Raw genomic sequence first — 576716 nt, 5'->3', positions numbered from 1 at the left:
AGGAATGCGGGGGGGGGGGGTCGGAGTCTTCGATGTCGGTCGGGGGGGGGCCCATGTCAAACGTTCGCCACACGGCCCCGCCATTCCTAGCTACGCCACTGCTTGCATGTCATAATCAATAACAATTACAAAATCCAGGGATTCCGGGGGCAATGGGTTACAAACTACCTTGTGTCTTTAAGGGGTAAAAAGATGATCCAGAATTGTTATTTTATAGGAAAGGTACTTACTAAAACAGACATGTACAGAGTGCTGACGGACCCTCAGTAATACACCTTTAATGATGGGGGTCACGTTACATAATATTCAGCGGTCGCTGTAACTTTTTATTTCGCGTATAATGAGACCTTAATCTAATAATGTGTCATTACCTAAATGTGGCCGCGATGCTTTAGCTCATTCCTGGCTCCTTCTCATGGTTACTACAAATGTTATGCCTCCTTGTAATTATACACCATGTCTTATCTCAGAATATCAAGGAGTAGATCTACCTTAATCACAATATTAATATGTGGGCCGGCAGGAATATATCAGTCACACAATAATCAGACAACATTCACACTCATCAGGAGATTAGACTCACAATCCTGATTACATTGCATAACTAATCCCGCCAGCCCATGTCCACGTTATGTTACTAAGAAATCTACATTTTCTTTTATCCTTTTTCAGATTCTCAGTCTGTTAATAAGTTTTTTTTAGTTTACTTGTACACTTTGCAAAAAATACTTCACAACAGCATTTCCCTATGTCAATGAGGAGCTGGTCTGCCGACCATTGACCTAGGGCTTAAAGGGAAAGTGTCCATGGTACCTGATCCGTAGACAATAGCCCATAGAGAAGATGTCGAACAATATATATAGTGTGGGGAACCGCTCAGGTAGATGCTCGGTAGCAGTGCAGGAAACAGGGACAGACACTGGATTGCACACGAGTTCAGGCTTTATTCACATGTAACACATACACTGCTTTTGCAAAGCCACAGGATAAACAAAACCCTTCTCAGCTGAGAAACTAACTTAAACGTAAGGAAACATTTCTCTGACTATACAAGAACCTGGCTACCAGTCTCCCACCTTGGCAACAGCAACGGGTGGCACAGTACCTGCTTTGGAGGTCCGGTCTGGACAGGTCAGCTCTGCCAGTGTGCTGCCACCCTGCTAGTCCTCACACACAGACTATATCAGGCCTTGATTAGTCAGCTGACCTCCCTTAGGGAGAGACCACCTTTTCAGGTTTGTGGAGACTTATACAGCCATAGTTGCTCCACTGCAAGGGAACATGGGTGCTTCCCATAGAGGGCAGCATAACAGAGGCACTGTCTCCCTGTTTACATCTTGGGAGACAGATTTGCATATTCTTCCCATGCTCCCTTGCAGTGGAGCAACTATGGCTGTATAAGTCTCCACACACCTGAGAAGGTGGTCTCTCCCTAAGGATGGACATTATCCCCAAAATTAGGTTTAACTAGACAGTGAATTTGTATTCACTACAGTGAATACTAATGGAGTGGTTGCCCAGAAAGCCTCTATCAAGTTAAAGCTTAACTTTATTCATTTTGTGCAAGCTAGAATTTGAGCCGAAGAAACAGAACATGCAAGGCTGTTACCCTACTGACTGAGCAACAAGCTCTATTATAATCAATGGGCGAGATTTCTTTATATATCATACAAATAACATAACATAACATACAAATGCAATTTGCCTTAGCAAGGAGGATCAGAAGGAAATGGCCAGCATGTGAGTTAAATATGAGTGTCACAGCAAAGGGTCTGAATAATTATGTCTATGTAATATTTCAGTTTTTATTTTTTAAATACATTTGTAAAAATATCCACATTTCTGGTTTTTTATATGACAAGATAAGATAAGATAATCCTTTAATAGTCCCACAGTGGGGAAATTTCAGCATGTTACAGCAGCATAGTAATACAGATACAGGATAATACACAGTAATATAATATAGACGTAGACACACATATGCTGAGTAGAGAAGATATACTAGGAGTCCATAGCAGTTAAGGAACAGAAGAGAAAGAAGGGAGACCTCATAGTCAAAATCATTAGTTCTCTGTGCGGAGTGATCTTCGCTTGGTCTGATGTAGATTATACAGCCTGGTCGCGGTTGGAAGGAAGGAAAGACTTGCGATAGCTCCTTCTCACACTTGGGGTGAAGCAGACGGTCACTTACGGTGCTGCCAAGTCCCATCAAGGTCGCATACATGGGGTGGGATTTGTTCTCCCACATGGAGCTCACCACGGACAGTATCCTTCTGTCACCCACCACCTGTACTGGGTCCAGGGGGCTCCCCAGGACAGAGCTGGCCCTTCTGAGCAGCCTGTCAAGTCTATTTCTGTCCCTGGTTGATATACTGCTCCCCCAGCAGGCCACACCGAAAAAGATGGCTGAAGCAACCACAGGGTTGAAAAAGGCCCTAAGAAGTGGCCCCTGGACTCCGAAGGCCCTCAGCCTCCTGAGCAGGTAGAGTCTGCTGTGGCCCTTTCTGTGCAGCGCGCTTCAGGTGATCAGCCCAGTCTAGTTTATTATTGAGGAGCACACCCAGATACTTATAAGTCCTGACTATCTCAATGTTTATCCCTTGGATCTCCACCGGGGTCGGAACACTTCTCCGTTTACTAAAGTCCACCACCATCTCCTTGGTCTTCCCAGCATTAATCCTGAGCTGGTTCTGCTGGCACCATTCAACAAAATCCCGGTTTAAGTCTCTGTATTCCCTATCGTCGCCATCAGTGATAAGGCCGACTATAGCAGAGTCATCGGAGTACTTCTGTAAGTAACAGCTGGATGAGTTGTGCCTGAAGTCAGCAGTGTACAGTGTGAAGAGGAATGGGGCAAGAACTGTACCTTGTGGTGCCCCCGTACTACAGATCACAGTGTCAGACACACAGTCCTGGGCTCTCACATACTGAGGTCGGTTTGTCAGGTAGTCTAGGATCCAGTTGGACAGGTGATGGTCCACTCCACCAAGGTTCAGCTTCTCCCTCAGTAGCCCTGGCTGAATGGTGGTAAAAGCACTGGAGAAGTCAAAGAACATTATTCTCACAGTGTTCCCGGGTTTCTCCAAGTGAGAGAGAGTTCTGTGAAGAAGGTAGATGATGGCGTCTTCTACCCCAATGCTGATAGGAAAACTGGAGGGGGTCCAGAGCGGAGCTCACTAGGGGGCGTAGGTGTGTCAGGGCCAGTCTCTAGGACCTTCATCAGGTGGGATTTCAGTGCTACAGGTCGGTAGTCATTGTAGCCCATCGGTTAAGATGGGGCTGAGTGTACATTAATCCTACTAATATTATCAGTGTGAAAGTTTGGATGTTTGTGTGTTTGTGTGTTTGGATGTTTGTTCCTAATTCACGCAAAATCGGCTGAAAGGATTTGAATGAAATTCAGCACATAGATAGATTGTAACCTCCATTAAAACATAGGCTACTTTTTATCCTGGTAAATGACATGGTTTCACGACTGTTATGAATTTATGTTCACATACTATATTACACTACTCCTGCAGCAGCCTTATCTCAGCAAGGGCTGTTATCTCTCTGTGTAAACACTCAGCTAACCCTCAGTGTACATGCATTTGCATATTATCTGATCTGCTCCAGGCACTGCTGACACACTGATATAGGCAATCACCTTTAATCCAAATTGGCAGTTTGTCAATTTTAAATACGCTGGGAAAAAGAAAATCTAATTTGTCACAAACAACGAGAGCTATGAGGGAAGCCAGAAGTCACAGAGTTCTCCTCAAGTGGAGCTGAGCGAGATCATCGATGCCAACAACACGCTCATTATATGGCATCGCAGTGAACTGCTGAGATACCGGAACACTTACAGGCATGGTGCGAAGAACAACTTCAGTGCCAGGCCAACTTGAGAGCAGCTGAAACGCCGGAGCAGTCGGATCATCAACACCAACAACACTTTCATTATATGGCATCCCAACAAGCTGCTGAGATGTCAGAACAATCCCAGGCACAGAGCAAGGAACGCATTCAGCGACAGCCCAGCGTGACAGCTGTCGAAACGTCAGAGCAGGCGGATCATCAACACTAACAACACGATCATTATATGGCGTCCTAGCGAGATGCTGAGATGCTGGCACAATCACAGGCACAGCGTGAGGAACAAGTTCAGCACCAGGACAGCTTAAGAGCTGCCAAAACACCGGAGCAGGCAAACCATCGGTGGCAGCAATTTGCTGAATATAGGCGGATAATAGACACCAACAACCCGCAGACGAAGTCGCGGGCAGAGGCTAGTGAGAAATAAAATGAACTTTTTGATTTTAACAAATGGCCACAATGAAACAAAGAGTGAAAAATTTAAAGGGGTCTGAATACTTTCCGTATCCACTGTATATAAAGCATGTTCCCATAAAGAATGGTCCAATTATAATCTTTGCACCAGGGTCTAGGAGCATCAACCAATTTCTCAATATGAAAATGCAACATAAAAAATATAAAAAATGTATATATATATCACACTTCAAAATATACCAAAAATTCCAAGCGACTTTCACACCATCCCGACTATATCTGTTAACACCAACTGCTTTGCAATGAAAAATGTGATGTGGATAATGACTGCTGGAAGAGCTAATGAAATCCATAAACAATTGAATGTAATATTTGGAATAATTCCACTTCATTAGAATGCAGCACATTAACAGATAAACAAAAAAGCAAAAAAAAAAAAAAAAAAAAACAGATCCTAATCTCCGTTCCAGCTACGAAGGCCGGGTTCTTATCACGCGAACGTTGAAAGGCATTGTCTTGTGAAATATATTTCAGCCTGAATTACCAAAGTTTGAAGATTATTTGACTTTGTCTTCTCTTTGTGAGAAGGAAAAAAAAAAAAAAATTATTTGTTCACAGGCTTGACAGACGTTGGATGCGGTAAAAAGGTTTATGACAGAAATCCATTCCAGGGGAGATGCAAGGTTTCTGTGATGTGATTTAGATCTGGTTTACACATGGCAGGATGCTCTCAATCTTTTTAACCTATGTGATGAAAATGATAATTGCCGTGGAGAACGAGGACTATGTGTTTGTATCTCGTAGAAGTCGCATGCAGGTGGAGTACGGCGCCCGTCAAATATGCATGAGCTGGCATGATGAGGACAAACATGAAAGATTTACAAAAACTCAGTCCGTGACAGGGGAAGTCATACAACAAAGATAGTTTATGGGGGAAACGGAACAGCCAGAAATAGATAGATAGCAGGGGCGGACATACAATGTGTGCAACACAGGCCCAGTGGGTGCGGAGGGCCACTGCCAACTTCGAGTCAAGCTATCATGTTGAAAATGTCGAACTAGTTGTAAGCAACATGAGCTAAGTAAATTGATATGCATATTTTTTGGGGGAAGAAAAAATCAACATAACTAGTAATTTTGTCACTCAGAGCTTATAGGAGACCAGTGATTAACTCCTACAAGGAAGGCGGCCAATCACTGATAGTACCGCACTATACAAATCTAAGGATGAGCAAAGGTTTAAAGAGGACCTGTAAAAGGCACAATGACATATGTCATCTGATCCGCGCTGTCACCCTGAGCATTTTGGTGTTCTGTTCATCCAGTTCCATCCAGCCACTCCAAAGATATAAGCCCTTTTAATACTGATTCATATTATGATATGTTAACCAAGTGGACAGTAGCACTGTGTTTTATTGGAGGTGGGGTCTGTGTGCTGTACAGTGTTCCTGCCCACTAGGCTAGCATACCGTAATTTCAGTGAACATTAAAAGGGCTTATATCTTTGGAATAGCTGAACAGGTTTGGATAAACAAAAATGCCATGATGAAAGTGTTGATCAGATGATGTAAGATATAGATAGATGATAGATAGATAGATAGATATATAGATAGATAGATAGATAGATATGATAGATGATTGATTGATTGATAGATAGATAGATAGATAGATAGATAGATAGATAGATAGATGATAGATAGATAGATAGATAGATAGAGTATGAGATAGATAGGAGATAGATAGATAGATAGATAGATAGATAGATAGATGATAGATACATAGATAGATAGATAGATAGATAGATAGATAGATAGATAGATAGATAGATACTTAAGGCAGATGAGATAAATATTAGATAGATAGATAGATAGATAGATAGATAGATAGATAGATAGAAGATAAGATAGATAGATAGATAGAAGATAAGATAGATAGATAGATAGATAGATAGATAGATAGATAGATGATAGATACATAGATAGATAGATAGATAGATAGATAGATAGATAGATAGATAGATAGATAGATACTTAAGGCAGATGAGATAAATATTAGATAGATAGATAGATAGATAGATAGATAGATAGATAGATAGATGGTTTCTTACTACTGTCAATCAGATTGCATGTAATGAACTGAACTATTGAATGTCATTGATAGAGATGTAAGTTAGCATGCCAACAATTTATTTTATTCTGTAGTCCATTAGAAAGGTACATGATACATTGTAATGAAGGTAATCTTCTTATTTAGGAATTCTCCTCTCCCTCCTGTTTCTCAGCTGTGTCATATGGCAAGTGAATTAGACTTAACAACAGGCACAAAGGTGGAAATTTACTAAGTGAAAAATCTAAGTAGGTAAAATTTTTAATTAAATTTGATAACATGTCTTTTTAGGTGGCCATTCCCATTGGATAAAATTGGTAAAACATATTAGATAAAAGTCAACCAAAAAACACTAATTTTGTGCATATTGGAATTTTTTCTCTAGTCTCCACCAAGCCTGAACAATTGGCGTTATGAATGTCTGCACCCAATATGGCAGTTACGGTCTCCACTGTCAGATGGGTGGTCCTCAACTGAAGTAGATAGCCAAGGACTGCCCACCTAACAGTAGAGAAGCTAATTAGCATATAGGGTGATGAAACTAACAGCAACAATTGCTCAGGAATAGTCCAGGCTACAGAAAAAATTTAAAGTGCATTGAAATCAGTGGACCTGATGAAGGACACAAAGAGGTGGAGTTGGTGGAAGGTCCTTTAAAAGGTGGCTCGCAGTAGGAAAAAAGGACCCATTTCCCCACCATGCAATTTTGTCCAGGATTTGCGTTCTTATATTATTGTAGGTAGACCAAAATGGATAAAACCTTGTAACGTAGATAATTAAAACCAGATTGGGGGGGGGGGGGGTAATTGTAGATTCCCTTGTAAATATCTACTTTATATGGCTGGTATCTATTAAAAGGAAAATGTACTCGCTTTAAACCCAATTCCCTCTTAATGAGTGAACATCCAAATGTTATTTCTGAATAATTTTGCATAACATGTTTTTATATACTCCTCACTGAGCGAGGAATAAAACTAATGGAAATTCCCAACCTTAATTAAAACCTAATGCAGAAATTTTACCAATCTGCTTGTGGGCTCATTTTATGTTTGGGCAACGCAGTCCAAGTTTTTGAATGTTCCGAGCCCTATATATTTCAGCCCACGTCCTGGTAAGTCATAGCCTATAATAACATGAAGTAATAGAATAGCGTAATGTCAACAGCTCTAGACCTGACTGGTGGCTGTCCAAGAGCCTGTCGTGGACGGTGATCAGTCAGGGCCTGCTTCGCTTTACTAATATTTCATATCAAGGGTCTTAATGTGGAGCAGGTTTAAATAAGGAGATATCAGGTTTTTACATTTTTGTTGTAGACATGACAAATTTCTTAAGAGACAAATGAACTTTTTGATTTTTTTTTTTCCTGTCTTCGGTTTTAAGATTTAACCAGTTCAAATTACTGTAAAACACGCATTCAACTGGCAAATATACTGAATTTGCTTCTGAAGAATATGTAAATCATTGAAGTGACCTCTGTTCTCCAGGTTTCCCAAAGTCTAAGAAAAACTAAAGAGGATTTTGAAGAATTCCTTATTGTTAGAAGATTCTTCCGATGATAAGTCAACCAGGGAGTGTCCCACTATTTGTACCCCAGTCGAATTCAAATCTGGCAACAAGTGCATGATTTTCCAGCAGCGCCTTCGCAGGATAAATGAAGAATTACACCTTTTGCATTGAATTGAAGAACAGACATTCATAGCAAGGAAGAGTCTAATTAAAAAAAAACACATTTCATGGAGGGAAAACTTAAGGAAATGGGGATAAGTTGACAATGACTAAATACTCAATGGAGGGCAACAAGGATGTGTGATTACATTGCAACGGTGTAAACCAGTTCATAGATTTTTGTTGGGTGGGTTCACCACCCATCCATCATAATTATATTCTGGGGGTCTCTTTATCCCCCAGAGTATAACAATCAGGGGCCCCTGATTGCTCCTCATCGGTCTTGCGAGACACCTCGATGCTCTGAAAGAAGCCTCAAAATGTCGATATCTCCTATGTGACCACGGGAGCAGGTGAACCTCACAAATATTCATGAAACTAATCTCATAATGTCCACCCATCCCTAAAAACAGAATCCATATATAGCAGGCATGTCAAACTCAGGGTACCCCGAGGGCCACATGAGTAACAAGAAGTTGTTGCGAGGGCCGCATACAGCAGCTAATGGCTAGGGCCTAGGGGACTGATAACTAATGCCATGCATCACAAAAATCCGGCATTTCTATTGCAGGTTACATAGAGTAGCCTACAATAGAAAGTATAGAATGATAGGCTGGAGCCTCACAAGGCTCCCGGCTGCCATAAAAAATGTACGCAGGCCTCGAATCTTGCTCCAGGTGCCTGCGATTGCCGGTAAAATGGCACCTCAGTTAAAGCTGGCAGAAACCATTATTGTGTTGGAGTGCTGGGGGGGTGGGGCTGGGGGAGGGGGGGCTTCTGGATGTCTGGCCCTTCCTTGGGCGTGAGGACTGTTTTTTCCCACCCACTTGCAATTCTTGCACTTGGGGGTTAATAGGAGCACTACAGACTGTAATGCTCCAATTAACCCCCAAGTGAAAGAATTACAAGGTGGGTGGGAAAAAAAAACAGTCCTCAAGCCCAAGGAAGGGCCAGGCAGACATCAAAAAGCCCCCCTCCCCCAGCACCCCAACCCTTCCTCAGCACTCCAACCCCCCCATCATCATAAATCTAGTATTTATCCCCTATCCGTAGGATAGGGGTTAAATACTTGAAAAATCACAATTTCTTGTGCAGAAGCTTACCTGCTTCTGCTCTTCAGCCTGCGCAGCGGTCTTGTGAGACCGCATAGGAGCGCAGGCACACGTCGGGTGCGGGCCTGATTACGTGGCCACATCGACCGGCGTGTGGGGAGGAGGGGGCGGAGCGGAGCAGGCAGAGACTTTTGTACGGGCCGCATGTTTGACATGCCTGATATATAGGGTAAAATTCCAAGTTTTGCAAGTGAGATATAGCCCTTTTTAGGATGTGACACTTTACATTGGGTAACCTTATGCTTATGGGGCTATATTTTAAAGTACATGACACCCAAAAACTGCAGTAGATTTCTTCTTATATTTTTCACATTTTAGTGTAATATGAGACCAAATGGGATCAACCAAAAAAATTAGCTATAATGGGAGGAAGGACTTGGATATTTTTATTATTTACATTTTGTTCGTTCTCTATGTTTAGAGTTCCATTAGGAACATAAAAGAGTAAAACGGAGCATTATAATTATATTAATGGTTTTCCACGGCAATAACAGTTTAATAATGATAAAGGAAATAGTTTTTTATTACATTGTACATGGGAATATTTTTAATAAATATTACTAAAATTCTCAGTCTGCTCCTTTCTAATCACCCTGTGTAAGTGTTTGGCGCTTCGTCTTTAACGGCTAATTTTATAGAAGGTCATGTAGAGCCCCAGCAGGTCACGGCTCATATTAGTGCTGTAATGTACTGATGATTACCTGTTTCTTGTAGAGAAGGTATAAGTCTGAATTCAGGCTAAAAAAGGAATAAACAGACCAAAAATATAATATATCAGACCAATGGTTTCCCAGAATTAAAGGGAATGTATTTAATGAATTAGATGTGAGGCCTGGTTTATATCTGCGTATGGGTTTCCACTTGGGGACCCTCCAAATGGAAACCTAATCCGCATAAAAAAGTGATCACCTAAGGAAACCCACAGTCTCCATAGGCTATAATGGGGTCCATGTGGTTTCCGCAGAAAAAAGTGGAGAGAAAAGTGCTGCTTGCATGACTTTTCTCTCCACATTTTTCATGCAGATAGGGGAACGGATTGGCCCAAACGCAGATGTGAACCAGGCCTAAGTCTATAAAAGAGACATCGTATGGCAGAGTTACTAATCTAGTTTTTAGGCAGTACAATATTTCTACGTTTTATGGAGTGTTGTCCTATGAAGAATTGGAATTTTAATTAAATTGTCATGAAACTTTTTATTCCCATAAACATTGAGTTTGTATGTAAGTTGCAGCTCATGGATAACCCCAGGGAGCTTTAAAGGGGTTGGCCAGGAATTGTTAATGTATGGCCTATCCTTACATAAACGTCTGATTGGTGGGAGGCCGACAGGTGGTCCCTGCACAGGTCAGCGCTACGGGGCCCACTTCTGATACCAATTCTTCACAATCCACACAGTTTAAAGTAGTTGCTGCAGTTGGCTCTGTGCCCTGTACAGTGATCAAGCATCTCTGTCCTCGCTGGGGGAGCATTATGAAGACTGGCATAGTCTTTGGCAGAGGATGCCTCTAATTTATGACAAGATGCATGCCTCTTTATAACAAAGTTGCACCCTCTAAGGAGCCCTGCACTTGCCTACTTTATTCTATTAGTATAAAGGATGACGAATGTAATTAATCACCCACAAGGATGCATCCTGCCCGACATGTATCCGTGATTTGTGCACTTGAAAAAGGGTGTTTTACCACCCGAAACGCGTTGTGCTGTACTCTATTTCATTCCATTAAAGCTGGTCTTAACAACACGTTTGTTTCCTGCTTCCTGCTTCTCATGTACGACCTCGGAGCGCAGATCCTTGTCTTCATTTTTTTCTTCTGCCATTGACTTCAATGGGAGGAGAGTTGTAGTACCAACACTGGACCACCATACGCGGCATGGACCTAAATTCTCCAGGCTCCGTGTATAGCACAAGCATACTGGTAGCCCCATACAGATGATCCATGTGGGGGCCACCTTTTAACCCTTCACCATTCAGATATTGATTACCTATGCTGTAGATTGGTAATAAATTAAAAATTCCTGGCCAACCCCTTTAGCCTAAACCCAGTTTCTAAAATGTAACACATTTGCTGATAAAGATTGCGTAATTAATATTCAATTCTACCTCATTTTTCCTTCTAACATGAAGACGAGGATTCATTTGTCTATATTTATATTTTACTTACAATTAATTATCTCTCTTAATTACATTTGTTTGATTTTTTTCCCCCCATGTTAAATGGATTTCTGGCAAAAAGTACATGGAAGTAATGGAAAGTTAATGCACTGCAATAATTAAAGTATACAATATAGATTATAAAATCTAATTTTTATCTACCCTGGTACTATTGGCATGCGACGACTCACAGCTCCGCGAGAGGTAATTCAATTATTGTCTCCCTATCCTCTACCATGTCCATTAAGATAGGTAAACAACAAAGAAAACTTGATGAATAATTCCTTTTCTTTGGTGCCTTGCGCCACTCAACAAAGCCTTGGAGCTTCTGAATAGGCTATTTCAAGTGCTAATGGACACTAGGCTTTGAAGAAAGCCTCAAAGAGGATTTACATCTGAATACAAGACATTGCCATATTTATTAGGAAAAAACAAAATTATCCAATTTTTATGTAAATCGCGTTCCATTAAAATGCCACTAAGTTTACCTTTCCTTGCATAGCCATGCCACGGGTGAGATGTAAGTTTTTGTCTTTCGATTTTTTTGCAAAACAGCTGTTTGCAAAATCAGGCTTTGCCATCAGTATGCGCGAACCTAATCCAATTTATTTCAGTGGATAATGGTACGAGGAATACGTAAAAAAAATATATATATTCGGGTAGATCATGCGCAGTGGTTTCCTGTCTGGAAATTATTGTAATAATTGTAGGTATCAGTAGGGTTGTGTTTACTTTATGTGAGTGTCTGGATTCAGGTTCAGACTGGATTTGAATACAAATTCTCCTAAGAAAGGTAATGAAAGGCAGACAAGGGCATCCGTCATTGCCTTCCCTCTCGGGAATCCGACAGATAGGCCTGAACTTTTATAATAGAATATTGTGTAAGTGACAGGCTAGTGCCCGGTTAATGAACTCAAGGCCGGGGTGAGATGTTCTAGTTTGGAAAGTGCCATAACCAACTTCACTACTAAGTGATTGGAGAAGAAATCAGAAAATGCATCTTTTGGCTTAGAAATATAATCATTTTATTATATAGTATAGTGAAGGTATATTTGCAACCATTAACATATTGGAGGAGACTTACTAAATTGTTGAATCTTTGTCATTCAGGACCATCGGGGGATCCGAATGATGGAGAGCCAGACTGTTACATCAGCAGTTACACACAGAGCCCAGAGGACCCTATTGACTATAATGGGATCCACCATTTCCTGCACGGAGAACTTTTTTCCACCGATTTTTGGAGGTCTGTGCAACGGAGTCTCCGATGCAGATGTGAACCCAAGGCAACCAATCACTGCATAGATTTTACCTATTTACAATCTTTGCAGTTGGTAAATAGGGACACATAAGCCCTACCCCAGGGCCTCCCTTGACCAGGCTAATTTTGCTACACAGATCAGCTGTTCTGGTCCACTGCATGTGCAGGAATCTGCAGCAGTGGGCAGGGAATGCATGCCGGATGCTCTTATTCTTTGCATCCCAGTCCATCTATTAATTGAATAAAAGGAGACTGCACGAGATTCCCATCCACTTAGAGGCAGTCCTATTTTAACACTTTGGTGGGCCCAGTGCAAAGGTTTCATAAGTTGGCCCACCCATCACCACCACTGAGACATACATGACCCACACACATTATAATGCTCAGATTAGAAGCCCTCCCCAAGTATAATGCCTCCTTTGAGGCCCCATACAATATAATGAACTATTGCAAAAGAAAAAAAATTATTTCAGCACTCGAAAAATGTAATAATTTAATAAAACATAACTTTTAATGGAAAAATATACAAAAAAAAACCACAAGAACCACTGGTAACTGGTTGCCTACGCGTTTCAGGGCTGAAGCCCCTTACTCATGGCAGTCATGCCCCAAAACGCGTAGGTAACCAGCTACCAATCGTGTCTTGTGTCACTTGTCATTACATGTCGTAAGTGCGTCTTTCTATTACTTTTTTGGTTCTTGTGTTTTTTTTGTATTTTTTGTATACTTTTCTATTAAAAGTTATGTTTTATTAAATTATTACATTTTTCGAGTGCTGAAATAATTTTTTCTTTTGCAATAGTTCATTTGACCTAGACCGGGAGGATTATTATTTTCGTGCACTGAGGTTTTTGTATATTTTTTGATTCTCAGTATTTTTGGCTGTGAGGCTTTTTTTTCTTGCTTTTTATACAATATAATGACCCTCATATACATCATGTTCTCTAGTCAACATGAACACTAATGACAAGGGTTCCCTTTAAGATGGGCAATCCAGAAAGAAAGTGTTAAAACAATTAGGTCAACAAGCCCGATTCTAGATATCCCTGTCTACATGGTGTGGTATGTTTTATCATCTCCAGACGTTATTCACACATCCATATATCATGTAAGTATTTTTCACAGATTCTATACATACTCATTCATTTTAATGTGCTTACTCAGATGTCCATTTTTTTTTTCTTGGATGCAGATACATCCCATAGATAAAAGTCTTCTTTTTTATGTAGATTGTGAGCCCCATATAGGGATCTCAATGTATATATTTTTTTCCTTATCTGTATGTCTTTGGAGTATGGGAGGACATCCACACAAACACCGGGTAGAACATACAAACTCTTTGCAGATGTTGTCCTTGGCAGGATTCAAACCCAGGACTCCAGTGCTGAAAGGCTGCAGTGCTAACCACTGAGCCACCATGTTGCCCCAACCCCACTGTTAAAAGTCTATGGACAACAAACCTGGAGATATTAAAATATGGAACAAAAAAAGTTGATCCATTCTTCACAAGTTCTGGGGATAATATCACTCACTAAGGAGAGATCACCTTCTCAGGTGTGTGGAGTCTTACAAAAAGCCTCCCAGAACCTGGTCTAGAAGTCTCCCATCTCTGCCAAATCAATTTTCTCTACACTGTGCTGAAGAGATTCATCCAACCAGATCGAAACAGCACTGTCTATAGTTGGGATATTGATTTGGCTTAAAGGGGTTGTCCCATCACAAGGATCCTATCTATACTGCTTGTTAATGTGGATGTAAGACTTTTCCTAAATACACTGCTTCAGCAAAACTGCTTTGTTTGTCCACTATCTTACTTTATTCAATTTTTTGTGGCCACAGCCCTTGAATTATCTGCTCATGAGTCAAGTGACGTATCTGCTGCTCTCAGGGGAGAGGGAGGAGGGGCTAAGTGCAGGGAGCGAGCCTGTGTATCTAGCTATTCCTGTGTCTACACCATGTGACCTAGCTCCCTGCTCTCAGATAGAGGAGAGGAGCTGCTTTCATTTCTTCTGTTCTCCCAGTTATCAGGCTAGCTAATACAATTGTGTTCATTATGACAGAGACAGGCAGTCTCTGTATGTAACACAGAATGGAGTTGCTGCTGCCTGTACTTCATAGTCCAATGTGGGTGGGCGGAGCTACATGTGGATTGGGGGCGGAGCTAAACGGCAGGTTGCATGTGAAACCCCGCCCACCAAATGATGCAAGAAACCAGGAAGAAAGAAGATTTTACAGCAGTAAAGACTGATGAGTATGTGAGGTGGGAATACCCCTTTAATCCCGCATCATAGCAACAAAGGCTTGTTAAAAAGTTGGGCACGATGTTCAAGGGAGCTACCCATAGAGGGCAGCAAACAGAGGCACTGTTTTCCTATTTACGTCTTGGAAAACAGATTTGCATATATTTCGCACTCTTCACATACATAAAGAGATGATGGGGATGGGGTACTGTCCGTGAAAAGTGCAGACTTCACGTATCCACATATACAGACGCATGAATGAGGATCATTCGTATTTAGAAAATCCCGAACCCCCAACCTGACTGATCAAAGCTCTTACCCCTTGGCCGTAGAATGGCCCTACTATATCGTATTAGACCTCCTAACCCTGGTTCTCCATCTGTGGCTTTCCAGCTTTTCCCAAATGACCGCACAACTCCCAGCCAAGAGCATCATAGCCAGTCCATTTACGCAAATTTTGGTACATGGAATGAATCTGCCTTACATCACAAAAAAGAGGCAGAAGTTCAAAAAACATCAGGACAGATCCCGCCTGCATTTCCTGTATTTATAAAGTTAATATTTTATTTACATCCGTCAGAAATTAATTGGATAAATGCCTTCCATTCTACTCCCCGGGGGACTCCATTTGATTTGTCAATGCAACAAACCTACCCAAGCAACCCAAAATTTTGTTCTCTTCTGCAGACTAAGAACAAATGTTCTTGGCAGGGAATAGAGAACTAGGAAAGAGATTCTTAATCAAACAACTATTTTTCTGAGAAAAAGGGATCCACGGAGTGCCAAATTCTACACTCATTTGCATGGCTGAGTTTGCAGAGCACACATTGTAAATCATAAGTTTTGCTCATTATCAGATGATAATAGAGACGCACATCTGTTAAACTAGAAGGAACATCTTTTCTCCATGCAAAGTAATTATTTAGTGTACAGCTATTCATGCTTTTAAGTGACAAACAAAACCGAAATAACAATTGCATCAAGCTGGAATTCACAACCAATCCTCCGTCTACAGCCCAAAAAATAATGTCCTATCAGAGCAAGCTGTGATTTATAGACCATCCGGCAGCTGGGGGAACAAAGAGACATCCACACTAAACCCGATATTTGTATGGCAAGACAGCAATTCCAACACTATAGCACTGACACACAGACTAAAGAGGTTCCTTACAAGAACTTGTTGTGTGCTGGTCCTTACAATGTACGACTGTAATGATATAAAGGATGATAGGTAGATAGATAGATAGATAGATAGATAGATAGATAGATAGATAGATAGATAGATAGATAGATAGATAATAGATAGGAGATATAGATAGATGATAGATAGATAGATAGATAGATAGATAGATAGATAGATAGATAGATAGATAGATAGATAGATAGATAGATAGATTTATAGATAGATAGATAGATAGATAGATAGATAGATAGATAGATTTATAGATAGATAGATAGATAGATAGATAGATAGATAGATAGATAGATAGATAGATAGATAGATAGATATCATTGAACATCTGTGGGATGATTTGAAGCGGGCTGTCCATGCTCGGCGACCATCTAACTTAACTGAACTTGAATTGTTTGTCCAAAATACCTTTATCCAGGATCCAGGAACTGATTAAAAGCTACAGGAAGCGACTAGAGGCTGTTATCTTTGCAAAAGGAGGATCTACTAAATATTAATGTCACTTTTCTGTTGAGGTGCCCATACTTTTGCACCGGTCAAATTTTGGTTTAATGCATATTGCACATTTTCTGTTAGTACAATAAACCTCATTTCAATCCTGAAATATTACTGTGTCCATCAGTTATTAGATATATCAAACTGAAATGGCTGCTGCAAACACCAAAATATTTAGAACAAAAAATAATTAAGATTAATAGGGGTGCCCAAACTTTTTCATAGGACTGTAATAGATAGGAGATATAGATAGATGATAGATAGAGAGAGAGAGAGAGAGATATAGATAGGAGATAGATAAGATAGATAGATAGATAGATAGATAGATAGATAGGAGATGGATCGATAGATAGATAGATAGATAGATAGATAGATAGATAGATAGATAGGAGAGAGATAGATAGAGAATAGATAGGAGATAGATAGATGATAGATAGATAGATAGATAGATAGATAGATAGGAGATAGATAGATAGATAGATAGATAGATAGATAGATAGATAGATAGGAGATAGATAGATAGATAGATAGATAGATAGATAGATAGATAGATAGATAGATAGGAGAGAGATAGATAGAGAATAGATAGGAGATAGATAGACAGACAGACAGACAGACAGACAGACAGACAGACAGATAGATAGATAGATAGATAGATAGATAGATAGATAGATAGATAGATAGGAGATAGATAGATAGATAGATAGATAGAATTGCAATAAAAAATAGATACATAATTAATAGACAAATAGATAGATAATAGATAGACTTGAAATAAATGATAGATAATTAAATATATATATATATTTAATAGAAAATATACTATGTATTTATGGATATACATGAGACAGACACTAGATATAGGTAGATGGAGCCAGTGTCAGGCAGCTGCTGCCAAGGCAAATAAGATTATGGGATGCATCAAAAGAGGTCTAGATTCTCATGACAAGGACATAGTTATGTCTCTATACAAATCACTGGTACGGCCACACTTAGAATATTGTGCACAGTTTTGAGCCCCGATATACAAGAAAGACATAAGTGAACTTGAAAAACTGCAAAGACGGGCAACCAAAATGATTAGGGGAATGAGTGGACTAGAGGACAACGAGAGATTAACAAACTTGGGGTTATTCAGTTTAGAGAAAAGACGTCTACGGGGAGATCTAATAACAATGTACAAATACATGAAGGGACAATACAAAGAACTTTCTAAGGATCTATTTACTCCTAGGCCAGTGACAGTGAGAAGAGGACATCCTCTACGTCTGGAGGAGAGAAGGTTTCACCAGAAACATAGAAGGGGATTCTTCACAGTAAGAACAGCGAGGCCATGGAACTTTCTGCCCCGGGAAGTGGTGATGGCGGATTCATTAAACAAGTTCAAAGAGGGTCTGGATGCCTTTCTTGAAGAGAACAATATTACGGGTTATGGATTCTAGATTATAAGGACACGTTGATCCAGGGTTTTATACTGACTGCCCGATTGGAGTCGGGAAGGAATTTTTTCCCCTGAAATAGGGCAATTGGCATGAGCCTCATGGGGTTTTTTGCCTTCCCCTGGATCAATAGTGTAGGGGACTGTAGGGTTATAGGTTGGACATGATGGACTGATGTCTTTATCCAACCTCATCTACTATGTAACTATGTAACTATGATTGAGGTAGATTGATATCCTTGGTTAGATACCAATGAATTCCAATTATATTTAGTAGGAAGTTCCCATTCTGTCACTGTTACAGTATCCTGATTATAATATAGATAATGTAGATAACTTGTAGCGTTATTATATCACATGATTGACTATCCAGCTGGGGAAATCTTCTAATTTGTTGTGATGAAAAATATATTAGAAATAAGTGATGACACATAATCTGTATAATATATACAGGTGACTATAAACTTGTCATGTTGGAGGTGCCGTCTAGTCTGCCGGCCGCATGTTATAGAGCAGGAGGAGCAGTTTAGTATAATCTGTGCAGGAAGATTCAGCCTGATGTTGTGGCCTTCAGTGCGGTATCCTGACATGACCCCCTATGACCCCCGCTATATACACTCTAGTCATCTAATTTCATACTACTAACCAATAACTATCAGTTTGTACAGACTGTATGCACTAGGGATCTTCCCAATGATCTGCACTCTACTTACATATATATATATATATATATATATATATATATATATATATATATATGTCTACAGACTTCCTCAAGAAGAATATTTTTCATTCCAGATCATGGAGTTTACTACAGCCAATAAATATGGATGCTTTCCTATCAGACTCACAGTTTTGGTATGTTAAAAGCCATGACAGATTTATTCTGCAGATGGAGCCAGGTCTATTTTACTCAAAGTAAATGTATATTGCTCAGTATTTGAGTTTCTTATCCGCAGATATAAATGTCATCCTGGAGACTCAGCGCGGCAGATGCAAAGTAAATATATTGCGGCCCTTATTGATGTAAACATGGCTGCCTCCCGTCTTTATTAATATTTAAGGGTAGTAAATGGGTTTGATGGCTTCTATAATCACATTGTGATATTTGTTCTATAGCTATGTGTAAGATACGATTCATGTCCCAATATATAATGTTCTGCTTCAAAGTCTGAGAATGGAGCTGACAAGAGTCTAGGGGGGTGCAGCAAATGCAAAGGGCTCAGCAGTCACCACTGGTAAAGTAGACATCTGAGGAGCACCTTAGAGGGAACTCTGAGATAACCAGCCATGATGTCCTCATAGTGGACAGGTTATCAGGCAGGGACAATACATGTATGAGAGAATAACCTGGACACAATAAGGACATCATGGCTGGTTATCAGGAGGACACTATATGTATGAGAAGATAACCCGGACACAATAAGGACATCATGGCTGGTTATCAGGAGGACACTACAAGTATGAGAAGATAACCTGACCACAATAAGGACATCAAGGCTGGTTATCAGGAGGACACTACATGTATGAGAAAGTAACCCGACCACAATAAGGACATCATAGCTGGTTATCAGGAGGACACTACATGTATAAGAAGATAACCTGGACACAATAAGGACATCATGGCTGGTTATCAGGAGGACACTATATGTATGAGAAGATAACTCGGCCACAATAACGACATCATGGCTGGTTATCAGAAGCACACTACATGTATGAGAAGATAAACTGACCACAATAAGGACATCATGGCTGGTTATCAGGAGGACACTACATGTATGAGATTACCCAGACCCGATAAGGACATCATGGCTGGGTTCTAATGAATCTCAGACCATAGAAAGTTCATGGTTGTATCCATTGGTAACTGATCAAGACAACAGATGTCACCACTGAAGCTACAGTCACACCTGAGTACATTGACCGTTCTCCATTGCATCCTGGGATTTGGGGTTCTATCTTCCATTTCGATTGAAAAAAGCTGAGACAAAAGTTCTGCAAGCAGGACTTTTCTCTCCGCATTTCCTGGGCGGAAACAGGGTGGAAACCTAGTGGACCCCATTAGAAACCCAGCGGACCCCTTATAAACCTAGAAGAACCCATTACAGTCTATGGGGTCCACAGGTTTCCGTGGGTGACCACTCTATAAGCAGATTGGTTTTCCTTTTATCAGGACCCCAAGCAGACCCAAGGAAAGGAAACCCCGCCACCGGTGTGAACCTAGCGTAAGATGGTTAGAGAAAATCTGTAAAACTGCAAAATTTGTATTCACTTATATTTGTAAAAATGTTTAACCCCCTATTGTCTACAAAGTTAAATACGGTTATATTAATGGAAAAATACTTTTAGTATTTAATAATATTTATATATATATATATATATATATATATATATATATATATATATATAATTTTACGTGGATCCCAACCTAGGCATCTCCGTGTTAAGCTCTGATTTTGCACCATGAGAAATGCTCAGATCCCATATATCATACATGTCACATATATCATACAGTAGGATAAATCATCATTTACTGTACATAACGCTCAGATCCCATATATCATACCGTAAGATAAATCATCACTCACTGTAGATAACGCTCAGATACTATATATCATATATGTCATACAGTAAGATAAATCTCTGCTCACTGTACATAAAGCTCAGATACCATATATCATATATGTCATATGTCTCATACACTTACTGTCCATGCAAATAAAGCATATAGAAGAAAACAACATGTAATTCATTACAAGTAAAAAGCATAGACGGTTTCATCTGCAAGGCAGAGGACCAACGTTGCAGAAATGCAGCCATAACGCCCGTGGGGCTCCAGCCTCAAGTGGTTTTCCAAGAATTCAATATACTGTATGGAGCCAGAATAGAATATCCATAAATGTGCATGGATCCTTAAAGTGTTTCTACATTTTTAAATAACTTTTAATTTTCTGGCAGCATTTATGCCATTAATACAGATTTTGGCCCCTTTCCATGAAATTTTGCATTGAAATTTATTTTCTGTCCTGTTTCTCTGTTAACATTAGAAATCCTCAATGCTTCTGACTTAGTACAGAGTAGTGCGGGTGTAATCCAGTGAAGGTTAGGCGGGGGGGGGGGGGTTCATTTCAAATACTTATAATTCAGACATTATAAAATGAAGAACTGTCGTCCTGGTGTCATATGAAAGAGAAGATTCTAAACTTTCCACCTGTCTTATTTTCAGAGATATCAGCTCCTATTTATTACACCTATGTGTACCTCCTGGGGATTCCTTTAAAGAAGGCTTTTACCAACATCTGCTCCTCTGATTCTGACACAGTTGTATTATTTTCTCTAGCCCCACCATTCCTGAGCAATCAATGCTGTTTTGGTACCTGATACCTTAGGCTTTGTACTGTCAGGAAGGCAGTGTTAGACAGGAGCAGACAAGGTATGTGATTCTGAGCTCTAACATTGGCTGCTTCTGATTGGAACTCTGAGTCACACCCCCTGTTTGACACCGCCCTTCTGACATTACAGAGCTTACATAGCACATCAGGCACCAAAACTACCTGCACTTGTGGAACAGTGGGACTAGAGAGAAAATTCCAACTGTGCTGGAATCAGTAGAGTGGCGCCTATTAACAGATTAGAAGAAATAGAATTGGTGGAGGTGGTCAAAGGTCCTCTTCAATAAAGTATATTATAAAAATGTATTCATGAAAGAGTTGCTGCCAGAAAATCATTGTCTGAAAGTTTATGTAACATTTTAACTAAACATCCATAAGCCTCAATTTTTTTTCCCAAAGTTTGTAAAAGGAAATTTGCCAATTGGATGCCATAGAAACCAAAATGTTGTCCTCTACAAGTATTCCTTTTGATGGATATGGTCAGTGGCATAACTAAAGTCTTGTGGGCCCCGGTGCAATCTTATGTCCGGGGCCCCCTACTTTATACCTATAGTGAATTCTTGATAGTGATAGTTACAGGTGCTAAGGAGTTTAATCCACCTTAGTGTGGTTCGGGGAATCTGTGGGTCTCCTTGGCTTATGGGCCAGATGGAAGCTGCAATCTCAATACTGATGCCAATGCATATGGGCCCTCCTAAGGCTCCTGGGCCCTGCTGCAACTGCACCCTCTGCACCCCCTCAAGCTACACCCCTGGATATGGTTTCCTACATACTGAACTGAATACATCATTACATGGTCGCCCATACAAACCCATAGATGTAGGATAGCATAGCTTCATTGCTTGACTATGTTTGGGGGCCGTACTAAAGTGAATGGAGACACACATGGATAGCTTACTTATTTGGGGTTTAGAGATCTCCATTGGGTCCCAGAAGTTGGACTTGCATCTATGGGACATTTATGGAATATTCTATGGAGGTGCCATAAATATCCTACATGAGAATATACTTTTATGGCCAAAAATGTCTAGGTCCTTATGGGGTTAAATTTATATCCCGCTCAAGGCATCGATATTACCTACATATAAGATATAGCAGAAAACCTACAACAACTGCTGCGTTGTAAATACATTTATCTGTTTTACTTCATAAAGAATAATTGGCGCTGATGAGATTCTTCTATGCCAGTATCGGTATATGAAATTGTTTTGCACATAGTAAATGCTTTATACACTTGCTGGATTTCTGTGCCAAACTGTTTAATTGGATTGACACGCGTTGAACCGACTGATGAATAACATCCCTGTAAACAAAACAGATATTTACATGGTGATAATAACAAGCCGATACCTGCGGAGAATACTTAGGATATTGTTACTATTGTCTTCTGGAACTCCTAAGACGCCCCGTCTATGAAATCAGAGCCCAACAATATATTTATGGCTTCTGTTCATATTTCTATGTATAAAGCGGGCAATTAATCCAAAAATATTATTCATTATGGGGAGTTATATTATATATTTTATAATTGGGGTAGCAGCAGGATGGGGGTTTTGTGTAGGTGAGGACAACGTGGGTCAGGTGCCTAGAGCGGTGCAGAGCCAAAGATGTCACAGCTGGGCTAAGTGGTCATGGTGGTCCAAGGGGAAGAGATTTAGTAAATGCTGTTGCTAGGGGGAACAGAACTTAAGCCGTCTCCTCTTAGAACCAGTACAGGAATTGGTAATATACCCTGACAGCAGGATTCTTGGTGGGTCTTGTAGCTTATACTGTGGGCCGCCCAGTGTCAGGGCAGATATGTCCGCACACACATGACAGCTACAAGGTCCTGCTGCCTTAACAATCCCTATGAAGGTTCCCGGCACATCTGAAATGTGGACGTTTGCATTTCAGGCCTTTGTTAACCCTGTTCCAACGTATTATTTTATGTGCTGTTGCCATTGATTGAATGGAAAAATGTCATTCACCTTCTGATCTATGTTCTATTGTGAACAAAACATGGTTATATAAGATTCCCAACTCATTGTATTCTTGTTTCCCTTACATTTTATACAGTGTCCTAACGTTGCTGAAGTTGTAATAATAACACATTTTATTTCTATAGCGCCAACATATTCTGCAGCGCTGTACAATTTGTAGGGGTCAAGTACAGACAGAAAGATACATTACAAAGTCACTTCACACAATGGGACTGAGGGCCCTGCTCGCAAGAGCTTACAGTCTATGAGGTAGAGGGGGTGACACAAGAGGTAGCAGGGGCGGCATTGCTTATACAGGGGTCAGACACTTTTGTAATAGAGGTGACTGTCATTACACAAACATAAAACTGTATGAGCCGTCACCAGTCGTGTCCTTTAACATGTGGATGGAGCTTGGACATATAAAGTTAGCCTGAAATGGCATCATATCATGTGGGGTAATGTGGGAGCGGGGACAGAGGAGGGTTTGTTTTAGGGATTCTAATTACAGAATGGAAGGGTTTACATTAGGAATTGTGATAGGCCTGTCTGAAAAGATGTGTCTTTAGTTTGCGTTTGAAACTGTAGAAATTGGGAGTTAATCTGATTGTCCGGGGTAGAGCATTCCAGAGAAGTGGTGCAGCTCGGGAGAAGTCTTGTATACGAGCGTGGGAGGTTCTGATAATAGAGGATGTAAGTGTTAGGTCATTGAGTGAACGGAGAGCACGGGTTGGGCGGTAGACAGAGATGAGGGAGGAAATGTATGGAGGTGCGGCATTATGGATGTAATATACTAATGTAATATATTTATATTTTTGTGTGATGTGTATCAGTGGCATAACTACCAGGGTAGCAGGGGCAGGGGCAGGGGCAGCGGCTGCCACAGGGCCCGGGACATTAGGGGCCCAGCGACAGCCTCTACCGCTGCAGTTTGTTTTTTTGTTTTTTTTAATAGGCCGCGAGTTACTCCAACCGGTAACAGGCCCTATTTACTTACCACTCCACTATGGGACATAACACTGTGTACTGGGGCCACTATGGGGCATAATACTGAGTGTAGGGGCCACTATGGAGGATAATACTGTGTGCAGGGGCCACTATGGGACATAATACTGTGTACAGGGGCCACTGTCGAATATAATACTATGTGCAGGGGCCACTATGGGACATAATACTGTGTACAGGGGCCACCGTCGAATATAATACTGTGTACAGGGGCCACTGTGGGATATAATACTGTGTACAGGGGCCACTGTGAGATATAATACTGTGTGCAGGGGCAACTATGAGGTATAATACTGTGTACTGGGGCCACTATGGGACATAATACTGTGTGCAGGGGCCACTATGGGACATAATACTGTGTACAGGGGCCACTGTGAGATATAATACTGTGTGCAGGGGCCACTATGGGGTATAATACTGTGTACTGGGGCCACTATGGGACATAATACTGTGTGCAGGGGCCACTGTGGGACATAATACTGTGTGCAGGGGCCACTATGGGACATAATACTGTGTACAGGGGCCACTGTGGGATATAATACTGTGTGCAGAAGCCACTATGGGACATAATACTGTGTACTGGGGCCACTATGGGACATAATACTGTGTGCAGGGGCCACTATGGGACATAATACTGTGTGCAGGGGCCACTATGGGACATAATACTGTGTGCATGGGCCACTATGGGGCATAATACTGTGTGCAGGGGCCACTGTGGGATATAATACTGTGTGCAGGGGCCACTATAGGACAAAATACTGTGTGCAGGGGCCACTATGGGACATAATACTGTGTACTGGGGCCACTATGGGACATAATACTGTGTGCAGGGGCCACTATGGGACATAATACTGTGTGCAGGGGCCACTATGGGACATAATACTGTGTGCATGGGCCACTATGGGGCATAATACTGTGTGCAGGGGCCACTGTGGGATATAATACTGTGTACAGGGGCTACTAAGGGACATAATAGAGCGCACAGAAATGTGAGGGGGGGGTCGGTCGAGGTCTTCGGCGTCCGTGTCGGTCAGGTGGGGGACCCCATGTCAAAAGTTCGCCACGAGGCCCTGCCATTCCTAGCTACGCCACTGATGTGTATACTATTATGTGTCTGGAATAAATTCAATTCATTGTCGTACATGCAGTTTTTAGAGCTACAAAAAAAATTTCTTTCGGGTTATTCAAATAATTTTTGCATCTTTTTTCAGTCATCAATGGGGGGGGGGTATCTTTATGTTATTTTTTCATGTTTCGAGCCATTCTGCTGCCGCCAGTCCATTTGTATGATTCACAAACAAGTCTCACCCATTCCATTGTGAGCTTGAGTTTTTATCACACTCCAGAATTGAATAAAAATGACCATATTTAATGGACGTAACACTATTACCAGGTCCCAAGTGCGACTGCAACCTCTGCCCCTCCAGTAGCTACGCCTGTCAATACTGTCTTCCTTTAAAGCAGTCTTGAGAACAGCTTGTACCGTTACATAAAATAATACAAGCTCTTGAGTCTAAGAGCAATGCCGATAGCAAATATTGAATGGTAGAAGACATTTAATAGGAATAGGAAAGCTATGAGTTTGACAAACCTCATACAAATCGCTATATAAGAGTGAATAATAAAATTCTAAAGAACAATAGAATTTTCTAACTCTATAAAAATGAAATCATTCTTGGTACGGAGTAAGGGCTTTAAACCTGTACACGACGCACCTCACATCCAATATTTCACCCTTTTTTTTTCTAAAGGATGTGTCTAAGTATGAAATTAGATCACAGCATGAAGCCCCTACAAAGATAGATAATCGATACACGGCCTTCTCAGATTTTTCTTATGACAGGAGCGACCTGCTGTTTTATGAAACCCTACAAAAATCATTGGTCCATTAGATAATCTAGCAGCCATTCCAATTAAATCACCGTCTCTGCAAACTGCTGATGTAATACAGCGTGACAAGTTGTCAATATCACGGGTGACTGTCATGGTTAACTATGAAATATAGAATAGTAAGGACGTAATAAAGGGAGAGAATACAGCAAAGGCTTAACTATTACTATCTACGAGCATGGAGGAAGGATTCTGCTCAATTGGGTAATGCACTAATATTAGAAAATAATCAATTGATAATTAAGAGGATTGTTCCAAGATTGACGTTGAGAAGACCACTGACCACCAAGATTGGATGGACGATTCTTCGGTACTGCTGCTTTCATTCCGCTTAAAGGAAACCTGTCAGCTCCTGTTTGCCCCATCCGTATCTCATAGTACCTTATATGTTGTCTACTGGTATCCTAAAATAACTATAATTCCTTATGAAAATTAAGTCTCTCAAGTCAAGGGGGGTGGAGAACTATCTGAAGGCATCAAGCTCTCCATACCCCACCCAACCTAGATTGAATCCCATACAGTGGCATAACTAGGAATGGCGTAGCTCCGTGGTGAGCTTTTGACATGCCCCCTCCCCTCCGGCGAAGACCCGACCGACCCCAGAATATAATAATCAGAGACCTAGGGGAGGATACAAACATAAAAATACTTACCTCTCCCTGGCTACAGTGCAGTCCTTGCTGATGTTGGCCATCTTCAATGACGTATGGGACGTCACGTGAGCAGGGGCTTGCGTTGCGATGCATAAGGACGCAAGCCAGGCCCATGTAACTTCAGGGACATCATCTAAGTAGGCCTGAAGCCTGCCTGGGTAAGTAACATTGTTTTTTATGTCCCCTCACCTCTCCTGGGCCTCTGATCATTATACTCAGGGGGTCTGAAAAGACCCCTGAGTATAATAATAGTGTTTGTGGGGCCCAGGGCCTCACTTACCAATCCTGGCTCCTACTCACAGCTGCCTCCACAGTAGGAGAAGCGATGGCGGCCGTGAGCATGAGCCAGGATCAGTAAGTAATAGGGCCCGTTACCTACTGGAGTTAATGACCTGTTAAAAAAACACACAGTGGTAGAGGCTGTCGCCAAGCTCCCTAGTGTCCCAGGCCCTGTGGCAGCCACTACCGCTGCTACCCCAGTAGTTACACCCCTGATCCCACACCATGGCCCATGAGAATTCAACAGGAATACAGCTGGGTGATGTTATGAGACTGCAATTCCACAAGTGGTGACTAGAAGGACATACATGGTTTAGGTTGGATATGTCAACAGGGACTGAGATGGGAGTACTTTTAGGGGGTAGTGCACATGCGTGGCCAATGCCCCAATCACTTCTATGGTGGTGGTGAAAACCTTCAACCCAACAGCTCCATAGTGGGTGTCCCATTCTCCTGGTCACTGGTGATCCCATAAATCTCATAATTTCCCCATATCCTTTGGATGGGTATAAGTGTCATTAGTGGACAACCCCTTTAATATCTCTTTCCCAACCCTTTAACACAGGAGTTACATCTTTTCAATTCTACTACTCCATAATGAAGGCAAAAATTAAAATTATCAAAGGATAAATCATTTATTTCATTAAACTGAAAACAATAATTTTTCTAAAATCAAGCAAAATGCCTTGTGTAATTCCCGGCAGTCATAGATTTATATCAGCAGCAGCAGATGTTCCCCGTCATTAATAACACAATAATCATCCGACATCTACATAGAAATGAAATCCTATCCTGGGCACATCCACAATACAATGCAGGTGTTTATAGGTTTAATTAAATGGGAAATCTCCAACTCAACTAGCTGGTAATAAATGCTGGATGTTAGTGCAGAGATGGGGCCGTATACAAGTATATTACTATATAGCCCAATACCCAAATCATATCCCATAGCGGTGGTGCAGGGTCCTGCCGGGCAGCGCCGCACCTCCCATGACGCGACCTGAAGCGAGCTCTTCAGGCGGCGCTATGCCAGGGCCCCAGGGAGGGCAGCATTTTTGCTTACCTAAGCCAGTCTAGGACAAGCTGTCCTGGACTGGCTTAGCACCGAGCGGTGGATTGGGGAGGCCACTGGAGCAGCACTGCTCCAGCGGCCTCCCCTCATGCTCAGGCAGAGAGCAGGTCCTCTCCCTGCCTGCTCTCTGCCTGCGAACGCCACTAAGCCACACACCCTCACTTTGCCCCACCCCCTTCGCTCCGCCACACACCCTCCACTCCGCCCCCTCCTCCGGGGGAGGGGGGCGGCTTTCTGTCGTCTGCCTCGGGCGGCGAAAAGGGCAGGTTCACCCCTGCTGCCAGGCATAGCACTCAACTGGCTGGTAAGAAATGGTGGCTTCTAGTGTAGAGCTGGGGCCATATACATGTATATCGTGAAATTTCGGGACTTAGTATAGGTCTGAAGAGGCATGATCCCATTACCAGGATATCATTGTACACATTGGGTCAGATTTACTAATATAGTTTAATAGACATTGTAAATTTAGACAAGACACTCCAAATTTATTACAGTGACAGACGCTGGATGAGAGATCTGACTCATCTGTAGGTATCATTGTCTAACTTTATACCACCTACCTGTCCATTTACCTTTTTCCAGAAATTTCTCCTTAAATCACACCCATTTCCAATAAGCCATGCCCGATTCTCCTAGACCCCCGCTCTTCATCAGAAGAATTTTTTAAAAATTTGTGAATATGCTGCAATTTCTTGATATTTTCAGCCATAAATTTGCCCCTTTTACCTTAGTTTTGACTTCATTGGGCATAACATCTTAACATGTGACATCACTGTGTTTACAGTCGCTGGAATGTGACAGCACTGCATGAACTGTGACATCACTGCATGTACTGTGACATCATTGTATGCATTATTCCTATAGTGTGACATCACTCATTCATTAAGGAAACCAAAAATATAAGATTTTCAAGCTCAGAATTTGCTAATTGAGATGGGGCAACACAGTGGCTCAGTGGTTAGTACTATAGCCTTGCAGTGCTGAGGTCCTGGGTTGGAATCCCGCCAGGACCAACACCTGCAAGGAGCTTGTATGTTCTCCTCGTGTTTGCGTGGATTTTCTCCCAATCTATAAAGACATACTGATAGGAAAAAAAATGTACACTATGTACATAGTGATCCCTGTATGGGGCTCACATTCTACATAGAAAAAAAAAATTCTACTCGAAGAGATAATGGTAGAGGGGGCTCAATCCATGGTTTACATACATTTATATATAGATGTATCCTCCCTTACCTTTCCCTTTTGCTGAACTTGTCCATATACTGTATGTTTATCACCAGATGAGCAGATTTTCAGGACAACATGATATTCTATATGTGTCGGTGAGCATCACCCAGTGGTTGTATTGTGTACTGCAGCCTGTTTTGGTTTTGTATTGAGAAATTTAATGAAAAACTAGAATCCTTAACCAAATTTGAGCCAAGTTAATAGAGGAAATATTTGTCTTGAAAAGTAAGACTAAAAACGTTTCGGATGTTTTCAAAATTTGACTTTCAGACTCCTTGACTATATGTAACTATTTTACATGCTAAAAAAAAAAAAGTCCAAATTCCTCCCATCCTCTCTTATCCACATATCAATTAATCCAACTCTAGAAGTTGAAAGACCCAGCCGACCTTGCCTGGCTGTAAAATGTGCATCCTTTCATGGCGCGATAAAGGAGCCGATCTTAATTAAAGACAAAACCTCGGTGTCATGATCATATTGTTCATCTGAACTGAAGCTTGACTTCTACAATGAAACATCTATAATCTAGAGGTTAATTTTAATGAATAATATGAAAAATAGCAAAATGTAAGATCTCTGCTCATGAAACTGAAAAAGCCTCACGGACTGGCACAATGAAAGCCAAGGTTAGGCAAAAGCCAGTCATCTCTACAATGAAAACGTGATGAATGGGTGGCAGCCATGTTTATTTTCGTTGTCTTTAACACTAAGGTCATAAATCTAATAAGTTATGTGCAATGATACATCCTATCACAGAAGTTTAGTGTCAACCACTGTGGAGACTATCGTGCTGTGCAAATGTCTTAGTCAGGAGTGGAGAAAATGTTGCAAACAAAATGAAGTAAATGAAGAAAAGAGAAATGTAAATCCCATCAAGATTTGGAATGACCTTTACCTTTAGTCCTGAAAGTGATGATCCAGCCCTGATAGAGCCCTGATCTCAACATTATCCAGTCTGTCTGGGATGACATGAAGAGACAGACGGATTGGAGCAAGCCTATGTAAGCCGTGTACCGAGGTGGGCTCCCCAGGATACAGCGAAGTCACGAACAAAGGAAGTGAGTCCAATTCAATTTAACCAAGATAGGACTTTACTTAGTTTAGATAACCTCTTTTGTCCAAAAGAACACTCCCAGGTATTACATTTACACAGCCTAGAGGCTGGGACCCTGGTGTTATACAGCACGGTGCCCACTAGTGTGGCCTTCAATATACTCCAAGCTTTTACCTACATGCAAGCTGCGCCTATGCAGCTGCCTGTTACCTGTTATTACCCTATTACACAGGAACAATTCAGTGTGTGTGACACAGGCATCCGGCGGTGTAACACCAGGGTTTACAATCTTATCACAATACTACTAAATTCCCCCCAAACCAAGTACAACTAAGCAAGTATAATGGTTAGTTAGCTTGCAAGCCAAACAGTGTAAAGTTAAACTAAATGTTGCTCCCAGACTTCCTTACAAGTCCCTCTCTGGGAGATATAACTCTGTAGAAATCCTCTGTGACTTAGTCCTTTTACCAGACAGGTAGATAGTTCACCAGTATTGCAGCCTGGGGTGATGATTATACCTAACTAACTAACTACAGGCTTTTTACTCAGTCCCAGCAATATGGTGCAAAACTTGCAGTGTGGTGCGTGCACGCTTACTTCTGTTGGGTACCTTTTAGTCTCTGTTAGCATCAGGGTGAAGAGGAGCTCCTCGGACAGCATGCGGTCTCACTGACAGTCTCACTTCTCAGCCAAGTCTCTGACAGTAATCTTCTCCTTAGGATGGTGTCTGGACAGACTCTGAAAGTCTCAAATGCACAGCTATTCTTGCTGTGGCTTCTCCCTCCAAGGACCCTCTCTGCACAGAGATGTCTCCACAGCTCTCTCTTCTCTAGAGTCCAGCACACTCTGACTCAAAATGGCTCCTAGAACCTTCCTACAACGATCAGGGTTTCCACATCAATCTTCCAGGGGCATACAGCCTTTTTCCTTTTACTTGTTATCTTGCAACAGCGACCTCTCGTGGTCAAACAACAAAATGTCAGGTTATGAAAACACCAACTCAATTACACATTGCACATTCACTACACAGGGGCTGTTTCACCCTCTTACATGCCACCCCACTAGAGGTTGACGTCCCTGGCAACCTTTCCCATATAAACTCATCTTGCGCATAGCGCTGTGGGGGTACCCCAGCATTGGACCTGGCTGTCCTACGCAGAGTCACAGAATCAGGGGCACCCGGCACACCCAATGATGGCTGTTCTGCAGGTTGTACAACTCCCTCCCTGGGCGGCAAACTAGACTCGACTTGGTTCCCTGGATCGGCTGGGGCAGGGACAACCCACCACTCATCGTCTAAGGGGGTTTCCCTGGTAGCAATGCTAGGAGCCTGTACCACCTCGTCGGCCACCGAGTGTTCAAAATTGCAGCGTCTTAACATGTTACGGTGAAGGTTCCTTGAGGGTCCTCCAGTCCCTACTGGCTGTACCTCATACACTGGAATATCAGGGTCTACCTTTTGCTTCACAACATATGGTACCGCCTCCCACCGCCCATCCAATTTTCCCTTTGGCCTCTTGGCCCTGACAATCACACGATCACCTGGGGCGTACTCATCCCTCTGCACCGGCCCTGGGTTGGGGTGTACTATTTGTCTCATGCGTTCACCCACAACCTTATGTACTGCTCTCAGTCGGCGACGGTGTTCTTGCGCCCATGCGGTAGTGCTCCTTGGAGGAGGCTGCATTGGATCTGGCATGTGGAGATCCTCAATCTCTTGACCTGCCCTCCCAAACATCAACATGTGTGGAGAGTAACCAGTGGTGTTGTGTACTCTATTGTTATAGGCCCACATCAGTTCAGGTAGATACTCTGGCCACCGAGCTTTTTGACTATCCTCTAGCGTCCGCAACATCTGTATCAAGGTGCGGTTGAACCGCTCGCATGCCCCGTTCCCCTGTGGATGATATGGGGTCGTGCGAGAACGTTCGATCCCATAGAGTTGATACAATTCACTCATCAAAGCCCCCTGAAAGCACGCCCCCTGATCTGAATGGATTTTCTGTGGACACCCAAACACTTGTATAAAGTGTTTGCAGACCGCTTCGGCAGCAGATTCAGCCGTCTGATCTCTGGTGGGTACAGCTACTGCATACTTTGTAAAATGGTCCGTCATAACCAAACAGTAAGAATGTCCTGAGGTAGAGTACCCAATCTGTACATAATCAATCATTAGAATTTGCAGGGGGGCAGATGTTTGAATAGTTTGTACAGGGGCACGTTGTTCGGGACTTTTACTCAGCCCGCAGGACCGACATTGAAGACATGCCTTGGTCACCATCTTTCCCAAATCTGGACAATACACAAATCGTTGGAGCCATTGGTACGTTTTGGCACTCCCAAAATGGGCCCCACTCTCATGGGCTTCCTGAGCGGCTACTGGTCCCAATGACATCGGGATGACAATCTGTTGCCGGTGTTGCAGCTCTGACTGTATGTATATGGTCCGACATAGGAGTCCTTGGATGACAACCAGCTTATCCCACTGTCTCAGTAACTTCTGACCCTCTTGGGTTAAGCTAGCCCGCTCATTCGGCCGTGGCCAGATCTTAGTCCGGATCCACTCTTTCACTTTACATAGGTCCGGACAACTATTTTGAACCCTTTCCCAATCTTCCAATGTCTTCCCCAGCACCATCGGCATCCCTGAAGCCACCCCACTTGAATGGGTTATGTTCTGGAATGGCGGTATTCTGCCGACGTGTGGGATTTCACTGTCTTCTAGCCCTTCCTCTCCACTCTTGGTTGGCAACCCCACAGGGACTCGGGAGAGGGCATCAGCGTTGCCATTCTCTCTCCCTGATCGGAACTGGATACGGTATTGATACTTGGAAAGGCGGGACATCCACCTCTGCTCAAGGGCACCTAACTTAGCGTTCTCTAAGTGTGCTAAAGGGTTATTGTCTGTCATCACAATCACTTCTGCACCCGTCAGATACTCTGTGAATCTTTCAGTCATGGCCCATACAAGTGCCAAAAGCTCCAACTTAAAGGAGCTGTAGTTGTCGGGGTTACGCTCTGACTCCCTTAAGGACCGGCTGCCATAGGCACTCACCCTCTCACGTCCATCTTGAACTTGAGATAGCACAGCTCCCAAACCATGTAGACTTCCATCGGTGTACAACAGGAATGGCTTATCAAACTGTGCATAGGCCAGGATCGGGGTACTGGTCAGAGCTTTCTTTAACCCCTTAAAGGCTTCTTGCTGTCGTGGCCCCCACTCAATGGGGCGATTCTTGGGTCCACCAGCTGTGCCTCTCAGTAGTTCATTTAGGGGGCCAGCCCGATGAGAGAACTTGGGTATGAATCTCCTGTAATAACCGGCCAACCCTAGAAAGGCTTGTACTTCACGCAGGGTTCTTGGTTGGGGCCACTTCTGGACAGCCTCCACCTTGCTGGGCGCAGGTTGTACCCCTTCCGGAGTGACTACATGTCCCAAGTACTCTATTCGCTGCTGGAATAGTTGACACTTCTTGGGCTTGATTTTTAGCCCATGATCACGCATTCGCCCTAGGACCTGCCGCAGCTTTTCGAGATGATCTTCAAATGAGGACCCAAACACTACAACGTCATCCAAATATATCAATACCGACTCAAAGTTTAGGTCACCCAAACAGAGTTCCATCAACCGCTGAAATGTCCCTGGGGCATTGGACAGACCGAAAGGCATTCTGTTAAACTCATAGAGTCCCATGGGTAAGATAAACGCTGTCTTGGCCTTGTCCTTTTCGGTCACTGGCACTTGCCAATATCCACTGGCCAAGTCAAGCGTTGAGAAATACTTGGCATGACCGAGGGAGGATAGTGACTCTTCAATCCGTGGAAGGGGGTATGCATCACGGACGGTCTTAGCATTTAGTTTCCGGTAATCTATGCAGAAACGGAGACTTCCGTCTTTCTTCCGCACCAAGACCACCGGAGCAGCCCATGGGCTCTTACTCTCCTGGATCACTTGATTCTCCAGCATGCTAGCCACCATTTCTTTCACCTCCTGATACATCTTGGGGGGAATCTGCCTATACCGCTCCCGAATAGGCGCAGCGTCGCCAGTGGGGATTTCGTGTTCAATGGCGGTAGCACACCCGAAGTCTTCATCGTGTCTTGAAAACGCCTCCTGGAATTCCCACAGAGTGTCCTCCAGAAGCTTCTGTTGTCCCGGGGTCAGAGACCGGCGATCTACTCCCATCAGAGACATGATCACTTGGCCATTCCACTCTGCCGTTGGAGCCTGCCTTTGCTGGACCTTCACAGCATAGGTCCAAGACGACCTCCCATCAGGCTGCAACGTGAAGCTCTTCCGGCGAAGGATGTCACCCCCGGGCACGTGAACTTCAGCCAGCAGGGTATTCCCAGGCACGAACAACTCACTGTCCAGAACGTTGAGACAGCGTATAGGCACACACCCATCCTTCACAGTGGCAAGTGCTCGGGCTACCAGAGGGCGGGTCTGCGTTTCTCCCTGCAGGGCAGGCTCTATCAAGACCTCTAGTCCATTTAATGGTCGTCCAGCCCCCACCGGAAGCATCACAATATTTTCCTGTCGCGGTGGAATCTTCATTGGGGCACTCAGCGGCACCTTCACGTATCCAATGGAGCGCCCTGCCATGGTGCTCTTCTGCAAACTACAGCTCCTCACCATCTGCTGTAGGACCTTCTGAGTCGGCCGGTGTGTGGTGGCCCGCTGCCAGTATTTAGGTCCTTCCTTTGCATAAAGGTGATGATCTAGGTCTCTCAGCACGTTCATGCCCAGCGTCACATCGAGTCCTCTCCTGGACGGATGGTCTATCAGCACGATCCCCTTTTTGCCAATGTCTTGCCCAAACAGCCGGACCCGCATCCAGACGATCCCTTGTACGTCCATCGCACCATTGTTGGCAGCTATCAACCGGATGACACTTCCATCCTCTGGCTCCATCATATGTCCGAAGTGTCTCTCAAAGAACTCCAGGGGCATCAGGGTGCACTCCGATCCAGTATCAACTAAGCAGCGTACCTTCTGGCCCTCCAGCTCAGCTTCCATAACGGGGCTGCTAGCATATAGATCGCATTCATCACATACGGGGCTTGATTGTTGGTGAACCGCCACAGGACGCCCCGTTACTGCGGCGGTCGGGAGTTTAAAGCCGGCTCGGGTTCCACCTCCCCCTTACACTCTCTGGCGATATGGCCATACTGTCTGCAACTCCAGCAGAGGGGTCCCCTTGATCCCTGTCCAGCTGATGAGCCTCAGTTGGTGGGTCCTCGGCCACGGTGTACTCTCAGCGGGGGAGAGTAGGACGATGCGGTCATTTCTGGAACCATGGATTGACCTGCTCGCATCTGGGACACCTCCAGTCGGAGTTCTCTCATTTCTGCCCGTAGAGCCTGGACTACATCCTTTAAGGACCCTGGGTCTTCAGGACCTCCACGGGTCCCTGTCACTTGGGTGCTACTCACAGCCTTCACATTCACAGCCACAGGCGCTTCTTCCCTCTCTACAGCAGCCAGGTAAACATTATAGAATGTCAGGTTGGCATCTGCCTGGATCATCTCTTGCAGTTTATCCTGTAACAACTTATTGGATAACCCTAGGATGAATTGATCTCGTAGCAGCCGGTCCACTTCTTTGAAGGCTCCCATAGCCTCTGAGTCTCGTCGCTGCACTTCATTCAGCATCTCTTGTAAGGCGTTAGAGTATTGCGTTAAAGTCTCACCCTCCCTCTGTGACCGATTGAAGAAGTTGCTCCGCAACTGCGCTACCTTGGCACGCCCTCCCTGAGCTCCCTCTAGCAGAGAAAATATTTTTTCTAAAGTGTCTCTTTCCGATTCGGGCCGTACCATCACTGTCCGTCTAGCGTCACCTTCTAGGGCCCCTAATGCTATCTCTGCACGCAGTTCCGGTATCAGGTTGCTCAGTCTAACTATACTTCGTACCCTTTCAGTCCAGTCCTGCAACGTCATATTATTACCGTCAAACTTTGGCAGATGCTGCATTAGTGCCCCGGCCGATAAGTACCCCACTTGGGCCGGCATCCCCAGCGCTGGGGCTTGCTGTGCAGGGGCACCCTGGACCACCACAGCTGGTGCCAGGGGATTCTCTCCCGCCACATTCCCGTCCATGAGGGTCGCTGTATCCTGCCGACTACGCCAAGTTGTAAGCCGTGTACCGAGGTGGGCTCCCCAGGATACAGCGAAGTCACGAACAAAGGAAGTGAGTCCAATTCAATTTAACCAAGATAGGACTTTACTTAGTTTAGATAACCTCTTTTGTCCAAAAGAACACTCCCAAGTATTACATTTACACAGCCTAGAGGCTGGGACCCTGGTGTTATACAGCACGGTGCCCACTAGTGTGGCCTTCAATATACTCCAAGCTTTTACCTACCTGCAAGCTGCGCCTATGCAGCTGCCTGTTACCTGTTATTACCCTATTACACAGGAACAATTCAGTGTGTGTGACACAGGCATCCGGCGGTGTAACACCAGGGTTTACAATCTTATCACAATACTACTAAATTCCCCCCAAACCAAGTACAACTAAGCAAGTATAATGGTTAGTTAGCTTGCAAGCCAAACAGTGTAAAGTTAAACTAAATGTTGCTCCCAGACTTCCTTACAAGTCCCTCTCTGGGAGATATAACTCTGTAGAAATCCTCTGTGACTTAGTCCTTTTACCAGACAGGTAGATAGTTCACCAGTATTGCAGCCTGGGGTGATGATTATACCTAACTAACTAACTACAGGCTTTTTACTCAGTCCCAGCAATATGGTGCAAAACTTGCAGTGTGGTGCGTGCACGCTTACTTCTGTTGGGTACCTTTTAGTCTCTGTTAGCATCAGGGTGAAGAGGAGCTCCTCGGACAGCATGCGGTCTCACTGGCAGTCTCACTTCTCAGCCAAGTCTCTGACAGTAATCTTCTCCTTAGGATGGTGTCTGGACAGACTCTGAAAGTCTCAAATCCTCAGCTATTCTTGCTGTGGCTTCTCCCTCCAAGGACCCTCTCTGCACAGTGATGTCTCCACAGCTCTCTCTTCTCCTCTAGAGTCCAGCACACTCTGACTCAAAATGGCTCCTAGAACCTTCCTACAACGATCAGGGTTTCCACATCAATCTTCCAGGGGCATACAGCCTTTTTCCTTTTACTTGTTATCTTGCAACAGCGACCTCTCGTGGTCAAACAACAAAATGTCAGGTTATGAAAACAACTCAATTACACATTGCACATTCACTACACAGGGGCTGTTTCACCCTCTTACACCTACATCTACAGAAGATCTGGGCTTAGTTCTCCAAGATGGCGGGAACAACCTCCCTGCCAAGTTCCTTCAAAAACTGTCTGCAAGTACCGAGAAGAACTGATGGAAGGCAAAGGGCAAAGGTCACACCGAATATTAATGGAATTTACATTTCTCATTTGTTCATTCACTTCTATTTTTGAAATCATTCCTAATTTGTAGCTTTTTTCACCAGCTCGATAAATTGTTTGCCCAGTACTGTACTGTATATTACACTTAGAGATGAGCGAACAGTAAAATGTTCGAGGTTCGATATTAGTTTTGAGTAGCCCCTCAATATTCGACTACTCGAATCGAATATCAAATCCTATTATAGTCTATGGGGGGAAAATGCTCGTTTCAGGGGTAGGCAACATTCGATCAAATTATATTTACCAAGTCCACGAGTGGGGGTCGGGCTGGATCCTCCGAGAAGTCTTCTCCTTGCAGAATCCCTGCGGCGTCTTCCGGCTCGTCATTCACTCTGCCAGGCATCGGGCCTGGGCAGAGCCGACTGCACATGCCCGCACTACAAGCAGACATGTGCAGTCGGCTCTGCCCAGGCCCGATGCCTGGCAGAGTGAATTCAGAGCCGGAAGACGCCGCGGGGAAGCTGCACGGAGAAGACTTCTAAAGGTAGGAGAAGAACCAGCGTTGATTGGCCGACTGTATAGCATTCGGCCAATCAATGCTGGTTCTGCATCGAACTTTTACATTCGAACAGCGAGTGGTACTCGATCGAGTACGAGTATTTCAAATACCGTAGTATTCGATCGAATACCTACTCGATCGAGTACTACTCGCTCATCTCTAGTTACCACCATATTGGTTATCAGCCAGATTTTACAAATACAGGTATAACCTAGGGGCTACACAGCATAGCAGTATGGACAGACCCTATATAAGCTGCACCTGGAGTTCCGAGACACAAAGTGTGCCATTGTATTGTGGCAACCTGAGCTAAGGAATCATTTTAGAGGTTGTAGCTGTGCAGGGGCCATGGGGCCCGAGGTGACTCAACAGTAGCACTGCAAGATACGAAAATATCAGAGCTAGTGCATTAACTTTTTACTTTATCACATTTAACATCGCTGTGTGTATTATCTCTGTACTGTGACATCACTGTGTGTATTATCCCTGTACTCTGACATCACTGTGTGTATTATCTCTGTACTGTGACATCACTGTGTGTATTATCTCTGTACTGTGACATCACTGTGTGTATTATCCCTGTACTGTGACATCACTGTGTGTATTATCTCTGTACTGTGACATCACTGTGTGTATTATCTCTGTACTGTGACATCACAGTGTGTATTATCCTTGTACTCTGACATCACTGTGTGTATTATCTCTGTACTGTGACATCACTGTGTGTATTATCTCTGTACTGTGACATCACTGTGTGTATTATCCCTGTACTGTGACATCACTGTGTGTATTATCCCTGTACTGTGACATCACTGTGTGTATTATCCCTGTACTGTGACATCACTGTGTGTATTATCCCTGTACTGTGACATCACTGTGTGTATTATCCCTGTACTGTGACATCACTGTGTGTATTATCTCTGTACTGTGACATCACTGTGTGTATTATCCCTGTACTGTGACATCACTGTGTGTATTATCTCTGTACTGTGACATCACTGTGTGTATTATCCTGTACTGTGACATCACTGTGTGTATTATCTCTGTACTGTGACATCACTGTGTGTATTATCCCTGTACTGTGACATCACTGTGTGTATTATCTCTGTACTGTGACATCACTGTGTATATCATCCCTGTACTGTGACATCACTGTGTGTATTATCTCTGTACTGTGACATCACTGTGTGTATTATCTCTGTACTGTGACATCACTGTGTGTATTATCCCTGTACTGTGACATCACTGTGTGTATTATTCCTGTACTTTGATATCACTGTGAGTAGTTCCTTTATACTCTCACATCACTTTGTTCACTACTTTGTTCAAGTCCTCTATTTACTGGTCTGAGATATGAGCTCTGGGATGAGATGTTCGGTCTAACTTTTTACATTTTATACAGTGGATATTTTCTCATCGCTTCGATGCAAAAGTTATGAGAAGACGCTCCATGATTACCGAACCGTTATCTTAAGTGGCAGGAAAATCCGATACTCATTTTTTTTTACTATATAAAATGTAAGTAATGAAAGTGTGATGGATGAATGGCTTTTGGATAGATTTTTGAATGTACCGTTGTTCGTCTTTTTTTACGTTAAATCAAGACACCATTTTGGCAGCTCACCACGATGTGTTAAGAAATACCGAGAAGTCTATTTTAATGAAGTGCAGGTGAGACAGGTTAAAGACTGCCTTTAAAGTGTCAAACAGCATTAAGTAACTCAGTCTTTAAGCAAATCAAGAATGAGCGGCGTAATGGCATTTCCAATAATAATAATGGAGTTGATTGTCTTGAAACATCTCATCGATTTTCTATGATACTCTAAATCTATATTGCAAACAGAAAACGTGCGGGACGGATTTTTTATCTCATTTCAATGTAGACGATTAAGCACAACAAAAGATGAAAAACTACTTATATATTGGAATTCCTCCAAGGAAATCATTAACCCAACCTTGATTCTTGTATTTGCACACAGGTGGCTACACTCACATGCATACAAGGACATTCTCATGTATTAGGCAAACATATACACTCACCGGCCACTTTATTAGGTACACCATGCTAGTAACGGGTTGGACCCCCTTTTGCCTTCAGAACTGCTTCAATTCTTCGTGGCATAGATTCAACAAGGTGCTGGAAGCATTCCTCAGAGATTTTGGTCCATATTGACATGATGGCATCACACAGTTGCCGCAGATTTGTCGGCTGCACATCCATGATGCGAATCTCCCGTTCCACCACATCCCAAAGGTGCTCTATTGGATTGAGATCTGGTGACTGTGGAGGCCATTGAAGTACAGTGAACTCATTGTCATGTTCAAGAAACCAGTCTGAGATGATTCCAGCTTTATGACATGGCATTGCATTATCCTGCTGAAAGTAGCCATCAGATGTTGGGTACATTGTGGTCATAAAGGGATGGACATGGTCAGCAACAATACTCAGGTAGGCTTTGGCGTTGCAACGATGCTCAATTGGTACCAAGGGGCCCAAAGAGTGCCAAGAAAATATTCCCCACACCATGACACCACCACCACCAGCCTGAACCGTTGATACAAGGCAGGATGGATCCATGCTTTCATGTTGTTGACGCCAAATTCTGACCCTACCATCCGAATGTCGCAGCAGAAATCGAGACTCATCAGACCAGGCAACGTTTTTCCAATCTTCAATTGTCCAATTTCGATGAGCTTGTGCAAATTGTAGCCTCAGTTTCCTGTTCTTAGCTGAAAGGAGTGGCACCCGGTGTGGTCTTCTGCTGCTGTAGCCCATCTGCCTCAAAGTTCGACGTACTGTGCGTTCAGAGATGTTCTTCTGGCTACCTTGGTTGTAACGGGTGGCTATTTGAGTCACTGTTGCCTTTCTATCAGCTCAAACCAGTCTGGCCATTCTCCTCTGACCTCTGGCATCAACAACGCATTTCCGCCCACAGAACTGCCGCTCACTGGATGTTTTTTCTTTTTCGGACCATTCTCTGTAAACCCTAAAGATGGTTGTGCGTGAAAATCCCAGTAGATCAGCAGTTTCTGAAAAACTCAGACCAGCCCTTCTGGCACCAACAACCATGCCACGTTCAAAGGCACTCAAATCACCTTTCTTCCCCATACTGATGCTCGGTTTGAACTGCAGGAGATTGTCTTGACCATGTCTACATGCCTAAATGCACTGAGTTGCCGCCATGTGATTGGCTGATTAGAAATTAAGTGTTAACGAGCAGTTGGAAAGGTGTACCTAATAAAGTGGCCGGTGAGTGTATGTTGACCAATGTCAGCACTGTAAGGTGTCCACCTGTCACTGACTATCTGCTGAGAAGCTCTCAGGTGACACCAGAATGTCATTGTGACTCACAAGTGTATTTTCACTGTGCAGTGCATGTCACGATGGTCATTCACCCGAGATGAATCGCCATTTGGTTGGTTTTGTTAAAACCCAACAGTTTGGAATACTTGGCTCGGAATGAATCAGTTTTCCCATCTCTACCTGTAACCATGACAAGTGGGCATCCTCTGTGTCTTGAGGAAAAATGCAGGAGACTATGGAACGCGCAGCCTTGGGATGTTGTGGTGACAAGTTCAAAAGGGGCCAAGGTGCCTTTGACAGTAAAAATTCTACATGTTTACGGGGCCGTAAATTGTTCAGATAGGAAGTTAATCCAGAGATTTAGTCCAATTGTCATATTTGGAGTTGGGAAGGAATTTTTCGTTCAATATGGGGCAACTGGCATCCACCACATGGAGGTTTTCTGCCTTCCTTTAGATTACCATGGTAAGGTTGGACTTGCTGGACTTGTATCTTTATCCAATATTCTCAGCCATGTTATTTATATAAGGTCTAGAAGTTTGTCTGTAGGTTGGAATTTCTAAGTTTGCAGGATACCTGCCCACTGCCATAGAAGAGGTTATGTATGAACAGTGCCCATATTAGTGTTCCCTATATTAAACATCACACTAATGATATTAAAAAACATTCTCAACTAATACCTGACTCGTGTCCAGGTCAGGTTCCAGTGTCAGGGTTCAGGCTAACTTTAGGCTCACCCCTGCCCTTGGGTTTCCGTTCTTCGGATGCAATGGCGAACCTGAAAAATGGAAACCCAATCTGCTTAAAAAGCGGTTATCCATGTAAAACCTGGTGACCCCGTAGACTATAATGGGTTCCACTGGATTTCCTCTGAATATTGCTGCTTTCAGGTCTTTTTTATCTGCATTTTTCTAGCGGATTCAGGGACGGAATCCCCAAAAGGAAACCGTGTGCTGGTGTGAACCTAGCCGGAGTCGTCAGGGTGATACATTTGACTCAAAATGACATTACTATGGTTGACTAATAAGCTAATACCAAAGTGTCTGCCTATTGAAAAGGTTCACATACTATTGCACCTCACAGATATATGGTATTGAGCCATTTTCTTCCATAAATAAATGACTCGGTCGGATATTTTTGACTCATTTGTTTTAGTTGGATCTCCTTATCCACTTGTGGTACTTTAGTACTCTCACAAACTTACATACACAAACTGTATGTGCATTTATTGTGTTATATTCTACCAATGTATCATTGACTCTGCAGGTGGAGGTGACAACATTTGGCACATGTCAGTAAGGCGATTTTGGAAAGCCATATTCATTACACAGTGCTAAGTCTTACTGCCCATTAACCTTTTTCCCACAAACAGATCCTTACAAAGTGCTGAAGCTTTTCACCCAGGTGTTAATCTTGGTGAAAGTCTTTTTGGCTGAAATTGATTGAAATCCCCATGATGAAGTAAAAGAAAAAAAACAAAACATTGAGTAATGTATATCTATACTATGTGGTCTAGAATGAGACCTGGCTAAAGATTGACTTTAAACCATCTCGATACCTCCAGATCTTCCTTTCAAGTAGAATATCGGCCTCTAAATGTAAAGACAAATTGTTCTCATTTGCTACAATGTATCAGTTTGGATTCCAGGCCGTTGAGCTCACAGAGCATTGCCGAGACTGGATAAAGGGGAGTTAACACTTGCACCCGTGTCTGCATGTCCGACTTTGTGAGAGGCTGCACAAAGACACCAGTGGTTTTGCTTTAAAAACCCATTCAAATGAAGGGAAGCCGTCCCCTATCCAGTTTCCCCAGCCACTACTGCTACGTTGTTTTTTGGTTTTTCTAATAGGCCGTTACCTACTGGAGCAACCCCAGCAGGTAACGGGCCCTATTTACATATCGATCCTGGTTCTTGCTCTTGGCCACTGTCGCTTCCTCGTCTGCAGAGGAGGCTGTGAGCAGGAGTCGGGATCGGTAAGTGAGACCGCGAGCCCCACACACACTATTATTATGCCCTGGGGATTATTCAGATCCCCAAGTATAATGATCAGAGGCCCAGAAGAGGTGAGGAAACATAAAAAATAGTGTTGCTTACCTCTCCTGGCTCCAGGCAGGCTTCAGCCCTACTTGTGTGATGTCCCTGAAGTCACATAGACCAGGATGGCGTCCTTAGGCATCGCGACGCAAGCCCCGGCTCAAGAGACGTCCCGTACATCATTGAAGATGGCCGACATCAGCAGGGACTGCACCCGAACTAGAGAGAGGCAAGTAATAGTGTTTTTTATGTTTGTATCCTCCCCTGGGTCTCCAAGAATTATACTCCAGGGTCAGAAAAGATGGACAAGGGGCATAATAATGGCGGCCATTATGGGGCATCATACTGTGTGCAGGTGCCACTATGGGGCATACTGGTCTTACTAGTGTCCTATTACAGACTAGACAGAAAGAAGAGCCTCCTGCCACAGCCAATTGTCTTAGGGATAGACACATGGGCCACTATGAGGCATAATACTGTGTGTAGGGACCACTATGGGGCATAATACTGTGTACAGGGGCCACTATGGGGCATAATACTGTGTACAGGGGCCACTATGGGGCATAATACTGTGTACAGGGGCCACTATGGGGCATAATACTGTGTACAGGGGCCACTATGGGGCATAATACTGTGTACAGGGGCCACTATGGGGCATAATACTGTGTACAGGGGCCACTATGGGGCATAATACTGTGCAGGGACCACTATGGGGCATAATACTGTGTGCAGGAATGTGGGGGGGGGTTGATCAGTTGGTGTCTTCAGGGGGAAGGAGGGGTCACTCGGTTGGGGCCTTTGGCGGTGGACAGTCGGGTGGGTGGAGGGCCCATGTCAAAAGTTCGCCATGGGGCCCCGCCATTTCTAGTTACATAACTCTATGGCTTCTATAAGGTCAACACGAAGAAAAAAGCCCAACTTGAATTGGCCCATTCCTTTCACAATAGGCAGTGTATACCTCAGGTATGATAGTCTTCTGCTCATTATTGTATAAGTGTCTGATCTTCCAATACTATAGTGGGCAGGCGGCGCACAACTTTACCAGCAATTGACACAATTGTGTAGTTTTTGGCTGCACGGCTCATATATGAGAAACAAATGGATTGAGTGTACAAGAGGCAGCTAAAATGGGACAAATATGTGACAATTATTTTTGGGTGCTCTAACAACATAGACCAAACAGGCACAAGATGACCTCAAGGAACCATGAAGACCAGGGACCAGATATGTAATATCCATATTCCAGAACTGACAGACGTACATACGGCTTCTGTTAAATTTCCACATGGTGCTGACAATCTCCATTCCGGTCACTCTAGATAAACTAGTATTTACAGACTAAATGAGAACTAAACACTACAGACAACCTTGAGCAGAGAACAAGACTTGTGATTTAGATTCGGAGGAGGGGAATGTGCTTACGCCTCTAATATGGCCCAGATGTTGTTGATTTCACTTTAATCAGCACTTGAGGTATGTTGGGAAAAAGTATCTGGAAACCAGCAGGGGATTGTATATGGATCACAACGTCTCCGCAATCCCATAATAAAGGCAGTAGAACCCGAGCCACATTTACCATAATGTACAAAAATAAGACTGCACGGCAATAAAAATATCAATGTCGGATAAGATTACCAAGACTCTAACTAGATATTTGCTTCATATGTCTCCAGCTCTGCGACCTATAAATTAAAACATCACTTTTATTCTATCAATTAAAATCTATGGGGTACAGTGAAAGGCCGATTACGCATTTCGAGGCCCCTTAGTCATACCTTGGCCATCCACTTTACTCCATGGATTTGTGCAGGACATATGTTGAGTTTTTGTATTTGTCAGCGCTGGGGTCCAAGGGATTGTCCATACACTGCCTTGTTGTGTCGTAGGAACCTATTACAAGTTTCATCCTATTGGGTGCGCAATATTGATTTTTGTCTTTCTTGCAGATATTTGGATACTACTGACCCATGTCAGAATTTTCATTATGAACTCTGGTGTCAGTGGGAACGTCCACCAGCAGGACGTCACATAGGTGGGTCGTGAGATAGGCACAGATACAGCTCTATCCCTACATATGTCCCTGCATCTAGATCTGTCAATACAAGGTGCTACTATAAATTGAGGTAGGCCAAAAAGATCAAGATGCTAAGAGCATTGAACCTACATTGATGCTCTTGCCCACTTTCCGTGCATTTCTGAGCAGATCAGGAGTGTGAGTGCAGGGACAGGATCAACTGATGATTTCATGCTTGGACACAGAGGGCAGCGTCGTGGACTTGTAGGAGAACGTCATCCTGTAGTGTAAAACATACTGTCAACCAGTGCTGGAACATGGACGTGTGAAGACCCCGTTCCTGAAGAAGATGGAGGCGGCGCTGGAGAGTTCTCTCGCAGCATTGGGGATGCCCTAAGTGCTGTTTGAGCGCTGGGGCCCGCCCCCAGTGCTGCATGAGAACTCATTTGCATACCAGCCGAAAACGGGATTTTTACTGATCGGCGGGATGTAGAAGACATCTAAAGTTAGGAGAAGAATAGCCTTTCTTAAGGCTATTCCGTCGTGTCAACCAGAAAAAAAAGGTTATTAATGGTAGAATCCCTTTAATGCAGAGGAGAAAATTAAGGGTTTATCTGATGGTAATAACCGGTGGAGGGAATGCACTACTAAGTTTTAATTTTTATTACACCTCTCTCCCCCAATCATTATTTGTGGAGGGCTGCGGGAGAGGCCGGAGATCTGGTTCCTCATTCTCCCCTGCAGCTGCACAGAGTATGTGATGTCACCTACTATCCACATACTTGGGACACATCTCTATTCAGTACAACGGAGTTGGTCATTTGGACTAAAATTTCGGCCTCCTCCACAGCCCTCCACAAAAGTAATAAATAGGACCCAGGTATACGTTAATAAAGAAGTTTAACCAGTGCAGGGAATGAACTGATAAGCTTTATTACTCCCTGGACAACTCCTTTAAGACCAGCGCAGGAAACCCCAGTCTTAATAAATGTGCCCCATAGTGTGCTTTAAGAACTCTATGACTGGGGGTGTAGAGATGAAGCCCTTAGTAGGTATCATCACCTCTTCTAACACTATAGGGGCATCTGATACTTGCCCTAAATCTTGTCTCTGATACATTTTCTCTGCACATTATTAAATCTAATAACTCAGTAAATACTAATAATCGAGACTTTATTATAATAAGCCCTAATTTATTCTTCCCTTTTATGTTGGTGTCAATCACGATGGCTGCCTCCGGTATTATTACCTGAACTTTTGTGGGGTTTTTTCTCCAGGTTGTACTTAGACATATAAAGGGCAGAATTTCCACAATGAATAAATCATCTACAACAATGATAAAAATACAAATGTAATAACACAATAAATGAAGTTAAAAAAAAAAAATCCAATCCTACCATAAAGCGCGACGTGGAAGCGAGGAAGAAACAAAGGTTATGTCAGTCTCCTCTCCGCACTCATCTTCTACTGTCAAGCAGCAAAAAATATTAAGAAAAATAAGAGATTTATGGCGGATAAGTAAGGAGTAGATAAGCGCTAATCTTAAGTCATGGAAATCTAATGATTAATGAGGAACTCCGCTCATGTTTTCAGATGGGACAGCTGTTTAAAGATCAATTAACATTTCTTTAATAAGCTTAGTGAATTACAGATTTGCATTAATGTGAAGTTAACATTGCATTAACGGCCCCGATCAGCCTTGTGAATATGGTCTACTGTACAAAATATTACATTTTAACAATTGATGATTTGTAAATGGGAAGTAGCAGCTGGAACAATTAGAACGGGCTTAACAAACTTGCCTGGATATTATTCGCAATACTATAAACCAAATTTATTTTGCATAGTTTAGGAAGGAAATTATCGTTAGTTCGGGCAATTTTGGAAAATGAATCTGAAGAATCTGGTGACGGGGACCTTGGGTTGCGATGCAGATACTGTCAGAGGGATAATAACGGGAGTTATTGTGCACTGCTGAATATTACTAGGATATTACTATTATTACTAGGCCTGATGTAATCATTAGAGATGAGCGAGTAGTACTCAATCGAGTAGGTATTCAATCGAATACTACTGTATTCAAAATACTCGTACTCGCTCGAGTTCGATGCAGAACCAGTGTTGATTGGCCGAATGCTATACAGTCGGCCAATCAACGCTGGTTCTTTTTCTACCTTTAGAAGTCTTCTCCGTGCAGCTTCCCCGCGCGCACTACATGCGCAGTCGGCTCTGCCCAGGCCCGATGCCTGGCAGAGTGAATTCAGAGCCGGAAGACGCCGCGGGGACGCTGCAAGGAGAAGACTTCTCGGAGGATCCAGCCCGACTGTCACTCGTGGACTTGGTAAGTATAATTTGATTGAACATTGCCTACCCCTGAAACGAGCATTTTCCCCCCATAGACTATAATAGGGTTCGATATTCGATTTGAGTAGTCGAATATTGCGGGGCTACTCGAAACGAATATCGAACCTCGAACATTTTACTGTTCGCTCATCTCTAGTAATCATTGATGGGGTATTGGGGGGAGGCAGGAAAGCAACTTTAACCTTTTTATTTAACATTATTCACTTTTAGGCTGTGTTGTTTTGTATGTTTTATACCAGGGGTCGGCAACCCCTGGCACGCGTGCCAAGACTGGCACGCGAGGCATATTTTGCTGGCACGGCAGCCAGCCTGAGACTTCACACTAAATTTAGAGAGAGAGCGTCCTTTCAGTGCTCTGGTAGAGCTGCGGTGTAGGACACGCCCCCTTCTCTCCCTGCCCACCAATCAGAGGTGAGCCTCTCACTGCACAGGATAAGGGCTCCCTGGACCTGCTGCTGCAAGTGAGGAGGAGCTTCTGCCGTCTGCAGCCCTGAATAGGAGAGGAAGCAAAGTGAAAGTAAAAACACCAGGTACGTGTGTTACTAACTATTCTCATTAATGTCAGGCATTTGGTTTTATTAATTTAGTGTTAATAACTCCATGTGCCTCACATTAATAGCAGTTAACCCCATCATGTCCCTCACATTAACCCTGTGTGGCTCACATAAGGGTTACTGATGTGTGAGACATATGGGGGTACTAATAAAAGACCTCAGTAATGAAGATGTTCACTTATTACCTCCATATGTCTCACATATCAGTGTCACCTTATGTAAAGCACACAGGGGGTTAATGTGAGGGACATGATGGGGTTAATTGCTATTAATATGAGGCACATTGAGTTGTAACCTGCAATGCACATGACCAGACTCTTTATCTACAACTGTGGATAAAGTACAGACCTATATATTTCAATTGACCCATATATACTGCCATTCTTTCTGTGGCTGTGTATCTGGGCCAAATTGAAGAGCTGAAAACTATTGAGCAGGTCATATATGTGTCCTATACATGTCCTATACATCCCCTATATCTGTCTTCATTTGCGGCCCTGTGAATTCATTTTTAACATATAGGTCAGTGAAAACCACATCCATGCCATTTGTGTGCAGGAGGCGTAAGGCTGAGGCCCCACGTTGCAGAAGTGCGGCATTTTTGTTGCAGATTTTGATGCGGTTTATTTCAACCAAAGCTAAAAATGGCTACAGAAGGAATGGGAAATATATAGGAAGCTTCTTATACGTTTCCCTTCTACTCAATCCACTCCTGGCTTAGGCTTAGAAAAACACAGCAAAATATGTAACAAAAAAGCTGTGTTTCAACAACGTGGGGGCCTTAGGCTAAAGCCCCACGTTGCAGAAACAGCTTTTTTTCGTTGCAGATTTTGCTGTTTTTTTTGAGCCGAAGCCAGGAGTAGATTGAGCAGGAGGGAGACATATAAGAAGCTTCCTATATATTTCCCATTCGTTTTCTAGCCATTCTTGGCTTTGACGGAAAAAAAAAACGCAGCCAAATCTGCAATAAAAAAGCTGCATTTATGTAATGTGGGGCCTCGGCCTTAGTGTGATTCTATTGGGTGGTGACACTGTAACTAGATGCAATTATAGCCAAATCCAGTTCCTGGGCACCAGTGCATTCACTTTGTTGAAAGTGTGACACCCATTAATTCCTGGCTGGGGTTTTGTTGTTACTGCACTGCCAGGAACTAAAAGTGACTGAAATTAATCTGCGTTTCACTTAGGGAGCGTTCACACTACCGTTGGTGTCCAACAGCTAGTGTCCGCTGCTAATGTCTGTTCAAAATCTTGTGCGGATATTAGTATCGGACACTAGCTGTGTCTGTGACATTTTGCATTGATTTAAATGGACATCGGGTGCGTTCGTTTACTGTCTGTGGGTGTCCTTAACTGTCCGTTCCCAAAGATGTCCGACTTTTCAAGCGGACAGAAAAACCTACATATCGGGTTTTGCTGTCCGCTTGAAAAGTCGGACATCTTTGTGAACGGACAGTTAAGGACAGGCACGGACAGTAAAAGCACGCACCCGGTGTCCGTTTAAATCAATGCAAAATGTCACCGACACAGCTAGTGTCCGATACTAATATCCGCACAAGATTTTGAACGGACATTAGCAGCGGACACTAGCTGTTGGACACAGACGGTAGTGTGAACGCTCCCTTACAGAAAACTGAAGTTACTAACGGCCGAGGACTGGATGGAGCATACAGGTACATTGTGTGTCAGCGCTCTACAGGTATGACCTCACTCTGCTCCCAGTCACATACATTACCACTAATTGTGGGTTACGCATGTACTTACATTGCTTCTAAAGGAAAAGAACATGTGTATCCAGGCAAATAGCGGTAAGTGCATGTGGCTGGGAGCGCAGTATGACAGCACCCCTATGTTGCGGTTTGTGCTATATGACTTTAGTGTAGGTGTCGTCAGCTTTACAATTATTGACCGGCACTCCGAGGACCTCATCTTTGATTTTTTAATTTAAATCGGCACGCCGAACAGAAAAGGTTGCCTACCCCTGTTTTATACTAACATTCAAGTGCAGTCAGCATTAGGCTAAACGGAAATCACTCCCCACAGAGAAATAAATGATCCTGAGTCTTTATTTTCTTTTTAGTTGCTATGACTCCTAGTATCTTTTCTATTTTTTATTTGCAGGGAGGGTGAAGGGTGAACCTTGAGTTTCCTGTTCTCCTGATCGCTGGAGAATGAAGCAGTTGTACCCCCAGTGATGTGAAATGTATCCTCTATCATGTGGAATAAGGACAAGGGTCTGCAATGCAACACCCCTTCAATGGCTGTGCCATGTACATATTATGCTCATTTGGCCAATTACTATTCCATCTAACTCTTCCATACCCATTCTTATATGACCGTTTTAATGCATTGGGGGTCCCTGTACAAACTTTTGGAAAGTGGCTCCGAATCCCCTCCATAATTTTATTTCCCCTGATCTCCTCAACCACCAATGTTACATTTTAAAAAAAATATATAGAGTGCTCACCGAACCGTGTTCCCATGGACCTGCAGGCTCCGAGTGTAATGTCTCCGTCTCAGCACTCTTTGCGTTTCCCTGCCGCAGACATTATCAGCTGTGTCCTAAGGACACAGATACAGGTGAAATGAATGCTTGCTGCCCGAAACAGCGGGACAGCACCTAAAATGTGGAACTGTCCCGCTCAATCTGAGGCGACTGATGGGGCCCCCTCAACCATAGGGCCCGGTGTGACTGCACGGTTGCACCTATGGTTAAAGTGGTCCTGCATGCTCAGTTTAACATTCGAATGTGCATGTGCAGTCAATGGGAAAAGTAAGGAATATGTTATTTTTGTACCGTGTTAGCCAGTGGGTAGGAAATATAAAAAAACAAAAAAACTTGAGAGTCTTCAGTAGGTGATACCTTTTTTAATGGCTAACTAATAATGATGACAGATTATAACGTTTCGAAGCTCTCGGCTTCTTCTTCAGATATAACTAAAAACCATTTCTGAAGGCTGCATATTTATCCACAACAGGACACATAGGGATAGGATTTTAGGAGGGATACTGTCAGATTCCTCTAATGATACCTTCCCACCCCTGAAAACAATAGAACGGGGAACATTCTACCATTCATTTTAGGAGGAGAGCCAAGACATTCCTATACATAGAGGAAAGTCGGCAGGTCCAAAATGGACATTTCTATATGGACCCTCTAGGTCATAGCTAAAGGCCTATGGCCGATCTAATCAACAGAGGATTGTGAATGAACGACCCCTCTATAAGTCTGAATTTTATAATAGGGTATTTGGGAATGGATCTTTAACCATTTAATGCCTGCCTTTTCCCCTAGTATTTGAGCTATGGTGGAAACCGAGAAGGTTTAAAATCAATGTTGATAGTAGAAAAGACTGGCGGAGTTCACCGGCTCTAGGATAATAATCCATCTCTAAATCACGGGGAGTGAGAATATGTCAACATCCTCAAGAAAATGAAAATGTATCTAAGACAAACAGAATATAACAATTATTTCAACATAATGTTAACTTTGGGATTTGTTTTGTGTCAGGTTAAATTTATTCAGTATAAATATTAAAATCCATTATGTGCAGGATAAATGACCCCCGAGTTCCAGGGATGTGATCCTAAATAAATTAGGCAAACATCAGGATTAGGATAATTTGTATAACCAGGCCGAACGTTGATGGAAATGAAATACATGTTACAGATTATCTTTTAACTAGGTTTTTTTTTTCCATTCATTTTTGTCTCAAGATTTCCGCTGGTAGCTAATCCTTCAGAATGAAACTTCAATGGATGAATACAAATGTGACAAGAAGATCATGTCTCTGAATTCTGAGATCTGCTCAGGCTGATGGTCCAATGATAAACCAACCCGTCATAGAAAGTGATGTCAGTACTAGAGATGAGCGAGTAGTGTTCGATCGAGTAGATGTTCGATCGAATACTACGGTATTCGAAATACTCGTACTCGATCGAACACTACCAGCTGTTCGAAGTTTAAGGTTCGATGCAGAACCAGCATTGATTGGCCGAATGCTATACATTGCCAATCAACGCTGGTTCTTCTCTTACCTTTAGAAGTCTTCTCCGTGCAGCGTCCCCGCGGCGTCTTCCGGCTGGAATTGACTCTGCCTAGGCATCCGTCCTAGGCAGAGCCAACTGCACATGCGCGGGCATGCCCTCGCATGTGCAGTCGGCTCTGCTCAGGCGCCGGGCAGAGCCGACCGCGCATGCGCAGTTGGCTCTGCCTAGGCCCCGATGCCTAGGCAGAGTGAATTCCAGCCGGAAGACGCCGCGCGGACGCTGCACCGGGAGAAGACTTCAAGGGGAATCCAGCCCGACCGTCACTCGTGGACTTGGTAAGTATAATTTTATCGAATTTTGCCTACTCCTGAAACGAGTATTTCCCCCCATAGACTATAATGGGGTTCGAAATCCGTTCAAACAGCCGAACAGTGTGCGACTGTTCGAATCGGATTTCAAGCCTCGGACATTTTAGTGTTCACTCATCTCTAGTCACTACAACTAAATATAGCCGCTGTTCTACTGCATGGTACTGGCTCAGTGCTATGCGCCTGAACTCATGTTGGTACCAGGACTTTGTTTTCAACTTAAGATAGTGCCCAACTTTAATGCCCTAGATTATAGATGCCACATGAGTTCAACGTCTCAGCTCCCTCAATAACAAAGAATAGGAATGATTCTCTGTGACCAATTACTACTCTGCTATGTTTTGATATATGACCTTATATTTCCTCTTTGGCTCACTTGGTACCATGTGTAAGGGGGTACCAAAAAAATTCTAAGGCGAGCAGGTTAGCACTCCCCTTCACGAGGATAGAAGAGGCCATGTAGCCTACAACACACATACGGTTAAGGTGTACTGAGCTAGGCTTACAGCCAAATATTCCAAATTCTAAGAAATCAAATAAATGGAGATTCATCTCAGGCAAACTAAAATGACCACCATGCATAATAAGAGGAGGCCAATGGGATGTAAAAAAAAACAAAAAAAACATTCATACTCACCTTCCGTTACCTCTTTTGGGCCTCCTCGCAGTTTCTAGCACCTTCTTGGAGAAGTACTTCTAGTTCATATTACTATATTCCCATAGCTCCCAACTGTCCCGCATCCTGCGGAAGAGTACCAATTTTAGACTGCTATCCCGTGGTCCCACACGGCTTATCGCATGTCCTGCTCTGCGCCTGAAGTGTTTTACTTATTAATAAACTTTCCACTGATGTCCATCCACCCTTATAACAGTTAAAAGGTTGTAACTGGGATAAGAGCGGGTGATGATTGGGGAAAGTTTGACTACTGTACTCAGAAGGACCTGTGTGACATCAGACGGTCACATAACTAGGTAGGCGTGTCTTTGTATCCCGTGTAGTGCAGGAAGAGGTGGAGAGATGTGTGGTCTAAGGTACTGGGGGGAATGTGAGATGCAGGGTGGACTGTGTGTGGGGGAGAGATATGGGGTGCAGGGTGTAATGTGTGTGAGTGGGAGATGTGGGGTGCAGAGTATTGTGGAGGGGGCAAGGTTGACTGTGGGTGGGGGAGAGATGTGGGGTGCATGGGTGTACTGTGGGGTGCTTGGGTGTACTGTGCGGGGGGAGATGTAGGGTGCAAGGTGTACCCAATAAGAAATGGATGGGAATGGGCAGAGTCAATTTAGAAGTGGTTGGAGCTAAATTTGCCACAGCCCGCCCACATTTTGTCCCTCTTTCTGTCCTTTAAAAGTTGGGAGGTAGGTATATACCTGCCAGGACCTTATACTTGTATAGTTTTACTAACTGCTGCTGAAAACACAGGGGAGGGTAAAGGAGGTATGACGACGTGACTGAGGGTAGTGCGTGAGAGAGGGGAGCAGATTAGAGACATTGGAGAAGAAGGGCTGAGACGTTGATGATTCTGTTTGCAGATAGCAGAGAGAGACTTCCTGTTTGCACAGCAACCCATGCCCGAAAAAAAAACAGGTCACACTGTAATCATGGGAAGTATTGAAGAATTTGAAGACACTGTGAGTGGACAACTATTATTACTTTCAGATAATATAATGGGTCAAAGAAAAAATTCACCGACATGTCCCTTTTATAAAAGGAATGTAAATCATGTATGACAGTATTTTGTCACAAATTGCACCTGATTTATGGCACATTTGTAATAGTAAATCTACCCTGTTGTGTTTCACTCCTAGAACATCAGCAATGATCTTTAATATGTGGGGAGGAGCATGCTACATGTGTTCAATTTCTCTGTAGCACCACCACAGGAGAAAAGAAGTATTGCACAATCGTTATTGAAATCAATAGGTGTGGGGTCCTCCAGACCAAGATATGTTTTTAGTACCCACTTTTTGATCTGGTTTATGAGTGAGGGTCCTAAATGGGTGACCCTATCTATTCATTTAGTAATCCCTTATAGGATATCTGAAAAAACCTTTTTAATACCAAATTTCCTCCATATTCACATCTGCGTCTTGTAAGAAATATCTTATATAAAATGGAGACTTACGTGAAAATTTAATTCTCATAAAATAAGCAGAGTACAGAATTTAATTGGAATAATACCTTTATTCTCCTGGCCACGTTGTTGTTTGAGCAGCTATGCAGAGCGACACACAGCGTAATGAAATGGCAAAGAGCTAAAAGGTAAAAAGAATCAGCGTGATAACACTTGCCACCACAAATGTTAAAATGACCCTGCTGGGCAATAAAAATAATGTAATCCAAAATGTTACCAGTAGAGAGAAGTGATTAAGAGAAGGCTTTGGGAAAGGTGAAAAAATAAGAGAATGTTTTCATCATGAGGAGGAAAAAAAAAGAAGGAAATGGTGCCAGATAATTTACAGGCTGATTGAATGCGACTCCCAAAGACATCAGGGAAAAGAAACGGCGCAGGACTGATGAAAAATGTGAACAAAATTTATATATATTAAAAATGTAATTGCATAAAACTTGTATGATTGCTCAGCATTCAGATTGTAGGATTGAAGTGACTATTACATTACAGAACATGAAAAACTCCGATCAGAAGAGGAAATAGACAGAAAAATTTAATAGACTGAAGGGTATGAGTAAGTGGCCAGAGACTGGAGGGTATGAGTAAGCGGCCAGAGACTGGAGGGCATGAGTAAGTGGCCAGAGGCTGGAGGGTATGCGTAAGTGGCCAGAGACTGGAGGGTATGAGTAAGTGGCCAGAGACTGGAGGGTTGTGTGGACCAGTGATATGGTCTGGGATTTATTTACTTAAAGAAAATACATCTTGTTATTCAGCCCCACAACATAACATCTCACTATAGTCAAGACCAGGGTAAAGGACAAACAAAACGAGCACCAGCAGTCTCAGACTGGTCAACTGACTCATCAGGAGGTATTCATGAGCCAGAGCAAAAAGGGAACAGGTCAATCCCCAATGAGCCCCTGAGCTAGAGTGGGACCCACACCCAACATGAGGCACAGGCATTTCACAACACAATACACCCTCTGTATTACAAGCAGATCAACCAGCTATGAGGCTGGCCAGTATCCTTCCCCTAAGGACTTCTTGACACCAAAGTGGGAGAACCAGTCGCAAATCATCTTGCAGTGTCTTGCAGCTGTATGAGCATGTTTCCCCAGCTATGAGGGCCAATGCTCAAGGCAAGAGACAATAGGCTATTGAAAGGGCCCCCCCAGGACTCAAATAGTGCAAGGACTTGACAGCAAGCTACTATTGAAGAACAATTGAGTGTCTTCACTGTTTTAGGTATTTGCAAATGAGGATCAGGTAATATTTGGATATAGCTATACAGCGGACCCCCAGGAAGAAATTTACTGGCGAGTTCTAAATACCCCAGTCTAACATTGGGCACCAGATTAAGATGGGCATTCAGCTTCAATAGATGTTGGTCAAATGAGTATACTGTATAGTCCCCAAAGAGTATAATGCCGCCTTATTGGCCACAACACAGTATAATGTCCATCAATGATTCCACACATAATTAAAGCTTCCTCAGTGGCCCCAAACACAGTATAATGCCCTTTCGTGATCCCACACACAGTAGAAGCCCCCTGAATGGTCCCACACACAGTATAATGCCACCTTATCGACCACCTACACATTATAATGCCCATTGGTGATCCCACACACAGTAGAAGCCCCCTGATTGGTACCACACACAGTATAATGCCACCTTATCGACCACCTACACATTATAATGCCCATCGGTGATCCTGCACACAGTAGAAGCCCCGTCAATGGCCCCTACAAATGGTATAATTCCTCTTCAATACTCCTCCAACCCAGTATAATGCCCTTTTGTGATCCCACATAAAGTAGAACCCCCTAAGTGGTCCCACACACAGTATAATGTCACCTTATCGATCACCAACACAGTATAATGCCCATCGGTGATTTTACACACAACAAAAGCCCACTCTGTTGCCCCACACACAGTATAATGTGCCTTCAGTGCCAATCTAACACAGTATAATGCCCATTTGTGAACCCACATACAGTAGAAGCCCCCTCATTGGCCCTACACACAGTAGAAGCCCCCTCAGTGGCCCCATACGCAGTATAATTCCCTTTCAGTGGTCCACACCCAGTAAAATGTCCTCTCAGAAGTCACAGATACTGTATAATGTCCCTCAGTGCCCACCTACATATTATATAAATACAAGTGCTTTACTTCCATTCCCATCTGTGATGCAGAGCCGGCCTCAGACTTCTCTGGGTTTTTGTCTATCTTTTTCCGGCCCAGGCCTGCACCAATGATCCATTCCCTTATATTCAATCAACCTAAAGTGGCGTGTTGTGTATAACAGAGAACAATTGGACAGAAATCCATAGAGTCTTGTGCCCCACTGCAGTAATGAACTGTATTGGCGGATAAGATAAGATAATCCTTTAATAGTCCCACAGTGGGGAAATTTCAGTATGTTACAGCTGCAAAGTAATACAGATACAGGATAATACACAGTAATATATTACAGAAGGAGACACTGATATGGTTGATAATGAGGATGGGGGACATTCAGGGCACTGGATATAAGATCCTGGGAATAAGCAATACTCCTACCAATGATAAAGCCAGATCAATTCTGTATAACTGCTGACCCCATGCATAGATGATGACCACAGAATCCTAATATTTGCATGTTTTGCTTTCAGACAGTGGCTCTATGGCTCTAGTCTTACATATTATAGTTGCAAGATCTGGACCCCCCGTGGTTCCTCTTAACTGAACCTCAGTACCATGGCATTCTATGGCAATCTCACTTTGGTTTTGCAGGGGGTCTGTGGGCTGTAGACATAATATAGATGTTAAAATGTAGCCGTATTACCCCGTCAGAAAGTGACCTTACTCTAACACAATGGTTTCAGTAAAGCTATAGTCAGAATCTCTGCATGCGGTAAAATAGAACAATGCCTTTTCCCCCCGCGCGTCCACTTAATGCATGTAATAGGTATATTATTATTATTTTCTGTGTACGGGTAACCATGCTGTCCATTATGTGCCTGTGCCGAGACCACAAGCTGTCTGCACTGGGCTAGATAAAATCAAATAAAAATAGAGATGAACTATAGATCATTTGTATTCCTAACATGGCAGCAGAATTCCTGGAGAAACAGCTTATCTTTGAAGCAAGACATCACAGTGCTTACGATTTGTCCGGGACTTTTACATTTTAACCCCAAGCCTTTTTGGTTACATTTACATTTTTATTAACATTCGGTGCTAAGTGCTTTGGCTTCTGTTTCAGCCGCTCATTAGCTATTATTAGTTGTTATTCACATTTCTGTGATGATGTCTTTGTGTTGCCGGGAGGCTATATGGCATATAGTAATTAAAAGTGATAAAAATATTGACTCAGGCGAAGAGTAAAATAAAGCGGAACGCATAAAACCCGGCGCCATAGCTAACCTGTTACTGAGAATGAGCGGTGGGTTATAGGTAATGAGGAGGTTTGGGAATGTATATTCCTATAGCAAATACTAAGATATTTTATAGTAAATGCAACATTTTTAGTAGTCATAGTGTGGCTGTGCAAAAAATATTGATTCAATGCTATAGTGTTTCGAGGGATGTCTTAGGAAGCTATGGGCGAGTCTAGGAGTAGTAGTCGCATCAGTGCATTGTCAAGGTGGCTACAGAGTGTCTAATGGTGGTAGGAGCGTTTCTACCAGGGCACATGCTAATGGTTATATGCTTCCCTGAGCTTGATGGTGGATGGAGTGCCCATGATGGTCGTGGAAGAGGTAGAACACCATAAATTAATCAGTATCCAGATATCGAAGGTACAGTTCCTTACAGAGCATCCACTGCAGAATGGGGCTGAGCTTGTAGATAGTACTTCTCGATGGCAATATGCATCTCTCTTGCTGTGGAAGTCTTCCTCTTTAACAGTGTGCTACTGGGCTTATATCTTTGGCAGGGGGGTAACTACTGGGGTAGCAGTGTTAGTGGCTGCCACAGAGCCCAGGACATTAGGGGGCTCGGTGGCAACCACTACCACTGCAGATTTTTTTTTTAATAGGCCCATTACCTGCTGGAGTAACTCCAGTGGGTAACGGGCCCTATTTACTTACCAATCCTTGATCTTGCTCACGACCGCCTGCGCTTCCCCTTCCGCGGATGCGGCTATGAATAGGAGCCGGGATCGGTAAGTAAGGCCATGGGCCCACGAACCCCACAACCACTGTTATCCAGTGGCGTAACTACCGCCATAGCAGCGGAGGCAGCTGCCAAAGGGCCCGGGACATTGGGGGCCCAGTGACAGCCACTACTGCTCCTATCATTATACTCGGGGGTCTTTTCGGATCCCTGAGTATAATGATTGGCGGACCGGGAGAGGTAAGAAACATAAAAAACATGTTACTTACCTCTCCACGATCCTGCCAGGCCTCCTCCCTGACGTCTCTGACGTCACATGAACCCGGCCTGCGTCCCAGGTCATTTGATGTCCGACATCATTGAACAAGGACAGCAGCGCAGAAGGCAGCGGAGAAGACCGCGTAGGAGCCGGGGGACAGGTAAGTAACAGTGTTTTTTTATGTTTTTATTCCCCCGGGTCTCCGATTATTATACTCTGGGGTCTGAAAAGACCCCAGAGTATAATAATTGTTTATGGGTGTCCACAGTGGGACATAATACTGTGTGCAGGGGCAACTATGGGACATAATACTGTGTGCAGGGGCAACCATGGGGCATAATACTGTGTACAGGGGCCACTATGGGGCATAATACTGTGTACAGGGGCCACTATGGGGCATAATACTGTGTGCAGGGGCCACTATGGGGCATAATACTGTGTGCAGGGGCCTCTATGGGACATAATACTGTGTGCAGGGGCCACTATGTGACATAATAGAACGTGCAGAAATGCGTAGGAGGGGGTCGGTTGAGGTCGGTCGGGGCCATGTCAAAAGTTCGCCACGGGGCCTCGCCATTCCTAGTTACATCACTGCTGCTATCATTATTCTGGGGGGACTTTTCAGGGCCGATCAGGGGGGAAGCCCCATGTCAAATGTTCGCCTTGGGTCTCCACCATTCCTAGTTACACCACTGATCTTTGAAATGGCTAAACAGGTTTGGCTAAACAAAACACGAAAATGCTCAGGGTGACAGCGCCAATCAGGTGATGTATGTCATTGGATTTTTAAGGCCTGGTGACTGGTCCTCTTCTAACCCTTAAAGGTATCACATCACAACAGGAGCTCCATGATGAGAGCCATATACCTTATGGTTGTTAGTCCAATGCTGGCTCTGTATGACAGTTCTATTGTTTCTATCAGCAGAGTTCTCAATGGTGAGACAGTAATTTTAATTTTAAATTTGATTTTTATTGAGAAAGAAATTTTTCATTACAAAAGGATAATCATATCACAAAACATTGAATACAAGGGGAAGGTAACAATGCCCACAAACATTGGATCAAAGGTAATTGGCATGAAACAACCGTCTTAATGTCCATCACAAATCAGTAGGAAAAGGGAAAACCATGTGAGCAAAGGGTAGGGAGGAGGGGAATAAGGGAATAGGGACGCGGGACAGGGCACAAGGGAAAACCTTTGGTAGAAAAAACAAAAAATAATAACTGTAAGGGCAAAAGTAAAACAACAAAACTATAGCATAAAACATTTCCGCAGATCCTAGAGCAAACCGGCACATGTCCTACAGAGGTCACAAATCATGTATAAGCAAGTGAGCGTAATGACTATCGGCCCCGGCCCAAGTCAATGGATCGCGGCAGGAGGAGAAAAGGCCTGAGTGGGGGAGCCCGTTCTATTCTCCATGAAAGAAAACCACAATGCCCACCTAGAACGAAAACGGGGGAAGGTGTGATTCTTTGAAGCCAGCATCCGCTCCAGGGTGAATGCCAAATCAACATGACGAATTAGTTCTCCTATTGTCAGGCAGGGCGCAGATTTCCACTGTCTCACAATCATTAACCTGGCAGCTAAAATTATTTGTCCCAATACTACTTGCATATCTGAGGGAAAGGAGCCTGTATCCAAAAAACAAAGGCCAAGACTTGGGGAGGGTGGGATAGGAAGACCGGCCAGCATAGAAAGAAATTGAAACACAGCTACCCAGAAAGTCTGGATTGAAGGGCACTCCCACTACATGTGTAGAAGAGTTCCTATGTGACCGCATCCCCGCCAGCACAGTCTCGGATACGAAGGATTCATATGCGCCAACTGATTAGGTGTTCTATACCAACGCAACATAATCTTCTGCGCCGTTTCCCAATGGGTCACACCCTTACACATCCGTCTGACAAACCCGCAGGCCTCATGCCACTCCGTCAAAGATATGGTTCTTGCAAGGTCAGCTTCCCACTGAGAAAGACAGAGGGGTTTGACCTGGCTAGAAGGGGTGGAGAGAAAGGAGTAAAAGGCTGAAGTACCACCTTTAGTAGACTCAGTCCGGTTCCACAGACGTAAAGCAAGTCTGAGAAAAACAAGACTAGAGGCTCCTTGGGTCTGCAGAAGATGTCTGATTTGCAGGTATTTTAAAAAAAAAATTAAAAAAAAAAAAAATGGTGAGACGGTAATAAGCTATTGACAGACTGTCAGTGGTCTATCTCCAGATTAAACAAAGGATTAGGTACGTTCATCCAACATGTCCAATCTTTCTATTCCTAGACTCTACCCGGTAGCTGAGATATCCCCATACACATTAACTGGTCGGCCAGTCCCGAGAACTCAGCAGACTTGTCAGACATTCTTCTAATGTGTATGGGAATCTTAACTCTTTACAGGTCCATGTCTTGCATGGGAGAGTTCACATTTCTAATAAATATTAACAAATAAGGAATCTTCTTCTTCAAATAAGTCCTCTGCAATTGACATAGAGCGGTGGTTTCCCCATCATGTGTTGCTTCTTGGATCCTGGTTAGGGATTCCTTGGAAAACAATAGCAATGGTTTCAATGGTTCACTCCAAGGGGAGAGTGTTTAGGAGTTCCTTCATGGTATTGTCACCTCCAGATGTTGTGTATATACTGTACATGAGACTTAGTATGTTATGTCGTAGGTATATATAACATGTCACTTCCATGTTCCTTGCACATGGCTATAGAGAGTTACTCTTCTCTTTGCTATAATATGATTATGTGCAGATTCAATCTCATTTCTAAACCTTTTGATGATCTTCTGTGTAAAATGCAGCACAATATACATATAATGACATTTTCATCTTACAATGCAATATGCAATTCAAGAGAATGAATCTGGATTGATTTCTCTTTGGAACGAGAGATTTGTTATCAGCAGGTGCTACCACTTTAGTATCGATCCCCTTAGATCTCAATAGAGATTGTTTGGCTTTGCTTTTCCTTTTTATTCTAAAACACATTGTCCCAGATTTACTATTGTAGACACGGGCACATCCTTGGCACTGTGAGACTCATTTCGTTTTGGCTAAAACTTTTTGATGTGCTAGACATGTGGGTGTGGGATCTCAGAAAAAAGGGATCAAATTAGTGTCAAAAAATTCTGTCTCATAGGAAGCCAACTAAGGCTAAGGCCCCATATATCGGCCATGATGATAAACTGGTATAGTTTCAGACTGACTGCCTACATTTAGACCAAAAGAGGTGCAAAACAGCTGTGAAAAACATCCATTTTTAATGGCCATCTTGCACCCAAGAGCAGGGCCGGCTCCAGGTTTTTATGGTCCCTTGGGCGACGGAGCCTCAGTGGGCCCCGTTGTAAAGGAGGCGGGGGAGTCGAGACACTGTGCGTCGCAGATGAAGCGAGTGATGTCAAGCAGGAGTGTGGCGTCACCAATGCCATACCTCCCAATTTTTAAGGAGTAGAAAGAGGGGCAAAATGTTGACTCCACCCATTCTCATTCATTTATCATGTGCTCCCACACAGTATAATCCTCCTACAGTCACCCGTAAATTATATGCCCCCCCTCCATCTCTCCCCCAGTTTCATATACACCCTTCTTCTGCCCCCAGTTTCATGTCCCCTCCTCCATCTCTGTCCCCAGTTTCATCACGTTCTCCACCTTCATCTGCCCACAGTTTCATGTCCCCCGTCTCTGCCCCAGTGTCATGCTGTTCCACCCCCCATCTGCCCCAGTGTCATTCCATTCCCCCCTCCCCTTCATTTGCCCCCCAGTTTCATTGGGCCCCCTCCATCTCTGTCCCCAGTTTCATGCCGTTCTCTCCCCACCCCCTTCATCTTCCCCAGTTTCATGCCGTTCCCCCCCTCCCCTTCATAAAGCTGCGGCCCTGCTTGCGTGTGTAGGCGCGATGTGAAGACATCATCGCGCCTACACACGCAAGCCGGGCCGCAGCTTTAAAGCAGGAGCTGAGCTCACAGCTCCTGCTTTAATCGCCTATGTATTCAGCTCATCGGCGTTCGTCGGACGCCGATGAGCTGAAATCGGGACAGGCAAGTGCTGGGGCGGGCAAGTGCCGGGGGGCCCCCAGAGGCTCTGTGGACCCCGGCACTTGCCCAACTATGCCGTGCGCTGACGCCGGCCCTGCCCAAGGGGCACCCGTTTCTATAGATCCCCAATACATATCCATAGAGGGATCTGTGAAAATGCCCAAAAATAGGACATGACCTAAATCTTTTTCGGTCTGTGATAACGGTCATGTGGGTATCCCCCATTCATCACTGACAATGAAATTAATGCTGCTATATGATGTCCAATAAAAAAAAACATCATCACACCGCTATTATTCACTGTCATGAGAATGTCGCCTAACTCAGTCTAACTATTAGTAAATCTGGGCCGTTGTATGTTGGTTTCTGAAGATATCTGTCATTTTTACTCTCAGTGTTAACCATTTTTATTTCTGTGGAGTAATTTTGCACAATTTTACCAAAATCCCTATTTTACGTTGCAGGTGGACTGAGAGTATAATGCCAATTGCAAAACAATCAGAACAATCAGTTGAGATCTCTAACTGCCTTTCCTCTCCATACAAGTCTCATCATATCCCCCCATATAAAAAATGTGACTGACTGTGGTGACAGAAGGGGCCCAGGAGAAACCATACATTAAAGGATTATCAAAAGCACCATTTTATGGAGAAATAAATGTATGTTACCAGGGGTGAACCTATTTTGCCGCCCGAGGGGGCGGGGTGAAGCAGAGGGGGTGGGGCGAAGGGGGCGTGGTGGAGCAGGCAGGGAGAGGACTTGCTCTCTGCTTGAGCATGAGGGGAGGCCGCTGGAGCAGCACTGCGTCCACAGGGCCTCCCCAATCCACCGCTTGTTTCCCGTGCAGGGCTGCTGAGACGGTGACGCTAAGCCAGTCCAGGACAGCTTGTCCTGGACTGGCTTAGGTAAGCAAAAAGCCAGTCCAGGCATAGCGCCGCCTGAAGCGGTCGCTTCAGGTCACCTCATGGGAGGATGTGGCGCTGTATGTTACCTATGTTCACTTGTGTATGTTCCATTTCCAATCATGGATATCACTGGAGCTCTTCATTGTGGTTACTGAGCTAAATCAATATGGCCAAATAGTCAGACACGTCAGGGCCGCCACCAGGAATTTTGGGGCCCCATACGTCCTAAGTGTCTGCGCGCCGCAACAAATTTAGCTCCGCCCACTTTTCTGTTGACTCCACCCATTCTCATTCATTTTCACGTGCTCCCACACAGTATAATCCTCCTACAGTCACCTGTAAATTATATGCCTCCCCTCCATCTCTCCCCCAGTTTCATATACACGCTTCCTCTGCCCCCAGTTTCATGTCCTCCCCCTCCATCTCTGTCCCCAGTTTCATGCTGTTTTCCCCCTTTCAACTGCCCACAGTTTCATGTCCCCCCATCTCTGCCCCAGTGTCATGCCGTTCCCCCCTCATCTGCCCCAGTGTCATGTCATTCCCCCCTTCATCTGCCCCAGTGTCATGTCATTCCCCCCTTCATCTGCCCCAGTGTCATGTCATTCCCCCTTTCATCTGCCCCAGTGTCATGCCATTTCCCCCCTTCATCTGCCCCAGTGTCCATGCCATTCTCTCCCCACACCCTTCATCTGCCCCAGTGTCATGCCATTCTCCCCCCTTCATCTGCCCCAGTGTCATGCCGTTCTCCCACTTCATCTGCCCCAGTGTAATGCCATTCTCCCCCCTCATCTGCCCCAGTGTAATTCCATTCTCCCCCCTTCATCTGCCTCAGTGTAATGCCATTCTCCCCCCCTCATCTGCCCCAGTGTAATGTCATTCTCCCCCCCCTTCATCTGCCCCAGTGTCATGCCATTCTCTGCCCACCCCCTTCATCTTCCACAGTGTCATGCCGTTCCCCCCCTCCCCTTCATATGCCCCCCAGTTTCATGGGCCCCCTTCATTATGTTAAACACAAAACAAACACTTATTTACACTCACCCTTCCTTCCATCGCTCCCTCGCCGCTCCTCTCTCTGACGCTCCTCTCACTCCACTGACAGGTGTAAGCGCGATGTGACGTCATCACATCGCGCCTACACACGCCGAAGCCGGCCGAATCGCCTGTGTATTCAGCTCATCACTTGTACGGAACTGAACTGTGTACAGACCATGTCACCCATGAACGTGATGTCACATGGCCTGGGAAGTAAAAGTGGTGCGACTACAAATACCTGATCCAAGCCAAGACGTCATACCCCATTCCAGTCATTAATACAGTATGTCAAAAAACAATCTAAATGTCTTGGGTTTTTGGAGGGGAGTAGTAATAATTAGAGATGAGCGAACAGTAAAATGTTCGAGATTCGATGTTCGTTTCGAGTAGCCCCTCAATATTCGACTACTCGAGTCGAATATCAAACCCTATTATAGTCTATGGGGGGAAAATGCTCGTTTCAGGGGTAGGCAACATTTGATCAAATTACACTTACCAAGTCCACGAGTGAGGGTCGGGCTGGATCCTCCAAGAAGTCTTCTCCGTGCAGCATGCCCGCGGCATCTTCCGACTCTGAATTCACTCTGCCAGGCATTGGGCCTGGGCAGAGCCCACTGCACATGTCCGCACTACAAGCAGACATGCACAGTTGGCTCTGCCCAGGCCCGATGCCTGGCAAAGTGAATGAAGAGCCGGAAGATGCCGCGGGGATGCTGCACGGAGAAGACTTCTAAAGGTAGGAGAAGAACCAGCGTTGATTGGCCGACTGTATAGCATTCGGCCAATCAATGCTGGTTCTGCATCGAACTTTTCAATTCGAATAGCGAGTGGTACTCAATCGAGTACGAGTATTTCGAATACCGTAGTATTCGATCGAATACCTACTCGATCGAATACTACTCGCTCATCTCTAGTAATAATGCATGGCCTGGGATCACTTACTTATGGATCTGGATTCCAATATGTGCAAATATTATTTTTAAAACCTAAACCTGCCGTGAGCCTTGAAAATAAAACCTTCACAAGTGACAAGTCTTGCAGTTTGGTCATGGTCCCTGTGAGATTGGAGGTATGTGCCCTGTGTTTATGAGCTGAAGAGTTTTGAAGGTCAGGTCTGAATTAGAACCTTTACTTATTGTCTGCTTTCCGTCCTATCATCATTACTGTTGCATATAGCATTTTGAAGCCGGCTATCTCCTGAAGGTAATATTTTCACAATCCACTTTCATCTCCCCCTCTGGTGTAGTATTTATCAGCTTGTGTTTACATCTGCAGGTACAGATAAGGTGGAAAATGCTACCTGACTTACATTATTAAGACGCCTTTCTTTTTTCCTCCTTTTAAGCCGAGCTACTTTCACATGATTATCGCCTGCGGGCATTTAATAGTTATGAGCTATAAGATAGTGTTAATTTTCTCATGCTTCCTCCATCACTTTGAAGCCCTGAAATTGCTAAGCTGACATATATTTTGTCAGTGTGACAAAGAAATACACTGTGCAGGAGCGGAAAGAAAGGAACACAGTGAAATTATATTCCAGGGATCTCTGAATTCTATTTTATATTAAGCAATTACGTTGAGTGAATGTGACATTGTGCAAAACACGAGCTCAACAATGGAACTTCCCAAATCCAATATATCGGCATGTAATGTATAGAAGCAATAGTTTATCTTCTTGGGCTGATATTTCCTATCCTAATATTAAACTATGTATTGAGGAAGAAATAAATGAAGAAGGGAACCATATGGAAAATTGTTTAGTCTGACAATACATTAACTAGCTGCTACCTATTAGAGATGGGCCGAAACCACCAGCCGGCTCTGACCCCAACATGCCAAACTGTTATAGGAAATCGAACAAATGGAGATTATACTCTGGGGTCTCCTCAGGGCAGGAGTATAATAGGTTGAGGCTCATAGGAAATGGGGAAAAAAAGATTCTGTTACCTTTTTGGGGCCTCCTCACAGTGTCCAACACTCTTCTTGTGATGCCTTAGAGAGCTAGAAATTAGATAGATAGATTGCTAGGAGCCCTGACAGTATCCTACACTATGCTTTATAGATGGTTCCTAGGAGCCCTGACAGTGTTCTACACTATGTTTTATGGATAGATTTCTAGGAGTCCTGACAGTGTTCTACACTATGTTTTATAGATAGGTTCCTAGGAGCCCTGACAGTGTTCTACACTATGTTTTATAGATAGGTTCCTAGGAGTCCTGACAGTGTTCTACACTATGTTTTATAGATAGGTTCCTAGGAGCCCTGACAGTGTTATACGCTATGTTTTATACATAGGTTCCTAGGAGCCCTGACAGTGTTATACACTATGTTTTATAGATAGGTTCCTAGGAGCCCTGACAGTGTTCTACACTATGTTTTATGGATAGCGTCCTAGGAGCCCTGACAGTGTTCTACACTATGTTTTATAGATAGGTTCCTAGGAGCCCTGACAGTATTCTACACTATGTTTTATAGATAGATTCCTAGGAGCCCTGACAGTGTTATACACTATGTTTTATAGATAGGTTCCTAGGAGCCCTGACAGTGTTCTACACTATGTTTTATGGATAGCGTCCTAGGAGCCCTGACAGTGTTCTACACTATGTTTTATAGATATGTTCCTAGGAGCCCTGACAGTGTTCTACACTATGTGTTATAGATAGATTCCTAGGAGCCCTGACAGTGTTATACACTATGTTTTATAGATAGGTTCCTAGGAGCCCTTTGAGTATTCTACATTGTATTTTATAAATAGGTTCCTAGGAGCGCTAATAGTGTTCTACACTATGTATGATGCGGGCAGCTAGAGCAAACATTATTGACAAGAGTAAGGTTGGGTCAAGTATTCAGAAATCAATTAGAGAAATCATGACATGCACTAGAAACACCAATTTGAATCCTTGTAGAACCAAGCAAGTAGAATAGGTTGGATTGGCAGTTTTGGCTTTCGCAATGACATCACAGGAGACCTCAAGCCACCTCCAGTGAGACTTCTCCTACATCTCAGCCACAAGTTCTCTCGCAGTTCAGTAAGTGTTGGAAGGATAATAGATGAGTATTACGACAGATCTGAAATACCTGATACATGATATTTTGTAGGATGTGCTGCTTCCCAATAAGAAACATCTAAAATATTCTGAGTACACAAAAGCATGTTGACATTTGCAGAAAGTTGGTGCAGATTATTTGCCTTCTAAGGTGATTTCTTCTTCAATATTGCTTGAAAACCTTGGGTGAACTTTCCTGTAAGCAGCATTTCACCTCATTGCTCTCTTGCTCTTTGGAAGCAAATATCAAACTAAATGTAAAGATTTACTCCTCTTGTTTGTTTGGGAACAAGTGTATCCCAGTGACAAGAAACGGTGGCTTCACTCCGTCTCGCACAGCTTCGATTCGAGACGTTACTCGTCTGACTCACTGGCTTTTATGTGTAATTTCTTCCTAAGGAAACAATAAGATGCGACTAATTAATAGATTATTATTTCCTTGTGATAAAGTATTTAGAACGGGGCATCAAGCAGCTGTTCTGTAATTATGGAGTGTCAAAAAACAGCATGTTCTGAAAGATATGCGGCGTCCTGTAAATCTCACTGACATCTTCTCCCTCATAAATTTATTCATGCATAATAAACAATAAAACAACTACAGCAACAAAAATGCTATGACAGCATAGCAAACCACCTGTTCTCCGGCCCTGGAGCGGGACATCTCTATGGAAACTTGCTATGATGTTGAGGAACATGATCAAAAAAGAAGTGTCCTGCTGCATCTTGTCGCGGATTTCACAGCAAACCCTGAGTCACGAAACCCACACTGATCAGCCCCATTGGGAGAGATGTATCAAGCAAAATGAACCAACAATCTAACAAGGCAGCCTCATCATTATCAAGTGTTTTAGACACTTTTTAGACACTATTACAATTTCCCTGAAAAAGAGTTGTGGCGCCATGCACCAAAAATAATATATATACTAGAAATAGTAATTAACCCCTTCCCGCCGATGGCATTTTTTGATTTTCGTTTTTCGTTTTTGACTCCCCTCCTTCTAAACCCCATAACTTTTCTATTTCTCCGCTCCCAGAGTCATATGAGGTCTTAATTTTTGCGGGACAATTTTTTCTTCATGATGCCACCATTAATTATTCTATATAATGTACTGGGAAGCAGGAAAAAAATTCAGAATGGGGTGGATTTGAAGAAAAAATGCATTTCTGCAACTTTCTTACGGGCTTTGGTTTTACGGCGTTCACTGTGCAGCCAAAATGACATGTCCCCTATATTCTGTGTTTCGGTACGGTTCCAGGGATACCAAATTTATATGGTTTTATTTACATTTTGACCCCTAAAAAAAATTCCAAAACGGTGTTAAAAATTTTTTTTTCTAAAAGTCGCCATATTCCGACGGCCATAACTTTTTTATACGTCCGTGTATGGGGATGCATAGGGCGTCTTTTTTTGCGGGGCCGGGTGTACTTTTTAGTTCTACCATTTTCGGGAAATGTTATTGCTTTGATCACTTTTTATTCAAATTTTTATCAGAATTAAAACAGTGAAAAAACGGCGGTTTGGCACTTTTGACTATTTTTCCTGCTACGGCGTTTACCGAACAGGAAAAATATTTTTATAGATTTGTAGAGCGGGCGATTTCGGACGCGGGGATACCTAACATGTATATGTTTCACAGTTTTTAACTACTTTTATATTTGTTCTAGGGAAAGGGGGGTGATTTGAACTTTTAATACTTTTCATATTTTTTTATATTTTTTTTACTTTTTTTTTATTTTTTTTTTGCATTTATTAGACCCCCTAGGGGTGTTGAACCCCAGGGGGTCTGATCACTAATGCAATGCATTACAATGCTAATGCATTGCAATGCATTGCAAAAAATCATCATCTCTTTTGCAGGCTGTATACACCAGCCTGCAAAAGAGAGAATTTGCAGACCGGCTGGGAGCCTTTAACAAGGCTCCCGGCTGTCACTGCAACATGACGTCGGCCCTGGAGCATGCTCCAGGAGCCGTCGATCCTTGCCAAAATGGCGGCGCCCATGCGCCGCCGGGAAAATGGCGCCTCCGGCGCCTTTGACAGCAGCGCCGGAGGGGTTAATGCCTCCGATCGGTCCGGGGACCGATCGGAGGCATGAGAGCCGGTTGTCTACTGCTTAAAGCAGTAGACACCCGGCGGCTATGACGGCCGCCCGGCTCCCGGGCGGTCGCCATAGTTACAGACCCGACACGCGCCGTACTATTACGGCGCATGTCGGGAAGGGGTTAATGGAAGTGTAATTGTAACGTCTCTGCCTGTTCGGGTCACTGCGCCACCCTCTGCTCGCATGCTGCGGTGCAGGAGGTGTGTAAGGTTTAATTCCTTGCTTAGAGTTTTTGCTTGCAATGTGTGAAGACAACTCTAGTTCTGTAATTTAATTTGCACCACAACCGTCTTCTGCCCTTGTTTGCCTCTCTTCATTAAGTGGTTAATTTTAGCTTTGCATTGTAATTGACAGCCTATCTGCCTATCAACTCCAGGGTGGTTCCTCCTCCCTATTTATTCTTGGCTCTCATTCACATTGGTGCTTGCTATTTCCTTGTGCGTGCTGGCTTTTCTCTTGCTGTTTATTCTTGACCTCTGGCTTTCCCTATTGACTAATCTTTTGGATATCGATTTTGACACTGCATTGCTCGACTGTTACTGGACCCTCGGCTAGGTGATCTCCCTTGTTGCTGTTTGTCTTGTCCGCATTTTGTATGTCACGTATTTAGGAAGGGTTTTGTCATCCAGTTGTCGCCTATTACATAGGTTAGGACCGGCAAACAGGAAGGGACAGTGGGGGGTTTCAGACCAGGGCTCACTGTCTCTTGTGTCCCTTCCTCCACGGTTTCCAGCAGCTACTGGGGAATTGCTCCTATTGCCATTCCCTAACAGTAATGTTAGAGTAGACAGTCTAAGAACAGGACAGTTATATCAAACAGCATTGGGGGAGCAGGACTGGCCAGGGACGTCTTGGTCTGACATATTCTTTATAACGTACACCAGTTTTTTGGGAAGTTATAATGGAAATGTACACCAGTATCTAACTGGTATAGACCTCCATTCTGGCACACAGAAGTGTACCTGATTAAGGAAGAGGTCGGAGTTTAAAACACCAGGAATAAATCTGCCCCATTGTGCCAGAGGCTAATCCGTGAACAAACCCACGTCAGATAGCCAAAGCGTTTGACTTTCCACCATGGGTTCCACAGGGATGCAATTTTGAGAGGAGTTCCTGGTGGGATTTCTCAGTGTGAAGTCTACCCTTCCTTTGAATGAACCTACCTAAAGTCAGTTAATTCAGCATTGTTGGAACGCAACAGATGGCAGATTATGGTGTCCATACACTTTCATTGGCTGTTGGTCAAGGTATTCCTATATGTGTTATCTTTGGGAAGAAGAGGGTCACCACTACAAGACACTTCAGGCATGATAAAAATTTAACATGAATTAACCTTCTTTCCCCAACAGATAATGTCAGATTTTGGTATGTTAAATTTTATCATGGTTAATCCTTTGTTTTCTGGGAAATAAATTGGGAGACTCCCTTATATATATATAAGAGCGGGTCACAGATCCCTGTCACTACTTCCAAGTCTCACTGTTCTCCAGTCCAGATTCCTTGAGATGCAAGAAATAGCTGGGAATGCCTTCTAAGCCTACAGTCCATTTCAGCAATTTTAGTATCTCATGTGCTGGCGGGCACGGTGGCTCAGTGGTTAGCACTGCAGCCTTGCAGCGCTGGAGTCCTAGGTTCAAATCCTGCCATGGAGTCCTAGGTTCAAAACATCTGCAAGGAGTTTGCGTGGGTTTCCTCTGGGTACTCCGGTTTCCTCCCACACACCAAAGACATACTGATAGGGATTGTAGATTGTGAGCCCTATATGGGACAGTGACTGACAATATCTGCAAAATCACAGCCGCAAAATAACATGGTGTATATGATCCTAACTCCCATTGAAATCAATGGGAGTGTTTACGGCGCGCAAACTCTCACACGCCGTATACGTGCCAGATCACGCGGCACGTTACATCGTGTGAACTCCCCCTTAGGTAACAGTCACTTTGCCAAGTGCCATCCATTCAAATGAATGTCCAGTCACATAAAATATAATTGAGCTGGGTCCAGTATAGTTTCCTGATATGTTGTCCAACTGTCCGCACACCCTAATAATATGTCATAGAAAACCTTAATGACGTCAAGTAAGTTCAATCCCCCATAATGACATAACATTCATTGTCAATATTCCATATTCGCAGTATCTTTGCTGTAAATTGCGATGATATCGCTGCTTTTTGTCAACATGCCAATTCCACACAAAAAAAATGAACAATGACTTTGTGGTATCTAAAGTGGGAGTAAAATTATAGAAAATGCTGGGTTTAATTTCCGGTGTGTATTTCCCATGAATACAACATATCGTAAAGCCATCCTCATTTTCTGTAATTAACCATAGTAATTTTCCTATAGAGAGTAATGAATAGCACCTGGTCAAAGCCAGTTAACTCCTAGGGAACAAAATGGTCGGTAATGTTGCATTTAGGTCACAATTCAGCTTTTGTGCTCAGTTCCCCAGATAACATGTTGGATTTGGAAAAGGTTACTTAAAATATTCTTGTTTTTTTAGCTAATGACAGAGAGAATGATTTAACATATGTATAAGGGTAGGTGGCAGAGTCGTTGCAGGAATTTCAGGGCTTGCAGAAATCTATACGTATGTTATAGACTCACATATAGGGAACCTGATTTTCAGTGTCAGGAATTTCTGCAACAAATCTACTGCATGTCCTTAAAGTGTAACTCAAATTATAATAAGAATAGTACAGGTGAATATAAGAGACTTTGTAATACATCTTATTAAAGAAATCAGTTTCCTACTTCATGTATCAGGTTGAGTGCAGAGGTTGATGTCTTGGTGGCAGCTCCGAGAAGGCTTGCTGGTATAGCCATATATCAATCGTAGAGCAGATCGGTGCCAGCCACATTGAACACCATACATCCGTGAACCCAGTGCCTTTGACAGACTGATGGCACTTTACAAAATACGGATAAAAGATGGAAGGTTCCAAAGAAAAGTATAAAAAGCTGTAAGGTCTATATCAAAGTAATAAAATGAACTAGTCCTCATACAGACAACCGAGTTTGCAGGCCAAAGGGGTTCGAATTATAACAGAAAGTGTTCAGATGACATCCTAGTGTCAACCAATTGGTTTCCATTAATTTCAAAGGGGATTCCATTCTGTTCCATTCCATTGTCACGAGGCTGGATTGGGCATTCTTCATATCTAACTGAATGGAGCATCGGAATCCCCTTGAACTGCACACTCGGCCATGTGCATGGGACATATATTATATCAAAATGAACAATTTGCAACAAGAACAGACAGATGTGGATATGGAATATATTCCATACACTCCAAATAACCCTGCCATAACAAAACAAAAGGAGATCTGGCCCCCAGAGCAGAACTCTTCTATTGTTCAATATCTGCAGAATAAAATGTTAATATTTCCAATAAAATAGCATATCAGATAAAGCATTCTGAAAACAAAACTACGTGTGGTCCTCGAAAAGGTCCTTTAGTGTGGATGAAAAATGTGAAAACCATTTTGTTCTGAAATATGATTACTTCAAGTTACAGGCCCAAGGCCTGAGGCTGCACTACTGAGAAAATTAAGGACAACACAACTGCTTCACCAACATCTGCATATGTCTGAACATACATACCAGCTGGGATGTAGACATTAGAGTGGCATCACTATTGTATAATTGTTACGGTTCTGTGTATATATATATAATAATTTATTTATTATTTTTTTTTAAACTACAGAACCTCTTAGCTTTAGAACACTACAGAGAGGTCCACAGGCCCAATGGTGGGCAGCTGAATGTGTGAACTCAATGTGAACTACTGCAAAGACACTGCAGTGTGAAAATCAATGTGAACTACTGAAAGACACTGCAGCCTGGACTAAATGTGAACAGTGTGTACTGTGCGACACTCCATGTGAACAAGGTGCAACTAAAATCCTGCCAGTTTAGCTCACTGGCCAGGTGCACCAGTACAAGTGAAACACACATGGCTGCCAAGGGTTAACACTCACCCCAGGCCAGCAAACACACACACACTTACCCCTGTGAAAGCTAGGGGCCACCACGGAAGGTTAGAACATTCTCCTGCACACAGCTTGGAGCCCCCAGGGGAGTTTGCATGCTCCTGCACACAGCTTGGAGCCATCAAACAGTCCATGCTCCCGCATACAGCTAGGAGCCATACATGAAGTCAGACAGTACACATAGGCTATCTCAGAGACCAAGCCTTCTGCAGCTCCACAAGCTGGAACAGTGTCTACCGCTTCTAGCCCTGGTGTAGAGCTGACAGTTCAGGGCTTACAGGTCCTAACTAACAGCACCCAGATTGAAGCAGAGGAATCCCACACAGAGGCCTAGTCTGAAACCTGCCTGAGTACTGGAGCCTATCCCTGACTACTGTCATTGAGGAAATTTTAGACAAAGTGTGAGCACCCGGCGGGCGTCGGCTCACACTATTTAAAGGGAAGTCCCCGCCCAAAAGGGGCGGTGGTGATGACCTCAACCGCTCATGCTCAATAGGGGAGAAATGGCACTTAGCTTGTGAGCAGCTCCAATATGTCTGAGCATGCTCAGTAAGGTGAAAGCTGGATGGTTAGACTGACCTGCAGGTGGCGCTGTGCGCTATGATAGCAATCTGCGGGACCCAATCCTAACAATAAGGCCAGGTCCACACGGAGTATTGTGGTTCATCATTTGGTACGTACATGCCGCGGGATCTTTTGCGGGCCGTATACGCTCCCATTGTTTTCAAAATCACGGCCGCAAAATAGAAAGTTATGGCATAAACATAGAATATGACATAATAATATTCTGGTTGGTATGGAACAACTGCAACAATTGCTCCATTCAAGCTAACAGGATAGTTCTGTATTTCCATACACAGCCGGCAGCCAGGAATGGTGTGTAAGGAATCTGTGAAGGAGCTACAGAGTTAGTTAAGCCTCTTATTTTGAGGATCAATGGGGGTCCCAGCAGTCAGACCACCATGAAGAGAAAATGATGGCATATGCTTACTATGGCGGTAAAATCCCAGTCATGTGGAGGGTCAGTTAAATCCATACATAGCCCTTATTACAAGTGAGAGAAATAGAAGTAGACATGTTGTCATCTCGGCCTAGTATAGGAAAGCGGAAACAGAGAATTATTTTTGGCATGAAAAAAATTTAGAATTAAAAAATTTATAACCTCTCATCAGAAATCCAAAGGAGAAGAAGAAGAAAAAATAGAGGAAGAATGGCTGATTTATCATCTCCATAACTAAGGCCCCAATCCTGTATCTGCGGCCTACACAGGAGTCTTCTCTGTTGGGGGTTACTCCGACTCATCAGGATAAATATTCCATGTATATTATCTTAGTAACATGACCGATTGTTTTGTATGAATATTTTAGCTCATGAATATATAAGATATTAGCCAGTAAGAGACGAAAATAGACAAAAATTCTGATGTGTCCTTGATATGTGCATAGAAAAACAGAGATTCGCAAAAGCCGAGCGGCGTCCTCGCTTGTATGGAAGAAGATGAAAGATGTTTCTGATTAGCAGAGATAAAATAATCATGAGGAGGGAAGTTAAAATGCATGTCAGATTTCTGGAACATCAGAATAAAAGCCAGAAAGGAATAATCCTCTGGTACTGAGTTTGGCCAAATGAGGTCGGACATGTTTCAGTTCTGTATGTGCTGAGCAGAGCATGAGAAAATCAATTTGATCCAAGAAAAGTCTGGGAAAAACAAGAAATAATGCAGTGCCGAAAAGCAGCAACCGAGTGGGATAAACAATAGAGTTAAGGGTGATGGCTGGGCCTGCTTGTATAGCATTACAATCTTAAAGGGATTCTGTCACCAGAACCCAAAATATCAACCAAGCTGGTGTTTTCCGCCTCTCTCAAGATATCCCAGTTTTGTCAATTTATCAACGCGCTCGTTGGAGCAATGAGGACTTTGTTGCCTACCTGCTTGGTGCAATGACAACACCTTCATTGCTCCAAAGAGGTCATTTTCATATTGACAAAAACAGTAATATCTCAGCAACAAAGGCAGCAATTCACAAGGAGAAACACCATTTGGTTCAGGTGACCCTGACCTATTTATCTGCAGGGTTGGATTGATATGCTGGGTTCTTATGACAGACTCACTTTAAGGAACTGCCCCAACTTAGTAATATTTTCAGACCCCACAGTATAATAATTGAAGACCCAGGGAGGATACAAACATAAAAAAACACTGTTACTTACCAATCCTGGGCTCCAGCGCACTCCTCACTGATGTCGGCCATCTTCAATAAGAAGAGACATCACTTGCGACAGCCCCGGCTCAAGTGACGTCTCTTCTTATTGGAGAGGTAAGTAATAGTGTTTTTATGTTCTCTCACCTCTCCTAGCCCTCTGAAAAGACCCCCCCCCCCCATGTATAATGATAGTGTTTGTGGGATTTGCGGGCCCACGGCCTTATTTACCGATCCTGGCTCCTGCTGATAGCCTCTGCAGAAGGGGAAGTGTAGGTGGCCGTAAGCAGGAGCTGGGATCCTTAAGTAAATAGGGCCCGTTACTTACTGGAAAAAATCTGCAGCGGTAGCAGCTGCCGCCGGACCCCCTAATGTCCCGGGCCTTGTGGCAGCCGCTACTGCTAATACCCCGGTAGTTGCGCCCCCACCTTGCTATACATTTTTCCAGTGATTTTAGATGGGCACTACAACAGAGTCTCCAATGCAGATGTTATCCTAGATATGGCAGTCAGATAAAAAAGCGAACTCTAATCATCAGTGTTTATTTATGTTAAATGTGGGCATGAGGAGCAAGGGTGGCGCACACGGGCACATTTACTGTAACCTGGCATAGATTTCTATTCTGCTGCCGGAATCTTTGACAGATTTATGAAGAGACTCTTTATAAATCCCTTGGTCCCTACACCAATTGAGCCATTTAGTAAGACTGGCATATGATACTCCAGTCTTAGTACATTTGACTCACTTGAGGACCCCGTGTGATGCAGCGCTGCTACTGTACTCCTTGAGCCACGATACTATTACCTTTATACAGGAATACAAAGTTTTCACTTAAACCATTTGCTCTTTCACTACAAAGAGAACAGCTTGAATAACAGGATATATTATCTGGATGTTCGCACTTCATGCTGGGCCCCATTCTGTTCTCTTCCATTCTGTGCACTCTCTCTGTTGGAAACGCTCTCGGCTCGGTTGGTTTTCTAAGCTGATGACACCCAACTGTACATCTCCTCTCAAGAAATGTCTCTTGCTCTCCAGAGAGTACCTGTCACTGCTGTCATGTCCTCTCTACATCACGCACGTAACCTTCCCAAAAACTTAGTTTTTTTTATTTCTTGGTTTTCTGCTAAACCTGATATTTCTAATCCTTTGTGCAATGCCGCCATCCTTACCTGAACTCCTGCCTATTGTCTTGGAGGTTCTGTACATTTGACTCATACATAACCTTTATTCTTGAAGTTCATTGTATCGAGAGCCGACGTCATCTTCACGCTACAAGAATCTTCCACATCCAGCATTATCTTACATCTCATACTGTGAAAATACTAAACTCTAAAACCTAAAATGATTGTCAGCCACAGTTACTACAACCTAATACACATATTACTCTTTAAACTGCAACTCCTTAAAGGGATTCTATCATTAGAGTCCCTTTTTGAGATAATATCACATCAGAATAGCCTTAAAAATGGCTATTCATCCCCTACCTTTATATTTCTGCTCTGCGCCGCCATTTCATTGATATACCGTTTTTTCGTGGTATGCAAATGAGTTTCCAGACAGCACAGGGGGTGCCCTCTGTGCTGTCTGAAGACTCTCCAGTGACGCATCCATCTTCTTCAGCTGAACATCTCCATTGCGTCATCCTTGACATCATCTCCTGGCTGTAGCTGCATTCAGAACCAGATCCCTGCAAGTCTCTACTTCTTGGTCCAATACATAGGAAATGCCTAATCAGTCAATCCATGGCTGCAGAAGTAGCCGGCCCATTGTTGCTCTGATTCATTCTCGCCTTGACTACTGTAACTCCTTACTAATCGGTCTTCCCCTCACTAAACTCTCCCCTCTACAATCTATTCTGAATGCAGCGGCCAGGCTCATCTATCAGGCTAGACACTACAGCGAGGCCTTTGGTCTGTGCCAGTCGCTACATTGGCTGCCTATTCATTATAGAATAAAATATAAACTTATCCCCCTCATCCACAAGGCTCTCCATAATGCTGCACCTCCCTACATCTCCTCCCTCATCTCTGTCTACCGCCCAACCCGTGTTCTCCGTTCACTCAATGACCTAACACTTACATCCTCTATTATCAGAACCTCCCACGCTCGTATACAAGACTTCTCCCGAGCTGCACCACTTCTCTGGAATGCTCTACCCCGGACAATCAGATTAACTCCCAATTTCTACAGCTTCAAATGCAAACTAAAGGAACAGCTCTTCAGACAGACCTGTCACAATTCCTAATGTAATCCTTTCGGCTCCCTAAAACTAACCCTCCTGTGTTCATTCTCCCGCATTATCCATAATTGGACTGTAACCTTATATGTCCAGGCACCATCTGCACATAAAAGGACCCTGGTTGGTGACGGCTCATTCAGCTTTATTTATATGGACCACTATATAAGCATTGCTACCATTTATGTCCCCTCTGCTACCTCTTGTGCCACCCGTATATTTCATAGATTGTAAGCTCTTTTGACCTCAGTCCCATTGTATGAATTGAGTATTACTCTGTAAAGTCTCATTTTAATATTATTTCCTGTCCTGATAAGAGACCAACAGGCAATATAATAGGAACTACATGGGTCTGCTTCAAAACCATCCCCTTCTAGGGATTCGGAGCAATATCATGACCTGCTAAAAAAAATTTCAATTAATGTGACTAATTAATTTCTAATTATGGATCCTCTTAATAATACTAATGGAAATATTTACTGTACATTTTATAGGTAAACACCATATGACGGGACAGTCTGCCGGGCCTGGTACGGATTATTTATGGAACGATTCATTATTGATGCTTCATTAACAAGACGTCTGCCGGGGTCTGTTTTCTTTAAAGTTTAGGGGGTCTATAAGGAGAAATGAATGAATATTCCTCGCTCATAAATTTCAACATGAAACTTTATTGTTTCTTCCTCCCTCACATCTGTGTTGTGTCTTATATCATAATGTAGCTCGGTAGAAGAAAAGGGCCTGGTCTCAAAAGAGACGTTTCGAATTATATGGTCCTAGTGGAGCCCATGAAACACAATTCTATCATCAGCCCTGCACGCGGGACCTATTGAACTGTAACTTTGCACATGCTAAATTGGCTGAAAAATGGGATGTATTTTATACCGTAAAAATCTGTTTTTGTTCTCTGGGAAGGTCAGGACAAACAGAAACGTCTGGCCTTATCACGTTACAAAAACTTCATCAAGGGGAAATTAGCCCAATGGTATTACATTTCTTATATATAGGATAAATGATGTCATCGCCTTCTAGATAGATATATCAGAACAATAGTGTATTATTACTCATGATCATTTCTTCTTGGTCACAGAAACATGCAGTTACTCGGTGGTATAAAGGGAATTTGTCCAGGGTTTCAACCTTCTTGGTGGCCCCCAAGAGCAAAAAGATGTTGCAGTAGTTGGGAAAACTCTCCGGTCTACACCAAGGTCTAAAAATACCAAAAAGTATCAAGGATTTGTCCATGTGCACGAGTGTCTATGGGCAAAATGTGTTCCAGTAGATGTTTTGGATCTTCTGTGGGCTCAATAGTTAGCGCTGGGGTCCTGGATCAAAGCTGATCCACGTCTACATGGATATTGTATGTTCTCCTTGTGGTTACATGGTTTCCAGTACTGATCGGTGAATTTAGAGTGTGAACCTTGCTTGGAATAGTGAACGATGACAATGGCATGTCCCACCACCAGAATGGAAATCTTAGGAACCGGCGTAGATGGCCATTCGAACTGGCATGAGTTACCCTCCCCGTTCTAGCCAAAATTTGGTGAGAGTGGCCTGGAATGGGGATTGTGGCATCCATTTGATGCAAGAGAAGACCATGCCCAAATGTGCCCTGCAATATCATCCTTCTACACCAGAAAACAAATTGATAAATCACCCCGTAGTAAAGGTCTATAGAATATGTTGGTGCTATCTTGGCTATAAGAGTGAAATTAGCCATAATATAATATCACATTACTGACCTATGTCTATCATGAGCTGTGATAGTAAACATATGTAATTAGCGTGTCACTGACCCGATGACGTCACCCGCTCACAGATGATGGAAAGTTAAATGAAAGGAAGGCAGATTCATCTCACAAACAAATGTAATGTTCCACAGGCCATTAAGACGTTAGTCGACTCTTTACGGTCTCAATGAATGAGTCATTCTCATAAAAGGAACGAAAAGTCAATTATAAGTCAAGACCAAAATTATTTCTAAAACGTTACAGAATTCAGTAAATGAGTAAGCAGAAATTCCATCGCAAATATAAATGAGCGAACAATCCGACTTTATTCTCATGACTTTATGGAAGTTGTAAAGCAATTTGGAATCTTAAAGGGGGTTGTCCAGCTTATAAAAATGTACAACCAGCTGAAAATTTCCTAAAATAATGAAAAGAATCAGTACTCTATTCTCCGTTCCACCGGTGATCCAGCACTGGCTCCACGGTGGTCCTCCCTGTCTCCGTTTGCAACCAGACAGTCAGTGCCAGCTGTGGTCAGACACTTTATACTGGCATTGTGGCTCAATGGTGGGCGCCATGATGCCATGTCCCATGATGTCCACTAATAAACAGAGACAGGAAGGACCACAGAAGAGCAAGCACTGGATCGCCAGAGGAATGGAGAATAGAGTACTGATTCTGACACAGTTAGAATTTTTTTCTCTAGCCCCTACCACTGCAGAGTAATTACTTCCGTAAGTTTCAGCACTAGTAAGCTAACTAGGCTCTCTACTGTCAAGTGGGAGGTCCCTTTCAGGACAATATAGAGCCTAATTAGTATATTAGATGTTAAAACTAAAAAAACTGATTACAGGGGAGTGGTAGACAGCATATTGCCATAGCCAGTCGGTGCCGGCTGTGGTCAGGTGCTGTATTACTGGTATTATGGCTCAGTGATGGGCACTAGAGATGAGCGAGTAGTATTCGATCGAGTAGGTATTCGATTGAATACTACGATATTCGAAATACTCATACTCGATCGAGTACCACTCACTATTCGAATGGAAAAATTTGATGCAGAACCAGCGTTGATTGGCCGAATGCTATACAATCAGCCAATCAACGCTGGCATGCCCGCGTTACAAGAAAATGGCCGCTTTGACTGTAAGCGGCCATTTTCTTGTAGTGCGGGCATGCGCAGTCGTCTATGCCCAGGCCCGATGCCTAGCAGAGTGAATTCATTGCCTGATGACGCCACAGGGACGCTTCACGGAGAAGACTTCTCAGAGAATCCAGCCCGACCCTCACTCGTGGACTTGGTAAGTTCAGTTTGATCGAACGTTGCCTACCCCTGAAACGAGCATTTTTCCCCCATAGACTATAATACGATTTGATATTCGATTCTAGTAGTCGAATATTGAGGGGCTACTCGAAACGAATATCAGAATATCAAATATTTAACTACTCACTCATCTCTAATGGGCACCATGATGCCATGTCACATGCTGTCCACTAGTAAACAAAGACAAGAAGGACCACAGAAGAGCAAGCGCTGTATCACCGGGGGAATGGAGAAGGGAGTACTGATTCCGACACAGTTGGAATTTTTTCTCTAGTCCCTACCACTGCCGAGTAATCACTTCTGTGAGTTTTAGCACCCAGTATGCTAATTAGGCTCTCTACTGTCAAGTGGGAGGTCCATGTCATGACAGTAAAGAGCCGAGTGATTACTCGGCAGTGGTAGGGGCTAGAGAAAAAATTCCAACTGTGCTGGAATCAGTGGAGCGGAGCCTATTGAAGGCTTCACAGAGCTGGGTGGATAAAAGATCCTCTTTAAGTCTAATAATTACACCTTGATATTCACATATACATGTTATGTCCGACACTGAAGGTTGCTTTTTTAGGGGTAATTTCAACTCATTTGACTTTTTTTTTTTGCATCTTTTGAAAATGGATCAGCGACTTTTGTAGAATACTGGATGACTACATCATGCCGCTCCATTAGACTACATTTTGAGTGGCCCCGTAAGATAAAACAGTGACCATAGCGAGCGAGATATTAATGCAATCTTTGGCTGGCAGCACAGCCTGTATTATGTATGCCACTTAAGAAACTTTCAAAGTACTTGAGAATCTGAAGAAGACGTATATAAATGGCGTCTTCTATCTTACCAGTGGTTATGATTTTATGAACGCCGCTCTCATATGTCAAGTGTCACGCTACCAGCGCTGCGTTTCCCAGAAATATTACTTTATATTCAAGTAAGTAAAGTTTGTGCTGTTGCATTAACCAAAATAATGCTATTTTTCTTCCAGGAGTCAGGGCGAGTACTCTCGCGACGTTCTGTCCTTAGAGCGCCTCGTCTTTATTCCATTTTTTTTCATTTGATGTATTGGGCTTCTGGCCTATTAAACAGGAGAGTGATGACAAACAATAGGTCATATATAGATATTGTTCTGATGAAAGCCTCGGTTTTCGTGGATGCAGAGAATTCTCCACCTGAAACATGCAATATGAGCCTCTCAGTGGTAATAACCCCCGCGCAAGACACCTTAATGAAAATTTATCACCGTTTTACCATGACCTGGAGTGCATTCAGCAATATATATTCTGTCGATTGTCCAATATCAAGCACTTTCCAGACACCACATCAATACAACAGGACTGTTAAAGATGATCCCCCAAACCTTGCATTGCTCATAGCCTAAGGAGCTTCAACTTTTCTTATTGTGAGATCTCCCTCTGTTAAGGCAGACGCACAAGACTGTCGACGGAATGTTCCACCAGACGCCATCAGTCCTATACACATGCATACTTGTCTGAGCGTGCATGTGTTCTCAGTAGGGAGAAGGGAGTAGCTTAAAGGGAATGTGGCACCAAAAAAATCACCTACTTTGTAAACCAAATTTTTATGTTTAACATATTTTTAGATATTATGATGGCTTAAAAAAAATTCCATGTCACTATCTGTTTTTAAAGGGATTCTATCATTAGAATCCCTTTAACTAATACCATGTAGCAATAGCCTTAAGAAAGACTATTCTTCCAATACCTTTAGAAATTCTCTGCTCCGCCGTTTTGTAGATATCCCAGTTTTTCTCAGTATGCTAATGTGCTGCTTGAAAACACTCCAGTGCTGCCTCCATCTTCTACAGCCGCACCTCTCCGCCGCATCCTCTACGTTGTCTTCTTCCAGCGATCATGCCTTCCGGATGTAAATCCAGCACATGCGCAGTCGGCTCTGTCATCAGGCTTCGGGAACAGTATTCTTGTAACATTAAATTGGCTGAACAGACATGCTCAGTTGGCTCTGCCCGAAGCCCGATGGCAGAGCCAACTGCGCATGCGCCAGACTTACAGGAAGACAGGATCGCCGGAAGAAGACAACAAAGAGGACACGGCGGAAAGGCACGGCTGTAGAACATGGAAGCAGTGCTGGAGAGTTATGAAGCAGCACAGGGGACGCCCCCTGTGCTGTCTGGAGACTCATTAGCATACCAAGAAAAACTGGGACACCTATGGAACGGCGGCGCCGAGAAAAATTCTAAAGGTGCGGGAAGAATAGCCTTTCTTAAGGCTATTCCTACGTGGTGTTAGTTAAAAAAAGGGATTCTAATGATAAAATCCCTTTAAAAGTAAGTACCAAACTCTACAATATTCACTCTGTCCACTAAGCCAAATAATAGCCAGTTCTGTAGGGAATTTACATCACAGACAGTATTACAATAGAAGTTAACACATCCAATGGCCAATTTTTCATGATTTTCCTTCCACATGTCAAAAACATACTGGTTAATTGGCTTTAGTGTGTAAAAGATATGTTTTGGAACAATCTCCCTGATAACCCCGCTAGGATGGAGTCACATGTGAGCGGCTGATGGTGACTATTGTACATGGACTCCATGTATATATGTCTCCCGGACCTTACCCATGGGGCCCTAATGCCGGACCCTATGAATCTACCGCTGTTATCACTACTATTCCTGGCAGAGACTAAAGCCTTGATGTTAACTCTAATTAACAAGTAAGGTCGGAGTGCCTGATATTCGCAGCTATTGAAGAGCTGTAATGCTTCTCTTGAAAACTTTTAGCATTCAGAGAAATAGTGTTGATAATGGAACGGACTCATTTGCGCTTGCGGTTGTATAATGATGTGTAATGCACTGCTTATATAATCCTACCTATAGAAATCTCCGCTCTCATGTAATAATGGAGCACACGGCTATTCTTCCGTCAGTTTTGGCCTATAATTTCCTATCGTGATGTTAAAATGCTGAAGACTGTGGTTAGATGTAAAGGTTGTGCTGCTTGTGTATGGATCTGGTTGTTTATCAGCACATACAGAAGTGATTCAGCTCCTCTGTGTATTGTATGTGAGTCACAGCTAAGGAGCAGGTGAGTAATAGGGGATGTTATATGACGCTTATTGTATTGTCCGCTTTACATATGGAGATCGTGGTAAAAGCTTATAGGCCTACATATCATCACATCTAGTGGCATCGGGATTACTGAAAACTCAGATCTGTGTTTCAAGGTGATCGGTCAATGTTTTTGCTTAACATAGTCTCAATTTCCCTTGAGGGGTGAAGGTCGTCCAGTTAATAACCGTAAGTGAGTGACCATATATTGCACTCCCAACCAAGACTCCTGTTTGATAATGTGCAAGTACAGTCTGTCTGGGACAACATGAAGAGACGGATTGGAGCAAACCTACATCCACAGAAGTTCTGGGCTTAGTTCTCCAAGATGGCGGGAACAACCTCCCTGCTGAGGTCCTTCAAAAACTGTCTGCGAGTACCGAGAAGAATTGATGGAAGGCAAAGAGCAAAGGTCACACCAAATATTGACGGGATTTAGATTTAGGTTTTGTTCACTTGAAATTCCTGGGCCCCAAATGCATAATGGGTAATGGGGCCGCTACGTATCATGTGTTATTTATGAAACATGTATCTTCTTAGGTCGTAAAGGGGCCTTTGAGCCCCCTGAGGCTCCTGGGCCTGTCACCGATTTCTACCTCTTCGCCACCCCTATAGCTACAGAAATATGTTATCAGTGGTGGGGACTGACTGCTGTTCAGATGTCCATCTGGTCTGTATACCATACACTACATGGAGCCAGAAGCTCCCCAACCAGTCCGGGGGCAGGGGGGCTCGGGAGGAGGGCGGGGGTAGGGGTGGCCTGGGGGGTGATAGGGGGCACAGGGGTGGGGGAGAGCGCGCGGAGGACGCCAGAGATGGGGAGGGGAAGGCCGGAGGTGCGGGGGTAGGGGGGGCGCAAGGGGGCCGGGTGAGGGGGCCCGGGGCATGCCAGAGATGGGACGGGGTAGGCGAAGGTCAGGGCTGCGCTGGAGGTGGGTCGCGGGAGGGGGGGGTGGCCGCGGACAAAGTCGCAGAAAATGCTAGTAGGCCATAAATAAACAAAAAAATCATAGACAATCCCTATAGAGTCAACATCAAGACTATATATCGGACTGATTTGTCAAGCAGCCATATTGGTTAACCCATGAAGAAATAACTTGTGCAATAATGGATTATTGTTCTCTGCCTGAGTCTGAGACGTCTTCAGAATGACACATTAATAGGGGATAAAGTCGAACAATGGACAACTTCAGTCATGGGTATCTGAAAGTAAAGGTTTGAAAGGGATCAGTGCTGGTGAAGCTGTTATTGTATGGCGGCACGTCCTGTGATTAAGAAAGATTACATGGATTACGCTGATGAAGGCCGGAGGGTCAGGCATAGATGGTCTTCTACAAATCAGCCATAATTGCCCCTCCATATATAACGTAGAGTCAGGTCCCCATTATCCAAGTCCTGGAAAGGGCTTTAATGAAGCTCTCGTGTATGTTCTGTACATTCAGGTCTCGGAGGATTAGATGCAAGCATTTCATCCAGAAATCCGGGAAGGTTTGTCACACTATTTCATTAGTATGAGAAGACCCTAAAATATTTCCAGTCTAAGACATGGATTTGTTAAGTCCAAAGTGGCTTCAGAAGATAAACGATGGGAAACCAATTTATTTTAGCCGTAATATTCAGATTATCCCTCAGTACAACCACATTACATTTCTAGGCGATTATGGAGACAGAGAATTCTTCTGTCTTTCGGTTCTTCCATCCTAAAATTAACATTCTCATTACTAGAGGCCAGTAAGGTTGTATGCAGGAAATTCCTCATGTCGTGTTATTATCAGGGGGTCTGATAGCCTGCAGAGCTGCAGAGTATTTCAGGTTTCCTTCACTTGCAAAATATTTCTGCAGATCACAGTGGGTATGCTGATGGCGACCATATCCACTGTAGTGAGAATATACAAGGTCTAATTTGCTACAGTCCTATCCTAATGGTAGGGCACAAATATGTTATTGGAGGGGCTGACAGCTGGCCCCCACACGGATCAGCTATTCATAACTTCAACCAGTCTGTGTACTATACAGTGCATGGAGTCGGAAGCAGTTGTGTCCATGCACTGTATAGTGGCTGGGCACCGGTACTGCAGGTCATCTCCCTCTAAAAATAGACCATAAATAAAAGGAAATTGTGGACATCCCCTTTAATAATTCTCCCTTTTTCCTTGAGAAATTATTCACTGCTACACCCAGACCTTACTGGTTTGCTATGCAGACTAACAATACACTTGCAGACCTTCCTTTTTTAGCTGCTCTGTGTAGGTTCTACTCAGTACAAATACTGATGCAAAATACTGACCGGTGTATTCAGTTGTGATCCTTTGCACCTGTTGTTGTAGCACAGCTGAGGATCCATTGTTATGTGGCAGTCCAGCCAGTGCTTTGGTTCCTTTGCCTACTAGGGAGTTAACTTAGTGCTTTTGATTGACTTTCCTCCTGGCCAATCCAGTTTAGGGCAGATTCCTTTAACTATCTTTCCAGTCCACTCCTTAATGCCTGCTATTGCCTTGTGTGTGCTGGCTGTATACCCTTTGTTGTATTTATATTTCTGACTATTGGCTTTTCTTCTGACCACTCTCTTGGATTATGACTCTGTACCTTGCTGCTTGACTGGTTCCGAACCCTTGAGTAGCTGTTCATCTTGTCTGTGTTCAATGTTATCATTATTATCATAGGAAGGGACTGTCGCCCAGTTGTCCTCTAACTCCTAGGGTAGGTGAGGCAAATAGGCAGGGACAGGCAACAGGTTTGGTTTTAGATCTCACTCTAAAACTTTAGATCTCACCTCCCAGGTTTCACCAGCAGCTACTCAGGAATTGCTCATCCAGCAATTCCCATACAATACCTCTGTGCATTTTTACATTTGACACAGAGAGAGGACATCACAGTAAAAATAAAATGCATGACCCACGCAGAGTCTTGTACACAAACACAATTGGATTGAGCAGGCTTGTAGCCACTGGTTGGGAAATAGACTGTTTTTGTTAAAGGGTATCCATGGTATAAATCAGCAGTGTCTGACCACAGGAATCTGACACCTGAACCCTGCACAGATCAGCTTTTCCAGCAGCCTCTGGAGATGGATGTGCCAGTTGGGAATTTGTTAAGACTGGCATAGGAAATGCCAGTGTTCATAAATCCCCCCCCCCCCTAATATCTGGTTGGTTTTACTTGATATAGATATTATACAGTGATCTGTTAGATTTGAAGAAAGGCTGAAACCTTTACATAACTATATCTGGAGTGACCTTGTAAATTTCAACCAAATCCTCCCATTGCTAAAGACTAGTGATAGGATTATAATGTATTCTAGCAATCTTCTAGAATATACTAAAAAGTTCGCTAAATACACCTTGGTACTAGATGTTACATTTGCACATAAAATTCTGTTTAAGACTCATTTGCCTCTGTCATTCTGCACAGAAATCCAATTTTTCCATTTATTAAAACAATTTGGAAACCGCCAGGCAAGGAAAGATGAAGCAAGGCTAAAGCCCAGCACACTGTGGCAACGCAAATGGACTCAGCAATGTGGAAGGAACATGTGTAGAGTGACAGACTCAGAAAGTTGTTTCATGCAAGATAGGTAATGCAAAGTACACTGTGACATCCCAATCAGGAGCCAACGCCGACCAAGTCATGTATAAAATTGTACACTTTCTTCAGCATACTGCTTCATTAGCTGGGAGCGAGGACGCAGAGTACTGCACGGCACAGGCATCAGCAAGGCAAAATGCAATACAACTCCCAGGCTCTGCACTACGGTGATATCAGCGGCTATGTTAGAAGACATTTTCCAGAATATTAGAAAAATAACATAAAATAATCTAACATTATATTGTACTGTACATGGAATCCATTCAGGTGGGTCACCGCCACTATAGCACATCCATGAGGATTAGTATGGAAAATAAAAAATATAGCATTTTTGCATGTGCAATGGCAAATGTAACCTATGGCCCAAGAAATCCTTGACAGAAACACATTCAGCATCTACAGTATATGTTTAGCATCCATCACCTATCCAACTGGATCCTAGACTACCTGACAAACCGACCTCAATATGTGAGAGCCCGGAACTGTGTGTCTGACACCCTGATCTGTAGTACGGGGGGCCCCTTTCCTCTTCGCACTGTACACTGCTGACTTTAGGTGCAACTCATCTATCTGCTACTGACAGAAGTACTCCGATGACTCTGCAACAGTAGGCCCAGTGGTGAACCTAGCCTCACGGCTGCCTGAGGCGATTGAAAGACGCCCCTCCCTACCCTGGACTGAATACCAGGGGTGGGGGGGGAGTGCTAGTGGTAACATTACAGTGATTATAGTGCAGTAATATTTTGTTACTTACAGGAGACATCTGCTCACATTTCCCATCTCTTCCCTTTGGACCGCCATGACCGTTTCTTCCAGCTGTGACTTGTCTCTGTCAAGTTTGCAACACAGACATCTTTGGCTCCACACTTCTCCACGCACCTTCTTGCATGCTTCTTCACCTTCACCTCCCCTGGTTCTCTGATTATTATACTCGGAGGTCCTATAGCAGAAGGGGAAGTGGGGGCGGCCATGAGCAGGACCAGGGAGGTATGGAAATAGGCCGCTACCTGCTGGGAATACTCCATCAGGTAGTGGCCTATTAAAAAAAAAAAAAGTATCCTTACTCACCTAACCTGCAATGCCATGATGGAGTTGGAGTCGCTGCCACTGCTGAGACGCAGAGGTCTAAGCAAGCCCAGGACAGGTCTGCTCAGTTTTGTTTTCAGAGCCCATCTTGGGCTAATTTAGAAAAAAAAGTTAAAAAAAAAAGGAAAAAAAAGGTCAAATTGTCACCCCTTTGAAAGTGCCACCTGAGGCAGCCACCTCCCCTCGCCTCATTAGCAGTGCGCCCCTGAGTAGGCCTCATCACAGACGGAGATGACAGGGAGTACAGAGACTTAAACCAGGATTTTGTGGACTGGTGCCAGCGAAACCACCTCAGGATTATTGCTGGGAAGACCAAGGAGATGGTGGTGGACTTTAGTAAGCGGAGATATGCATCAAAACCAGTGGACATCTAGGGGACAGGCATTGAGATCGTCAAGACCTATAAGTACTTGGGTGTGCTCCTCAATAATAAGCTGGACTGGACTGATCACCTGGAGGCGCTGCACAGAAAGGGCCACAGCAGGCTCTACCTGCTCAGGAGGCTGAGGGCCTTCAGAGTCCAGGGGCCACTTCTTAGGGCCTTTCAACTCTGTGGTGGCATCAGCCATCTTCTTCAGAGTGGCCTACTGGGGAGTAGCAGATCAACCAGTGATAAGCATAGACTCACTCCACACAGAGAACTATTTGAGTCTTTCTTTTTTTCTTCCTAGTTGCTCTGACTCCTAGTATCTTTTCTATCTGCTATGAGCTTGTATGTTTTATTTCTTGTAATATATTACTGTATTATCTATACTGCTGTAACACACTGAATTTCCCCATGGTGGGACTATTAAAGGATTATCTTATCTTATCTCATCTTTTTCTTATCAGAACAATATCTGTGGTGCTACTGCACCAAGGTGGAACCAGATCACATTCTTTCCTTTATTCTGTATATACTGAGGTTTTCCATTGTCTGTGTTTATCAGGACATCACTGGACAATCCCTTTAAATGGTTCATATAGCATAGTAAACAATACCTATATAAACTGGGTGACAGACAAAGTATTCTCCAAACACAAAACTGACAATGTGTGGAAATGACCTCTAATCACCATCTTGTCTCTTTCACAAAGACCACAGGATAATGGGGACAATTTATTGCATTGTTATGAAAAGTTAACACATCCAGTCTGTTCTCAGACTGTATACGCCTTCATATAAGGTGTCCTGTCAGTTTTTGTCTTGCTAATAGCCCCATTATGACTTATTACTTCTTGTTGTTTCTTTACATGTAATTCTGCCAGGAGTAACTGTAAAATAGCAAACAAATACCTGAAAAAAGTTCAAGTAAGCATTATATAGAGCACCCAGGGACACTGGACTGCAAATACAAGACATGACACAGCTAAAAAGGTACCTGACACAAAAAGAGAAATCTGAACACAATAATAAAAACTGATTTTTATCTAACATCCCATCAACAATAAAGCAAACAGTTCACATTCACAAATATATAGCAGTACCTTGTAAACTCTCCTTATGTAGAAGCTGCATAAGGGTGGGTTCACACCTGTGCCTCGTCTCCATTTTTGGGTTTCCATCTTCTGCTGAGAGAAACTGGACAGGAGATGGAAACCCAGCGGTCAGTTTTCAAAGTGTCCGCCCGTGAGAGTCGTGCCTCTCTGTGGCGAAACTGTTTTTTTTTAACCCGACACAAAGTCCGACATGCGGACTTTGTGTCCAGTTAAAAAAAAAAAATGGTTTCACCACGGGCAGGCACAAGACGCTCACAGGAAGTCACTTTGCAAACTCATTCAAGTGAATGGGTTTGAAAACTGACCACCGGGTTTCCGTCTCCTGTCCAGTTTCTCTTGGCAGAAGACGGAAACCCGAAAGTGGAGACCGGGCGTGGGTGTGAACCCGCCCTGATCCTCTCAGTACCTGCTGTGTGCAGACAAGTACAATCTGTCCCTTCCCTCTGCATTCACTATATAAAGAAAAATAGCTCCTCCCCCCTCTACTTGCTATGTACCCATCTTGATGATAACGGAAGGACGGAACTTCCCTAGTAACAAGGAGTGAACATAAAATTAGCTAGAAGGCAGACACCAGCCGCTTTAGAGGGGTTTTCAGGCAGAAAACAGTAAAATTTTAAATGAAGTGCATTACATTTTGGTCCAAAAACACATTATTATTAATATAAAGTTAATGACAATTTAAAGAGGATCTTTTATTACCTCCACCAACTTCAACTCTTTGCATCCTTCAGTAGATGCTGATCCACTTGATTCTAGAGCAGTTGGAATTTTTTCTCTAGCCCCTACCATTCCTGAGCAATCATTTCTGGTAGTTTCAACACAATCAGGCTGTCTATTGTCAGGTAGGCGGTCCTTGACTGTCTGTTCCAGCCAAGCACCGCCTACCTGAGAGTAGAGATTATGATTGTGCTTAAACTAAGAGAAGTGATTACTTGAGAATGGTGAGGGCTAGAGAAAAAAATCCAACTGTGTCGGAATCAGTAGAGCAGCGACTATTGAAGGATAACATTAATTGGAGGTGGTGAGAGGTCCCCTTTAACACCACTGCTGTCATATTAGACATAATAAGCCCCATTGAGTCAGGGCCTTGTAATTCTGGCTAGGTATATACATTCACTGTACACAACTATTTTTTATTATTGGGGCTGTCACATATCAGATACAGATCAGTACAATAACAAATATGACCATTTTCTTTGGAATAATCTGCCCTTATGAAGAAATAAAACAGTGATACCAGCTAGAATAGAATGAGCTGGAAGCAAACACGTGGCTCTCCAATATTCTCCTATTCCTATATAATTGCCTGCAGTCACCCTTGTGTGAAAGCCCCCGCTGGATTACAGGATTTGTTGTATGTAAATTGAGGACTAAATGCATGGTAGCACCTTTCAGCTCTGCAATGCTGGAAATGAGTTTTTTAATAGGAAATTAGATTAGTAATATTTTAGTCAACAAAAAAAAAAATTCGGCATGAAGATGAGAAAATTATTCAAGCAATCAGGCTTCTAAATCCACGAATGAGCAATTGTCGAAATCCTTGTCATCCACTTTCTACAGAGTCAGGCGTTTTATAGAGAGATGAGAGATAGATGTGCGGAGCTGCCGCTAACATCTCCAGCTACAGGCCTGGAAACAGTATCAATAGCTCAAGCGGTATCAGCAGAACTCATTAGAAGATCCTACAGGGACACAAGAACAGACTGGATTCTGCAATGTCTGCTGACATCGTAACCACAAAGAGCACGATTGAAGCTAAAAAAGAGGAATACAATAGCGGGCAGTGCTGTACAAGAAAGTACTCAGGGTTAAAAGCAACAGAAATGCACATAGTCTCCGAAACAAGTAACTTCTTCTGGGCCCCTATGCAAAATCGGTAACAAGGACCGCCAAGTACCATGCGTAATTGGGCTCCCCATATGGGCGGAGGGACGTTTTAGACCCTGTATACTCAAGGGCCACGGTGTGTCCACTGTATAACATGTATTTGGCTAATTTAACCCTCTGCGGGGAAAAATAGGACTTGGAATGCCACTTTATCTTAAAATTAGGTTAATGATACATTAAAATTAGTTTTGAGCGAATAGTAGATACGAATACCTCGCTCCCATAGGAATGCATGCTAGCGTCCGGCAAATCTTCACAGCGCTTAACCCCTTGGTGTTCGGCCGCTTCCACACATTCCTATGGGAGCAAGGTATTCGACGAATAGTTTCGATTACTATTCGCTTCTCTCTAATTAAAATGTATTTTTTTATAACTGGGAGGTTTTCCGATTTCCCAAAATGGACAACCCTGTAAGAGGCTGAGATGGGAATAAATACTAACCAACATTTAGGTACATGGGAAGAATATGCAAATCTGACTTCCATGATGTAATTAGGAAGTCAGTGCCTCGAGAATGCACACCAATAGAGGGCGCTCACTGAAAATGTGCAAGTCTATCTTCCATGATGTAATTAGGAAGACAGAGTTTCAGTCAAGCAAACCAATAGAATGTGCTCCCTTTCTGCCAGGTCAGTCCTCTCTGCGCCAAGCTGATGAGATGCAACACATCGTAACAGCTGTCCTTGGCTGAGAGACTGTATCTGGTATAATCCCAACATCATTGCAAACAAAGGCCTCTGAGAAGGTCGGCATGATGTTAAAGGAAGCACTCTCTATTGGTTGACATGTTCCTTTGCACAGTGGAGCGCTCATGGCTTAATAAGACTCCACACACCTAAATAGTGGTTCTCTCCCTATGGAGTGACGATATTCCCCCAACATTTAGGTAGTGAGTTTAATTCCTGTCCTGAACAGTCCAGGCGACTCCCTCAAACCTAGACGGACAATCCACTTTTGGGTGAAGGTTTTTGTAGACCAAGACTCCTCTCAAGATGGGATAGGATTGAATTTGACAGTATTGTTTATAAAAATTCAGGATGGTCTTGGCAAATTTAGGACAGTTGGCAACTATAGAACTCCATATACCTTGGCCAGAGGTGGGCAGAATTATGGAAACAATCAAGCTGTACTACACTGTTTCCATACTTCACCACAGTCCATGTGACCACCCTCAGACTTAAGGGGACTACCAAATTTTGGAAGGAAGTTTTTGTAGACCAAAACCCCTCTCAAGACGGGACATGATTGCATTTGACAATATTGTTTATAAAAATTCAGGATGGTCTTGGCCAATTCAGGACAGTTGGGAACTATAGAAATCCATATACTATAGCCAGAGGTGGGCAGAATTATGGAAATATCCAAGTTGGCTGAGCTACACTGTTTCCATACTTCACATCAAAGTGATTAAGAGTAACGGAAACAACATTGCCCCGCCAACTCATCTGTTGCTGTAGTCTTGCCTATCTTTGGCTACTACATATATTATAGATGGGCATGACCATAACAGCTTAAAGGTCTAATGGTTCCCGTAAAAAATAATGGAAACAAATATTAATCTTAATATTAATATTTTTTCAGAAGTTTAGGAGTTTCAGGAGATGGTCGCGTTCGATCTTGCCGCATATTCCGTAGCTCGAGACTCCCCATTCATTGGGGCCTAATCAGCAGTGGAAAACCGCAATGCACTGCTGAGGATCTGCTTCGGCATCCATTCATGGTTAGACCACAGTCAAAAATGGCGGAAAAAAACATATTGTCAAAATGAATGGTTACCCAACTAATAGATGGATAGGCCAAGTATTTCTGTTATTGTTATCAGTTCTTCACATTGGCTAGTGGAGGCTCCATCACATCACATACCCCATATATGCCCAAATAGGACATACAAATATTTCTCAGCATGAAAATTAAGCTCAAAAATATTTGTAACCAGGTAGTTTAGAAAAACTAAAAGGTGCATAGTGGAATCTGCAGTCTGTGGGTCGCGCCCCTACTATATTTTATGAAGAATGAGCTTTCTCTAGGCCCATAATGGCAATAAGGAGAAATATTTCCTTCTCTCCATTTTTCTATTAAGTACTTTTCAGATAAGCTATTGGCTTAGTACAAAAATATCAAAAATATCTGCCCCCCCCCCCCCCCCCCCCTTGTACCGTAAGGTAATACCGTAGCATGGAGAATTACTGACTTCATTATCGGAGACCTGTCACTCTTAAGTAAAACATCACCGTCTTGCTATCCACTCAACTTATACGTTGTATGACTGCAATCACAAAAGATTTGTCTGGAAAAAAAAAAATTATTGTTAAGAAAAATTAAATTGTTATAATTACCTTTCTTATGACACCGGGCTGACAGCTGGAGCCGCTTCACTCCTGTAGAGAAAGCCAATGGCAATAAAGTTCATCCTTCTCCGAGGCTAATGTGTCTATTATAGTCGCTACTCTAAGTCGGCGTTCACAAAACTTCACATTATAATTTAGATTATTGTTCTGTATTATAATATATATATATATATATATATATATATATATATATATACTGTAAATTACCATTTTGATAAATTATAGAAGTAACTTTCTCATATAACATTTTTCTATACTGTACATTCAGTTCTCTCACATGAACCAACAAATTCACTGGGATTTTTCCATTATCGTGGGCGTGATTCTGTCCAGTGATATTTATACAGGAAAGTCCTTGCTGTAGTAGTATGAGGGTGAGTCAAAAATTTCATCCAAATTGTTTGCTTTTTACAAAACTAAAAAGTAGAGGATTTGTCTCGGGCAAAACTAAAGTGGCCAACGTATTATTCTTTGTAGTCTCTTTAGACCCCAGAGTATAAAAGTTGGAGTCCTTAGGGAAGGTGACAACGATAAAATAATATTCATACTCCCCCTCCGTTACCTCAAGACCTCGCATGACGTTTGGCCTATTTCACCACTGAGGCCCAATTACAGGTAACTGAAGAGACCCCAGAGTATAATAATGTCACTTTTCACATTGACATTTATAGATAGGTTCCTAGGAGCCCTGACAGTGTTCTACACTATGTTTTATAGATAGGTTCCTAGGAGCCCTGACAGTATTCTACACTATGTTTTATAGATAGGTTCCTAGGAGCCCTGACAGTGTTCTACACTATCTTTTATAGATAGGTTCCTAGGAGCCCTGACAGTGTCATACACTATGTTTTATAGATAGGTTCCTAAGAGCCCTGACAGTGTCATACACTATGTTTTATAGATAGGTTCCTAGGAGCCCTGACAGTGTTATACACTATGTTTTATAGATAGGTTCCTAGGAGCCCTGACAGTATTCTACACTATGTTTTATAGATAGGTTCCTAGGAGCCCTGACAGTGTTCTACACTATGTTTTATAGATAGGTTCCTAGGAGTCCTGACAGTGTCATACACTATGTTTTATAGATAGGTTCCTAGGAGCCCTGACAGTATTCTACACTATGTTTTATAGATAGGTTCCTAGGAGCCCTGACAGTGTTCTACACTATCTTTTATAGATAGGTTCCTAGGGGCCCTGACAGTGTTCTACACTATGTTTTATAGATAGGTTCCTAAGAGCCCTGACAGTGTCATACACTATGTTTTATAGATAGGTTCCTAGGAGCCCTGACAGTGTCATACACTATGTTTTATAGATAGGTTCCTAGGAGCCCTGACAGTGTTCTACACTATGTTTTATAGATAGGTTCTTAGGAGCCCTGACAGTGTTCTACACTATGTTTTATAGATAGGTTCCTAGGAGCCCTGACAGTGTTCTACACTATGTTTTATAGATAGGTTCCTAGGAGTCCTGACAGTGTTCTACACTATGTTTTATAGATAGGTTCCTAGGAGTCCTTATAGATATAATTCACATGCTGTGATTTCCAAAAACATAACAGTTTTGGAAATTGCAGCATTTACACTGTACATACTTTTCTGCAATATGTGGCTGGGATTCACCAGAGTCCAAACCACTTTGCAGGGACTGTGAAACTGTGTTTTTTGCTGCAGTGTTTCCACCGCTGCATTTACACCATAAGTGTCCCTCTTCCAAAAATTTGGGAGGTACTTCAGGAACGTGTTTTCATAGTAAAGCAAACTCTCTTCTCATCTATCTCCAGAATGGGATCACCCAACCTATCCTACTTGGCGTTGTTGCCACTATGAACTTGGTATTGGCCGCACCTTTACATCTCACTCTCCATTTACTTCTATAAACTTTTTGGATACAGCCAAGCCAGTGTAAACAAACACATTTCTATAGTGAAGCTTCCATATTACAGGAGGATGCCCTTTTAAGTGCTGTAAATTGTGCTTTTCCATGATATGACTTGCGTTGCATTGTGCTTTTATGTCGTCTCATTCCACTTATGATTCCGATCTAATGCGGCGCGTTTACCCATTACTACATAGCACAAAGGCTATTATAAGGACTGGCCATTTATTTTCCGGAAATCTTCCCTTTTACACTGAGCAGATCCTCCGTTCTCTGTTATCTGCCATTAATACAGAACTTCTTCCCTGACCTTGCTGATAAGATTGTACAGAGACTTATGTCTGTGCGGCCAAGAACACGAGACCACACAACAAGGGCAATATGTGACTGTCTTCCTACAGACACATGGGGAGTCCGCGTGCCCCAACGCACGTCCTATTAATAATAAAACGCCGAAGATTTTCCGTAGCGTGATGATGTCACCACCACGGAGCGCTTTCTAGAACATTGTGGCGCTTTATTACAGTCATTTCATATTCATTGGAGGAACTTTTCAATTACATGCACCTGCTGTGCCTCCGAATGGGTCCTGTTGTATTTGGATAAATATTATTGCTACATTTCATTTCAATTGTAATGTAAATTATACGCACTTCAAGGGAAATGTGGAAAACGGCAAAAAAATCTTAAGGGGAGCAATAAAACAAATGTAGTTGGGAGCCATAAATCCAGAAATTGCATTCAACAAGCGCAGCAAACCACAGCTTTATTTGGCATTAAAGCCACAGATCCATTACACGTAATTTAAGCAAATTTAGACGCGGACGAAGTACGAAAATCCAGACCGGGCGGAACTGATTTATTTTTTAATTTAAGTAGTTAATTCAGAACAGACGAGAAATGAATGTCAAAGAGTTAATTCACTCTTAGGTTTTATTTCCCTCTGGGAGAATATTCCTTATGTCGTCTCAGACTGCAGCGAGCGCCCTGATCGCCAGGATTTAGTCATATTACATGTATACGGGACATAGAAATTGTGTTATATTAAACCGGATATTATAGAACCAGCAAAAAGATAAATTATTAATTTCTCATTGTTTTTAAGATCTCTGCTTGCTGTCATTCAAGAAGAAATCTCCATGATACTGAGAACAACATTTACCGTAAGTCCTTGTTCACATGTGCATCACAGTCCTACATGCAAGTATTTTTACTCCTGCAAAATAATGGACACCATAGTGGCTCTTCAATGGATCCCATTGACTAATGGTTTTATCATATCACAGATTCAAGCCCATCAGGATTTCTGTTTTTGGAAAATGTGAACATAGACTAACCCTAATACCAGTGGCGTAATTTAAGTCTTGTGGGCTCCGGTACAAACTTTGACCAGGGCCCCCAATTCCCTCTCTACAGAGTATTCTTGATACCTTATAGGTATACAACTTTAATACCCACAATTGCAGTGGTCCGAACAGTCGATGAAATCTATGGGGTTGAGTTGAGTAGCTGTTTGAAGGAGCCATGTTGATTTTGCAAGTGCCATGACCCCTTCACTATTTACATTGCACAGTATCTATGTTATAATGGCCATGCAATGGCTACTATAAAACAAATGGGGGTGATTGATTAAATAGTGACAGTCCCCCCACGGTATAATATCCTCCCCAGTATAATGCTCCCCAATGGGCCTATACAATATAATACACTCCCCAGTATAATGCTCCACAATGGCCCTATACAGTATAATATCCTCCCCAGTAGAATGCTCCCCAATGGGCCTATACAATATAATACACTCCCCAGTATAATGCTCCACAATCGCCCTATACAGTATAATATCCTCCACAGTATAATCCTCCACAATGGCCCTATACAGTATAATCTGCTCCCCAGAGCTCCTCCACAGTATAATGCTCCACAATGGCCCTATACAGTATAATATACTCCACAGTATAATGCTCCACAATGGCCCTATACAGTATAATATACTCCACAGTATAATGCTCCATAATGGCCCTATACAGTATAATATACTCCCCAGTATAATGCTCCACAATGGCCCTATACAGTATAATATACTCCACAGTATAATGCTCCACAATGGCCCTATACAGTATAATATACTCCACAGTATAATGCTCCACAATGGCCCTATACAGTATAATATACTCCACAGTATAATGCTCCACAACGGCCCTATACAGTATAATATACTCCACAGTATAATGCTCCACAATGGCCCTATGCAGTATAATATACTCCACAGTATAATGCTCCACAATGACCCTATACAGTATAATATACTCCACAGTATAATGCTCCACAATGGCCCTATACAGTATAATGCTCCACAATGGACCTATACAGTATAACATACTCCGCAGTATCATGCTCCACAATGGCCCTATACATTATAATACGCTCCCCAGAGCTCGTCCAGAGTAGAATGCTCCACAATGGCCCTATACAGTATAACATACTCCCCAGTATAATGCTCCACAATGGACCTATACATTATAATACGCTCCCCAGAGCTCCTCCACAGTAGAATGCTCCACAATGGCCCTATACAGTATAATATACTCCCCAGTATAATGCTCCACAATGGACCTATACAGTATAACATACTCCACAGTATAATGCTCCACAATGGCCCTATGCAGTATAATATACTCCACAGTATAATGCTCCACAATGGCCCTATACAGTATAATATACTCCACAGTATAATGCTCCACAATGGCCCTATGCAGTATAATCTACTCCTCAGAACTCCTCCACAATATAATGCCCCACTCAGTATAATATGCTCCCCAGTGCCCCCCACCAAAGTATAATGCTCCACAGTTGCCCTACACAGTATAATAGTTCCCAAGAGACTCCTCATCTCAGTATAATATGTTTTGAAAGACTTGAGCCACTTCAGATGAACCACAGAATTTGTTTTGGTGAATATTCGTGATGTTTGTCCCTCCGGTTCGTTCTGGTATTTCGAATTATACACTGGGGTCTACTGAGCAGTGACTATTGGGGTGTGTTATGTCAGTTGCAGGCTGGAAGAGGAGGATGCTGGTTACCAGTGAAAGCCCAGGAGAGGTGAGTATAAGTGTTTGGTCTTTTTACTCCCCTCCTTGGGCGGATACTATTTGTATATACATCATGCTGGGCCACTTTCCATTTAGGTAGACAGCAGCCATATTTTTAATTAAAATCTATTACATTTTCATCCAGAATGACAAGCTCCATTCGACTAAGTTATCTGAAAAGTCAGTGACCATTTAAGAAACATTTGAGAGAATGTGATATGAGAAAGTGGATATGTGCCTACAAATAAGTCTAGGATGAGACTGAAGACCTCTATAATAACCTCCTATACAGGTTCTGGTCAGACCTGAGCATTCATCATTCAGGAATTATCAGGGAAGATCCTGCCTGGAGAAGAGAATCAGAAATCTGTAATCCTGGGTGACGTCTCTTGTGCACGGGGGACATATTGCAATCTGGTAAATCCAATGGGTTAGGAGATGATTAGACATTCTGGGCAGGACATTGAGGAGTTGCTATAAATAAGGTTTCCATTCAGCCCTTACTGTATGGGGCCTATCATTCACGTGTGACAAATTCCTCAGCATTTGATCTTGGCACGGCTCTACAATGCCACCGTGCCCTAGCAGCTATTTGTTACGCACTACGAGGTGCCCTGCGCTATGAGGTCGTGTTTGTTTAGCAGGCTGGATACGTGTTAGTGGCTGCCAACTGTTAGCAGCGGATTCTGCATAATAAGCGCCACTTCTCCATCTGTGAGTCTTGGACATGGGCAGAGACTTCACAAACTGACTGAGGGAGAAATACTACTGACAAAGGAGAAAACAATGCAGGCACAAATGGAGGCAAAACAAGCAGGCTCCATGCTAGCAGCTAATGGGGCTCCTGTATGAACAGGGCTCAATAAACGTGCACCATCGGGAGGTCCAAGCCTGGAACATCTGTTATCTTGTGACCTCATCGATGGGGCAAATTCTGTTTTATATCAATGCAGAAGACATAAATGCAAGGAATGGAAACCATGCAGAAAGAAACAGAAGGAATTCATCAACGATGCATTGACTTTCACCTTTCCAAGCAGTAATTTGTGGCCTATTTATTACAGGGTGTCCATCATGTCCAAAATATCATCCAGACCAAAAATAGTGCCATGTAGGGGCCTTTAATAGGAGCAGAAATATACTTCTGAGGTCACAAACCAATGCAGCAATGCAGAAATCATCATCTTATTAAGGGCATGCAATTTAACCAGCAAGTGCACCAGGGGCGGGGCCTGACAAGCCAAATTTACTAACAGATAGTTGCAAGTGCGCTGGAATCGAAGCCTAATGACGCTCATGTAGCTGTGAATGATATATTTGGCTTCTGCCTGTGTCATAGCCGTCTAAAGACAAATCTCCCAAATCAGGCCCCGCCCACAATGCACTTGCTGGTTAATTTATGAAAAGATGATTATTTCTGTATTGCTGTATTAGTTTTTTGGCCATATATACCGTATCTATTTCTGATCCTAATAAGGAATCTTATTATTGGTTTAGGAGGCATTTTGGACCCGACAGTCTCCCTCTAACTGGGAAAATAATTTTTACTGATGATCAATGACAATGACCAATGGTTATTTAATCTAAGTGCACCCATTGAGGTGTGTGACTAGTGTGGGGTCACCCATTGAGGTGTTTGACTTTTGCGGGGTCACAAGATGTAGCAATTGACAACCCTAAAGGAGACATCATTGGCCTTAATGGCTTTGGTTCTTGAAGCCAATTTTCTGCAGCGTGATATCTTATCACACAAGAAAAAAAAAAGTAATTGAAAAAAAATAAAAAAATAAAATAAAAGAGTTAACCCCTTCCCACCACAGCCATTTTGTGTCTTTTTTTTGCATTTTAATTGTTTACCCAACACCTTCCAAAAAACATGTTTTTTTTATTTTTCTACTCACGGAGCCTCATAGGGGCTTATTTTTTGCTGGATAAATTGTACTTCTTAATAGTACCATCTAATATTCATACTAAGCCCTGAGGAGTTGGAAAAGCTTACAGATGTATTTTATATTTTTAAAAACTTAGATATATATATATTTTTTAATGTTTAGAAATCCTTGGGGATTTGAACCCTGTTAAGCCTTATCTCTTATTCTATATATTGAATACTAATGTATTGCAGTCTATTGTAAAATTCCTATGCTTTAATTACATGCTGCCTCTGTTGCCAGGCCTGGGAACTTTCAATGGGCTCCTGGCTGTCATAGTAATGGAGCACTGCCCCCTAATGACATTCCAGGGAACATCAATCCCATCCGGTATGGAGGCGCCCCTGTACTTACACTTAGTCGGTCACAATTGACCAAGGTATCTAAAGGGTTCAATGCCCACGATATGATCACAGGCATTGCCGTCAGTTCTCCACTAGAGCGATATGTGTCAAGATAAACTTTGCTATATCTGTACAAAAAATTGAGATCCAGCTACGTACCTAGTTTAGCACGTGGTGTAGTTTGTAGCTTTATCTGTGCACTATATGACTGTATTATCGGTCACAATATTGGGTATTATAAAGGGGGGTATCAATAGAAGGTTCTGCACAGGGTAACACTGTGCACAATACTGCAAGGTAATTCATTATGCTCGCATTAAACCACCATTGTGTAATATTAGACATGCATGAGACAAGTATTAAGTAAAGTTCACACGTGACAAACTTTGTTGCAGAAATCCAAGCCCATGGAAGCGAGACACCGCACAGCAGGACGTCTTATCGTAAGCTCGGCCACCAGGGAGATAAGACAGGATATGTAAGTTTAGGCCCCATGTCAGACAGAAGCTGATGTGTGGTGGAAAGTAACGAATGGGTTAATAAAGGTCTGACTGACTGATAAATGACTGAGGCCTCCATAATGATGAATGTCCTGAAGGCCGAGAAGGCTCTGTCTTAAAACCTGACAGCCATGTCACATCAAGTTCCAAAGTCCAGGGCTGGAAAACTCAATCAGATATGGCCTGGAGGAAATATCTGTCAAGCTTCCAGTTCTTAAACAAAACCTGACATATCTCATGAAGACCCCTTACTGAGCCGCCCCTCACTCCTGCCCTAATGGGCAATGAATGTATGGAGATAATGAACACGGATTGCTCGTGGGCTGGTGAGAACATCATTACGACTATCAAAGGTAATGTACAAAGACAAAGCGAGGCCTCTGCAGACACTTGTCTCCTTTAGGTGGATTTCCCAGACAGTGGGCTACAGTACCGACCACACAAAGGGGCGAGCGCTGAGTAAGTCTCTTGTCTTGGGGGGAAAACTTCAAAAACTGCAGAAGACATAAAGACTGATGAGACCCTGGAATAGTAACCACTTAATATGGCTGCGCCCGGATTCCGTAGTATGAAAAGTTCCAAAATGTAAGAATTTTACTGACTTGGTGAATCTTATATCGCCGTCCTCAGCAGTCCTGGTATCTATCATGGTATATTCTGTATATCTCTATATACATCACCGTACTTAGCACTGGCATAAGAATGGCTACAAAAGGAATGGGAAATATATAGGAAGCTTCTTATACTTCTCCCTTCTGCTCAATCCACTCCTGGCTTTGGCTCAAAAAAAATGCTGAAAAAAAACAAAAAAAGCTGTGTTTATGCCTAAGGCCCCACTGGGCGGAAACGCAGCGGAAAAAAAGCAGTGTCTTACAGTACCAGCATAGTGAATGCAATTTTGTCTAATCCTAGCCCCACTGTGGAAAAAAAAGCTGTGTTTTTGAAAAACGCAGCATGGCGATTATAGTTGCGGAAACGCTGAGTGTTTCCCTTCATAGATGTCTATAGAGAGTGTGAAAGCCTCAGCAAAAACGCAGCATGATAAATGTGTTGCGGAAACTCTGCAGAAACGCTGCAGAAAAGCATCAAAATCTGCAGACAAAAATTCACTGTTCTGCTTGGTTGAGGCCAAGGCCCCACAGCCAAATAGCGGTGTTTGCTAAATAGCAGAGGACCATAATTTCTTAGAATTTTCAACATAGTCTTTAAATTACCTTTATTGCACATGAGAAACTCGAGCAAAGACATTATAAAAAACTCAACAGAAAACTCATATGAATTTCTGTAGCACAAAACTCAAAAACGCGATGAAAAACACATGTACATGCGCATTTTTTTCCTCGACAGAAAACACAGCGTTTTCTCTGTGTGTTTTTGCTGCGTTTCTGCCCTGTGGGGCCTTAGCCTAAAGGGGTTATCCAAAACTACTTTGTCTGTTATTGCATCTCGTACAAGTGAATAAAGTTGAACTGCATTACCACACATAGACCATAAACAGAAGAGGCGCTATTTCTAGTCCTAGACACCCCCATTAAAGGGGATGTACCAGATCTAAAAAAAAATCTCCCTGGTGTTACAGGACAGCCTCAGTGATATCCACCTTCTATGGACAAGAATGGCTTTGTTTTTGGAAAATAGGAGACCCTCTATCTAATCGGGACTATCCACAAATTTTGTAAAATGAGTACACTAACCCTCCTGATGATCCGATATATAGGTAACCGCCCCTAGATCTATATATAGCAGCCAAGCTCCCTGCAGTGTGAATATGAAGCTAATAAATGACACTTTTGGGTGGCCGCATACACACCGCCACGTAGTCAGAGCAGGATTTCCTCTACTACATCAACATGTTCACACATTGTAAGGTATCTAAACATTTATTTACCACCCCCACAATCGCCCTACACATACTCCGAATTTCCTTTTTTAGGTTTCCCTTGATATTTCCCACACTTTAAGATAAGACATAGAGGCCATTGTCCTGGAGGCCGGAGGAAATGTCACTTCCAGTGTTTATCTCCCCATCTTGTCCGCACTTCCAGTAACACCTACACTAATAGGACAAGTGCGGCCTACTATGTAGGGTTGTTGTAAGTAGATGGGAATATACATTAGTAATCTGTGCTGTATAATCCTTCTATGAAGATCCGCTCTCTATACAGTCCACAGACTTCCTGCTGAGCCTGTGATAGACTTATACACAGCAGCCAATCAGAGCTAGAGGGAAGGAGAGAGCAGCAGCCTGGACCAATGAGGAGTTAGGAGGTGTGTCTCAGACTACCAGAGTCTCCCTGTATACACTGTAGATAGAATGTAGTCCACAGATCACTACTCTGCACTGATAAAGCAGAAGAAACGCAGCCAAGGGGCAAGATCTCAAGAAAATAAATAGCAGGTGATCTCCCCCATGTAACTACTGATTTGTATAACAGTGTTAACCACCTGACTGGACACTCACTTAAAGAAAAAAATTGCAATCACTGTGTTAAAAGACAACCTCCCCTCTGCTACATCTGAGTGTGGCCGCTCCTGAATAAACTACAAGAGGATACGTCGAATATTTGATCATTTTAATGTGAAAGTGGTTTTCCCCTTGTAATGTCAGGGCTGTGGTTTCCTTGCAGCTCGGAGCCACTTCCTTCACACTATAGTCAATGGATACTAATGCAGAATAACCACAAAGAGCACTTTACAATGATCAGTGTGGTGAAAACGTCTGAAAAAAAAAAAAAAAAAAAATGGAATCCACCCGACTGAAGCGCGTTCAGCTCCCCTCCAAGGCTATTCATTTCTGCTTTTGTTCTCGGGCTCTCTCCTCCATTGACACATTCCAAATGCGGCTATATACCTGTGAAAATCCATTTTATCTCTTCTTCCCAAGCTGCTCTTTCGCTGCCTTGAAGCCTGAACCTCTTTTCCCTGGAACGTTTCAGCGCCGGCGGTAGACTCCTCCACATCCAGCCACTTATTTTGTGTGCAGTAAGGTGAGACAAAGCCTCTCTCTGAATAATCGCCATTGTGTCTGGAGGATATTAGGTGACAGGTTTAGTACCGTCTTCTCGCTATCGGGAAGAATATATGCATTTGGTAATGTTTTGCCATGACGGATATGTAATGAGGAGCGCGGGCGCCATGTTATCTTCATGTTCTATGCTTATGTTCTTACATTTACACTTTAAAGTGAATCTGCTCCTTTTATCAAAGTCATTTTAGGTCCAGGATTCTGTGCTCAATAATTCTTTAACATATCCTTATGGCAGTCACAGCTTTGATACGGAGCTCCGAATGTCCACGGAGTTAAATTATAAAATTTGGACTACCAGCAGCCACCACTAGTGGGAGCCGAGGAGCTTGTGAATTCCATGTATAGTTATTGGAGTTCGGTATAAGAAAATAGAGCTCTGGCCCATAGCAAGAGTTATTAAAAAAGATTTCTGCTCAGAATTTTGGACCCATTTAGATTTAGGCAGGATAAAGGGGTTTTCATATTATTATGGCCAGATTACAAATATTGCAGATTTGTAATTTTCTCCAAAAATCTTAGTGGTGACATCTTTTGTCTTGATCGGTTGCCAATGGATAGGACCAGGAATTCAGGAACTTTCTATGATCTGGGACTTGTCAGATACCCAGCCATGATGTCCTTATTGTGGACAGGTTATCAGGACAGGACATCATGGCTGGGTTTCTGACAAGTCCCAGATCATAGAAGGTTCCTGCATTCCTGGTCCTATCCATTTGCAACCGATCAAGACAACACCAGGAAGAGGGTTAGAGAAAAACTTTAAAATTGCAAAACCTTTAATTATTTATATTTACAAAAATTTTGAATTTTCATTTTTCTATAAAATTAAATAAGGTTTTGTGTAAGGGAAACCCCTTTAAATGTGGAGGGGGTGTTCAACTCGCACATGGTAAATGAAGCAGACACGGTGCCTTGTAGGTGAATTAAGCATACGCACAACCATATCTTTGCTTTATAATTCAATGGTCACAATGCTACAAATTCTGTCTTTTAGTCTTTATGTAAATGATGTGCCATGAGGACAGGTGGGTTATAGGTTCCCTACCTGAGCACTATCACTCTGTCATTCAGTCCCACCACTTACACTGAATGCAAGCTCACATTATTGGCAGCATTCAACAGGCTCAATTTCAGAATTACAAGATGAACAGGTATTAGGCAGCACATGTTTAGAAACGCGTGGGTGGGTGCTTGTTCCTAGGGGGCCGGACCTCTCTCCTACTTAGTGTCCAATGTAAACAAGAAATAGAACAGTGACCCAGGGAAAAGGGTCTGTATTTTATTTCTCACTTTGCAAAATCCATAAAAGACCCTTAGGGAGCCTAGAGATTTATAATGCAATGTATCTGGTGACACCCTTCATCAGGATAAAAAACTAAAGAGTGTAATAACATACAAACAAAGATGACCATTGTAGGAATTACATTCTTCACCAAATATGTAATTGCTCCCATAGCTGTTCCTTTCCACTCTATATCTATCATATTGATGTAATAGTGCCCCTAGAGGTGAAGTTTCAGTAGGGAGTGATTACAAACAAGGGGTAAGGAATATGAAAAGGGGTTTTCAACTTGTTTTTGATACCCTGGAGAGGCTTAAAATGACCATCACTATATTCTTACCCCTCCATTTGTCCAGCAGAAAGTCTCCGTTTGGTTTCTCAGTCATTGTTGACATTCTGCCCTCAGGTGACCAATACAGCCGATCAGTGACTGAGTTGGGATGGTCCATTGTAACAGAGCTGCCACTGACTGGTTGTATCAGGTATAGGCCAAAGGTCAGGAACCTTTGGGACCCGAACAGACCTCATCCACTTGATCACCGGCCAAATTAAGAGGCAAGTATATAGTGACTATTTTAGGGTCTCCAGGGTGTAAAAATAAGTTGGAACACCCCTTTAAATGCTATTTCATAAAACTTTTGCCATATCATAAGTATAATTGTTGGAGGGTCTGGGTATTGAGATGGGGGATCAATCACTGAAATTAACGGGTGGAAGCCCTTATACCAGTCTGGCTGTGATCTGGGAAAGCCCAAACTATACTGCATATGCTCAGCTCCTCCTGCTCTATAATGTGCCGCCTACAGATGCCCACTTGCATAGTGACTAGAGATGAGCGAGTAGTATTCGATTGAGTAGGTATTCGATCGAATACTACGGTATTCGAAATACTCGTACTCGATCGAGTACCACTCGCTATTCGAATTGAAAAGTTCGATGCAGAACCAGCATTGATTGGCCAAATGCTATACAGTCGGCCAATCAACGCTGGTTCTTCTCCTACCTTTAGAAGTCTTCTCCGTGCAGCTTCCCCGCGGCATCTTCCGGCTCTGAATTCACTCTGCCAGGCATTGGGCCTGGGCAGAGCCGACTGCGCATTCACACTTGTAGTGCTGGCATGCACAGTCGGCTCTGCCCAGGCCTGATGCCTGGCAGAGTGAATTCAAAGCCGGAAGACACAGCGGGAATGCTGCACGGAGAAGACTTCTTGGAGGATCCAGCCCGACCCTCACTCGTGGACTTGGTAAGTATAATTTGATCGAATGTTGCCTACCCCTGAAATGAGCATTTTCCCCTCATAGACTCTAATAGGGTTCGATATTCGATTCGAGTAGTCGAATATTGAGGGGCTACTCGAAACGAATATCGAACCTCGAACATTTTACTGTTCGCCCATCATATTGACAGATTCCCTTTAGATATAACCCGATCATAAACCAACACAGTGATAGAAAAAAATGACGTAAAGAGAAATCCAAACTAGGACAAGAAATGAATTTTATTCTAATGATTTATATACAAGTATAAGGCGAATTTCGCTCTTTTCCTTTAACCCAGTAAAAAATAAGAGCGGTAGTCATCCCGTATCACTGTGCTTACATTAGTCATCATTAAACACTGTAGTACAATAACAAAAACCTCTTTGATACAGTTACATGTGCTTCAGATTTAATTTTTTTTTCCTTTATTTTATTTTTTTTTTATTAAAACAAGCTCGTGTGACAATGAAAGTGTCAGTAACCAAATGTTATTAGGTCTATTTTATTATTATGTAGGATTTTTATTTTTTCATATTTTTTTTTCCTTTATCCCCTCCCCCACCCAATCTTTCCCAACATGTAATATTCCGCTTGGTTTCCATGTTCTGAAGAGGATTTATAGGCACTTTCTCAAGTGGTTTACATAAGAGGACATTTTATGTAACAGATTGCTTGTCGAGCAGATTGACAGACTTGATTCCCTTAGAAAGTTCCCGTAGAAATCAGAAAAAAAATGGGATACAACATAAGAAATAATATGACGGGGGGATCTTATAAAAACGAGTGCAGAGAAATCGTCCATAGACATAATCAGATTCCGACTGATATCTAGTGCCGATGTCTGGTCACAGCGAGGTCTCCTGGGCACTTGGGGGCCACAGAGGTCTTAGTAATGATAGAGCGTTGTCTCTTCTTGATCATATATACCCGTCTTTATACACATTCACTGGTATCCACAATGATATTAGATCCATCCAGCCTGTACCATTGGATTCCTAGCACATGAAATAGTCACAGTGTGTCTGGAAGGATAATTTGTGGCGATATCGTGACCTGAACTCTGTTCACATCTCACAGTTTGTGCATCCAATGTAGAATGGCCGCAGGCTAAATATCTCCAAGTGAAGCATTGGCAGAGCTACCGAACCACATAAAGCCTTTCCCCTCTATGGCACAGGACGTAATGTACAATCAGTATGGAGACGACGGACAATAGAACCATGGCAAGATGAGGAATGGATGTTATTATAAGAAGAAAAGAAATCAATATTTGTAATTCCTTAAAATGATAAGAAATCACTTAGAATGGGGAGGTCTATTAGGCAGAAATGGGGGCGATATCGGAAAGTACATAGCCATAGGGAGGGTCTATCGTAAGAAGGTGATGGAAAGGGCACAGAGATACCTACGAGATGGGGAAGGAAAAATACAAAGATCTGGTTAAAAGGGTGTTTGTTATTTCATAAAAACCGATCACAAGAATGGGGGTCTCTTGTACCCCCAAATAAACACGGAGGCTGGTTGTGCATAGGCCACTCCATTCACTTCTATAGGAGTGCCTGAGATAGCCGAGTATAGGGCCTGGCCATCTCCAATAGTCCTACAGAGATGAATGGAGCAGTAACATGCACGCTTGACCAGAATGGGACTCCACTATTGCGATTGGTGCGGATTGCGGGTAACTCTTAATAACAGTCAGGCCATTCGCTAAGAAAAGATGGTGACCGACATCTCCTTAAGGCCAATGGTTTCTCCTCCTGTCTCCCTTGTAAACATGCATGTTATATTCTTCTAAGGATATATGTGAATCCAGTGTGGAAAGGGAACAGCCTTATGTCTAGGTGGAGATGTCAAGGGAGAGTTGCAAGGCTCCCTATATAAGTGAGATTGTTGATCCTTCCTATAATAATTGGTGGGTTTGGCTGCCATTTGTCTAATGTGTATGGCAATGGCCGTTGAGCCATATGTGTACTCTAAGATCCCACAATGTCTTCCACAAATAGGGAAGAAGCTGGTTAATCACAAAATATATTTTAGGCTATGTTCACACTACAGTAATGTAATGTTTGTTGCTCTCATTCATCACAGGATGAGGGCAACGGACATAAAAGACATGGAAATGGAGCCACCTAAACTGGGTGTCCATCTGCACTCACCCCCATGTAAAAAAACATCAGCTTTCTTCTGTTATGTATTTTACGGAAGTGAAACGCCCATCATGGTGTGTACATTACAGTCAATGGGAACAGACGTAGATGGAGGGTCTCTGTCTGTGTTCGTTACTTCACTACCATTTATGTCCATTGCTCTAATCCGATGATGACTGTGATAATGGTAGTGTGAACATAGACTTAGCTCTCATATCTTTCATGTGAAGCCTGATGATAAGTGCCAGCTTACCATCCACAAACAATGAGCTATCATGGACGCTGTTCTTGACCAATCATATTTTGGGACATGGGGCTTTCACAGAGACATTCCCCTCTACCACATAATGGGACTCCTATTAAAGAATACTTAAGATTTTAATAAGATCTTCCACTTTTTAATAGGCTCTGATCTACTGATTCCAGCACAGTTGGAATTTTTTCTCTGTAGCCTTCACCCTTCCTGAACAATCGGTGCAGTTAGTTTTGTTACCTCAAATGTCAAGTGGGTGGTGTCAGGCAAGGGGGCGTGACTAATCTAATCAGAAGTGGACAGTGTCATAGCTCAGGATCACACCATCTTGTTTGCTTCTGCCTAACACTACCCACTGGACAACAGAGACTCTAGTTAGCATTTCAGGCACTGACTGAATGGCACCAGAACCAGTGGAGAAGGACCTGCTGAAGGATGAAAAGAGCTCAAGTTGGTGAAAGGTTCCCTTTTATAAAGGTCTCAAAAATTTCCCAGTGTTTTTGGAGGAGAAACTATAAGTTGGAGCTTTGGCAGTTCCAGGATGACTGTACGGGGCCGGGTATCGGGTACATGAGCAGTAACTCCCTATATCGAGGGAATTCATTGTTTAATTCTTTAGTATTTCTAAGAAACAAACATCTGTGCTTTTCTAAGTATTATTCTAAGTATATTCAGCAAGACTTCCAAGCTTCATTCTGTTTTTCTGGCAAGCTTCATAACACTGTGTAACAGTTTTCTCCATTTTCCTTTCATTCGCACATTGTCAACACATTATTTCGGGCATATGGAAGCACAGGACAGCATTATCTACATACCCTTGGTGCAACATCACACTATTAACAGGATTTTTCTTCTTTTTTTCCCCCTTTGTTCTTATTTAAACCTTTCCTTTGATCTGTTTGGGCTGTAAATATCATCTAGTAGATACCTACACCTGGTAGATACCTACAGCAAGGGGCGGCCATTTTCTAGTCTTAAAGACAGGGTAGAAAATAAGTAGATAACTGGTAAAAACTATTTTGTTATGGTTGACATTGATCCCAAATTCATATCTTGCTTTAACCATGTAGGTATCTTGAGGACTTTCTAGTCTTGCTTAAGGTATTAGGCTAATGTTGGCTGCTAAACTTTGGTAGGGTGACCATCTAATATTCATGGGAGTATTCTGACTTGGTCTCATTGGGGAAAGAATGTTGAATTTCAACAAGATCATTCCTTTCACGTCAAGAAAGCTGGAAGGAACCGTTGTTGGATGAATGAATATTCATCCGACAGCTATTGAAGTCACCTTGACCCTCAAAGATGACTACTTGGGGACCTACATGGAGTATGGCCATAATCCACTTCATCATATGTATGAAATTTCCTCCAGCAAGAAAGAATAATTTTATTAAAGATGGGAAGAACGCACAAGTCCCACCGAAATCGTGCCAGGAGAACACCTAATAGACTCCACATCGAAAAGTTCCAGGTAAGATCTTGAATTAGAAAAACGAACAAAACTTGGAAGAGTTACTTTGACATCTGTGATCGGATCTAAATGGATGACCAGGATGTATACTTTTTAAAAGCAAAAAACAAAAAATTTGTGGCTACAAAGTGCCCATCGAACCAGCTCTACCTTATGATAAATGGACCTTCTTATAATCCGATTGCGAATCGGGAGTAACGGTCTTGGAATTGGGATTGCGTCTTCAGTGGAAAGGAACAATTCTTATTACGGACAAGACGGTCATTTTTTCCCCCCACAAATGTCTCTGAGATGAAAGGCGTTAAAAGACAGTGAAAATACCACATACATTAAATAAATCAAAAACAGAACAGTATTGGGTTTATCCATGATTAAAAACAAGAACAAAAAGCAACGTAAGCCTCGTCGATGAGTACATGACCAATGAGGGGTTGTCTGATAACACGGAAATAATACTTTAGTAAACCATCCAAAATAAAGTATAAAAAAAGTAAAAGAAAACATCGAGTACAAAGCGATTCATTCCGCTCCCGCAATATATTATGTCGGTAAAAAAAAAATGCATAGCAAAATAAAAGAAGCGAGCGCAGCATGGCAGACTCCTGACATTTCATGAAATTTAACTGAACGATATGATTCTTGGGGGAGGGGTCAACGTAATGTCACACGTGATTGTCTTATCGTGAAATATCCTTCTGTGTACTTATCGCTTCCGTCCAAGAGAACGAGGGCAGAGAAGAGGTCCACCGATACGTTGCCCAAAATGCAAAAGGCACTGAAACAAACAGGATATGCACCGTAGTACCGTCCGATTAAAAAATAATACAAAGTCTTTCATGAAAATATCTGTTATTGCCTTTTTTTTTTTTACTTAGTGTTCATTGTCCCTCAGGAGTAGAATGGTCTTCCCTGTTCTGGTGGTAATCTATTGAGCCGCGCTACCTGAGACGGAGATGGTGGTACGTCCTGGCGGAAAGGACCTTTAGCTTGGGCGTAGTTAGGATCAGAGACCTTCTTGTAAGAGTCATAGTTATTTGATGCATCTGAGGGCACTTTCTTTTTGAGCTGCTGCTCCTTACGTCTCTGCTCCTGCCTGAGAAGTTCTTGAGCTTCCATCATAACCCTGGCATTGAAGCCATGTCCGCCCATGTAACCGTTCCGTGATCCCTGATAACTGGAATACCTGGGATTCTCCTTGGCACTCTGGAAACCTTCTCCAGGAGCATACGCTTGTTCCCATGAATCTTGAGACACTGAACTAGGATTCTTTCTACTTTGCCTGGGCAAATACAAAAAACTTTGATTAATGTGCTGAATTCACCAAGATGTCGGTATACATAAACCCAACACAAGACTATGGGGAAGAACACAAGCACAACATATACAGGACAGAAGCTCGACAGGTGAGTGACACAAAACAGGGACAACACAACACGTAGCACAAAGAATACAAACACAACATACAACCTATACAACACAAGGACAATATAAGGAGAACTCAAGAAATCTGTTCATTATAGTGAAGCTTAGGACCAAAATAATCCCATCAAAGAGGTCACCGTACCAATGTGCCCCTCTGATATTTCCTCTTGGTTGGACATATCTTAAGTTGACTGGAAGAGATGACTAGCTTTAAAAAATAACATACAAAAGATTTTTTTTTTTTTTTTTTCCCCCCAAGCTGGTCATCTTGGGATATCTTAAACGTAGAAGAAAGCTAAAGCTAAGGAAGGACACATGTTATAGGTTGGACTTGATGGACTAATGTCTTTATCCAACCTCATCTACTATGTAACTATGTATCTGTAGGACATCTAGGCTCAATGAAATAAACTAGCAGATAGAAGAATGGTTGTAGAAATATAAAAGATGGAGAATTCCACCTTTTGAGTTCCTCCTGATTCAGTGGCCTGGTAAGTACGTAGCATACCTAGGAGCATATATACAGTCCAGTCATATTAATGTGACCACCGCCTACTTTTGATGACAACGTTAAATAACCAATCGCAGAAGGCACGTGTCATCAGCCATCTGGGTGCACTCATCATTGTGGAAGGCACGATGGACCAACACAAGTATGCATCTATCCTTGCAGACCATGTTCACCCTACATGCAAATTGTTTTTCCTCAGGATGATGGCATCTACCAGCAGGACAATGCGACGTGTCATAAAGCTCGCAGTGTACGTGCGTGGTTCGAGGAGAACCAGGATGAGTTTACCGTACTCCCTTGGCCAGCAAATTCCCTGGATTGGAACCCAATCGAGAATCTGTGGGACCACTTCGATCGGGTTGTTCGTGCCATGGATGCTCAACCGCGTAACCTAGCGCAGCTGGCCACGGCACTGGAGTCGGCATGGCTCAATATCCCAGTGATCATCATCACAACATCCCCTCTCTTCCTGCACGTCTCGCAGCGGTTCGCTCTGCCAAAGGGGGTTATTCTGGATTTTAACAGGTGGCCACATTAATGTGACTGGACTGTGTAATATGTATAAGAACTTTACAGGGTACATGCATTAATCTATGCGGGTCTGTCCTAGTTACAGGTTCCTTTTAATATTGAGTAGAATTTCGGAGTGGCTTTGACAAAAGTGATCGAGCATCTTCGCTGTCAAGGTGACATACTTCAAAGAGGCATCACTGACAACTAATGCGCTGCTTGCCTCTTGTTTCCTGTCCTTCATCATTTCTGATGGATTACTTTACATTTGTCCACTTCCAGAAGCCAGACGCACTCCCTTGTTGCTGGCATTTCCCTCACAAGTGGTATTCCTGACAGTCGTGTCTGGGCTGCCTCTCTATACTGTGCCAAGCTACATTAAGTTTCAGTAGTGTAGGAAGCGGAGCTGCTTGAGAACTCCCGTAGACACGAGGTCATTGAAGTGACTGCCTCAAGGTATGCAAAGCACAGCGTACGCCAAAAACCTTTCCGTTCTATGAAGGTCAGTCTATGAAACAACCGCGGCTCTCACTGGTAGTTAAAAGAGAACACCGGGCTGCTGTATGTTGTCAAAGTTATTCTGAAATCGCACGCCTGGCTGAACCAGGTGCCCGAGAGTGACTCCTGGTCATACAATCCACAAGCCTGGGTGACTAGATTTTCTAAAGGAAGTTTTTTTTATTTAAAAAAAGTAAATAAAAATACAATGAAGATGTGGCAATGTAGAAAAAAAATTCCTTCAATTTTCCTTTTCATAGGACATTGTCTAATAATAAAGTCGGTTGTTTCATAGTGTCCTTGTTTTTTTTTACATTGGCTAGGCTAAGTTCACATCTGTGCCTATTTATTACAAACCTCGGTCACAGATTCCATTGAGAAGAATGGACTAAAAAGTCCTGCATGCAGAAAAAAAATTACGGACGCCAGAAGCCCAATGGATCCAATTCTAGCCAATGGGGCTGATTTATCCAGGCCAACGTGTTCCATGCATGGCAGTCTTGATATGTCCTGGCAGATTTTGCACCTGATTTATCATAAGGTGCATCCTCTGGGGTCATAAACGATGGTAAATTTGAAAAAGCCAATGGCCAAACCCCAATTGCACACTCAGCCACATCCCCCTTGTGCACAAAAAGTTTGCGTCTTTCATGACTTGTGCACCAGTTTTCCGGTGCACAAACCATGATAAACCAGCCCCGATGAGATCTTCTGGGCTTCATTGGTGTCCATCATCCTAAACATCCAACAATACAGCAGAACAATGGAAGCCGAGTGCTGATGAGAACATAGCCTAACAGAACCACCACGGGCAATGTAATGTTTGCCAACAGAAATGGTCACCAAGCTATCTTATGAGGGTTAAGATCATGGGAAGGATGGGAAGATACTGCCTACACACAGATGACTACCTGCCCAGAAATCCAAGAGCAAACTTCCAAACAGGGCAAGGACACCTAATAAAATAATTGCAGGTGTAAGATTAGAAGGTGGCTGCCATACCATATCTAACTATTACTTATTACCAGGCATGTGGATAGAATATAACAATTATATGACAGTATTCCATACACGTGAGGCTGGCGATAGAGGATTCTAGAGTGCATTCACACACAGCTGATGAGTTGCAGAAATTTTTGCTACTGAGAATTGAGTTCTGCTTATCTTAATGGGCTTGTTTCTGCGGCATGTGCATGATCTTCTTCAGGCTTCATTCAGATGGACTGGATACATTTCTAAAACGAATCTGCCATGTGTGAATACAATCTTACAGACCACTTTGACCTGCAGGAATAGTGAGGAGGCGCCACACTCCATGGACATGCATTACACTGGAAAATATCTGCATATTAGAGTCTATGGTCAATGGGTAGAGTTGACAGAAACCTGTGTGATCCTTCACAACCGTTCTTTCCCACTAGGGTCCTGGCAGCATTCCTCCAAGAGAGCTACATGGCAGATATAATGCAAAATCCAGTTGTACAGATACTATGCTGGAAGTCTATTCTGCAAAGAAGATGTCACTGACCAACCTTACTCCACCGCCGTCACTAAAACCCGATTCACACGTCAGTTTTTTTTCCCCTTGATGTCTGTAACCAACAACCAGTAGAGAAGACTACATAAACTGCAAAGATTTGCTCCTGTGTTTTCGCCCCGCTCCTGGTTTTGGCTTACAAACACTGATGCCAAACTCTAACGTGAGAATAAGGCCCAAGTCTATAAATCCTTGATTCCAAGGATCAGCCATTTTCATGAATCCCTCACAGACTTCAGTCTACTGATGGATCCGTAAAAACTGATAATAGGACATCCACTTTTTGACAGTCCATTACAACGGGACTTGAAAAAAAACGGACATGTGAACCGCCTCATTGCAATTAGAGATGAGCGAGTAGTATTCGATGGAATACCTCGCCGGCATAGGAATGCGTGTAAGCGGCAGAACACCAAGGGGTTAAACGCTTGGAATATTCGATGCAGCCGATTACACGCATTCCTATGCCGGCGAAGTATTTGATCGAATACTACTCGCTCATCACTAACTGCAATCATTGTCACATGGCTGTGTTTTACGTTCGTGTGGATGAGGCCTAAGATTTCTGATGGGAGAGAGATACTGCCAATATACTGTAATGGGATGTAGATTTGAAGCTTTACCAATCTCCGTGGCTTCCTTTGTCAGGATTTATATATTACCCAATATTCATGAACCTAGGGAGTTGCAGGGCTATACGTAACCCACAAAGTATTCCCATTAAATGTTGCCGTATCATAAAAATTCAGCCTTAATATTCCATTTATTTCTGCTTAAGCCACATATACATATAAAACATCATTGCGTGCGGTTTAACACCCAGCAAGGCCCAATGCCCGGCATGTTCCAGCCACGGCAAAGTGGTTAAAATGATTTTAATAGTGAAGAAGCAAAGTTCTAGCTCTCATTGCATTCCCATTGATATCCTTTAATTTAATTTGGGATCACAAAGCATTACTGAATTTTCATTAAAGCCAGAGCCCTTCGATCATCATATTGCTAATTGGAATCGGATCAGCCGCTCATCTCATCCAAGTATAATATCAATATATTTTCATTACTGTACGTGAAATAAGAAAACAGCTTCGCGGCCGGACCGGGCTGTAATGAGCGGCATAATCTAGTGCCCGTCTGCCTTCACATTTACAGATTTAGTGTTCTCTCCTCCCGGCCGCTAGAAATGCTTCATATACAACTTATACGTTTCGTTGGCATAAATAGCAATGTATATATAAAAAAAAAAGGAGAAAAACGGACATGGCGAGATCTGCCAGTGCCGGGGTCATTAATCACATCGCATTAATGGAATTATTGGGAAATAAATGTTCTGTGTCTGATGCCAAGTTTGCCTGGAAAGCAAGACGCAAACCCACAAATATTGCCTAATATGTAATATAGAACAAATGTGGAACAGAATGAATTGCAGTGTCTGGTGGGGAAGTAGCTTAACCACTTATAGACTTCATGTGGGGTTTACCAGGACCTATCGTTAGGCTAGGGTGGCAATGTATGGACAAAAACTATTACTGTGCATAGGGAGAAGGCAGTCAATCAGAGGTGGGGGGGAGCAGGCAGTGTATGAATAATGCTATACTCTAGGCTCATAGCATACAGCAACTAGTAAAGTGTACATTTAGCCAAGTAGAATAAAGGAGGTGACAGGTCCTCTGTAAACATTGGTGAGCTATGCTTAGGAAGCTCTACGGTCAGCAGATCAAGTATGGCAGGGTCTGGTACTAAACCCTATTCAAGTGAATGGGACTGAGATGCAGTATGCTACAAAACCACCCATACCTATGCCACTGTCCCTATGTAAATAATGAAGGCTAAGTAGAACTCTGCTGATCAACCAGGGTCAGGTCCCCACCAAACACTGAAGATGTATCTCAAAAAGGACCTTTCACCTCCTCAATCAACTCCTACTCTTTCAATTCTTCAATAGTCCCCTCTCCAGTGATTCTAGAATTTGTTTCTCTAGTCCCCACCATTCCTGAGCAAACAGTGCTGTTAATTTCAGCTCCAACATACTAATTAGGCTCTCTACAGTCAGGTCCTAGGGTTTTACCAGATAGTCTGGAGCCACCCACCTAAAAGTAGAAGGTCTAATTAGAATATTGCTGAAAGTAACACCACTGACTGTTCAGGAATAGTGGGTACTAGAGAAAAAAATCCAACTGGGGCAACACGGTGGCTCAGTGGTTAGCACTGTAGTCTTGTAGTGTTGGAGTCCTGAGTTCGAATCCCTCCAGGAACAACATCTGCAAGGAGTTTGTATGTTCTCCCCGTGTTTGCGTGGATTTCCCCCCATTCTACAAAGACAAACTGATAGGGGAAAAAAACAAAAACAAATGTACATTGTGATCTCTATATCCCTATATGGGGCGCACAATCTACATTAAAAAAAATTAAAAATCCAACCGTGACAGACTTAGTGGAGCGGGGCCTATTGTACAATGTAAAGAGTTGGAGGCGTTCACGTAAGGTCCTCTTTTACTAAAGGTCTGTGATTTCTGAAAACACAGCTTTTCCATTGATTTTTTTCTACAATGTGGAAATGAAAAAAAGATTCTTCAGAATTGTTATTTGACGGGTAATACAAATATTTCCTAAAACTGACCTGCCAGGAGACGTGACCACTTAAAATTATGGCATTCGTGTCACTTCTCACAATGTTTACACCAGCGTTACATCTCTGTTATTTGGGTCCGTCGTGGGAAGTCTATGGAAGAGTACTGTTGATGACGCTGAGCTGTAAGGCCCGCCCTCCTGACAGTGGGGAGATATCGGTGCCAAAATGAATGGCCCCGTGGGCACATACCGGGTAAGTCTTCAGACGCTGTTTTAGTGGTCCAGCTCTAGTGTGTACCTAGCCTAACAATGTCTTCCCGTTATCACAGCGCCCTGTAATCCAGTTCCCTCTGCAATGAGGTTTTCCTATAACTGCTTCTAATGCAGAAAGCCTTAATCTACATGGAGATGGAAAAGCAGAATAATGTATTCCAGCTAATTCTGCAGTAATATGCGTAATGTGTGACAGAGTGCATTCCTTGCAGAAGTCATGTTCTTTCTGCTTGCCTTAAACCTTAAGGAACAGCTGTTCCTGGATCTCCTTCAGGAAGCCGCCGCCACCTCCAGCATATAATGGGTCAGCACAATGCCCAGATTTATGTTACCTTCTTTCTTGTCCTCTGAGTGGCTGCTAGGAAAACTTTATCGTAATTGTACAACTTTTCGGATCAAAGGCTTGCTGGCAGTGACGAATCGCAATGTAATGCTGCTTTAAACGGGAAATGTAAGCTCCAGAAATATTACGATTTTTTAAAAATAAACTTTCTCTGGCTTCTTTTAGCAAGGAAGATACTTATTTTCTTTTAATGAAACCTGGCTGAATCCCTCTTTCTATGCAGACGCATGCAGTTTCCAGCGACAGATCAGAGTCTCTCGTCAAATAGTCGTCTTTGTGACCTTTGCACGTTTGGCTTTGAGAAGTAAAGCTTTAAGTTTAATAAAAGAAATCCTCGGATCACCGACTTGCAAAGCTCTGAATGTGACTTAGGGTCACACAGTCCGATGCAAAGGAGATTCAGATTCTGTCTTGTCATGAATATGCACTATGGGCAGGGGGGGGGGGTGTTATAATGCTAGCACTTCGATAGATTGATGCTGGTTACAACACCTTTGTGCAAAAGTATTAGGCACATAGGCATGTATTAGGTAAGTAAGGATGCTTTTAAGGTAGCTTATTTTTATCAATGAACAAAATGAAATGACTGAACGAGCAAAAGCGAAATGAAATCCCATCAATATTTGGAGTGACCTTTGCCCTTTGTCTTCCATCAGTTCTGGTTACACTTGCAGACAGATTTGGAAGGAACTTGGCAGGGAGGTCGAGAACTAAGCACAGATCTTCTGTGGATGTAGGCTTGCTCCAATCCTTCTCTCTCTTCATGTCATCCCAGACAGATTGGATGATGATGAGATCAGGGCTCCGCGGGGGCCGTATCATCACTTCCAGGTCTCCTCCTCCAAAGAGCAAAGGTCACACCAAATATTGATAGGGTGTAGATCTTTTCTTTCGCATCATTTTTCATATATTCTATTTCTGAAAGCATTCTTTGCCCCATCTGCCTAAAACCTTTGCACAGTATTGTACATGCAAGCCAAGTCCTAGTCAGGATTCCCTTCATCAGGGGGTTTGGCTAATAAACATAAAAGTCACTGCTGTTAACCCACTAACATCAAGGGCCAATGGCCCACCAAACCATCCCAAACTAGGCCCTGACATCCCAGCCATGGGTAAAACATGAATATTTAAGTGCAATACATTTCTTATGGTTGTCAAAGAAATTGTGAGATAGTTACTGAGGCCGAGTAGTCTTTGACTTTATGTTTTTACGGATCCAACTCTGCATTCAAGTCCATAGAGTGTGGGAGGGAAGGTGGAGGTTCCCATAGATTTATCGGGACTGGTTCACCGGCTGAATACAATCCATTGTTCTACCATGAATGATGGAGGTAATGGAGCCATGTTACCTGGGTAATGAACTGTACTGGCGTTGGGCTTGCTGGAAGCTCTCCCGCTCCTCCTGTCTTTGCCTTTGCATCTGCACTTCCACAGACACTGAATGCCGTCCGCTCTGATTATATGTTGTGTTGTTTGGCTGGGGAAAAACAAGGAGTGTGAAAAGTGATTTTCGAGTAAAACACAAGGACGTGGGCAAGTTGTGTTAGTAAGTAGCTCATGCGGTTACATGGAGGGATGTTTGCTCGGTGGAGGACATTTACACATTATGTTTGACAAGAGATGTCAAACAGTTTGACAAGAACGTGATGGCTGCTCTGGCAAGGCGTGCGCCGTGCTCTTGTTTAGGTTGGCTCAGGAAAGTAGGGTGGATTGTAAACAATACAGAAGTTCAGACGTTCCAGGATGCTTCATGTAATCAGAGTCATATGAGACTTTCTGAAGACCTCGGACATGTTTGTTGGAGCAGGCGCGCAAAAATATAACAGGATGAAAGTCGTTGACTAGTGTCCCTTATCTGAACCAAACCATCACAACAGAAAGCATTTACGCATGTCAACCTGTCATACTTAATATAACCGGTAAAGCATACTGGACAATTTCCTCCACCAGACATCACAAATATAAGGGAAGCATGGTATATTAGTATTAAAAAAAAAACAAAAAAACAGAAAAACAGAAAAAAACTCAAACAAACCTCAAAACAATAAAAGCAGTACATAGATGAGCCCTCCGTTACCCGTCCTCTAGACTGGATACGTCCCGATATCATAATCACAAATTTCTACAAACAACATGATTTTATGATATGTCGTCACAAAGTGATATGCTAACAACTTATTAATGTCTATGTATAACCACCTGGTATGGGGAGGGGATCTGCAGTTTTTCAAGGCCTTTTGGTAGCAAGTTGTGATATTATATTCAATTGGTTTTATGAGAACCTTATTACAGTCCTTAAAGGGGTTGTTTAGGGATCCATCGCACTGCCTAAACATGGTTACTGTATAGATGATGGTCCCTCAGCATCACAATTATTAGTAAGTATTGCAATTTGTGGACAACCCCTTTAAGTACTACTAGTATCATGAATATATTCAGGTGTCCAAGGTTGTATTGACACTGGTGGACTCTTGTACTTTGCATAGGGCTGATGGGACAGAATGTAGACAGGTGACCACAATATCACAATACTCCATATCACGGCACCTTAATACAGTACATGACACACAGAGGTTGATGATTGTTTCTTCCAGTGTAGCAGTGTTACAGATGGAGGATATAGACATTGTTGTAGTGTTTAGCACAATAAATCCCTGTAGTATTGCACATGACATTATCTCTCGATTTGGTCTTTTGCTTTCCTATAATTGCTTCACGGTATATTCAAGTGGAAAAATGAAAGCGTTGCGTTAAACAACCATCGTAACGTAGGCCCTATGCGCAGGATATCCAGGCACCTGTGCAAACAGCACATAACAGGGCTAGGTGTAATTACAATATGGAAGCTGTCAACCCATTACGATGGCTCTTAACTGCGCAGGTCTCATCTGGTTGTGATTGTAGAACTGAAAACTACTAGGGAAAGAAGAAAGCCATAAAATTGTTCCCATGCCTGACTAGTAAGCTTATCCTACAGGACGCCTATCTGAAGTCATTATCAGTAATGGAAAGAAGATGGCTCGGGAAATTATATGTGGTGGCAAGAAGAACGGTGGACGTAGATGGGAAGATATCTGTTCATCGTACAAAGCTGAAAAAATCTGGTGCATATATAGCTAGCTTAGAGAGGTCCTTTCATGTCCTCTAACATGTGCCATGTCATATACCATTACAAAGCTGGGTGACTTCACTCCACTGTGCCCTGATACCAGAGATCGGTGTCCTCAGCTCTTGTGCTGTAAATATATGGGTGCCGAAACAAACCCATCTCTGGTACCGGGGCACATAGCAGCCAAACTGGACAAGGGGCTGAATTTTGTCAACTCTATGTGGCAGGTAACATGAAAAGTCCTCTTTAAGAGTACTTGGCTTGCTTGGTTCCAGGGGTAAAATTGAGTGCCAGACATGGGTTCCTTGGATCACAACAAATCCCGATCTACCTGCTCTGTGAATCAACTCAATCTTTATGGCACATAGTTGACTGAAAAGGCAACTCCAATTTGGGTTGTCTTCTTCTGGACCATTGAGGTCCATTAATGTTTCACGTACTGCGTCCACTGGATGCCGCCTTTGGTGCTCAGGTGGGCTAGTCCAACCATAGTTGGAGGCAATGCTCAAAAAGTTGTGAGGGAAGGGAGAAGACCTTACAACTAGTAGTTATAACACTTGCCAAGGCTCTTCCAAATTTCTGTCACTTGAAGCGGACCTTTCACCTCCTCTGGCACCCACGGTATTATATACCACTAGAAAGCTTATAGTGCACTGAATTCAGCGGACTGTCCGCTTCCACAACGTGCGCCCGGGTGCAGGAGATATATCGGTGCCGTCAGTTCTGACACGGACATGCCTTCACTGTCAGTAGGGCGGGCCTTAATGTTCAGCGTCATTGCTGGGAAGTAAGGAACAGCACCCGCATAGCATTGTACTGTCAGAGGCGGCGTTCCTTACCGCCCAGTGAAGACACGGAGTATGTAGGCCTGTCCTTTTGACAGTGAAGGGATATTGGTGCCGAAACTAACAGTACTGATATCTCCTACACCCGGGCGCGCACTGTCATCTTTCCAGCGATATATAAAACTGCGGGTGCCAGAGGACGTGAAGGGTCCTCTTTAAAGGGAGTGTCACCAGAACCCAGCCTCGCAGATAGATAGGTTAGGGTCACCTGATCCAGTGTTTTCCCCCATCAGTGCCTCCGAGATATCACAGTTTTTGTCGATATGGATATGTGCTCTTTGGAGCAACAAGGGCATCGTCATAGCTCCAATAGAGGCAATTATGCACAGGGAGAAAACATGGCTGGATTTAGGTGACCATAACCTATCTATCTGCATGACTCGGGTCACAGAACCCCTTTAACTCAGACATGACACCTTGGGCCATCAAAATCGAGTGACAAATGGCGCAAATTTCATGCACAAGGTGAAAAAAGCAGCAATTTGTCCTTTAATACCTAATACTTCTCTAAAACACCAGGCTTTGCTTACTTGGTTACTGCCATTGAAAGTTTCTTCATAAACACAGGCTATATAAATCTTAGCAAGCGCACAATGTCAGCAGAGCATTTACAAAGCAGCACCGGGACTAATTGGAAATATATAATTATATGATATATTCAGTACATGGAATTGAATTCCAGCCATTGTGCATCAAAATTACAACCCTGTAATTCAATAGCTCAGGAGATGTCCTTGAATATGTTTCCATCTTACATTTTAAGGTTGCTAAGGGGAACATGCAACATTTTTTTTTTTTTTATTAAAAGCAAGCCGCTATTGGTAGCAGATGTATTAATTCAGACAGAATGCAAGACTTTTGTGCACCCCCTGTGCAGTACACAAGCTGAAATTGAAAGCAATTCTCTGAAGGGCATTATGACTCTCGGCTAATGTACTGTAGGAAGCCGAGCAATGAATGACTGCCCGGGTAACTGCTGCCACAAAGTGAGAATGTCAAAGAACGCCTGCCCCCCAAAATGCAACAAAGCCATTTCAATCCGGGAACAATATTCTTTTTTTTTTTTTTTTAAAGTTACTGAACTCTCCGGAAATTGTTCAAACTCATTTTATAAATGGCAATGGAAATAATAAAAATGTCTCAAAAAAGGTTTCAATTCCATTGCAAGTAAAAAATGACTAAACCACGTGCATCCTCTATATCCTGATAAACGTGAGATCACTAGTCCGTACCTGATGCAGGAATTAATGGAGATTTCTAGAATCTATGGTTAATATGAGTTGTCCACCATACTGTGGGATCATTGCACCGCTGGCCAGCTAAAGCTCAGGACAAGAAACCCTGTAATCTTAATGGTGCCCTAAAAAGCTTCCTGGTCCATCGTATCTCTTACATGCTCAGGATGTTGAAACCTGTTGAAACCTTCACTTACATTCTTGGTATCGCATATAACCCTGCATTTCACCCATGGAATCACAAAGAATTTTCCACCTAGATCCATGAAATGACATATAACCAAGCATCTAGATCCTTGGAATCATGTAGAACCCTGTATAGTCTTGGAATCCTGCACAATCCTACATCTAGATCCTTAGAATTCGGTACAAATCTGCATCTAGAGCTACTGAGTCATACATAGCCCTGCATCTAGAGCCTTGGACAATGTAAATTCCTGCATCTAGTGGAACCAACGATAACCTTGCAAATATATACTTTAAAATATATACTGTAGATGCTTCATGTAGAGCCTTCAAATTAGGTAGAGCCCTGAATCTAAATCTTTGGAATCATATATAAAGGCCGGTCATTCATGTAAAATTTTAGATGGCTGTGATGCAGTCATCCAATCGACTAGTCAACTAAGACTGCTTTCTTCTACAAACAGAACAGCGCCTCTCTTGTCCATTGGCTTTATCTGGTATTAGAGCTTAGGCTATTTTAAAGGAGGTGGGTTGAAAGGCCAAATTCAGCCCATGTACAAGGGTGTTGTTCTTTATCATCATGTAGAACCCTCCAATCATATCCTAAAAATCTTGTAAAACCCTTTATCTACAGTGCTGCATAGTCTTACATTGGCTGGCTCACCTGAAAGATGGTGATGCGGACTGCTTATGCAGGGGTTACACACAGAGCCCATAGACTATAATGGGGTCTGCCGGGTGTCCATCATTTTGAAACAAAGCAGTTCTCCATGCAGAACGTTTCTCTCCACCGATTTTCGCCGGACTCCGCGACAAAGTCTCCAAGGAGATGTGAACCCAGCTTTAGGAAGTGGCAATATATTTTGTATATCCTTGAGCTATCCCTTCACTGATATCCTGGGGGTCATGGTAATTCTACGTGCAGGGGCACATACATGTAGCCATCGGTGGTTCTTCGCCCATCATGTAGCACATACATATCTCGTACGAGTGCACGGGTGACAACCCTCTATAGAAATCCTCTCTTCAGGTGTAACCATAGGGAAAGTTATACAGTTTGCTTTGGTTAGATCATCATAAAGCTGTTCCCCAGCAGCAGGGCTTTCTATTGCACATGGTGGAGATGAATCACTCTCCGAAGCAAACGCCAGGGTATAAATCTATCGAGAGGAATGCTACCACCTGTTCTTACTATCACATCTGAGCTGCAGCTTACCTTCGTATGCAAACTATTTCATTACCATTATGTTTGTTTGGTGGTTTTATTCATCTGGCAGCAAAGCGGTTAAAAATAACAAAGATAATATCAGTTTTAAAGTTCCCCTTCAGAAGGACGGCCATCTGCTCTGCAAAAGTATTATTTGAAGTCTGAATGTTAAGTATGTAAATGATATTGCTCGCATTCTCCAACACGGTACTGGAAAACAGACATCTGCTCAACAAGTATATGAGTCGAGAGCTGCGCTGCCACTTATACAAAGGCTTTAACTATTAGTGAGCCAAATACATCCCCGTCATTGAAAAAGTTGGATTTTTGTTGAGTAATGGGTGGTTTATTACCTGTGTGGAGGGCAGAGGGGGAGGCCAGAACTCTTCTTCCTATGTCTCCCTTGTAGTTGCTCCAACTCTTGGTCAAGTGACCAACTCAACTCTACTCAAAGGGCCTGCAGCCTGAGTAGTGGGGAGGGCAGAGGGGAGCTGGAGCTGCAGAGGAACAAGAGTTCTGGCCTCCCCTTCTGCCCTCCACACAGGATGAACCAGGGCATTGGCTTTAAACATATAGCTTTGGATTATACTCTAATGTAGCAATGGTCTTAAAGTGGTTTTCCAGGATTGGAAACAAAAAACCATAGTTCACCTTATAAATTCCTCACTGCCCTAGCACCACTGTGCCGGTGGACTGATTTTTCTGCATTGGTCATGTTATGTCTACCCACCTCATGCAGCAAATCATTGGCTGAAATATATGGTAGAAGATTACTAAGTCAAGTGGGTAGACTGCACATCACCGATGCAGGAAACCCAACAATGACCAGTATGGAAAACCAAAGCAGAGGCACTCAAGTTGTGGAGGTTATCAGGAGTCAGGAGAACACAAGTAATAACATTATGGTCTAGTTTTAGTTTTTGGACAACATGGCAGGTCTGTCATGGCAAACTATTATAGATGGCTCCTTCATGATCTTTCCTGTTGCCTCAACTTCTCCTAAGACACGAGCCATGAGATGACCTGCTATTCAAAACAACATGATTTTGTGGTATTTTATCATGAGATATCTATACATATTGCTACCCAGTGGCCGTGATGTGAGCCTGTCAAGGTTTAGCTAGCATGTCCTAATAGGGTATTTTATCTGTTTCATGAGAAATTGAAGTCCTTAACCAAATTTGGGCAACGGTAAGGATGGACATACCGAGAAATTAAAAGACACGTTTGATTAAGAAGCTATTGTAAGCCGAGGACATTCTAATACCGGCTCCACTGATGTGACGCTCTGTTTACAAAGATATTACCAGGCACCAGGAGATATAATAAACCTTATCGTGTCAGACATTAAACTGACTCTGGTTTTTAATACCAGACTATATGTTCAGCGCCCCCCCCCCCCCCCCCCCCGTATTTATAATTTTTAGTATCAAGTCCATCCTTGCTTCTCTGCCTACATTAGATGTATCTGTAGTATCTAAGAGAAGAAAGCGAAGATAAAGGTCAAGGAATAATCTAATGTAAGGTGATCAATAATAACAGGCAAGTTTTATTGGCTCTTTAACTCTGCAAACTTACAATACATTCACTTTGTGGATGAGATGACTTTTATAGACTACATTACTCTGATGACACCATAGAACAGCACGGATATAGGGATTGACATTTTCTATGAACATCCGTCAGTCAGGGTAGAGAAGACGTTCCGAATATATAATGCATAATACAATGTTATGGTGACTTGTACACAAGATCTGCAGTATAGCTATAACTATTTATGGGGCCATAAGTCAGTCAATATTCGAGAACAAGCTCTTGTGCCATCACTGCGAAACTCATTTTCAGAAGAAAGTAACCTTCTCCATCCAGAAGAAGAAACTTGTCTCTCTTATACCACTCATTGGAGGTAGCTAATAGGCAAGACAATGTCCGACCCTTTAGTAGGCCATACAACATGACTAGGGATATTTGACACACCAGTCTTCTCCAAAAAAAAGAAAGAGCCATCTGTAGACAGATGCTTTGGAGGTTCTTAGTCCCGAAAACACTAACAAATGTTATTGTCCTCCTGGAAGACTGATAATGTGCATATCTCTTCTTATAGGGAGCATAGCAAGACTCTACATCATCTAGCAGTCTCCAGATGGAAAAACAGTATCCCAAAGACTTATGTTGCCTAGTACACGACTGACTGGGGCAAGAATCATATAAAGAGCTACCTACATTTGACTCTTTTCCTTTCGGAGGTGGCCCTTGGTCATGTTAAAGGGCTGAATATCGACTGACAGTGGCTTCAATTGGTGGCACCAGATAGACAACTTTCGTCCTTGTAGAGGAGAGCTAATCTGTACTTCATTATTCCTGGGAGTTATTTTCTGTCCTATAAGATGGTCTATGTCAACTGGTGGTCTCCACAAGGAGAATGAAAACTACTCCTAACACCAGAAGAAAGCAAGTGACCCATATTCATCTACTACTTAGATGTTAATGGTCAGTCTCTATTTACTCCATGATAAATAAATATAGATTTGTGGTCGGAAATGTTTATGGTACAAATCTTTTAGGATGTTAGGCACTCCTTGTAGGGTGCATGTGGAGGGTGTCTACCACAAATCCATTCCAGCATTGTCTTATATTCTCTTCCCCTATATGGCTTGAACACTATTGATCAAGGGATTGACCAAAAACCTACCACCATATTATGGAGTACTAAGCTTCTAACTACATTTGTGCCGATGCTGCATAGCTGTTGGTACAGACTACTACTAGATATTGAATCCATCTCTGTACATACTAATGAGTGATGTGAATTAATTTACCTGTACAACATACCGTATATACTCGAGTATAAGCCGAATTTTTCAGCCCAGTTTTTGTGCTGAAAAAGCCCCCCTCGGCTTATACTCGAGGGGGGCTTTTTTAGGAGGGGGGGTCTATGACCAGCCACAATATTAATGTATAGAATCTCCCATAAAATAGTGCAAAAAAAAAAAAGATTTAATAAAAAAATTAAAGTTCTAAATCCCTCCTTTCCCTAGAATACATATAAAAGTAGAAAATGACTGAAACACATACACATTAGGTATCCCTGTGTCTGACAGTGCCCGGTCTACTGAATATAGGGGATCTGCAGTGCTCCTGTTCCATAGGGAAGGGGTTAATAGGAGCACTGCAGATCCCCTATATTCAGCCAGACTGAATTCCAAGTGGGGGAAAGAAAAAAACAGTCCTCAAGCTCAGGGAAGGGGCAGACAGACAACCAAAACACGCCCTCCCCTTCCCCATCACCCAGCATCTACTGCACCCAAAAACTCCGATCATTTTAATTTTTGAAATTTTCCAGTAGCTGCTGCATTTCCCCCCCCCGGCTTATACTCGAGTCAATAAGTTTTCCCAATTTTTTGTGGTAAAATTAGGGGGTCGGCTTATACTCGGGTCGGCTTATACTCGAGTATATACGGTAACTATAAGCTGAATAAAACTCCAACATGGCACATCAAAATTTTGACAGATTCTCTATCAGTTCTTGGATGTTGCCAAAAATGATATATCTGGAAAACCAGCCAAAAATGCCTATGGGTGTTATGTCTATGGGCTACTTAAGACTCAGGGAACCAAAATGTCACACAGTAAAGATTTTCATTCATTAGTAACTCACAAAGGGATTGTTACCATAAGCCATTAACAATAGTCTTCCCAAGTCTTTTGAAAGCAGCCTTGTCAATCACAAGTGAGTGACCACATTAAATGAGGGCCGGAGTAGGTCGTAGGAAGGCCACATTCAGGCCTCAAACACATACATCTTAAAGTGCAGACAAATGGATGACAGCAGATCCCAATGTGCCCAATTTAGAAGACGACAGGTATTAAACTATTATAAATCTAATCCACCGATGGGGAAAACAAAATCAAAATTTTTAAAAATTGCCAAAAAAATACTTAAAAATGTAACAAAAAATAAAAAAATCTCATACATTACCTAGTGCTGTTTGCATTGCTCAGTAGCATGCAATTTTTTGAACATTTTCCTGGACAATTGAAATTCTTGGTGCTCATTACCTTCGCACTTCCGTGACTTTTGGACTTGCTCCATTGCAAAATAAACACAATTTGATACGGCAAGAAACAAGGCAATCCGATATGGCTAAAATAACTGGGCAGATGGTGAGGCCAGATATAAAATTAAATTATCCATAATGGACACATGCTGTGAGAATAAGGACATGGGTTGAAAGGTCAAGAGTTGGTTGTATGGCACCTTCAGGACTAATACATCCTGGAGAGGGGCTCTTATTGATGAATCCTCCATCTATACCGATACTTAATGGATGTATTAAAGCACTCACCCAAGGTTGTTCAAAACTATATGTACGCCTGCGTTCATCCACATCATCTTCATGCCTGGCTTGCTGGAATTCCTGACGAAGACGTTGTATCCGGTCGTGGTTGCTTGGAGTTGATCGATTGCTGAAATAAATATAGAAACTTCATTAGTGTCTTTTTGTATCATTCTTGTCCACGTCTTGGATTCATAGTAGAGAAATGCATAAATACAACTGGTGTATCCATCAACATGGTTAACCTAAACTCCTACAGAAACGGGTTTCCGAGATTTAAACACCTTAAAATAGGTCATCAATATCAGACTGGTGTTGGTCAATCTCCCAGGACCCCACCGATTAGCTGACTGAAGGGACTAAGCAAATGTGGCCATTGATGGAGGCCAATGAAAGTCGAAGAGGAGGCCACAGCACTCATCCAAACACCATGGTCCCTTCAATAAGCTGTTTGGTGATCTGAAATTGAAGACCTACTATAAGGATAGGTCATCACCATTAAAATATTGGAATACCCCTTTAATGGACTGGGAAAGAGTTATCATCCGAAGTAGAGAATCCCTTCCATGCCTTGATATTCCAATGATTAAACATCTCATTATGTAATGCTTAACGTCGATATCTGATGCAGTCCATATGAAGATATTGAAGGTACCCACTCAGTCAACTGCAGTATCCAACCAATAGAGTCTCCCGGCAGTCACTGTAGTGGAGATCTTCATTTGTCTTATGTTGGAGTAATACAAATGTCATCGAGAATACAACAATAACTAGAAATAACCATTTTTATGTCAAGGAATTAATGTAAACGATATGTGAACGAAGCGGTTTTATATCCTGACATTGAATTAATACTGCAATGAAATTAATAGCCGTAAAAATTTAGAAGAGTGTTTTAAATATGCATCAAAGGTGAAAGTTGCTGGCCATGGCCGGGCGTATATTTTCGGCTACTTTATTACCACTGAAGAGGAGCGTCGCTCAATGTACTTTCTCTAATCAATGAGATAATGTCATCCATTACTTCCCCTCTGACTACTACATTAATCCTGTACATTGCACGCCATGTTATTCATATTCCCTACTGTATATAGGAAACACAATGTTCTATTCTATCCCATTATACAATTAATAATTTCACTGATAATTTCTGTAAATGGAAAAAAAATTCTAGTAACAGAGACCAATGAAACATTAAGACTAGAGATAAGCGAACACTGTTCGGATCAGCCGATCCGAACAGCACGCACCCATAGAAATGAATGGAAGCACCTGTGACGCTGACTTTGCCGGCGGCTGGCCGGCGGTCACAGGTGCTTCCATTCACTTCTATGGGTGCGTGCTGTTCGGATCGGCTGATCCGAACAGTGTTCGCTCATCTCTAATTAAGACTAGACGGAGGTTCTGCTATGATATCTATCATTACAAGACATCTGTAGAGAACGAGGCTCATCGCCCCCTCAGATTCAAGGGGTTCGTAAGGGCCAGATATTGATTGTCAAAAATGGGAAGGTATAGGCCCACCTTGGGGAGGCAGCCACCACCTCCAGGTGCGGAAAGAATGAAGCGGTGACCATGCATGTACTCTCTGTTATCTTCTAATATAGAAACATCCAAGGAAGCGTGATGGTCCGTCTTATTGTCTACTATAGAAGAAAACCACAGACATCGCCGGCCCCTCTCCATTAAATTTCTGCCTGGATGAGGCAGGGATAGGTGCTGGGAGACCTCTGTACTGGAGATAAATTCAGGTCCCATGGGTAGTACCCATATAAAATCAGACATGGCCAGAGATGTATTATGAAGCTTTTGGGCCCCAGTGCAAAATCTGTACTGGGCCCCTAACTATTCTGTAGCATAATACTTGTTTCCTCATATTTGGAAGAGACACCTTATAGGCCCTTCTTAATGGTCATAGTCTGGGCTGCTTTTGGGTTAGGGACCGTAGAGAGTCGCGAGTTGCGGCATCCATGGCAGGATTTTTGGCTTATTTTTTCAGCATTTGGCTGCGATCATGACCCCCCTAGGTAAAAACACAAAAAGCCAAAACCCACTATAGAATGTCTTCTCTTCTACAATTTCCAGAATGAAGAGATCATTTTTCATCTCTGGGACAATCCTACCATCCATCGTTGCTTCTACGACCAAATTATTGACTAGGATTAAGGTAAGATCCGCGACATGAAACCTACTAGTTCAGCTTATCCTGGTGCAAGAATAGGAATGAGATACAGGGTAGAGGGGCCAGGTTGGGTGTTGTCCTTCTCCCTATTGTGGAGGCCATCGCTTGTGCAGATTTTCGTTCTACTCCATTAGGAGAGGGACAGCAGGCTGATACGGTAGCAAATGTTGGTGTCTGAGCTTTAGATGTTAAATCCATTTGCGTGCCACAATAGGGGAGATTGATAATGAAATAAGTGGAGGACATCGCTAAGTGAAATGCTCGGTACGCATTCTCGCTGTATTGAAGAGTTTTATTTTCCACACGTTCCGAGAACAGACTTGTTTACGTGAATGTTTCGCTGTGCTAGGTCAAGGTAAATATAAACCATTGACATTTCTTAGTAATATGATTTCAACAGAAACCTCATACATATTATGCGCAACACAAAACACCGTAGAAAACTGTGTTTTGTTCACAGCAGTTGATGTACACCTAGTGGCACGTGAACCTTGCTCGGGGCTGACAGACTAGACTCGTGATGTCATCACATCTGGTGTGGTGATGTAGGGGTTTGGCTGATCAACAAGCGGAAAGTTCTCGATTATCAACAGAGCAAAGAGTAGCCCGTTCTACTGCTGGTCTGTGATGTATGGATAGGAAAAGTATGGTGACTGGGGTCTCCTTGACTTGCTGCTTGCTGACCACTCAATACTAAATCTCCAGAAATTCATGATCGGCCATTTCTTACTGACAGCTGTAGCCTGAATTTATATGTAATACTAGAATTGCACCGTATAACAATCGACTGCAAATCTGCCGTGACTATGGCGTCCAATGGTGCAGTTCCATAAAGCTGAATGGGGACTAAAGTAACAATCGAACCATTTATGTTCACGGGAAAGGCAACCCAATATGGAAACCACCAGACATCTCAAATGGTGCAAATGTTGCGTCATATCTTTTGGGTTTCATAACAAGCCCTGTCAAAGGGTTTACCGAGAACTTGTCTTAAAGACATTGTATAGGATAAACATGGCTGCTTTTAAAGAAAAAGCTCCACACTCGTTTATCGGTTATGATTGGAATTGCTCAGAAGGAAAGACTGATACGGCCAATTCCTGATTCTAAATGGAGATATAACACTGAGCCAAGATGGCAATGCAATAAGCCGGTTTGCGCACAATGTACTTTACCAATCCTTCAGGTTACAAGGCTAAAGAAAGCATGTTCACCGCAAAGTGATCCACTCCTTTGAAGTAGCCGGTATCTTACTGCCAATAACGGAACGCAGGATGGCTCCACTGAAGTGAATGGGGCCAAGCTGCGATATACCGACCTTTGGACAGATGTGGTGCTGTTGGAAAATTCAGCTATATTTTTCTATTTCTAGAAACCACTTAAGGGTATGTTCACACAGCAGAAAGCGAAGGGGAACTGGAGGCACTTATGGCTCGCTGGATTTTGACCATGATTTTCGCTCGCTTATTATCTTCAGATGAATGCATTTATACTTACCTGCACTTCCCTAAATGTATGCGCTGCCCACAGCGGTCTGCTGCTCTGTAGTGGCTGTGGGGGTGATGCCAAACACCGCTCTCGGCTGTATACTACTAGGAATGGTTTGGCTGCCGTGGTCCCGTTGGCGTGACATAACCGCCGCAGCCATTCTCTATATAAACAGAACAACAGAACTGACCCGCGGCCTGACGCAGGAAGGGACGGAGGGGCGTTGGTTGCATTCAAATTTCTGATCTGGGACAACCTGTTTAACCTTCTATTGAAGAATTTCACAAGTCTGTTTTAGGAACATGCAGAAAATGCTACAAACTGAAAAACTGTTGGGTTAAAAATCGAAGTGTTTTAGATTTATTCCTTTTCACCTATCCATAGGGCGTATCATATGTTATTCAAGCACCGTTAGGGACAGAAACAAAAGCAAGTGAAGTGTAAGCCGCCAGAACTGCACTGCTGCGCTCAGTGTTGTGGCCAACGCACGGATTAGACCATATTATACAGAAAATATTTCTTTGTTACATTGTCTCTCTACTGGAGGCAGCCATTCATTTACTGGAATTATATACAATCACACAGATTCCAGGGTTCCGCACACATACATCAGAGACTACATAAGAGCAAGGGAAAACAAGGTCAGCCCCAGCGCCTGCTCCTCCGTCCTGCCATTAAATTCTTCTACGTTCACCAGTTCATTTACACTTCAAAGCCGCACCGCACGACACTTCTTTCCTTCTTTTCGAGATGACTAAACTGCTCTTTGCAATGCCCTCTAAACCCAGGAGATATATGGGCATTTTCGCACCTCTGGCGAAAGAGGAACGGCACAAATACAGAGCGTTTTCCAAGCAAACAGCGCATTGATCACTATAATAAGCCTGATATTTCCGAGGCCGGGTGCTGTAAAGCGTAAACCATTCCATTTACCTGCCAGTCTATAGTAAGTTAAGACCAATCTTAGTTAACATTAAAAGAAATTAGAATTAAATTTTCATGCCGGCTAATTGGGATTGTAAGAAAACACTCGGCGCGGTTATTCTGTAGAGATGACAGGCGGTAAATACTGCTTAGATTGGATATTTACCCTATTAGCAAGGGCAAGCGAAGAGAACTTCAATCCATATTTAATGTAACAACACCGTATTACCTATGTGAGCTGTGTCCTATCATAGAGGTGGAAAAGTATTGGATGTATGGTAAGACGATCTCGTTGACATATACTATTTCATAAAAATGGAGGATCCTCAGTACTCAACTATAGAAGGACTACAAGAAAAGAGGCACTCGATGGGGAAGCCAAATACCGGACCTGTGTTATGGCTAGGAAAGGTTCAATTTTGTTATGTACCCGAACCCCAAGAAGGAGATAAGTTGCCAATGGAGGTGTCTAGCACCAACTGGATTCCTTCTACCCCTTCAAAACCATTGCAAACCAGGTCGAGCAGAGCATGACTGTGTATGGGAGAAAACGAGATCGGTCGGCCAACAGAAGAATCACTTCTCCAACACTTTCTACTCAAAGTGGATAACCAATTCTGAAAATCCCAAATCTTGTACTCAAGAGATCCCTCTGCCTTGGTCACTGACCATAAGTGTAGTCGAGACATTTCTCAAAAGCTCGTAGGCCAAACCACCGACTCCTCTATAGTTCCATAACCTGACTCCCTCACATATGGCTGCCATAATCAGTAAAGTTCCTTGAATTCTCTAAAAAAAATTCCTATAAAAAAGTCAAAATATAACAAACTAGGGGCAAGATGGTGGCTCAGTGGTTAGCACTGCAGCCTTGCAACGCTGGAGCTCTGGGTTCGAATCCCGCCAGGAGCAACATTTGCAAGGAGTTTGTATGTTCAGGAGAAGGGTTATAAAGAACATGTCTTCACTGGAGGACCTGACCTGTCCTGTAGTACATAAACAGCCCACTGATTTGAATGAACATTCTGTAATATTTAATTTCTCCTGTGGTGGCGCTGCAGAGAAACTGATTAATTACTACCAAGTTTCCAAACAGATTAGCTGATCACTCGGGGGAGTCATCAGGGAGACACTTTGTGCTTAGCTTATTAAATGACTGGCCAAAGATGATGAATATCTTCAGTAATTTAGGTAATTGCTAATTTGTTTGACTAAATATTATGACCGAAGAAAAGTTCAAAAATTTCCATAGCCCTTAAGACTATTGAGCGAATATATTTAAAGTATACATTATCTGGAACTAAGGGAATAGTAACCACCTTTATATTTTCTTTTGTATACAAAAATTTTCAAAAAGTTCTAAAACAATCTTTTAAACAATTCTGTAATTCTAAAAACAAAAAAAAAAATCGCTGAAAGATACATTCCAAAGACAAATTTTAATATCAAAATTTAATTGAATCATTGAAAAATTTATTATTTTACCTTTGCGTGAACTGGTAATTGAATGAAATACAAACATTCTAGCACAACCAGCAATTAATTTAACGAAGTAAAAAAAAAAAAAATAAAAAAAAAATAAAAAATATATATATATATATATATATATATATATATATATATATATATATATATACACACACTCACTGGCCACTTTATTAGGTACACCTGTCCAACTGCTCGTTATCACTTAATTTCTAATCAGCCAATCACATGACGGCAACTCAGTGCATTTAGGCATGTAGACATGGTCAAGACAATCTCCTGCAGTTCAAACCGAGCATCAGTATGGGGAAGAAAGGTGATTTGAGTGCCTTTGAACGTGGCATGGTTGTTGGTGCCAGAAGGGCTGGTCTGAGTATTTCAGAAACTGCTGATCTACTGGGATTTTCACGCACAACCATTTCTAGGGTTTACAGAGAATGGTCCGAAAAAGAAAAAACATCCAGTGAGCGGCAGTTCTGTGGGCGGAAATGCGTTGTTGATGCTAGAGGTCAGAGGAGAATGGCCAGACTGGTTCGAGCTGATAGAAAGGCAACAGTGACTCAAATAGCCACCCGTTACAACCAAGGTAGCCAGAAGAACATCTCTGAACGCACAGTACGTCGAACTTTGAGGCAGATGGGCTACAGCAGCAGAAGACCACACCGGGTGCCACTACTTTCAGCTAAGAACAGGAAACTGAGGCTACAATTTGCACAAGCTCATCGAAATTGGACAATTGAAGATTGGAAAAACGTTGCCTGGTCTGATGAGTCTCGATTTCTGCTGCGACATTCGGATGGTAGGGTCAGAATTTGGCGTCAACAACATGAAAGCATGGATCCATCCTGCCTTGTATCGGTAACGGTTCAGGCTGGTGGTGGTGGTGTCATGGTGTGGGGAATATTTTCTTGGCACTCTTTGGGCCCCTTGGTACCAATTGAGCATCGTTGCAACGCCAAAGCCTACCTGAGTATTGTTGCTGACCATGTCCATCCCTTTATGACCACAATGTACCCAACATCTGATGGCTACTTTCAGCAGGATAATGCAATGCCATGTCATAAAGCTGGAATCATCTCAGACTGGTTTCTTGAACATGACAATGAGTTCACTGTACTCCAATGGCCTCCACAGTCACCAGATCTCAATCCAATAGAGCATCTTTGGGATGTGGTGGAACGGGAGATTCGCATCATGGATGTGCAGCCGACAAATCTGCGGCAACTGTGTGATGCCATCATGTCAATATGGACCAAAATCTCTGAGGAATGCTTCCAGCACCTTGTTGAATCTATGCCACGAAGAATTGAGGCAGTTCTGAAGGCAAAAGGGGGTCCAACCCGTTACTAGCATGGTGTACCTAATAAAGTGGCCGGTGAGTGTGTGTGTGTGTGTATATATATATATATATATATATATATATATATATATATATCTATATATATAAATTTTTTTTAAAATCCCAGTAATTTAATGAAATGATCAAGCGGCGTTATCTGGAAGTAAGATGCGAACACAAACATGATTATTGATATGATAATAGCGGCAGTAAGTCGGCATCTTAAAAGTGTTTTATTATTTTCTTTGCCGATCCTTTGAAGCAGAAGATTACGATCATAATTTTTATTTTAATTACCATAAAAGCCAAAGCAAATTGTTTAATGTAAAAACATAAAGATGGTTTATACCGTCACTTGAAGGCGGGGGATGGGAGTCGTAACGTTATAATATTCATACATATAAATTAAGACAATAATTAATGCTACAGCTGGGAATTTTTTATTTTTTGGGTAGAACGTATTAGACCATTTTTTTTTCGGGTGACCAATTTTAATCTAATTTTCGATGAAGCATGTACACAATTTTAAACCTTTCGACAGATCCACCCCCGCCCCCAAGGTGGTTTTATTTGAGTGTAACATTATGTGCAATCATGGGAAGAAAGAAGAAAAAAAAATAATCTAACCCTAAAATTGCTGGATAGGCTACTTTACTTGGAATAATACCTCCCAGTGGGAGCGTGCCGCAGAGAAAAGTGCCAATTTTTGTTTCTGTGCAAGTCAACCTTGTAGGGGGTGCGACAGCACAACAATTTCGTGTGAATTTTCCTCGCCTATCCAAACAAAGATAAGACAAGCCTCTTTATCCACGGCACTAAAAATCCTTGTAAAAAAAGAAAAAGGGAAAAAATTGAAAAACAAAAAACTGGCAGACATTTTATCGCTCGCTGTGGGAATCGAGAATTGTACTGGAAGGAACGCAGATAGGAGAGAGGGTGGGGGGGGGGGGGGAGGCAATTTCGGCATTTGGAAATTAGGTATAACAAGGTATATAATTGCAAAGCAAGACACTACGTTTTACCCACTGTGTGCTTTTATTGAAGTGGATACCGAGATTGCCTTCAGAAAGGTATAATCTTCTGTAATCATTTTGGTGTTCAAAGCAATTACGAATCGACAGGGAAAGCAGGAAGAGGAACAATGTGGCCCAGTCCTGGAGGTCTGACCTTCCTAGAATGCTATATTTGGCCAGGTGGGTAGTAGGTGGAGCGCTGGCTGGTAAGTGCTTCCAACGCAGAGTAGGTCAACAGGAAGATATGACATAGATGTCCACGTACAGCGAGGCTCAAAGCCATTTTTGGAGGGCGGAAAAGAAGGTGTCATTTACAAAGAGCCTTAAAACCATAGAGCTCAGTCTAAGATGACAAGAAATGAAAGGCACTTGACTTCAGCTGACACTCTGTATGGGAAGGAGTCTTTACGCAGGGCGAAATTTACAGCAATTGTTTAAAGATTTACACGTCTCGGCATGGACTTGGACATGGTTACTAGAATTTAAGCTTCGATAGGCTTTTCTTCCTGTTATGCTATACATATATACACACGTATGCAGACAGATGGACAGGTATAGCAGAGCTGGGTGTGTAATGACTTAGGATATTATCTGTGGTTCTGGATAGGAACGCACGGAAATTTAGTGGAATAGCCAAAATCACTGCGCTGTAAAAGGAACACTGTCTGGGATTAGAAATATAGGTTAATGTTATCCCCAGTTACTTGAAGGAGGACGAATGGCAGTACCAGAAACAGCCTATAGACAAGAGAGGCGCTGTTTTTGTTTTTTTTTTAAGCTAGGGTATAAAAATAAACTTTTACAGAAGTCTTCCTTTATAGAGATGTCCACATGGACCATGATCAGACTGTACAGAAGTCATGCATCAATGGAAGGAAGGATAGAGTACCCCAGAAATATCTATATCATGTAACCAGGCCAGGATGGAGTACCCAGAGCTATCTATAGTTTTAGACAAGAGTTAGATGGAGAATCACAGAGATTTCTATATTATGAGTCAGGGTAGGATGGAGTACCTCCAGAAACATCTATATTGAGGAACCAGGGTAAGGCGGAGTACCTCCAGAGATAACTATCTACATCATATGACCAGAGATATCTGTATTATGAGACCAGGGTAGGATGGAGTATACCAGAGATATCTACATTGCAGGACCAGGGTAGGATGGAGTATCCCATAGATATCCACATTGCGGGACCAGGGCAGGATGGAGTATCCCAGAGGTATTTATATCATGGGACCAGAGGAGAATGGAGAACACCAGGTATATTTAAATCATAAAACCTGGGTAATAAAATAATACATGGCAGAAAATGGCTCCTAACTTTGGGGGTGGAAGAGCGGAAAGGGGGGCATGGTTTTTTCATATAGAAGGGGCATCTCGACTTCAGGATGATCTGGGATATATCACATTTAGGCTAAGGCCCCATGGGACGATACGCAGCGCTATACCAGAGTATTCCTCCGTAGACTTTCTGTTACCATTATATCTAAGGGGAAGCTGCCGGCGTTTCCGTAGATATAATTGACATGCTGCGATTTCCAAAACCACATCGGTTATGGAAATTGAGGCGTGTCCGCGCTGAGGTTTTTACTACAAAGTGGGCATGGGATTCGCATAAACTCTATCCACTTTGCAGTTACTGTATAATGCTGCGATTTTTCCCGTGGCATTTCTGGCCCATGGAAGAGTGTCTTTTTAAGACACTCTTTTAGCATTGGCAGTGTGCATGGTGGCCAATGGAATACCATAGACGCACAACTCGGATGTGTACGAAAACAAGACATGAACAAACGGTATAAACAGACAATTTCCACAGTCATTCCGCTGCTCTCTAATGTTTAGCTGAAATGATCTCTAAACCCTTCATTTGCTTCAATTACAATTATATACGATGGCATGAAAATAAAATCCGAGGCAGATATCTCCTGCTTGGATGCACAACTTGTGACTTTTTTGGCAGGAGAATCGCAACACAATCCGGGTTATGGCGCATAAAGTGTCTGGATTAATAGGAGACATCGTCCTTTGAATAAATCATTCCAAATACTCGCAGATAAATGGCGGTCGTCGTCTTTGGGTTTCGTCAGGCTACGCCTCGTGGAGAAGAAGAACTGGCATCGAGGGAGTTTTATCAGACACTTCACAGGTACTTGGAGAATATCATTTACACCAAGACAATGCGGCATCTGAAGCCGTGTGCGGAGGGGGTTCATTTCAGAGGCTATTGTACAAAATACCAATGTATTGCGAACGCCAATGTCAAAACCTCACCAGGCACTAAATCATTGGTAAATTATTAACATCCTCCTCTAATGAAGACGCTTCCCTTATTAAATATTTACCAGCCATGTTTTAGGATGTTTGCCAGCACAGAAGAAGGTGTATAGGATAAATATAGCTCCCCCCCAATGCTTTATGGCAGGATATACTCTGGTATCCTACTGTAAGGGTGACCTCAAGAGACCAGGCCGGGTCAAAGGGTTGTCCCCTGTTAATGGTAACACATGGCCATGTAACGCGAGGCTCCGGCCATGTTTCAATTATCTTTCTCAATTAGCTCCAAGGATCAATGATTGCAGTAAAAAGCCTTGAGGAAGCCGATCAGTGTAGACAAGGTTTACACGTGTAACAGCTGTCTCACCAAAGAGTCCACAGGCAGCTATCATTCACCAGAGTCTTAAATATTTCACAAATATTCCCCCACTGACTGCTCTAAGGCTTGTTACCGATCCCTTGTAGGAAAGCAAATGGTTGGACGTGTAACAATCCCATCATAACATTTACTGGAGGGTCAGGAGGGGTCACTCAGCTGTGAGAAGACAGAAGTCTACAGATGACCCCCGCCCAACCCCAGTGATAGGGGTGACAGTGAAAGTCAGGGGGAAGAACGGACCTAAATCCTTATCCTACCATAGGCGCAGAGAACACACTAAACTTTCAGAAATAATAATAATAGTAATGAAAAAAGAAGATAAAAAAATAAGGATTTAATAATATAATAATAACATTGATTAGTTATAATAAAGAATAAAAATAATTAGTATTTATTTTGTTTACTTATATAGTGTCGTCATAATCTGCAGCACAGAGATAAAGAATAATAATGATCATTAATTAAGGATTATTAATAAAAAATAATAATAATAAAAATCAATCCAAAAATAATGATTAATAATAAACACTAATATATAATACTAAAAATAATCCAAAAATAATAATGATCAATAATAAGCACTAATAAATCATAAAAATTAAAAAAAGGATAGTGGTCAATAACAAATATTGATGTTTAATAATAATAATAATATTTAGTAGGATTCAAAAAGACAACTATTCTAGATTATTGGATGGTTTATTGTAATCAAAGAATCTTCAATCTGATGCTACAATTTAGTAATTTACTCATTAGGAATTATTTTCCTAAATGACGACCCCACATTGTAGAAACGCAGCTTTTTTTTTTGTTGCAGATTTTGTTGTGTTTTTTGAGCCATATCCTGGAGTGGATTCAGCAGAAGGGAGAAGTATAAGAAATTCCGATATATTTTCCATTCTTGACTTTGGCTCAAAAAACTGCAACAAAAATAGCTGCGTTTCCGCAACATGGGGCCTCAGCCTAAAGGGGTTTTCCGGAACTTGATGACTGATCCTTACGATAGGCCATCAGTTCAAGATCAGTGGAGGTTTGACACCCAGGACCCCCCCATGGATCGGCTGTTTGAAGTGGTGGCAGTGGTCACTAAGAACTGCCTCTGCTGCACAGAACATGTGACATGATGTCCATTACACTGTGTGCAGAATTATTAGGCAGGTTGGATTTGAGAGGATTGTTATACTGTATACAGTTCGGCAATAAAAATAACTCCTGGATTATCAGATTCCAGATTAAAGGAATTTCACCTGGTGCACATAAACTAATACACAAAAATAACTTGAGAAGCTTTGTTCACACTGGTGTAATGGCTTCCATACCATGTATCCAAACAATGGCCGACAGACCCCAATCACTTATCATAGGAGCCAATACGCTTTGGCCAATGGTTTCCACCATTAAGAAGCCAAGCACTGGACTGCATGGTATAGTATTACAGTCAAAATGGACGGAACCCCTGGAGGAGGCTCAACGCTAATGTGAAGAGTGTCTTAAGGGTACTATCTGCACCTCCAAGTTCTTGAGATGTTAATCTGGTACTGATCTTCATCTATAAAAGGTGAAGTCATCTGGAACTAAGTACAAGTTCTGAGACCGTGTTCATCTGCATGACGGTGACATGTCTACTTTAATGGCCGCTTGCTTTAACATTTATAAATATGGACAGCGGAAACAAAAAGTTGGTTCCTAAAAACTGTTATGAACAGAAGTTTGCAGTAATTTTTTTGCAACGAGGCTTCCTTGGGGAGCGCAGAAGAGGAACGCTTGAGGCTAGGAAGCTTTGCTTTGAAGCAACTGGGTCAGCTCTTGATGGGTTGGGAAGGGAATTCTGCTGTTAATTCTGCAGTCGGATACCGAAATGTCAAATCATGTCTTCATGAGAATAGAAGCAATGGGAATCTCTGTAACACTGCAAATATATTCAGTAACACATCTCAATAATACATCTTTTCCTTTGCACAAAAGTTTGAGCATCCAAGGAGAACTCAGTGGAATGAACAGAAGGAGAGAATCACATATTTTGTAAGGCGGATAATGAAGTCCCATGTCACCGAAATTAAACAGACGGAGTTTCACTTGTGGAAGACGGCTGTGGAGAAAACTTAATCTAACCCGCTCCCCAAATAATACAGACTGGAAATATAACTCTACCGCTTCAGAGTTTTTTTCTATGTTGAGTGCATGACTGATAGTCGCATCACTGTTAATCAATACCATAGATACTGTGCAGAATAACGCCATAGCTCAGGGGTAGGGAACCTTCGGCTCTCCAGCTGCTGTGAAACTACAACTCCCATCATGCTCCATTCACTTCCATGGGAGTTCCAAGAACAGAAGAGCAAGTATGCATGCTGGGAGTTGTAGTTTTGCAACAGCTGGAGAGCCGTACGTTCCCTACCCCTGCCATAGCTCATTGGTCTTTGATGTCCACATTTTAGGCATATTTGGCTACGATCGGTATGGCCTAGGGATGCCAGAAAAGATCGGAATTCCGATCTTGAAATTTACTAGAATCCGAACTTTTCCGATCCAATCCCTCAACCCCACCTATAAGTCAATGTCCAATGCTTAACAGACTTTGTACATGACTTAGAACCTAAGCTAATCCAGAGTCCTCTTCATATGGGTGTTCTAGATCTCCTAAATCATGCTACAAGACCTGCTAAAAACTTCAACATGGATTTCTAGGAGAGTGAACTCCAATAGATGGAACTGAAAAGGCAACTTGTCTTACCTTGCCTGCAATAAAGAGGATTAGAAATTGTTGGGGGGGGGGGGGGAGTCTAAGCTCCAGTTCTTAAAAGGGACTGACCAGGATATGGAATTTTAGGGCACATATATTGACCACATAGAAACAAGTATAAAACTAAGAAGTCAAGATGCCGAAAAATAAAGACTACAACAATGAAGATCATTTCAAAAGTAAACTATAAATGTGTTTATTAATAAGAGAATATTCCATCGGCCACATTCCCGTACACTACGTATATACGCTGTCGAGATGGCAGCCTGTTCTATAGTTAAACTCCATCATTGAGTTTCTGCCATGTTTGTAACAAAGCTCAAAAGCTACCGGTTCTGTGGAAGTCAATTTTGTGCATCGATTATTACATCTAAATAGCATTATAATGATATTGGATATGACACAGCAGTATACACAAACTAATGTGGTATGAAATTAATGATCTGAAAAGATGCTTCCAGATTTTATATTTGCACAGACAATATAAGTCATATGGGACATGGAGGGCTCTAAGCATTAGAGAAAATACCAGTGTGTACGGAGGCGAAAGCCAAGAGAAGTTCTGTAATAGAAGAAAATACCATTTTAATATCGGACCCGTCCCTCACTGACTGGTATAGCGTTGGCTTCTATGGTCAGATATTTCTGAACTACTTCTAATTATATGACCTCCATCTGACACAAGATATGAAACACCAGTATTGGGTAAAAGTGAGCCTTAAAGGGGCCTGTCCTGCGGACACGGTTATCCCAATGTACAGGATAGGGGATAAGTTGTAGATTGGAGATGGTCTGACTGCTGGCAACCCCAATGATCATAACAGGGGTCCAATGGATGAATGGAGTGATGAGCGTGTAGGCGTATTGCATGTCCATTCAATTTTATGGGACTACTGATAGCCGAGTGCTATTGATATCAGTGCCATAGAAATAAACAAAGCAGCCACCCAGGTGTTCCGGGCTAGTTTTGACATCAGAGCCAGAGCTCCGGAATCGTTCCGCCTCCTCCCTACTCTTTTGATGTCATCTGTACTATGGGGGTAGCTGAATACAACACTATAATAATACGTGTCCACATGCCACCAAATGAGGGGAAGAGGAGACCCCAAGGACTACTATACCGCAAATCACCCACCCATCCACCTCATGCACGCCCCACTCCCCCAAACCACTCCCAACCCCCCCACCCATACCCACTCTCTTGGTTTGGCAAGGTCAAAAGTCTATATAGATGTGCCAATAAAGCCTCTTTGATTTGAATAAAGCCATTCCCTGTAACACCGGTAACTACCTTGGAACATGGAAGGAGGAGGAACGATTCTGATCACATGACCATTTAAAAGCCCCAGAGGAAGAGCTCACAGATTCCCTGGGGAACCCCTTTAAGCCTTTCAAAAATTCCTACATGCGAACCAGAACCATTAACACACATCAGGGTAGATTTTCCATTATCCTTGATAGTTGTGAAGCTTATGTATATGAATCCTCCGCTCGCGGGATACAGGACATGTAGATATATTACCTAAACAGGCTGCCATCCTAAACGGAATGTGTCCACCCATAAGTTTACGAGGACGATAAGTGTTTTATTGGGACGTATGCTCCTATCAAACGGCAGATTTAAGTCTCGGGGAAGTCAAATATTTGATTTAACTCCTCGTCGACACAACCTTGGTTGGCAATAAGAACGCCTTTCATAGAAATACATTTCTAAATGCATGAAAATGAAGCAATACATCAGCATGGCTGGCAAGTCTTCAATAGTTCATACATTATTTAATAGTATAACAAATCACTTCCTTTACACTCTTATTTAATAACAATTCTCAACTGGAAATTAAATCTCTCCGTCTAATATAATATAAAACAAATGCTAATATACGTAAAACCTCTCAAAGATATCTCCATCTGCCTTAAAACACTAAGGAACAAACGGTTCTGTCAGAGCAAGGCCAACTATCAGGCGGAGGACCAACCTGCCATTAACCGTTCCTTAAGGCTTCGGAAATTACATTTCTCAAAAGTATAGAAAATAAAATTATAGAGGCGAATACACACAAGTTCTGCAAAAGTCAACAACAATAACTCAGGGTATGTGGCTTGTCATTAGAGAACAAGGGATATCGGTATTCATTCCTCCCCGAGATTATTCAATGATTGCTTTCTACTTAGAGGGAACACTTTTCCAGACTAAGTTTGCTTGCAACGAGTTGTTTGCCTGCAAATAGAAAAAACTGAGATGCCAAAATGCTTCTTAAAGGGGCTCTATCAGCAAAATCATGCGGCTAGAGCCCCACATATGCGTGAATAGCCTTTAAAAAGGCTATTCAGGCACCGTAAAAGTTATATTAAACTACCCCCCCACCCCCGTTTTAAAATAATACCCTAAAACAGAATGTGCTCTACTTACCGAACGTGCACGCTGGGCGGGCATTCAGGGTGTGTCTTCATCTTCATCCCCGCCTCTTCTTCCTCCGATGTACTCCGGTCCCGTCTTCCTCCAGCACTCGCGAATAGCCAGTGATAGCCAGGGCGCATGCGCAGTAGCCGTAGTAGAAGCCGCATGCTACTGCGCATGCGCCCAGGCCGTTTTTTCATATCAGTGTCCGCGAGCGAGCGCTGGAAGAAGACGGGACCGGAGGACATCAGAGGAAGAAGAGGCGGGGATGAAGATGAAGACACACCCTGAATGCCCGCCCAGCATGCACATTCGGTAAGTAGAGCACATTCTTTTTTAGGTTATTTTTTTTTTAAAACGGGGGTGGGGGGTGGGGGGGGTGTGTAGTTTAATATAACATTACCGATGCCTGAATAGCCTTTTTAAAGGCTATTCACGCATATGTGGGGCTCTAGCAGCATGATTTTGCTGATAGAGCCCCTTTAAGAAATTTTGAGAGTATGACCACATGTACCGCAGCAGATTTTGCAATGAATCTGCAGCAAAATCTGTACGTGTTATAGAGTGAATCCCCTTTGAGATGACCACCCCAAAATTCACCCCAAAAGAATTAAACTCCATGGCTGAGAATAAGATCTGTTGGTCCCAAGACCGTTTGCTGCTGGTGGGCCTAAATACGTAATCAATCTGTATGGCCGTGGGCTCTGATAGGAACCATTCATAACCCTTCTTGTTCTGCTCGTGGTTTACAATCACTAAACCAGTCTGGAAGACCATCAACAGAAAACGGCAGATGCAAGGAGGAAATAAAATGGGAAACATCTTATGAAGATTGATCAGGCCACTCCTGGTCATTGGATTTAGAGTGCTCTTTCTCCACAAACATTACAGCAGTCAGAAGGACCAAGAGTATGGAAGGTATCCATCAATATAAAAATATTGGTGCAGTAGGACAATCAGAAAACATCTCAAAGATTGAGACCACTCCTAGTCATTACATCTGGAACATCGATATGTGACTCTTGGTCCACAAACACTATAGCAGCCTAGAGGACCAGGAACATGTTAGATACTAATAAATAGAAGAAAGTGCAGTAGGAAGATAGGATAATCAAGAAACATCTTGTGAAGATTGAGGAGATCACTCTTGGTCAGTACAACTGGACCATCAATGATCTCCTTAACAGGGCACTTGTACCATAAAGATTATATAAGACTGGAGGACCAGAAGCATTAGAACTACTAAGTAGATGGAACACTAGAAAATGTCTCCTAAAGGCTGATCGGACTACTTTTGTCCATTAGACTTGGAAGATCCATGACCCTTTTCGTTCTTCTCTTGCCCCACAATCACTACCTAATGGCAGAAAGACCAGGAACAGCATAGATGCCCTTTGATGGAGAACTACTATTGTGGTAAGAAGAAAGGATCATCAGGAAACATCTCATGAAGATTGATCAAACCACTCCAGGTCACTTCTGGGACAGCACTATGTATTATAAGAAAGATCTAGAGAATGACTCCCTATTAAATGAACAAAGTGATGAAGCTAGTACCAATGTCTTCTGTATTGACTGAAATCTGCATTCTGATTGATCTGAATCCTTTTACCAGTCTAATTGATGTAAATGGATCTGAACAAACATTAGCTCATCCTATGGAGGCCGCCGTCCATCTCCAGGCTGACCAGTGAGAAGCTCTGCATTAGCATCAATGACGGCTCCGAGAAGTTTTCCCAACGTCGATGATATCAAATAAATTAGAGAATGATGAGATGACATTCGGGAAACTGGAAGCTTCTACAACGTGTAGATCAGATATGTGCTAGAATGAATATATCTGGTCCTGTATCTGTCACGTGCATAGCTACATGAGACTTGTATATGCAACTGATGTCTTCATGTGCAGCCATGCATAGAGAGGAAGAATGGAGCAACTTGGATATTTTTCTTGTCTAATCCCATCTGCTTCTTGGTGTCAAATATATCGGCCTTCCAGGGAGTCTACAAGTATGAGCATTTACAGATTAGAGTCAGGTATGTCCTAGAAGAGTAACGGGATAGCAGTCACTTGCTCTGTGTCGCTGTCAGGACGTTCCTTGCTATCTAATAGCGAATGTTGAGTGGACTGGATGGGAAGACTAGATGTTGCTCGCTAAGCTCTTACCAAGATGTTCCAAATCGGTAGACTATGGAGGTCCTAGATATGCGATGAGCTATAAACAGTTTAGCCTAAAGCACTTTGACTAAACTTGGTGCAAGTGCATTTTTTATGCTCCAGTACCAATCCAAAACGGAGTATGGCGAGGTTGTCGTGTGGGTGGAGCAATTGGCTGTGCCGAATTCCCGGAAGTCTGGTGTGAATGATGCCAAATTTCAGTTAGGCATATGCCTCGGTGGAAGATGCACCCGATTTATTAATCATACTAATTTTCCAATGACACAGGGATCATCAATAGAGATGAGCGAGTACTGTTCGGCTCAGCCAATCCGAACAGAACGCTCCATAGAAAAGAATGGATGCACCTGGTACTTCCGCTTTGTCGTCGGCCGGCCGCTTAACCCCCCGCGTGCCGGCTACGTCCATTCATTTCTATGCAAGCGGCTGATCCGAACAGTACTCGCTCATCTCTAATCATCAAGAGTGGCGTACAATACACTAGTCTTGGTGAGCCCTCCGAATCTGCCATCCTTGGGAGTACTTGGACATATCAGCCAAGAAGAGGTGGAGCGTCTTAGGGCTCATTTACGCGGTGCAAGAGGGAGCAGATTTTGACGCTGAATCCCCCCCCCCCACAATAGAGGTCTATGCTGATTCAGCCCCAGCACCCACCTAGCAACAGCACCGTCCAGACTAGGCCCATTCATTTGGGCCTACTCCAGAGCGGGAAGCCGCGACAGTCGCATTTTGGTCATATTCTGACTCTGCTTCCTGCATCAAAATCAGGACCAAAATACGTGGTCCCGTGCCCCGTGTGAACTAGCCCTTAGACTACCTAAGCACAATATGTATATAGTAGTGTGAAAAGTTGGTGAAAAATAATACAAAAGTGATGAAGGGCCTGGGAATTGCCTGCCGTTATTATAAAATTTTTATTGTAAACTGGAAAAAAAAATAGCTTGAAACAAATTCTGTTACCTCCTGTACTCTCTAAGATCCCAACGCATGAACCTTGGTGCCAGTAGGTCAGAGTTGTCATCTTATAGTCCCCAGACCGGGACTTCTGGGGGTCACTTAGTGGATGTAACACACAAGTCAAACAAAAAAGTCCTAACCAACTAAAAGTGGAGGCTGTCCTGGTGAGAGAACCTTCGAGAGGGTCCCAATTTGTTACAGTGCCCCCAATTATCACAAAAGCTATTTAATGAACTACTTCCCTCTTATACGTACCCAAAATCTCCATATCATCACGGACAATAAACAATGTTCAGATACTATTTTTGAAACCATGTATTTTTGTTTTCCGCTCACAACGTGAGAGATTAATCCTGCTGCTATAGTTTTACAGCCTTTAGGAACATCTGCATCCAATAGCACTTATGTGCACCATGTGGAGGCTTAAAAACAACAAAAAATTAGTGAAAAAAAAAATCAAAAGACTCTTAATGATGACTTATTTGCCACCAACTTGCAGTCTACAGGGCAATTAGATGAGCTCAGATGTAGCGAAGTCTCAGTGTCATTTTGGCAGGTTGATGTGATCAAGGTAAAGCGCCATGACACTGCAGGGGTTCGGAGAGTTCTAAGCGAACATCACAGATGCTTTAATGTGGGAGCAGAGAGAGGGGAGCTCCAGTCCTCCCCTCCCCCCCCAGAGCCTGACAGGAGGGGCGCACCGAGCTGTCAGACACTGTCGCTATACACTGATCACTGAATATATCTGCCAGAGCCATGGCGAGGCCCCTCCAAGACTGAGCCGCTGATGAGGATCATTGTAAAGCACATAGACTAGTCCTATAGGAGGCTAAGTAACAGCAGCCAGGGCTACGCAACTGCAATCCTAATAAGAACCTGAACAGCGCCACCACCAGGTACAAAAAGTATACTCACCATATCATCAAAATATGAAATGTTTATTGTCTAGAAACTATAACAAAAAAAAATCATTTATTTCTATACAAAGCTATGAATATCTACATCTATGTATCTATTCCTGTATCTATCACATCTCATATCAATCCTTATATCTATCTATTGTATTCCACCTATCTATCTATCTATCTATCTATCTATCTATCTATCTATCTATCTATCTATCTATCCTCATATTTCTCTTGTTGTATACCTAACATCCATCTATCTTCATGTCTATGTCTCTTGATATCTATGTATCTTCATATCTATCTACCTATCTATCCACCTTCCTTAACAATGGTTCGGACATTGTCCAAAACGTTGAACTGGAATAAAGTGATTCACTTGTTTTATCAAAATTTGGAGAGCCTCGTTTGGATTTTTTCTATCCAAATCTATCTATCTATCTATCTATCTATCTATCTATCTATCTATCTATCTATCTATCTATCTATCTATCTCTAATAGTATCTCAAGTCTATCTATATTCTTAACTATTTATTGTATCTCAAATCTACCTAACCTAATTTATCGAATCCTATACATACAGTATATATCTCATCTATTGTATCCTATATCTATTGTGTCACATGAACTGTATATCAATGTAATATCTATTAATCTCTCATATCTCACTTCTTATTCATTTCCATACTTGCCAAATTTGATCAGTCTGTCCCAAATCTTCCTAAAAACACCTGTCTCTATTGTTATCTATATACAGCATATAGTAATACTTATATTACATATAAATCTAACTAATTTAACCCTTCAATACCACAATTCCAGCAAGCCCCGATATCTCCTGCCCCCCTCCCATTTCACAGGGGTCCAGTTTGTTTTGTGGGGTTTTCACTCTGGAGTTGTAACCCACGTACTGAGTCCCAATATGTCAAAATATACAAGACTATAAAGTTTTATGAATCTTTGGGGTAGGAAAGTCTCCCTCTTCCATGCTGGGAGTCGTACATTTCCGATCTACGACGCATTTAATCACAAAAGTTTTAAGGACATTTGTTTTATTCCTGCAGCGATTCTGTAAATGATAACCTTTGTGAAAATTGGGCTCTGCATTTCCTATAATGCTGTAAGTCTCCTCCATAATATCAATTACTGATGCAAGCGGCTACATCCAGTACTTGTCATAATACAGAATGAGTCTACCTGCTGACAAATGATCCTCTTATAATGGAAAGTACACAGGGAAAAAAAAAAATCAATCCCGCGGCAATAAAACAAAATGAACTTTTAGTTTAAGGTCAATCACCGGCTTCACTTTTATCCCACAAATGCATCGAGTCAATGTAAAGATAAAAAGTTATGAACTGCTTTCCTGGACGCCGGCCGAGCACGGGCCGTAAACTGATCCACAGCCACCACGGAAACCATGTAGGGGCCGATGGAAAGTTCTGATGGTCGAAGATGATGTATCATAGGTGAAGTGTCTGGACTCCAATGCAAAATCTGTACTAGAACTACTAATAGTCTAGTCATGTTGGAAAAGACACTTATGGGCACCTTGAGGCTCCTGGGTTGGGTATAACATATGGGTGACATACAAAAACACTCTGTAGTAACCGACTGTCAAGGGGGTCTCGGGAACAGCTGGCCGAACACAATACTGTTGGTCAAACCCACCCATTTATATGAGCCAACCGTATAGGGTGTATGTGACCTCCTAACTCTACCCTAGTAATGATGGGTGGGAGAAGGATCGGGGTATTGGGCTTCAGAGATGTCTGGTGGCAGCTTACTACCCGCTCTCCATGTAGAAGAGGTGGACAATGGCCAAATAGAGCCATGCAATAGTATGGGAGTGTATATGTCATGTGTGTGCCAGCCCAATGATGGAGTCATGTCTGTACAGATATATAGTCCCTACTGCTTCATACTAAGGGCTCGTTCACATCTGCGCCCGGTCTCCGTTCATGCAGGTTTCCGTTTCCTGCACAAAACAGAGGCAGGAGACGGAAACCTGCAGGACTCTTTCATACCTATTCATTTGAATGGGTTTGAAAGATGTCCGGCTGTGAACGGTGGTGAGCGTTTTATGCTCTCCGCCGCAAAACCGTTTTGTTTTAAATCGGACACAGAGTCGGATATGCAGTACTCTGTGTCCGGTTTTAAAAAAAACGGTTTCGTGGCGGAGAGCATAAAACGCTCCCCGGCGCACATGGCCGGACCCGGTCTGACAGCTTTCCGTCTTCTGCATGTAGAAGACGGAAAGCTCAGAATGGACTCCAGGCGATAGTGTGAACCTAGCGTAAGCTGTACTTCGTACCAAGTACCGAAGACATCTACAATAGCCATATTAGACTCCATACTACCTGAACGTACATGATTCCACATTCTTTATATACTATGAGAAAACTTTAATCATGTCACATAGACAAGAAAACCACTTGAAATCGCAACACCGACCCCCACAGGTAACAGCATGCATTGCATCCTTTAAATAAAATCGTAACCTTCAATATTGCGTGTGCATAGGGTTTGAAAAGTGTAAAATGTGAACAACTGATCATGATGTCGGGCAATGAATTTCGTTCATGTGTACAGAACACAAATGGCGTCTATCCTCTCAGGGTGTTTCGTGATCTTTTTCTTGTGTACATATAATCCGTTTCCAGCCAGTTTATTTCTATGAAAGCAAAGGGGAACGCGTTGCAAATGTAGAAAAGTTTAACTTGTCACTGATAACTTGCTGCAGTGAGATATTTTAGCACAAAACACAACAAAAGGCCGAAATAAAAGTTCACACTTTGCTAGGTCTGTATGTGCTATGGAAATAATGATCTTCACGTATTAAACCGCAGAGTAGTTTACTCGCTCAATATGGCGATCCGTCCATACATAACATAAAGCAGCAGCGAGATGTTATCAACAGTAAAATTACAATCATCTGTGTTTATTCATCTGTGACACTTGTGAATTTTAAGCACAATGAGCGGAGGTTACCGGGTCAATGATTCCTACACGGAGGAAAATAAACCTTCATTACGCCACAGCTAGTTACGTATTTACCACGCTAGACTAAAGGTGCACGGCCGATCTCCTCCATGTCCTCTCACCATGACTATGGGCCACCCAATGCTCATGTCTACCAGGAGACCATCAGAGGACACAGGGTTATATTACATAGGGCCTGTATATACCGCTCTATAGTGACATTGATTTATACAATCTGTAGCAAAGGAAAAGTCATTAGATGTGGCCACCAGTAAAGTACAGCGGAGGGATTACCTGACACAGGCGAGCAGCGTGACACAAATGGTCAATGAAAACAATTCAGGATTTCCTCTTGACCTTCCTTTAATCAATCTGTAAATAAATCAGGATTTACCTGATAACTTTCCCAGTCCTTCAACAAGCTAGAACAACACAAACGCAGCCAGACAAAGGGCAGAAATGACTGTGGCTGAACAAACTAAAGTCTTCATCATCATGGAGGCCGAGTAGTTGTTTACTACCTATACGATTGCCAAGGAGTGGCGTAACTAAGGTCTTGTGGGCCCGGTGCCATCTTTTGTCCGGGACCCTCTACCTCATCTATACAATGAATTCTTGATAGTGATGGTTACAGGTGCTGAGGAGTTTAATCCACCTTAGTGTGGTTCGGGGAATCTGTGGGTCTCCTTGGTTTATGGGCCAGATGGAAGCTGCAATCTCAATACTGACGCCAGTGCTTATGGCCCCCTAAGGCTCCTTGGCCTGGTGTGACGCACCCCCTCAAAAGTCCATTATGTACCAGCGCTTACTAAAATTTGCAATAAGATTGTCCTAAAGCCAACGAAGCTTCAAGAACCAAAGCCCTAGGATAAAATGGTGCCAAGCCCATCTACAGAGAGGATCTGGTTTTAGGTCAATAAAGGATCATCTATGGACAAAAAAGTTCTTCCCCCATGTCCAAAGTTATTAGCAGAAGGGTACATGTAGTACGGCGATGGACAAACTGCAACGTCACACATTATTATGGACCTGACGATGTAAAGTACAACCACCAAGCCCCAATGGCAGAATAATTTTGCAGGACAGGGTATACAGCTATGAAGCAGGATACCATTTGGAGTGCCCATTTGGCACATTATTGCCAATAGGGAGACCTTTTCTTAGAAGACTCCGCAATGATGATAGTGAAGTATATTGTGATTAACAACGATACAGAATATAAGGGTTAAAAGTAAGAACAGGGAGACTGTAAGCGCCTCCTGTTCTTATTTACGACACCCATCTGTTCAGGCCTTCTCTATTTTAACTGTTTTCTCGATGTCAATTAACCTTCCTCATTGATTTCCTTCTAGACTGTTGTCCGTGTGTTCGCAGATGACACTGTGACAAGACGTCCTTTGTTTTCAAATGGCAAAACTGTGTTCTCCTGCTACTGAGTCTCGCTGTGTGGCGGTGTGCCGATGGGAGCGAGGACTACTTTATGTGCTCCATAACCCTGACAATCTGCGAAGCCATTCAGGGAAATGTGAAAACTGCAACACACAAGGAATGGAACATATGTAGTCTAATTTATTACCAGCGCCCAATGACAACTTCATACTAGACTCCCAGAAAAGGGAGCAGGTGGGATCCTTTCTATTTGCTAAAAATTAGTTTGCACCATATTTCCATGTTCCGAGCGGAGCGTTACAGATATATGCTCGATTTTGGTCTATTTTTTAGTATCCAACTTTGCCAACATACAATGAGGTTGGTATCCGACAAGAAAACTGCAAATATTAGAACCCCTAGCCTTTCCGTGGGTCTACTAGCCCAAATTGAGAGCTCCCATTTGGATCTATATGGCTGTTCTGATCATCAGACTTGTGGCCTAAAAAAGTATCAGGCCACGTTCACGAGTTGGAGTCTCCATCCTAAAAATCGGACAAAAATGTCTGTTTCAGTTTTAAAGAACGAACACTCGAACGACCCCACTATAGTTAATGGGGTCACATGGACTCTATACGTGACTGCTGTTATAGTGGTCCACCGATGGACCAGAACGTAAGAAAAGCCAACACTAGTGTGAACCTACCATAAGGGCCATTTCAGATTAATAATCCGAGTGACCCAATATAGTGACGGACCCTGTCCATACACACATGCAGCATGGCCATGTGACCAACGTACATGATGTCACTTCCTAAGAGGAAGAAATCCGCCATGTTTCCCAATCCTACACAACCCCTTTAAGCAGTCGAGTCCTGCAGATAACTGTAGCTACGGTAATGTTATTTTCAGGGACGAGCGCCAATGACAAGTCGTACGGCGCCAGGACAGCTGTTTACATTCTTTAATTCCCCATCACATATTTTTGGGTGATAAACGGCCCTTTAATTATCTCTTCTCTACAGTGAATCACCTAAATACTAAGGCAAACAGAAAAGCAAATCCTCCGTGAAAGAAAGTCTCTTCTGCATTTTTATTTTATTGACATTACAAAGTGCAGCCATTTTACATGCCAGTTTATTTATTGCTGACATTACCCTGGGAAGCTGCAAATTGAGAGAATTCACAGCAAGGAAATTAACAGAATACTAGAAGCCATTACAGCCGAGAGAAAACACTAAAGAATGGCAATTGTTATATGGTACGGCTCTAGAATTCGGGGATGATGACATTTATAGAGATATTTTTATAGGAAGATGAGAATATACTCCGCTTCCTTGATAGATGACGTGTACATTGCAGACAAAATATGTCAAAGGGGAGGAGCCCTTTGACACAAGATAATCCCCAAAAAGGCAGAGGCTTAGGGGACATCCACAGCCAATCATTAGCCTCAGTGGTCACATGCTGATGATGTGATGTATCAGTAGTGACATCACCAGTACTCAACATGTGACCGACTGGCCAAAGCTGTCACCTAAGCCTGTGCGTTTCCATCCAGGCCATTGCCAGCAATGGAGGAAACGAAAGATGAAGAGCCCAAATGACGGACCGGGAGTAGGTAAGTATAACTATTCATTTTTTTTGTAAATCCAACTTGGCCCCCTCTGGTTTTTCCAGTTATCCTGGAAATCCCCTTTAAGTTTGACAACCTTACGGCTAGTTTACACAGGGCACAGGACTGGGTATTTTGGTCCTGATTTTGATGCGGGAAGCCACGTCAGAATAGGACCAAAATGCATCTGCTGCGACTATCGCAGATTCCGACAGTCGCGGCTTCCCGCTCCGGAGTAGGCCCAAATGAATGGGCCTAGTCTGGATGATGCTGTCGCGATACGGATGCCGAGGCTGAATCGGCTGCAGAATCCGCCTGAAGAAAGGGCAGCTCACTTCTTTTTTCCGTGAGCGGGAACATACCGATCATAGAAAAAAGTAGACTAGTGGTCTACATAGACCTCTATTGTGAGGGGGCGGATTCTGAGGTGGATTCAGCGTCAAAATTTGCCCCTTCTTGCCCCGTGTGAACAAGCCCTTAGGCTAGGTTCACATCTGTGTTATAGTCTCCATAGGAGTCTCCTCCGAAAATCAGCTGAGAGAAAAGTCCAGCACGGAGGACTTTTCTCTCCGATGGTTTTAGTATAAAAATATTAAAATCTATGGGTCCTCGGGTGTCCGCAGGTAACCGCTGTGTTAGCGGACAGGCTCTCCCGTTGTAGGCCAAACCAATGACTCTGACCCCTTTATATTTCCACAGTCCATCTCTTACTCCGACATAAACAGCGTTTGTTTTATTTTTCAGTGTTAGTAACTTTTTTCCGACTGCACCCAAAACTGGCCCTGCCTCCGAATCTGACTTCAACTCTTGCACAGTGGAGTGCTTAATAAGTCTCCACACACCTAAATGGTGGTCTCTCCCCAAGAAGTGACGATATCCCCTTAACCCTGTCTAAGCCTCTCACCTCTAACAGGTTAGTCTTCTCTACACCGGGCTGACGAGATGCAATAACATCGAAACGGCCGTCCTCGGTTGAGAGACTATACCTGGTAATAATCCCAGCATCACTGCAAAACAAAGGCCTCTTGGAAGGTCGAGCATGATGTTAAAGGGAGCAGCCTCTATTGGGCTATGTCACTGAGATTCTGTCTTCCTAATTACATCAGGGAAGACAGGCTTGCACATTCCAGTGAGCGCCCTCTATTGGTTTGCAACACTGAGGCACCTGACTTCCTAATTACATCATGGAAGACAGATTTGCATATTTTTCCCATGGTCCAACTCTACAGTCATGTTTTTTTGCTATGTAAACCAGTGCGCCATGATGACATCACTGGATGCTCAGTGTGGATTGGAGCAGAGAGGTCTGCGGGAAGGACGTACTGTAGTTGTCTGTCCGCGGAGCCATCTTTTATGTTATTAGCAGCCAATTCTAAACCATTGAGTGTACATAGAGGAATGCAGAGACGCCGATTGGTGCTATTTTTGCCAATCGAACAAGAAAAATATCATTTAAAAAATCCCTTTTTATTTGTTTAAGACCTAAATGCTACTGGACATCAAAGAGTTAAGTCTTCAAGCCTAAGAAATACTTAAGCACATCTTGAAAAAAGAAATAGATGGGAAGGTCTTTTGAACAAGGAGGCGACGGTGTGGAAGACTGCTGACAATAGCACCAAATAAAACATGTCAGGGGTTTTATCTCCGACCTCTGGTAAGTGCCTGGGATCACGATTCCTACGGCTGGGTCACTACAATGAGATGCACTTACTGGGGCACTATCCTGGCGCCATTTGTCTTCTGCTCAGGTGACGGCCTTCTAGGATTTATTGCAAAGCCTAAGTAATCCGCCATGTAATATACTGTATACAGGGAACCCACGTGGCAACTACTGAAGAAAACTATAACTAATGGTTAACGTATCATGACTGACCACTGAAGACCATTCTAGAAAGCAAAGCTCCAGCTTCTGTACAAAAATAGATTTTGAAGTGAAATTCCTTTTGGCCTCTGATAATCCAGAAATTATTATAATTTAGTGTTATTTTCAATCCAAGATGGCTAAAAGTAAAATTTCACAAGAACAGAAGAGTGAGGCAACCAGAAAGAAACTTTTGTAAGCTTTTCTTTTTAAAGGAATTCTACCATTAAAACACATTTTTTTCTCATTGACACGTAGGAATAGCCTTAAGAAAGGTTATTCTTCTCCTACCTTTAGAGGTCTTCTCTGCGCCGCCGTTCCGTAGAAATCCCGTTTTTTGTTGGTATGTAAATGAGTTCTCTCGCAGCACTGGGGGCGGTCCCCAGCGCTCAAATAGCACTGGGGGCGTCCACGATGCTGCGAGAGAACTCTCCAGCGTCGCCTCCATCTTCTTCAGGAACGTCCTCTCTCTGCATCTTCTTCCGACGCAGGCGGTCAAACGTGAAGGCCTAAGGCAGCCGACTGCGTATGCCCACAGGCCACAAGAAAATGTCCACTTACTGTGTAAACGGACATTTTTCTTGCAGCAGCAGGCATGTGCAGTCGGCTCTGCTCGAGGCCTACAAGTTTGAACGCCTGTGCCGGAAGAAGAAGCGTGAAGAGCTCGTTCCTGAAGAAGATGGAGGCGGTGCTGGAGAGTTCTCTCACAGCACTGGGCCTGCCCCCAGTGCTGTGAAAGAACTCATTTACATACCGACGAAAACTGGGATTTCTAAGAAACGGCGGCGCGGTGAAGACATCTAAAGGTAGGAGAATAATAACCTTTCTTACGGCTATTCTTACGTGTCAACGAGAAAAAAATGTGTTTTAATGGTAGAATTGCTTTAAGGTTCTGTATCCATCACACACTTCTTGGAAGTTATTACACTAAAATCCCAAGTCAAAATTTTTATAATGAACCTAATTTTTAATAATTTTTGTTTATATCTTAAAGAGTTTTACATGTAGAGTGCATTTTTCACTCAGGCCACTAAACTAAAGACTTTCAACCTCAACAGGGTTTTTTTGTTTTTTTTTACAGAGAGGATTACAATAGGTGATAATACCTCTATTGATAACACTGGCCCAATGAATCAGCTCCAGACTATTACTGCCAATAGCCATGACTGTGCTGTAAAGCATAACTATTGTTCACAAAGCAGAGGAGAAGCTTAGGCAAGATGGCTGCCGCCATAACCATGTACAGAAAATAGAATTTAAAAAAATCTACAATCAGGAAAGAAAAACAATTTAGAAAAAGGTGAAGCATTTTAAAGAAATTTATAAAAATTGGTGATGGATTCCCTTGAAGACTCTAGAATGTGAGCAATAAATAATGTGAGCAATAGTGTGTCACTGAAATTTATTTTCAGAAAAATATGTTTAATAATTCACGTTGACATTATCTATGGTGAAAGGGCTTATGTCAAAGATTATAGTAATCAGATTTTTCTAAAAATAGATTTGGTGGCAGATTTAGAGTGTGAGATATATATAATTAATATATATATATATATATATATATATATATATATATATATATATATATATATATATATATGTATATATATATATACACACACACACACTATGTTCTTATATTACACGCAGTATTCACTCCAGTTCCTTACATAATATTCTATACATACGGTAATTCCAGAGGTGTTTGCTTTATATAACTATATAACAATCACTTTGGTGAATGAATGGGTTAAAAATGACACAAAAAGCGACCCCAGCAAGAAATAGACCCGCACCTCAATGGCATCATTAAAGCAATTTAACAAACTGATCTTGAAGAATTTGTATTATGTGTCAGCGATTAATGGAGCAGGCCCAGAATCCAGCCGGCAAACCTATTGTTAGCGGATATAGAACTAAAAAGAGTTGATTAATCTGAGATTGGCACCACACACACACATATATATATTACATACACACACTTCGTGAAACGTACAAGAATCAAAATGGCTTTTTTCCGATGAGAGTGACTGTTTACAAACATACTGAGAATAGCGAGTCCTCGACCCCCTGTAAAGGGTCTCATTGACAGCCCAGGGAATCGATGTCTCCAGTGCACATGCTTTATTACAAGGAGCGAGCTGTAAATGACTCCGGCATCCTGGAAATGAGCGTGTTGTACTGTCTAGTAATGCGGCTCGTATGTACACATTCATTAGGAGGTAACACACCTACATGACATAATGGGGGGCCGCTCTCTACAGCGATTCCTTCCCGGCGCTCATTACCGAGCTGCGCTTGTGACCTGAGATCGCTCACAGACAACTTGTAGATTTGCTGCATAATCTGTTTACTGGCTGTCATATATAACAAGCAAAGCAGCTGTCAGGACGTATCTTCATGTGTATGGGCGAGGAGTGACTGGACCATTAAGTGTGCTTATTGTATACGGATGACACTGGCGGTATCAATGATGGAGACGAGCGATATAAGCAATAATACAATAATAATACAACAAAGTGGCCTAGGGCCTCATTCACATGGACATTGTTAAAAACAGATGAAACAGTCCGATTTCCACCAGCACGTCATGTATTTTTCATTCATTTTCAGGCCATGAGATCTTAATAATAATAATAATAATAATAATAATAATAATAATAATAAATAATATTATATACCAAAATAATAAAAAAAAAGGTTAAACTTCGTCTTTAATTTTATTTTTTAACCCAATCCATTGATCCGGATACCACGTCTGTAAAACAGACGCATCATTTGACAAATGGACGTTAAAAAGAGATCCATGGGTTCATGGGTGGGGTCCATCGAGCTCCTTACATACCCGCTATTGTAATGTTTGGCCAGCTCATTGTTCTGGTTCTGATGGACCAGAATAATAGACACCCCAGCGCAGATGTGAACTTGATCTAAAATCATTATCATCTTAGTTGTCCTCAGCAACCAATCACAGAATTGATTTCATTTTGTTTTCTGATCCTGAAACTAAGGCCCAGTTCACATCTGCGTTCAAGTTTCTGTTCAAGAAGTCCGCTTGGGAACCCCCGAATGGAAACCTATTCGCATAAAAAAGTGGTTACTTTAGGAAGCCCGTGGACCCCATAGACTATAATGGGTCCATGAGGTTTCCGCACAAAAATGCAGAGAGAAATGTGCTGCTTGCAGGACTTTTCTCTCCACATATCACATGTGGAAAGGGGAACGGAATAGCCCGAACGCAGATGTGAACCGGGCCTAAGACAATTTGGCTCTCTCACATGATACTGCAGCAGCTCAGTCCCACTCAAGTAATATCAAGCTCAGCCCCTATGCAATGTACAGCACTGTGCTTGTTATTCAGTGAAGAGGCTGGGTGCGACCATCTGAAAGCTGCGTGCTCTTCAACCATCGGGATTGGTGGAGTCCCAGATGTCAGAAGCAATCAGGTGGAGTATAAGGTGTCAGACCTGATCAGGTGGAGTATAAGGTGTCGGAAGCGATCAGGTGGAGTATAAGGTGTCAGACCCGTTCAGGTGGAGTATAAGGTGTCAGAACCGATCAGGTGCAGTATAAGGTGTCAGAACCGATCAGGTGGAGTATAAGGCGTCAGACCCGATCAGGTGGAGTATAAGGCGTCAGACCCGATCAGGTGGAGTATAAGGTGTCAGACCCGATCAGGTGGAGTATAAGGTGTCAGACCCGATCAGGTGGAGTATAAGGTGTCAGAACCGATCAGGTGCAGTATAAGGTGTCAGAACCGATCAGGTGGAGTATAAGGCGTCAGACCCGATCAGGTGGAGTATAAGGTGTCAGACCCGATCAGGTGGAGTATAAGGCGTCAGACCCGATCAGGTGGAGTATAAGGTGTCAGACCCGATCAGGTGGAGTATAAGGTGTCAGACCTGATCAGGTGGAGTATAAGGTGTCAGACCCAATCAGGCGGAGTATAAGGTGTCAGACCCGATCAGGTGGAGTATAAGGTGTCAGACCCAATCGGGTGGAGTATAAGGTGTCAGACCCGATCAGGTGCAGTATAAGGTGTCAGAACCGATCAGGTGCAGTATAAGGTGTCGGAAGCGATCAGGTGGAGTATAAGGTGTCAGACCTGATCAGGTGGAGTATAAGGTGTCAGACCCAATCGGGTGGAGTATAAGGTGTCAGACCTGATCAGGTGGAGTATAAGGTGTCAGACCCCTCCCGGTCACATATTAAATTCTATAATATGAAGGCTAGAATCTGGTTACTATAGGCCACTGCTGCGCTTTTCCTCTGCACCAGTTTAGACAAAACTTTATTAAATTATCACAAGACATCAGGAAAAAAAAAACACGGAACGACAACTTTAGCTCTGCTAAGCCTGTACATGCAGCATCGCATATAAAAACTACCATAAACTGTACACAGGTTAGAAATCTGTAAGTATTATAGTCTGCACTGCAGTAAAATGTAAAGTAATACAACTACAAAGACTGATCTCAAAGTATAAAACATGTATTCACGTCATTTACGGCGGTGCGGTTAGCGAGTCCCCCCGGTTTATACAGAACAGCTAAATGTTTAACCAAAAATAATGTCAATGTTCTGCTCAAATAACCTGAAGGCAAAAACAGCAGAAGGGTAAGAGAAACATTATATATACAGTGGAAATCTGAGGCACGCGGCCCGGAATGAATGAGTTCCATGTGGACGAGATCTTGGAGATGTCTCTCAGCAACATCATAAATCTCAATAATACTCCAATGAGGCTGGATCTCTACCAGGGAGAGGATTCTTAACCTAAAAAATCCTCCGATATGAAAGGGGGCCGGTATGTAATCTATATAGGCAGCGCCGGCCTTAAATCATCCCTGCGATTTATCCATAAGCCTCTCCCGGGAGGTTGGTCTATAGCCGGGAATAGATGCCAGTATATACTGTTGCGGCTAGTATTAGTATACACGACTACACGACAAATTAGCGCCGGTCCCTGTCGACTGGTAATTTTGCATGGATCAAGATTTTACTCTTTGGAAAATAAAAAAGTGACAGCTTAGAAGGTTTGATCATGACAAGCAGACACAAGGGGGGAAATCTTGGAGGAATATGTCGTCACGATGAAAACAATTGACCCGATTATGTCATGGAGATTAATAAAAGTACGGAGGAGAGATGGCGACAGCTGCTTCATAATGGATCCCGGGCTTTAGAGCAAGCGGGACAGGAGAGGAGGCAAACAAACGAAATACAGAAAACAAAACCAAGATGGAAAAAATTCTACAAAAAGTTTATTTGGACGACCTTGGAGTTTGCTCCTGAAAAATGGTTAATTAAAAGGGTTTTTGGGCTGTGTGAAGATAAAAAGAAAGTCCTTTGTTAGGGAGACGTGACGGAAATTTCCAATATAGTTTGGCTTAGATTTCTATTTTACGCCAGTTTCTGGTGTATAATGTAGGACAAAAATAGCAAATCTGTGACCGTTTCTACACCAAAATTTGCAATTTTTTGGCAAACTGATTGCTCAATATCAGCATTGGCCGGAACCTGTATATAGAAGACTGGGGCTGCTGGAAAAAAGAGGACCAGAGACAGAGGCACAGTTCTCTCTGGTACTGCACTTGTATCAGCAGAAATATGGAGCACGTCAACAGGTAGGGTTGGTCCACACTACTGTATAAAGTCTAAGGTTAGGGGACTCCAGTGCAGATTTCGCCGAGAGAAAAAAGTCCTGCACAGAAAGTGGCAAACCCCATCGTAGTCTATAGGGCCTGCGGATATCCACAGGTAACCGCTGTTTTAGCGGATGGGCTCTGCATTGTTAGGGTACCCAGGTGAATCCGAAGGACAAAGAGTACGGCGCAAGTGTGAACCTAGTCTAATTTGGGAGAGGCGATTTGTTAACGTAACGTGTAACATTTTGGCTACCATTAATGAAAGTACAGGTGCTGCAGAGGAAGCATTCACTACCAGGCCTCGGACCCTCTGACACACATAATATACCAATAATCTAAGTTGCACAAGATAAGTAAAGGACCCATTAGAGAATCTGCACTGGAACCTAGCACTTTTAAACTACACCTCTGGTCTTGCAAATCCGATAATACGGAGGTATAGTATTGCTATAGTATACATACACTAACACACAGAAAGCCTTAGGGATGGGTAGCAGCTGTAGGGACACCATAAAAGCTCCGCGCACCATTATTGGACCCCAGCCGACTTCACATCCAATTACAGTACATTAGATGTTGGCTGCAGTAACTGCCCCATGATGGTATAGATAGGTTTATAGATGTGCATAAACTCTATAAAATCGCCCATAGAGTCACTCAATACCAGTAAGTTTACTTGTGAAGACCCTCGATGACCTGACACTCAGCAAGGCTGCACATACAAGATACCATCATAGTCTAATGACTTACATGTGTCCATAGAGCAAACCCAGCTCCAGCCTAAGCCCCTAATCATACTGACACAGACTGACTAAGTCTGCACCGCCGGGTGCTCTGCATGGTCAGCGAAATCACAAGTTCCTGATATTAGTTTAACTTTTTTTTTTTTTAAATAATTTTTTGAAGGTTTTTTGAGTCCTTTTTGAATGAATCACTGGTTACAGATATGGATTCCCACTCAACAAAGACTATGGGAATAACAAAGAAAGTATACTCAGCTACCTCCAACAGTCACCATAGTGCAGACGTGTGCCCTACATAACCACATGTGGACAGGGGCCTGTTCTCATCCCCTGCGATCATATACGTGAGTGAGGGTCGGGCTGGATCCTCCGAGAAGTCTCCTCCGTGCAGCGTTCCCGCGGCATCTTCCGGCTCTGAATTCACTCTGCCAGGCATCGGGCCTGGGCAGAGCCGACTGCGCATGTCCGCACTATAAGAAAATGTAGTGCGGCATGCGCAGTCGGCTCTGGCCAGGCCCGATGCCTGGCAGAGTGAATTCAGAGCCGGATGCCTCCGCGGGGAAGCTGCACGGAGGAGACTTCTAAAGGTAGGAGAAGAACCAGCGTTGATTGGCCGACTGTATAGCATTCGGCCAATCAATGCTGGTTCTGCATCGACCATTTTTACATTCGAATAGCGAGTGGTACTTGATCGAGTACGAGTATTTCGTATACCGTAGTATTCGATCGAATACTACTCACTCATCTCTAGTGAGAAATTATATCCCTGTATAGGTATATCCAGGATTGTTATAAAGATGACCTATCCTTAGGATCACCAATATCGCCGTATACTGTATAGTGGCTGCACTTGGTATTGCAACTCAGGCCCATTCAGGAAAGTAGACAGCACTGATTGGTGAAGTGGGGGGCCCAGGTATTGGTCCCCAAGTGATCAGCTATTGATAACGTAGAACAACATTTCCCTGGGGCGCTCCTACAAGATAAATTTTTACCAAAAGACAAAAAAAACGTCTTAAGGACGCAGATAAAGTTAGAAGAAGGCGTGCGGCCATCCTCTCAACAAGAGTGACATGGGCTCCCTGAAGGATTTCCAAGGCACCCCTGTTGGGAATTATTAACCTAGTCCATCAATATATAACTCCCAGGGGACCCCTTTAACAAATACATGGAGACAAGATCTCTCCGCTGTCACGGACATTGGCCGGGTGGTAAACGTGACTATTCTGTAGCCCCCCCGGGCCTGTATAAACTACAGAATCAACAGACTAGTATCAATTTAGACATTGTAAACCATCCACTCCGCAAACGTGTCAATGCGCGGTGTTAAATATGGAGGAAATTACACTAAGACTTATTCCCGGGATCCCAAGGGTGCTTTACTTTGCGCAGTTGATAAAATTCATTTCCAGGTTCTGTCATAGTGATTTGTTGTCCGTTTCTCGCCATCTCTACGCAATAAATCACCACAAATTAAAAGCAGACAGGAATAATATCTGCTTTAGAACATGCGGCTTATTAGCAACTAATGGGGGGGGGGGGTCTTTGATGTGATTTCTGTAGTGATGAGGATGTCTGGAAGCAGCAATGGAGGTCACCTCACTTTTAAGAAGTCTTTCAACTCCTTAGCCCAGATGTGGCTTCCTGCTGCCCTCAGTGGTCCTTTCTGAAGAAGACACCGCTTTACAGCCAGTGAAATCTGAGGAATGTACCCCAGACCCATTTTATTATCCTCATCCGTCTTCATGATTCGCCTGTCACTGGGCACACGGACACAAAGGGACAGTCCTCTGTACATACCAAGGGAATTCCTGCCAGTGGGGAGGTGACGGGACTGTCAATAAGCAAACAGACTGTCAGGAGGATAGAGACATTGCACTGGGGTCTCGTCCTAGCAATATATATATATATATATATATATATATATATATATATATATATATATATATATATATATATATATATATATATATATTACAGAATGTATACACCATCAGGCAGCAGTGTGTATACAGACCTGTCAATCACCGAGCAGGACCGCCCACTGGACTCCTTACACAGAAAGAGCGGGGATTTTAATAAATAATTCCCATAGATATATACATTTATCTGATCAGTTCCTCCAGCTCTACACAACATACCGAAGATGGGACCCTATGTTAAACATTACAGGATCCCTTTCAAAAACCGTCTGAACCCTGCAACAATTCATGGTAGTATTTAGGAAAATGCCCCGATTGCTCAGGAATGGTGGGTGCCAGATTTTGGCACAGACTGTTGCGGTAGCGGCTTCCCCCTCTGGAGTCGGCTCAAATGAATGGGCCGACTCCGGAGGTTGCTCCCGCCAGGCGGACACCGCGGCTCAACGAGCTGCGGAGTCCGCCTGAAGAAAGGGCAGCTCGCTTATTTTTTTTTTTCTCCATAGACCACCATTGTGAGGGGGCGGATTATGACATGGATTGCGTGCCATAATCCGCGCCCTCTGTGTCCACATGAACAGGTCCTAAGACAGTTATCACTAGTATTCCTTTTCTCTAGTTATATGGGAAAGCTGGGTGACAATGATATCTACTGCCATCACAGCTTCCAACCATTAAAACCACTTTTGTCTTCAGCTAGTACTGAAAACCTCATTAATATCCATGTACCAGGCACCTAGAAGTAATCTTGTCTGGAATAGTTGGCCGAAAGTCAAAGTTTACACAGAAGTTTCCCAGGTCAGATTTACTACAGAGCTGCAGTACTGACAAGTTTTTACTTTGTACTTATGTCTAAAAGTTCCTTAAAGGGATCCGTCAGCCCTCCTTAGCCATCTGTTTTAGTTATTATTTGTATTCTTCCTGATATATCTATTTTTATAACTAGGGTTGTGCTGGACCTCTGTTACTCCTCCTGGAACCATTTGGGGAGGATTCAGAAAATTCTCTACATCCTCTGTCAATGTGGATAGAGTCCATTCTGGTCCGATGTGATGACGATTATAGATCAGGTCCTATTCTATCGGAACTGAATGAATCAGAAGCCCCATAGATGTGAATGTATACATGAATAAGTGTCATCTGACTGCATGGGGTCTGACACTATGCACACCGATAAGACAAATACAGCTCAGCTACATCTGTAGTCACTTTACAGCTTAGGCTTCATATACATGAGCAGGTGTAAAGATCCCAGATTATATTTACTATACACCTATATTATATGAGTGAGTATTTATAGAGTCTATAGGTAGGTTTATAGGATGGGATATGTGGTGACCCCGGCTGTATTAACCATGCCTCCGATGCTTCAATCATTAAAGACAAGGAAGGGGGAATACGACTTCTAGACAATGAATCCCCCATTGTCTGTCCCCAGCCTTGCCAGCTGCTGGCCCTGAAGACAGATGTAGGGCCCAAGGGGATTTTATCCAGTCCCAAAGCTCCAGAAATAAATCAGACGTGGCAGTCAAGGAAACCAGTGGGAACAATGTACAACAGATGGAAAGTCAATAGATGACTCGGGGCAAGTGCAAGGCGCAGGCGAAGAACGAAAAAGGATCGAAAGCGGTGGATAGGAATAGTAGAGACATTACTCAAGAGACATGAAAGAGGGAGAAATGGCTCTGACCTCGGGGAGGGGGATGACAATAGGGTTATAGGGGTGAGAACCCCCCAGCGCTTAACAAGTTCATCAAAACTTCATCAAAAAGTCGCACTGGTAATAACCCCAAGTGACACCGGACAATTAACCCCGTCATGGCCGATCTCTAAGGAAATAATAAGTAAAACAGAATAAAGAGAGCGTCTTAGAAAACCTCAGCTAGACGACCCGAAACTGCAGGAACAAAAGGGTCTGGCCCTTCATTTCCAAAAACTGTAGAAAGAATCTGGGTCACTTTTGAATGTGTCATATTTTTTTTAATGGTCTGAGTGCCCCATCCTATTTCTCCTGAATATCAGATCATATCCTATAAGTATTACATGTGATAGAACGGTTCTATAGAGAGCATTCCCTGCATATATTCATCATCCCAATGGCTCCTAAACATTGTACAAATACAATTAGATACTTCTAATTTGCTTTTCGCAATAAAATTGCGTGTATCTTAGTGGGAATGTGTTGGGACTTACGAGGACCTTTTAGCACCTCCACCTTCCACCCATCGATAGCTTTTGCTCCAAAATTTTTCTTGAGCCCCACCATTAGTACTATTATCCTCTTTGCTGTACGGTGGGCAGTCCCTGGCTTTCTGCTCAAGCTCAGGACCGCCCACCTGACTCTAGAGGACATGGATTATGCGGAATCTAACAACACCGAGTGCTAAGAAATGATGGAAAAAAATTCCAACTGCATCAGAATCAGTGGAGGGGCACCTATAGAATAATGAGTTAGAGTTGGTGCATATGCTACAAAATGGTACCTATATTTTGGCCTCTCTTCAGATTACTTGGTCTTAGTTTACACAGTCTTTATCCTTAGTGGCTGAGTAAGGATTGAATAAGTAAATGTGCCCAGTTCACTAAAATTGGTAGAGAAAAAGTGATGGAAGTGATAACAATAAGTCTGCAACTAAAAAAGGCCAAAAAAACCCCAAAACAAAGCCCGAGCCTTGGTAGCGGTGATGCACAGTAGCCTGGAAGTGTCACAGCACATGATGGAGATGTTAACCGACTCAACTCTCAATGGTGACAATATGATAAGGTCAGCGAAACAGGCAAGTAAGGGATTTGGATAACATGCTACCTCCGGCCTTGCCCTTCAATCTCAGCCTCCTAATGGATGTACGTACAAGGCAGATGTTTTTGATCCGAGAGAGTCTGAATCCCAGGCTCTGAAGACAGCAGGCAAGAGACTGGGAGGAAGTGTGTTGTCTTGCTGGGAAAGTTGCCAAATGTATTCGTCTGTTTGATCTCTTACGCAAAGCGAGTGGATTTTCCTGTGTTTGCCGGGTCCTCCGTGGTCATCTCCATTGGCTACGAGGCTGGGTGGAAGTTCCGTTACGGTATTATTACAGACGGCGAGCCTTTGTTCTAAACTTAGAAGGGGAGGATGCTGATCTTTATGAGGGGCTTCCTGTGAGTTCTTAGGCACATTATTTTTCCAGTCCCAACCACTGTGCGGGTGTAGTAAAGACATTATTAGCGCCTTTTTGAAAATTCAGAAGTCCAGTCGTAGCTATACGGATAGTCGCTGGTTTAATAAATGGATGTTGTGGATGACGAGTGGTGTTTATTCTAAACTGGACAAATGTGTGTACAACTAAGAGACTAATGGCCGTGAACCTGCCCCGGGATCATTAGTACCATGACGGAGAGGGAAAATATTTGTTTATACTCGGCAGAGCTAAATGTCCTATATCGAACAGCATCAATTACTGTGATTATACAAAGCTAATGCTGCAGCGTAAAATATACCGTATATATCGTCTCATCTCACTCCCGGGCAGCCGACTACCTCCCACTGACTTAAATATACATGCTGACAAGTCTAAGCACCGCAAGAGAGCCTATGTATAATGCACTTATAGTCAAGAGGCAAGAAAAGTGAGAGAAATCAAGAAAAACATAAGTAGTAATAGTAATATATGCTGATAAATACAGGATATCAAAAGCACTATACTACTTCTATAACCTACTATATACTGTATAGAATTCAGAACTCATATCATAGGAAGAGAGAAGCTGAGCTCTGTGATATATAGGGTTATATGATAGAGGAGAGAAGCTGAGCTCTGCGATATATATGGTTATATGATAGAGGAGAGAAGCTGAGCTCTGTGATATATAGGGTTATATGGTAGAGGAGAGAAGCTGAGCTCTGTGATATATAGAGTTATATGATAGAGGAGAGAAGCTGAGCTCTGTGATATATATGGTTATATGATAGAGGAGAGAAGCTGAGCTCTGTGATATATAGGGTTATATGGTAGAGGAGAGAAGCTGAGCTCTGTGATATATAGAGTTATATGATAGAGGAGAGAAGCTGAGCTCTGTGATATATAGGGTTATATGATAGAGGAGAGAAGCTGAGCTCTGTGATATATAGGGTTATATGGTAGAGGAGAGAAGCTGAGCTCTGTGATATATAGGGTTATATGGTAGAGGAGAGAAGCTGAGCTCTGTGATATATAGAGTTATATGATAGAGGAGAGAAGCTGAGCTCTGTGATATATAGGATTATATTATAGAGGAGAGAAGCTGAGCTCTGTGATATATAGGGTTATATGATAGAGGAGAGAAGCTGAGCTCTGTGATATATAGGGTTATATGATAGAGGAGAGAAGCTGAGCTCTGTGATATATAGGGTTATATGATAGAGGAGAGAAGCTGAGCTCTGTGATATATAGGGTTATATGATAGAGGAGAGAAGCTGAGCTCTGTGATATATAGGGTTATATGATAGAGGAGAGAAGCTGAGCTCTGTGATATATAGGGTTATATGATAGATGAGAGAAGCTGAGCTCTGTGATATATAGGGTTATATGATAGATGAGAGAAGCTGAGCTCTGTGATATATAGGGTTATATGATAGAGGAGAGAAGCTGAGCTCTGTAATATATAGGGTTATATGATAGAGGAGAGAAGCTGAGCTCTGTGATATATAGGGTTATATGGTAGAGGAGAGAAGCTGAGCTCTGTGATATATAGGATTATATGGTAGAGGAGAGAAGCTGAGCTCTGTGATATATAGGGTTATATGATAGAGGAGAGAAGCTGAGCTCTGTGATATATAGGATTATATGGTAGAGGAGAGAAGCTGAGCTCTGTGATATATAGGGTTATATGATAGAGGAGAGAAGCTGAGCTCTGTGATATATAGGGTTATATGATAGAGGAGAGAAGCTGAGCTCTGTGATATATAGGATTATATGGTAGAGGAGAGAAGCTGAGCTCTGTGATATATAGGGTTATATGATAGATGGAGAAAAGCTGAATTCTGTTATACGTTCCACCTGTGAGAAACCAGTTTAATGTTTCTGGATATATCTGTAGATGGTATAATAGGGAAACGGTCAGGCAGTCCATGTAGAATATTTTTGCCAGATGAAGTTGCGATACATATGACCGCATACAATAACCATTCTATATGACTATCACAGACACAGTCTCTCCAGTCTGGTTACTTCCTATACACAGACACTTGCTCTTACTCTGGCTCCCACTATTGGACATTATAGAGGGTTGTTCGATATGGTCCAAGCAGAATAGGTAATAACGCCCGAGAGAGAATTTTTCTTACTGGACATGACTTTTTGGGAAGGTTTCCCCTTTAAGAATATAAACGCTGTATCTGTCCACGCCAATACATATAAATAGGCTAAAAAAAACACGTAAACAAGTAAAAATCCGTAAAAGAAATGCTGCTCTTTAGCTAATTAAAGTACCATAGGCCACTAACCAATTGATTGTCTTCCTTGTAAAGGTAGCGGAATAGAAATGTCTGGAATAAATCATGCATTAAGATGATCCCTCCAAGCCGATGCTGAGTGCGTATTGATTAATAATTATTTGCACTAACAGACTCAAGTAAAGCAATATCATCAATTACGGAAAAATTCCGCAGCATCAATCACCGTGCGGACGCCGCGTGAGTGAAAAGCTTCAGCACTCTGACATTTTGAAAAGTTTCATTACGGATTCAGCATCTTTTTCGCTGAAAGCACCGGGAAGACGCGAGACGTGTGCATGTCAGTGCATCTCCATAAGGGGTGTGGAGGGCGAAGAAGGAAGGAGTTCAAGTGAAAGTTCACAGTTTATTGGCTTCTTCGTGATAACACCACAAGGGACAGGAAAAGGGGGAAGAAGCCGTGTGAACATGTACAGTAACCTCACAGATACAGGGGGAGCTGTCCGGCGACCACGGGGTTAAAAGCTTGAAATGTGGGAATCTGGCAAATCTACGAGGAAATCTTCCCATATGTGAAGGAGGATTTTTCACGTCACTTTTTGATCCAACCACTGAACAGAAGACGTTACCCATGGATTTTAATAAAATGCACATTTCTATTGTTTAGCACAGTCACAAATTCAATATGGAAGGCTCATATAAGGGCCGACAACCCGTAGAACTAACGTCCGCGTGTTGTCAGCTGCTGCGTACGGTGCGCCACTTTGTGCAGTGTTAGATTTCACAATCCTAAACTGTACAGAGTTTATATTTGCCCCTTAGAGAGTTTTTTTTTCCTCTAGGAATTTAACATTGCTGAGCTGTCCTTTAGGGATTCTACTATTAAAATGGAATATTTTCTCGCTAACACATAGGAATAGACTTAAGAAAGGCTATTCGTCTCCTACCTTTAGATGTCTTCTCAGTGCCGCCGTTCCGTAGAAATCCTGTTTTTCGCCGGTATGCAAATGAATTCTCTCGCAGCACTGGGGACGTCCGCAATGCTGCAAGAGAACTCTCCAGCGCCGCCTCCATCTTCTTCAGGAACGGGCTCTTCACGCGTCTTCTTCCGGGGCTGGGGATCAAACTTCTAGGCCTAGGACAAAGCCGACTACTCATGCCCACTGGCCACAAGAAAATGGCCGCTTGCACAGTATTGTAAGCGGCCATTTTCTTGTGGCCAGAGGGCATGCACAGTCGGCTTTTCCCAAGGCCTAGAAGTTTGAAGACAACCCCCAGAAGAAGACGAGTAAAAAGCCCGTTCCTGAAGAAGATGGAGGCGGTGCTCGAGAGTTCTCTTGCAGCATTGGGGACACCCCCAGTGCTGCAAGAGAACTCATTTGCCGGCGAAAAACGGAATTTATACAGAACGGCGGCACTGAGAAGACATCTAAAGGTAGGAGACGAATAGCCTTTCTTAAGGCTATTCCTATGTGTTAGCGAGAAAATATTCAACTTTAATGGTAGACTCCCTTTAGGACAGGTCATCATTAGCTGATCAGTGGGTGTCCAACAGTCAGGACCCCCGCAGATCAGCTGTCTGAAGTCGCGCAGTGTACGGGGGCCCCAGGTATGATCAGACACTGACAACCCATCCTAAGGATAGGACATCAAAATGTATTTCATAGAAATCCCCTTTTAATAAAATTCTATACAGGACGGAGACGTGCCGAACAGGAAGTGAGAGTACAGCCAAAAGCTACAGGAAGTGAGGTCAGAAAACGGGTGTAGTTCTGGAAACTTCTGCTGTACAGTAACATGCGGCGGTAGTTGTTATAGACTTATAGTGTATACAGAATCTTGGAATCTCACATAAGAGTGGAAGAAATATTGCCCCGGTGTGTAAAATGAACCCGATACTTCTAATTATGGAAATTTCCCAGGGTGAAGGTATTCTATGGGAATCTTACTCAGAAACTAAACTTCAAATTAGTCAGCAAGGCAATGGTTAAATATATTCATACTGATCAGTGGGGATCCGATAACTAGACCTCACACCCCATTGCCCCTGTGCACCAGAAGATACTGTGATATACAGGGCCGAGGGCAGCTTTGCTGTTATTCAAGTACGCCGATAGAGTCTGACATTCTTGTCCTAGTACTTGTCTATTACAGTAGCTTCTGGCAACTGAACATAGCCTGATCAGCTGATCGGTGTAGGTCCTGGGACCTTAAAGGGACAGGAGAAAAGGTCCTCCATTCAGGATTTTTCGGCAGAGACAGTGACGGGGTGTCCATTGGAGACTCTGATGCAGATGTGAATGCAACCTGAGCTGTGAACAGGTCACGCAACGACACACAGCCTGTGACATTCAGGACTGATTCGAGGGGGTCCTGAGTGTTGGACCCCTGAATCTTCAGTTGATGACCTATGCTAAGGAAAGGTCATCAAGTCCTGGAAAATCCCATCTTAGACAACCCCTTCTACTACTATGCAGTTATTGCTTTCCGCCACTCCAACTCTTGATCATATTACACAGTGGGGGGCGACAATGAGCAGAGCAGAAACTTTAAATTTGAGATTTTTAGTGCAAGACGTGACGGGAGTAAAGAAACAGAATAAAAAAGAGAAAATGAACCAATCCTATGTTGTAAAATGTTAATTCTCGAACGCTAACTACACAATTAATGTTAATATCGGATGAGACTGCGCTTTAAATCTGCTGCACTAAATAGGAGATGGTCTCGCGGCGAGCTACGTTGGAATGCTTCTCTCCTGTTTGCACACACATTAAACTTATGTTACATTCAGAGAGATACCAGGAACCTGTGCCAACAAGGAACTAATGGTTGGGGAATCGTCGCCAGCCTCTGACAGTGGGTTCTCTAATTACCGAGCAGATGTAACGCTCAAGTGTTCCGCCGCGTTCCCCGCACAGACTGTATATCAAAAGCCCAATCCTACAAACAATAAAGTACAACTAACATATTGGGACAGCACATAATGAAGCCATTTTATAATCCCTCTATTCATTTTTCCGGAGCTGTCAGAAAAGATTGATGCTCTCGGCTTTCGACATCTTTATTTGCATGTTCTGCGGTCTCAGCAAGTGACCTGTGTAAAACAGCAGCGCGCGGCATTGTGATTCTGAGCGTGATGGAGACGGCACAATATGGTTTCAGTTCTCCATAGAGGAGCCGACTTGTAGAAGTGCTGATTTATCTCCTACATGAACGGTCGCCCAGAGAACATCGGGAACGTTGGCTTCACATTTGTTTGATCGGGTGACACTTTCAACAGAACAGCAGATTCGAGAGCGGCCATGACAGCTGCCACAGGACGATGCAAGTCAGCAATTACATATTAGCACGCTATGGAGATGATGCACTTAGTCAATATGGAGATTAGCGCTTTAATATATTCAGGCGTAATGCCACAGCCCTGGGACTGCGATGGTTGCTGGATCAGAGCATGCAGTAAGGTGCAAAAGTTTTAGCCAGGTGGAAAAAAAATGTTGCAACGTAATAATGCTTGCAGAAATAGAAGGGTTAATAGTTTGTGTCAATTATTAAAATGAAGTAAATGAAGAAAAGAGAAATCTAAATCCCATCAATATTTGGTGTGACCTTTGCCTTCAATCAATTCTTATATGGAGACTTGCAGACAGTTTTTTGGCAGAACTCACCATCTTGGAGAACTAAGCACAGATCTTCTGTAGATGTAGGCTTGTCCAATCCTTCTATCTCTTCATGTCATCCCAGACAGACTGGATGATGATTGAGATCAAGGCTATATCATCACTTCCAGGACTCCTTCGCCAAAGGGCAAAGGTCACAAAGGTCAAATAGTGTATTTAAGGAGCAAGGGTCCGCGCTCACTGGTAAGACTTAAATGACAGCCAGAAAAATGAATAGAGTAGTAAATGGTGGGTTTATTGAAGATAAAAGGCACGACGCGTTTCGGACCACTACTGGTCCTTTCTCAAGTGCAAATTCTGTTAAAAAAAACATACATACAGAAAATGATAAAATGTAGTTATAAAATGTACATTTGGTTAAAAAGCGAAAAGCTAAGCCCCACAGGCCCAAAAAAACCATTGCAAGCGTTGCTTGCAGCTATAGAAAAAACAATAATAATAAAAAATGTACAGGTGCACATAAATCCTGTATTGCAATTTTTACTATATACCTTAAGGGGAGAATGGTGTTAACCCCTTTAAAGAGTGAATACAAATGCAAATAAGTGTGGCAACCAAATACCAACAAAGAATAAAGCAGTAGATGTTAATCATGGTACTGGCATTGCTAGGGGATAGTAGCAGCACATCAGTCAGTAGTGTGTTGTGGGATACAATTCAAACCACACTTCATTAGAATAACACATTTTGTTTTCACATAACCTCAATTTTGTATGTGTGTTGTTTGCTCATAACAGTCTCACAATGGAGGATGAAAAACAAAGTAAATCTGATGTTGATCACATTTGTTTATCAAATGTCTCTTACAATGGTAACATATTGCAATAGGTATCAATTTACTGCCTCCCTGGGGGTTCTTAAGGACATGAACTAATATGTGAGAGTTCTCTCACACAGAGAGCCAGGCGCCCATATTAAGGCAATAAAATTGAAATTTAAGAAACAAAGAAACAAAGTATCTTACCTGAGTCAGCCGGGCTGAGTACATGTTTCCCCGGCTGATGCTCAGCTTATTTAAACTCTTCCCTGTGTGTGTAATTGCGTGCGGGCAGTGTACTGCGCCTGCGCCGGTCATGGCGTCCATACGCGCTTGTACGTAACTGCCCCGGGAAAGAGATGAAACGTGTGCGCATGCGCCGCCTGTACAAAGGTTGCGCATGCGCAGTTAATTCAGAAAAGAAATGTTCTGTATGCGCGTGCGTGCCTGACCGGACGAACGCGCATACAAGCGCTGACTTCATATAGAGTGCATGTACCACCTTGGAGGAAATCAATCATGATATGCATATGAGCAGCACGTGAGCTGTTTGGCTATGATTATTACTCTGATGTAGTGATATTAATGATCCAGATATATATTTTAGGGGAATCATACTTATGGCTGCATGTGATAAAAATGAATACATGGATAAATATGGTAACAAAGGGGGGTGGTGGGGTGGGAGGAAGGGGGGGGAGGGAAGGGAATCGGACCTTCAGTTGGTTTTGGATAAGAGTGTGTGTACTCTAATAGAGGGGTGGGGGGGGGGACCTAAATATACTGGAAGAACTATGGAAGAACTGTGGATTAGTATGGGAATACTACTTGATGGATTAGTGATGGGATTTAGAGGTCTCTCTTCTTCATTCACTTCATTTTGTTCATTGACAAAGATAAATTATTAACCCTTCCATTTCTGAAAGCATTCTTATTTTGCAGCAGTCCCCCCTGCCTAAAACTTTTGCACAACACTGTATACGGATGAAGGATACTATAGGAAAGATAACAGTCAGCAGGTATGGAGAAGGGTTCAGCAGATCTCTGCAATACATTATACCCTATCATGTATGACAAGGTAACGTATGGAATCTGGAATTATTGCACATAACGGTGCCCATATAGCTTTCATAGCGCCTGGCCAAATAAGCAACTACCCCAAATACATGCATGCTAGGAACGGCTGGGATTGCATGCTCTGCTAAGAACAAAAGGTTGGGAAAGTGAACTTTATCATGGTAAGTAACAGCACTGCATTAAAGGGGTTTGCGGTACTTATGTAGTATATTTAGGATAGGTCATTGATATGTGATTGGTGGTGGTGGGGCTCTGACACACAGGACCCCTACCGATCAGCTGTTTGAAGAAGCTGCAGTGTTGGGGTTCTTCTCTGTTCTGATGACGTCATGACCTTTGATCACATGGTACAGTGGCAGCAGTGCAGTCCCTTTCAAGCGAATGGGGCTGAGATACAATATCAAGCACAGCCCCCTACACAATGTATATAACTGTGCTGGGTATTCAGCGAAGAAGCTGCATCGATCACCTGAGTGCTGGAGCTTCTTCAACCAACTGAAGAGTCCTGAATATCAGACCCCTACCAATGTCTTATTGATAACCTATCCAAAAGATAATCAATGTCAGTCCCTTTTACGGGTATCTATTCGTGTAATAACTGGGAATATCAACTAGGTCTTAGAAGGTGCAGAAGTACTTTGTCACTTTAAGACGACTTACTAGCTCATAAGCCTCAATGCAGAACTGGTAAGAGGGTCCCTCATCTACCATATGTGCATCAGTGGGGTCATAGGGCCACCTACGACCCCAGATAACAGATGGGACCGCCACATCTGTGCCCCTTATTGTTACATCATAAACTAGATCACCATTTCCAAGGCGGATGGGGGACAAATAACCCTCTTCTATTCATAACTTGTCAAATATCAAACACATCGAATGCCCCAAGGAGATGCCAATCTCGTGCGTTTCACAGACCCCTTTGAAGTTAACTTGAGTCCAATTTTTATCACTTGCAAGATGAAAAAACACAAGGGCCTCCAAGTTTATGTAAAAAAAAAAAAAAATTAAAAAAATACAGGCCTGACCACAAAGCCTAACAACGCGTGGCCTACGTCACTGACCCCAGGTCTATACAGCACACTACGGTGTCCATGACCACAACGTACAGACATTACATAATGTAAGGCACGGGCGGAGCGGCTGTCTAGACCCCCTTCATACTTGATCGGAGGCCGTGGATTTTTTTTTAGGAACCTGATAAGATTTCTCTTAAGGCGCCATTGTTCACTCCTCTGGTATTCAGCGCATTTTGCCAATAAGATCTGTTATCTCGGTGGGTAATTGCGCTTTCCGTTCTTTGCAATTCAGCAAGTGCTTCCAATCTTTTTCCACTTCATACATATCAGCCGGCACGCAGACTTATGAGGAGATGTAGCAGACTAATTTAATGTAGACAAGCCGAGCTGTCTACACGAGGGAGAGCCGTGCCCTGCAGTAAGTAGTTAATAGCATTTCCAATTGTGCATGGAGAACGCGGACACTCTCGCAGCTGCCGCATACCTGCTCCATTAATACATGTTATAGGTCACTGCGCACCCTGATAGCACCAAACCCAGCAAGGAGGGAAGACGCAAGATAAAGACGCTGGCATTTTAAGAGGTGAAATTCAGTTATTCTCGCACGGTACTACTGTCACCTCCAGGAGCTGATACATGACAAAGTGCAACGCCAATCAAAAACTCCCATCTCAGCCCCCAACCCGCAAAAATGTTACTCCTCTTGATAGGACGTGATGCTACGAGAGAAGATTGCATAGATGGACTGAAAGATAAAGCAACCAAGGCTGTCCATACACCTGCCATACAGCTGGCGCAGCCGCAGATATTCCTTCCCACCCATCCATACACATGTAATCTAAGACAAGCATGCATGTGTTCTTAAAGGGTAGAGGAGAACACATTTTTGCCAGACACCAGAAATCCAACTGACTGATTCTTATCTTTCCCTACATCCACCATACAGGTTGGGAGGTCCTGATGATATTTATATGTGTATGGCCAACTTAAAGAGGAACTTTCACCACCTACAACAAGTCAAACTGTTTACATCATTTAATAGCCACCCCTTCACAGATTGGATTCCGACAAAGTTGAAATTTCTCCTCTAGCCCTCACCGTTCCTGAGCAATCAATGCTGTACCTGATGTGTTATTTAGGCACTGTACTGTCAGGAGGGCGGAATTAGGCAGGAGCAGACAAGGGGTGTGATTCTGAGCTCTGCCACTGGCTGCCTCTGATTGGTGCTCTGAGTCACGCCCCCCCGTCTGACCTGCCCGTCTGATATTACAGAGCTTAACTAGCACAACAGACACCAAAACTACTTGCGCTGGTTACTCAGGAATGGTGGGGGCTGGAGAGAAAATTCCAACTGTGCTGGAATCAGTGGATCAGTGTCTATGAGCAGACGCTAAGTACTAGAATAGGTGGAGTTGGTGAAAGGCCCTCTTTAAAGTGGTTTTACGAGAATAAGTGTTTTTATTTGTATTTTTTTTAAACTCTTTAGTAAAATTATTTCTATTTAATTTATTCTGAGTATCAATTTTTTGCGGAGGTAATTACTGTAGATTTCTATTGTTAGGAAAGGTCTGCAATATGTGATTGGTGGGATCCCAAGATCGCCCCCAAGATCAGCAGTTTGAAGAGGCCACGGTGCACATGAGCCCTACAGCCTCTTCCCTCTGCCAAAGGCACCAAGTTCAATAGTCACATGGTAAAATACAGATATTTTCCTCGTTGGAAATGGTCGCTTTCAGACGATAAATGACCATCAATGAGCCATGTAGAAGTTGCCAACATTTGTTCGACCAAGTTTAACTAATGACCAAAACCAGATTGTTCACGCTGCGTAGTCAGTCCTCCATTGATTTCTTTTATTGCTAACCTACAATGTCCTGAGAATAGGTCATCGATAAAACGGGGCTGAGATACCCTTTAATGTGGATGGTGGGATGTCCGTCTTCAGGCTACGTTGGATCTTGTAAATTGTAAGCAAAAGCACAAAAAGAAGAGTCATCCATTAAGACTGAACAGAAACTACCTATATAGAGCATGCGGTGTACGTAGGGGCTACTAAGGAGTTAAATGAATCTTCTGACTACAGAACATCAGGATATGACACAAGTGAACCTACACGGTAATGCTGCCATGTTTCTTTCATTTGCAGAGGAATTTGTAGTAAGGAGTGTCAGGGAGGAGAATAAATTGTCTGGACTGTAATGATATTTCAGAGGATTGGCTTCACCAAGGGGATCTTAAATCGAAGGGTGAAGAAGACCTCCCGTCTGACCACACACACTGAAATATGACCGCTGAATATTTTCAATAAAATATAAAATATTTCTGGCTGTGAAGAGCGCTGCTCTGCCAAGAGGGTCAGGATCCTCTAAGACCCAAGGCTGAGGAGTACGTGAAATCCTACAAAACATACGTTAACCTCAGTTTCCACATAAAAGGGATGAGAAATTAAAGGGATATTCCAGTTAGAATTAGTCATTTCCTTATCCTTAGCTTGCCGATTGATAGATGGTCCCACCACTGGGATCCACAATAACTTTGAGAACCAACCGCCCCTCCACCGATCAGCAAGTTACCCTTTTTCAAGATAAGCTAGTTTGTGTGCATAGGTGAAGGGTAACACTATACTCTGCAGTTTTTAACAGTTTCTCCCTCTGCATGCTATATCTCACCGAGCTGATGGAGGACTATGCAGGACATATATACAGAAATACTGACCTGTACCGATGTGGGTAAAGTCCTTTGGTTGCTACTGACATCCCCTATTCTTTCTTCTCTTCCGTCTTGTACTTCCTGCTAATCCTAATAAAGTTATATAGACGTGTGAGGCTTGGATCAAACTTCTACTGGTGCAATGGAGTACCAGACCACTAAAAACAGCGGTTACCTGCAGTTCCCATAGAGTATAATGTGGTCCACTGGATACCCGTTGGGATTCGCCATTTTGATACTGAAACCGACGGAGAGTATAGTCCTAAATTTTTGGCAGTTTCTGCGGTGGATTCTCCAACGGAGACATGAATCTAGCCAGACCTGCAGTCCATCTCAAGATGGATGAAACTGAGATTTTCAGAGTGAAAGTCAGTTTAGTTCAGGGCAGGAGTCGTAGAAACAGTCCAGTAAGAGCAGAAAGATGTTTAGGAGAATGTTTTTCCGTCTATACTTTTTTTGCCCCTAAGAACAGCTCCATACCGGACTATGGGTTGTGTGCGATATGCCATGGAGATATGCCACAATAAAAGACACAGCCAGACAGGCATGGTGCTCCTCTAGATACAAGATGTTAAAAAACATTCCTTTAGTATTATCATTTTCTGAGTCAATGTTTTTAGGAACAGTGAATGTAACGCCCTCGATGATGCATTACTGCCCGGGTGTGAACTTTTTATCCCCCTTCCCCCCCGACAAGGTCTCCAAATAGCAAAAATCAATTTAAAAGCTTACTTTCAGGAAACCAGCAGCAAAAACAAGCTCTTAATCTTCAAGACGGATATTGTTTACAGCACATTGAAACAAATTACTGAACTCACCAGCGAACAGATAGAGGAATGGGGAACTGTTAAGCAATGGGATATGAGCGTGCCAAATAAGATAACGCTGATCGCCTGCTCTTTCAAGGAACATAAGGTCAGGAGAAACTTAAACCCATTCCCAAACTTCTGCTACTTTTTAGATAGTCAACCACTTCACCAATTCTTCGGGTAATACACTGGGTGATGCAATGCAATTAGGCCCATAACAATAAGCATTTAGCAATTCGGCGTGGCAGTGGTCATCGCCTACACTCCCCCCTCCCCATAACTTCACAAATTTATAGAAGATAAATTGAAGTCACATTTGGAGCTGTAAATGTGTTGCCTGGGTTCCAGCAGAAGCTTAACCTTATCTCCCCGTGCCACAGTCTTCCTGAAGTAATTGATGCTCAGAGTCCCCGATTCGACATAAACGGAGGCACAATGTTATTGTATACGGCAATCAGACGGCTCGCAGACAGGAAACGGCGCTGAACCCAGATCAATAGACATGTCAACAGTAAGCAGCTTAATCTAATTCTGCCTATCTCATCTTGGGAGCGCGCAGTTGGCAATTTGGCTGCTACGTCCCTCTGGCTGGAAATGGTTTAAAAAGTTTAGTCTTAAGAAGTCTATGGATCGGCCCGGAATATGGTTTCCACTAAGGAATACGATACGATGGGTTCTTCCCCTATTGTGTCTAATAAACACAACACTCTAAAAATGAGACTCTATATAACACAGAAGACTCCAATGAGAGCAGATACTTACCAAAGGATGATTTAGGCGTGAAAAAAACCCCATATGTTAAAAAAGGACTACCACCACACAATAAACAAGAGACTGTCTATCTTGAGATGATCATAAAATTACTTAGAGATCGTTTCATCATCTTCACCTCTTAATCCTTAAAAATGCACTGTTCCATCAATTTCAGCGTAGATGGAATTTTTTCTCTAGTCCCCACCGTTCTTGAGCAATTAGTGCAGTTAGTTTTGATGCCTGTTATCTTAATGAGACTCCTTAATGTCAAGTGGGTGGTGTCAAGAAGAAGCAAACAAGGGGGCGTGACTAAGCTATGACACTCTCTACCTCTGATTGGAGTTCTGCGCACACCCCCTTTCCTGCTCCTGACAACATTCACTTGACATTATAGAATCTCGTTAGCATAACAGGCAACAAAACTAACTGCACTGATTTCTCAGGAACCATGTGGACTAGAGTAAAAATTCCAACTGAACCAGAATCAGTAGAGGGGCACCTATTAATAAAAAAAAGAACAGGAGTTTGGTGGAGGTAGAAAAGCTTAGAAGCAAAGCAGTCCTCGTGTTTATAGTAAATATGGTTGACATCTTCTAGGATAACATGGCAATGTCCAAACTAGACCAAGGGCAGAAAGTTAAAGAATCAAACTAGACATGGACATTAACTCATCCTCAACTAGAGGCTTAGATATAAGGGTTGCAGGAGCAGTTGCCAGGCACTAGACAGTGAGGGGACCCTCTGCCCCATAACATATACCACTATTCTAAAGGGCAAACGGTAAGAAGAGGCCCCATTATAGATCTTGCATTGGATCTCAGGAGTTTTAAGATAGTCTCTGTCTAAGACCATTCCCATCCTAGCAAGAAAGGGAGAACTTCAATCATTACATATCTCGAGAAGAAGGCGAGAGAAGTTGTCCCCTGCCCAAGAGGACAAGTCATGCTAATACTAGCCTCTACCTAGTAGACCATATAATAAAGTTGCAATAATAGATTTCCTCATGGACTAATCCTTCAAGAGAAATATTTTTGTTAAAAAACCTTTACAGGTGGGCTTCACTTTTTGGGTGATCTGTAGAATATTTTTGTTCCACAGCGGAGGAAGTAAAATCACGGCCGTGTCTTAAGAGAAGTACGTCTGCCTGTGAAATTCGAGGAAGGCTGCGGCGTATACACTTTAAGATTATGTTTACATCTGTCATGTCTTACAGCTTTCAGAAAAATAAATCTAAGTGAAAGATTAAGTCTTGGCACATGGAAGGCATTTGTCAGTGATGTGGCAGCAGGAAAACAAACAAACTTTATAGCGTGATTGTTATTGTTCGAGGTTGGCGCCACTTAAAGCGCCAGCAAACTAAGGTGCCAGCTCAGTGGGATTGCTGTATATATGCCACACGCTGAACACGTGTTCCTCTGGATATTCAATATGGAAGGTAATGATTGATAGGCGTGTGCCATAAATGATTCCGCATGGATAACACTGCATTGCAAGAATTTTTGAATTTTTAAGGCTATGTTCACATCTGCATTCCAGGTTCTCTAAGAAGGTTTCATTGCAGAGTCCTTTAAAGATACCTACAGATCTGCAGCTAATCTGATGTCTGTCATGGTCACACATAAGATTAATGGCAGATTTTACTAAAACAGGCGTGATCTGTCAATGATCTGCAGACAAATATCTCAGGTATATGGCTAGGTTTGTCAAGGATCAAATCTTAAAGCAGGGGTAGGGAACGTACGGCTCTCCAGCTGTTGCAAAACTACAACTCCCAGCATGCATACTGGCTCTGCTGTTCTGGGAACTCCCATGGAAGTGAATGGAGCATGCTGGGAGTTGTAGTTTCACAGCAACTGGAGAGCCAAAGGTTCCCTACCCCTGTCTTAAAGTGTGAATCTGGCCATAACCTGGAAATTTCAGAAGCACCAATCATCTAATGTGCACTGTTGCCTTTGGGCTTGGGCTGTAAGATTTACACATGCCAACTTCAATTGTTCTCCAGGTAGATAAACTGCTGTCAGAGATACATGGAAGTGGCTTATTCCCTGATCTCCATTCAATATACATGTATGCTTGGCCAAGCATGGAAAGGGGAGACCATTCAACTGACAACTGTGCATAGAGACCAATACGAAGAGGACCTTTCACAATCTTCACCTATGCCAACTCTTGCATCCCGAAACACGTGCCTCTCCACCGATTCCAGAGCAGTTGGAATTTTCTTTCTAGCCCCAACCGTTCCCAGGCAATCATTACTATTAGCTTCAGCACCTAGTAGACTGTGAGGGGGCGGTCCCTGACTACCTCACCTCACAGTGGAGCGGCCATATTTGGTGCTGGGAATAATAGCACCAATTACTCAGGAACGGTAGGAGCTAGAGAAAAAATTCCAACTGCCCCAGAATCAGTGGAAAAATGCCTTTCCAAGGAGGTAAAGAGGTTGAGTTGGTGAAGGTGGTGAAAGTTTCCCTTTAAAAATTATATATTGAAAATAAGAATTAACCAGATCCATAAATCCGACCGAGATTAAGTTTTTGTCATGTCCTGACGCTGTAGTAGGAGTAAACTACTTAATAAATGACCGCATCTCCCCATGTACCCGCAGGTGTTAATCTTTAAAGAATAAGATCTCCAATATTTCAGTAAATATATAAAATGGACAGTTTGGGGGTTTAAAGCTTCTTCCTAATCCGTTTCATCTTGTCTAATCCTTTAATGTAAATGACTGTTTTCTTGATTTCTTATGATGCGGATCCTGAGATGTTGGAAAATTGTCACTTTCAGCCGAAAGTTTCAGACTTTGTGAAAGTGCAGAACAAACAGAGCCACTTACAATGTCTTCAATGTCTCAGCAACGTCTTCCCTTTCATCTGAAGTAAGAGGCTTAATGATCCAGACTGAAATGCGGGGAGCGAATGGAGAAGATCAACAACCGACGCCTCAATGGTGATGGATGTAAAGCTTTACTACACACCCGTAATGGCGCTTTACTGTAACAACCTTATTTACAGCTCGTGCATACTGGACTATATAGGTCCACGTGACATGGAGGCAGCCATACTGCTGCTATGATAGATGCACACAGGTTTATAGCATCAAAGTCTAAGATAGGAAAGAAATCTCAAACTGTAATCTTTTGAGCAGACTAAATTCTCAATTTGCAAGTCTATACAGACTGGTTGGTTCTCCTGACTTGTCTGTGAATACATGCATTCCCCTGGTCAAGCTAATTCTGCAGCACCTTTTCTCAGTACTCTGCATTGTGCTGTCCCTCTGTTATTCCTCTTGAAAATACAGGAATAAACTGACAACTGGGTAAAAAGGATAGGTCTCTAGGAAGTCTGACATGGTCACAACTTAAAGGGAAGACATGGTGTCCTTGGAAAAGTTGCAAAAAATTCATTTATTTCCAGGAGGAATAACAGAGTACCACCTGGATATTGAGTCCCAAAATAGAAGGCTACAGAATTATTATTTCGGTATTTATTGAAGCACAAAACCAAAAGATGTCCCATCCATTTTTGCGCTTCAAAATCATATTCAATTGTATGTTTGCTGTTGGCATATGTACCCATTCTTTTCAATGTATTTATATAGACACCAGCATTTCCTGCGACTTCGTCTGTGGCCCCCCCACCCGAGCGCAACCAACCTCCAGCGTAGACCCCGCCCCTTCCCTTGCGCCCCCCGCTGGCCCCTCCTACACCATCGCGCCCGTGTGCCTAGTGTATATTTGATTATATGGTGGGCATACTGTGCTGCGCAGCATCTTTGGCCATGCACGGCGCGTCACAGGTAGACTGATGTTTGCCGAACTTTAGCCCAGTTCCCCCTACTCCTTCCCACCCCCGTGCCCCCGGCAGACTCACCAATCCACGCTGCAAATGGGGCTCCATTGATGGCGGCATGTTCGGCACTCACCTGCCTGCACAAGCGACATTTTCTTCCTTTCGCTTTGTGCCCAGGGCTTGAGCCTTTATAGCTCCGCCCACTGTTTCGTGCAATGCAATCGGAGCACGGCTCAAGGACCTGAGATGACGTCATCTCAGGTCCTTCAGCCTACACCGAATGTGATTTTGGTGCTCGCGGTCGCCAAGCACAGTAATATAGGGGGATAGTAAGGTGCCTATGTTCGATTCCGGGTGCCATTATAGGTATGTGTGAAATTTCCGTGTAATCCGTTTGGCGTGATTGAGGAACAAACATCCAAACTTTCACATTTGTAATATTAGTAGGATCCATTTTCTATCACAAACTGTTGGTACATGAAAAAAAAAAACAAACAAAAAAAAAACCAGTATAGATGATAAATACCTGATCGGCAGGGGTCTGACTACTGAGATATCACTAATTTTGATAAGGAGGGGTATTTTACCCCCGTTGCGAATTCAGCTTGACCTATTGTATGGTGCTGTACTTTGGCCCCCTTCCAACACTTCCACTGAAGTGAATGGGAACGCAGGTTCGTCCATCCACCAAGAGACGCGCCTACATTTAGCCTGAACTTGAAATGAGGGGGTAAAATATCCCCCGATTCTCAGGATCGGGTGAGGTCTCAGTGGTCAGACCGATCAAGTATTTATCCTCTATCTTTAGGATACTAACCCCTTTTAACGAATAAGTTATAATGAGGTCCCCAAGGTATTTGTGACAGCTAGAATGGCGCTGCAGACGACCAACCCTATTCTTACTGTTAAGAACGCCAGTAGAATGGAAATGCCTAGATAAATATAGTCTAAGATTAATGCCACTACTGTAACCGAAAAATATACAAAAATATTCCAATCCTCTGACACGTGCACCTTCATCTAATCACATCATTACACCGGGGACAAGAGGAGCAAGAACAACGAAGAGCAGGACGGGAAAGTATGGGTTAATACGAAAAAAAATAATTGTCAGAATTGTATGATATTAGAATTTTTTACATAATGACCCCGATACTCCCCTCGTGTCGTATTGTCGGCGCCTCCCGCAATCATTGTGTGCTTGATTTCTACGCCCGCTCTTGTGGCCCATTAAATCCAATACGCAATCTGCCTAAGAGAGCGGCGCTGTCCATGGAAATCACGCCACGCCGCCGATGACTGACACCTCATCTCGCTATAGCAAAATATTACAGCAGTTAAATTGCGCTGTAAAGGGCTTGCTGAAGAGAAGATTGGCATGTCAGAGCGGGTATGACAATATGCTCGGCAGAATGAACACAGATTTAAAACATTTATTCCTGTCGCTATTAGTATGTCAGGGTTTCGCACTTAAAGGTTCAAATGCCAGTGCGGAGCGTGCCATCTAGGATCTTGATGGCTCTGAAAAGCCTCATTATGTTGATTGATTTAAAGAAAATCAGCATATTTACATCCCAAAAACAAAAAGTCCCTGATTTGGGTAATCTCTATTAAGCGATGAATAAGTGCGCTCTTACATATGCAAAGCCCTTATCAAGGAACAACTCGAAGAGATCTACATAAATCATAAAAGAATTAGAAAAAAAAAAAAAAGTTTCTCGTAATTAAGACGCCGTCGGAATATGATGCAAGCTGAGACACCTCGGCAAGTTTAATTCACGCTTCCCGTGACCTCCCCCGGCAAATGGATCCTTTGTCTTGGCTGGACTCGCATAAATGACTTGCAAATGCAAAGAAACATTTTTATGATTCAATGCCGCTGCCTGCGTTCCGAATGCGAGGTTAAAAGTGCCGGGTGAACCTTTTAAGGTTATTGAAACTAAATTATTAACGCTACATTTCACCTTCCTTTTGTCCTCCTTGTGGTGGTGGAGCTTATTATTTGCTGCAAGTTCATTCTAAAAAGTTGTAAATCAAATTGTAAGTCTGTCCGAAGCAATAATACTTAGAAATAAAAGATGGCATTTCTTTTTTGTTCGGTACGCCACCATGATCAAATCGGAAGTGATGTTCTGGAGACCTCGGCTGCGGTAAGAATTGCTAAACTTGGCCATCTGTTGGACCGATCGCTACCTTGCCCGACTCACCTTCATCCATGTGCAGGTTTGGCTTAGCCAAGTGGTGGATGTTTACAGAAATGCTAGAGGGCAGAAGGAAACCACCGCACAACCAAGGATTGGCCAAGGGGGAATCCAAATTTCCAAGTATCTTCCATAACATCTGCCATCTGGGACAAGTTGGGACGTCCGCAAACACAATAGATGGTAGTCTTGTACCATTCAAATGGGTCAGTCTACCGATAAACATCTGATGTTGATCATCGATACAGGAGGGTCTACATGGAATTTACATGAGACTTCTGAAAAAATGGAGAACCCTTTCTACACATCGGAAAAATATTCTCGACTCCTGGTGCAACAACCAACAAACACATCAATGGTCGGTTGTGACATCATGGCGGATCACACACAGCAGGAACAAGGAAAGGTAAGGCAGAGTTCACAACTGTGCTCACCGTTTGCCATTTTCTGATGTGTCAAAGTGAAAATTTTGGCAAGCCAGATGTGTCATATGATGGACACCAACAGTGCCCAACAGACCCCACTGATTTATAATGGGGTCCATCGAGTTTCTGCCATTGTGTCGGTTGTTTTATCAACATAAATAGTGCTGCATGCTACGCAATATTCGGAGCAGGCCTACATACATGGTCCGGACATGTTAATTTTTGGGAGGCATTATTACACCCCTTTTTGCAATCTTCTTAAAAGTAGGCAAGAAGTAAACCTTAGACCTATGTTCAAGTGTCCCATCCATAGTGTCACCTAACCTGAAATGTAATTGTAAGTTGTGTGACCCAGTCAATGCTCGACCCCTCTCTTAGACGTCGCCACCTAACATACGTTAATAAATCCCTTCTTCATGTACAGTAGTCAGCTTTCCTATTCCCTCCGCTCGACTACATCTCAGCTTTTTACGCCTCAGCTCTGTTCTGAGGTAAAGATCCCTCACGTCGCCATGCTCTGACCTTGACATTTTAACTTTATTGAAAGCTAATGTGATAAACACAGACAATGGAGACCATTGGTGAGGAATGATAAAGCTGTGAGAGAGGTCACTGGATTTAATGGCCGCACAACAGAAACATTACAGGTTACCTTACACGACGGATCACACACGGGGTTACTGGGGACGCCTATCTTTATACGGAGCTGAAGTTTACCTTCTTCCGATGGGGTTGAGTGTATAAGACGACACAGCTTACGATAGGAAAAGCAAAAAAGTGAATTGTACTATATTTTGGGGTACTTTCCAGTCACATATTACTGATACTTGGATACAGTATGACAATGCTGGTTCAGTTGGCTCCAAATTACAATACTGAACTTAAAGGGAACCTGTCATGTATGTTTGAGCACTAAACAACCACCAGATCCTTAAGGATCGATAATTTAGGGTCCAAATATCTGTTCCTTTACTGCGCATGTACCAGATGGTGGGCGCATGCGCAGTGAAGCACCTGAGAAGATTTTGATGATACTTATTGAACTCAGCTCTAGGTAGGTATAAAGGCATTTCCCCTATAAGACTTACTCTAGGTAGGTATATGAACAACACAGAGATTAGAACATAATGGATCCAATATAGAAAGCGCCAAACAAAGTAACTCTCGTACAATGGTAATAAAAGGGAATTAAGCTTGCCGGGACAATGTACTATATAGACAAGAGATGATTATGATGAATTCTTGCCCACCTAATACATGGACGGTCTGGTACACAATCCTCGCCTTGGCGTCCTCTTCAGCAGCTGTGTAACAGCACGGTGGGAATTATCACAATGGTAGGTTGGTGTTTCGACACCTGTTGGAAGTGTGCGGCTCATTTTTCTTGTTCCATAGGATGTCAGATGGGATTTACAAGGATTTAATTCATATTTAATACAGCTTTCATGCTTAATATGCGGCATTTAAGCAGGAGAATTAGTGATGCTTCTGTTTGCTGTATCTGCCAGGACCCACGGGCGAGCGCAGTGTCCCAGATATCGCAGACTTAACCATGCGGCTCTGGCGACACTTCTAAACAAGAATCCACAACAATCAGTTGTCAGAGGTCTTTGGAACAGAATAGACGACGGCTCATGTGTGGCTCTAGATGACGCATCTATATAGGCTGATATTGTATTTTAAACTGCTATAATCATTTCGGCACCCTTTTACTTGTATTGAATACTACACACAGGGTGTTGTAAAAAAAACCCCTGACTTTGGCTTCAAAGTAAAATGATTGAGGGGTTCCCTGGCCCCAAATCGAATTTTCATAGTGATGACCTATCTACAGGATATGTGATCTGCAAGGGTCTGACACCTGGAACCTGCACAGATCAGCTATTTTTAGCAGGGGTGCCGGAAGTTGTTACAGGGCAGGCAGCATGTCTAGCACCAGTATTATAGAATTAATAGGAGCGGTGTTGCAGTTCACTGTAATCACCACTATGCAGTGGATGGAGCTGCTGCATCACCTATCCACTAACAGCTTTGGACACCCAGAGGCTGCCAGAACAGGGGATCTGTGTGGGGTCCACGTGTCGATTCCCCCCACAAATTACATGTGAGCAAAGTCTTAATAAAGAGCAGTGATCGCTACCCATGAAATAACAATTCTGGAAATCCACATTGTGCCGTCCCTCTGTTATTCCTCCTGAATAAAGACCGCTGGGGGTTACCATTCCCTTTGCCAAAAGAAAGTTCCCCTACACAGTGTCTACCCTTACTGGAGAGTCATCGGAAGTAGGGAAATACAAGACTGAAGGTGAACAGAAATGTCCAGTAGACAATGTATTCATCATTTCCAAGAGGAACAACAGAGGAACGAAAAAGTACCAAAATTCTTATTTCGGTCCTTTTTAACCAAAGTTTAACTAAATTCAGTATTCCCATGAGGTCCAATTGAAAATCTCAAAAGGTATTTTTGCCATGGATGCAAAAACTAAACTTCAAAAATGTTGAAAGCTCTACATAAACCCATCTGCTTCCACAACCACTAGCACATGCTACCAAGTCCACCCCCAGACCCCCTATACCCAGCGCATTTCATGTTCTCTGCTCCGTACTGTAGGTATTTCCTCATATAACCGGATTTTTGCACACATTATAGTCAGATCAAAAGACTGTTTTATGTGTATCTTGCTAAATTTGTTTTCTGCTTTTATAACTCCGGCTTTGATGTTTTCGCTGCTAAAAGCTATCGGGATACAAAAGTGAAATGGAAAATACAATATACAGCATTAGGATAAATACAGGCTGTCAGATCCGGTGATGTTTTCTGCAGACGCCGCTTATCTCGCCATTTAATTTCCAATTAGATCAATTCATAAGTAACGTTTAATCTGGTTTTATAGCCGGTATTTAGGAAAATGCAACCAAAATAGGGAAAAAATAGGAAGATGCACCTCAACAAAAAATACCTTTCTATATAATTCCAGGTGTTTTCAATGTACATTAGGTTATTAATACAGACTGTATACACTTTACTGGAAAATGACCGAAATCGTCTAAGAATCCGTAATCGGTTATTAAAATATTCGCAAGCTTTTACGTGCTTATATAATCTGGGGTCTCTTCAGACCTTTCAATAGTGGTGCAGCCTAATGGACTAACCATTAGGGTAAAATGCCCAATTAATTTTGATTTTGGTCATAGTCACCCAGTTCTGCTCTTTACTATGTAAAATCTGGGTGACCAGCAATAAAGCCATCATTACGGCTCCAACATGGTCATCAACCGCTGCCATGGCGGCCATATTACTCATCACTAAGATTGACCCACCAGTCTGTAGATCAAAAACGATAGGCAAGAGATGATCGCTGCTACATATTTGTTGCCGTACCATAACCCGTCTTTGGGTATACGTCAAAAGTGTGTCCAATCCATTGGTTTCCCCTTCATTCTATCTTCTGAGCATGTGCACAGGAGAATTAAGATGGAAAAATGGAATGCAAAACGGATGCAAACAGATTACCATCCGTTGGTAATATATTTGTGACCGTCTTCCATAGATTTCAATGCTACCCCCCCTGAATACACTGCAATCTGTCGTGTATCCTTTTTAGGATGGCGCCAAAGTGCTGCAAGTCCAACTTTGGTCTCCTTCCAAAAGAGCGGATACCTGATGGAAAGGCTCCAAACACCCTGGTGGATGGTTTCATAAACCCATTGACATCAATGGGATTTTAAAAGGACCCGTTATTAGTTTTTATGACCCTTTGATGGATCACAGGAACTGATCAGGTACATGTGAACACGTAGATGTGAACTCAAGAGAAACCAATAAACAACTATTTTTGTTTATGCAGGACAATACGTAAAATCAGTCACTGACCGCCATTGTTACCCCATAGGGTGGTTACCCAATATCCCATGACTCCACGAGGGAAATGGGTGGGGAGAGGCGGGTCGATAACATCGCCACCCAATCCATTCACTAAGAACAGGTTACCATCTTACAACAGGTGTTCATCGAGTCCCCGACTACCCTGCAGGAAAGCGATACCAGAGCGTCACAGCGACATTTGAAGATCCTATTAAAGAGAAGATGTCACCGCAGAAGATTTCTACTGTATTGAGGCTTAATATTGCATCCCTAACAGTTATTTTAAGGTCACTATCTAAATATCTTCAACTTTGCAAAGCGCAAAAAACCCGTCACAAATTTGCTCAATGCGTCAAAACTCTTTAAAAAAAGGAGGGAAAGTGTAAAAGAAATGTCAGAGTCTGGTGGTATTTTCCATGATCCTGTGTGTTGACAGCCGGCTGACATGTAGAAATGCCAACACGGAAATACCACTTGACTAGGACTAAAATTTTTAATATGACAAATTGAGAAATGTGCGGGTCATATCTGTCAATGAGACGGCCTAAAGAAAACATAAACAGGCAAAAAAACCACTTTCATTAATCACGGATTATTTCTGCAAGGAAATGACTTCAATAACTTCAAGGGGATTACGGGATGACATTTAACCATATGCTTGATGGGATTCAGAGTCTCGAAAACCGTCCCTTTAAACTAACAGTTCCATGCGGTAGACGCGGGAGTTCGCTATTTACAGGGGTGACAAATGGCGAAAAATATCAAAACAACAAAGAAACGAAAGTACATTCGCGACTAACAAAGAAATCTGCAGAATTCGGGAAACGGAGATAAAATGTGTAACATGAACAGTGTTGGACTGGGCCATCAATGTATCTGAGGATCCTCCGGTGGGCCCAGACCCCACATACTAGTCCAGCAAAAGACGCCCAGACTTGTACGGTACGAAGAACCATTTCCTAGAGGTTGTTGTAGGGGGAACTTCTGTATCATTTTATCTGGTGGGCCCAAAGAACCTCAGACTGACAATGAACAGGAACATATGAAAATGGCTTCCTCAAAGTCCCAAATGACTAAGATGGAGAAGACTATGGGGACCAATTATTATTATTATATTTGATTCAGTTATTGTATTAGAATAGAGTGTAGTGGCTATAAAAAGAGTGTCTCTCTATCTGATGATCGGCACTTCTGACTACACATTTCTTCTACAGTGGCCTCTGCAGGGGGAAAGGAGTATTACATGCCAGCCATTTATATACCATAAATGGCCCTTTAGGTAGTCTATGGAGTCAGAGTGGCAGCAGTGGCTCTTTGTCGTGTGCATGAGGTCTTACAGAAAGAAAACAGGTGATGGTTTGGAACGTAAATCTGCATTTATGTGCTATTCAGGTTCTGTGCCAAATTGGCAGAGCGTAATGGATAAGTATCTCTAATGTTATGGGTTTGTTGCCCAAATGCCGTCTCCTCTCTGTGCGGTTACCGTAGTATTGGTGGGAAAGTAGACTCCTATCCTATTTATTAAAAAAAATATCCTGTAGGCTTTCTTATCAGAGTTTAATAAAGCAGTGTAAAGTATGGAATCCATAAACGCTTTCCCAGAGCAATAAAACTGTAAAACACATGTGGTACAACACCAAATCAATGGCGTGGCGGCTCATATCTTAAGGGGTCTCTGGGGAGTGTTATTTATGAGCGTTATAGGTGTATTGTCTGACAGGAACGCTCACATGCTTGTTCATATTAATCTTCAAAAGAAAACAACCCCACAATGGAGTATAATAGTCCAGAACAAGCAATCGGGGTCTGATCTCAGACATGGGCTTCTGAATAGTGATAACCATATTTTCAGGGATTATTATTCCCCCCCCCCCCCCATACATTTTGCTAATTGATGTATGCAGCTTTATTAGTAAGGTGTTGTAGTGCAGGGGTGTAATGTATAGTATAGGATCTCTGCCTTTACTGTATGTTGCGGTACTTTGTATACTTGTGTTATTTATTGTGCTGTGATTCAGTCTGAGTTGGTCATAGTCCCATATATGTTTGCAATTCACATCAGACTATAAATAAAGCAGCCTAGACCGTCAACCATTATTCAGAATATATAATCTGTGTAACTAAGTAACGTCACAATCCAATATACAACAAACAGAATCACAATAATAAGGGTCCAACATCCTGTTCTGTGCAGAGAATGGAGCAGGAAGCAGACAGCTCCGTTCTCTGTGTAAAGGCCAGAACAGGTATTGCATATCGGATCCCATTAACTTTTGTAGTGACTTCGTTCCGCCACTGCAAAGAAAACAGCGATGTCTGCTTCCTGCTCCATTCTCTGTATCGGCTTCTGAGAACGGCTAATCGATGAGGTTGACGATTTCCACAGATCTGACACTTTTAGCCTGGAAAACCCCTTTAATAGTAGGATATAACAATAGTAATACTGCAGATGATGAGCAGCAAAATCCAGATGGAAAACTAGCCATGTGTAGAACCTGCAACGCCACTGACGTAGTCACTGCAACCACACAGTAGACATGGCTGCCTGGCAGGGGCTCTTTAATCGCCCAAATCACATTAGCCTCATAATTCACTTGTTATAATAGGAAGCAATAAAAAAAAGAAGCATTTGCATCTCCAACACGATAATTATATTTCCAGTGATCTTGGTGCTAATAAACACGATATAAAATATTTAGTGCTTTTATTACAGAACGCCACAATTATAGTCCTAGAAAGTGGGGGAAAAAAAACCTGCACGAGTCGTCTCTAAGAATAGTCTGCTAAATGATTCAAAACACAGCGTTGATAGTACTACGCCGAAATATTGTACTACAAGAGTCAGTAGCATCGCTATAGCGGTATTATATTATACAACTTACAGTGATGATAAAGGGAGTCTGTCAACAGAACCCTGAAAAATAGAAAATAGGGGGTTGGGGTACAGAATCAAATCTGGTTCCTCCTAGTGAATTGGTGTCCCGTTTGACGAGATATCACTGTTTTTTGTCAATATGCAAATGAGCTCTTGCGAAACAATGGCAACATCCTTATTGCGCCAAAGAGGTAAGCAACAATACCCTCATTGCTCCAAGAAAGTTCATTTGCATATTGGCAAAAGAGGAACCAATTCACAAGGAGGAACCTGATTCGGTTCTGGTACCCCAACTTACTTATTTTCAGAACTGGGTTCTGCGCAGTGCACTAGAGTCTCCACTGGAGACTTCGCCACCGAAACGAACAAAAATCGGCAGAGAGAAAAGTCCTGCATGGAGGACACATCTCTCTGACACGGTGGACACGTAGAGGACATTATAGCCTTTGGGGTCCGCGAGTAACCAATGCTCTAGTGGTGCGGCTCTCTGTCATCCGTGTACCCCAATGCGAACAACGGAGACCCGTGCTCAGATGTGAACCTACTCAAACCTATCTATCTGTGGGGGTTGGGTTGATACGCTCGGTTCTGGTGACAGACTCCCTTTATAACACCAACACAACCAGATATACCCCAATGACTGTACACACAAACTGAATGTCCAATTCCCCGCAGATCTGATTGTATTATACATACAGATGTAGCAGAGCTGGTTTCTCTTATTTCTGGTTCCTATAGGATAGATGCATTATCTTCGCTCATTAACACGTGCAGCTCTGCTCTATCTAAATTAACTTTGCAATCTTATGTATTAGAGCCTACACTTTTGCATGTTAAGACTTATGAAAATAAAATCCAGAACTGTTCCCAGGTGTGATCAGAGTCAAAGAACTTCAAAGACATAGTTGTCTAATACGAACCAGTGAACCAATAGAAGTTTGCAAAAATGATGAGTGCCCCAATAATGCACACGTGGCCCATTACAAAAACCAAGGCGGAAAATAACACTGATAAGATGAGTAAATGATAGAAATCCTATACGAGGTCCTCTCTGCAATACATGCCTTGCACAGCTGTAACAACACCCATACGACCACTGAACGCTCCGCGATGTGATCTGGGGCTACGATGGAAGAAACCGATCACCTTTGATCTATCAATACCTCGTGAGTCTGTAGGAAAGGTCAGAAATGTACGTTGGAGAAATACACTGACTGTAGGGGTGCAGGATGACGCTGTGTAAGTAATATACCGTTCAGTGATTCTATAACATGGCACATATAGTTATGGAAATAAAATACTATAAAATAAAAGCATTATATGGCAAAACGCTACGTAAAGGAGGTCAGTTACCCCTCCTGACATGTTCGTTACGAGAAAATAATTCCGAAAATCGGAGAATTAAAATTGAATTTTTTTATTATTTTATTAAAATAAATATTATTCTAAAAATCTGATCTTAGGGTTCCGTCATGTTGTGTTGTTCCTTTGCATTCCGTACTAGAAATTTATAAAATCAACTGACCTCTGAGAGTTACCAATTGGGGGAAAGGGGTGTCGGTACACAGACTGGGTTTTCAATACAAAGCAGTGCAGGAACACACCCTTTTGACAAAGGGAATGGTCTATTCTATTCAAAAATATTCATCATAAACCAGAATCAGATCAGAAAGGTGCTTTGAATATCTTCCTCCCCTTACAAACGTCGTTGACTATACTTTCCTCCCTGTCTATAGACTATGTGATCTGCCTTTCCTGAAGACTTGGGTGTTGTCAGCCCTATTCATTCTCTGATACATACAAGCTTATTACGGTACATGCTGCTATCTATCTGAAATTTCCCCACTGCCTGAAATTTCCCCACTGTGGGACTATTAAAGGATTATCTTATCTTATAACAGTATACGGTCATATATAGGAGAGTTTCCGCAGTGTAGCCAGTAACATGGGAACATAGGAAATGAAGGATATTTGAAAAGTTGCTAAATTCTGCATTTAGGAAGCAAATGGAAAAAAAAAAAAAATAGCACAAAAGCTTTCAATTAACTAATTAACATAATGAAATTAAACCTGATCTGGCTTCAGATATACACATAGGTATCAGCTGAACATGTGAGCCATACAGACACACACAGAAACCTAACAATCCCACATAAGATGAAATGCACAGTATGATATCATAGGTTGCAGTGAGATGTTTCATGAAGTCCCCGGAGTCTGAGCCGCCTTTAACTCGCTGTCAAATTACATTGAAGGTGTTTCATTTCAGTAAACAACGCGCTGCCTTGTGCTTGCTTTAAAAATGAATGAAGCAGGCAGCGGAGCTGTGCCTTTAAATCTACAGCTCACTTGGTTTGCAGCCCGAAAAATTAATATTTATGATCCAGTGGAAGATGTGAATTTCCATCTATAGCTATAATAGAGTGTCTAAGCCGTTCCTTGAATATGTAGGATGAGGCTGGGATGGGAACGCGCACTATTTCAGCATTCTATTAAAAGCTAATGCAGTGCAGCTCCAGAACTCGGAAAAGGACATTACACGGGTTGTAAGCCAAGAGGCATCATCTGAAAAGACAAATCTGGAAAGATGGGCTGGAATCCCTAAATGGCGTCTACACGGGGCCCAGTCACTTTTATTTACTGTAATATTGGGGATAAATCCTCCCTTAAATCCTGTTGGGATCTATTATGTGTTATCCTGAGACCTGCAATTGGTTGTGTATCATAATACCAGCCTAGTGCTATAGTTGAAGACCAGCTCGGGACACACACTGTATGATCAGATTTAGCAGCATCAAGCTTACATTGTCGCTAACCCTTCACACAGCTTAGTTTTGTTTCATAGAGCATGTGATTCTGGACCAAAATGTTGATGTTTTCTTCCTGGAAAACCTCTCTAAAGTTTCTGCCACTAGGTGTCTCCCTCCTTGATAACTTGCTGTTCACTCCCTGATACTAAGGATAGTATGTCTTTAGAAACCAGCAGGCTCGAGACCAAGCATGCGAAGTGGAAGGGCAGGTCTCCGTTCACAGCGTCCATGTGTATGCTGCTCTGTGCTCCCTGCCTGTGCACTGTTCAGAGAGGAGTGTGCAGCTTCTCACCGCTCACAGTGAGCTGAAGAAGAGTCTATTTACTTCTGACTAGCTGCTTGTATGGGATGTTAGTCATAGACAGCAAGCAGCTTACCTTATGCTCATAAATCTCTTTTTGGTGGGTCAGAAATCTTTTTAGCTGCATCATGACCGGAATTTGGAGTTCAGCATTCCTGGGTCTCCTATATTATAATCACTTGGGATTTTCTTAGGTATTTGTTTGCCATGTTACAGTTACTTTTGGTAGAATTACATGTTAAGAAACCAGTAGTAGTAATAATGGATGGGGAGAGGAGAACAGACAATGTACTATACATGCTCCCTGCCTCAGAGATGAATGCAAAATGTGCAGCACCCATAATGGGGCTATTTTCAGCAGCAAAACTGATTGGATTGCCCAGTACAACTCTGAAGATATGTCCCAGCTTGATAAAAACTCAGGTACCAGGTATAATATATATTTATATACTTACTGGAGCTTTGTATTTCTGATAGCTAACTACAAATTCCCTGCTTACATGTAGATTAAAAATATAACATTCCGGCTTCCACCAACCACCACTAGAGGGAGCTTATTGCATACTGCGTTCATTTTTAGCTCCCTCTAGTGGCGGTTGCAGGTACTTGGGATGCTTGGCTATAAAATAATGACTATATAGAGAATTTTGGGCTCTGTGTGAAAAATAACAGTAGAATTTTTTCTCAGTGTAGAGGACCAGATGGAGGTCACGAGTATGAACAGTAAGTCAGTAACTTTGATAACCTCCGGGAAGGTATGGAAGTAATTATTGACTGAAGTAAGCATGCTCAGTTCACACATTAAAAATATAAGTTTTTGACATTCACGAGACCACAACCATTCACCATGAAACAGATTCTTGAGAGTTTATAGGTTATGTATCATGGAGGCGGCTCGGTTTTAGTACATTATACCTCTTTGATGTCAGTTAATGTATTACAATCATATGACTCCTTCCCTGACCCATAGAAGAACTTTACTGAGGCCTGCATTTACTATGTGGAGACTGTTAAATTTTTAAACAGCCCTGTCTCATCGGGTGGGTGCCCATTCTAGAAGTGAAACGCGTTGGGCGGTCTTGTAGCAGGCACATAGCAAAAGTCGATGGATGTCTATGGCAAATGGTTGGAGGCAGATTGGCATAAGCAAATAGAAAGAGAGGGGATGTTAGCAAGGGGGTAACAAAGGGGTGCAAACAAAATGAAGCAGGACACTTGCATGGCGTTTCCTCCCGTATAGTACATGCTTGCACGGCTGTAAAAAGCACGTGATGACATATCCGGGCCCCACAGAATGATCTACATACGCACCTAATCACATTACACTTCAGCCTCACGAGAACACTCCGGGGTGATTTTTCTTCTTTTTCTAATTCTCCTGCAGAATGAGAATCCATGCTATGTACAGCAATTTGCATTATTTCTCTCTGAAATTACAATTTGCACTGCCTGTGACCCAGCGCCGATCCTGCAGCTGCTAGTAACATGCATATCCAGTCTCCTAGCAACAAAAGCAACGTGTCTGCTTATTACTTGGGTGACACCAGAACTTCATTGCATTTTAATATAGAAAGTTCCGTGACAGCCGCCTAAAAATAGACACCCCTCCAACCCAAACAGATCATCAGCTCGCAAAGGAAAAAAACTTTTAGGAACGGAAACTTCTTACCCTTCATCCTGAACATCTCCTGACAGGTAGGCAGAGGACCAGGATAAGTGGCCAATGGTAATTTTAGGAGTTGTTATAGTGTCTTATGATGATGACGTCATACATTGTGCTAGGAGGATGATGTCATGCATAGTCATATTCAATGACTTCATGTGATGCCTTATGCTGATGATGTAATGAACAGTCACGTTTTATAATTTTAGGTCTTATGGTGATGACACATTGTGTTATGATGATGTCATACTCAATGATTTCATACATTGTCTTATGTTGATGATAAGGGGATATCGTCATGCCTTAGGGAGAGACCACCATATAGGTGTGTGGAGACTTGTTAAGCCTTTAGCACTCCACTTTGCAAGGGACCATGGGAAGAATATGCAAATCTGTCTTCCATGATGTAATTAGGAAGTCAGGTGCCTCAGTGTTGCAAACCAATAGAGGGCGCTCACTGGAATGTGCAAACCTGTCTTCCCTGGTGTAATTAGGAAGACAGAATCTCAGTGATATGTCCCAATAAAGGCTGCTCCCTTTAACATCATGCTCGACCTTCCCTCCTTTGTTTTTGCAATGATGCCGGGATTATTACCAGGTATAGTCTCTCAACCGAGGACGGCCGTTTCGATGTTATTGCATCTCGTCAGCCCGGTGTAGAGAAGACTAACCTGGTAGAGGTGAGAGGCTTAGACAGGCTTTAATGGGCCATATCACTGAGATTCTCTCTTCCTAATTACATCAGGGAAGACAGGCTTGCACATTCCAGTGAGCGCCCTCTATTGATTTGCAACACTGAGGCACCTGAATTCCTAATTACATCATGGAAGACAGATTTGCATATTCTTCCCATGGTTATGTTGATGATGTCATACTCAATGATTTCATGTCACATCTTGTATGGTAATGCCAAAGTATGTCACATGATAAGCCTTACCTCCTGCACACCTTTACCTGGGCCGCTGCAATGTATAGTCTACGCACTTCATACCATCCATTACAATTAGAGTAAACCCAAACCAAAAATAATTTCTTATGTAAAAAAAACCTCAATATTATTTAAGGTCAGGTGAGTATATAGGACTGTGTGCACGCTGCAGCGGTAATTCATGTCAATATGACGCCGGTCGCTCCGGTCTGCATGCACCATGCTGCTGCTTAATGCCAGTCACACCGCACATAATCCTGCCGCTCGCAATGAGCTCTGGGCAGCATGTCGTCTTCTGCCATTACATAGGCCTGTTAGTAAGGCTGCAGATAACCGCGCTGACAGACCGGCAGCCAAGAGGCCCAGCATGGATCTAGTTCATTTTGAGCAGATTAAGGACAGGGTTTACTTCTGGGACCAGACACGTGTTGCATTTGTCTATGTTTAATACCGAAAAACGTAAAAGGGCTTTTAAAATACGACTCGTAATTTGGGACTTCTATTTCCTGCTACTGTTTATATTTACAGATCCTCAAAATCTACACCAGAAGATGGTGACTCCAGTGACAGCTTAAAGACGTCCCCCACCTCCAACTCTCTGCGTCCTTCTAATAGTCGCTACTTCATTGCTTCCTATGAAGTTGGAATTTTTTCTCTGCTCCTTACGACGCCTGAGCGGTCATTCTTGTCTATTTCAGCACTTAGTAAGTTCAATAGGCTCTCTACTGTCAAGTGGGCGGGTCAGAGTCTGGGAACTCCTACCTGATTATGGAGAGTCTAATTAGCATGTTGGGTGATAAAATAACTGCGCCGATAGCTCAGCAAAGGTGAGAGAGAGATCATAATTCCAACTGCGCCAGAATTATCAGAGTGGCGACTATTGCTGGGATGCCAAAGTCTAAATCTTGGAACCGTTGAAAGAGGCAGGTAAAATGATACATATATGTTATGGCGCCCCCTACTGTTCTTCAGGTTCCCTTCTCAGTGGTATGAACTAGAGGGAAAAAGCCACTTCTAGTGTGCACAATAGCAGGAATCACTCACAGCTAGCGATGAGCGAGTACTGCTCGGATCAGCCGATCCGAACAGCAAGCTCGCATAGAAATGAATGGACGTAGCCGGCACGCGGGGGGGTTAAGCGGCCGGCCGCCGTCAAAGCGGAAGTACCAGGTGCATCCATTCATTTCTATGGAGCGTGCTGTTTGGATCGGCTGATCAGAACAGTACTCGCTCATCTCTACTCACAGCTAAAAGGACCTGGCAGGTGGGACTAAGCTACTGAGCATGTGCGACCACCAGAACTGAACACAAGGTGGACATTCTTTATAGGAAATTTAAAATAAACCAATAGGTGGTGCTACAGCAATTCCCAGACACTGGAGAACTTGTATTGTTTTGCATGACCTACCAGTAAAATATTAAATCTGGGACAACCCCTTTATAGGACTTCCTAGCAGATCAAGTATTGGACCAAAGAAGTGTCTGCCGTAGACCAAAACAACCCGGCAAAGTACTAGTCGTATCATTATATACGGTAGATGGTGCATCAAGAGGTAAAGGAGTTCTCTAGGTTCCACTAATAAGTGCACTTATTCCCAGCTAGAACTTTCCAGTCCTCACATTTGCGCAGTATTCGTTCACCCCGCTAAGTGCTGTTAATATGATACACTAAACAGCTACAGGCCGGATTAGTGCACTGGGGAGAAAACGCACGCACAGTAATTGGTCAACTAACGTCAATCAGCTGTCCGGCAGATCATTGACATGGAATGAAGCAAAAGGCAAATGTGCAATTTCAGACGTATCTGGTGGAAGCGTAGACAAGAAAATGGCAGAAAACACATTTTTGAGAAGTGTCCTTCAGCTCGAATTATTGTTGGCTGCTTATTAACTGAAAACGCTCTCAATGGCCGCGGCCGGGAGGAGATGTGAGACGATGTGTCAAGTTCTTTGTATCCGCGAACGTAAAGTAATGAAAATATTTTAATCAATGCGTTACCGTATAAAGCCTTTTATCAGGGGCAACTAGGGTCACCGCTATACGGCAATCTGAAAGCGTTGTATAGCATGGCCACCCATACTAAATATTACCGTCCATAGCCTTCTAGAAAGAAGGGCCAAGACAAGTCCATCATGGTTTTAGAAAATTTCGGAGATTTTCTAGAAGATGAGGATAGCTAAGTGCAGTCAGTTCCCCTCTATGGTGGTACAGAGATTTCCTATAGGTCCATAAATCAGATCTGTAGGTATTTTCTGGGCCATTGTGTGGTGCCCTATACCTTGGGTCATCCAAGCTTGGGTTGCCGCCAAGATCCCTGGACACTTGCCTGCTAATGAAATTCCCTTCAGACACTTGGAGATTAATGGGCATGATGTGGCACAGGAGTTGTAAGAAGAGTTTTTGCTAAGGCATGCCTAGGGCACACATGGATATATGTTCAGAAAGGTCTCCCTTGTCCCTTTAAAGGGGTCATGGCGGAATCGGGGAGATCAAAAACACTTCCAGGTTTCCTTCCAAATCAAAATGCACAGCATCCAATACAATTGTGCAGATGAAGGGTAAAAAGTGGCGAGATAAAGAGATGACGTGCATGTCCATGAGCATAACCATATGGGTGCAGGGATTCCTGGAGACTAAAGCGGCCCATGGGATCCCTCTGCCTCAGGACATGATCAGATTAATACTACAAATGACACATTATAGTTAGGGTGACCAAGACTGTGGTGTTAAAGTTGTGAAGTTGGAGTCTGGACCCATTTTGGGTAGAGTAGGAAAAAGTTACCAACTCCAACAACAAAATGATAAATTATGTTCCCTCTATTATACAATCATTATATGATGAATTACATTTCCCGGGGACGTCCTTACTAGAAATGAGCGAACAGTAAAATGTTCGAGGTTCGATATTCATTTCGAGTAGCCCCTCAATATTTGACTACTCGAATCGAATATCGAACCCTATTATACTCTATGGGGGGAAATGCTCGTTTCAGAGGTAGGCAACGTTCGATCAAATTATACTTACCAAGTCCACGAGTGAGGGTCGGGCTGGATCCTCCGAGAAGTCTTCTCCGCACAGCGTCCCCGCGGCATCTTCCGGCTCTGAATTCACTCTGCCAGGCATCGGGCCTGGGCAGAGCAGACTGCACATGCTCGCACTACAAGCGGACATGCGCAGTCGGCTCTGCCCAGGCCCGATGCCTGGCAGAGTGAATTCAGAGCCGGAAGACGCCGCGGGAAAGCTGCACGGAGAAGACTTCTAAAGGTAGGAGAAGAACCAGCGTTGATTGGCCGACTGTATAGCATTCGGCCAATCAATGCTGGTTCTGCATCGAACTTTTCCATTTGAACAGCGAGTGGTACTCGATCGAGTACGAGTATTTCGAATACCGTAGTATTCAATCGAATACCTACTCGATCGAGTACTACTCGCTCATCTCTAGTCCTTACTACAGATTTTTTCATTGCATCCAAGAGCTCCCGGTTACCCACCCCTAAGAATATCAATACACAAATTTTTGCCCTCATATTGATATTCTACCTCAATGTCCAAGTGGGGGAACCCAAAGCTTTAATTATTAAAGTCAATGCAGAATCTGAAGATGTGGCGCTCACATCCTATATCTCTTCTGTCATGAGGAATAAATTTCATTTGGGGGAAAAAAATAAATAAAGATACGAAAACACCTGCCAATTACCTGAAAGCAAATCCTGATAAAAAAAATGTGTAAAGTGCTGGCTTGAATTTCGAACATATATAATGTAATGACTGTTTAGAAATGATAAAAACCCCATCAAGAACGCTATTTATTCTGCAAATTCCCCGCACATAAATAGAATGTTATTTGAGAAAGGTGAGCTTACTCCTTGATATGGCGCATCAATGTCAGGAGCGGAATGGAAATCTGAAATAAGCATGAAAAATATGTATTTTATGGAAATTTTGTGCACCTAGAACCCAGCGCCTCAGCAAAACTGCCAATAGAAATAGTACATAAACAGCAAATTATCATATGGCAAGGTGCTTATGATGAAGCCTTTTGTTTAGGTAATTCTTAACATCAGATAGAAGAAATGTCAGCTAAAGAGAACCGAAAACTAATAAAAGTGCATTATACAGCCAGAAGGATTTCTCCAGCACATAGTCGATCAGGGGAAACTTTTGGAGTCCCATTTTCCAAAGTATGTCCAAAAATCTAAAAACTTTAAAAAAAAAAAAAACACAACTGATTGGAATGCTATAAAACCGTAGAAGCACCAATACTTATCTAGTCAAATCCCTTTCAACTCCCATTCAGACACTTCCTGTGTCCCCTGCTGGTCTCTATTTTCATGTTCCAGTGACAATGTGTCCATATAGCAAATACATGTCCAACAATCTCTGGCTGAAGCAGCAATGGGTCACCACAAACTCGGAGGATGGTGAATGGTTGTAGTGGTCACAATGTCCAAGTCAAAATGTTATAGCTGGACCAGGAAGAACTGGGACCAGCAGGGGAACCATGGAGGCGAAGGAATGGGAGTGGTGGGAGATGTGTATTTTATTATTATTAAAAATGTATTTATTTAACTTTACGTGGATGGAAAAGCCCTTAGAGTATGTTCACACGGTGGAAAATGGCTTCCACGTCTGAACATACCGCGTGGCAGTGCACCGGCATTCCGCGCCTGAATGGATGGACCTAATTGGGAGGGAGTCTCGCGCCGCGGAATCCGTGGCAAAATAGGGCAGCTCGCTTTTCTTTTCCACTACTAGCTAGCGTAAAAAAGAAGCGAGCGGCTCCCATTGAAGTCAATGGGTGCCATTTTTGGCAGTGGATTTTGAGGCCGATTCCGCATCAAAATCTGCTGACAAAACCCCCCCGTGTGAACAGACCCTTAGGAGTAAGTTCATACTGGGTTTTTTGGTCAGGATTTTGAGGCCGTATCCGCCTCAAAATCTTGACCAAAAAGATGTCTCCCATTGAAATCAATAGGAGCCGGTTAGTCCTTTTTTCCGGGAGCAGTTTCTTCCGGCTCCCGGGAAAAAAGAAGCAACATGCTCATTCTTTCAAGCAGATTTGCCTCGTGACAATCACCTGAAGACACTCCCTCCCGACTAGGCCCATTCATTTGGGCCTAACCCGGAGTGGAGTGCGCGACTGGATGCCGGTGCACTCAACCAACACCCTGTCGCAGCTACCCTCTACCTCAGGTTCCGGACCAAAAAACCCAGTGTGAACGTACCCTTAGAAAGGACATTTCATGTCCTTGGAGATCAGTGGTATTATATTTAGCTGAATGCCAGCTTCGCAGATATGCGCCCAGTGCCAGAGATACCACTGCCCTTAGTTTCAGACAAACCCTTTCAGATTGAGGCCATCATGGCAGGCAAATTGACAATTTCAACAAATAAAGTTGTGGCCAACCAACCCTGCAGTGTAAGGCAGTAAGATATGGCAGCCATCCAGATGATAGGGTAACCATGTAAAGGCTTGCGTCCTTCAGGACAGCTATCTCCTATGGCTCATGTATAGACGTAGGTCAGCTGAAGAAGTCGAAATCATGTCTATGGGGTCGCCCAACTCTCCCGTAGCGTCAGAAGTCAGAGAACATGCGCGTTGGGCATGTTGGATTTTAGCTGCCATAGTCTGGTGGCCTGTTCACAACATATGCACACTTGGCCAGGCGCACATGTGAATGTAGGAGTCAGATGGGATAGCGGATGTATCCATGTTCATGGCCAGCTTTACCATCTTTTCCCTGCCTAACCTCCATTTCTATTTCACGGTATTAATAGCTCTGTCCTCCATTTCAGCAGTGTAGCATGACGCGGACTTGGCCGACTCTGGAAGTGAACAGCATCCATAGCAAATGTTCTGTCAGTGAGCAGCTTAAAAGCCCACGACTGACTCATGAGACCAAATTCGGCTGATAATCAGTTTCATAGACTTATTCATCATTCTGTTTCGAGGGCCATTATCTAAGCAGACTTCTCATACGGGAATACAAGTGAAAATTCCACTTAAAATGAAATAATCCTTGACTGCTATTATTTCACTAACATAAATGATTAGTGTCCGCGGAAAGATAAGCTGATTAATAATGGATTGTATGCACATTAGCAGCCCTGTCTGCTGCCGGAAAGAAATCCTAACCGAGGTTCTGCCGCAACTGGGGCTGATACTTTTATTTTAGGGAAACCGTTTCCATTCGAGGGTTTATCCCAATAGTTAGAGAACATGTCTGATTTGTGATAGTCCTGAACTCTTACCAAAAACAGGTCAATCTCTAACCCTTAAAAACAACCTGTCACCATCTCCACCATCTGCGAATAGCTGCCGCTCCACTGATTCCAGCACAGTTGGAGTTTTCTCTTTAGCCCCACCATTCCTGAGCAACAATCACGGGTGGTTTTGGTGTTAATTTTTTTTCCATCGACTGTGGATATGTCTTTTAAAGGGTCCCACAGATAGATAGCTTAGGGTCACTTAAACTGCTGAAACATTGCTGTTTTTGTCAATATGCAAATGAGCTATTTGGAAGACATTGCCATTGCTGCAAAGAGTCACATTTACATAATGACAAAATCAGCAATATCTCAGAGGCAGCGATTCACAAGAGGAAAAATACCCTTTGATTCAGGTGATCCTATGCCCATCTGTGGGGCTGGGTTGATATACAGAGGTCTGGCGACACACTCCCTTTAAGGAAAACAATCTGTTGTACAATCTGGCTATGATCAGGCAAGTCCAGGGACTCGCTGCCTTTTCTTGCACACAAATTAGAAGATTACATGGCATTTGCACTTTGCCACTTCTGCTTCTTCATTTGCTCGGAGACCTTGGCACACATTTTACCCTGACAGCTATGGGAATTTTGCTTTTTGTGAAACTGCCAGATCTGGAGCATATGGAATAATCCCTCCGTGTATTTCGGCTGCTACTTTCCCGCTCGTGTCTGAACATAAGTTATTTGGTATATAGTGTGTATATCGCAGGCCTACAGGACGTACGCCAGAGACGGAGCCGTGGCATCACACAGTTAATTGCCGCGTCCTTCCAGGTTCATAAAATCTACCCCGGACAATAAAGAGAAATGAACAAATCTGAGGATACAAAAATCTTATTATTCATTCTAAATTGAAAAATCTGTGATTTTGTGCCCTCTGTAATACTCGGGGCCAGGGCTGGAGGCTTTGCATAAGCCTTTAATTAACGGTACCGAGGGAGCTTACCGCCGATAGAGACGAAAGTGAAGGAAATATTAATGAGCGCTAGAACATCAAGAAAGGGGCCGCAACCCAACCCTTAGGGTGCCGCTCGCTTTAAAGCAAAAATGCCCCTAATAGACAAACCATTAATATCCAAGGGCAAGAAGATGTCAAATGAAAACTGCTCCACCCGCTATACATAAGAGGTACTGCTACCGAGCGTGTACGGACAACTAGTGACCTTATTAATATGCACGGGGGGTATTTATGGTTATCGCCAATGGACACCTATAACACTGTGATTTTCTGAGGTTAGAAATAAAATTGGACAGGTTAAAATCCAAACTTTGTTTTCCATCTGAAGCAAATAATGGAGGACACAAACACCCAGCGGCGCCCTTAATATCCGATAAATTATAACAGAGCGCCCAGTTATCTAACACTCCATAGCATTGAGAGCCCTGAAATTCAAAACGTAACACCCTACCTGCAATTCAATGGATAACATTAAACTTCCGTTAAGATGGTAGTCTTTAGCTATTGGACCTGCGATCATACATATGTTATGACCGTTAAAGGGGTGTCCCATTGACAAATTTATCCCTTGTTGACATGGACGGCCTGTTGTCTATAGGAGTGCAATTCTGTCAACTGAACCTGAACATTTTTAGGCAACTGCTTGACCCGCTAAGGACGCGGTTGTGTCTTTTCTTATGATCTAACACAGGTCCAGAAGGGCAGACATACATTCCATCATAGAATGGACAACGACGACTTCCAAATGAATCCATTGACTATAATGGGATTTGTTGGGTGTCTTATGTTTCCCGTGACATAGCTGGATAAAAAAAGTTGGGCACGCAGACTTTTTCATCCAGTATGTCTGACAGACTATGCCACGGATGGACACCCATGGCCTCATGTGTTGGGGGCCTCCCAACTATCCCGACAGCAGATATTTGGTATCGGACATATTTTAAGTACTTGAATGACAGCTATATAATACTGTATGTATAGCTTAGAGTCTATGGCTTACTACCACAGATTGGGCTCGTTTCCTTCTTTAAGTGTTCACCTTCCATTTAACGCTCAAAGGATCCATTCACACAGAGGAAAATGGTTAGGAATTTGGTGTGGAATATCAGCGCTGAAAAAAGGCCTCCCATTGACTTTAATGGGTTCCTTTTTCTGCAAGGAATCCATTGAAGTCAATGGGAGGTTTTTTTTTCAGTGCTGAAACTCCACACCAAATTCCTCCGTATGAATGGACCCATAGCTGAGAAGATTTTCAGTGTAAGTAGTGATACAGTATAGGCAAAGGGCTGTATTGGTCTTTGGGGTCAATACACCATATAGATGGCCATATTAAAGCAAGCGTGTCTTGTTCAAGAAACAGCGCCACCCTAGTATATGGGCTGCGTCAGGTATTGCAGCACCAGAGACTTCTCTCCATTTTTGGTCACTTCTATACATTAGCTGCAGTGGGGCACATCTCTACTTGCATACATAGTACTTAGAGGGTCTTCTATACTACGCACTTATGGAAATAGCACAAGAACACAATGCTGACCATTATAAAAACACTGGCGATTGTAATGTGATTATCAATGGCAAATATACATCTGAAAGGTCCGCGATCAATTAGCGAGCGCATTAAGAGCGCGGATCCTGCAATTGTCTCTGGTATAAAAGATACACATCACCGGGTGGGAGAAAGAAATATGAGATGATGTCAGCTGCCATAATGAATCAGAGCCCAGAAGGTGGTCGGGAGGAACCAGCGGGTTGTGATGAAATATTAAAACCAGTGATTATTGATGAAAAATGAATTAGCCTTTTTGATTTCCGCAACCTTTAAATCACATCCACAGTTCTGGAGCTAATTAAAACGGCTGCGACACATTTGGCTCGCTCCGAGCAGCCATTTACAGATCTGCCTAACAAAAGGCTTTTAAGGTCATATTTCCATATGTGCGGGTGTATGTATGTGTTGGAGGGGAGGGGGGTAAACCAATTCCATTTATACATCAGGGTATTTGATTTGGGACATCCTGGAGTAGACTTCTCAGCTAATCGTATGACGGATGAACCCAATTCCTTCAAGGCCACAAATGTAGCCATTGTGAGTCCTGCATCGGTGTGTGGTCGATCAATATATTAAGTTATCTGTGACAATAATGAGAGGAATGGCTAAGAATAGCTTCAGACAAGGCAACAGAACCGCTTAGACAGCTGCGGAGTAGGATAGGAGAGCATCAGGTTAGAGGTGGAGGGGAAACCACGGTAAAAGCAATCACTATGGGTCTGACACCAAGCCATCCTGAAACTTCTGGCTGCTCAAGGGACATTTAGGTGAGCCCCTACTCCTTCAAGGCTAAAAATGTAGATCTGTTTTAAGGATGGATCAGCGACATCAGATTTGTGGTGGCCAACACCCCTACCGATAAGCTGCTCTCAAACTGATTCACAGAGAATGGAGCAGGAAGCAGACAGCACTGTTCTCCGTATAGCGATCAGACCAGGCTACTGCAGATCAACTCCCATTCACTTGAAAAAGAAGCCAAGTTGCAATGTCACCATTCAATCACTACACAGAGAACAGAGCTGTCTGCTTACTGCTCTATTCTCTGCTGAAAACAGCTGATCCATGGGGGTGCTGTGTATCGGACTGGAATTTCTTTGTTGCAAGTTTTTAAAAAGTCGTAAACCCAAAGTTTTCCAACTTTTTAATGCTACTTTTCTGGCATAGGGCATTACAACATGGGCTCCAAAGTCCATCTTGGGTACAAAACCATATAAACGCATATCAATGTCACATGTAGCTATATGGGAGGAGATTCCAGAACTCACTCAGCTCAAATGAGTTGATTATTCATTAATTTATTTTTGTTAATAGAAGGGCCCATCCCTTCCTGACTACAAGAAGATCACGTTGTCAACAACAATCAGTTGTAACTTTTTAACTTATGAGGGATTCTTATTGCTTCATTTTCCTGCAGTGCCACCACAGGAGAAATTAGGTATTACACCGATTTTAGTGAAATCAATAGACTGTTCATGTAATGTATGGCCACAATGAGAAAGCTCTTGGTAGCCAATCTCTACGGGCCTAGATGAGGAACACTTCTCTAACTCAGAATAGGTTTCATTATCCAGACAACCCCTTTAAGCCAAGAGCTGTATATGGGTGTGCGGAGTGGTCACTATAACCTATATACAACCCACGGCTTCTCATACAGCTGGATTTATTTACAGATTGTAGTCTGAATAATGAGCTGTCACCATGAGGCCGAATCCACACACTGGGGACAAATTGGGTTTTTTGCCCCAAGTTACCACCAACAATGCAAGAGAAGATTTACCTTATGGTGATCAGCCTCAGTAAATAATTGGGTCTTTCTCCTCCTTCCGCTCCTTATACAGTATTATTCTAGTTTATTATGGAAAAGACCATGAAAACCCGCAAAATAACACCAAATGGAAATATTGTACAGCTGAAGGACGCCGCAGGGAAATGACTGACTGTGGTGTGAACACGGCCGCTGATCTGACACTGCCAATCCTATGCTTAATTTAATTAAACCTCTAATTGTTATGAGGCGTGTAATATCCAATGTCAGAAATATTAATTAGGACGATAACCTTCAAGGTGTAATGCCTGCCATCACTAGAAGCACATCCAGGAGAGCGTGCAATACTTACATGAAAGTCAATAGCGTGATCACAGTGATCCAGCTGATCAGGGACTAGACAGTCACCAGCCGCCTAGAGGTGGCAGCACGGAGCAAGCCCTGGAAAATGTCTGGACGTCTATTCAGAAAAAAGTCCGTTTTGTGTCTGCAAAAAAACACTGCTTCCGTTTTATGCAGCTCTGCCAATACTTTCTGCTTCGACAACTCTATAAAATTCAGCATATCCTGGCAGTGCAAAAACAGACAACACATAGATGATATCCTTAGACCCCATGCACAAGAATGTATTTTTGTTCCATGTGCTATCCTTTAATTCCATGGCACCAAGCACCTGACCATAGGATTGAGACACAAAATGGAGTCAATGCCATTTGTGTCCGTTTGTTTTATATGGGTGCATTCACACTACGGAACGCCAGCGTGTATCACAGCCGTACACGTCGGCGTTACAGCAGGGCTGCCGGACACTTCCCATTCATTTCTATGGGAGCCGGCATGCGAGCGCTCCCCATAGAAATGAATGGACTGCTTTTTTCCATTCATTTCTATGGGGAGCGCTCGCATGCCAGCTCCCATAGAAATGAATGGGAAGTGTCCGGCAGCCCTGCTGTAACGCCGGCGTGTATGGCTGTGATACACGCTGGCGTTCCGTAGTGTGAATGCACCCTTAGATTGGAAAACACAGACTGCACTTGGATCTAATACATAACATTTACACAGATCCACCAATGACTATAGTCACATCCATGGGGCCCCATGTCGAACTTTCTGAATTCTGCATGGACCAACAATCTGTGTGAATAGCCTCATTGACTTTAATGGGTTCATGCGAAGTCCACTGGACACATGAACAGCCCATGGACGTGAAATACACTTGTCTAAGTAAGCTAATTTATTTTATCACTAAGGCTGGGTTCATACAGGGTTTTCTGGTCTGGGATCTGAGACGGAGCCGGCCTCAAGTCCCGGTCCAAAATATGGGCAGCTGCGACTGGATGTCAGTGCAGTGTACCGGCATCCAGTCACGCACTCTGCTCCGGATTAGGCCCAAATGAATGGGCCTAGTTGGGAGGAGGGAGTGTCTTCAGACGGATTCGCGAGTTGACTCCGCCTGAAGAATGAGCATGTCCGTTCTTTTTTTCTGGGAGCCGAAACAAACAGCTCCCGGAAAAAAGAACTGACCGGTTCCCATTTATTTCAATGGGAGCCGTCTTTTTGGTCAGGATTTTGAGGCAGATACGGTCTCAAAATCCTGACCAAAATACCCCATGTAAACTCAGTCTTAAAGGGGTTGTCCAGAGTTTCAAAAAAATCCGATTAATGTGGAGACTCTTTTCCTAGTTCACTGCAACACAACCCCACCCATACGGTCCAGCATCCAAAACTCACTGTAAGACAAAGGGCTCACGTTGCAGAAAAGCTGTTTATTCTGTTGGATTTTTCTGCAGTTTTTGGGTTAGGTACAGGGGAGAAGTATAAGAGCGTCCTATATATTTCCCATTACTTGGGCAGCCTCAAAAATGCAGCAAAATCTGCAACAAAAAAAATCAGCTTGGGGTCTAACCCTAAAAACTCGACATCCATAAATGTCCTGATCCACCAGCTGTTCCTCTCGGACTTTTCGCTGTCATTGAGGCGGCCATAGAGGATGGAAGGCAGTGCCATAATAAAGATCAGATGGGTCTCGTCCTCCCCTCGGCAGCTGCATGGGTTATTTCCGAACAGATGAAATATACTTAATACAGTGACTCAATGAATACACAATGCCAATATGATCCAGGTAAAGCTTTTAAGTCATTTATAATAAGCCATCTCTTCAGGTCTAATTTCACCTCTCATCGGATATTTCCCTCTAGGACAGTACCACGGGCAATTGAACTCATGTATCTTATTAAAGGCGATTGGTCTTGGGATACCTTAAGCCGTCATTTCCCCTTTACAATGGGTTATACCTAATATGAGCTTTCCATGGGATAGCTGGATTATGGTTTCTATGACTGTAAATAGAAAAGGATGTGAGCACCTGCCATGTTGCTCCAGGCCAATATCTGGATTTCATTACCAACCTCTAAGAACTATATGAGCAATGGCCGCCGACTGTCACGGACAATGCTTTCTAATTATCTGTCCGAGTAATATTAATTAGAGGACGGAGGTAACGGAGGGAGAGGCTCCTTTAATCCTGCTTTTATCTTTCTTAGATGGAACAAGCTGATCTTTTTCTTCTCTTGACTTCCAGGAAGAGCATTTGCTTTAGGTTAAGTATGAGGCCTGCTCTTCTTGTAAGACGTGCTGCGCAGAGTGTTTCATCAACACGCGAGGCTCTGCTATTCCTACATTTCCTGGAGGGAAAATCACTATTTGTTGCAGACCGTGACTGGCTTTTGTTTCCCTTTCATATGCCAGCTCCATCTAAAGCATTATTATTTTATACGCACTGCCTCACATTGAAAACACAAGTTCCATATTTTTATAGAAAGGTAAGAGAAAACACACGATTGCGGAAGAGACAATGGACTGCGGTAATTGGAGGATGGGCCGGCATGTCGTGGTGTAAATATTACCAGACTGGTATAATGAGTCAAGGGGCCCGATTGTGGGCGCATCCCTCAAGAGGACGCACGCCACAGGAAACGTAGTGTTTAACACATTATATTCTACTGACACACCACTGCTTGTAGTGTATCACACAGTACCTTCTACTGACACACCAACGCTTGTAGTGTATCACACAGTACCTTCTACTGCTGCACCAGCCCTCGTAATGTACCATACAGTACCTTCTACTGCTGCACCACCCCTGGTAGTGTATCATACAGTACCTTCTACTGACACACCAACGCTTGTAGTGTATCGCACAGTACCTTCTACTGACACACCAACGCTTGTAGTGTATCGCACAGTACCTTCTACTGCTGCACCAGCCCTCGTAATGTACCATACAGTACGTTCTACTGCTGCACCACCCCTGGTAGTGTACCATACAGTACCTTCTACTGCTGCACCACCCCTTGTAGTGTATCACATAGTACCTTCTACTGCTGCACCACCCCTTGTAGTGTATCATACAGTACCTTCTACTGACACACCAACGCTTGTAGTGTATCATACAGTACCTTCTACTGCTGCACCACCCCTGGTAGTGTACCATACAGTACCTTCTACTGCTGCACCACCCCTGGTAGTGTACCATACAGTACCTTCTACTGCTGCACCACCCCTTGTAGTGTATCATACAGTACCTTCTACTGCTGCACCACCCCTTGTAGTGTATCATACAGTACCTTCTACTGCTGCACCACCCCTCGTAGTGTATCATACAGTACCTTCTACTGCTGCACCACCCCTGGTAGTGTACCATACAGTACCTTCTACTGCTGCACCACCCCTTGTAGTGTATCATACAGTACCTTCTACTGCTGCACCACCCCTCGTAGTGTATCATACAGTACCTTCTACTGACACACCAACGCTTGTAGTGTATCATACAGTACCTTCTACTGCTGCACCACCCCTGGTAGTGTACCATACAGTACCTTCTACTGCTGCACCACCCCTTGTAGTATATCATACAGTACCTTCTACTGCTGCACCACCCCTTGTAGTGTATCATACAGTACCTTCTACTGACACACCAACGCTTGTAGTGTATCGCACAGTACCTTCTACTGCTGCACCAGCCCTCGTAATGTACCATACAGTACCTTCTACTGCTGCACCACCCCTGGTAGTGTATCGCACAGTACCTTCTACTGCTGCACCACCCCTCGTAGTGTATCATACAGTACCTTCTACTGCTGCACCACCCCTGGTAGTGTATAGCACAGTACCTTATACTGCTGCACCACCCCTCGTAGTGTACCATACAGTACCTTCTACTGCTGCACCACCCCTCGTAGTGTATCATACAGTACCTTCTACTGCTGCACCACCCCTCGTAGTGTATCATACAGTACCTTCTACTGCTGCACCATCCCTTGTAATGTATCATACAGTACCTTCTACTGCTGCACCACCCCTCGTAGTGTATCATACAGTACCTTCTACTGCTGCACCATCCCTCGTAGTGTATCATACAGTACCTTCTACTGCTGCACCATCCCTTGTAGTGTATCACATAGTACCTTCTGCTGCACCACCCCTCGTAGTGTATCATACAGTACCTTCTACTGCTGCACCACCCCTCGTAATGTATCATACAGTACCTTCTACTGCTGCACCACCCCTCGTAGTGTACCATACAGTACCTTCTACTGCTGCACCATCCCTCGTAATGTATCATACAGTACCTTCTACTGCTGCACCACCCCTCGTAGTGTATCATACAGTACCTTCTACTGCTGCACCATCCCTTGTAGTGTATCATACAGTACCTTCTACTGCTGCACCATCCCTCGTAGTGTATCACATAGTACCTTCTGCTGCTGCACCACCCCTCGTAGTGTATCACATAGTACCTTCTACTGCTGCACCATCCCTCGTAATGTATCATACAGTACCTTCTACTGCTGCACCACCCCTCGTAGTGTATTATACAGTACCTTCTACTGCTGCACCACCCCTCGTAGTGTACCATACAGTACCTTCTACTGCTGCACCACCCCTTGTAGTGTCTCACACAGTACCTTCTACTGCTGCACCACCCCTTGTAGTGTCTCACACAGTACCTTCTACTGCTGCACCACCCCTCGTAGTGTACCATACAGTACCTTCTACTGCTGCACCATCCCTCGTAATTTATCATACAGTACCTTCTACTGCTGCACCACCCCTCGTAGTGTCTCACACAGTACCTTCTACTGCTGCACCACCCCTCGTAGTGTCTCACACAGTACCTTCTACTGCTGCACCACCCCTTGTAGTGTATCATACAGTACCTTCTACTGCTGCACCATCCCTCGTAATGTATCATACAGTACCTTCTACTGCTGCACCATCCCTCGTAATGTATCATACAGTACCTTCTACTGCTGCACCACCCCTCGTAGTGTACCATACAGTACCTTCTACTGCTGCACCACCCCTCGTAGTGTATCATACAGTACCTTCTACTGCTGCACCATCCCTCGTAGTGTATCATACAGTACCTTCTACTGCTGCACCATCCCTCGTAGTGTATCATACAGTACCTTCTACTGCTGCACCATCCCTTGTAGTGTATCACATAGTACCTTCTGCTGCTGCACCACTCCTCGTAGTGTATCACATAGTACCTTCTACTGCTGCACCATCCCTCGTAATGTATCATACAGTACCTTCTACTGCTGCACCACCCCTCGTAGTGTATTATACAGTACCTTCTACTGCTGCACCACCCCTCGTAGTGTACCATACAGTACCTTCTACTGCTGCACCACCCCTTGTAGTGTCTCACACAGTACCTTCTACTGCTGCACCACCCCTCGTAGTGTCTCACACAGTACCTTCTACTGCTGCACCACCCCTCGTAGTGTACCATACAGTACCTTCTACTGCTGCACCATCCCTCGTAATTTATCATACAGTACCTTCTACTGCTGCACCACCCCTCGTAGTGTATCATACAGTACCTTCTACTGCTGCACCACCCCTTGTAGTGTACCATACAGTACCTTCTACTGCTGCACCATCCCTCGTAGTGTATCATACAGTACCTTCTACTGCTGCACCACCCCTCGTAGTGTATCATACAGTACCTTCTACTGCTGCACCACCCCTCGTAATGTATCATACAGTACCTTCTACTGCTGCACCATCCCTCGTAATGTATCATACAGTACCTTCTACTGCTGCACCACCCCTTGTAGTATATCATACAGTACCTTCTACTGCTGCACCATCCCTCGTAGTGTATCATACAGTACCTTCTACTGCTGCACCACCCCTTGTAGTGTACCATACAGTACCTTCTACTGCTGCACCATCCCTCGTAGTGTATCATACAGTACCTTATACTGCTGCACCACCCCTTGTAGTGTATCATACAGTACCTTCTACTGCTGCACCATCCCTCGTAATGTATCATACAGTACCTTCTACTGCTGCACCATCCCTTGTAGTGTATCACATAGTACCTTCTGCTGCACCACCCCTCGTAGTGTATCATACAGTACCTTCTACTGCTGCACCACCCCTTGTAGTGTATCATACAGTACCTTCTACTGCTGCACCATCCCTCGTAATGTATCATACAGTACCTTCTACTGCTGCACCATCCCTCGTAATGTATCATACAGTACCTTCTACTGCTGCACCATCCCTCGTAATGTATCATACAGTACCTTCTACTGCTGCACCACCCCTCGTAGTGTACCATACAGTACCTTCTACTGCTGCACCACCCCTCGTAGTGTATCATACAGTACCTTCTACTGCTGCACCATCCCTCGTAGTGTATCATACAGTACCTTCTACTGCTGCACCATCCCTTGTAGTGTATCACATAGTACCTTCTGCTGCACCACCCCTCGTAGTGTATCATACAGTACCTTCTACTGCTGCACCACCCCTCGTAATGTATCATACAGTACCTTCTACTGCTGCACCACCCCTCGTAGTGTACCATACAGTACCTTCTACTGCTGCACCATCCCTCGTAATGTATCATACAGTACCTTCTACTGCTGCACCACCCCTCGTAGTGTATCATACAGTACCTTCTACTGCTGCACCATCCCTCGTAGTGTATCATACAGTACCTTCTACTGCTGCACCATCCCTTGTAGTGTATCACATAGTACCTTCTGCTGCTGCACCACCCCTCGTAGTGTATCACATAGTACCTTCTACTGCTGCACCATCCCTCGTAATGTATCATACAGTACCTTCTACTGCTGCACCACCCCTCGTAGTGTATCATACAGTACCTTCTACTGCTGCACCACCCCTCGTAGTGTATCATACAGTACCTTATACTGCTGCACCACCCCTTGTAGTGTATCATACAGTACCTTCTACTGCTGCACCATCCCTCGTAATGTATCATACAGTACCTTCTACTGCTGCACCACCCCTCGTAGTGTCTCACACAGTACCTTCTACTGCTGTACCATCCCTCGTAGTGTATCATACAGTACCTTCTACTGCTGCACCACCCCTCGTAGTGTCTCACACAGTACCTTCTACTGCTGCACCACCCCTTGTAGTGTATCATACAGTACCTTCTACTGCTGCACCATCCCTCGTAATGTATCATACAGTACCTTCTACTGCTGCACCATCCCTCGTAATGTATCATACAGTACCTTCTACTGCTGCACCACCCCTGGTAGTGTACCATACAGTACCTTCTACTGCTGCACCACCCCTCGTAGTGTATCATACAGTACCTTCTACTGCTGCACCATCCCTCGTAGTGTATCATACAGTACCTTCTACTGCTGCACCATCCCTTGTAGTGTATCACATAGTACCTTCTGCTGCACCACCCCTCGTAGTGTATCATACAGTACCTTCTACTGCTGCACCACCCCTCGTAATGTATCATACAGTACCTTCTACTGCTGCACCACCCCTCGTAGTGTACCATACAGTACCTTCTACTGCTGCACCATCCCTCGTAATGTATCATACAGTACCTTCTACTGCTGCACCACCCCTCGTAGTGTATCATACAGTACCTTCTACTGCTGCACCATCCCTCGTAGTGTATCATACAGTACCTTCTACTGCTGCACCATCCCTTGTAGTGTATCACATAGTACCTTCTGCTGCTGCACCACCCCTCGTAGTGTATCACATAGTACCTTCTACTGCTGCACCATCCCTCGTAATGTATCATACAGTACCTTCTACTGCTGCACCACCCCTCGTAGTGTATCATACAGTACCTTCTACTGCTGCACCACCCCTCGTAGTGTATCACATAGTACCTTCCACTGCTGCACCACCCCTCGTAGTGTATCATACAGTACCTTCTACTGCTGCACCACCCCTGGTAGTGTATCGCACAGTACCTTATACTGCTGCACCACCCCTCGTAGTGTATCATACAGTACCTTCTACTGCTGCACCACCCCTCGTAGTGTATCATACAGTACCTTCTACTGCTGCACCACCCCTCGTAGTGTCTCACACAGTACCTTCTACTGCTGCACCACCCCTCGTAGTGTACCATACAGTACCTTCTACTGCTGCACCATCCCTCGTAATTTATCATACAGTACCTTCTACTGCTGCACCACCCCTCGTAGTGTATCATACAGTACCTTCTACTGCTGCACCACCCCTTGTAGTGTATCATACAGTACCTTCTACTGCTGCACCATCCCTCGTAGTGTATCATACAGTACCTTCTACTGCTGCACCACCCCTCGTAATGTATCATACAGTACCTTCTACTGCTGCACCACCCCTCGTAGTATATCATACAGTACCTTCTACTGTTGCACCATCCCTCGTAATGTATCATACAGTACCTTCTACTGCTGCACCACCCCTTGTAGTATATCATACAGTACCTTCTACTGCTGCACCATCCCTCGTAGTGTATCATACAGTACCTTCTACTGCTGCACCACCCCTTGTAGTGTACCATACAGTACCTTCTACTGCTGCACCATCCCTCGTAGTGTATCATACAGTACCTTATACTGCTGCACCACCCCTTGTAGTGTATCATACAGTACCTTCTACTGCTGCACCATCCCTCGTAATGTATCATACAGTACCTTCTACTGCTGTACCACCCCTCGTAGTGTCTCACACAGTACCTTCTACTGCTGTACCATCCCTCGTAGTGTATCATACAGTACCTTCTACTGCTGCACCACCCCTCGTAGTGTCTCACACAGTACCTTCTACTGCTGCACCACCCCTCGTAGTGTACCATACAGTACCTTCTACTGCTGCACCATCCCTCGTAGTGTATCATACAGTACCTTCTACTGCTGCACCACCCCTCGTAATGTATCATACAGTACCTTCTACTGCTGCACCATCCCTCGTAATGTATCATACAGTACCTTCTACTGCTGCACCACCCCTCGTAGTGTATCATACAGTACCTTCTACTGCTGCACCATCCCTCGTAGTGTATCATACAGTATCTTCTACTGCTGCACCATCCCTCGTAATGTATCATACAGTACCTTCTACTGCTGCACCATCCCTTGTAGTGTATCACATAGTACCTTCTGCTGCACCACCCCTCGTAGTGTATCATACAGTACCTTCTACTGCTGCACCATCCCTCGTAATGTATCATACAGTACCTTCTACTGCTGCACCACCCCTCGTAGTGTATCATACAGTACCTTCTACTGCTGCACCATCCCTCGTAGTGTATCATACAGTACCTTCTACTGCTGCACCATCCCTTGTAGTGTATCACATAGTACCTTCTGCTGCACCATCCCTCGTAATGTATCACACAGTACCTTCTACTGCTGCACCAAAACTTGTAGTATATTACACAGTACCTTCTATTAACACAGCACCTCTCATAGTGTATCACGCAGTACCTTCTATTGATGCACCACCTTCATACAGTGCATCATACGGCATCTTCTACCGATGCACCATATCTTGCCGTGTATCATGTTATACCTTCTATTGCCACACCACCACTTGCAGTGTACCACATAGTGCCCAAATAATATCGTCCCAAGTTTCCCATATATACCGTATATATTTTAGTCAATACATTTTTCACTATAGGGCATTAACACATGAAGCTCTGGAAACAGCACGTCTTCAAGGAAAGAGGTGTCCTTTTGGTAGGGACAATTGACGCATATTGGGAGACTGCAGAAATCAAACACCTAAGGCGGCTCATGCCTGATAATATTTCTATATACAGGGGACTGGGTGAATGGTGACACGAGGCAGGAAATGAGGATATCAAGTATATGGAGCAATGGGGCACAAATATGTGAGCGTGCGCTCCAGTCCGAATCATAGATAACCCCATCTATTAGGGTGTAGTGGTTGCTGCAGGCAAAATGAGCTGTTGACGGCACCTGTGACAACCAGCTGTCACGGTGGCTTTCATATTAAAGGGATTGTCTGTGATAAAACACCGGTATACGACGCATCATGCCAATATATAGCCCTATAAGCCTTCTCCAGTCTTATTACAATCCCAAATTCCAATTAGAGCTGGAGATATGAAAGATGACCTGAAAGAACACTGAGACGAAGCTTTTCTGAAACACGTGATCCCGACCCGGACATCTACACATCCGCTATAATCCGCGCTTCCACCATAGTTAGCAGGCAGAAGGATCTAATAATCGATGCTCCGTAAATATCACAACTTCTCATTAACCCTTTCACATACGAGAAAGGGAATTTAAATACTTAAGGAAACAAACAAAGGCAGCGAGTGACTTACTAGCCGCCTTTCTTTCCCCTTCTGTAGACAATCTCCTGTTGTCATGTCTGAATGGCGCTCAAACAATGAATACAGTACACAGATCACTAAAGGTCTCGTCTGAAATGGACATTTTTCCAACAGTGGTAAAATGCGTACAGTAAAACATATGATTACGGTATTTATGTGTCCATTAAAGCGTCCGCAGAAAGCAGAGTGTGGCTAGCCGACCATTTGCAGGCTATTTAGATTTGCGCCAATTTCATGTCAATCATAACCACAGGACAATGGAGTCGGGAACAGCAGAAAACAAGGTTTCGTACACGTTGTGTATCTTTCTGGAGGGGGTGCGGAGGAGAAAACATGTACGCCGCTACTCATGGACAGCACAAGCTGGGCCGCTATATACGCTCTTGTTTATGATGCGTTATGTTACTATATTCTGCCTGGAGGCAATGAAACAAGCAAACACCATCTTATAAACCAATCACCGTGTACCTCGGTCATGCCCAATGAACAGCCATCTCCATGGGCCGCGGGGTGCAAGCGTCAATGGTTAAATAAAGGAAAGCCATAGAAGAAATCCAGAAAATTATTGGGAAATGGGAATTCTTTGGGCACCGCCAATCTTAAAAAGAACTATCAAGTTGATTTGAGACACTACCCATGCACAGGTCCTTATAGACTAAGGGTTTAATGTCCCAAAATACCACATTTTAAAACCATTCTTGCCTGCATTTAAAAAAAACCGAACAAACCTTTATGCTTGCCTAGCGCGGAGTCTCAGTGGACTCCTATTGGGTTCTCCTGGCACCTGCACAATTTTCTGGTGAAGCTGGGAAAATAGGCCCCAGCTCTGCTGCGCATGTGCATAAGGTCCGGCTCATGCGCATTGAAGCAGAGTTAAATTCCCCAGTTCGCTTTGCAACACTAAACCCCCCCAGTCCGTAAGGAATTAGTTATCAATTTATTCATGCTTTTCCAAGAGTAATAATAGAGGTACAAAGCAAAGGTGTATCTTAAAATTGGTATGTAATAAGGAATACAGCCAATTACTGAGGGACAGTTCACACAGCCATGTCCGGGTCAGGTAAGAGAGTCCAGGAATTTTAGGTGAAACAAACCTAAAACAGACATTTCACTTCTCAAACTGAAGCGGGCCACAATGGCTGGTGAGGCGCAGGTCCCTGTTAGTTTGCAACAAAGGACATTAGAACAGAAACTGCACTGATCACGCCAGCCTTGCATTGTCCGTGTAGTTTCCGTGGCTAGAAAAACTGAAGGACCTGTAATGAGTAGTGCGGCATTTGGTTGGCACTCCATGCCGGTGAGGCCCCGGTGTGACAACAGATTGACTGGTGAGGCCAGAGTCAAAAAAGTTTGAGCAACCCTTCTCTATTACGTCTGCGTCTGCCTTTACTGAACACTTCAAAAAGAAGTTAAAAAAAAAAACAAAAGACGACCGCACAACACTTTGACATATCACAATATTTCACTTTTATGGGAGAAACCTGACAGATTCGTGTCTAATCTACCCATGGAGGATGAAGCTGAAGCTTTGAGAAGTTGCCTCTCAGGTTAACCCAGGGGCTTGACTTAACATTTTGCAACTTCCCAATTAAACATAGCTAAGAGCAAACAAATTGCCGAGGTTTTTATTTTTCAGATTGTGTTTCAGACCATGTTTAGTAAGAAGGATCCCCCGACGCCCTGTCTGAGATCTGGTGGTGAAACTTAAGACAAACTGGAAGATTACAAAGCAGAATTTCTCCGCGGCTCCTAATTAGGACAACTAGAAAGACTTGTAGGGAAGTCAATTACTGCCGAGAGAAGGAAGAAAAAGGCTACAAGTGAAATCCCCCTTTTTCAGCAGGAATTAATTTGGGGCCGGCAAACATGGCCACGAAATTTCTTTGTAGTTTATAAAAAACAAATCAGCACCAAAGGGCCAAGAAAAGAAATCTACACACAATCTTACAGTCCAACAAGACAACACACATTGCAATGCCATTATAACACGAAAAACCGGTGGCACAATTAAAGATATTCTTACCTGCGAGGACATACAGAATTATCCTACAATAAAGGCTAAATTCCTATTATATTCCATGCCCAGATTTGTGGATGGGCCATGAAAGGTCATCATCGTGAAATAACATTATTTAAGGGACTCTGTCAGGTCCATCCAAAATACCTCCCAAACCATCTCCTCCACCAACTCAAGCTCTTTAAGTAGCCTCCTCTGCACGGATTCCGAAAAAGTTGAAATTTTTTCTCTAGTCCCCACCGTTCCTGAGTAAACAGTGCTGTTAGTTTTGGTGCCCGATATGTTATCTAGACTCTAAAGTCAAGTGGGTGGTGCCAGGCAGGAGCAGGCAAGGGGGCGTGACTCAGGGCTTCTCCACTGTCTGATTATGATTGGAGTTCTGAGTCACAACCCCTACCTGACACCACCCACTTAGTATTAGACAGTCTGGTTAGCATATCAGGCATTGAAAAAAACTGCACTTATTGCTTGGGAATGGTAGAGGGTAGATAAAAATCTGCAACAGCAACAGAATCAGTGGATGCAAAAAACTGAAGTTGGTAGAGGTGAGGAAAGGTCCGCTTTAAAGATTGCAAAGATATGGCATCAAACCAATGAAGCAATGCAGAGATAACCAATACACAGACAGAGGGTAAACATGTCCATAATGGCTGATTCCAGAGGAGAGGCAACTGTCTGTAGTCATATCTGGTAAACTATGCTTGGCCTCAATGCACTTGCAGGTTGATTTACATATCCTTCCTGCATTGCTTCATTGGTTTGTGGCCACAATTGTATGTTTCTACTCCAATTAAGGGCCTCTACATGGCGCACTTACTGGTTTGGAAGGAGTTTTAGTGTGGTGACATTTCCCGACAGCTTTGCTGTGTAGACTGGGACAGTGTTAGCAGAGGCAGGTGATTTTCACAATGATAGAATCCCTTTAATGACAGCTCTGCTGTACTGCTGAAGACCTGATAAGCCAGGATACTAAAGGTGGACATACACATAAGTGTTAAGTTGATCAAATTAAATAAAATGATGACCTGATGTGCAAAAATTATCACTGATGATTGTAACGCTTACCATGGACTAAAACATATACATGGTCGCTTCGGTGGAGCGACCGTTTACCAGATGATAGTTACTTAACAATTGCTCCTTAATCTAATCATGCAAAGAGTAGTTTGTCCACAGCCACTGCAATCAATTATTTTTGTGTGTATCGATGCAAGAATCCGCCCTCCGGACAGGGCATTAAGACAGTATTCACAATAAGAAAGCCTATCTAATGTGCATTGCCTGCTTTACACTAGAGCCAGAAATAAGGCTTCCCTTTATAGGGAGATAAAACTGCCATAAAGCCACACACACTCTGCTGTATGGTTACAACACTAATGTAAATGTGCTGAACTATCCTATACAGTACATAAGTAAGCTGAGGACAACCAACATAAAGACTTTCATATATAAAATACTTTATTTTATCTCCATTAAAAATTCTGTATACCAGTTCCCTAGTTACAAAAATTACATTGCACGACCCATAACATAATTTGGAAAACTATCAAGATATCGATGACGGACAACACAAAGTTAAAATTTGAAACCTTAAGATTTCATTGTAAAGGACGCATTGATTCTTGTCTGGTGCCTACCTGTCTACAGGTGGAGGCTTGGAGTTCCTCGGTTTCTTTACTTGGGCATATAATGCTTCCATTTGCTTGCTGTCTCGTGGACTTTGGGGTCGGCTGTTCATATTTAGGGTACCACTGCTTGCAACTGTGTCGTAATGGCCTGTGCTGGCATAAGAGGGATCTTCTGGACCTCCGTAGTTCTTGGAGTATTCTTGGATCTCAGCATAGTCCTTTTCTCTGGCTTGTCTCTCGCGAAGCTCACGTGTCTTTGCCTGAATCCTGTAGAGAGAGAGAACAAAAATACTGGGAACTTTGCATAGAAATCATATTTGGTGTAGAAATAAGGCAGAAAAGGTGACATAGGGAGTAAAGCTGGCCATAAACTTTACATTGATGTTAGCCAAGCCTACCGATTGTGGTGTCACTAGCTGACTACAGTGTGGGTTTGTGTGTGACTCTGTATAACTTCAGTGTGAGTAGACGTATGCCTATTACTACAGTGTGGGTTCAAGTATGACACTATTACTACAGCGTGGGTATTACTACAGCATGGGTAGATGTATGACACTGTATTACTACAGCGTGGGTTCATGTATAACAGTGTATTACTACAGCATGGGTAGATGTATGACACTGTTTTACTACAGCGTGGGTTCAAGTATGACACTGTATTACCACAGTATGGGTAGATGTATGACACTTATTACAGCGTGGGTACATGTAGAATACTGTATTATTGCAGCGTGGGTTCAAGTATGAGTGTATTACAACAGCATGGGTTCAAATATGACACTATTACTACATAGTGAGTTCATGAATAACACCATTACTACAACATGGGTTCATGTATGTCACTGAATTACTACAGAGTGGGTATTACTACAGCGTGGGTTTATGTATGACACTATTACTACAACATGGGTTCATGTATGACACTATTACTACAACATAGGTTCATGTATGACAGTATAACTACAACATGGGTTCATGTATGTCACTGTATTACTACAGTGTGGGTAGATGTATGACACTATTACTACAGCGTGGGTTCATGTATGACAGTATAACTACAACATGGGTTCATGTATGACACTGTATTACTACAGTGTGGGTAGATGTATGACACTATTACTACAGCGTGGGTTCATGTATGACAGTATAACTACAACATGGGTTCATGTATGTCACTGTATTACTACAGTGTGGGTAGATGTATGACACTATTACTACAGTGTGGGATCATGTATGACTCTTACCGCAGCATTGGTTCATGCATGACTGTATTACTACATCGTGGGTTCATGTATAACATTGTATTACTACAGCGTTGGATCACGTAGGACTCTGTATTACTACAGTGTTGGATCACGTAGGACTCTGTATTGCAGATGATCCATCACCAAAGATGTTCTAAATGTCATCTTATACAGTAACCTGAACATAATACCGTCTCAAAATTGTAGCAAAATTGTAACAAATTTTAATTAACCAGTCATTCATGAGAGGGAAACTTGTCCTATGCAGCTTTTTTGGAAATCTTTCATAGAATGACGAAGTGTCCCCTGAAGTGGGCTACGGGAACAGTATGAAGGCTTTGGGCACATTTTCCCATCATGTATTTGTGGCTGAAGAAATGAGCAGGAGAAAAAGGTTTCTTGCGCTCCTGCTAAGCCGCTGTTCCAGACACACTACTTACTGTAAGCTATGCATTTTAAATGCACACATACGCCTTCAAAAGAAAGTTGAGAAATGTCAAGCCTGACGGATAGTGATTACACAATATACACAGGTGCCAGTCTGATGGACCATTACAGTGTGCTGCAGGGCTGCCGCCTCTCCAGAAAGCCCTGACAATTAGGTAGAGCTGCTGAGGAAGCAGGCTCACATATTCAGCGCGCCACTCCGAGCAGACGATATTTTGACAGCCTTCTCTCTGCACTTCCACATCTCACTGCACATTTCAATCCACCGCAAAACTATAAGGCAACATTTACATTGGTGGGAGGAGGGAGCTTATAAAAAAAGAGAAAGATCCAATTCAATAGTAATAAGAACTGCAAAGCTAGAAAATAATGTATTTATCTCAAACTAAACTGTGGTGACAGACCCATCATGTACGAAAACAAGACTGATGAGGCATGGGGCGAGCAATACAATGAAAGACTCCCCACTGGAAGGTCTACGCTGGATCTGGGTCTTGGCTCACATCTATTCACTGAACATAGAAATTATAATGCGGGGCGTTTTTATTAACTCCTGGTAGAATATTAAAACGGAGCAGACAAAGTAAACCTTTCCGTTCTACAAGACTCCCAACTAATACTGGGCGCTACTCAACTCCCAATTTATATTGGGCATTACACCATTCCCACCTGATATTGGGCGCTACATGGCTTCCAACTTGCCACACTGGATATTGAGACTGTCCATTAATAAAGCTGGTGATACACTCGAGAAGACTTTTACCTGAACACTAGTTTGGCCAACAGCTATCTCACCTGACCACCTCAAACACATGCACACTAAGGGTGTACACCATGCATACATGCAACTGCCTTGACCCTCATCGCTTTAGACATCTGCTGCCAAGGAAGATTTGGGAGACCCCCCTACACACTGGGTGACCAGAAACAATTGAAATCAGCAGCTTTGGCTGATGATCACCTTTCAAATCTGAATGTCCTCATCCATGTCGCTAGGTCAGGATCCATACAACTTCCATATTATATGAAATTATATAGAGAGATACTCAAAATTCCATGGCAGCGGCAACCACAAATGGACAGAAAATATATCACAACATTCTCCAGGTGGATATTATTTAAGGTAAGAATATGTCCGTCACATGGTGCAAGCACTGGAAACCATAGAATGGCAAATGGATTCTTTAAACCTCAATAATACAGAATTACGGGAAGATTCCCGCACCCTACAACCTCCTACACACATCTCAAAGAAGACAAAACTGCTGCTGGAGAGAGGCCCTCACCTCAAGATAGTAACCCAGCCTAGATACTGGTAATAGAAAGCAACCTCTCCAATGTCGGGCGGAGATTCCCTGGGCCCATCCACCAACAATCCGTAGGAAACAATACTCTATAAATGTGGTCTTCTGCTAGAACATTATTGTGTTAGAACCCAGGCCCAAGAAAAGGTCCTCTGGTACTATGGTGGGCTAGTCATACACTGGACCTCTCCATGGAGGACACACAGAAACTGGCTGAGAACTTCTTCCCTATTGTTTTAGGAATTGATAGGGATGTCAGCACCAGGACCCTTCAAATGAAAACTTCTTATAAAACACTAACATGCCAAACGTTTTCTGAAACTGGAGTTACATTTTAAGGTGAACAATCAAAACTGGTGAACAATTTCCTTCCAATACCATCAAATTCTGAAAGATTCAGAGAAGACATCAAATTACGGAAATCTAATGCCCTCCAACATACGGGGAAGGTTCACAATGCGACAGTACATACAATGAGAAGATCCATGTGTCATCCTTTTGCAAGCGCCATCTGCACCAAATACTTTTTATTACCAAGGTTTTATAGTCACTTTGAAAAAGTAAAATCCTCTTAGCTGACTGATCTAATGCAGTAAAACCGGGGCGAAAGTGCACTCTCAGGCCTTCCAAGACAGAGCTGGGCCAAAGGGTCAAGAGGCTGACATAATGGGGAAGACAAGAGTATCAGATAAGGGAATACGGGCTTCAGAATTAGCACCGCTATATACTGGAAGGGTAGGTTTAGTATTGTACAGGACACACGGCAGCTGGCATCTGCCACTCCGAGGGATACAAAAACAGCAGACAATAGTGAATTTCTGGAACATTCACAGTAAAGAAGAAGCCATAGACCTTAAATTACTATTACATTGGATTCTTGTAATTTACAATGTCCAACTCTCCCATTAAAGGGGTTTTCAAGCCATATAAAATTGGGATCAATTGGTTGCAAATGGGCTAAAAATAAATAAAATTGCTTATTTCATCTCAAGTATCCAATTCAACGTCAACCCCCACCCCACTAACAGTAATACAGACCATGTACCCCCATATGGTGCCCCTGGAGGACCTAGGATTCTCTTCTAGATGTCTAGATACTTCATGTGCTATGACATGCCAAGATTGGATACATGCAAAAACAGATAGAGTGCAGGACCGTGGCATATATAGAACAACTTTTTGAGACCACATCCTCTATCCAGACTTGATTTCATTGGAACAGTTTTCGGTTCTACCTACATTATGTAATATAAATGATACCTATATTGTGCATATTAGACAACTTCTTTGAGAAGACCACCCACTAGAAAGCCACTTCCAATTTTGGGTGTTTTTTTTTTTTTTTAAAGAGGGATCACTGTAGGGTCACATTTGTGTACCAAAGGCCAGATGCACACAGTCGAGTTTGCAGTTCGAGGCAGAGGGAACCCCGATGCCATATTGATAACAGAGCATTTTGTATCCTCTTCTGCAACATCGGAATGGAATCCCCCATTGAAGACAATGGGGGACAGAAGCCACACAGATGTCATCCAAGTGCAAATCGCTATCCCCCTCGTGTCCATGCAGCCTAACAGAGTTCTTAGTTAAGCAGATTTGGGCCACCCAAAGTTTTCACTCCCTTTTGCATGCACTTTATATGCGTTCCTCAGATTTCCAGTATGTTTAGATTTCCTAAAACAGTCCAAAACCCCGCTGGCAGGTTACCTGGCTCCTCCTAAAGCCGCCATACGTTACACATCTCTGGGATATAAATCAGTTTGCAAAATCCCCAAGTGATTGAAATAATCTGGTTGAATACCTAGAGCTGTGTAATGTGTCAGACTGTAGATAAATCATTATAATAGCTGGTTATATACTTGTATAGTATGATCCCAATATCCATATAAAAGAGTGCAGGCTCTGCAAGACTGAACAGGTTAAGACTTATAGGAGGACACGAGAGTCCTGATGTAAGGGACCATGTTCTTCATCAGTACAAAACATACTGCAAAGTAGTCACAGTGCTGGACATCTCACAAAATTGTATAAATTGTTACTCAAAAGAGGAGCTTTCCGTAAAGTCAAAGAGTAGGCAATACATTTGGATTCTGAGAAAACCCCTTTAAGGAATGTAAGGAAGAAAAACGAGGAACTCCAAACTTCGAGATAAAGTTTGTTCTCAAATGGAGGAGATTCACTCATCAAAATGTATTGGAATTATGATGACGAAAATCTGTCGCACATGCTGTGTGTTTCACTTATTGTGTATTTGTCTTGATTTTGAGGGTGGCTAAGGAGAAGGGGTGTAGCTTGCAGTGAAAGGGGGCTTGGCTTAAAACGTGGTATGGTGGCCCCGAGTTGGGCACAAAACTCTGGTGTTAAGTAAAGCAACTAATAGGTGGAATGGACTTGTACCAGCCCGAAACATTTATTATAATTTGTATCAAAAATCTACTATGACCGACTACTGCTGCATGGACCACAAAAATGAACGCCAACTTCAATGAATCAGCCCAAAAGAGTCTGCAATCTTTATTTTCAATTCCAATTGTATTCTGAAGCCGCTTCCACTTCCTCAATGGTCCAAAAGAATTACCGTATACACACGAGCATAAGCCGAATTTTATCAGAACAGTTTTTGTGCTTAAAAAGCCCCCCTCAGCTTATACTCGAGTCAAGCAAAAAAAAAAAAACCAATATGTATATGTATATATATATATATATATATATATATATATATATATATATATATATATATTTTTTTTTTTTGGGGGGGGGGGGGTCTATGACCAGTCGCAACAGTAATGTATAGAATCTCCCATAAAATAGTAAGAAAAGAAAAAGATTTAAAAGAATATAATACAAAATAAGATAAATAAAAGTTGTAAATCCCTCCTTTCCCTAGAATACATATAAAAGTAGAAAATGACTGTGAAACACAAACACATTAGGTATCCCTGTGTCTGACAGTGCCCGGTCTACTGAATATAGGGGATCTGCAGTGCTCCTGTTCCGTCGGGAAGGGGTTAATAGGAGCACTGCAGATCCCCTATATTCAGCCAGGCTGAATTCCAAGTGGGGGGAGGGGGCACCCAAAAACTCCGACCATTTTAATTTTTGAAATTTTCCAATAGCTGCTGCATTTCCCCCCTCGGCTTATACTAGAGTCAATAAGTTTTTGGTTGTAAAAATAGGGGCCTCGGCTTATATTCGGATCGGCTTATAGTCGAGTATATACGGTACATGCTTCACCCATACAGAAATATAAAAGTAAGCAGGTGCAAAAATAATAAAACCTAAACATGCCATATATATATATATATATATATATATATATATATATATATATACACAGTCCTATGAAAAAGTTTGGGCACCCCTATTAATCTTAATCATTTTTAGTTCTAAATATTTTGGTGTTTATAACAGCCATTTCAGTTTGATATATCTAATAACTGATGGACACAGTAATATTTCAGGATTGAAATGAGGTTTATTGTACTAACAGAAAATGTGCAATATGCATTAAACCAAAATTTGACCGGTGCAAAAGTATGGGCACCTCAACAGAAAAGTGACATTAATATTTAGTACATCCTCCTTTTGCAAAGATAACAGCCTCTAGTCGCTTCCTGTAGCTTTTAATCAGTTCCTGGATCCTGGATAAAGGTATTTTGGACAAACAATTCAAGTTCAGTTAAGTTAGATGGTGGCCGAGCATGGACAGCCCGCTTCAAATCATCCCACAGATGTTCAATGATATTCAGGTCTGGGGACTGGGATGGCCATTCCAGAACATTGTCATTGTTCCTCTGCATGAATGCCTGAGGATTTGGAACGGTGTTTTGGATCATTGTCTTGCTGAAATATCCATCCCCGGCGTAACTTCAACTTCGTCACTGATTCTTGAACATTATTCTCAAGAATCTGCTGATACTGAGTGGAATCCATGCGACTCTCAACTTTAACAAGATTCCCGATGCCGGCATTGGCCACACAGCCCCAAAGCATGATGGAACCTCCACCAAATTTTACAGTGGGTAGCAAGTGTTTTTCTTGGAATGCTGTTTCTTTTTGGACGCCATGCATAACGCCTTTTTTTTTTATAACCAAACAACTCAATTTTTGTTTCCAAATGAAGCTGCCTTGTCCAAATGTGCTTTTTCATACCTCAGGCAACTCTATTTGTGGCGTACGTGCAGAAACGGCTTCTTTCTCATCACTCTCCCATACAGCTTCTATTTGTGCAAAGTGCGCTGTATAGTTGACCGATGCACAGTGACACCATCTGCAGCAAGATGATGCTGCAGCTCTTTGGAGGTAGTCTGTGGATTGTCCTTGACTGTTCTCACCATTCTTCTTCTCTGCCTTTCTGATATTTTTCTTGGCCTGCCACTTCTGGGCTTAACAAGAACTGTCCCTGTGGTCTTCCATTTCCTTACTATGTTCCTCACAGTGGAAACTGACAGGTTAAATCTCTGAGACAACTTTTTGTATCCTTCCCCTGAACAACTATGTTGAACAATCTTTGTTTTCAGATCATTTGAGAGTTGTTTTGAGTAGCCCATGATGCCACTCTTCAGAGGAGATTCAAATAGGAGATCAACTTGCAATTGGCCACCTTAAATACCTTTTCTTATGATTGGATACATCTGGCTATGAAGTTCAAAGCTCACTGAGGTTACAAAACCAATTTTGTGCTTCAGTAAGTCAGTAAAAAGTAGTTAGGGGAATTCAAATCAATAAAATGATAAGGGTGCCCATACTTTTGCACCGGTCAAATTTTGGTTTAATGCATATTGCACATTTTCTGTTAGTACAATAAACCTCATTTCAATCCTGAAATATTACTGTGTCCATCAGTTATTAGATATATCAAACTGAAATGGCTGTTGCAAACACCAAAATATTTAGAACAAAAAATGATTAAGATTAATAGGGGTGCCCAAACTTTTTCATAGGACTGTAATATATATATATATATATATATATATATATATATATATATACACACACACACACACGTGTTGATAGGTAACAGAGTATCTTTGTAATACAGATCTGATCTTCATAGAGAGGAAACTAAAAATTTTCCGACCTTCTGTGGGGTCCATAAAAACGATCCCATTACCTCTTCCACTGGACACTTGAGAAATAAAGCGTTTAGGAAAATATTTAGGTCAAAAAAATGAAACATTTGCTTTCCGGTATAAAAATATTATGGTCTTATGGGGAGCTTTATATATACACCAAAAAGAGTGCCCTGCTGTTCAACTCTCCTGTAGCTGATGGTTTAAGCGTTCCAGATGGCTGCTGCAGAAAGATGACACCGCTGTATTCTCCGGTGGTGACCGGCGCGCCGTCAAGTGGCTTTTTTTTCAGGAGCTAAAAAAAGGGAAAAGGCTAAAATCCTGAAAACTTAGATTTAATGGTGACCGATTATTTGTGGAAAAAATAAAAACAGGGATCACGTATGAAAAAGGTTTTGGATGCCATATCTCTTTGGAGAAAGATTCCAAAAATTTTTTCGCAGCAGTGTGTTTATTTTACATGACTGCGCCCGGAGTCCGTTTGGACATTCCGTCCCCGAATCAGCTTGAAAAATGCAGGTAACCGCAGGTAAGCGGATTGTATTTCCATTTTTCAGGTCCAAAATGTGGGTGAACATAGCGTTATACTGTATATCCCAAAAGTATTAGAATACTAGAATCAGTTCATGAATTTTTTGTTTGTTTGTTTTTGCAGGAGAAAAAAAAAAAAACGGTCACTTTTAGCTCCAGCTATTAGAAGGCTGTAATCCTTAGGCCAAGGTCATACATAGCGGAAATGCAGCTTTTTTTTTTTTTTTTTTTTTTGCAGATTTTGTTGCGGCTTCATCGATGAGGTTATAGTCACGTGGAATGTACATAAATTTGCAATGGAATAAAAAAAAAAAAAAATCAGATACAGATTTGCTGAGAACTCTTTCACAAGATTTTTTTTTTTTAAAAGGTTTGCGTCACGTTTTGCAACACACAGGATGAAATCTGTATTATCAGCTCACAACAGAAAATGAACTGCAAGTCAATTTATGTTTAGAATTTTTTGGGCTGTACATGCAGTGAGCTATACTACATTCACGTCCTTTGAGTCTGCACAGGGAACCGAAAGATGGAAACCCTGTACTCTTAAAAAGAGGCTACATGTGGATATCCGCAGATCCCATAGAGTAGAGGTAAGGAACCTTCGGCGCTCCAGCTGCTGTGAAACTACAACTCCCATCATGCTCCATTCACTTCCATGGGAGTTTCAAGAACAGCAAAGCAAGTATGAATGCTGGGAGTTGTAGTTTTGCAACAGCTGGAGAGCCGTAGGTTCCCGACCTCTGCCATAGACTGTTCGTATGAGACGTTAAGCTGACCACAATAAGACACAGACCATAGAAAGTTCCTGCAGTCACCACTGAGGTCACCACTAAAGAAAATCTAGAAAACTCTAATAAATTTGTATCTATAATTTACAAAATTGTTTAACTTTTGTCTGAAAATTTGAAATATTGAAACCCCGGCCTACTGAATCACTTTTATATTATAGTCAGAAACCTCCTTTAAAATTAAAATAAAATGCTCAGAGGTCATTTATCTGAAAGTACTAAACTCTGCCCGAAAAAAATCAAGAACTAAGGGAAAAAAGCCAATGATAACCAGCCCGTCAACCTCTGATAAAAGTGGAAATCTTGTTAGTATAAACATGACCCGCACCGCAGGCGTTGGCATGCAGCATTTTTGTTGTGGCCAAAAGAAAAAAAAAAAAAAAAATTTTTTTTTCTCTCATCCCAAACAAAAAGATCCGACCGCGAAAAAGGTAAAAAAAAAAAAAAAAAAAAAAAAAAAGACAAAAATGTAAAAGTCATAAATATGATGGGATGCCATAATAGGGCTAATTCCTTCCCCGCTGTCACTAAACCCACATTAGCGGTCTCTTTTCGGCTTGACACAAATTAATGATTTTAATTCTAGACACTTGTCACCGCGCTCACTAGCCTTTCTTCTAATTAAAATGGATGAAGCTCCGCCATCAAGAAACGGCACAGTTCATTTTTTTTCCAGCGCTGCTTGTTACATTTCTATTCATTAGAGAACAGCTCCTAGCACCCACGGAGCAGGACACGACGAGGAAACGCGCGCTGCCAGCTGACATATGGGGAAAGTCGTCTTTCCCCAGGGGTGTTGTACAATGGAGGCCCCTGGGAATGTTCAGCGCTAGATCATTTTAATTACTGCGTCGTACAAATGGATTCATTACAACACACTGTGATTAGGAATTGGCCTCTTCTCGTCTCAGTGCCAGAGGCCAGGAAGACATTTCGCAGCAACGTCGAACACACCCCTTTAATAACTACGTCTCACATTAGTCCTGAATGGAAATAACAATAGACTGTCACCGTGCAATCGCAGCGAGACAACCTGGATAAAGGGCAAATGGTTAAATGCTATTTTGCTGTACAGCTGGGAGCGGCGATAAGAACGTACATGTGGGGACCCCGTGTCCCCCTCTTCCTATATAACCTCTGTCTGCAGATGTAAAACCACAACCTACCTTGCCAAAACAAATAGCCATTGTTAAATTTAGTCTTGTGAAAGCCAAATATCATACAAGTACTAGCGACGACCTAGACTACACTGGGCCTGTAAGACAATAGGGACGGCTAGTGTTGGGATATTAGTGGGATTTTGTATCTTGTATCTGCTAAACTGGTGTCAGTCAAACTGCTAGGACAGGGAGCAAACGTGCTGGGCCTATACTGTAGCTGGAGACAGGCTTTATACCATCTGTTCATGTTGGAAATATAAAGCTGAGACTTGTAGAGAACTCGCTGCAATCCCTGGAAACATACACGTCATACAAGGTCAGCTGATGGATCCTGATGGGAAAGCTAAGGCGTTGGGATACATATGGGAAGAATGAAGACAGAGTCTCTTCGCGAGTTCACATATACAAGCGGCATCAAGTTTAATGCCGTTTTCTTGTGCGACTTTAATAACAATGTGGAAACCCTCCTGCAACTTTTACAGAAACAGACATCTGTTTATTAGCCGTTTTCATACCATTATATCCAGTACATACTGAACAGCGGGCTGACACATGGGGATATGAACACATAAGCATAGAGCCTGATAAATGTATGGTACGATATCATAGCAGAAACAACGAGGGACCAATGTATCCGAGTCACATGGCAAAGTGCAGAGGAGCAGGTTTTCCAGAACTTTAATAATGAAGACCTAAACTTAGAATAGAACATCAATATCAGGTCAGTGGGGTCCGACACAGATCAGCTGTTTGAAAACCTAGACACTCCATACTGTCCAGTCTCTAGTGGCTGTGCATGGTACTACAGGTAGCATTAACAGGAAAGAACTGCAGTGAAGTTTACAGAGATTTGTACGCTGCAGCGGTGGCGCTGGGAAATGTGGCCTCTTTCCCATTCACTTGAATAGGAGCAGGGCTGTTCCCGGCCGTATACTATGGCTTCTGGCAGTTCCATCAGCTGACCGATCGGTCATGGATGTTGGACCCTGACTGATCTGATACCGATAATCTATCACGTGGAATGAAAAAGGCTTAGATCTTGGACAAATTGACTCAAAACACTGTTTTAATGCTGCCTACAATGCAAGTGATGATGCGTTCATGAGACTGGATGCTACTTGATAATAAAAAGCACAAATCACTAGACAATGCAGCCTAAATGTTTTCATATTAGGAACAGTCCTATAAAGATTTAAGGGGGTGGTGCACAAGTCTGGGACTGATGTCCTAGCCCAGAGGTTAGGTTCTCAGCTCTCCCATGGGGCATAACCTCTGAGGATGAGATGGGGCAAGTATGCCAGGCAGTGTACCAAACAGCCCAAGACCAGGACTGGAGTCTTCAATCTTTAAAGGAGAACTTTTATTACCTCCATCAAGTCCAACTCTCTGCATCCTTAAATAAACACTGCTCTGCTGATTCTTGCACAGTTGGAATTTTTATTCTATCCCTCACCATCCCTGAGCAATCCTTTCTGTTAGTTTCAGCACATCTATGCTCTGTAATATAGAGTAGGCGGGGCTGGTCTGGAGCAGGTAGTCTGGGACCGCCTACCTGAGAGTACAAAGCATGACAGTACTTAAACTAACAGTAATGATTGCTCAGGAACGATGGAAGATAGAAGAAAAATTCCAACTGTGCCAGAATCAGTGAAAGGATGTAAAGAGTAAGAGGCGGTGAGAGGTGCTTTTTAAAAGTAGAGAACTCCTTTAAGAGTTCTGGACGATCTGAGACTATCAGTGCTGAGATTTCGCTCCATTTAGAGCCTCCCTGGCTCTAAATAATAAATACGGCTACATGAACAAGCCCTTTTATCCAATCAATGCTAGCCAGCACTATCATGAATCTGTTTGCCCTGTCTTGACTCAATAAGAGCTGATATTAAGGGCGTGTAGGCCGAAGCCACTTGTAAGAATGTCATTATTACGACGAGGAGGGGGCTTTCTTGATAAAATTTTTTAGACTTAATTGATTTCCATTCTAATGGACCATATGCTTTTTCTGCGGCCCCCACAGGATTTTTGTTTGATGCGGCTGCACACTGTAAATTCATTATTGCCAGCCCGTTTCCCAGAAGTATTACATCATTAAAGAAATAAGGCTTGGCGGAGAAGGAAAATATGTATTAAATGGACAATCCTAAATGAACTTCATAACAGCAGGAACCAAGTAACCCATGGACAATAGATGAGGGGGGCTTTTCACGGTGTAAATGAAGCAGTAAGATGGAGGGGTCTACAAGCCGGGGGACACAGAATGGCTTTTTTCTCCGCAATTAAAATCAAATTAAATATAACTTTACTTTGGCAACGATACACCCCGGACGTCGCACAAGGCCGGTACGGCTAATTGAGCAGGAATACCAGTGGGTTTATTAACACTTCCTGATTTCAATGAGCTTCGGCCCCACTTGGCAGGGACGGTGTTAACACAAAGCCGGTTTTACAGGGGCTGCTTGACTGTAATCTGTATGGAGTTATTTATGGCAGCAAAGCCGGAGGATTGTCATCAGGATACCAATCTATCCGTGCAGAGATCCCTCCCCGAGAGTCTAAAACTATGTAATGGGAAAACAAAAAATCTTATTACAATATAACGGAGTTCTCGGAATACAGAACATTCCGACCCCGGCGCATTCAACAAGTGCTAATAAGTATGAAGTCTTATTACATGGGCTTATAAGGGGGGGCATCACATGACACGAGACTGAGCGCCATGTACAGTATTGTATGAGGTTCCATGAAATTGTCAGTCGCCCCATGGAGTTTCCAAAACTACTAAATAAGGATTTGCTGGCACGTAGTGGGGGTGGGGGGTATGTAGACATGACAGGTTGTATCTAATCCTGTACAATTATGTATAATAATGTCCAGCAACAAAATAAAATGACCATTGATACAGTAACTATGTGTTTTTTAGGCTTAATAATCAATGACCTATCCTTAGAATAGGTGATCAATTACAGATTGGCAGGGGTCCGACATCTGGGCTGATCAGCTGGTAGTGTTCAGATGAGCTCTGCAGCCTCTTCACTACTTAGCAAGCACAGCGCCTTACATTGCATAGTGGTTGTGCTTGGTATCACAGCTCAGACCATTCACAATAATGAGACTAAGCTGCAAACAGGCCAAGGGACCGCTAAATTTGATCTGCGGAGGTCCTGGATATTACAAAAGGAGTTGAGCAGATTGGGTTACATATGCTCATCCCAGGCATAGGAGTCCAGTGGGCGGTGTTACTGATGACTTGTAGTTTGTGTCCGCCCACTGGACTCCTAACCTCAGAATGTGCAGAGATTTCTATATACATAGGACAAGTTCTACTGAATCTTTTTCCACAAACCTATATATCGATCTGCTCAGCTCCTCCTGCTCGATTATATGTTGTCCATACATTTTATACTACATTTTCATGGTGACGGGTTCACTTTAAGAGTTACGACATGTAACCTACTTCCCATTGCTATACCCGTAGCAGGATCCACATAGAATTTCTACATTTGCCTCTAGAGTTTAGACATCCAGGTAAGTATTGGGCACCAAAAGGTAAAGGTCAGCCAAACCAGATCAATTTGCCCAACAGATGAGAGAAAACGTTAAGATTCAGCATTCCTAATCCTTTGTATTCATGGGAGATCCATTCACCATTCAGACAACTTGCATGCTCACCCGAGCATGCGTATGTGTATAGGAGATCGGGAGGAATAGCTGTCATATATATATATATGAAGGGGTCTGGTTACCTAAATTAGTGCTTAAAGAGCACATAAAATAAGCAAAAAAAAAAAAAAAAATACTTACAAGTTCAAAAATGTTAATACTTTTGTTTACATGCAACAATACCAGTGACGTGAGAATGCAGGACATGTCTATTGTTAATATATACTGTACCATGCTTACATTTACACTACAGTTCTATCAGCTCTCATGCAGCCATATACAGACAGTGTAATATCGCAGCGAGAATTAGTATATAATCCATACAAAAACATGGTGGGGCTCTCTACTCCCATCTGCTGCTCACACGTGGTACTGCAGTCTACCAGACGGTCACTGCTCCTGAGACTAACCATGAAAGTGCTGAGGCATGCACAGGCTAGGCTTGTAAATGGGACAAAATGCAGAAATGGTTAAAATATACAAATAAGGGGAAAAACAAGTCTGCGGCAAACACGGTGATATTTTAAAAGTCGTGTAGGGTTATTCTATAAAGGTTATGTCAATAGCTTTCGGTGTGACACAAGGCGGGCATGCTGCCTGGTTAGAGAAGATGCTCATTAAGCAGCGCGTGGAGTCTACCTCTCCTGTTCTTGCCTCATTCGCATCCTGTCATCTTCTGATGGGTGGGCTTCTTGCATTTTCATTTTCCATGATCCCCTGTGTTCAATCTTGTCATCTTTTCGATGTTTGCCAAACCTGTCAAGAAGAAGCGGAATTCTAACACTGGTCTGCGCAATGAGAAAGTGACAACAAGTGTCTGCTGCGTGCGTCTGGATCGCCAACCCGCATGTTATCTATAGGGGATCAGCCCTGCCATAGGGTAATAGCGGAGGATACAGATGAGGAGTTCTGCTGCTCGTACATACTATGGGCTTACTGCTCCAGTAATAGGGGGTATGTTTATGGAGGCACATACAGAAAAATACCGCCTAACACTGCAAACTAAATTGTGCTGCACAATACAAGGAGCAAGCAAGGTGCAGATAAGTAACTGCCAAATACTGCATGAATCTGCCATGCTGGCATTATACACTGTATAGCAGTAAGTACTGCTTTGTTACCATGCAATATAAAAGTGGCATATAGTGGTTTGCCGCCAAGGAGCCTCTAACACATTCATTAAAGGGAACCTGTCACATGAAAAATCTGCAGGTAGCATGTTATAGAGCAGGAGGAGCTGAGCAGATTGATATATAGTGTTATGGGAAAAGATTCTGTATAACCTGTCATTCATCTAATGAAATCTCTGCGCTGTGCTAAGAAATCTAGGAGGCGGAGCAATCAGTGATCGACCGATGTGCATACACAGATAGCTCCGCCTCCTAGAGTTATAAACGTAGAAAGAGCAGAGATTTCAATGGATAAATGACAAGTTCTCCTGAATCATTTCCCACAATAATATATATCATTCTGCTCAGCTCCTCCTGCTCTATAACATGCTGCCTGAAGATTAGTCATGTGGTGAGTTCCCTTGAAATCTCCGTATGGATCTCTCAGTAAATTGGACCCTACACTGCACAACTACATTAGCTATCAGAAAACGCCATACCTGATATTTAAGGGGGGTGTCCTAGAGGCAGCGAACATAGACATTGTTTTCCTATTTACACCGTGGAAAACAGATTTGCATGTTCCCCAGAATTCCTCAGTGGAGCAAAAATGGCTTGTAAGTTTCCATACGCCTGCAAAGGCACTCTGCTGAAGGATTTTTCTTAGTACCCGGAACCCAATGTACCCCTGTGAGCCAAATCTCAATCCTCCTCTATGAGCGACTATGAGTAAGGGACTGTCTATACAAGTACTATACTGTGATGCTGCTGGGGACAAGACCATATGAGTCTGCCTTCCAGCTGCCATATTACCTGAATTGTTTGTGACTGAACATATAAAAATGTAGGTAGAGGCTAAATATTAGAGAATTGCTCACAATGCTGTTCCCTATCACACAGGTGGATCTACCCTCACACACCCTATATGTGACCTTCCTACAATGGAAGCGGCTCAATGCTGAGCATATTCCGAGTCCATCAGGAAGACATCTGATATTCATAAAATAAAAGGGTTATTCCAATATGCAAAATGATCCTCACCCCTGAAATGAAGAGCACTACTTTGGTCTTGTGCCCCCTTCACTGTGTGAATAGCAGCGCCCCGACCCAGCCGATTGTAGAAAGGTCACTTGGATGAAGCCGTGCTGCCTCTCCCTTCACAATGGGGGGGGGCACTAATATAGCTCTGCACCCTATTCCTTCTCAGGATTGGTGAGATCCCCAATATTGGACTCTGGTTATAAAGTGATGGAATATTCTAAGTCAGACCCTTTTTAAGGATGTCTATCTGTATAATGTAAAAGTGTGTATTCCATCCACTGCTATAACCTGGTCCTGCTGATCTGCGCAGGATCCCGCTGTTGGACCCCCACAGATCACATACTGCTAACCTATCCTGCAGGGGCCAGACAAAATAAAAGTATTCAAGCATAAAAGTACCCAAAAAAGTGAATATTTTTGCACATTAACATAAGATCCTACATCTGCTGTAGGTCCAGCAAAGTATATGGATATATATATAAGAATATAACGGGAGGCAGAGAAGTTTGTCAGTCATCTACTGTACGGTAGTAGTGGCTACATGGGTGCCGATCATATTAGGCGGTATAGTTTATGGCACCAAACAGGTTAAAGACTCTCCCTTTCCAAATGTGCTGAATTTCCAGCACAACAAAACCAAATAAAATCCCAATTTAATCTGTTAAATGGGCTAAACTTGCTGCGTTACTGATGAGATCATTGTAGCCTGCCAAATTACCTACGGATTTCATTAGGACGCCGCGCTATTGAAGAAACATCCATTAGTTGATTAATGAAGAAAAACAAAAACTGATTAAGACATAAAAAGTCCCATAGTGTTAAATTGGTTATGAATGGAAGAAATGGGAGAAAAGGCGAGCGTAATTTATTAGCCGGCCTGAGTATTTTATTGGAATTTCACAGCTGCTGTTTTAATAACCGGAATCTCTCAAGCAGAGGAGCGAGTCACCACGACCGGGGGGAGGGGCCTCCAGCAGCGGAGGGGTTAAACGTCCGTCACTCGCTGCAATGTAATCCAATAAAATGTCTCTGATGCAATTACATGAAATATGGAGACCACTAGACCTGCGAGGATATTTGTATCTCCGTCTGACATCCCCCTCCCCCAGATTTCATGTATATACCTTCCCTCCTAATGCTCTGCCAGAGTGCAACTAACTCTTATTATCTTAAAAGGGACGCTAACCTCAATTTTCCCCTCTCCATATTTGTGTGCGATCCGTACCAGACGTGGAAATGCTTATTCAATCATTTTATCTTGCAGGAGGTAAAAGTGACTTCATTCAATAACATGGACCCAGGGGACAAAGCTGCAATACACAACCCTCTACCTGCATGTATACTGCCGGGATGGGGATTCATCTATATATACTGTATATATGTAGAATATGACAATATTATGGCTATTGCTATACAAATCTAGAATATTGTGATCTATTGGATAACATTCAAAACTTGTTAGCATGATGATATTAAAGGGGTTTTATGGGCTAATATTGATTGTTGGGGGTCTGAGACTTGATCAGTGGGGGTCTGAGACTTGTCACCCCTCATCACTTAGCTGTTCTCAGCAGAGGATGGAACAGGAAGCAGACAGCGCTGTTCTCTGTGTAGTGGCAAGATCAGGTACTGCAGATCAACTCCCATTTGCTTGACTAGGAGCTTAGCTGCAATGACACCGTTCAACCACTACACAGAGAACGGAGCCGTCTGCTTCCTGCTCCATTCTCTGTGTGCTCTGTTTAGATGCAGGGGCGGTCACTGCTGCTCCATTCAAAGTCTAAGGGAATGCTGAGCACAGCCAAATACACAGTTATTTCCATCAGTCCAATAGAGGATGAATAGGGGTGCAGAAAACGTGCAATTGCTGCTCTATTCCAAACAGGGAATATGGGACCCCCACCGATTATCAGGACCCCCAGAGATCTGACACTTATTGCACATAGATGTAAGCCCTGGTGACATACAAATAAATGGAAGGAGATACACTAAACATGGAGCAACTATAGGAGGTGCAGAAGCTGCATCTGCTACGAGGCCCTGGTGGATGAGGGGGGGGGGGGGGGGGGGCTAAATAAGAAAAGATGACAATTGGGGAGTCAAGGCGCAGATTCTTCATTAAGACCCAAGAGCTCCCAGCTATGGCCATAACGCTATCCGACATAACATCTGTTGGTACAAAGTTATAACCAAATATAAAATATGTCTCCACCCTTGAAAACACTATACAAATAAATGGGAGAAGTCGCTGGGGGAACCCGTGTAAGGTGAGATTAGGCAGAGGCCATGATATAAGGAGATGCAGAAGAAAGTGATAATATGGTAGTAGACTCCTTGGAGCAGTGAAACACATACAAAGCAGAATAAATAAGACGCTTTCCACTAACAACCATAGATCACGCCACTGTAAATGGCCGAGCAGGGACCCTTAGTAGCGCTGCGCCCGGGCCCTCGATCCTACATGTGCACCTCAGCAGTCTCTGAACGTCACATTATAGCAAAACCGCAAACAGCACAAAACTGAGCGGAGCATTAACACGTAAAATAATACAGAGAGGATGATGATGGTGCAGATATCCGGCCCTACCACTCACCCATGCAAATCTAATAAGACATTTGGGAACAAAAACTTGAGATTTAACGGTAAGTGAAAAAAGAAAAAAAAAATTGTTCAAAGGCTGGAAAATAACAGGAGTTCATTGTCCTGTGGGAAAGGAACGGACTGACTCTGCATACTGCATATAGGGGCAGATTTATTAGCAAGTCCCCTGTTTTTTGCCCCTCCTTTGCTGTTTTTTTTGTCACTTCTGTATTCTTTATTATCAAGATTTTTTTTTTTCCAGAAAAATCTTGAAACTGGGAACATTAAGTAAGATGGCATAGGGCAGCACAAGAACCAATATTCCCAATTTATATTGAGCTACGGTATAGCATTATATCACGTTATGGCATTATACCGTGCTATGGTATTATATCATGTATGAGACTAGAAAGATAAAACCTCTTAAATTCTGGAAACAGCGCCGCCCCTGACCATAGGCTGTGTCTGATATTAGAGAAAGGAGATGAATTGCAATACTGAATGCAGCCTGTGGACACGAGTGGTGCTGTTTCAATGTAAAACCAGCTGATTTTTTTTATTTTTTTCTCATCTCGCACTTCTGCAAATATTTCTTCCTCTTCCCAGGTGCAGTAAACCGTGGCCTACATTTTATTTCCATCTAAATTGGATATACTTTCGCCGACATAAGCACCATCTCTATTATTTGCTGGAGGCTTTAGTCATTTCTAAAGGTATGATCCAAATGAAATAAAAGGACAATTAAGTTGTTGATGGCAATTAACTCCGTACAGCGTCTGACGGCAAGGAAATTAACCAAATACTGCAATGGAGGACGGGCAAGGTCAGTATCCCCGAGACTCTAATTTGGTCTGACGTCTGCTAATTTACTATGTATTAAACTTTCTGCAAGATGGAAAAGAAGGAAAAAAAAAAATCAAGACTTGCAGATTTCTGTGTTCGCTGGCGTGTGAGTGACCAAGTGCAGGTTGTTCCAGGCACAAAGAATTGTAATGTATAAAATACATAAACATGTACATGTGAAGTGCGGCACGGCGGTGGGAACAGGGACGGACCCCTGCTGTGGCCAATTATATAGAGAAACATCTGCTTATCATGGTTCCCTGATGCTAAACCGGCTGACACTTTTCTAGGCGCTGCCAGTCTTGGTCCTGCACGGTCGGAGTCTCATTAGGTACTTGGAGACGGTAGCGCGCCGGCCCCGATAGAGCTCATCACTCTTACTCAATGCCTGTCAATGGCTTAGTGCAAAAAAGCCGCAGCTATTGATCTGCGCACTTCTCATTTCAATGAAAGAAGAGCAGCCCGAGACCGACTTTCTATATTAAATCTCCCTTACATTCCTGTATTTGGAGGCATTTCAGGCTCCCGTGTGCATAGCAGGCTGGAATAAATAGAAAACACCGCATCTGGTGTTACTGCCGTGCCGGAGACATTATGGCTTTCTGAGAACCGTAAAGTAAGTGCAAGACCTTAGAAATCCGTGTCCAGCTTGCACACAGTAAAATCACTTAACTCGGCCGAGCCTCGGTAACATCTACAATGAGGCCGGAGAACAAATCAATTTCTCAGCTGTTGTTCAATGTTTCCATAACCTGCCGCCTGACACGTAGGGATTGAGATAGAATGGCAGCTTGGGTGACCTTTGGCTTTATGCATTAGAGTTCCTTAGATCAATGGTTCGGTAAGTAAGAGTCAAACAATGGTGAAAGAAAGGTTAGCGGAGACTACTAATATAGTCTTGGCCAATGATGGTCAACCTTTTAGAGACTGAGTGCCCAAACTGCAACCCAAAACCCACTAATTTATCACAAAGTGCCAACACGGCAATTTAATCATAATAATGTGCGGGTCCACAATTGCACACGATTACAGACCTGCAAAATACGGTCATACGAATGGGGCTTTATAGAGCTTTCTGCTCCACTGTGACCCCCCACACAGTCCAATCTGCTCCACAGTGGCCACCACACAGTCCAATCTGCTCCACAGTGACCCCCCACACAGTCCAATCTGCTCCACAGTGGCCACCACATAGTATAATCTGATACACAGTACAGTTTGCTCCACGATGGCCCCCATACAGTATAATCTGTTCCATGGATGGGTGCCCAAAGAGAGGGCTCTGAGTGTCAGCTATGTGGCACCTGTGCCATAGGTTCGCCATCAGGGTTCTAAGTACTTGCCCATTGGTTACCACTTTTTTAGGAACAGGGCAGAAAAATTTACAGCCTTCAAACTATGAGCAGAAGACCTAAAAGCTACTGTTTAGTCACTGACTAACTTGATAGAGCATACAAGAAAATGTTCTATGTGTGCATAAAACGTTACACTCAGGTGCAAACAGAAATGGACCACTCTCATGGCTTTTCGGAGATGGCTTATTTTAGCCTTAAGGCTGTGTTCACATGGGATCCAGCTCAAAAAACCGCCCCCACTGAAATCAATGCCCTTTCTTCAGGCGGATTCCGCGGCCGCTTCAGCCATGAACACCCGCCTCGCGACACCTCCCTCCCAACTAGGCCCGTTCATTTGGGCCCAATCTGGAGCGGAGTGCCAACACTGGATGCCGATGCACTGTATGCACTGCACCGCTATCCAGGCACAGCTAGCCGTTTTTTTGGTCTGGAAACTGAGGTGGCCTCTGCGTCAAATTCCGGGCCAAAAAACCCCGTCTGAACCCGGCCTAAGAAGGTTGTCCAAGAAGTCTTATTTTACTTTCTTCTTCAGGGGTTATTTTGATGAGGGTTCTGGGCTGGTTGCAACCCCAGGTCACATATTTGGAACCAGCACATGGCCCCGGGGTCGTTCCATTTCCTCTCTCCTCTACCATTTTCAGTTGGTTCACTTAGCTATGGAAACTAGCTTAACTGTAGTCGTCTGACCCAGCACAGAATGGGTAACTACTGTTGAAAACGAGAGAGGAGGGAGGAGGTGGAGTGACCCAGGATCTGATCGGAAACAGTCCTGATCCCACAGGTGCATCATAAAAAATAAATAAAGCCTGGAGGAAGTAAAAAAAAAAAGACTCCCTGGACAACCCCTTTAAAGAGGGTCTTTCACCACCTTCTCCAACTCTTTGCATACTTCCATTGGCATTCCGGCACAGTTAGAAATCTTTTTCTATCTCCCACCGTTCCCAAGCAATCATTTGTGTAAGTTGCAGCACCCAATATCCTTATAAGGTTCTTTACTGTCAGGTGGGTGGTGCTAGACTATCTGCTCCAGCCCAGGACCACCCACTGGACTCCTAAGGCCAAGTTATAATGAAACATTTCCTATAGACATATACATCCGTCTGCCCAGCTCCTCCTGCTGTATCTTGCCTAGAGATCTGACTCTATGCTACATACTTACCTAAGGTTCCATAAGTATACAATAAAATAGATCCCCCCCTCCCCAATTACAACTGACATAGGCAGTGGTCCAAATCCTATACAATAGTCACTAATGGAAACATTCCCGTAGCGAGACATCCATCTCCAGACTTACAATAAGAAACCAATGGAAGGAGTAACACTTCCATCTTCTTATTTTGTTCTTCCTTTGAGGTTAATATTCTCCATGAGATCCTTGACACCCCCTCCTCAGTTCTCCTATAGTTCTGTCTACACTTCTACATTTGCCTTTGAGTTCTCCCACAAGGAAACACGGAGGCAGCGCAGCTTGCTCACCACTGACAGGCCTCATAGGGATCTGTCTTCAGCTCGCATCCATCCATTTTCTTTAGAAGGCGGCATACATAGACGCGCTCATTAGTAATATACAGAGCGCCGTTTTTCCCTTGGGGAATTGGCGCGCTCCTAGGAAATGGTTAACTGTTTCACCACAGGGCATAACAGAGAATTTCCTTTGTGTAGGATGTCTAATAAAATATGTATACGTCTGTATAGCTTATTGGAGTATCATTGGGGGTACATGACAAGCCCAAGCTTAAGTGAGAAGAATAGGAGAATAATGAAGCAAAAGAATACGCGTCCTATTATAAATAACACCGTCACTATAGACTGGACTGGGTTCACATTGTGTCTATATCATGGTCTATGAGCGCTATCCTGGAAATGACCAAAGTTGTGTTGAGTCAGGGGCCCCTGCGCACAGCTGCGAAGGATGTAACAATGGTATGTGCGCCACATCTGTAAACACGGAGGAAATCTGTGAAGACATCTACGAGACTTGCATTAAAAAGTCACAAAATTTGCGTAAATTTTTCTTTTCTTTTTCTTTTTTTTTTTTTTTACACATTATATGGCTGGTGTAACTTCCAATACCTGGCCATTTTACTATATTTAACACCAGAAACGCTCAGATCTCCAGCTCCTACACAGAAGGCCAGATATGCACCTACCTCATCAGGGAGAAGCCTCTTAATATTAGATACATCTCACTACAGTGAACAGGAAACACCAGTTTTCATAGATTCTTCCAAATGTAGTTTGTAAAATGTGCCCTGACTATACCAGGGGTCCGCTGAGGACATTTTTCCAGCCCACTAAATGTGGCCCGCGCGCCGTCGCCCAGATCAATTACTAACAGGGAATTCAGTACAGGATTCCCTGTTACACAGCGATCGCTGCTTTCAATGGTATGTGCAAATGCACACACAGCTGAAAGCAGTCTGTGTAGGCCACGGTCCGCACGATCGCGGCCTATACTGACTGCAGAGTGTGACCTCTGCCCCGATGCAGTCTGAAGGAGGAGGACGCGCAACGGCTCTTCAAGAGTAAGTATAAAACCGTGTGTCTGTGTGTTGAGGAGCATATAAAATGGGGGGGCATAACAAGGAACATATAATACGGGGGGGGGGGGCGTACTGAGGAGAATATAATACAGTGGAGGCTTACTCAGGAGCATATAATACTGTGCATGGGGGGGCATACTGGTGAGTGTATAATACAGTGGGGGACTCACTGAGGGGGCTATAATACAGTGGGGGGGGGCGTACTGAAGAGCGTATAATACAGTGGGGGGCATACTGAGGAGAGTATAATACAGTGGGGGAGGCGTATTGGAGGAGCATACCATGCTGTGTGTGGGGGGCATACTGTGGAGCGTATAATACTGTGTGGGGAGCTACAGTGGAGCGTATAATATTAAAACATTTTTTTAAACTAGATTTTGGCCCTCCAATGGTCTGAGGGACAGTGAATTGGCCCCCTGTTTAAAAAGTTTGAGACCCCTGATATATACCTTGTATCTAGACACGTTTGGCAGAAAGTATTTCTGGCTGCTGTAGTATCAAGAAGTCCAAGTACAAGGCTCATCATTGTGTTTAGTATCTGAGACATGGCCTCAATACCATGCACTTATCCAAGCTCTGCTATTTACCTTCTCATGATGAGACGCCGGGCGCAATTGCAGCCATCATTGTTCTACAGTACAATAGTGCAAATTGCAACTCGCATTTGCTTTAAGGACCATTATGGAGCAGAAGACTATTGCTGTGTCTGCTTGAATAACTCTGATAATAAGTATGGGGTGATTGTGCCCCGAGCGGCCCAAATGATGAGCCGGGTCAATCTGAACATTTCTTTTAAATGCCTTCGTTAAATTCAGCAATTGACTCAGGTCACGAGGAAATGACGGCAGAGCGAGGAAATCTGCTCTAAGCCTGGGAATAGGTGAATTTACGCTGAGTGATACCATCACGGCTGAGAGGATCACATACGGAAAATCAGAGAGTCACACATTCAGAACTATAAAACCAAAATCTAAGCAAGAGATACTGCTGTCACTATCAAACACCAACATCATCGACAATAGAAATTCAACAAGCAACCTATCGTAGGAAGGGAATTTAACAAGCATGGTAGAATTTAGCAAGTTTTTTGGCTCATCTGTGCAAAATTTGTGCGCTATTTTACAATTTTAGGTCACCCACGCTGCTCCCAAAGTGGAATACAAAAACTTAAAACGTCACAAAAATTCTCATCCAAATCCATATCAGGAAATGGAATAAAATCAAAAGTGTTGGATTTGCCAAATTCGGCAAACAACTTGCAAAACGGACCTCAAAAATTTCTCCAAGGCTACAGGCATATGAACGTCTGCATGTGTGACATCTATTTGCCATCTGTGCCCTCCACGGACCCATTTCATGAATGAGACCAGGAATAGGACCTGTCCTAGGTTTTGACCCCTGGGCACACGGCCTCTTACACGAACCATGAAAAATATGTGGAGCCGTAGGAAATAATGGGTCACTGTGAAAAACAAGGCTAGCCCCCTGACAAAGCACACACTCATCCGCATGGAGCCTTTCACCCCAGTGCCTTGTGGTGTCGAGGGCTAGTAAATTTTGGCAAAATTATGGCATTACCATTTCATGTAACAACTGAGTTAAGGTTGCTTAATCGTTTTTTTGTCTTAAAGGGGTTTGACAGACCTCGGGGTTCCAGGATGGTTATGACCCTGGTTCATGTAATAGGAACCAGCACCCGACCCCATGTCGCTCTGCTTCCTTCCACCACACAGGTAGTTGGAGGGCTGGCGTTACGATTATAATAATCTAGTCTGCCGGGAGGGAGGAAATGCAACAACTCCAATCGGGTGACTCAGGGTCAGAACCATCCTAGTACCCTGTTATCAGACTCCTTATACTGTATAGTGCCAGCACACTCTGCAGCTCAGTACATAGAAAATCCAGTAGTCTATAGAGAAGCCACTTCATAATAAAGACTCGGAGTAAAAATCGCCCTGTTCAGCTTTTTCCCTAGCGCCCGCACAAGCCGAGCTGACAGTTAACACCGCGAAAATAAAACGCTTACAGGGGATGCATGTTATATGAAGAGCATGACATAACTAATAAAAGCTCTAATACACTTAGTCGAGGTGGGCCCGAGGATACACACACCAAAGCGTTTACAATGTTAATATTCCTGCCTACAGACCCCCTTGTGTTCCCAGTAGATCTCATTATCTGAGAACAGAACATGTCAGCACTTAAAGGACCCAACACAACAAAACATCCTCAGAGTTTTTATGTCTAAACACCGCAAATACAAGAGAAAGGGAAGGGAAAAAAAAAATCCCGTATCCTTTGTGTCATTTACCCACCTCCGCATTACATCCCAACCATTTGTCAGACGCTGCTATAAATATTTCGCAGGCGTTGAACCATTGTTTATGCCGCGTTCAGACTATGTCAGCCTTGTCTACGGTGAATCTCAGGTCAGAACATTATACAGTTTACAACCTCAGGACAGAAACTGCACAAATCTGCAATCACACGGCCAATTGGAGGGAACACACGTTCGCCAATATACACGGCGCGCGGTACTAGAGAAGCCGGGCTGCGCTCGGCCCCCACAGGGATCAATGAAGATTATTACTTCTGACTTGTGCTCTGTGGAAATGAACCGGGCTGCACGGGGACATCGGGGGGACGTTTCTGGTGCTTAGGTTAATTTTAGCTGTCATTGGCAATACAATAAGGCAACATCAGATCTATCAAAAAATCAATGCACGATTACTTGGTGCCATAATCTAATTCATTACATCTGTTCCTGGAAAAGCAGGGTGACAACTGATGTGGCCGCTATAAGTGCACTCAGGGGGTTTCAACAAGATCCTAAATGCATAGCCGTGTAGTGAGCTGGAAGGCGGATTTTTCACTCCATGGTATATTGGGAATACGGTTTCGACTTGTGGACACTGCCAGCGAGCATAGGGATTCTAAAAGTCAGTGCAATAAATCAGAACATACGGGAAGGTAAACTTTTTGAGATCTGTTCGCATGGTAGTTGTGATGGTATGTCTGTGGGTTGGGGTGGCCCAGAGAAAACGGGGGTCGAGTCTGGCAGTAGGGGTGTTATAGAACTTCCTCTCGAAGTTCTGTGTTGTAGTCATCACGTTGACCCACTATACAGAGATCCCATTCAAGTGTTAGCGTAAATGGGCTTATATATATTTATCAAACTGTATACTAAGAACCTCATGTTCAGTTTTTGTGTATTTTATTGCTAAGCTTTGAGGAAGGGCTGTGGCGTTCAGGTGATCACTGCAGCCTCTACGTTGTTGACCATGCGCAGTGCCAGACTTTCTGAGATCCGTTCCCTTGGTATGGTTCTGCAGGGTGGTTGTGAGTTTACGCCTGTGGGGTGGCGTAGGGCAGAGAGAATGGGGGCTGAGCCTGGCTGTAGGGGTGCTATGGGGCTCCTGGACTGCTCCCCAAATTGTCGCTGTGTCGTAGTCGTTACGGAGTGCCACAGCTAATAGCACAAGGACCCTCTCAACACAGGCCATTGTGAAGTGGTACAGTAAGTGGCCTTAAAAAACTTTATCAAAATGTCTACTAAGAACCTCATGTTCAGTTTCAGTAGATTTTCCAGCTCAGCCGTTAGGAAAGGCTGCGGCGTTCAGGTGATCGCTGCAGCCTCTTCGTTATTTACCAGATGCCGTGCCTGGTGCTACCGTCCTACCCTTACTATCCCATTCATACAAATACCCCTTTAACCCTTTTATTACCAATAACAACTGTAACTACAGTAACGGATCACATTTTGACATCTGGCAAAGCCAAGTGAGCGCTACGGCAGCCATATCTCTGTTGGCACCCAGATAAGGAGGAGAAGAAAGGCACTTTTAAGAACAAGGATCCTTATACTCGCTGCTTTTGGAGAATAAAGAGAATGTACATAACAGCCATTTACATTTTAAGTGACAAAACAATTAGTTAAACTGCTATAAAAAATTTTTTACACTGCCAACGCAATGTACTGTAAGAGGTTTCCTAATTTATTAGGCTTGTATTACACAGTATGAACTACTACAGATGGCGCTCCAAATGGCGCCTGATCTCCCTTGAGCACTTCCTAACAACAATGGCATTACTACAATAAAGAGAGGCATTAATATTGGAATAGGAGGCAATCTGGGAGAACATGTCTAGTACAAGGCGACCAAAGAAAGGCTTGTAGAAGGAAGATGTAATAATCCACATTTAAAGGGACAATGTGGGCGAAAACCAGAATTCCCATATAATTTGTCTTTGTCATCTCGATGTCTAGGATCATTTTGTTTCTTGTAGGAGGAATGTACCTAGACCAAAATATAGCAACAAACATAGGCGACAACTGCAAATAGCCTGAATCCTGGGTAGTCTGGAGTTGTCACTTCTCCAGACTACTTCATGTTTTGTGTCGCTTACATAAGGCTATTATGGACCAGTCTTTTATGGCCATCTTTAGGGGCTTGGCGCTTGTACACATAGCTTGTGACATTGGTTCGGATTCCTGGATGGGAGCTGAGCCGCAGTACCATCCTCTGCCACTATACAGGGCACAGAGTCAATCACTTCTGGCTCCGTGCTGTGTATAGTCCTGGCATTGAAGTAGTCCAATACAGATAATCCTGGACAACTCCTTTAAGTGCGGGGATAGTTTTCTCTTACCCACTGAACTTGCACGCTTGCAGACCTGGCACGTCCTCCTTTAGTTTTCTGCTGAATATCCTCCATGTTTGTTTTTAAGTAGTAGCCCCCATCCCCATGGCAGACATATCAGTGCCATAAGGATTGGCTATCAATATCAGTGTATTGTCAACTGGGTGGTCTTCACTGTCCAAAGTCACCACGGGCTGTGAAGACCGCCCACTTGGCAGTATTCTTTTACTGTTCTTTACAGTGAAGGGAGCAGTCTATACTGTCCAGAGATACCTATGGACAGTAAAGACCACCCATTTGACAGTACACGGGGAGCCAAAACGGATATCTCTACTGAGGCAACTACTGAAAAAATACACAGTAGGGGAATCAACAAGCTCCTTTGTTATTCCTCCTAAAAATCTATGAAATTGTCAACTGGGAGTTACCAATTGGGCACACTCTTAGTATAGACAAAAGTATCGGCAGTGGTAGCAAAGTCGAAAATGAGTTTTATTATTTGCCATCCATAGATTTTTTTTTTTTTTTTTTTTAAATGTAGATTGTGAGCCCCACATAGAGCTTAGGGCTCGTTCACATCTGCATTGTTCGGTCCTTATTGCAGGTTTCCGTTTCCTGCATAAAACAGATGCAGGAGACTTTCTCCCCATTCATTTGAATGGGTGAGAAAGCTGTCCAGCCGTGCGCGGCAGTGAGCGTTTTGCGCTCTCCGCCGCGAAACCGGGTTTTATAATCCGGACACAGAGTCGGACATGCAGTACTCTGTGTCCGGATAAAAAAAATCCGGTTTCGCGGTGGAGAGCCTAAAACGCTCACCGCCGCGCAAGGCCGGACCCGGTCTATGGTTTCCGTCTTCTGCCATGCAGAAGACGGAAACCATAGTACGGAGACCCTGAACGCAGGTGTGAACCCAGCGTCACAATGTACATTTTTCCCTATCAGTATGTCTTTTTTGGAATATGGGATGGAAATCCATGCAAACATGGGGAGAACATACAAACTCCTTGCAGATGGTTTTTTGTCCTTGGCGGGATTTGAACACCAGGACTCCAGCGCTGCAAGGCTGCAGTGCTAACCACTGAGCCACCGTGTGGCCCCATCCATAGATGTTTAGGTCCCGAGTTGGACCTTTCCAATCATCAGCTGAGTTTTTGAGTGATGCAAAAGCCATGACTAGTGAATATCGCAGTCAATGCATTGAAGGTAAAGGTGTCTGTTCTTGGCCTCACTCATCCTTCAGATTTTCAGTTCCTCCACAGTATGTCACATTTTCACTGCCATGTTTCGGTCACAACACCCAAGACCCCCATAGCTTTCCTTAAAGGGGCTCTATCAGCAAAATCATGCTGATATAGACCCACATATGTGTGAAGGCTATTCAGGCATCATAAATGTTATATTAAGCTACCCCCCCCCCCCCCCTTACGCATCGTGCACGCTGGGCGGGCATTCAGGGTGTGTCTTCTTCTTCATCCACGCCTCCTCTTCCTCCGATGTCCTCGGGTCCCGTCCTCCTTTGGCGCTCGCGAACTGACATTGATTTTAAAAAAAATGGCCTGGGCGCATGCGCAGTAGCCGTAGTAGAGGCCACGTGCTACAGCGCATGCGCCCAGGCCATTTTTTTTTTTTTATCAATGTCAGTTCGCGAGCGCCGGAGGAGGACGGGACCCGAGGACATTGGAGGAAGAAGAGGCGTGGAAGAAAAAGAAGGCGAACCCTGAATGCCCGCCCAGCGTGCACGGTGCGCAAGTAGATCACATTCTTTTTTAGGGTTTTATTTTAAAACGGGGGGGGTAGTTTAATATAACATTTATGGTGCCTGAATAGCCTTTTTAAAGGCTATTCACGCATATGCTCATTCTTCAGGCCGTTTTACCTCGCGATTTGGCCTGAAGACACTCCCTCCTCCGGACTAGGCCCATTCATTGGGCCTAATCCAGAGCACAGTGCGCGACTGGATGCTGGTGCAGTGCACTGGGTTTCAGTTGCGTCTAAGTGGTTTTTGGTCTGGAACCTGAGGCAGCCTCCGCCTCAGGTTCCGGACCGAAAACCCCCGTATGAACTTACTGTGCATCCTACAGCATTAAATAATAATAGATTCTCAAGTCAGCATCCCAACCCCTTATCACGCACGGAACAAACGTGTGCACCCATAGGTGTGTAAATAAATGCGCGTGAATATCTATATTCCTTCACAAACATGTATTATAATCTCAGAACAGAGTCGGTGTAATTGCTATATCTTCCGTGAACGGCGTATTCAGCTGAATTCTTATCAGCCCTTTTTCTGACACGCTCAGGTTCCCTGAATTTATAGCCATGAACGGTTCCCCTCAGCCTTTCATGGTTTTTTTAGGCCGGCATTGTTTGAAGCTGAATAGACTCTACCCTTTAATTTTCACTCAATTACAGGAAGAAGGAAAAAAAAAAAAAAATGATTTCACATTTTTCTACATAAGCTGAAATGGAAATTGACTAAGAACCTCAGAACTGTCAGCAACATCTTTTGAGAAAAGATTAGCTTTGCAGTGATTATAAAATAGGTGTCATCTTTGACACTTGCATTCCGCTACCGAATCCGAGCGCTCTGGAAGGGAATGTTAAGGGACGTCAGAAAGGGTCTTAGAAGGCTCAGCTGTCATGCTATGTGCCTCCTTCTCCTCGCTTTGTAGTCAGATGCTGTGCGCTGAATGTCAAAGGTTCTCCATTTAAACTCCCTGACAAGAAAGAGAAGAATACTAGGAGAATATGTTATTAGCAACTATGAACTTGTCTTTGGTAGCGGGTCAGCCTGACACTTAATTTATGTGTAGGAGACGGGGGGGGGAAAAAATAAATACAAAAACACTTTCATAGTCGCCGCCTAAATAATAAACCACGAGAGAGTGCACGCCACTTAGCCTCGCATTCACCGGCGAGGCCACAATCTGAATAATCTGGATGCTGGGACGCACAGAATGCAGAGTTCTCCATCATACTGACAACTTCAAAAAGTATTTTCTAATAGTTTTCATTTACATTCAATGTGCGTTGGGCTTGTAACGAGCGGGATGGAGCCCTCGTATGAATCGCTTTAGCGGTTCTTTTATTACTATAGGAATGTAAAAAACGGAAAACAGAGTTTCCCAAGTGTAAAAATCAATATCGGGTTAGTGGGGGTCCAGATCCCTGCACTCCAACTAATCAGCTGTTCTCAGCAGCTGATACACAGAGAATGGAGCAGGAAGCAGACAGCGCCATTTCCTGTGCAGTGGTGGAACTGAGTCTAATGTATGGGAACTGATCTGCAGTACCTAGTCTGACCACACGGAGCGGTCTTCTTTCTTTTGTGCAGTGGCTAGACCGGATACTGCAAATCATTTGAAGGGGCTTTTAGCTGCAGTGACTTCATTCCATGCTGTGTAGAGCACATGATTTATATATATTTTTTTTTTAAATGTAGATTGTGAGCCCCATATAGGGATCATAATGTACACTTTTTTCCTATCAATATATCTTTGTAGTATGGGAGGAAATCCACGCAAACACGGGGAGAACATAAACTCCTTGCAGATGTTGTTCCTGGCGGGATTCGAAGCCAGGACTCCAGGGCTGCAAGGCTGCAGTGCTAACTACTGAGCCACCATCTTGCCCCCTAGACCACGTGATTTTGTGATACTCTGTCATGAGGTGTTAATGTTCTATGGATGTCCATATTTGCCACCCTGTGGCTGTTATAGGAATTGCAGCCTGTCTTCTTTTTTTTTTTTTCTTGCAAGTGTGCCCTGATAATCCTATATTTGTATAGTAAGAATCTGGGCACAAGATTCACGGAAAAGTAAGGGAGGATACATGCAAAATTTGTACCCAGCTGAAAGGTGCCCACAAGCATCAAGCCTAGGCTACAATGGTCACATAACAGTGTAGAGAGGGATCTTGAAACAAGCGGATTACCAGGAAACCAAGCAACAGGGGAACAGTAAGGCAAGTATGAATTTTTTATTTTTAATAATTATTCCTAGTAGAACAACCCACATTTACTTATTACTCAGCCCTGTACATATACCGTAATCCTACCGCCGCGCCGCTTTTGGGTTCCATTCATTATAATTACAGTCTTTTATATAAACAAGACAGTTTTCCGTTCGCTGCCACTCATTAGGTTACGGCGTCGTCTCATCCCACAAGGTGTTATATAATTCACACACAAATGACGAGTCAGGAAACAACAGTAGGTAAGAAAAAGAACAGCGTAATGTTGGTTGTTTGCAGTCAGTGCCAGTTCGGAGTGACAGGTGCCAGCAGAACAAGTGCAAACAGAGATGATGATTTCAGCGCTGTGAAGAGATGCCACTCACAGCAAGTGAGGAAACCGAGAACCGTATATTAATAGCAGCTCGGGATTTAGGATTTATGACGTCTTACTAGTAAAATACAAATACCTGAGACTGAGAATCCAGGAATTTTATTTTCTGTACTTAGCTGCCCTAATGGGCATGGGTGGAGGGAGTGGGAAGGGTAAGTAAAGGAGCATCGCAACTCCCCAGGATCTTTTTTTTTTTTTTTTTTTTTTTTTAATGTAGATTGTGAGCCCCATATAGGGATCACAATGCACTCCCCCCCCCCCCCCGTTTTTAAGTATGTCTTTTTAGAATGGGAGGAAATCCACACAAACACGGGGAGAACATGCAAACTCTTTGCAGACGTTGTTCCTGGCGGGATTCAAACCCAGGACTCCAGTGCTGCAAGGCTGCAGTGCTGACCACCGTGTTGCCCCGTCCACAGGATCATATTGTCATCGACATACTATTCCTTTTTGTCAGTTCATTTTTTAATCAAAACAACATATAAAACATACTTGTGTAAAGAGGCCTTAGGCTCCATGTACACACACGTGTGCTTCATTCAGGGTGCTAGACATGTTCTATCCACAGGACAGAGGATAAGGGGCTCGATAAGTGATCAGAAGGACAGGGGGGCAAAAGTTCCCCTAAAGTTTCCCTGTGAATGGAGTGCACTATGCAAGTGTGACGGCTCTCTATTCACTTCTATAAAGCGGCCATGCCTTGCATTTCCCTATAGAAAAATTCCAGGGGCAACACGGTGGCTCAGTGGTTAGCACTGTAGCCTTGCAGCACTAGAATCCTGGGTTTGAATCCCGCCAGGAACAACATCTGCAAGGAGTTTGTATGTTCTCCCCGTGTTTGTGTGGATTTCCTCCCATTCTACAAAAACATACTGATAGGAAAAAAAAAAAAAAAGTACATTGTGATCCCTCTATGGGGCTCACAATCTACATTAAAAAAAAAAAAAAAAAAAAATTCCAACTATGCCAGAACCAGTGGAGCGGCACCTATTGAAGGATGCAAAGAGTTGGAGGAGATGGTGAAAAGTTTCCTTTAAGAGAAGTCTGATGGTGTTGGTCCACTTTAGAAAAACAATAGCGGCTTCTTCCCGTTACTCCCATCTACAGGTTATGTCTAGCATTGCAGCTTGACCCTATACAATTTAACAGAATTGAGATATGATATAAGACGCAACCCATGGACAGATGTTGAGATCATACCTCCCAACTGACCCGATTTCCGCGGGACACTCACGCCTTCATACCCCTGTCCCGTGCAACTCCCTACATGTCCCTTTAATGATTTACTGATCAATCATTCCTCCGATCACTGCCTGCTCTTATAACAGTTAAGAGGCTGCGGTTATCGGAGGAACGCTCGACTATGGTTCAAGGACCTTGTGTGTCATCACACGGTCACGTGACTAGGTGGGCGTGTCAGTGTCCTGTGCAGTGAAGAGATCCGTGTAAGGTACTGAGAAGGGAGGAGGAAGGGGGTGTGTGAGATGCAGGATGGAGAGAGAGAGAGAGAGAGAGAGAGAATGTGTGTGTGTGTGTCTGTCTCTGTCTGTGTGTCTGTTCGTGTGTGTCCGTCTGTCATTATACTGGGGGCAGAGATGGAAGAGGGGGGACATGAAACTGGAGACAGATGAAAGGGGATATGAAACTGAGGGAGAAATGGAGGGGGGAGTTGAAATCAGGGGCAGAGATGGAGGAGGGGACATGAAATGGAGCAGATGAAGGGGGCACTTAAACTGGGGACAACTGGAGGGGGCATTAAACTGTGGGAGTAGCTGGAGGGGGACCTATCTGCCTCTAGTTGCCCCCAGTTTAAGGTCCCCCTCCAGCTACCCCTACGGTTTAATGTCTGCTTCTAGTTGCCCCCCATTTAATGTCCTGCTTCATCTGTCATTTATTTATTGTCCCCTCCAACTACCCCCATTGCTAATGTCCCCCTCCAGCTGATCCAGTTTCATGTTTAAATTGGGGCACCAGGAGAGGGACTTGCGGCAGTTGGAAGGGGAACATTACAATGTGAGGGCATATAATGTACAGGTGACTGTAGGAGGATTATACTGTGTCGGGGGACATGAAAAATGAATGAGAATGGGCGGAGTAAACAAAAGTGGGCGTGGCTAAATTTGCAGCTCATGTTGTCCCTCTTTCTGTTGTTCAAAAGTTGGGAGGTATGGTTGAGATGTTTTGGCAAGATGTTCTTCCAGTCTTGTAAACCCATCTAAGAATATCAGACAAGAATCTGCAATATATTCTGAATCCGATAACTTATCACATGGCAGGATCCAAAACTACAAAGCGCTCTCTTCGCTTGACGGCGGAGTAAGTGACCTGTCTATAGATACCACCGGATGTGGAGAAACGTTTCTGCTAGAACTTAACAGAATGAAAAAAAATACATCGGCTATGTTTACACCTGTCTATGCGAGTGCGAGGAGCTCACAACAAGCCGACGACACATCTCGCACAACTCGGCACAAAGCAGAACAGGAGGGAGATGTAATTTCCAAGTCTATCAGGACCGGTGCAGCTAAATAATCATAAAATACAATTGGATAAAGACTGGCACAGCAACTTGTTTATCACAGAGCGCTCTCCTCCGCTTCTTGTAGCAATATTCAAATGCGCACATCAAATGAATAGGCTTTCATGAGAAGTCACTTTAATGTCCTTAATACGAAGGCTGCCTGTATTACAATGTCTATTACAATTCCGCTGCGTTTATCAATGGCACCATTTATAAAATGAATACATGTTCGCTGCGAGGTTTATTCATGCCGTTGCAGTAAACACATACTCCCCAGGGGCATTGCAGCCGTCCAAGGAGCGCAACGCGGCTGACAGAGACAGCTGCTATGGAAGACAACTGGAAACTCACAAACACCAGACTGTAACCAGACGTCATGTAAAACCAGTGCTTAGGACACTGGTTGCTGTTGTGTTAGGGTACACGCACTGGAGCTGGATTTTCATGCAGATTTTGGTACGGATTTTCATGTGTACACACCGGAATAAGGAAATGAATTTACAGGCTGCAGATTTAAAATTTCATACCATTGGTGCATTTTTGTGCGGGAAAACAACTAGAAACTTAAAGGATTATCCCTAGCATTGGTCAGCAATATTAGATCTGCTGGGGTCTCACAGCCAGGGCCCCCTGTAGATCAGCGGCTCTGGGATTACACAGCTCTCAGTAAGGTTTACATGCTGGGAGCCACATCACTCACTCACCATACACAGTGTAGCGGTGGGTTTAGGTTCCATGGTGTTGCACCATTTATAGACTTCAATCGGACAGTGCTGCAATAACTAAATATCTTAAACAGGTTTGCATGTCGATCCCTTCAGATCTAATATCGATGATCCATCCTAAGGACAAGCCACCAATATCAAAGTTATCTTTATTGTTTGCATGTACACTTATTTTCTCAATAAATGTACACGTGGTGCCATTAACAGCATCTCTAGTATATAGCTGTATCAGTCATCAGGCAACATGGCCACTTGCCTATGACTAGTAAAGGCCAGCAACAGATACAGCCATGTGCCAACACTGGAGGTAAGTATCAAAACAAACACCAACTAAGCTGCCATCTTAAAGGGGTTATCCATCTTCCAAAAATGCAAACACATCCACAGTGGTGCTAACTCCTCACTGTTCCCTTGTGCACCCTTTGCTTGGCTTTATTTTACTTGCTGACCCTTGTATCGCTGCTATTTACATGCAGTAAATCTGTGAACAGACTACAGTTCCCATACTCCATCTGTCTCTTCTCACTTTGTGTACCCCTGCCTTCTCCACAATGAAATCATAGGTAGTAAATCACTCATCTATCTAAGGCCATGTTTTGGTTTGCTAGCTGAACTGCTCACAGGGAGGGATAATGAGCTTGCAAACCAAACGTCACAGCCGAGGTCAATGACTTGAAAATAAATAAGAAAAACTGTGCCAAATTTAAACTAGGATATATATTAGGAAGGGTTTGGTGTTGATGCATCCTGTTATTTGGTCCATATTTTGTTTTTTAAAAAAAACTGGATAGCCCCTTTCATGCTGAAACAAAGAATGAGGAAAGGAGTGGCCCTGACCCTTTGGATGCTGTGCCAGGCCTTGCACAAATGTAGTTCCAAAAAAACTTATGTCCAGGTATCAAAATAAAGTGACCAAAATTTGATTCAATAACATTATATAAATATAGGCAAGAAACCCGGGGCAAAGCAATGCTGACAATGAATGGAATCAGAAGATTCCAAAAAGTGACAGTATCTAATGCCAGAGGACAAAAAAAATAAATTATTTTGCCTGCAAAATATATCCAATTTTTAATTACCAAAAAAAAAAAAGGTTTTTTTTTTTTTCCTCCACAAATGTATTGTGCAGCAGCGATTCCTACGTGAATGTCAGGACAGTATAAATTAGGCTTTGGGCACATTAGTGAGGGATCGGCGGGCTGATTGGCATGTCATTTGCATTGTTCAGCGGCAATCGGTAAGACATGATATGCTAACGAAGCCTTCAGCGAGTATACAAAACAAATGTGAAAAGCAGCAACAACTCCAGAGTAATGTATTCGGCACCAAATGGAATATGTAACAGGTAATATATTAATCTGCTGATACTAATTAAAGCCTATGAGGGGAAGTCACATTTGTTAAGACATCACTGTGTAATATAGCTAGAGCGAGGTGACTAATTGTTCCGGTAAGATCTAATGACTCCGCATTATTTGCAATGAGCACATTTCTTTGTTTTTAATAAAGTTAAGTAAAGGGTAAAAAAAAAATGACGACCATCATCTCGAATGTAATTCTCCGCCAAGTCTGTGCCAGGAAATTAAATTCATATATGTTCTTTTAGTGGCACAGAATGAAATTCTTGTTGCACTACTGATGCGTTTATCGATCGATTATACAATCCATTGCCGTGTATACAGTTAATGATCCATCGACTAGGCCATTGTTGGGCGCTTGATTTGTGATTGGTTGGGGTCTGATCCTTAGGATCGCCACCGATCAGCAGAATGGAGGGGCAACGGATCTACAGTTATTTCTTGTCACCGTAGGAATTGACAGAAAAACATTCATATTGATATGTCCTCTCTTATCTCTCCTGTTGGATCCTGAAACAGGAGCCATGAGATGAGCGGGATTATAAAGAAATAGGATTTTGAGATATTCTGTCACAAGATGTTTCTGCGTGGTTGTGATGTGAACTGCAGCCTTTCAAGGGTTTTGCTAGCATATTACAATATTGTATATAATTGTCATCGCATGATATATACCAGCGTTTCTCAACTTTTTCAAGCAATGGACTGTGAACAAAAAAATACTACCAATTACCCACAAAGTAGGAAATCGTTATAAATGTTTTAACAAAGTGACAAACAGAATAATGGCCCCAAGTGCCCTCACACACAGTATAATGGTCCCTTCAGGGCCCTCACACACAGTATAATGCATTCCTTAAGTCCCTAGCACACACTATGATGGCCCCCTCAGTGCACTCTCACACAGTATAATGGTCCCCTCAGTGCCCTTACACACAGTATAATAGCTCCCTCAGTGTTTTCACACACAATATAATGCCCACCCCTCAGTGCCCTCACACACAGTATAATGGTGCCCTCACACACAGTATAATGCACTCCCTCAGTCCCTAGCACACACTATGATGGCCCCCTCAGTGCCCTCTCACACACAATATAATGCCCACCCCTCAGTGCCCTCACACACAGTATAAGGGCCCCCTCAGTGCTCACACACACAATATAATGCCCACCCCTCAATACCCTCACACACAGTATAAGGGCCCCCTCAGTGCTCTCACACACAATATAATGCCCACCCATCAGTACCCTCACACACAGTATAATGGTCACCTCAGTGCTCTCACACACAATATAATGCCCACCCCTCAATACCCTCACACACAGTATAAGGGCCCCCTCAGTGCTCTCTCACACAATATAATGCCCACCCCTCAGTGCTCTTGCACAGTATAATTGCCCCTTCAGTGTCCTAAAAAACTGTATAATGGGACCCTCAGTGACCTCGCACACAGTATAATGACCCCTTCATTGCCTTCGCACACAGTATAATGGCTCCCTCAGTATAATGGTGCTGCTTTCAGATCCTACAGAAGCCCAATGGGCCACTTTATAGTCAATGAAGTCCACCAGCCTCTGTGTGTAACTGCTGTTTTAGTGGTCTGTCTCTCCGTCGTTCCAAGTGCTAGTGTGAACCTAGTGTAAAATATAAAATATCTTGTAGTTTTCTTAATGAAGACTGTGCACATACTTGGGTATGTAAGGCCTAGTGATATGCATGGCGGCCATACATAAGATCTGTATGATACACATCTAGGACACTCAGGAATGTACACGAGGCTTTAATATAATCTCCAGCACGTATTACTGATCTTATTCATTTATTGTATTTGCACCAAAATGTAAAAAAAGTGAAATGGTTAAGACGCCTAATGTACTTTGTGTCTTTGTTAGACCTGAATAATGCATTGTTATTCACAAGGGGGGTGGGGGGGATTAACAAGCCTTCCGTCTAGGAAATTTCCTGTGATGTACACAAGTTTGTTTTTTTCTTTTTTTTAATCTGTGTGGGTGGATGGTGCAGAACTTGCCAAAAGCAAGAAATGTCAATGAGTCCTCAGGAAGAATGATGGCCGGCACGGTCTACTACAGAAGTCAGAGGACATAAGCGGGGGAAATGATAAAGTACAACAAGACTCAAAACTATGACCACAACAGAAATATTAACATTTAATGGGGTTATCTGGGAGCAAAGAATAAACTGAATCATTGTCAGAACTCTCCTCCATTCCACAGAAGTAAATGAAGATAAACTGCAATACCAGACAAGGCCTGAAGACTAGTGTGGCGCTGTTCAAAATATCACACGTGCATCACAATATTGGAAGAAAAAATTCACAAACCAGCACTTTGCAACTTATATATACAACTTGTGGCTATAAAAACTGAACATACAGGTTTTCTGCCATCTTCGTCACTTCTCTAAGCATGGATGAGGAGAGAACTTGCGCCGAATTCACTAATTTATGACATTTTTATGGAGTAAATTGCAAGAAAACTCTAAGCAGTTTATAAAGTGGTGAAGATATGTGCTGAGGCGCACGGCCAGGTGGAAAATCATAACTCTGGAGAATCCTAAACCATCATAGGCCATTCATATATGATCGGTAGGGGACCAACAGATAGTCCCGGCATGGGTCAGCTGTACAGGGCCGCGTCTGCCACCTGTATTATATACAACAGAGCTGGAATAAGTTGGCTCCATGTGCTGGTACTGCAGCTTGGCTCCCATTGGATTATAAACAGCTTTGGTTTACTTATTTTGTACATACAACCAGCTTTAGTTATAATTGTATTAATAATTATTTATTACAATTTATGCTCCTGGACAGCTCCTTTAAGAACAATCTCTACTTATTTTAACTTGTATGACCAATTAAAAAAAAAAAAATATATATAAAAAAAATATAATAATAATAATAATAAATAAATAATAATTATATATATATATATATAATTTTTAGTAATATATATATTACAATATAAAAAAAATTAACTAAAAAAAATGAAATATACATAAATTTATAAAAAAGTAAATGAAAGTTAATAAAATGTATAATAAAAAAAAATAAAAAAAATTATATATATATATATATATATATATATATATATATATATATATAACCAACAAATAAAAATACGCAGAATATTGCACTATTATTACACTATTCGACTATGAATCCCAGTCGCCAGATACAAGAACACTCTCAGTACAGTGTTATGAAATATGTTGGCTCTCTATATAAAGATATATAGGATTTTTACGCTCTAGCTATTTTTTCCCTAAATCCTCCTGCTCCTTACCAATACCCACCAAGTAAATGAAATGTGGAAATTCACTTAAGAAACCTGCTACTTGCTCGGTATCCTCACCTCTCTTCAAACACATTGCTGACCCTACTTGGAGGAGCTGAAGATAAATGGAAAGAACATTGTAAGTGTATCCGGGCAGCAAAAAAAAAAAAAGAAGTCTCTCTGTGGATGAAGTCATTTAGTGTCTGCACAGTCTGGATAGAAGTTTGTAAAAGACATTCTCAAGTATACTTGTCATCTACACATGGCAGAGACTTCCATTTTTTCTTGCCTTTGCCCCGAAGCAATCATCTTAAGAACTCGGGTTATAAATTCACTAAGAGCCACTTCCATCAGCCAAACCCCGGCTACAATACAGAAGTTAAATGAATAGACCCATGGCTTCACTTCTATACTTTTCAATGACAAAGTGAAGCCCTCGGCCCGGCATTGTGAGCGCCGCGATGTAACATAGTGAGAATAGCCAGTCAATTAACCAGCGCATTCCCAACATTCTGCGCATTACAAAGGCCTTCGTGAAATAAGGAGGCGAGCAGAAATCAATGTTTAATGAACACCACAATAAACGCTGGCTATTAGAAGGCCTGGAATGACAAGGCCTGATGTAGATTAGTGGTCGTGTTGGTATTGGAGAAGCAGAATTTAATCTATTTCTATACACCAGCCAGCGCTTCCAGTGAATGAGAAGTATAGATCTCATTTAAAGACGTGCCTCATGTTTTCGAGCCAAGAAATTAACTTTGTCAGATATCAAAGTTTGTGCAACATTGGGCCCAATTTATCAAAACTATCTAAAAAGTAGTAGAATTGTTTTTCGTCGCTCACGGCAGCCACAGCTCAGTTTTGTGCTAAAATTTATGACATGACAGTTGTTGTCTGAGTCCCCCTCAACACGTTCCAGAAAAGAGGGTGTGGCCAGGGCATACAAGGGGTGGGGCAAACAGATATGAAGGCTTCTCCTTGGTTCAACATACCCTAATATATGTAGCACAAAATGGCCAGTTTAAAAAAGAAAAAAAATGTATATATATTTACGATACTTTGTCACAAAATGCTTATATTATTTGTTTCTATGTACAGCCACCTAGTGGTCATGTTAGGAGCTGCAGCCTGTCAATGGTTTAGCAAGCAAACTGTAACACTGTATAAACTTGGAATGATAAGATACTGGAGTCAACCAAATTCAAGATATGGCAAGAGTGGACATGTCTGCATTACCAGATACATTACAAAATCTATTCATATATGATTGGAAGCGTCAACCGTCCATTGGGGTTCAACGTGTTTTGAAACCAATATTGAAATTGGTAGTGTGAACAAAGCCACATACATTTTATATACAGAAGGCCTCAGTCTTATGTAAATGACTTACCTAAACATGTCTCCCAGACCCTTCAGCATCCCTCCTTTCTTCGCTTTGCTTTTATCCTTATCTCGATCTTTTTTCTTTTCCTTCCCACTCTTGTCTTTCTTGCGATCGGCTTTGTCTGAGCCATTGATTTGCCTCTCGAGAGAATGGGAAGGCTGGTCACTGGCAGTAGAGACGGACTCACGGCCTGACCGGGAACTCTCTTCTGTGTCTTCTTCCACTAGAAGAAAAAATAAATAAATAAAAAGTTACCACCTTATACTACATGGGTCCAAACGTAGGGAACACTGGACGGTGCCTGGGACAACAAAAACAACCTCAAGTAAAGTAGACCACAGACCCGTTAGTGTTGGACGTTAGAAGACGTGTTTTCTCAAGCACTCTTATGGTCAATGGTTTCACCTACCCCACTCTGCTGAACTGTTCTTTTGCTCCATCAGTGTCTTATTAGTACCTGGTAAAGCATTGGATATAGTTACATATTTTCAGATTTAGGATGGTCAGTTATGAGTGTCAATTTCCAAGAAGAACCCCAGCACTCCGAAAGTGATGCTCAAACGGATGGAAACTTATTGAAGATGATTCACGAATGTCAAACAGGACAGGGGGTTTCCTAACTAGTTACAAGTCTAGTTACAAGTCTTGTTTGTTTTCAGAATTAAATGGTCCACCAACATGCACTACCATCCATAGAATGGAGAAAGAGCAATAATTTCTTTCCATGTCAATGGTTGTCCATGCCTCGACTCTTTGTGCTAGCTAACTAGGTGGCTACTGAAACAGTTTGACATTGAGTCCCGGGTTCTTCTTAAAAAGAGTCACAAGGAGTAGAACCTGTGCACCTGTCCTCCAACTACCATACAACCATTACACAATTGTTACCAGTGTCAAATGTTAAGAACACCAGATGTCTACCTCCACCCAACACCAGTGTGTGAGCGAACCGTGGAACGGTTCTATGATAATACATCTCCAATACGCCTATAAATCCGAAGTGTACGCCTAAGCATCCAAATAACCTACCCCAATCTGAAGAGCTGTTCAATGAATCCGGTAGGGATTTACTGGTACCTAATGAAGTTGGACACCGTTAATGAGGAGTTCCAGTAATTTTGATATTGTCTATGGACAGAGAATTATAAACCCAACTTTGGACACGAGTGTAATGGTAGGACAGAGATCCCAACATCAACTGTACTGTTCCCCATTCCGAATTGTAGCTTTCCCACTGCCATAATATATGTATATTTCACAAGAAGGTGCTAAATTTGGAGACCTAAGTTTGGTTCAGCTGAACTATGGGAGGTCCAATGTTTTGGTTAGAATACAAATGGCTCATAAAAGAGTAAATGTCTGTTTTAAAAAACTTCCATAGACACTGCAGAAGAAGTTTTGGGATTGGGTCAGTTGGGGGCACTGTACAAAGATTATCACCATTGAAAAGAAGGGGCAAAAGTTTGGAAGTGGGCCAAGCCCCTTTAGGATGTGAGTAGATCTCTTTGGTTAGTAGGGGTTAGCTGAAGATAGGCTCAGCACTCTTTGCTCTGATGGGTGGGCTCGTAGACTTGTATACTAAGCCATGTTACCCCAGGAGAACCAACTAGAGCCAATTATATCAAAGGGGCAGAGCAGTGGGTTGAGCCCATTTCATCAATTGTGGGGGTCTCAGCAGCATGCCCCCTACTGGTCAAAACTTCTGATATGTGACACTCTCGTGCTACCATTTCTTTTCTGGCAATCTACTCTCTAACCCAGCATAGAGTGGACAACACTCCAAACACCAACGCGAACCTTGAAAAACCAGCTAAAAAACAGTGCACGAATCTCACCTACCCAGCTCTGAAGAACTGCTGTACATCAGATCCAGCTGTGACCTACTAGCAGCTGTTAAAACATTAAGAATAGAGATGAGCGAACACTAAAATGTTCGAGGTTCGAAATTCGATTCGAACAGCCGCTCACTGTTCGAGTGTTCGAATGGGTTTCGAACCCCATTATAGTCTATGGGGAACATAAACTCGTTAAGGGGGAAACCCAAATTCGTGTCTGGAGGGTCACCAAGTCCACTATGACACCCCAGGAAATGATACCAACACCCTAGAATGACACTGGGACAGCAGGGGAAGCATGTCTGGGGGCATAAAAGTCACTTTATTTCATGGAAATCCCTGTCAGTTTGCGATTTTCGCAAGCTAACTTTTCCCCATAGAAATGCATTGGCCAGTGCTGATTGGCCAGAGTACGGAACTCGACCAATCAGCGCTGGCTCTGCTGGAGGAGGCGGAGTCTAAGATAGCTCCACACCAGTCTCCATTCAGGTCCGACCTTAGACTCCGCCTCCTCCGGCAGAGCCAGCGCTGATTGGCCGAAGGCTGGCCAATGCATTCCTATGCGAATGCAGACTTAGCAGTGCTGAGTCAGTTTTGCTCAACTACACATCTGATGCACACTCGGCACTGCTACATCAGATGTAGCAATCTGATGTAGCAGAGCCGAGGGTGCACTAGAACCCCTGTGCAAACTCAGTTCACGCTAATAGAATGCATTGGCCAGCGCTGATTGGCCAATGCATTCTATTAGCCCGATGAAGTAGAGCTGAATGTGTGTGCTAAGCACACACATTCAGCACTGCTTCATCAAGCCAATACAATGCATTAGCCAGTGCTGATTGGCCAGAGTACGGAATTTGGCCAATCAGCGCTGGCTCTGCTGGAGGAGGCGGAGTCTAAGGTCGGACCTGAATGGAGACTGGTGTGGAGCGATCTTAGACTCCGCCTCCTCCAGCAGAGCCAGCGCTGATTGGCCGAATTCCGTACTCTGGCCAATCAGCACTGGCTAATGCATTGTATTGGCGTGATGAAGCAGTGCTGAATGTGTGTGCTTAGCACACACATTCAGCTCTACTTCATCGGGCTAATAGAATGCATTGGCCAGCGCTGATTGGCCGAATTCCGTACTCTGGCCAATCAGTGCTGGCCAATGCATTCTATTAGCTTGATGAAGCAGAGTGTGCACAAGGGTTCAAGCGCACCCTCGGCTCTGATGTAGCAGAGCCGAGGCTGCACAAGGGTTCAAGCGCACCCTCGGCTCTGATGTAGGAGAGCCGAGGGTGCACTTGAACCCTTGTGCAGCCTCGGCTCTGCTACATCAGAGCCGAGGGTGCGCTTGAACCCTTGTGCACACTCTGCTTCATCAAGCTAATAGAATGCATTGGCCAGCGCTGATTGGCCAATGTATTCTATTAGCCTGATGAAGTAGAGCTGAATGTGTGTGCTAAGCACACACATTCAGCTCTACTTCATCGGGCTAATAGAATGCATTGGCCAGCGCTGATTGGCCAGAGTACGGAACTCGACCAATCAGCGCTGGCTCTGCTGGAGGAGGCGGAGTCTAAGATCGCTCCACACCAGTCTCCATTCAGGTCCGACCTTAGACTCCGCCTCCTCCAGCAGAGCCAGCGCTGATTGGCCGAATTCCGTACTCTGGCCAATCAGCACTGGCTAATGCATTGTATTGGCGTGATGAAGCAGTGCTGAATGTGTGTGCTTAGCACACACATTCAGCTCTACTTCATCGGGCTAATAGAATGCATTGGCCAATCAGCGCTGGCCAATGCATTCTATTAGCGTGAACTGAGTTTGCACAGGGGTTCTAGTGCACCCTCGGCTCTGCTACATCAGATTGCTACATCTGATGTAGCAGTGCCGAGTGTGCATCAGATGTGTAGTTGAGCAAAACTGACTCAGCACTGCTAAGTCTCTGCATTCGCATAGGAATGCATTGGCCAGCCTTCGGCCAATCAGCGCTGGCTCTGCCGGAGGAGGCGGAGTCTAAGGTCGGACCTGAATGGAGACTGGTGTGGAGCGATCTTAGACTCCGCCTCCTCCAGCAGAGCCAGCGCTGATTGGTCGAGTTCCGTACTCTGGCCAATCAGCGCTGGCCAATGCATTCTATTAGCCCGATGAAGTAGAGCTGAATGTGTGTGCTTAGCACACACATTCAGCTCTACTTCATCAGGCTAATAGAATACATTGGCCAATCAGCGCTGGCCAATGCATTCTATTAGCTTGATGAAGCAGAGTGTGCACAAGGGTTCAAGCGCACCCTCGGCTCTGATGTAGCAGAGCTGAGGGTGCACAAGGGTTCAAGTGCACCCTCGGCTCTCCTACATCAGAGCCGAGGGTGCGCTTGAACCCTTGTGCAGCCTCGGCTCTGCTACATCAGAGCCGAGGGTGCGCTTGAACCCTTGTGCACACTCTGCTTCATCAAGCTAATAGAATGCATTGGCCAGCACTGATTGGCCAGAGTACGGAATTCGGCCAATCAGCGCTGGCCAATGCATCCCTATGGGAAAAAGTTTATCTCACAAAAATCACAATTACACACCCGATAGAGCCCCAAAAAGTTATTTTTAATAACATTCCCCCCTAAATAAAGGTTATCCCTAGCTATCCCTGCCTGTACAGCTATCCCTGTCTCATAGTCACAAAGTTCACATTCTCATATGACCCGGATTTGAAATCCACTATTCGTCTAAAATGGAGGTCACCTGATTTCGGCAGCCAATGACTTTTTCCAATTTTTTTCAATGCCCCCGGTGTCGTAGTTCCTGTCCCACCTCCCCTGCGCTGTTATTGGTGCAAAAAAGGCGCCAGGGAAGGTGGGAGGGGAATCGAATTTTGGCGCACTTTACCACGTGGTGTTCGATTCGATTCGAACATGGCGAACACCCTGATATCCGATCGAACATGTGTTCGATAGAACACTGTTCGCTCATCTCTAATTAAGAACAATTGGAAGATCCAGACATAAGGAAACAGTCAGCGTTACATCCAAAGGTCTCATTATATTCCGACAACTTACATAACAATTAGCAAAATACAGAAGAACATTTTGCAATCAGATGTTATTTCCCTCTTACATTACCCAGAAGTGCCTAAAATGACAATAATAACCCTATATTACATAGACGTCTTCTGGTCAGAATACTCCATCACCGAAATGAATTAGGTCAACAAGTACCATAACACCATAGCGTGGAAAAATGTCACACAATCTCAAACTGTGCAAACAAAAAGAACAAAAAATTATAGAGGAGCTTTGTGACGTACCCCAGTCCAATGTACTATATATGTGGGAAGTGACTGCATCTGCAAGGAAGACGGACAAGTCACTTATAGTCAAGATGTAATGTATCAGCGGTGGAGCCAAGACTAACTTGAAACCTACCCCACTCTCCAGAGCTGTTGAATGGCCCCAGATGGGACTGGGTATCACCTGTTGGGGTATTAGATACAATAAGAGCCTTTCTATACTCAGCACTTGGCTTCAAAAATTAAAAAACATTCTGATAACCTACAGTGTGAACAGAGACAACATAATAGACGTAACATCTCTCGGCCCAAACAGTTAGGCTACTCTACCCTTCATAGCTTTTCTACCGTTTCTGTAATATCCACAACGACAAATGAGAGTTATCAAACCAGCATAGAGCGAGTTAGAGGGTTGTCCAGGAATTTCAATTTTATGGCTCATGATAGGCCAAAATAAATATCTGGGGGAGGAAGAGAGAGGCAGCGCCCACACCGATCAGATCTAAGGTACTGGGTCAGAGGCTCTTGGCTGCAGTCCTCAGTTAGTGGCCAGCATTGGTACTGCAGTTCAGTACTCATTGACGTCAATGGGAGATAACATGCAGTATCGGCAGCCAGCCTCTCCACAGGACACAAAGCAAATGAATTGTATAGTACATTTTGGAAAGTGGACCCATACAGCTGATCTGTGCGCCCCCCCCCACCAATCAGATACTTATGGCTAATACTAAGGACAAGCCATAAAAGTAGAATTTCCGGACCACTTCAATCTGTTTGTGTACGTTAGAGAGGTATGGAAACCGTGTTGTAGGACAAAAACACCCGGGTGCTTCTGTGTCTCCCGACTATCTCAGGGGGACAAGGGCAAGGTTATTCCCATCTCAGCCATGAAAGGCAGCGGGTAATAACACTTTAAGCAGCAAAAAATTTTACATGTGGATTTAGCAAGGTCCTGGATGGCTAGCGGAACTGGAACCTAGTCAACTAAGACTGGGGGGCTACTGTTCCTCCTTGTGGAGACCGCCATGGATGTCTTAAGTCATATGGCAAGGGTTTTTAAAGGGTCATGCATTGACTTCTAGGGTAGTTACCCAAGGCAGCAGTCTCCCTCCTGGACTCATAATCCTTTTATCAGAAAGCATTCCCTGTCCTATAATAGTCTTATAAGACTCCTTACGCCGGTCTGACCCTATACAATGAATTAAACAGGGTATTACGATAAAAGGCAAGAAAAGATTATTCTCTCCAAAAATATCAAACAATTAAAATTTAATGGGATTAAATTAATTAACTCCAGCCCCATCCTAATCCCTACTGAAGTGAATGAGGCCCAGTTTACAAGGAGGATGGGATACCGGGTTCAGGTACTATCGTGATATAGAAATGTTTGTGCTTTTATACTTTTATTCTCTGCCGCTCGCTTCCACCATTTTCTCGTGTTCATTCTTTGTCTTTGTACTTGGCATATATGAATGACATTACCCAGGGTGAGAATTTATTCCCTCCATTTCCTAAGTGCATACATGCTGGTGTACTACAATGCCCCCGTCCATATAACTTACAAAGCTTCCATACAGTAGATTTGGTAATTATTGCATACATAATAGTACGCCCTTATACCATTATATATTAATTATATGTCTAACTAATGACCTGCCATTCCTATAGCCTGGTCATACAATATTCACAAGCTTGCATCTATAATGTGAAGTGGGAAAAAAATAGATGGCCAACTTGCTGATCACAGAATACTAAGATGACGCCCCGTCTGAAAGTCGCCGACTTTGACAATGTAGAAGAGATGGGTATCACGGCTGTACTAGGTAATTTCAGTAAGGCAAAGAGCAAGCACAGTGGTTTTTGTGACCAGAAACCCCAAACAAGGCAATCTGCTCTTATTAGATTATTTTCAGGCTTCTCAACCTTCCCCGACCTAAAGAGACAATTTAGGAACCAGCTGGGACTCTACAGCACAAAGAATAGGTCTCTGAGGGCAGTGGTGAGACTGCAGCCGGGGTACCAGGTCACATTTCATATGGTTACATGTAAGTGGAGTCTATTATACAGAATCACGGGATTGACATGATACAATGCAAAAACAAGTATGCTACAATGACTGTACGTGGACTAATAACGTGGCGTACATATACAAATGGGGCATGTATGACCGTGCTTATTAGTAAGGAAGTGCATTAACTTCATACATGGCCGAACAAGCACCATATGTATGGAGACATTCTGGAAAAGGTGTCTGGTTGTCAGGAACCATTCCAATACCGTCACAAACAGTATTGAAGCTGCTAGAGTGCAAGCTCTTAAGGCCATCTACATAAATACACTAGTACAATACTAGCGAAGGAGATTTTAAAAACCCATTCACACAAAGCAGAATGAAGTCCGCGGTGATTTGCCTCTCCTGTCCATGAGCAGTGTCTGGGATTGTAGCTCAAGTCATATATCTGGTGCTCAAAATGAATGAAAATGTGCACATCCACCTATTGAACTGAATGCTGGTGGACGCACATGCTCAGTCTGTCTCTGCTTAGTGACCATGGAAAACCAGCCAATACAAATGGCTTTCTGCCCTGCTGGTCAGAAAAGGGCAGAGATAGAAGCATGGCAGGACACAGTAGCCAAGAAGGAAAATAAGAAAGGACAACACTATCGGCTATCAGAGGGGGAAGGAGACTGATTACGTTCAGTGTCTGCCCCAACGATACAGGAGCAAAATCAAATGGTATTTAGTGTTTATACAGTAATGGAGGACTAACTAAACTTTTACTATTTTTCAAAAATCCATATAGCGGCTGAAGATAAAATTTTCAATAGACTTCATTAAAGCAAACTGCCCGCTTCCTCACTTATTTACCTCCTTCTGTGCAATAGAAGTCAACGGAGAGGGGGAAGGCAAAGGTGAGCCCCTTAAAGCAGAGAGACGTGTTCTATAGAGAGACTGTAACACAGCTGGGTTATCAGGAATTACTATCTGGTCTTCCACATATGGCTCATTGAATTTTGTGGACTATCTCCTCCTCTCCCCTCTCCTTTCCATAGACTTCATTGTAAACTTACATTCTTTCTGTACAAGAACAGCCCAAAACCATTCAGATAAGTAGAAGTCATAGTTAAAGACACAGGCATTTATTTTTAGCTCCCTTCACCGGAAAAGGAAGATTATATAGAATATTGCAATATGGTTAATATCAGATGGTCACAATACTTGTGGATCCCCATAGAGTTACATAGTACTGTATGGTGGTGTTCATTAGAATGGAAGGTCTCGGGTTTGGGAGTCTAAGACTGTCTGGCACTGAAGGAGACCAGGAATGGGTTAAGGATTAAATAGGACAGGTATGCCAATTTAGGGGCTGAAAGGCTATGTGGTCATTGCTGTGGAGATGCCACTGTCCATGTGTCAGCACATTATGTCCCTTATCTGAGGCCCCCGATACAGAGAGCTGACAGTGATACCCTTTAGGCCGGGCTAATTAGGATCACTTTACACAAATCTAACCTCTCAGCCCGCGTCCGGCCAGCAAAGGCTGACATTTAGCCTCTCTGCCGCATGAAATCCAAGGCTAGACAAAATGTAATCTAATTTGCTGCCATTCACGAAGAAACTTCCCATTGTGCGATGACCTCAGCAAACATCATTTAGTAATTTAAAGAGATGTATGGTGGGTGGAGAAGGGCACGGCACAATTGTGCGAGGTGGCGGCTCAATGTATGGAAACAGAATGATGAATAATTACAATTCATCATCTCAGCGTCATTAGCGAACATGGCATCCCTCAACGTAGGCCAGGACAGGAAAACGCCATTTCCTTACTAACTCTTGTCGCTCACAGATTGCGTTCATGAAATCCTGTAATTATTCCGAATGAGAAGTGAAAACAGACATAAAACATTCCTCAAAAACTAAAAAAAAAAGCACCTAAGTATTACATAACACTCAATAAGCGACTTCTATCACTCAAGCAGCGGAGACCGCAGATCGGCATGTCTGACAGCTCTGTGACTAGGAACTAGCAACATAATAAAATCTGTGGATGTTATGTAATAAACATATGTACATGGCGGAGAATCAAAGAATCCAACAGCAATTGTGGATATACACGTTTTATATTAAGAGAGCTGAAAAGTGGAAAACTGTCTCCGACAACAAAAATTGTCATGAGAAGCGAGAAAGGCCTGTCACATTCACAGACATGATAGTCTTCGGAGCGACTGCTCTATCAATATGCTGAGGAACAGATATAATAGAAGATTCAAAGATCAGGGCGCGCCCATGTCTCATAGGAAATCACCAGGCCGCAGCGCAGGGAAGGTAAGTTATCTTTTCCACAGTGCAATAAATAAATAAATACATTAACATACGTGTGTGTGTGTGTGTGTGTGTGTGTGTATATGTATTATATATATATATATATATATATATATATATATATATATATATATATATATATATATATATATATATTTGAAAAAACTTTATTTAAAAAAATCTAAACATTAAAAATTTTAAGAATTGAAAGACAATTTAAAAATAAAGCCAAACAAACAAAAAAAAGCTTGTACCTATGCATTCACCGAAAGAATATAAAGCACCTTCTCCACATCATCTTCATTTCAGAAGAATTTATTAGGGTTATATAGTATCTAACAAGGACCCTAAACTGGTAAGGGCTCGTTCACATGGGGCACGGGATGGCGTATTTTGGTCCGGATTTTGACACGGGATGCCACGTCAGAATAGGACCAAAATGTGCCTGCCGAGACAGTCGCGGCTTCCCACTCTGGAGTAGGCTCAAATGCATGGGCCTAGTCCGGAGGGTGCTGCAGCGAGGCGGACGCCAGGGCTGATTCAGCCGTGGAATCCGCCTGAAGAAAGGGCAGCTCGCTTCTTTTTTCCGTGAGCGGGAACATACCGCTCACAGAAAAAAGAACGCTAGCGGTCTACATAGACCTCTAGGGTGAGGGGGTGGATTTTGAGGAGGATTCAGCGCCAAAATCCATCCCCTCTTGCCCCGTGTGAATGAGCCCTAATACTTTTCACGACAATGGCGTTGAACAGATGCTTATGTCCCAACATGGCAGCATGTGTGTGGGATGTATAAAATCACTTAAAAAGAACCGGAGCTGTGACTTGGGTTCTTGATATCTGACTGTGCCAAGCACAGGAAACATAAGGCTCTGTATCTTGGCTGTGAAGCGTCCTCATCAGAGGCTGTGACATAACAGAACGTATCCTTATATCTGCAGAAATCAAGACAGCAGAGGACCGTGACAATAACCTAAGCAGAAAACCAAAAATGGCAGACAATGTGAAAAACCGTGGATCACATCTGAGCCGGGTGTCGAGAATGGAGACCTGCCACAGATATGAACTAAACTTGAGTGTGTCTGTTTTTGAGAAAACAGAGAAACTTGAAGGTAAAAAATTTAGAATTGTTGTTCGACAATCTTCCATGTGGCGCCATGAAGAGCCTTGTCTAGAGTGAAATGTTGTATTTTCAAGGTTCCTAGCGCTGACGGTCTATGGCGTGGTCGTACATGAGGAACACTCTGTCAGGATTTTCTGTGTTTAATCAATTAAGTGGACTGTCTTATTGAACTTTCCTCAATAAAATCCTAGTAATTCTACTACAAGAAAAAAAAAAATCAATTGTCTAAATTGGGTACATTGCTACTCTGGGACATGACGAGAAAATGGAAATGAGCACTAACAAGATCTGGTATGTATCATTTCCAGCCAGCTAAGACGTCTGGAGAGACGAGCGAGGAACAAGTAGTTTGTGTAACAGACCGGACTCTCTCCACTTTATATGGACGTAAAGGAACCACTTTGTTCCTCTCGGATACAGATAAACTTGACAGCGTTCCCATTTACAGGTAGTAGGTGGGAGCGCTCAATACAAAGAAATGGATTACACCAATTAAGCCAAAAGTGATCATGGACTGGCCTGTCCTCCTCTATGAAGGAAATATGGAGGTCGAAACTTACATGTCTCCATTCCTTCATCGTCGTCATCCACAGGTGGCTTGTCGTAGGACTTGTCAATAGCGGCTCGGAAGCTCTCGTTGCAGCCCCGTCCTCGAATGATCCGCGGGCGTGGGCGATGGAAAGGAATGTCACCATTCAAAGTCACCTCAGCCACGGCTGTCTGCAGACTTTCTAATGAGCTGGATTTCTTCAGGCCTAATGAAGGCCCCACGTCTCTGCTGGGGGAACCTTAGAGGTCAAGAGGAAAAGTTAATTGGGATTAGTATAAGACGGTGCATGATTGACGATAAAAGAGTTCAGTGAAATTCTCTAGGGGAGGGTGTCCCTATTATATACCCATTTATGTCCCTGTAGGGAGGTGTCCCTATTATATAGACTTTCATATTCACTTACAAAGGTGTCATTATATACTCATATCCATAGTCCTGGTCTACAGATTTTTAACATGACAGTTTCCTTTGTGTCCATAGATGACATAAATTTGCTCTACAACCTCCTAGAGATCAATACCTGGTTTTCTAGAAACCCAGTGACATGATCTGGGATTAAAACCAAAAATAATATCTCCTCCAAGATGAAGAGAAACCCTTCCTTAGATAGCGGTTTTGGGTTCTGGATGGCTGGGTAAGAGGTAGAGAAGGGGTACTAGGTTTCTAGTGGGAGCAACCTTCCAAAAGTGACTGCTTCACATGGAAGAGGGGATAAAACCCCGAAACAGCCGTCGACATGAGTTTTTCTTCAGTTTGGAGGAAAAATTATAGTTTAGCTATAATTGCATATCATGTCAATAGGTTTATAGAAAACCAGGCATTGATCTACAGGAAGCAACCTTCCAAACGGTGGAGCTAGAGCAAGTTTCCTGTTTTCCACCAAGACGAGCTTATAATTTCAGCACAACATGTATGATCTGTAAGACTGTACACCAGAAAAGGAGTTTCCTTAATATGATACAGTACCCGCTCTGACCCACATACATTACCTGGTCACACCAACTGATCTACTACATATGGCCAGATGTGGAGTGAGAGAAGCCATAACTGTACAAAAAAAGGGATTGCCCTCTTCTGACAACCCCTTTCCCAATACAGAGTTATATTATTTTATAACTTTGCCGTTTTAGGTAAAGATATTGCAGACTTAGACATTTTCTGTGCCATGCTAGCCATACCTAGGATCACGTAACATTTGCTATTGGTAGGGACAGAGATCGCCCATGAATTATTACATGCTATGTGTTAACCGTTCCCTTCTGGAATTTTGCAGCATTTTACAAAAAATAAAAAAAATCACAACACCCGAGTGTACATGCGTTGCAGAAAAGTGATCCACCAACTGTTACACTGAACAAGCAAAAGCAACTTTTTACTTTTGACACAGATGTTGGGGACAAATCGTTGCAATCTGCGATTTCGCAGCAAGTTATCTCCAGACATAAATCTAGGTGTGCCTTGTGCTCTGTGAATAAAAGGCATCAGCAACTAAATATATGACTATTATATTATTTTTTTTCCCCCAAATCATTCACAACAGACCAGCTGTAAGGAGAGAATGGCTTTGGCACGATGTTATTAACCAGCGGGGCACTCTTCAGCCTTTTGCCGTCACTTACTGAAAGCACAGACACCGCTTATTAATTAGTATTGGCTTGTCAAGTGCGAGTTCAAGATGCTTTGTACAGATAGTACTGAAATGACAAGCGCTCACACACCATGCCAGACTCATTACACCAACCTTCATGTCTTTAAATCAATCCTTACTTGGACAAGTTTTTGGATCAAATACAGAGAGAGAGAGATAAACTTTGACAGCAGACGGAAGACACGTGAGAAGGTAATCGGTGGCCATCATGAGATTCCACTCTCTTAAGCAGCGTGGCAAACTGCGATTATTTTAAGGGGTTGGCCAGATCACATATATATATATATATATATATATATATATATATATATATATATATATATATATATATATATATATACATACACACACACACCGTATATGGTCTTTTTATTTATTTTTTTTTTTAACCTAGACTGGGAGAGGAAAATTAAAAAAACCCCCACAGAAACAAAAACCCTCAACCCCCACTTAACCATCCTTGACTCTTCGGTGAGGGACATAGGACTTCACTACAGGGTCGCTAAATGCCTAAGGGCTCGTTCACATCTGCGCCCGGTCTCCGTTCTGCAGGTTTCCGTTTCCTGCACAAAACAGAGGCAGGAGACGGAAACCTGCAGGACTCTTTCATACCCATTCATTTGAATGGGTCTGAAAGATGTCCGGCCGTGAGTGTTTTGCGCTCTCCGCCGCAAAACCGTTTTTTTTAAATCAGACACAGAGTTGGACATGCAGTTCTCTGTGTCCGATTTTTTAAAAAACGGTTTTGCGGCGGAGAGGATAAAACGCTCACCGCCGCTCACGGCCGGACCCGCTCTGACAGCTTTCCGTCTTCTGCATGCAGAAGACTGAAACCACAGAACGGAGACCGTACACTAGTGTGAACCTGGCGTAAGGGGCATCACATCCAGCAAGGACTTACAGCCAAAGACACCAAAGCAGCACGAACGGACCTTGCTGGGAGTAAATCGGGGGACAACTAACTTTTTGGGTTTTTTTCTCCTGCCCTCCCCTAATGTGTAAAAAGTTAAAGCAACCTGGACAAGGTTGAGGCCATGTAGCGTAAATGCTGCATTTTGCTGCAGCGGAGATGCCACAGCAAAAAAAACCTACATTCTACATTAACTGCAAAATGGATGAGATTCTGGCTAACCCTGTCACACACGTGCAGAAAATAATCCACGGAAATGTTGTGATATGAAAACCTCTCGTGTTTTTGCAATTCGCAGCATGTCATTTATACCTACAGAAACATCAGTTTCCATATTGGCATAATGGAGGCAGAAAATCCGCTGAGGAAAAAGCTCTTCGAGAAAAACCGTGATGCATTTCTGATCCTTTTTGGCTGGAGCTCCTTACGTGGGACCTTAGCCTAACAGTGCGAGAACCCCTTAAAGGGAGTGCAGTTGCAAATTTAAAGGGAGTCAGAACCCAACACAACAACCCAGCTCTGCAGATAGATTTAGGGTCACCTGACTGAAAATGTCCCCTCCCCCTCCCTGTTATCAAAGGTTATGACAATATCCAAATCAGCTCCATGGAGAAGTGAAGACGTTGCCACTTACCTCTTTAGATCAATGGTCACCCTCACTACCCAAAATTCGCATATTGACAAAAAACGTGAGCGAACGCCATTGCTTCAGGTGACCCTAAACTAACTGCGAGGCTGGGTTGATATACTAGGACCTGGTGTCCGTTCCAACTTGCTTAGAAATTTCTGCCCATCCCCGACTATTCATATTTTTTAAGAAATTAGGGAAAAAATGGTTTGTATGGTGACTGGGTGACTAAATACTGTAGCCCACGGGCTCCAAAATGGCTGACAAAGGTCCCGATTTCCTGCCCATGGTTAGAAGTAGAGCAGCTCCTCGGCACGATCTGTAACTCTAACTAGCACAACAGTCGGCAAACTAAGAACAAAAACATTCCTAAGCGTGTGTAAGTTTTATTGTGAGCAGAAACGTTTTACAGCTTATGAAAACTGTATATTATTAGATATCAAACAAACATGCCGACATTAGCGCCTAATACACCGGGTGGAAGCTGATCGCTCTACAGCGCCAAGGGAAATTCTTTCAGGCAAATAGATCTCTCGAAATAGCTGCTAAATACCATTTCACTAAATAAATATTTTACAAGTTTAATAATTTTATTAATTTTTTTTACTTTTTTTTTTTTGCTTTCTGCCTTCTCCCGCACTTTAACAGTATTCGCTCATACAAAAGGCAGACTATTAAATAGGATTGGAATTCATGGCAATTACCTGACGGAAATCAACAGCTGAATCAGTGCGCCCGCCGCTAAGTGCCGCTATGATTGGCCACTTATCCGGAGGGCGACTTAAGGTCAAATATAGTCTGATTATATAGAATTGTCAGTAATATTCCGATGCTGATCAAGGTAATGAAGAGAATCTAATCTGAAACCAGCCATGAAAATTCAGTCAGTGTGGGAGGGATTTTTTTTTTTTCTTATTTTAACATGGCAGACTGTAAGGATTGGGAAAAATACCTCTTCTCTGTAACATGGCAATCTGTCTGCGAATACAGTATCAGGATAGGCATCCGGCAAAAAACTCCCAAAAAGGTCAACATGACTGCGCCCTTCCGAGTTTTCATAGTGGCAAAGACTTTAGGGTAAAGCAATTGGATGGAGGAGCCCTGGAAGTGATGATACGGCCGACACAGATAGAGCCCTGATATCATCATCATCCAGTCTGTCTGGGATTACACGAAGAGGCAGACGGATTGGAGCAAGCCTATATCCACAGAAGAGCTGGACTTCAATCTCCCAGCCAACTTCTGACAAAAACTGTCTGCAAGTCCCGAGAAGAACTGGCGGAAGGCAATGGGCAAAGGTCACACCAAATAATGATGGGATTCAGACTTCTCTTTTGCACACTATTTTTGTCTACTATTAACACTTAAATTTTTGCAACACATCTGCCTAACACATTTGCACAATGCTGTACCTCTCAATATATCCCTGATATCAAGTGTTTTCTTCCACTTGGGACCAATATTATTTTTGAATATCTCTTCTTTTGACTCTTTCTGGTGCAGTTTTGTCTCCTGTATTCTGAGGCCCATGGGGCACTGGAGCTCTGGAGACATCCTTGGGACAGCAGAGACCAGGCGGAAGGAGGAGTATGCCAGCATCCGTTAATGGGGTCACATCAGAGCTCAGGGTGTCGAGGGGAAGGTGTCCTTTTCCCACACAACTGGATCGCTTTTGGTAGGTAATAGTGTAAAGAGTAGGATTATTATGGGGGCGGGTCAGCAGACTGTATATAAGGATAAAGTCACTATGTAAAGGATATTTATGGGGGCGTCAGAGTGTACATAGGAGACACTATATAGGTCTATGGAGGCAATATAATTCTACTGGGGCAGCAGACCCACCATGTATTTCTATGGTGGCACTATAATTCTACAGGGCAGCAACCTGTACGTAAGGGCAGAATCAAAAAATTTCTATGGGGAGACAATATTTCTATGGGGATTGGCGATTATCTATAATGTCAATGCTCGCTTTATTACTGTAGGGTCGCTACTGAAGTTCAAATGACTACGTTTAGCAATTTTGCATCAAATTTGCAAGCAATGCAACCCGTCAACTTGAAATCTTTTCTATATGGGGGCCAAGTTTGAGACTCCTGGACTAATCTAACACGTGATATCACGGTGGGTGGCGAAGGCAACACTGTAGGGAGTCTCGAGGTCGTCACACAGAAGGTGTCAATGTTTAGGCCTAAATCTTTGCAAAATGCATTAATAGCTTTAATGCTTCCATGCGGGATGAATGATCTGTGGTTTACCGCTGAAGTTCGCTCCAACCTTTGCACTTCACTCTAAACATTCACAAGGATCAGACAGCCCAAATAAACCAGAGAGAAAAATAATTAAGGCTCTATTAAGTTGTCGGCCGGAGGAGATGTTTACTTTCCACCGCTTATCAATCTCTCGGCTTTCATCTGGAGCCTGCACAACAAGGTTTTCACAACTGGTCTGAATCTAAACTAAAAAGGGAGAAAAACACGAAGATTTATTAGCATAATTTTGACACCTACTTTTCTCCTGGCACTTGTATATTTCTTCTCCATCTCTTTCAGTGGAATGTGTTAACCTCTGACCCTCTCAAGTCGTAGCAAGAAATACAATTATTTTATAACTCTGAGACAGATACTTCCATTATGTGATGTCTCCGCTTCCCTCCGACCAGAGCTGTTTAATAAAATATTTATCTTTTTGCAAACAGGTAGCGATGTGGTTAAAGACCTGACCTTTCCCCTCCGACATCATAACTCACGACCCTCTGGACAGAAGACGCTTTTATCAAACCACTTATATTACGAGTCAGGCCAAATCTAATTTGTGCAAGTAAAAGAAAGGATTGTGCGGTATTAACCTGACATGTGCTGATCACAGGCTGCCTATCCCTTTAACTGCTAGTGCACAATGACCTTTCAGTTGTTCTTAATATTGGATTAAAAGGGACGGCGCTTCCTAGAATATATGGGCTCCAAGGATGTTTAAGCACCACATCTTTTGTCCACGTAAATCTCCTATGACTGCCATCAACTGTACCAAGGAAAAATGCGGGGGAAAGGGAGGGAAAATATATACAGCCCACTAACAGAGGAGGACCGTGATATTGGAGAAAGAACAACTTTAGTAACACTCACGTTCCTGTATGTAAGCAGCGGTGCACGGAATGAGCCCCTCGGTCCGGGGCGCTCCTGGGCAAAACAGTCCTTGGAAAGTGAATCCAGCAACCAGCCACTTGTTTAAAAATATATCATTTTATTGGCATACTTCCATTAAAATCGCATAATGCTTAACATCTAGGTGACACTCCTTCGATGGACAGAAAGACAGCTAACGCGTTTAGCTGTCTTTCTGTCCATCGAAGGAGTGTCACCTAGATGTTAAGCATTATGCGATTTTAATGGAAGTATGCCAATAAAATGATATATTTTTAAACAAGTGGCTGGTTGCTGGATTCACTTTCCAAGGACTGTTTTATGACTGCCATCACACAGTGTGGAGCAGCCTCTATTGGGCTATATCACTAAGTTTCTGTCTTCCTAATTACATCAGGGAAGACAGACTTGCACATTCCAGTGAGCGCCCTCTATTGGTATGCAACACTGAGGCACCTGAATTCCTAATTACATCATGGAAGACAGATTTGCATATTCTTCCCATGTCAAAGCAGACAGGTTAAAGTTAGGGTTGCATTCAGATGAAGCATATTGACTTACTTTGGACTTGGACTATGAGGCAGCGAGTATGTTAGCTACCGGTATGACTGGTGGGACTGCCCAGATAGCAAATCCGGAGCCAAGGCAGCGCCACCTGCTGGATCCACATCCAGTGAAAAACTTCTAGATGTCCTTATGTTCTACAAACAACTTTAACAGGGCGCATGTAGACTCTTCTCGTACACCAAAGCTGGCAACTACATATCAACTTTACTTCATCGACATCTCAACTGATGGCAATGAAATTGCAAAGAACAAGAATCTGGAGAAAACCAATTTAGACTAAGGCCCCACGTTGCGGAAACACAACTTTTTTTTGTTGCATATTTTGTTGCCTTTTTTGATCTAAAGTCAGGAGTGGATTGAGCAGAAGGTAGAAGTGTAGAAGCTTCCTATGGATTTCCCATTCCTTTTGTGGTCACTCGTAGGTTTGGCTCAAAAAAAACGCAGCAAAATCTGCAACAAAAGAAGTTGCGTTTCTGCAACATGGGGACTTAAAGTGGATTTTTCATACCGATATATCCACAGAATAGGTCACCCGAATGTGATCCGTGGGGTCCAATACCTGAACCCCGCATTGATCAGCTGTTCCAAAAGCTGCCAGTGAACAGGGAGCACGTGCAGTGCTGCATCTTTCCCCCAAATCGCTGCTATGCAGTGAACAAGTCTGCAGGGCCGGTCCTATTATCTGAATAGGAGAGCCTGTATGTGATCCAGATTCTCTTAGAGCAGCAGATTGGTGCGGGGTCCAGATCTCAGCCCCCCACAGTTCACATACAGATGACTTAGGCTGTGGATAGGTCATCAGTATTAAAATTAGGTAGCGATCATAAAACCCCTTCAATGCTGAGAACCTATCGAGAAAAATCATTGCGAGTTATATGCCAGCAGCTAACACACAGCAATGTACAGTCAGAACAAAGTGGATGGGATCTAAATAAATTGCATCCGCAAAGTGACTTGTGCTGTGCATTGTATAACCATAGCATGACAATTATAGGTGTAGGTATTACCCACAGATTTTAACCTTCACAATGCAATGTGGATCTAGTGCAGATAAATCTTCAGATTAGCCACAGCAAAAAACCCCTAAATTTTAAACTGCTTTTGCAGTGGCAATTTTACAGTGGAAAACGCTGCTGAATTTCTCTATAGGAAATTGCTGTGTGTGTGGCCTAAGCCTAAGATAATATGAGATGAGAGAGTTTCTAATGCATTTTAGGGGTTTTTTAATGTTAGTTTGCATACACAATGAAGTGTGCCTACATGTTCCAAATATAAACTCAAAAAGGTATGGTTATTGCTAGTTGATACATTGCCTCTATGATCCTGCATAGAGACCCAGGTCACACTTTGGGGTCAGATTTATTGGGTAACTACTGCAGCACATAGACCCGCACCATAAAGCATTCCGGCAATGTGTCTGTCAGAGGCTGCCACAACCATATACAGCCCCAGACTGTAACTACCTGGCAGAGTCTCCTCATCTGTCAGTCTGGGCCAGGTCCACACATTAAGGTTTTGACCCCAATCAGACCAATGTCCTAATAATTCAGTATAGGGACAATTATCGGAGGAGCCCAATTACACGGAGGTGTTTTCTTATGATGGGAACGGTTTAAGAGGAACATCTCCGCTATGTAAGGTATATAATAAATGGCTACCGCCCTTCTCTCGGCTTCCATGCTACATCTGCGATGCCACCGCTGATCAGATAGAAAGGACTGAAGCCGCTGAGGTTGTTTTATTGTAATTGATCCTTCTGACTATTAGTGCAGAGATCAATACTATTAGTCAGTGTGGAGAGATCTAGTACGGCGATTGGTATCCGTGGGTAGAGCGATATTTTAGGAACATTAGGTAAAATAAGATTCTGCTTGGTATAATGACAACTAGTGCCTAGGAGAGGACTAGCCGGTATATAATAACTAAGAACACTCTACTGGGGCATTCAGAGTTATAGTAGCGGGCCCCTCATTCATCACCGATGCCAAGCAGATGGAGAGAGGAAAACCCAATCTGACTACAAAGAACGTCTCTTCTTCTAGGGAAGGAGATCAATGGACAGCTTGACAAAATTAAAGGGAATGTGTTGCAAATAAATGACCTATCCTTTAAAGTGGACATTTCATGTCCTCGCAGATCAGCGGTATTATATACTGCTAAAAAGCTGACTTCAGCGCATTGTCACATTCCCTGTATGCACCCCAGTGCCAGGGACATCGGTGCTGTTAGTTTCGGCACCGATATCTCTCCACTGTCAGAGGGGCGGGCCTTACAGCTTAGCGTCATCGTTGGGGAGGAACAATGAACACCCCCAACACTGCTCTTCTATAGCCTTGTAGGTTTTTGAACAAAAATGCTAATGGCGTACTGATATTAGGATAGCTGGGGGTTGACTCCCGGCACTCCTACTGATCAGCCTCTCTATTTTTAACATTGCCAGCTGAGTGGGACAAAGCTGCAATACCCATCATGGAAAGTCGAAGTGTGCAGGGGTACAAAGTAATACAAGCAATAAAGTGGTTGAAGCCCCCCAAAAATGTAATTGCCAAAGATGCAGGTGGGCGGTCCTGGGTTGGAGGAGATAGTCTGGAACCGCCCACCGGCAGTAGAGAGCATATTGGGTACTGAAACTAAGAGCATTGATTGCTCAGGGGTGGTGGGGGTTACAGAAAAAAATACAGCTACAATGGAATAAGTGCAATGGAGCTCTTATAGTAGCCATCATGTGATCTGTTCAATATACATATATGCAGGGAATTCTCAGAGTTACAAAAAAAAAAACAACAAAAAAAACCAAAAACAAACAATCGCTATATAAATATATTAGGAAATTAATCAATGAAAAATTTTGCATCTTTACTTAAAAAATAAATAAAGCCCACTGTAATAAATACTTTTTGTTTTTAACATCCAAAAACACATTATTCCTGGAATTTTTGACCTGGACCTCAGACATTAACAAGAGAAAATCATTCAGATTCTGAAGCTGTAAAGCGCTGGCAGAGCCGCCAGTGGGAATGGAGAGGATCCAATACAAAGCCACGTTCCCACATAAGAACGGTTTCGGCCTAATTAAAATAGCATTGCAAAGGTCAAAAGCTAAGTTGGATTAATAAATCACAGAAACTCATAACTGCACAAGGCACATTATTTTAATTGCTCAGGAAAAAAAAAACATTATTACTCAGAAGTCATTTTTCTTCAGCTGATCATTTTAAAAAAAAAAGCCGTAATGCTACATAATTTATCGACTAATGGCGGCCGCATAATTCTTCCCGTTAAGGAAAAGTTGAGGGGTGCAAGTTCAGGGTCAGGGAAATTTTTGAAGGAGGGAATTAGGATATGATACATAAACTTCAGAATATTTATTCAGTAATCTACCATTGTTAAGCCAGGTCGCTTTAATCTTTCCGTCACATTTGGATTTTTTTTTTTTTATTTAAAAACTATAGAAAATATTTGGTCACATAATTCCTATATCATTTCACTATCACCGTTATCAACCGTTCATGTACAGATGCAGCAGAGTGAAGGGTACACCTGAAAGTCCATATAGAAACTCCCCTTCAAGTGGGTTATCTGTCACCAAAGCGGCAGTCGCCTTTTCCGATACCATGCCACGCCTCCCTGAGGTCTCAACTTCCTGATCGCGGTCGACATACAGGAAATAACTGCATAACCAATCACTGGCTATAGTGTCCCACGTCAGACAGTGATAGGCTGAGCAGCATTTCCTGTTTATCAAGAGGGAGCAGGAAGTAGAGACCAGCAGGGAACTGCAATGGGACAAGAACAGCAGGGGAGCAGTGAGGGGAGGTCGGATTTTTTTTGTTTTTAATCCATTCTGACCCTTTAAAATAAATAAGTAACTTTAAGAACTGGACAACTCCTTTCTCTAAAGTGATGGAAAACACAGAGTTATGGTAATTTTCGGTGACAATTGATCTGGTAGACAGCTGTTCCTCCATACTACCACATACCAATTCACACTTGGATGTATGTTTTAATGGGAACAAGGGACAAAACAGCTAGGCCTCTGTTATAAGCTTATCTCCCGTAAGACAGGATTGCGTATATAGAACGTCCTCATGTCCGATTCTTCTTAACCTGACTTCTGCTGTCAAAAGAGAGCCGAGCCTCCCCACGCTTTATTATGGAGGCACATAAAAAGTGTATCATGTACTAGGCCTAATACACATGACAAACAAACGTAAAAACAATGCAACGGTTGTCCGTTACGAGAATCCTGCAAATGGTGTACACATTTTTTGAGATGTAGGACATTGCCTCACTACCGCAGGGTGAATATTCCCCAATATTGAGCTACTGGGGTAATAAGCTACAGTACGGAATAAGTTATCTTATAAATCTTCATCAGTGCAAGAACAGATTTCTTGTCGATGTATTCTTTAAGAAAATGTCACTCATACCGGAACCTGGACATAAAACTAGGACAGTATAAGGGCTTCTAGTATCTGATGGGATCGCCCGCACTTACAGCGGTCAAATCTTCACAGCGCGTGTCAAACAGTGCAATTCTGTAATGAGTGCTCTTAAGAGTGAGAGAGACATGCCAGCCTTACAAAGGTCATGTCGACATGCAACGTGAACGCTACGTCTGTCTCAATCTGCTTTAACCCGAATTTCTATAGCAACAGCATAATCTCTTACCTGCGTTGTGGTCAGCCATTGCACTGATCTTAGCCTCGTCAGCTACTGTTAAAAAGGTAAATGTAAGAAGGTTAGCCCGGTTAGTGCCCACGTTCCACATGCAGCAAACATACATTAATATTAGACATCTCATGCACTATCCTTAGAGAGTCTTGACGCCCTCTCCATGCAGTAAATGGCCGGCTGCACAGGCACTCATGTTATGATTGATAGACATGTTAGCGTCATCCACTAAAAGGGAATTAAATAGTTAATTTTTTTGCATTATTTCTTCATGCCGCAAGCAAATCCTAGAACAATGATGGCTGCTTCTTCTCGCATAGGACGGTTGGGTTATCATAATTAATAATTGCATTTATAGGAAATTTTTGCATTCGCTTTCCTATCTGGAAATAAACCATTTGATCCCTGTCCTTTACGTGCAGGGACAATATCATCCATACACATGTCGGCAGACATCAGACCTGCGATGTTGTAACTGATGAAGAGAACGTGACACAACACTGCCTGTGGGCAGCAAAATGAGCAGCGCAAGGTGAAGGAATGGGGCCACGTAATCCACATGGCTATGAGACAATGGGTCCAGATGCGGCTGTGCCGGGCACTGAGGGAAAGGGAAAGTATGGGAGCGGAATAATCGCAACTCCAAAGGAAGAGATTACAACCAGCTATAGAAAATAAGGGCCATAGTAACATGCTAGGACAAATGCGGTGTCCCCAAAATTGTAGGGTGATATATAGGACATGGGCATGTAACAGGGGCTACCATCAAAGCCAGGCAATGGTCTCTCAGAATAGGGTTATGCTAATTGTTTACTTACAGGAGGAACAAAGCTGGCTCTCTAGTACCAGGTATTAGATAACTAACCTATAAGTCAATGGCAGACCCTTTAACAGGCTGTGCAACATGACTTATCATATAAGCCAGACTAAAATCTTATCTACAATGAAAATATATCAAACTACAGACAGCTTAAAAAACATCTCACTAGGTCTGAAAAGCCTAATGACAAACAACTTAGGATGGGCGCTGTCATCCTGAGCATTTTGGTATTTTGTTTCTCCAAATCTGCTCAGCTGTTCCAAAGATATAAGCTCTTTTATTGTTGATGCAGAGTAGAGTATAATAGCAAAGTGGGCGGTAACACTGTGGTTCCTCTGGGGCGGGGTCTCTGTGTGCCGCCCACTTGGCTAGTAGACCCTAATTTACATCAATATTAAAAGAGTTTAAACCTTTGGAATGGCTGAGCAGATTTGGATAAACAAAATACTCAGTAACAGCGTCGATCAGATCTAAATCATGTGCTTTTCGAAACTGGTGACAGGTTCTTTTTAGGACATGCCCTATTCCTGTACTAACGCATACCCACCATATTGTCAATTCAGAGCTACGTAGAAGAACCTGTGGGGCTGTAAAATGGCTTACTATTCAGTCGGCAACTTGTCAACTGAATAATAAGCCCCTGATTTCTATGTTTTGCGTTCAGTGGGTGGTTCTATGCCGTGATTGACAGACAGAGACAGCCGTCACTCAGCAAGTAGGACCGCCCACTGGACTCCTATGCATATAAAGAGTGTTACTTCTCCTGAATCCTTTGCCCATATAACCATATATCAATCTACTCAGCACCTCCTGGTCTATAACATGCTGCCTGCAGATTGGATACAATAAAGATATGCATTTCAATTGTTCTATGCAAGCCATTGATATCAGAATAGATCATTAGCAGATTTCTCATTCACCAGGCTGAGCTGCAATATGGGGCACAGCCCATGGACAAGAGAGGCCTAGGAACAAAGCCAAAGTTATACCCCCTCTTCATCCCTACCGTACGTGCAGAAGAAAGGTAAAGTGCTCTTAGTTTATATTAGCGCTTTGTTTCATGCACTTAGTGGGTTAAGATTTCATACGAGCATCCTAAAAGGCTTCAGGAAATGAGGGGTTAAACCAGAATCTTTGACGCGGATTATCTTGGGAGCAGTTTAGTATTTGGTGATGCTAGTGGCCCAGGTTTGTGTGAGATGTAAATGTCCGCGCCCGGTATAATTGTATCCAGCCTCGCTATTGATTGGCCTTATTATTCCATCTACAAGTCTACATTGTGAGCCATTTAATCTGATTATCCCAGTGAAATAATACTTGCTCTCCACTGGCTGGCAAAGTCACATTGCCTCCATAAGAACTCTGGCACAGACAGTCAATTAAACTAATAGCGGCTGAGATTAAATCCAAAAGTAAACACTTTCTTTCAGTAGCAGAGAATCGAATGTCAAGAGTTTGCCCAGTTCCTGAGGATTTTCAACCTAATTTTGATATCTGCGTCGAGATCCATCAATGTCTGCCTGGTCATCTATGAACACGCAGTTAAGCCAGGATGACTGCAGATCTATTAATAGGACAGCGACTATAGGGAGTCTATCACCAGATAGGTTGGGCTCACCCGATGGTAACGCCTCCCCACCCCCATGGAGATTTATGCCACCATTGCTGAGATATTCATTTATTTCATTGAGTTTTCTGGAGCACCAACGGTGGATCCATTGCTCCAAACTGGTACGCTCCACACTGCTCTACCACGTCCGCTTTTCCCCTGCTCTTCTTTGAGCGACAGGGTGCTATGCTGAAATCTTGCCTTACCTCATATTCTCCTGTCCGCGCCGGTGTATTAGAGCAGGGTGATGCATAGTAGTTTGGCGCAATGGAGTCATCCTCCACTATTCTTGGTATTTTTCTGGACCTTATTAATGGACAGAAAATTGTTACTTAGTCAAATAATTCCAGTGCCAGATATTGGAGCCGGTAAATGAATTTGCAAGTGGCCAGTGAGAGGCCCTGAAACCGGCAAGTTCTCTGGTCTTGATATACAGCTTAAGAGGTATTGCCGGGGGCAACACGGTGGCTCAGTGGTTAGCACTGCAGCCTTGCAGTGCTGGAGTCCTGGGTTCGAATCCCGCCAGGAACGACATCTGCAGAGAGTTTGTGTGTTCTCCCCGTGTTTGTGTGGATTTCCTCCCATTCTACAAAGACTTACTGATAGGAAGAAAAATGTACGTTGTGATCCCTATATGGGGAGCACAATCTACATTAAAAAAGAGGTATTGCCTCCATTCTGTCTCCAGGTGTACAGCACATACAATAGTCATTATAACGCTCACAAATAAGGAAAGTGCAGCGCATGCGCAGTCCATGTGCATGTAGAAGATTGGAAGGAAGAAGATTGCAATGTAGGACGGAAGAGGATCTTAGTGAGGAGAATCACCCATTGAACACTAACAAACTTAGTTGCACATCACATTAAAGTGCATTTTATTGGCCTTTGTACAAGGGCCCAAATGCGTGCTTGCAAAAGTTCAAAGTTAGGTTAGGGTCACCTAAAAATAGTGTCCTCCCCTTGTGATCGCTGCCTCCATTTCTAGGATATCACGGTTTTGGTCAATATGCTAAGGGACTCTTGGGAGCAATGAGGTTGCTGCCATGTCTCCAAAATTGACAACACACGGATATCTCAGCAACGTCCCCAATTCACAAGGGGAAAACACCATTTGACTCGGGTGACCCTAACCCATCTATCTTTAGGGCTAGGTTCTGGTGATAGACTCCATTATCTGTGCTGGAATTAGTTTAATAGGGAGAGATTAGCTGACAGGCTCCCTTAAAAAAAGTCAGTCGACAAGTATTAGGGATGTTGTGTACGAAACGAAACAAAAAAATGCTAAAATCCTGCGAACTAATAATGAGTCGGCTACTCGGCAGCTTGTATTACAGATAATGCCGCTGTGATCCGGTTCCTCAGCTGTGAGCTCGGAGATGATGACCTTTCAATAAGTCTCAGTATCTGCTTATCACACAGCAGACGTCACATAACACACGGCCAATGCTCGCCCAACTGCTGCACATCCCATCATCTGGCAGGGCCCGCAGGAACAACAACGAAAAAAAAAATTCAAAGGATTAATCTACCCGCTGAGTGAGAAAGCAAAGCGCTGAGCTCTTTTATCTAGGAAATCGTCAAGAAGGATAAATCCTATCTTATTATGTTATTCTTATAGTTTTATGACCGGCATTAGGAACACAGGCAGCCTCGTCAGACTCTTGGGAGGCAGCACCTTGTAAAGCGGTTTAATGGGGGGCATTAACATTCCAGATACTGTACGCGACCACATCCAATAGAATGCGCGGCGATGATGGAAATATTGCATTGGAGGAATTTTAATTAGAACTATTAGGAATTATCTCCCGGGCATTTCAGAGGATGACATTAAAAAGGATGCTCAGCTGTTCATAGGGGATCAAGGCAAAATCCCAAAAGTACAAGAGCGCGGTTTAATGGGAAGGTCCGGGAACAAGACAACGGCCGGGGGAATCATCGGCGGCACACGTCTTAGGACATTGGTTACATAGAATAGGAAGTAATACACACATTTTTTACCTAAATCCATGCTTTTCGATTTCCGCGTTTTCACAAACTCCATTTGACTGGCGTCTCCAAATTGCTTGGTGCGCTTTTCGGACATGCTCTGGCGTCCAAATCCTTCTCTCTGGAAGGCAAGGGACGGATCTACATCTGGGCTCAGAGTGCTGCTGGGTGGAAAACAACAATGATCGTGACAGCTGTCGAATTATTACTGAACATGTACGAAACAACAGTTGTGATATTTGGTTTTGTCAAAATGAAAGGGATTGTCCAAGTCAGGGTATGACCATTTAAAGTGACGGCTGAGTTGTAAAAAGCAGGTGGGGGTACCAGACGTCAGACAAAATTTTCTTTACATGATGACGGGGCAGCCATCTTGTCTGAGCCGAAACGTTGCAAACAGCAGTTCAGAGTTTTGCTTTACAGCAGCCATTACATTGGTAAATGCATCTTTTATGTAAAATGCTTATGATTTTTTGGATTTTTGTCTTTATTTTCCATGTCCCTATGTATATTTGAAAAATCTTGAAACCCTACAGCTTTCACTCTGTCCATTGGGCTTTAAAATACTATTTTTGAGGCTTCCTGTTCTGTAGAGATCACTTCACAGCAGTCATCTCATAACCACAGGCAGGATTAAAATGACAAGTGATACCTATACATAGATAACACAGGATCCAAAATTCTTAAAGGTGATGGTCACAGGTCATCCCCCCCTTCCTTCCCAGCACAGGTTGCAGAGCATGCCCACAACACTCTCCAATAAAAGCCAATGGGTCATCTCAATGTTACTATGCTTCATGTGGCTGCTGTAAAGCCTATCTCTACATACCATCAGCCAAAGTACACAGAAGATAGTCGCCCCCATAGTCATGTACAGAAATAAACAAGTATTAAAACCAATTTAGAAAGTTTAAAATATCTTTATCTGGATTTTATCATTAAAAAAAATGTGTTACATTTCTTTCAGAATCCCAGTTTCCTTCATGCCAATTGCAATAAGAAATTGCAAACTGAATTTACAGACTCGTATTTAAGACACAGACTCAAAGTGTGACCCAAGATGAGATTTAGCGAATAAACCTTTCTAAGTGTCCTGAATGTCACCTTGTCCTGCTTATTACGGAGCGCTGTCATTAAGCTGCATCCCACCAGCACATTCATCCCTCTTATTTCCAATTACTAAAATATTCATCACATTTCTGCAGACGCACATCTCATCCCCAAGACTGATTTGGGAAGAGACCAGCCACCCGGTGACCCTGCATACTATTAACATTCCTAATATTAATCCCTTCTTATTGCGCACTTTGTTTTCATAATAATTTCATGAAGGATTAAGGAGATAATGTCAGGCCAGACAGCGTACATTTCCCTCAGTGATTCGGAACAGCTGCCGGGCTTGTTTGGATAACCCCCTCTTGTCCATGGTGACTGCTCCAAGTCTCTGCCTCTGAGTAAGAGGTTTCAGGGAACATGTCTGTTTGTCTGTCTCAACCCACTGACTGCAGGATATTGAACCGCTCAGTCTACGAGCCTTGTTTTTATTTGTAATGGCTGTTTAGTTTCTACCGTTTATGGTGTGTTTTACACGTTACTATATGGAGTATATTTTCCCCTGATATAACTAAAAGGAGAGAAACTTCCAACACCAGATCATGTAATGGGAACCAATACCCGACACCTGGCTCTCTCATCCCAGTGTCCAATGGTATTGCTTATATGTGCGGATTGGCATTGCAGATTAGTTCAGTAAATTCACTGACCACTATGAGGATTGAGGCAGGGGCAGGGCCGGATTATGGCTCCGATCACATGACCTGGTGTTGGAACCAGTCCAAAAGCCTGAAGAACCCAACCAGTACATAAACTGTGAGGAGTCCCCAGAAAAACCTCTTTAGGATGCAGTCACCGCAGTACAGCGCCCCTGCTGCCAGGCTAAGCCCCCAAGCTCTACGCCACCTCACCGCAGTACAGCCCTCCTGCTGCCAGGCTAAGCCCCCATGCTCTACGCCACCTCACCGCAGTATAGCCCCCTGATGCCAGGCTAAGCCCCCATGCTCTACGCCACCTCACCGCAGTAGCCACCATGCACAACCATGTGAACAGATCTCAAACAGTTCACCTTATTATGCGGTTTCAGTCAATGAAATGAGAGTTACGGCTAGTTCACACGGGGTAAGAGGAGGTGGATTTTGGCGTGGAATCCACCACAAAATCTGCACCCTCACAATAGAGGTCTATGTAGACAGCTAGTGATCTTTTTCCCGCAAGAAAAGAAGCGAGCTGCCCTTTCTTGAGGCAGACGCCACGGCGGAAACCGCCACGGCGCATCCGTATCTAGACAATCCCTCTGGACTGGGCCCACTCATTTGGGCCTACTCTTTAACGGGAAGCCACGACTGTCGGAAGCTGCAACAGTCACACCGCGCCACCAGCGTCAAAATCAGGACCTAAATACGAGATCACTAGTGGTTACAGTCCCTTAGGCATGGTGGGGTGCTGAAAGTTGGCTGCCATTGCTGTGGTGCTATGGACCAGAACCTGGAAGTTTATCCTGGCAACAGAAGTTTGGTTGGGCTACTGGGTCACTCTTCCAGTGGGTGCTATAATGCAGATACCAAGCAGTGGTGCATCCAATATAATAGGGACCCTCTATCCCGAGGTTATCAAACCTCATGGAAATTTTATCAAGAAGCGCAGGCTATTGCATAAGGATGTACCACCCAAGTCCATTTGTTTTTTCTAACATGTTGGCGTACTTTACATTATTGCCAAATGTTGGGCAGCACAGACACGAGACATTGCCCAACTAATAAAAAATTCCCTAGTAGAATCTATAGTATAAATTTAAAAAATAAAAAATAAAACTGGAACATCCAATTCTATTTTTTGTTTTTGGGTAGAGGACTGGAGTTCATTACACTAAAAAGTTGATGCAAACCATATTACAGGATGGAGTATTACCACTACACTACAGCTTCGTACAAGTGGGAAAAAAAGATGTGCTTATTTTTTTCCAGTACTTTCCCATGACTAATATGCTTTTACGGCACAGAAAACGCCTTGTAATGAAGGAACTGTAGTGGTTTTAACATCCATTAAGGATGCCTGGGTCACGGTATAGGTGGAGAACGTAGGGGGGGAAATAAAACAAACATTGGAGCTACTCTACGGCAAATGCATTCTAACAAAGCGACTTTAACAATCTACTGAATGGATAAATCTTGAGAGAACATATTCCGCCCCCTGAACCGGATTTTAAGAACGCTGAAAAGAGTAGAGTAGATATTGCTCGACAAATCCTAATAATGTAGCACATCTACCATAAGAGCTACGGAAAAAAAAAAAGTTATGCTTCTCAAAAAAAAAAAAAAAATCCAGGATCACAGATGTGCCTCGAAAATAATTTGTCAGGCTAGGTTCCTATCAGTGCTGGGCTCTCTGCTTGGGGGATGCGTCTATATAAAAAAAAGGAAGCATCGCTGCAAAATACATTTTAATTTACAGCTACTTATCTCCATGGTTGCAGACTACAAACAAACCCTGTGTAGTCTGGCCCTGCAAACAACTTCTTTCCCCAAATTTAGTACGTTAGCAAGAATTAGGTTGCAAATTGGTGTGGGTATAAGTGAAGGATGCCAATGAACAATCGGTGCTGTTAGGGTCCATTCACAGAGTATTTTGGTGCTGGGCCACACGGTGGCTCAGTGGTTAGCACTGCAGCCTTGCAGCACTGGAGTCCTGGTGTTCAAATCCCGCCAAGGGCAAAAAACCATCTGCAAGGAGTTTGTATGTTCTCCCCGTGTCTGCATGGACTTCCATCCCATATTCCAAAGACATACTGATAGGGAAAAATGTACATTGTGAGCTCTATGTGGGGCTCACAATCTACATTTATAAAAAAAAAAAAAAAAAAAAAAAAAAAAAGGAGTATTTTGGTGCTGATTCTGGCGTGGAATCCGCATGGAAAAAACCCCGCCTCCTATTGACTTCAATGGATTCAGTTTTCCGCGCGGAACCCATTGAAATCAATAGGAGGCTTTTTTTTCTCATTGATTTCAATGGGTTCCACATGGAAAACGCAACCCATTGAAGTCAATGGCAGGCTTTTTTTTTTTTTCCCATGCCAGAATCAGTGCCAAAATTCTCCGTGTGAATGGACCCTTCAGTTTCCGTACTCAATATGATAGTTAGGCTAGTTATACTTGTCAAGTGGGCATTCCTGGGCTGCAGCAAACAGTTTGGGACCACTCATCTGACAGTAGAGAGCCTAATTTGCATATTGGTGGCTGGTACTAACAGAATCGATTACTCAAGAAGAGTCGGGGCTAGAGAAAAAATTCCAATGGAGCTGGAATCAGTAAAGCAGCACCAATTAATTGTAAGCAGAGATGGTGGAAGTTTTTGTTGACTGAAACGATTGGACCACCATCAATCCGGTGACGACCACTGAATATTCCGCAGGACAATGCTGTCGTATGGGGTAGGAAATATAGTGCCATTGAACAAGAGCCAACCACCCACACACAGCTGTGTCTAGAAGAGCTGAGCGGAGCAGTACAGGGAAGGTGCGCCGCCTCAATGATTTCCCTGCAATCTTGCTGATCTCCTCAAAGGAAACTCAGAAGAAGGCCTGAGCGCAGAAGAAGCATCTAATAATTCTCACTGCTTGTGTTAATTATCACTACAGCCTTAGGAGGTGGCTCCACAGAGAGCTTTATTTTGCTTATTGATGTACATAATTACTAGGCTTGCAAATTAATGCATAATTCCCCAATTACGCAGGGAGGACTGTAGTCTTCAAGACTGTCTAATAATTATCAAATTCATGTCGACGATCATCTCTTTGGGTATCATTATGCTCCGAAAGCTGCACAAACCTGTAAGACAAAGTGCAGTCTATAGGCAATTTGACGCACTATGGCGGTCTCGGGGCTGCGGCGCTACAACCTCCACCATCAATAATTACTGGATTATCACACCCGGGGCCCGTACTCATGGGCATGGAATATAGCAAAGATGAAATAAATCAAAATTAAAGATTTTTTTGTGGACTGCTTTGGGACAAAACTCATTTTCTTTCCTTTTTTTTTTGCCTCTGTTCTAAAACACGATAGATTTTGGGAGAAGTGAACAATTCTCGCCTGCGATGTGTCGGAAGTTATCCAGTGTTAGGGTAGCACAGGTCGTACCCATTGTTAGACAATACCCACCTTTCTGTAGATTCACTAGTTACGGTTTTGGACCAGGCTCCGGCAGAGTCCGTGATGCATCCTACGTCGTCGTGAGAGCTGGAAGACGATTGGTCGGAGAGCTGAGAAGGCAGCGGTAGGGTGCGGTCATCTTCTATGATCACAGTGTCGTCGTGAGGCATGTTCACTGTCGGGGAAAGTTGGTATTTACCTGCGTAAAGAGAATATATGTAATAAAGATGAAAGTTATAAAAGACTCTTCTCTGCGCTCTTATTTATCAGTATTGCAAATGATTCTATCATTCCCTAGTTACGTAGGGAGGACTGTAATATACATGTACTAGATAGGAGACAGCCGGACCCCTAGGGGTCACTAGTAAGGAACCAGTGACATAAGTGAGTGATGTCACCGATCCCTCTCCGGCTACTGCCGAGGTCACTGATCCCAGAGGACACGGGGGGTTCAGCACTTTTGGCAATTATGTGCTGAGACAAGTCTGGACAGACAAAAGCGAAGTGCCAAGCACAAGTGAGTATGTTTTTTTTTTTTATTCTATTTTTTTCCACCTTTCCTGGCTTCCACATGGGTTGCTCCAATTCCTTTAAACAATAGGTCATTATTTCAAGACATATTACCATTAAATAAGAAAATCGGCTGTCAATCCAAAGCAAAATCTAAATGTCACGTATGGATTTGTGGCTACTCTAATCAAAACATGAGGATATTGGCTATATACTGTAAGTAAATAGTCTCTAATATGTGTATATACGATACAGGCAACATGTTCCGGTAAGCCCCAATAACATAACGGAATGGATGTAAAAGAATACAACACAGAGGAATGTTATTGCAATAAAAATGACAACTATATGACACACTAAGTGACATATCAGAAGTACAATGTGATGTATATACTTGGCGTTTGCACCGGGACTTCAGCTGCGGCTTCGACTGCGGCTTTCGCAGCAGCTGACTGACTTCAAAGCTAGCTGTTATTCAGCAATAGGTACAATAAACCGCAAATAATATTAAAATAATAATAATATTAAAATAACCAATAATACTAATGTTAAAGTGTGACTATTCTGCTGGGTAATATGCGGCTTTATCTGCTGGATGTTGCCCCTGCATTACCTCTGTGGCCATTACGGATGAACGCTTTGTGCAGCCAATGGTTATGTAGTAAGTTTACTATTAGCGATAACAACAATTGTGTAATTTATTTTGATGACTTCATTACATTTTAAGCCCCTCTTGATACCTCAAGTAATGATCTTAAAGTGATCTTCATAGGAGAAGGGGAATACAGTAAGCACTAATGGTGAGGTTACATAAGAAGGGATTGAGCGGTTATTGATATAGATCAGGAGAGGCAGGAGCGGTCCGCACGATGGCGGCGGCTCACAGAAGTGAAGGCTGGACCGGTGCCTGGAGAAATAACAACAACAAGCCCTGGAGATTGCTTCTATTACATTAACATCATCATAGTGTGAATGGGTATTTATCAAGTACTGGGACGCACAGGGACGTGCACTAAGAGGACGGGATTTATGCGTGAAAATTAAAAACCCATCATGATTTTTTTTCCCAAGACTTAAACTTACATGCACATGTTCTACGGCTCATTGTAATGCAATTCACCAATTCTTCATTGGAACTTTCCTATGGTCAATGCATGTACTGAAAAAATACGTGATGACCGTGAGATTTATTTTTTGGCTCTGGTCACACCAGTATCATGGGGTTTCAATTATAAATCAGCTTTTTTTGGGTTTTTTTTTTTTTTTAATTTATTTATTTTAGATCGTAGACTTTTTGTGCAGAATTTTTTCTGTACATGGGCAGTCGAGATGAGCAAATAGTATTCGAAACTGTAGTTTCGAATACCTCACTCCATAGGAATGAATGGAGGCAGCAGACACCGGCCGCTTAACCCTTTAGTGTTCGGCCGCGTCCATTCATACCTATGGAAGCGAGGTATTCGAAACTAGAGTTTCGAATACTATTTGCTCATCTCTAATGGGCAGCCATCTTGCCTGACCTTCCTGCTCCGTTAACATTTAGAGATATGTTTTACAGCATAGTTAGGGCCATAGGCAGTAATAGTCTGAGGCTGCTACAGTGAAAATCTCTACAGAATTGGCAGGTGTCTGTTCATAATTAGGCTTAGTAGCCATTGAAAATTGCAGGATAAATTATTTTAATGGATACATGACTCTGGGTGTTATCCTATATTGTGATCCTGTCTGTCATGTAAATGAGGTGACTGCTGCGGTGAAAATCCCTACAGAATTGGCAGGTGTCTGTTCATTATTAGGCTTAGTAGCCAGTGAAAATTGCAGGATAAATTATTTTAAATAAAGAGACACTGAAAATAAAAAATCATCAAAAATTCTGAAAAAATGTGTTACATAAAAACGTGACAAGTTCCCTTTAACCAATCTGATAACATCTTCCCGTAAAGCTTGCTGGGAAGGGATAACTGGACAAGTGTCAGACAGCGGGAAATCATCATAGTAAATACCTAACACTGTCAACAACTATCCCATCAAATCTACTATTGTACGTAATGTTTACCAATACTGTCCTGCTTATATCAAAATACAGCGGGCGATTTATCCGAATGTCACAAAAAATAATTATTTTTCACAATTATAATGTTAATGAGCTCATTAGAATCTCTGGAATGCGAGCGATCTAATATCTCTGCTCACGTCTTTATATTCAAGAAGAGCAGGGGGGGGGGGATCACTCGCCAGTACGAGAAAAAAAAATGTTTTTTAACGTCAGGAACAATTTTAATCAAACAGCTCATTGTGTTTTAAATGTGAAAATCCTTACAAACTAATCCCATGATGAGCCAGTCGGTAAATCCAAGTCCTCCCGTGGCAAGACAAGTCTTTATTAACTGGGTCTGTTAAGGGAAAGCTGGATTGCTGCAAAGCAAGCGCTAATAACCTCATTGGCCACGGGGGACGATGGAGCCAGCGTGAGGCTGCATGCTAACAAAGGATGCAGAAAATTATCTATACGGTTTCGGAGCTAATGCACTGAAAAATAGGAAAGCCAAGCAAGTCATGGATGGCACTCAGATGACCTATTCCGGGGCCCGCCATTCACATGTGCACAAGTTCTTTCCTTCTAAATATTATAGAGATGGGGGGAGGGGGGGAAGAGATAAAATATCTCAGTTTAACCATAATGGCCGAATACTCTACAACATTTTGTTTTGGGTCCAGATGGTTTTTGTCTCCCTTTTTTTTTCACTCTGGACACACACGGCTTTCTTAGTCTCTGTTCAAATCTGCATCAAGTTTATGATGTCATGTCAAATCGGCCATGCCATAGACACAGGTGACAGATACCACTGACTCTTAAAGGGGTTTTGTTAAAGTGTTGTTTTATTGTTTTGTTTTTTTAAAGTTGCTACAGTTACAAGGCTTCTATTGCAAATGTGGACATAGCCAATATATTTTTTATGGCTTTACAGCTTAGAAGGCTGGTGCCATGCTGGGGCTAGGGCAAGTGATATGACCAAAGGATGCGTGATGGTAACACCTGGTTGTCACTGCATGGTGGCAGGGATCTGTTCACATACAGCAAAGCAGCTCCATTCATTTCAACGGGTACCAACAGAGACATCTGAGCCCTGTATTATAGACATCACAGTAGTTCCCTTTGAAATGGATTTGATGGACCTCATCTACTATGGAACTATGAAAATGAGTGGAGCTCCTGTGGTTCCATTTCCCCATGTATGTATGGGGCCACACGGTGGCTCAGTGGTTAGCACTGCAGCCTTGCAGCTCTGGAGTCCATCTGCAAGGAGTTTGTATGTTCTCCCCGTGTTTGCATGGATTTCCATCCCATATTCCAAAAAAGACATACTGATAGGGAAAAATGTACATTGTGAGCTCTATGTGGGGCTCACAATCTACATTAAAAAAAAAAAAAAAAAAAAAAAAAAAAAAAAAGATATATATGTATGTATGTATGTATGTATCTATCTATCTATCTATCTATCTATCTATCTATCTATCAATCATCTATCTATCTATCAATCATCTATCTACCTATCTACCTGAACAGATATGTATGTATATATTTATACATAGGTATAAATCGTCTTTTGTCAGCCTCATATATTTCCATATAAACAGAGAATGTGTTGAACAATTGGGTGAATAAATATTCTAAGCAAACAAGTCCCAAGCAAAGAACTTGTTACGCACAGATCATCTGTTCATGTTAAAGGGATCTTAGGGCAACCACATGGACAGCCAATGACTAGCTTAAGGGCATTTACCAAGCTAGAGATATAGAGGACCTCCCGTAAGGATAGATCATCAGTATCGGATTAGTGGGAGTGCAACAGCCAGCACCTGCATAAAGAGCATAGCAGGAAGCGGACAGCGCTGTTCTCTTTGTAGTGGCCAGATGAGGTACTGCAGATCAGTCATTCAATAGAATAGAAACTAAGCCGCAGTAACTCAGTTCCACCACTACACAGAGAACAGGACTTTCTGCTTCCTGCTCCATTCTCCGTATATAAGCTAAAGGATAGACTGCTGGGTGTAAGACCCCGCTGATCTGACAGTAGTGACCTAGTTTTAGGATATTTATTTTATAGCAATGTTTTCAGTCTGGAAACCCCCTTTAAAGCCCACATCGCTATATGAATGATAAACATCTACACATTAAAATTATTCAGTAAAGTCAAAAGAGTAGTTTTGAAAAAAATGGTGGCCAGGGGTCATGCATGTGTGCTAGGTATAAGTAATGTTGGTGAATACTTTTACTTATTCAATTTTACACTTTGTTAGATTTTTTTTTTTTTTTTATACCACTGGATGCACTATTGGAAATACAGTCTTATAGGTAAAAAAAATAAAAATCATACAAAAACACTTTATTGTGATAAACGAATCCATCGCATCTTGGCCTGGCATAGGACAGAGGTTTCGTCCTGAAGAAGCGTGGAGGTGGCAGCTTTCCAAAGCGTTTAGTAACCCGTGCTCTGCTAAACACTTATCTCAGGCACATAGTGCTGACATATGCAAGCTAGCGCACAGAAAGCAGGAAAGCCTTGCATTACGCACCATGACGCTGAAGGCAAGGCTCTGCACCACTTTCAGCCTATTAAAAGATTAACAAAGAAAACGCAAAAATAATTGAAAACTTCAAGACAGCAACAAAAGTTCCTTCATTTATCGGTACGCAGCTGGAGAATGGGTTCTTGAGACATGAAGTCTTCTCTCGGCAGAGGCATTTCCTTTCGAGTCAATATACATCAAATAGAGCAATGTGCATACATTACAAGCGAGCCTTCAAGCCGAACACAATGAGAGGGCTCAATGATTTACTAATAAAGTCCTTACCATGTCTAATGCACATCCTCTCACTTAATAGGCCCATTGTGGGGGGAAAGACAAAAATAAAAGGTAATCCGATAAAGAACGGGCCGGGCGTAAAGCTCAGCGCCCATTTCACCTGTTTCATTAGGAAAAACACTCTGTCAATCAAGTGGCCAGTCCTTTTTTACCCTGCACAATGGCGGCAGCTTACAAACGGGCCCGGGGATGTTGTATGCGGGCTGTCACCATTGTAAATAATGTATTAATCACTCTTCAATGAGCAGCAAAAAGAACAAAAACAAGACATGATTAGTCGAGTCGACTTGACTCACCCATTATCCTACTTAATGCGGCATTCCTCGTGGGCGATTCGTCAAATCCCTCAATGCCGCTGTACAGAGAGTGGGAAATTCTTCGTTCCCTGTCGTCCAGCATTGTCTCAATGGCCAATTCGGGCCCCGAGGGGCTTCCAGGTGACTCCAACTGTAGGATCAGGAGAGAAGGGATATCAGTGCTGACGGTCTATTTAACAGCATGGGGGAACAATAACAACGTGCCTGAGGCCTGCACCCGGCTGGGTACCAAATGAGCTAGAACTTTTCACCCTGTACCAAAATAATTTGCACTGACAGTTCTGCTTAATGGGCAACTTTCTATGCCGCTCTGTTGTGTACCTCCTGTGGAGCGCCTGTCATATTTCAACACCCTTAAGCAAAAAATAAATAGTACAAAGACAATGTCTCTGATCATATTAGGCCAAATTTGCTCACATGTTTAGGGCCCTTTAACCCTTTCTTTCCCCCATTTGTCTCTATGATTGTAAAAAAGCAAAAGCGAGAATGGAGTTTTCGGCATGGCCGCCCAACCTAAGACATGCGGCTGATGGATGAGGTCTCTATTCCTGCACATATACTGAGCGTGCACAATGGAGATATAACACAATGAAGTGTGTACATGATGTGTCATCACAGCATGCTATAGAGTGGGCACATTTTTCTTCCATTGTCTGCCCTTGCAAGAACTAATGAGATTTGTGACGTGGAGTCATGTATACATGATAGCTGCAGACATACTTGTACACTACAACCAGAAGACCATTGTGTAATAATAATAATAATAATAATAATAATAATAATAATAATAATAATAATAATAATAATAATAATAATAAAGTAACTACAAAAAATAAGACTAAATGAATGGATTACCCCACAGGCCCTATACTAGACATTACACAGAATCAGTTGCATCAGTACCAAGCATGCAAAGTAATTAACTCTTTGTTAAAGAGGTTCTCTATGCAAAAAAATAAAATAAAATAAAAATAAATTCTATATCATGCTCCACTGTCCCTGACACTCCAATTCCTCCCATTCATGAAGTGAAACTCCTCAAAGGCTATGACGTCCTGGATCCCGCTGACTGGCCTCAGTGCTCATGTGACTGCTGAGGCCAATCAGCGGCATCAGGAATTCACAGGTAGTAACGTCGCCCGTCCTTCGCTAGGCCGCTGATTGGCCTCAGCTATCACGTGTGGCAGGGACTTCCACTGAAAGGGAACAATGGACCAGCAGGATTGGGACACACCGAGAGGTCCTGGTGCAGCAGGGAACAGAGGAGTAGGATTTTTATTTTATTATTATTATTATTATTATTATTATTACTCTTCCACCTCCCCCGACCTAATTAAGATATAATATTTTTACCCAGACAACCCCTTTCAGAAACCCTACTACAATAATAAAAAAAAAATTAAGCTAGGTTTACACTAGTGTTCAGGTCTGCATGGGGACTATTAGAGACTATAGTGGGGTCCGCAGGATTTACGCCGGTTTTATTCTGAAATTGGTGGAGAGAACAGTCCGCCTTGCAGGACTTTTGTAACTAAATGATTTTAAGCGGAATCTTGTATAGAGACTCGGATGCAGATGTGAACCTAGCCTTACATTGTAGTCTTTATAAAAACATATTAAGAAGAATTTAGTGAAGAGCTAAACATTGCACAGAGGAGCAAGTGTGGGGAGTTAATGGGCACCCCTGAGGATCGGGGGGGGAGGGAGGGTTGGAATTTATGTGCCCAGGGATTAATAGGATAATGCATAATAAGGCCGGGTTCACATGATGTCTTTTGGCACATAATGTGCCACGTAGACGCCGCAGGAGCTTTTGCGGGCCATATACGCTCCCATTGTTTTTAATGGGAGCCGATACCGTATACGCGGCGCTATTTTGCGGCCGTGATTTTGCGGCGGCCACAAAATAGCGCTGCATATACGGTACCGGCTCCCATTGAAAACAATGGGAGCGTATACGGCCCGCAAAAGCTCCCGCAGCGTCTACGTGGCACATTACATGCCAAAAGACATTGTGTGAACCCGGCCTAAAAGTCATCACATCCGATCCTTCCCAAACATCATCCTATACAAATAAAGAGTCAGACGGCCCTGTGGAAATTCCAGAGTTTGACCAACTTTGTCCTTAACAAGTATCAATGATAAACAAGAACTTTACTATTGATTTTTTTGTGCATTAACACCAGTTAATTAGTTGATGAGGGGGCAAAGTTGTATTCAGGGGTTTATAACTTTATGGGGTGCAGAGAATGCAGTCGCCCCAGGGCCCAGGAGCCTTAGGGGGCCCATAAGCATTGGCATCAGTATTGGGATTGCAGCTTCCATCTGGCCCATAAGCCAAGGAGACCCACAGATTCCCTGAACCACACTAAGGTGGATTAAACTCCTTAGCACCCGTAACCATCACTATCAAGAATTCGCTGTAGGGATGAGGTAGGGGGCCCCGGATAAAAGATTGCACTGAGGCCCACAAAACTTTAGTTACACCACTGCTTATATTGCATTTGTTTTTCCTTTTTAGTTTTTCTTAATGATTCATTTTAACAGACACAAATTGTGATAATACAATGTAACATATCTGTATTAAAACACGCAGAGATTAAGTAAAAGGGAAATCTATCAGCCTGTGCAGATTGTGGCGGGGGAAAGAAGGGATAGGCAGGGCAGAACATGGGCGCCGGCAGCCCGGCTGACACATTGAGGCCTGTCTCTTGTTTCCAGTTGTAAGTAATCAAATCTGCATCACGTCTTCCTTAAACAAAACTGTCACCCACAAAAGTGAGACCATAATTCACAGCTGCCGGTGGAATCGACGCTTGTGCTTGTAAGACTGAAGCTGTCAAAGCCGATCAAATATTAAAACTGGAAATGGCTGCACTAAACTCTCATTCCCGGGGAAGAGGCTTCTGCTGGAGGATGAGCGCTGACACCCACAATGCAACTATCTTCCCCCCGTTACATTAATATTATTTTTCCACCTGAAGAGTCTCGCACGGTCCCATGTGGATGGATTCTGCTCACAGACAGTCTAATGGTTTGACGTTAGCGGTGTCGCCTGTTGGAAGGATACCTACCATTCACTGTAATTGCATGTTTACTCTGCCTTTTCCCTCCAAACGTATTTCCCCCAGCAGAGTGATTATATAGAACCTCAGAAATAGTAGCCTACTTTTCCTGCCAGGCATACCTGTTGACAAATTGGTTTTCTCTGCGAAATCTTAACAAAATGCAATCCCCTGATGCTGCTGTGTAAATAGTGGAAATATACCGGATATTTCTGGAGGACAGCAACAACCAAAACACTAAAAAATAAATGTATAGGTTAAAAGGACACCTCCATACAATAAGCTCCATCTTCAAAGAACTTCCGATGGGGCCAAAGTCCAACTTGACGGGCAATATGGTGCACGCTGCCGATACCTGTCGGCCTTCGTGGCTGTTCTCTGAGCTGAAAACATGTCCATATTTACTGTTTGGGTCTGTATGGCCCCGTGCACATTGGCAAATACGGTCCAGAAAATTCAGAGTGCCCATATGACCCAGACTGAATGTGGTTGAGAGACCAGGACTCTTCCATCATAGAGCATTATAATACGCCATACTTCACGCGAACGTAGCCTTAACATAGCGGTGAGTATGTAGGGTTTGTTATTTTCAACCTCAGTATTGGGTACTAGGGTTGAGCGATCGGGATCGGAAAAGATCGGATTCCGATCAGCGATCGAGTAAATTTCACGATCGAGATCGGAATTCCGACCCGATCTTTTCCAGTGGGATCAAGATCGGAGGTTATCTCAAGATCGGCTCAACCCTAAAAGTGACTTTTCCCATAGAAAAGCATTGACTAGGGTTGAAGATCGGGATCGGAAAAGATCGGATTCCGATTGACGATCGAGCAAATTTCACGTTCAAGATCGGGATTGAGATCGGGATCGAGATCGGCTGGAAAATGATCGGAAATCGGATTTTAAAATCGATCTTGAAATCTCAAGATCGGCTCAACCCTATAGGGTACAAAAAAAAATATTGGGGACAGCTCTTTAATATGAGGACCAAACAAAGTCAATGAAAAGGCTTCCCAAAACCAAAAACTATCAGAAAATTTATTTTCATGTCCTGAAATTTTTTTATTTGCTCTGGACTTTCCAAAGTGCACCAAAAATGCACGGGTCTGAGAAAATTATAATCTTGGAGAGCGTAGGAGATGCAAGGACTGAAGGGAAGGGGGCTGCAAGAACGGAAGGGAAGGGGCTGCAAGAACGGAAGGGAAGGGGCTGCAAGAACAGAAGGGAAGGGGCTGCAAGAACAGAAGGGAAGGGGCTGCAAGAACAGAAGGGAAGGGGCTGCAAGAAAGGAAGGGAAGGGGCTGCAAGAAAGGAAGGGAAGGGGCTGCAAGAAAGGAAGGGAAGGGGCTGCAAGAACGGAAGGGAAGGGGCTGCAAGAACGGAAGGGAAGGGGCAGCAAGAACGGAAGGGGCAGCAAGAACGGAAGGGACTGCAAGAACGGAAGGGACTGCAAGAACGGAAGGGACTGCAAGAACGGAAGGGACTGCAAGAACGGAAGGGAAGGGGCAGCAAGAACGGAAGGGAAGGGGCAGCAAGAACGGAAGGGAAGGGGCAGCAAGAACGGAAGGGAAGGGGCAGCAAGAACGGAAGGGAAGGGGCTGCAAGAACGGAAGGGAAGGGGCTGCAAGAACGGAAGGGAAGGGGCTGCAAGAACGGAAGGGAAGGGGCAGCAAGAACGGAAGGGAAGGGGCAGCAAGAACGGAAGGGAAGGGGCTGCAAGAACGGAAGGGAAGGGGCTGCAAGAACGGAAGGGAAGGGGCTGCAAGAACGGAAGGGAAGGGGCTGCAAGAACGGAAGGGAAGGGGCTGCAAGAACGGAAGAGAAGGGGCTGCAAGAACGGAAGGGAAGGGGCTGCAAGAACAGAAGGGAAGGGGCTGCATGAACGGAAGGGAAGGGGCAGCAAGAACGGAAGGGGTCAGTCCTTAGTAAAGTACTACTGATCACAATTACTTATATATGGGAGCAAACTAAGAGGGTGCAGATGAACATGGGCCTAGGAGCCCTAGAGAGCCCATAGGGTTTCTCTTTTCAATACAAGTCGACCAAAACAAACAAACAAAAAAAAAACAAAAAACAAACACCTTATAGCTGGGATGCTTAATAGAGATTTTGCTTTAGTGCCCAGAACTGTCATGCTCCGCCTCTGATTTGGGATACCCAAGGTAAGCCTCTAGCTTTGTGGTTACCATGAGAAACAAACGCTTTGAAGTCAATGAAACGCAGTGGAGGCCTGGCTGCGAGCCAAGGATCTAAATAGGGGAGGGATCGGGGAAAGAAAACAAGACATTCCAAGCACATGAGCGGAGGAGGTCAGACAGTGTGCTAAGAAGATTCCCATTCCAACACTCAGCCGGCCTAATACAAATGAGATATTTAATGAAGCTCTGAATAGTAGTCTTATCTTCCCCTGTTTGATAAGCGCTGGGGAGATTTACTGCAATAAAGGGTCAACACAATTACAATTGGAAGCACGTCAAGCTGCAGGAGAACAATAAACTTGCAGTGCCAGTGAATTAGACTCAATAAGGCTTAAATTGCAAAATAAGGATTTGTTTTATTAGTTTTTACATAAAATGCAGATTAGGAGTGACAGCTTCACTAAAACATGAATTAATCACCGCTCAGAGCGGCTGGAGGCAGAAACAGGAAACAAATAAGGTGAAAGGAAAGAGTTTACCAAGGTACGCCAGGATCAATCGGATCATTTAAGGCGGCAATACCATTCAACAGGAAGGGAGACTCGGCAGTACTGTCTATGGAAAGATGGCATCACTGCAAATAACGCAAATGTAAATGAAATCTATATAGGGTGCGTAATATTGAGATATGGAGAACCGCCATCATTACTGCAATACTACCGTTATACAGGAAGGAAGACTCCGCAGTACTGTCTACAGAAAGATGGTGTCACCGCAAATAATGGAAAAATAAAAATATATATAATGGGTGGCGTAATACTCCACACCAACACCTCATATCATGGTAGACAGAAATGCAAGGAACACGAAAGTAAGGACCCCCAAAGTCACACATCACCCCCTCGTGCCCTGCACTGAGCTTAACACATAACATGTTCCTTTAACTGTGGACTGCGCTATCCATTATTGCTATGTCTAAATTGGCTAGTAACGCTCTAGGACACCACCATGACAATGACGATGGGTATACAGAAGTATAAGATACAGTAATGGAGGCCATATTGGATGAAAGATGAAGATCAAAAGAATTAATGGGAATTTTATTATATTTTAGAAAGATACTTTTAATGGAATAGGACATTTTATGGATTGCACCACCGTTCAGGAAGTTGCCATATCACAGAGGATCTTTGAAGCGCCACATGGCGAATTGATGGCACTTAGGGGTGTGTAAATCTATAGTGTGAATTCCCATAAACGTTGGCTCGGTGTGTGAAGTGGATGACAAGTTGTCTTAACTATAAGAAGACAAAAGCCACCGTCTGGTAGTAATCTCCATCTCTGGTATGGGACTACTCAGCATCGGCTTTGTGGCCATCATCCAGATTGCCCCCCATGGAGGAGGACGGACACTTTTTACTCATCTTTCCCCTATACGGATGAGATTGTAGGGAGGGCCGCACATATGTTACCCACTTGTACGGAGGGGATTTCAGAGCTCTCCATCCATTTGGTTCAGATTATACTCAGTATTTGCTTACACATCACTGTCTGCAACTATTTACTGGTGATTTTTATTACTGTAGGTGGAAAAACACTGTAAAAGGAAGAAAAGACGACGAAAAGATGAAAAAGTGCTGCAAAAAAACAAAATACATAATCCCATACCAGAGTGTAAACTACGTCATATATATGTTCCAAATGACAGACGACTTCTATACCGACCCATGGACATATCACATTGGTGTTTACTGCCACCTGGGACAAATGGATGAACTCTGCCCAAAATATTTTGTGCCTTTTCTTTTCAATTGTCATATTTGCAAAATTACATTTTGCAAATATGACAATTGAAAAAGGCACAAAATATTTTGCAAATGGTGAGGGTCACAAATTACATTTTGCAAATGGTGAGGGTCATTGTTACCCAATATGTAACCACTGAGACTAGCACCAGTCACTTGACCCTATGCACTTCCGGCCCCGTTGACCAAAGCAAATAGGGGACGCACAGTCGGAACCAGGGAAGTAAATTTATTATTTATTTATTTTAACCCCCCAGGGTTTTTTTATTTAATCCCAGACAACCCCATTAAGGTCTGAGTTCCCATAAAGCACTAATATACCTAATAAGAGCATACTAACCCCTAGAAGATTTCCATACGGTATACAGAAATCCATGTAAGTGCTGCAGAAACAAGTATGGAGGAGATTTCCAATATTTCTGCCACAAATACGCTGTGTGAACATACCCAAGCTTCAGGAAGCCGGCAGTATGCAGATGTACAAAGTCCGGCGGTCATTGTTGTATACAAGTACAGTAGTATATCACGTAAGGAAATTAAAAAGAAAAAAGTAAGGAGGTTTCATTGTGCTCATTCGGCTCCCCGCTGGGTAATGCACTTTACATGAACTGTAGAGAATGAGAAGTGGGACGGAGAAGAAGCGACAACTGCTCCTAGAACTGTCTCATTGCAGGACAAGTGTTGTCACATTTCCAGCCTATTCAGCGACCGCCTCAGTTACTTGAGGATCTCCAACTTTCCAGCAAAGAGGAGTATAACACTACCCCTAATGGACAAGAACACACTATTGGAATACAGGAGCGCTCAGCCGGCCAAATCCAGGGATCAGTCCGATGCCCAGCAATACGAATTATTCCGCTAGGTGCGATAGGTCATAGTACACCTTAATGCTGGACTTTTATCTACCACTGACAACAACTGGACGATGCTCCTTTTTTCTAGGTCTGAAATGTGCACCTGAGCAGTAGATCTGTGATATATACATAATGGTATGTTCACACTGCTTTTTTGACAAGCTTTGACTCCCATTGAAATGGCAGACAGATGTCTGGCCTTTGTGGAGCCAAATATTATGCCAAAAATAATAATAAAAAGTTCCAGAACAAAGAAAGTTCCTGCATTCATGATCGTCTCCATTGGCATATTGATGAAGACAACAGATGTCACCACCAAAATGGTTACAGAAAACCTTTAAAACTTTGCAAAATTTTTATTAACTTATATTTGCAAAAAAGTTTAATTTTTGATTGTCTATAAATTTAAATATATTCTATCTAATATATAGCTAGACAAATATAAAATATGTATATTTTTACACTTAAATATAATATATATATATATATATATATATATATATATATATATATATATATATTTTATTATTATATTTTTATATTATTATATGTGTGCGCTTAATTTTCTTTTCGGTTGAATTAATATATTTTTCCCCTGTAAAGTAGATTCGATCTTTATTTCACTATCTACTTAATAGTGACAGAACACAAGCCTGGCATAATTATGTTTTATCTCTAATTAGTACTGCATAGTTAATTAGGATTAACCCCTTTCAGGATATCCCATTAATAACAATGTACACAGCACCACCTACAGGCTGCCATGAGGTACTGGATCAGACGCCACATCTGAATGGTTGCAATTCTTCTAATAACAGCTAATAATACATAGGAAGACGCCAAAGATGTGCTAAAAGCTATACCTAAAGAAACCCGTGACCTTGTAGACGCCATGAACTAATATGTCAGGGCTGAGCGTCACTTATTTTACGGTTGCTGTAAACTCTGAGACGTCACCGACCATTCTGCGTTGTGTATATATAAGCGTGATGTTTTACCTCGTTCCTCTTTATCCTCCTGGCTACGATGAGCTGAATCATTCCTCGTCTATTCCCTTCTGTTGACATAGATTTCCGCAGAGTTTCCATGGCATCTTGATTTGTTTTGCCTAGTAGAGATTCGCCATTGACAGCGACAAGCTGGTCATTTACACGGAGCCGTCCATCCTTGTAGGTAGAGAAGAACAGGTGTCAGACGCGTGTACAATGCTAGACAATATTACATAATAAGAGACGATACTTCTAGGAAATGTCATCTCCAGCTTATACCTACAATACGAGTTATCGGAGAGCGAGAAGATTTCATAGACAGAATCCGCTCACATTCTGATGGGCACAATATGTAGTGTTCATATTATGGCTGCAAATCCTGCACATCCTCAGTCCTACTGTGTAGGGTTGGGGTCTCCATAGGATTCAATAGCAATCTAAGTTTGGTTCAGTACAACTATGGAGGGTTTAGGTCTTGGGGCTGTGATACAGATGCTGTATTTGGCCATCTTAAAGTGATTCTACTCTATTGTCTATGACATCTTAAACTGTCTCATATGTATATCAAAGAATACACCCGCATAGTAAGCAGTCAATGAAATTTCACATGTGGACATCTTTCTAGAAGATCTTGACCCTTAGTATTTCTTCTTTGTACTCCTACTCAAGTCCATAATATAATTGGCAGCCCAACACGTTTGCAACTTGAGGTGGTTTTCCAGGTCTTGAATGGGATGTCTGGGGTCAACATATTGATGGTCTATCCTACAGAGGCGATCAGATTAGAGGGAGTTTGATAGCCAACAGCCACATGGATTAGTTGTTCTCAGCAGCTGATACATAAAGAAATGGGCAGGAAGCAGACAGCGCTGTTCTCTGTCTAGAAGATGAACTGAGTCACTGCAGCTTAGCTCCCATTAAAAATAATAGGGAATGGAACTGCAGTACCTGGTCTGACCACTACACAGAGAACAGCGCTGTCTGCTTCCTGCTCCATTATCTTGAATATGAGCTGGTGGGAGCAGCTTATTGGTAGGTGTACCCAATGTTAGACCACCACTAATCTTAAACCGATGACCTATCCCTTAAGACAGGTTATCATTATTATTGGCCTGGAAATCAATATTAGATTGGTGGGGATACAACCAGCAGCTGGACAGTGTACAACACAAAATGGAGACCACCATGCTTGCCCAAGCACTTGGGCCTCTATGAACAGTTGATAAGCAGATGTGCTAGGAGTTGGAGCCACAACAAACTCATATTGTCAAGGTTGTCAGTAATTTAACCCCATTGTGTTTAGGTCAAGACAGGGATGCACATGGTGCAATTGTCTACCATGAAAAGAAACCAGAAATCTGCAGCAGAAAAAATCTGCATTAAAAATATGTAAATTTTGTTGCAGATTTTGGGAACTGCTGTGAATTTGCAACGAGTAGAGTCCGCACTGCTGATCAATTTCCGCTGCAGATTTTGCAATGTAAGGATGAGATTGGGTTAAGAGTCTGTTCACATAACAGTATTCCGCCACTAGAAATGGAATCTACAGAACGTATAATGGAGAGATTGAAGGGTTACCTCTGCTGAGGAATACAGATACTGAGAGTAAATAGTGCCATGTGAACAGACCCGAAATCTCGTCCATTTTGCTGCTACCGCAGATTCTGCTTTGTTCACAAAAAGAAAACCAAATAAACAAACCAGAAATTTTTAATTCTTACTTTTTGTTTCAATTGCTTTTGCATGGATGACCATGTGCGAGCCGCTGCCCGTGACCGAACGGGAAGGCAGAGCATGGATATCATCCGTGTGCTGCCCGTGCTTCTGCGGCCTCATTCATTGTCACCAGCAAGCATGGCTGCAAAACCAGAAAGGAATAGGATCGGCCCTGAGCTTTACAGCACAGACTCTTGGGCCGCACACGGATCCGTGAAAATCACAGTCGTTTGAATGAGTCCATAGAAATGAATGGGTCGGTGAGCAATCTGGGAAAAACCTGTATGGCACACTGAACTGGCACACAATGGTGTGCATGGGGACTTAGGGCAAGTTCACATGGAGGGACTTGGAACGGATTTTGAGACCGATTCTGCCGTCCTGAATCTGTATTCAATGGTAGGCAGAGATTAAGGGCTAGTTCACACGGAGTTACATGAACTCCGTGTGTGAACATTCCGTCGCAGCATTCCGTTCTGGATTAGGCCCAAATGAATGGGCCTAATCGGGAGGGAGCCTCGTGCCGCGGACGCCCCAGCTGATTCAACTGCGGAATCCACGGGAAGATAGGGCAGCTCGCTTCTTTTTTACTCTACTAGCTAGCGGAAAAAAGAAGCGAGCGGCTCCCATTGAAGTCAATGGGAGCCATTTTTGGTAGTGGATTTTGAGGCGGATTCTGCATCAAAATCTGCTGCCAACTTCCTTCGTGTGAACTAGCCCTAAGGCAGGATACTGGAAAAAAAAAAAAAAAGAAGAAAAAGCGCCCTGCTCGATTTTACCATAGATTCCAGCAAACATTTTTTAACTTTTTATAAAATATATATATATATATATATATATATATATATATATATATATATATATGAATAAAAAATAAAAAAATTCAACAAAAATCAAAAAGAGATTGGCTCGGATATTATTTTCTTCAACGTCGACCTGAGAATCAACAAATGAATAGTATCGGTAGATAAAGTAAAGGTGTACAACTCCCCGAAGACATCCACTACTGGAACTGGATATAATCTCAACATATATATTGATTTTCATCCCTCTCACAGGGAGAAAAAAGTAATTGGAAGCGCAGCGTTCTACATTATTGATCAGTATATATCACGGCTACTTTGCAGGCTGTAACATTGGGATTATGCATTGGCAATTACGTTCAGGCAATTATCATTGGCAAACTATCAAACGTGCAGATTACCGTGAAACAATCGCTGCTTAGATCTCTTTTGTCTCTTCCACATTGCTCACGGAGAGCGATAAAAGACAACCTTGGACTGTATAAAGCTGACAATATACTACAGCCTGGTGACAGCCGGAACGGCCACCTGCAGAGTATGGGAGATGCTGACCAAAGACAAGTGTCTGGGGAAAAGTCCAGGCAACACGTTGGATTTTTTTTTTGTTACTGTCAGATGCAGTTGCTGGGAATACGTACTATGTAATGTGTATAAGGGGGTCCCCAAAGGCAGAGGTCAGAAGAAGGAAGGAAAACAGGCAGGCATGTAGGAATTTAACCTCTTGATGCTCAAGAGATACGACCACCAGAAGCGTTTACTAGAGGCATATAATTTTTTTATTGTATTTTTTAAGTAGATTGTGAGCCTCATATAGAGATCACAATGTACATTTTGTTTTTCCTATCAGTATGTCTTTGTAGAATGGGAGGAAATCCACACAAACATGGGGAGAACATACAAACTCCTTGCAGATGTTGTTCCTGGCGGGATTTGAACACAGGGCTCCAGTGCTGCAAGGCTGCAGTGCTAACCACTGAGCCACTGCGTTGCCCCTTACTAGAGGCATATAATTCTGCACCTGCAGCCCAGTTTACTGTGGGGAAGCTATCGAAAGTGTATTATCACAAGTTTTATGTTAAAGATATTTTTTAAGAAATTTTAAAGGTGAAGTTTTTCAAATCTTCCATGTTATTATCGATATTTTTAAATAAAGTCCTAAAAATCCTGAAATCCTGACTCTGGTCACTAAGCCAAATAATATGCTGAGACTTCCTCTTTTCTGTACAAATATTTCTTTGCAGCAGTCACCTCACTTACAGCACACTGATGATCACAACGATCATGTATATGTAGATAAGACACAAAATCTACAAGACACAATGGAGGATTTCACAACTTATCTACTCCCCTCTCTGCACAATGACCTCTGACAAGGTCACCGAGCAGGCCTAGAAAACTCTCTCATACAAATGAATAGGGTCTGCTCCGGTCCATTGTGTCTATGGGTACATGGTCCAACTACATGGAGTTGCAAACTATTGTAGGCTTAGTGGCAAGTAGAGATGAGGGAGTAGTATTCGATCAAATACTTCCCTTGCATAGTTATTGGTGTAAAAAAAAGCGCCAGGGAAGGTGGGAGGGGCATCAAATTATTACTGCGTTTACCGCGTGGTATTCGACCACCAATATCTATGCAGGGGAGGTATTCGATCGAATACTACACGCCCATCTCTAGTGGCAAGATTTGGAACTGCAAGATTTTATCGATTTTCTTTTATTATAATGGAAAATTAAAAACATTGTCACCAATAATTCTTAAAAAAATATGTTTAGTATAAAAACATAATTTAAACAATAGGTAATTTTTTTTTGTTAATGTAATGCACTCTGATGACGTCTGAGTGTCCTCTCATTACCTCCCGTGTTCCATCATCGCTTTTATGGCGACTACTAACAGGTATCACACAGTATGGACCACGTTGGTCACTGCTCACTTACTTTGGATGCAGCTCCACCATTGATGATTGACTTCACAAAGATACCCAGGTCAGCATGGTTCTCTTTTGACCGGTTGCCTTTGACGCTAACGCCTAGACCGGCCGATCCAGAATCATTTAGAGGGATTTCAAACGTTAGGAATTCTCTCGTCCCATCGGGTGTGAGGACAAGGTCGTCTTCTTCTGGTTTCTAAGAGCGCAAGAAAACAACCATGTAAGTATGCCTTTGTAGAATGGGTGGAAATCCACACAAACACGGGAAGAACATACAAACTCCTTGCAGATGGTGTTCCTGGCAGGATTCGAACTCAGGACTCCAGCACTGCAAGGCTGCAGTGCTAACCACTGAGCCACCGTGTTGCCCCCATTTAGACAGATGCAGACAAAGGGGGCTCCACCCGTATCAGTCACTATTGCAATTTAAAAGGATTGTGCCATCAAGGACACTTATTACCTATCAACAGGACAGGGGATAATGGTCTGATCGCTGGGGGTCTGACTGCAATGACGCCCAACAAAAGCCTCCTAGTGCATGAAATCCCAGTGCACTTGTGTGACCGGAGCTCCATTCACGTCTATGGGGTTGCAGGTGATGCCACAGAATACAGTCCCAGCACCCCATAAAGGGAATGGCCTACACTGGCACTGGTGCTCCATTCACTAGGAGGCTTTTGTTGGTCTTTTGGTCTCCGGATCCCTGGAGTACATGGCAGTCTAAACCACAGCAATGGGACACTTATCCCCTATCCTTAACGGCACAGCCCCTTTAAAAGTCTGCTGCCTCATCCTATGACACACGAGAGCAAAGTCGGCCATGCGAACTGGCCTTAAATTCTGTTTTGTTGCAGTTTTTTGAAGCCAGTGTAAAGAACGGATCATAAATGAAGTGAAAATCTACTATATATAGGAACGATTCTCTCTTCTCCTCTTTAGAGTCCAATTCAAAAACTGCATCAAAAACAGCAAGTGATAATACGCCCTACCCAAGGCACCGGAAAACATGAAAGCGGCAAGTAATGATGTCCACAGAAAAACTGCACAAATACATTTAAAAAAATTAAGAAAAACCAGGCAGATGTTTAATACACAGCGGAGCACATCGCGTCTAATGGATACATAAATGATCCTAAACTGGGCCAGCGCTAATGAAAGGTGTTCGCACGTTGTCTCGTGTATACTGCCGACACAGAAAACGGGAATTCAGACTCTGCCGTAATTGCTCAATTACTAAATCACACGTTTCAAGGAAGGGGAATACATAACTTAAAGGAGAAATCCCCCATTTACTTTTTTTCTGAAAAGGTGAGAATTTATTGAGGAATTGTGAAGTGAAAATGTATCCTTGTACGGCTCCCTATTGATTGCAAACATTTACAAGATGCTGGCAGTAGTACAGCCTCAGGCTTCGGGCCTGATGACTTGGAATAGACATTACGTTGTTTTGACACTTTGAATGTAAGCTAAATGGAATGTTATATATTAATTCTGGCTCGTGCTCTTCTCCATTAGCTTCCTGTTTTTCTGTTGTGTGTGACTTCAGATGTTTCTCATTGTAGCTGTATTCCGCTTCCACATGTTTTCTTAGAAGACATTTTTCTGAAGGCATCCATGCCTATGCCATGACTGCTTCAAACAGCTGATCCGTGAGGGTGCTGGAAGTCGGATTCCCCACCAATCGGATTCTGATCAACTATCCTTGAAGTATGTAATATTTAGAGGGGTTTTCTGGGACTATGCTACTGATATGTGTTCCTAATATTGGATTGGTGGGAGTCTGACACCTGACAACCCTGCCAAGCAGTTGCATGAAGGGTCAGCAATAGTCAAGCAGGTGCTTCTTCCTCGACACAAGCCAGTGACAACAAAAGGGGCTACCCAGGGACTAAAATGAAACCCATTCCTGACCGTGCTGTATGTCAGGTCTCTTGGCTGGTTCCAAATAGGTGACTCCGAGTCTCTCCTCTCCAGTGTTCAGTAAGGGGGATGGCAGAGCAGATTATAATATTAGAAAGCCATCCCATCCAGGTAATACACACCATACATAGGAGAGTAGTTAGATAGTAGATTGATTTGGGTGCTAGTCCTGATCAGGTGACCTGAAATTGGAAGAACTGACAGAACCCCGTCTGGAAAACAAAATTTAGTCCCTGGATAGCCCCTTTAAACTGGTCACATGACCCACTTGCAACGTAATCCCATTCAGATGCTAAGCACAGACACTATACAATGTACGGCGGCTATGCTTGGTAAGAAGTGAAGCCGCAGAACTCGTGCTAATGCTGCAGCCTTGTCAGACAGCTGATCGGTGGGGGTGCTGGATGTTAGACCGCCACCAATATAACATTGATGAACTAGCCCAAAGATCGGTATTGTAGTCCTAATAAACCCCTTTAATTCTAATAAAATAGATGAGCTATTAATAGGCTCTGCCAGTAACTCGTCCGTGTCCCGGGAGATGTAGGAGAATACGCTCCCACCCCCCACGTGCAGACCTTCCTGCTTACATATTCATTACCACTTCTAGCCATTAGATCTCTCCCATGTTTCATTCAAAACATTTACTTGACACAAAGGTCATTGGAAATGACTTCAGTTATTGAAGCCGCTCATGTATATAATTTCTAATAAAGAACTGATGAATGATAAAATATGGTGAATACTTTCCTTCTAATACCAAGTGTAACATGAAGGTGACAGTGCAGCAAGTTGGGCGCCATACGCGGATGCATTTATATGCAAATGTGAGCGAAAATGGACGGCAGCGTGATTGATTCGCCAACTAGAACAAAACGTAACGCTGGGGATCGAAGTGCTTCTGGATTGTCAGCTATGTAAACCTGAAAACTATGACAAGGAGATCTTACAGACTCCGTGAAGGAACAGACAAGGTTTAGAGGATCTTTCAATTTGCTGAAAAATTTGTAAAAAAACCCAATAAATAAAATTGCCGCTAGGGTCATTGAAAAATCTAAAAGCAATCGTCATGGGAGAGCAAATTCACAAATATTTCATTTATGTTCATTTTTAATACTAAATTCCAATCTAGATTAAAGGAAACCTTCATATGGAAAATGCGGTCTGATCTATTGTCAGTATGTTATAGAGCAGGAGGAGCTGAGCAGATTGATATATATATATATATATATATATATATATATATATATATATATCTCGTGGGAAAATATCCACTGAAATGTCAGCTGAGGAGTCCAGGAGGCGGTCCTAGCAGTGACGATCTGTATACACAGTCAGAGGGGAGGCGGTCAATCACTAATAGCTCCGCCTCCTAGACTCCTCAGCAGAGATTTCAATGGATAAATGACAGATTAGGCTAAATCTTTTCCCACAAACCTATACATCAATCTTCTCAGCTCCTCCTGCTCTATAACATGCCACCTGCAGATTGGACTGCATTTTTCTTGTGCCAGGCTCCCTTTAAAAAGAGCGATACGCCTACTGTCAGATGCACGTGGTCCAAAAATTTTTATTTGGCCTCCTGCCTTCCTCAATCTCTATTAAGGCAAGTTAGAATATATATTGAGAGCTCCCAAGGATAATGTAAGGAGTGCAAGTCCAGGGAAGCTATTGTCAGGTGGTGGTATACACCAGTGTAAATGCATATATGCTAATGTTGGCAGGCACTTGTATAATCGTATGATGACTATATTGCAGGAAGTAATCAGCATACTAGTAGCCCCATTAATATCTATTTTATCTCTGGTGATAGACCTACTGATGTCTAGCCTAGTCTCAGAATAGCCCTTATATAATGTTATAGGATTTCTCAAAAATGATTTAAAAAAAAAAAAAAAAAAACAACAGCAGCAAATGCTCTAAAACAACAAAAAATACATACTTAACTCTTCTATTCCCTACATGACCAGTTAAGACAGTCCTTAGTACCGCTCTATATTTACAAGCAGTTAGCACTAAACCGCTAGAGACGATCAGTGGTTACCCGCCACACTACAGTCATCAGCACTTATCTATGGAAGCCATGATGCCAGTAGTATAGCCAATATCTGTACTGACCACCTATTGGGAAATAAAGGGATTGAGGATACAAAAAATGCTTCACTGAGGCCTATGAGTGCTCTACTACAATTACCAAAGACCATAAGTCTGAGGCTTTACTATACTAAGGTCTATCAGTGCTCTTCTATGATTACACACAACTTGGCGGTTGTATAGGTGTGTTACAAAAACCATAAGACAGAGATGTTACTATACTGAAGCCTATGAGTGCTCTAATACAATTAAACACAACTTGGCGGTTGTATAGGCGTGTTGTAAAGACGATAAGTCTGAGGCTTTACTATACCGAGGTCTATGAGTGCTCTATTACAATGATACACAACTTGGCGGTTGTATAGGCGTGTTACAAAGACCATAAGTCTGCGGCTTTACTATACTGACGCCTCGTGTAGGGTGATGTGTACTGGTGCGATAGAAAGAACAGGAAATAAATCAATCCCACCAATAAGTGAAAACAATCCATATGCAACGTGTCCATCGGCTGCGATTTCCATGAGACTGACGGGATGGCGGTACACGCCGCTTTCTGTGCTGAATGCAGATTATCGCCAACACTTTGCAGAGGAAATATTTTAATTCCCTCCACATGCCAGCTAACACTTATTGAACCCTATTTGCACGTATACATTGAAATTCATTATTCCCATTATCTAAGCTATTACACCACATCTGGCGGGGATTGTTTTTATGCAATTTGGCAGCAGCTGTGAAATATCACTTGCCAAATATAATTGTATTTCCAAGACCATTTACAAAGTTTCATTGCCTCCTACTTTAATAGGAAACGATTGTTTACTGGGACGTCAATTTTGAAGACAACAGCGCCTCCTAGAGGGGGAGTTGTACCCTAACTCCGATGCTGTAGCTGTATACATATAGGACACTTCATATGACTGAACATTGAGAGACATTTCTTTAGTTCTCTTTGTTACAGGCCACCATATGGATTGTTAAAGGGGTTGTATAGTATTCAGTATGAAGGCTAGCCATCCGATGCCACCGGGGCCCACACCTATTAGTGTTTATCTATGTATATGTGGCTGTGCTGGTATACAATAATACAGATAAACCATGTCCACTTGAAATGTGATGTACTACCAACCACGGCAGCATAAAGCGTAACCCCAAGGATAACCTGTCAACTGAAAACCCCTTCAGGCTCCATCCACATGACCGTGACTTTGTTAGGGTGCTAGTCATGTTGTCATAGACTAGCACACTGACCCATTCATCTGTATGGGCCAGTGTATGCGGGAGCGAGCCCTGGGCAAAACTCAGAGGGTCGTCTATCTGTCCTTTTTACATCCCAGGTTCATTAGATGAAGTGAATGGTTTTGCAGAGTCATGGACAGTCCACAAATGTCATCTATGTGCCATCCGTGGAGTTTTACTGTGGACTGAGCAAATGCCTGCAGTCGTTTCTAAGAAGCCTGGCAAATTGCCAGTGGATAACCCTCAGCAAAGTACAGAAGAAGAGTAGGGACTGGGATCCCATCAGCACTGTGCGGAAAGAGTCTTGTGCTGCAGGTTTTGGACAGGCAGCATGTCAGTCATTGTCAGCATTTCCAAGATTGAAAGCCGCAACCTATCGTCTGGGAATCGAGGCCACGGACAAGTCTGCTTGCAGGATGCCTGTGGTGGACATTGCACAGTGGACCTGAACATGAGGATAGCTATCAACCATCTGTCTTTATATCCAGACGACAACACTTAAAGGGATTCTCCCATTAAAATCAAATTTTTTTGCCGGTCTCACGTAGGAATAGCCTTAAGAAAGGCTTTTCTTCTCCTAACTTTAGATGTCTTCTTTGCGCCGCTGTTCCGAAGAAATCCCGGTATTCATCGGTATGCAAATGAGTTCTCTCACAGCACTGGGGGCGTCCCCGGTCAAAATTCAAAGCATGCGCAAGTCGGCTCTTCCAGCGGGCCTTGGGCAGAGCCAACTTCACATGCGTGCGGCCATTTTTTTTTGTGGCCCCTTACACGAGCATGCGCAGTACGCTCCTGTAGTTCTATGGAGTTCTTACTGCGTCTGTAAGTGGCTAAAAACCCGCATGTGAAGTCAGCTCTGCCCAAGGCCCGCTGGCAGAGCCGACTTGCGCATGCAATGAATTTTGACCCCCTACGCTCCAGAAAAAGAAGTGTGAAGAGGCCGTTGCTGAAGAAGATGGAGGCAGCACTGGAGAGTTTTCTTGCATCATTGGGGACGCCCCAGTGCTGTTTGAGCGAACAGTGCTGCGAGAGAACTCATTTGCATACCGACCAAAAACGGGATTTCAAGCGAACGGCAGCATGGAGAAGACAAGGAATGGTAGGAGAAGAATAGCCTTTCTGAAGGCTATTCCAACTCAAAAAGCACTGGGGCGTCCGCAATGTTGCCAGAGAACTCTCCAGCGCCGCCTCCATCTTCTTCAGGAACGGCCTCTCTGCGCGTCTGCTTCCAATGCTGGGGGTCAAACTTCTAGGCCTCGGGCAGAGCCGACTGCGCATGCCCACCGGCCACAAGAAAATAGTCGCTTACTTACTGTGTAAGCGGCCATTTGTCTTGTGGCTGCGGACATGCTATGGGCTATGCCCAAGGCCTGAGACCTAGAAGTTTGATCCCAAGCACCAGTTTGACTGATAACCTAATTCCCTCAGAAACACGGACTTCTCTAAATTCTGACACGCTTAACCCTCGCGTATCAAATGTACCAAAATAATTCACTTTCTGGCTATGTAGTGAATTCAATTTCACTACACGTAAGGAATTCACAAGATTTTAGCCTAGCGATGAACTATTTTAATAAGGAGAAAAACTACCTACAGTAAACTTCTACCATAATGTCTTACAAGCTCAGCCCGGGACTTCAAAGATAAGTCTGAGTTCAATTTCAATGTGCACTTGGAGGAAAAAAAAAAAAAAAAGAGACGAACCTGATGGGTATTTTCAAAGAAATAAAATTTATAGCATGTGATTTTCATCCTTTTAGGAATATCAAAGCCATGCGAAAAGGAATCAAATAACTACTTCCATATGTCTTATTATTTGGCTGTCTTCGGGAAAGTCACTAGGTGTCTCCTTTATTATGTAGCCCACGTCCGTTCGCAATCTCGCTCTTCTAACCCGCTGTGGGGACGGAAGAGAATCAACATCCTGCCCGGCCTCAAACAATGGCCACAAAGTGGATGCAACATCAAGAGCCAGCGCGCTATTTTTACAAGACGGTATTAGCTAATTAAAACGGCACAAGCAGAGTCTCCTGCGGCTTCTGGAACGATCTGCAGACAGACAATTGCTCATTGCATATCACATATTAACCCCCCTCTCCCCCCAAGAAGCCTTTTCCCCTTAAGGAGGTGAGGAGATGAAGTTACCGCCGGAATATTATTTTATTTACTTTAGACGGTGAAAATAAATGCAATTAACATTTTTCCCGTAAAGCAAACGATCTCAAATGTCTCCTCCACACTTTGTCTTTTCCATCCCGAGGAAGTCTTAACTTACAGAGACAACATCTCTGCCCAGTACTCTCAGAACAATCCAAGGATTTCGGGGAAGTTATTGATTTTAGAGAACAGAAATGGTCTGGAATGCAAGAAAATCGGAAGAAATGTCCAATGGACGGTATTGGGTATACAATGGCAGCAAAGACGAAGACCACAGGATATTTGACAGATGTACCTTTATGGGAAAATTGCAATATTTGGTACGTCCACTAAACTGACAGCTCTGTATGCAGAAGCAAGTGCACTGGGGGCGGGGCCTGATTTGCCTAAAGACAGCTGCAAGTGCTCCAGTTCTCCTCCGATATGCTGTCAATGCTGCCCCTTTAAAGGGTGAATAATATTTTCTGCCTCTCCTTAAATAAAGGGTGTGTAGGCAAATCTGACAACTTAGACCCTGCCCCCAAAGCACTTGCATTCCCAAAGGACTATTTTTGCACTGCTACAATGGATTGTGACCACAAAGGTATGTTGCAGCTCCTATTTAAGGTCTTTACACAGGACCAACATTGGTAATATTTATTATTATTTTAGGTTGTGTTACTGCTATATGTAATAGGTTCATAAGTATTAGATTCTTAGTGTATGAGAGAAGGCCGGATTGGCCTACAGATAGCTGCAAGTGCCTTGACCCCCTCTGAAATCCGCAATGCCACCACCTTACACTAGGTTCACACTAGCGTTGGCTTTCCTTTGTTGGGGGCAGACCTCTAAAACATCGGTTACACACAGAGCCCGGCCATCTCACTGACTATAATGGGGACTGCTGTTTGTCCATTGATTTGAAACTGAAACCGCTGGAGGAAAAAGTCTGCTGATTTTTGGTGGACTCTGCAATGCCAATGTGAACGTAGCCTTAGCAGAGAATGCCCTGTTCTCTGTATTGGTCATTGGTTTGTGATCAAATCGAGTCTATTTCTACTCCGATTGAAAGCCACATGGCTATAATAGCGGTGATGTGGGTTTTTTTTTACTTTAGACTGTATTACTACTATATTCACTATGCTTATGAATCAGAGGTTCTTGGCACACACTTTGACCAAATACAGATAAAGCAGATACTTGCCTATGCCCACTTTTTTCCCACTTTAAGCCGAGCTAACTTTGTTTTTAGTATATAAAATGCTCATGACTATGCTAGGGATCAATACTAAGGTACCTATAAGGGTATGTTAACACTGAATTTTTTTGGAGCGGACTTTGATGAGGAATTCACCACAAATCCGGCTCCCATTGACTTCAATGGGAGCTGCTCACTTCTTTTTTCCGCTAGCTAGTGGCGGGAAAAAATAAGTGAGCTGCCCTATCTTGCTGCGGATTCTGTGGCGCGAGGCTCCTGAGTAGGCCCATTCTTCAGGCCTAAGCCAGAGCAGAATGCTGTAACTATTCACACATGGAATGCAAATTCTGCCGTGTGAACATACCCTAACACCTCTGTGCAAATCCAATTTTACATTATTTTTCCCCTCACGGATGCTATATAAAATGAAGCAGCAATGTGTAATGCATGTCATATAGCAGTCGACTTATTACATTGTATTATATATGTACAGCACAGTGTGCAGCAAACTTCTTACCGGCTCTCTCGTAGTCGGTACCGGAATTGATTCAGGAGCCTATAAAGAAAAAAAGTACATTGATATGTTAAAAATCTATTCCTATATAATAAGTAATGATATGGTCAGCATAAGAAAGCACTTTATGATTGGTGGAGGTAACCACCAATCCCGAAAATGAAGGGTAAGAAGCCATGACTGACAGTCCTTTCCTTGAACAACACTGACCAAACCACTAGCCATGGAAAGACAAGTGAATGGGCCTATTGAGGTCAATGATAAAGCTCCCATTGATCATAGAAATGAGGCATATTCTACTGATTAAATGGGAATGCACCTTTAAGAGTGTAACCAGAGGATTATGATAAAATTATCATTTAAAAAGTAACTGGCAGCATTGGGGACGCCCCCAGTGCTGTTTGAGCGCTGGGGCCCGCCCCCAGTGCTGTTTGAGCGCTGGGGCCCGCCCCCAGTGCTGCGAGAGAACTAATTTACATACCGACAAAAAAACGGGATTCCTACGGAACAGCGGCACAGAGAAGACAACAAAAGGTAGGAGAAGAATAGCCTCTCTTAAGGCTAGTCTGACGTGTTAGTTAGAAAAAATGTGCTTCAAAGATAGGAAATAATTATACTGTATAATTTTCACTCTGACCACCAAACCTAATAATATACTATAGATTGACAATTCAATAGGGTGTTTACTTCACAGCAGTCACCTCTTATCCATCACAGACAGGGTTACAATGAAAGATAACACCTCTCCAAATAACACCACAGACTCATCACTGCCTCCACTACTGACAACAGATGTCGTCACAATTTATCTATTCGCCACATACTCCAGTAGCTTGATTAAAGAAATCTAAATCCAAAAAATAAAAACAGATGATCGATTTTATGGGAATACTTTCCCATGAACACTTTTCCTATTCATATCAAGTGGTAATGGGAACAAATTAAGCTCTATAGATGAAATGGACTGTGTCCGGGATTAAAGCACAAAGCCCATTTCTCAGCATTCATTTCTGTAAGTAAAAACATTAATACACGCAATTAATTCCTGATTAACTCCTTAGTGAAGACATAAGATGGAATTAATTAAATGCACAGAAATGGAGGCCCCTGAATATTTAGCAATGATAATTAGTCATTTATCAAAAAAAATCTGAATATCTGCACCATCTGGGCATGGCATGAACATCATGCCAGCGCGGAGAAGAACGACAGCCCAGCCATGTGACTGGTTGTCGCTGACACCAACTCCAATACGGTTGTCACAGCTTGTGCACAGATAGATGATATTCTAAGCTCCAGCTGTACTGTGAATGAGGAGCTCATCTGCCTGACACACAATGCGAGCGCCAGATCGCACAATCTCAGGTCAGCACAAATCATACTCAGAATGGCGGTGCGGCCCGAGAGCACTAACACGGTAAAATCTGGGGGGAATCTATTCAGAAATGAGAATATTAAAGGCTTGTTCCCGTTGTATCCCTTGTTATATATTAGTATTTCTCGGGAAATGAGAAATTGTACAATGGTTTTTTATGTATTCGCAGTCGTAATCTAAAAATAAAAGCAAAGTTAGACCAGCCGGCTATTTTAGGGGTATGAGGGTGTGCAGACAGGCTCATGTTAGAAAAAAACAAAGCATCGGCACGTTGGATGACAACATATATAGCTTGACATCCAACATATATAGCTTTACAGTGAAAGAATCAGAGTAGTCCACCTACAGGTTGTGAATGATCCCCATCCGCCTATTGAGAACATATGCACATTCAGCTGAGTATGCATGTGTTTGTGGGTTGGAGGTCCATTGCAAAAGGTGTTATAGATGTAAGGCCGTGTGAACACAACAGAGTCCCGTCCGTGGGAAATGGTCCATAGTATATGGATTGAACTCTACTGTGTGCATAGGAGTCAATGCATCATAGTCCGATACAATGCAGTGAGCCCTTGAATGGCCCAATTTCTACAATAATGGACTACGGTAGTGACTGAGTCATATAACAGATTATGATGCAGTGACTCCTGTGCACATGGCCAAGTTAAGTCCAGGTACTTTGGCCCACACACAGAGAGTTTTCATTGGATTCGACTTGGTTATGTGCTTATGGCCTAAGGCCAACTAAGGGGGCATTCACACAGAGTAAGTTGGTGATGATTCTGGCGCGATAACTCACGTCAGTCTCCACGCGGAAAACCTCCCATTGATTTCAATGAATTCCGCGCTGAAAACAGAACCCATTGAAGTCAATGGGAGGCTTTATTTCCGCGTAGATTCGGATGCGAGTTATCGCGCCAGAATCAGCGCCAACTTCCTCCGTGTGAATGCCCCTTAGATAGACGACTAAAAAGATAGACAGACACAGAAATAAATAGTAACATAGTTGATAAGATTTGTAAGTCCATCAAGTCCTCCCTATAAACCTATCAAGGAAGGCAAGAAAACCCCAAGAGGCTGAAGTCAAAAGGCCCATCAGAGGAAAAAATACTTCCCAATTGCAATTATGGCAACTGGATCAAGTCCCTGGCTCAACACCTTATCCCAAAAATTTCTTGTTCCCAATCCTCAAAAAACAAAAACAGGAGAGACACCGAGCGGACAGTAGTGTAGTATTATTAGTAATATTAAAGACACAAGTATAGCACAAGTGCAGGCTCACCTTTGAAGGTTGTGTACACGCAACTTTACACTGGCACTGGGAACAATTAACAGAGGCTCCCTCTCTGTAGTGTGTAGAGCTGCTCGGTTCCTAGCACCCCGCGGGTGCATAAACATGCAATGTAAGACTGGTACTGGATCCAAATATGGATGATCCATAAGTAAGAGTACAAAAACGACTTTATTGAACGGTCTAAGCACAACGCGTTTCAAGGAGTCAACTCAGCTCAACTAAGAATTGTTTGCACCTGAGGAAGGGCGCAGTTGACGCTCAAAACCAGTTAATAAAGTCGTTTTTGTACTCATCTGTTGAGTGTGGTTCTTACTTACTGATCATACATATTTGGATCCAGTACCAGTCTTACATTGCTTGTTCCCAATCCTAATAATGAATAACTGGATGGTACAAGCAACTTAGAAAACTTTTCTCTGATAGACTTTGACCACTGGAGTCCAATTATATTCTTACCAGCTCACGTGGTTGGAAAGCTTCGTCTTGCCGGAGGACTAAAAGGTTCACAGAGCCTCCCATTTTTGTGCTTCTCAGTAATGATACAACTTCTTCTTGGGTCTTCCCGGTCAAGTCGACACCGTTCACCTTTAAGAGAAAAGGAAAGAAACTCAGCAAGTCTCTCTATACATTTTTTATAAGTTCCTAGGAATCCTGAGAAACGAAGTCTACAAAAGAGAAAATAGATATCAGCTGAAAACTCGGGAACTGAATTATTCCGCACGTGTGTACCGTAGCGAGCCGCGGAGTAATGTAAGCCCAAACAGGAACACCACAGGTTTCAGAGAAAAAACCGGTTTTACCAACAATCTGAAAAATATACGATGTGCTAGAATAAAATAAACTGTGCCATGGAGTAATAGAAGCCCAAACAGGTATGATGTATTAGATGGTTATTTTTTTTATTCCATTTTATAGGTTTTAATCTAGCACATACTATTACTATTTTTTTATTAGAATATAAATAATATGATATATAATATATAAAATATAATATATGAAATATATATAAAAAATTATATAATATGTGTGTGTGTGTGTGTGTGTGTGTATACATACATACATACATACATGTAGCTAAATTAAATTCATGCCAAGTAAATAAATTGACATGTCCATCGTTAATGAAGAAAATAAATGAACGACCCATAGAATTTCCAATTTAAATGTGGTCATTTTTTTTTTTTTTTAATCCATTTTACATTTTTTAATATAGCATGATAGAATCTATATTTTTTTATTACATATATATATATATATATATATATATATATATATATATATATAAACACACACACAATTGCTTGACCCCCATAATTTCCCTTTTACATGTGGCCTTTAATAAATCCCGTGACTGATATTCCTGAATTCCCGCAGGCCACCGTGAATCGCCGTCCTAATTACATTTCACAGCTGCATCACATTGGGTAAACATGTGTTCTGCGGGTAACTGCAGTGTGAGGTCAGGCCAGGTAGCCTCCGATTTTATATTAAAAGTGGTTAAGTAGGACTGCAAAAATATTACTGAGCTTCTTAAGTGACTATAAAAACCAGAAATAGCGTAAGAGAAGAGGTGAGGACTCCATTCGGCCTGGTGTTAGAGTCGGCACTCACTTAGCCCAACACTTCCACAGCTGGAGGCAGCGTGAACCAAAGCGATAAAGTAGCGCAACCTGAGCTTTATAAAGTCAACTCTGCTACATCGTTCTATGGCCGATTCTGAAATAATCGGATCCAACAATCCATTTAGAGGTAAATGGGGATATGGTAAAACAGCCTTGAAGGAGACGGGCAACGATCTAGTCCTTGCAAAAAATTACAGGAAACGTGGACCACAACGTAACCTACTAATAGTTCCGGTCACAGGTCAAACAATTTGGAAAGGTAAATTTAGAGGCCAGAAAAAACATCATGTAAGGAACCAATTTCCATTAACTCTATACATATGTTTTTACTAACAGGAATGTAGACAATTTCCTTGAAGAGGAGAGGAAAGCTATTATCTTTATCTTTTTCATCAGCGGTAGAGGCAAATCCAACAAGGACGATAGAGACCAAACAAACCAGAAAGGTCAGCATAAAACAAAAAATATGAGATATTATTTGAAAATATTCTGGTCTTTTTATTGCTTTATGAAATACTAAAATATATCAAATTAAAAATAAAAAAAATATATAAATAGGCACCATATGGAATTATCGTCGACTCTTCTGAAAATTCATAGAACGGACTATAAATCAAAGTTATTAAAGAAATAGCCCTACCTCTAATAGTCTATCCGCAGCTTTCAATCTGCCATCTTGGATAGCCGCTCCTCTAGGAAGGATGTTCTTGACGTAGATTGGAGCTGAACCCCCGAGAGGGACATCCCTTGATGTTATGCTGAACCCCAAGCCTTCAGCCCCTGTAAAAGGTAAAAAAAAATATTATTTTTTGATCAAAGGATGAACACGGACATCAAAAGAGTTAGACCAATGCTTTCAATATCGAAGGCTCCCTAGGGAGATGCGGATCATCAAATTTTTTGCACCACCCATTGATTTCAATGGGGAGTTCCATTCCAAAGTCATGGAACTGGAAAGGGCCTGCTACATAATTAAGGGGATGGAATGGAGCCTCGTATCCCCCATCAGAAGTCAATCAGATTGTACACTTGGTTGTGTGCATGGAGCCTAAGTGATATTGGGCGTCTTCAACAGGAAGTGGTCTTGTAATGAAAAGTTGTAGTCGTAGTCAGAAAATAAATTACCAATTGTGACTTTGAAATAAAACAATTTTATATTATACAATTATTAATACTTCATTACATGCAACGACTGTAGCATATTCACTTTCATGGCATTCCACTTCCTAAATTAGGGTGGGTTCACACCTGCGCCCGTTCCCCGTTTTCAGGTTTCCGACTTCTGCCCAAGAAACTGGACAGGAGACGGAAACTGGCAGTCAGTTTTCAAAACCATTCATTTGAATGGGTTTGCAAAACGTCCACCCATGACAGTCTTCTGGTCTTCGCGGCGAAACAGTTTTTTTTTTTTTTTAACCGGACACAAAGTTGGACATGCAAAGTCGGTTAAAAAAAAAACAAAAACAGTTTAGCCGGAGACCAGAAGATGGGTGGACACTGACTGCCGGGTTTCTGTCTCCTGTCGTCAGAAGACGGAAACCCACAAAGCGGAGACCAGGGCACAGATGTGAACCCGCCCTTAGAGAAGTTACTACTTCTGTCAGCCATATAAGAAGGAGTCAAAGTCAGGCGGTGGATAAACAGATCAGAGTCAGTGGTTTACCAGTGGCAACACAGTGGCTCAGTGGTTAGTACTGCAACCTTGCAACGCTGGAGTCCTGGGTTCAAGTCCTGCCAAGGACAACATCTGCAAGGAGTTTGTATGTTCTCCCTGTGTTTGTGTGGATTTCCTCCCATACTCCAAAGACATGCTGAGAGTCTACCGAACCAACTCTACAGCCCTGCAACATAGTGTTTCAGGGTCTTTAGGACTCCTCAAAGCCGGAAATAAAATGAATTACGGTATAACCTCCACCCGACATTTTCTCCTTCAAAAAGTTTTTGACTTTCCATTGTGACTCCTTACCCATCCTCTTCCCAAAAACTTCTATATTTAAATATATCAGAAACGTGTATTAAACATTTCTAAATCCGGTTCGGCAAATTGCAGCATTAAATTACTCTCTACAGTGAGAAATTCAGATTTGGAAGTGGTAAACGGAAAATGATTGTATAATCCTTTGTTGTTGGAGCCTCTCCACAGGGGTCCGGCAGAAGGGATGAGAGGCATCGTACGTCCCCGCCGGCCTCCTGCTGGGTAGAGATACAAGCATGGGATTAAATTAAACGCATTTAATAATATTGTGAAGGTTTTTGATACGAGTAGAAGCAATTATTACAGTCTTCAGCCTTCTATCAGTCTATAAGGATGGTAGACTCCATATTTTAAAGCCCTACATTGAGGTTGGAAATTAATCCGTTTTTAGAGGACCCATGAAATTCACCCTGGGAACGTGATCGCCATTCGTTGGCTGCATGTCATTTTATTTACAAATGGCCACGAGTATCTCGGGACGTCGTCACATATCGACCGCTAATTGGAAAAAAACTTGAAGTCTGGATAATTAAAACTCGGCTACGCAGCTCAGAAAACTTCTCGTTCTGGTTTGTGCTAATTAAAAGCTTCTCGCTGAAGGGAGCCGGCTTTATGGACCTTGTATTATGAGACATTGACAAATAACGTAATGGTGGGCTTCAGATCCCACGGAGAACACACTTTACACAAGGTTAGATGGGAACCTTGGCTGGCATTGGGAGAGGTTACAACTTCACTTAGAACATGAACATAAATCAATTTGGAATTTCCCATTGTATTCCAGACAGGTTAGTAGTGTACAGGTTGGCAGTCACATCTCTCGGGCCCTGTATGAATAGGCTTGGCAAGTCTAAACCAATGTGATCTAGGTACTTGGCTTCCTGCAAATACTGTAGGATCCCATCCAGGTTCTGCCATGCCGTGTTTACACCTTATCTGAGTAGACTTTGCATTGGCCATGATGCCCAATGGACTGTCATCAGGTGCCCAGTAAACCAATGTGTTCACTATCTGCAGAAAACATTAAGGTAGGCTCCACATGTGCTTAGAAGATGAATCCCATAATCATATGCCTGGGTTAGGAAACCTATTTAGAGCCCTTGATACAAAACCTGCATGTAAGCCTGATATTCTATATAACATTGCAGGGTTACGGAGCAAAACAACTGTATGCAGCTACAAGGACATGAACACGTGACTGCCTTGTATTGTGAACAGTCCAGTCAATTTGTCACATGAGTAATTTGGTTGAAAATGTCCAATTTTACACAATGCATATCTGCAACCATATTGTGGCAAAAGGTTTCTAGCCGACCAATGGTCTACAGACCTGAACTTACAAAATCATAAGCTCTGTGATAATGTGAGCTCAGGTAAGTCAGACCATATAAGGGCCAGGACAATACAGGGACTGTTGCCACCAATGGTTAAAGCGAGGATTTCATATAAAGGACTGTATATTATCTGGACAGTTTCACACAATTTGTATTATGGGTGTTTTTTTGTTCCTATATTACGGGCAAAGTGTCCTGGAACAGCCCGTAAGTAGTGAAGCTGCATTTTTGTGCCCATGTTACGGCTGCAATACCCAAACTTTACTAATTCAGATTAGATCCTCAGTATTGTGGAGGGGATGGAACTTGCAGTCATAATAGGATGTACATTGCAGAAGTACAGCCATGCGATACCAGCCTTATTCATACACAGATGTGATCGACAACTAGTTCAATGCTGTATATACTCTACATTATTTACAGAATCCTTCTAGTAAAAAAAAAAAAAAAAAAAATGTATTATGTTACATTGCCCATCCATTTAAAATGAGCCTGTGTGTAAATAGTATGTGTTAAGGACAGCTTTAAATGATACTGTTTGTAGTATAATGCTTATTAAATAACTTACTGATTTTTATTGTGAAGTTATATGCTTCTTCCTGGAGCACAGATCTTCATTGACTGCTCTGTTACACGGTTAGGGGGATATCGTCACTCCTTGGGGAGAGACCACCATATAGGTGTGTGGAGACTTATTAAGCCTTTAGCACTCCACTTTGCAAGGGACCATGGGAAGAATATGCAAATCTGTCTTCCATGATGTAATTAGGAAGACAGAATCTCAGTGATATAGCCCAATAAAGGATGCTCCCTTTAACATCATGCTCGAGCATCCTTTATTGGGCTATATCACTGAGATTCTGTCTTCCTAATTACATCAGGGAAGACAGGCTTGCACATTCCAGTGAGCGCCCTCTATTGGTTTGCAACACTGAGGCACCTGACTTCCTAATTACATCATGGAAGACAGATTTGCATATTCTTCCCATGGTCCCTTGCAAAGTGGAGTGCTAAAGCCTTAATAAGTCTCCACACACCTATATGGTGGTCTCTCCCCAAGGAGTGAAGATATCCCCCTAACAGTGTAACAGAGCAGTCAATGCAGTCAGATTTGCATATTCTTCCCAAGGTGCTGTGTTACACTTAATGTTTCCTGTATGAACATTAGGCAAAATATCAAATGCACATCTATGGTTGGTGGACTCCGATAGTCTTTCAGTGTGAATGTAACCTCTTGTGCAGGAACATGTGTCTGTATGCAACAGACAGGACATTAATGCTCCGGATGGAAGCATATAACTTCACAATAAAAATCAGTAAGTTATTTAATAAGCATTATACTACAAACAGTATCATTTCCAAAGGTAACAATTTGTAATAGAGTGCTTCTTTAATGTTTGTGTATGGCCTTTAGGCTACATGCACGCAAACATGTGCTTGCAGAGTCCAGTGAGAAAACAGCACAGACTGCAAATGGATCGTATGCTGTAAGTGCTTTCTACTGACTCAATGAGCCTGGACAGTCAGAAACAGGACCTAGTCTGAGTTTTGCCTCCAGGCCCACAGCACCTTCTCTGACCAGTGTTAGTAAATGCTTGCGTGTATGGAGCCACAGAGAAGAATGGGCCAGTGTGTTAGCGGTTAAAAACACGGATAGACAGCCATCTTTATGTAGCCTAACACTACCACGGAACAGGTGCAGATTTCCTTACGCCATGCACCGAGATATAGTATTGTGTACGGGTCCTCGCAAAGTAGACAAACATGGCACAAAAATTGTTGACAGCACACAGAAAAGACACACAACCCAATTTATCTGGATCACGTACAAACATGTATCCAGCTGTAAATCTCTCAATGACATAGATAATTATTTCTGTAATTAAAATTAGAGACAATTATCTACAAGAGCAGCCTCCATTACACTGCTAATCTACTTGGAAACATTCAATTACTGTATGTCTAACTCTGCGTAATAGGCACAGTTATGGATCATAAAAGGCATTCGATGCTCAAAAACTCAACTTCCATCATAACTTCAGGACGGATATAAAAATATTCCCACAAAGACGCTTGCCATTTAGATTTTCTCCGGGATAGAATTAATTTTTCCACGACGCTTAAATAGTCAATCAGTTATTGTCCGAGAGATAAAAGGAGATAATGAGATTGACAGAGAGCAATACTAAAGGGGGTCAACACTAACATAGATGTAGATCGCCAAGCGCTCAGACGCCGTCATGTGACCCCCAGGATCTGGCCCATGGCTACTCCTAATCCGAGCAGTCTTCAACAAGGAAGACTTGATGCAATCCATAAAACATCTGACTCATTGAAAGTCGAGCTCTGCTGAGTATTGCAGCCTTTTGGAAACGGGAATTAAATGGGATCCGTATAGAATCGGCTTTTATAAAAAGAAATGTGATCAGCAGACTCCGGCTTATCTCTTATATATCCCTCTACAATAACGTTTATAAGACGTTTTAAGTCCTATGCAAACCACTAGCTCATCATTCAGTCTATACATTTACCATAATCTGGTGTCAAAACTTAAAGGGAACCGGTCACCAAGTAAAAGAACTGGTTTTTAATTTTTGTTTAGAATGTTGGGGTTCTCGGGTGGTTCCGACACCAGGTCATTTGGTCAGAAACAGAACCCAGATTCCCCCACCTCTTCGTGTATAGATAGTGACTGGCAGACTCCAGAATAGGGCTGGGCGATTAATCAAAAAACAAGTGAAACCGATCAACCAGCAAAAGCGATGGTTATTTCGGTTAGGGTTATTACCATATTTTCAATTTGTTTGGACTGAACTGGAATTGCTATTATACTGTGGGGTCTCAGAGGACCAGGGGAGGTGAGGAAACACGGCTTCTTTTACCTCTCCTGGGCACCCCGATTTCTTCACCGCTTGCCTTGTCATGTGACACTGAGGTCCCCGACATAGCCACAAATGCGGAAGACAGCAAGGAGTGGTGCTGGAGCCCAGGAGAGGTGAGTAACACTTTATGTTTCCTCACCCACCTTTGGCCCTCCACTTATTAAACTCTAGGCTCGGGAAGAGTCCCCACAGTATAATAATAGCAGGGTTATTTAGGTCTGGACCAACCTTGTGAGAAGAATCTCAACACTTATTTATACTGTAAAGAGGGTGAGACCAAAATTCACCGTTCATCATAACAGAGGTGAAATACCCGATTGCGATTTCCGTTTTGGTCATAATTACCCGGCCCTACTCCAGAACCATAATAGTAAAACCAGCACAAATATATAAGTAAACTACTGAATACATGACGAGGAAATCGGTGGTTCTGATCTCGTCATCTCATCAACCTAGAAGTCTGACATTCAACACATAGAGAGAAACCCCTGGGTGGGCAATTAGTCAAAAACAGTCTCCAAGAAATCCCTTTCATTATCATTAGACTAAACCTCTATATAACTGTATATCAATCTGCTCAGATATGACTATGAATAAGCCGGTTATAGTCTCAATTCTGACCGGTAATATGGAGGTAATAAAGTGAGGCTCTATCCACATCCTATGGACAAGACAAGATGGAAATACCCCTTTAAATTTTAGCACAACAGTGTCACCAGTCTCTTACCTTTCTTCAGCTGTATGTATAGCTTCTTTCCTTTTTTGGTACCATAACCGCTGATGGGAGGGGAGCTGACACCTCGTTGCGGTGATGGGGTTAGGCCAGTCGGTGGTTTTCCTGCTGTATTAATATTATGAGGTAGATGTGAGTAAGAGTCCATAGGCTCTGCCTGGTTTACTTGACGGGGGACTCTCTGTAGTGTCTGCTCGGGACCGGGGCTGTGGAAATTCCTATTCTCTGGGTACTGGTCAGGGACGTGTTGGTTGGAGTAGTAGCTGTTGTTCTCGATTTGGGATAGTTGTTCGTAGGGTTCTTTGTTAGCTGCTGGCACCACATGAAACCAGATCATGGGAGAGCGCATGGCTTGACGGAACATATGCTGAGCTCTGGATAAATGAGATAAGATTAGCAGATCACGGTTAGTAAACTGGAGATTGTTATGAACATAATTATGCTTTCTAATTATGCAAAATGGGCTGCGGCGTGTCACCGCGGAGACGGGAAATTATTTATGGGGAAAGAAGCGGATTAAATAAGACTTCACAGTCACTTGTTAGTGTAGTGTTAGTCATAGTTGGCCCCATTCAATTAGCATGTGCGAGTTGTACAACAACACTAAGGAACACTAGGATAAACAGCAACACAACAAATCTGCTAAGGGTCCTTTCACACATGGCAATTTCATGCAGTTTTTGAAGGCAAAACTAGGAGTGGAACGTTGGCAAAAAAAATAATAAATAAAATAATCAATGGACTAAGGTAAGGATATCTCACAAAATCAGACATGCAAAAGATTCAGAAATTCATAAGGTTCCATTTATATATGACAACCAGACTGGTAAATTTTTACAAAGGGGATCGGTCAGCACTTTGTAAGGACAGCCTATTACAGCTAGAAGTCTGTGCAACTAGGGCTAGGTTCTCAACTGCATTGGTGTCTGTAGGAGACAAAAGTAAATGTACGGTTTTGGTTTCAGTATAAAAAAAAAGCAGAAATCTGATTGATACCTGGAGGGACCACATTATAGTCTATGTGTAATCGCTGTTGTATCGGTAGGCCCTACGTTGTGATCTGTAGTCCTTACATACAGCAGCATACTGAGCGGACATCGGATTTATTAGTAGTTTACTATACAGGGTTGAGGATTGTTATGCAGCTAGGAGTAAAAAATAGAGATGAGCAAGTAGTATTTGATCGAATATCTCATTGCCATAGGAATGCGTGTAAGCGGCCGAACACCAAAGGGTTAAAGAGGACCTTTCATAGTCCGGGGCACAGACAGTTCTATATACTGCTGGAAAAACGAGAGTGCGCTGAATTCAGCGCATTGACGGCTTTCCCGATCTGTGCCCAGGGTAAAGAGCTTTCGGTCCGAGTACCTTAGCGCTTTACAGTCAGAAGGGCGTTCCTGACAGTCAGTAAGGAACGTCCTTCTCCACAGCAGCGCCTATCACGTTGTACAGTGTGAGCGGGGAGGAACGCCCCCTCCCCTCCTGATAATATTCGTCTATGGACGAGCACTGTGAGCAGAGGGAGGGGGCGTTCCTCCCCGCTCACACTGTACAGCGCTATAGGGGCTGCTTTGAAGAAGGACGTTCCTGACAGACTGTCAGGAACGCCCTTCTGACTGTAAAGAGCTACGGTACCGGGAGCAAAAGCTCTTTATTCAAGGCACAGATCGGGAAAGGCGACAGTGCGCTGAATTCAGCGCACTCTCTGCTTTCCAGCAGTATATAGAACTGCCTGTGCCCCAAACCATGAAAGGTCCTCTTTAAGCACATTGAATATTCAATGCGCTTAACCCTTTGGTATTCAGCCGCTTACACGCATTCCTATGGCAGCGAGGTATTCGATTGAATGCTACTCGCTCGTCTCTAGTAAAGAACATACCAAACGTTCCGGAATAACCATTTTAACGGTGTTAACTATTGGTCAATGCCAAAAAAAAAAAAAAAAGGAGCAAATATGGACAGAGAGTTGTACTCTACAATGACAAAATGACACAATCTCTGGAACCCCGAACCCAATAGAAGTTCTGCCACATAAGGACACCAACGTGAACGAGTCTGCTTTGGCACACAGAATTCCAGGGGAATGAATACAAAATGGACACACTAGCAACAAAAACGACTACCACTAGCCATCTCTTTCCCTTCTATGGTTGTCTTCAAGTCATTCAGTGAATAGCCCCAGTTCACCCCGTCCACTCAATCCAAATTTCACTCTTACACCAAAGAAGTCATTAAATGTTGATACTGACTTTCCAAAAACAAAATCTGAGATGTGAGCACTTCAAAGGTGGCAATGGTCCACATTTTTTTTTTGCGCAGGGTTTTTATTGAAGTCTCCCATGGTGGATGCCTCTTTTCAATCCATGCTTCGCGTACCGCACTATCCTGACTTATCTGACTTTCTGGCCAAACTAAAAGACCGCTGTATATTTCAGTAGAAACATCTAACACACAACTGACAATCTATACATTGGAGAACTCGCAAAACTTCAGCAAGCCAGAGGCGCTGCAGCAGCATCCTGTGATTCCCAGGATCTACAGCTGAAATATTAACTAACATGTTAAATACATCAAAAGACGCGGCGAGGTTTAGGAGGGAACTATATCAGAAGAACTAGAACAAGAGGTCACGGACTGAATCCGGCAAGTAAATCAACAATAAGACGTACTGATAGGGCTGACAAGAGGATGGATGAAACTTTATGGAAGAAAGCTAAAACTTTATGAGATCGGAGTTTATAAAGCTAAAACCGCTACTGACCACCCACTTAAAAACCCATCCGTAAAGATTAAATTTCCTATTAAACTCAGACTACACCTCCCACTTGCACTCCCTACCAAAAAGACTGATAGAAATAATTGTCGATTCACCATCATGTCACTTAAATTGTGAAAAAAAAAACATGGAAGACCTGCAGCTCCCGCGTATCAACATCTCCGAATGGAAGCCATCTCGCCAGTTGATAAAGGAACGTGTTTTATCCTAGTTGTGAAGACAGTCAAACCCCGGCTGGCCACAGACACCCCCAGTTCTGTTTCACTTCAATGGAGTCACCAATAGTACAGGGCTATAGTTCAGGTACTCACAACAGGCATAAAACACAGCATCGGTGAAGGTTTCAACATTCAGACCACAATTAATGCCTGGAACCCCCACTGATCAGCTATGTGAACAGGCTGCAGCATTTGGGTAAGTGTTGTGGCATCTTTACTACTAAACATTCCATGGGATTCAATTATAGCTCTGGTAAACCCCTTTAACAGTCTGCAATGAGTTTTAGTACTGCCCCCAAGTGGTGGGTAAAGACAGTCAGAATTTGACCATTTTAAGATTACCTTTCACCCCCCATGACAAGCCCAGCTCTTCACATCAAATAGGAGCTGCTGCTCCACTGATCCCAGCACACTTGAAATTCTCTCTCTAGCCCCCACCATTCCTGAGCAATCAATGCTGTTAATTTTGGTGCCTGATGTGTTATTTAGTCTCTGAACTGTCAGGAGGGCGGTGCCGGTCAGCAGTAGTCAAGGGGTGTGATTCTGAGCTCTGACACTGGGTGTCTCTGATGTCTCTGGGGGCTCTGAATCACACCCCCTGCCTGACACCGCCCTTCTGACATTACAGAGCCTAAATAGCACATCAGGGACCAAAACTAACGTGTGCTGGTTACTCAGGAAGGGTGGGGGCTAGAGAGAAAACTGCAACTGTGCTGGAATCAGTGGAGCATTAGCTATTAACAGATGCTAAGAACTAGAATTGGGTGTAGGTTGTGATAGCCCCTCTATTTAACTAGCCAAGATGTTTGGACCTCTTTATCGATACTGAAAGAATCCAATCCGGTCACAAAAGACAGGTTATCCACAATTTTAGCATTTTACCATAAGCCTACTTTTCTTTTAGGTTAATGTTAAGGCTAGCCTAGTGTGGGCGGGTGAACTGCATCCACCATACTTTACATATACTATTGATCTGACCCTGTGACCTGGCTGATTATTCTGCAAAAACCAAAGAGCTTGATGAAGTAATAAAATAGTTGTCGGCTCTTTCTGTGAAGACGCTTGCTCTATAAAAGAATGACTGGTATTAATTTATGTCAGAGCCGGCTTACGTCCTACGCCCCGAGCTCTAGGTAGGTATTTGCTGTAATCTGCTTGATAATAACCATGTGTAAATATGATTTGTGGTTTCTAATAAAGAAATATCGATCCTGAGATGCAGAGCTAAATTTATTGACCACAAAGTGTTGACTCACCCGCACGTGTTTAGTCATCTTTTCCAAGTACAAAGAGGAGGAAAATACATATATTTATTTTTTCAATTAAAGCTCCCGACATACGCCACGTGTATACTGAGAGATGTAATTTTATATAATGTGAATATATCGTAACGCATCATTTCTGTTAGGGGTGTCGGTGTATGTGAAAGGTCTCCAACATGTGCACAACTACAACTCCCAGCAGGCTCTGACAGTAACAGTTGCGGTGGTCCGAGATACCTCCTGCAGCCTTGGGATGGAATAGACATGGCTGATCAATTCCTCCCCGTATCACGTTTATATTGTGGGGTTGGTGGTGACTACTGCAGGATTATCACTTCATTGCAACAAAAATAAGAAAAATCTCACTTAAAGCCTACATTCACGGTAAAATCCTCTCCAAAAACTGGCCCCGTGGAACATGCAATGCAAAGAGGAGCCACTAGGAGTCTGCATGCATGGTTAGCCTCCGTACAATGGAGATCATGAAGAGTGCGGCCTTTTCTTGTGGTTTCTGCAGTCATTCAGTAAGATCACGCAGAAGCTTTCTTGTAATTACGTGCTGAAGAAAAGTATCCACCCCTGCCTCCCACCGAAAACCACTGGAAGATGATTTAGACTCGGTTCACAACTGTGCATGGGTTTCAGTCACCCCCTTCCCCTCAATGGAAACCTAGCCTGCATAAAAAAAGCGGTTACCTCAGGAAACCCACAGACCCCTTAGACTAAAATGGGGTCAGTGAGGTTTCCGCATGAAAAATGTGGTTGCAGGACTTTTCTCTCCGCATTTTTCAAATAGCCTGAACGCAGATGTGAACCGGGCCTTAGGTGGAATTTCGAACAGATTCCACGTCCGAGTTGTTTCTCATACTCCTCAAAGTGACCATACCCTAAGGAGATCTTGTACAATGTGTGCAGGAATCTGTAAATTAAAGGGAATGTCCATAGATTTAAAGTGATCATCTTTCCACAGGATAGGTAACAAGTGAACGATCGGTAGGTGTTTATTTGGTAGCCCTGGGAATCCACACCACCTCGTACATATAGAGCAGCAGCGTGAGAGAGTCCATCTCTATGAGACTGCCAAAGAAAAGCTGAGTGGAGTGTATGGCTCAGGCCCAAAGAGTTGCTGTGGGGGGGCAGTGAGCATGGACGACTACTACTACATTCTTAAACGTACGGTCAGGGCAATTAGGGACAGTAAAACAACCACAGGTCTTTTTGGCCCAGGGGTTTAGTGTTTCCAGTCATCCTGTTAAAAAGCCATATGTGCCCATAATAATAATAAATCTTTACGCTCACCCGGCTGATGTACTCCTCGTGATGGCGCAGCTCTTCATTGTGGCACCTCGGCACACGCGCAGTGAAACCAGGGTGTACGTCCTTAGCTTAGAACTGCGCTGGTGCTGGGAACACCAAATATATGGTAATACTCTGATGAGACTCATCTCTAGGTAAGTATAAAGGTTTGGATTTGAGAAGGGGCGATTTGGGACAGTAAACCCCCAGTCTATAAGGACCTGTGCGTTCCAAATCGACCTGACAGGATCCCTTGAAAAGGGGAACAGAACTCATATTCTTGTGATCATTGGGCTTCCAAAGCTCGGACCTATTCTGAGGATGGATGACAAGTTTATATCCTTGGACAACACCTTTACCTAATATCAGCCTATAAGTATTTCCGAGGCAATGGTTATTTCCTTGGCTCTACAAGAAGCACTTACTGTTCGAATCTTCTGTTGCGCAGGTCACCATTGTTAATCCTGACGATACAATCGTTCTCGTGAAACAGATTCTCCCGTTCAGCTTTACCTCCTTTCTCCAGTCGTTTTACTAACAATCCAAGGGTTCTGCAACATTAAGATTGCAAATGATTACACATGCAAGATTTCCGCTGGCACTTAATGACTTGCGTCAATAGCAATATTCACACAATACACAAGCAAAGCACAATATTAACATCCCCTCGTAGGGCGAGAAAACCTAATGAACTTAAAAATAGCAGAACAAAAGAAAAATCTGGAGAGGAAGATGTTTAAGACATAGACAACATCCTTAGTAAAATAATTCTATAGATGATATAGAGATGAGCGAACACTATTCGAAACAGTCCCATAGAAATGAATGGATGTAGCCAGCACGCGGGGGGTTAAGCGACTGGCCGCCGGCAAAGTCTGTGTGCCGGCCGCTTCCATTCATTTCTATGGGAGTGTGCCATTTGAAGAAGAAACTAATTATTGGTCAGGGCCACAGAAATAATTCTAAGTGCACCAGAATTGGTGGAGCGCCACCTATTGAAGGATGCAATGAGTTGTAGCTGGTGATGGTCATGAAAGGCTAACTTTAAACGGGTTACCCAGGATTTGAAAACATGGCCGCTTTCCTTTAGAAACACTTCACTTCCTCTGGAAGTGACATCACGCACTTTGGTGACAAAAAAAAAAGCATCCAAAAAAAAAAATCTGCCATTTTTTCTACTTCTGGATGACCCCTTTAAATCTGTTTTCCTATTAATGGCATTTATGTCCTAGCCACAGGACAGGGAATAAGTGTCTGATACCAGGACCCCCACTGATAAGACACCAAACAATCACAAAATTGTGTCTACAAGTGTCCTAGAGTATCTCATGGAAACAGAGCAGTGATGCACGAGATCTGAGACTTTTATGGGACTTTATATGGGAACAGGCGGCATTCCTTTAGAGGTGAACGAAGGCCTGGTCCCCTTGGGCAGTCCCACAGAAGTGAATGTAACAATGGTATTTCATTCACATTGGACTCTTGTAGGCCTACATTATCATGATCACTGGGTGTCTGACCACTTTGACCTCCAACTACACAGTCCAGTCATATTAATGTGACCACCGCCTACTTTTGCAGTCAACATTAAATAACCAATCAGAGAAGGCACGTGTCATCAGCCATCTGGGTGCACTCATCATTGTGGAGGGCACGTTGGATCAACACTAGCATGCATCTATCCTTGCGGACCATGTTCACCCCTACATGCGAATAGTTTTTCCTCAGGATGATGGCATCTACCAGCAGGACAATGCAACGTGTCATAAAGCTCGCAGTGTACGTGCATGGTTCGAGGAGCACCAGGATGAGTTTACCTTACTCTCTTGGCCAGCAAATTCCCCGGACTTGAACCCAATCGAGAATCTGTGGGGCCACCTCGATCGGGTTGTTTGTGCCATGGATGCTCAACCGCGTAACCTAGCACAGCTGGCCACAGCACTGGAGTCGGCATGGCTCAACATCCCAGTGATCATCATCACAACATCCCCTCTCTTCCTGCAGGTCTCGCAGCGGTCCGCTCTGCCAAAGGTGGCTATTCTGGATTTCAGGTGGTCACATTAATGTAACTGGACGGTGTATTACACCTTTATCCTCTATCCTATGACTAGAAGATACATGACATTAAAGGGAACCCAGGGCTGTGGATTCAGTAAACCAATCTTACAACTTGGACTCCATTGTTCACCTTCCAGACTACGCTGTGTAAAATTATGAGTAGCCATTAGTAATACCGGATAATAATTAGATCATAAATTATGTCCCTTAAAATGTCTAATCTTTCCTAAATCCCTTAATAAATGATACAAATTATTATTTAACATTCTTATTTTAAAGGACAAAGTTCTAGTCAGAAGATTGTCGGCTCCACAACCCCAACGCCATATCCCTTTAATCTAATATCACCCCATTATCTTTCAGGAGAAGGACGGCAAGGGCAAAAATCGACAATACCCTGCGATTCAGACGGAATGAAATTAACAGGAAATAAATAAACTCATAATTAGAAATCTAACGCTTTCTGCCTGGGCGCAGTGTGAAAGCGATCAATTCTAAAGCTAGAGAAGGGAGCTATTTGAGATGCGAGGTCTTTCAGAGTCCATGGAAGAAATTCTATCTTGAGAGATATTGCTAATTAAAGCAACATGGTGCACTTGTGATAGTCATCGCAGAAGAAAGCTATGGAAAAAGTATTGTTATAATATGCACAGCAGGGCTAATAAAATCCTTCCTGTAATATCCAGCAGCAGCGGCGGCGGCTCACGTGCAACCATCGCTCCTTCTCCAGGCAACCATGGTGATAAATACACAGCGGCACACTTACCGCTTTCTTTTATTTCCTCTTTGAATACGACTAATTGAAATGCTAAATGATGAACGGTTAATTGACATTTGTGCGGCAGAACTTATAAAGCTAATATTAGCCTTTAGCACTCACTAAGCCTCTTACTAAAACTAGCGTCTTATGGCCAGGACTGGAAACAGGATATTGCCCCCCGTAATGTAACCTGTACGTGACTCCTACACTTCGCCTCTGCCGTAAGGTTTTATTGGACTGTTAGCCATTTTTGGACTAGATCAGTGTTTACGACTATGAAAGACGACCCAAACAGTGGCCATTAGGGTCATACTTGACAGGAAAAATCGTTGACAGACGGAGTGTCAAGAGCGAGAACAAGGCAGATTTACTGTTGTGGTTATGTTTCGACTCTGGCGTACAAAGTGCCTTAATTTTGTTGCAACTCCGACCATCTAGGTGCACCTAGATTATGATAAAAAATACTTCGGATTCAAAAATGTGCACAAAAAGTTTGGCTAAAAAGTCTTGTCCAAGGGTCAGTGCACACGGAGTTTTTTGGCGCTAATTTTGATGCCGAATCCGCCCAATAGAACTCTTTTGCTAGGCTATATTTGGAGGCTGATTTTGAGGCGGATTCAGCATCAAAATCAGCGCTAAAAGACTCCATGTGCACGGACCCTAAAGTAGGCAACAAATAGTTGGTAAAAACTCCAGGCTAGTCTAATCTAAAGACGCCACTGTGCAAAATCTGCCATATTTTAAGTTAATCTCTCTAGGTTTACACTAAATATTAGTAAGAGTGACCAATGTGAGTGTAAACACGCATGTACGTTCACATTGGAAACCCGCCCAACGTGTCTAGGGCTCCTTAGTCCCCATGCATGAGAGAATCCAAATGGGATAATCTGGTCCATACGTCAGACAGATTTCCCAGCTCCAACCCAGTCAGGAGACCAGGGCTACTTGTACCATAGTGATCTATGATGATAGAAGTTCCAGCTTCACTGCCAGTATGGTATATAGTACTGATAGTGAAGACTCGGCATCCCGATCTCCTGACTGGGATAGGGTTGGAAAATATGTCCACTATACTGAGCACATATTCGGATTCGGATTCCCAAATGTGCATGGGGCCTTAGAAAGAAAGGAAGCCAAGGGTAGCCATCCTCTAGCTGGATCCAGTAAAAATAAGTTTATACATAGTATATAAATAGAGCACAAAAATGTTTGCAATAACCAAGAGTGGCCGCGCTTCTTCAGGAACATGTTGGTTCTGTAGAACCAGATATGTAATTCTGCAGTTATAATCCGTATCACACGCACTTATTTGCGTATGGATGGCCGAGTGGAATGTGTGAGACTCCCAAGGTCGATCAATATGTGCAGGTAAGTAAGGGAAGAATGCTCGGAACAAAAAAACCGGTTGCGCGCTCCCTTGGAGAATAAAGGTATTTGGTCAACAAGAGATGTAGCAGCAAGTAGTTTACTGAATAAGGATGATGCGTTTCGGGGGAATGGTGTCAAACAAAGAGCACAACCCTTTCCTCCGATCTGTCACATATTACAGCGCCATCTAGTATCCTGGATAAGCACACCAAGCCATGGCGTTGTAATACGTGACAGATCTGAGGAAGGGGTTGTGCTCTCTGTTTGACACCATTACCCCAAAACTTGTCATCCTTAATCAATAAACTACTTGTTGCTCCATGACCAAAAACCTTTATCCTCCGAGGGAGCGCGCAACCGTTTTTTTTGTTGGGAGCATTCTTCCCTTACTTACCTGTAGATAGTATATAAATATAATTTTAAATATCTAAATTTTTTTTTTTTTTTTTTTTATGTATACATCCCACTAAATATACATTAAACGCAGCACATAAACCTGACACCTGGTACTGATATAAATGGAGTCTGTCACCAGGAAGAAGCCTATCAAACCAGCAACACAGATAAGGCTGGTGAGCCTGACAGCAATGCCTTTTTACCCCCATGAAAATTTGGGCTTCTATCACCAAAATATTAATTTGTTTCACAATATGCAAATGGATAGGATCATCGAGGGTGGTTACTTTGCTCCAATAAGGGGCACGAATACGAGGACCAGGCGAGATCTAAGCCTAGTTCCCTGGTCCTGTTACTCAAGCCGGCATATTAGAGCACTATGGGTCATGGCAATTTGGGGCAATGGGGCCGCCCTTCGGTGCTCTAACGGCATCATTTACATACTGTGAAATAGAAGAGTTATATTCAGGTGATCCTGACGTATCCATCTGTATTGCTGATTTAATATGCTTCACCCTGGTGACTGCCTTTAAGGGCATTAAGGCATATTAGAACCTGATAAGGTATCAGGATGGAATATTCGGTATATTTTACATTAATGTTGGCTATATTCCCTGCACAATATATAAAGTATCGCCAGTCTGTCGCCCCCTCTCCATGCACTATTGAGTTGTCCGAGTCCACTTTAATCTCCGGCAGGTGTCTTTACTTACGCTCTCATAGATGCCGCGCTGCACAATCAATACCAGAGCGCAGACTAAACCCAGGAACAAAGTGAAAATGAACATGACTATCTGACTTGGAAGAAGGACTTTTTGTGACTTTAGCCCAGATGTGATGAAAATAAATCCTAAATAGGGAAGTGCAGCCACTAGGAGGAGAACCCAGACAGGGCGTCAACCAGCAAGTGCTCCCCTGACCACAGGAATGTACTACTAACAGTATTGAATACAAATAGAGAGGTAATAGATTATAGGATCGCCTTCCATTGTGTGCCACAAAGACGACGGCTTCGCACCACATGAAGGGTTGATCGCCTCTCCTAAGTCTCAGTAAGTAGAGCAAATCCACACAGTCAGGAGAGCTTTCTGGCGTAATCCGTTGGAAATCACAAAGAGAACAAAAATCAATCAAAAGTTAATAGAATGAGCATAAAAGAGATGAAACCACAGGGGGCTCGTGGACAACAGGGGAAAAAAAGAAGAAAGGAAAGTTTCCACGTTCTGACAAGCGGAGCATAAAGCTGACAGCTAAAAGTCATCACGATACTTCAATGACATCTAAATGATCTGATTCACCTACGGTAGAACTTCTGAGCGACCTCCCAAATCTGCACCAAAAAAGTGTGGTTTAGAGGGGTGGTCCTCCCAATGACAAAGTACAAAGAATGCAGGTAAAAGTAGCTAAGCTTGGACAGCCCACAAATAATGAGGAGAGACAAAAATCACATATTTTATGCTTCATTATATCACACAGAGCCAGATAAGAAATCACTATATCACATCCAACCAGGTATAACGTCAGAATATTACACCAAACCAGGAATCACATCAATATATTACACAGAACAAGGCCTAGACTAGGACTAAAAAGTCACTCCTCTCTAATCCATCTATCTGCGTGACTGGACTGATATGGTGGGTTCTGGTAGCAGACTCCCTTTAAAGGGATCCTATCAATAAAACTCAATTTTTTGTCCCTAACACTTAGGAATAGCCTTAAGAAAGGCTATTCTCCTACCTTTAGATGTCTTCTCCATGCCGCTGTTCATTATAAATCCCGGTTTTCGTCAGTATGCAAGTGAGTTCTCTTACAGCACTGGAGACGGGCCCCAGCGCTCAAACAGCACTGGGGGTATCCCCAATGCTGTGAGAGAACTCTCCAGCGCTGCCTCCATCGTCTTCAGGAACATTCTCTTCACACGTCTTTCTCCGGCGCTGGCTTCAAACTTCTAGGCCTCAGGCAGCTGACTGTGCATGCCCTCCGGCCACAAGAAAATGGCTGCTTACAATACTGTGTAAGTGGCCGTTTTCTTGTGGCTGGCGGGCATGCGCAGTCGGCTTTGCCCTAGGCCTAGAAATTTGAATCCACCGTCAGAGGAAGACGCGTGAAGAGGACGTTCCTGAAGACGATGGCGGCCACGCTGGAGAGTTCTCTCGCAGCATTGGGGGTGCCCCCAGTGCAGTTTGAGTGCTGAGGACCGCCTCCAGTGCTGCGAGAGAACTCATTTGCATACTGATGACAACTGGGATTTATACTGAACGGCGGCCCGGAGAAGACATCTAAAGGTAGGACAAGAATAGCCTTTCTTAAGGCTATTCCTACGTGTTAGTGAGAAAAAAAAAAAAAAAAGAGTTTTAATGATAGGATCCCTTTAAGGGTCTGAAGCAGAAATTTGGGGATGAATTTCTGCCACATGGGGTAGCCTGATGTACCACAAATCTGCACAAGGATGAGCCCTCACTGGACCAATTTTAATGGGGCAAATCTAGGAGTTACCCTTTATATTCTTAGGACCCTAACCTGAGCCAATGAGTAGTAATGCATAAGAACAATCGAGTCAATGAAAATCTAAGGAGCGAACTATATCAGCAAGTCACAGCAACGCAACGCTGCTCATTCATAAGGAAAATTCTATACTAAAGGTTTACGTAACGAGAGCTCCGATAAATGGCAAAATCAACAACGCAAAACTATTATACCAAATACAAAGTTAATGATCACCGATCGGTGGAGACAAATACGCGGCGCCAGGAGGTGAAGGGAAAAAATTGAAAGGAGCGGAAACAGGGAAAACAATTCTTTTAAATAACAGACAAGGTAGAAGAATACGGTTCAATAAATGAACAAAAACCCTGCAGAGATTCCGAGACAGAGCTCAGCTAAATTACGGACAATCAGAGAGGATTTAGCGAGCGCGCTTCGTGTTTACCGAGAGCATATTACATTTATTTTTTTCCCTAGGTTGCTCACTAATCACAATTTAGAGGTTGGGAAGACATTTATCTAAAACAATACTGGGATAAGTACATGCCTTAAGCAAAGGAATTTGGCTTGCCATTACACCTATCGAAAGCATCTACCAAGTGATGCAGAGATTGCAGTAAGAGCGCGGGCCCCGCTGAGTCTCATTTCCCACACAACTGCTCGCCCCATGTGGAGATCAACTTTGGTTACGACCAATTGTCAGCGAGAGGCCCAGATTGCGAGCAGGAAGCTTCTCTTCAATTTCCTAATGTTTAACTTGTTTTTATTCTGCCCAAAGTGAAGCATGAAAGATTGGTAAAGTTTCTTTTGTTTCAAGACGGAATATATTAAAGTGGAAAATACAAGATTAGGAGAAACGTGGGGTAGAAACGTCAGTCAAGTTTCATTCATGTGGATGGAGCTGGCAGAGATCATGCTATAAAACAAGGAATTTCAGCTTCCCCGACTCTTACCACAAACAGACCTAATGTGTATCTACCCTTAGGGGCATTCATGACAACTCGCGGCAGAATCGGCGCCAATAAAAAAAGACTCCCATTGAATTCAATTGGTTCCATTTTTCGTGCGGAACACATTGAAATCAATGCGAGGCTTTTTAACCTATTGATTTTATTGTGTTCCGCGCGGAAATCGGAACACATTGAAGTCAACGGGAGTCTTATCAGCGCAAGTTATCGTGGCAGAATCAGCGCCACTTTACTCCGTGTGAATGCCCCCTACTGGTATGTTCAGATGGCAGATTCACTGACCACTATGGGGCCCCACCTCAGCCAGGTGATTGGCTGAGCAACATTTCCTGTAGAGAGGGGCCAAGAAGGAGAGACCAGCGGGGAATCAGGGAAGTGTCAGGACAGGAACAACAAGGGATTAATGCGATTAATCTGTCTTCTTAAGGAAAAACATTTTGAACCTACTCTATGTTTTCTGGGGGGTTTTTTGTTTTTTGTTTTTTTTAATATAAATACCGTTTCCTGTTATACAACCCCTTTAAGCCATTGAAATGACAACACTGTGGACAGCACTAAGGTGTTTAGATATATAAAGACCAAAAAAGAGTTAAGTATTTTGATCTTCAGAGTACAAGGAGAAGGGTAAGTGATGTTTTATATTGGTGTATATGTTACCTCCTATGGAACACAGAATGCACTAAACACATTAGTAATAAGTGTGAGACGGGAGATAAAATTACTTAAGGCTGGAGACTATGACAGGTGTACTTATGTGCTATTATTTATGTCAAGAGCACCCAGACCCTGCGTATTTTCTGCAAGCGGCACCCAGAAGAAGCTCGGGACTTGTGGAGTCAGAAATATACAGATTTCTATGTTTGGCAGCTCTCATTAATACTTCTACAGTAACATTTTACATGGGATCACGATTATAAATCAAGTCTTTTGATCAAAGTTGGGAAGGATGTAACAAACCATATAGATTTAATCTGATCATCGGATTAAATCGCTCGTCTCGGAGAAATAAAGAAAATACCGACTGTGTGAAATGTCTCAATTCCTCTACAGATGGTCGGACTTCACAAAAATGCTTAAGCTAATGAAGATGATTCTTTATGATCTGAGGATTTTTAGAAGAGTTAGCTTGTCACGATGACAGAAAGATGACATTTACTGAAAAGAGATATAGGTTTGATTTAAAAAAAAACACACAGTACGAAAAAGTCCAAAAATTAACCCAAAAACACATACAAAACCCACAGTAAGTATACACTATGTTTGGGCATCGTCCTTGTTTCTTGGTTAGGTTATTGGCAAAGTGGGTCGTCACATCACTGAGTCTAAGGCCTCATTCACATCTGCGTTGATAATCCGTTTGGGGAGTCCGCATGAGGACCCCCTGAACAGCATACCAAACGCACTGGCAAGTGGTGTGCCAGTGAAACACATGAACCCCATAGATTATAATGGGGTCCATGTGCTTGCCGCCAGATCTCCGCACGGATCATGCGGATAGAAAAGTACTTCACAATCTACCTTCCTGTCCGCATGCTCCTTCCGGAGATCTTGTGGCAAGCACACGGAACCCATTATAGTCTATGGGGTCCGTGTGCTTTCACTGCACACAGCTTTCAAACGTGTTCGGTTGTCCAATCGGAGATTTTGGTGGCGTATACTGGAGCAATAGCTCTACGGTATGTACATTTCTGAAGACCTCTTCCAATGGTCACTTTATCAATTTGGTAAGTGTATCATGTACCACCTACATAATACTACATGTATCATCCTACTCAGGGGGTTACAGATGGATATTCATTTCCTGTATAGAACATTCTAGACTCCAGTGCACTAGGAGTTTATTCTGAGAACTATCATATTCCTCCATCATAGAACAGACTGTAATAAGCATAATAATATGAGTGAGCGACAAAACGTGTGAGGAGATAAATATAGTTCTTATTATACAAGTGTAAAATCACCTCTGACAACATGTTCCGGTGATTGGGAAAAAAAAGACAAAGACATCCATTTAGCGAGAAACAATTTAGAACGCTGTAATACATTCTGAGGAAAACATATGAATCATAAAAATTTAATGGAACAAGTATATTTAGATCAGGTTTTCAGAGGCCACAGGTGTGATATACATTTATTTGTGTACAGCTCGTCTGCCTGTAGCTATATATCTCTTTATGGGTCAATTAGATACGTTATGTTTGATATAGTCAATATAGGGGTTGATCAGGAGACACTAACAAACACAGGGTAAGTACCAGATGTCATCCATGATAGCCCCTTTATCAATCTCTCAATATATGACACATCAGCACTGTCTGGTAGAAGAGCTTATTTTTCATCTTTATTGCCTTTCTCAGTTCTGTGCCGCACCTTTGTTTTGATGCGGCCAGGGCTTGCCGAGGGACGGATTACCAATGTGAAGGACTTATTCTAATGATTTCTCTCCCTTCTCAAAGGCGTTACATCTATTTACAGCTTCCTGCACAACCATCTGTTACATTTTGCCATGTAGTCCTGTTATTACCCTGTCTGTTCGGATATTCTTTAATGCAACAACGCAAAAATTAAAAACAGGAGTATTCCCACTTCAAGATATGTACATAGGATATGCCACAAAATGCCTGATGGATGTGAGGTGGGAGAATTATCTATCAGGTATTTTGTGGGTTGGGACACACATCTACCTCAAGAATGGGGGCCCTCAGTGAACGAGAAAGGGGCACATGTGTGAGTCTCTCCATTTACTAGTATTTGACCATGAAGCATTTACTGCATATCTTATAGATATAACCATAAGTGCAGAGATGGGATTACGCTTTTAACTGCTGCCTAGCATGAGAAACATGATCCTTACAGAGACAGGGAAGGAGGGAGAACAGTAGCAATAATAGGCTTGTTATGCGGGACATTACAAACTTGCACATTTCCAAAAGGAAGAACACAACTGCACGACATTAGGAGAGGAGACAGAATCTATTTAAAGGAAGTCTGTCATCGGGATGAAGCATAATAAGCCAGCAATACAGATAGATAGGTCAGGCTCACTTGAATGGAATGTCTTCTTCCCAATAAAAAATGTATGCCTTCGCCTCAGAGATATTCATTTGTTTCACAACATGCAAAGTAGCAATCTGGAGCAATTACGGCGGCTCCAATGCTCTGAACTGCTACGCTCCACAGTGCTCTAGTACGCCCTCCATCCATCTTTAAGTGACAAAGCTAAGGAGCTATCCCTGGCCCAGTTTTCTTGTGTTTGTGCAATGTGGGGTACAGCAGTTTGGGTAACAGAGTTCACCGTCAGTGCCCCAGACTGCTCTAGTTGCTACACCATATTTGCTTCGCCCTGGTGACAGACTCCCTTTAAGATGCACCCGTATTAATCCATAAGATAATATGGGAATAAGTTGCATGGGCATTATCAGATATACTATTCATAAGTATGAGCGACAACACGTCTGCTGGCGCTATAATAGTGGCCTTTACGGTTGTCACCCAGCAGGTAACTAGAACAGAACTTATGGAATCTTCTTGTCAGTTTTGACAACCCCTGCTTAAAGCACACACAAAAATCAGAAAGTTTCACCCTGATAAATATAACCTTTCATGATATTTCAGCAACATTTGTTCTAACCTGAAATAGCTGAACTGAAAATTCCAATGAAACTTTCCAAAGGTTGTTGTTTGAGCGCACACTACTTGGCCGCGTTCCCATCCCCGACATGAGCGTTTTGATCTGACTCTACTAATCAGATTTGGTTCCCAAGTAAGACATAAACCTACCTGAACGTGAGCTCCAGACAAGCCCCCTGATTTATTATGCACGGGAAGACTTTAGAGGAATAACAACTATTTATCAAGCCTAAAAGGCGCGCGATTAGAGCCTTTAATATAAATGTCATTTGCCTTTAATCAACCCTAACCAGAATTGCTGAAAGAAAAGTTCACTGCAATGTTATGTCTTTAAATGGCAATTTATAGGTGTAATTTTACTTAATATAAGCATTTATCTTCCTGCTCACACATGTGGCAACAAAGCCAACATACAGCGCTTGAGCAGGAAGATCTATGTAACCCCAACTGTACCCGATAACTCACCCGCATTTTACTCCTGACACGTGAACACTTTAGACTTGATCTATAGGGGGACGATCTAGATTATAACCATGGAATGGGCTATAAATTAATAAGGAAGCCAAAAGAAGTCTGAATGCTGATGGATATAGAAACATCTTACACTTATTTATGGCCTAATTAGTTTACGCAACGCTCTGGCATATGGCAGATTTCACGGTAAAATATAGGATATTCACAGACTTGTAACTTAAAGGAATGTTCACTCCAAATTAAACATGCACTCCTTGCAAATGGAAAAATGCACATAGATTAGAGCGATGCTAAGTAACTAGGAAGATTTTCGGTTCGTGACCCTAAGGTACATGCACACGACCATGCGAATGCGGCCAGTATGTGGTGAAACGTCATGTATGGAAGGTGAGGAGGAATAGCTATCGGCTGAACAAGGTTATATAGGGTTATATAAGAAAAGTAAAAACTTGACATTCCAAGACAAAACGTCTGGGGACCACTTTTTAATGTACTTTTCAGATCCATTTCCCTGAACACTTGTAGCAAAAGTCAAGTCAAAGAAACTATATCCTGAATATAATATAAGGCATATTGTATGGACAAATGGGTGAACTTTGACCCCCATAAACATTACCTTCCGCCTCGGGAGCTGTAAGGCACTACATGGATCCCTAGAGGTCCGCCATCATTGGAGACTTCCACCAGCTTCACCATGTCACTGTAATGCAGATGAATGAAGCATCGTGAGCACAAAACAACTATTAGGACTCTCAACAGTCAAGGGGGGAAGATGTCATACATCACAGTAATGGCCCCCGAGAGTACACACACGGAAGCACACACTGCAAAGGGAAACGTGAGAGGAGGGAAAATAATGTTACATACCTCAAGATAAGCCTGATGGCATGGAAGAAGAGGAACAGAGTGAAGACGCTAATAACATGGACACCAAATCACACACTAATGTATGGAATAATGCTAGAAAGCAGACGTTATGTAAGATGTGGTCAGCATGTAACACTGAAGAGGTATTATCTTCATAGTCTGCTGCTGCCAAGTTCTTCTTGCAGATTACTGGAATAGACCTTTTCCAAAAATGTCCCATTGAAGCAACTACTGCGCTTTATATAATCACTACTGATCCATCTCAGCTTATATATGCCATTCTTACATATACTGGGGAGCACTAAAGGGGTTTTCTGGCCCCTATGCATGCTTCATTCTGGTGAGGTCATATGCTATGTTGGGGTGTGATACCAGGTCCCACATAGATCAGCTGTCCTGTAAGCCACGGAAGTGGACAGGAAGCAGGAAAAGCTAGTAATTGGAACTGAGCAGCGGCCCCATCCACCATACAGCGGCGGTGGCAGGGAACTACAGCTCTGCTCCTAGCACTGCAATAGGTGCAGAGTGGATTTCACTCCCTGTCCGGTGCTTTAACTTCCAATGGCTTCCAAAAACTGATCTATGCTGATACTGTGGATAGGCCATCAGTAAAACATGCATTAGGGGCAAGAAAAAAACCAAAAATATCTTGTGCCTTTATTCTCCCCTTGTAAAAGTATGGATGACTTTGCAACTAGATATTAACATTAACTTTGTTTATAGTCACAAAGTCAGCACTGATCGGAAAGGAGAAATGCTAACAGATTTTAATTAATTTACAAATGCATTACCAGGAGGAATAACTAAGGAAAAAGCACAAAACAAGTTCTAAGAAAATAAGTATTACTATAACAGATATAGCAGGAAAGCCAACAGGGTGCCTTATTGGTTGAACAGGGTGTCCAGCCTGATGTGAATCTACTCTGACTTTTAGCCACTGTGGAGCAGACTGTATTGTGTGGGGGCCACTGTGGAGCAGATTGGACTGTGTGGGGACTACTGTGGAGCGGATTGGACTGTGTGGGGGCACTGTGGAGCAGATTATACTGTGCCGGTGCCACTATGTAGCAGATTGTACTGTGCGGGGGTCACTGTGAAGCAGATTGGACTTTTTGGGGGTCACAGTGGAGCAGAAAGCTCTATAAAGCCCCATTCGTATGACCATATTTTGCAGGTCTGTAATTGTGTGCAATTGTGGACCCGCACATTTAGGTTAAATTGCCGTGTTGGCACTTTGTGATAAATTAGTAGGTTTTGGGTTGCAGTTTGGGCACTTGGTCTCTAAAAGGTTCACCATCATTGGACTAGACCAATGCTTCCTATTGCCACTAAAAGTAACACAAACCCTGAATGGAGGCTTTGAAGTAAGGGTGTAAATAGTTGTATTTTCTGATTCATTAACACTATTTTTAGGGCACAATTCATTCATGGCTCCTACCAATTATAATAGCTATGGGAATGTCCAATTCCAAAGCCAATCAAGGCAAAAAAAAATAAAAAATAAAAAAATCCAAAAAGCAAATTAATGTAAGAAGGTCTATGATATATGCTAAGATTGCTTGTCAGCTTTAATTAGAAGCTTGTGATGAATCTTCTACAACCTGGTCCTTATTAATTAGGCGAGACTCGTCTTATGTCTGCGCATCGAGAGCCAGAAACACAGCAAGAATTGATCAAGAAATGCTACTATTTTATTACTACTACGTGTTCGCTGCATTCTGAGTAGCATGGCCAAGCAGGACAAGCTGTAAGGACTCACTCGAGGGAGAAGCTGGAGGTTCGTTCCAAGCCAGTGTCCGCGTGACCAACAGGTTCCACCCGACTGTTCTCCTCTCCGTCATCCTCATCCTGAAACAGAAATAACATGTCTAAATGTCGGCTGAAGAGCTTTCAGGATTCATTTAGAGTGTGAGAAGCGATAATTACGAGTGATGGAAACGTTATGGCGGATGCTCTGAAGATCAGTCATCGCAATTTCAAGGAATATTTTACCTAACCACAGGTGCGAGAAATAAAATCCAAAGCAATGAGCATTACAGATGCAAGAGACAGCACAAGACCCTGTATACATTGATGACACCCAACAACCCTATGAGATCCTAAGGTCTAAAGAGCTCTGTTATGGAAGCTTTACTTATAGATTCACAAGACCACCCAAAACGAATATTGAGATACACCAAGGGGCAAATTTACTTATCAAGTGGGCATTAAATGCATCCAATTGCACTGAGATAATGGCACAAAAAGTTTTGAAAGTAAGGGCTCGTTCACATCTGCACCCATCCTCATCTGTCGAGTTTGCAGAACTGTCTGCAGAAGACGGAAACTCGACAGTGTCCGGCCGTGAGCGCCGGGGAGCGTTTTGTGCTCTCCGCCGCGAAACCAGGTTTTTTTTTTAAACTGGAAACAAAGTCCTGTATGTCCAACTTTGTGTCCGGTTAAAAAAAAAAATGGTTTCGCCGCGGAGATCACAAAACGCTCACTGGTGCTAATGGCCGGACACTTTCCAAACCCATTCAAATGAATGGGTTTGAAAAATGACTGCAGGTTTCCGTCTCCTGTACAGTTTCCAGATCGACCTTTTCGTCAACATGCAAATAAAGTCTTTGGAGCAAAAGCAATGACCTCAATTGCTCCAAAGAGTTACAGTCCTATGAAAAAGTTTGGGCACCCCTATTAATCTTAATCATTTTTTGTTCTAAATATTTTGGTATTTGCAACAGCCATTTCAGTTTGATATATCTAATAACTGATGGACACAGTAATATTTCAGGATTGAAATGAGGTTTATTGTACTAACAGAAAATGTGCAATATGCATTAAACCAAAATTTGACCGGTGCAAAAGTATGGGCACCTCAACAGAAACGTGACATTAATATTTAGTACATCCTCCTTTTGCAAAGATAACAGCCTCTAGTCGCTTCCTGTAGCTTTTAATCAGTTCCTGGATCCTGGATGAAGGGATTTTGGACCATTCCTCTTTGCAAAACAATTCAAGTTCAGTTAAGTTTGATGGTCGCCGAGCATGGACACCCCGCTTCAAATCATCCCACAGATGTTCAATGATATTCAGGTCTGGGGACTGGGATGGCCATTCCAGAACATTGTAATTGTTCCTCTGCATGAATGCCTGAGTCGATTTGGAGCGGTGTTTTGGATCATTGTCTTGCTGAAATATCCATCCCCGGCGTAACTTCAACTTCGTCACTGATTCTTGAACATTATTCTCAAGAATCTGCTGATACTGAGTGGAATCCATGCGACTCTCAACTTTAACAAGATTCCCGATGCCGGCATTGGCCACACAGCCCCAAAGCATGATGGAACCTCCACCAAATTTTACAGTGGGTAGCATGTGTTTTTCTTGGAATACTGTTTTTTTGGATGCCATGCATAACACCTTTTTGTATGACCAAACAACTCAATCTTTGTTTCATCAGTCCATAGGACCTTCTTCCGAAATGAAGCTGCCTTGTACAAATGTGCTTTTTCATACCTCAGGCAACTCTATTTGTGGCGTGCTTGCAGAAACGGCTTCTTTCTCATCACTCTCCCATACAGCTTCTCCTTGTGCAAAGTGCGCTCTATTGTTGACTGATGCACAGTGACACCATCTGCAGCAAGATGATGCTGCAGCTCTTTGGAGGTGGTCTCTGGATTGTCCTTGACTGTTCTCACCATTCTTCTTCTCTGCCTTTCTGATATTTTTCTTGGCCTGCCACTTCTGGGCTTAACAAGAACTGTCCCTGTGGTCTTCCATCTCCTTACTATGTTCCTCACAGTGGAAACTGACAGGTTAAATCTCTGAGACAACTTTGTGTATCCTTCCCCTGAACAACTATGTTGAATGATCTGTTTTCAGATAATTTGAGAGTTGTTTTGAGTAGCCCATGATGCCGCTCTTCAGAGGAGATTCAAATAGGGGAACAACTTGCAATTGGCCACCTTAAATACCTTTTTTTCATGATTGGATAGATCTGGCTATGAAGTTCAAAGCTCAGTGAGGTTACAAAACCAATTTTGTGCTTCAGTAAGTCAGTAAAAAGTAGTTAGGAGTATTCAAATCAATAAAATGATAAGGGTGCCCATACTTTTGCACCGGTCAAATTTTGGTTTCATGCATATTGCACATTTTCTGTTCAATAAACCTCATTTCAATCCTGAAATATTACTGTGTCCATCAGTTATTAGAGATATCAAACTGAAATGGCCGCTGCAAACACCAAAATATTTAGAACTAAAAATGATTAAGATTAATAGGGGTGCCCAAACTTTTTCATAAGACTGTAAGTGCCAACACCATACCAGATCCAAAAATGGCAAAGGAATCACCGATTCACAAAGGAAAAAAAAAGCCATTGGATTCAGGTGAGCCTAATCTATCTGCAGGGCTGGATGAATATGGTGACAGACTCCCTTGAATACTTTCAGACTCTGGAAAAGCTCCTTAAAAGGGATCCTATCATTGGATAAACTTTTTGTCTGACTTACACGTAGGAATAGCCTTAACAAAGGCTATTCTTCTTCTGCCTTTAGATGTCTTCTCCATGTTGCCATTCGGTAGAAATCCGGGTTTTCTTTGGTGTGCAAATGAGTTCTTTCGCAGCACTGGGAGCGGTCCTCAGCGCTCAAACAGGACTGGGGGCGTCCCCAAAGCTGTCAGAGAACTCCCCAGCGCAGCCTCCATCTTCTTTTGGAATGGCCTTTCCCGGTGTCTTTTTCCGTCCTGAGTTTCAATCTTCCAGGAATGCGCAGTTGGCTCTGCCATCGGGCCTTGGGCAGAAGCGACTGCGCATGCCCACGACCACAAGAAAATGGCCGCTTACACAGTAAGCTGTGCAATTACTGTGTAAGCGGCCATTTTCTTGTGGTCGCTTGTGTCTGAGACCCGATGGCAGAGCCGACTGCGCATGCCTAAAAGATTGAAACTCAGGACGGAAGAAGACACATGGAGAAGGCGTTCCAAGAGAAGATAGAGGCGTCGCTGGAGATTTTTGTCACAGTATTGGGGACAACCCCAATGCTGCGAGAGAACTCATTTGCATACCGAAGAAAACATGTATTTCTACCGAACGGCGACACGGAGAAGACCTCTAAAGGTAGAAGAAGAATAGCCTTTCTTAAGGCTACTCCTATGTGTTAGTCAGGAAAAAAAAGGGTATCAAGTGATAGGATCCCTTTAAATAACCCTACACTTAATCAAGTGTCTAAGCTGATCGACAACCTCTACAAGAAAGGTCTACGAAGCCGGGGAAGCGTTCACCAAAACTTCCCGCAGGATGTATCATTTTGCGTCCCTACAGATGAGAGCATCAATTACGAGTTGCTATTATGGAATGTAAACAGGATCAGAGCACTTCCCTCTCCCGGCACCACGCAGGGCGCACCGAAACACTTCATCAACGCAATTAAAATATGCGCCATTAGAGAAAAATGAGGAAAGTAAAGCTCGGGTTTATGATGTAATTTTTTTCCCCCCTTTTTTTTTTTTTTTTTTTTTTTTTGCCTTTTCGGAAACACAAAAATAATTAAGAATTTATATCCCTCATTACTCATGTGACTAAACAGAATTATGCATGGAAACAGCACGGTTCCTAAACAGATTTAGGAATCTTACGGCATCCGTATCAATCATGAAAATGATAAGCAAAGGGTTGGCGCTCCGAAACAAAATATTAAATTATTAAGAATCTTCCCAGGCAAAGCACAAGCAGCCTGTAATGTTATCCTGACATTTCCTCGGAGAGCTTGAAAAACAAGTGCGTCTGGATGTGTTCAGCTTCTGTCTGTGGATTTACGCTGTGCCTTGGATACCAGCGCTCTGCGTGAATCCGGGCTGCTTGAAGATTGATGGTCTCGTGTTTGAAAGCCTCTAATATACACTTCTTACACATCTATCTCTCCTAAGCACCAGCCAAGTAATGCGTTTTAAAGGTTAACCAGCGTCGTGAACCCGCAAAACAATCGTACGAATGTAAACAAGCGACCTAAATAGGTTAGTTTTAGGCTGCGGTAAATTGCAATTCTCGTTGCTGCTGGGGATGGCCGTAATTGTATGTTATAAACGCATTAGGGGGCGAGGAGCGCGCACAGAGTGGCACGGTTTCATTTGCTTTGCCATCTTTAAGACGTATTAAGTGAAGACCAAGATAGAGGTTTCCTGGAGGGAAAAAAAAATATCAATGCAGTGAAAAAGTTATGTGCTTACTATAGCAGAAGCGCTACAGAGCTCTACGGGCACGTTCAGTGTTATAAATGTCTTCGGCAATTTGCGCACAAACTGAGAGGAACAATAACATTTATGCGGCAGGAAGAGCTATGTCATTCGAGGTAAAATAAAAATGCAATATAAATGATAATACGACTATTTACTCTTTTTTTTTTTTTTTTCAGTTGAAATTTCTAGGACTCCTAAACCTTTGCATAGTAAAGCTGGTAATGCTAATAAGATTATGGGACGAGAAACTTGGTTGAAAAGTGTTAGGCCTGGTTCACATCTGCGTTAGTAATCCATTCCGCATGGGGATCCCCTCTGAACGGACTACCGAACCTATTGGCAGGCGGTGAGCTTATGAAAGCACATGGACCCCATAGACTATAATGGGGTCCGTGTGCTTACCCCATAGAACATGTGGACAGAAAAGTATTTCATGATCTACTTTCCTGTCCGCTTGAGTTGTGCGGAGACCGCATGGACTCCATTATAGTCTATGGGGTACGTGTGTTTTCACTGGTCACCGCTGGCCAATGCGTTCGATAGTCCGTGCCACTCTAGATCCCATGCTCTGGTGGTCCCCGACCATCTAGGTTTACTTTTCTGCATCAATAACATGCCGTACATGCACAGGAATCAGTCACAGTCTGTAGTCATGAGGCCAGTATGTAGGCCACCAAAAATGGTGACGCCAGTGATCACGTGAATGTACAAAACTTCTTTACCTTGGACTGTCGGGGACTACCAGAGTATAGGTGCAGGAGCAGCACGGATTTAATAGGTGAGTTATAGATTACTTTTTTTTTTTACTTGCCTGTTTCTTCTTAGAGCTTATGCCCCCAAACCCAAGTTATTCCTCCAAGGAACTTCTGAATAAATTGACCCCTTGGGGTTACCAATCCCCATACCAATCTTCGGTTCTACACTGGTAAAGTATGCAGAAAATACCCATAAACATAGTGAAGTGTTGCTAAGCCCACCGAGGTCAGTCTAGGACAACTTGAACATGGCAACTTGAAGTTCCAAATTCTTAATATCTATTTCTAGATTCCGTCTATTTTTTTTTTTTTTCCAAAAGGCAGCCACAAGACAGATGATGGTGCAACACTTAGAGAAGGTTTGTCCCTGTTGCCCTGTTGCTGTTATAATGATGAAAGACAGCGACTTGCAGGATACATGTCCCCTGCCACGCCAGTGATTTCTGGTGCGTCGTTCCACCAGATGACAAGGAAGGCTGTAAAGAGAGCTTAAACCTACATAAAATAACAGCACACTATAACCCTCTGTACTTCCCATGGAACCAATTCAGACGACTGGAAATAAACTGAAAGGAGTAACTGAGGACACGCTTTTATATTCTTCTCCGAGAAGTTTGTACCCAATCCTTAAGAGAAGAACTGTAGTCGCAACCTTAGGGAGACCTTAATTAACTAACTATTGACAAAACAGGCATATAAAGCTGTTGCCCAAGGAGCGTAATAATTAATGGGCTCCTGGTAACTACTTTATTATTGCCAACAGATAAGGACTTCCGGCTGTTATCAAGTTTTTCCCAGTATTATTAATCCTTCGAGAATAGCGCCTTCAGCAGGTATCTGAATATGTATACGGACAGGCAGAGTCAGACAATCCAGGCTATAAATCCATAATACACTGCGGCAACTCTGCAAATGAGCGATTGCACTATCTGAAGGTAAAGAAGTTTAAGTGCTCAAACAACTTAATGATTATCTTCCGTTTCCTTAAAGAAGAAGCTTTATGACGACGCTCTCTAATTTAATCTAATTCGTAGGGGTTCCGAGGTGTAAATGGAAGCTCCTGGGCAGTAATGCAAATTCGGTAATGCAGCGCACCCCCTACCAAACAAGAACTAGTTCTAAAACTGTACCCCATATGGCTATGCACCTAAGGGCTACTGTACACTAGAGGAATATAGTGGTCACAGCATTACAGCACAGTCACGTAAGATAATAGTACCCACTTTACAGATCCCCGCCATCATTCCTGTTCCAATGTTCCCATTGGGGACACTTCCTGGTCCCCAATGAGAACAATCCAATATGATCATGTGACCATCCTAGACGTCACATAGGCAAGTCAAAAAATCATCGATAAAGGCCAAGATACACAAAGCAGTAATGGACAAGGAAGTGTTGGGGGATTGGCAAGGTGAAAATGACTTTTTACTATTGTTGATTATTCTACCCATTTTATTCATTACGTAGCTGGGTCCCAAAGTACCTACCTTCCATGACTGATGGGTATAGCCCTGTCCCTAAGTTGGTCAGAACATAGAGAAACTGAAGACCACAGCTGATCTGCACGGCTTCCATAACTCCCATACAGGAAACAAGGAGTTACAAAAAACAGCATGGCGCAGTGAGCGACACCATTTCTGTAACTTTGAAAGTGATGGAAACTGGGTAGCTCGCTCTGCAATGCTATTTCCATAACTCCTATTTACCTTTAGAATTTAAGAAAACAGTGTAGAACAGATACACTCAGCTGGTTTTTGGAACTTCCAACGTCGTAGATGTGAGAATGAGCTTTGTATTCCCATCTTGGTCATGTTTGGAGAGAGCCTATCACCATGTCTATGACATCCATCATCTGATCGTTAGATCATACTGAGCATTTTGGTAATTTGTTTATCCAAATACATTCAGTCATTCCAAAGATACAAGCCCTTTTAATTGTTGATACAAATTAGGGAATAATAGCCAAGTGGAGGTAACACAGTGGTTTCTCTGGGGGCGGGGTCTGTGTGTGTCATGATAGTAAAAGGGCTTATATCTTTGGAATGGCTGAACAGAGTTAGATAAATAGTGCCGATCAGATGATGTAAGTCATTGGGCTTCTATGACCTGGTGAAAGGTCCCCTTCAGGGCTAGTTCACACAAGCAAAGGGGGAGCGTATTATGGCGCTGAATCCACGTCATAATCTGCGCCCTCACAATGGAGGTCTATGAAGACTGCCAGGCTACTTTTTTTGTTGCCGCTCACGGAAAAAAGAATAGAAATGTCCTTTCTTCAGGCGGACTCCGCGGTTGAATCAGCCCCGGCGTCCGCCTCGCGACATCACCCTCCAGACTAGGCCCATTCATTTGAGCCTATTCCAGAGCGGAGAGCCGCAATGGGATGCCGTGAACTGAACCAGCATCCCATCGCAGCAGCCGCGACGGGTATGCATTAATATACAGTGCACTGATCCTTTGCAGTGTGGGAACACCAGTGAGTACAGGGATAAAACTTATCTTTTCAACTATCCAGCCATTACAGTGGTTTGTGAGTAAACTATAGAGACAAATTCCCTTTAAATATGGGACTTTCCCCATATTCAAAGATTTTATGGCCACATTATTTACCTTCTACTTGCTGTAGGAAACCATATTGGCCTGCCTCAACAACTGGTGACCACAAATACCTTTATACACACAATATCAATCTATCAGGATTACGAGAATTCTATAAAGAGGAAGTAGGTTACAATGAAATGGTTAAAGCATGTCTGCCCTTATTTCTAAGGGACTGTTGGCACAAGAAGCAAAGGATCTGATGAAAAGATGTAGGGGTATAATTTGCACATGTGGGACCAAGCTGTTCCATGGATCTGTATCACACAGCTGACTGGCATCAAGTAAAGGCGTCTGCTAAAAACCAGAGACAACTAATAGGGAAATAGCAGTAATGGATTGTCTTTCACAAAGCGTGATGGTGGCATGCAATTTGGCACAAAACATACAAAGGACAATTGCGAGCATTGTGGTAGGCGGGCCTGTTCCATCGAGCAGCTGCTCCCTGTTAATGTGGAGGATGAATGCTAGCGGTCCCTCCATGTTGTCAGCCATTGTGAAATCCAGGTGCCACCTAATGTCGAGTACCAAGTGCCGAGGATTAGAAGTGTTGAGGATTTAGGGAAAGAGTGGGCGATATTAAAAAAAAAAAAAAAAAGCACAAAGATCAATATATAGTTCTATCCCATTCAACGGTCCATAAATACCATATAATCAGCTCTATACATTTCACGCTGGATACGCAGAATGGCTAGGAAATCTAATTGCAGCGTACATTGTATTTAACCATCTGCTGCTTACTGTCCTCTCAAACACAGCCAAAAAGATCATTTTGTAGAAGTCGGATTGAAGCAGATTTCCAGAAGGGTCATCGTAGCCAAGACTTGTAGAAGTCTAATTGTGGCCGCGGATTTTACAGCATTCAGCCGTAATTGATATAATCTTCAGCAGAAAACTTTGCAGGTGACGGAGTGAAATAGCGCCTTGTGCCCTGCCACTGAACACCGGGTGATTGGCCAAAGTTTCTGGTTCTTACTTGGGGAGGGGGAACTAATGGTAAGAGAAGAGAATAAAGCAATATAGAGGCCAACGCATTCAATCTAGGGGCCTGAGTCATTGAAGAGATGTTAACCAACGGGCAGCTACTACCAAGGTAAATAAGATCATGGGGTGCATCAAAGAGGGCACAAACGCACAACATCTTAACATAGGGTCAGATTTATGAAGACTGGGGTCTTCATATCAACTGCATTGGTGCACAACATAAATCAGGCACACCCTCACCCCTGGCCAAGAGCCAGCACTGAAAGCTACAATGGCTCGTGGTGTGATTTACCGCATTGGACTGGCTTTAATGATCCAAAATTTGGCAGGGCCAACGTCGTCACCTACACCATGCCCCCTTTCAAGATAGAGGCAAGGGCAGTGAATAAACGCCAATTTGTGACACTTGATGGACAATGGAATATTGTGTACAGTATTGGGTAGAAGAGAGCTTGACTGGGTCCAAAGATGGGCAATCAGTGTAAAAATGGAATGGGCACCTCGAAAGAATATTAAAATTAAGTTTATTTAGTTGGGAGGGGGGGATGGGGGGGGAGAGTGGCAACCTAATAACTATGAAAAATATATTAAAGATCGGTAGAAGGATCACGGTCATCTCCTACATTTAGTGGAAATAAGGTATCTACAAAAAACAGTAGGGGGTTCTCTACTGTAAGAGTAGTCTTGGTATTCTCTGCCAGAGGTCATGGCCAAAGATTCTGGATGCCTTTCTTGATAGCAGCACTATTACAGGTTATAGCAGTTTTCCAATTTGTTTTTTTTAAGGTTTTTAAAGTTGACCGTGATTGGATTCGGAAAGGAATTTTTCCCATAACATGAACAAAATTGACTTCTACATCATGGGGAAGAAGGGGCAATTGCCATCCCCTGGATTCACTGCAGGATAATAGGATGAATTGGACATATAGATTAGTTTGACATATTGTAAATTTCGATGTTGCTATGGAAAATTTCCATTTGTGAAAATAAATTTGTGTGAACAAGTAGCTACTTAAGTAAGCTTATAGATGGAATAAAGAAGAAATTCTAATGCCGCTTTGGATTTCAGGTGCAATAATTTTACTAAAATACTCTGGTTTTGCAACGTACAAAAAACCACTTTCTACATCCAATAACAGATGAAGTTATAATAGTGTGAATAGAGTGTCTTGTGCCAGAATATATTAAGATCATAATAAATCAACAACTAGAATATAAAAAGGCGACCCCTGAATTTCCGACCCTTAGATCACTAATAAGTGCTACACGAGCTGGGTTGCCTTCCGTTATCAGCGCTTGACTAGACTATTTATAGGACAACCCTGATGGGACGCGATTCGTGGCTCAAACTCAATAGTCCGCCCAGCAGTTACCATGGGAAAACACGGCAGCTCCATCATTCTGGAACGAATAGGTCTTTAAAACCAAAAGTCTGTTCTGTGAATACCGTAGGCAAGCTAAAAGGGCAAACCAGCCTTCATGTACAAGGGATGCAGACGAGATAAGAAAAACAGGGCAAAAGACGAGACTTTTAAGCATAGAAGGGGATTTAGCAAAGCACCGGAGAGAAGTACGTTTCAAAGCACAAGGGGCTGCAAGGTCAAGATGTGAAAGCGAAGTGAGAGGAGCATTATATGGAGATGGAAGAGTGACAGAAAGCGTTCAGGTAAAGGAATGATTGAACCAGCTCCCTGCAGTGAACACTTCCCGAGATGTGAGAGACGTATCGTCAGATCTGACGATTTGAGGCAGACAGAAAGGTTGCAAAGTTGTAGGTCATCTCTAAAGAAAATCCAAACTCCTCCACTGGCGAGAAAACTGTCTAAAAATGACTGCTGCCGAAAGTGGAGAAGAACTCTAAATGACAAGAATAAAAAACTTTGACTAGATCTTCTACAGAACACATCAGCTGTCTGGATAAAGTGAGGAGCTTCAGGAAGAAGCAAGTTCTCTGCTTTTGTACTAACACTGCACCGCAGCTAAAGATCAATGGTACAGGTCAACGGCGGCTCGACAAACTGGCTGAAGTCATTACTCATATGATGGACATCTAGGCTGAGGCACACATGTCTACATCTGCTGGGCTTCATAAGGTTGTCTACTTAGAACTGCCACTTTAAGCAACCACTCATTCCACTTCTCTCTCTAGTACAGGTTGTCACGTTACCTAAAAGGGAATCCACCCAAAAGTGGTCTTCAACATATTCATAACACCTAATCCATGGAGATTGGACATCCACCAATTTTCAAGTCTTACCCCTTTTAGCATGGCTCTGAGATCATGTTCATTGGAAATCTTGACAACATTCTTAACATGTGGCCATTAAATCGATCTAGTTGTGTTTATCATGTTGTGTGGAATGCCATTTGGCCAAGTGGCAACCAATGTGGAGAATGAAATTAATAGTTCCCAACAGGAGGCCAAGCTAACTCAGAATTGGCTACACAAATTGTCATCTAAAAGGACAACCGAGACGTCCTTTATGGCTGTAACACCAAATTTTGGCAGAAACAAGCTGACCACCTAGACTCTGTGAAAAGCCCAGTTAATGTTAATTTCGCATCTCAGGAGAAGAAACGATAAGGAACGAAGAAATTCAAAATGCCCAATCCTTTTTTCTCAAAGGAGATAAGCCAAGGCCAGAGCTGCCCATAACTGCCTATTTCCCTCTAATTTATCAAAACAAATGTACACTTAGCCAAACCAAGCATGCACGTGTGGGGGGAATTGGTTGGCTTTGGTGTGCGACAATTTCTTTAAACGTCAAACCAAAAGCTACTTATCTTTGCTTTACAGTCTTAGAAAGCAACGTCTTCTCTTCTCTGATGCTGTAGCGTTGACTAAGTATGGAGAACCCAAGACTCATGGGTCTTGTTCATCACCTCAAGCTTTCCTGTTTTAAGCTGGAACCAGGGGCATAGCTATAGGGGGGTGCAGAGTTAGCAATCACTACCGGGCCCTGGAGGTCCAAAGATCTTATTACAGATAATAAGACACCAGAATTATACATATAGCACATGGATAGTGGGGGCCATTATAGATTTCACATTCGGGGCCAGGAGCCTCTAGTTATGCCTCTGGCTGGAACCAATGTCAATATCTTGGCTACGGCATTTTTGAGCAATATCTGCCTGGGGTTACAAGACACATTTTCTAAAGTATGTTCCCCCCCTTGAGTAATAAAACCTCGGTGGGAGACAGGAACCATTTTCAATCTTATCAGCCTGAAATTTCAAACCTCACAAATTCAATGGAATGAAGAATAATTGAAAATAGTAACCGTGAAGTCTTATTAAGGAAATTACACCATTTCACATCCAACCAGTTAACTTGATAAAAATCTATATTTGATATTCTATTGGAAGCAAAATAAAGGCAGGACGAGAACACTAAACGTCAACTAATGTAAAGTTAATGCAATTGCTAAATTTATCAGCCACGGCAGAACGGCTGCGTAAATATAATGAGTGGCCCTAAAACTGAAATACAGAAGGGAAATCGTGCCCAAAATAGAAAAAGTTCATGAAGTCTCCATTAGTCTGTAGGTTTATTTAATTTTTATGTCTGCATTTTTATATTCCGCTTATTTCTATGTGCTGCCGCTATGATCTCATAGGCTATAAACCGGTATAGGAGGTGGAAAGTAAAGCACTATAAGAAGATATACAATGTTAGCATATTGGACTCGTTCTTATGGAGCTTAAAGGGAGTCCATTATTGGCAAAACACGTTTTTAACTAAAGCCACATAGGCATAGCCTTTAGAGATGAGCGAACAGTGTTCTATCGAACTCATGTTCGATCGGATATTAGGCTGTTCGGCATGTTCGAATCGAATCGAACACCGTGTGGTAAAGTGCGCCATTACTCGATTCCCCTCCCACCTTCCCTGGCGCCTTTTTTGCTCCAATAACAGCGCAGGGTAGGTGGGACAGGAACTACGACACCGGTGACGTTGAGAAAAGTAGGCAAAACCCATTGGCTGCCGAAAACATGTGACCTCTAATTTAAAAGAACAGCGACGCCCAGCTTCGCGTCATTCTGAGCTTGCAATTCACCGGGGACGGAGGTTTCCGTCCAGTTAGCTAGGGCTTAGATTCTGGGTAGGCAGGGACAGGCTAGGATAGGAAGGAGAAGACAACCAACAGTTCTTATACGAGCTAAATTCCAGGGAGAAGCTTGTCAGTGTAACGTGGCACTGACGGGCTCAATCGCCGCAACCCAGCTTTCCCAGGATCCTGAATGGAACACACTGACAGTGTATTCCCGTATACCCCATATATACACCCCAAATCCCCGTTCCAACGGTGTGCCCCCCCACCTTCACCTCAGAAATACCCTGCAAGTCCCCTAGCAATAGAATTGGGGCTATATACACCCACTATTTTTGCTACTGGTATATAGTGCCATTGTCTGACTGGGAATTCAAAGATTATATTGGGGTTATGTGCACCCACAATTTTTGCTACTGCTATACAGTGCCATTGTCTCACTGGGAATTCAAAGAATATATTGGGGTTACGTGCACCCACAATTTTTACTACTGGTATACAGTGCCATTGTCTGACTGGGAATTCAAAGAATATATGGGGGTTACGTGCACCCACAATTTTTTGCTACTGCTATACAGTGCCATTGTCTCACTGGGAATTCAAAGAATATATTGGGGTTATGTGCACCCACAATTTTTACTACTGGTATACAGTGCCATTGTCTGACTGGGAATTCAAAGAATATATGGGGGTTACGTGCACCCACAATTTTTGCTACTGCTATATAGTGCCAGTTTCTGACTGGTAATTCAAAGAATATATTGGGGTTACGTGCACCCACAATTTTTGCTACTGGTATATAGTGCCATTGTCTGACTGGGAATTCAAAGAATATATGGGGGTTACGTGCACCCACAATTTTTGATAGTGCTATACAGTGCCATTGTCTCACTGGGAATTCAAAGAATATATTGGGGTTATGTGCACCCACAATTTTTATTACTGGTATATAGTGCCATTGTCTGACTGGGAATTCAAAGAATATATGGGGGTTACGTGCACCCACAATTTTTGCTACTGCTATACAGTGCCATTGTCTCACTGGGAATTCAAAAAATATATTGGGGTTATGTGCACCCACAATTTTAACTACTGGTATATAGTGCCATTGTCGGACTGGGAATTCAAAGAATATATGGGGGTTACGTGCACCCACAATTTTTGCTACTGCTATACAGTGCCATTGTCTCACTGGGAATTCAAAGAATATATGGGGGTTATGTGCACCCACAATTTTTACTACTGGTATACAGTGCCATTGTTTGACTGGGAATTCAAAGAATATATGGGGGTTACGTGCACCCACAATTTTTGCTACTGCTATACAGTGCCATTGTCTGACTGGGAATTCAAAGAATATATTGGGGTTACAAATACCCTCATTTCTTGCTACTGCCATATAGTGCCAGTTTCTGACTGGTAATTCAAAGAATATATTGGGGTTACGTGCACCCACAATTTTTGCTACTGGTAGATAGTGCCATTGTCTCACTGGGAATTCCACAAATAATTTGGGGATTCATTCACCCTACATCTCAGGCTCTTGCCATATTCACCCAGGTTGTCAGTGCTGCACCAGCTCGTTCCCAGACAGCTCGGCCCGAAAAACACGTTACCTATATAGAGGATTTGGACAATGAAGACAACATGTTCTAAATCTAATGTCTGCACCTTCTCCAGAATTAAAATAAAGGCAGCGTTTAACTTTCAAATAGCACTGCACAAAGGAAGAGCTTATCAGCTTGTCTCATGACATGCTACTGAAAAGTGTCATTTGTGTATCTTAATGTAAATATAGTTGTATAAGCTTTTTGGGTTTTAGGCACTGCCAAGTTATTTATTACCACCCGCTCCCTTATAATGATGATGACGCCAAAGTCACTGTGGGTGTTCAGAGCTCACAGCTTTGGTTGACATTTGTCTTGCTCTCTGTCGGTACCAGCTGTCTTTTTGGATACCGTAAAGTTATGTTGACTTTATTAACAACTATAGAAGCTTTAGCCAGGTTGTGACGGTGTGTAACCCTAACAACACTAAGTGGGATACACATTAATAGTCAGTCTATGTACGCTAAACGTATCACTGAAGTAATTTTTTTTCCCTCTCCCCTAATATAAGAAAGGAACAGACATTAGACCTAGACCGGGGTTCGAGGCTTGTAAAAATCCAGTATTATTTGTTCTTCATGATGTGAAATATGTGTTGAAAAGCAACCCAAGATGAAGTCAGCCATGTGTGCCAGTGTGTTACTTGGCATGCCTTTGCTGGCCCCAACTGTAAGGGTCACTCTCCATTTCCTCCATTTTCCACTCCCCTTCACACCATTTGTGGTGAAGCAATGGGATGCACTGAAGTGCACCCTCTAGCCTCGTGTGGGATAGGGACATCAGATGCCACTCCAACCCCCTCGTCTTCCTCCGCCAGCCAACGGTGCGAAGATGAGAGGAGTGTGCTCTGAATGTTTTCTGCCTAGCAGAGGCTAGTTCTTACTTACGAAAATGGCCCCACTTTGACCTGTATATCAGGCACAATGGTGTAGGTTTCAAAGAAACATGGCACCAACAAGTTGGAAAACGTGGGCCATGCGTGGACCGTGTTTGAGTCTGGCAAGCTCCAGATCTGCTACCAGGTTCCAGCCATTATCACAGGCGTAAAAATGCCAGGCCCCAGGTGTAGCAGGGGAAAAAAAAAATGCCATCTCAGCCAGGATGGCATCCCTGACCTCGGAGGCACTGTGCTGTCTGTCCCCCAAGCTGATGAGCTTCAGCACCGCCTGCTGACGTCTCCCCACACCAGTGTTTTAGCGTTTGCCGCTAGTAGCTGTGGTGGAGGTTGCAGCGTCGTAGGGTTTCAGTCTACTCCTGCCATGAATTTTGGCCTGGGAGAGGAGATAGGCCACCCCAGTTTGCACCCGGGGAACAGACTCCACCACATTTACCCTGCCTGTCATTAAAGATAAGCACTGCAGCATCCCTGACCACAGGCGCTTGTCCAAGTGTCGGTGGTCAAGTGGACCTTGCAGCAAAGCGCGGAACTAAGGGCCCACCTGATGTTGAGTGACACGTGCTGGTGCAAGGCGGGGACGCCACACCGGGAGAAGTTGAGACGGCTAGGGACGGCATAGTGAGGTGCCACAGTTGCCATCAGGTCCGGGAAGGCAGGAGTTTCAACAAGCCGGAACGCCAACCTCTCCTGGGCCAGCAGTTTAGCGATGTTGGCGTTCTAGGCTTGCGTGGGTGGGTGGTTAGCGGTGTATTTCTGCCGGCGCTCCAATGTCTGAGAGATGGTGGGTTGTTGTAAAGAAGCGCCTGATGGTGCCTTTGATGGTGCAGGAGAAGGAGATAAGACAGAAACAGGGGAGGATGAGGGAGAAGTCAACAAAGTGGCGGAGGCAGATGAAGTGATGTCCTGGCTCGTCCTCTGGAGTGCATCGCCAGCACTGTGAGCAGAGGCAGTGGCATGAACGGCGGGCAACGTTTGTCCTGCCGTTGCTGCCTGCCACTGATTCCATTGCTTGGATTCCAAATGACGGTGCATTGAAGTGGTGGGCAGGTTGCTCTTCTCAGGGCCCCTACTCGATTTCGAGAGGCAAATTGTGTAGACGACACTATATCTGTCCTCGGCGCATTCCTTGAAAAAACTCTACACCTTCAAGAAACGTGCCCTCGATGGGGGAGTTTTTCTGGGCTGGGTACAAAAGGGAACATCTTCGGACATTCCGGGTCTGGCCTGGCTTCGGCAAAGCAGCTGACCTCTGCCTCTGGACATGTCTCTGCCTCTAGCTACCCTTTTTGGTGCTGCACCTGCCTCAACATCCACACTACTTTCCCAGCTTGACATCTGCCTTGTCCAGGTGGGGTCGGTGTCCTCGTCGTCCACCACCTCCTCTTCCAACTCCTGTCTCGCCTCCTCCTCCTGCACAATGCGCATGTCAACTGGCTGCCCTGACAGCAACTGCGTCTCATCGTCGTCGATGAGGGTGGGTTGCTGGTCATCCGCCACCAAATCGACCGGAGATGGAATGGAGGAGACTCTAGTGTTTGAGCATCTGGACACAGATACTCGTCTGTTAGGTCCGTGGAATCGCAAAATGGAGGGGCAGGTTGCGGTACAGTCAAAGGAAGGGAGAACAGCTCTGGGGAGCAGGGACAGTTGGGGTTATTGTTCTGGGAAGATTGGGAATTTTGGGTGGAAAGAGGACAAGACTGTTGGGTAAGAGGAGGTAGAGGCTGCCTGGCTGGTGGACAATGTGCTTTAAGCGTTATCCGACAGCCATTGCAAGACCTGTTCCTGGTTCTCGGGCCTACTAATCTTTGTACCATTCAGCCTAGTTAATGTGGAACTTTTGTGCAAAGCGCAGAACTTAGGGCCCGCCTGATGTTAAGGGACACACGCTGGTACAAGGCTCAACTCACCCTAAGTGCCAAAAACACTGCTGGTGCAAGGCTCTACTCATGCCAAGGGCCTCAATCTCTGCTGGTAGCTCAGCTTAAGGTCCTGTAACTTTGTTTGGAAGGGCTCATGTTAAGGGCTAGAAAAGTGAATTTTGGAAGGTCTTACCACATCACACACACACACACACACACTCAAAATGACAGTTAAGGGTGAGGGCTTTTGGAATTCCCATTGCCTATTCCATTTGTGGTTGTCATGGGGAACGTGATTTAAAGGGGTGGTTGTTACTGTTTGTTGAGCTTAAATTGGGGTTTGTGTCCATCCATTTGGGGAGTAAAGAAGGTTTCCAGGTATTTTCCCACTTTGATAGAGGTTTTTTTGAATGTGGAAAGTGTGTAGTTGTTAGGCAGTGATGTTGGGGTAATAGAGGGTCTTTGGTGTGTTAGATGCCCCCAGACATGCTTCCCCTGCTGTCCCAGTGTCATTCCAGAGGTGTTGGCATCATTTCCTGGGGTGTCATAGTGGACTTGGTGACCCTCCAGACACGGATTTGGGTTTCCCCCTTAACGAGTATCTGTTCCCCATAGACTATAATGGGGTTCGAAACCCGTTCGAACACACGAACATTGAGCGGCTGTTCGAATCGAATTTCGAACCTCGAACATTTTAGTGTTCGCTCATCTCTAATAGCCTTTATAAAGGCTGTTCTACTCATACCTTTCCTTCTATTCAGCTAGCCGCCATTTATACGAAAAAACGTTTCTTTTCATATCCAATTTATGCCCAAGGAATACAGGGGGCGTTCTCCCTGTGCTCCGAGCACACCATCGTCATCCCCTAGTGCATTCTAGTCACTTCTCCCTTCATCTTCTGGTTTTCCTCTCTCTTGTGTAGGTATCCAGTGCTGTTCTCTTTATGATGGAAATCCCGTGCATGCAGAGTCAGCTCTACCACTTCGGATTCAGGCAGAGCCGACTGTATACTCTGTCTCCCATTTTTCTTACACTAGCCAGATCAACAGAGCAGGCAAGATTGCTACTACAAGTTTTTATTCCAGTTTTACATAGGAATTCGTTGTCAAATGCACAAACTGCTGTACGGGAGTCACACTAAAATCTTACGAATGCCATAAGATGTCTTCAGTGTTCAAAAAGGAGCAGAATTGTTCATCATGATGCATGAACTTTGTGAGCCCTCACCTTACACACGAATGACCACATTTCTGTGTACTGATCACGGACTCTGCCAGCACCGACCTTAGATCTGTATGACCAAACTTTTGCTTACTGATCACGGACTCTGCCCGCCATTACATTAGTTCTGTATGACCACAATTTTGCTTACTGATCACGGACTCCGCCAGCCCTGACCTTGGATATGTGTCATCACACTCCTGTTTCTTGATTCTGATACCACACTCTGGTCTGGATGCTATTTGCACTTGCTAAAGGAAAACACTTGACAACAAGGGGATTCCCTGTGAAAAATCCATCCCCCTGCAATAAGCACCTTCTATAAGAGACATGTGCATTTGGCCACAATATGAATAAGGCAATCATGGGTAAGAAGCGAAAAAGGGTCCTATTCAATGTTAAAGAAAAGACATGTGAATAAGTTCTGCAGCACAATCTAAAATTCTAAAGTAGTCACTGTGACAAGGAGAAAATAAATGGAGGCTAATGCAAAAAAAAAATAATTTTAAAAAAAAAATTAAAAAAGCAAAGCAAACCAAACTGAAATAACTGCAATTCCACAGCAGAGAAGCAGATGGTTAAAGCTGGCAAAAGAAAAAAAAAACTCCCATTCATTCAGAACCAACAGATGCGATGAGTTTAAAATATTGCTGCTTTAGGATACACAAAGACTGTCAGCCCAGATTGTGGGTTTGGGCCAGTCTATCAGTTATTAATGATCTTGAAGAACAGAAGTCCTAGAACACTCTTGTGAAAAGAAAAATGGTACGACAGACACAGTGCGATGTGGGCTGCCAGTCTCCTTAGAGATGGAATAGGAAAATGAGGCATGTTACACTGGGAAGAATCAGCACAAACTTTTTCTTCTTCCTTAGGCAAATGAGGCAAGGAAAAGCTTCGTCTTCGGGTCCGGGAAGAAAGGTCTAATGGCGGCCATCTTGTCTCTACTTAGAGAGTCCCAGCGTAAGACGGCAGGTTTTTCTAGAATTGGTATATATGGCTTTATAATTACCGTAAAGTCTTTCATCATGTTTTGGTTCTTTGCAATCTTTAATTAGCACAATTACTGTGAAAGCAAATGCGAGCATCGGGAGAGTCAATGACTGAGGATACAAACACAGCTTTCTTGTATCATACCTCTCTGCATAGCTAGGTGCAATATTTTTTGGAAAGATAGAACTGAATTTTAGATATTTGTCACAGGTTAGAGGGAGTGTCTGTGAGCCCTGATACTGTCGCAGTCTCTAACTGGACCTCTGAGTTGTCTCAGTGATTATATCATCTGTGTAAATAAATATCTGTGTATGTGAGTACAGTGCTGTTTACAACAAGCAGGAGCTCAATGAATGAGCAGAAAACCAGGAAGTGGAAGGGAGAGGAGACAGGAAGTAGAAGGGAGAGGAGACAGGAGGACAGGTGAAATCCTGAGATGTGAAAACCCCTTTAACTGATGTTATGAGTGAAGGACAATGGGTCCTGCAATTAGTTTGGGAACGCAATGTATCATAATATACTATCAATAAGACAGGTTCCCTTAACCAAGTCTTGCCAAAAACTTAAATACTATATCTTCAACATTCAACATTATACAATGGAATAACTTTTAGAGATATTGTACAACAGACTATACATGGTCCCAATGGAGCTTTTGGCTTATACCAAATTGACCACTGCAGATGAGAATCTATTACATCTATTGGAAGCTCCAAGACACCTTTACCCAGGGGCAAAATCTAAAATACAATATGTAAAGTAAGGGCCAACCCAAGAAAATCCATGTCATGTCTACTGCTGATGCACAAGGCTTTTGTACAGGCCATTTGTCTACTAAATTTGCGTATTGTACCTCCATAACACTAGCAGATTCCACAGGGCACAGACAAAAAAAAAAATAAAACTAATCTAACATCAGAGATTTTATTTAAATTTCACATATAAATTGGCCAAGGCAGCCGGCAGAAAATACTACCGTTATGTGAAAATTTACTATATCAATATTGCATAAAACTAAAGTGGCATAAATAAAGCCGATTACCAGGTGTTTTGTGGAAGTGAAAATGGGCCCATATTTTATTATATTTTATATACTTCAATTCTGTGAAGGGAAATAACCTTCATGCAGAAAAGTGGAAGTGCGAGAGCTTCATTTTTCAATCATGTCAAAATACCTAAATGCAGTTTGCCACTGAAAAAAGGCCATGCAAACAAATAATATTAATTTGTACAGATCTATATTCATCGGCAGAATTACCGGATGAAAGGTTAATGGTAGCTGTCAATTCTATGAAAGTACTCGACTTCAGCGCTACCGCAATGCCAGGCTCTTTTATATCACAGTAATTCATGGACGTGAATGTAAGACCTTGACAAACCATCAAAGTTGTACCTTACAAGAGGACCGCTGAATAATATTACCCTTATATCAAAAAGCTGGTTACACATAGAATTATATCGGCAAACCAGAACATGACTAAAGGTCATATATGGGAACAGAAAATGGATGACCGACCATTCCAAACCACACATTTAGGTTAGCTTTCCAGTGGTGGGTAACATGGTCCACCATGGCAATAGAACAGGAAACCCCATCAGAAGGCCTAGGCCAATAGGAAGGAACACAGTGGTTGTTTGCGTCCATCAGAGGAGAGTATTTGAAGTTCCAAAAAATTATGTCTACTGGGATCCATCGGAGACTTGGGCATCCAAAGCCCATAACAGAATTTCTACGACATGGTGTTGAGTAGGGTCTCCATATTCTCCTGATCCCATGACAAATTAACCCTAAAACATGTAACTAAGGACTTGGAATTTATCCACGAATCATGTTACCAATGAATCTCTCAATGCAATAGCAATTACAAAAATAGGAGCCTGTACAGTAGGGATTCACAATCTTTCATCCTTGGAAAAAAGAATCCTCGGGGCACCCCTAAAAAACAATTGTTAACAGAAGACAAAAATATCCTGATGGCATGAGGTCATTCTCCAAACCAGAGGGTCACAGTTGCTTGGTGGGATTCCAGGGCACTCCTGTTAGGAATCACTGCTCTACTGTATATACTGGTATAAAAAAGGGCTTACCCTATAACACCTACCCCCTAGCCACACGATAAGTGTCTGACTATCGGTGCAATAACTGTGGTGACGCTTACCGATCATGACAACCTGAATCCCCTAGTCCCCCATGTGAATAGATTGGGCGCACATAACCAATGCTCCATTAACTTTGATGTGATGAATGGGCTACTGTACTCAGCTTTCTCCATCAGCCCTATAAATAATGGAGTGGAGGTCATACATGCACATCACACAATGAACTCAGAGAACCCTGTTCTTCTGATCGCAACTGATACCCAGTGGTCATACCATTGGTAATCAGATGCTCATCCCCTATCCTGTTTATAGAGGATAGGTTCTGTTAGTGGGAACTCCCATTAAGGATATGACATTGTATATATGGCATTCCCTCATTTCTATATATAATGGTTCCAGATAAAACACAATACTTGGAAGAGAAAACTATATATAATCTCAATTACAATTTGACAAATTTAACAAAACAATTAAAGCAAGACTAAGGGGCAACGTCCACCATATTTATCATATTCATCACAAAGCATAAGGCCCCAATACATATCAAAGTCAGTCTACGCATCAATGACTACCTTAACGGACCGGGCCTCCTGACTACTTTCACTAAGGTCAATGGAAATAAGAATTTGGCATTTACAATTTCAACACCCAATCCTTTTGCAATCAGGGCAAGACACCACTACCACTAAAATTGTCTGGTTGTGTCTTACTGCCCCCAACTCCATATACAAAACAAAGGTCGATAGTGAATGTGTATGGGGGGAAGTGTTGGTCAAGCTTTGTCCGACAGCCATTGCAGGTGGAGAGGTACCTTTAATTCTTTATTTCCTAACTCCATCCCCCAAAAACACATGTAAATTCTGGACTCTAATGACATAACCAGAATACACAGCCAAGCACTATCCACTCCCCATGAAATAGTAGAACATATACTACTAACTGATGGCTCGCCCACTGAAAGTCGATGGGGTTTTTGAAAAAAGGTACGGTGCGAAAAACAGAGTCAAGAATCCACATGGTTGTATGAATATCACCTATAATAATAAAGCCAATATAATGTATATAATATAACATCCAATGGGCATTGATGTATCACAGCAAGTGTACACGAAAAAAAGTTGCCACTCCATAAAAGCCTGTCGTGACATTGTGTCGTGGACTAGACTACCAATAAATAGGTAGGCCGCCATTCCCTGGTAAAAGATAGGTAAGCCGCCATTCTCTGGTAAAAACAGGAAGAACTCCGAGCATAAGAAAGTAATAGAAACAAAGGCACAAAGTTACAGACAAAAGACCATGAATACAATGAATGAATACAGTCCGCTTACTTAGATTCTTGAAAAGTCAAAGCAAGCCTCCCACTGGCTCTGACCTTACGGATATTGAAAATCGAGTTACATTTGGATTACTAACTTGATTTAATGGCTATAATGCTTTTAATTTTCCTATCTACCCGGCAAAGTAGATCCACAGAGCTCGGTCCTAGCTGAAAGCAAGAAAGCTAAAATAAAATCTGAATTTTTTCCTTTTTCCCTGTTTAATAATTTGCAGAGATTAACTTACATAGGTCTGTATTGTTTTAATTTAGCTCACTGCTGCGAGTGATTTTCTGCAATCTGATTTCTGGAAATCAAATTTTTTTATCAGTCTGGTTAGAAATGAAATAAGGAGGGTAGACTGGTATATAGAATAATTTCATTGCATAGGGGTGAATTACGATCTCATCTCTGGTGGAGGAGGAGCAGTCAAACATATTGTTCATCAAAAAATACTATAGCCTAGGATTATACCATGAGATCTTTAAGGACTAGACAAGAAGAAGGAAAATTCAGATGGCCGTCATCTGGGGTTGTTTAGCCAAGACAGGAGATATAACTCACCGAGACTTAAAAAATGAAATAAAAAAGGAAAAAATATAAAAATAGTCTAAAAAAAAAAAAAAGTGATTTATATGTATATTATATAATATATATATACATATATACATATATACACACACACATATATATATTATATATATATATATATATATATATATATATATATATACACATATACACACACACACACTCACAACTCACACACATATATGTTATATTGTCATCTGGCCCTTGAAGTAAACCTAATTATTTTGGCCAATATATTTATATATATGCTTATTAGATATTATAGATGTTAGATAATATATATATATATATATATATATATATATATATTCTTATTAGATATTTTTATATTTTTTGTTTTTCATATTTCTAGTCTTGGTTCTCTCTTTCTCTATCCAAAACGTTCACCCATTTCTCAGACTACTTTATGCACATTATGCTTTAGTAGTCTGACACCAGGCACCCCCCCAACACCCCACTCTTGGAAGGACCAACTGAAAGCAGGTGTTATATTTGCTCTTAGGCTGCTCTTACACGGCCGTAATGTAAGTCCACAATTGAGAGTTTTCAATTGCGGACCATTTGCAGACATATTATATTCAATGCGGCCTCTTACACCACCGGATATATTATCCGTGGTGTGGCTGGGCCACAACCGTGGTCCGCAAAGGCCATGAATTGCGCCACTGCACGGACTCGCCCATAGAACTCTACGGGTGAGTGCAGCAAGTCACGGACGTCTGCAGAGTCTATGTTGCTGATCAGCAACTTGCGGACCATACAATTAATACGGTCGAGTAAGACCAGCCTAAGACACTCCCTCTGCTCTTGGAATCACAAACTGAAAGCAGGGGGGAGCGTAAGACTACAAAAACACACAGACAGTAGTCTGAGAATCTGGGGGATGGGAAAAATAAATAAATAAATAAATAAATAAAAGGAAGACTAGTAATTGAGGGAACAGCGCCAGAAAGACTGAAAAAACAAGAGCAGTAGATAATTTAACTATTCCTATTGTGAAGCATGGACTTGCTTGCTCACTTGCTACTTACAGTGCCCTTAAAAATTGAAAGGCCTGTCAATGGGGTTTCATATGGGGGGAGGGGGGGGGAGAGAACCTTGAAAAAAAATAACATGTCAGATTGAGAATATGGAATCTTGGCATGATGACAGTAAGGTAAATAAAGTAGCTTTCCATTTTTTATTTTAATAACCACCATCAAAAATTCCCAAAAATAGCTCAAATTATTAAGAAAAAAAAAAAAAAAAAGAGAAAAATCAAAACACGATCATAAAAATGTAATGGACTTAGTCATGTGTTCCATCACCGATTTCATGGTAACATCCAGGAAAGTCACATTCCCCACTATATAGTATAGAATTACAGAGGACTAGGTCTGATTTTGGGGACCAACAGGACCATTACTTTTTACGTTATAATTAAATATAAATGGCAATGTGTTACCTGCTCCTGCCTCTCTAGCCACTTGTCCACCAGGGGGTGACTGGCACTCAAGGATGAGCGAGCCTTATCTCTTTCAAACTGCTTAGACCAGTTACTGGTATCCCTGGGCAGACTCCTGTAGTTCTCATCTTTCTGTTTTAAAAGAAAGAAAAATACATTATTGAAGGGGATCTTATATAGACACTGTATAGACAGTGTGTATTACGCTACAACATAGGCATCTAAGGTACTTCCACTCTTAATCATTCGTATACTATAGGTAAGACACTCCTCTATCCAAAAATAGACCTCCGTTCACAAAAAAACAAACGACAATGAAAAAAAATATATATAAAAACTACAATATACCGTTATTCAGATGTATCAAATCCTACGACTACGGCCATAATCAACCAACGGGTGTCCTAGTATATCATATTATATCCAGCAAAGGTATACAAGTGATTTACATGTACAAAGAGTACACGGTGAGAGACCGCTATCATCGGTCATATCTTACATAGGGCTAGTAGAGGGAACGCAGAACACAAACCAAGATACAGGAAAATGGTAAGTGGTAAAACAATTACATCTAGAAGCTACCTTTACAGGTTCAGACTTAAAAGGGAAAAAAAAATTAAAATAATTAAAAAATTCCAGATTATCGACCACCCAGCCTTTATAGTGGATGAGGGCCCTCCATAAGGACAGAAGTCTTCACCTTCCCTTCCCATGAATTTCATTAAGGTCTCCAAATCTGGTACGTTAAGCACATATATAATACTAGCAAAACAATGTACGACAGAGGGACAAGAACAGGTTCTGTTTTTCAAAGCTAATCATCTTGTGCCATTCCAGAGTTAAAGGGACTCTACCATTAAAACCTCTTTTTTTTTGTGGATAAGACGTCGGAATAGCCTTTAGAAAGGCTATTCATCTCTTACTTTAGATGTGATCTCCCCTGCGACGTTCCTTAGAAATACTGGTTTTTACCGGTATGTAAATTAGTTCTCTGGCAGCGATGGCGGCGTCCCCACTGCTGCTCGAGAACACAATCCTGCGCCGCCTCTATCTTGGGCTGGATCCTCCCCTTCTCTGACATCTTCCTCCTGCGTCACCTCCGACGCCTGTGCATTTGGCTCTGCCAGTGAGACACTAGTAGAGCCGACTGCGCATGCCGGCCATTTTTGGGAGGCCGCTCTTGCTCTTGTAGCTCAATGCAGGAACGGCCTCCCAAAAATGGCCGTCGGCTGGCAGAGCCAACTGCGCAAGCGTGGGAGGTGACGCAGGAGGAAGGCGACAGAGAAGGGGAGAATCCAGCTGAAGATAGAGGTGTCGCAGGATCGTGTTCTCGAACTGCAGTGGGGACACCCCCATCGCTGTGAGAGAACTAATTTGCATACCGGTAAAAACCGGTATTTCTAAGTAACAGCGCGGCGGAGATCACATCTAAAGGTAAAAGACGAATAGCCTTTCTAAAGGCTATTCTGACGTCTTATCCACACACAAAAAAAAAAAAAAGAGGTTCTAATGGTAGAATCCCTTTAAGGTGAGGAAGGAAACAACCATACATGGATGGCTTGTGGCACCAGCAGCAACAGAAACTTTTTGCTAGTAGCATTCTTCTTGACTGGGGTGACTCCAAGTGTGGGACGGACTCTTCTATTATGGGAATTCTTCATATCACCAACTAAGTCCATGGCTTGACAAAGGCTCACCAGAGCTGAAATGTTGCCTATACACATGCAATAAACTTCACTATTGTCTTTTTGAAAACACCGGAGTGCTGCCTTTTTCCTTGGATACAACTATGTCTATTGGAAGATCACACCAACTTTTGAAATTCGTCATTCAGCTACAAAAAACAGACTCACATATCACACACTCAGTGTGCCCAGCACGAAAAACACTTCAAAGGGGCTCTGTTCTGGACTTATTCTGGATCAACAAAGTTGTCAACTGGACAGAACGCATTCCGCAGCACTTTACTTTCTCGATAAGTCTTTGAAGTACCATTGGTGGCATCTTATCTACTTTCAGATCTAAAGGATCGAGCTGCTGTAGACCATCTAGTAGACCTTCTTCTTCCCCCGATATCTGACATTAAACTGCATATACTATATATAGATCTATCATATATTGTGCCGTCATATCTGTTTTTTGCTCCCAGCTACCCAAGTGTGTCTTCAATGGTGTACCAGTTATACCAGATAGTTCTCATTTTCCACAATAAAGTACATGATGGGTGAAAGACACTGGTTGGAGGCTCCACTCGTCGCTCACACTAGGATCCAGGGCTTTAGTGATTTATATGGATGAAGCGTACTCCGTGCTGTGAGCGTTCACTGGTTTTCAGCTTATTGTCTAAATTTACAGACTGTCACATCTCTCCATTGCCTACAAAGCTTGCTGAAGGTCTGTGTGATCCGGGAGCAGAGTTGTCACTTAGAAGAGGAACAGAGTGCAAGCGGGAGATTCACCACGTCAGCTCGGCATAGACATGTCTATTAATTCAGTCTGAACATAGGCAAAACCTACAAATCTTCACAAGGAATTCATATGGAGCGAGGCTACTGGGTGGTGCTATAAGTAACAACACTTACAGGATGAGTTTATACAGGGAATGTCGCAGAACATCACACACTACTAATACAGAAAGTCCTATGTAACATTAACACACTGTAAGTAATATAGGACTTGTTTTATATTATAACTATAGGCAGGTATGATATAGAATGTTTGATTGATGTCGACGTCTCATATAAAGTGGTCATTGGTATCTAAATCCCAGAACAAAACCATTGGAAAGGCCATCAATGTCAGATCGGTGGGGCTCGGACTCCTGGTACTGCAAACAGTCCGCTCATTAAATGGGCAATAGCGATCCCCTTCATTGATCATCTGACACAATTTGGCACACTTTGTAACTTTGTAGTCCAGCTGTATGAAAGCAGCTGCTGCTCCACTAGTTCTGGCACAGTTGTAATGGTTTCTGTAGCCCCCACCACTCCTGAGTAATCAATGCTGCTAATTTCAGTACAATTATGTATTCTATTGTCAGATAAGTGGTCCATCTCTCTGCTCCAGCCAAGGACCGCCCACCTGACAGTAGTCAGCGGGGGCCAGGAAGGAGTTTTTTTTTCCACCTAAAGGGGCGTTCTGTGTCCTAATGACAGGCCATCAATATCAGGTCTGACAACAGGCATCCTCATTGGTCAGCTCTTTCTCAGCAGAAGATATAGAAGGAGGAGCGGGAAGAAGAAAACTCTGTTCACATGAATGGGAGCCCACCTGCAGTGACTCCGTTTAGCCACTACACATAGAACGGAGCTGTCTGCTTCCTGCTCCATTCTCTGTGTATTATAGCTACTGAGATCACTTAACCAATGGGATTTTGTGGGTCTGTGCCATTAGAGTGTTTTTTGCATTCCTATGAATCAACCTAATCAGCTAAGTCTGGATTTCTACAATGACTATTGCCAAAACACGTGGAATTTATTTATTCATTGACTATGTACCCTGCTACTTCAAGTAAACACGCACACGGGTAACACAGTCTTGATTTTCATGGCCCCCTGTATATATGTGTGTGGATGGATAGATGGATAGACAGACAGAGAGAGTGTGTGTGTGTGTGTGTGTGTGTGTGTGTGTGTGTGTGTGTGTGTGTGTGTGTGTGTGTGTATAATTCCAGTCCATGCATCTATTTTGTCATCGATATTAATAGAAAAGATCAATAGCCCAAACACTTGAAACAAAATGTGGATCTATTTTTTGACTTTTAACTAAAAATAAGCCTATATATATATATATAAAAAAAAAGCAAAGATAAACGTCCCACTTATTCTTAATGAAATCCAGACAGAAGACAATGAACATTAAAACGTAAAGCTGCCATTGCCAAATCACCTCCCCGCGGCTGATCCTCACTATGTAATTTTTACACTGTAAAAGTCTCTCTGTAAATACTCACAAGCGGCTTTAATTGTAAGATACGGAACTATTTATAAGCTGATCAAAGAAAAGTTCTGAATCCAAAAGTATCCCCGCAGCATATGGGATTACAGATGGGAGAAGGTGAACTTGGAGCAAGCTAATTGTTTCAAAACATGTTCACGTGTCTCTGACCCTCTCGACGGGGACGTGAGCGCACCAGACATAGCAGTTGTACTTTGCATAGGGAGAATGGCTGCCTGAGGGCTGAAGCCCAGCGGAGGAGGCTGCACAACAGTATCGACATGAAGAAACAATTACATTGAGAGAGCAGAAGGAGCGCACACAACGTGCGGCACAAAATCCATGCAATCCATACCTTTCTGTCATTGGAGTTCTGGCCCGTAGGAGGGTTTTTCTTCGTGAAGCCTGCGGTTGTAGACCATCTAGTTGGATTTCTACGTGATGGCTCTTCCGAAGAGGAGAAGTTCGAGTCGCTAACAGAAGTGGTTATCCCAACGAGAGCAGGGTCACTACTACGTCGTACATGTAGTGGCATATCTGATAGGAGGGGAAAAACAAGACAATATATTTATTATTATATTTTATATACTTATTTCTAAGGGTTAGATATATATACAACTTGGCTTCTCTAGTCATGTAGAAAATTGATAGTCACATATGTTGTTGGGGACTTGGGCAGCACAACATTACAAAGACAACCTGTACTGACAAACCTGGCAGAATCTATTGACAGCCATTTAATGTGTACGGCCATGTCTACTGAAAGAGGTGTCTGTGCTAAAAATACTGATTATTTTTTCAAAGGATAGGTCATGTTAGGCCCGTTTGGGTTTCCCTTAAGGGAGTCCACTTAGGGACCCCCCACCAAACGGAAACCTATCCTAATAAAAAAAAGTGGTTACCTAAGGAAACCCACAGACCCCATAGACTATAATGGAGTCCGTGTGGTTTCTGCATGAAAAATGCGAAGAGAAAAGTGCTGCTTGTAGGACTTTTTTCTCTGCACGATTTCATGTGCAGAGGGGAACGGAATGGCCCGAACGCAGACGTGAACTGGGCCTTAAATTGGTGGGCATCCAACATGACAGCAGATGGAGAATGGAGCAGGAAGCAGACAGATCCGTTCTCAGTATGGTGGCTGAACAGAGCCACAGCTGCTTAACTCCTATTCAAGACAATGGGAGTTGATCTGCAGTACCTGGTCTGACCACTACACAAAGAACAGTGCTGTCTGCCTCCTGCTGAAAACAGCTGATCAATGGGGTTGCTAGATATTTTCTACACTCTGACAAAATAGACCCAATCCTTACTCTACAACCTTGGGTAGTAATGCTATGAGAAGGAAAAGGGCTTGTTCACACGGGGCGGATTTTGGCGCTGAATCCACGTCATAATCCGCCCCCTCACAATAGAGGCCTATGTAGGCCGCTAGCTTACTGTTTTCCGTGAGCAGCATGTTCCTCCTCACGGAAAAAAGAAGTGAGCTGCCCTTTCTTCAGGCGAATTCCGGGGCTGATTCAGCCCCGGCATCCGCCTTGTGGCAGCACCCTCCGGACTAGGCCCATTCATTTAGGCCTACTCCGGAGTGGGAAGCCGCGACTGTTGGAACCCGGGACCAAAATACACCATTCCATGCCCCGTGTGAACGGGGCCAAAAACTCCTAGCACTGTAGACCACTAGGCGGTTGGGTCTCCATAGTGAGTTCAGGCTGAGAAATCTCACATCCATTTCTGGACCATATCCCCCCCCCATGTGCAGAAGGTCGTAGGGTGAAATGTGCAGCAAATGTGGACCAGGTAAAACAAACTCTCTATAGAACTGCTGCAAATTCTTAGTTTCTTTCTGCCATGTGTTTTACAAGAACCACCTTTACACTCATTGCACTGTATTTGCAGATTCACAGCAAAGACACCCTATGTGTGAACATGACCTCATGACATCTCTATTAACAGCGCCGTCCACTAACCCCACCATCTAGGACAGTGATGGCGAACCTTTTAGAGACCGAGTGCCCAAACTGCAACCCAAAACCCACAAAATTTTCGCGGAGTGCCAACACGACAATATAGACTTAATACTATGCGGATCCACAATTGCGGACAGTTACTGACCAAAAATTACAGTCATGTGGGGCTTTACAGAGCTTTCAATAATACAAACAACGTTGTACTGAAATGTAAAGGTCTCGGCATTTGGTACTTTGAACAATTAATTTTCACTATTTACATCGCACAGGATCTGTTTTATAGTTACCGTGTAATATTCTTACATCCTGTACTAATATCATGTCTGCTATAAAACAGATACTGTGTAATATAAATAGTGAGGGGACCCCAGACAGTATTATATGCTCTGCAGTGGGTGTCCCCCCCCCCCCCACAGGATTATATGCTCCACAGTACCACAGTAGCCCCCCAGTGTTATATGCTCCGCAGTAGGTGTCCCCCCCCCACAGGATTATATGCTCCACAGTGGCATCCACACACAGTATTGTGTGCTTATAAATAGGCCCCCCCCCCCAGTATTATATGCTCTTTAGTACACCCCCCAGTATTATAAGCCACCCCAGTATTATAAGCCCCCCAGTATTATACACTCCCCCCAGTATTATAAGCCCCTCAGTATTATACACTCCCCCCAGTATTATACACCCCACCCAGTATTATAAGCCCCCCAGTATTATACACTCCCCCCAGTATTATAAGCCCCCTCAGTATTATACACTCCCCCCAGTATTATAAGCCCCCTCAGTATTATACACTCCCCCCAGTATTATACACTCCCCCCAGTATTATACACTCCCCCCAGTATTATACACTCCCCCCAGTATTATAAGCCCCCTCAGTATTATACACTCCCCCCAGTATTATACACTCCCCCCAGTATTATACACTCCCCCCAGTACTATACACCCCACCCAGTATTATAAGCGCTCCCCCCAACATCATATACACAGTGAGCCACTCTCATACTCACCCCTGAAGAGCCGCCGACATCCACCTTCTTGTCACTGGCGGCGCTGATGACGTCATCGCGCCCGCGTCGGGGCAGAGGTCAAACTCTGCAGCCAGTGTAGGCCGCGGTCGCGCGATCCGCGGCCTACCCTGACAGCTTTCAGCTGTATGTGCATTTGCACATACAACTGAAGGCAGTGATCGCTCATCAACGAGGAATCCTGTACCGGATTCCCTGTTGGTGAGCGATCCGGGCGACCGCACGCGTGCCAGCATGGAGGGCTCTGCGTGCCCTCTCTGGCACGCGTGCCATAGGTTCGCCATCACTGATCTAGGAAGATCTCTTCTTTGAAGGTCAGCCCTCGCACCATCCACTAAGCTCCAATACACAATGTAACAAATCTTCTCTATTTCCTTTAATTATCTAATAGCTTTTCGGAGCTTTTTTAGAAAATCCTGTGAAAAGCATTTTTTGCAGCCAGTTGCTTAGCACACATTTACTAGGGTACATTTTATGACAGGCAAGCAAGATAACCGGCCATGGAAATTCTGCAGGTCTGGCACGTCACCGGGCTGAACAGAAACACTTAATGTCATCTGGTTTCACAGGTTTTCCAGTAACGGCTACAAAATAAAGAGCCAAACGCGCTTTCGACAAAAATATTGTGTGCAAAGGCCATGGGAGCAAAACTAATACAGTTCAATAAAAAATCCAAGGTCGTAGCTAGGAAATGTCACAAGTGTCATTCTTCCCTCAAAGGACAAATAATGGCCGACATCCTCCAGGAACATATGGTCAGATGGGCCAATATTTTCCAGTGTATTTACGAACCAAAATGTCAAATGAAACCGGTCAAAGCTCTGGTTCCATATGGACACGAGCGGGCTTCTCGTACAGACGGCTGATGAGCGGAACACTGAACAAAAAGGATTGATACGTTGTTTGTGCCAACAGAAAGCTAAAGCGTCAAGCGCGGAACATCTAGCAAAAAAACAGATGGAAAGTCACATTTTTGAGCTATTAAAAAACCCCAAAATACATTCATTTCTTCGTTATGACAACAAATAGAAGTCTCGCAAGGGTTGGTACCCAGCTTTCTTACATTTCGCAAATAATCCAAGCGATATAGCAATAAGATACAATACAACACCCACTCCGGTATCATTTTGCCTGTCAGTCATTTCTCTCACAACATAAAACAAAAAAAAAAGCTTGATTGAGAAAAAATAAAATAAAAATGCAACCTGAGGAGTCAACAAAACAAATGTGCTCCCATGACTAAGGCAGAGCTCATCATTATAAATTAATGCTGCCTGCAAAACTGACAAAAAAAAAGCAAAAAATAAAAAAAACTGCACAAAAATATTATGTAGTTATTAAAATATTCTGTAGCCTAAAAAAACAAATTGAAAAAGAAGATAAATAGATACACTGTAAAGATGAGAATGTGACAATGTATGCTAGTCTTAATAAAGACCCCGATAAGGGCAAGGGGTGGCGGAGTGATCAAGAAGCTCCGGAGTCTTAATAAATTAGGAACATGCCGTGTGCAAAAATAGGAATCTCTACCAGTCAGGCATCAGAGAACTGCCATGAATTATAATAATACCGTACGTTGGGCCAAGGCGCCCCAGGTCTGCCCAGTCATCCTCGAAAGGGTCTTGTGCCAAAGATGCGCCATGATATCACACATCTAACCCAATAAACTGGTATGGAGTTATAATAAATATGTCGGTGCCCCAGGTCTGTCCCCTCTCTGCCACAACAGAAAGGTCCTTGTGCTAAAAATGTGCCACGTTACGCAGAAAATTGGCATAGAATTGATGAATTTAACCAATATTTAGAAACTTAAAGGGATAATCCACACAAACTAAAAAACTTTCCTGGTGACAGTGGTAGTCATAACAAAACTAGTGTGGCTATACTCAACCCTGCTAGTACGTCTATTGCAAAGCAGCAACTCCCATTCTCCTCGCCGGTGCTGCAGGATGACATCACTAACTCCATCTTTCTGCCAATCACCATGGTCTGCACTTGACAGAAGGCCGGAGCCAGTGACATCATCCAGTAGGGTCTAACTCAGACCAGAGAGGAGAAAAGGAGCCACTGATCTGAAATGGAGGAGCAATGAGGGGCAAATAAAGCCCCAAAAGTAATCTGCAGGGTTCCAAGCATAAACCTGTCATTATATTTTTGCGTTCATGTCTCCATCTTGGTGCTACAGCTAAACTGTGCCTCTGAGGGTATCCTTAGAGTTGAATCAATCTCCTCCCCCCTCAGGCAACTTATACTAGAATCCCATTTTACTTTCCCAGCTAAATCCCTGAGCTGCAGCCAAACAAAAACGTAGTGTTTCACAAAAAGTCAGCAGGTCCCGATGTTATCAGCAGACATTATAAAAGGAGACAAGTGTATTCTGGTCCATCTCTGGATAGGAAGAAGGTTGCTGAGGCAGAAACCACCTCCCAATTTAAAAAAAAAAAAAAAAAAAGTGTATAAATGTAAAAGAAAATATAGAAAAATAGCTTTAAAAAGGGACTGTAACCAGAACCGAGCAGAATAACCCGGCCACACCGATAGATGTTAGGGACTCCCGAATCAGTGCTTTCCCCTCGTATATTAGTATTTCTGTTGCCGAAACATCACAATTTCAGTCATTATGCAAATGAGCTCTTTGAAGCAAGGAGTGTGACATCACGTATCGCTTCAGTGCAACAGCAACGACATTGTTGTACCAAAAAGTTAATTTGGATATTGACAAAACTGGTGATATTTTGGCAACAAAGGCACCAATTTACAAGCGGAAAACTCACGCGACCCTAACCTCTCCGCAGGGCTGGCTTGATATGCTGTGACCCTCCTTTTATATTAAAAATAAATACATAAAAAAATAAAAATAAAAATTGCAGAAAATAATGACCACCACCAGCAATTAGAAATAGGGTTAGGTTACTTCAGTACATTGTTAATACAAGGTGCGCTAATAATAATAAAAAAAAAGGAGAAAAATATATAAACTTCTTGTTAGAATAAGAGCCAGTGTGAGCGGCTCGGCGGGGATGACACCGGGGCGCTGGATGGGCGCTCGCACAGTAACTGTAAACAGCAGGCTAATATTTAGGCAATAATTCATTTTTCAAGTTGACAGATATTGGCTCTGTAGGCGAAGGATAAGATGGAGGGTCTAGAAGAGATTATTACTTCTGCAGGAATCGAACTGTCATCAGAGAGAATGAAATACACAGTGTCCCAGAAAGAATGGCGAGGTAATAGCACACAGGAGCACACCAGCTTATTAGGACTAAGGAAAGCATTATGGGGTCAAACGCATCTCCCACATGGAGACTGAATTTATGCTTCTGCACTTAATTCTCTGTGGCAAGGGCAGGAAGCGGAAAAAAAATAAAAAAAAAAACTTAGGAAAAAAAAAAAACACAGACAGCGTTACTGATCGGTACGAGGCGACGCTTGCTGCCGGAAACTCGATCACATGCAGAGAATTCACATAAGGAACGCGTAAGGTTGAAATAACTCGACCAAGGGCTTCGCAGTAACGGTCTCAAAAACAGGAGTATACAAACAAGGCAGCGAGAAATGAGTTCTAGGCGGATTACAAATGACTGGCGTCTCAAAGATGTGACTTGCATAGCAAAAAGTTACCGGAAAATAGCCAATACAATAAGATACGGGATGGGTTATAATTTGGCAACCACTAAGCTTGTAGGACACGGTTTATTAGGTTTATACCTGTCTATAGGTTTGTACCTTACACAAGAGTATTCCTGTGCGCTTCACTTTGTGCCTGACCTTGCATTTTCCTTTTCCATTTTAGTTACAGCCTTTATAAACCCATCAGACTAGAATTGTAAAAGTTCCTTATACATCTGTATGCTTAAAGGGATTCTACCACTAAAACACATTTTTTTCTAGTTAACACGTCGGAATAGCCTTTAGAAAGGCTATTCGTCTCCTACCTTTAGAAGTGCTCTCCGCCGCGCCGTTCGTTCAAAATACCGGTTTGTACTGGTATGCTAATGAGTTCTCTCGCAGCGATGGGGCGTCCCCATTGCAGCTCGAAAACCGACCGCAGCGCCGCCTCTATGGTCTTGCGTATCCTCCCCTTGCTTCTTCAGCGTCCTGTCGCACGCCTGCGCAGTACGCTCTGTTTGACGAAGATTGCCGAACGTACTGCGCATGCACGAAATTGCAGTGCCCGCACTATGGCTGGGACCGCAATTTCGCGCATGCGCAGTACGTTCGGCAATCTTCGCCGAACAGAGTGTACTGCGCAGGCGTGCGACAGGACGCTGAAGAAGCAAGGGGAGGATACGCAAGACCATAGAGGCGGCGCTGCGGTCGGTTTTCGAGCTGCAATGGGACGGCCCCATCGCTGCGAGAGAACTCATTAGCATACCAGTACAAACCGGTATTTTGAACGAACGGCGCGGTGGAGAGCACTTCTAAAGGTAGGAGACGAATAGCCTTTCTAAAGGCTATTCCGACGTGTTAACTAGAAAAAAATGTGTTTTAGTGGTAGAATCCCTTTAAAGGGAGTCTGTCCCCAGGGTGAAAAAGCAATTCAGAACAGTTGGTCTCACCTAAATGGAACGCCTTTTCCCCCCATGACAATTCGTGCCTCCATTGTCAAGACCCTCATTCATTTTACAATACGCAGTTGGTCTGTCTGGAGCACCGAGTGTGGCTCCATTGCTCCAAACTGCTTTAATACACAGTCCGGTCATATTAATGTGACCACCGCCTACTTTTGACATCAATGTTAAATAACCAATTGCAGAAGGCAAGTGTCATCAGCCATCATTGTGGAAGGCACAATGGATCAACACAAGTATGCATCTATCCTTGCGGACCATGTTCACCCCTACATGTGAATTGTTTTTCTTCAGGATGATGGCATCTACCAGCAGGACAATGCGACGTGTCATAAAGCTCGCAGTGTACGTGCGTGGTCCGAGGAGCACCAGGATGAGTTTACCGTACTCCCTTGGCCAGCAAATTCCGCAGACTTGATCCCAATCGAGAATCTGTAGGACCACCTCGATCAGGTTGTTCATGCCATGGATGCTCAACCGCGTAACCTAGCACAGCTGGCCACAGCACTGGAGTCGGCATGGCTCAACATCCCAGTGACATCATCACAACATCCCCTCTCTCCCTGCACGTCTCGCAGCGGTCCGCTCTGCCAAAGGGGGTTATTCTGGATTTTGACAGTTGGTCACATTAATGGGACTGGACTGTGTATATTGGTATGAATGCAAGAATACGGCATCAGGTGAGACGTCAGCTTAGTTCCCTGGCCCTCTCAATGAAAGGAAAGAGGAAGGAGGGAGTTCCTGTTCAGTTTGGCGCAATGGACTGCCCTCGATGCTCCAGGCTGCTCATATTGCAACGGAGGAACGAATTTTCATGGGGAAAAGATACTACTTCCATGTGGGCCTGACCTATCTAACCATGTTGCTGGTTTTCATTACCTATACTGACCTGCTGTCCCTGTCGCAGCCCATCTTCAACTCTGTTTCTTTACCTACCCGGCTCTTGGGTTGAAGCCACAGCTGAGAATGCTGACGTAGGCTCATGGGGGTGCGACCAAAGTGACAAAGCAGGTGGGGCAAATGGGACAGACAAGGCTCTGTTTGGGCAGGGACTAGGTATTATGGGACTTATAGCAGTGACTGGCAAACAAAGGAGGATGCACGAGACAGGTCACACATTTGAAGAGGAGACCAAAACAATGTTGTGGGCCCAATATAGCACAAAAATAGATTTGCAGCCCAGAAACCCCTTTAACATGATGTACTGGTTTATGTTGGTTTTATCCCTTATTGTGACCCATTCTATAAATGTATCCTAAATAAATATAGATTTCTTTTTATTATTATTATTTTATTTTTTTTTCCAAAGAAACAGACCCTTCGCAGTCTGTCAATCCAGCCAAATGAGCCTCAGCGTTACAGGATCGCTATGGTTTACGAGGTCATTCCAGGTTTATACTGCTGCACGGAGCATCTGGCTACTCCATCCCGTATCCTAGTCACATCGGCGTACGACCACGAGTTATGGATCGGTAATATCTATATGCTTGCTCTTCTCTTTACTCCATGTTTATGAAGTTAGACATCCCCCACAGACAGATAATACACTTTGCTGGGGCTGTCACCTGAGATAATCATAGGTAATCAATAGCATGCACAACACACTTGCCATTCACACCGACAGCTCTGGAAAGGAAGCAGCGGGCTCTTTTATCAGATTGCTTTTGTGCTTTTCTGTCTGCGGTTTTGAGGTTTCTCGGTTTAATTGGAGAAATGCCCTATTCAACAAGGCGCTGTCTACTGCGTGTCAGGAAAACAGATCCTGGCAGCCTGAATATACAGCAAATTTATTGCTGCACAGAAATATGGATTACTGCGGATTATCCTAGAAATGAGGAGAGAGCGGGTCAACTCGGAGATTGTCTCAATATTTGCAGTCATTTTCTAAAGTTTATGGAAGCCATTCGGAGCCTCCGTGCTGTAGGTCCTGGTGCTAGCGCCAACTAAAATACTTGTATATGTTGTCAAATTTATCTCCGGTGACGAGATTAGGGAACTTCTAAGACATCACCTGCCAAGTTATCAGAAATGTTCCCTAGAAGTAGACACTTATTGGGGTATAAGGTGTCAGAATGGGAGTTGGGGGCTTTTACATGGGGCAATAACTGATTTCCCCTGACCATTGCCGGGAGTACGGCTATACAGGTGTGCAGCGACCCAACAAGAGACACTTCTCTAATCGTTCGTTGCTCACATTTATAAGGATCAGAGCTGTGTAGTTGCTAGGCCCAACCACCAACTATAACTGTATATTTTCCCCAACCCGACCCAACCTCCGAATCTTTCATAAATGGCCGACAGTCACGGTCAGAAAGCTATGCAAAAAACCTAGAGCGAACATAAAATTTAAAAAAAAAAAAATGTAAAAAGTCTTACACTAGTTTGACATAAAAAGTGGTTACCAGTGGAAACCTGTAGACCCCATAAACTATAATGGGGTCTGCCAGCTTTCCACCCAAAAACAGTGAAAATGCAGTGAGAAGAGTCTTGTTTGCAGGGCTTTTCTCTCTGCATTTTTCAAGCGGATTTGGGAATGGAAACCACAAACATAGAGAAGGCGCAGGCGTGAACCTAGCCTTACGCTAGGTTCACACTAGCGTTCACCTGTCCGTTCTGAGCTTTCCGTCTTCTGCATGCCAGAAGTCGGAAAGCTCAGACCGGGTCCGGCCGTGAGCGGCGGTGAGCGTTTTATGCGCTCCGCCGCGAAACCGGATTTTTTTTTTATCCGGACACAGAGTACTGCATGTCCAACTCTGTGTCCGGATTATAAAACCTGGTTTCGCGGCAGAGAGCATAAAACGCTCACCGCCGCTCACGGCCGGACATCTCTCTCACCCATTCAAATGAATGGGTGAGAGAGACTCCTGCAGGTTTCCGTCTCCTGCCTCTGTTTTAGGCAGGAAACGGAAACCTCAAGTACGGAGTTCACAACGCAGATGTGAACGAGCCCATACTCACCTTCCCTGCGTTCCAGCACGACTCCTTGCTGTCTGACTTCAGGGACAGCCAAGGCCTATGAGTGGGCCTCTGTCTCACGTCCTTTCGCCCTGGTTCTCACACTTCTTTCGTATGGGTTATTTTGTGCAAGAGACTCATTTTGTGTTTGCATTTTAAAGGAAACGCCATGGGGTGGGATTGAGGAAGGGGCGAGTAGGTTATATTCTGTCATGGTTACTCGGATTTGGTGTTTCTTTTATTTATCATCATATGGAATTGAACAAAACCAGGATCGGCTGACTGCTGGTTTTGTTAGACTGTGGATTTTCATTGTAAATTCTGTGCAAACAAAATCCATGGCATAGAATAATACATTGCAGTGAATGAGGTCTCTCAAAACCAAAAATTCATATATGTATAAAAGAGAATTTTTGCTGTTCTGGAGAACATGCTGCACATCATACCAAGGCAAAATGGGTTTTTTTAGTTTATTTTTTATATTTTATTTCCTCTTTTTTTATTTGGATATTGGATTTATACATTACAAATTTTATATTCTAACTTAAGTAAAATCTTTCTTGTGCAATTTGTAAAGGAATATGTGAAACATTGAGCCTTGGATAGGTATGAACCTGAAAATATGTTTGCAATTTTGTTTAAATTTTTTTGGGAAAAAAAAAATATATATTTAATGTTATAAACAAATGGTGAAATCCAGGTAAATCCCATCAGTCTTTAAAAAGGTTGCCCATGCGGAGGGACAAAAAAAAAAAAAAAAAATCATTGGGCCCTAATTTTTGACGGTGTCAAAATCTGTTGGGGAAAAAATGAGTTAGTCCTGTAAAATTTGTTCATGTTGATGCATAGGTCCCTCATGGTTGCCAAAAGGACATAGATAGGGTAAAAGGAGCACTATGGATACAAAGATGGGGTACATAATGTGAACAGAATCTTAACATTGGGGGAAGAAACTTTGCTAACAAACATACAACAGAAAAAAAAAACAAATACAAAAAAAAAAAAAAAAAAAAAAAACTTGTAATACAAAGGAGAAATTCCTGGTACAAAACATAAAAAGCATCAGCTACAAGGCTGGAAACACAACAGATGAGAAAGACATGTCAAAACTTTCAGATTTATATTCTCAGCTCATAATCCTGACATGACAGAAAATATAATAACTGCAAAGAGCCCAGATATCTCTGACATTTACGATCAAATCCCTCCGGGATTCCATCTGATTGGATGATATACGGCCCAGGCCACAAGAACCAAGCAACATAATGAAGTAAGCAGGTATTGCAGCCCTCGTCTCAGCTCTCCAACCTAAGATCACATCAATTAGATTAGGGTCTGCCAGGAGGAAAGTCTGGGATGTGACCACTTACATAATGTGCCAATTTCTGGCTTCGTATACAGAAGCAGAGAGCTGTCCGGTGGGATCAATACAAGAAAGCTACAAAAATAACCCAAAAAATAATCCAAATCCAAAGTAGTATATAAAAAGCAATAGCCTTGAAAACAAAAAATATATATTTTAATTTAAATATTGAAATTTTTATTTTTTTTATTTTTTTTTAATGTAGATTGTGAGCCCCATATAGGGATCAGAATGTATATATATTTTTTTCCTATTAGTAGGTCTTTATAGAGTGGGAGGAAAACCACGCAAACACGGGGAGAACATACAAACTCCTTGCAGATGTTGTTCCTGGTGGAATTTGAACCCAGAACTCCAGCAGCTGCAAGGCTGTAGTGCTAACCACTGAGCCACCGTGTTGCCCCTATATTTATTAATACTTTTATGTAGAAAATAAGCATATTTTTGTTGGCTTAAAGTTAGAAAAACATGACCTAAGCAGCCTTGGGAGTCACGATACGCAGGATAAAAGAGGTTGGGGGGGATGATGCACTAAAGAGAAAAAAACATTTTTTCACAGTTTTTCTGCTGCATTTTCACCAGTAATATTAACATGCTGTGTTTTTCAAGAATGCAAGGTTTTTTTGTATTGTTTTTAACACAGGTTTTCTGCATTATTGTATTATTTACAATGTGTAGATGAGAGTAAATGAAATCATATCTATAAAACAGTGCAATTTTTTCCACAACAGCCAAAAACATTGAGTTTCCAGAACGCAGAATTGACATTTGACGCGGCAGAATTGGTTGTCACGCCTTAAAACGACTGTATAAAAAGGTAAGTAACTTGACAAATGAGGACAAACCAAGGACTTTTCTAAGTGTTTTTGATTTTCCCAAAAAGGTTTGTCACTTGGGCACAGGAGAGGACATGACTAGAGATGAGCGAACAGTGTTCTATCGAACTCATGTTCGATCGGATATTAGGCTGTTCGGCATGTTCGAATCGAATCGAACACCGCGTGGTAAAGTGCGCCATTACTCGATTCCCCTCCCACCTTCCCTGGCGCCTTTTTTGCTCCAATAACAGCGCAGGGTAGGTGGGACAGGAACTACGACACCGGTGACGTTGAAAAAAGTAGGCAAAACCCATTGGCTGCCGAAAACATGTGACCTCTAATTTAAAAGAACAGCGCCGCCCAGGTTCGCGTCATTCTGAGCTTGCAATTCACCGGGGACGGAGGTTTCCGTCCAGCTAGCTAGGGCTTAGATTCTGGGTAGGCAGGGACAGGCTAGGATAGGAAGGAGAAGACAACCAACAGCTCTTATAAGAGCTAAATTCCAGGGAGAAGCTTGTCAGTGTAACGTGGCACTGACGGGCTCAATCGCCGCAACCCAGCTTTCCCAGGATCCTGAATGGAATACACTGACAGTGTATTCCCGTATACCCGATATATACCCCCGATACCCGTTCCAACGGTGTGCCCCCCCACATTCACCCCAGAAATACCCTGCAAGTCCCCTAGCAATAGAATTGGGGCTATATACACCCACTATTTTTGCTACTGCCATATAGTGCCATTGTCTGACTGGGAATTCAAAGAATATATTGGGGTTACATATAACTTCAATTCCAGGGAGAAGCTTGTCAGTGTAACGTGGCACTGACGGGCTCAATCGCCGCAACCCAGCTTTCCCAGGATCCTGAATGGAACACACTGACAGTGTATTCCCGTATACCCCATATATACACCCCAAATCCCCGTTCCAACGGTGTGCCCCCCCACCTTCACCTCAGAAATACCCTGCAAGTCCCCTAGCAATAGAATTGGGGCTATATACACCCACTATTTTTGCTACTGGTATATAGTGCCATTGTCTCACTCGGAATTCAAAGAATATATTGGGGTTACGTGCACCCACAATTTTTGCTACTGGTATATAGTGCCATTGTCTCACTGGGAATTCAAAGAATATATTGGGGTTACAAATACCCTCATTTCTTGCTACTGGTATATAGTGCCATTGTCTGACTGGGAATTCAAAGAATATATTGGGGTTACGTGCACCCACAATTTTTGCTACTGGTATATAGTGCAATTGTCTCACTGGGAATTCAAAGAATATATTGGGGTTACGTGCACCCACAATTTTTGCTACTGGTATATAGCGCCATTGTCTGACTGGGAATTCAAAGAATATATTGGGGTTACAAATACCCTCATTTCTTGCTACTGCCATATAGTGCCAGTTTCTGACTGGTAATTCAAAGAATATATTGGGGTTACGTGCACCCACAATTTTTGCTACTGGTATATAGTGCCATTGTCTGACTGGGAATTCAAAGAATATATTGGGGTTACAAATACCCTCATTTCTTGCTACTGGTATATAGTGCCATTGTCTGACTGGGAATTCAAAGAATATATTGGGGTTACAAATACCCTCATTTCTTGCTACTGCCATATAGTGCCAGTTTCTGACTGGTAATTCAAAGAATATATTGGGGTTACGTGCACCCACAATTTTTGCTACTGATATATAGTGCCATTGTCTCACTGGGAATTCAAAGAATATATTGGGGTTACGTGCACCCACAATTTTTGCTACTGGTATATAGTGCCATTGTCTGACTGGGAATTCAAAGAATATATTGGGGTTACAAATACCCTCATTTCTTGCTACTGGTATATAGTGCCATTGTCTGACTGGGAATTCAAAGAATATATTGGGGTTACAAATACCCTCATTTCTTGCTACTGGTATATAGTGCCATTGTCTGACTGGGAATTCAAAGAATATATTGGGGTTATAAATACCCTCATTTCTTGCTACTGGTATATAGTGCCATTGTCTGACTGGGAATTCAAAGAATATATTGGGGTTACGTGCACCCACAATTTTTGCTACTGGTATATAGTGCCATTGTCTCACTGGGAATTCAAAGAATATATTGGGGTTACGTGCACCCACAATTTTTGCTACTGGTATATAGTGCCATTGTCTGACTGGGAATTCAAAGAATATATTGGGGTTACAAATACCCTCATTTCTTGCTACTGCCATATAGTGCCAGTTTCTGACTGGTAATTCAAAGAATATATTGGGGTTACGTGCACCCACAATTTTTGCTACTGGTATATAGTGCCATTGTCTCACTGGGAATTCAAATAATATATTGGGGTTACAAATACCCTCATTTCTTGCTACTGGTATATAGTGCCATTGTCTGACTGGGAATTCAAAGAATATATTGGGGTTATAAATACCCTCATTTCTTGCTACTGGTATATAGTGCCATTGTCTGACTGGGAATTCAAAGACTATATTGGGGTTACAAATACCCTCATTTCTTGCTACTGGTATATAGTGCCATTGTCTGACTGGGAATTCAAAGAATATATTGGGGTTATAAATACCCTCATTTCTTGCTACTGGTATATAGTGCCATTGTCTGACTGGGAATTTAAAGAATATATTGGGGTTACGTGCACCCACAATTTTTGCTACTGGTATATAGTGCCAATTTCTAACTGGGAATTCAAAATGCGCAAGGCTCCCGGAAAGGGACGTGGACGAGGCCGTGGGCGAGGTCGGGGGAATGGTTCTGGGGAGCAAGGTAGCAGTGAAGCCACAGGGCGTCCCGTGCCTACTCCTGTGGGGCAGCAAGCATTGCGCCACTCCACAGTGCCAGGGTTGCTTGCCACATTAACTAAACTGCAGGGTACAAACCTTAGTAGGCCCGAGAACCAGGAACAGGTCTTGCAATGGCTGTCAGAGAACGCTTACAGCACATTGTTCAGCAGCCAGTCAGACTCTGCCTCCTCTCCTCCTATTACCCAACAGTCTTGTCCTCCTTCCTCCCAAAATTCCCAAGCTTCACAGAACAATAACCCCAACTGTCCCTGCTCCCCAGAGCTGTTCTCCGCTCCTTTCATTGTCCCTCAACCTGCCTCTCCACGTCACGATTCCACGAACCTAACAGAGGAGCATCTGTGTCCAGATGCTCAAACACTAGAGTCTCCTCCATCTCCGTTCGATTTGGTGGTGGATGACCAGCAACCCACCCTCATCGACGATGATGTGACGCAGTTGCCGTCAGGGCATCCAGTTGACCGGCGCATTGTGCGGGAGGAGGAGATGAGACAGGAGTTGGAAGAGGAAGTGGTGGATGATGAGGACACTGACCCGACCTGGACAGGGGGGATGTCAAGCGGGGAAAGTAGTGTGGATGTTGAGGCAGGTGCAGCACCAAGAAGGGTAGCTAGAGGCAGAGGTCAGCAGCTTAGGCGAAGCCAGGCCACACCCGGAATCTCCCAAGATGTTCCAGTTCGTACCCAGCCCCGAAAAACTCCCACCTTCGAGGGCACGTTTCTCGAAGGTGTGGAGTTTTTTCAAGGAATGCGCCGAGGACAGATATAGTGTTGTCTGCACAATTTGCCTCTCGAAATTGATTAGGGGCTCTGAGAAGAGCAACCTGTCCACCACTTCAATGCGCCGTCATTTGGAATCCAAGCACTGGAATCAGTGGCAGGCAGCAACGGCAGGACAAAGGCCGCCTGCCGTTCACGCCACTGCCACTGCCTCTGCCTCTGCCACTGCCACTGCTGACTGTGCTGGCGATGCACTCCAGAGGACGAGCCAGGACACCACTTCATCTGCCTCCGCCACTTTGTTGACTTCTCCCTCATCCTCCCCTGTTCCTGTCTTATCTCCTTCTCCTGCACCATCAAAGGCACCATCAGGCGCTTCTTTACAACAACCCACCATCTCTCAGACATTGGAGCGGCGGCAGAAATACACTGCTAACCACCCACACGCGCAAGCCTTGAACGCCAACATCGCTAAACTGCTGGCCCAGGAGATGTTGGCGTTCCGGCTTGTTGAAACTCCCGCCTTCCTGGACCTGATGGCAACTGCGGCACCTCGCTATGCCGTCCCTAGCCGTCACTACTTCTCCCGGTGTGCCGTCCCCACCTTGCACCAGCACGTGTCACTCAACATCAGGCGGGCCCTTAGTTCCGCGCATTGCACAAAGGTCCACTTGACCACCGACGCGTGGACAAGTGCATGCGGACAGGGACGCTACATTTCACTGACGGCACACTGGGTGAATGTAGTTGAGGCTGGGACTGCTTCCCAAACTGGCCCGGTGTACCTTGTCTCCCCGCCTAACATTCCTGGCAGGGACACGAGAAGAACACCCCCCTCCTCCTCCTCCTCTACCGCCTCCTCCTCCTCTACCGCCTCCTCCTCCGCTGTTAGATTGACCCCAGCTACGAGTTGGAAACGTTGCAGCACTGGCGTTGGTAGACGTCAGCAGGCTGTGCTGAAGCTGATCAGCTTGGGGGACAGACAGCACACTGCCTCCGAGGTGAGGGATGCCCTCCTCGATGAGACGGCAATATGGTTTGAGCCGCTGCACCTGGGCCCAGGCATGGTCGTTTGTGATAACGGCCGGAACCTGGTAGCAGCTCTGGAGCTTGCCGGACTCCAACATGTTCCATGCCTGGCCCACGTCTTCAACCTAGTGGTGCAACGTTTCCTAAAGAGCTACCCCAATGTTCCAGAGCTACTGGTGAAAGTGCGGCGCATGTGCGCCCACTTTCGCAAGTCGACAGTAGCCGCTGCTAGCTTAAAATCTCTCCAGCAACGCCTGCATGTGCCACAACACCGGCTTTTGTGCGACGTCCCCACACGCTGGAACTCAACGTTTCAGATGTTGAATAGAGTGGTTGAGCAGCAGAGACCTTTGATGGAATACCAGCTACAAAACCCTAGGGTGCCACAAAGTCAGCTGCCTCAGTTTCACATCCATGAGTGGCCATGGATGAGAGACCTTTGTGACATCCTACGGGTCTTTGAGGAGTCCACAAGGAGTGTGAGCTCTGAGGATGCGATGGTGAGCCTTACAATCCCGCTCTTGTGTGTTCTGAGAGAATCCCTGATTGACATCAGGGATAACTCAGATCACACAGAGGAGTTAGGGATAGCATCCGATCCGTCACAGCTGGAGAGTAGGTCCACACATCTGTCCGCTTCACTGCGTTTAATGGAGGAGGAGGAGGAGGAGGATACAGGAGGCTTCCGGGCAACTTCGAATCGTCCCATTGTTGCAGCGCGGATGGGTAGACATGGAGGATGAGGAGGAAATGGAGATTGAACTTTCCGGTGGGGCCAGAGGAGTCATGCCAACTAACACTGTGGCAGACATGGCTGAGTTCATGTTGGGGTGCTTTACAACCGACAAGCGTATTGTCAAAATCATGGAGGACAACCAGTACTGGATCTTTGCTATCCTTGACCCCCGGTATAAAAACAACATCTCGTCTTTTATTCCGGTAGAGGGGAGGGCCAATCGCATCAATGCTTGCCACAGGCAATTGGTGCAGAATATGATGGAGATGTTTCCAGCATGTGACGTTGGCGGCAGGGAGGACAGTTCCTCCAGTAGGCAACCAAGTTCTCACCGGTCCACACAAACGAGGGGCACACTGTCTAAGGTCTGGGACACCTTGATGGCACCCCCTCGCCAAAGTGCCGCCACGGAGGGTCCTAGTGTCACCAGGCGTGAGAAGTATAGGCGCATGTTGCGGGAATACCTTTCCGACCACAGCCCTGTCCTCTCCGACCCCTCTGCGCCCTACACGTATTGGGTGTCAAAGTTGGACCTGTGGCTTGAAGTTGCCCTATATGCCTTGGAGGTGCTGTCCTGTCCTGCCGCCAGCGTCCTATCTGAGAGGGTGTTCAGTGCAGCCGGTGGCATCATCACTGACAAGCGCACCCGTCTGTCAGCTGAGAGTGCCGACCGGCTCACTTTGATAAAAATGAACCACCACTGGATAGAGCCTTCATTTTTGTGCCCACCTGTGTAAAGCACCCCAACATGAAACTCCATGTCTGTACTCAACCTCTCCAATTCCTCCGCATCCTCATACTCATCCACCATAAGCGTTGCACAATTCTGCTAATACTAGGCTCCCTCCACCCTGATTTCCCCCAACTCTGCTGTTTAGAGGCTCCCTCCACCCTGATTTCCACCAACTCTGCTGGTTAGAGGCTCCCTCCACCCTGCTTTCCCACAACTCTGCTGGTTAGAGGCTCCCTCCACCCTGATTTCCACCAACTCTGCTGGTTAGAGGCTCCCTCCACCATGAATTGGCCCAAACTGGGCTGTTTAGAGGCTCCCTCCACCATGAATTGGTCCAAACTGGGGTTTTTAGAGGCTCCCTCCACCATGAATTGGTCTAAACTGGGCTGTTTAGAGGCTCCCTCCACCATGAATTGGTCCAAACTGGGATGGTTAGAGGCTCCCTCCACCATGAATTGGTCCAAACTGGGCTGTTTAGAGGCTCCCTCCACCATGAATTGGTCCAAACTGGGATGGTTAGAGGCTCCCTCCACCATGAATTGGTCCAAACTGGGCTGTTTAGAGGCTCCCTCCACCATGAATTGGTCCAAACTGGGGTTTTTAGAGGCTCCCTCCACCATGAATTGGTCCAAACTGGGGTTTTTAGAGGCTCCCTCCACCATGAATTTGCCCAAACTGGGCTGTTTAGAGGCTCCCTCCACCATGAATTTACCCAAACTGGGCTGTTTAGAGGCTCCCTCCACCATGAATTGGTCCAAACTGGGGTTTTTAGAGGCTCCCTCCACCATGAATTGGTCCAAACTGGGCTGTTTAGAGGCTCCCTCCACCATGAATTGGTCCAAACTGGGCTGTTTAGAGGCTCCCTCCACCATGAATTGGTCCAAACTGGGGTTTTTAGAGGCTCCCTCCACCATGAATTGGTCCAAACTGGGCTGTTTAGAGGCTCCCTCCACCATGAATTTGCCCAAACTGGGGTTTTTAGAGGCTCCCTCCACCATGAATTGGTCCAAACTGGGGTTTTTAGAGGCTCCCTCCACCATGAATTGGTCCAAACTGGGCTGTTTAGAGGCTCCCTCCACCATGAATTGGTCCAAACTGGGGTTTTTAGAGGCTCCCTCCACCATGAATTGGTCCAAACTGGGGTTTTTAGAGGCTCCCTCCACCATGAATTGGTCCAAACTGGGGTTTTTAGAGGCTCCCTCCACCATGAATTTGCCCAAACTCTGCTGGTTAGAGGCTCAATCCACCCTGATTTTCAAAACAAATGTTGGTGCCAACCTCAACTTACTACAAGGGCCAAATTCACTACTGGTGACAAGCTCTCCTCACTCCAAGTGCCAAATACACATGTTTCAAGGTGTTTTCCTACTGTCAGAGAGGTGGTATTGAGTGTGTAAAGTGTGTAGTTGTTAGGCTGTGATGTTGGGGTAATAGAGGGTCTTTGGTGTGTTAGATGCCCCCAGACATGCTTCCCCTGCTGTCCCAGTGTCATTCCAGAGGTGTTGGCATCATTTCCTGGGGTGTCATAGTGGACTTGGTGACCCTCCAGACACGGATTTGGGTTTCCCCCTTAACGAGTATCTGTTCCCCATAGACTATAATGGGGTTCGAAACCCGTTCGAACACACGAACATTGAGCGGCTGTTCGAATCGAATTTCGAACCTCGAACATTTTAGTGTTCGCTCATCTCTAGACATGACGTGTTCTGATCTCTTCATTGTGTCCCTGCATGCAGATGGCTCTGTGGACCCTTGCAGGGTTTGGCACGACCATGGGCAGGGTAGTCTGTCCGAGCAGATTAGTGTGATGTGATCTGGTACAGCGGACATGTAAATGCACTAAATGCAGATTGTGCCTGGAGCGGCTTTATATTGCTCTCTTCCCTAGTGAAGAGCACAGTTACATTTCTTTTCCCATAGCGAAGCTATTTTACTAAATGAATGTTTTACAAAGTCAATGGCGGACTGTAATTTTGCATTATGATTGGCAGCGAATAAACTTGGCATGTTCACCTTTCCCTTAAACGCCCATCTGCCCATCACTCGGGAGTGCCAGCGCCCTCCAGTGCTCAGTGGTGTCTGTTGTCCTCATAACTTGGAATGAACATCTACTTTCATCCGAAAAGGAGTTTGGAGCCAGATCATGTTGTACTCCAGCCATGGTGATGTTACCAATGTGATATAGGATCAGAGGGCCATTCCCTAGTTCATAAACAACTTGTATCCTGCACTGGAACAATTGGCATCTCCGCACATACTGTCGTTATACCATTGCAGCTTCATATCTAATAACGTACTACGTATAACCAATTACTACTGATCTGTGACCTTACCTAGGGTGCTGGTTTATTATGCATCACTACAAACTAGCACCCTCTGCAATCCTCCCTAACCGGGGTGTCGTCTTCTTGTTCTCACAGCCCGGTAAACATCTTATAATTCATAATTTGCAGATTAATGCAAACTTTTCATATGCTCCCTTGCACAAGGGTCACGCCTATAGGTACCCAGACATGTGAGTTTTGGTTGACTACAGGGAAACCTTCTATTCGTGCATCAACCTTTCGTTGTACTTCCTCAGGGCAAATAGGGAACTCCCTGGTGGACGTCCAGTTAAATTACAGGATCACATGATGGACCACCAAAAATATACGTACTGTCATCGTACAACGTGCACAGAAAAAATAAGTGGTCAGATGTTGGCCAGTAGTCAATAGAAGAATATGAAGCTCTAACCCCATAGACCATATTTTCTAGCAAAAGCACATCCATCACGTATGGAATGATAAATCTCCTGCTCCTATATCACTATATTACATGACTTTCCATTAATGGGTCTGAGAATAAGAGACGTCTGAAACAGGAGCAGAAGTGGTGGCCTTGCAAGTCAACGCTAATATTTCCCAGGAGCAGATAGGTTTGACAAATGTCTGAATTTAATTTTTTTTTATTATACTTTTATATTTTAATTTTATTATACTTATTATATTTACTTATAGGCCATGGACGCCATGTTATATAGCATTCACTATAGAATAAAACGCCGCAACTATTCACATCCTACATACTGCATGCATTACAATACATAGCAAGCTGCAGACTGCCGTTCTGTCAGACAAGCTCTATCACTGCTCCGTCTCTGTACTCTCTTGTATACTGGGATTGCTGACATACCTTTTGCTTTAAATCTATTTCATTTGGTGTATTTTTTGATATTATGAGGTTAGACTTCAGACTTTAGGAGAGCTGAAAGAGGAGCTACATGCAAAGTGGTCAGAAGGATCTTCAGATGGGTTTAGCAAAGAGTGGATTTCTGCAGCCTGCTATGTACGGTAACGCATGTAGTCTTAATAAAATCAAATGACAAAAATTGTAGCTCCAAATTACTTGCAATTCAATAAAAATGCTCTATAGGGGTCCACAGCCTTTGACATACATACTTAAAGAGTTAGACAAATGGCAAAAGAGGATCCAGCACACTTTCATCCGAGTAAAAGAATTTTCTTTGCTTTATTTAAATAATCATGATTAAAATGTATATACTCCAAGGAAAAAGATTAAACATGAGACATAGTGGTCAAGGACTGACGCGTTTTGAACTTAACGTTCTTAGTCGTAGTCTAAATCCAAGCAAACATGGGGAGAACATACAAGCTCCTTGCAGATTTTGGTCTTGACGGGATTCAAACCCAGGACTCCAGTGCTGCAAGGCCGCAGTGCTAAATACTGAGCCACCGCGTCAACCCTAGAGATCTCACCTGAGATTTTTATTTTTTTTGTTGTTTATTTTATTTATTTTTTTAACCTTACGCCTAATCGAATGCTACCGAATACGATCCCAAAGTCAAACCAATACCCCAGAAACCAATCCAATCCCAGCTCTTCCTCTGAAACCTTTTCCCATATCTGACCAGTTTGGTTACCATGGGCGGCTACTCCGCTTTATCCTCCAACGTTGATCAATCTCCCCCATAAGCCAACACCCCCAGACTTGACCGATTCAAGGTCTCCTTCATTCCAATCCATTTCCCGTCTAATTTTTGTCTTCACCGGCTCCATTTCGCTTTGTGACAAGTTAATCTGTTGTACACTAATTAATGCGATAGAACGCTTACATGTCTGGCTGCGTTATAGGAGGAGGTTTTTATCGCCATTCTCTGCGTCTCACATTTCACAGATTCCAAGAGGAAAACAGTGGAAAAGAAATTAAGGGAGATATCAAAGAAAGGATCTTTAATTATTAAACCCCGAGAAGCAGTGCGTGTGGGAATAAGGCAATGTCACTGATTCCTGAATGAAGGCTAATTACGTTTGATGTCTGCGCTTTCTTTGAAGAGCGGATAAAACGGCGATGAACTCTAATCACAAGGTTTCATATTCTCCGAGGCTCTAATGCTCTGTAAATATTGATTTGACTCTGAATGGAAGATAGGTTTGGAATAAACCCCATAGCAATGTTAATTAGGATTAGTGAAAGTTGTGTGTTTTTGTTTATTCAGTCAAAACTTCCCATCATCAACGGCTGTCTCCTTAAAATTCATGGAAATTGGACTGACGGCTGTACCTGACTTGTCAGCGCTTCCGAGTTCAGCGAGAGCTATGCAGTTCAGTATTTGCTTATTAAAGGGGTTGTGTAGCCTTTTAATATTGATGATCACTGTAGTCTTTGTATGGGCCAACAACACCAGTTCAGCTGGTGTCCAAATCCTGGCACCCTCACTGATCAGCTGGTGCTGCTAAACTACACAGTAGACAGAGCTGGAAGCAGATAAACTTTGTCCACCACTTAGTGGCCATGCCAGGTTACTGCATTCAAATGAATGGGAGAGAACGTCACACAAAGGGAACACACCCAGAAGACGTCAACTAAATGGAGTTTTTTCAAAGGTGTTTTCTAAGATAAAAATACTGTAACCTATCCTAAGGATGGGTTATCGATATCTCAGATAGTTGGGGGTGAAACACCTGCCAAAAAGAGATTTACAGAGAATAAAGCAGGATGCAGACAGCTCCTTTCTGTGTAGTGGTCAGGACAAGTTACTGCAGATCAGATCTCATTCACATGAATACCAGCTAAGTTGTAGTGACTCAGTTCAGCCACTGTATAGAGAATGGAGCTGCCTGATTTCTGCTCCATTCTCTGTGAATGAGCTGCTGTATCAATTAGATCAAAATCAATTCGAGAGAGTAGTGGGTGACGAAACCTCAGGGATCTAATACGATGACCCATCCTCAGGTTACATTGATATTTTTAGCTGGAAAACGCCTTTCAAGAGGACCTTTCAGCACCGCCTACAAATCCTGGTCTTTACATGAATGAATAGGTGTTGCTCCACAGATTCTAGCACAGTTTTTCTGTAGCCTCCACCATTCCTGAGCCATCCAATGCAGCTAGTTTCTGATATGCTATTTAGGCTCTGTACTGTGAGGAGGGCGATGCCAGGCAGGAGCAGAAAAGGGGTGTGACTGAGCTCTGACAAGTCTGCCTCTGATTGGAGCTCTGAATCACACCCTATGCCTGACACCGCCCACCTAACATGGCAGAGCTTAAATAACACATCAGGCACCAAATGCAAGTGCACTTGTTGCTCAGGAATGGTGGGTACTAGATAGAAAATTCCAAATGCCCTGGAATCAATGGATCAGTGCCTATTAACATGCTAATAAACTGAAACGGTGCAGGTGAAAGGTTCTCTTTAATAATAGCTATTTGCTAAATGAAGACTAAAGGTCTGTAACCTGTGACATTCCAGTTGCTTTGAAACTACAAACAAGACAATCTTGAAGTTGTAATAAATCCACATTGACTGAAAGGCAACATATAGCCTGCTACTGATGTAAAGTATCTCAGCTTCAACAAATCTTATATTTCTCGATAGAGCAGAAGTATATACATCTAGATCAAAATATATACCTTAACTAGATCTTATGTAATTTCCGCAATGTACCCATTACTTTAGTTTTTGCAGAAATAAGCCATTCATGTGACTATATGAAACTTTATAATATATAACATTATAGACTGACATTTTCTTTACCTTTTAGTATCCTATATCCTGTGTTTTTTTCCTTATCGGTCTCTGTAAAAGTGCAGAAAACTTCACCATCACTTAAAAGTTCAGTATCTTAGTAACTTAAAGTATTACTGTCATTTCAGGTGACTTTTAAGAATAGGCCACGGAGTGTGTATGTGAAGAATAACACTGAAGCTGGGAGTTGCGTGACTTGTAGCTGACATTTTCTGCCTCGAGCTCAGCTTCAGAATAGGTGAAGACTAGCTACTATAATGTCTTCCACATACAGCGCACAATTCTCCCTCCTAATAACCTATAGAAGTCACTGTAGCTGTATGGAGCAGCTGTAATGAGTATTGTTGTTGATCCAGCACTGGTGAGAGATACAACACTTACTAGACACTGCAGCAGTATCTATTTCTTTAGCTGCTGCCCATACTCCTCCCTATCCCTCTCCTTAGACTTCTATGGGCAACAGTTGAAACCTGTCTTCTCAGTGAGTTACTAACTTTCTTCACACAAAAGTGATTTTAGTAGTGACCTCAGGAGCGCAGGAGGTAGAAGTCTGACGTGGAGAGATATTTTATTGCAAGATATATTATAAAGTTATTGTTTTTCGCTTGTACTAACGTGGGATGAAAAAAGAAAAAAAGTTCCTCTTTAAAGAGGGTGTTGCAAAATTATAATTTAACTTTTCATAGAATAGGCAATAAGTGGGGTCCCTGAAGTTTGGTGAAAACGTATCACAAGAAGAGGGGTCCTTGTCTCCCCCATTTAATTTTGGTGGTAGTTCAGCGTGCACCCCGCAGCTATAGTCAGCTCTATGGAACCGCTTAAGAGAAGGAAAGTACAGTAATCTCATCTCTGGCAGTCTCATGGCATTGAATGTCAAGATGGGGGGATAAGGGACAACCATCTTGGTGATCAGAGGGATGGAATTGCTCAGACACCACCAAATTCTTATTGTTATTGTTAATAAGTGACGACAAGGAATCTTGGGGCAACCTTTTTAAGACACAGAGAAGAGATGGAGGGAGGGGAAGTGGCAGGAAGGGGGAAGTGGCAGGAAGGGGGAAAGGGGAGGAAGGGGGAGGAAGGGGGAAGTGGCAGGAAGTGGCAGGAAGGGGGAAGTGGCAGGAAGGGGGAAAGGGGAGGAAGGGGGAAGTGGCAGGAAGTGGCAGGAAGGGGGAAGTGGCAGGAAGGGGGAAGTGGCAGGAAGGGGGAAGTGGCAGGAAGGGGGAAAGGGGAGGAAGGGGGAAGTGGCAGGAAGTGGCAGGAAGGGGGAAGTGGCAGGAAGGGGGAAAGGGGAGGAAGGGGGAAAGGGGAGGAAGGGGGAGGAAGGGGGAAGTGGCAGGAAGGGGGAAGTGGCAGGAAGGGGGAAGTGGCAGGAAGGGGGAAGTGGCAGGAAGGGGGAAGTGGCAGGAAGGGGGAAGTGGCAGGAAGGGGGAAGTGGCAGGAAGGGGGAAGTGGCAGGAAGGGGGAAGGGGGAAGTGGCAGGAAGGGGGAAAGGGGAGGAAGGGAGAGGAAGGGGGAAGTGGCAGGAAGTGGCAGGAAGGGGGAAGTGGCAGGAAGGGGGAAGTGGCAGGAAGGGGAAACTGACAACACTGACAGACATCTGATTGGTCACAGCAAATAGCACCACATCATGAAAAGTCTGTATACCCAGCACAGTTATACAAAAAAATATGTAGAGGTGATCCACATTTGTAAAAATTATGCAGAAGAAAATAAAAAATAGAAAAATATCTAATATCTAACACACATGTACACAAATGCCTAAAGAGTGGGTCATATTTTTGGAACATTAGGCACTATTTAAATACACTGGAGTCATTGCAAGTAGCTCCACATCAAATAGTCTATCTATCCTATACAGATTGCCAGTCATGGGCACGGGTTTATAGGAAGTGCATCTGGACATGCAAAAAATAATGTCCAACTACACAGGGGTGTCCCTGGCTACGAACATAAAGCAGTCGAGGATAGGAGTCGATCCAAAATTATATAGGACAGATTGAAACGCATGTATCTTCCATTATACTGCAAAAACGAAGTTGTGCGCTCTATCCAAACGCAACAAAGGATGATTTTATTATATAAAATACAGTATATCTTACATATAGGTTACATATTGAACAGTCCGACATTACAGAATATACAATATATGTTATGTAAATGATTGTTTTAAAGAGGTTTCATACAGATTTACAACTTACATACAAACTACAAACCCTTAGATTTTTTCGATACGTTCCGAGCATGCGCCTGGTACACTGGTACAATCTATAGTCGTTTCCATAAAAAAAAAAAAATTTTAGGTTATGTAAACCATCTTGTATTGTTCATATCGGTCTAGATCTACCCAAGAGATGCAAAACAAATCTATAATAATTTTGGAGAAACTAAATTTAGAGAGGCCCAGCAGGTGGTCGGCCGTTAGAATTGGGATGAGAAATTGTTTGTGACATGCAAATGTCTATAATAACACGCCATTCCTCATGCTCATTTACTTTATAATGAAAACCTACAAAATCTTCATTAAACACGGACTTGCTTCCATAGAAATGAACTAAATAAGTTCTGGAACATTTGTGTAAAATCAAGTGGAACAAATCGCTCTCCATATTTGGGAAACGTATTCTAAGCAGTCAATTACTGTAAATGAGATTAATAAAAGTGATTGTCAACTTCAGCGTTACCCAGGCACTGCACATATAGACGTGAATTCACATCTACAAAAATGTTATATCGTTTTTAAAGAGAATATTCAGAGAGGAAAAAAGTCTAAACCAATGTAATATCAAAGTTTTCGAGCATGACTTTTTCCCAAGTGTATGCATTCAAAGATTTTGGTTCCAAAAGCCATGAAGTATTTGCGTATGCAGTGATGTATCATCTTGCTTTCTCATGTGTGTCAACAAGTCACCAAACGTACCGAATATACTCGAGTATAAGCCAAATTTTTCAGCACAGTTTTTGAGCTGAAAAAGCCCCCCCTCGACTTATACTCGAGTCAATAATTTTATGTTTTCCCAGTTTTTTGCGGTAAAATTGGGGGGGGGGGGGGGTCGGCTTATACTCGAGTATATATGGTATGTCAACACAAGGGGTCGGTACTTTGACTCAGACCTTTAAGGACTCTGCAACGTGACCAGTGACTATGGACGAATGAGCGAGATGGATGGACAGTGGCTCCATATCAACATCCATCGTCAACAAACATATCTGCTGATTGGTACAAGAAAGTCCTTCACTTATACAGGACTTAGCTGAAAAGTTTCATTGCCCTGGTTGGGTTAAGTGATAGAACAATGATGTAGACAAACGAGGCCAAGGGTGGGCAAGGAAAGAAGAGCAGAGGAGAAGATGATGATGATGATAAGATTTTTTTTCATATTTTAGCATGTGCTGAAATATGCAATATGATGGCTCTGTGGTTGGGTTCATATCTGACCAAGGGAAATTTCCATTTTCTTCCCCTTGTTTGTGTGGGTTTCCTCCCACATGCCAAAAATATACCAATAGGTAAATTAGCTCCCCCCGTACAAACAACCGACCCTTGGTGTTGGGGATGAGCACCTGCAACTCCCCTTCCCCACTATGCCCCCTGTGCATGTTTATCATTCTCATATGCAGTCCTTCCATATACTAGGAGTAAAGCCAATGTGTCAACAGTAAGATCAAGGTTTATAAAACGAGAAAAATAAGTTTTTGAATTAATAAACGCTAGCATTGAATTGAAAAGACCTTTACAGGAATTGTTGACAATGTGTATTTTCTGCTGTCAGAGCATCTACAGTATTGGAAAGGTTCAGTCTGTTATTAGTTGTAATGGCCAGTGTGAAAATTGCAGGATATTGTACTTGGTGACATTGAAAATTTCAAAAATTTTAATCAAAAAGTATTTATATATAAAAAAACATTTTGTTCAAAAAAATAAGACATCTTAGGTGACACAGACACACACAGTTAATGCCAGGGCTCGTAGGGAAAGCCTGTAGTTCCTGCTCCTCTGGTCAAGCAGAAGATTGACAGATGTCCATGTACCAGCTTCTACAATCAGCTGAATCATCTTTTGCATAAATCTACTGAATCCAATAATGGACAATAATAATAAAGAATATAGAGAACAGTAAAACACTATCAAGAATTTGGAATATCCCCTCTATGTTATCCTATGGTAGAACAGGAGACCTGACAGATTATACCCGAGGGTGCACACAACATAGAAATGTATTCCCTGGAGGAGCAGCGAATTATCAAATGGATGTAACATTACATGGCTAAGAAAATGTCAGACTAAAAAAGTGCCAATGATTTAACGCAACTTATCGAGATATAGCACAAAGACCATGAGCACAGTAAGTAAATAGCCAATGCACTGATAGACACCAATTCTATTGGGGTAGCAGCAATTGTGGGCTCAGATCTAGGTCTTGGGGCATTGTATTCTTGGTTAGGCTTTACTAGGGACAGTCAAAGGTCCCATTCAACCCCCCTTTTATGGTTATTTGGACCATCCCTAGGCTTTATATCTGCTGTGTATCCACCTTGACTTTGGAACCTAGTACACATTGACTAGTACGTCTGAGTCATTGGGGTTTGCAGGGCACTGGCTGTTCAGTTACTTGTTGATAGAAGTTTCGGGCATCAGGAGGGTCTACTCGTTGACTTTGTATGATAGTAATGTATTGAAAAAGCATGTTCAGGAGGTCATTGACACTTTTTTAGTCTGACCTTTTTAATGATACAGTTTAAGGGCATTATCTTTTAAGAGAGTTGCATTATACCTAGTGGTGATACATACGGTTCTAAGAAAATGTGCAACACAGGAATATGTCTATTATATATGAGGAATGTGCCATGAATTAGACAACTTAAAATATTACTCTCCAATCCTTGGAGTGGCTTCGGGCATTGTGCATTTGCCAATTCAACTAGATTTGTTACGGTCAACTGCATATTTTGGAGGGAGATTAGGCTTAAAGGCAGTCTTAAACAGGAAGATAGGTTAGGGTCACTTACATTAAACAGTCTCCCCAACCCCCTCTTGTGAATCTGTGTAAACCATTGCAGACATGTTACTCTTTTAGTTAGCTCTTTGGAGCAACGAGGGTGTTGGCGTTGCTCCAAAGCAGCAACGCCCTCATTGCTGCAAATTTCATTTGCATTTTGTCAAATAAAGGTGATACTTAAAGGGGTATTCCCATAACTCTGGTTCTGCAGCCTGCAGGGCTCTCTGCTCTCTTCACTTCCTGGATTTCTCGGCACATTGGTGGGCGGGGTTTCACTTGCTCTGCTATCTGCTATGTTTGCAGTCAGTAATGAGGGATTGGTTGTAAATGCATTACCAAAGTATAGCTGATGTAGAAGCTGATCTAGCAGAGCTGGATTTGAGTCAGCTTGCATTACATGCAGAGGTACCAGACTCCCTATCTCAGTCCTTATCAGCCAAATTCAATTAAACCGGCTGATAAGTGGAAAAGCTGAAGATAGACAGCACAGTAACCCCGGAGCTCTCACGTCCCCCCTCGCCTATCTGAGGAGCTTGGTTGCTTGTCAGCCCCTCCCTCCCCCTGAGAGCAGGCAGCTACCTCACTTGGGAAATGAGCAGATAAGCCCAGTGGCCATAGAAACGCAGTGTCAACAATGAAGTGAATAAATTAAGATAGTGGCCAAACAAAGCAGTTTTGATAAAGCAATGTATTTAAGAAAAGTCTTAAATCCACATAAAGTAGCAGTATAGATAAGATGCTTTTCATGGGACAACCCCCTTAAGCAAGAGAGGCTCCAATTCACAAGCGAAAAAACACTGATTCAGGTGACCCCATCGCTATGTATCTGTCAAGGTGTGTTGACGTGTTGGGTCCTCGTAAAGGACTACTTTTAACACATCTTGATAGTGTCGCTCTAAATAGGTCTATATACACAATATAAGACTTGTTGGGAACTGTGTAAGTGTTTTGGTTTTTTATTTTAGGATAACATGACTTCCTTTGCATGCCCCAGGTACATTATGACTTTTCTTCCCCCATCAAAAATCTCATAAGAGTGCCATTATATTTTTTGCAACTCCCTATACGTATCATTACGAGTCGAGGTCATTAACTCCACCAGACTCCTTAACCATTGAAGAGAGAAGAAATTATTTCAAGTAATCAAAGGAATAGCTCACTTTCTAAAACATCCTACCTGCAAAATTCATAAAATCTACCAACTCAACAAGAATTAAGTATAATTACAGACTACTCCGAGGGAAAAATGATCCAAAGACATATCCTCCGAGCACAAAATGAATCCTCCCATTGTCCTACTTTTAATAATACAAGATGCTTTGTGAAAAGGCCTAGACTTACAATCATAGCGGGGCCCGTAATAAGGTGGACTTGTCATTACTGCCTTATTCACACACAAGAACCAAGACTCAAAAAATTCTATTAAGATAACATTATGGGCTCCACTCGTGGGTCAGAAAATGTTGAACTTCCAACTTTTCACTCAATGTCTTCTCAAGTCTTTTTACTTTCTTACAAGTACAAGTCTGTAAAGATAATTTCTTCATTTGTGTCCAGTCTCCTGACAAAGACAATTCTCTCACACAGAGAATAACTAAAATTTACAGGTCAAATCGGAAGTAACAAAGACGTCTTTACAAAGTCCTTTCCGAGAGGTCAAAGAGTCAGGTAAACACCAAATGGACTAGAAAGTTGGAAGCAAGTGAAGGTCATGAACAACACTTAGAAAAGTAAAGTAGGATGGTGGCGTCCAATGGATATTCCTTTGTCGTAAGAAGGTCCATGAGTCACGAAGAGTCGAAACTCAACATCCTGATACATAGATTGTACGTTACAAGGCAATACTGTGGTAGTAAACATGTACACCCTCGCCAAGTCTAGATGAGAGAACTGCTGACAATTCGCCAATTGCTTTTTCTAATTAACCATTTTTCACTAAAAGACTTGGCCCAAGCACAAGTCCCCAAAGACAACAGTTTTGAGGTTCCTTGAGGAGCTTCTAATGGTGGCACTTATTTGACATCGCTACGTGTCTGTCTCAGGAGAACACTTTGCCAATGTCAACTGCCAGAAGCCCAATCTACCCCTTACTCAAGAAACCTGCTTTGTGTCTAGAAAATTGACACCGGAATTTATAGCCACCATAAAGCTTCCAGTGAAGCTAGTAACATCCTCATCTGGATGATCATCTAACTAGGTGGCCATATTGGTTAGAATGAAAGAAAAGAACTAACAGTCGTCCCGTAAGTCTCTGCTTCCTGGATACAAAACAAATGACTACTCCGGAAATCACTGGGCCACATTGGTGGCCCTCTTCACTTGGTTACTAGCCGAGAAGTGATTTACTGTATATTGAGGGGTACCAGGAATTAGAGACCTGCCAGAAAAAAAGAAGCATATATATATATATCTCAACTAGACAACCCCCTTAAAATGCAAGAGTTAAAAAAATGCCCATTTTCATGGGCACCCTTCTTGTTCAGGGGCTCATTTTTTTCCTATCAGTATGTCTTTGGCGTATGGGAGGAAATCCACACAAACACGGGGAGAACATACAAACTCCTGGTTGATATAGTCCTTAGCAGGATTCGAATCGAGGACTCCAGCACTGCAAGGCTACTGTGCTAGCCAATGAGCCACCGTGTTGCGCCTAATAAAACTTGCTTAACACACATAAATGTGTAAATTCTCTAACCCATTTATGTAAGCTTTCTGATGTGGCGCCCATTTCACGCAAGGTCCTTTCTATGCGCCACATTCCCCTGTTCTGCGCCTCACTTGACACTTTCCACAAAAGTTGGCGAAGCGAGACAGAAGGTGATGGGGACGCGTCAGTCCAACATATACTTATTATAAATCACATCAGTGTTCTGACCGGCGCAGATTTCTATTCTGACGCTCAGGTGTGCATTTGATTTCTTAAGAGGCCGGAAAATCTTGATCAATCAGGAGCTCCCTCTGCTTGTTGGAGCAGTCTTAATAATTATGGCCCAAAAAATGTAAAAAATAAAATAAAATAAAATAAAAAATTTTAAAAAAAAATTAATAAAATTTTTTAAAAAAATTAAATTAAATTGAAAATTTGTTTACAAATTTCAAGTAAATGTTTACTTATCCTACCTCCTTGTACAAGTCCAGGCAAGTGATTTAGGAAGCTCGAGGCAACAAAAGGACAAAAAGCTTTGGCAATGGCATAATAAAAAGACCTGCAACGTGACATGTTCATCAGGCAGCCGCACTCCTTTCCATGAACAGACTTGACATTTAAAATAAAATAAAAAAAATCATCATCTGTAGTCAGTTTTTTTTTTTTCATCTTCATTCCGACTTCTTTTATAAGAATGATAAGATTTTTGCGATGAAAGGTTATCTTTGTGACAGAGAGAGAACGGCTTTTCATAGACAAATATGCAGCGGCATTGTTTCCCATCAGATTTGGACAAGGTTATCTGTATGTAAGGGCCCCGATGCAATTGAAGTCTCATTTCCTGGAAAGGAATTTTCAGGCGAACATTTATTCGCTGCTTTAAAAAATAATGCATGTAATTATATCAGGTTTGCCAAACCCGAAGGAAGCGAGCGACTTCCATAATAAAGCCGCCAGCCTGTAAGTGCCACTCGCTCTAGCCCCGCGCCCAGGCAATGATGTTCAAACTGCCCGTCCTGTGCAATAATAACGCAAGAGGCCGCCTGTCAGTCGCGTCGCTTATTTTCTGAATTACTTTGTCCTAATAAAAGGAACCGGGTCATAACTGCAAAAAAAGAGGAAGATGAATACCAAAAGAGGAATCGGAGCCAAGCTAAACGTGTAACAAGGGACAGGCTAGAATTGGAGTCATTGATCACTTTCTGACACTTCTTTTTCGGCAGTAAGTGGAGCTAATGTGCAAGACGTTCCAAAGATATGCGCAGAAAGTTGAAGCGAAACTTTGAAGTTAATTACGACGCCGGTTACCAGCTACTACTTCAAAGCGATAAGTGCTTCAGAGGAGACACAGATAACAGGCAAATGAAAGTGAGGACTTCATCGCGGAACATTAGTGCTGGCTCCAAATTGTAACAATATGGCACAAGAAAGCTTCCGGGCTGTGTACGGCACACGTGTGGCATGCAGAAGATCGGCTCGTGTAGCCTCGATTTACTATAAGAAACATACTGTGCAGAAGTGTTAGTCAGGTACGGGGGGAAACGCTTCAAAGTAGGAATGCTTCTAAAATGGAAGGAGAGAAAAGTGCTGTATGAAGGACTTTTCTCTCGGCATGTTCCATGCGGAAACCAGGCGGACTCCATTATAGTCTATGCAGCCCATGGGTTTCGTTAGGTAACCATTTCTTTATGCGTATAGGTTTCCGTTCCCTAAGTGGACTCCTTGAATGGAAACCCGAATGCATTTGTGACCCTAAGGCCTCGTTCTCACATGGCACGGGACCACGTATTTTGGTCCTGATTCGGATGTGGGAAGCCGCGTCAGAATAGGACCAAAATGCAATTGTCGCAGCTTCCGACAGTTGTGGCTTCCTGCTCCGGAGTAGGCCCAAATGAATGGGCCTAGTCCGGAGGGTGCCGTTGTTTGTTTTTTCCATGAGCCAGAACATACCGCTCACGGTAAAAAGGAAGCTAGTGGTCTACATAGACCACTATTGTGAGGGGGCAGATTCGTCATCAGAATCCGCCCCCTCTTGCCCCGTGTGAACGAGCCCTAAGAAAACTAAATCCCATTAATATTTGGTGTGATCTTTGCCCTCTGGAGGAGGAGTCCTGAATGTGTTGATACGGCCCCCACAGATATAGTCCTGATCTCATCATTGTCCAGTCTGTCTGGGGTGACATGAAGAGACAGAAGGATTGGAGTACGCTCCTCCTCACAGGGCTTTTCCCTTTGCTGATTTTAATAGGATTCTGCGGCAGAATCTCCTACGGAGACTTCAACGCAAATGAGAATCCAGCCTTCATTCTCGAGGATGACAGGAACACCGTCCCTGCTGAGATCCTTCAAAATCCGTCTGCAAGTGTATCTAGAAGAATTGATAGAAGGCAAATGCAACACTAAATAATGATGGGATTTAGATTTCTCTTCATTCTAGATTTTTTTTCATTCATTGCATTCTGTTAATTGACAAAAATAAACTATTAACGCATCTATGCCCGAGAGCATTCTTACTTCACAGCTGCCTAAAACATTTGCACAATACTGTACGACATTATGTGGAACCAGAACAGATCATCTGCTGGAAGCTGCTAGTGGACGGGGAGCGCGTGCAGACCCATTCACTACCTAGTGGTGGTTCTAGGGTATTACAGCACCGCTCCTGCTGCATAGGGGGAGTGCTGCACATGCTCACTATCCACTAGCAGCTTTCAGCACCTGGAGGCTTCTAGAACAGCTGATCTGTGCGGGTTTAGGTATTGGGTCATATGTCATCAGCATGAAAAATCAGTTTTAAGGCCACACATTGCAGAAAAGCTGCTGTTTTTGTCACAGATTTTTCTAAATTTTGAGCTAAAGCCAGGCGTGGATTTTACATAAGTAAATAAAAAACATATAAGAGACTCCTTTATATTTCCCAATTCTTTTGGGCCACTTCTCACTTTGTCGGAAAAAAAAAATGCAAGGCAGTTTTTCCACAACATGTGCCCTCATTGTATGGGTATGTCCCGCGTGTGAACATTATGCCGCGGCTAGCCGCAACGGGAGCCGCAACAGTGCGCCGGCATCCCATCGGGGCATTCCACTCCGGGAGGGAGTCTCGGGAGTCTAACTTTTTCGTTCCAAGTGTTTGGATAAATATCCCCTAATGTATCTTGTAATGGTGACCATATTATGTGTCACCCAGCTTTCCCAAAACCAGATAAAGCTCAAAAAAATGAACCTGAAATTCCCTTTGCATTAACAGGGGCTTTTGCAATGTCTTTTCATGTAGGTTCATTACTCGGAGCTCCATCCTGGAAGGGACTATTAGCAGACCATGAATGCGAGGCCAAGCAATGAAACACACAAAGCTATTCTGGCGCCAGCAAAAGCGACTAAACCCCTTCTGGAGATCTCAGCAGTTAACAAGATTTTTATCAACTGGTTGTGGCCGACACCAGCGAACGCTGTGGAAAGCCAATATTATTTTCTGCCAAAGCTCAGCATAATACAGCATGGCTGCCTGTAGAAAGACGCACCAGGACTGATAAAGGCTGTAATGCAGGGGGATTAACATATAATCTGACTAAAAATAGGAAATGAGGATACGGCGCAGGCAGGCGTAATCAGAATTTTACTTTACACATCATGGACAATCGAGAAGAATCGCAGAGCTCGTGATGTAGGACTATACAGCGGACGTTAACCTTCCCTATACATGGTCGTGCTCTTTACTGGATAGGTGTTGGTTGTAAGGATTGGGAATGATTGCTTACCATAAAAACGCAATGAATAGGGTACTATGGGGTAACCAGAAGGGGTTAAAGTTGGTACCGCCAACAAATATATTAGGGGGCATAGTAAGGTCTCATACACACTGCCGAATTATGGTTATATAGATGCTCAGAGCTGTACAAAGACGTACAATAGAACCAATAGAAGTCTATGGAGAATTGAATATGCTTATACATATGCATGTCTATGGGCTAATTGTATATATGTATATAAAGATACACACAGGGGCCCCTCTATATACTGTATTAAGGAGTGCCCAGTAGTTCTGTAATACACGACTTTTGGGAATACTTGTCAGGGGTTGCCGGGTGTTTAACTATGCCTGCCACCCGGTGAGTTGGGCGGCCGCCATAGCCGCCTGGTGTCTGCTGGTGTCAGCAGACATCCAGCGCTAAAGCCTCCGGTCGGTGCCCACACACGCTCCCATAGAAATGAATGAAAGCGCCCGGCACGCCGATTAACCCCCCGCTTGCCGGCTACTTCCATTCATTTCTATTCACTACGTCTTATTTTCGGGGGAGCACCTTATATTAGGCAGGGCAGCAAAATGTCTGCCATGCCTTACTTTCAGGGTACATCCTATTTTCAGGGAAACACGGTAGTACTTTCCTAACAAACCTATATCAATCTGCTCAGCTCCGCCTGCCCTGATTTTCGTGTCATGGGTTCCCTTTAAGGGTATGTACACATATGTATACACAATATATAATGCATTAATGCAATACGGTCACTTTGTTACCATAGACATCTTCAGCGTATACGTTATATGCTTTATTGTTTTCCGCCCGGCTTTATGGCTCCTTACTGGCTTCTAATACCACATATAGGACATAAAGAGGAATATCACCAGATACACTCGGCAAATATACCGGCTTACAATGTACCATCAAAACCTTCCCCATTTTCTCCGAACTCTTTAGAAAGATAAAATAAGGCTTTCACCGCAACCCTGCTGTACGTGATAAGAGCGGCAGCAATTTTGTATTTGCATTATGCTCTGTGAATCCGGGGGAAGGTTTTCATTCAGTTTGTGCCGTCTGAAAAGATTGTGTTTCATCGCTACTCTCTCTTTGTAAATGCATGCAATGTGTTTCTAAACAGATTTTATCCCCAAAGACTCAATCTGAATAAATAACGGCGATATAATGCGGTTGCAGCGAGCGCAGTCTACATGGCCGTGCGGCAGAAAAGCCGCTCTTGCCCTTATTTTTTTTGTTTCGAGGCCTCGGATTCGCTACAGGGAGACAGACGCTTGCTCGAGCAGACTGCGGACTCCTCTCTGCCTGACATCCCGTTTGATCTGCCAAATTGCTCATTAGGATTGCCAATTTTCACCTGCGCCTTGTGCTCCGATTCCAGCAGGGAATAAACATCAGTTTGCTTTAACAATCATCAGCTGCGAACTCCCCACCTACACCCGGGGAAAACAGAAAAACACATCAACATCAAGTCACAGGCAGGCGCTCTACAGGGAACGGCCACCAGAAATACTTGCAAATTTCTATAGACAAAGATTTATAATTGACAAGAGACTAGTCTGTATTGGGTCATAGCAGCGTGTCCCATTCATCACGCTTCACAATCCTAAGTTCTCTCGATGGAGGGGGGTGGGTGGAAGCCATATGCAAACAGGGAGAGGAGAATCATTTCGGATTTACTTCAACTAAATTCATTGCAAGGTAAAAGACAAGTGCCTCCTTCCATGGCAACAAGACGGGGTAGGACATCATGTGCCAATCCCACAGGCCCCGTATATACGTAGGGGTGTATTTATGAAGACTGGGGTTACTCACACCAGTCTTCATGGCCCCGGAATTGACAGAGTGTGCACCTCATTTATGACAATGAATTCCACCTTGCAAAACCCATAGAAATGCATTTCAAAAATTAGCTTTTTTTTTTTTGTGTCTCCCAATGGAATTGCATCAAAAATCTGCTTGCAAAAGAACTGTGTGTGAACGCATCCTGATCTGTAATGCTAGGAGTCCCAGCTTTTCCAATAACTAATAATATGTAGAGGAGAGGACTTCTAGTACTATAGAGCACTAGAAGGGTAAGTTCATACAGGGTTTTTTGGTCCGGAACCGGAGATGGAGGCCGCCTCAGGGTCCGGACCAAAATACGGGTAACTGTGACTGGATGCTGGTGCACTATACCGACATCCAGTCACATACTCCCTCCCGACTAGGCCCATTTGTTTGGGCCTAATCCGGAGCGGAGTGTCTTTAGGCGGATGTTGCGAGGCGAATCCACCTGTAAGAATGAGCATTTTGCTTCTTTTTTCCAGGAGCCGGAACAAATGGCTCCCAGAAAAAAAAAAAAAAAACTGACCTTTCTCAGGATACAGCCTTAAAATCCTGACCAAAAAACCCTGTGTGAACTTACCCTTAGTCTGTCTCGCTGCATAGTGTTCATTCTGGGAAGTCCAGCACACGCACAAACCCTGAAAATTCGTCAGATTTCTCACAATGGTTGCTGCTGGATGATAAATCTGTCCAACTTTAGACTGTATAAGCTATCCATAGGCGGATATAATAAAGTTCTATAGGAGGATACAAATACGAACGTAATAGACCAAAAGACATAAAAAACGATCTGGCAATATCAGCTAGTTGACAGTTTCCAGGACGAAACAGATCGTCTTCTGCAAAAACGTCTGGATAAACAGGCAACAATGTACAGAAGAAAGCAATGTATAGAAAAATAGTTTATTCTTCAGATGTATAAGATAAGAGACAGCCATTCCTGCTGACAATTGTGCGCAGTCTCCAGCTGCTCCATAAAAGTGTATAGCGCCCTTGTGCTCCAGTCATAGGGTGAAGGCAGGACAACTTTCAGGCCCGTCCTCCTGATCGGTGGGGGATCAGGAGGTAAATATAAGTAATAGCACAACACTTTAAGACCTCAACGTAACCTTACATTATAGATCACTAAACAAACTCCTATTTTCCTAGTTCCTTCTGAATGCCGAACCTTGTAAGCTCCAGAAGCCTGATCTGACCAATTTCTTCAGTACATTGAGACCAGCTGGATGTCCAGATGGAAAACTTTCCAGTCACCCAATTACAGGTTTCAGAGGGGCCCCAACTGGAAACCCCTTAAAAGTTATAAGCACAATGGGCGCCGTCTTATACACTACGCCACCTAAGTGGGCCTTATAATTTACAGCAGGATGTATTTACGCAATTCAGACGCATCCGACATCTTCATCTCCCGGCTCTAATAAACTAAATGATGTTAGTTACATAAACGGCTTCCTAATGCCGACCATATTACTAGGCCTTTGTGTCATGCTAAATTAGCCGGGGATTCTTAAAATAAAAAGCACAGACATAGTATTAGAAATCAAAGGAGAATGTCTGACCCAAAAGAATATGCTATTTATTTCACTTGCGTAGGACTGAATCTACATTTTCTTTGAACGGCCGCTCTTCAGTCGGTGTGACCTCTGCTACTAGCTCTCAGCATTATGCACGCGGGTCAGCGAGGCCGGTTTATACAAACCCTCAATCATCTCCAAAGTCCATTAACTATTAATTCTACATACATTTACTCATTCCTGCATAGTTTATTACCTCGAGTGGAAAACCTAGAGGAACGTGTGAAGTCATGGGAAAAGCTAGCAGAGAACTAGAAATCAGAGCTGTGCTCGGCTCCGGAGCAGAGGGCCCCTGTAATAAGCTGGTTAGCGGCGCTGCCGAGAGAGCCAGACCCCCAACTAATCTGCTATTCCAAGTATAGCACAATCCATAAGAGTCAGACGGAGGCTCTAATAAACCTGCAATTTGAGTTTGACCTCCTGCTCAAACAGAAAACAGAGAGGAGTAAGGAGGAGATCATTGCTCCAGGAGGGAAGCACATAACTTTGCAATAAAGCTGTCTACGTTATTCAACAAAGTTACACTAAACACAGGGAAAAATATGCAAACCAAGGTACCGTATTTTCCGGACTATAAGGCGCACATAAAATCCTACGATTTCCTCAGAAATCGTAAGTGCGCCTTATAGTCCGGTGCGCCTTATATATGGAAGCGGCGGCACACGAGGAGTTAAGCGGCGGCCGCCGGCAAAGTCTGCCTGCCGCTTCCATACATTGCAATGGGAGCGCGCTATTCAAATAGTATTCGCGCATTTGGTGCGCCTTATAGTTCAGTGCGCCTTATATATGAACCTAGGCAGGACTATAAGGCGCTCATGGGCAACGCGCCTTATAGTCCGGTGCGCCTTATAGTCTGCAAAATACGGTAGCTCCCTTGAACATCATGTCCGACTTTCCAACAAGCCTTTACTGGTATGACGCGGGATTTAGCCAAGTCAGTATCCGAGCTGTGGACAGCACTGTTTCCATCTGGTTGGATCTCCTCAGCACAGAGTAGGGAAAGCTGACTTTGCTAAACCCTGCGTCATAGCAATAAACGCTTGTTGGAAAGTTGAGCATGATGTTCAAGGGAGCTACGCCTAGTGGGCAGCAAACAGAGGCAGTGATTTCCATCTTGGGAAACAGATTTGCATATATTTCCCATAATTCCTCCAGTGGAGCAAAAACGGCTTTTTGTAAATCTCCATATGCCTGTGAAGATCATCTCTCCTTAAGGAGTGATTATACCCCCAGAACTAAACATAGGCTGATTTATAAAGGACTGAGGATAGGGGAGTGTTTTGGAGTGTAGAGTGGAGACTGACTGTTTTTGGTTTATTTATTTTTTTTGTTTTTATTGTAATGAAGAGAATCCATCAGGTAGATTTGAGACACCAAACCATCACAGACCCTTAAGGATCCATTAGAATTGACATGTGCTCGTAACCAGTGATTTCCATTATTATAAAAAACAGACATTATGTCCATGAGACCTAACAGGGCACTCATACCAAAATCCAAGTTGGTTCTTTCTCCACATTTGTCAGCCTTTATCAGATTCCCTTCCGCAAGAAATATATATATATATATATATATATATATATATATATTTAAAAATAAAAATAAAATAAAATAGACATTTGATCAGTAAAATGGGTTATTTCTTCACGTGAAATCATTAAATTCTACCTACTTGTTCGCAGAACCGAAGGGGTGACCTCAATTTCACTTGTTGCTTGGTAAGGCTGGAAAGCTGACATGCTGTTCGTTCCAAGTTCACTGCCAAAGATTTCTGGGCTTTGAGTGCCAGTAGAACTTGCGCTTGTGCCATCTCCCCCATGATGTGGATCTTGTTCTTCATATATAGCTACAAGCTGTTGATGGAAGAAAAGAAAAACTTGTCAGATTCAAAGCACGGCGAGCAGAACGCTGGCACGATACGTACTACTAGCAAAACAATAACACAGAAGGCGAGAGAGCCTGCCACCAAGGCAAACATACTATTAGAAAGCTACAAGTAAATGCACGTGAAACCTATTATATAGACACATATATGAAAAACTTCACTGCAGTAACTACAGAGTAATAAGATTACCAGAAAACGGCTCCAGAGGCAAATATCAGACATGTTGCGCAATTTTATTAATTTTGGTAAAATACTTTCGCAAGGAAAAAAAAAAGTTATTGCATCTAAAATCTAATTCTTGCATTGCAGCCATCTAAAATTATAAATCAGCCATTGTAAAAACAAAAAGTGGGCACCGATATTACTGTATCGATAAAATCTCGTTGACCACGGAATCTAAAACCCACCGTCCTATAGTAAACATGGTGCAGACTGAGAGGCCTAACATGATCATGACCCTAATGCGGAAAGGAGGGCTCAGAATTGGCGCACAGGGCACTTTTAAGACGACATAAAACAGGGGTCTGGGGCAGAAGCAAAATACCGAAAATGTGCGCACACACAAAAAAAAAAAAAAAAAAACAGTCTTCCGTCTCTGTGTAAGACAACTGGTTCTAGCAGGAAACTTCTTCCAGTGCACTTCCTGCAGCAGGACCAAAAAAAGACCACTGATTTTTTGGCTAAGCCCCATCTTTCGATCTGGTGTTTCCAATCTTAATAAAGACCCAACTGGCAAGAGGTGCATCTGAATTATTAGGAGGTTCTGGGCTTTTAATAAATTAACCCATTAACTTCCATGATCCTCACAAATGGGGATCTTTAACCCGCCTACGAACACCATCTGTCATCGAGGAATAGAAACCGAACATTCACGTCGCCCGCAATAGGAAACCTAAACTGATCATGTGCATGCATTGCCTTGCACACACGAGGTCACTTTCATGGTGCAGCTCCCGTATTATTGGGGAAAAAAAAATAAAAATTAGCAGTTAATGGGTTAAGAACATTGGAACTTGCACAGGTGTCTTATGTAACACACACTAGTTTTTGAGTCAACAAATTTATTATAAAAACTTGAACCAACTATTGCAAATGTGTTGGGCCGAGGCACCCCTGATTCCATCCCCATTTTCATAAAAAAGTGCAGAGAGGTGCAGAACAAGAGATGTGGCACATCTTTGGTGCAATGAAGGGCTGTACCCCAAAGATACGCCATATTACCACTCATCTATGCCAGAAAATAGGGTATCTGCAGTGCTCCTGTTCCGTTGGGAGGGGTTAATAGGAGCACTGCAGATCCCCTATATTCAGCCAGACTCAATTCCAAATGGGGGAACAAAAAACCCAGTCCTCAAGCTCAGGGAAGGGACAGACAGACAACCAAAACACCCCCTCCCCTACCCCAGCATTTACTGCAGCCAAAAACTACGACCATTTTAATTTTTGAAATTTTCCAGTAGCTGCTGCATTTCCCCCCCTCAGCTTATACTCGAGTCAATATGTTTTCCCAGTTTTTTGTTGTAAAATTAGGGGTCTCGGCTTATATTCGGGTCGGCTTATACTCGAGTATATACGGTAATTTTTGCAGACTGAAGCTTATGCTTGTCCGTCCATATTTTTCATGGCCAAATGTTGGTAAAAATGGCCAAAAATGGCCATTTCGGTCAATGAAAACCTAATGTGTATGGCCAGACCACTAAGATGCCTCTAATGTATGCTCCTAAAACATACTGTATAACGTACATATGTAATATAAAGTCAATATATTGGCATCAACTTATAGAATGCAATTAAGTATAAAGCGGATAGCCATTAGGTATGTATATACACAGACACACCAATATAAAAAGCCAAGCAATAATCCGCTTACATGCCCTGAAATGTTACCATCCATTACTCCTCGTCTAGTCATTTGCAGAAATAATCAACTTCTACAAGTATCCCAGCAGTCTGCTTCACTAAAATAATTGCAATGTCACATATACTACATCCGAGCGGGAGAATAAGCAGCTGGACAGTAAAACTAGTCAAAATTGCTTTAATGTGATCATTTTTTCTTGTAAGAACAAAATTATGGAAAGACAGAGACCAGGCCAGAAAAGGAGCAAGCGAAATTTGTCATGTACGGTAATAGGTTTCGATGGACAGCATTCCAGGACATGCCGAAAATTGACAACTAGAGACTTACCGGACTATAACTGCGCAGCTATACGTATAAAAGAAAAGGCAACGATTTAACGGGGAAAGGCTACAAGATTACAATAGAGATTTTTATTATATTAATAAAAATAGGTCTAGTCTATCTGTCCCCAAAATATTGGATCATTCCTGCGCACACTTAAAATTTCCTGATGTGAACAAGAATCATTTGGTCGGAAAAAGCGGAGTAATTCCTGACAGGACTCCTAAGAGACACAGTAAGAGTCCTACCTACACAGTGATTGAGTCCTGCACACACTCATATAGGAGAGCTGTCAATCACTGTGTAGGTGGGGCAAGCAGACCCCATATCACCAGCATATGGCCCTGTTTTCCTGTGACTCTACTGTCCAGCACTATCTATAGTACAGGACAGTAGAGTCGCAGGGACTCCTTGCACAACAGAATCACTATAATGTAAGGAGTCCCAGTCTCTGGACCAGGTTTGGTCCATGAAAAGGAGTCTGGATCTTCCAGACTGAATTTGCCCTCGGGTAGGAGGCCTCCCTATCTCTCCTCGATCTGAGCCCTTATCCACCCGCCATGTTGATTTTTAAGATTTTCCCACTAAACACAATGGAAAGAGCCATGGTGGTTTTAGATGTGGGAGAAAGTGATTTAAAACCTGGAGCTATGTAATACAAGCAGTCACATTCTGACCATTAAAATGTATTTATTAATTATTTTCAATTCATTTAATTAAATTTATTAATTATTTTATTATTAATTTAAGAAATTTTAATATTATATGCAAAGATGGAAATTTTGACACCAGGTTCGTGATGTGTTGGGGGGGGGACAAAAACTTTCATGACTACACACGAGCTGCCCAATAGTCTCCATTTCCTACTCCATTTCTCTACACACATGAAGTAGAGACTGGTGGATTGCACATACAGGATCAGAGAGGGGAGTATTTTATTTACTTATTTTTTAACCAATCATGAACCTGTTAAGTTTTTCCACTCTGGGGGCAACATGTTGGCTCAGTGGTTAGCACTGCAGCCTTGCAGCACTGGAGTCCTGGGTATGAATCCTGCCAGGAACAACATCTGCAAGGAGTTTGTATGTTCTCCCCGTATTTGCGTGGATTTCCTCCAATTCTAGACAAACTGGTAGGGAAAAAAATGTACATTGTAATCCCTATATGGGCTCACAATCTACAAAGAAAAAAAAAGTTCCCCTCTGGACATCCACTTTAAGGCTGGCGGAGTTGAGAGTTGGAATCTAAGACTGGAGACACTTATAGTAAAGTTATTCTGCCTACATCTGGGGAAAAGCATGGCAAACACATTGAATTATTCATGACTCGAAGAATTAGTAGTGACTTTGAGTGTGAAATGATGTTTGACAACCACAGGAGGCAGCAAGCGCTGGGAGTCAGAGTGATTGGCCTGACAGATGAACATGTCCTCCATTCCCAGTACAGTCCTGCTTTTCTGCTATTAGAACATGGCCCGAGCATTGGGCGTCATCCTTCATTCCTTCACGAGACCGATACAGAATGAAGAACAGGGCAAAAGAAAACAGACAAGCTCCTGAAACTATAACCACATGCTTTCTTCATCTGCTCCATCTGAGCTGAATTGCCAATGAGACACGTTTTATGTGTAACAGCCAAAAAGAACACAGCCATAAGACAGAAGAAAGAAATCAAAGAAAACAGCGTGACAGATGTGACATCTTAGAGCAATTGTCAATATACAGAGCAGATCCAAAAAGACACAAAGAAAAGGGGCCATGACTACAATGTAGCCAACGCTGTTTATTTGGCTTCTCCGAGTCATAACAAGGTAGCGACATTGTATATACCTGTATACAGAACGGGACCCCGTGTGTAAGTTGTAACGAAAAGAAAGAGGCGGCGATGCTGTCTAGTATCGGATCATGGCGCACAGTGTGCAGAGATGGCACTACAGGGGCAGGCTCACATCGGACACCGGATGAAAGGCCTTACTTGTTTTTAGATTTTGCTTTGATCTTATCCCCGATGAAATCTGGATTGTAAGTGTAACGAAGGAAATGTTCTCTGTGTATTCCAGTTTCTCCCTCACTGGGAGCATTTCCTTCACGGGCTTCTGCCAAGACATTGTCAGCTTATCCTTGTCAAACGCTAAAGCTGAAGCACTAATAGTGGTGGTCCGGCTTTCACAGCCCCTGTAATGTATACAAATCCAGCTTGTGATTAAGCAGGACATATATTTATTAATTCCCTGCATATAACTATAAGGTATATGCTGGTTATTATGGGATGGAGCCTATTCATATGATCTCCTTAAAGGGATTCTACCATTAAAATCACATTTTTTTCCTCATTCACACATAGGAATAGCCTTAAGAAAGGTTATTCTTCTCCCATCTTTACATGTCTTCTCCGCGCCGCCATTCGGTAGAAATCCCGGCTTTCGTCTGTATGCAAATGAGTTCTCTTGCAGCACTGGGGGCGTCCCCAATGCTGCGAGAGAATGGCCGCTTAGTTACTGTGTAAGCGGCCATTTTTCTTGTGGCCGCAGGCATGTGTAATCTGCTCTGTCCGAGGCCCGAGGCATAGAAGTTTAAACCCAGCTCCGGAAGAAGACGTGCGGAGAGGCCGTTCCTAAAGAAGATGCAGGCGTCGCTGGAGATTTCTCTCGCAGCATTGGTGACGCCCCAAGAGAACTCATTCAGACGAAAACTGGGATTTCTACCGATGCGGATAAGACATCTAAAGGTAGGAGAAGAATAGCCTTTCTTAAGGATATTCCTATGTGTGAACGAGAAAAAAATGTGAATTTATAGGGCATCCACCTGTCAGGAAGACCTGGCATATCCATACATTACATAAGCACCCAACTGATTTATATGGGCATCACGTACGCCGCCTTCTACCTCCGGCGGAACTGGAAGCATAAAGAGGAATTAAGAAATTGGGCCATGCCGACCAATAGGTTCCCAACAAATTTCATCTGATGGCTTGGAATCCCAATAGCAGAACACCTTGTCTTATTTCCATATTAACGAAAAGTAGAGCACTCCTTTACTCATTGGGTGGACGGGAGCCTTGTCTACGGGGTCGGGTGTTTTTGAAATGATACTTTGTATCCGAGTGAATAATAAATCAATTTACGTTTTGGACAACGTTTTAGGGTGACTATTAAACATATACACCATACATAATATAGCTTTATCTTCAAGACACCAGAGTGTTTTTCTGGTTACAGCTTTGGCAGCGAACGGGAACCATCTGTGGCACCAAGATCGGAGCATCTTACAACATCTTCAGTCCAGCAGATGGCATAAAACAGCTTTGTTCCACTGACAGTAGAAGCCGAGGGACGGGGCAAACTCTTCATAGCTTTCCAAAAAGAGCATGAAAGCATTTTGCTGTGTAAGGGGGGTCAGGGGCATTTCAAAGGATTCACATTTGGCCCCTTCTGTCGGAAAAAAAAAAATAAAAAATCTGCCTAGCAGTAATTAACCTCATGCGGTATGGGAAGACCTGGCACGTGCAAGTATACGAGACCGAAATCTGTACTTATTTACATAAAAATATAAACTATGTATCCTATATTAATAAAAGTAAATACATATAAAAACATTCTACAACGTACACACAGAAATTCCTGAACGGTTTCCGAATTTTTTTATATATATATATATTTACATTTTGTGGCAAGAAAAAGCTTAAGGTTTGTCAAAACGATTAAAATATACCCATCTTATACCGCGCCATGACATCATGTATGATCTGGAGATTACAGGCAGGTATAAGCCGTGATTCGGCAGAATTTTGTTTAGTTGCCAAGGAGATAAATAGGAACTTTTTACATTCATACACTATCTTGGTAGAAGGTGATTAGGTTTTCTTCCAGTTTGCAGAGATAAGGGCATTTAACAGTGGAGAAGACATGAGTATAAATTTGGTAGAATGACAGAAAAGGAGATAGGGGACAGGTCTGCTAAGGGAGATAAACCAAGAATCATTAGGGATTGTGCTGTCTTCCTGTTGAGTTATTAATGACATCATATAAAGCAATAATCTTTGGACATGCTACTAGATATGAGAATTATTGCCCTCTCTTTAGTACCTTAGGCCATGCCAGCCATATATTATTTCACAAAAACGCGACAGCCAACTGCATGTATAAAAAAAACAGATGCTACGTAAATTGTATTATATATATATATATATATATATATATATATATATATATATATATCAATAGATAGCATATATCCTGTATATATCAGTAACTTCACGTACAGTGAATGTTTTTCGGCATCAATAAATAGGAAATAACATATCTAGTACAGGAATGATATGCCTGACTACCTACATGGCTGCTATAACCAGTCACTAGCTTCAGGGGGCACTGCTGAGGTCAACTGATTGTCCACAGTGGTCATATAGGTGTAGAGAGCAATGGTCAGGTATATAAAGTCAGTCAAAGCAATAATAACCTATTACATCTCCACAAGCCACCCGGGTATGATGTTTAGTGATCTTAGAAAACCACTTTACAGCAAAGCTTAACTAGTGGACACGTCTGAATAAGTAAACTGCACCCTGTACTGCAAAAGCTATGGACTAGAGAAGGAAGCCAGGGAAGTGATAGAAATGGCACAAAGCCCGGTATAACACAATTCTCTTTTACAATGAGGAGTTCTAGGTCACGTGGGTCATGTTTTAGCTCTGGTAAGGGCCCACGTCACAACGCAATAGAGTAAGAGGTCATACAATAGCGGAATCATAAGGACAGGTCCTATAGCACAGGGGATGGAGACAGAACGTGAGAGCTAGAAAATGAATAAGAATAATCTAAAGAAAGCAAATGATAAAAAGATCTACAGAGAAAGTGAGGAAAAAGAGCTAGAGAGAAAGCAAGCAAAACGGAGAAAGAGCTGGAGACAGACAGGTGAGCTAGAGAGGGCATGTTAGCTAGCCAGAGAGAGCTAGGGAAAAAGAAAAAATGCAGCTAGAGAGCAAGAACAAGAGAGAATGCCAGCTAGTGAGTGAGAACAAGAGAGAATGCCAGCTAGTGAGTGAGAGCGAGAGAGAATGCCAGCTAGAGAGCGAGAGAGAATGCCAGCTAGAGAGCGAGAGAGAATGCCAGCTAGAGAGCGAGAGAGAATGCCAGCTAGAGAGCGAGAGAGAATGCCAGCTAGAGAGCGAGAACGAATGACAGCTAGAGAGCGAGAGAGAATGACAGCTAGAGAGCGAGAGAGAATGACAGCTAGAGAGCGAGAACGAGGGAGAATGCCAGCTAAAGAGCGAGAACAAGAGAGTGTCAGCTAGAGAGCAAATGCCAGCTAGAGAGTGTAAGATAGAGAGCGAGAAAGAATGCCAGCTAGAGAGCGTGAGATAGAGAGCGAGAGAGAGAGAATGCCAGCTAGAGAGCGAGAACGAGAGAGAATGCCAGCTAGAGAGCGAGAACGAGAGAGAATGCCAGCTAGAGAGCGAGAACAAGAGAGAATGCCAGCTAGAGAGCGAGAACAAGAGAGAATGCCAGCTAGAGAGCGAGAGAGAATGCCAGCTAGAGAGCGAGAGAGAATGCCAGCTAGAGAGCGAGAGAGAATGCCAGCTAGAGAGCGAGAGAGAATGCCAGCTAGAGAGCGAGAGAGAATGCCAGCTAGAGAGCGAGAGAGAATGCCAGCTAGAGAGCGAGAACGAATGACAGCTAGAGAGCGAGAGAGAATGACAGAGAGCGAGAACGAGGGAGAATGCCAGCTAAAGAGCGAGAACAAGAGAGTGCCAGCTAGAGAGCAAATGCCAGCTAGAGAGTGTAAGATAGAGAGCGAGAAAGAATGCCAGCTAGAGAGCGTGAGATAGAGAGCGAGAGAGAGAATGCCAGCTAGAGAGCGAGAACAAGAGAGAATGCCAGCTAGAGAGCAAATGCCAGCTAGAGAGCGTAAGAGCGAGAGAGAGAATGCCAGCTAGAAAGTGAGAACAAGAGAGAATGCCAGCTAGAGAGCAAATGCCAGCTAGAGAGTGTGTGAGAGAGAGAGAATGCCAGCTAGAGAGCGTGAGATAAAGAGTGAGAACAAGACAGAATGCCAGCTAAAGAGCGAGAACAAGAGAGAATGCCAGCTAGAGAGCGAGAGAGAGAATGCCAGCTAGAGAGATATAAAATGCAAGCTAAAGAGCGATAGAGAGAGAATGCTAGAGATCTAGAGAGAGTACACTAGCTAGAGAGCGAGCGAACGCCAGCTAGTGAGAAAGAGACAGAGAGAGAGAACACCAGCTAGCGAGAGAGAAAACACCAGCTAGCGAGAGAGAGAGAAAACACCAGCTAGCGAGAGAGAGAGAAAACGCCAGCTAGCGAGAGGGAGAGGGAGAGTGAGATACAGGTTAATGTACAGAATAAAGTCCTTATCTGCTGGGTCAAGCAAGCCATTTCCCATCCAGTAATGTTCCTAGTATGCCCCCGCACCATCAGTAACAACCCCACACTCTCTACAAAGTCAAGTACAGTTTGCAACAATGCATTTAACGCCTCAACAGCGCTCTCTCATTTTCACAGCTTAAGGGAAACAGCAGTGAAAACATTATGATAGAATATAAAACAAATGAGCAAACCAAACTGCTAATGTGCAGTCTCCAGGCTCCAGCACAGGCACAGTAATGGCTTACAGTTGCTCTATCAACATAACACACAGGGAAAAAAATTGGTAAAGTCTTTAATTCGGACGCTAATGATTCGGAAAACCTGCTAATCCGACAACTGCAAGAGCAGCGGGAAACCGACCCCTGGTCAGGAATTCAGAAAGTGTCACATCATCAAACCAACAATGGGGAGCATCAAGAACGTGACTGCACAGACGGGCGAAACCTGAGAGACAATTGGTGAAGACCAGAGAGACCAACGTAGCACTCAGCGGTCCAAACAATATATTCTCCACCCATTCACTTTTATTGGATTTTGGACCATGTTTTGCAATAGGATAAAATTGTAAAATATTTTATTCCAATCAGATTAGTATAATTTACATACAGACTGAGGTGAGGGTGACTTGCAAGGAAAAGGCTTATGGAAGATGCAATGGTAGGAGTTCCAGAGTGTGTAGAGTTATACAATGGTCTGGTGCCACGACCTTCCGTGAGTAGCCATGTTGGAACTGAAGTTCAAGAAACAAAAGTGGATTTCACTAGAACAAAGAAGTGGGCAGCACGGGACATTGGCACAACCCAACATCAACCAAAAACCAAGAGAGGCCTGTGAAGAGAGGCACATGAAGTAATGGTGGCATTTATATGGCAGCTTGTATATAAGGGCCACAGAGTAGTGTGGGGGGACTCTCCTTAGGACCTCACTATTACTCAGAAGGAGAGACAACCGGAAGCAACAGCTCCCATTCTGGAGGACTTAGTCTGCCCAGATATTACACTTCGATGTGAATGGTGGCCATGTAATAACACGCTCCTTGTGCAGTGCTGGAATCTCATCAAATAATGGATTTAAAGGTGCATTCACATTGTGCAGTTAGGAGCAATTAAAACTACTAGCTACTAGTTTTTGGTGCAGTGTCTTAATTTTTTGGGTGAAACAAATTACGTAAATGTGTTAAGTTGAGTTCCAGGTTCGTGGACCCCTAACATAGGTCCATGATAATACAAAGGGTCGTTTACATGAAGCCTAAGCCATTCACATGTAGGAATTTGATGCTGATTTGGGGGGTCGGATTCCACTCCCACACAGATTCTGCCTCCCAAGTGTCCTACTCAGTCTTGCTGTGGATGCCATGTGTAATGCAGATGTCCAGCACCGCCATCCTACTGTGGGCAGCCAATAGTTGGAAAACAGCTGAAGAAAATACAGAGAAATTCCTCTTCATTTTCCGCTGTGTGAACAGCCCCTTAAAGGAATTTATCAGAAGCTTGGTCACATGCATGATACCTAAGGTTGGGTTTCCATGTTTAGGTCCTTTGTCGCAGTTTATGAATCCAGAACTAGGTGGGGCAGTAGTAGCTGTCCCTATATGGTTTCGCACCTTTTACGATCCACACCTGATTTTGGCTACAAAACCCAACAAAAAAACCTGAAGGTGGATACCCAGCCTTACCTTTAGACGCCATTAGGGTAAGTTCACACGGGGTTTTTTGGTCAGGCCATATTCGCCTCAAAATGCTGACCAAAAAGACGGCTCCCATTTAAATCAATCGGAGTCGTTCAGGCATTTTTTTTCCAGGTGCTGGCTTGTTCTGGCTCCCGGAAAAAAGAAAAGAAGCGACATGCTCATTCTTCAGGTCGTTTCACCTCCCTCCTCCCGACTAGGTCCATTCATTGGGCCTAATCCAGAGCAGAGTGCGTGCAGTACACCGGCATTCAGTCGCAGCTACCTAAATTTTGGATTGGAATCTAAAGCAGCCTCCACCTCAGGTTCCGGTCCAAAAAACCCCATCTGAGCTTACCCTTAGACAAAACAGATTTTTTTTTCCCCTATTGCCAACTGTCACGGAGCAAAGGTATACGTCTTCCTCCGGATGGTCTTTTGAATCAACACGGACGCAAGAGGTCGGGAGACAACAGCAATTTATTGTAATCCACAAAGTTAGTAGCCGGCGGCGGTCACATCAACCGTAATAACAATAAGTCCACAGAAGTCACAATCCAATGATAGCTTTGGTTCCTTGGTCCTGTAACTATATCCTGGCTCTCTGCAGAGCTGTGCACAGGCCGGCTAACACATACTAACTCCAGCTACAACTATATACTAAGACTGTTACACCTATATCTGTGGGTGGGGAGGGCTGAGTCACAGATCCTTCCCCCCTCACCTATACCAAGGAGAGCAGACTCCCTGTCTACTATGGACAATGCACCATCCAACATCTTCTTGGAGACACTGATCAGATTATCTCCACCCATTGTCCTCACTGGTCCTCACTAGTTAGAGGTATTTGCATACAATGTGCTAACACACTAGACCCGAATCAGCCAACTACACACTGATGTTTACAACAGGTTAGAGAATACATTCCACATGAAATATATATTACACATTGCCTATTGCCGGACTCTAACCATCCCGTGACACCAACTATGGCCAATTTTTAAGGTATGGCCAGGATCCCATGAGGAGGGGGTTACAGCGGGCCATAAATCTGAAAAACCTATCAAGAAAACCATTCACTCAAACAATGTTTGGGGGGGGGGGGGGGGAGTAACTGAAACGCCTAAAAAGGTCAAAATTGTCAGCAGCCTTACATGCAAGTAGAAATAAACTAGACACATCAATTAGATGGTGATGAAGAACGCGAGTGCCTACACAATGTCTACTGCAATGTATTATTCCCAAAAGATACTCTTCCGAAAAGCATGCAAATGTAAACAAGGCTTGTCCGTACAAAAGAAAACCGCATTAACGCTTTATTATACGTGCAATATGTGGACTCTTAATTACACCGAAGAGAACGCACGACTAACAAACCCTTTGTTCCTTATTTCCCGAGTTCTCATTCAGCGAGAGGAAGAAAAAGCGTCTGTGGCATCCGTAAGAAATAACAATATAAACTGCCCGACAAATTAAATGTTTTATGTCTCCTCAAGAACATGCCCTGCTATTAGGAGACGCGTCGCCCCACCTTCTCCGAGCCCTGACTGTCAGCTTCAAAGTTCAACAGGAAGGATATTCTGAATGTAATGTCTAATTTCAGGGTGTGCAGCTACGCCGACTCATTTACATACCAAAGCAAGGGGAATGTGATTTGGGGGGGGGGGGGGGGGGGGGAATCCATCTAGAGACAGACATGAAAAACTTCAAACATTCGCCGATTCCCCAACGCGCCGCTCATCATTTCAAACCTTCACTACAACAAAGGCGCAGATAACACTTGTCCTTGACATCCGCCTAACTTCACTTGTTTTTTTTTATCCTTTCTTACATTCTTGCACAAACTTGTAAGAAAATATATATTAATCTGAATGTATGTATAAACAACATCAATTGTGATATAGAAAAGCATAGAGGTAATACTAAAAACTAAGGGATGACTATAACCGATCATGGCCACCTATGGCTATAACTGGGGTTGTGCAATCGGGATCGGAAAAGATCAGATTCCGATCGGTGATCGAGTAAATTTCACAATCGCGATCAGAATTCCGATCCCGATCTTTTCCAGTTGGAGGTTATCTCAAGATCGGCTCAACCCTATTTATGTATATATCGTGAATAGGGTTGAGCCATCAGGATCGGAAAAGATCGGATCCCAAACCGCGATCGAGCAAATTTCACGATCGGGATCGGCTGAAAATGATCAGAAATCGGATTTTAAAATCGATTCTGAAATCTCAAGATCGGCTCAAACCTAACTAGAACCTACCATGACCACCTTTGGCGTGTGGCTCGGTTTGATCCGGTTGCACTCGTCATAGAGGGGGTGGGGGTTCCTTTTCTCGAGACCCATCTTGTTGGGGAAAACTACTACAGGGACCGTCCTTACCGCAATGAGAAGTCTGAATGGAATGGTGGTCATATATCCGGACTGCCCCTTTATTTAAGGTCCATGAGTCTGGGACAAGCAGAGCGCTGTACTTCGGGATCTTGGGGTGTCCCATAGACTTGGAAGCAGAACACAAATTCAACCACTATAGAAGCTCCTCCTTACCTTGGTCATAAAATGGGACCACAAGAACCCCTTTCTTGTGACTGTGGGAACCCAAATGATCAGACATTTATGAACTATACATGATAAATGCCATCAACGGATTTTTTTGCTTCTTACAGCAAACACAACGTTAATCAAATCAATTAATGAAACGAGAAGGGGGGGAGGGAACCACAAGGAATATTTACAGCACGGGTGGACAACCAATATGGACGGGGTCAAAGCGTTAACAGAAGTCTACTCCGACCATAATGACAACAAACCAGACTGCTGATACGTAATATTTATCATCATTAAAGCGTGACCTGAAAAATGGCGGAGAAGAGAGATATGCGAAGTGTAAGGGTCACGTAAGAATGCATCGCCTCTTAATTAATGTGCGCAAAGGGTAAGGGTCTCTACAGTACGCGGTTCCCAGAAAACGTGCTAATGGTTTTACTGTTATGAGTAATCTCAGGAGGTGCGGAGGGAGAAAGTTGAAAGGGGAAAACCAGAATTAATCACTAAATCCATTTCCAGTATAAATGAATTAACTACTAATAAAGCGTAGAGCGAGTATAAAGGGGCTCTCCACCTCGGGGTGACTCCAACGTATTCGCTTACTCATGGGGTTATGGGACTTTTGCCAAGGTGAATGCTTTATCTTTCGTTCGGGTTGTTTAGCAGGTCACTAAACAGGATTTTTATCAGAAGACTTGTTCAGCGCAATGCATGAGTAACGGATAAACAGTACTGCAGGCCATTGTACATGGCCCTATTATCGGAAACCATCAGTCGTCAATGGTCAACCCCAGAAACTGGCCTGTGTATATGTGAACCCAACAAGATCACATCTATAGTGCAACATAAGACTAAGGCCACGCACGTCGGGTCTACTGCAGAATGTTTGTCACAGATATTCCTTGGCTGGTTCATAACCCAGGACTCCATCGCTGCAAGGCAAAAGTGCTAACCAATGAACCCCTGGGATGCCCTCAGTCAGTCACAAATATGAGACATAAGGGGCGTTCACACTTGCGCCCTTGTCCAGTGTTTTCCATTCTGCTGGGTTTCCGTCCTCAGCCCGTTTTTTTTTTTGTTTTTTTTTAGCCAGACACAAAGTCGGACATGCAGGACTTTGTGTCCCCCGCAGACAGGCCGTGGGTGGTCACCTTTACAAACCCATTCAAGTGAGTTTCCGTCCCCTGTCCAGTTTCGCCGGGGCTGAGCACAGAAACCCGGCAGAATGGCAAGTACTGGACAGGGGCACAAGTGTGAACGAAGCATTAGCTGATTCACACTTAACCCGAGGGGGTAACTCTGGAACATATAGTGCAAGTTGTTATTTAATAAGCTCCGCTCCACTGATTCCAAAACAGTTGGTATTTTTTCTCTAGCCCCCACCATTCCTGAGTAATCAGTGCATTAGTTTTGTGTTCTGTATTGTAAAGTGGGCAGCATCAAATAGGAAAGAGGGCGTGATTTTAAGCCCTGGCATTGTCCAATCAGAGGTGGCCACTCCCCCTTACCTCCTCCTACCTGACCCCACCCACTTACACAGCCAAAATGGCATATCAGGCACCAAAATTAACAGAAATGATTGCTTGAGAATGGAGGGGGCTAAAGTAAAAATTCCAACTGTGCTGGAATCTGTGGAACGGCACCTATAAAAGGACACAAAGAACTGGAGTTGGTGACAGAAATGCTTTAAGTAGCCAGTAGGGGATGCCCTTTAAGTAGCCAAGAGGTCTCAAATATCAAATTCATGATAAAGATATGGTATTTATTGACTTCGATACTGAAGGCGTTACTGGAATATTATCCACAACATAACCTAAAACATATTCTCTATTCATAGAGCCAAAATTTTCCGCGAGAGAAATGAATGGAGAAGAAAATGTGCAGACAGTACAGTTCTATTTTATACTCTGCATGGGGGCAAGTACAAGCTTCTCCCGGGCACAGAGATAAGCAAATATTCGGAGAAACATTGCAGATTAAGAGCGTGCCACCCGGTGAACAGGTCTTTATATAACAACAACAACAATAGAAAAGCAAACAGTACACAATCATCAATGGCCATCTAAAGCAGCAGCCACCACCTAATCCTACTGGGAGCAGATAGATTGCTTTTTCACCTCCAGTGGAATCAATTGAGCCGGCGTCCACGTATTATATTTTTATTTTTGACATCAGACAGCTCTTGTACTTTCTGATCGGGAACACTAAATGAATGCAATACGTTTCTGAGTGTCTGGAGGTCCCCTGCGGTGCAATAAAACACAGTTATTATTAGGACGAAGGATAAATATTCACAACACGACCGGCCCCGCCGTCCTCATTGTAAGCAGATAGAAGATGAACTTTCTTGATGAGAACAGACGCTAGCTATGAAAATAACATGAAGTGAGTGTGCGGGCTCCTACAGGGACTGAAAACTAAGATGTACCAGATAACAGAGAATACTACATGACTGCACAGGAGTGTTAGACCCGCAGAAGGGACTGCTGGAGCCCTGTTTTCAGGACAGTATCAGGATTGGATTAAAGGTGGATTATCATAAACAGATATAGGTGGGCCAAATTCCCTGAAGTCAATAGAAGGAAGCGTTGGGCATGCTGGATTTCAACATGCCTGAGCTTTACGTTCATGAAGAGGTAAGCTAGTCGAATGGGTCTAACAATGGCTGAATACAAGAGCGAGCTTGTAAATGGGGTACTGGGAGACACATATATCTGGTCCATAGGTATCATCTGTATGGCCAGCCTCATACCATGAACCGTATGGCAAGGGTACCATGTCTTACAGAAGTGTAATGTGCTATGTCCATAATAGATGTCACACATATAGCTCAGACACATGGACAATGTATAGGCATCCACTCGCTTCTATTGATATATGCCATATACTGTACATCTTAATGAAAGTCTCTGCATTATCTACTACACTATCCAGTACAGCTAAGACAAGGCAGACCAGTGAGATGGAGATCAGAAGGACGTATGGAAGTGGTGAACACAGTGCTCAAACGCAATGTGAACAGAGCCTAAGGCCATTGACTGGGCATGAAACTTTTTTTTTCTATGATTGCATTTATGATCTGATAGTGTTTGCTATACAAACATAGAGAAGAAATGAATATCATTAATGCATGGATCACTGACTGTCAAATGCAGAACACAATGGCGGTATAGAGAGGGGGGGGAGGCAAATGTGGATGACATTAAATGAGCTGTTGGGTTAAGGTAGTGGTCAGAATCAGTCTCCTACCCCCTCTGGGAGCATACAATATAGTTCCTTCTCATGCCCCCTGGAGGAGTCGCCTTCTACCCTATTCTGTCATGCTACTCTGGAGGTTCTGTGCCAGGACAAAAAGTAGTTTCTATTATCTGCTCGGCAGTGAACAGAGGATCACATATACGGAGACGTGGCTGTGAGAAGAGTGACTGAGCATGTGTATCCAGCAGCATTCAATGTATTAGGTGGACAAACACATCGATATACACTATGAACACCAGGTGCTACAATACTAAGTAAACCAAATATTGTCAATAGCATGTAAAAATGGTTACATTTTAGGATCTCTACAGTGAACTCCTTTAGGGCTCATTCACAAGGGACCAGTGGGGCAGAATTTGTAAGCGGAATCCACCTCCAAATCCACCTCCATACAATACTGGTCTATGTAGAGCGCTACTGTTCGTTTTTTCCACTAGCGTTTTTTTTTTTTTTTTTTTGCCAAAAACAGTGACGCGTTTTTTGGCGCCTCCAAAAACCGCCAGGCATTTTATCAAGGTCCTGCTTGATAAAGGGAGGGAAAAACCTCCCTCCGTGAACTGCTGGAGGGAAAAACCGCCTGCTGGTTTGTTTGTTTTTAGGTGGTTTTTGGCAAAAACTGCTTCAAAAACCGCCTCATGTACAAAAACAGCTTCCTAATTCCTGAAGCATTGTTTTTCAGGACCAAATTCCGCCACCCCTATTCAAGTGTGAACTAGCCCATAAATGGGATCTGTCAACACCTATAACCAACTCTGCACCCTTCAGTGGGTCCAGCTCCAATGATGGAATTTCTTCTCTACCTCCCGTCATTCAGTGCTGTTTGCTTTAGCACCCAATATGCTAATTAGGCTCTGTACTTTCAGGTGAGTAGTCCTGGACTGGAGCAGATAGTCATGGACCCGCCCACCTGACAGTAGAGAGAGTAATTAGAATACTGGGTGACTAAACTAACAAACAATGGAGTGTAGAGATGAAATTCCAATCGCATCAGAATCAGTGGAAGTGAAGGATACAAGAATATAACCATCTATATATACTATATCTACCTTGTGACAGTCGCTGCACTAGTTGCCGTTCTATTTTATACACAGAATAGGATATAAAATTATCAGTCGCCCAAAAAATCCCTCCCCACATCTCCTTCCTTGACACTGTCTACAACCATAACTGTCCTCTCTGTTCTGTCAATGACCTTAGACTTGTAACCTCTGTTATCTGAACATCCCATTCCCATCTCCAAGACTTTTCTCAAGCCGCAACAATGCTCTAGAATGCTCTATCCTGGATTTCACCCAGCTACAACAGCCTCAAACATGCCGTAATATCCCTAATTGGTCAGGCTTATCACATTGTCCTACACCTCCGCACACTACACTAACATTTCTTATCCTAAGCTATCCTTCCTACTCTACTCCTTCGAACCTGACCCCTCCATTCTGAAGTTACTCTGCACTCCATGTTCCAGGTTAATTTTTTATTTTTTTTTGTCACTTTGTAATGTCAAACACTGTTCATGTAGCCACGGATTTGTGAAGTGCTCCAGAACTACTACTAACCACCACGTGACCCAATCATTGAGGAAGAGGCTAAATCTCATATAAGGAATAACCTGCATGCGCGAATCTGCGTCTCTCGATTTCGTAACCTGAAATAACCTATTTATCACATGTCAGCAGGTTAGAACACAACTTCCCATAAATCATCATAATGACTCCGCACAAATGAGAAGACAAAACTTGGTTATCGTGGCAGAGAAGAGTACAGATGCAGTGTTGTGTGCGCGGGGAGGAGGGTGTGTCGCTGCATGTAGAAAATATACACAGCCAACATCCCTGGAGTGTGACAAGATGGAGATATATTACCTGTCTATCTCCAGAGCTCATCCTCATTATTACTAATTTGTTACGTTCCTGGTGCCTGCTTGGCTGCAGCTGAATTTACTTCTCTACCTTTTCTTCCCTGGTAATTTTGTCTCTTAACTTCCCAGCTGTTCTGGTCTCATGTGTGAATGGAGGAAGCGCTCATCGAAATTCAGGGCACATATGGGTTAATAATGTGGATGTTGCCAATGTCACGTGCAGGCAATATGGCTAAAGCGGGAAGTCGAGTTTGCTTTCATCACTAGTCAGTTGCCAGCAGCCCAGATGACCATCTCGACCCAGCGGCTACTATACTCTGACCTGTTGTTCAAATGCACTACGGCAAGAAAAATAAAACATATGACATCAACAAACAGCACCATTTTTTCCCACTATGTCCACAACGGCAAATACCTATATGTGTTGTCCGTCTATACAGAATTGGTCAGCAGGAATTGAGTTGCCGCAACAAAAAATAGTGACAGAAATCCTGGTTACAAGAGTGTGCCGCTTGGCTATCTCACAGTAGTTTCCATAAAACCACACTTTATTAGGTGAAGAGCAGAGTCCTCCACTGGCAGCTGATAGACTGTCTTCTCTCTATGCACAGTAATAGGGAGAAGGCTGTCTATCAGCGGTGCTTGGAGACTACAGTTCATCACTATAGAGGACCTCAGAGCACGTGTATGTCACTGAGAACACTTTATACAAAGCACCCCTGATAAAGTTTGATTTTATGGATACTACTGCAAGATATGGGCAGCACAGTCACTCAGTGGTAAGGACTGTAGCCTTGCAATGCTAAAGCCCTGGGTTCGAATCCAACCAAGGACAACATCTGCAAGGAGTTTGCATGTTCTCCCCGTGTTTGTGTGTGGGTTCCCTATGGGTATTTCTGTATTACAAAGACAGACTGATAGGGAAAAATAGGGAACTTCCATTGTCAATAGTATATATACACAGATAGATAGATAGATAGATAGATAGATAGATAGATAGATAGATAGATCTATATATATATATATATATATATGCACATACACACACATTCAGGATGGAAAGTCAACCAGCCTGGTTTAGCTCTACCAAGAAAAACTAAACAAAAATAAAAGTAAACTTTAAATTTAAGAAAAAAAAAAAATATTAGACCCCATTTGTCAGTAAATGCTGCCCTCTGCTGACAAAACCCCAGAAATGGATCTGTTAATTCCCTTTAACTCCACAACCCCTCTGTTGACAAAAAGCTTCCTCTCCCTCTATTGTGTGTGTACACGATCATAGACGTGAAGGCGCAGCAGTCGCCCAGTTTACAATCACATGAGCTAAAGGTAGCAGACCATGAGCTAAAAGTAACCAGGAGGGACCGCCATAAAGGACACCAATGTGCCCTGCACATAACCGAGCAGAAAAAGGCTGCACAAATATAGAACACATACAAATAGGGTAAGAGCGGCCATTAGTCTGATGATAGAAGCCTCTCTAGGACAAGTCATTTGTTTGCTATGGCAGAGGATTTTATTACATAGAAGAGCTCGGGAAATGGAAAGTACTTCCCGAGTCTGTTAAGGCAATGAGAAGGCATTAACATTAGCAATTAATAGAGTCGTTACAGAGCTCTGCACAATCCACTACTGGAGAAAGTGTCTGAGGAAGGCAAGAGGGACCTAAAGAAACACACGTATAAGCGGAGACCTGCCTTAAAGCATGTATATGGGAGTAATATATAAACAGATAGATAGATAGATAGATAGATAGATAGATAGATAGATAGATAGATGGATGTTCATGTAAAGTCCAATTTGACAGCCAGGAAGCCCCTTAAAGGGGTGCGGCCCACAAATATTCACTTTCCGAAATCAAATAAAAAAATGTCACTATTTTTCATCAGCATTTAAAAACAACGCTACTGTGTCTAAATACTATTACCTACTTGTTTTGGTGCCCTCTTGTTTAGTTTAATATCACAGAATATCCAGACTAATGTGTCCAGCGCCATGGTCGCACATGCTCAGTAGCTCAGCCCTACCTCCTAAACACATGGAGGAGCCATTCTGGTAACTGTCAATGAAAATCCCAACACTAGAGACGGCTTGTTCACACCTTTAATGAACACGCTAGGTAGACATTATGAGGGTATTAAAGGACCACTAGAGGACGCTATAACAAGTGTGTTACAGTAATATCTAGAAAAATAAAATCCAGACAAAATATTATAATTTTGCCAGATCTAAAGATTAATTTTGCATGAACCCATTTAAGGTAAACTTACATGGTGGAAAGTGAAGAGGAATGGGGGTGTTGGGGGGGGGGGGGGCCTTCCCATTAAATTCTGCTACACCAGTTCAGATGAATGGGCCTCACCAGCCAAGTGTCTCCTCCCTCAGTTTTTACGGTTGAATTAGCAGCCGATGGCTTTAGCCTCTGCCTTTCATTGAATATAAAGGCACTTTCAGGGCAGAATTTGGCAAAGATCTAGAATCCACCTGAAAATCAGTCCTAAATTCCTGTGTGTGAACATACCCATAAATGTCCTGGTTAGGTCCACATTAGTAGACTGTGTATATTGCACCTCTGGGCCGTCACCGTGATCTGCAGGAGTCACTAAAGAATCAGGATCCTGAGACTACTTGTTGCACGTCAGATTACAAGGGAATTGCCAAGTGTCAACTTAAGCTTTATAGTTTCGGGTCGGCATTCAGCCAACACATCTAAGTATATTGTGACTGACTACCGAATTACTGAACATAGACCGTATATCCACAGCGACTTCTGGAAGGAAGGGTCAGCACGACAATCGGACTCGTACACTCCCGACCCCTCAGCCAGTCACTGCCTGAACCCAATTACTGCCGGGCCTAGTGATTGGTTGAGGAGTCATTTCCTGTGTCGAAAAACAGACCGGGAAATAAGAGACCATCAAAGTGCCAGGGAAGTGTGAAACCGGTGTAGCACGGGCGATTAGCAAGTATGGTTTCCTTTTTACATTATTCAGACCCCTTCCCAAATAATGGTTTGGATATCCTCTAAGACCTCGGTCCCACATTATGAAAATGCAGCATTTTACAGTACCTGCAAAGTGGAAGGAATTCTGGCAAACCCCATGCACTTATTACCAAAAAAAATAGGGCCATGGTCTATTCCACAGTATTTTTTTGGCTGCAGCTCACTACGTGGGGCCTTGGCCTAAAGGGGTTATCCAAGGTTAGAAAACATGGCTGCTTTCTCTTCACAGGAAGTGACATCACGTTAAAATAAATGAATGGAACAGAGTTGCGCCCTGGTCATGTGACCAATGGATGTGATGTCACCCCCTGGAAAGGAAAAAAAAAAAAAAAGCCATGTTTTCTGATCTTGGATTATCCCATTAACTTTCTTGCAGGGGTTTCAGCTGCAAGAAAGATGATAATATGGGAAATGGGACCTCCAAAACTAAACGGATCAATCTGGAATTTCGCCCATGTGAAACGATCCTAAAGTAAGGTTTGCAAGAAAAAAATAAAAGCCCCAACCTAGCAGACCACTACGTAGGAAACATCATTTCTGCATCCTAATATCGGCACTATCTGCATAAATTTCCATCTTTGGGAGGTGTAAGGTTAATGTCAACATTATCCGTTTACTGGAATGATGTATTGTTAATGAGATTCCACAACAAGAATACCAAACACCAGAAACCCCGTCCTGTATACGCGGCGAAGGGCGCTCGCCATTTATTATCCCAATTATTTTAATTATACCATATATACTGCCTGCACTTATTGTGCCCAATTATTTCTGCAACCTTTCCAATGGCCTATCTAAGCGAGCAGAGGAGGGAATAAAAGTGTGCCCTCTAGTTAAGCTTGCATTTTATTGCCAGCCATCGAGACAAGGAGCGGAGTATAAAAACCGATGGTGGATGTGCTTTAGGTTCATTTGCTTTACAGTTCCCTGCTGCTGATCACAAGCGCCGGCGCCAATTAGCACCTTAAGAATTGTGTAAATATTACAAAAACATGTTAGCAATTAAACTGAAGAAATACGCCACATTAAACATGGCTGACGTTAAGTTATTACGGCAGGAGGAGACACGGCGACAGTCACAACAGAGCAGGTACGGAGCAAAATACCATGCGGCAAAAATTACAGGGGACTGCTTGGCACCTAAATTGTGCAGGGACAAAAAAAATATAAAAATTATTTTATTTTTACAATTGTTTTTTTTCCTTTTATAAAAAGGATAAAATGCTCCAAGAAACCACAAAACAGATCCTTGGTATTAACCATCTGTATAATGTATTGCTAAAATATTACAGGAATTATTCAGTGTTTGAAAAAAAAGAGAAAATTGTCCAAAAGCAGGGAATAGGGTAAAACCCTTCCGGTCTTTGCTTACTTCTGGCATCACCAGAGACCAATATTTGTTAGGTTTGGCCTTCTGGTACTTTCGGTTCGAACTTATTTGGCACAAAGCTGAAGAGCTATTAAAGGGATTCTATCATTAAAATTCTCTTTTTTGTCCCTAACACGTAGGAATAGCCTTAAGAAAAGTGATTCTTCTCCTACCTTTAGAAGACTTTTCCGCACCGCTGGTCGGTAGAAATCCGGGTTTTCTTCAGTATGTAAATAAGTTCTCTCGCAGCACTGGGGGCGTCCCCAATGCTGCGATAGAGGCGGTGCTGAAGAGTTCTATCTTTGCCTGGAACGGTCTCTCTCTGCGTCTTCTTCCAGCAGTGGCTTCAAACTTCTAGGCGACTGCGCACCCGGTGTCAATTTTCCTGTTGCCGCTTACACATTAAACTGGTGTATGTGGCAATTTTCTTGTGGATGCTTACACAGTAAGCTGGGGTAAGCGGCCACAGGAAAATGGCCACGGGCATGCGCAGTTGGCTCTGCTTGAGGCCCAACGGAAGAGCCGACTGTGTATGCCTAGAAGTTTGAAGCCAGCACCGGAAAACAACACAGGGAGAGGCTGTTCCAGGCGAAGACAGAGGCGGCGATGGAGATTTCTCTCGCAGCATTGGAGACACCCCCAGTGATGTTTGAGCATTGGGGACCGCCCCCAGTGCTGCAAGAGAACTCATTTGCATACAGAAGAAAAATGGGATTTCTACCGAACGGCGCGCGGAGAAGACATCTAAAGGTAGGAGAAGAACTTACGGCTATTACTACTGTTAGGGAGAAAAAAATAGCATTTTAATGATAGAATCCCTTTAAACTTTGACACGCCCTGGACATCATAAAGACGTTAAGAAGAGGTAGGGCAAGATGAGCACCGTTTGTTATGTTGTCGCATCTCCCGAGGCTCCCCCTATTGCACTCCACCCCAGAGAATAATAGTGCTCCATGGGTGATGAATCCCAAACATTTGAAGTTTAGGTAGAGCCCAAAACTTTCAGAAAATCTGGGTCGAATCCAGGCCAGTTCGCTCATCTCCAATTCCGATTGGCTTCCCTGACTCTGTGTGTACACAGATACTGTCAATCCTCAGGAAGTCTAGCCAGTGGCTGCCAATATCTCTCATTTAGACACAGCTGTGAGTCGTGGGGACCGCCCACTGGACTCCTAAACTCATAACAAGGAGAGATTTTGACATGTATCTGCACTGCATGTCTAAGGGCCCTGCTCTGTCACTGCTTATAGTTACTACCAACGCCATAATATTTCTTAGCAATTGCTGTGTTTCGTGCAATGAAAATATGTTACTGGAATTCCAATTGTTGCAAAATGTCCTTAAATGTACAACACGTAACATAAAATAAAATCCCGACCTAAGAATGTTCACTTGATTATGCCTAAAAATAAAAAACACACAAAAAAAAAAAAAAAAAATTATAACTTTCATCAGAGCAATTTTCGGGTTGGCACACAACAGCTTGCGTAAACATTCCCCTGTAAAACAAATCCTATTCTGGCCTTCTCCCCTGACAGGCTAATATCTGCTTATTTCCTGTCTCATTGAACATGTCTGCTAAACAATCTCATCATCACATTAAACCACAGGCAAATAACGCAAGATTAAGGGGAGGGGGGACACAAAGAACGTAAGCCGAAAATTAAAATGTAAATAGTGTTTCTCCCGAAAATTCCCTAATCTGCGCAGAAACTAAATCTGCCTGACTACAGCATATTCAGCCTCATCTTGCTGAGTATGGAAAGATAATGAGATTAAGTATTTAATATGCATTATGTAAAACACTTTATTAAATGTGTTTAATAAATGTTATTAGGAACAAGCCACAATAGCGGTGATGGAAACGCAGGAGCGCACACTGAGCTCGCCAGACTAGCGCGCACCAAGAGCTTTGTCTTTCTTGCAAGCGGAAATTAGAATTAGTCTCAAATCTATGGAGAAAAGTTATAGAAGTCCAACTTGGGTTTGAGGTCTGCGAAATCTGGGGGCAGCATGTTATAGAGCAGGAGGAGCAGAACTTGGAACGTAATACTTAAAGGGATTCTATCATGAGAATACGTTTTTTGACTAAGCCCACGTCAGAATAGCCTTAAGAAAGGCTATTCTTCCCCTACCTTTAGAATGCTTCTCCGCGCTGCCATTCGGTAAATATTCAGTTTTTTGTTGTTATGCTAATGAGTCTTAAGACAACATAGGGGGCGTCCCCTGCGCTAAATGAAAACTGTCCAGCGCCGCCTCTTCTCCCATGTCACCGTCGCATCTTCATCCAAAAGCTGAGTGTGGATGTTTGTCGGCCATCTTCCTGTGGTCTCTCCTGTTCAGCCACAGGAAAATGGCTGAATGTGCATGTCCGTCAGCCATTTTCCTGTGGCCTCTTACATTCGGCTTTTGGATGAAGACGGGACTGTGATGCAGGAGAAGAGTTGGAGAAGAAGTTGGGGGCAGCACTGCAGAGTTTTCAAGCAGCATAGGGGATGCCCTTGGGGCTGTTTGATTTAGGGGGAACGCCCCCTGTGCTGTCGGGAGACTCATTAGCATAACAAAGAAAACTGGGATATCTACCGAACGGCGGAGCGGAGAAGACATCTAAAGGTAGGAGAAGAATAGCCCTTCTTAAGGCTATTCCTATGAGGGATTATGGTAGTTAAAAACGGGATTCTAATGATAGAATCCCTTTAAAGGGGTTGACCATAGCCTAAAAAGATAACCAATACTGATGCACTGTCATCAGTATCAAATCAGTTGGGGTCTGACATCCACAGCCCCACACCGATCAGCAGGTTCAGCCACCAGAAGCCATATATAAAGTATACGACCGGAGGCTTCACTAATGGATTTCCTTTATATCTCCATTAAGTCGGGCTGAGTAGAGATGAGCGAACACTATTCGGATCCGCCGATCCAAACAGCACGCACCCATAGAAATGAATGGAAGCACCTGAGACGCTGACTTTGCCGGCGGCCGGCCAGCGTCACAGGTGCTTCCATTCATTTCTATGGGTGCGTGCTGTTCGGATCGGCGGATCCGAACAGTGTTCGCTCATCTCTAGTGCTGAGGCATCCCCACCCTGGCACAACATGGCGAGTGAGGTGCAGAACAGGGATTAGGGGGTTGTGGCACAAATTTCGTGATGGAAAACTGGTGCGTAGGGATGGATAGATTTCCCCCCAATGTGTCCAGATGGAGGGAAATGGCTTCCATGGCTGCTGACATGCGGCCAATCACTACTGGTGGATGGCAGAATAAGACATCATCAATACAGCCAGGATATTTTACACCGTTCTCTCTCGCCAAATGTTCTAAGATCTCAGACAACCCCTTTAAGCTACAGGAGGAGTCGGCCTAGGACAACCATGCGTTTAGCCCAAAAAAAAAAAAAAAAAAACGCCACACAAGTAAAACGCAACAAAAAAGGACCATCTAATTCCAAAGGTGACACATGGCAACCAACGGCAAATTAACAGCAACAATAATCCGCACCAGCCGAATGGGAAACGCAGCCAGATGGAAATCTCCGAAATAATGATGCACAAGCAGCTGCAAAAGAACAGATATGGCTTGTTTTTCATGTTTAATTAGTATTTTATCTTGTGGCTGCCAATTCAATCATTCCACAAATTTCACACGCCATGAAAAACAAAACACTTCTGTTGGCGAGACACGAGCAGGTACAACCACCGCACTGAACCGGTGGCAGGAAGACAACGCGGTGTGCGACTATTCACCGTGGCTCATTGCCAAGCCAGGCAAGTGCTCCGATTCCACAATTCACTCACAAAACAAGCGATTAGACAGCCCATTGACTGATTTAGTGACCTTTACGAGGGAAAAAAAGAAAATAAATAACAGCGTGAATTGTCTAATGGAGAGAAAGACGTGAATAAAACCTAAAGATGCTGAAGGAACTGGAGGACTTCATGGAACAAAGGTATTTCCTTGTAAAGAGGAGGGTTTTATCACCGTGTTACCTATACGCGGCTGAAGATTGGCGCTGGCAGTGGGGTTGTCATGGACTCATTCACTTCCCATTCGTCACAGTTAGGATCACGGAAGCAAAAGGTAACAGGTGTCTACTGACAATGGAGGAAAGAGAGTATTGTTGGAAGGTCCAAGGATTCCAAAAATTTACAAGCCACGAGAGCAGGAAAGGAGCCAGAGGGCCAGCAAGCCTATAAACGTCCTGCTCATGCCTACCCTTACCCTGAGACTGTCAGAGATAGCCGAGAACTGTACTATGGGACTGTTGTATGTAAATAGTCCAACACAAAAATACGTTTACAATGTGAACAATACTGATATTCTTTGAGGAACCATCTCCTAGAAGCCCAACTATGGCCATAGGTATTATGTCTTAACCCTGTAGTAGAGGGCATAGTGCTCTTGCCCACCCGATGCACGGTCCTCCGGGCTGGTCATGGGATTGCCAAACTGAGCTACAGATTCCCACATCAGCAGCAAGCCGCAGATTTCTACATAAGTCAATGTAACACCCAGGCTCTCGTATATAGAAAGGGTGACTACCAGTTGGCGTGGGAATCAGTTTGACGTCCACAAGAGCAACCAAGGAACTGATCAGAGGTTGAGGAAAATGGACAACGCACCCCGTGAGTATGTACTACTGTTCTAAGGCATAGCAAATATGGCTAGGAGTGGGGTTTTAACGGGGTTATCCATAAGATAGGCCGTAAATATTACATCTGTGGGGTTTGACACCCGAGACCCAAAACAGATCACCAGTATCAAGGCAGTGCGGGAGAGTCTTCAATGGGACAATGCTGTGGTTTCCACACTTGCTCTCTTTAGGGAGGTGCCGATAAACTATCTGGGGGCTTCTGATTGAAAGGGATTATACAGGACTATGATATTGATTGCTGTGCCCTCTTTATTACCAAACACAGTGTCCTAAAATACATAGTGGCTGTGCCTGGTGTTGCATCACAGCCCCATTCATTACAATGGGACTGAGCTGTATCATGGCCATGCGACCAATGAACGTGATGCCATTGAAAAAATAAAAGAAGAGCTCAATATCCCAATCCTGGATAACCCCTTTAATAGGAGAGGCTAGAGTTTAGGATCTTCATCTTCTAGCCAGAGCAGATCTCGGCTACAATGAGCATCTCCGGCATTTGCACCCTAATATTGGCCAGTGGAAATCCATGGAAATGTAAGGGATGAAATGTGCAAGAACATAGCTAAAAACAAAATAAAAAAGTAGGAGTCGCATAAGCCGGCAGGCGTGAGCGACACAAGACGAGAAGCCAAATTCATTTACTCTTTAGTGAAGATAAATGGCTTTGCTGTATGGCAGTGGCTCCGAAAAGAAATACTCGCCGTGGAACTCCCAAGCTTTTACTCTTGACTAAAAATGAGACGTATCACTCATTTGATTTCCCTCACTTCATCTTGATAGATGGGATTTCATTTCTAAGAAGAACTTGCAGAGGCTCTTACTGTGAAAGGAGCAGAGATCTGAGCGGATGACAGGCGGAGGCTACATAGCACATTATACAAGGCATCCAAAACCTTCACAATCTGCGATAGAATATGCTTTATATACAACGGAGATGGCGAGACACGGCTTTCACGCATCGCAAATGGCGAATGTTTATGATGAGGACACGAAAATAACATTAACCTAATATATAAGACTGTTTAACCATTTATTTACATGGGCTTTGGAGTTGGTAGCCCAAATGACAAACTCCTATGTTTTTACAGTCCGACTCTGACTCCTTCATAAGTGGCTGATAGTCATAGTCTTGGACAACAGTGGGGACCCAAGTCCCGTACCAGAGGATCTGCGCTCAATGGCCGTATGGGTGTAGGAGGATCCAAATGTTGGTAGAAGAACCTTTTATTGAAAAATACAGTAGGCACAACGCGTTTCGGGCTCCAAGATAGCCCTTTAAGTGCAAATTAACCAGGGCACATTGGGCCAGATGAGTCTTAGTCATAGTCTTATCCAGCGTCCATTAGTTTAACACTGAAACCAGTTCAGGACTTTTTCCTCCACCGATTTTCAGAATACACCAACAGATTATCTAGCGCAGATGTGAACGTAGCCTTATAGAGCAAGTCCAGCTGAGCACGTGGATATATGGTTTTGTATGAAGAACTTCTCATTCTGGGCTTAGCAGTCCAATGGACTAGACTCTGAAACATCAAGTGGCAAGTGGGTGGTCTCAGGGAGGAGCAGGTAAGGGTGTGCGATTCGCAGCATGCAGGACTTTTCAGATACGGAAAGTGGCGGAAACCCATAAAGTAACCCCTGTTTTTGCAGTCCATTGTTTGGGTCACCCAGTGGAGCCAAATGTCAGAGAGCCCAGCACAGACGTGAACCTAGTGTTAGAGAGCACCAAACCAGATCTGCTTGCTCGCTCCTGCCCAACACCACTCACCTGTAAATAGAAACCATAGTAGCCTACAATACTAACAGCACTTACTGCTCAGGAAGGGTGGGGGCTAGAGAGAAATTTCTAACTGTGCCAGAATCGGTGGAACGGAGCCTATTAAGATGCAAAAAGTTGGTGAAATTGGTGAAAAGTCCTCTTTAAAAGGACAAAAGTAGTGAAAATTAAAAAAAAAAAAAATGGGAAGCCAGAATCGGCAAGTTAACTATGGCCTAGAATTCCTTAATATGCTCCCCACAGCATACATCATAAATCCCTATACCCTAGAGCAAAATCTACATTTGAGATACATCCAGACAGACAGATCCTCAGACTGAAAACCCTTCTGTTCTCATCAGTCTTGTTATAGAGCACGACGGTGAAACTAAGGGGAATACTGTAAGACCGGCGTCGCCCTACCCAAATCACCCCAATATTAACCAGTTACATCAATCTACGTCTCCGCTACCTGAGATAAAACACATGCCAGGATTCAACTTTGCATGACTCTTAAAACAGTAGCAAAGTAATTGGCATATTAAAGGGTTCATGTCTGACAGAAGTGCAGCATTACGGGGGGGTATTATAGAGAGGTGGCAGCTCATTTTAAAATTCATCTGCCTGGCTCAAAGGGGCTTACTCGCCTCCTCTGACACTTTTGGGATAAGATTCTGAAAGGCGGCTTCAATTAAGGCCTCAGTGCCCAAGGCACAAGAAAAGTGAGAGCTCAGTAATAACTTGTCAACAGCCGGTTTGTCCTTTAATCTGTGCAAGTGGGAAATGAAGAGGGGAAAGAAAAAAATATATATCATATACCGAATATATACAGGATAGAGCTCGGCATTACAGAGGGCACACTCATTATATATAACATGTGCTCACTACATAGATGCATATATGGAGGAACCTTCTCCGAGACCACCAGACACAATTCTAATAAAAAGTGGTCTTTAAAAGGGGGAAGGTGGTTAATATGGAAAACTGAAAATCTGTCATTGATAATAAGGGAGGTCTTCTCAAAGAAGGGGTCTATTGGAGAGGTTTCACAGTGTGTGTGTGGATAGATAGATAGATAGATAGATAGATAGATAGATAGATAGATAGATAGATAGATAGATAGATAGATCCATGGTCATGTGATGGACACACGTGTATAGCTTGTTATATCGGACTAAAGCTCACGCAACCTCACGCTGATTTTTATCCACCGGTAGAAAGCAGAATGAATGACAACAAGCAGAGATCTAGAAAACCATGAAGGATTGATACAGTAAGTTTGGAAAATTGTACAACTTTTCATTCTACCAACAATAACATTGGTCTGCAAGTGGACAATCCCTTTAGGATTTCCAACTGATATAAAGAGTCTTCTGAGAAAAAGCATCCATATTAGGATTCCAAAAGGAGACAATCAACTTTCTAGTGTCACCTATAGGTCCATAGAAACTTAAAGGGATTCTACTAATAAAACCTCTTTTTTTGTGGATAAGACGTCGGAATAGCCTTTAGACAGGCTAATCGTCTCTTACCTTTAGATGTGATCTCCGCCGCGCCGTTCCTTAGAAATACCGGTTTGTAACGGTATGCAAATTAGTTCTCTGGCAGTGATGGGGGCGGGCCCCAGCGCTGAAAATGCGATGGGGGCGTCCCCACTGCAACTCGAGAACACGATCCTGAGACTCCTATCTTCGGCTGGATCCTCCCCTTCTCTGTCGTCTTCCTCCTGCGTCACCTCCGACGCCTGCGCAGTTGGCTCTGCCAGTGAGACACCAGCAGAGATGAGTGCGCATGTCGGCCGGCGGCCATTTTTGGGAGGCTGCTCCTGCATTGAACTACAAAAGCAAGAGCGGCCTCCCAAAAATGGCCGCCGGCTGGCATGCGCAGTCGACTCTACTAGTGTCTCACGGGCAGAACGAACTGTGCAGGCGTCGGAGGTGACGCAGGAGGAAGACGACAGAGAAGGGGAGGATCCATCCAAAGATAGAGGCGGCGCAGGATTGTGTTCTCGGGCAGCAGTGGGGACGACCCCATCGCCGCCAGAGAACTAATTTACATACCGGTAAAAAAAACGGTATTTCTAAGGAACGGCGTGGTTGAGATCACATCTAAAGGTAAGAGATAGAGATGAGCGAGTACTGTTCAGATCAGCCGATCCGAACAGCACGCTCCATAGAAATGAATGGAAACACCTGGTACTTCCGCTTTGAAGGCGGCCGGCCGCTTAACCCCCCGCGTGCCGGCTACGTCCATTCATTTCTATGCGAGCGTGCTGTTCGGATCGGCTGATCCGAACAGTACTCGCTCATCTCTAGTAAGAGATGAATAGCCTATCTAAAGGCTATTCCGACATCTCAACCACAAAAAAAAAAAAAAGAGGTTTTAATGGTAGAATCCCTTTAAGGGAAGGAAGGAAGGAAGGAAGGAAGGAAGGAAGGAAGGAAGGAAGGAAGGAAGGAAGGAAGGAAGGAAGGAAGGAAGGAAGGAAGGAAGGAAGCAAAAACTGAAAAAGATGAAGTTTGTAGCCAGTGCCAAGGGGGCATAAGTAATAACAGAAGGGAAGATAGTGACGGAGAAGGTGGAGGAAAGGGATGGAAAGTGGGGAGAAAAAGCTGAGGAGCATTCAGATAATTTCTCGATTGCTTCTCTCCAAAGCTTTTAACAAAGATGTCAAAAAAAAAAAAAAAAAAAAAAAAAAACAGACAATGCCGTCAATGCTTCTAATATTAGTAATCCACGCAAATACTACGGTCGTGTGTATGGGCCCATGAAAATAAATGGGTCCATACGTTTAACCAAAATTGTGGATAAAAACTGCGGTCGTGTACACGAGGCCTAAGCATCAACCCAGATCAGGAAACTGTAAGAGTCACTTAATCTGCAAATCTTTACTATCTATCTATATGATTTTTTTTATTTATTTTTTTTATTTTTTTTTAAAAGGCTGAGACATGGCGATAATTCATTATTAACCCCGTATACTGCCTAACAATCGTTGGCGATCAATCATACCGTGTCCTATAACAGCGCCTTGTAAAAACATATTGTGACAGCTTCATAAATCCCATTATACGGGATATATGCTGTAGCTGGAACATTTCTCAGTCAGCAGGCTGTAAAGAGGATTGTAAACTGTGGTGTGCGCCACCTAAATGCAATCAGGTCACAGCTGTCCAGAGCGCCGCGCCGTACGCCAGCCGAATGTAAGTGGCTCCTAACACTCAGGATTTAGGAAATAATTACTTTTAAGCGTAAGCCAAATAAGAAAACTGACAGTCAGGATGAGTTTGGCAAAATACACATTTGTACAATCTACTCCTGGACCCATCTATTAAACGCCGCAGCCGCGACTTACCCCGGGAGCCGCTGTATTGTTTCATTCCGAGCAGGCAAAACTAGTATCCAGCTTTAGTGTCTATTCACATGTACCAAGGTTTGTTGCAGAAATTCATCTTACAGAAATCCATGTGCTGGTCTGCCACGTGTGAACATAACTCTAGGCAGCTGTTATAGGGCTCGGTGCAGGATCTGTCTATAGGGGGACAACTTGTATAAGGGGTATTCCATATACAATGTAGGGCAGGAGGTTTTATTATTACGGTGCGTATATCTAAACTAAACCTAGATCACAGATCCATTATAAAGTGTAAACAATTTTCACAATGGACAGTGCCTGCCCCCGCGTAACCATAGGGGGCTCCACTGAGTACTAAGCTGCTGGGACTTGCCTTGCTGCATTGCTATAGATCAATAAGAAGTGGTAGAATAAGGAACGTACACATGAGAGGACGGCAAGGAATTGACCACACACTTCCATTTCACCTTTACTACTATACAATGTGGTTGGAATCCATCAGGGTCGTACTAAATCTTTCGTCGCCTAAGAACCAGTCAATAAATTGTTGATCTCCACCAGAAACAAATCACTAGTGTGGATGGTCTTGTTAGATTTCGCTCAAGAGCTCAGACATTTACCAAATGAAGTGCGGAATAAAAGGCGTTCGAGGCCTCTCATAACACAACAAATTAAAGGAGATGACAGGAGGACAGAAGAGAGGAGACGTGAAGAGATGCAGGAGGGGTGTACGCTACTATCTTTATGTCATTACTCCATGGGTTGGAGTATAACCAACATTACTCTACAAGAGGAGACAAAGTGGGGTCTCCGGAGAGCTCGGCACTGTATAGACCACCTGCAAACCTGCATTATAATTTTTACATGCATGGCCTTTTTACAGACGTGTGACCTGGATCCTTAATATGGTACCCATTATGTTCTCAATGCCGTAATGGCACCTAGACAGTATAGAGACCAAACTGCTCCGTGCACTGTATAGTACACAGACCGGACGCGCCTCCGAACTGCTGACTTGGACTAGGCCGGCTGTCAAACACGTATCAGATATTTAGGTCATAACTAAAAATGATTTTAAAAAAAATTAAAGGACAATCCCTTTAAATAGCCTGCCGCTGTTAAATTAAAAGGGGAGGGGAAGTATATTACAAAGCAGAATAACTTATAAGCACCAGAGTGTTTGTCTGCTTTGCTGGTGCCACAACACAATCGGACAGCCATTTTGAATTAGGGCAAGTGGATGACATTTTGGGGGACGGTGGGTATCCCTGTTCTTCTAGTCAGTTCTGGCAGACCCTACCCGCCCACGTACATGCCAGCCGTGAGCATGACTGACATGTAAAACTATATTATCTGAAGGCCAGAAAAGCAATGTATGGCTGACTTCCTCTTACCCATGTGTGGCGTATTGCTGGACCTGCACTGATCAGCTGGTTTTAGGAGCAGGTTCATATTAAGCGCCGTCTTCATGAGAATTTAGAGTTTTGGTTAAATAAAACTAAATTGCTTCCAAATGTCTTTATACGATTCATACACTTTAGGATCTCAAAGCAAAGGAGGCATCCGGTCACCGAACATCATAATAATACATCTCGTTTATATAGGGCCAACATAGAATCGTAAATGGAGGACCATCTTTTCTTTTAACCACATGTTTTGGGTTTATTGCAAACTGTACAATCCTTCCCACCTGACCCCTACTAGTCCCCAGTAAACACTTATTTGGTATAGTTTTGTTCCTCGCCTGTTCTGACAGCAGGCTGTGTAAAGATGGCGCCTCTGCAGACTACATTGAATGCCGAATCCTCTGGCAGCACAGCACTATTTGTGCAAATTCACAAGTCTCTCAACTCATCCATTGACCAATTGACAAAGACGCATACTCTGGCCTTATTGTCCATGGCGACTGATAGAGAGCGCAACGGGCAGAGAAGGAAGCCATTACACATAACCAATCACAATAGGTCGTAACGGACATCAATCACGAGACTGGGGATGGAATAAAGTTATTTTTAACAGTGAAAGAACTTACTCTTAAAATGCGCAATGGCCGCATATCAACTACAGTGCAACCTCCAAAAAGACCACCTCTCTATGAAGATACAACCCACATGTCCATTGACGTTTTCCATTTTAAACATCTCCCCGAGAAGACCACTTTTAATGCAATTTCAGGTGCTCATCTCAGAGAGGTTTCACTGTATATGAAGTTAACTTTTTGTCACCAGATGACTCTTTACGGCCACCATACCCATTAGACCAAAGTCAAGGATTTGGGTCTCACTAAGATCAGTTTGCATATGGGAGGTCTCCAGACCCTTACCCAACAAACGAGGTCAGGGAAACTAAATGGATCAGGCATGAAAACTTCAACACCAATCTTTCCTTCTTGGGGGGAAAAACTCAGTGCCACGAGTCTCTAGTATTGGCTCATCCTGAACCCATACACGCTCAGGCGACAGTGTACAGGTATGAAGAAGGCAGGTTGTAATAATTCCAAGCCATTTTTTTCGGCGGAGTGGAATATTTTTAGCCATCGGTAAAAACCACTTGCCACTTACGGAAAGTTTACAACAGTTTGAGTTCCGCAACTACCAGAGAACTCCAAAACTTTCACACAAGCAGCAACAATTGGCAAGTGAAAATTACATTTTGGAGGGTTACAAAAGCGTAGACTTGGGAATGATTGAACATGAGGAAGACTGGCAGAAGCTCGAAAATGTAATCAATAAAAATCACACTTTTCGTCCTACGGTGAAAACCACCTCCCAGAAAATCCCCCCACAAGGCCGGCGATTACAGGAAATAATGTTTGAGATGCCATGGGCCTGCAAAGACAACTCGCAATCAATTAAAGTTGTCAGCGGTGAAACTCAATTTTCTCCGCTCCATGTGGAGGTGAATATACAGAACAGATTGATAATTCCTGTCGCGAGTGAGCCTGAGTGTTTCTAGGCAACATCCCTTCATCATCTTCTGTGACAAATACAAGTAGAAGAGCTTAAACTGCAGGCTGATGGAGTCGTGAATACTAATGACTACCGCGAGAAGGGCATCATGGAGACGACTTCTAAAGTCTTACTGACACACGCTCGCAAAGTCCGAGCCCTTTATTCCAGGGTATAAACAGCGCCGGACCGTAAACACATCACTCCGGGAGACGTCACACCGGGGCCCACCAAAGTGACAAGTGCCACGTCTGAAGGACAACAGAAAAGTCAGCCAAAAAAACAGCGGAAAAATGTAACGTTACACTGCAAAAACTAAGAGGAAAGCAACATAAATCACCTCCAAATGGCGACACCAAGACGCATCTGTAAAATGGATTACAAAGAAAGCCATTGATATCATTTATATACGTTAACTTAAAGGGATCCTATCATTCAAACGTCTTTTTTTCTCAGTAACATGTCGGAATAGCCTTAAGAAAGGCTATTCTTCTCCTACCTTTCGTTGTCTTCTCTGCGCCACCATTCGCTTGAAATCCCGGTTTTTGTCAGTATGCAAATGAGATCTCTTGCAGCACGGGGGGCGGGCCCCAGGGCTTAAACAGCTTTGGGGTGTCCCCAATGCTGCGAGAGAACTCTCTCCAATGCTGCCTCCATCTTCATCAGTAATTACCTCTTCACGAGTCTTCTTCCAGCATGTGGGGAGGGTCAAAATTCAACGCATGCACAAGTCGGCTCTGCCAGCGGGCCTCGGGCAGAGCCAACGTCACATGTGAGCAGCCATTTTTTTTTTCGTGACCGCTTACACGAGCATGCGCAGTACGCTCCTGTAGTTCTATGGAGTTCATACTGAGCCTGCTCGCGTAAGCAGCCACAAAAAAATGGCCGCCCGCATGAGAAGTCGGCTCTGCCTAAGGCCCACTGGCAGAGCTGACTTGCGCACGCATTGAATTTTGACCCCCGGCGCCCCAGAAGAAGATGCATGAAGAGGCCGTTGCTGACTAAGATGGAGGCGGCGCTGGAGAGAGTTCTCTCGCAGCATTGGGGACGCCCCCAGTGCTGTTTGAGTGCTGGAGCCCGCCCCCAATGCTACGAGAGAACTCATTTGCATACCGACAAAAAAACGGGATTTCAAGCGAACAGCAGCGTGGAGAAAACAACGAAAGGTAGGAGAAGAATAGCCTTTCTTAAGGCTATTCCGACTTGTTACTGAGAGAAAAAAAAAGGTGTTTGAATGATAGGATCCCTTTAAAGAGGATGTGCAGGATTAGAAAACATGGCTGCTTTTTATGACCTCACTTCCATTGGTCACTTGGACATGTAGCAGTTGAGTCTAAATCATTTTAAAGGGATTGATTTAGCAGCCTGACCTGTTTAACAAGCCTGTAACTTGGGCAACCAGTTTTGAGGAGAGATATTTAGTCGTACCTGGCAAACAGAGGAAGATGGACAAAGCAATGTACTTGGTAAAACACTTCATTTAGCCTCAGCTACAAGTCTGAGTACAATCTCTGATTCGGGAATACCCCTTTAAGTGGCTTGTCACTTACCAAGACATGAGAGCAGCAGTGGCCCGGGCACTGGGAGCGGCTATAGCCACATCCATAACACCTTGTGACACTACCCTTAGAATCATAGTAATTATTGGTATCTCTCTTATACATGATGTACGTAATTCCCAAAATATTTTATATCTGTCCATTAAAATTTAAGCAAAACCAATTAGACTTGGCAAGAAAGGATTCTAAAACCAAGAAAGTGAAGGGAGAATGTGCAGCAGATCCGTGGGATTGGGATGTTGTGTTGGGGATTACAGATAATCATTACTCTTAGTTGTAGAAAGCGTGTTTATCTATAATTATAACGCCGCTCCGCGCCAAGCGAAGCTAATTGCTTAATTTTACCACTGTAATTATAACAGTGTGTAGTCAACAAACAGGTCATGTGGTCAGAGTAATACCGTCACCTCGCCTGCGCAAAACGTCAAGGGAGTAAAAGAAGCGTTCACTTTTACAAATAACTGGAGCAGGAAAATACCATTTATTAAATTGTGGGTTTACCGTACAACGTGTCACTGAAGAACGTGGAGCTGAAAATATTACTCAGTGCAAGCTAAATATGGCATGAAGGAAAGCGCTTAGCGGCAAGAAGCCGAGAGATAAGAAGTACTGGAGCTTATGGCACCGACTTCACAAGGCCGTGGGCACCTGCTATGTTAACGCCTGCGCAGGAGTCTTCGCTGCAGGGACCGCCTGAAAATCCTGCACGGAGGACATGGTTTTAAAATGAGGCATACCGGACGGACCCCATTGTAGTCAAAGGGGTCTGTCGGAACTCTGCGTGTCACTGCTTTTTCTGGGGTCCACCTGTCCATTGTTCTGGTCCCCCGACAGACCAGGACAACGGCCAGGCGACACTAGTGTGAGCCTAGCAGAAATCGTTTCTACATTAATTTACAATTCCACTGGTCTCATGGCTACTAGTCAGCAACATACACTACATTAAGGGGGAAGCAAAAACGTCAAGTCAACTGCAAATCATTCAGTAGTCGAATTTCACTCTTTTGTGCCATCATTTTATCCAATCTGTTCATCCTTTAAAAGGGAATTTGTCTGCTTTTTCCCTCCTGAAAACCAATATTGGCCCTTGCTACAAGTTATAATGGACTTGGCTCTGACCTGCGTGGAGTCAGGCTTCTCAGTATTGTGCTGGACGAGACTCTTTGAGGTCTCCATGAATGGGAAAATCAGATAATACGGGGCGGAGCGGCTCATCTGTAGATGGTAATTATTTGCTAATCACCGAATGCCGCTTCAGACAAATCTAATTCCAGACTATTGTATAGCAAAGGTGGACACGGAGAAGAAGAATGATTAGAAAACGCAATTTAATACAGACGCGGACCCTCAGACTTTACGCATAAAGCTCTTGAAAAATCAGCGGCCTCTCAGCTCTATACAAGGACAGATGTAGAAATTGATGGGAGCGCCGGGGTCTACACAGCGGATTCATTTACAGGCTCAATAGGCCACGAAAAACAATACAATGACTTGGGCTTATTAATAAAAAGCCATGATAGTCAGAAAAGGGCTAACAGCGCCTCGGCCCTCAATTTCATCCTCAAAGCGATCTATTTTTCTTGCCTTTTATGTGCTCAAATTATATATACACATTCATCTAGCAATAACTGCGGGTGCGGTTAAATATGGTCAGACTAGGATAGCGTAAACCAGTCTGTGGCTAGTCACGTGGCAAGGAAAGAGATTTATAGGTCACTGAAGGGAAAGGGACTGCGCTCCTTTAACGTGGACTCTCTAAGGAGAGGGGTGGGGCCTGCTAGACTGAGTAGTCGCTAGGGGTCAAGGCCTGATCCTAATTCTTTACCAACAGGGGGGAGATGGGACCAGTTTTGGAATGGAAAAAAGTTGCTCACTTCAAAATAATAAATGATTTTAAAATGAAATATAGAATTATAGGTAATTATAGGTATTACAGAATTAGATACATTGCTTATAGTATATTACTTTCATAGGAATCAATTAGAGGATCCTTACCATGGCTGTCAGCCATTTATGAAGCAACCGGAGTCCGGCTATGGAAAATAAGAGTAAGTTCACATGGAGTTTTTTTGGTCAGGATTTTGAGGGCGTATCCACCTCAAAATCCTGACCAAAAACACGGCTCCCATTGAAATCAATGGGAACCACTCAGTTCTTTTTTCCGAGAGCCGGCTCGTTCCGGCTCCTGGAAAAAGCAGCGAGATGCTCATTCTTCAGGCAGTTTTGCCTCACGATTTGGCCTGAAGACACTCTCTCCTCCCGACTAGGCCCAGTCATTGGGCGTAATCCGGAGCACAGTGCGCAACTGGATGGCTGGGCACCGGCATTCAGTCACGGCTATCTGTTTTTTGGACTGGAACATGAAGAGTCTTCCGCCTCAAGTTCCGATCAAAAAAAAACAAAAACCTGTGAACTTACCCTAAAAGTCGTTGATCGTTTGGCCTACCAACTCCACTGCCTAGCTAAAATACGTCCATGTACTGTCTAAGGGAGCCTTCACACGAAGTAACGCTCCACTCATTTTGTTCCAAATACACGTGTAAAAATACAGGTGTAAAATCTATCTAACATGCGTAATTTTGCAAAATTATGCGTTATATGAAAAAAAAAAAAAAAACACACTAACTCAATGGCTTACTAGATTTTACACGTGTATTTGGGACAAAATGAGCGGACGTTACTCCGTTTAAAGGCTCCCCAATTGAAGTTTTAGGACTATTAGACAATACCTTAAACTTCTGTTCGTTCAAATTCATAATGATGGATGTTGTGTTGTTATCTATGAAAGTGTTATCTTCTATTGTAAAACAGTCTGTGACTTAAATGAAGTGGTGGCTGCAAAGAAAACTGTAGAATTGGCAAATGTCAGGCTATTATTAGGCTTAGTGGCCAGAGTGAAAACTGCAGGATATAGTATACACACACACTCACTTAATATGCACAGGGAAAGTTATTCTACTTCAAGGTTTTTTTTAGAGAAATGTTATTCAGTCCCTGATCACTGCCATTTTCTCAGGTTTTCTGTGATAGAATAGCGCTCCTAATAACTACCAATGTGTTATTGTGACCCAATAAAAATAAATTCATTTTCTGGTGACATTCCCTTAAAGCTCACACAACACGCGGCTGACACAGTCGCCGCATACGGATATTGGCGAAGCAACTAGTGCTCAACCAATCGCATAAAATCAAGTAAGGCAACTCTGTCAATAAATTATACATAAGTAAATATCATTACCAACATTAACTCTATTTCCAGTGCCAAATGACATTTTGCAATCTGCGGCATTGTATTTGAATGGGGGAAAAAAGAGATGATAAATCCATTATCAGATAGTGAATAGGCAGCGAGCCGAAGAATAATGCTGGCACGGAGCAAGTAAACAATACGCAGGAAGAAAAGGACTGGGAATAAAAAACAAAGACGATAAAAGTCTACAGATAAATGATGGATGGTTGAAAAAAAACCGATGACCATAAGAGAAATAATCCGGGTCACCTGTGGAGTCTGCTAGGTCTGAAGAAACTGGGAACAAAAATGGAATCTTTGTCAAAACCATGGGAGCAAGGGCAAAGATCTGGCAGCCATATAAATATTACATGGCTTATAGACCTCGTCTACAAATACTGCAGCCTAAAGGTGCTGTAAAATTGGACATGTCCTCTATATGAATAGTGCAATACTCAAGACTGTGGAGTCCAGGGTCAATTTTGGGTGGAGTTGGGGGGAGTACTAGGTTTTAAAAAGGATTTGGGGTCAGTGTTTGGGCCTACCGACTTCTCAGCCCTAGCAACAGTTTTGGCCTACCGATAGAGATGAGCGAATAGTATTCGAAACTGCAGTTTCGAATACCTTGCCCCATAAGAATGAATGGGAGCGGCCGCGGCTGGCGCTTAACTCCTTGCAGTTCACCCACTCCCATTCATTCCTATGGGAGCGAGGTATTCGAAACTAGAGTTTCGAATAGTGTTCGCTCATCTCTACCTACCGAATTCACAGCCCTGGCAACACAAATGCCAATAACATGGGTAGCGTGAGAACCTAAAAAAAAAAATTTTAAATTTATTTCAATTAAACTCCATGTATGAGCATGAAAGCAATTTAAATGCAAATATATATATATATATATATATATATATATATATATATATATATATATATATATATATATATATATGAATTTCGTTTTATATTTTTTTATTTCTATGTTAGACCACGGAATTTAGTTCAGTGAAGTTTTCTAAGAATAATTTAACAAAATAAGGTTAGAATATCTCTGATACTTAAAATATAATTTTTTTTTATTTTATTTCTATAAAAAAAATTAAAAATAACAAAAAAAAGAAGCAAACAATCTTCTACTAGACGTGATAAGATCACCAATATATCCATAATCTCAGTTTACTAAAGGAGAAAAAGCGGAACGGACGGGATCCATGTGAAATTTTCTGATAAAACTATTAGCGCGGAGTAATCAGACCAGATACGTTCGGACTTCCTGGTCACAAAAGGTAATAATAGTGTTTACGGGAGCGCTATCCATCTGAGAAATGTATTACAAGCACAATTCTACCGTCATTACGTTCTTATTTAATTACCGCCCACTTTGCAAAGGAGTTCATGGAGCTCGACTTACAATTAATCATAATTAGCGCTACTCGCCGTCTAATACCGCATTACATAATCAAGACGGCTGCGACATCAGAACCGGTTGTTTACAGGTTATTTTTTGCGTTGCTCTAGATACAGGGAGCAGGACAAAGCAGGATTGACATAATACTAATAATTTGTAAGAACTACAAACATGGGACCGCTCAATCTTCCAGAGGAGACCTAATTACGGTATATTTAACCTTGCAGGAAAACATGGCGGGCGCTCCATTGTTATATTTCATAGATTTCCTTCTTCTTTCTACTTTAGAACAATCAGGGAGGATACAATGGACGCGGTGTGAAGCCTCACTAATAACGCTCATTTCCTGCTATAGGAATAATTACATTAGGTTAAGAGATCATTAGGAAGTGTCTAGACAAATGTAATAGCCGCCGCGATCCTGCCGTCTATGTAAATGACAGAAAGAAATACATACGAGTACAGTTTACATCACACAAGGCTGTCCGACTCCATATAGAATGCTTTCAGCAAACACATATGAAAATCGTGCTGTGATCGGCCATCATGGGAAACAGGGTGGCCACCTTATGCCCGGTTCACATCTGCGTTCAGGGAGTCCGTTCCCCTCTCCACATGAAAAATGCAGAGAGAAAAAGCACTGCACTTTTCTTTCCATATTTTTTGCACGGAAACCACACAGACCCCATTATAGCCTATGGGGTCCACGGGTTTCCTAAGGTAACCGCTTTCTTATGCAGATTAGGTCGCCTCACTCACTAGGCCCATTCATCTCGGTCTAGCCACCGGTAGAAAGCCAGGATCAAGAAAGATGTCCGCCTTTAACGCCTCTTCATTTTCGGCTGTGTGACTCCTTAATCTGCTCTTTTCTTTAAAGGGGTATTCCCTCAAAACAAGTAATTTCCTATCCATAGGATATCCTGCAGGACAATGGGGGTCCAACCGCTCAGACCCCAACCAACCATGAACCAACGACTTTCGTGTTTGCGATTGGAAATGTGTTTGGGCGCATTCATTTCAAATGAAAAGCTCAAACTCAAATGTAAATCCATGTGTGGGAACGAGGGGGATTACGTAATTAAATAACCCAATTTAAAAAAAAATTCAAAGCAACATATATGGGGGAAATAAGGCCCCTTGCGAACTACCGTCCGAGGCCAAATGGCACGATGATAACTGAACGACACGGCCAGGGAACAGATGGCACAGAGATGTCGTCTGTGTGCCATTCAAGTTTCTGCTACCATATTTATTCAAAGAATTGGGGCCACAGAAACGCAGTCGCAAAATCGGACAGGAATAGGACCTGTCCTGAGCCAAGTGCATGGGCCAACAGAAACGAATAGATCAGTGTGCGATCCGGGACTAACAGTCGTCTGCAAGGGGCCCAAGGATAAATCATGAATTAAAATTCCAATTTATTTATGTGTTACGTCATTACACGGCTTGAATATAACCTGTATAAAGTGACATCCCCCCCCCTCCATCCAAAAAAAAAACAAAAAAAAACTGTTCAATGCCACAAATTATCAACGAATAATAATAAGAGTCATAAAAACTCATTAAAAACTTGGAATGTTTGATGGAGATGGGGAAGGGGAAAAAAAGTGTCTGCTAAACACAAGGAATGGAAGTTGGAGATGATTGCAGCGCGGCCATAAAAAAGTAATTTGGAAAAGTAAAAGAATGAAGTGAATGTGAAATTAAAAACCCTGCGAGACGCAATAATGATCCTCTCAAACGCCTAAAATAGAAAACCGATAGCTAAAAGCATTTCCCAACCTTATCAGCTGATCGGAGCCAGTCACACATCCCCCATACAACTTTCTCCCTTACCGATAGGCAACAGGAAAATGATCCCCTTACTGCAACTTTAGCGAACTAAAGAGGTGTATATAAAAGGGACGTAAATGTACCCGGACAGAACGAGAGCGCTAACGAAAATTATACACCCCTGTGGTATACTGGAGCTCAGAGCACAACTCCATCTCATGTTCACGCTTACCGTAAAACTACAGGTATGCCAGGTAAACATTGTGCGCAAAAATCTGCAGTGGACTCCCTGCCATAAAAGGTGTGAACTTAACGGAAATGTTACCAAAAACCATTAAAACAAACATGTTTTCAAAATTTTGGATTATTTTATTTTTAACTTTCCTTGTTTATAAAAAAAAAAAAATAATATATATATATATATATATATATATATATATATATATATATATATATATATATATATATATATATATACACACCCCGTATTTTTCGGACTATAAGACGCACTTTTTTTCCCCAAAATTTTGGGGGAAAAGAAGGGTGCGTCTTATAGTCTGAAGGTGGTGCCTGGCATCCGCTGTAATAGAGAGGCGGAAGCCGGCAAGTGATAGACGCCGGGGCCTGAGACATCGCTGCGCTCCTCTGCCCTGCATGAAGCCAGCAGCGGGAGGAGTGATGCTATTCCCCCGCCGCTGGCTTCATGCAGGGCAGAGGATCGTAGCGATGTCTCAGGCCCCGGCGTCTATCCCTCCCCGGCATCCGCCTCTCTAGTACAGCGGATGCCGGGTCAGTATCCGTGGCCCCTTCTCCCCCGGGGCCGGTCCCCACCGGCCCCGTACCTGTAAAGTTGCAGGCCGGCTCCTGCGCGGCGATATCGCAGGAGCCGACCTGTTCGGGTGACAGCCGGGAGCCTAATGAGGCTCCCAGGCCTGTCACTGCTGTATTAGTATTGCGGCTGGTCTCTATGACCAGCCGTAATACTAATAGACAGAATGGCCCATAGACGGCAATACAGTTGTATTGCCGTCTATGGGACTTGCGATCAAGTGACCGCAGGTTCAAGCCCCCAGGGGAGGGGGATAAAATAGTAAAAAAAGAAAAAAAAAAAAAAAAAAAAAAAAAAAGCTTTAAAAATATGAAATAAATAAAAGTTCTAAATCACCTCCTGTTTTTTTTTTTTTCAATACAAGGTGATCTAAGCAATAGATATCCCCCAAAATGGTATAACTAAAAAGTACTTCTGGCCCCGCAAAAAAAAAACGCTCTATGCATCCCCGTACAGCTGCAGGGTCACCTGTCAATGTGGCCTTGCAGCTGTTGCAAAACTACAACTCCCATATATTAAATATTTTACCAGTTTTTGCTTCAAAATTTTTTTTTCCCTATTTTCCTCCTCTAAAACCTAATGCGTCTTATAGTCCAGTGCGTCTTATGGTCCAAAAAATACGGTGTATATGTGTGTATATATATTGCAATTTTCACTCTGGCCACTAAGCCTAATCCTATATTTACCAATTCTGTAGGAGGTTTCATTGCATTGCAGCAGTCAATTCAGGTACGTCGCAGACATGACAAAGGATCACAATAGAAAATAACCCCAATATTGACCGATCACTGCATTCAATACTAAACAATAGATGAGGTCACAGTTCACCTACTACCCTTCCCCGTACAGAGCATGTCTAGAAAACTTTCCCAAGGCGACCTGAGGTGTGAACGGTTACATTTCTTCCATGTTGAATTGCAGTGTACTGGGACATGCTGGAAGCAAATTTGAAGAAAATCCAGCACTGCAGTCAGGTATCCGTATAAAATAAAACTTAACTTTTATTGACTTGTAGTTGCTACATTAAAAATTCTGTGTGCAGCAATAGGAGTAGCAGAAGCCTACGCGTTTCGGGATAGACCCTTACTCATGGCATACAGAGCTGTAATATGCTGCAATCTTATATAAAAATAAAAGAGACACACATAAAATCCAGGCCCCTCCCATCTGCACATAGACAGGAAGTTAATTAATTAAGCAACATCTGTGATACATGCGATAAGATGCAAGTGAAACAGGAACAAAAGCAGACAAAGTTGGCTGATTGTAGTCAAAATAGTTCAAACAGGTTAAGGTAAATAAGTAAATAAATCATAATTTTTAGTGACATAGATAAAACGTGACATGACCAAGAGATGTAACATCTTCATTACATAGTTGTGGCACCATACTGAAGAAACATAATGACAACATCCCTTTCTATGGTGCATAATGCACCAGGAGGATAGAGTACGTATTATACTGAGAAAAAAAAACAAAAAAAAAAAAAAAAAAAACACTGAGCTGAACACCGTACTGGAACATGAAAGTGTGATTTGTGTATGATGCTCCAGGAGGATAAGATAAGTATAACTACATTAAGAATTGCATGTGTATCATACTGGAAAGAAAAAGGAGAGAAAAAAAAAAAAAAAAATTGGAAAAAATGAATAAAAAAAAAAAAAAAAAAAAAGGAATTTTTTTATTTTATTTTTTTTTCTTTTCTTGAATAAAATTTTTTTTTTTTTTTTGAAAAAAATAAATAAAATTTATAGAAAAATAATAAATATTTGAAATGTATAATTGATGCATAAAGACTATAGGAATATAGGATGAATTGTTGCAGTTAGTACAATTAATAAATAAAAGCTAAGTCAGTACGGAAGTTCATTCCGTGGGGGAATCTAGTTTTGAGCATGAAAATCCAATAGGCTTCTCTACGTAAAAGTTTTTTCTGCCAATTTCCCCCTCTGACTGGTTTGTTAACCCTCTCTATCCCGTATGCTTTGAAGGTGGTAGTGTCCCCTCCGTGTATTTCCCGAAAATGCTTAGATGCCCCTGAGCAATGTATAATATCCAAATTGCTACTGTGGTATAGATGTTCTGCTAATCTCACTTTCAGTTTTCTAGTGGTACATCCCACATAGTATTTCCTACATTCTTCACAACTTACAATGTATACGATGTGGTCTGTATTGCAATTAATGAAGGATCCAATCCTAAAAGTTTTATTACCCTCCGTGTTGGAAAAGGTTTTTGTTTTTTTCATGAATCTGCAGATGTTACATCTAGTTTGTCCACAGTGGTATGAACCCGTGATGCTTGATCTACTGGGACATGCTACATGCCAACCAGGGGGGATTTAAAAGGCAATGTATTGCCAGTAATGACAAAAAAAGTTATGTTTTAAAGAATTTTTTGCAAGGTTTTTTTAAATGTTTCCATGTTATTATTTAGCTTTTAAAAAATCGTAAAAATATATAGGAAACAATAAGTTTAGTGGCAGAAATTGGAATTACAATATTTTTAGGATTTTTTTATTTAATTTTTTTAAAATATTGATAATATTTTGAAAAATAAAAATATTGTGATTTAAAAAATGGATCATTTCCCAGCGACACGTTCCCTTTAAGCTACTGGGTTAAAGTCAATACATGTCATGTTTCCTGTGTAAACGCGGCCATACATGAGGTTGGTCAAGGAGATTAATGGCTTTACTAATTGTAAGCTCCGTGACATCGCAGATGAAAGTTGATCTTCCTTTCCAGCCGAGCGAGATGCATGTTTTTATACAGTGATCTCTTCCGTTGCCCTGGTCCCTTATGATCCAGTTACTGTGGGGTCTAAACATGGTAAAAACCACATCCCCAGCTACAGCGCTCTGCGGAGGTATCAAACTCCAAAAATAGAATTTCAATTGTTATTCTTAAGACAAAGTACTAAAACAGTCGTGAGGCTTCCCACCGACAAATGTGAAATTCTGAAATATGACGTGTTAAGTATCAAGGGGGTGGAAGGAATTGGCAAAACAGGCTCCGAACTGTTCACAACACATGTAAGATATACAGCCAAAAGCAGCAAACAGGACAGTGCTGGCTGCTAAACTGTATGTACATATATACTAGGGGAGCGATGCCAAAACTGCCCCCGCGTGCAAGCTGTAAGACTATATATCTGCTCCAACACATGAGAGATCTATACGCACATTATCTTGTGTATGTGTACGGTATGCTTATTACACTAACAATTCACTGCACTCTGGGTGGTGTCGCACAATTCAGGCTACAGGGTATACATATGGTTAAAAAGGGAATTCTTTAATTTACTCATTTTCCTTGAAAACCCAAATTTCTGGAGTGGTCACTTTCTTGCTGTGACATTGTGGACATGGGTCATGAGCAGATAAGTAAAGCAACCCCCCAACTCCCATGACTTCCGACACTGGTGGTACTAGGGCTTGGTCACATGGGGACAAGGAGGCGGATTTTGACAGCGGATTTCGCCTCAAAATCCGCCTCCATAGAATGGTGGTCTATGTGGAGGGCTAGCTTTTTTTTGCTAGGGTTTTATTTCAGGACCAAAATGAGCCACACGTAATTTACGTGTGAACAAGCCCTTATATTCCGCTAGACAGATCAAAGTGTCCTTGAATCCTTTAAAGGGAGCCTGAGTTTTCAAGAGAAGATGCAATAGTAGCAGAGCCTTACTGGGCTGTCTGTCCTATGAGTGAATAAGCCCTTTAGTACAGAATCACACACTGCAGTAACTAAGGGGGCACACACACAGAGTAAAGTGAGGCTGATTCTGCCATGATAACTCGCGGCAGAATCAGCGCTGATAAAAAAAAGCTCCCCATTGTGTTCCGCGTGGAAAATGGAACCCATTGAAGTCAATGAGAGTCTTTTTATCAGCTCTGATTCTGCCATGACTTATCATGGCAGAATCAGCGCCACGTTACTTTTTCATTTCATAGAGCATGCGATTCTAGACCAAAATGTTACACCGGTAGGCATCCCCCTTCTATCTAATTTGCAATTCACTCCTTTGTTACCAGGGAACTCTGTCCATAGATACAAGACAGAAGACGTCTGGACTGGGAGGTTATGTTCAGTCTTCACACACTAAATACAGATAGAAGGGGCTGTATCTTCTCACAGTCTGCACAGACATGTCCACAAACTGTTGCTCTTTGGCAAGGACTGATAATACTTACAGCTTATAATGTAAGTATTCAATGTACTTGTATCTACGACTGGCTGCTTGCGTGGTTATAGATGGGATATTATTCACAAACAGTAGCAGCTTTCTTAACCGGGATCATAGATTTTTTTTATTTTTTTATTATTTTTTTTTGGGGGGGGGGATTTTTGTGCTTTAGCTGTTTGCTTATGTGTATTTGTCCTGTGTTTCTGGGTCTCTTATATTATTGTCACCTGACCTTTTCTTAGCTATTTGTTTTGTATTGTACAGTTACTCCTGGCAGAACATTAATCAGTAATAAATAGAGGAGGGGTAGACTGCTCTTTATTATACACACACACACAGACTAAGAGACAAATATAAAATGTGTTTCAGCCATAAAGTGATTATTAGCAGCACAAAAATGTACAGGACATCATGTATGTATGAATCCTATCCTATCCTACTAATCCTATCCTTCCTATCCAACTTATAAATGTTAAAGTTTGGATGTTTGTTCCTCAATAATGCAAAGACGGCTGAACGGATTTGCCTGAAATTTGGCACATAGATAGATTGTACCCTTGATGATTTCATCAAAGGTCCTTGAGCCGTTCTCTGAAAGGATCACGCTATTGTGTGGGTGGAGCTATATAGGATTGAATGGACAGTGTGGAAGCTGCTGAAAATGGAGTCTAATGGAAGGTCAGGAGAGTAGAGAACATGCAGGCTGTGTGTGGGCAAGAGGAATATATGGGGTGCAGAGTTTGTATAAGACAGGGGAATGTGGTGTTCAGGCTCTGATGGGGGGGGGGGGGGGAGTGGGGGAGAACTGTGGCAAAAATCCATCCAGCCTTTTCTAACAGGGAAGCTGCTCAGACACTGACATAAGAAAACCCCTGTAATCCAAATTGCCAGATGTAGCAGAGCTTAGGCAGAGCTGTAGCACAGATGGGTATGCTGTCCATATGCAGAGATGTAGATACAGCTGTGTATGCTGTGCATATGCAGAGATGTAGCAGAGCCGAAACGCGGGAGCAGGCGGATCATTGCCAACAACAACTGACTAAATATAAGCGGCTCAGCGCCAACACCAAGCTGCAGACGAAGTCACGGGCAGAGGCTAGTGTATATATAAAGGCTTCTTCTGTCATAGCCAAGACCCTGCACATATTTGAACATTTCATGAAAACTCAGAAGAAGTTGCCTAAAAACCCGTTGACCATTTAAGGAGTGTGAATGCTTGTACGCAACATTTTATTTACTGCAATAGTGTGCACTATTACGATGTGCTACACAGACAGAACCGTCTGGCCAAGGGAGTAGACCCAGCGACTTGAGCCAAGGTGTTGAGAAAGCATCTAACAATGGTTGGACAGCAGAAACCTGCCTAATCCCACAGTCTGGGAACACCAACCGTAGCCCAGAGCTCCTCCATCGCAGTCACTTAATGGCCGCAGTTAAAACGGCTCGCTCGTATAAAAGTTTCAGCATGTTAAGGTTCTTGAATAAAAAGTGTTATCAGGAGAATTGCATCTTAAAAAGAGCCAAATCCTTTTATGAGAACTTGTCTTGGCTCGATGATTTATACAGCCTGGCAGTTTGATAAAAGGAGAAGTAAAAGTTTCATGTAAGAAAGTTTGGGTTCGAAACAACTGGACTCCGGGGGTCAATTTTCCCAGGATGAAAATCCAAGGTGGTCTCCGCCGATGAGACAATATATTTAGTGTTAGACAATACGTTGCGCTCCTGTATACAGAGAGGAAATGACAGCCATAATAAGTTCCCCGCTTCCATAGGTTAAACAATACGTTAGCGGAATAATAAACTATAACAATGTATAATAACATATTCCGTACCAGTCGCTTGCCTACATATTCCTGCGGTGATAACAGGAAAAAAGGAAAAAAAACATCGCCTCCTGAAATTGTTTACATTGATTTCTTTGGCGTTTTATTATTCTTGTTCATAAAACTACAAGACAATGTGATATTTCCGCCCACAAAAGCCTCAAGTCCAATTTCAAGGTATCTGCCTACAAATCTCTTCTTCCTCTACTGAAATCCTAACTGCCTTGCCGAGTGAAACTGCTGCAATACACGAGAGACGCAACTTTTCTTTAGTATCCGAACTAGCATGTAAAATAGGCATTTTGTAAAATTTAAGGATAAATAATTTTACAGCTGGTTGTGGACAGTTTTGAACTCCATTCACTGCGTTGGATGGAGAATTTACTGGAAATTTCTGATGTGCCATTCATCTCAACCAAGAGATTGCAATCCCGTGAGTTAACATGACCACTGAGTTGTCATAGTATGTTGAAAATTAATATGTCCATATGTTTCTCCACCTTAGTTGGCTGGTCCGGCTGAAATCATTACATTCATTCAATCTTAATCTTAGTCTACAGTGTATGGTCACCTGCAGGCTTGAGTACATGTGACAGGATAGATAGATTAGATAGATAGATTAGATAGATAGATTAGATAGATAGATTAGATAGATAGATTAGATAGATAGATTAGATTAGATAGATAGATAGATTAGATTAGATTAGATAGATAGATTAGATAGATAGATAGATAGATAGATAGATTAGATAGATAGATTAGATAGATAGATTAGATAGATAGATTAGATAGATAGATTAGATAGATAGATTAGATAGATAGATTAGATAGATAGATAGATTAGATAGATAGATTAGATAGATAGATTAGATAGATAGATTAGATAGATAGATTAGATAGATAGATTAGATAGATAGATTAGATAGATAGATTAGATAGATAGATTAGATAGATAGATTAGATAGATAGATTAGATAGATAGATTAGATAGATAGATAGATTAGATAGATAGATTAGATAGATAGATTAGATAGATAGATTAGATAGATAGATTAGATAGATAGATAGATTAGTTAGATAGATTAGATAGATTAGATAGATTATCTAGATTAGATAGATTATCTAGATTAGATAGATTAGATAGATTAGATAGATTAGATAGATAGATAGATTAGATAGATTATCTAGATTAGATAGATTATCTAGATTAGATAGATTATCTAGATTAGATAGATTATCTAGATTAGATAGATTATCTAGATTATCTAGATTAGATAGATTAGATAGATTAGATAGATTAGATAGATTAGATAGATAGATAGATTAGATAGATTAGATAGATTAGATAGATTAGATAGATTAGATAGATTAGATAGATTAGCTAGATAGATTAGATAGATAGATTAGATAGATAGATTATATAGATTATCTAGATTAGATAGATAGATTAGATTATCTAGATTAGATAGATAGATTAGATAGATAGATTAGATAGATAGATTAGATAGATAGATTAGATAGATAGATTAGATAGATAGATTAGATAGATAGATTAGATAGATAGATTAGATAGATAGATAGTCAATCATTCACCTTCAAGGAGGACCATGTGCAAAAAGCCCAATGACCTAGATCATCTGATTGGCGCCGTCACCCTGAGCGTTTTGGTGTTTTGTTTATCTAAAACCAGCCATTCCAAAGATATAAGCCTTGTTAGAATCTATTAGTCAAGTGGGTGGTGACATTGCCTGACATACAACACATACAGACCCCATCCCCAGAGAAACATCAGTGTTACCGCCCACTTGGCTAGTATACCCTAATTTGCATCAACTCTAAGGGAGCTTATATCTTCGGAATGGCTGATCAGATTTAGATAAAACACCAAACTGTTCAGGGAGACAGCGCCAATCAAATAATCTAAGTCATTGGGTGTTTCAGACCATTGACCAGGTCTTCAACATCTGGGACCCTCACCAATCATTAGAACGAGGATACCCTACACTGTGTAGGTACAGTGTAGGGTACAGTGTAGGGTATCCTCGTTCTAATGATTGGTGAGGGTCCCAGATGTTGAAGACCTGGTCAATGGTCTGAAACACGCAATGACTTAGATTAGGGCCTACACCATGCTTTGTGCAGTGTACTTGGCTACACTGTAGGTACGGAATTCTATAGAATTTTTAGGTTTCCGTGTCGTGCTTTACATTGAAGTATAAGGCTGATGTACTAACATTACAGTACTAGTGTCATTACATTAGCGTGTCCTAGGACTATTAATACACAAGCACATGACAGTAGGAACCACTAGCACCAATAACAAATAGGATTAATAGACCGTATGTCTCTCATAACAAAAAACATGGCTGGGGACACAAGTACACATTAACCTTGGTACTCACTCATTAGGAAAAATGTCAATAGCGGACTCAAGGTTTTCTCATGAAGCAAGTAAACAACATTTATTAAACATTCAGCTACGAAAATAATCCGGAGGTGCCGAGCTCTCCCTCCGAACATTAATAGTCACCGCACAGACCCCACAAGTACAACAAACAAGAGAGAAACTCTACAAGGATGTAGAATGGAAAGATCAGCTTACGCCAGGTTCACACTATCGTTCGAGTCCTGAACAACAGAGACCTTGTTTGCTTAAAAAGTGCTTACCTGGGGAAACCTGAGAGCCCCATAGACTATGAGGAGGTCCGCCGGGTGTCTGCCAGTTTTATAATGAGACCAGCGGAGAGAAAAGTCCTCTTTGCAGGACTTCTCTCTGCCGATTTTAGGTGGAATCTGCGGACACAGATGTGAATCCAGCCTTAAAATGTTATAAGAACAAGGGAGAGAGCCTTACTCAACTTAGGCTGTGTTCACATTTGCATCACAGTCAATGTTCGGAGACACAATGTGCTTGGTAAATAGCCGAATGAAAAAGTGCTGCATGTCCAACCTTTGCTTGGCTTTATTTTACTTGCTACCTCTAGTATCACTTTTATTTACATGCACGGTAACTGTGGACGGACTACATTTCCCAGGATTCATCTCTCACTTTCTGCGTACCCCTCTCTTCTCTACTCTGCCTTACGATGAAATCACAGGAAATCAAATCACTTCCACATTCAAGGTTACGTGCTGCTGTGACATTTCACTTGCTGGCTGCCCTGCTTACAGGGAGGGGTAGTGAACGTGAGAAAGAAATGTCACAGCTGAGGCCAATGACCGGAAAATAAATCAATGGATAAATAAACGGGGCTGAATTTAAACAGGGTCTATATAAGGAAGTGTTTCGTATTGTTGCATCCTGATATTTGTGCCATATTATATATAATTGTTGTGCCTGTACAACGTGACACGGTCCCTTTAAGGAACCAGAATATGAACTATTTGACAATAATCCATTTGGAGGATTAAACACAATGTGGGAAATTGTCCAAAGAGACAGAAGAAATCCAAAGTACAGAAAATAGAAAGCGATAGCGTTCCTGTAACCACAAGATCTCCAGCTCCACCCTCCCTCCCAGACCATTCGATGTCTACAGAACAAGACTCCCTGGAAGTTTCCTTGGCCCAACAGGAATTGTATGAAATAATAAAGTGCAGACGTCTAACCGCAGATACTGACACAAGGCAGCGCAGGGCTATTGCATAAACAAAATGGAAAAATATGGAAATGAACAAACCCACATCAAAGACGTAAGAAAGATGGTCCTTGTGTCTGTGTGCGGAGATGACTAGGAATTATACTAAAGGAGGATTAGATGTTGTGCAGACCTACAAGACATGAAAGTGGAGCTGAGCCTGGTGGATATGGAATAAGTCCGCTTCGGTGGTACGAGGTGCGGCTTTACCTATTTAAAGCAGCTCTCTCATCATACGCGATCGCCCTTTTAATGGTGCAACACAATCTCCTGATATCAGATGTGGAGACAACATGCAAATGCTACAACCATCTACTGCCCAGAAAGTGTCCTATACATGACACTCCGCAAGTCTCCTGGTCTGGACACCCCCTTTAAATAAAAAAAAAAAAAAAAAAAGTTTATAAAACATTTCATAAATGATTAGTACAAGCAGGTGATAAACTTTGTAATATATCTTATTAAAGAAATATGGTTCCCTTCTCCATTTATCAGGTTCTGTTTTTACATAGAAGTCTATAGAGAAGGGAGGGGACTGGAAATGACAAACTGCTACACTGCGTGAAAGAGCGGTTTTGACATTGCTATATCCTAAATAACACTGCACAAAATAAAGCAACAAATACAATAATGGCTCCATAGACTTCTATGTGTGGATGCGGATTCTATATATAGTCTGACTGCATAAAAATTTTGTTTTAATAAAAAGTTTCTTACATTCACCTGTAGCATTTATGAAAAGCTATGTGCTATGTGGATATATTATAAGCACAGGTATGTCACCGTATATAGAAGTACCAGCTATGTGGATATATTATAAGCACAGGTATGTCGCCGTATATAGAAGTACCAGCTATCGGGATATATTATAAGCACAGGTATGTCACCGTATATAGAAGTACCAGCTATGTGGATATATTATAAGCACAGGTATGTCACTGTATATAGAAGTACCAGCTATGTGGATATATATTAAGCACAGGTATGTCACCGTATATAGAAGTACCAGCTATGTGGATATATTATAAGCACAGGTATGTCACTGTATATAGAAGTACCAGCTATGTGGATATATTATAAGCACAGGTATGTCGCCGTATATAGAAGTACCAGCTATGTGGATATATATTAAGCACAGGTATGTCGCCGTATATAGAAGTACCAGCTATGTGGATATATTATAAGCACAGGTATGTCGCCGTATATAGTACCAGCTATGTGGATATATTTTGTGAACTCCATAGACATTATACTTATTCCTCCTCTCGGGAGATCGGAACGGTTATACAGAGAAAGAAGAGTGACAACTTCCCTGGGTATACTGTATTTTCCGAGCACCAGTCGTCACTCTCTGGCCCTGTAATTGCCACAAAAAGCTAATCGGACCGGAGTTTGGGATTTCGCAGTCCAATCCAGTATAAAGCGTTACAATAACGGCCAAGATAAAGCGTTCCACTTGCCACCTGCGGTAATGCCAGGCTTATGTCTAATAGAAGTATTAAACGGGAAGCTCAACACCACCAAGCGTAAGCACAGCGAGAGATTTTTCAGGTTTTGCTCTTCTAGTAGCTGCGGCCACATGCAAGCAGCTGTTCCGAGCACAAGGAGCGCTCGACGTCCCTGACTGAACTCCAAGTAACTTGGTTACAGATATTGCTCCTTAGTTACTAAGCTGCTCCACCAGACACAGCGGGATCACTGGTGTAATACTGGAGAGCGGGCACAGACGGGCATCGGAGAGTCAGCAATCCTGTAAGGGAGTCGCACAGGAATATATCTAATCAGAGTCTGGGTATACCTGGAACATGGCAATTAAAGGGTCAATTCAATCGCGAACATATAGGGCAAAGCCGCTGGAAATGCCATAAATATCCGATAGCTGTGCCCCCTACTACTAAGATCCTCACCCATCAGTAGCTATATATGGCCGTTCTTCTTGACTACGGGGCAAATAACTTTTAGCAGAAATTAGAATAAAATTATCTGGTTTAATAAATTAATTCCATTTCTTCTATTTTCTGTATAGGATTATAGGGGCTGCCATCTTTTCCGTTCTGATAGAGACAGAAGATAAGCTGGGAAGTCATCTAGTCTAAGTAATATAATGATGGATCACTATAAGTGATAGCGATAGAGGTGTGAACTTCTATTGTGATCCAGTCTGGTTTGTGATGTAAAAGCGCTCACTGCTGAAATGAAAACCCTACAAAAGCGTTTTCCAAAAGGCATAGGTCATCAATATCATATTGGTAGGGTTCCAACACCCGGCACCCCCATGAATCAGCTGTTCTCAGCAGTCGATACACAGAGAATAGAGCAGAAAGCAGACAGCTCTGTTTTCTGTGTAATGATCAAACCAGGTACTGCAAACCAGCTCCAATTCAATTCAATGGGAACTAAGCTGCAGTGACTCAGTTCCACCACTAAACAGAGAACAGCGCTGTCTGCTTCCCGCTCCATTCTCTGTATCAGCTGCAGAAAATGGTTAATTGGCAAGAATGCCAAATGTTGGAACTCTACCAGTTTAATAATCACGACCTATCAGTAGGAGCTTTAATATTTTTAACCTGTAAAACCCCTTTAAGATGTCAGTTATCAAAAAACAGAGCACAGACACAAAGTCGTACATGCAGGACTTTGTATACGTGCAAAGAAAAACTGTTTCCAGGCAGAAAGGCCGTGTACGGACACCGATGGTTACCTTTAAAAACCCATTACAATGGATAGGCGAGCCGTCCCCTCTTCAGTTTCTCCGGGGTTCAGGATGGAGACCCCTGGGCGGACAGCAGTAGTAGTGTGGATGCCCCCTGGGAAAACTGGGATTGTGAAAGTGCCCAAACTGGAGTGTAACCACCTACTCCCTAGGGATCGAAACTTCAAAACATGCGATCTTGGTACCACGAGCACGCTTCAGAAAATCCTGCACGTCTACCTCGCCTTCTGAAGCATCTACAGTCAATTTTGCAAAATGAGTTCTAGCTAAAATATTTTGTCACTACAAATAATTGAACAGTCACAATGTTTAGGAACATAGAAAAGCGCGTACAACCTGCAATAAGAGACGTGTGGACAGCGAAAGACCAAGCGGCAGACGGAAGACAAAGATGATAATCCCCTCTATATAAAACCTCGTCTCCCGCAGCTAATCAATGTTATTGCATATTCAGCCAGCGCATGCAAATTCATTAAATTGCAAAAAAAAGACATCTGTTAGTTTGCATTTTTGCATTTTACATCAGGCTTTATTTATGACTCAGCTTACATTAGGCAAAAAAAAAAAATTGCATGAAATTGATAAATCAAGGTAGAAGCAATCTGAGAGGTGTGCACCGACGCGGCCTCTGCCTTTGACAAATATGACAAGATAACCAGTAAAGTGCTGGGAAAGTCTTTGGAAAGCAGAAATGACCCATCTCATGCTGTCAGGTAGGTCTTAAAATGTATTTTAGGCTTTTGTCTGATTTGGATTTAGAGTAAATTCTAAGAGCAAAAACATTAAAAAATAAAATAAAATAAAATTCTATTTATAAAGCTACAGTGACCTCTGCTGGATGAGGGAGGAATGACTCCAACATAAAACTAATAAATCTGCATGGTATTTATGGGATGTCAATGTTTATGTATTGTCAGATTTCTAATAACTGTGGAGAATAAGACATGTAAGAAAATAATAAATCTAATTAAAATACAGCAAAATTTCAGATTTTGACTTAAAGGGGATTTTTTTTCCTGAAGATCACACTATTGATCACCGGATTGCATGGTGACCAATGCATTCCTGCTGTTCAGTTATAAGAGGGGGTCGGGACCCGAAAAGACACCAAATCCACATAAAAAAAAAAGTGGTTACCTTAAAGGGATCCTATCATTGGATCCCCTTTTTTTCTGACTACCACGTAGGAATAGCTTTAAGAAAAGCTAGTCTTCTCCTACCTTTAGATGTCTTCTCCGCGCCGCTGTTGAATCGGAATCCCGGTTTTCTTCAGTAAGCAAATGAGTTCTCTCGCAGCACAGGGGGCGGTCCCCAGCGCTCAAACAGCACTGGGGGCGTTCCCAATGCTGCGAGAGAACTCTCCAGCAACGCCTCCATCTTCTTCTGGAACAGCCTTTCCCCGCTTCTTCCGTCCTGGCTTTCAATCTACTAGGTCTCGGGGAGAGCCAATTGCGCATGCCCATGGCAACAAGAAAATTACTGTGTAAGCGGCCGCAAGAAAATGTTCGCTTACACAGCTTACTGGGTAAGCAGCCATTTTCTTGTAGCGGTGGGCATGCACAATTGGCTCTGCCCGAGGCCTAGTAGATTAAAACCCAAGACGGAAAAAGAAGCGGGGAGAGGCCATTCCAGAAGATGATGGAGACGTCGCTGGAGATTTCTCTCGTAGCATTGGGGACGCCCCCAGTGCTGCGAGAGAACTTATTTGCATACTGAAGAAAACCAGGATTCCTACCGAACAGCGGCGCGGAGAAGACATCTAAAAAGGTAAGAGAAGAATAGCCTTTCTTAAGGCGATTCCTACGTGTTATAGTCAGAAAAAAAGGGGATCCAATGATAGGATCCCTTTAACTTGGCCTAAGAATCAGCGCTGTTGAAGACTCCGCCGCAGAAAGAAAAGTCTATAATGTATCTGCGGGAAACCGCTGTTTAATAGGTCCAGCTCTCCGTCGCGTCATTTGGTCCCCCCATCTTCCCAGCTATCCTAGTACATTGCAATGGCATTATTTAATGATCTGTGCAAAGTACAATTTGTCCCGCAAAAACTAAACCGCCGTGACCAACAGATTTTAGAAAATAAACAAACACGGAAAATTAAAACTGAAAATTGTTGTGGTCTTTAGGGTTAAAAATAAATATATATATATATATATATATATATATATATATATATATATATATATATATATATATTTTATGATTTGTGGTGGTCTTATTAGCCGAGGGGCTTGGGGAAAGGTTTCCTTGCATTCCGCCTCGGCCTGGCCTACATCTTGTATTAGTGCCGCAGATGTTTATCCATTACCCGCATTACTTCCATCTTTCCGGGCTTATTTATCATGATAAACGTCTTCTCATATCCTGTAAAGCACTTGAACCTTGATACCTGCATTTCTCAGAGATCTCATCTAAATCTGCCGCTCCTCTATCTTTATACGGTAAATGAGTGACAGGCTATAATAATATGATCATGAACATCAATCAGTGATAAAATGGAAACCTAATAAACGTCTGCCGAGGATCTCTTCTGGCATGTAAACCGCCACTTACACGATGCATTATAGCAAATGGAGATGTGATTGGCCCTTTACGTGCATTAAATACACCGCACAATGGTGCAGACGCTCCCCTCCCCCCTAATGAGACCCCTGATAACATAATGGACCGCTTTACCGGATAAATTCAGGTTCTAGTCAAGTAAATAAGGTCTGACCGGTCACTTATTTAGGACATGATTTGTTCTCAAAGCTTTCAAGGTTTACTCACTCGCTGCGTTTGCCTTCAGTACGATGACACAGTAAGGCTAATATTAGTGAGAGACCTGAGAAATGGAAAAGTGCGAGGAGGATTTGTAAATGTAACTGCGATAGGAAGAAAATGTATCGTCGTCATTATCAGTATTGTAAGTGACACTAAATTGTATCTGCGGCAACCAACGTATCTGACAATAGCAGAATTTGAAGCTCCGTGGAAAACTGGTCATGGGTTAGAAAGTCGTGGCACTCAAAAATAAGAAGAAAAAGGAAGGCTAAAAGAAGGAGGGGGGGGGGGGGTGGTTAAAAAAAAAAAAAAAAAAAAAAAAAAAAAAACAGTCCTTATATAAAAGGAGTGAAAAACATCTGATAGGATATAAGAACAGGGCAAGGAAGGGGCCACGGACAGGGCAAGGAAGGGCAGAGGTTATGGTCAGCGCAAGACAGGACAGGGGCCACAGCCAGAGCAAAGCAAGGCAGGGCAGGGCAAGACAGGAGAGGGGCCACAGCCAGAGTAGGGCAGGACAAAGCAGAGGCCACAGCCAGGGCTGGGCAAAGCAGGGGCCACGGCCGGTGCAAGGCAGGGCATGGCAAAGCTAGGTGCAGAGCAAGGCAGGGCAAAGCAGGGATCATGTACAGAGCAGGGCAGGACAAAGCATGGGCCACGGCCAGTGCAAGGCAAGGCAGGGTAGGGCAAAGCAGGGGCCACTGCTCGTGCAAGGCAGGGCAAAGAAGGGGTCATGTACAGAGCAAGGCAGGACAAAGCAGGGGCCACTGCCAGACCAAAGCAGGGGCCACGGCCACAGCAAGACAAAGCAGGGGCCACGGCCAGAGAAAGGCAGCACAGTACATGTAGATAGAGAGTAGTACAGTACATGTAGTAGCATTGTACTATACTATATGAATGGAAATTGCAATTCTATATTATGCTACATTATGACAGAGTCACAGGAAAATTGCGCTGTGTGAACAGACCATACCTACAGGCTTTAGGATCAAGAAGCAAAGTAAAAAAAAAAAAAAAAAAAAAAAATTGCCATAGACATCAATAGCCAACATCCTAACAAGTAGAGCGCAGATAAGATGGAGAGTGTATGAGCACGAGTGTGACTAAGTGTGTGCACACACAGACGCACACATAAATGCTAAATTAGCACCAAGAAATGAAGGCAGTAGTTTAAGAGTCAGAGTCCTCCTGGGCCCCTGTAGCGCGGCATCCATCCATCTCCCGGTGAGTGAGGCCTCGCCACTGCTGACACCTCAATTTCAGCTCCCGGGCCAGACTCCTCGGCTATTATTCACCACCTTTTAAGCACTTTCTATTGTACAATAAATCAAAACGGAGGTGCGAGCCTTTCATACACGGATGAAGGATCTTCTCCGAGAGCTTTTCTGCCAAGGTACCTAGAATACTGGCATATTAAATAAGGACGGAGAACAGAGCGGCACTATGGCGCCTGCACAGCTCGCCGCTTATAAGCGGACACTTATTTATTCATCGCCCTTCTGGAGTTTTGAGATAGTCTCTAAACACAATAGATGAAATGGACGATAGATAGATAGGATTTCCTACATACTAACATTGTATGCAGTAGATTCTGCTCATTCTGGGCTTTGGAGTCCATGGGGCGGGTCTATCCACTAACAGTTCTCTCTGTATATACATACTGTATATAGGAAAGGCTGTCAACCATCGAGTAGGACCGCCCACTGGACTCCTAACCTCAGAATCTTTTCCTGATAGATCAGCTCAGCTCCTTCTGCTCAATGACATGCTGCTTTACCAATACATTTCCATACACTCCTTACAAAGGCCAGGACTACACTGTAACTTTTTGTAGCACCAAGGATTGATTTTAAGGAGGAATTCACTCAATAGTTAAAGGTATTTTCCAGGCAAATGACATTGATGCCCTATTCTTAGGATCGGTGGAGAACAGACACCCAAGACTAGTGCTGAATATTGCTATTTGGTAGTTTTGCTGGGAGGCAGCTTGCTGCGGCAGAAACCTTCCACTGAGGACAGAAGAGTTAAATGGTTCGGGCAGCAGAACCCCCCTGCTGTTTGCAGTAAAACATGCATTGCACACCATTCCTGTAGCATCAACCACAAGGACAAGGTGGAGGAAGCTAGCATGAGATTAGCCTAAATCTATCAAGACTAGAAGGGTTTTCTGGGCTAAAACTACAGATATCTTATCCTAATGATAGGTCATCAATATCAGATTGGTTGGGGGTCCTTCACTAATCAGCTGTGTTCACCAGAGTAGAACAGGAAGCAGACAGTGCTGTTCTCTGAGTAGTGGCCAGACCAGGTACTGCAGATCAGCTCCCATTCATTTGAAAGGGAACCTAAGCTGCAATGACTCCGTTCTGCCACTACACAGAACAGCACTGTCTGCTTCCTGCCCAATTCTATGTATATATGCTAATGGAGCTTAGCACTGCTCATCAATATTTTTAGCCCAAATATCCCTTTAAAGACTTGAGGAGAAACAGAAAATGTAATTCCGTTTTTTTCTCATTCATTATGTTCTATGCAACTCCCTTTACGCCATTTGCTCAGTTTTCCGCATATGTTCTCCCTGGCAAATTCTTCCACAATAGGACTCTGGCAGGCGGTGTGCGATGACCCCATCCTCTGGTTTCGTGGCAGCCGCACAATACATCACTCCTCATCATGTGACCCTCATTTTCTGCCAGCTTTCAGGTGATGAATACTCTGTCTGGAGCGCAGACAATATTGTTGCTGAAGATGTGATTATAGATTCATAAGTTGTTAGGCCATTTAGGTAGTTTAATTAAAACTTGGCACGCGTACAGAAAATAAAATTTAACGTGAGCAGGAAGAGTACGTGCAAATCATGGGAAGTGTGCGATAATTATGTCTGCTCCGTGATTGATATTTAGGAGAGTAAAGGTAAAGCGTCTTGGTGGCAGTAAGGAGCCGAATGCTGAGAATTGTAGGTAAGGTGCCAGGGATGTGGAGACTGCCAGTCTGGCACAGGGAAGAGCTAAAAAAAAAAAAAAAAAAAAAAAAAAAAAAAAAAATTGCTGTCTGATACAAAGCCTTAAAGGGGCTCTATCACTGGATTTTCGCTATTTTAGATAAACATATGCCTGAATAGCCTTTAAAAAGGCTATTCAGGTCCTGCTAATCATTTGTTTAAAAAAAAAAAAAAAAAAAAAAAAAAAAAACGTTTTAATGAATTACCTTTTAAACATATATGTAAATGAGCTCTCCGTGCACCCTTCATGTTATACTCTGTTCACGCCCTCCTCTCTTGGTTCTTCTATGTAAGTCCCTCCTCATGCTTTCGATTCACCAGCTCCAAACTGTCTCTTCCTGGACGAGTGGAAAATGACCTGTGATGACGTCACTACAGCTCTGTGATTGGCTTGTCCTTGTGATGATGTCACTACTAGGTCCTTTGTTGTCTTCTAAGTAGTGATCTATGCAGAGCAGGGGCTGCAGCTCCCTGTGTCTATCATAGCATAGATCTACTGTGCACATGGAGATCTATGATGGACACAGGGAGCTGCAGCCGCTGCTCTGCATAGATCACTACTTAGAAGACAACGAAGGACCTTGTAGTGATGTCATCACAGGTCCTTTTCCACTCGTCTGGTAAGAGTGAAAATGCAGTGATAGAGCCCCTTTAAAGAGGACCGGTCACCTCTCCGGGAATGTCTGGAGGTTCCTAATGATATTACAAGTCTAGATATTCTCTTCGCAGAATTCTAAAATGATGCTGATCTTCTGTTATGCCTCCTGGAAATTTATAAACACATTAAAAAGAGGTTATACTGCTATCCTCTACCCATAATGGATCTGTCTGGTAAAGTCAGTATTGACTGGATAATGTCAGTCTGTAAGGACACACCACCAACTGGTAACACCTAGTTGTCAATGTATCCAGGAGGAGTAACAGAGGAATGGAACCACACCGTCCTAATGAAAAGGTTATAGAATTGGATATTATGAAAAATACATTTACTAAAGTAGACATGTCAAGAGAGCTATGGGGCCTCTAAGGGGGGGTGTCACAGCTCTCACAAGTAGGTCACCAAGCTTTCCTAGGCTCTTGAAAAATAAAGCTGCCCATCAATGATGACAGCCATATTAGTTGGCACCCAGCAAGAAGGAGCGGTAATGGTTCATCGTTCTCCGATATTTCCCTTCCATGCACCCTATAGAATCATCCAAACGTACAAACTCATCAAAACCGTATAAAAGCAGAATAAGAAAAGTAATGAAATACAAAGTATAAAAATAACAGCCTGACCACGTATGGATACATGTATTACATTAAGGTATTGAAACGTCCCAAAACCTCCATCCAATGAGAAGGCCTGTGTCTGTGCTTGGAGTCTTTGGGTTCTGGTAATATCCCCATATAGGAGGCGCACAGAACACTTCAGTCACTTATATACAGTATGTAAGGAGTGCTAAACATTGCCGGGGCCTGATTCGCTTTTATTTTTATCTCCACAAGTGGGATGAGAGCTCTTCTCTGTGGGAAGCTCATCAGCTCCAGTGCCGGGTAATGGCGATGTGGAGGGAGAAGGTGTGAAGTGATACAGACCCCGCCATTACACATTACTCCCATTACTAAACATCTAGAGCCACAAGTGTCTGCCTGTAACCATGTATATGCAGGAAGACTGACATGTCACGTTGTGTACATAGAATAACGTGTGTGCGTACACATATATGTAGCAGAGTGAACCTGAACTTCAAAAACTGTAAAAGGATTCTATTTAAAGGAACTCTATCATTACAATACCTTTTTAAGCTAAACCCACGTTGGAATAGCCTTAAGAATGGCTATTCTTCGGCAACCTTTAGAAGTCTTCTCCGCACTGCCGTTCCTTAGATAATCCGGTTTTCATCCATATGCTAATTAGTTTCCTCGCAGCACTGGGGGCGGTCCCCAGTGCTGCTAGAAAACTATCCAGCGCCACCGCCTTCTTGGTCTCTGCCTCTTCCTTGTCCATTCACGTCTTCTTCAAAAAGTGGGACTCAGGCAGAGCCGACTGGGCATGGCCGGGCCACAAGAAAATACACCAGCTTACACCAGCTTACTGTTTAAGTGGTCATTTTCTTGTGGCCCGAGCATGCGCAGTTAGCCCTGCCCGAGGCCTGGAAGATTGAAGCCTAGGACGGATAAAAACACAGAGAGAGGGTGTTCCAGAAAAAGATGGAGGTGGCGCTGGAGCGTTCTCTCGCAGCAATGGGGACGCCCCCAGTGCTGCGAGAGAACTCATTTGCATATCGAAGAAAACCCGGACTTCTACCGAACGGCGGCGCAGAGAAGACATTTAAAGGTAGGAGACGAATAGCCCTTCTTAAGGCTATTACTACGTGTTCGTCAGGAAGAAAAAAAAAGGGGGGGGGGGGTATCCGCAAATGGTCCGCAATTGCGGACACATATTCAGTGCAGCCTCTTACACTACCGGATATTTTATCCGTGGTGTGATGGGCCGTGACCGAGGTTCGCGCTGAATACAGCAGGTCTGCAAAGGCCGTGAATTCACGGCACTGCAAGGACTCGCCCATAGAACTCTATGGGCGAGTGCGGCAGGACACGGGCGTCTGCGATGTCTATGTCCAATGTCTAGTAGTAGTGTTGCTGATCAGCAACTTGCGGACCGTAAAACAAATACAGTCGTGTAAGATCAGCCTCAGGCTATTCCTACGTGGTTTAGCTAAAAACGAGATTCTAATGATAGAATCCCTTTAAGGGGTTTTCCTGGCTAAACAATGAATGACCTTTCACATGGTCTGTGAAGTCTAATCTGCAGGGGTTCCAGGTGTCAGACCCCACTATGGATCTTCAAATGACGATGTATCCTAAGGACAGGGCATCAACTTAAGAGTCCTAGAGAATCCCTTTAGGCTTTGTGTTGCAGAAAAGCAGCCTTTTTTTGTTGCAGATTTTGCTGTGTGTTTTTAAGCCAATGCCAGGAGTGACTACATAAGGAATGGGAAATCTATAGAAAGCTCTTATACTTCTACCTTCTGTTCAATCCATTTCTGGCTCAAAAACTGCAGCAAAATCTGCAACAAAAAAGCAGCTTTTCCGCAACCTAGCAGCCTTTGCCTTAAGTCGGATCTGTCCGCTCTCCTGTCTACTTAAACTGGAGTTCCTCATGAATCCTTCTGAATATTAGGGGAGATGACCGGTCCCCTTTAATAGCACCTATCACTACGATGACACTATAGTAGATCTGGCGGGGACATGCACACCGTCCCAACATTGAACCAAATGGCACAAGCTTGGACAGTCCATTGAAAATTGTATGGGGATTGTCACCCAGCTTTCCTACAAAAAGATACAATCAAAAAACAGTCAAACAGATCCTAAAATATAGAAATCCCTGGCATCCGAGAACAGAATTAGGCGCAGGACTAGAGGCGAGAAACCTTCTTCTATCGAACCCCCAGGGACGTGTGAAGCGTTCTGCACTCCTACTGCTACTCCAAAGGTAATTCCAAACGTTTCCTAACGATAACAATTATACATCTGGCGACGCTGACCCGTTCCTGGCTGGATATCGCACGGGCCCTCGCTCCTTCCATTAATTATACACACAGCGAGAATGGAGAGACAATTTAACCGTATGTGAGAGGAGCGCAAATCTGTCGGATGAGGGAGGAGTAGGACCCAGGTAACTCCCCGCTGTACTATCTACTAGGCCATATTACGGGGCCTTGTTAACGCTCTCGGCTTGGAGAACAGATGCTCCATGAAAATTGCACGAGCCCCGAGACCGAGCACGTGCGCCTGCTTCATATAAACACGCGGCAAAGAGACAGACGCACATTAATCATTTAATACGGGGCTGGAGAGAGGAGAAGACGCAGCCAAGCTGTCGGGATGTCTGCGGCATACTGCTTATAGGTTTATAAATCCTGCTGACCCTCCAGCAATAAATGCAAAGCCTATGGCGAGCCTGGACACTAGTCAAGAACTGGCGGAGAAGACGGCCATGGCGCTCTACAGGGAGGAGAAATAAAGGACGTTACTTTACTATGTACACGAATGGGGCTGGAACAAGACCAAACAAGGACTTACTGCCCCTGCCATGGTTTCAATGACTCACTGGACCCGACCCACGCCTATGACCCCTGTGCAATCTTAGGGAATGTCCCTAAATTCTAGTGATATTCTCAAATTTCCAGACAAATCAGATGTTCCCATAAACTAGGAGTACATCCACATTGGGCCCATGTAATAGAGAATTGGAATAACATCAGTTTTTGACACCCGGGGCAAGGGACTATATGTAAAACTGAAAATAACTGAATGTAGCAGAGCCAAGATTTACAAGAAAAAGACGGGTCTGAGGCCTGGGTCTGCCTCTGTGTGTTCCTTGGATTGATTTCAAGGATGCCCCCGGAAGACAACGCAGGCCAGGGATCAGCAGCCATTGCTGTGAAACTACAACTCCCAGCAAGCTACAATCACTTCTGATTTCCAAGAAGAGTATTGCAAGTAGGCATGCAGATCAGATCAGAAAGTCAAATCCACATTTGAAACATAATTTTTTAAAAAGTCACAGCCAGAGGGGCTTTAGGGTATCGGGGGCTTTTTATCATTAGGACAGGTCTGTGAGGGTCTGACACCCGGACCCCCTCCCATCCCAGCTGAATGTAGTGGCAGCCACGCTCCTTATACGTCACATTCATTGATCACATCGTGACTGTAGCTTATTGGAATACAAATTTGATTTGGGGCTGGAAAACTCCTTTAAAAGATACAGAATCCGGATGCCTATTATGAACATATCCTCTAATAATGACATATTCAGAAAACTCACTTCTGCTTTAAATCTGACACCATAAAGAGTTAATGTTTAATGGCTTCCTCTGCAGAACATTGCAGCGATTATTACCTTAACAGCCAAGCTAAACGCCCCGTGTGCCAGCCAGCTGTTCTCACCATGCAGCGGCATAGGAAGATTTACATCATGGGGTGAGCTTGGATGTATACAGACAAGTCCTGCGTCACATCTTACATGCTCTAGTCGGAGAGACTAGAAGATGGATAGATAGATATGGGGATGGATGGATGGATGGATGGATGGATGGATGGATGGATGGATGGATAGATAGATAGATAGAAACAAGACAAGAAAACAGCAAGTACGGGGAACAAAGTGACAGAATATAGTGAGAATGTCTTCACCATATAGACGGCTCAGCCTGTAAAGTAACAGAAGAGTAACATAGGGCAATCCCAAACAGACTGAGACAAAGTACCTGGGAGAATTGTTTTTGGACATGTTCTGTGTAGGGAGAGGGGAAAGATAAGCCATGTCATCATCTGTTGTCAGTAGTGGATGCAATGACGGGTCGGTGGTGTTATCTATAGAAGTGTTATCATTATTGTAACTCAGTCTGTGATGTAAGCGAGGTGACCGCTGCATTAAACATCTCTACAGAATTGGCAAGTGTCACTATTAGTGGCGTTAGTGAATATGGCAGGATTTAGTCGTTTGTTTTTTTTTAATTACGTTAAAAAAAAAAAAAAAAAAAAAAAAAATTGACCTTTTTCTAGGAACAGACTTGCTTTAGTAGGGGACGTCTCAATAGGAAAACCTCTCATCATATTCCTCATTAGGTCAAATGGATAGGATAGGGGTAAACGTCCAACACGAGCCCCCTCCCCTACATGTGCTAGAGCAGAGAGCCTCTCATGTCACACAATAAGAAGTAAATGGTATAAAGAATGAGCTGCAAAAATGATCTAAAAACACCAAGACCCATCATATAAGGCTTAGGCCTCCACCTAGTGGCACGAGTAAGAAGTGCACCCAATTGCAACACCTTTCATTTGTAGAATTATTCTGTGAAGAAAGTGCAAGAAAAAAAAAAACTTTAATGACCAAATGAAAAAAATAAAAGTACTTTTTTTTTTGTCAGTGTCCAAATACAAAAAACAAATCTGATGGATCAGAATAGTAAATGCTTTCTAGCCAGGGCCACTTTTAACCATAGGGTCAACAGTGACTTGCAGCGGGCCCTATGGTAGCGGGGGCCTCTTTTGGACAGCAGGACAGTCCTGTATTTGCTGTCCCACTGTCCAGGGCAGCGGGTCCGAGTTACCCCAACTCATTGAAGCCAGTGCTGCAGTAGGGAGCCGTCCACCCTCTGATTCACTACTCGGCTGCTGTCTTTGCACCCAGTGTTCTGGGAACAGGAGGGGATGTAGTGACGTCACATCGCTCCTTAAGGACTCTGGGACCAGAGAGAGGAATGAACGGCGTAATAGGGAAAGCGGAGTATTAGGGTAAGTTCACACGGGGGGGTTTTGGTGGATACGGCCTCAAAATCCTGACCAAAATACCCTGTGTAAACTTACCCTTAAGGTTTGGTTTTTCTTTTTGATACACAGTGGGGGGACATGAAACTGTGGTGGCAACCTGTGGGGACAAAACATCGTGGGGTCAACTTGGGAAATTCCTCCCATGCACTAAAATTGTGCAAAAATGGCCACCGTAAAGGGGGTGCCAAGATAAACTGTATCTAGAGATCATCTAGCATCCCCCACTTTGATAAATCTGGCACATGTCTGGTCTAAGCAATCCATACGTATTCCTGCTACAGGGAAAATGCACCAAGTACATCAGTGGGTGTCCGTAAGACACATCCATAGGCTCGAATACATGAAATGGGAATGCCATGGCAAGACATGTACAAGACCACAGACAGGAATCCATGGCCATCGGTAACTTTTTGAATTTGGTTGGAATTAGACAAAAAAAAAAGACTATATAAAAAAAAAATTAAAAAAAAACTCCCATAATGATGTGCACATTATAAAGCAACACAAATGACTATATTAGCCACTACAATTCTAAACATCGCCCACTAGGTGGCAGCGCAGGGAAGGGAAACCCACAAGATGACGTATATACAATGTCATGTACCGTATATCTGCAATCAGAAGAGGAAATACTAAAAAATCAACCCCTATATCAAAGAGGAACCAGCATTACACAATACATGACCAATTCACTGCTGGAGATCAGACTGCTTTCGCTTTAGTAATTACAGGACAATATAATGATCAGTGAGAATTTATAGAGGTATAAACACAATGTATACGGAGGAGGAAGAAAGAGAACATTAAACTACATAAAACTTATATGAAGGTGATTCTTTGGTAAAGCATACATTCAAAAGTAAACCAATGTGGCCACTAGGGGGCATAAACGCAGAGATTGAGGTGCAGGGAGGGGGCACTCTTTACCCCCGGCCACACTCTTTAACTAATAAGTAAGGCCAGGTTCACATTAGGTTTACATATAGTGCAGCCCCCTTAGTTAAGAAGCCACCGACAGTAACTACTGTGCAACTAGCTTGGAGAGAACTACAACTCCCAGCATGCTCTGCTTTATCATTGAACAATGGCCTTTAATTTTCCACTTAGATGGTCGAGCCTGATGAAGGTCACTTGTATAAACCTCAATGGCATCTCTAATACTACATGGTAGCATGTGTGTGTCCCATGTGTGTGTCCCATGTGTGTGTCCCATGTGTGTGTCCCATGTGTGTGTCCCATGTGTGTGTCCCATGTGTGTGTCCCATGTGTGTGTCCCATGTGTGTGTCCCATGTGTGTGTCCCATGTGTGTGTCCCATGTGTGTGTCCCATGTGTGTGTCCCATGTGTGTGTCCCATGTGTGTGTCCCATGTGTGTGTCCCATGTGTGTGTCCCATGTGTGTGTCCCATGTGTGTGTCCCATGTGTGTGTCCCATGTGTGTGTCCATCTGAGCCATTCAGGGAATGTGGCCCCTGAAGCAATTAGGGCACCGTCTCAGCAGTGGCCACTGCAGGGCAAATGTAGTATTACAAGGCAGGCTCCCATATGAGCGGGCTTTTGTAATACAAGGAGGGTAGGTGGTGGAATGGAGTTGTTTTAAGTAGGATCTCTCCGACCTTACATGGATCCAGTAGGGGGCACTGCCTTGGCTTCAGTGCCCACACCACTGCCTGTTACACCCAGGTGGGTTAGGCTTGCCTTAATAGGGTGCATATTAGGGTACTACTTGACCCACATATGCAACACGTGTCAAGGTGGAGGGTGTATTAGCTGTCCACCAATCCGCATAGCTAACGTATCTGGAGACAAGGCAGCGCCACCTACTGGATCCAAGCCATACCAGGGACAACTTACCTTTAACCACTTCATTCTAGTCTCAACCATCCAAGGATGGATCAAGTCTGCCATAATAGGCGCCGCTCATACACAGCAGCACTTAGAGCGAACCCACATCTCTATGAGGTCTATACAGTATAAAGGGGACATACAGTAGGTTGCCTTTAAAAGGAGACAATTCTCTTCCACAAGTCTTCATTTAAAGGGCCATACACACCACGGCCTACAGTACATATACAGGATGCCAACAGGATAGGGCTGGAGCCTCAGAGTCAATATTAATAGTAGCTCTACCACAACGCCAGCCTGGATCTGAAGACTATGAAATACCAGATCTGCGGGAACACCCAGGTGACGGCTGACAATGACACCGAGGGTAACCAACACACCCCCTGCCCCCATACAGGATTATACAGCCTTAGAAGACAGGAAGAAAGTCTTCAAGATGATAACTTCACCCACAAATCCTGAACTTCAAGTCTTACAAGGTTTGGTAATAAAAGAACAATTTTGGGCTCTCCTTACTTCACGTCTTTCAGGAAGTTTAATTGTCTGTGTGAATAAGAGGCCAGGATACAAGTAAGGATGTGCCGGTAACACTGGTTGGGCTTTGAGGATAGTATTGGGGGCGTCAGCCAAACCCGTATTATAAGTGATACCATGAATGACCCCTCCAAAACCCACAAGCACCTGCTGTGACTGTATGATCCGGGTAGGTTTGGTATTAGGAGTGCGACAGTTGTCATGTGAGGATTCCTGAAATCCTCTGCGACGTGCCGGCGACATTACATATAGAATGTATGAAGTTTCACAAGTAAATCTGTATTACGTTACATACGGGAAAAGTGGAGGCTTCAGGGTATCCAAAGCAGCCATCAAACACTGCAACGTAATACCTATAAATGAGCGCCCGTAAGGGGGGGGGAACACAAGTCTGAGAATACAACTGGGGGCTAGCTGGGAAGCCATAAAACAAGGGCTATAGAGGGGCTGCCGTGCCCTAGACCTTTTAATAAATAATCCCGCCATCCATGAGAAATCACCTCTAATACAACGTTAATCCACCGCTAGAGGGATCTGTCATATAACACAATGCATCATGTTCCCAGACTGGTCACCAATCTCAATACCAGCAGCATAGCACAGCTTATATAGCAGTCCGAGCCATGTCCGACATGCCAAGGCTCACACTTACTCTGTCTTTGTCATCAGCCACGTCACAAAGGATGTCATCGAGGTCCAGAATGCCGCCATCCCCGTGCTCTAACCGGTGAACTTGGATCCAATAATTGTGGTCCTGTGAAGAGGAGAAGAGGCGTTATAGAAGGATATATAATGTGATGTACAGAGCTCAGGACTACTATGTAATGCAGGACAACATATACAACAATAGGTAGAATATACAACCGCAATGCTAAACTGAGCCCAACATCATGTATAAAGTGGACAGACATAGTAGAAACATTTCGGCCGGACCAACCTACCATCTAATGTGACTGGAGGGTTGCAGTAGACAAAAGAAGAAGAAAAAGGATTGGGCATATAGAATTACAACATGTCTGATCCTTAGGTTTTCAAGGGACACCAGCAGAGGGTTATGGACCTTCTTATTGAAAGGACTTGCATGCTCAGATGAGTAGAGAGTACTTGTATCGAGGGGGTGGGGAGGAACAGTGGACTAAAGTGTATGGGCAACCTATGGCCAGCTTTAAAGGAATACTTTGGGCATACCTAGTGCAGGACTTCCGGTGTACTCTGGTACGTTTTTTTTTTTTTTGTTATAAGTGGTCCTGGACACCGTACATAAAGGCATGAACAGATGAAACCAATATGGAGGGCTTACTAAAAATTATCACTTGCAAAATTACTATTGTGGGAGGGGAGGGGGCGAATTAGAAAAAAAAAAAAAATTCTAAATTTAAATACAGATTCTGACCCATCACCCTCCTACACAGACCGGCCCTAAAATAGAACATATGGAGAGCACAAACATATGTAAGAACCACTTGTACAAAACCCAAAAACTTTTAGAACAGACTGAGAAGAGGAAACCTATAATTTGCTTCCCCAACCTCTGGCGAGCACCGCGGCTCCATTCCCTGTTCTACACAGACCTCGGTTTGCAAGACCAGACAAGTAAGGAGCTCGGCTTGTCTTACAGGAACTTGTGCTAAGCTTCTGAAACATCCAAAGGTCTTGATGTAAAGTAGACTGCTTAATGACTTAGGGAAATTAGGGGTTAAACTAGCTTAAAAAGGAGATTTTCGACTTGCATGGAAGTGCCGGGGTGCAGAATATCCCTCCAGGAAGCGGGAAAACTCCCATCCATCATGTCAGCTATATGGAGATGGAAATGCTGCAAGACTAGGACATTTGTAATGTCCATTTATTATGTAACAGGTATTCCTCGTGTATACACTAAGCATATCCATAGGGTTCTGTTAACCCAACAGCGCCCCTTTGACCTCCGCTGGCCTGCTATGTTGATATAGAGAAATATATATATATGTAATAAGAATAGCAAATAAAAACAAGGCTCAGTTCACATCTTTATCCACCCATAGGATACACTGTATAAAAATGGTGGAAACCCAATGGATCCCATTATACTCTAAGGGGAACTTCAGCAGAATCCTTATATTTCATGGTAAGACACGTGCATTGGGTCACTCCTATGCTAAGAGGAGGGATAAGGAATCCACAGGCTGGAAAGATCATGTGGCTCTTCCCAAGAAGTTTGGAAAAATGTCAAACCTGAGGACCACAAATATGAAGCTCAAGACCGTGACTGAAGAGCTAGAGCTTTGACTCGAGTCCCGACCGAAGGAGGAATGACCACAGATGTGCTGATGCTGGAAATCTCAAATTTGACATAAATTATTTGCCAGCCATGCAGGTCTTTAATGATGGAGACAGAACTGGAAGGAAATAAGATTATCTTGGATTTTTGTGCCAAATAGGTTACAGGAGTTCTTTATAAAACTTCTTGTTCTCATATCTAAAGAAAGTCAATGAAAGTCAGCAGGACAATACTAAGAATATTCACATCTCACTTTTTCTATTGGAGTTGTTCATCTTCGTGTTCGTTCCTAGGCGGTGTACATTAAAAATGATATGAAAGACCAATTTTAAGCAAGATTTGATCATCATCATCCTCCTTAAGGACTTCCCCCATAAGATGGTTGAGTTCTAACACCTATATTTCAGATGCAAGACCTGAACCTCATGGTGATCCTACAAGGAGCTTATAAAACCTCATGGAGACAACAAACAAGTCATAGAACCCAATGGTGACCAATGTTCAGTCCATCGAACGCCACTAATCAACCAGCACAGTACGCCACATTGATTCTTGGACTGTTCGTAGAACCCAATGGTCAACTATGTTCAGTTTACAGAACCCTATGATGATCCAAGGGCAATTCAAAGAAGCAATGTTGATCCATGACCACCTTCCAGAACCCCATGATCATTTATAGTCAGGTCTTATAACCCTGCAGCGAGCAAGTCTAGAACGCCCTGGCGATTCATGAGAAGTCCACAGAACCCCCATGTGGTCTCATTGTATTGAGAGAACCCGTCCATTTCTGGTACACAAATGTTATTTTCTTAAATCTGTATGTCTATCACGTCCATGTAAAATCCCACGTGATAATTCAGGTGACTATTATACATGCCGAGAGTCAACACTCATCCTATGACACAATACACAACAAAGGACAACTTGGTTTCCCTCTAAAACCAGAATTGTAGAAAAGCCGAGCTATAAAAGCCGGTAATCGCAACCTGTAGACAGAAAAATTCACCCAGATTAAAGCAGATTAAACACATCAAAACAGGACTTGACCCTTTGTTCCGTAAAACTTGAGCTATGCGCTTTAATAACCAAAAATACCACAGACCCGGAAGACGTGCCCTTTCTCCAACGCGAGAGAGAAAAATAGGCAAGACGAAGTCTAAAAAAAAAAAACAAGGTTTTAAGAGGCACCCTGTAACATAAAAGACAAGTCATATACTCTCCACCGCCAATCCCTACTGCTCCAATTCTGACGCCCCGTGGTCTCTTAACAGACCGGAAATGGTTGCTCGGCCAATCACAAGCCACAATGGGCATTTCCTGTGTGTTAGACGGGATCGGGAAGTAAAAAGCAGTGGGGGATGGTAAAGACAATTATGGTGTCTTTCGCCTATTTAGGCCACTGAGCTTCAGCTGGGCAACCCCTATAAAAATATAGAATGTAAAAAAAATCTTAACGTTAAAATAATTTTCAAAAAAAATACCAAATTTGAACTTTAAGGAACAAGGCAACACGGGGCAATGTCAAGAAGATGAGCAGGGAGATACGAGGTGGAAGCGGCGGTAGTGGACATCTTCCAGCAGGATTACACATCCTGAGCCTCTGCTTTTCAGCCTTTCAGTGACTGCAACTGTAGGGTTTTGGGGAAGATTACAAAGATAAATGTAATGATTTTATCCTTAATACTCTCAGAGATAATCCACTTTGAGATTTTGCAGTTAAGCTTGTTACGGGGGGTTGAGAAGTGCACACAGAATACAGAAATCTCCGACAACATCAGATCTTCAGGCCGTAGTTTTTGTAAAAAAGCAACAAAAGACACTTTGAGATTGATTTGTACAAACCAACCAACACCACCAAATTTACAATGACTAGGGTGGGGTATATAGATGGGTTCCAAAAACCACAGGAAAATCTACAACAATGAAAAATGCAGCTTTTCTGCAATGTGTGGTCTTAGCCAGTAACCGTCATCCTTCTGCACGCAGGGTTACATTTACTACAGATATAACCTATCTGGTGTACATAACACATATGTATCGCTATCAGCAATTCTGTGGGGTCAAAACTACCGACAAACTCCTTGTAAGTTACATTTACATATAACAATAAACATCGCAATTCATTTGCCTGAACTTGTGTTAGAAAACTGCAGTGAATGTGTGATATACTGATAAATACTGATAAAGCGTCCATCAGGCGGTGTAACCGAGGATCAGCACTGCTAGGCTTGTCCATGTATGCCTAGCAAACAACTCCCAGTACTTTTCACAGCACTTCCACCCTTCGTTCACATCTGCGTTGGTATTCCATTCGGGGAGTCCGCATGGGACCCCCCCCCCCCCCCCCGAATGGACTACCAAATGCAATTGCAAGCGGTGTGCAGTAAAAGCGCACAGATCCCCATAGACTAGAATGGTGTCCGTGTTCTTGCTGCGTGCTACCTACACGAGTTATGCAGAAAGGAAATTAGATTGTTAACTACATTCCTGTCCGCATGTACTGTGCAGAAATCTGGCGGCAAGCACACGGACCTCATTATAGTCTATGGGGTCTGTGTGCTTTCACTGCATACTGCTTGCAATGCGTTCAGTATTCTGTTCGGGGGGGGGTCCGCGTGCGGTCTTCCAACGCAGATGTGAACCGAAAGATGGAATAGCATTGACTCTGGTACGCAAATTAAGCGGCAAGTGTCCTGAGGGCGGTCCCAAATTCCGGCAAGTGTTCAGGTTTTGATTATAAATAGAGATGAGCGAACACTGTTCGGACCAGCCGTTCCAAACAGCACGCTCCCATAGAAATGAATGGAAGCACCTGGCACGGTGACGGGCCGCCGGCAAAGTGTACGTGCCAGGTGCTTCCATTCATTTCTATGGGAGCGTGCTGTTCGGAACGGCTGGTCCGAACAGTGTTCGCTCATCTCTAATAATAAACCATAACCAAGGCACATTTGATGTGTGAAGACGAGCAGGGGATCTCTCCCAAGGCCACAGCCTATAAAGGAGTCTGGCTCCAGGGCCATGAAGACTGGCATGAACCAATAAATTTACCCCACAGTTTATAAATGTGTCATAAATGCCGTGCACCATAAATTTTGGGGCAAATGTAGACAGAAAAGTGTCAGACTCCTATTGATAAATATGCCCCAACAGCTCTGCGTCTGGCAATGAGCGATGGCACCAGCCCTTGCCAACATTACTGAAAGAACCGAAAGAACCAGCACAGATGACGGATGGGACATATGCGAAGTACGTCTGAGGTCAACGCCAACACCAGTTGTATAAGAAGCATCTGCCGTTCGTTCCGGGCCCAGACATTTCAGTGATGCTGGCACCGTCAGAGACAAGGGCAAGATGTATGACAAGCAATACCTGAAGCCAATATTGGGACCGCCATCTGGACACTAGCCATCTTAGTCACATTCTGGATTAAGGTGGCTCTCCAAGACACTGATCACCTCTCCTTAGCCTAGGCCATCAATATTGGATCAGTGGTTGTCCGACACCTGGCACCGCCACCGATCAGAAGCAAAAATTTAAATACACTGTGCAGTATAAAGAACATCGATCAGACTCCATTTACCCTATAGGATGGGGACACGAAATCTGCACCCCCATGTGGCAACACCATCGCCAATAACCCAGTACCAAGTACATGTTAGAGCTTTCTTGCAACAAACTATACAGGAAACTAAGAAGCGTAAAAAACCCTCCGGCTTCACGATTCTGATCAATAACCATAAACTCTGCCCGGCTATAACTGCAGCGATAGCAGCCAAATATGAATAATGGCTGAAAATGCTGCATAAACCCTGCAATATAATTATATATTCTGAGAGGACGCTGCTCGCTGCCAGCATTGCCTTTAACTAGGTGTGCGGAAAAATCAATGTTACTGCACAGGGGACGGCCGATCAGGGCAACTCACCCCATGCAGACCTGTAAATGGTCACGCTCCGTATCACAGAGGAAATCTCTTAATCTGGCCACATGTCCTCTCTATTCCTGAAGGCTAGATCTGACACCTCCCTGCCCAATCCTATTGTGCAAATCAATATTAATACTGTGGCACTGCCAGAGATTGCAGGGAGATGGGTTAATCCTGGGCACTGCCATGTTGCCAGCAGCAAAGGGGGCGCTGCAAAAATCCAGCAGTACCCGCAATAGATTTCTATTAGGAGCAATTCAATAACAGAGAAGTCATCAAAACCCAATTTACAGTATCGACTGTTTAGTTTGCAAGGAAAGACAAAGAATGCAAAATTCTGGAGTAGTAGATTCAAGATTGCAAGGTTTATTTTCCACCATCAACATCCACAAGTGTCATCTACTGGGATCCCTACTGGTCATAAAAATGGGGGTTCCTGGGTCCCCCATGGGAATAAAGCAGTAGGGCATATACATGACCACTCTTCACACACTGCACTAGGTATTTGGGAACCCCCATTCTTGTGATTGATTCCCATACAATGGGATATGCACCCCTATGTTGGGGTTAGGAGTCCAGTGGGTGGTCCTATTCAGTGATTGACAACCTTCCCTATATCAGTCTACACTGATAGGACTCCTAAACCCAGAATAAGGGCTGTTCACATGGGGGTAGTGGGGCAGAATTTGGACGCGGAATCCACCTCCAAACAATAGTGGTCTATGTAGACCGATAGCGTTGTTTTTTCGGCTAGTGTTTTATTGCCGCTAGCAGAAAAAAGAAGCGACAGCACCTTTCTTGAGGCAGAATCAGTCTCAGAAAGTCAATACAAATGAATAAGGGGCGGAAACCGCTCCCAAAAATGCCTTAGTGTCCAAAACCGCTTCCTAACTCCTGAAGCGTTTTTTTTTCCAGACCAAATTCCACACGTGTGAACTAAGCCTAAGCGAATATACGAATGAATAAAATGTGAATATTCTGAATTGCTCTGCTCAGTGCCTCCTGCTCTAGAACATTTCCCGAATTTAGGATCTAAGCACAATGCTAATGTCCTAGGTTATGAGATTCTGATACTGGGCACAGAGGGGTGTATTATCCCCAGAAATGAGGCGGCAGTTTCTGTATTTGCTCATTGCAGTCACACTTCAGAACCTCCCTCACAAATGAGCGGATAAACATTTACCTAACCTTTTAGCCGCGCTTATTCATCCCATTGTCACCGGCTGCTTACCTTAGTGCTGGAAAGACAATCGTGGGATCCCGGTGTTACACTGACTCACCTGCAGCGACCTATCCCCGTACAGTCAGAGGCTGGGAGGAGGGGCGCTACACACCTGATATACCCTGGTACAATGCCAGGTCCTCTCCATGTAGCCCAGGTAGCGTTACCCAGGGGGCAGGAAAAGCACCTTATTTCTCATGTGCTATGGGTGCTAGGGTCTAATACAGCTCACACCTGTGCTACCAATACAATAGTTGTGCGCTTTACATCACAATTTTTGCGTGTGCAAGAACATTCACCTAAAACACGTACAAAGCTCTGTCCGGCCTTAGTAAAACGGCCTTAGTAAAACGCTGCAGTTTTTAGTCAGTTTTTCAATGTTTGGGGGGGAAGGGGGGGCAAAGCCAGAAAGAAAATTAAAAAGAAAAAAAAAAAAAAAAGGCACGTATATAAAAGACGGAGGGGGCTTTTCATACCCTTGGAGATCGGCCGTGTTCTAAACCACTAGAAATGACAGTGCACTTGATTTAGTACTCTGTTAGGCCCCGTTCACACAAGAGGGGAAAGAGGGGGTGGATTTTGGCGCTTAATCCTCCTCAAAATCGGCCCCCTCACAATAGAGGTCTATGCAGGCCGCTAGCGGTTTGTTCACGCTCATGAAAAAAAAAAAAAAAAAATGCCCTTTCTTCAGGTGGATTCTGCCGCAGCGTCCGCCTCGCGGCAGCAACCTCTGGACAAGGCCCATTCATTTGGGCCTACTCCGGAGGGGGAAACCACAACGTGCGCATTCTGGTTCTATTCTGACGCAGCTTCCCGCATCAAAATCAGGACAAAAATAAACAATCCTGTGCCGCGTGTGAACGGGGCCAAAGGTGCCAAAGATATCCCTCTACTGTCAGAAGGGCAGCCTTACAGCTTAGTGTTGTCTTTGGGCCGTGAGGAATCCCTCCCCTTTCCCCTCTGGCCGTACAAGGCTATGGAAGAGTACTGTCAGGGAGGGGGGATTCGTCAAGGCCCAAAGACAACACAAGGCTGTAAGGCTGCCCTTCGGACAGTGGAGGGATATGGTGCCAAAATTAAGTGCGCTGGGCACAGACTGGGAAAGCCGACAATCGTCTTTCTAGAGGGATATAATACCGCACATCTATGAGGAGTGAAAAATCCTCTTTACCTTTGAGGCGAACACAAACAGATCACCAACGGAGGTGTCCATTTTACAATAGGTTTTCCCTCTTCATTCTTCTCTGCACATGCTCAGAATGAAGGACGGTGGGGAAAAAAACGTAGCCGCCAAAACCGACAGATTATAGTATGTGTTGTGTAATGGTTCGTGCCTTTTTTTTCTTTTTTTAATAAAAAAAAAATCTGTTATTTTATTAGAAGGATTCACAACAGACGGACACCCAGCACAGGTGTGAACACAGCCTTATCCACATCTATAGCATCCAAATGCAATTTTAATGCACCTCTAAAGCGCCATGTATAGTATACTGTATCCCGCTGTGGCCAAGAAATGCCAATCCTGAATGAGGGACCTCCCTCTATTAAAGGGGCTATGTACAATTAGGAAAACACAGCTGCCTTCTTCATGAAACAGCTCCACACCTGCTCACAGGTTGTATACGGTACTGCAGGTCAACTGAGCTGCAATACCAGAAAGAAGCCATGAACAGAAGCGGCGCTGTCGCACAACCCCCTTTAAAAGCGTATATATAAAATTATGTTTTCTACTAGGACAACCCTTTCATGTTGGCCGAGTACATAAAACCTATCTGCCAGTTTAATGGTAATGACAAGGCCTATAAAACATCTCCTTTCCCATATAAAGTGAGGTATATTAATTACGAGACGTAAAGCTGTATCAGACACATCATAGAACTAGCGCGGACACCAATGCCCAGCGGAGCAGAGAGCAGAATAGTCAATGGTATTAAATCAGATTGCTCAATGATGGAGTCAGAGGAAGATCAGATAAAACGTGATTCATCGGCCAGGAATCATAACAGGAAATAGATCTGCCAGGAGCATTACCTATGCACAAACATCCCCAAGGAGCAATTGTATGCTAACACATCAGGACGCTTGTCAGCCCTTGTTCTGCAGCCAAGTTCACTACCAAACTTCCAGGGATAGACAAAGTTCTTGATATCGACCCTAAAAATAATCTTTGATCTAAAACTGCACATAGTACGTAGGATTTTTAGGTGTGTGTGTGTGTGTGTGTGTGTGTGTGTGTGTGTGTGTGTGTGTTTTTATATATTATGGTATATTATATATGTCAAGAGAAAAAAAAATTAAAACTTCACCAAAACTTTAAAAATATTGCTAACCTAAAGCCTGATTTAAACAAAAAAAAGTTAAATAATAATAAATAATAATAATAATAATAATGTGATTTTCTTGCAGCACACTGCCTTTAAGGGTTTCATAAGGACAGAAGATACCGCCATACAATGTGTGAGCAGGAAGAATTACACCACACTACTCTACAACAAAAGCTAGACCCATAAATCTACTGTGCCAAAGCTGGCGTCCATTATACACCCCTCCTTTGTATAGGTTTCAATACAGACACTGAACAGATTATTCAATTTTTGTCTAAATATGTACATAGCCCTTACACGTTCATCTATCATGTCTAGTGCAGGGTTCGCCTTTAGTGACCTTATGGGAATATATAGGAGAGCGCAAATATAACCTGAATACTAGATGTGCTCTGACTAATACTGGGAGCCAAAGCTTCTACTTGTCCTCCAGTGCACCATCAGCACAAAGAGGTGCAACGCAGGGTAAACCAGATCCACCGGCCATGGACCCAACCAGGAAAAGTTATGCAATTTACTCACTGCAAAAACACAGAGGGCTAACCCATATTTATTTATAGTTGTCCACAATGTGTGAGATTTACAAGGAGTCTTCCAGGCTTACTAATGGATGACCTCTGCTGAGATCGCCATGAGCCCAATTACCCGGGATCCTCACTGATCAGCAGTATGAAGAGATTGCAGCGCTGCAGTCTCTTCACAGAAAGCAAAGCACATTTGTATGGCACCTATGTTTGATATCGCAGCGCAGCCCATTCACTTGAATGGGACTGCACTGCGAACAGGCCATATAACTTATGAACATGACATTACATGGCCTATAAAGCATAAGTGGCGCACGTTTGCAGCACAAAAAGTGACACTTTGCGGTGTAAACGCTCTCGAATGTCCCAGTGTCCCTAATAGAGCATTTACCCCAATGGAGTCATCCAGTTGCTATGTTGCTCATGCACATGAGACCTCTCCATCGGCCGACCCTTAACCTAAGCAATGGAGACTCGTCGAGGTCAGACATCTGTCAGGCAGGTTCATAGCCAACATACCCGCTCCTCATTTCAGAAGCCCCCAATATACATAATATTGCTAGCCAATCTGATTGATCATGTGTGTACAGGTAGTGTTGTGGATCAATCACAGATCAATATTTGATGTATAACTGTACCCCTCCATTAAGATGCCATATGAAACAGCCCAATGGGGGGGGGGGGGGAGAGACCACTGACCTCCCAAACAGTGACCTATAATTTTAGCCAAATTTTAATGGGATGAAGTTTGTCTAAGTTGTAATATCAGGAACAGCCACTAGTAGCAGTATGGAGCAGTCCCTGGTAAATAATGAAGCCATCGATCAGCTGATCGGTAGGGATGGCAGATCAGGATCCTACCAATGTGATGATAAAGATCTATACGGAGGATAAGGATCAGGTTTTATTCTCATGCAACCCTTACTATACCATAAAAAGATTATAGTATAAAATAATCTAGAAGAGAGACAAAAATCCTAAAATTAAAATGATCATTCGATTCTAATAGAATCTGCAGTGGAAACTGCCAACAATGCCGGAGGAGGTAGAAATGTGATACCCAATACAAAGCTAACAAGCCCCAGTATAAAGAGCTATACAAACCGCGGCGTACCAAGTGTATACAATACATCATGGAGAGTCCATCAAATATACATGAGCTTACAGAGAGTGAAAGCGCTGGAGACGATCAGGTGTATACAGAAAGGTCCGAGGAAATCTCCACCTGTCAGACACACAAACCTTGTGGTCTAGGTGAAACATTGACATCGCAATTGGAGAAATGTGTGAACATGGGTGGGTGACAAGGGGTATAAGGCTATAAAAAATAAAAAATGTCAAGAGCAGCATTAAAAGGGTTAACCAGGAATTTTTTATTTTATTTTTTTATGACCTGTCCTTTGGATTGACCATATATATCTGATTGGTGGGGTACCAACAGTTGGCCCTCACATGGATCAGCTGTATGAGGCCACTTCCAACATCCATCCTATCCTTCCCAGTAATTTTATAATATTTGGATGTTTGTTCCTCAATCACGCAAAAACGGCTAAACGGATTTGAATGAAATTCGGCACATAGATAGTTTGTAACCTCGATTCACACATAAATGACATGGCTTCATGACGGTTATGAATTTATGTTCACATACTATATTACAGGGCTCTTATCTCAGCGTCTGTTATCTCTCTGTGCAAACACTCAGCTAACCCTCAGTGGATTGTGTACAAGCATTTGCATATTATCTGATCTGCTCCAGGCAGTGCTGACAAACTGGATGGGAAAACACTTTTAAACCAAATTGTCAGTTTGCCAATTTTAAACATGCCTGTAAAAAAAAAAAAAAAAAAAAAAAAAAAAAAAAATCTAAATTTGTTGCAAAATTCTAAAACAACGAGAGCTATGAAGGAGCCAGAAGTCAACAGAGTTCTCCTCAAGCAGAGCTGAGGGGAATTATTGACACCAACAACACGCTCATTATATGGCGTCCCATCGAGATGCCGGAACAATCACAGGCACGATGTGAGGAACAAGTTCAGCAGAAGGACAGCCTGAGAGCTGCTGAAATGCTGGAGCAGGCAAACCATCGATGGAAGCAATTTGCTGAATATAGGCGGCTCATCAACGCCAACAACCCGCAGATGAAGTCGCAGATAGTACTCTATCTAGTGCTAGTGCTCAGTCTAGCAATTGGACACCACTGGAAATGGATCTGCTTTGAGCCCCCATGTTGAGTGTTCAAGTGGCCCCCACCGATCCCATAGTTATGGATAGACCATAAAAGCAAAAAATAGTGAAAACTGCGAAACCCTCAGACACAGAAGCCCGACCTGTGCAAAAATGGTAACTTTCATGCCTTGTGGGGCAGAAATCTAGTGCCAAAGGCATGAGCATTGCCCCCGTAATCCGCTGATACTTGGTTGTGTGTGTCTGGGAATGTTTTGCGGACATATTTAATGTATAGGATAGTTCTTATGGTTACATTAGACCAAAATAAGGCAACAGAGTCAGCTGTAAAAATAAACCGCCACTGTGTAACAGCAAGAACACCATGACGGATCCAGGAAGTATTTACAGCACAAACCATGGACGGCGCACAGAGCGGAGCAGGTCAGCACTTTCTATCCTGCCTCAGAAACATGTCATTTACTTATTATGACCAATATCAACATGCTAACAAGTACACGGCTTCACAGTCACGTTATGCAACACTATGACCATACACATTGTACTCCGGGTTTTACAAGAGCAGCTTATACAAATCTCATTCACACGTTGCAATTATCGCTGCAAATTTCAACTGCAGCTTTTACTCTTTGCAATGCAAAGCATGAGAGCGGCCTGCAGGGAAATCTGAAGCAAAATACACCCAATATCAGGCAGCATTTCAAACCACAGTTTGCAGAAGAACATACTGGAGGATGTCACAAAAGAAATTGAGCCCAGTCTAAATACGAACTGTCACAACTCCTGACATACCCATCTCACAACATACCTGTATTCTCTTCTTATAACTCTGCATTGTCATGTCCCTCTGTTATTCCTCCAGGAAATGTATGAATAAATCGACAACTGGAAGTTACCAGATGAAGGGGTGTCAGTGCTGATAGCGTCAAACTTGTAGGGACAGAGGAATGGTAAAACAGTTAATTTATTCAAGAATACCCAGAGGAATAACAGAGGAATGGTATAACACATCTCCATGTGTATGCCATCTGTAATGGAGGATAAAAGGAGGAAACCAACGACAGGCGTGTGTGTGGACAAACACAACAAATATTAAATTGATCTATAGATCAAACAATGTAACCTAACCAAAGGTTAGAATATATATGAATGAATGAATGAATGAATGAATGAATGAATGAATGAATGAAATATATATGAAGAAGGTCACCTTCAAAAGTGAAAAATTCTGACATTAAAAAGATAATGTTCAAAAGAGAACAAGAAATATGAAAAAGAAACAAAAAGTCTGCCATCTCTTATCTACCACGGCAGGCCAGGCAAACAGTTTTAGGATTAAGGTCCACCTCTTATCTCGCCTGCCCCCTGTAATACGTTCCCATAGAACATGTTCCCACAACTGTAAGGCTACAGTCACATCTATGGAGGACGTTACCCTCCGCAGCCTTCAGCTTAAGAATGATTGACACCCATTATAGTCAATGGGCTCCGGGGGGCTCAATGTTTAACCAAACGCCAGTGTGAACCTAGCATTAAATGCCTGGGGAATGCCGGAGATTGCGGAACTGCAGTACTCAGGAAAAATAGTTATAGGTCTGCCTATTAGTACATATATACCTAATTACATAGTAGATTTCTGTATACATAGTAGATGAGGTTGGATAAAGACATCAGTCCATCAAGTCCAACCTATAACCCTACAATCCCTACAGTGTTGATCCAGGGGCAGGCAAAAAACCCCATGAGGCTCATGCCAATTGCCCTATTTCAGTGGAAAAAATTCCTTCCTGATATTATAAAACAATCCCCCCTCCCCCACAGGCCATGCATCCTTTACGTGGACAAGTCGCTCCCCCTAAAGGTTGACAGAACTTGCAAAACCCCGAGCGCTGCAGCCAGGGAGATTGTAAGGGCTTTCCTTTATCCAGGAGCTGACTGGATGTTCTGGGCAAGTTGGTAAGTATGACTAGTAAGTACGATAGATCGTCTCCAAAGTCGTCCCATGTGGCCACAACTTAGAGGAAGCAGCAGAGCTCACAGCATCTGCTCGGTGAACTCTACAGGTCAGTGACACGGAGGTCACAGAGATCAATGCACCCATGAGAGTAAGGACACTTCCTCTGCTCTCTTGTGAGGACGCCATTTTTACAGTCAACTACTAAGTTCCCTTTAAAATATACTAATCTCACGGCTCTGTGTAGCCCTTTAAACAAGAAGCAGGGACGTAACTAAAAAGCTCATGGGTGCCCTAGTTCACAAAGTCAGCTCGGGCCCCTCGCACAAACATTGGTATTACCATCCCTACATTATAGCAGGATTTCCTGCACCTTCTCTACCTGGGCCCAGAACACGATTTCAGGTCTTGTTCGCAACAAGTCTGTGCACCAAGCTTCCCACCATTCCCATCCCCTGTCAATGTCCTCCTATATAGTAATTGAACCCCCTTTTGTGCCATGCACAAACCCTCATAGAATCTCTACAAATTATACGCTGCTGACCAACTGCTACTTTTGCAAATAAAGGGTTAATTTTCCTCTTCTGACTGTGGAAGGCTATATAACTAATCTTCCCCTTTCTGACCGTGGACGGCTGTGTATCCAATGATATCCCCTTTCTGACCGTGGAAGGCTGTGTATCTGATATCGTCCCCTTTCTGACAGTGGAAGGCTGTGTATTCGATATCATCCCCTTTCTGACCGTGGAAGGCTGTGTATCCAATGATATCCCCTTTCTGACCGTGGAAGGCTGTGTATCTGAAATCATCCCCTTTCTGACAGTGGAAGGCTGTGTATCTGATATCGTCCCCTTTCTGACTGTAGAAGGCTGTGTATCTGATATTGTCCCCTTTCTGACAGTGGAAAGCTGTGTATCTGATATTGTCCCCTTTCTGACCGTGGAAGGCTGTGTATCGGATATCGTCCCCTCTCTGACCATGGAAGGCTGTGTATCTTTACTCTTCACCTCTCCCTCCAGTGCACGAAATGCCAGGGTTGAACAGTTTACTATATGCAGTCTGCCTGCCAGTAAAGGAAACCAGGAAGGAGATCAAGGAAGTTTACCCAGCCCTAGTGTGTTGAGAGTGGTTTAGCTTCCAAGCCCAGGGGCCACAGCTGCAATGCATAGTTATACTAGTGTACAGGAGCATGTAAAAAGTACTATAAAATACACCAACAACAGTGTTAAGGAGCCAGGAGCAAATCTTCCAAATATATACCTTCAATGTACACCGCAAACCGTGTGAACGCAGTCTTAGCGCAAGGTAATGATATCATGATGCAAAAGTAGCGACACCAAAAACGTAGGCGATGAACATTTCAATTGTGTAACATCTCTAACTATAACAGAAGCAAACCCAGGACCAAAAGTGAAGCTGCAGATTCTATCCTGGGAGTGAGGCAGTCGGGAACCTGAAATGCATTATTTATCCTGTTTACCCTGCCTAAAGTATGAGGCACAGCAGAAAAGCATGTCATTGCATGATCCCGACACACCTCACAGGCTCCAGACAAAAGAGGCTTTCAAGTTTGCAGAGCAGACCGTGCACGTTTTGTGCACACACGACCGTCATACCACTATTTTATGAGTAGGGCTCATAAGGGGACGCTCCCCAAACCGAAAGAACAGAGGCCAAAAATAGACCTTCCGGCATGCACGCTGTGATGCGGAGGGTGCCATGAAAGATGAATGAGTGTCTTGGCAAGTCATGATTTGATTTCTCAAGCTCCTGGCCGGGACACTTCAGAAGGACAGTAAGTGCGGTGCGGGCGCTCCGTCTGCTGCAAGCATTAGCCCCATGCTGATGAATGAAGTTCTTCAGCTTACGCTGCAATATAAGCCAGGCTGGGAATGGAAGAGGAAGTGGAAAGTGGGTCAGACTTAATTATGGAGGTCAGGACGATCTCCAATGTAAATTACAACATACTACAATCCCAAATGGGCGCTCCTACACAACTGCGGTTGACAACATGTCAGTTTCACTGCAGCTGCACCTCACAGCACCCACTCATCCTGCCAGAGAGAACCATGTGGATCAGGTTTTTGGACCTAGAGTGTAACATGGAGGAGAGGAGATTATTGGGTTAACACCGTCACATCTGGGTAAGGCTCTGTGCAAACATTGCGAATCACAGGTGGATGCCAAAAATCGGGGGTCGACAGTATGTGATCCTGGACCCCGCACAGATCATCTATTCCAGAAGCTACTAGTGGACAGGGAGCACATGGAAACTCGCCAGCGCGCTCAGATTAATTAGCGCATTATTGACAATTAGCGAGGGCTCGGTTATTACTAAGCATGCACAAACCCAGGAAACTTCCACAATACATCTCTTCAGAACACTCCGGAGTGGGCGGCCGCCATTTCTGTGACATTTCAAGAACGAAAAGGATTTAATGGAATATAAAAACATAACACAACACAAGCGATGGCTGACCGCGAAGCAGAAACCCCCAGGAACGCCAGGCACCAATTAAATATTAAACCCCTTGTTATAGTCTGCAGCTGCCCCCTCCCCTCCCCATGTAAAGCTGTAAATTAGCACTCATTAGGCGGTATTGTATTGTAAACAGGATGACTAGGTGGTAAAACCTCACATCAGTGGGTGACAGATGGCATCATCCGTATGATGCCCCAGAAGTCAACCCAACCACATCAAATACACGGCTTACACAGGGTTAATCTTCTGATATAAGACACCCCTGTCGGGGACATCTTATTCTCTATACATACATCTGTTATCCCATGACTATTTTATACCTAAGGCTATGGGCGCACATTTTGGTAAAACAAAACAGCTGAACCTAACCCAGCTAGGGGGCATAGGGGAAATTAAGACTGGCATACAAAACACCAGTCTTAGTAAACAGTCCCCACTGTGCCACCAATGGGCATCTCATAGTCCATAATAAGGACCCATGAACGTATTTTTCCCAAGGAGCAATGTTTCTAGAACAGGACTGGAGTATGGCATACAACGGAGCGCGACAATGCAGAAGAGGACCCCTCCCCTCTCCAGACATGTCCACTATGATAAATAATTGTATACAGGACTTTCCCAACCTCTGATGTGCACATAGCCTAAGAGGGTGAACTGGAAAAGCAGATTGGCGGTTTTATACTGTATGTGCTTAAAGCTAAGGCCCCACGTTGTGGAAACGCAGCTTTTTTTGTTGCAGAATTTGCCGCTTTTTTGAGCCAATGCCAGGAGTAGATTGAACAGAAAGAAGTATAAAGAACTTCCTTTATATTCCCTATTCCTTTTGTAGACATTCTTGGCTTTGGCTCAAAAAAAAAAAAAAAAAAAAAATCTGCAACAAAAAAAAGCTGAGTTTCCGCACTGTAGGGCTGTAGCCTAAAAGGGGTTTTTTTGGAAGAGAACAGAAAACAATCCTATCCACAGGATAGGCCATCAGTACCTGATGAGTGAGGGTCACACGATAAACTGATCTGACTACCTATGGATATGAAAGCTGTGGATGGAGCAGGAAGCGGCTCTGCTTCTACTCAATACACACAGACCTACAGCTCCATCCACTGTCTATCAGTAGCACTGGATACTGCTTATGTATGTATTAGGACTAGAGATCAGCGAACACTATTCGAAACAGCCGTTCCGAATAGCACGCTGCCATAGAAATGAATGGAAGTGGCACGCAGACTTTGCCGGCGGCCGGTTGCTTAACCCCCCGCGTACGGCTACGTCCATTCATTTCTATGGGAGTGTGCTATTCGAAACGGCTGTTCCGAATAGTGTTCGCTCATCTCTAATTAGGACTATAAGGCTGGTCTTACACGAGCGTATTGGCAACATAGACTCCTCAGACATCCGTGTCCTGCCGCACTCACCCATAGAGTTCTACGGTATGGGCGAGTCCATGCAGTGCAGCAATTCACGGCCATTACGGACATGTTCTATAAATTGCAGACCACGGTTGCGGCCCAGCTACACCGGTGGTGTAGCTGGGCCGCATTGAATATAACGTGTCCGCAATTGAAAACCCTCAATTGTGGACTTACATTACGGCCGTGTAAGACCAGCCTGCCTGTACCCCAATACACTGACTTCGGTTCCTCTATTTTAACGGCCCAACTCCTTCAATAAAGTCGGTCAAGCAGAAGCAGTAAAGCTCCTCTAATTCATTAAGAAAAAAGGAAACGGAATTCCTAAGGAATAATTATGTAACAGACCATAAATCTAATTAGTTATACAATGCTAATAATAGTAAAATTAAAATTTACTTTAATTTTAAACTAGAATCTTCAATTTTTTCTGACACGGACTCCACCCAAAATTTGTGCTGACTGACTACACAGTTTTGGTGTCTATTACATTAACAGGAGCAGAGCTGCTTCCATTGCGGTCCACTGTAGTTGCGTCTGATCAGTGCAGGGTCCAGGTGTCACACCCTCACTGATCAGAAACAAATGGCCAATCCATTAGGATCAAGAACACTGGAAATCCCGTTTAGGCCCTGAACTGTATACTGGGCCTTATAAGGCTGGGGACACCTTTTAATTTGATCTACTGGAAAGCTGGAACTTCTGTTATTATAATGAAGTGAAATCTACACAAAAAAAAGCAAAAAATAAAAAAATTAAAAAAAAAAGTGTGGGTGTGGGACCACACAAGAGATGGAAACGGACAATATGTCGGCTCCCCGTAGCGCCTCGTCATGTGCACCGCTGCGGACCGTGATAAAACTATTTCTCTTCAAAGCCGATGAAGTCATCCTCCACAGGACTCCACATGTAACAATGTTCCGTTACCCGTGTCATAACAAGGCCAGGCTGTTTTTCCTAACACGCTTCCCTTTAAATTTCCTGTTGTGGAAAGATGGGGGTGTCAGGATTAGTTTTGCAGATGTGCCAAGTAGAAGCATCCAGTGAAACCATGTCCCCGATATCAAACACTGACTTATCAACAACGTTCAGAGCCAAATAATCTTATAAATTATATTCAGTACAATAAGCGTCAGTCCTGACAATATGCAGCAGATAACATGCTGTGAACAGGCACAAGCAACTCCAGCGGTAGGTACAGGAGACAAAGGGACAGGGTGAAATTTAGGTAGAAAGAGGAGATTTATACATGGCTGGGTTCACAAACGTATGTGGGGACGCACGTGGCGTACTGACAGCAAACACCACAGAATTGGCCACTGTCATGGGGCAACATGGTGGCTCAGTAGTTAGCACTGCAGCCTTGCAGCGCTGGAGTCCTGGGTTCGAATCCCGCCAGGAACAACATCTGCAAGGAGTTTGTATGTTCTCCTCGTGTTTGTGTGGATTTCCTCCCATACTACAAAGACATACTGATAGGGAAAGAAAAATGTACATTGTGATCCCTATATGGGGCTCACAATCTACAAAAAAACAACTGGCCACAGCCCATCTGCCATCGACCTCTAGATCCTTCACATACATACATTTATTTATTATATATAAATTTTAAATTAGGTTATTAAATGGTAAATATGTAAAATATTTAATAAAAAAAAAAATATAAAATCAGTAATATAATTACAAACATTTAATACAGAAAACAAGAACATTTAATTTATATATACCATATATACTCGAGTATAAAAGAGTTTTTCAACACAGTCAAGCAAAAATATTATATATATATATATATAGCTGGTACCCGCGACTTCGTCTGCGGTGATTGTAGCAGTGGGTATATACAGGCGTGGGTAAGGTTTTCGCACTGTGTATAAGGGATGGGATATGAAATGTAAGTTTGTATCTTGTTTTTGCTATAATTCAGAGAATACGTGAGACTTTTGTGTTGAAGTTACTTTGTATTTGAGCTGCTATATATACGGTGTTGTGAGAAACTTTACATAGTGACTTTGGGACAGAAGTATTTTAAGTTAATCCTTTCCCGCCTATGGCATTTTTTGATTTGACTCCCCTCCTTCCAAACCCCATAACTTTTTTATTTCTCCGCTCCCAGAGCCATATGAGGTCTTAATTTTTCCTGGGACATATTTTTCTTCCTGATGCCACCATTATTTATTCTATATAATGTACTGGGAAGCAGGGAAAAAATTCAGAATGGGGTGGATTTGAAGAAAAAATGCATTTCTGCGATGTTCTTACGGGCTTTGGTTTTACGGCGTTCACTGTGCAACCACAATGACATGTCCCCTGTATTCTGTGTTTCGTTACGATTCCGGGGATACCAAATTTATATGGTTTTATTTACATTTTGACCCCTTAAAAAAAAATCCAAAACTGTGTTAAAAAATTTTTTTTGAAAAGTCGCCATATTCCGACAGCCGTAACTTTTTTATACGTGCGTGTATGGGGATGTATAGGGCGTCTTTTTTTGCAGGGCCGGGTGTACTTTGTAGTTCTACCATTTTCAGGAAATGCTATTGCTTTGATCACTTTTTATTAAAATTTTTATCAGAATCAAAACAGTGAAAAAATGGCGGTTTGGCACTTTTGACCATTTTTCCCGCTACGGCGTTTACCGAACAGGAAAAATATTTGTATAGCTTTGTAGAGCGGGCGATTTCGGACGTGGGGATACCTAACATGTATGTGTGTCACAGTTTGTAACTACTTTTATATGTCTTCTAGGGAAAGGGGGGTGATCAGAATTTTTAATCCTTTTTAATTTTTTTAAATATTTTTTTTTACTTTTTTTAAACTTTTTTTTTTTGCATGTATTAGACCTCCTAGGGGTATTGACATGGGTGGGCGGTGTCGCGGGTTGTCAGAGCGGTGGGGGTCGGCAAACATGGCTGCTCCGGAGCGTTAAAGAGAGCCTCCTGGAGTATCGTTAAGGTGAGGGGCAAAGTGGTAAAGTATATGTATATGTGATTGTGTGGGGTTAGGGGCCAGGCTGTAGAGGGCAATATGAATTTTGTGGCTTGCTATGGTCCAAAGTGTGTGAGATTGCAGAGATGGTGGTGTGAGTTTGGGATTTGTGGGGGTCCTGGCACAAACGTATGTGCGCTATTGTGACGAAAAGTAGCCTATTGCGCAATCGGGTGTATTAGCTATGTTTGTGGAAAATTTCAGCCAAATCGGTGGAGCGGGTTTTGCGTGATTGAGGAACAAACATCCGAACATGCAAACTCACAAACCCACAAACTTTCACATTTATAATATTAATAGGATAGGATATATACACACACACACTCACCGGCCACTTTATTAGGTACACCTGTCCAACTGCTCGTTAACACTTAATTTCTAATCAGCCAATCACATGGCGGCAACTCAGTGCATTTAGGCATGTAGACATGGTCAAGACAATCTCCTGCAGTTCAAACCGAGCATCAGTATGGGGAAGAAAGGTGATTTGAGTGCCTTTGAACGTGGCATGGTTGTTGGTGCCAGAAGGGCTGGTCTGAGTATTTCAGAAACTGCTGATCTACTGGGATTTTCACGCACAACCATCTCTAGGGTTTACAGAGAATGGTCCGAAAAAGAAAAAACATCCAGTGAGCGGCAGTTCTGTGGGCGGAAATGCGTTGTTGATGCCAGAGGTCAGAGGAGAATAGCCAGACTGGTTCGAGCTGATAGAAAGGCAACAGTGACACAAATAGCCACCCGTTACAACCAAGGTAGCCAGAAGAGCATCTCTGAACGCACAGTACGTCGAACTTTGAGGCAGATGGGCTACAGCAGCAGAAGACCACACCGGGTGCCACTCCTTTCAGCTAAGAACAGGAAACTGAGGCTACAATTTGCACAAGCTCATCGAAATTGGACAATTGAAGATTGGAAAAACGTTGCCTGGTCTGATGAGTCTCGATTTCTGCTGCGACATTCGGATGGTAGGGTCAGAATTTGGCGTCAACAACATGAAAGCATGGATCCATCCTGCCTTGTATCAACGGTTCAGGCTGGTGGTGGTGGTGTCATGGTGTGGGGAATATTTTCTTGACACTCTTTGGGCCCCTTGGTACCAATTGAGCATCGTTGCAACGCCAAAGCCTACCTGAGTATTGTTGCTGACCATGTCCATCCCTTTATGACCACAAATGACCCAACATCTGATGGCTACTTTCAGCAGGATAATGCAATGCCATGTCATAAAGCTGGAATCATCTCAGACTGGTTTCTTGAACATGACAATGAGTTCACTGTACTCCAATGGCCTCCACAGTCACCAGATCTCAATCCAATAGAGGAGCATCTTTGGGATGAGGTGGAACGGGAGATTCGCATCATGGATGTGCAGCCGACAAATCTGCGGCAACTGTGTGATGCCATCATGTCAATATGGACCAAAATCTCTGAGGAATGCTTCCAGCACCTTGTTGTATCTATGCCACGAAGAATTGAGGCAGTTCTGAAGGCAAAAGGGGGTCCAACCCGTTACTAGCATGGTGTACCTAATAAAGTGGCCGGTGAGTGTGTGTGTGTGTGTGTGTGTGTGTGTGTGTGTGTGTGTGTGTGTGTGTGTGTGTGTGTGTGTGTGTATATATATATATATATATTTTTTTTTTTTTTATTTTTTTTTTTTTTTTTTATTTATTTTTTTGGCGGGGGGGAGGGTCTATGACCAGCAGCAATAGTAATGTATAGAATCTACAATAAAAAAAAAAAAAAAACCTTTAAAAAAATATAATAGAAAAATAAATAAAATTTCTAAATCCCTCCTTTCCCTAGAATACATATGAAAGTAGAAAATGACTGTGAAACACATACACATTAGGTATCCCTGTGTCTGACAGTGCCCGGTCTACTGAATATAGGGGATCTGCAGTGCTCCTGTTCCGTCGGGAAGGGGTTAATAGGTGCTCTGCAGATCCCCTATATTCAGCCAGGCTGAATTCCAAGTGGGGGGAAAAAACCCAGTCCTCAAGCTCAGGGAAGGGGCAGACAGACAACCAAAACACCCCCTCCCCTTCCCCAGCACCTACTGCACCCAAAAACTCCGACCATTTTAATTTTTGAAATTTTCCAGTAGCTGCTGCATTTCCCCCCCCCCCCCCCCCCCCTCGGCTTAAACTCAAGTCAATAAATTTTCCCAGTTTTTTGTGGTAAAATTAGGGGCCTCCGCTTATATTTGAGTCTGCTTATACTCGAGTATATACGGTATTATTGAAATATTTGTCGCATATATTATGTTATTATTTCCTTTGCATTTTTAATCTGGCCTGTAGCAAGTGGAATCATTGATACAAACATGGAATTGCAGTCGATTCCCAGGAAATCAGATCTCATTGTTCTGGTTCTCAGGACGTCCATACACATGTGATACAATCTACAAAAATAGCTCAAAATAAAAACAAACATAAAAGGCAAATCCTCTGGAAACAGAAGACATGGCTATGAAGCCAAACGCCTGAAGCTTAAACATACCGTGTTATTTACCTGGGTGTGTGCCCGATATTTGCGATCCTATCCCCACAGCCAACTAGTAGATGGAGCGAAGAGAGTTCACCAAATCAATAGCAAAGGGAATATCACAATAAATATTAATGGCGGCGATGCTGCATTACCATAGCAATATCAAAAGCATGCTAAAACTTTTATACCGTCCTAAATTATTTAGAACATAGATAACCAAGGATTTTAGTAGGATTAAAGCACAGATCAGCCTGCGTCATGTACCACTTAATGGTAGTGGGCCTGCCTTTCCTTAGGCATAAGCCTGCTTTACATAGATTTCTGAGGACAGGCTTCTATGCCGGCAATAGACATCTACTGGTCCGACACGGATGGAAGAGACTTATTACAAGATATAACAGGGACCTGTACCCAGGCAGATTAGCAGTATAACAAGGCACCGTACCCAGGCAGATTAGCAGTATAACAAGGCACCGTACCCAGGCAGATTAGCGGTATAACAGGGCGCCGTACCCAGGCAGATTAGCGGTATAACAGGGACCTGTACCCAGGCAGATTAGCAGTATAACAAGGCACCGTACCCAGGCAGATTAGCGGTATAACAGGGACCCGTACCCAGGCAGATTAGCAGTATAACAGGGCGCGTACCCAGGCAGATTAGCAGTATAACAAGGCACCGTACCCAGGGAGATTAGCGGTATAACAGGGCGCCGTACCCAGGGAGATTAGCGGTATAACAGGGCGCGTACCCAGGCAGATTAGCAGTATAACAAGGCACCGTACCCAGGCAGATTAGCGGTATAACAGGGACCCGTACCCAGGCAGATTAGCGGTATAACAGGGACCCGTACCCAGGCGGATTAGCAGTATAACAGGGCGCCGTACCCAGGGAGATTAGCGGTATAACAGGGCGCCGTACCCAGGGAGATTAGCAGTATAACAGGGCACCGTTCCCAGCAGATTAGCGGTATAACAGGGCGCCGCACCCAGGGAGATTAGCGGTATAAAAGGGCACTGTATCCAAGGAGATTAGTGGTATAACAGGGCACCGTACCCAGGCAGATTAGCAGTATAACAGGGCACCGTACCCAGGCGGATTAGCGGAATAACAGGGCACCGTGCCCAGGCGGATTAGCGGAATAACAGGGCACCGTACCCAGGCGGATTAGCGGAATAACAGGGCACCGTGCCCAGGCGGATTAGCGGTATAACAGGGCACCGTACCCAGGCGGATTAGCGGTATAACAGGGCACCGTACCCAGGCGGATTAGCGGTATAACAGGGCACCGTACCCAGGCAGATTAGCGGTATAACAGGGCAGCGTACCCAGGGAGATTAGCGGTATAACAGGGCACCGTACCCAGGCGGATTAGCGGTATAACAGGGCACCGTACCCAGGCAGATTAGCTGTATAACAGGGCACCAAACCCACATCATTTTTATAGCAAAAGCAGCTGCAGAAATATACAGGCCTGCAAATCTGTCACATATAGATGACTGCAATTTCCACAGCCAGACTGCCACATGTGAATATATCCTTAGAGGGAGTCAGTCACTAAAATGAGGCTTATTAAACCAGAAACATTATTAGATAGGTCAGGCTCACGTGAATGCAACACTCAGTGTGTGTGTCTCCATTGCAGAGATATTCATTTACTTTGTAGTATGCAAATAAGTAATCCAGGACACCAAGGGCAGCTCCATTGCTCCAAACTCCTCTAATACATCCTCCTTTCCCCAATCCCCCTGGTGACAGACTCCCTTTAAAAGGGTTTATCCAGGGCTTAAACACTGACTTCCTCTATGGTTTTATATGCTTAGTTCAGACCCTGGGTCATCCTATCCCACTGCATTCTCCTAGAAATTCGGGCTCACACAGAAACACAATCAGTTATGTGCACGGGGTCCAAGTTCTTGTGATGTCCCCCTTCAGAGACGAATAGCCTTTCTAAAGGCTATTCTGATCTCTAAAGCATAAATAATAGCCATTTAGAGGTAGAATCCCTTTAAGGGTTAACTCAATATGATGACACAGGAAAATCTTTCCCCATTTAGAGCAGAGATATCTCATGTGAACTTAATCCGAGCGAGTAAACCACCGAACAAGCTTCAACCACAGATGGCAACGGCGCATCCCACAAAAGGATCCTGGCGCTCCTCCAGGCGCACAAAACACACACCGCATTTATTCTAAATATGTTCTATGGTGAAAAAGCCACCAGACATACTTCAAGATCCTCCGTGTCCTGACAAATCTCCTCCGAGGTTACCTCTAGTTTTCTGCCATCTCTTTAGTACAGGAGGGGGGAAAACTCCAGACATGGACTCCAGTTTTACGAGCATCCGAGGATGCAGGTTCCAATGAAGACATTCCCAAAATAAACAAGACTCCACGTTGGCTGGCCACATAAACTAATAAAGCAACATTAGGAACACAAGTACGTACATAATGGGTGTAATGGTTGATACATTAAGCTGGGAGAAGTGCCAAAGCACCAGATGCGGAGATTAACATTTATTATACAGCAAAGTGATCATAATACTTGTTATAGGGCTTTTCCAGGAGTTACAGACTGATGGATGAACACAGGATAGGTCATCAATATCCGACCTGGGGGGCCTGAGACCTAGGATGGTGAGCAAAACATCCCCCATGTCCGGGAATGGTGGAAGCCTCAGCAGTCAGATCTATAGGATACTAGCATCTGCCCGTGACTTCGTCTGCGGGTTGGTGTTGGCGCTGAGCCGCTTATATTTAGCCAATTGCTGTTGTGGAGGATCCACCTGCTCCCGCGTCTCGGCTCTGCTACATCTCTGCATATGCGCAGCATAATCAGTTGTATGTACATCTCCGCATATGGAGAGCGTACTCAGCTGTACTACAGCGCTGCCTAAGCTCTGCTACATCTGGCCATTTGGATTAGAGAGGTGTTCTTATGTCAGTGTCTGAGCAGCTTCTGTGTTGGAAACCGCTGAACGGATGTTGCAGAAATTTGTCACAGTTCGATCAGCCTGCTCCCGCGGCTCGGCTACATCGATGCATAGGATACCCAGTTGTATGTACATGTTTGCATATGGAGAGCCTATAGGGGTGTTCTACAGCGCTGCCAAAACACTACTACATCGGGCAATTGTGATTACAGGGGTTTTGTTATGTGACTGTGTGAGCAGCTTCTGTGTTACAAAGGGCTGAACGGATGTTGCTGAAATGTACCAAAGTTCTCCCCCCTCCCCCATCAGAGGCAGAACAACACATTCCCTGTAGTACTCACTGAAACTCTACACCCGATATAGTCCTCTTGCCCACACACAGCCTGCATGTTCTGTAGTCTCCTGATCTTCTATGAGACTTGATTTTCTTCAGCTTTCACATTGTCCAGCTTCATCCTATATAGCTCCACCCATAAAATAGTGTGTAGCTCCGCCCACTGCCTAGCATGATCCTATCTGAGAATGACTTTAAGGACCTGTGATGACATCATCACAGGTCCGTTAGTGTAGTGTGAACTTAAATTCCTTCACTGCGGTCATGTAGTGATGTCATTTACCGGGATAAAAAGTAGCCTATGTTTTAATCGGGGTTCCTATCTATGTATGTGGCAAATTTCATACAAATCTGTTCAGCTGTTTTTGCATGATTGAGGAACAAACATCCAAACACACAAAATATAATATAATATAATATTAGTATGATAGGAAGTAGGATAGGATTATGTTAGTAGGATAGGATCTACACCCATTATTACAGTCTTCACCACCAAAACAGTAACCTTTAACAAGGCATAAAAAAAAATTGGTTGCACATTGTAGTTTTATAGTTGTACAGAAAAGACCCTGATGTAAGTCAGCTTCAGGTTAAGACAATACACAAGACGAAAACGACAAGACTAAGACGGAATGGTCCCAAAGGGAGCAGCAGAACAATACAACGTATTCTGTGCAATGGCCCTTGAAAATAAAACGTGCAGGTTACAATATCTTATTTATTTTGATACTATGTTTGGCTTTTGAGTTATAACGTGTCCGTGGTAAATGGTCGGCTATTTCGGTAGCACCGGCTACAGTGACTTGCACATATTTTGGGAGTATTTATAATACAAGATTGTAAACAGCGCCCGATCCAGAAGTCTTCATGGCCATCCCTTTTAGCATTATAGAGGTAGTAAGATTCCTGCTGTGACTACTGGGGATATTGCGGCTTCACTTGCAGGATCAAGCCTTCTTCCCTGCTAAAAATAATAATGAAGCCTCCCGTGTTGCTGCTTCTATTGCACCATTCAGCTTTCCAACAGTGCAATGTCCCTGTGGACAAGTGGAGATATAAGAAGGCTCAGGCAGGGTGGGAATAATGACGGTGTATGTCTGTCTTCCAGACAGTGGTCCACAGAAAGTCCGCAGCTTTGTCTTTTTTTAATCACTAAATAGAAAGAGAGCTAAAAAGAATTTTTAGGCAGACTAGAGGGTCCCTATAAGGTCAAAAACAACTTTTCGGTTAAGGGCAAATAGTTTGGGATTTTCCCTTCCACAGAACATCCTAGCACTGCAAAGAGTGAAGGCTGCATTGAAAACATATCAGGCCATTTCCCTCTTCTAAACTGACTTTCACTCTGACAATCCCATACCCGACACCTATCAGCTGTTCTGACAGCAGAAGCTACTGCCGTGGATGGGCAGAAAGTGCAGAGTGCTCCTATTCAAGTCACAGCTGATCTGTGCAGGGCCTGGGCGGCATACATATCTCCTGTGTATAGGCCATCAGTATAAAAAAAATCCATTTGGAGTTAGAAAACTCCTTTAAATCCACAGCTTGCCATTTTACACTAGGTTGACACTAGCGTTCCAGTGTCCGTGCTTCTGATCTGCATGGGGACCCAAAAGACGGAAACCCTGTCCACTTAAAAAGCAGTTGAAGACCACAAACCCCATAGTCTATAATGGGATCTGCCGGGTCTCTGTCCATTTTATACTGAAACTGGGGAAGAGAAGAGTCCTCCTTGCAGGACTTCTCTCTGCAGATTTTAAGTGGAATCTGCAGCAGAGTCTCGTACAGATACTCCAATAACAGATGTACCTAGCCTTAGGCCCAGTTCACATCTGTGTTCAAGTTTCGATTCGGGGAGTCGACTTACGAACCCAAAAAACAGAAATCTTGACACATTAAAAAGCGGTTACCTAAGGAAACCACAAGGCTTTCCCAAATAATCGCTTTTTAATGCGAACAGGTTTCCGTTCGGTGGGTGCCCAAACGGAAACCCAAACGCAGATGTGAATAGGGCCTTAGGCTGCAGATTTTGCTAAATCCCTTGCAATACATAATGTGAATTCTGCAAAGTCACGTCTAAAATATCCATATATAAAAATACGGGAAAAAGCTAAAAGCATTACACATGTATATTACCTCTATGAACTTCACTTTTGATAACTTCTATGGTAATGAGATCTAAAGCAAATATTAGGTGATGTTTTTAGTTCCCTAGCCTAGAGGGTAATTCCTCATGAAGTCAATGACTAGGGGTTCAGCATACCGCTAGGTTTAATAAAAGTAACACGGCATGGGGACATCAAACACGTCCCCCTCCTCCTACCTTGTGAGTCACTATTTGTTCAGGCTGGAGCCCTGTGAGATACCGGCCATTGCAACCAAGCTGATGACCAGGACAGAAATCCAAGGTCATAGATAAATGATAAATTCCTCTGGCGGAGGGAGCGAGTGCACAGACGGACAAGGCCCACAGCGCAGGGCTGCAGATTTCTCACCATTGCACGCCTCATTACAGGCCTAAGCCTCTGCACCCAGGACCTCTATCAAGGCAATTAGGTAGAGATTAATCCACCCCCAGGTCACTGCACATATTATCCCCGTACTCTTCACAAGAGATCGCACTTATTGTCCGCTGGACCGTTAAATGGGTCATTTTTCATCACAAAAGATGTATACTAGGAAGTCTACATTACACAAATGGCAGCAGTGTTATTCTCCCCGACCTCCCGTTAGACTGGACACATGAAACATTGTGGATGGAGGTTACACAATACGCACTTTATGTAAAGGAACTTCATACCGTTCCATTTTATTGTATGGCAAACTGCTGACTCAGCTATAATATGTATCCCATGTCCTATAACGGAGCCTTGAATTTCCCATACTAGACCCCATAAAGGAGGAACGCTACAAATAGCCAAATGAGGAGATTCTGACTGCAAACCACCAGGCATACATACACATATATATATATATATATATATATATATATATATATATATATATATATATATATATATATATATATATATATATATATATATATATATTATATATAAAATTAAATTATATTTAATTAATATATATATATATATATTTTTTTTTTTTTCTATACATAATATAAATTTGATTAAATAAAACCATAACGATGACAAAACCCATTCTAAATAAGTCTTCAGAAATACTCCCACAAAGTATGGCATGTGCAATTGTTTAGACATGGGATAATGCACCATGCTGCAAAAAATTGCTGTAAAATTGAAATGGATATCCACAGTGTCTAAGGGGCCTTTCCACATGAGTGTGATTGTCCCTCCCATGGTAATTTGGATGCTTAAATCATCAGGAATTACTAGGAAACTAGGAAATTTGTTGACTGCGGTTGGGCATGAAATGAAATGTAGTCTAGGGGAGATATTATGTAAGGACCAAGGGCCCATTCACGCGGAGTAAACGCACATGTATTTTTCCAAAATACAGGTGTAAAAAATACACGTGTAAAAATAAGACTCCCATCAACTTCAATGACATCGACAGGTTTTTTGATTTTTTTTTTTTTTATTTATTTTTTTTTTTTTTACACGTGTAAAAAAAAAAAGGTCATTGAAGACAATGGGAGTCTTATTTTTACATGTGTATTTTGCCAAAACACATGCGTGTTTACTCCTGGTGAAGGGGCCTAAGAATTGTTATTTCACGGATAACAGAAGTATTTACAAATTTTTTTATTTTTTTTAGTTTATTTTTTTAAGGTAAACACAGTCAATTTTGATTTTTTTTGTTCTTATAGAATATATTACATTTTTTTACATTTTTTTTTTTTTGCCCCATATCTGTGAAGTGTGACTGTTTTTGAATTATATGTACTTGAAGCGGTCCAGTTAAAAGGTTTCACATTAATAATAATAATAATAATAATAATATTATTTCATAGGTAAGAAGAAAAAAAAAAAATCTAAATTTAAATGAAACATATAGCTATGGTCTAGCTTTATCAACACCTGCACCCCAGCAGCAGCAAAAAAAGACCACGTCCCCTTTTTATACAGTTAAGTAAATGGGAATTCATCAATACCAAAAATGAGATCAATCTCGCTTTAAGACTCCCCCGTGGTTCTGGGACTCAATTAGACATCCCTGAAGGGTTAGGTTACCCGCTTTGGAAAAACAGGCCCATTAACTATTCAACAAAAAGGGATTCATGTGACTTTTAGCACAAACTTAGCGGTTCCATAATGAAAAGTAAATAAATGAGAGATGGATGATGGATTATTATTTTAGCTGAGCTCGACTAGCCGTTACCATGAAAATAAACAAGTGACATGAGACGTTGTATATCGACCGCCAAAAAAATCTGCAAGATTTTATCTTCAAACTAATACCACTACAGGCAGTAGAAGCCAGCACGACAGGGACAAAGATCTACAAGAAACTTTGGTGTCAGGTTTTTGTTTTGTAAAGTCTCCTTTACTCTGCAGGGCAGATGGACACTGCAAACCTAGGCCGGGCTCTCACAGGATTTTTTGGTCTGGAACCTGAGGTGGAGGTCGCTTCAGGTTCCGGTCCAAAATACGGGTAGCTGCGACTGGATGCCGGTGCACTGTAGCGGCATCCAGTCACGCACTCCGCTCCAGATTAGGCCCAAATGAATGGGCCTAGTCGGGAGGAGGGAGTGTCTTCAGGTGGACTTACGAGGCGACTCCACCTGAAGAATGAGGATGTCCGTTCTTTTTTCCAGGAGCCAGAACAAACCGCTGATACGGCCTCAAAATCCTGACCAAAAAACCCTGTGTGAACCCGGCCTTAGATGAGACAGTCTCACCAGCCATGGTGCAGAAGCCTATCTGGTGCAGCCCGGACCGTCATCCTGTGTACGGGCCCATAGAAAAGAATGGGTCAATAGGCTAACCATGAAATACACGGATAGCACACTGACCCGCTCATCTGTAAGGGGCCTTAGAAAGTGTCTATACACACAGAATGAAATTTGCTGCAGATCTGGGGGCAGATTCCTGGGGGCTCGAGACTCCCCATTGATTCGATCCATTTATCTGGGCCTAATCAGCAGAGAAAAGCCGTGACCGAGTTCTGATGTCCTGCCTTGGCATCCGATCGCAGCTAGATAGTGACCAAATACGATGGCGAAAAATTTCTCTTCATGTCCTGCTGTGTGAGCGTACCCTAAAGCATCTATTGCCACTTATCTTGGTGCAACTTACACCAGAATTCTGGCACATTGCTATTAGTTTATTTGCCATGTGTATTTTGTATAGGTTCAGTGCTGATCTATACACACCCCAATTTCTCCAATGGAGTGTAAAAGAGACTAATTTTGGACGGTATCGTTGAGGGTTACCACTCCATACGGCATCATTCACCAATAAAATACATTCCCGGGGACTATAATCTAACACTTGTAATATACATATATTCTGGCCTTCTATTTCCTTGTGTAGAAGTGAAAAATCCATTCAGGAAATGTACAAATCATCACACGGCTGTTTCAAATACAGTTTATGGGACGGAGATCAACATTTTTATGGATCTGTTACAGACTCAAGTCTATGCGGTATCCATGTAAACAAGGGCCCGACAAACGAAAAATCAGCTGTGAAGAACTGACCCGAGTCAGCAGTTTCTCAACTTTTGTTAACCAGGATTGTGTGAATAAGGCCTAGTATGGCTGACGCTGGGTTCACACCTGCGTCTGGGGTCTCCGTACTATGGTTTCGTCTTCTGCATGGCAGAAGACGGAAACCATAGATCGGGTCCGGCCGTGCGCGGCGGTGAGCGTTTTAGGCTCTCCGCCGCGAAACCGGATTTTTTTATCCGGACACAGAGTAGTGCATGTCCGACTCTGTGTCCAGATTATAAAACCCGGTTTCGCGGCGGAGAGCGCAAAACGCTCACTGCCGCGCACGGCCGGACAGCTTTCTCACCCATTCAAATGAATGGGTGAGAAAGTCTCCTGCAGGCTTCCGTCTCCTGCATCTGTTTTATGCAGGAAACGGAAACCTGCAATAAGGACCGACGACGCAGATGTGAACGAGCCCTTACGCTATGTTTACAACTGCGCAGATCTGTCCGTCTGCTCCTTCAGATGACCAGAACAATAGACACTCACGCCACTAAGGGCACATTCACACTACCGTTTGTGTCCGACAGCTAGTGTCCGCTGCTAATGTCCGTGAAAAATCTTGTGCGGACATTAACACTAGCTGTATCCGTGACATTTTGCACTGATTTAAATGGACATCGGGTGCGTTCTTCTACTGAACGTGTCTGTCCTTAAGTGTCCGTTCCCAAAGATGTCCGACTTTTGAAGCGGACAGCAAAAACCTACATGTCGGGTTTTTTCAATGGGTCCATGCAAGTACGGACGGAGCACAGATATCACCCATGTGGCCTTTTCCCACCAACCCGCTGCTGGACACATTCATGTACATTTAGCCTAAAGGGGACACCAAAAATGTCAAGTTTTTAGCGTAGATTGTGCACCAGAAATCCACGACAACCTGTATAATACATATGGATGGGACTTTGAAAAAGCAATTCACATATGTCACAAAACTAGTAATATATTTAAGTCGTGAAAAGGCTGCGGAGTTACCCCACTAATTTCACTTCTCCAGTATAGAAGAGCCAAATCCACAGCAAACACTTAAGGATTTGTAATAGAGTTCTGCCATGTATGGCCTTACCCTAGTACGGGCCAATATCAACATAACACACATACCGTGCATAGTATACATGTCTCATCAACATAACAAGCTTGGCAGGTTCTCATGTGATACACTAAAAAAATACCGCACACACAAATCTCTGCACAAACACACTATAGGTGACCGACCGATAGCAATGACAATATACGTAGTCTAACATATAATAGAGTACAATGTACGTAAGGTTTATTTCCATAACCTGATTCTGCAGGTAGGTCCCAATTCTTATACCCCATATGCCCTTTATGGTGCAAAGCAACCCGCAGTAAAGATCTACCACCTACAGCACAGTATGGCGGCACAAAGTCAGTGTCAAGAGTATGAGGCCGCGTGTCACATTTGTATAAGTATTATGCAATTTTGCTCCAAAAGGTACGAGACAGCTGCTTTAAAGGGAAGGTTTTGTCAATTTTTAGAAAAAAAAAAAAATTATAAAAATTTAAGAGACATCACGTTTTTCCAATCTGCTTTTATATTCGGATTGTAGATTATTTTATTCAATTTTCTGTCCATAATTATGTGGACGGCCAACTTGCCCGAACTTCTCCTTAAAAAATATGTGTAACGTGGATACTTAGGATTAAAAAGTAGCTCTTTTTTGATAATACATTACCTTTAAGGGCACAAACGAATACAAAGAAGCCCCTTACGTGTACGTTTCACTCAGCCGGAGTAATTTACATATACTACAAGGATAAATACTCTAATAATAGGGTTTGGCAGTCATGTCCTCATCTACGGCTCAGTATAAGTAACAGACCGCAGCGTACACCAAATGCTGCACAGCGTAGGCCGTCACCTCCCAGCCAGCGCTGGACAGGCTGCCATACAGGAGCACAGTGTGGTGCTGGGGAGAGGCGGCGTTACCCTGCAGCATACTAATAAGTCTCCGAGACTTTGTAGTGCAGAGCAAAGCGGAGAACATATGCTGGGTAACATTCAGGGCACAGGAACAGCCAAAAACAGCACATATGTGGCAACATGGATTGGCCAAGTAATGATGTTGGCATGGCCAGGTTACTCAAGAGGAAGAAATCCAAGCTCCATTGTGCAGCATGTATTTGAGGAAAGTGCTGATGTCAGCAGACCATTGTGGTTAGACTATGAGCAGGTTAGGCTTCTGAGGACAGAAATGACACATCTTGTTAACCAAAGATCTGCAGAGCTCCTCCTCATGTATATGAAGGACACTCCGTCCTCCTCCAGACAGGACCCAGCACCCTCTCCATTTATGTACCAGTTTATATTCTACTCTCTAGATGCAGTGAAACTACAACTCCCAGCATGCTCTAGTCACTTCTATGGGAGTTCCAAGAGTGGTACAGCAAGTATGCATGCTGGGAGATGTAGTTTCACAGCAGCTAAAGTAACAAACATTGACAAGACTGCTGACCGTCTAATACAAGGGTAGTGAACCTTCGGCTCTCCAGCTGCGGTGAAACTACAACTCCCAGCATGCTCCATTCACTTCCATGGGAGTTCCAAGATCAGCAGAGCAGGTATGCATGCTGGGAGTTGTAGTTTTGCAACAGCTGGAAAGCCAAGGTTCCCAACCCCTGATCTACTGTAATGTGGATGGGGTGTCCTGGCTTTCAATACGGTAGAATACATCGGTAGGAAAGAAGGATTTGGTTGTTGCCCATTCCTTCTGCTCTCTGGAGGAGTCTCTAGGAAGCTGCTTTTTTTTTTGTTCTTCTTCTTTCCCCATTCACAGTACATGCACACTTGGCTAAGCCCGGTGTCCATGAATAACCACTCCATTTTGGTCCCGCAACAGACCTGAACAACGAAGAGCCCGGCACTAATCTGGATGTAAAAACGTGATGTGAATGAGCCCTAAAATGTAGGGTCATCCGAAGCACTTTTATCCCTTATCTCAGAGTTTACCGTCTTTGAGCTGTGTTCGCACAATGCAATTAAATCCGTGATTATTCACATGAAAGGTGATTGTGACGCGTTTTGGCTGTTCAACAGCCTTCCTTACACATACACGTGCAAATCAGTGCTGGTCTGTTGCTATTTTTGGGCTGACGGGGGCTTCCACCCCACTCTACATCCCAGTGCTGACCATCCTCATCCTCACATTCAGGAGCACACATCTGCATCCAACGTCCTAGCGCCACCCTCGGATTTCTGCCATAGATTTCTGCAAAGCCCTGACAAGATTCCAACATGATGAAGAGTCATAAAAACATAGCAACCTCCCTGTCAAAAACTGCGGCCTTCTGTAGGGTTGTGTCAAGTAAGGACACAGACAAGTGTAAGGTGTAGCATGATATCTTATGTAAACAGCCAATATGGGAAGTAATGAGAAAATAACTGCAGGCGGACTAGTAAAGACACTCAGAGGACAAGGGTCATATAGGAGCCTTACATAAAGATCTATCACCAGGGAGCCAAAGAGACGACAACTATGAGAACCCCCGAGTATCGCCCTCATTAGCAAATTAATAGTGAGTGTGCGTCCCCTGTGCCCGTGTCACTGCGGGGAGTAACCTCGCCGCTGACCTCAGGGTTCTGGTGGGAAGAGAAGCCATTGATGTGGAGGCCTTTCTATTACTGGTGCAGAGGAGAGAAGAAAACCTGTATAGCCATGTATAGTCAACGACTGAATGGATGACAAGGAAAGCAGCACCAAACACACAAGTCCGAATATTAAAATATACAGAGAATAAATTAAACAGACTAACACACCGGGCGGGCGTTTAACCAAAACCGATCAACCAGGATATCCGACATGATTGTGTTCACATCTGTTATTTCAGAACATGACAGAATTGGAACGGCTATTAAACTGTGTGGTCTCAGTATAACAGTGGAGGCCAATGGGAAGGGGATCACCTATAACAGCGTTACTTACCTCTCCTGGGCTCCGGGACGGCTCACTGTTCTCTTCGGCACATCTGATTGATGTCAGGGACTGCTGAGGTCTGTGGTTGGGCCTCAGCTGGTCATGTGGTGACATGACGCATAGATAAACGTGTCACGACTCTGTGACCGCTGAGGCTTGTAGTTGGACCTCAGCGGTCCCTGATGCCAGTCAGAAGTGACAAAGAGAACACGGAGCTGTGCCGGAGACCAGGAGAGGGGAGTAACACTGTGATTAACATTGGATTCCGCTCTATATACTCTGGGGTCTGAAGAGACCCCACAGTATAATAGTTTCAGGTCAGCCATGTTTGGTCCGGGCGCACCTCGCAAGGTTCGCTTAACACGTACAGCAAGAAGGGTGTGACCTAAATAATCACCATTAATAACGGCCAAGGTATAAAACCTGATTTCGGTCATAACTGTCCAACCCTACTAACTCATCTAGACATTTTTTTTCTTGGGCCTGTGTTTTAGGGTATTCTAGCAATGTTGGGTCACAAAAACATCAATTATACTTCTGCAATGATCTCCCAAAACTTAGGTTGAGCATTTATATTTCTACACTGTAGATTATGGGAATTAGGCATCCTAAGGGTCAGTGAAAACAGAATGGATGGCACACGGATGCATTGTAGGAATGGACCGCGCTGCAAAAACAGAAATACGGAACCTTCTACATAAGTTGCAGCTCTTTTCTACAGGCCAGGCAAAAATCCGTAAACACTTGGATGTGTATATGGGACTGTAGAAATGAATGGGTCCCTACATCATCTGCAATTATGGATAACTGCATACATTGTATAGCGGTTTTGATTAGGATCAAAGCTCAACTCATTAATGAATGCAAACAAGCCATGTGACATTAGGTCATGTGGTCTGTAAACTTCATATAGTTGAACTGCTGGAGTCCCAAATGTGCACCACCAAATCCTGCTTAATGTGGTGCAGTTTTATGGTCCCAGATCTTTTGACATGCACATTATTCAGATGTTTCCCGCACTTCCTCTGAGTCTATAGGCTATTTCCCTTCACTAAATAAAGAAAACAGAACGCCTTTCTTCGTTTTTTGGGTTCTAGGGGACTGTGCACAAATAGCTTCGCTTCCAGGACCCCAAGAGGACGAGTGTACCAAACCAGAGGGGTTTACCACAAACCATCTGGAATAGCGGTCACGAGTGTCTTAAGGAAGAACAGCAGCACCTTACAGACCCATTACAAGTTTTTCTAGAAACCTGGATCAAATCCATGTCAAAGACCTCACAAAAGCAGGTGAGAACAAATCATGTACTTGGTACAAAAAGAAGCTGTCACCTGTAATGAGAGATGGACGGATGAGACTGTCATCACCGAGATCATGGCCATCATTACCTTAATTATTAGCCTCATCAGAAAATCCAATCAAGAACCGACCATACGCCATTTATGTCAGACAACCCTCTTGTGCGTACCCATCTGCAGTCATCACATTGGCACATAGGTCGGAGGCAAGCACATGGTGAATGATCAGGGCCCGCAGCGGAGGAAACAATTACAGCAAATCTCTCTATCGCTTCCCTCCATCCTCCAGGCCCTACTTAGTATGCAAAGAATGGCAGACATTATTAACATGAGCGGTTAATCTTTCCAAAGCATCTAAATTAAAAAGAAAATTGCATTTACATATTTACTACAGTTAATGTAGAAATCAAAAAGTAAGTGAGTGCAGCACCGCCTGGGCTGACCTCATTCCCGGCGATACTGCTCTCCAGGGGGATGAATGGGTTAAAGTCATTTTGCAATATTAATTTTGTGTGTGATATGTATTCCTCTTCACCAAATGCAGTCGGTAATGTGAACAAAAGTGTTTTCATGGTGGTTACTATAGCTACGTCCAGTCATGTATGCATGTTTGATGTAAAATTATATGATATCTATTTCAGATTAGATATTTTTTATATTTTAATTTTATTATTTTTATATATTATTTACAATTACAATGAATTGTATAACTTTAGCTAGTACCCTCTATGACACATGTACATATATACCGTAAGTGTCTCTGGACCTGGTATACAATTATATATAGATTTGTCCCTTCCCATAGTGAGCTGGCCAATATGCTACATTACAATCACAGCTCCATACTTTCCCTAGTCTCACAAGTCGGCTGCCTCAGGGTAACCTTTCATTCCATCCTGCCATAACACCGTACACCTGAGCCCCTGCCGCCTCCACCTCATTAACATTTCAAAAAAGCGCTCATTCCTCTACCTCAGCAAGTACACAGTACGTAAGCGGCCATTTTCTTGTGGCCTGTGGGCATGCACAGTCAACTCGGCCCGAGGCCTAGAAGTTTGAAGCCAGCACCTGAAGACGCTGCGCAGAGAGGCCGTTCCTGAAGAAGATGGAGGCGGGGCTGGAGAGTTCTCTCGCAGCATTGGGGATGCCCCCAATGCTGCGAGAGAACTCATTTGCATACTCACAAAACGGGGATTTCTACCGAATGACGGCGCGGAGAAGACATCTAAAGGTAGAAGACAAATAGCCTTTCTTAAAGCTATTCCTACGTGTTACGGACAAAAAAAAAAAAAATTGGATTTTAATGGTAGAATCCCTTTAATGCCATAAACAAGTGAGCGACTGCCGACTGACAGCAGCATTTATTTTGCAATGAGCTGATGGGTGGTGCTGGATATTTTCAGGGTGCTGACAGCCTAATATACCAACATTTGGGGTAAATAGCCGCTTTTGGCCAACCATCGGCCAACTTGCGCAGACTCAGTGCACATTCTATTTTGTACTTCTAAAACACCCCCTAGTTTATTAGCTAATATTAACAATGTGATTATTCTTACAAAGTATCCTATCATTTATCCGGCCATCTGAAACCTAATGTGTACCGCCTGCCTTAGGGTCAGTTTACATGGTGGAGAACGAATCCCAGGTAGGTCTAGTAGTCAGTGGAGAGTCTCAAGCTACTGAAATAGCTGTGAAGTTCGTAGCAACTGGACGCTTACTTCTTCGACGAAACCTACCGCTGATTTTCAGGCAGACTCCACCATGTTAGGATACCCTTAATCCACCACCACTTCACTCATTTCTAAGGCTGGATTCACACCAGTGCACTGTATTCCAGGATTCTGTCCCCTATTACACTTGAAAAATGCAGAGAGAAAGGTCCTGCAAGCATCCCATTATAGTCTATGGCAGTGATGGCGAACCTTTTAGAGACCGAGTGCCCAAACTGCAACCCAAAACCCACAAAATTTTCGCGGAGTGCCAACACGACAATATAGACTTAATACTATGCGGATCCACAATTGCGGACAGTTACTGACCAAAAATTACAGTCATGTGGGGCTTTACAGAGCTTTCAATAATACAAACAACGTTGTACTGAAATGTAAAGGTCTCGGCATTTGGTACTTTGAACAATTAATTTTCACTATTTACATCGCACAGGATCTGTTTTATAGTTACCGTGTAATATTCTTACATCCTGTACTAATATCACGTCTGCTATAAAACAGATACTGTGTGATATAAATAGTGAGGGGACCCCAGACAGTATTATATGCTCTGCAGTGGGTGTGTCCCCCCCCACAGGATTATATGCTCCACAGTACCACAGTAGCCCCCCAGTGTTATATGCTCCTCAGTAGGTGTCCCCCCCCCACAGGATTATATGCTCCACAGTGGCATCCACACACAGTATTGTGTGCTTATAAATAGGCCCCCCCCCAGTATTATATGCTCTTTAGTACACCCCCCAGTATTATAAGCCACCCCAGTATTATACACTCCCCCCAGTATTATAAGCCCCCCCAGTATTATACACTCCCCCCAGTATTATAAGCCCCCTCAGTATTATACACCCCACCCAGTATTATAAGCCCCCTCAGTATTATACACTCCCCCCCCAGTATCATACACCCCACCAAGTATTATAAGCGCTCCCCCCAACATCATATACACAGTGAGCCACTCTCATACTCACCCCTGAAGAGCCGCCGGCATCCATCTTCTTGTTACTGGCGGCGCTGATGACGTCATCGCGCCCGCGTCGGGGCAGAGGTCAAACTCTACAGCCAGTGTAGGCCGCGGTCGCGCGATCCGCGGCCTACCCTGACAGCTTTCAGCTGTATGTGCATTTGCACATACAACTGAAGGCAGTGATCGCTCATCAACGGGGAATCCTGTACCGGATTCCCTGTTGGTGAGCGATCCGGGCGACCGCACGCGTGCCAGCATGGAGGGCTCTGCGTGCCCTCTCTGGCACGCGTGCCATAGGTTCGCCATCACTGGTCTATGGGGTCCACAGGTTTCCATGGGTAACTGCTTTTTAAGCAGATTGGGTTTCCGTGTTTTGGGTCCCCAAGCGGACCTGAACAACAGAACCCCGAGTGCACGTGTGAACCTAGTGTAGAACATTGAAGGATCAGATTGGCCACTTTTTTTTTTTTTTTTTTTTTTAAAAAACCAGTCTAAACTGCTGCTATTCATGACTAGTGATCAGCTGTGGGGTTAAAAGTACATGCTGGTTCACGTAGATTTAATTTGGAATTGCAAAAAAAAAAAAAAAAGTTGGAAATTTGACGATTGCAAAATTGTAGGCGTATGAAGCATCTCACACACACAGTCAATGCCAAGTCTGCCCCTACAGGTCATCTTCAGGGTGCTAGATGGCATTGCAGCTTGGTGCAGGATAACGTGGCATAGAAATGTAGGGTATGTTCACACACTCAGGTTTGTGGATGCAGTTTTTTGAAGCCAAAATCAGGTGTAGATAATAAAGTATAAAGAACAGGTGCTACTCCCACCCCATCCCCCTTCCCCAATCAAATTGTTTTTGCTTCTAGAACTGCATTTGATAACCTGAACCCCACACACTACTATACATGATATTACACCGCTCACAAGCCATAACACAATAGTCTCAGCACGGATTTCTCAAGTCGCCATGTCTTACATAATAGAAGGAAAAAACTGTAATCCTATCAGCCTTATGTGAACCTGGACGGTTAACACAGCTTAAAAGCAACCCAAACACATATGGCATGTCGTGATCTTCAAAGACACCCACTGAAAATGAGTGAACATCATGGCTGGTTATCAGGAGGAGTAAGAGAAGATAACCTGGCCACAATAAGGACATCATGGCTGGTTATCAGGAGAGGAAACTACATGTATGAGAAGATAACCCGGACACAATAAGGACATCATGGCTGGTTATCAGGAGGACACTACATGTATGAGAAGATAACCCGGACACAATAAGGACATCATGGCTGGTTATCAGGGGGACACTACATGTATGAGAAGATAACCCGGACACAATAAGGACATCATGGCTGGATAACAGGAGGACACTACATGTATGAGAAGATAACCTGGACACAATAAGGACATCATGGCTGGTTATCAGGAGGACACTACATGTATGAGAAGATAACCTGACCACAATAAGGACATCATGGCTGGATAACAGGAGGACACTACATGTATGAGAAGATAACCCGGGCACAATAAGGACATCATGGCTGGTTATCAGGAGGACACTACATGTATGAGAAGATAACCCGGACACAATAAGGACATCATGGCTGGATAACAGGAGGACACTACATGTATGAGAAGATAACCTGGACACAATAAGGACATCATGGCTGGTTATCAGGAGGACACTACATGTATGAGAAGATAACCTGACCACAATAAGGACATCATGGCTGGATAACAGGAGGACACTACATGTATGAGAAGATAACCTGGACACAATAAGGACATCATGGCTGGTTATCAGGAGGACACTACATGTATGAGAAGATAACCCGGACACAATAAGGACATCATGGCTGGATAACAGGAGGACACTACATGTATGAGAAGATAACCCGGGCACAATAAGGACATCATGGCTGGGATTCTGACAAGTCCCAGACTATAGAAAGTTACTTCATACATGGTAGTTGTGCATTTAACACTTGAAGCGCTACAGACACCGCAAGTCAGCAATTCCTGTCATTTTCTGAGCATACATGTAATCTATCCACAAACACCATGGTATTATAACCCTTGTGACACAGAACAGTCTAAACATTGCACAAAGTGCTGAGTGAGCATTACTGCAGATTACTGCTCCAGCCCTAGTACAATCCATATATAAGTATAGGACACTGAGCAATGAACGGGAGACTCTACACCCCTCCAAATACCTGTAGTCCAGTATGTCACAGAGGTCTAGGTCAGGATCGGCCGGACAGATGTTTATGAGAAGATCCCACACCATATAAAAGACATCACCACTGATGTACGCAGGCGGCTTTAAGGATTATTACCATATTACAAGGTGATGGCTACGATACCGCACCATGCTGGGTGATCTGAGCAGAGAAAAACCATGAAAGGCAAGCTGGACTATGCCAGGTCTGTGTCCCCTCCACTCTCTGGATCACGGGGGTCACAGACATTAAAGTCCAAGGATAAACAAGTGACAGCATAGCCTAACAATAGCTGGGAATCCCCTTACAAAGAGGTTTCGCCTCATTGCATCCTCTACTGAATCCCGTACAGTTGGAATTTTTTCTCTAGCCCATCATTCCCGAGCAATTATTCCTGTTACTTTTAGGTCAATTACACTCTCAGCTGTCAGGTGGGCGGACCTAGATGGGACAGAAAGAAAAGGAACGCCCACCTGACAATAGAGGATATAACTGCACTGAAACTTACAACAATGTTTGCTCAGGAATGGCGGGGGACTAGAAATACCACCTGTGCCAGAATTGGTGGTGTCTATTGAAGGATGTAATAGGGGTTGGTGCTTGAAGGACCCCTTTAACGTCTATTGTTACAACACACGCCAATACAAATTATCACTGGGCTTAGTAGTCACATTACAGCATCTCTGTTACAGTCACAACACCCAGACAGTCCAAAGTTCATCAAAAGCAGATAAAGTTCCCTAAAGATGTTTTGGTGATCAAATTCCATGTCAATTGAGGAGCGAGAGAGTTGCGGATGGTAAAGTTCGGTACATTTTAGGTGTGCTGAAGGATACAACGGATGGATAAGGATGCAGAATACTGAAGACAATGATGAAGTCCTGAAACGTGACCCTATAGTACGGAACAGAATTTAGCCAAAAAGACTTTGCAGAATGTGTAAGTAAAAGGAAAGAAAGAGCAGACGACATGACGCAGGGCTATAGCATTGTAGTACTGGCTAGAATACTGTGTATAACAGCGGAGTTACACTTTAACCAGAGCGTTCATCAAAAAAGACCTTGACATTTCGTTCACAGTGCAAAGAAATGACTAGTTCCTGAAAGAAACATATACACGTTATAACCGCTCCATTCCAAAGACAACGACCTACCTGAGACTAGGTTCACATCTGCCTTGGTGTCTCTGGCGGACCCCATTACAATCTATGGGAGCCGCGGGTACCCATTTTTTCTTTTTTTTTTTTAATGTAGATTGTGAGCCCCATATAGGGATCACAATGTACATTTTTTCCCTATCAGTATGTCTTTGTAGAACGGGATGAAATACACACATACACGGGCAGAACATACAAACTCCTTGCAGATGTTGTTCCTGGCAGGATTCAAATCCAGGGCTCCAGCGCTGTAAGGCTACAGTGCTAACCACTGAGCCACCATGTTGCCCCTAGATGACTGCTTTTTAAGCAGACAGGTCCTCCATCTTTTGGATTCCTGGCACCGCGCTGATCAGTTATTTGAAGGAGCCTCTATAACCCCCTTTTTTGTCTACAAGACACAGCTCCATCAATATGTAGTGGTTGTGCCTGGTACTGCAGCTCAATGCTGTTCAGCTCAGAGTCACACCCCCACAATCTGATACTGATGACCTTAAATGGGGTGTAAAGGAGAAATGACAAAACTCAGAGGCGGCCGAGGTAGGTATAAAATATATATTGAAAGAGAGAAAAAAAAAAAAAAAAAAAAAAAGGACGTAATCCCCTGGCCCCAGACCAAAGTGGTTTACTTCCAGTCTTAACAGGATTGGAGGCTGAGAGTATGGGAGCCAGTGTTGTGCACCCACCCCATGCCCCACCTGGGTTTTTGACCATTTTTTGGAGAATCCCTTTATGATAGTCCATCAGCATCAAAAACATGGAAAACTTTATAAGCAATTTGCAAGAACACAGCACAAGCTTATGTTATCATAGCACAATAACATCCCCGGTGTATATTGATTTCTGCTGTTGATATAGCGCCAACATATTCAGCAGCCTCGTACACATGTTGCCATCGCTTACATCATGCGGCTTAATGCAGAGTATGGATATGAAGAAAGTATTCGGCTCAGCCCACGGGATGGTTGTCTCCTAAGTGTACAAGGTACAATACTGAGCACGTAAGTAGATGAACAGGTATGCCAAGAATTTGTAAGTGCAGACTGCTGTATACCAACCAGTAAGAGGATGTGTCACTGACAGGGGATCCCATTACACTCAGCTATGGAGACTAGAGAGACGGTTTCAGACAAGTACCAGCATATCAGCAGATAAGGCTTTAACTTATTCGTCAGTGGTCAGCCAATCGTTTGTGTGGTCGACATCTACAGGTATAGGCAGGCGTCAAAAAAATGGCGCAGAGTAAGAACGCTTTCAGAAATATAAGAGTTAATAGTTTAATTATGTAAGATGACAAAAAGAAGCAAATGAAGAAACAAAATCTCAATGGCATCTGTTGCTGAAAGCAAGTTTTCCAACTCACAGCACTGTAAGTCTCCCAATCTAATCATACACATGCATACCTGGTATGGCTGAGCATGCATGTGCCCTGAATAGCGAGGGAGTAGCAGATACCTTAACTGCCCCAGAAGAAAAGGAGAAGACAAGATCCAATGCCCCTGGATGAACACGGACCAAAAAATCCATTTTGTACATTGGCCAAACTCAGTTCAGAGACCCGGACTCCCTGCACCATATTGCTGTATAACGCTAGGAGTCCCTGTCACTATCCCATTACTGTATATAGCATGGAACAGTACAACAGCGGAGGGGACATCATGAAACAGGCTGGGCCTCTGGACTGAGTTTGGGCCAGGAATCTGGCTGGTGCACAGTCTGGATTCTTCTATGTACATGAGGTCTGACTGTCTGATCTTTCTCTCTCCTAACACAAGTTCCACCACAGATAATATTGCAGTCAATGGCACTGTATGGAGAATAATCCATATTCTTCCCTTAGCCGAGCATGCATGTATGTATTTTAATCCAGCGATGCACCTAAGGTATCGGTCACATTGCATTTTTCGTTAACACTGAATGTATTCACACATTCCTATTTAAGGCCAAAAGCGTTTCCCTTTGGAAAATCTCAGACAAGAGGAGACTGCAGTGTAAAGCATGGTGGAAATCAAAGCAGCTGATCATACACTTTATACTGTATAGCAGTCAACAAAAGAGCAGTTATTCCCTTGATACATCCTATATACCTGAACACTCAGCTTGGCCTAGCATGCATGTATGTATACGGGAAGGAGAAAAGGAAGTACCGTATTTTTCGGACTATAAGACGCACTTTTTTTCCCCAAAATTTTTGGGGAAAAGAAGGGTGCGTCTTATAGTCTGAAGGTGGCGCCTGGCATCCGCTGTAATAGAGAGGCGGAAGCCGGTAAGTGATAGACGCCATTACAGGTGCCGGGGCCTGCGACATCGCTGCGCTCCTCTGCCCCGCATGAAGCCAGCAGCGGCAGGGGCTCCTCCGTGCCCCCGCCGCTGGCTTCATGCAGGGGAGAGGATCGTAGCAATGTCTCAGGCCCCGGCGTCTATCCCTCCCCGGCATCCACCTCTCTAGTACAGCGGATGCCGGGTCAGTATCAGCGGCCCCTTCTCCCCCGGGGCCGGTCCCCACCGGCCCCGTACCTGTAAAGTTGCAGGCCGGCTCCTGCGCGGCGATATCGCAGGAGCCGACCTGTTCGGGTGAGAGCTGGGAGCCTAATGAGGCTCCCCGGCCTGTCACTGCTGTATTAGTATTGCGGCTGGTCTCTATGACCAGCCGTAATACTAATAGACAGAATGTCCCATAGACGGCAATACACTTGTATTGCCGTCTATGGGACTTGCGATCAAGTGACCGCAGGTTCAAGCCCCCGGGGGGGAAGAAAATAGTAAAAAAAAAAAAAAAAAAAAAAAAAGCTTTAAAAATATGAAATAAATAAAAGTTCTAAATCACCTCCTGTTTTTTTTTCAATACAAGGTGATCTAAGCAATAGATATCCCCCAAAATGGTATAACTAAAAAGTACAGCTGGCCCCGCAAAAAAAACACTCTATGCATCCCCGTACAGCTGCAGGGTCACCTGTCAATGTGGCCTTGCAGCTGTTGCAAAACTACAACTCCCATATATTAAATATTTTACCTGTTTTTGCTTCAAAATTTTTTTCCCTATTTTCCTCCTCTAAAACCTAGGTGCGTCTTATAGTCCAGTGCGTTTTATAGTCCGAAAAATACAGTAAATCACTGCAAGACATCTTAGGAGGCAGTTTGGCTTCTTGAGAACAATAGAATAGGGCATGTTGAAATTCTCTTCCCCAACATGTGCCAAGATGGAAGAGTCTTGAGACCTCTTATACAGTCTTGCCGAAATTGTCTGTGCCCCAAGTAAACGAAAATGAGATAAAATAGTATAAAATAAGTAGCACTAAACCTTCTCCGGGAAATGACAGAAATATAATATCTGCAGGCCTCAATTCTGCTTATGTTACATGAGTAACCTGTGAAGATACACATAACATTGTGCGGCCCACGTCACATCATCTCCGCTGTCACCGACATCTGTACATAACAGACCGCCGACAGCTCACCACTGTCACATGCCTGGAAGTGATGGCACTTCTGGGACTCTAATAGCCAGCCAACGTGAGAGCCTTCTCCTAGATAATATGTCTGAGCGCCATAAACAGGAGGCTAAACAGAACCAGACCGCAGTCGCTAGTATGAACAAGCCCTATATAAAGTCCTGCAGTTCTGAAGCCCTCACCAAGAGGAAATGTTACACTGCTTTCTTCCAAAAACAGCACCACCCCTGTCCAAAGTCTCCATGTGGTACTGCAACTCTGTTCTATGCACCACAATGGAGCTGAGCGTGACGCCGTTTTAGAGTAAAGTCGCTATGATTTTGGATCCCTGAAAATTGAACTGAGGTCACATGCTGCAAAAAGCTTTTTTGCCGATTTTTCTGCTTATTTTTGAGCCAAAGCCAGGAGTGTCTTCCAAAGGAACAGGAAATATAAAGGAAGGACTTCTACTTCCTGTTAGATCCAATCCTGGCTTTGCCTAAAAAAAAAAAAAAAAAAAAAAAATTATTTTTTTTTTGCACGAGCTGCATTTCCGGAACAGGTGGTCTCAGCCTTAAAGGGGTTTTCTGGGAAAATTATATTGTTGCCCTATCTTTAGGCTAGGTCACCGGTGGGGTCCGACACCCAGGACCTCCAATGATCAACTGATCTCATCAGCTGCTAGATGAAAAAATATCCATACGCAGATGGGTCTGTTCGCTATATAGCGGCTGCAGGAGAACTGATCAGCAGGGATCCTGATGACCTATTCTTAAAAGGGGTTGCACGTCCCTTAAAGGATTCTCCATACTGAGGATCTATACACAGGACAGGCCATCAGTATGTGATCTGTGGGGGTCCAATACCTGGACCCTGTGCAGACCAGCTATCCTGGCAGCCTCCAGAAGCTACAGCAGTGGATGGGGGGGGGGGGGTGTTGCAAGCTGACAGCCCCCGTTCAACTAATAGTAGCAGCGTTGCAGTTCCCCATAAGCACCGCTATACAGCGAACGGGGCTGCTGCACTGCTCCTATTACACGAATAAGAGAAGTCTGCACGCTCTTCCTATCCACTGCTCCCTGACGTGTAGGATTCCCATAGATCAGATACTGATGGTCTATCATGTGTATAGGTCATCGGTACGGAAAATCCTTTTTTGGCCAATGTTTGTACCCAAGCATGATGGCACATCAACATGACACCTTGTCAATGGACGTCAGGCCTCCATTGCTATTCTGCTCCAGGGGGTTCCTAAGGTGAAAATGCTGCGGTTTCAAATTTACTTTTTGATATCTGAACCTGCAAAAGTTTTAGCCCTTTGAAGTTAAAGTCTCCACTAGAGATGAGCGAGTAGTATTTGATCGAAAACCTCGCTCCCATAGGAGTGTGTGTAAGTGGCCGAACACCAAGGGGTTAAGCGCAGTGAACATTCAATGTTTGGCCACTTACACGCATTCCTATGGGAGCCAGGTATTCGATTGAATACTACTCGCTCATCTCTAGTCTCCACTTTTCCTGCTACTGTATTCCACCGTATATGTATGTGCCTAGGCTGACTTTTCGGCCCATGTGAAATAACCCTTATGGCCACTTTTGAAGCATGCACTGTAGATTATGGGTGAAAAAAAAATTCTGAGCAACTTAATATGGTTGCAAGAATTCCAACTATGCCTAGGTTAACTTTTTCACCTATAGGGAACTTCTGACAAGTTATGGTAATGGTGCAACCTTACAGCGACTCAATGGTGACCAATAGGTACTAAAGAGCCTTCCCCTTACTCATACATCACCCCAGCACTGGAGGAGTGTAATGCAACACTTACAGCACATTTATGTTCTGCTTTGAAGTCCGGAGATCACAAATCTCTTAATTTACTTACAAGTAGTTATTACGCCACATTGCAAAGCACGGGAAGGATGTATACTATATAGCATATAACCTGGCCTGAAGAGATTCTCATCCTATACACCAACACTTTCTCCAGCTGACATGGCTAGAGTTTCTTATACTTATATCTATACGCTGGAAGGGTTGGGCATGGATCCGACGTATTCTCATCTTATAAAGTGACATTATTATTGGTGGGGTCTGACTTGTGGGACCCCATAGATTCTGAGAACGAAGAGGCTGCAAGAATAATTTAGTGCTACAAACATTTCTCTGGTTTCCCCTGCATACTGGCACCTCGGGCACCGACTGCATAGGGTATGGCAGTGCCTCACTCAAGAGAAAGGTCTATGCTACAGATCAGTGCATAGTCAGGTGACTGGATGTGTGCACTAAATCAGGACTGCAGCCCTTATACTCAGGGACGATGGGGTGCTAACAGTCAGGCCCCCACTGATCGCTATATTGGCAAACCCTAGCGATACAACATCATAGTACGAGATTACCCCCTTTACGCTAAGGCCACACATACCTGTCCCTCTACCATCCCAAAGCTGGCCTGCCTCCTGCAAAAACTAGTCGAAATTGTCTAGTTTTATCCCAGGGTTCTGTCATTGTGGTTAGATACGTTTTCAACCTTAGCAATGTAACGACAGAAAACGGTGCCAACCCCACAGCAAGAAATTGACCGACTCAAGGCTCAAAAACCAGCAGTGCAAGGGAACGTTCACATAGCAGAATTTTTACCAGCTGAAAAATTCAGCCTCAGGAATTTGAAACTGAATTTTTCCAAGGAATTTGCTGCGGAATTTGCAAATTCCAAACTAGCCAAGTAGTATTTGCGCTGTGGTTTTTTTTCCAGATTATTGTGCAGTGTGCGGATAATATCCATTTCAATCTTATCCACTGCTGCAACCATTACCATCGGCAAGTCCATTGCTGCTAACGTGTTGCAAAGAATAATATAAGTTCCGACTGGGACCACTTTTTTTCTAAACCAGATTTCCGGGTTTGGCTGCCGGATATCAGTCTGGTGGATAGGATTTGTTTAAATCCCATTCACTACACTGATACTGTATACCACAACGGGTTAGCCAACGTCAGCTAACCTGTTGTGACTACAATACGTGCAGGCCCAGCCTTAAAGAGGATCTGTCAATAGATTTTGCAATACAAACTACATGCACTATTAAATAGATCCCTTATCCCGTATTCACGCGACCGAGTTTCAGCCGTGTTCACCAGCCTGAACAGTATAGCAGGAGAGGGACCCCCAGGAGTATAGATACCCATGATGAAAGCAGTCCCTGTCTCCCAGCCCAATACTGTCCAGTACCGATCATAGTACCTGAAACACGGTTGAATGAATGCGGGATCAGATCTGATAGGGCTGATATACTTACTTTGAAGATCCATTTCAGAATGACCATATAATCCTTCATGAAAGCTTTCCTGCAAGTTATTGAAAGGGCTATAGATAAAGACAAGACCCCATACTCACCAGATAACTCCTCTGACGTTCCAATGCTCCCTGAGTCTATTTTGTACCAAGTTACGGTGACAATGTGGCCGTATATCCATGTGCCCACTGCCTCTAAGAGGTTGTATGCTATATAGCGCTACAGCCAGTAATGTGCAGCAATAGTCACGTCATTCCTGCAAGCGCCACTGCAACGGCAGTGCTACAACTGTGGGGGGGGTTCATCAGTTAGATATTGGGGTTTTCTAATTTTATATCATTTTAAAGGGGTTTGACAACCCAAACAGCATCTTTTACAATGACAACCTATCCAGCAGAATCTGATTGACAGGAATTCCCACCTAGGCCACGTGCCAATCAGCTTTTCTGCCCATCCCCGGGCACCAATGCTCCTATTTGAATAGATGCAGAGCTGCAAAACCCGAAGCACAGGGCAATGTATCTTATGAATAAGATTTTGTTCAATCTCATCCACTTTTCTGCTACTGTACATTGCAGCAGATTAGTTGCTGGCAAGTCCACTGCAGCCAATTCATTGTAAGGAAGCAAGTCCTGGGTAGACATACCCTAAGGTCTGATCAGGAGCACTTCTATCCCTAAGCAGTCCCCCAACAATGAGCCAAATCCTGAACTGACCGAGATCAGGGGCAGATGGATGCCGTTGGGCGTATATATGTATATAGATGGCGCACGAAAGGGGCACAAGTGCCAAAAGTGTGATCCATTGCACGTGACTGTAACAACCCAGCGACATCTTCACCGACATCTACTGGAAGAAAAGTTGCACAAATGAAACTGCACAAAAGTAACATAATGCAACATAAAATGCAACATAAAACTAGTCATCATATCCTAACTCTGCAAATATAGCCAGTAAATGAATGGCAGACATTTACAGGTGATCCCTGCTGTTTGTAAACACAAGACTGACTGCAAAGAAGAAGCCAAGTGTGCATGCACGCCTGTAACAAGTCTCCTTCAAGATCAGTGCAACAGTGCCAACCTCCTCCAGAGGAGTCTACATGCCACAGAGCCAAGGGAAACACAATGCAACTACTCCAGTGCCCACTGGAGACTTGTGCACAGAGCAGAGTTCAGTGCAGATGACACAGAATTCCCCTACGACATCAAAGAGTGGGGTGCTCCAGGATAGGAAACTCACTCGACGGGCTGCACCACCCCTAAAAAATAGGGGGGACTTTAGTCATCACATCCCAAGCGTAAACAATTCGCCCGGTTCATCCTCCCCAGCTTTCCCCCGGCCTTACTCACCTTGGCTATGGCCTTCTTGTACCTGGTCACCGCTTGCTGTATGAGGCTTGAAACTTTCAAGTTCCCGTCTCCACAGGGCACCACTACCCGGGTCCTACCGAAGCTCACCGTCACCTTCATAGCGCCGCCCGGGGAGTTAGCGGATACCGCCTTGTTCTCCCCGCGCTCCTAACCTAAGGGGTTAATCCAGGGTTCCGGTTTTCCCTCCGTACCCTCCGGTGTATGCGGGGCCTGCAGTAGCCTCCTCCCTCCGCCTCCTCCTCTCCTGCATGTGAAATACAAAGCTCCTCCCACCTCTTCCAGCAGGATTGTCTGACCGCCATTGGCGCATCCAACAGGAGAAAGGGGGCTTTGCCTTGTGACCAATCAGCTTCCGCTGTGTTTGAGAGTCAGGTCTCTCCACGAATGAGATGTTCTTGTGGGATACAGCCCTGCCCCTAAATCCTTAGGCTTTGTTGTAATTGGTTGGCGGCATTTTCCTAATCTGAATGTTGGCTGCGCTGCTAATACTGAGGCCAGTAATTCATGAATAACATTATCAGAAGTGATAGAAGTGCTGGGAGTGCCAGTGTTATGTGTGAGGGGCAGAGCTCATAGCTACCAGCCTCACAGTACGGTATATAGCTACCAGCCTCGTAGTATATAGCTACTAGCCTCACAGTATATAGCTACCAGCCTCACAGTATATAGCTACCAGCCTCATAGTATATAGCTATCGGCATCACAGTATATAGCTATCGGCATCACAGTATATAGCTACCAGCCTCACAGTATATAGCTATCGGCATCACAGTATATAGCTACCAGCCTAATAGTATACAGCTATCAGCCTCATAGTATATAGCTGTCAGCCTCATAGTATATAGCTACCAGCCTCATAGTATATAGCTACCAGCCTCACAGTATATAGCTTCCAGCCTCACAGTATATAGCTACCAGCCTCATAGTATATAGCTACCAGCCTCACAGTATATAGCTACCAGCCTCACAGTATATAGCTACCAGCCTCACAGTATATAGCTACCAGCCTCATAGTATATAGCTACCAGCCTCACAGTATATAGCTACCAGCCTCACAGTATATAGCTACCAGCCTCATAGTATATAGCTACCAGCCTCACAGTATATAGCTACCAGCCTCACAGTATATAGCTACCAGCCTCATAGTATATAGCTACCAGCCTCACAGTATATAGCTACCAGCCTCACAGTGTATAGCTACCAGCCTCATAGTATATAGCTACCAGCCTCACAGTATATAGCTACCAGCCTCACAGTGTATAGCTACCAGCCTCACAGTATATAGCTACTAGCCTCACAGTATATAGCTATCAGCCTCACAGTTTATAGCTACCAGCCTCATAGTATACAGCTATCAGCCTCACAGTATATAGCTACCAGCCTCACAGTATATAGCTGCCAGCCTCACAGTATATAGCTACCAGCCTCACAGTATATAGCTACCAGCCTCACAGTATATAGCTACCAGCCTCATAGTATATAGCTACCAGCCTCACAGTATATAGCTACCAGCCTCACAGTATATAGCTACCAGCCTCACAGTGTATAGCTACCAGCCTCACAGTATATAGCTACTAGCCTCACAGTATATAGCTACCAGCCTCATAGTATATAGCTACCAGCCTCACAGTATATAGCTACCAGCCTCACAGTGTATAGCTACCAGCCTCACAGTATATAGCTACTAGCCTCACAGTATATAGCTATCAGCCTCACAGTTTATAGCTACCAGCCTCATAGTATACAGCTATCAGCCTCACAGTATATAGCTACCAGCCTCACAGTATACAGCTACCAGCCTCATAGTATACAGCTACCAGCCTCATAGTATATAGCTACCGGCCTCATAGTCTATGTATTATCTGTATAGTATATAGTCATTAGCTAGCTGTTACCTGTCTAGTATCTGTATACGTATTATCTATCTATTAATTAAGATATCTCATTATCTGTATCATTATAGCTATAATCTATCTCATATCTAACTCATACACATACCCGATCTTTCTTTCTATCTATTAATCTATATCTATCTAGTATCTATATCTCTATCTATCTACAGTCCTATGAAAAAGTTTGGGCACCCCTATTAATCTTAATCATTTTTAGTTCTAAATATTTTGGTATTTGCAACAGCCATTTCAGTTTGATATATCTAATAACTGGTGGACACAGTAATATTTCAGGATTGAAATGAGGTTTATTGTACTAACAGAAAATGCGCAATATGCATTAAACCAAAATTTGACCGGGGCAAAAATATGGGCACCTCAACAGAAAAGTGACATTAATATTTAGTACATCCTCCTTTTGCAAAGATAACAGCCTCTAGTTGCTTCCTGTAGCTTTTAATCAGTTCCTGGATCCTGGATAAAGGTATTTTGGACAAACAATTCAAGTTCAGTTAAGTTAGATGGTCGCCGAGCATGGACAGCCCGCTTCAAATCATCCCACAGATGTTCAATGATATTCAGGTCTGGGGACTGGGATGGCCATTCCAGAACATTGTAATTGTTCCTCTGCATGAATGCCTGAGGATTTGGAGCGGTGTTTTGGATCATTGTCTTGCTGAAATATCCATCCCCGGCGTAACTTCAACTTCGTCACTGATTCTTGAACATTATTCTCAAGAATCTGCTGATACTGAGTGGAATCCATGCGACCCTCAACTTTAACAAGATTCCTGATGCCGGCATTGGCCACACAGCCCCAATGCATGATGGAACCTCCACCAAATTTTACAGTGGGTAGCAAGTGTTTTTCTTGGAATTCTGTTTCTTTTTGGACGCCATGCATAACGCCTTTTTTTATAACCAAACAACTCAATTTTTGTTTCCAAAATGAAGCTGCCTTGTCCAAATGTGCTTTTTCATACCTCAGGCAACTCTATTTGTGGCGTACGTGCAGAAACGGCTTCTTTCTCATCACTCTCCCATACAGCTTCTATTTGTGCAAAGTGCGCTGTATAGTTGACCGATGCACAGTGACACCATCTGCAGCAAGATGATGCTGCAGCTCTTTGGAGGTGGTCTGTGGATTGTCCTTGACTGTTCTCACCATTCTTCTTCTCTGCCTTTCTGATATTTTTCTTGGCCTGCCACTTCTGGGCTTAACAAGAACTGTCCCTGTGGTCTTCCATTTCCTTACTATGTTCCTCACAGTGGAAACTGACAGGTTAAATCTCTGAGACAACATTTTGTATCCTTCCCCTGAACAACTATGTTGAACAATCTTTGTTTTCAGATCATTTGAGAGCGGGCTGTCCATGTTCGGCGACCATCAAACTTAACTGAACTTGAATTGTTTTGTAGAAAGAAATGGTCCAAAATCCCTTCATCCAGGATCCAGGAACTGATTAAAAGCTACAGGAAGCGACTAGAGGCTGTTATCTTTGCAAAAGGAGGATCTACTAAATATTAATGTCACTTTTCTGTTGAGGTGCCCATATTTTTGCACCGGTCAAATTTTGGTTTAATGCATAGTGCACATTTTCTGTTAGTACAATAAACCTCATTTCAATCCTGAAATATTACTGTGTCCATCAGTTATTAGATATACCAAACTGAAATGGCTGTTGCAAACACCAAAATATTTAGAACTAAAAATGATTAAGATTAATAGGGGTGCCCAAACTTTTTCATAGGACTGTATCTATCTATCTATCTATCTATCTATCTATCTATCTATCTATCTATCTATCTATCTATCTATCTATCTATCTATTATCTATCATCTATCTATATCTATCTATTTATATCTATCTCTATCTATATATCTATCTGTCTGTCTATCTATCTATCTATCTATCTATCTATCTCTCTCTCTCTATCATATCTATCTCATGCATATCTTATCCATCTATTATTTATCAATCAGCTATCTCATACATATATACAGTACATATATTTCTATTATCTATCTATTATTTATTGATCAGCTATCTATCTCATAATTATCTCATATCTATCTATTTTATGTATATCATTCTATACACTTATATACGTGTTATGTGTTAGTGGATAGCATCTAGTTGGGAGTTGGATGTGATAAAATTCGACATGCCCAAGTCTTCTTTCCCCGATACATCTGTTGTGGTCCCCCATACACATTAGACCTATATTTCTATTCTCTTTCATGCATATTAGACATTATAGATAAATGAGAGGAGTCCTTCTCACCAATGGAAAAGCTATTTTCACTCCTGGGCGGCCTCTAGCTCCAGACATAAGCAGTGAGGGATTGTGTCCAGGATAGAGCTTGCCTGTAATAAACAATTGATCCAACCTTCGATCAATGTCTGGAAGTCTTAGGAGGAAGTGGAGCTCTAATTACAGGAATAATCATCATAATGGACTCCATGGCAAAGCTAATACAATCATAGAGATGGGTACAGGTCTGCCATGTCAGACATACAGACATCCAACCCATAAGGGCCAGGGACTGATGGATGTGATGTGTACTGCACTGTGGAGCATGGCGGTGCTATATGAGGAACACAAGTCAATGCTTCTCTATATAGCTGTTGCATATGGCAATATTCTTGTAACCCTAAAATACATATCCTGTAGGTACAGATCTTACATGGCTATGCTCCATATAACACTATTACAATACTTCTGCACAGTTTTGATTAAAATTGTTTTATTAAAGAAATACAACATTGCCCCAAAATATTTTCTACTGAATAGGTTCCATGTTCAGACATAATACCCCATTATTATTTTATGTAAATTCCAGGGGTGCAGTTAGACAGGCTGTAGAGGTATCAGCCAAACTCTAGTCCTCGAACCTGCAGTAGTCTACCGTATATACTCGAGTATAAGCCAAATTTTTCAGCACAGTTTTTCTACTGAAAAAGCCCTCCTCGGCTTATACTCGAGTCAGCAACAAATTTATTTATTTTTTTTTTCTTTTAGGAAGGGGGGGAGGTCTATGACCAACCAAAACACCCCCTCCCCTTTCCCAGCATCTACTGCACCCAAAAACCCACGCCATTTTTGTTGTAGTTCTAAGTATCCCTTAGAACTACGCGAGCATGCGCAGAACGCCTGCGAACATCTTCATATCCGGAAGAAAAGAAGATGAAGGCGGAGAAGAGCCCGGACAGGAGGACGTCACTGGAAGAAGAAAGAAGAGGAAGGCGGGACCGAAGATGATGTTGGCTCGTGCACGACCGCCCCCCTGTGTATGCAAAGGTATGTTTCCCTATATGTTTTTATAGTTTTATTCTAAAACGGGAGCGGGGTTTAAAATAAGATTAGCGGTGCCTGAATAGCCTTTTCAAAGGCTATTCACACATATGTGGGGCTCATACAGCAAATTTTTGTTGATAGAGCCCCTTTAAGACCTCATTCACATCCGCATGAGGACCCCTCCAAACGGACTACCGAACGCAACTGCAAGCGGTGTGCAGTAAAAGCACACAGACCCCATAGACTATAATGGGGTCCATGTGCTTGCCGCCAGATCTCCGCAGGGATCATGCAGACAGGAAAGTAGTTCACAATCTACTTTCCTGTCCACATGATTCATGCGGGCAGCAAGCACATGGACCCCATTCTAGTCTATGGTCCTCTGACGGACCACAATAATGGAGAGGCAGCACTAGTGTTAACCTAGTGTAAGGAACACGTGTCCCTGGGACTAAGATATTGATGACTTATCCTTAGTTTAGGTTATCGGTATCAGATCAATACCTGGAACCCCCAACACAGGAAAGATTACACTGATCCCTACAGCAAGATGACCATTACATAAAAAACCAGCACAACCACTGCCATTGTTTTCTCCATCTTCCTTCAAGGGCGCAACATCCAGAACTTCCAGAGCAAACATCATTTTCCTAGTCGGATTCCCTCACACACTGGAGGAATAGGAGAGTTGGTTCAGGCTTTGTTGCACAGACCTTGAATGGCCTCTTCTATACAAATGGGAACCTGTCAGAGAGGTGAAAGGTCCTCTTTAATGCTCTCTATGTATGGACAAGCTGCAGCCCCTATACGTTACAAGCCATTGTTCCAGATTTTTCAGAGACCTGAAAGAATCAAAAGAGGTGACCAAAGGGAAGTATACATGACTCCACATATATCTCCTTTTCAACTAAGATCAAGTTTTCTATTCAGGTTATATGTGAAAATATATAAATTTATTTCTGTATTATTTTTTATTCATTTTATTTTTTTTTTTAAACCAACTATTTTTATTGAGATATAAAAAACTGACAAAAAAACCCAAAAACAATAATTGCCAAAAAAACCTCCCGGGAATTCAACACAAGGTATGATATTGTATCACAAACAAAACTTCACTTTGTTGAATTGTATTAAATATTAAAGTAACATTTTCTTATTGAAAAGAATCCAGTCTTTCTCTCCCCGATACAATATGTAATTGCAGTCATCCTGCCCATTAAATATTAGGATATTGCTATACGGAGTGCTCTGCACCTGGTGTACGGCTGGCCTTATACTATAGATCTCCAAATGCCAAAAAAGGCAGGTGCTTGTATTAATCTCCTTATAGGCTGCAGTTTCAAGACGTTATTAATCTTTCCCTGCAACTCATTCTTATAATGGAATTGCACATTTGGAATCTGCCCAGGGTCACAGTGTTAAGAAAGTTACCGTCTTTGCTGATGCGTCAGAATAGTTTTCATCTTGGTGGCAGCAAAATATTTGTATGATGCTGCTGATTACAACAGACATCTATGCTAGCATACACATAAGTGGTGGTACCTGCAGGCCCTGGGGTTCACTCTGCCCCATACATTGCATGTAAGTTATTTAAAGGGATCCTATCATTAAAATCAAATTTTTTTCTCGATCAAACGTAGGAATAGCCTTAAGAAAGACTATTCTTCTCCTACCTTTAGATGTCTTCTCCCCAACGCTGTTTGGTAAAAATCCCGGTTTTCGTCTGTATGCAAATGAGTTCTCTCGCAGCACTGGGGGCGGTCCCAAGCGCTCAAACAGCACTGGGGGGTCCCCAATGCTGCAAGAAAAACCTCTAGTGCTGCCTCCATCTTCTTCAGGAACGCCCTCTCCCTGTGTCTTCTTCCGGAGATGGGTTCAAACTTCTACACATGCGCAGTCAGCTCTGCCTCTGGGACTTGGGCAGAGCCAACTGCACATGCACGCGTCCATTTTTTTGTGACCACTTACCCCAGTTTATTGTATAAGTGGCCACAAGAAAATGGTCGCTTACACCAAGTGGGCATGCTCAGTCTGCTCTGCCTGAGGCCCGACAGCAGAGCCGACTGCACATGTGTAGAAGTTTGAACCCATCTCCGGAAGAAGACATGCAGAAAGGCTGTTCCTGAAGAAGATGGAGGCGGTGCTGGAGATTTCTCTCGCAGCATTGGGGACGCCCCCAGTGCTGTTTGAGTGCTGGGGACCGCCCCTGTGCTGCGAGAGAACTCATTTGCATACAGACAAAAACCGGGATTTCTACTGAACAGCGGTGCAGAGAAGACATCTAAAGGTAGGAGAAGAATAGCCTTTCTTAAGGCTATTCCTATGTGTTAGGGACAAAAAAATGACTTTTAATGATAGGATCCCTTTAAAGGTGAAATTGTTACCTAGTGCTACATAGTATTAGGCCATTTTGCATGGGGTGGCCTGCTGTGGGGACACCAAGAACTCGTGTAATGATGGGATAGCCTGACCGCAAAGGTTCACTTACCCAAAATAATACTATTAATAATAATACTACGGCCGGGTTCACATCTGCATTGGTATTTCTGCATGGAATCAGTTTTTGGGATCCATCTAAAGATCATAAATACTGATTAGAAGGGATCGTTCAGAAAACCCACTGATATCAAAGATTTATAAAACCAACCGCCGGTGTGTTTGGACCAATTTCCGCCGTGTATCTGCTTTTTTGGACGGAGACAAAAGTCAGACTTGCAGCACTTTTGCTCCGTCCAAAAAATAAGGATACACGATGGACAAAAGACAAATCCATTTTAACATTGAGGTCTATGGAAGGCGCACACAAACAGATTACCCATGTCTGTGTCCGTTTTGCAATCCGTTTTTCCTCTCTAAGTATGTTCAGAAAGAAGAAGGGGAAGAAAACACGTCCATCAAAACTAACACAAATGGACACATTTTTTGATGGATATCCAACGACAAATCCATCCATAAAGACGGATTACGGTATGCTCTGTGTAACCGTATGTGACCATTTTTTTTTTGCAACAGGTGAATAATAGGTGCAAATGTGAACATAGCATCACCAGTCCTAGTTGACCCTGTATTATGCTTGTTATTGCATTTTAGACCCATTCGCATGGGGCTGAGCTGCAAGCAGGCCATGTAATTGTGTCTTTGCTTTACCTCTCAAATACCACCTGCCTGTACAGGAAGCTTTCCAATGGAAAGGTTAAAGTCATTTAAGAATATTTTAGGATATTCAAGAAAAAGTGCTATAATATGGTATGTCTGGTGCAGGGCCTGAGGGGGAAGGACATGACTTTGGGATTCAAAGGACACCAATGAGAGAATCAAACAGGCGTCAAGCACAGCACTTCATTGGGTGTAACATAGTGAATCCTTGTTTGCCAACTACTACTTTATAAAGACATTTTGCAAACTGTAAACTATATTATAGACCCTCTGTTTCCCGGGGGTACGACAGAAATGTAGGTACACCAGCCTGTAGTGCGCTGATACGGTGCAGTTTCCAGGAGCTTTTCCAATCACTACATTTTATTAAAGTTTTCTAATTAAAGCAATTCTATAGTATAAAAGGAAAGCCGCACCAAACAGGAGCTTATGTAGGGTGTTTGCATGCTAATCTGCTCAGCTGGACGGCTTCTAGGTACCATTGTTCTTTTTTAGCATACAACCTATTGTGATCTGGACAGAAAGAAGAGGGAAAAAAACTTTTCTGGTTGAATACCCTTAAAAGACAATAGAGAAGTTGTCAGGAAGTGGAATGGATCCTTCAAAGGAAGCCATTGAAAATGCAGAGGTTTGCATCGGTCATTGTGTTAGACCCAAACTGGTCCATCAAAGATCATGAGTTGATACCCAACACCAGAAACACTTTTTTTTTTTTTACCCTATTTGTCTATAATGGGAGAGGTAAAAAAAAGTGATAAAAGTGGTGTACGTTAAAGGTGCCGCTATTATCCTGATATGATGTACTATTGAAACATTTATTGTATGTCTTAGACGACATGTAGACGACAGGGGTGTGAGTGTCGCCGGGCTATGATTGAATGATACGAGTAGCACATTGATAACATAGACGGCTTTTTCAGCTCTATTCATCAAGGCCAGTGAGCACGACAGGACTACAAAATGGACAGGAATAGAATCTTGTCCATTACATGACCATGGACTGATTTTTATCCACTACGAGTAAGGGGGCGTTCACACTACCGTCAGTGTCCGACAGGTAGTGTCCGCTCCTAGTATCCGTTCAAAATCTGGCACGGACATTAGGAGCGGACACTAGCTGTGTCCGTGACACTTTTCATTAATTTAAATGGCGATCGGGTGCGTTCTTTTGCACTCCGTGCCCTTCCTTCACTGTCCTCTTGTAAAGATGTCCGACTTTTCAAGCGGACAGAAAAAACCTACATGTCGGGTTTTTCTGTCCGCTTGAAAAGTCGGACATCTTTACAAGCGGACAGTGAAGGAAGGGCATGGAGTGCAAAAGAACGCACCCGATCGCCATTTAAATAAATGACAGGTGTCACGGACACAGCTAGTGTCCGCTCCTAATGTCCGTACGAGATTTTGAACGGATACTAGGAGCGGACACTACCTGTCAGACACTGACGGTAGTGTGAACGCCCCCTAAGCAAAATGAATGACAGCAAGTAGAGATATAGAAAACCATGAGGGATTGATACAGAAATTATTTTGGAAAATTGTACATCTTTTCATTATACAAAAAATAATATTGGTCTCTTAATATTGTTCTGAAAGTGGCCGACCCCTTTAATCAGGTCACATTAGGGAAAATATCAGATTGCAATGGGGACAAATAGATGGTCAGTACAACTTGTAGTTCTGTCATTTTAATTCCTGCTTATTCTCCATCTAAAGTAGGATCCCACATCATGCCAACTCTAAATTGATTGTCAGTTCAGGTCATTGTGGCCGCATCTCGTCCGCAGCTTAGGTGCGAGCTTGTGCCCTTCTCTTAGATATTCAGGGTAATTGACAGTCTTCCATGTATAAGTGTGCATAAATAAAGATAGATGTTAGTCACTGAGCAGGACCTCCCACTGGACTCCTAAAATAATAGTGATCAGGAATTACAATGATTAAAATTTATATTGCATCTGTCTCCACAAAACAGTACAAGAATCTTCTCAGCTCCCCTTGCACGACAATATGATGGCAGGTTCTTTTTAAGTATTAGATACATGTATTGGGACAGCTTTTGGGATGTGTCTTGTGGATCTATCATTAACCATTGAATAGAGTGTCCTCAAACATTAATCCATTGGCTACCTAATAAGGACTACGCTTTGTGGCCAAGAGGGGTTGGCAGAATTTTTTTTTCCCAAGCCAAACTTGACTGTGTAGTCATTAAAATAAAAATCACATGAAATCATAATTATTGTCACCGATCCCTTCCCTTTCAAGTTCCAGCGTTCCTTGGATCCTTGATGGTCTCTGCGTCCCGGTCTATCAGTATCTGAGGTATTTCTTTGTATCTAAACCAACTAGGATGAAAAGACCAGCAGGGCATCAGAACAGGAGCAGCAGGGGATCAGTCATGTTAGGCTAAGTTCACACGGGTTTTTTTGGACCGGAACCTGAGGCGGCCTCTGGTCCACAAAACGGGTAGCCTCGACTGAATGCCGGTGCACTGTATTGAATGGGCCTAGTCGGGAGGAGGGAGTGTCTTCAGGCCAAATCGCGAGGCAAATCGGCCTGAAGAATGAGCATCTCGCTTCTTTTTCCGGAACAAAGCGTCTCCTGGAAAAAACACCTGACCGGCTCCTATTGATTTCAATGGAAGCCATCTTTTTGGTCAGGATTTTGAGGCCTCAAAATTCTGACTAAAAAACTCTGTGTGAACTTAGCCTTAAGGACCCTTGCACTGTCCGTCCAGCTCACCAACCCATTAATTTATTTCGGGACATATGTCATGGTTGTGTATTACACAGTTCTGTGCTCAGGCCAGCAGTCCGTTCCGCACAACTCAGGACAGTTCTTATTTCTGTCCGGTTTTGCAACCATGCTTCTAAGGACCTTATTCATTGAATGACGAGGGCAGTGGAAGCCCAGGACAACACACAGTCGTGTACACTTAGCCTTAGTATGGCTTTTTTTTATGCCACACTGCGCCTTTAAAAAAAAAAAAAATGATTAACCGGATGATCCCTTTAAATCTCCAGTATTATAAACCACTTTAACATAATATTCAAATAGCAAATGCATTTAAAGACCTACCATTTTGGTTAATCCAAAAATTGCCCTTCACCTTGAAAAGTGCCTTAGGCAGCCGCCTACTCCGCCTACCCCTTGTCCCACCCCTTCTAACATCACATAAGACTCACTTTCCTAGTACGGATCACCCGCAGCTGCTCGTGACGTTTTTGCTCACACTCAATTACGGTATATTTAATAAAAAAAATAACAGATTATGAAAATCACACCAAACTACATTTTTCTCTTGACCTTCTTTAACCGATGCAAAAGTAACACCACAAAGGATCCAGTGTCTAGATGGAAATAATGTGATTTTTGTGAAGTTTAATTGTCCTGTTTATGATCCTCTTCAGAACGTCTCCTTGTCCCCGGCATAGAAGAAGGAGATGACTAGTAAAGCAAAATCCTGACATGAAGAGCCAGCAGAAAGCAGATTTTCATGTTTCAAGTCTGAACACGTTACCGAGCAGAGTGGTTTTTCTTTGGCAGCATTGTGCTAAAGTAAAGTTTGTAGAAAAGTTTAGGTTCAGCAGCAATAATTACAGGGCGCCAGGAGGCCGCAATAGTGCAATAAAAAGAGCAAAAACACAAGTGCGATACTGGTTAGAAATACATTTATTGTTGGATTATATCATACGTTTATTTATTCCAGATGTAGAATGAAGGTCACATATTGATCTATATATATGTATATGCTATAAACATGTTTTATTGACAGACATAAGGAATGCCATGGGAAACGTAACAGTACGAGGCGAAACCACGAGGACTGATAACTAGATCTCACTTATAGGATTTTGGCAGTGTGTGTGGGGGTGCGCCATACATAGACACACATTGCTTACCTGTCTATCTAGTGCACTTGACAAAGGGACAGATATGTGGTGTTTTTGACTCCAATAAATATTTTTCCATTTTTCTACAAGATTCTATCTATCTATCTATCTCCTATCTATCTATCTATCTATCTATCTATCTATCTATCTATCTATCTATCTATCTATCTATCATCAATCTATCTCTCATCTACACAGTCCAGTCACATTAATGTGACCACCTGTCAAAATCCAGAGTAACCCCCTTTGGCAGCGCGAACCGCTGCGAGACGTGCAGGGAGAGAGGGGATGTTGTGATGATGATCACTGGGATGTTGAGCCATGCCGACTCTAGTGCCGTGGCCAGCTGCGCTAGGTTACGCGGTTGAGCATCCATGGCGCGAACAACCCAATCGAGGTGGTCCCACAGATTCTCGATTGGGTTCAAGTCCAGGGAATTTGCTGGCCAAGGGAGTACAGTAAACTCATCCTGGTGCTCCTCGAACTGCGCACGTACACTGCGAGCTTTATGACACCTCGCATTGTCCTGCTGGTAGATTCCATCATCTTGAGGAAAAACAATTCACATGTAGGGGTGAACATGGTCCGCAAGGATAGATACATACTTGTGTTGGTCCATTGTGCCTTCCACAATGATGAGTGCACCCAAATGGCTGATGACACGTGACACGTGACTTCTGCGATTGGTTATTTAACGGTGATGTCAAAAGTAGGCGGGGGTCACATTAATATGACTGGTCTGTGTATATCTACTTCATATGACTATTAGAAGAAGACACACAGGGGCAGAGTCATTAAGAATCTGTGCCAACATTTTGGCAAAAAAAAAAAACAACTTGCAAAACTGCAGCTAAAATAGTCACAAGTAGGGTATTTACGCCGGCCTCTTTTTTCAGTTAGTGGGTGGTTTGTAGGTGTAGCCACTGGCCATGCCAAATTTGTTAACATTTGCTCCAATTTTGTGTCGTAAATGTTGATGGAAACTGCTCCCGATTCAGGAAATTCCTGCTGTATTGCAGGGATCGTTAAGACTGGTGTATAATATACCAATCTTAAATTGCCCCAAATTATTTTATGATCAAAGCACAAAAATACAGAAAGTATTAATATAAGGGCCCCTTCACATGGCGTAAGCTATCGGTTCATTCCGATTCGTACACGCGAGTGCTTCTAAACACTTCCCATTCACTTCAATGGGAGCGCTCGTAAAGCCAGCTTTACGCGCGCTCCCATTGAAGTGAATGGGAAGTGTTTAGAAGCGCTCGCGTACGCGCGCTCCCATTGAAGCGAATGGGAAGTGTTTAGAAGCGCTCGCGTGTACAGCTCGGAATGAGCCGAGCGCTTACGCCGTGTGAAGGGGCCCTAAGGCAACCTGCAATTTTTGACATAGATACACGGTAAATCTACCAAAGACTCCCTATGTCTGAATTAGCTCCTTATCCCTACAGCCATTGTTTGATTTTCGTTTTTGACTTTCTGGATTCTAAAAGTAATAGCTTTATTCATTTTCAGTTGACAGAGCCATATGAGCACTTACTTTTTGCAAGACAAATCATACTTCATAATGTTACCATTTAATCCTATTAATATTATAAATGTGAAAGTTTGTGAGTTTGGATGTTTGTGGCTTTGTGTGTTCGGATGTTTGTTAGTCAATCACGCAAAACCCGCTTGACCGATTTGGCTGAAATTTTCCACAAACATAGTTAATACACCCCATTGCGCAATAGGCTACTTTTCGTCACAATAGCGCACATACGTTTTTCCCAGGACCCCCACAAACCCCAAACTCACATCACTATCTCTGCAATCTCACACACTTTGGACCCCGATTTGGGTGAAATTTTCCACAAACATAGTCACTACACTCGATTGCGCAATAGGCTACTTTTCGTCACAATAGCGCACATACGTTTTTCCCAGGACCCTTTGGATGTTCGGATGTTTGGCGGTCAATCACGCAAAAACCGCTCCACCGATTTGGCTGAAATTTTCCACAAACATAGTCCCTACACTCGATTGCGCAATGGGCTACTTTTCGTCACAATAGCGCACATACGTTTTTCCCAGGACCCCCACAAAACCCAAACTCACATCACTATCTCTGCAATCTCACACACTTTGGACCATAGCAAGCCACAAAATTCATATTACCCCCTACAGCAGAGGTCAGCAACCCCTGGCACACGTGCCAAGAGTGGCACTCCTGCCATATTTCACTGGCATGCCAGCAGCACAGGACCTGCAAGAGTTAAATAAAGTCTGTGCTAGAGCTGAGGCATAAGGACACTCCCCTTTGAGAGGTGTGCAGGAAACCCAGGGGGTGGAGCTTAGTCGCTCAGGTCTGTGCCTGCTATAGTGATAGCTCCTGCCGAAGCTGCTAGCAAACTGAAAGGAAGAAACACACAGCTCTCTTCCTTTACTTCCTATTCTCATTAATGTCAGGCATGGGGTTATTAGTTTAGTGTTAGTAACTCCATGTACCTCACATTAATAGCAATAAACCCCATCATGTCCCTCATATTAACCCCTGTGTGCCCCATATAAAGGTTACTACTATGTGAGACATATGGAGGGACTAATAAAAGACCTCAGTAATGAAGATACTTAATTATTACCACCAAGTCTCTCCCATATCAGTAACTAGAGATGAGCGAGTACTGTTGGGATCAGCCGATCCGAACAGCACGCTCCATAGAAATGAATGGATGCACCTGGTACTTCAGCTTGGACGTAGCCAGCGCGCTTAACCCCCCGCGTGCCGGCTACGTCCATTCATTTCTATGCGAGCGTGCTGTTCGGATCGGCTGATCCCAACAGTACTCGCTCATCTCTATCAGTAACTCTTACACTGGGTTAATGTGAGGGACATGATGGGGTTAATTGCTATTAATAAGAGGCGCATGGAGTTACTAAACTGTCATGCACAGGGCCAAAGAGTATCCTGTGCCCAAAACTTACATGTACTGGCGGAGAATAACAAATCATACAATGTCGTATATCGAAGTATATTAACCTGAAATACCTCTGTCCCAAAGACATGTACAGTTTATACCAACACCGTATAGCGGCTGAAATACAAATTACATTCAACACAAAAGTCTCATGTGCTCTCAGAATTACAGCAAAAACAAGATACACAGTTACATTTTATATCCCATACCTTATACACAGTACGAAAACCTTACCCGCGCCTGTATATACCCACTTCTACAATCACCGCAGACGAAGTCGCGGGTACCAGCTAGTATTCCATATGATGGACTGGGAAGCTGGAAAAAAATTCAGAGTGGGGTTGAATTGGAGAAAAACTGCATTGGTGCAATTTTCTTATGGGCTTTGTTTATACAGCTTTCACTGTGCAACCAAAATGACATGTCATACCTGTTTGTTATGGGTCGGTATGACTCCACAGATAACAAATTTATATTTTTTTATGTTTATCGTTTGATTGCATGTCCTATAGACTGCAGTGCAACTGTATTATAGTCAATATTAGATTCTCAACATAGCTATTGAGGCTTCCCATAGACCAGCCTCAATAGCTCTACTCCTATAACAGGCCTGGCTACAGGCTTTGATAGGAACAAGACAACTTTCGCAATCTCGCCACGCAGGAGCCTTCCTACAATGTTATACGTATGGGAGGCTTCAGGGACTGGCACTGACAGGTTCCGGAGAACTTTAGGGGTCCCAAAATAAAATATTGCGGGCAGACCCTGTGGTTATGGTGACCGTTCTGCTTCAGACCAGGATTCCACCATACTATTATGGTAGATGTCAGTAAAAGGATGTGTATCATAGCCATATAGCCACATACCTCCATTTATATACTGCCTAGGAGATCATATCTCCATAATATAGCGTAATATGGCGCCGTACGAAACTTTAAAGACAATTTTCATACCTGTATAATTGATGGATTCCGCCACCTGGTTGCACCAGTTATACGGATATACAGTATATGTACATCATCATCATAATAATAATAATACATTTATTTATATAGCGCAACATATTCCGCAGCGCTGTACAATTTGTAGGGTTCAGATACAGATACATAACAAAGAACTTCATTTCACACAATGGGACTGAGAGCCCTGCTCACAAGAGCTTACAATCTATGAGGTAGAGGGGATGACACAAGAGGTAGCAGGGGCGGCATTGCTTATACAGTATTCAGACAATTCTGTAATAGAGGTGACTGTCATTACACAAATAATACTGTATGAGCAGTCACTAGTGGTGACCTTTAACATGTGGATGGAGCTTGAACAGATAACAGTACATCCATAGAGATTGACGAGCATTGTACAATGATACAAGTATAATAATATTTATATAATACAGGACGCTTATTTAGTTAATGAATACCTTCGTTAGTTTAATGTAGGTGTAGATCACGGTAACTGATAGGATTTACAGCATATTAATATGTAAATGTGACATTAAACCTGAAGGTGATACATAATGTGGACACCACTATAGAAGGGGCGACAGCTCGGTGAACTGCTGCCAAATCCACAAACAGCTCAGAAAAATCTATAGAAAGATCAATAGAAAGCGACTGCAGAAAGATCTGCTTACACTACAAGAACCTACAGGTGTATTACAAGGACAACAACATCAGATATGAGGAGCTGTACACAATGTGAATGTAACCTCACGCCCGGCTCTGGGCACCGGTACAAAAGGCCGCGCTACTCAGGAGTAGTCGTGAATCCATTGCCCAGACAGACGCAGTCCAGGAGAATAACCACAGAAGACGCCATCACTTATCCTATAGACAATACTTCATGGCGTGCACTTTGCACTTTTGCCCTAGTTTCCGCACCTATACACTTGTTTGTTTCACTCTCTACATGAAAGGTATAATTATAAAAGTAGGGAGGAAAATATTATCAGGCTCCTTAACCCTTTCTGTACTGGCCCGATCTCCCTGGTCCAAGACTGGACTCATTTTTGGGTATTTTTCGTACATGCGGCTTTGAGGGCTATAACATTTTTTTTTAATTTCGCTTAATCAACTAATTTTTGTATCTTTTTGGAAACATCGGGCTATGGTCATTTTTATTTTCGCATGCTTTCCCCTTTATTTATATCTGGGAAATGAAAACAAAAAAGTAGGGAAAGTGCAAAAAAAAAAAAAAAACCTCCCTGTTTTTCATGTTTCTTGTTTTTTTAGCAACACAAAGTGCTACCAAAAAAAAAAAAGATTTTATGGCCGGAGCCCCACGTTGCAAAAAATGGTGCGTTTTACAGTACCTGCAGACTGGATGGGATTCTGGATAATACTGTTCACGCATTGCAGAAAAAAAGTGGAAAAGCTGTGTTTTCAAATTTTTTCAGTATAATAGGGGCAGAAAGTCCTCTGTGAACTTTTTGTGAAAAACAGTGCAGAAAATAATGCTACATGTTTCTGCCACGGTCTTGAACACAGAATTTTTTTGCTGCTGTTTTCCCTCTCCATTACGGTAATTTTTATTTGATATTATGGGGTGGACAGAGAAACCTTGATGTGGGTATATTGTATTTTTTTGTTTTAATTTTACCTTAATTTTTACTTTCTTATTCTATTTTCTTCTTTTTTGTTACATTGTGTCCCCATAAAGTCCTAACAGACCTTTGGGGGGGGGGGAATCTGAACAGTATTCTTTATTCTTTTTGGGTGGGGGGCTGATTTCCCCCGTAACTGGGGCTGATACATTTAGCCTCAGTTACAAGAGGAATGCAGCCTCCCGTCCATATCTGCTGAGCTGGTCTGGGTTCTCCAACAGTCTCTGATCCCCGGCAGATCACGTGACCCCCGCATCATGACAGCTCCCATTGCACTATACACAGTGCTCATGGAGTAGACCCCAGGAGTAGCTGCTATGCCTATGCCACTCCATGTACAGAGTGTACAATTCTAGTATATCACCCCATGAACAAGGTCCTGGTGCCTGAACTGTTCAGTTAATAGGGTTCCAGTCTTGGGTCTTGCTACAGATTTGTTTTAAGGGTCAGGAGCTTTGACCCACTATCAATCACCAAGAAGTCTCCTTATGGCAGCCATTAGGTGGCCCTAGATGCTTATACAGTTAATCTGGTGGCCAAGCTGAAGCCTTTCAGTATGATGCATATGCTATACAGTATTCTGGTAGTGAGCCAGGAGAGGGTATTTTTTCCTCCATTTAATGTGCGTACCCAACATCTACAACGACCTTGCCTTCCTTACATATCTTCTGCTAAATGTCAGAGCGGTGTACCGTAATTGCTGCTTACTCTATAAACCGGGAATGTGACTTGTTAGGCAGTCGTAGCATGTAACCGTGACATACAGGACTATTGCCTTGCTCTCTATGTAGTGGGCTGTACAATTGTATGTTGTTATGTCGGAAAAGTAAGTGGGTGTTTCATCGAAACATCTCTACTATGTCCAAATGGAATCTGAATCTACTGCAGGACAGCTTGTATATACAGCCAACATGTCGTCCCCTGGAAGCTCCAGTCAGAGAGCTAAATTGTTGTGTAAAAATACAGTGCTGCACAAAAGTTTTAGGCAGACATAAATTAAGAAATTAATTAAATGAAGAAAAGAGAAGGCCATCAATAATTGGTGTGACCATAGCCCTTTGCCTTCCATCATTGTCATGTCCACTGACATCAGATGTGTCACCACTAGAAAGCTTTGCCGGTATGCGGTCTGGTTGCAGAGATATCAGTGCTATTAGTTTCGGTACTGATATCCCTGCACTGTCAGAGAGGCAGACATAACAGCTCAGCGCCAACTCTGGGTAATTGGGAATGCCCCCACCCCCTGTGACCACACAAGGCTATAGAAGTGTACAGTATGGGGGGGCATTTCTCACAGCCCAGAGAAGACACTGAGCCGGCACCTCTGACAATGCAGGAATATCATTACCAATAATATGACTGCAATGGTGGGCACATATCAGCGAATTTGTCAGTACGCTGAATGCTGTGCTCTGTCATCTTTCTAGTGGCATATAGCACTGCCAATTTCAGAGGACGGGAAAGGTTCTCTTTAATGAAGAAAAGAGAAACTCACTCTAGCGCCACCTTTTGGAAGGTAACTCCCTATAGCTCAATGCTTGGTTTATCTATGACACCTAGAAACATTGGGGGATGTTTATCAAGCAAATTGTGCAAGAATTCTGGCATAATTTGCATTAAAAAATACTGTGTAATATGCTTTATCAAGCGTTTTAGACTTGTTGTACCTAAAAGGGGCACGGCCTATTGGGAAAGGGGCACAGCCTAAGTAAAACAATACACCAGATTTATGAAACATCATCAGACACTTTGATAAATCAGGCACAGTTTAGGGTAGTAAAGGAATTAGAATATAGGGACCCTCTGTAAGCCAAGGCTATGACATAATAAGGCTATGTTCACATTTGTGTTGGGGGTTCACTTGCTCATTGTGTCAAAAATTACAGAAGAAAAAACCTTACATCCAGCAAAATAACAAATATGATAATTGATACCCAAAGGACCACATTATAGACAAGGTCCATCGGGATCCGTTTGTGTCCATCCTGTGACGGCTCTGTCCCATAGTAGAACAGGAAGGAATATGGAATTCCCATTAGAGATGTAATCCGAGCCTCATAGTCACCAAAGGTCCAGGACAAGAAACCCAAGTACTTGTTTCTAAGGTCGTTCTCTTATAGGATGATTGGAAAATAACGTATTAGACCTTATTGGTGATATGACCTATGTGTGCAATGGTAACAACAAAGATCACAGAGTAAGGGGATGTGCACATGATCAGTATAGATGTGCGGTGGCCCTTAAATCATTTCCTCTGTGGGCCCAAGGATCCTCAGTTCTGCACAGGTAGTCTGTGTACGTTATATCATATTTACTATCATCTCAAAATTCCACCAGATAATCTAGCTTTCCAGTTACTCGATGAAGCCATGTTGCAGATTGAATCGCTGATCTATCCAAGTGGCCCACAAGATTTCTGGTGGGGGTGTCCTGACTATTTCCTTTCTGCACTGTAGAGCACAAGTATGTACTGCGCATGCGCTCCCTCTCCCTGTATTGACAAGATTCATGGTGCATGCGCATTACTTGCTCGCACTGTCACACATCTCCTTTCTTTGTGACAAGGCTAGTATGTACTGCACATGCGCAGTCAATCTTGGCAATACAGGGAGAGGGAGCGCATGTGCAGTACAGCCAGTGGTATAATACAGAGATGAGATGGGTGGAGACAGCAGAAAGGAAGAGATCCCCACTGTTGGAGACGACGAGGATGGGCATATGGAACTCCCTGGTCACCAGAAGGGCTAAGGAAGATCATGTGACACTCAGGTTGCCACTAACGGGACTTTACCATCCTGACACCATATTGCAAAAATGCTTCACTTATCAACATTAATCAATTGCTGTGGTCATCTCAAAAAGTCTGGGTCCCTCCTGGACAACCACTTTAAGGCCCAGTTCACATCTACGTTCGGTATTCTGTTTGGGGAGTCGACTTGGGGCACAAGCAGCACTTTTCTCTCCATTATAGTATATGGGGTCCCTGTGGTTTCATAGCTAACCGCTTTTTAATGTGTTTGGTATTCTGTTTGGGGGGTTCGCATGTGGACTCCCTGAGCAGAATACGCAGATGTGAGCCGGGCCTAAGGTTGCCATAAACTAGGGGCCAGCAACCTTCCGCACTCCAGGTGTTCAGTAACTAATACTAACTAATACTAATAGTAACTAATACTCTCAGCAGCCATACTTGTTTTGCTGTTATTGTAACTCTAATAGAAGTGAGCAAAGCTTGCTGGGAGTTGTAGTGTAAGAGCAATTGGCGTGCCAAAGGTTGCTGAACCCTGCCATATTCATTACATTAAAGGGGTTGTCCCATCACAAGGATCCTATCTATACTGCTGGTTAATGTGAATGTAAGACTTTTCCTAAATACATTGTTTCAGCAAAACTGCTTTGTTTGTCCACTATATTACTTTATTCTTTTTTTTTTTTTTTGACACATCCCTTGACTTATCTGGTCATAAGTCAAGTGATGTATCTGCTGCTCTGAGGGGGGAGGGAGGAGGAGCTAAATGCACGGGAGTGAGCCTGGAAGGGGGGGGCAGTTTACAGTTTGGGGGGAAGGGGCCGCCAATACAGACCCGGCATCCGCTGTAATAGAGAGGCGGATGCCTGAAAGGGTTAGACGCCAGCATAGATGCCTGCAACATTGCTATGCTTCTGCCCTGCATGAAGCCAGCAGCGGCGGGAGTGATGCTGCTATTTTTTTTTGGGGGGGGGGGCGGAGTAGCAGAGGAGCGGAATAACAGCATCGCTCCTGCCGCTGCTGGCTTCATGCAGGGCAGGAGCATAGCGATGTTGCGGGCATCTGTGCCGGCGTCTACACTCCCCGGCATCCGCCTCTCTATTACAGCGGATGCCAGGTCTGTGGTCGCACTGTGAAGGCTAGACTGGTCTCACTATCTATGAGTGTGCACGCAGGGCCGGCGGTATCTCGCCGCTGGCTTTGCATATGTAACCCCACCCACCAATGACGCAACAAAGCAGCAAGACAGAAGATTTTACAGCAACGAAGACTGGTGAGTATGCGACATGGGAATACCCCTTTAATATCAGCTTATCCTGATGATTTTTGTTAGGCCGGCCAACCATCTAATATGTGTATTGGTGTCTTGACTCTTCCCGATTTCAGAAGAAAGAAGAGAATGTTGTAATTTACCATGCCTTTGTTCCTCAGAGTTGTCTGACAGCAACTTATTCCCTTTTCCTCATCTGGAACACATACTGGTTTGGCCGAGTGTGCATGTGTATGCGCATGTCATGACAAAGTCTATGTATAGTTTTAGGCTGAGGTCCCATGTTGTGGAAATGCAATTTTTTTGTGTGCAGTTCTGGAAGCCAAAATCAGGAGAACATTGGGAAAGAAAACATAAATGACAGATTATATTTCTCTTTTAATCAACTCCTGGTTTTGGCTTCACAAATTTCACGCACAATCCTGACTGTGTATCATGTGCTAGTTGCTTCAGTGTGGCAGCCTTTCTAAATGTCAATCACCTGCCCACAGACATCATATTTGCAATGT

The 576716-nt window shown here is 43.0% G+C and overlaps 1 protein-coding gene and 1 non-coding gene across 13 annotated transcripts; one reads left to right on the top strand and one right to left on the bottom strand.

The window, feature by feature from the left end:
- Positions 1-53404: 53404 nt before the first annotated feature.
- LOC142201749 (U6atac minor spliceosomal RNA) lies at positions 53405-53519 on the top strand. The gene has a single exon (XR_012715641.1). It is a non-coding gene; the product is annotated as a U6atac minor spliceosomal RNA (small nuclear RNA).
- Positions 53520-112993: 59474 nt separating this feature from the next.
- PARD3 (par-3 family cell polarity regulator) lies at positions 112994-554636 on the bottom strand. Of its 12 annotated transcripts, none has more exons than XM_075271584.1 (25): positions 554380-554636; positions 502997-503098; positions 431525-431705; positions 390642-390823; positions 386351-386482; positions 361473-361561; positions 359463-359546; positions 347131-347256; positions 341148-341527; positions 334870-335009; positions 333064-333192; positions 329945-329983; positions 320848-321036; positions 316400-316567; positions 307519-307669; positions 301853-302042; positions 296643-296803; positions 292222-292266; positions 280665-280892; positions 269571-269787; positions 242467-242583; positions 227631-227888; positions 131308-131428; positions 121729-121856; positions 112994-113996 (listed from the first exon to the last, which is right to left on the bottom strand). In XM_075271584.1, the coding sequence occupies exons 1-25, from the start codon at positions 554497-554499 to the stop codon at positions 113606-113608; spliced, it is 4068 nt and encodes a 1355-aa protein (XP_075127685.1). In that variant the 5' UTR covers positions 554500-554636; the 3' UTR covers positions 112994-113605. The 12 variants fall into 12 exon arrangements, with proteins under 12 accessions (XP_075127685.1, XP_075127690.1, XP_075127688.1 ...); XM_075271589.1 differs by having other exon boundaries at positions 242482-242583; XM_075271587.1 differs by having other exon boundaries at positions 296652-296803.
- Positions 554637-576716: the final 22080 nt, after the last annotated feature.

Source organism: Leptodactylus fuscus, chromosome 4 (genome assembly GCF_031893055.1).
Source record: "Leptodactylus fuscus isolate aLepFus1 chromosome 4, aLepFus1.hap2, whole genome shotgun sequence".
Classification (NCBI taxonomy): domain Eukaryota; kingdom Metazoa; phylum Chordata; class Amphibia; order Anura; family Leptodactylidae; genus Leptodactylus; species Leptodactylus fuscus.
This window is presented reverse-complemented; position numbering and strand designations above follow the sequence as displayed.

Coding starts and splice junctions, on each gene's coding strand:
- PARD3 (XM_075271584.1), bottom strand. CDS start 554,499: ATGAAGGTGACGGTGAGCTTCGGTAGGACCCGGGTAGTGGTGCCCTGT. Junction 321,037..329,944: donor TACCGACTACGAGAGAGCCG/GTAAGAAGTTTG, acceptor TTGCGCTCTTAG/AAACCAGAAGAAGACGACCT. Junction 269,788..280,664: donor CGATGAAGGAATGGAGACAT/GTAAGTTTCGAC, acceptor TTTTTCTTCTAG/TGGAAGAAGACACAGAAGAG.